This window comes from Crocodylus siamensis, chromosome 4, assembly GCF_052110815.1.
Source record: "Crocodylus siamensis isolate JL-2025a chromosome 4, ASM5211081v1, whole genome shotgun sequence".
Classification (NCBI taxonomy): domain Eukaryota; kingdom Metazoa; phylum Chordata; order Crocodylia; family Crocodylidae; genus Crocodylus; species Crocodylus siamensis.
Window position 1 is genome coordinate 227,840,927 of NC_143398.1, and position 548,873 is coordinate 228,389,799.

The window sequence follows — 548,873 nt, forward strand, 5'->3', positions numbered from 1 at the left end:
ACATTCTTAGTATAAATCTCAGTGGGCAGCACTTATTAATCATGTTCTCCTTTGGGATAGTGAAGAGTAGTAATAATTTGTCTCTCTTCAGAATACCCATTATGTCTCTAATCATCTGCATTCTTTATTCAAGTATAGGTTGGCAATCAAGTATCCTCTACCTTGGCAAGCTATTGTGTACATATTTTCTTACTTTATTTTTATTCTTTTAGAAAGTGTTTGGAATTCCTGATTATACCCAGTGGCACGTTGTTTAGAAAAAAATGCTGACTCCAGTGCAGAATGAAGCATTTAGAGACTGTCAACTTAGATAGTCCTCAGAATGATAGGCAAAACAAAGGAGGAATCAAATATCTGTCAGCAAAGAGAAAACGCTCAAAGTGGTCAGGTTGGTTTGAGTTATGTGACTCTGAGGATTTATTATGGGATTCTTGTGCCTAAAAACCTTTATGCCTGGAAAACGGAGCCTTTTATAAATAGAACTTGTCTATTTTTGCTCAATCTCTCTCTTTTACCAGGAGGTGAATAACTCTTGTTTCAGACCCTAATCCTGCAAAGGGACGGACTCTCCTGTATTCCCACTGACTGCCCTGGAACCAGTCACAGAAGGTGCTCAGAAGCCCATGAGATGGGGCCTCCAGCTGTAAAATTGAAAAAATGAACACAATTATTTTGATGCAGTGAAAGCCCATGTAACCCAACACGATTCTCACCTGACATTTACAGACTGCTTTACATTTAGGAAGATACCAAAGCACTTAACAAATGTATATTAACTAAATATACAGCAATCTCTTTGCTTGCCTCTGGGGAAAAGCAGAAGTGCTTTTCAGTGCACAGCACTGAAGTAGTAAAGCACATATTGCCAAGCAATATGAAATAGAATTTCGCCATGACACACATATGTTTTGGCTTATATTATTTTGTCTTTTGGAACCCTTCCATTTTTCCTTCATCCTTTTCTGCTAGAATTCAGGTGACATTTTTGCATCAGCATAACTTAAATAGCTTTGCCAATAGTTTGTGAAGACTGATTTTAATTTTGGAATTGGCCAGCAGTTAACAAAGAACCTTATCCTGAAGAAGACTTAAGTATATACTTCAATTTAGGGACATGAATACTCTATTGCAGCATGTAAAAACCAGGTGAGGTTAAGCACATGCATAAGTATTTATGAGATTACAGGACAAGTTTGCCCAAATTGTCAGGGTTAGAACAACGCTGCTTTATAGAGACCCTTCATTTAATATCTATTAGACTATAGAAGGAACAACTGATTTCTCCTGTGCCTGTACAACTGGAATATGTCTTAAATCTTTTTTTTTTTTAATTCTAATGATAATTAACAAGTATTTATACTTTCATGTTAGATTTTGTTCAATGGCAAGGTTGACTTACAGACTTCAATTTACATAGTGCATGTGCAAATGTTACACTTAGATCAACCTAACTAAAGTTAGGGGAGGTTATTGTTGGAGGTTAGACTGGGCAAGAAAATGGCTGAGGGGTGCACTAAGTTAGATCAAGCTTGGTTATCCCAATGTACCGAATGTGTGTACACATTTGGCCACAACCCCAGGACTGAGCTTTTCCTTCTTCCCACGCCATATGGGCAAAACCCCTCCCCACAAACCCAAAATACCCCTATATCCCAACCATTTTTACTACTCCCACCTTGACTTAGATCATGAGGACTGAGGTCAGATGACCCAAGCCAGGTGACTGTCAAGCCTCCTCTTGACAACCTCCAAGTTAGGTAATAGCACCACCTTTCTTGGAAGCCCATTCCAGATTCTGGCCACCTTACCGTAAAAAAATTTCTTCCTAATGTCTAACTTGAATCTACTCTGCACCAGTTTGCAGCCATTATTCCTAGTTACTCCTAGGGGAGCTCTGATAAATAGCGCATCTCCAATTCCCTGTTGTCCTCTCTTGATAAACTTATAGGTAGCTACAAGGTCTCCCCTCAGCTGTCTCTTGTGAAGGCTGAAGAGATCCAGATCCCTCAACCTCCCCTCCTAGGGTCTTTCTAATAATGCGAGTGGCCCTCCTCTGTACCCTCTGCAGATTCTCCGCGTCCATCTTGAGGTGTGGCGCCCAAAACTGGACACAATACTCCAACTGTGGCCTGACCAATGCCATATATAGAGGGGGAGCATCGCCTCCCTTGATCTGTTGGTCATGCATCTGCTAATGCACGACAAGGTGCTATTAGCCTTGTCAATGGCATCGTTACACTGCCAGCTCATGTTCGTCTTGGAGTCAACTATGACTCCAAGATCCCTCTCAGCCACTGAGCAGCTAAGGAGGTCATCCCCCAGCCTATAGGTATGCTGGGGATTCCTCCTCCCTAGGTGGAGTACCTTGCATTTATCTGTGTTGAACTGCATCCTATTTCATTCTGCCCATTGATGCAGCTGTCCAGATCAGCCGGTATCTGCTCCCTACTCTCTGGTGTTTTAACTTTGCCCCATTACTTGGTATCATCTGTGAACTTGGAGAAGGTGCTCTCCATACCCTCATCCAAATCGCTGATGAAGATATTAAATAACACTGCTCCAAGGACTGAAACCTGTGGGACCTCACTGACCACCTCCTTCCCTGCCAAGAATGACCCATCTACCACCACTCTCTGGGTGTGGTCCCTAAACCAGTTTGCCACCCACCTGACTGTGTAAGCATCCACCCCACACCCTGCTAGCTCCCCTATGAGAATAGGCTGTGAAACTGTGTCAAGGGCCTTCTTAAAGTCCAGGTAGATGATATCAGCCTCAGTTCCTGTGTCAAGGCAGTATGTGACCTGGTTGTAAAAGGCTATAAGTTTTGTCAGGCAGGATCTACCTGTGACAAACCCATGCTGGTTTCCTTTCAGCATTGTTTCCCCTGCTGGGCCTTCACAAACACACTTCTGAATGATTTTTTCCAGTAGTTTCCCAAGGAAAGAGGTAAGACTGACTGGCCTAAAGTTATCCAGCTCATCCCTTCTCCCCTTCTTAAAAGTGGGCACCACATTGGCCCTTTTCCAATCCTCAGGGACCTGGCCGGAGCACCATGAGTGCTCAAACAGCCATGCCAGTGGCTCAGCTATGACAGTGGCCAATTGCTCCAGCACCCATGGATGGAGGTCATATGGGCCAGCTGATATGTACCCTTCCAACCCCTCCAAGTGCTCCTTAACTAAATCAGCACTAACCTTTGGCAGTCTGGTGCCTTTTGGACATCTGTCTATGTTCAAGGTAGGGGAAGTGTCTTGGTCAGTACTTAGGAATACTGAAGCAAAGAACTCATTGAAGAGCTCTGCCTTTTTCCTTGCATCAACTGTCCTGATTGGTCCTGCAAGGGCCTATGTTTCCTACCATTCTGAGGTACCATTTATAGAAGCAGTATCTTGGTTGTCTGCCCCCCACGTCTCTCAAAGTTGCAGTGAAGGAGTAGATATTTCGACTGTATTTAGGGAAAGAAATATTTTACAATTATTTAAGTATATACTTTATAATTGATGTTTTAACATTAATTTTATGAATATGTTCCCTAACCTTTGCCACTTAAATCAGATAATGACTCTTGAGTGAACTAACACTTGGGAAGGAAAAGGAACCAATATGTAGAGCAGGGCCTATATCAGCAAAGCACCTGTGCAGCTAAAATAGAACTTAGGTGAAATTTAGGTATTTAAGGTGAAGTGGGCATTTGAGAAGAAACCCATTTAGCTTCTTTAGCACCTAAGAATTTATGAGCATCCAAGTTTTGCCACTAAATTTACTTAAGTATCTGTATTTCTGTTATTGAACACATCCAGGATGGACTCCATTTTGGCTGGGCTGAGCATCTCTGCACCTATTTCATGCATAAGTTTGAGTCTGTCCTGAACATAAGTTCCCTGATGCACCCTGATCCAGTAGGTGTGCTCAGATGTGGTGTGAGGTGCAAACAGTCCTTACCCACATGCACTAAGTTCAGCACAAAGCAGCGCAGTAACCTTCTTTTAAAAACACAGTACTGACACTGGGGATTTCATGAGTGTTTTTCATGAAAGAGTCATTGGACAAACAACATGTCTGGAACAAGGATCAGACACCAGGACTCCCCCAAGTGTCCTCATTGCACAGGCATGCCCTTTCTTGTATAACACACACACACACATACTGGGTATATACTGTGAGGGTTTTTTTTGTGTATGATCTTTTTTTTCCTATGTAGGCAAGATGGCCCCTGTGTTTTGGTCATGTGCTCAGCACATGGCCAGTGGGCCCTGTATCTGCGGTAAATATGTAAAACCCTATAGCTTCATTGGCCAGGCAAAGAGGGGATTCTTCAGGCTGATTGAGTGGGAGAGAGACGGCAGTGTAGCACTCCCTGACTGGACAAGGCCAGAGTCATGTCATGCAAAGGGATATAAGGGAAGCTAGTCTCGTTTGAGTGGAGAGAAGCTGCTAGGGGCTGCTGAAGAGTGACATCTCCTCCAAAGCAGCAGTTGCAGATAGCAAAAAGGAAAGATTAAGTGTCAGGGGGGAGGGAGGAGGATTGTCACAGAGTCTGGGAGCTCTTCTGTCTTTCTTTTCTTCCCCTTTTCTTGTTTGAAGTTTTAAGGGATTAATACTGGGGGAAGGAGTATTGGTACCTTGGGTTTGTTGGTCAGGATTGAGGCCTAGCAGCTTAAACAGGGTTGGAACCTGGGTGTTTCTAATCCTGCCAGTTTGGGGCTGGCTGCAATTATGAATTAACCTATTTCCTTTGGAGTTTTCCTGCAGTTTCAGTTCAACAGGCCATACAATCCAGCCTGCAAGTGTGGGGTGCATGCACGCTGTTTGGAGTTGCAGTCACTCGCTACACACGCATACAGCCTCTCTGTGGAAGCAAAGATTGCCACACCACTATCCCTCTGAGAGCACCAAGAGGTTCCTTGCACTGCCAAAAGACCCGCACTCTCAAGCAGCTTCCCCTGGCCCAGTGCAGCCTATAGACTATGTTGTGTAGTTAGTAGTATTTCACATTGCATTTGGTGTTTTCCCTATTTTCTCTATTAATTTTTTTTTTTTGGTTACACTACTTGCAAGGAGGTGGGGGGAGGGGGGCACGGGCAGGTTATTTATGCAAGACACTGTAATAATTGAGTTAGGGTTTCCAGATTTCTGGGTTGGGGCTCAAGCCATGGGTTTAATTTATGAGATACGCCAAAATGTGAACCCGGTCCTCGTGCTGCCAACCAATGCTTGGCAGAAGGGCTAATTTCCTTGATTTCTTTCTCTGGCCCCATAAATCTTACATTCTTGTTTGCGCAGTGGTACCCGTTCAGCAGAAGGTAGGCACGTAGGGGTGGAGACCCGATTCCGTGGGAGATGAAGGCATGAATCCCCTCAAACTGAACATGACATCAAATGAAGGGCTTCCACGACCTGGGTAAATAATCTGTATTCTATAAAAGGTGGGTGGCAGTGAAGACCATTCCATTGCCCTCAAAGGGAAGATTTTAGGCTTCAGGTGGGCATTTCAGGATGTGAATCCCACATCTCACAAAGCCATTTAACTTAGGATGGTAGATGAGTGTCCAGCTACAAAAGGGAAGCAGGATTTTATTTAATGCTGTGTACTGCAGATGCCTTTCTGAGACATCTTGCTCTCCCTATGCTCCGTTTATGGAATCTAGTTGACTCATTTGCATTTGCAAATTTCTCCATAATTCTGTTTTAAATTTCAAAAAAATGGGGGACTTTTATTTTTTGGAATAAAACTTGTTGGGTTTTTTTTTTCCTTTTTGACCATTTATGATTTTGCTCAATTCAGAACAACAACAAAACATGGCATCTTAAAGGCCTTCCTGAAATGAAATTTCCACCCCCTGGGTAAGTCAAGTCATAGATACTTTTTTAGCAGAGGGCTTAATTGACTTACAACATTTCCTAGATTGAGGCCTTGGTTTTGCTCATGCAGTAACCTGATGAATATGCATAAGACCATGATGCTATTTATGGCAGAGTGCTTAAGTGTCCCACCGTGATATTACGGCAGCCTTTATATTGATCTTTTCTACTTGTCTTCCAAATAGCAATTTTAGGATGAATAAAAATGTAAAGAGGATATGTTAGACTTTTTTTAATAATTCTCTGCTTCTTGAATTTTATTAACTGTACAGTTTAGGTTTGTAATACAAAATGCAGAGCCAAAAACTTAAAAGGATATTCTGTTTAACCTTTAGCATTTAGGGACAATATAGAGTTTTCCACATATAATTCACAATTATGTTAGAAAGCTGAACAAAATTGTTATTGTTCTTTTTACAACCTTTCTTTTTATACCTGTCCAGGAAATATAACTGGGTCCTGTGTCCAGTTTTTACTAAGGTCTTAAAATTCATCCCCTTTTTCAGCTGAATTAAGTGAATGAAAGGAGGTCAAGCGACTTGACCAAAATTGCATAGCTACTCAGTGGCTCAGCTGGCTACCAAAATCAGCTTTATCCACTAAACCACACAATCTTATTAAACTCTATAGTCGCCTACAGAAAGGTGATAGAAAATGACAATATGATTGGTGGCTATTTTTCCCCATTAAGGCCTTATCAATTGTACACCATTTGTTATATTCCTAAATAGTTGTTTTCTTGTGGTTTTTTAAAATTTCATCTAAACTCACAAGATTGCGTTTTTAAACTGGACACAGTGTTGGTGCTATACTGAATAATATCACACAGACAAAAGAGTGGACTAAGGGCACTTTTTTGTTTCTATTTAAATCAATAGTAAAACTCCCATTGACTTCAGTAGGTGTGTAGGATTAGGCATCAAATAACCCACTACAATGGACTGCCTTCAATTTCAGCAAACTTTTCTTCGTTGCAATCAAATGCTATTTCACTTCTGATGCGGAACATAAGCAACACATGGCTGTATCCTGCATGAGCCATCGGCTGAAGTGTGTTCATAGTTGATGGAGGTTAGGAGGTCCATGCATTGGGATTTTAAGTTTTTGGAGGTTGGCCTCACTTGGCAAATGCAAATATCAGGACACTTTGCAACACTAATAATACATGCACACACACGTAAAGTAAATTAGCATTTGCAGCAGGCAGGAATTACAACTTGTATCCTTGGATGTAATCAATATGGATACCAAATAGATTGATTTTTCTAATGCAAACAAACTCTATGACAGATTTATACTATCTGCTAAATAAGTATCAATGCCTCTTGCTGTTCCTGAAGATCTTCATTCAAGTAATAACCCTAAATTCTTTCAGAAAATTGCAGGTCAAGGTAATATGGCTGTTTCAGTTGATTCTATTATTTATTTATTTATTATTTTTTATAATTATATTTTACCTTATTTTTATTTTATTTTATGTTTAGGATTAATAAAACCTTTACAGATATTAACCCATGGCCCTCCATAGCTGTCCCTCTGGCTCTGTTCTCAGTCTTAAATAAAGTGTTATATGACATCCTGATGCCGATGTGGCTTCTGACATGTGGAGCAGAAGAAAAGAAATGGTAATTTAAATATGAAACCGGGGAGACAGAAGAAACAGTACTTAATTCAGAAAGGTTAAACTTCAATTTGTGCTGAAAGTCAAGTGAAGTAAGTTAAAAGTTTGGTTTGATGCATAGCTCTGTGAATGCTGATGTTTTGGAAAAGTTATAACTGAAATTAGGGACAGAATTATGGTAATTAAAAACTCTGTTGTGACAAGTATTGTAAAGACCCTGGAGCTCTGGAGCTGCTACATGGTACTGTTAAACTCATGTTAATTAGAAATGCTTGACAGAAAATGGCTGAATAGTTTAAAACAAAATCTGAACTATTAGTTTCAGCTAGTCCTGATAAATTTAATAGATTCCATAGATTTCATAGACATTTGGGCTGGAAGGGACCCCAAAGGATCATCAAGTCCAGCCCCCTGCCCCAGGGATAGGAAGTCAACAGGGGTCATAGGATCCCAGCAAGATAAACATCCAAATGTGTCGTGAGGGTGTTCAAAGTGGGTGCTTGAACCACCTCTGGCAGCAGTCTATTCCAAACCTTGGGGGCTTAGATAGTAAGGAAGTTCTTCCTTATGTCTAGCCTGAAACAGCTGCAGCGAAGCTTGTGACCATTTGATCTTGTCATCCCTTGAGGCGCTCTGGTGAACAGATGTTCCCCCAGATCCTGGTGAACACCCCTGATAAACTTATAGGTGGCCACCAGATTGCTCCTGAGCCTGCAGTTTTCTAGGCTGAAGAGTCCCATGACTCTCAACCTCTCATAATAAAGTCTATTTTCCTGACCTCTGATCATGCACGTGGGCTCTTCTCTGGACTCTCTCAAGCTTCTCCACATCCTTTCTGAATTGTGGAGCCCAAAACTGGACGCAGTACTCCAGCTATGGCCTCACCAAGGCCAAGTACAACAAGAGAATGACATCCTGGGATTTGCTTGAGAAGTATCTATGGATGCAAGCCAGCATTTTGCTTGCTTTACTAGCTGCAGCATCACATTGCAGGCTCGTGTTCATCTTGTGGTTAATCATGACCCCCAAGTCTCTTTCTTCTGTAGTGCTAACCAGTGTAGCATTGTCGAGCCTATAAGCATGCTAGAGGTTTTTCCTCCCAAGGTGGAGAACCTTGCATTTTTTGGTGTTAAACACCATCAGGTTCTCATCTGCCCATTTCACAAGCCTGTCAAGATCTGCCTGGATCACCTGCCTGTCCTCAGGTGTGGAAGCTTTACCCCAGAGTTTGGTGTTGTCAGCGAACTTAGCCAGCCCACTTCTGCATCATTGATGAAGATGTTAAAAAGTATAGGCCCTAGGACAGAGCCTTAAGGGACCCCACTGGTCACAGCACACCATGACGATTGACTTCCATCAACCACCACCCTCTTGGTCCTGCCACAGAGCCAATTCCCCAGCCAGCCGATCATGGTGTGGTCGGGGCTGCACTTAGCCAGTTTTGCCAAGAGGTGATCATGGGATACCAGATCGAAGGCTTTTTTAAAGTCAAGATATATGACATCAATCTCTTCCCCCTTGTCCAGGTAGTAGGTCACCTGGTCATAAAAGGAAATAATATTGGTCAAGCAAGACCTACCCGCAACAAACACATGCCAGGTATTCCTCAGGATATTGCCATCAGCTAATCTGTTAAGGATGGCCTCTTTGATAATCTTTTCCAAGACCTTCCCCAGGATAGAGGTCAGGCTGATGGACCTATAGTTTGATGGATCCACTTTCCTCCCTTTCTTGAAGATAGGCACCATATTAGTCTTCTTCCAATCTTCAGGCACTACACCAGAGCGCCAGGAGTTCTCGCAGATCTGTGGCAGGGGCTGAGCTATAATGCTTGTCAGCTCCTTGAGTATCCTTGGGTGTAAACTGTCAGGGCTGGCTGTCTTGAAGGTATCCAGCCTGTCAAGGTGTTCCTTCACAAAGTCAGCTTCGATGGAGGGTAAGGAATCTCCCTCAAGCAGGCCTCCCTGACCCACAGTGGGCAGGGGCATTCCATGGGACTGGTGAAAAACTGAAGCAAAGAACCCATTAAGCAAGTTTGCTTTTTCATGGGCATCGTTGTCAGTTGTCCCATCTGGTTTAGCAGGGGTCCAGTGTTGCCCTTGCTTTTCCTCTGGCTCCCCACATATTTAAGAAAGGATTTTTTATTGTCCTTGATATTGTAGCTAGCTGGAGTTCCATTGTTCCAAATTGTTTAGTGCAGTCCCTGTTTATTTCTTTAGTGATTTTATTATTTGTTTGAAGACATGGCCATTCTTCAGCACTGAAAACTTAAAAGCCTCCAAATATTTTAAACATTTTAAAAAAGCTACCTTGGACCTTGGACCACAGATTGGTTTGGGGGTGTACTATTGGGTTGCCTAGATTCCAGACAGTCAAAGATATTATTGTATCTAAGGCCCAAGGGAGCTAGGCACCACTAAGAATCTAAACCTATATTTCTGGATTTGTATAACTGTCTGTGAAGCCTCCACCAAGCCTACTGAGAGTCCATCTCAGGGACATGGAGAGTTGGTATATGTACCAACTGAGAAGTTTATTTGCAAACTTTCTCTAAAGATGTTCTCCCACTAAGCGAAAAGAACATTTTTGCACTTTGTTTCTGCTTCTCTGAGAAATTCAGCTGTCCCTTTAATCTTCAGATTCTATGCAAGCCATGGTTGGGCCAGTAGCAATTATTAGGAGGAGAAAAGCCACCTACAAGACTACAGACAGGTTTGATTCATTAGGTATTCTCACGTAAAAAGCTACTTCCTCAGGATGCTGAAGAGGAGGGTTACATTTGTTAGATTTTTTTTCATTTCTATATCTGGTGAATTTTAGGGTAATGATATGTAATCTTGGTCTTGACAGAATAAAAAGAGGAAAACATGGATACAGTACTCAGCTTTGAAAGGATTTAAATATAACTAGTAATTAGATTATTTGTTTCAACATATTTGGAACCATTCAGGGAACATACTACTAGGTACTTGCATTGTATTAATAGGGTTGTTCAACATAATTTTGATTGCAACATACTGCATAGCTTGCTACTACTGTACCTTCTCAGCTCCCATACTGTAGTGGGTGGTAACATGTGCCTTGACTTTTTTTGATTATGGAACCACTGTTCTAACTCTACTTTGCAGACCAGTTTCCCTTGCAAAGAACATCTGCTGCTCTAAAATGTTTTTAATATGTTGCTTTATCATTGTCACACGGGGCTTTTGTTGCTGGAATTTGCATAGTGTATTTAAGGAACTTTTGTGGTTATAGATGTTTTACATATAAATTGCTTTATATTACAACAAAAATCTCTTCCCTATTTTTAAGGCAGTCTCATATTTATGTGATTTACATTTTAATACCTTACTCTGTATTGCTAAGTGGATATGAATTGCTGTAGCTGCCTGAGTGAAACTGAAGATCTGCAACTGTTGCAAGATTTCTAGTGACAGTAGTAGGCCCTAACTCCCCCTAAGCTACTCATTGGCAATATGGTATAGCAGTTGCTTGCATTTGCTTGACCAAAGTTTTGAAGGGCAGAAGAGGCGAAAGAGATGAGCTCGCAAGAGTATAACATAGATGAGAATAATTTTAGAAAGTTTGAGAAAGACAGATCAAAAGAAGTCATCCAAAGATCGCTTAGAGTGCTTTTTGTGGTTCTATGCTAGTTAGATCCAGTTTAGGACAAGTGTGGCTGCTTGCAGACATGGAAAAAACCAAAAATAATGGCACTTCAAACTCTGCGTTTTCCTGCGCCAAGCTCAGGGCATGGCCAGAAGAGGCAGCACCTTAGTTGCACTCAACTTTCCCAATGTCTAGAGAGATCAGATGCTTTGTTGGGGCTTTTTGGTGCTTTTTATCTAATAACTGATTCAATCAGCTATTAGATAAAAGTGCCCAATCTATACAGACACTGCAGAGCCAGGTTGAACTAACGTGCTGCTGCTTCTGGTAAAGCACTTTGTCTTTCCCTATGTCTGTCAGCACCTGCAGTAGCTTAAACAGGGGATTAAAATTAGGCATATGAATATTACTTAGAGTAGAACATATTAGAAGCCTTGTTTTTTTAAAGATTGGCCTTATTTAGTAAGCTTTTTGATATTGAGACAGGCATTAGAATATAAAAATCCAGGTTCACCTTGGAATCTTAGCTCTTCAGCTTTGAATTATAGTTCTTGCTGAACAGCTCATCTGTGGATGAACCAAAATAAGTGCTCTTAAAATGTACTTCTTTCCTAGATTTAAAATTACTGTCCCCTAACAGCCTGGCCACCTGCTAGAGAATTTAAGACTAATGTTAATAAGACCAATTTCTTTGGATAAAAGTGCATTTTATAAATTCTAATCATTTGCCTGATATGCCTTACCTGTATTGTTTGGTCATAGATATCTCATCTGGATGTCATTATTAAAATGCATCTATACTTGTGTTTGAGAGTAATTAATTCTAGTCACTAGCTCTTCAATTTTTAGTTTCCAGAATACTAGTAGGAGTCAACTCTTATGGGACTAATATGCTGCACTCCACAACAACAGCTAAGGAGTTAAGGGACAGAGCAGCTGCTTCCCCGGCTGCAGCTAACATAAAGGAGCGACAATGGGGAATAAAAGCTCGTGTAGAAGAGGGTTATTTGTAGGGGTGTGCGAAACAGCACCATTTCATTTCAGCTTCCATTTTGCTGTTTACACAGGACAGTGTTTCATTTCAAATTTCATTTCATTTTGAAAGCACTGTTCTGTTTTGTTTCGTCAAAACTGTTTTGCTGTTTCAATGCTGTTTCACTGTTTCTGTCATAAACTATAATGGGGAAGCATGAAACTACCTATAACTTTGTCATTTTTTGGCAGATTTGGATTAAAACAGCAGAGTTGGTAGCCACTTCTGAAGGCATGAAATCTGCCAAGTTTCAAGGAGATAGGTACAGGGGCTTCTGGGAAACTGCACCTCAAGCTGCTGACAAGCAAAACTCATGACATGTGACTTTGTATATGTGTGTTAAGGCATGTCCCCACTGGTGCTGGGGCCTCTACATGACATGGTAGTGTGCCCCAACGAGGTCTCCTCTTCCCCTACAGCCTCAGCCTGGTCCACCACTTTAAACGACAGCAAGTAAGCAGCACAGTAGCATCAGCGCCATCTCAGGCAGCCAAACTGTAACAGAGCCTTTCTTTCCTCTCCTGCAGAAGCTTCTCCAGCATATGTGTTAAGGTGCACCCTCACTGTGTCCTTCCCCACTATCTCTCCTTACTTTCTGTAAGGTAAGCCCAGCTTCAGTTTTGAAACTTGAAACATTTCAAAACTTCCAAAATGTTTCGAGTGCCCTCATTTCATTTCAAAGCTGTTTTGAAGCCCTTTGTTTCATTTTGACTTTGCTGTTTGAAGCTCAAAATGAGTCAAAACAGTGTCAAAACAAAAAAGCCGGTGAAATTTCACACAGCTTTAGTGATTTGCTATAGAGGCTGCAGATTATCGTGAGGGAGCTCATCAACAAGAGACTGCCAGAGATCTTCCTACGGACCAAGATCAGGCTTCTCATGGATTGAAGATATTGGGAGTGGGGAAAACAGCCAGATGGATATTTTTCTTCCCCATTGTTTTCCCCAGGAATTGTGATGAGATTGGCTTTTAAGTGAGGAGGGAATTTTATCCTCAAACTTGGGGAATGTGTAGAACAGGGATTAGAGAATAGCTGCCTGGAAAACCAAGAGAACAGTCTTATTAAGAAGCTAGGATGCATCCTGGTGGTCTGTGGAGGAGAAATGGCACCTTCCCCTGTATAATTTCTGCCAGAGTAGGATCTCACCTTAGCTTTGACATAAAAACAGCACCCTGATAGTAGAACTAGTGAAGTCCTAGTGAAGTACAGAAGAGATTCTCCATTTACTAGCCCAACAACCAGTTACAAACTTAGAATAACAAGTGCTGCTTAGGGAGCAATAGCAAACTTTAATGCTTCAAATTAGGCCCAGAAGTAGCAGATGCAAGCTGCAGTACACCTCCAACTCCTGCAAACAATAACACACCGATGGTACTTAATTAATAGAGGTGTAGCAATGGTAGGGTATAGGAATGGCAGGGTGAGACTTGTGCCTAGAGGCCAAATCTGACAATGAGATATAGTTTTAAGGAGCATTTTTCATCACAATGGGTGCATCTGCACAAGATTCCAACTGTGCAGTAGCCTAATAATACTTATTGTATGTCACACCACAAACAATGCTAATATGCTACTGTGCAGTATTATTAGGCTACTGGCATCACTGCACAACACCAGTTGTGGCTCATTGTCACATGGCACTAGGGTGCCCTACGTCTTTAAAGAACTGAAACCGTCAGGGGAAGAGCCCTAGTGGTGAGTGAGGCCCCAGCTGTGGGTTACCAGGGCAGCCAGAACAGGCTAGCAGCCCACACCTACCAGTGGACAGCTGACCAGAAGGGGCAGGGCCTGGCTCATATATAAAGCCCAGGGCTGAGGCCAGGAGGGCAGATCCCTGCTGGCAGCCAAGGGGGAAGGAGCTCTCCCAGAGCAACCAAAGGGGAGAGGGCTGACTGCACGAGCAGCTCCTGATACTGTTGTGGGATGGAGCATTCCCCATTAGGGTTTGAATGATGTTATAGCCAGGCGGCTTGAGTTTGTTACGGCCTAGGGGCTTGTGTTTTGTTTATTGTTGTATGACTCCAGTGGTTTGAGTTAGGCTATTAGGGGAAGAAGGTGGCCTCATGGGGGGGGCCCAGTGCCAGAGAGTGCACAGCACTCTGCAGGGCTGCGGAGAACCTGAGCACCAGTGTGGTGCAGAGTGAGATAGGGCTGTGGGGAGCCCAGGAAGGACAAGGGGCCAGATTACAACAAGGCCCAGACCAAAACAATGTCGGTACCATCTGCAAGGCTTGGCGGATGGTAAAGGGGTGGCTGGAGCCATGCATAGCCCATAAGGGTAGGATGCCCCGAAACACCTGTTGTGACATCCATCTTGGAGCAGGAACCGCCAGAGGTCCAGGGACCCACAGGGTCCTGAGAATCAATCTTCACTGTGTTGAAGAGGACTTAGAGGCAGCCTCCCTATCATACATACCATCAAAGATGTGGCAGGCAAGAATCAAGGGTGCCCATTAGGCCAACTTGGCACGGTAAGGGGCCTTGGGAGATCACGGCTTTCCTTAAGGACCCCATGACACTCATTCATTTAGTACTTGTATAACCAAGTACTATGTCATATTAACGAATGTGTAGAAGTACCCAATGAGTCTGTTTGATTACCAAAAGACTTTTGAGGAGACGTTTTAATGCCTTGCACATCCTATTCGAATTGCTGACTCATGGCCCATAAACTAGCATTGCTAGCCCTACTGTTCTTCCCATCCAGAAAATTATTATTTAAACAAACTGGGCTATACCTATCAGAGTCAAGTGAGTATATCAGATCATGTTATTTGAATCCTGAAGCCCAACCACAGCCCAAACCATAGCAACTGAACTGGTAAAGCTCTTTGTAAGACAGTATGCCTACCTTGAAAGATTTTGACAATAAAGGGAAAAAAATTGCACCTCGGAGCTGATGGAAGAAGTATGTTTTTTAACATACTAAGAATCTGTATCAATTTACCAAATCAATGAATTGCTGGATGTTTGTATCATAACCCATAAGGATTTAAACATTTCAGATGAGCAAACCCTTCTATTGAGTATTGGGAGATGCTCTTTCTCCTGTAAATGAAGGCACCCAAGTTTCAGCCATTTTCTTTCCAGACCCTTTCTTACAGCTGTCTGCTTAATGAAATCCTTATCCTGTGAAAGGAAAGAAGAAGAAACAAGGGAACATGATATTCTATGTCATACATGACTTTCTCAAATTGAAAGATAAGCCAAACAAGAAGCTAATAAACGCTGTGCAACAGAATACAAGAAGGGGTTTAAATATGGGGTAAACAAAAGGGAGTTTAAACACAGAAGTTGGATCAAGACCAAGTTTTCAGGTAAAACAATAAAATGTCAGGTTACCTCCAAAGTAAGAGGTCCTGGAAACTGGGGCTTAGAAATTATGAGGCTTACCACTTAGGCAGTGAGAAGAAACAAACAGAACATCTCAGTCTGTTGAAACTCTGGAAGGCCCAGCAGGATTTCCTTATGGTCCCTATAGGTGCATCCCCAGGAGCAGGAATGTGCATTTCCTCAGGGACAAACAGCAATGGGCACATATTTGTGCCACTGGTGGTTGTCCCTGGGCATGCCTCTGTATGCATGCTCTACCACATGGCAGATTGCTTAGGGTAGGAGGCTGGGGCCAGTACCTGGGATGGCCCCAGCAGCCTTACCCGAGGTCCTGGGGGGCCTGCTGGGGCTGCAGTGGCAGTGATCCAAGTGTGTGGACCCTGGCCAGCAGCCAGAGCATGGCTCTGGCCAGCCAGGCTCTAGTTTTGCAGCTACGTGTTCCATGCTGCTTTTTTTTTTTTTTGATGTGGTTTATTGGTTTTTTTCCACACTGGGATCTCCCAGTGTCAAAAAACCTGCTGCGCTGCAAATTAGCAGCACAGCGAACACATGCACATGCATTGCATGTGGTTTGTGGCACTGAAGGCAGGTTTGCAGCACTGCAAACCACCCCTTTATGCTCCTGAAGACATGCCCTATGAGTCAGAACAAAGACCTAAATCCTAGCCCTCTGTGCAGATAGGTGCTAATGCATTATTGCTTCTTTTTACAACTGTGTCAGTTATTTATGGAGCCTTTGGTTGGGTGGCATCATGAGAAAACTGACTTCTACTTCCAGGGAGTTTTCATAATTTCCACATACAATGTTCCTGGTATATTTTGAAGGAAAGAGGTCTAAGAAGGGATTTTATACACCTTACTCTGGAACAGGCAGTCAGGGGTTTAAGAGACAGAGCAACAACCTTTTATGATTGACTAGAAACAATGGGGATTAAGAGGCTTCAGAACAGCTGGAAAAGAATATCCGCCTAAGAGATCATGTAAAGGACAAAGCCACAAGCAAGAACTAGAGTGTTTTTTATGCAAGCAAGAAATTCTATCCAAAGTCCTGGGAAGAAATGCATAGTAACTGGCAGAAAGGAAAAGTTTCTTCAAGGAGCTAGACTACTTTTTGTAGGTGCATGAGAGAAGAGAAGGGTTGTACCACGCTCTCCCCCAGAATATCTGGTTACTTTCTAGTTAGTTAAAATATAGTAATGTTTGTATTTATGCATATGTATTACTTTTACAACAAGAAGCAATATCAGGAAATGTAGGCCATGGTCTGCAATTGCCATATAAGAGTCTACAGTAACTTATGTGTTTAATGAGAGTTATATAAGTAACATAGTTCTAAAGTAACTTTTTACACTTCTCTTCTATCTGCAGATGATTTGTTTCAGAATAAAAGAATAAAAGAACACGCAGTTGAAATAACACTACCATCTACTGGACAGTTTGTCAATACATCAGATGTAGTAGATTATGAAAAAGAAAGCATATGGAACATCCAAGATGCCTACATCAGGAATATATAGATGCACTCCTGTTAACAAATCTTCACTGCACAATTCTTCAGTCTCTATCAATCTATTCTAGTACGGTTATAGGTTACTTTCTATGTCTTTATGTAAGATGCAAGCAAATAGACACAAAACTGATAAAATTATTTGTTTCAACGACCCAGAATAAGAGAGGAAAAAAGATACTCATGTGAGAAACTTAGACTGCTGTGAGAGTTTTTGCTATTTGTGTGTGTGTGCATGTCTGTGTGCGTCTGTGTATGCGTCTCCACATGCATGTAAATAACAAAAGTAAAGCAGACCATATGTGTATGGTATCTTTGCAACTATACTGAGTGATGTAGCCTCAAATTAGGGACAATGGAGAGCTGGAGCTATTGGAGCAGAGCAAAGGCCCCTAGATAGCACCAGTGGTCTCCGCAGGTTTCAAGAATTGACAAAACAAATGATAAGTGTGAAAGAAGGAGGGGTAGTGAAGCTATGCAGACGCAAAATGTTCTTTACATTTTTAATAAGCACTTTTCTCACCTGTATCCTGTGGTCCCTAAGCAGAGACCACAGAACATTTATTCTAGATGAGTTTATAGCATGATGCTCTTTTCAATAAAATAGGACTCATCTACAAGTTGCCCTGCTGCAACATTTGTTACTGAACTGTGTTTTAGTATTTTCCTTTTGGAAGTACTAAAGCACAGCACAGTAACTGCCCGTACATGAAGTACACAGTTATTTTTACCAGCTACTTTGCTGTAGCAGCACACTACAACAAGGGAGCAAGCCACTGTGCAAAGTAGCTGCTGGTCACATGTAGCCATAGCTATAGTGTGTCACTACAGCAATGTAGCATCATGTGTAGATGCGTGCACAGTGTTCTATAAAAGCACAGATGCCAGGCAGCGAATGACAAATTGGTAAATGGCAACCATGGAGACATGTACAGACATTTGCTTTCCCAGGAGAAACTCTGGAGTGATTTAATCCTGGTGTTCTCCGGTTATTTTTCTCCTGGAGTAGCCATTTTTACCCTGGGAGAAAAACTAAACATCTATACATTTGTGGTTTCTTCTGGGAGAGGAGCAACTAGGAGAAATTAAGTGTATGAGGCCTTTGACTCAAATTCCCTGCTCTTTACAGTTTCTTCTGGATGTAATTGTGAGGAGAAAGTAGCCATCAGAAAAACTGACAGTGCCAATTCTAAAAGATTATTTCAGCCAAAAGTTTAGGGCAAGGGTGTAAAACTAAAACTTTTCCTTATGGGATACTGGAAAACAAGGATCAAGTCATTAAATCTCAGCCTCCTAGCTGACACTTCTGGAATTTGAAGAACTGTCTATTTCAGGAAGAAATGCCCACAAGGAAAAGAATCTATTATCTGTGCTTTATGCAGAGAATCATTATCCTCTAGGAATAAAACTTCCTCGGGGATGTCCACCAAATCTATGCAACTGTGCGACATACTTCCTACTCCCAATCCCCAGCACTGCTGGAGCAGAAAACTGCAAGAGAACTCAAAGAAGGGGAGATAGGCCTATTTTCACCCAGGCCTGAACTTACGCTGGGTCTCAGCAATAGAAGAACAATAGAAGGAGGGCCCAGACCTACTTGCACTGGGCCTGGACTAAAGAAAAAAAAAGAGAGCCAAGCATCTCACCCTAGCCCAAAACTGCCAGTAAAACTGCCAGGCTCCAACCCGGGTCAGCATGCTCCAGGGATTAATGTCCCCATGGTATTAGCCCACTCCAAAACTCAGAAAAAAATAAAAGGGGGAAAGGAGGGAAAGGAGAAGAGTCTCAAACTTTGAGACAGATTCTCTTTCTCTTTACCTTGGATTTTCCCTTCACATCGCTCCAGCTCCCTACTCTAGTGCAGGACATTACCCAAGTATTTCCAATCAGGGCTTTCCAGACCTTAGTTTTTTTCTATAAACCAATTAATTTAAAAAAAGATCACTCCCCAGTTAGCCAATCAGGCTAGGGGTCTAATCCCCACCTGTTTATGTGACAAGAAGCCAGGTGTCTTATTTACAGTAAACGCAGGGGGGTTCCCTAGACAACAGGCCTAACAAAAGCCACAGGTATCTGCCTAGGCGCAGTATCTCCTGTCTCTTCTTTCCAGCTTACTCAAACAGGGGAGAGAAAACAAGACACTTAAATATGGAAAACATGGGTACATACAGCACAGCAGAGAAAAAAAAATATAATCATATTTAACTAAAACCATATACAACAACTATACAAAATGGCTTTTACATTCTGTGTGTGTTACACAAACATATCTTGGTATGCCTCATTATCTCTGTTGTACCTAATAGTCTATCTCTATTGGTACAACTATTGTTATAGTGCAGACAATATATTCATAACAACTGTGATGCCCCTGTAAATACGTAGAGACAGAACTAGGCTGGAAACATATTTAAATAGGTCTCTTTAAAAAACTGCATTATTTCATATCATGATGTCAAACACTATTGCCAAGGTATTTAACAATGGCATGAAGAAGAGAGAATACTGTTAAAATGTGAAATGATATACTGGTAGATATTTAATATTTTTGCAGATAAATCACTTACCTGATATTTCTGAACACCAAGGATCCTAAGTATTTTTACCATAAGTACTTTCAAGCTGTGATAACTCTGCACATTCCATACCTGTAAATAAAGGAAAATGATTATGTCTTTCAATGATCCTGACATGAAGCAAAATCACGCCGTGGCATAAGATACGGATCTTAATGCATCGACTCATGTTAGACTCCCTGGAACAACTAACTTGTCTTTGAACATTCATTGGTGCTATTACGTAGGTTTGGTGCCATTTTATTGAATATTTTTAACAGATTTTTGAGAAAATATTCAACCTATACTTTGTTTTGAAGTTTCAATTTGCATATCCCTTCCCAAGTATATCAACAACAGAAGTTCCTTAAGCTCACCAATGGCAATATTCCTTTTTGGGAACAGTAGCACTAATAAATTTATGGGTACAATCATTTATTTCCAAGCTATTCAATGCCTACTTTAGAAAAAAATATGGCCCTGTATTTTGGAACTATAAGGAGGAACAACAAATCTTTTGTGACTCAGGAGGAAGAATTAATTATTTACATGTTTCTCATTTACATGTTTCTCATTAACTTTTTACCTACTGTTAGCAGTAGGTTTTTAAAAGAATTCTTTTCTATCTGTGATCAAAGTTTACAGCATTTCCATTTCCAAGCAGTACATTTAGGTAGTCCTTAATTATTTGCAGTCTATCACAAAATGACAGTTGCACATTGTAAGCATAGTTGAAACACTGCAGGTACTCAAAAAATCCCTGACAAGTCTTTTTATTAGGCTAGTCTTGGGTTTTACTAACTGATGTGTTTTACGACCATGGGCAAATACACTATGGGTGTTATAGCCATAGAATACATGCATTAATGTTTGTTTGTTTAATTATATGAAAGTAATGAAGGCTTTAAGGTTTGCATGTTTATCCACCTCCCATGTTCCCGCTTACAAGTAGAGTCTATTACCCTTGTTTATCTTACTTGATGAGCAGTCCCAGTGCAACTATCAGTGGGTCAGAAAACTGGCTTCATATCAACATACTGATATGTACCTATGCACCATGTTTTCAGGAAATCTTCAGAGATTTGCAGGACTTAGTTTGTATCTCATCATTTCAGATTATTCCTCCTCATCATAGAACAGTATATGAGACCCCCACATCAAGGTATTTTGCTATGACTTGTCACTCAGTGTCTCAGCTAACATTTCTGGCAAGTCACTTCGGGAGAGATTTATCATTTATACTTGAAACTGTGAGGGACATGGGAAGGTCACATGATAGCAACACAAAACTACAAGTAGTCAAGCTGTTACCACTCTCTTCTGAGTTCTGAGATATTTGGGTTTCTTAAAAATCTAAAATTTCCAGTGAACAATAAGATCTTAATGTAGCCCAGGTACACCCAAGGGTGTGCCCCATCCGCAAATGGAAAGAATAAGTGGTCGGGTGGTAGTACCGTGACCGGGATCTGGTCATCTCTGTACCAGCTCCTCTATTCTCTAGGCCAGGAAAAGATGGCTTAACTATTTATAAATTTATTAACATATATATTATATATACATAAAATTATATACATAGGTACAGGTGAAACCTTCAACTGAGAATAAATATTTATAATTCAACTTGACATACAATGCTATCTTCAATAATCAACAACCTGGGAACAGTACCACCACCAGTGGCCTCAAACCCCATGCAGGTCAATAGTGAGCCCTAAAACAATAAGTGAAAGCAAATGCCAACAGTCCACACCTGCCACAGGTGAGCAGGTGGATCCTGCAACAGGAAAGTATGGCAATATCACAGAATAAACAACAGGTTTATTCTATTTACAACTGGTGACAAACCATTAACCAAGAAACATTAGAGAAGAGGTATCTACATATACTTGTGCTTATAAAATAGTAAGCTCAAAACAACCCAAATAAAACAAAACATAAGGTGCAGTCTGACAAAATGTTAGGCACTCTTACACCCTTCAAGGTCCAATGAGAGTAGGTATACCTGCACTTCCCTCCCTCAGTTCTGCAGCGGGAGCCCTTGGTGCTACTCATCAGAAACAGTCATAAGATCCCAGGTCCTCCTGCCTCTCTTGGGTAGGGTCAGGACCCTTAATGCATAGGGCCCCTGTTGTCTCCCCTCCTGAGGTTTCCTTCCCATGTGGGAGACCCCTCTCCCCTGCAACTCATGATTCCTGTCATCGCAGGGCTCTCCCTGCCTCCCACCGTGGTGGCCTTCCACTGCCTGGGCTCTCTCTTTCCCTGCGCAGTGTGGCCCACTGTGGCCTCATGCACCAACCCGTGCACCGTAGGGCTGATCCTTCTGCCCAGGTAGGTTGGAGGCCCAGGCCACCATATGCCATTCTGGGGCTCAATCAGGTCTTAGACCCTCCGGCTCAATGCTGCCTATGTCAGCTACTTGGCTGAATGCCAGGGAATGGGGCTCTAGCCACCCAAAGCAGCTCCCTGATCCACTCCTGGATCCTCCGTGCAGTGATCTCTGCACCATGCCCTTTGGCCACTTGCCAAGAGTTACAGACCCAAGCTGCCTTGAGCAGCTCCCATGGTCTGAGCTCTATGCAGCAATCTCTGAACTGCACCTTGACTGCCTGCCAGGGAATGCAGACCCAGACTGCCTCAAGCAGCCTCTAGGTCTGTGCCTTGTGCACTGCTCCATGCACTGATGAGGCTGTGATATCAATCCCAGTGAAGGGAGTCTTCAGGGCTCTTCTGGGCACTGTTTCACCTACTGGGCAGCTCTTCCCCAGCTCTTCTAAGCCCCTTCTTCCTTCTTCTCTGTTCCTCCGGTGTGTCTGTCGCACACTGGGCATGCAGCTCCTTTTATTCACTTTGGAGGCTCTGCCCTCAAAGCCTTGCCAGACCTGCAGAATGCAGGCTTCAAATCAGGTCTGGGGGGCTCTTTGCTCTCCACCTCCATGTAGAGGGTGGGGCTGGCCCCACCCAGCCTTTACCTGATTTGTGGATGGGCTCCACCAATCAAAACTAAGATTCCCTGAGCAGCATTCGAGCCAGGTTGAATTGGTAAGTCTGCCACATTAACTTTATCTAATAAGCAAGAAATCCATTCCAGTGTTTTAGGCGAGGGACAGACAATATACATAAATCAGTTCAAGTGATCAGATCCATTTTGCTTCCTTAGATCTTTAAGGATGCCACCACAGCCTGTCTTACTGCAAATATAACCTGTTTGGAGCACTTTATTTCCAGGTGGTGTGCAACTAGTGCTTAAAAATCCCAACCCAGTCTGATTACTCCCCACAGTTCACAGATTTCAAATTCACGAAAGAAAAAAAAAAAAAGCAACCTAAGAGCCCAGTTCCAATGTCTTATACCATCCCCAAAGTCCTTCTTCAGTTCCTTTCCTTAAACAGACACCAAAACATTACCCACTGAAGTCCTTCACAGCTCTTCTTTAGAAGAAAATCCTGGTTTCTTTGACCAGAAGTTGTTTCCTTGCCAGGGGAGCATCCACCATTTTCCCTATGCTGTTAAATCTCTTCCTTGGATACCTCTCTAGGTCCACATTTCCACTGTACGCCTCTAGCTGTTAGGAATTTCCAGCTCCCCAGCATGGAAAAGATCAATAGGCAAGCCCTGCTGACATTAAGAATGACTTCAAAGATGACCTTTAATAAGCATACTCTATGGCTGGGGACAAAAGTTACCCATCAACTTTTTAAAGTGATCAGAAACTGGTTTAAACCTGAAACAGAACGGAAGTTCAGTGCACATAAACAGCAATAAAAATAGCTGAAACCAGTTTAAGATAAACCTGCTTGAATGTAGTATCAGGCTTAACTGATTTAGCTGAAACTGGTTTATGAAACTTCTGTCCCAAACCCATTTCCTGGTTTAAGTTAACTTACAGTCCCCCAGCATCCCAGGAAGCTTGGCTGGGCTGGGCTGGGCTGGGCTGGGCTGTCTGCTCTAGCGGAGCAGGGTTGGCCCCACCCCTCTCCTCCCTAGCTGGAGCACTATCACTGCTCTGGTTGGCTGAGAAGAGGGTAGAGGTAGGAAATCATGCCCCAGAGCACCAGTAGCCTGAGGGGGAAGGGGGGAAGGTTAATCCCCCCTCAGTGCCCTCTCCCACCAGCATGGGGACCCCTGTGCTCCCACCCTTGCAAAACCAGTTTGGCAAGTTTAAGGGCTGAGTTTCCAAACCTCTGGAACAGATTTCACAATCCTCAGCAGCCTCCAATTTCTAAGTCCAGTGTTCAGTGACATTTCCAAGTACGGTGCATAATAAAGTCTCTCAGTCCAAGCAAATTCAGTTGTGCCCACCCAGGGAAGGAGAAAGCTCGAGCACTCCTGCAGTGAGCAGGAGTTGGGGGGACTGGGGACACCTGACAAGGGCTGCTGCCCCCTTCGCCCTCCAGGCACAATCTGACTGGGCACGGTGCAGACCAGGGTAGGGGTTTATACCGCTCCCCAATCATACTCAGCATTCAGAAGCCTGGCCACACCCCCCTCAGCTCAGCTTCCCTCCAGCCATCCAGCCACTGCAGAAGGAAGGGAAGGTGTGTTTTAGCACCCTCTGGTTTCTAGCCTGAGCCACTGCAGGCATATGGCTGCCTTTCAAGAATCAAAAATGAATGTCTATTCACTTGCTTTCCAGTTCAAGCTATACAGGTTAGACTAACCTACAAAGATTGAATTGATTAGGCTCAGGCTTTTTGAAGGTCTGTACTTAGCCTATGGGACCTGTGAATCCTAAGTCATATAGGCAGTTCTGACATTTAAAAAAATTTTACGCCAAGTCTTTAAATTTTGTACTACTGTTTCTCATGCATTTGTATAGGAATAGCCAGAATGAAACTCACTGTTGGTTTACTTAGTTCAGCTTTGGCAAGTAGCAGATGCATTCAAGCACAATTCAGAACATCCATAATGAACAGGCATGAAATAACCTGTTCACAGAAGGTCTTTCTAACCTCAGGCAATCAGTGGGTTGGCTTAAGCTTTGAATAATTTATATGCATTGTAAATTGTAAAACTGTTTAAAATAATTGTATGTGTCTGCTATTCATTGAGGTTTCTCATCGCCTTCCTAAACATTTACATAGAGTAAATCCATTGCTATGAGATGCTGTGAAATATCATAGATATAAGATAAATTACAAAAGGAAATTGCACTGAAACAATTTACTGGAAACAGTCTAAAAATGACGACCTGCTAATGAATGACTTCATTCTATAGCCTTAGCCCAATTATTTAACAAAGCGTTTGTTATGTTTGACTTTAGGCCAAGTAACAATGTAATCTGACATATAACAGCCTGAAAAAAATGCACAGTTTGTAATACATCAGATAGCATACAACAAGAGCAAAGCACATTTTAAATAGGGTGATGTTAATAATTTAACCTTTGTTATTTGGTGGATACCATCAGATACATAACAAAATCCTATAATGCAGTGAATCCCAAGCATAATGCACCTTATTCCAGCTACCAGAATTAACTCTTTTGTGAGATGCTGCTAGTTGTAGTGGTTGTGGGCTCATAACTTAGAAGTTGTAAACAAGCTAAAGGATAACAAATTAGAACTAGAGAAAGTAGACAGAGGTATAGATAGAGGAGAAGGACATCCTGAAAGCAATTCTGTTGTAACATGAAATTACAGTATGGAAAGCTTTGAGAAATACTGGTCAAGAGCCTGGGCTGGAAATGGATATTGCCTTTATGCCACCATAACATTTTTTTATGGTGGCACAAAGGCCAAAATAAAAGACATCTATGCCTCTTGTTGCACCACAAGAGCCCAAAAACTGTGGCTGCAACATAGGCGGTATAAATTTGTGCTCCTATTTTTCAGCAGACATCTATTTACTTTATGGTGGGAGCAAACAGGCAGCCTGGAGCTGCCCAGTCTCCCCAACTACCTTGAACAGGTGCTCCTGGCGCTTCACGGGCCCAATCCTTCACGCCAGGAATTCCCAGTCTGCCTCCTTGGGTTTGCAGAAGTGTGCCTCAGATATCTGTCCACAGGGCATTCTTCAGGCACATATTCCCTGAGTCAGGGCATGCCTCTGTAAACCTTGGGATTCCTCCATTTTCAGAAATATGCCCCAATTGTTGTCCCATAGGCTTGGGTCCTGACTGCTCCTGGAGGTGGCCGGGGCCCAAGCCTGCAGAACAATGGGCCACATCTGTTTAATCCAAGTAAGTCAATCAGCTGTCATGGGTATACAGATACTATACATCCCAATCTAGCTTATCGGCTTCATTTAGCAACATCTCTTTACAGCCTTAGAGCAGCACTTTACCAGTTAGGATGCCTGAGGTCTATGTTTGGGTCTCACTCAGTGTCACACAGTCACTACTTCCTTATGTGCATCTGTCGGATGGGTCTACAATACCTATCTCTGGAGCTCTGGAGTTTTAATTTCTGTAAAGCATTTTGAAAACTGAAAAGAGAGCAGGAAAATTATATTGAGGTAGAAGGCATTGGTTTTGGAGCTAACGAATATTGCAATAGTATGTCATATTAGGAAATTAATTCAGCATTAAGTGGCTTATTGTGGATAATTTATACAGTGCACGTTTATCTTATTTTCATAATGGAAAAAAGGTACTTCTCATTCCAAGCGTGTGCATTGCTACTGCTCTGACAGGAAACTCTTCCCATAAAGGTCTGGTCTGCTGTATACTTAATTATGCTGGAGCAGATAATCAGTCATAGGAACATGAATGAGAATTGTTTGCAATGAAACAATGATAAAAGTAGCAAGAAAAAAAGATTAACATAAACATTATTAGAAATGAAACTACATAGGTTCCTTTTTGAAAAGTTTCATAAAGAAAACGTCTGCCTGAATGAGAGACCTTTCTAGTTCTATATAAAAACTGTTAAAGTTAGACATGGGAAGGCAATTATGAAAGGACTCAGACTGGCTCTTTGGTGCAATATAATTGTGATACTTCAGAAATTAAAATATGCCAGTGTTTTATTGGCCACTTTTTTCCTGTGTGTAATTAAAGAGATGGCTATTTTGAAGAACCGGCTGGTGAGATTGAATTAGTGATTCTACTATGTTATTCATTTAATAGCTAATAGTATACAAGGCCTAAAGTTTGAGACTGGTGCTATGAAATCTAAATATACAAATGTGATTAAAGCCACATGAAGAAAAAAAAGTCATTGTGATGGTATTTATAAAAAATAAAACCAATTATGAATGCTTATGAGAGATGCAGCTGCATACAGCTCTATGCCATATTTTGTTAGTTTAATAACAACATTAAAATTGTTAAGATTAACAAAATTCTCCTCTGTTGCAGTTGTTTGGATTGTTGTGATTCAGCATTCCAATGGCGTCACTATTTTTGAGTGACAAATACCAACTCTTATTTCTGAATGTAATTATGTCAGTAAATTTGAAAGGATGAAGAAAACGTTATTGCAAAGCAGTGAATAAGGCTGAATATAGCCAAGATTTAGATTTGTTAAATATTAGAAATAAAGGACCGATACCCTCAAGAAAAGATTTCCAGGAAAAAAGACGATACAGGTAAGAGCACAGAAAGAGAGAGAGAGACATTTATTACAAGCAAAAAAAATGGATATGACAAATCAAACCAGAGGAGGAGACAGAATAAAACATCTAAAAAATAACTTGCCCTCAAAAATGCCCCTATGAAAACATGGACAGAAGTACTAACTGTTATTTAAGATAAGTCCATAGTCTGTTGCTCTTAAAAGCCAAATTGGTTTATAAAATAAAGTTATAATTCCTTTTTATTTGCTATTCTGAATGGATGCTTACTTTAGTAAAAAAATCATATCACATAGCTCATTCCCTTTAAAATGTTTTAGAACTCTAATAATAGTTATTAACCTAATAATTTTGTTTCACTGGGTTTTCATAAAGAGGGACAGAAAATAAATTCTAGAGATCTCTCTGATTTAAAACAGCCATGAGATTATGTTTAAAGTGCTTCCCCTTTTCTTTAGCCCCCAATATTCCACCTGCTTCCAAAAATATTCTGTAATGAATTTAGCCTACTTTATTTGAAATATGAAAAACATGAACTTATATGGTGTATTTCTTGAATCTCCTACTGAAACAAATTGGGAGCTTTGTTCGAACAAGAACATCAGGATCAGAATTTAAGCATATCTCTGTCCTTTAAAGATCTTTCAGACTTCTTTTTTGGTTAGTTCTCTGTGAGCTGGAGTCTCAGTAGGTATAAATCAATGTAACTCCACTGAAATCACTACACTGATCAGTTCCAGCTAAGAATCCAGCCCAGTATCTACATGACTTGTTTCATTTATGTCATTCTTGAGGAAGAACTAAGCATGAAGTGTAGCTGATACTTAGTTTCATATTTCTCAGTCTATCAACGAAGATCCAATTTTGGTAAAGTGAGTCAGTGAACCACAAGTTGAGGGGTAGGAATTTCAGAAGTGTCGTTGTGTTATAGGAGCATAAATCCCAATGAAAGCTTCATGCTCCTAAATCACTTTTGATAATTCCACCCCAGAGCTCAATATTAGATAGCTTTTAGAGCCTGACCAAAAGGAAAACTGATTTTAGGGTTATGATGGATGGTTTAATATACTCTAAGAACACATTCCTGGGTTCTTATCAGGAATGTGAAGACTATTTTCAGTTGGCTTTAAAGTATAGAGATATTTGTAAACCTTCTGTCAGACATTGGATGGCAGTAACAAGGGCCGAGTTCAACTTTAGGGGTTTTACAGCACTTTTAAATTTAGCTCAAGCCGCTACCCAGAAATCTGGTAAAATAAAATCTGGGTGTTCTACCATGAAAAACTTCCCCACTTGCAAGCGAATCTTAAACTACAATGGGATTTATTACAAGGAAAAAGGGGAGTAGGTATACGCCTTAAGGAAAATGTAACTATTAACCCTTCACTGTATCTCAAACAAATCACAGTCATAGTCATAGACAAATGACAAACCAACTTGGGGAGTTAACATGTAGCTCAGTCAGCTGGGAAGGGAGTCTCATCCAGGGCTGCTATCGGCAGGCTCCACCAGCTATGCCAGCCAAATGCCAAGTGCTGAGTAGCAAGGTCCTACACCAAATGTCATGTTGCTCTTTGCTGCCAAGGGCTGCTTTTCTGCTCTGGGGAACCTACCACCTACACCAGCCAAAGTAACAAGCAGAGCTGTCCCTAGGGGGTCCGAATCAGGGTGACTGCCCTGGGCCCTGTGCTTTGGGGGGGGCCCGCAAAGCCCGGCTGACTCTGCATCCAGCTCTCCTTCCCCCAACCCCCGCCCCACCTGCCACCACATCTGGGCCCCACACAGGCTGATTTGCCCCAGGCCCCACACCCTGCTACAGTCATCTCTGGTAACAAGTGCTAGATGGGGAGACCCACACCACAGTTGCTGCTACTCTGATGCTAGGGAGTGGCAGCTAAGGTGTAATGCTAGGGAGCACTGATCTGGCCATTGCCTGCAGATGTTTCCACTGCTCTGCTGTGCCACAACACGTCTCCACCAGTCCCCCGTGTCACCATCCCTGGGATCTTCACTATTCATTTTCAAGATGCTGTGCAACTTCAGCTCTTTTAGGCAGACACTGTCCTATGTCAGTGGTAGGTTCAGGGATTTTTTTTCAGGTCTTTAAAAATGGTGAGTCTCAGGCTTCCCTCTGAACCTACCATAAGTACTTGTATTCACAAGGGTTTTTTTCCTTGAAGAGTTAATCAACCAAAAAGCCACCCATCAAGCCACCCATAGAGAAATTCCTGTCTGGATTCTCTCCTATTCCTCACATCTACCTCTTTACACTAAAACTCTGGGCCACCCCACTGCATACGTCATCAGAGCTTGCAGTGAGGGCTCATCTTTCAGTGATTTTTGTATAACTTGAGATCAACAACATTTATGCACCTGCAAACTTTACACTTTGGAAGAGATGGACAATGGACACAAAATCTGATCCACTTTTCCTTTACAAATGCACACTTAAACCTTAAACAGAATAAGCCCTAACCCCAAAAGTGAAAACAGACATAAGTAGCCCCTCAAACCTACATGCATACTAATAAGGGTATGCAGATGAGAAGTACCATTATTTTTAAAAAATGCACAATATATGCAGGATTACTGTCAAGACATGAGGTCCCCAGAGATGGCCGTGATACCCCTAGGGCTCCTTGATCATGCCAATCCTGCCCAACAGGCAACCTCTTTCTCATCTGCCACTTCTTGTTGTAACTATAATAAATAGGGAGGCTGCCCTCGAGTTTGTTTGGACATGGTCCTGATGGACCCCACTGAACCCTGTGGATTCTCAGATCCCTTTTGGGTCCTGCTCCAAAATGAAAGTCTCCTGGGACACCCTCAGCCTTATGGGCTAGATGCGTGGCTCCAAACCACCCCTTTACTATGCCCCAAGTCTCACAGATGGCATTCACCTGTTGTTCCTCCAAGGCCTTGGTTTAGCTTGGCCTCCAGTCATCACTGGGCTCTCTACAACCATCTCTCTCCTGGCGCCCCTTAGCACTGGGCTCTCCGCAGCACTGTTTCTCTCTCAGTGCCCCTTGGCTCTGGGCTGTCCACAGCTCTGTCTCTCTTTTAGCACCCCCTGCCACTGGGGATCCACTTACCCCTGAATACTGTGCCCACACTGGTGCTGGGGTCTGTTCACCCCCAAATACTGTACCCATACTGGTGCTGGGGTCCCCACACTGTAGTGGGTCCCCAATGAGGTCTCCTCCTTCCCCATTAGCCTCAGCCCAATCCTCCAGTCTACAAACAGAAATCAAAATATGAGCCCCTGGGCTATAACATAATGCAAGCAGCTCTCCCTTTAAAAGAATCACCCTTCCCTCCAGCACTACATGCCTTGTAAGCCAGGGTATCTTTTGAGCTCCTGAAGTCCCTTAATCTTACAAGAAGCTGAATGGGCAGTCAAATCTCTTCACTTAGCTTCCTCCAGGAGAGCTCCTTCCTGCTTGGCTGCTGGCAGAGAACTGACTCCCTGGTCCTAGCCCTGAGGTTTATATATGCCCCTGGTCCTGCCTCTTCCAATCAGCTGACCACCTGCAGATGCGGGATAATTCCCTCATCCCTGCTGCCATGGTAACTTGCAACTGAGGGGTTCCTGACTGACTGCTAGGGCTCTCTCCCTAGGCCGTTTCTGCCTTTAAAGGAGCAGGCACCGTAGTGCCCTGCGACAGTTACACATGTAATAATATAGTTGACAAATTCTAGAGCTGTGTTTGGAGACTCCTAAATCAATGTATTTGTTGACCAAGATCTGTGGATGGAAATTAAGATGCTGGTCTACAATGCAATGATTATCCCCATGCATATCTATGGGTGTGAGATATGGGTGACATATTTAAGCTATTTTAAGTGCCAGGAATGGTTCCATCAGTGTTACCTCAAAAAGGTCCTTCCCTTAGATGGGAAGACCACTGCACCAATGTCAGCATCCTCTCTGCAACTAACATAACCAGCATTGAGGCAAAGATCATGAAACACCAACTCTGTTGGGCTGGCCACTGTGTGTGGATGGTTGACCCTTGTCTCCCAAAGCACATCCTTTTGTTTCAACTCAGTCGTGGTAAGAGGACCCACAAAGGACAGAGGAAGTGCTACAAGGACACTCTGGAAGCATACCTTAAAAAGGGTGGCATCAATCTTTCATACTGGGAAGTGCTGTCTGGTAAGAGATCTCAGTGGCGCTGCACCATACATCGAGCTACAGTTCACTTCAAAGAGAAAAGTCTTGTTCAGGAAACCGAGAAATGGCAGAGGAGGAAGGAACATCCTGGCCAACACCTGTGCTCCGCCAAGGCAACACTTGCGATGTCTGTGGAAAAACTTGCGAAGCACAGATTGGACTCTTCAGCCATCTTAAAACTCAGCAATAATCCCCACTCTCCCCCACCAGAAGACATCATCCTCATATCAAGGGATAGCTGAAGAGATGCATGTAATAATGGATTATAGAGCTATGTTTGGAGACTCCTAAATCAAGACAGTTCCCCTTCCCTACTAAATGGTCTCTACTTCTGACATCAGACACATCACAGCATATTTTCAGCATTGCCAATAAGTGTTATTTTTGTCATTGTCCTGTCTCATGACTACTTAGAATTTCCTGGCAACAGCACGCTAAGTACTCAGATCACCCTTCTCCAGCAGTATAGCCTCCTACTATTTAAAGCAAGGAAAAACTCCTATCTATATATGTGTCCTGCAATCTACATTTGAACAGTCCTATCCACTAGCAGGAAAGGTATACTGACACAAACATTTAGTTATATAACTTTGATTAAAAAAAATGCTAAGAGCCTTATTAAAATGGTTCACTACAAAGAAAAATGCACCCTGCTCAGATCCTGAGCTTCAGTGTAGCTCTTTTGCTGTCCTCAGCCTAGAAGCCCCCATAGTTGGATTCACCAACTATGGAAAGAGGTTAAAAAAAGGAACCGAAAACATGAAAACTTCACTCCTAGAGCAAATCCCTTTGATTGATGATTGAGGTACAATGACTGATTTATGGATGTTGAAAAATTTGCATTGAAGTCACCCGTATTATACTTGTTCTGGGGATAAACACAGACTTTAATTCACTAGCACTGTCAATCTGTTACTTTTCACGGGCACTAAATTCACTAAAAAAGCAATTCAATTTCATAGAGTTGTAGCAATATACCATTTATCATTTACTGAATGTAAGTATCAATAGCATAAACATTTAAAATCATCAGTAGAACTATAAAGAGATGAAAGAAAAATGCTTTAAGATAAATCTCTGTCTTTTACAAAGCCAGCTACACCATGTGGTAAGGTTACTGAGCAGAGCATACGCTACAATGAGTTTTCATAAAAGGCTTGAAAACACCCACTTACTTGTTCCATAAACTTGTTGCAACTCATTTTCTATTTGGATATGTGATTTAATCCCTAGATAAACATCTATCATCTCTGAAAAGAATAACATCTGTAATATTGTCCATTTTTGAATGAACATAAAGAAGCCAAATAATCTAGTGAGGGAAATGACCTGTACTGTAATATGTGCATTTTCTGAGTTATTGCCACTTGTGATTCTCCCACTAATACTATTCAAATTAGAATTTTTAATAAGAGTTATATCATGCTTTATTATATCATGCTTTATTATATGTACTGTATGCATTATTTATACTCTGAGCCCACAGTGTGTTAAACAATGCTCAGGAACGCAGGAGGAGACATGCCAAATAATGTAAAGCCCTAGGCTATGATCCATCCTGAAATCAGGTGTTTATGGAGTTTCACTAAGATCACTAAGCTTTCCTTGGGCACAAGGGATTACCTAACATGGATCTGACTACAAAATTGGAACTTAAAATGGTTAAAAAACAGGTAGAAGGATGAAAGAACTTGATATGACTTATCCAGGAATGATCAGGGGTTTTTATACCATATTAATGGCATTTTGCCATGCTATTTTTAATATTTAAATATTTGGCACAAGACAAACCCTCTGGTTTTGTTTTTAAACTTGCCATTATTGCCTTAATTTCCATTATTACTTCTAACCTCACAGTCTTTCTTTAGTATTCAAATTTTGCTTTATTTGGGAGGATTAGGTTGGTATTACAGTTTCAGAATTAATTCAGTGGTTGTTGTGATATATTTATAGCCTAAGGACCACATCAACTGCTTCTGTATTCTCTTTGGTGGAATAAAATCATTTCCCGGTTGGAAGGTTGTCAGTGAGGTACTTGAGCCTATAATCTTTTGCACAAGCAAAGAATTTCCGTATTTGTGGGACCATTCTTTATACTATATGGACATTCAAAGTAGGCATTTTTTTGCCTTTTGGTGATAATGGCCAACTGAAAAAAGTAATATTATTCAAACCAACTTATGAGAGAAGACAGTTATGTAAGTAGATGTCCAAATGGCTTTTTTCAAGAACATCCTGTGTTTTTGGACCGGTGGACATACCGTAGAGTCAGAATTTCTACCCTGTGAGAAACTCCAATACTTGTATATTCATTTTCATCACAAATAAAATAAAATCATAATATTTTTTAAAGTAGAAGTTTTCATTTCAGATTAACTCAGCATTTTAGTGCGTCTTCTTCATCTGCTGTAGTGCACCATAGAAGTCAGTGCTACAAAGATGTCCAAACTACAGATCCCATGTGACAATACAGCAGCTCAGACAAAAATAATTTAAAGGCAGAATGAGCTGTAAATTTTTAAAATATTGTCATCTGTAAAAAAAATGATACTGTAAATATATTTTCTGTTGATAAAACATTCTTACAACAAATTCCCAACCAGCTCCAGTTAGAATATTATGGAAATGGTACTTTCTTAATTACCAAGATTTATAAATTGCTTAAATGATCAGTTCCCATATTCCATGGGAAAGTAGCTTCCTGAATGTGGTGCACTATAAAATACAGATGTGCTATATGTTAGTTTGTTGTTCACAGTTCCATACATAAGCACATTGGTAAAGACATGTATCTGGTAAGATTAAATTAGTTCTAACTGGGTGCATCTACATGTCCACATAATGCAAAGCAATAAACTCCAGAGCAGTTTGAGTCACAGTAAACTAGTCCTGGGCAATATGACCCAGGGCAGAGGAGGCCTAGGCTGGCAAGGACTATGGGGGATCAGCCCCAGGCTCTGTGTGGTGGTGGAGGGTGGCAGAGGGCTGGCTGGGCCAAAGGGTGCTGAAAATGCAGAGCTGTGTGGCTAGGTAGCAGGCAGGAGTAAGGCCCCCAACTGGTTGGGCTGACCGAGTACAACTTGCACTTGCAGTCAGTGTTTACAGGTGCATTTAAATCACAGTAAATTACACCAGCATAAGGTAGTACTGTCCTCAACAGCACTGTCAGATACCAGCATAAATTAATTTACTGCGGCCTAATAGAATGATGTTTGTAGATGGTAATGCTTTACTCAGCAGCTAATTACTATTCTGTAGTAAAGTGCATGTGTAGACATGGCCTCTGAGGACCTGATTCTACCATCTATACTCAGTAGCAAAGCTGGGGGGAAGGAATGGTGACAGGACATTGTCAGGAGTCCAAAAATAGCCATTGCAGCAGCTGGTGCCCAAGGCAAGGAGCTGCTCTGGCAATACATAAATCAGCAATGTATTCTGCTTCACTAGGACTAGTGATTAAGGTGTGCTTACCTGCAATTTCAAGCCCCAAGCTCCCATTTTTACATACCTGTGACCAAAAGTAAAGATTATGGACAGTTTGGGCATATCCCTACAAGTGGGAACATGCATTTCCTCAAGGACAACTAGCAGTGGCATGTATTTGATAGGTGCCACCGCTAGCTGTTCCCAGGCATGCCCCTGCACGCATGTTCTGGTGCATTACTAATTGCCCCAGGTGGGTTAATGGAGGCTGGGACCAGCACCTGAGCTGGCCCCAGCAGCCTTATCTGGAGTTCCAGGGACCTCCGGGGGCTGCAGTGGCAGCGATCCAGGTGCACCGAGCCTGGCCAGCAGCCAGAGTATGGTTCTGGTTGGACAGGCTCTGGTTTCACACTGCAGTCACATGCACCACCTTGCATTTGGTTTTTTTTTTTGGCGCAGGGTTTTTGACACTGGGATATCCTGATGCTAAAAAAAAAAATCTGCTGTACTGCTCATTAGCAGCCTGGCAAATGTGTGCACGTCTCATATGTGGTTTGCGGTGCTACAAACCACATGTGCACACTCACGGGGATACACCACTTGGATTCTTTAACCCAGCTATTCTTCAGAATCTGAATATGCACAACTACATCAAAGTCAGCAACGCTTTGGCCCACCAGCTAATGAGGACCAGTGGACTGTAAAATGTCAGTATTCTGCTGTACAGAAAATCAAAAGCTGAAGGACAAATGTATTAAAGGATTTAATATAGAAATCACTCTTTATCCTCCTTGAAGCTTTGAAAAGGGGTGGCAGGGAATCTTCCTCTTACATTATGAACTGTTGGTTTTAAAAGGGCAACCTGCCCTCACTTTATTAAGAGGTGTATCATGCAAGTTTCATTTTCTGCTGCTTTAATCATTTTGGGGGAAAATGGATTCATGAAACTTGATGAACTTGTTTAACTCAAAAGCCTGAAATGCACTAGAGTAAAAAAAAGGAAAGAAGCATGCATCTTTGTACTTTTTTTTCTGGTTGTTTCTTGCAGACATAAAGTTATTTATAAAATGTAGATGCAGTGGCACAGATGCTGAATGGTATGTTATGTTAGCAAGAGTTCTTGTGTCATGCAAAGCAACTGAAAATCAATATTACTGATCTAAACATGAAAATACTGCATTTTGTTATAACAGCCCTATTCCAGATGCAGAAAGTATGTTTTTGTGGTTTAAAGTATTTATGTTAAAATAACTAGAGTTTTGAAATTACCATAATTAATCTTGCTTATGTGGAAATCTCCAAAAGCCAAAATACAAGTCCAAGGTCCATTTCATGACTAGTGTCTTGCTGAGCTAATGACTTGGGTAGCACCAGTGTCCATCCTAAACCTTGGTTGTGCATTGGGCTGGCAAGGATAAAATGCATTTGCATCTTTAGCCAATGGTACAAGAGTGAGTGATATGACCATTATGACATCAAGCCAACTCTGTCCCCAGCCTGAATAACCAGGAGGTAAGTTAAATCAGCCTTCAGGATAAGTGTGGAGGAGGGCTCAGACACATGTCACTGGATCAAAATACATTAACTGCTTGGTTGCTGCACCCCTTAGAAGCCATGATGCTTTTCCTAATTCCTTTCCCAGCTTGTTTGAGAAGCAGACTTCACCAAATACGTGGTGCTAGATCTAATAAAGGCCGTGGGTAGAATTTAGGTGGAACTGAAGAAATAAAGTCCAAAATGCTGTCTTAAAACTTCCCATTTTAGTTACTACCTTAACTGAAGGGGGCACCTTAATTCCATAGATTTTCACTTTAAATTTCCCTTTTGGCTCTAGAATTGGGCCCCTACACCTGCTCAAAAGTATCAGATTGTGTCACTGAGCCACTCAATGCTTAGCTCACAGCTCAGCCTGATCAGATTGAGAAACCCAGGCTCCTTGAAAAAGGTATTAGGAAAAAAATACACTTGGCTTTGTTTATCCCTTATAAATAAAATAGCCTCTCTTGTTTTTACGCTAATTAGCCTAATATGAATTGAATGTTTACAGAAATGCATGCCACTATATAGGTAGATGATGTACATTTATTTAAATGAACAGAGACAAAATAAATAATCTTGACAGGAACAGACAAGAAAAGAGAGACGACAGGTATAAAAAACACTGAACAGTGGGAAGGAATATACTGTCTTCTACACAACAACTTATCAGTACCAGAGTACAGCACAAGACTTAGCAGCAAATTCCTCATGTTACAGATTAAACTGACAGTACATGTTACTGTACACTGAACAGATTGTTCAGTGTGAGTGTACATGCCACAATGCAACCATGCTGTAGCAACAGGGAAATTTAAAATGAGATAGTGCTTTTAGAAAACAGTACTTAAGAAAGATAACCCTTGCATCTACTTTGCATTTGTATTACACCTCTGCTGATGGGTTAACCTAAGTGAGATACACATCTTATTTTCATAATGGGATGTGAGTCTTAATGCTACAGAACTATACCTCAGTACTATAGGAACAATAGTGTGTTTAAGATGGTAGGCAACATTGAATGGTCACAATTTCAAGTCCTTTGTTACCCCTGAAAAGATGACTTTTGTTCTGCACAAGGTAACTTCCGTGGGAAATGAGTTTGGGATAAACCAAACCTCAAAGTTAAAATAAAATAGTGACACTCTCAGAGTGCAACAGTTTGGGATTATTCTCCTGGAAATAACTTTGCATTGCGGATGTCAGTTGTAGCTGCAGTGAACTCCAGCTCTTGTTTTCTCTTTTGTATCTTGCATAAGTAAGTGTGTTTGGTTTACAACCCTAATTTGCCCAGAACCGCCTCCTTCTGTTGAAAGTTAAAAGTCACAGAACCTGACAATGACTGTACATGCAGCTCCCACCCTGTGTGTGTACAGGGTGTGTAAATCAGAGCAGCTGGAGTCAGGGTTACAATCTGCTGATCAGTGACTATATATTGTGTATATGTTTATGTAGGTAGTTTGTGTACAGCTGGAGAGGTTCCCTCTTGCCAATGTTAGGATTAAAAATATATTAAGGCAACCTCAGGAGCTTGGACTTAAAAACAAACAAAAAAAAGGTAACGGGGAAAAAGAATACTTCACCACACAGGGAAGCTGATGTCTTTTCTTGAAAAGTTTACCACTTCTAAAGTTAACTTCTAAGAAACTGCAGATGCCTGGATAAAACGTGTCTTGGACAACATGCATCAGCCCATATTTTTCTATCAGCATCTCCTACTTGTTGCTTACCTCTCTTGGATTTCCTTGTTGAATCTTTACATTGAGTCAGCTCCATTAGGTAAGGATTTTGTACTTTTTAATCATTTGACAGTGATTTCATGGGTGTATGTTGTGAAGTAAGAGGAACAGCTTGTTTACACGTTCTCTTGAACAATAGCTACAGGGATAGAGTATTTTTTTATACAGTGTATTGAAAATCAGGATGGAAATGAGATCAGAATGTACAATTAACAAATAAAATTGGTTACACAGCAGTAAGTTATGCTGTGGTCTCTGAAGCCTGCTTAGAAGGCACAGTATTTTCTGTTTTTGAGAGTTTGTTCTTTTCTTTTTTGCTTCTTTTTCTTTTTTAAGATTTTTGAGAAAATAGAGGCGTTCTGGAAATGTTTCTCTCTCTCAGCAAGTTTCAGCTGATTTAAACAGTATCAGTTATAGCAAAATACTTAAACAAACCATAAAACAAAAATGTCTCAAGTCAGAATTTGCTTCTCCAAGAGGAGTATATGTTCTATATATTAAAAGCAGAGACATGTTATAGTTCAGTTAATTACACATATAATAATATATGGATATATTGTTTCTGGCAATTAAATGTCACAAGTCATTTTCGGTACTGTACATATTAAATGTGAGCTTTGTTTAACTTACAGTATTCCCAAATAATAGGAAACAGGCTTTGCTAGTTTACTTGTGCAGTTTTATTAATTTACTCAAGTGATATATCAGAGTGACACAGTAATTATACAACAGTAAAATCATGTCAGCCATTACTGAACTATTAGTGTCTGTCAAAATGAGAAAGAAACGTTGGGAAAAGTTAGAAGATAAAAACCTTACAGTGTTATTAGTTGTAGGCAACGCCCAAGTACAGTATGGGACAGCAGTTATCCCTTGCTGAATATATGCTGGGATATTTTATAAAATTTAATTCAGAAAGGGTTTCTGGTGGTTTTAAAAGTGATTATCAGCCAGTACTCATTAGCTTTATAAAGATAAAACAATTTAGAGCATTCTTCATTTGAATATCAAAGGGTCACCTAGTAAGGTTTGCAGGACTAAACACAAGGCAAATGACCTTATCTTCTTTATCTTCAAACAATGCCTTTAATTTCTAAAACCTTTTGAAGGGTTGCCAGTTTTATGGAGTGTAGCAGCTACTTATCTGATAGAAAAAGCTTTTTCATCATGGGGAAATGACCTTTTAACTCCTGGTAACAAAGCAACTGCTTTTCCACTTTGGTTTTGTTATTGAAGGTAATATGCATAGACATACTTATTAAAGTGGGAATACAAAACAAGAATTAGGAAATAGCTTTTTGTCTTTTAGATGATTCAGAGTTTTGTATGTTTTGTTTTTTTCTTCTGAAATTGCTCAAAACAGTTTACATTCTGACAGATTGTGCTGTGACATTATAATGATATTAACAAAGCCAGATGCTGTTTACTTTTATGCTCTGAAAATAACAAATGTACTAATCCCATAAGGATTTCAGTGTGAATAAGGAAAGTCTGACCACACAGTTCTCTGCAGCTGCCTCATTAAGAAGCACAAGAAAAATCTTTTAAAGAGCAAAGAAGAACTCTCTTTATCATCTTCAGGCATATTTGCAGGAACGGTGAAGCCTATAGTCATTAAGGGTAAATTCATTATTTTGGGGTTTCACACCATCCTGTATGTTTGAGGAACATAAAAGGGACACCCATGTGTGTAGCTCCTCTGCTGGAGTATTTTAAGTAAAGCTACCACCACAATAATAAAAGCAACTTAGAGATTCATAGATGTGGGCTTCACAAACTACGTAGAGCTTCATAAACTTTTCTCAGACAACTCTGTAAGACTGTCAAAAGACAGACAGTGACTTAAAGAAGTCTTTTTATGAACATACTGAATGTTGAAATAGGTAGTTATTTATACATTGGCATCAACATGATTTCTTTCCCTTTACAAGCCTTTCATGTAATAGGAGGGCTGTGAAAATTTGGAATTCTTACATGGCCTATATGCAGAGTCAAAAACTAGTACTCAAGATCATGAAATTCATACAAATTAAATTAAAACATTATATATGAATGAGAATCTTAGTGTATTTGAGGCTGAAGGGAGTGAAGAAGAAAGATGCAGTGCAAATTGGACCGGTAACTAGAGAGTATGAAGTGCAACCAAGACAAGCAATTAACTTTGCAAGACAAAAAAGCAATGGCACCATGACTTAAAGAAACAGTTGCTAAGGCAGAAAATAACCTGGCATGTTAAACTACTTGATCTCTCTTTTAATCCTACGAGCTTTAATCTTCCTCTCTCTGAAAAAGTGAAAACCAAAATAAACCAATGCAATTTGCTTTATGCACAGTCACAACAAAAGTAACCCTACGAGTCTGGTCCTGTGACTGCTCCACTATTAGATTAGATCAGATGAAAATGCACAAGGACTATAAACCTTAATACTTCTGGGCAAAACCCAACTACTAACTGCCTAGAGTTAGGAGGAGAGTTTCCTATGGACATATCAGTACGTAACTGTCCACTATTGGAGCATCTACACATACATTTAAGTGCAACTAAATTTAATGCACATTAAGATAATGCACATTAAATGATTATTTTTTTTGCCAGTTGTCTACGCATGCAGATACTTAACACTAAAGTTAGTGCCAAGTCCGTGCAGCCTTGGTATGTGCACCTAGTGGCTGGGCAGACACAGAATGAAAGCTAGTGCTAGGTTGCATCTACACATGCATTAATGCATTTCAACTAATTGCACCTAAATTTGATACCTGCATTTCCACACACATGTAGACGTGCACCCATAATGCATATTAAATTGGGCTAATATGCAGTAATGCATCTCATGTAGATGCATCTTATCGAACTTTTGTATCTTCCTCTTAGGCATCTGGCATTGGCTTCTACCTGATGCAGGACATTAAATGAAGTACATCAAGACTAAAGACATAAACTGATATAAGTGATTGGAAACTGTTTCAAATCTGTAACACAACAGAAGTTCAGCACACATAAATCTCTTTCAAAATGGTCAAAACTGGGTTAAGACAAACCTGGATGGAGAAGTATCAGACTTAACTGACACAGGTTAAATTGGTTTATTGAACTTCTGTCCCAGATCCCCTCCAGATTCAAGTTAATTCACAGTTCCCCAGCAGACCAGGATGCTTTGCATCTCCCCTCCAAGTCCCCACCTCTCAGGGTGGGTAGGCTACCCTTGGCCCAAGCTGTCTGCTCCAACTGAGCAGAGAGGCATGCTCTAGCATCTTGCCACCCCCACCACCTGGGGCTTCTGGCCTGGACCACTGCAGGCATTTGGTTGCATTTCCAGAATTAAAAGTTAATATCTGTTCACTTGCTTATCAGTTTAATCTACACAGCTTGGACTAACCTGTAAAGACTGCATCAATTCAGCCTCGGGCTTTTTGATCATCTGTAGTACTTAGCCCCGTTGTCTATGAGTAAAGCAGTTCTCAGCTCCCTATGTTTTAGTTTCTACCCTCCTTCCTAGCTCTCCTGTTGACATTTGTTATTTCCCTTCTTTGTGCCTTAATTTAAGGTCCAAGCCTCATTTTATGGTCCAAGCCTTAAACTAAATATTCCATACTTATCTGGCAGATATGTGCATCGAGACTATGTGAAAATACAACAGTGTTTAGGAATAGTGGGATAAATGAGCAGTGACAGTTCACAAGGAAAATGGAGCAAAATGTTTTTTGTAACTTATCCAACATTTGTTTGTTCATTTTACAATGTAATAATATTTATATATCTAGTTGGGTTTCCTTTTAAGCAGCATATATGGAAAGTAACTGCCCTGACCTCAGTGGAATTAATTCAATGTACACTTACAGGAAGTAAGGTTGGAATCTGACCTTACATGATTATTATAGGCAGAGCACATAATGAGCCTATAGTAAAGGTGGCATGTTGACTTCTCTTTGCTCATAACCTTTTCGGTCTTCTCTCTGCCTAAAATATGGAACAGTTACTCTCAGTACAGACTAATTGTTTCATAAGAAAGCCAACATGGTGCAGCTGTTTGGAGTAATGAAGAGAGTGGGAAAAATACTCTTTTACATTAAAAAATATTGAGTGACATGTTTGAACAGCTTTAGTATGTCAGTGGTGGATGTTAGAAACTTGAAATTTGGCAGGCAGACAATCCCTAACTCACAGATGTGCCTTTTGATGGCCTGATGAAAATTGATTATGATTTGTTAAAGTTATAGAGATTTACAAAATGCATTTAGTGCAAGAACACTGGACTCTGTGGGCACCTATACATGTACCCGACACCTGCTCTGATGCATGCTAATTAGCACATGTTGGAGCAGACGCAATTAATTGAGTCTGCTGAAGGGTGCTAATTAGCACGCTCCAGCAGCCTTGGGATCACATGTATGCAGCATCCCTGCACTCAAAATGGCAGCAAGGGCTCTTTAACTAAAGCTTACTGAACGAGCTTTAATTAAAGTGTTCTCACCACCATTTTAAAGTGTGGGACACTGAATACACAAGATGCTGTGGGTGCTTTAATTACAGCAGTTTAATTAGAGAGGAAATGGACTAAAACTGGAAATCCAGTTAAGCCTTATGGCTCAGGAAGGCCTTGCAGAATCCAAAAGCACAGCCAACATGAAATATAAATATTGACTTAAGGAAACTTTTCTTTAGATTCTTGCAAAAAGCAAACTTATTTTGATTGTTTAATAAGATTTAATAGGGCATGTGTAAATGAAATGAGGGGTGTGTGTGCACAACATTTTAAAGTGGATTAAATGCTTTTGCACCACTTTAATGATGTTGTTGTTCACATGCATCAGAGGCATATTCCGCATTAATTCCAGCCATTGTAGCACATTCAGCAGCATAATGCACCTTAAATGACTTTGGGGCACAGCAAACTAAAACACCTCTGAGGACTTTTAGTTTGCTGCCTTACAGCTGTGGAAAGAAGCACCAGGCTCTGTGGGGCTCAGGTGCTCTGAAGGCATCCCATGCAGTCAGCCTGGACGAAGCCTGGGAAGGCAGGCTCCACCGAGGTGGGGGAAAAAGTGGCAAGCCTGATCTTTTTTTTTTTTTTTTTTTTTTTTATAACCTTGGAGCCTGCTTTCCTGCATAAGCTGCATGGGGAACCAGTCCTTCCCTTTGTGGCTGCTGTGCCGTCTGGGACCACCCAAACTGGGTCCCCCTGCACCATAGCTCAGCACCACCCACCCCTTGCAGCCCAGGGACCACTCCACCCACTGGCAGCTCACCCTCCACTTCCTGCCACTGGAGAGGCAGCTAAGACATGGGTGTACATGACCCGGGGGGGGGGGTGCTAAAAACCACCACTTCAATTTAGGGTCCCCATGCCGTCTACATATGCCCATAAAGAATCCTTCCTTAGTGCCTCACGAAGACCCTTGAGAAAAATCTCTTCTTAAATAATCTCTGTCCTACAGAAGTTTGAATGACATCCCTGTAGCATTATATTGATCCAGCAAAAAGTTATGCATGTACTTTATTTATACATATAGGGTGTGTGTAGACAAAACAGGGGCCCTAAATTGAAGTGATGGGTTTTAAAAAACACCACTTCAATTTAGGGCTGATTAAACCCCTGTGTCAAGCACACACACCGCTGACTTACCTGCCTCTCTGGCAATGAGGGGAAGGTGAGCTGCCGGCAGGTGAAGTAGTCCCTGGGCTGCAGGGGCGGGGGGGTTGGTGCTTCCCTCTGTGGCAGCAGCACGCCCCCCCAGGCAGCACCTAGCTGCAGGCGGCTGGTTTGGGTGGTTCCAGGGGGCACCGCAGCCACAGAGGGAAGTACTAAATCCCCATGCAGCTCAGGCAGACAGGCAGGCTCCAGGGAGGCAGGGGCGGGGGAGATCAATCAGGCTTACCACTTTTCTTGACCGGAGCCTGCTTTCCTGGGCTGCTTGCCTGGCTGTCTGCAGGGCTTCCTACAGAGCCATGGAGCTGCACAGAGCCTGGTACTTTACTCCGCGGTTTTAGTTTGCTGCACGCCAAGTCATTATGCCACCGAATTTCCTACAGAGGCTAGAATTAATGTGCAATATGCTGCTGATGTGTTCAAACACCAACACCATTAAAGTGGTGCAAAAGCATTTAGCCCGCTTTAAAGTGTCGTGTATACATGCCTCTTGTTTTATCTACACACAGCCATAATTACTTCTAATTAAAGCACCCTAATTTAAACCACTCTAATTAAAGCAGTCTAATTAAAGTGCTCTTTGGAGCTACTCTAATTAAAGCACCCTCCCACCTGCCCCAGAGCACATGGAAAGACACCCTGTAATAGCCTCTATTACCGAGTTTCCAATGTTGTTCTGATCCTACACATAGCTACATAATTAAATTGCTTAGCTGTTTAATACTATATTACAGTAGTAATAGGAATCTCAACCAAAATTAGGAGTGCCCATTTTGTTAGCCATTGTTTATATTGCTCAAAAGAGATAATCCATTCCAAAAACTGCTTTTAGCTTATGTCCACATCCACAATGATAATGCTTAGAACTGAACATATCTAAGTTCCTGTAAATAATTAAGAGTTGCAAGTTCATAGGAGAAATTAGGATCTGACCCTAAATAGACAAGATAAATGACTATAGAAAGGAAATTACTATTACAAATTGGTAACAGGAGTATAGAAGAATTAGACACACAAATAAAGGAAGGCTGCACCAACACCATAAATCCAGTACATGATAGCAGACTTGATTAATCAGTTCTGCCACAGACTTAATGGGCATTTAGAGATGTGTTTCAGGATGTGGTGGGGCGCTTTAATTAGCAAACAGTGCTAATTAAAAGTGCCTGTGTGTCACATGTATCAGCCTCCCAGTGCTGAAAAAATATCAGTGCGGCACTTTGAGCTACAGTTTGTTCAAGCTTGATTAATCAAGTCTGCTGGAGCATGGAAATTAATGTGCTGCAGCAGCCTCCAGCCTCACATGTATCAACATCCTTGCACTGAAAAATGTTGGTGGGGCGCTTTGAACTAAAGCTTGAACAAACTGTAGCTCAAAGTGCGCCACTGCTATTTTTTCAGCACCAGGAGGCTGATACATGTGACACACAGGCACTTTTAATTAGCACGGTTTGCTAATTAAAGTGCCCTACCATGTCCTGAAACACGTCTCTAAATGCCCATTAAGTCTGTGGCAGAACTGAATACTGAAACAAGTACTTTGGAGTTCTAATCTAGTGCCTTAACTACAGGTCCATTCATAACTTAAAATTCTGGAAAACTGTCAAATAAAACAGTTTCACATTCAAGCTTATGTGAACACTGGCATTCTCAACAAGATTTTATAATGAGCAATTATCATTAACTAATATTAATTAATAATGATCATCACTACTTATTAATACTAATCATTAATAAGTATTGCATACTTTGCAAATCGGGCAAATCTTGAAGTCCTTATTCAGTTTTAATTCCCTCTTTTCTAAAATAAAACTTATATTGACTTCAGTAACAAAGAGGATTTAACCATTTTCAAAACAACTACAACAGGATTTTGCACATGACAAATTTTAAAAGAGGATGAGAAGCAAGCTCTTAAAGCTATTCATTTAGGTTTGCATACTTTTCTGTAGAGGTCTGGATTGGTCTAATATCTTCTAGGAATATGTTCCACTGGGACTGTCCTGTTTTATATGATTCATTCTAACTGACTTGTTCCAGAATTATGCCTCTGTCTTGGCAGTTCCTACATGGAGACACAATTGTGAATATAGCTAAGACTTGCCCTGCTGTATAAATGAAAGTTGTTATCATTAACTCTTTGTTGGGAATGGGCTCTATTAGTTAAGTGAGTTCAAGCCAAGGTAAGGCAGCTAATTTATAATGTGAATACTCCTCATCAAATTGTGCATGCTGCAATGCCTAAACATGATGCTATTTTTATTTACAGTGAAATATGAGGAACTGAATTAAATGGAGAAATATTTTTCATATGGACTTGAAATTGCTGTAAAACCATGTTACCACATGAAATGGTTTGTACAGCTTTTTTTGGAGAGAGCTCTGTATGTTAAGCTCTTGGGATATTTATTTAATGAATGTATATACTCATTTGCTTCTTTTTGACACATATTGCTTTGATTATTTTGACACCTATTACTTTGATTGCTGTATTTGGAGTGCATAGAATCCATTGGGAACCACAAGGGAATATTCTACACATTGCAGGAAAAAATTGATTGCCTAATACATTCTAGGAATTGTAGTAGTGTACTCTGTTTCTTCTGTTGTTTTCATTTTAATTCATCGACTGAAAGGCAAGTTTATCTTACTCCTCTATTTTGTTCATATAGCAGCTTCCTTGAGTAGCAATTTATCTGCATACTTCAATGGTATGATGCATCTCCCATGGTAGCTGGAGCATTTTACAACTCAACTGTCTCTTGACAGCTTAGCATGATGACAGTTTCAGTAAATGGCCTCTCATGTAGTATCTTGTTAATGTCTCATCGACTCAGAGATTCTTATTGTACTTTTCAGAAACTGGTGGATACTATAACTTACCCTCTTTATGTTTATAAAGATGACTTAAATATTTTGCCTTTCCTAGATCATAGTATGATTTCCTCTTCATTTTTAAGTGGTTCAAAATGTTAAGCTTTGTCTAGTGTATACAGTGTTCTCAGCAATCAAATATCTACAGAAAATATGCAGGGAACCATATGAATGTTAGTGGAGGGGACATGCAACACTCTAAAATTAGAGCCACTTTAATTGTCCTTGTGAACTGGGAGAGAAAAGTGGGAACTAAAATAGACCATTGCATTCCAGGGATATCTCGCTGTATGCTAACTCCTGTTTGCATTTCATTTCAATTTAAGATCATGATTCAAGAGATGACTCCTGTCCAGAACATCCACAATATTCACATGTAATGTTGGGGAACATGTTCTGTACATGACCCACTAATATATAAAGCATGCGTACCCACTTTAGGCTTCTAATCACCTTCCATAGGAGTTTGGATCCTTCAGCTTCTAGAGGCCTGTTGGAATGACAAAGGATAAAAACATAGCCACCCTCTTACTTAATGACCTAATTAATGTATTGCTATTCAGAATTCAAAATATATATTTTAAATGACAATTTTAAATACTTCAGAAGTACTAGACGGTATTAAGGCAGTCTTGAGATAGACAAATCTGCTATTCATTGACTTGGTCAAGTAACTAAATAAACTCATTTTCACTGACCTGGCAGAAATTATATCAAGAACAACCTCATATTCATGGTGTGTTTAACTACTCCTTCCCTCTTTTCTGTAAATATTTGTTTTACAATCAGCTATGGCTACTTTTTAAAATTATTCGACTGTGGCCACATATAGACATTACATTTTTACCAGTCTAACTGATGGGAAACCAATCTAAACTCATAACACAAGTTCAGCCCACATAGACTGGTCCAAAATGGCAGAACCCAATATAAGATAGACTTGGATCTATGTCCACTCAAACTTAATTATGTTAGAGTGGTGCATCAAAACTTCAGTACCAGTTCCCCTATTGATTCAAGTTAGGTTGCCATCTGCTGGCATCTCACACTTCTTTGTGTCCCCTTGCTAGTTCCCTGTGCCTGGCAACCCAACTGGACTCCATGGGGCTGCGCCCAAGCATATGGGTTCTCCTGGGCTCCATGTCAGTCTGTGTACATCATGAGGTGCTTCATGATACGATGTGGGGGGACAGCCCAGGGACAGGGGTGCCCAGGTGCCAGGACTTATGCACAAGAAAGCAGATGCCTCCTTTCCTCACTTGTGCTGCCTACCTGTAGCCAAACAGACGATGCAGCAGTGAGTTGAGGGCATGATCACCTGTGCCTGGCAGTTAATCACAGGTGGCCTAGGGTTGTGGCTGTACTTGGTTGTCTTCAGCAGCCTGGGGAGCCCATGGGACATGTTGGGAAGCATGCAGGACCACTCCCAACCTGTCTACCTGCTGGCCTTGGCCAATGCAGGCAGCCTGCATGCTGCACCTCCCCCCAAAAGAGCAAATGTTCCTTCTTTTTGCTACTGATCTAACCTATGCTGCTTACAGAAAACCACGCAACTGAGATTGATTTTGCCTTGGGTTTTTTTAATGTCTTTACCTAGCCTGTGACTCAACCTTCCTGCAATAGCATAACACAGGTAATTTGATTCATCAGAGCTACTTTATCATTAGTTCTATTCTCTTCTTAATGGAATAGAGAAAGAATGCGTAAAGATTTATGGTGCCATTTGCACTGCTTCTCCATTAGTTTTAAGATTAGAGTTGACAACAAGGACTCAGATAGTAAGAAATCTAATTAATAGTTTGCTTCCCTTTTTGTAATAAGAAAAAAAAGTGTGAAAGAGACTGTTTATTGAGTTACCTTACATTTACAACTTATCTTCACTATTTGTAGTGTTGATATATGTGGATATTTCATTTTATGAATGCTTATTAAGCAGCAATAAAAAAAAGGTAAAAGAGCTGGCAGACTGTGCCATTCTTGTTCCTTAAGTAGACTGTTTATACATTTATGATTCTCTTGGCACATCCCAATAAGGTTTTATTTGTTTTAGATGGAATTAACAAAACAGCCTCTGGCAATTAGGCATCCAAGTTCCATTGGATTTCAACCAGATTTCGGCTCCTAAGCTCCCTTGATATTCTCAGCATTTATGTCTAAAATAGGAGGCCTCTTTATTTCAAATAATTTTCCAGTTCATGACCTAGTGAGCCTCTGAGGACCTTCTTCTATAACTATCCAGCCATACATTCTATTTTCCTGGGCTAGTCATTTTAACTGAGCCTCTAGTTCAGATCTCTGGTGAGCAACACCAAATAATTGTCATTATAAAAGCTGTAGTGGTTTATGTTATTCCAAGACTGGAATAAAGGATTAAGACATAGGAGGCTGCATTTCACTGACCCACTAATATGCACCTTAGTTACATTACAAAAGGCCAAAGAGTTTAGGCATCTGAAAGCACTTGCTTGGTGGCCTCTTGCATAAGCTATATCTCACTCAAGATTTTCATTAATGCATTTGACTTTGTCATTGTATTTCCCTTGCAATGCAGGTAGTTTTGACATAAATCACCCTCACCTCTACCCTCCACCTCTTCTTTCTTTTCCATCTCTTCTCATTATGATGATAATAATTGCTATTTTAGTTATGAAAATCGTCCACAGGCTTCACTAGTTCCTGCTACATCCCATTTCCTCAATTAATTAACATTTCTTGTTCTGTTTGCTTATTACCTATACTCCTTCCATGGGTGCATAGACACTTTAGGTCATTAATACATTTCTGAGAATATGATACATCTGCTGATTCAAAACAACTCCATCTTATGTTTTAGGGCTGAGCTTGCAGAGTACTCTTGGAGAATATCAAGTACCCTTGTCAGTAGGTGACAAAAATTTGATGGAAATGGACTGAAACTGGAAAACCAGTTAAATCTTACAGCTCAGGAAGGCCTTGTAGAATCCAAAAGCACAGGCAACATGATATATATGTATTAACTGAAGGAAACTTTTCTTTGGATGCATGCAAAAAGCAAACTTATTTTGATTGTTTTAATAAGGTTTAATAAAGAATCCTTCCTTGGTGTCTCACCAGGACCCTTGTGAAGAATCTCTTCATAAATAATCTCTGCCCAAAGAAGTCTGAGTGACATCCCTGCAGCATTATCCTGATCCAGCAAAAAGTTGTGCGTGTGCTTTATTTATACTTATAATTACTTCCATTGCCTTCCATGAAACTAGTCACAAACAAAAAAATTAGGAACTTGCAGACGGATTTTTACGATTGCTGCCTGGTAGTACCATAACTGAACATACACAACAGCACAGAATGCATCACCTTGTGGCACTGATGACACCATTAGGCTCTCAATTTTTTATACCAGAAATCTTCTAGAATGGAAATTTCATAGGAAAGTCTTTTAAAAGTTATGAATACAAACAATCCATTACACTAAATGTAAAACATTAATAGATTTTAAGAATTTTAAGGCTATAGTGATTACCAGGGATTCTAGTTTACCATGCAAAAACAAAAAAATCCCCATTTAAAAACCACAAAAATCCACGTTTCCTCAACCTACTGAAACTATGGCAGTGGTGGCACCCCACAATGAGTGGTGCCCTTTCAACTTTCTCTTATTTTCACTGTGGTTTTTGCCTCTTGGCCAACCAGCAGCGGAGGGAGGAAGACATAAAAAATTGAGGCAAAAATAAAAGAGAGTTGAAATGGCACCGCTCACTGAAGGACGCCTCCATGCTTTCAGTAGGCCACAGAAAAACATGGATTTTTCTGCACTTTTCTATGGCAAACAGAAAACTAGGATCCCTGGTGATCATTTTCACAATACAAGACATTGAGCTTCTCTGGGATTGAGCTAGAAGACCTACCTTCCCACCTCATTATAATTTTCAAGATTTCAAATTTTTTTTTTTCTATGTCAGGTCAAAACTGAGAGTTTTTTTATGTTTTTATGAAAAACCAAAAAGAGTATAACTCTGTGGTAGCCCAGGGGCCAATGGTTTGGTCATTCACTTGAGACATAGAATACAGAGGCATTTGTATCCCAAATGACTGCCCTATTGACCACTCTAAACTGAAGCTCTCAAAATCTTCTGTCAGGGATGCTAAATTGATAATCAAACACTTATTAAATAACTTGAACCTTTTATTCCATGTGCTAGGTAAGTACTCTAACTAGTGAGCTGTTGTGGGATTACTAATATCCAAACTGGGCTATAAATTCAGTCATTCTCTTGCCCAATTAAGATTTTTTAATACAAAATAGCTCCATCAAGAGAATGGAGTGTGTGTGTACGTGTGCACATGTAGGTGTGTGTGTGCGCGCGCGTGCGTGCGTTTGTCTGTAATAGAGGAGGAATGTTTGACTAGGTAATTCCATCTGGGAGGTTCAAAACTTTCCCAAAAATGTTTTATAAAAATTAGCACGTTCCATGTTCCCAAAAAAACTTCAGGTTCAACAAATCAGCATTTAAAATTTCTAATCAGCTGTAAGCTGGACTATTTTTAGAAGGAATAAGTAGACTGTCCCAGTGGAATGGAAACAAGAGGACAGAAGACTGCTCCCACAGCAGGCCCTGAAAACAGGGCAATCTTACCTTTTTCAGGGAGAGAAGGGACAGATGAGCTATGCTGGGATGGAGCACCCACATGGTTCATCAGCTGCTTTTATCTCCAACTGAAAGCAGTGCAGGTGGGTGATGTCACTGGGGAATGCCACCTGGCAAAAATAAAAGCCAGCAGCAAAGAAACAGCTCAGGAGGAGGCACTGCGGGAGCAGACAGTGAGAGTGTCTCCCACACCAGGCAAGAATGCCACTGGTAGCCACTGAGAGACCCCAGGGCAGACCCATTGGAAGGGTCCACGAACAGTTAGAGATGAGGATGTCATGGAGGGACTATGGAGCTGCAGACACTGAAACTGTGAGTGGGGAAGAGCTAAGACTCCACTTCCCTTCTTTTTTTTCTGTTTAAGTTGTTCTTTTATGGATCTCCCTAAAGAGCCCTAAGAAAGTGATTAGGGTCAAGGGTGATGCTCAGAGGATAGAAGCAGCTGAGACAGCACTGCATGTGGCAGTGCAGCCAGGGAGATCCGGCATAGCTACAGGGACAGTCGGACATCCCAAAGAAACCAAGGACAGAACAAGATCACTAGGAACCCTGTGGAAAGTGGGGGCCCAGGAGGCAACCTCGGACGGTGAGCCAACTGACCATCAAGTGACTGTCTTAAGGGCTGGCTCATGGCTGGGGTGTAGGGGAAGTGGATCCCCACCACTTAAGGGAAAACCAAAGTCATGGCAGGAGAGTTTCAGGGGTTTCCTCAGGGGGAACATGAGCCGTCACCAAGATCACAGGAACCAACGCTGCAGCCAACCTTGGGCACGTGCTCCAAGGTGGCAAGGGAACACCTATATGAGTTCAGGTGGGCACACAGACAATGGTAGGGACAATGGCACTCTATATGTGATGCTACGTCATCATAGCAACACACTACAGTAATGTAGCATCCATGGGTGTCTACACATAACCAGCAGCTACTTTGCCATAGCAGTGCACTCCCCTCTTATAGTGGTGAAGTAGCTGCTAAAAATAACCATGCACCATGCTTATGAGCAGTTCCTGCATCATGCTTTAGTACTTCCAGAAGGGAGTACTAAATCACAGTGCAGTAACAATGTTGTTGTATTGCAACATGTAGATGCACCCATCAATAATAGCATTATCTGTTTCCAGGTCACTACCAACTCAAAATCATGTTATTCTGAATGCTAATGGACTAATGTTTGACAAGATTAGCGCAAGACAGTATAGTGCTTAGTGCCTGCTAGAGATCATTGAATCACACTAGGGAACCGGATGCCTATTAAGCTATTATCTAAAGCATGTAGGGAGAGGAAACTGATATCATGACTGACTCTGGAAGAAGTGCTGTTTTTGCCATGGTATTATTCTGTGCACTTTGAATTCATTTCTTGCCAAGATAGGTGAAATTTTGACTCCTATGGGTGTTGGTTAGGATTTGATTGAGGTAGGAGCCCTCTCTCTTGGTCAGGGCTCAAGCAATGGTGACTAGTGTTGCAATTTTTTGACAAGCTGGAACACAAAATTTCTAGTGGAACATGGTTTGGGTCAAGAATGCAGGGTTATTACTTCCTCTCAATAGCAACTTCACTTTCTGTCCTAAAGTGTTTTCTACTGTCAAAATGCACTTGGCAGTATTAAACATATTACATTTTTATTTTTAAATTTCAGTAGAAATTATTTATCTATATAGGGTTTGTTGGTATGGGTTTTTTTTTTTTGGCTGTATAGCTTATTTTCTGGAGCATTGTTTTTTGTGGGGAAGGAGGTTTGTAATTGCATTCTGGGTTTCATTTGAACAAAAGGCAAGATCAGTATTATATCCTAAAGTCCTTCATTAACTATAACTAATCAGATTACATAGTAGGGGAAAAAGCATACATAACAAGACACTGAAGAATATGGTTTTACCTGCCTGGGTAGGAGGATGACCTAACAGAAAGCATGCAGGTCTTTCCAAGCCTATTTCAATATAAGCATAATATAAGCATCCCTGCAAGCAGTAGCCGTGGCTATGATAAGCATAAAACAAAACTTAGAATATATATTTCTTATTTTTTACTTTTCATTCTTGCTGGATGACTTATTCTTAGCCTTCATTTAAAGTCAGACTGATCAAGCACTGTTCAGGCAAAAGGAAATTTTGCCTTTGTTCACTTCTGAACATGAATAAAGAAATTGCTCTGTACATGTAGCATAAAAAGGTGGTGTCCAGGGCAGGAGCTTTGGCTACTGCATTTGGGAACAGGACACAAAAATAGCCACTGCCACAACTGGCAGCTGAACACAGCACTGCTGCCAGGAGAATGGCAGGTAACGCTGCCTCGTGCCACCTCTTCAGAGCAGAAATTCTGCTCTGTCTTGACCTAACAGAACTGGGCCAGATTCATTCTCAGATTGTCTATGGATAATCCACATCCATTAAATTACGTTGGGTGCATCCATGCTAGTTTACTATGAAGTAGATTAATTAGCTCCACAGTAAATGTTGTACCTCTACACATGTGCCTCTATTAGGCTGGCGTAAACTAATTAACTGCAGCAGAGTAGTACTTGTAAATACATGCTGCTGACCTCTAATACTTTGTCACTCTGAGACTGGGAGGAAAAGTAAAACCAACAAGTATTTGCTTTCTGAATTTTGAATAATACTTTAAGAAAATTTAATCAGTTTTACTTTGCTGCTAGCACAAGTGAAAAGGGGAGGGGAGGGGACAAGAATAAGCACTGAAATTCTGGAGAGGATTAAACGGATTTTGCAAGCTAACACCACTTGAAATCAGAAAACTAGTAGCATAGCATTGTATATGGACCTTTCACAGGATGATGGACCAACCATTGTTTCATGCGTTGGACCACAACAGTTAGATCTTTATGTGATGCTCAGTGCTGCTGCTGTTGCAAAATTCTCCAAACACATTGAGCTTCCTGGGTAAACCCTTCAAAACATCCCTGCTACAACTTGAGTTCCAACCTACCAAAACCTGTAGGTTGCTATGTCTTTCCTTGTAACAAACAACCCCCGCCCCCCCACTACCCAAAAAACCTAAAAACTAAACAAAATAGAGAAGAGGAAAAACATTTGTATGGATGTACATGAGAGTCTGGTTGTTTGGGGCTGGAGGTTGCCAGCACATGGCCCGCTGTTAGGACATGGCTTTCACTTCCAGTCTAACATGTAGCCTCCCATGTGTTGTAATCATTCAGATGTCATGCTTGTTAAACTAGTCTCCTACTATTTGTCTGGCAAACTGCTTCAGGAGCAGGATTTGCCTCTCCTGTTGTGGTCTTCCTGGTGGTGATTGCCTTCCTGATGGCCACCCATATTCCTTGCTGCATCTAACTGACCTCTGGTTAACTGATGGTTGAGACCTAATCCTAGGCATCTGGGTGCTACTCTCTTCTGTCCCTGAATACTGGTTCCATGATATTGCTGTTCCACAACTGTCTATGATTTTTCTCAGCTTCTTCATAGGATTTGGCCCAACAACAGGTTGGACAGTGGCCTTTTGCCAGTTGTATGTGGTTGCTGGATGGTTGAACCAAGATTGTTTCCCCTATGTGGAGAAGCCCCGGGTTTCTAGCTCCTCTACAGTAATATGCTGATTGTTTTTATGTTCTCTTTGAAGCCTCTGTTCCTTGTCTGCTTTCCCTCCATCCAGTTGCAGCAGGCTGCCCCTCATGGGAAATAATATCCTGGCTCTTCTCCTCATCAGTGTCTGGACTGGGCTGTGGTATTCTGGGGAAAGGGGTATTGTGCTCATCCAACAAAGCCAGATAAGGATCATAACCAGTCCCTTTTGCCCTTTCCATGAGTCTTTTGACTATCTTGACAGATGAGTCTGCCTTCTTATTGCTCCTGTGGAAGCCATCTTGTGCTCAAATTCCTATTTTGTACTAAATCTTTTGAAATTCTCTTCTGTATATTATGATCCATTATCTGAAAACAAGGTATTGGGATTGCCATACCTGGCAAAGTGTGCCTTCAACTTCCTGATTACTTTTCTTGAGTGTCCTCTAGATAGTCCACCTCCCAAAAAATTGGACTAATAATCTACTGTTTCTATCATTGAACACAAACAGGTACAAACCTCTTCCCAAGGTTGTGTTGGGATCTCATGAGGTCACAGGATCTCCTTCTGTTGTCTTCTATCCATGCTCTTTGCATAACTCACAGTGCTCCACATATGTCCTCATCTGGGAATTCATCCCTGGCTAGTAGACATGCTGTTGAGCTCAACACAGGGATGCCCCTATTCCCAGGTGCAAAGTATGTATTCTTTTCATAATATCACATCATAAATTGGTTATTGGTAACCCCTTGATTTGGGGATGATCTCTGCCATGGTTCACTGATGGGTCTTGAGGTGACTTTGATGGGTCCTTGAGCCACAGACCTGTACACAGAAGTTGCATATCTTTTCACAGGAGAGTATGCCATAGGCTAGGATTTCTCTCCTTTTCCTTTCTCTGTTATATCTTCTCTGCTTCAAGGGCAAGATACTTTACCTTGAAATGGGCTGCCCCTTGGTTGAAGTTGCAGCACCATTGGAGTTGGTTGGCAGCCAGGTCTTCCCACCTGTTGATGTTGGAATCCATTTTACTGAGGTATGGCTTCAATATGTCCTTATAGAATTTTCTTCTGGTCACCACAAGATTTCAGGCCATTACTAAACAGGGAATAGAACACTTGTTTGGGGAGTTGAGAGTAGAGGATTCATACACAATGTCTCGTCCAATTAACTTGGTATTTGAAGATCACCAGCTTAATGTTGGTAATGCTGGATTCAGCAAGGATGCTCAATTTTGTGTGGTAATCTTCCCATTTGATGTGGAGGGTTTTCCTAGGTCATCGCTGGTGATATCTATACAGGCTGTAGAGATGCCAACAGTAGTTCACCCATGTTTCACATCTGTAGAGGACAGTAGGGATGATGACTTCATTGTAGACCTGGATCTTGATGTTTTTTCTACAGATCACAGAAAATAAAAATGCTGAAGTAATTTCCCAAAGGAGGCACTAAATCCTGTACTGGATCTCCTCCATGTTCACTCTGTAAGAGAGGTGGCTACAGAGGTAAGGGAAGTGCTGAACTACCTCCAGGGTCTTTCCCTCAATGATAATTTGGGGAATGTGACTCCCCCCATAGCGGGGGAGTCACATTCATGGCCTGAGGCAGGCTTATAGAGCACTTTAGTCATCTCAATGTTGAGAGAGAGAGACCCAAAGTTTGGATCTCTGAAAAGATCCAGCCTCCAGTTTTGGAAGTTCTCCTCAGCATGCACAAAGGCGGTACAGTCATTGGCACACTGAAGGTCAAGGACGATTATTTTGAGTATTTTGACCTATGAATGAAAACATCCTAGACAGAATACTGAAGAGATGCAGTGCTCTCCAATGTTAATTCCAGAAAGAAGGTGGTCCTTAATGAGAATCAAGATGACTGTCAAAAACATGGACAGCAGACTAGGGGCAATGACACATCCTTGCTTGTTCCCAGTTTGGATGACAAATGGATCTGTCTCTGATCCACTGCATAAGATGATCACAGTCGTCTGGTCATGAAAAAGCCTCAGGACCTTGATGTACTTTTCAGGATATCTAAATCTGGCCACTACTTTCCATGAGGCTTTGCAGCTGGTGGAATCAAAGGCCTTAGTAAGGTCAATGAAAGCCATATATAGGTTCTGATGTTGTTCCCAGCACTTTTCTTGGTTCTGGAAGGCAAGAAAGATATCAGCTGCCCCACAGGATGTTGTAAAAGCACACTGAGATTCCAGCAGGACTTCCTCAGCAATACGTAGAAGATGGTTCAAGAGGATGCAGGCAAAGGCGTTCCCTGCTGTGGAAAAGAAGACAATATCTCTATAGTTCCTACATGCAGACTTAGCTCCTTTCTTGGAGATAGTCAAGTGGTTGGCATTCCTTAGGTCGCCAAAGATCTCTTCATTGTTCCTAATTTGTAGACTAAATTTACAGTCTCAGTACAAGTTCCTTACTGCCAGCCTTGTAGATTCCAGTAGTTATGCTATCTACTCCAGTATGCTTATTGTTCTTGGTTTCCTTAATGGTAACTAGACTTCTTTTAGGATAGGAGGGTTGGCAAGGGGTCCCCTTTCAGGGTGCTGGGGGATGGACTCAGTGAGTATATCTGGCAGTTAACTCCGGGTTCAGGAATTCTTGAAGGTGTTCTTTCCATTTAGCTTGACTAGATTCATTGTCTTTGAGGAGCACTGAGCCATCCTTTCTATCTCAGGGAAGTAGGACTGTGTGAAGCTGATCCATAGATGGCTTTCATTGCCTGGGAAAAGCTATACATGTCATATTAATCAGCATAAAGCTGGATCTATCTTGCCACCACTGATTTTTGATTTCCAAGATAATAATAAAAGGACTATATTTGTATTGTACCAGGTTAGATCCTTCTTCAAAATGCTCAGTGCCACTGTTTGCAACTATGAAGTACATTGTGCACTTGGAGCTATTGAAAACATGCACGCAGTTTAAAAAGGCCCACCAAACAGGGGGAAAAAAAAAGCTCAGTTAGTCTCCGGAGCGGTGAGAGACTCGCGGGTGAAGCTGGCTGCGCCCCCGCTCCCCCGAAGCCCCCCAGACACCCCCTCAGCAGCCGCAGAGCCCCCTGCTGACCCCCAGCACAGCCGGAGGTAAGTGGGCTCATGGTGGGAAGGGGTTAACTCCTCGCTTGCTGGGAGGAGGCCGCTGCCTGGTGCCGGGCCGGGTCAAGCCCCCGCCCAGGCCCCTACTTGGCCCAGCCCCCCAGGGAGCCCCGCGACTGGAGCCGCGTGAACAGGCTGCGTAAACAGGCACTCGAGTTAGCGTGGAGTTCGCACAGGGGAGGGCGCAGGAGGACACGAGAACCTGCCTGCGACCCCCCCCGGAGTAGTCAGCCCCAGCCGTAGCCAGCCTACCAGAGGCATGACACAGATGGGCATGTGCCGCACCCCAAGGGTCCCCTCGGGCTCTGCGGCCACCCCATCGGGCACCTCAGAGACGGCCACCCACATGGAGCCCATGGTCCCGGGCTCCAAGCAGACGGAGCCCCTGGCTCTTCGCTGCGGGGGCTGCTGTCCCTTTTTCAGGCTCTGGGGCCCGGGAGCATGGCCACCTCCCCTTGTGGGGTCTGCTCCCTACTGGGGTCTCTGGTGCGCCAGCTGGAGGAGCTCCAGGCCACAGTCCAGAGACTGCGTGCCATCAGGGACTGCGAGCAGGAGATAGACTCCTACTGCCAGGCCCTTCTCCCCCGGGAGCCACAGGGCAGAGCACCAGCTCCCTCCGGGACTAAGGAGGACTCTGGGACCTCCCGCTCTGCCCAGTCAGGGGCACAGACCAAGGTGGTCAAGGGCCCAAAGGCCCCCTGCACCAAGGCCCCTCCCTCGCCGAAGCTTAGCAACAGGTTCGCACCTCTTGCAGCCCCAGCAGAGACTGCTCAGTTGCCAGCTCCTGCAGGCAACCCAGGCTCAACCACAGCTACTGCCCCCGCTCTCCCCAAGTCAAAGCGAAAGGTGTTTGTTGTCGGAGACCCCATCCTGCGGGGCACTGAGGGGGGCAATCTGCCACCCCAACACCTTAGACCGGGAAGTCTGCTGCTTCCCGGGGGCCCACATCCGAGACATTGCGGAGAGGATCCCGCAGCTCCTCTGGCCCACAGACCACTATCCCATGCTCCTTATTCACGTGGGCACCAATGACATGGCTCGGAGCACCCCCAGCCAGGTCATGAGGTGCTACAGGGAGTTGGAAGCGGGGCTTAGGGGTCTGGGAGCTCAGGTGGTGTTTTCATCAACCCTCCCAGTCTCAGGCTATGGGCTGAGGAGGGAGAGGAGGATCCACGCAGTGAACCAAAGACTGCGGAGCTGGTGTCATCGGGTAGGCTTTGGCTTCCATGACCACAGCCCGCTCTTTGGTGAGAGAGGCAGCGAGCTGTTTGGAAGAGATGGCCTCCACCTCTATCCCCTGGGGAGGAGGCTCTTCTCAGCCCGGCTGGCTGACCTGCTCCACCGGGCTTTAAACTAAGCCTGCTGAGGGATGGCTGGACTACTGCCACTGCTGGCCCGCTGAGTGACCCTTGCAAAGCCAGCAGACCAAGGCACTTAAGGGAGCCCACCCCTACCCCAGCCCTGGCACAATCTGTGGGCAGGGCAAGAGCCCCTAAGGGCACACTTGCCTGCCTGTACACTAATGCCAGGAGCCTGGGTAACAAGCAGGAGGAGCTTGTCCTCCTGCTCAGTGCAAAGAATTATGGCATTATTGGGATAACGGAGACCTGGTGGGACTCCACCCGTGACTGGACCACGGGTATAGAGGGCTATACCCTATACAGGAGGGATCGTGTTGACAAAAGGTGCAGGGGTGTAGCTCTCTATGTGAAGGAAAGCTACATGTCCCTGCAAGCTTATGTTGGCGACCGGCATGGACAGCTAGAGACCCTCTGGGTAAAAATTCGTGGGAAAAATGGCACAGGGGTCACAACGGTGGGAGTCTACTAGAGACCTCCCACTCAAAGTCCTGAGCTTGACCAGGAGTTCGCCCAGGAACTGACTGAGGCCGCTTGCTCCAGGACCTTGGTTGTCATGGGTGACTTCAATTACCCGGACATAGATTCATAGATTCATAGATTCATAGATGCTAGGGTCGGAAGGGACCTCAATAGATCATCGAGTCCGACCCCCTGCATAAGCAGGAAAGAGTGCTGGGCCTACATTACCCCAGCTAGATACACATCCAACCTTCTCTTGAATACCCCCAGGGTAGGGGAGAGCACCACCTCCCTTGGGAGCCCGTTCCAGACCTTGGCCACTCGAACTGTGAAGAAGTTCCTCCTAATATCTAATCTAAATCTGCTCTCCTCCAGCTTGTGGCCATTATTTCTTGTAACCCCCGGGGGCGCCTTGGTGAATAAATACTCACCAATTCCCTTCTGTGCCCCCCTGACGAACTTATAGGCAGCCACCAGGTCGCCTCTCAACCTTCTCTTGCGGAGGCTGAAAAGGTCCAGTTTCTCTAATCTCTCCTCGTAGGGCTTGGCCTGCAGGCCCTTAACCATACGAGTGGCCCTTCTCTGGACCCTCTCCAGGTTATCCGCATCTTTCTTGAAGTGCGGCGCCCAGAATTGCACGCAGTACTCCAGCTGCGGTCTGACCAGCGCCCGATAGAGGGGAAGTATCACCTCCTTGGACATATTTGTCATGCATCTGCTGATGCACGATAAAGTGCCATTGGCTTTTCTGATGGTTTCGTCACACTGCCGACTCATGTTCATCTTGGAGTCTACTAGGACTCCAAGATCCCTTTCCACTTCCGTGCCACCCAGCAGGTCATTTCCTAGGCTGTAGGTGTGCTGGACATTTTTCCTCCCTAGATGCAGCACTTTGCATTTCTCCTTGTTGAACTGCATTCTGTTGTTTTCTGCCCACTTGTCTAACCTGTCCAGGTCTGCTTGCAGCTGCTCCCTGCCCTCCGGCATGTCCACTTCGCCCCATAGCTTAGTGTCATCTGCAAACTTGGACAGAGTACATTTCACCCCCTCGTCCATGTCGCTGATGAAGACATTAAAGAGTATCGGTCCAAGCACCGAGCCCTGCGGGACCCCACTGCCCACACTCTTCCAGGTCGAAACCGACCCATCCACCACAACTCTCTGGGTGCGACCCTCCAGCCAATTCTCCACCCACCGGACTGTGCAGTCATCCAAGTCACAGCCCCTTAACTTGTTCACCAGTATGGGGTGGGATACCGTGTCAAAGGCCTTCCTGAAGTCCAAGTATACGACATCCACCCCTCCTCCTGCGTCGAGGCGTTTTGTGACCTGGTCATAAAAAGAGACTAGATTGGTCAGGCACGATCTACCTGCCACGAACCCGTGCTGGTTTCCCCTCAGCATAATTTGTCCTGCCGGGCTCTCCCAAATGTGAGCCTTGATAATTTTCTCAAAGATTTTGCCAAGGATGGAGGTGAGACTGACTGGCCTATAGTTACCCGGGTCCTCCTTCCTCCCCTTCTTGAAAATGGGAACCACATTGGCCCTTTTCCAGTCCTCCGGGACTTGACCCGTGCGCCACGAGCGTTCAAATATTCCCGCCAGTGGCTCTGCAATGATGTCGGCCAGTGCCTTCAGTACCCTCGGATGGAGCTCATCCGGGCCTGCCGACTTAAAGGCATCCAGTTCCTGCAAGTGACCCTGCACCACCTCAGGGTCCACGCATGGAAGTCTGGTGCCTTGCTGCTGCCTCCCTACACTCCCAGTGAGAGACTTGTCATGCCTCTCACTTAGGAACACTGAGGTGAAGAACTCGTTGAGGAGTTCAGCCTTGTCCCCTCTGTCTGTCACCAATTGTTTCTGCCCATTTAGCTCCTGGGAAGATCACTCAGCAAAATCCGAGCAGTAGCAAAGCTTTCTCTCGTGCGTGGATGACCTCTACCTGACTCAAGAAGTCTATGGGCCAACGAGAGGCAAAGCGCTGCTCAACCTGGTACTGGCTACGGGGGATGACCTAATCAGCGACCTAGTCATCGATGGGAAGCTTGGTGACAGCGACCACGAGCTGATCACCTTCACCATCCGTCGTAAAGCTGGCAAGTCAGTCAGCAACACAGAAGTCCTTGACTTCAGAAAAGCTGACTTTGACAAGCTTAAGAGGCTTGTCGGTCAGGCCCTCAGGGACCGTGACCCCAGGGAGATGGGAGTTCAAGAAGAGTGGTTGCTTCTCAACGAAGCGATCCTCAGTGCACAAGCTAAATCTATTCCAACACGGAAGAAAGGCAGCAAGAAGGCATAGCAGCCCTCTTAGTTCTCTAGGGACGTAGCAGACCGCCTGTGGCTAAAAAGGAAAGCCTACAAAGGTTGGAGGACGGGATTCACCTCCAAGGAGGATTATTCTGCGCTGGTCCGGTCCTGCAGGGAGCAAACCAGGAAAGCCAAGGCTGCAACTGAACTCCAACTAGCTTCAAGCATCAAGGACAACAAAAAGTCCTTTTTCAGATATGTGGGGAGCCGGAGGATAAGCAAGGGCAATGTTGGACCCCTGCTAAACCAGATGGGGCAACTGACAGCTGACGCCCAGGAAAAAGCCAACCTATTAAATAGGTACTTTGTGTCAGTCTTTCATCAGTCCCATGGGGCGCCCATGCCTGCTGTGGGACAGGGAGATCTGGGTGATAGGGATCCCCTACCCTCCATAAATGCTGACCTCGTGAAGGAACATCTTGAAAAGCTGGATACCTTCAAGTCAGCCAGCCCTGACAATCTGCACCCCAGGGTACTCAAGGAGCTGGCGAGCGTCATAGCCCAGCCCCTGGCACGGATCTTTGAAAATTCCTGGAGCTCTGGTGTAGCGCCCAAAGACTGGAAGAAGGCCAATGTGGTGCCGATCTTCAAGAAAGGGAGGAGAGTGGATCCGGCTAACTACAGGCCCATTAGCCTGACTTCTATCCTGGCGAAGATCTTAGAAAAGTTTATTAAGGAGGCCATCCTTGATGGACTGGCCCAGGCTAACATCCTAAGGGACAGCCAGCATGGGTTTGTTGCGCTTAGGTCTTGTTTGACCAATCTCATTTCCTTCTATGACCAGGTGACCTATCACCTGGACAAGGGAGAAGAGATTGATGTCATATATCTTGACTTCAAAAAAGCCTTTGATCCGGTATCCCACGATAACCTCTTGGCCAAACTGGCCAGTTGTGGCCTTGGCTCCACCACGATCCGCTGGCTGGGAAACTGGCTCCGTGGTCGGACCCAGAGGGTTGTAATCGATGGCAGTCACTCATCATGGTGCCCTGTGACCAGTGGGGTCCCTCAAGGCTCTGTCCTGGGACCCATCCTCTTCAATATCTTCATTAATGATGTGGACATTGGAGTCAGGAGTGGACTGGCCAAGTTCGCCGATGACACCAAACTTTGGGGCAAAGCATCCACACCAGAAGATAGGCGGGTGATCCAGGCTGACCTGGACAAGCTCAGCAAATGGGCGGATGAGAACCTGATGGTGTTTAACACCAAAAAATGCAAGGTTCTCCACCTTGGGAGGAAAAACCTGCAGCATCCTTATAGGCTCGACAGTGCTACGTTGCATAGCACTACAGAAGAAAGAGACTTGGGGGTCATCATTGACCACAAGATGAACATGAGCCTGCAATGCGATGCTGCAGCTAGTAAAGCAACCAAAATGCTGGCTTGCATCCATAGATGCTTCTCGAGCAAATCCTGGGACGTCATTCTCCCCTTGTACTCGGCCTTGGTGAGGCTGCAGCTGGAGTACTGCGTCCAGTTTTGGGCTCCACAATTCAAAAAGGATGTGGAGAAGCTTGAGAGAGTCCAGAGGAGAGCCACGCTCATGATCAGAGGTCAGGAAAACAGATCTTACGATGACAGGCTGAGAGACATGGGACTCTTTAGCCTGGAAAGGCGCAGGCTCGGGTGATCTGATGATGACCAGGTCAAGGGTGACCACCAGGATCTGGGGGAACGTTTGTTCACCAGAGCGCCCCAAGGGATGACGAGGTTGAACGGTCACAAACTCCTGCAAGACCATTTCAGGCTGGACATAAGGAAGAATTTCTTTACTGTCCGAGCCCCCAAGATCTGGAACAGTCTGCCAGCGGAGGTGGTTCAAGTACCTACATTAGACACCTTCAAGAGTAAATTGGATGCTTATCTTGCTGGGATCCTATGACCCCAGCTGACTTCCTGCCCTTTGGGCAGGGGGCTGGACTCGATGATCTCCCGAGGTCCCTTCCAGCCCTGATGTCTATGAAATCTATGAAAGCGTATTGAGCTTTGTGTTGTCACTCTCCAAATCATTCCTATTACAACCATCAGCAATCTTTCCTAGAGAATGTAAACCCATCCAAGCTTTTATTATCTAACTATTTTTTTCTCTTTTCCATATTACACTTGTTGTTATAGAGCAGTTTGTGAATTCCCAGATACTCCCATTGAATTTTTTTTTCCTAAGGAAAAATAGCATAAATGCCTCTATAATTCACAGGTTTGCCAAAGGATAAGGAGTTTTAAAAAATGAAATCCTGGCCATAGAGTGATGGGGTCACTATAAAACAGAGATTTGTAGAACTCAGTTTTTGAGATTACTTTAAATAGTAATCTGGAAGGTAGATCAAATATTGATTTCAATATCCGTACAAGTATATAAATATAGGTACAGCTGCGTTCATTTCTTGCGTCCATTGTTGTGGTACCTGATTGTAAAGATTTGCCTATAGAACATTATGTAATTTCAAGAAGAATGAATTTGTTTTTGTACCTTGGTTCACTTCTTATTGTGTATATTTATAAGTAAAGTTTGGAATAAAAAGTCAATAGAAAACCTTCAGCTTGCATTGCTCTATCCCTCAGATTGTACGCTAATTATGACCTGGGTGACATGAGCCCAGTTTAATTCCACAGTGTATTAATTCTATTAACTGTAGCAACAAGGAAGAATGATAACATTTCATTTTGCTGCTTTCAATATCTTATTGAAACATCAGGCTTTTATACTAGTACCAAAATAGAATGGCAAATGCTCTGTACTTTGCTACACAAGGCTCCCATGCTGCGAGTGTTACAGATACGAAGTCAAATACTGTTCCATTAGTCAGTAACTCCATTGATTTCTACTGAAGTTGAAACACAGAATGAAGAGTAGAATTTGGCTTGTTTTTTACTGTCCTTCAATAATTTCAGCTCCCAAGGGGCTATTTGATGCCAACATAACAGACATAACGAATTCTTGCTATATACTTCTTCTGCTCCCCCTACATCAAACTATTGAAAAATATTTTTCACCATTTATAAAATAGAAAATAGAATAGAAAAATAGAATTCTAATAGAATGGAATAGAATATGTCTATCAGAGTTTTAAATGTTTTTTAATATCTTGATGTGAACAAAGGGAAGATAGGATTTCTTTTAACCTCTAAGAGGATTTATCCCAGTTTAATAGATTTTGCAGTGATTATAAATCACAGTGGAGAACCATGAAGGTGGTTTCTGTTGTTCTGTGTTTGACTCAAGAACACATTTTTTGCTTTGAGTCTACCCTGTTTTTCCCCATGTGGTACAAATGCTGCTCACCTTCCTGTCACCACTGGCCACAATGAAATCAATAAGAATCTTCAATGAAATACAAGCTAAATTGGCTGCATAGGATGATTAAAAAAAACAACAAAAAGATGTTCTTTATCAACATAAACCTCTACTGCTTCAGTGCTTTATAGTTTTCTTCATTGAGCAAAACAATCCATCATACTTGAACTTCATGTACATTCCTGAAGCTAACAGTTAGCACAAGTCAATTTTTAATTATGATATTTTTATAAAACCTACAATTTATTTCCTGATTTGGTGAAACACTTTGCACAGCCAGCCATCTATATAATTTATGTAAATCTCAAGTGACCCTTAAGTCATTAATCTGACTGAATTTCATAGTGAAACATAATATAAAAATAACCCTCTAGCTTTCTTCCTGACATCATCAAGCAGCTAGAGTGGCCTGAACTGTGACAAACAATGGAAAATTACAATATTGCTACAGGCCTATGTGATTTTAACCTTTTAAATAAATTGCCTGTCGTGTTTAGAATGCTTGTGCAAGGTCATGGACTTAGGGCACAGAGAAAACAGATTTGGCATATTCAATTAATTATAAGAGAAACTAAAATATTTAAATCTAAAATACCCTGTAAAGAGCAAAGAACCTGCTACAGAGTAATGGAATTTAATGTGGCCAGAGTCTTTACTTTTTCTCAAATAGTTACCTATCCTATTCCCATTCAGGCCAATAACAAGCTTCCTATTTCTATTAATTAAGACTGCTGAGATGGTTGAAAATAGGCATATATTGTGCAGTGGAGTTTTATCTTTCTTAGCAGCATTAGCTTCTAGTGTCACTTTCCAAGGGCAGTTCTGAATGTTTTGGAGGAAAGCAAGGGAGAAGAGATTGATGTCATATATCTTGACTTCAAAAAAGCTTTTGATCTGGTATCCCATGATCACTTCTTGGCCAAACTGGCCGGTTGTGGCCTTGGCTCCACCACGATCCGCTGGCTGGGAAACTGGCTCCGTGGTCAGACCCAGAGGGTTGTAATTGATGGCGGTCACTCATCGTGGTGCCCTGTGACCAGTGGGGTCCCTCAAGGCTCTGTCCTGGGACCCATCCTCTTCAACATCTTCATTAATGATGTGGACATTGGAGTCAGGAGTGGACTGGCCAAGTTCGCCAATGACACCAAACTCTGGGACAAAGCATCCACACCAGAAGATAGGCGGGTGATCCAGGCTGACCTGGACAAGCTCAGCAAATGGGCAGACGAGAACCTGATGGTGTTTAACACCAAAAAATGCAAGGTTCTCCACCTTGGGAGGAAAAACCTGCAGCACCCTTATAGGCTTGGCAGTGCTACGTTGGATATCACTACAGAAGAAAGAGACTTGGGGGTCATCATTGACCACAAGATGAACATGAGCCTGCAATGCGATGCTGCGTCTAGTAAAGCGACTAAAACGCTGGCTTGCATCCATAGATGCTTCTCGAGCAAATCCTGGGACGTCATTCTCCCCTTGTACTCGGCCTTGGTGAGGCTGCAGCTGGAGTACTGCGTCCAGTTTTGGGCTCCACAATTCGAAAAGGATGTGGAGAAGCTTGAGGGAGTCCAGAGGAGAGCCACGCGCATAATCAGAGGTCAGGAAAACAGATCTTACGATGACAGGCTGAGAGACATGGGACTCTTTAGCCTGGAAAAGCGCAGGCTCAGGGGTGATCTGATGGCCACCTATAAGTTTATCAAGGGTGACCACCAGGATCTGGGGGAACGTCTGTTCACCAGAGCGCCCCAAGGGATGACGAGGTCGAACGGTCACAAACTCCTGCAAGACCGTTTCAGGTTGGACGTAAGGAAGAATGTCTTTACTGTCCGAGCCCCCAAGGTCTGGAACAGTCTGCCAGTGGAGGTGGTTCAAGCACCTACATTGAACACCTTCAAGAGTAAATTGGATGCTTATCTTGCTGGGATCCTATGACCCCAGCTGACTTCCTGCCCTTTGGGCAGGGGGCTGGACTCGATGATCTCCCGAGGTCCCTTCCAGCCCTAATGTCTGTGAAATCTATGAAATCTATGAAATACTGCAAGGTGCCTTCTCCTTGGTATTTCCTTGTTACAACTTCTAGCATTCAGAGTTATTGTGGAGGTTCTCATCAAGAGATGCAGGAAATGGAAAAAAACAGGTTGCCAAGCCACTGAATTCTCTCTTTACACTCCTTTTTGGACTGCTCGCTACAGTATTATTTGCTCTCCTGTATGCCTCAAGACTGAGTCTCTCCCCAAACTCTACACCTGTTGACCTGCATTAGCCAGCTTTTATATCTTTTCTTTAGTGATCTGAAGTTGCTCTGCTTGAAAACCTCCCACTTCTTCCCAGCTGTTCTTGTTCATGGTGGGTACTTTAGTCCTTCCCAACTGTTATCTATCCATGCACAGCAATGCTGGGTCTTTCCTCATCTGCTGTCAGCACTTCTTGTTTCTTCTTCAGCTGTTTGCATGAACATCATGTAGATGTTTAAGGATATCACGTTACCCAAAATGCTGTTTCAAAATGTGAAAGGAAAGAGGATAGAATATGAAAACAGTATGTTTGTTTCCTTTTTCCCCCTAAAGCACAGGACTGGGAGTTAGAAGATTTGGATTATATAGTTGACTCAAAAATTGGATTGTCTTTGTGAATTCAGACAAGCCACTTAACCAATATGCATGTACAGACTGTACTTTAATGCGTATTTTTTTTATATTTCAGATGTTCTTTCTTTGTTAAAATAACTCATTAGCAAATATTTATGCCTATTCATACACCTTGTATTAGTGTGGCTTGTAAAATCCCATGTAAAGAAATAACAGCTTTCATTGCTCATTCACAAAGTCTTCCAAAGAACAGGAAAAAGAACAGACCATAAGCCTCATAAATCCATTTAATTTATTCATAGTAGGAGTCCACAAATCAGATATTTTTACACTCCAGGATATTTATATAAGATGGTGAATGTATAAAAAAGTTCCAACAATAATTCAGTGATTGATGTTAAAATAACAAAACAGACAATAACTGTTAAGAATATTTCAAATTTTGAAATATGACAAATGTATAAGTTAGTCTCAAGTGACTAAATCAAACTTGCAAAAAGTAACAAGTAATAGCTCAGCTGAAAGGTAAAATATTTAAAAACTTTTAAAACTTCCCAACCTCTGAAGCCAGAACCTTCTACCTCAAAATGGCAAGACGACAATTGAATCTTCCTCCCTGCATACATATACATACTTTGTGTGAGTGTAATTCTTATTAGCTCAAGAATATAATCCAAATCTTCCAATTGCACATTTGATATCTGTAACATTTCTAGGTGTAACAGAGAGCCAGGGGCTGCTGCTACTTGCAAAGAGAAGCCACAGCAGAGATGTCCTCAAGCAGGGTAAGACTGGGGCTTCCTGCAAGGGAATAGGTAGCTAGGGCCCATAGGTTACAAGTGCTTATTGCTGCCTATCAATAGAACAATAGAGCAGTGTCCTGGTTAGGAAGCAAGGACATTGCTACAGTAGCTAAAGGAATAGCAATAAGCTGCCCTGGAGACCTGAAGAGTGGCACCTGTAGCCTGTCAAGGGCGCACCTGCCCAGAGGGGGAGGAACCAGGGGATATAAGTCTGGACCCCTAAGGCAGACAGGCAATGAAGCCTTCAACTTTGAAGGGACAGGAGCTCCTGCCAGTTCAGGCTGGTGACAAGTGTGACCTGTAGGGCTAGGGACAAACATGGTTTAAGTGATCAGAAACTGGTTTAAACCTGTAACAGAACAAACATTCAGTACACGTAAACCAGTTTGAAAATGGCTGAAACTGGTTTGAGATAAACCTGGTTGAATGTAGTATCAGACTTAACTGATGTGGCTCAAACCAGTTTATGCAGTGTCTATCCCAGACCTCTTGCTGGTTTAAGATAAACCAGACACCCCCAGCATCCTGGCATGCTTTCTGGGCTGGGCAGGGCTTCCTGGGAAGAGCTTCTCCAGCACAGACTTGCAGACAAAGCACAATTTGCTGGCTTCCCCGTGCCTCCCTTCACTTCCCTGCTCACCACTTGCTGCTTAAGTAGGGATCCCTTCCTCCCCTCTCCCACAGCATGGACCATAGCCAGCATGTGTTATGCTAGCTAGTGCTGTATAAGGCTCCGGCAGAGACTGCATACACAGCAGTGTCTGCCTGGCTTCCCCCTACCCTACCCTCCGCCGCTGCTCAAGCAAGAAATCCCCCCCTCCCTCCCATCTCCCACAGCATGGACCCTAGGCATGTAGTGTGCTACCTTATGCTGAGAGGTGTCTGTGTTTGTATCTCTCTAATTTAATTGGGACAGGCTGGCAGACAGATCAGGACTTTTGGAGCTAATCAACAGGTAAGCCCTGGTAAGCTGTTTAAAAAGAGTTTGTAGTAATGAGATAGAAGCTATCATTTTTCTAATCAGGTGATAAAGACTTTTATCAGCTGTGAGCTACCCTGCTCATCTGTCAGTTGGCTGCAGACAGTGTGACAAGCAGGGAGGGAGATTGAAAAGCTCTGTATTATCAACAGATGCATTCACTGCACACACCCCCTTACCTTCAGAGTGCTAGCAAGGGTCTGGGGGCTGACAACTCTCCCACCCCCTAAGCAGCCAGTGTAGAAAAACCTAGGATGATGTGGGCTGACCTCCCTAATGAGAAAGTCCTGCCAGGGGCTGGCCAAGCCTCCTTCAAGTCAACTCTGTGCAAGGGAAGGGACAGCTGCTTTAGCTCCCCCTGGCTTCTAGCCTGAGCCACTGCCGGCATGTGCCTCAATTTCCTCAGTCCAGAGACAATGTCTGTCCAGTTTTCAATCAGTTCAGCCTAATCAAGTTAGACTAACCTGCAAAGGTTGAATCAATTGAGGCTCAGGCTTTTTTAATGTCTGTCCCCTAGCCTAGGCATCGTAGCACTGAGAGTGGGGAGGCAGCTGAGCAATAATATGATGACCTGAAGGGGGAAATTTAGAGTTTGAAATGGCTGTTTGTGTGTTTTGTTCTACTTTATACTGAAGGACTGGTAATGGGTGGATTGGTACCTGGTAGGGAGTGGATTGGAGGTCACAGGGATGCAGCAGGGGCACCCAACATAGAGTCCTTCTAGGGTCAGGGACCTGGTGGGCTGCATGGGGCAGAAGCCCAAACACTTTAGAAAGAAGTAGAACTGAGGGCAGCCTTGTTCTGGGTCAGAAACACTGGGGTGGGAGGCTGAGCTGAACCGAGATCAGCCTCATCTTTGGTCTGGTACACCAAACAGGATGAGGTGAACTGAGAGGGGCCTTACCATGGGTCACACATGCCAAAGGGGCTGAGTCAAAATGAGACCAGCCTTGCCCTGGGTCAGGGACATAAGATGCAAGACATGGATATAGGGCCCAGAGACACAGAGGGATGAGGCTGAGTGCTGGGTCTAAATCAGTAGACCAAGGTTGGAAGCCAGAGACAAGGGAGGCGAAATCCAAAAGGACCGAGTCTTGTAAAAAAGGATCAAACTATGGACAGAGTAACATCTGCCAGATCGGGACATGACTGTAGGGGAAGAAGGTCATGAATTCAGCCCTTAGGGCAGGTAGGACCCAAGGATCCCTAGGTCAGGAGAAAAAGACAGAGAAAGAGACTCTATGTGCCAGGGTCTGAGCAACAATTCACGTGGGCCAAATTGGGGCCCAGAGAAGAACCAAGTGGAGAAAGAGACAGCACCCTGGGTTCACCAGCCTCTGAGGGCAGCCTACCCTCATTACCTTTAACACCAAGGAATGGCAGGAAAGGAAGAAAGGTGAGACCCTAAGAGACTGGAGCAAAAGAAAGACAAAATCAAGGCAGCACTTCATGGTTGCCCTCAGATGCCATCCTGTTACAACAGATCATAAATCCCTAGAGAAAGGATGGTCTAGTGGAACTCCAATAGCCAAGTAAAAGATGCTGGAGGCATGTCTATAAAGAACATATCTGACAGAATGCTTCAGCCAAGCCAAGGTTATGCTGAGAAAGATACAGAGGAAATTACTTGTGCACTCTTGGCTCTTCTTCCCAAGTCAGTCTTGCAGGTCAAGCTACAATTTAGTTATCTGAGTATATATTAAAAACTCCATGCATTATGGAATGGGGGAGAGGAGGGAGGCAGGAACATAAGACTAGAAAGAACCTCCTGAGCCACTGAATTCAGCTTCCTAGTCTCTTTCCTAATCTCTTAAACAATCACTCCATATAATCCAACTCAGATATGTATTGATTTCTATTTTAAAACTAATTAGTGGGTTTTTTGCTCCTACCTAAGACACTCCTAGAACCTCACCCCTCTGATAGCTAAAAAACCTCTTCCTATATCCAGACTAAGTTTAGATGTAGTTGGCTTGTTCCCAATTTATTAGCTGTAACATTTTCATTTATCTTAAAAAAATCCTCTCTTTCCATTATATTTACTCTCAACACCTAATGTATTTAGTGAGAGCAAGCATATCCCCTACTAGCCTTCATTTGACTAGGATAAACAAGCCAAGCTTTTTCTAACTCTTCTTTTTTTAGGATTATCAAATAATTCTCATAAATCTTCTTTGCCCCTATTCCAGTTTCAATTATTTTTTCCTGAATAAGGTGACAAGATTGTACATGGTATTCCAGATGAGGGTTCACTTGGACCTTTTACTATAAGATTAATATTTTCCAGGCTCTTCTGGAAATACTCTTCCAGACACCTCCTAGGAAAGTATCTGTCTTTTGGAAGCCCACATGGCATTGTTTGTTCATAAGTACCACTACATGTTATATTTATTCTGTCATTGACATATTAATTGCAGCATAAATGTCAAAGATACTACATTTGCACTTTGCTCAAGGAGCCATAAAATGTCAAACCAGCCATAAATATAGTATAGGGCAATCTAGCATGGAGGGTGGAGAACTAGCCCAGATGGGCTGCCTCCTGCCCTGGTAAGATCTAGCACGGAGGATGGGAAAGTAGCCCAGCCGAGCTGCCTCCCACCCCCCGCGCAATCAAGTGCCAAGGATGAGAAAGCAGGCCAGCTGGGCTACCTCCTTCCCCCTATGCAATCTAGCGCAGGGGATGGAGAGTCAACCCAGCTGGGCTGACTTCCCGTCCCCTGCCAGACCTTGTGCTGAGGATGGGAAGTCAGTCCAGCTTCCCTTCCCCAGCCTATGGTCGAAAAATTTTGTCTTTCGAAATGTTTCGACTAGCCTTGTTTTGTTTGGAGACTATGTCAACAACCTTTGTTTCATTCTGATTTTGCTGTTTCAACCTCAAAATTGGTCAAAACCATATCAAAATGAAACAGCCAAAAAATTTTTGCACAGCCTTAGCACCCAGAATTGCAGCAGAGTAACTCTATGTCTTATTCCTCCACTAGAAACCCGGTGATTGAATACATATGGTTTAAAGTACATCAGGCTCATTCCCTTTTTCACTCCTTTTTATAAACTTTTCTGCACAGTGGAGAATGGAGAGACCTCAATGAACAGAACCCTGGTATGTGAGAGTTTTCTGTTCCGTCTCCATTCCTGTAGCTCTGTTGCCCAGGATCAAGGCCCTATGCAAAGTTTGAGATATGATTGGGTCCCATATATATAAATGCCACATTCTTTTAATGGGCAGAGGCAAGAGAGGAATGGGTCAATACAAATGGAACTTAGTGGCATTGTGTGTGTTACTTCTTGGGTTGGTTATTCACCATATAGTTCTAATAGGTTCAGCCACTTATCTCTGTCAAGGAAAGAAAAAAATCTCTGGAATACCTAGAAAAAAAACAGGACTGTAAAAAGATTCAGAATCAATACTGGATGCTTCTCTCAGCAGAAGCCAGCCTTGCCTACATCTGGGCTCAAGTCTGGAATATTTCACAAAGAATCAAATGGGCAACCAGAAAGACAGAAAATATCAGTTGTTTAGAAATTCTTAAAAGTGTTAAGAAATTTTTTGCAATCACACAGCACTGATGCTAAGAAAAGTTTCCTTTCCCACTGTGTTGTGGGCCATCATATCCCTAAAGGAAAATCTGACTCTGCACTGAGTAATCTTCAGCAGGAGGAATAAATTCCACAATCAGCAAAATTACTGTAAATCAGAACATTTGCCTCAGGTTTGAAAGTACTGTTTTGCCTGATTACCACTGTAAGATACTCAGGCAGCACAATGTGTTCAGAATTGTTAAAGAAAAGATGACAAGCAGGCCTGGAGATTACATTGCAAGCCTCTGCAGGTCAAATTCTCTTTCATCAATGTGTGCCACCAAGGTTTTAGATAAGGAGGTGGTGAAGAGTAGTTGAGCAGGAAAAATAATGACCTCAAAGGACTGATATTTACTTAGTTTCCTGATTTTTTTAAAACATTTCTAGCTGGGAAGTAGAACCTCTTTAATGGCTATGCACTCATTGGCTTTGTATCTCTAGTAGCTACCCCTGATTGTGCTATTGCTGCTGTGTCTCTACAAGGTCTTATATCACATATTCTCGTGTAGGATTATTATGTAATTATTTATTTAATCCTACTTATATACAAATTATACTTAGATCATTCTAGCAAATAATCTATTAAAGATCATACAGAGAGGTTGGTTAGCCATGTAAGAATAACATTGAACATTGAAGATAGGGCAAGGTGGCACCTTAGGGCACCTATACATATGCCTGACACCTGCTCTGATGCGTTCTAATTAGAATATATTGGAGCACAGTTGATCAATCAAGTCTGCTGGAGCATTTAATTAGACTTAGTGTCATGTGTATTCAGTGCTCCTGTGTTTCAAAATGGTGGTGGGGCACTTTAATTAAAGCTTGCTCAATGAACTTTACTTAAAGTACTCCCACCGCCATTCTGAAGTGCAGGATGCTGAATATATAAGGCACTGCAAGAGTTCGAAATAAAGCAGCTCCCAAGAGCCACTCTAATTAAAATGATTCCTCCACCCAACCCCCCCCACCCCTCTAAAGACACTCTTAGAAACTAATTTGTTCATAAAGGCATGAGTGTTCATTGGCTACATACTTCATCAGATACTATGAATGGATTTGCAGAGAGCAGGGGTACTAAATTTGGATGCAGGGTTTAAATCCCTTTGTAGAGGGAAGGCCCTCAGTTCCCACCAGCTGGGAGCCCATAGGGCAGCCCTGAGTCTAGTTAGAGAACTGAGGCTGGCCTGGAACCCAATGCTGACAATCAGCTGATTGTCAGCACCAGTTCTGGGGCATCCCCAAACATGCCACATGTTCAATTTCAGGCTTCTTACAAACCAGCCATAAAAATGTTCCTTATTATATTTATGGCTGGTTGACATTTTATGGCTTCTTGAGCAAAGTGCAATTGTAGTACCTTTGTCATTTATACTGCAATTAACATGTTAAAGACAAAATAAATGTAACATGTAGAGGTGCTTGTGAACAAACAATGCCATGTAGGCTTCCAAAAGACAGATACTTTCCTAGGAGGTGTCTGGAAGAGCCTGGGAAATATTAATCTTCTAGTAAAAGGTCCAAGTGAAGCCTCATCTGGAATACCATGTACAATCTTGTCACCTTATTCAGGAAAAAATAATTGAAACTGGAATTATTTGATAATCCTAAAAAAAGAAGAGTTAGAAAAAGCTTGGCTCATTTATCCTAGCTAAATGAAGGCTAGTAGGGGATATGGTTGCTCTCACTAAATACATTAGGTGTTGAGAGTAAATATAATGGAAAGAGAGGATTTTTTTAAGATAAATGAAAATGTTACAACTAATAAATAGGGAACAAGCCAACTACATCTAAACTTAGTCTGGATACAGGAAGAAGGTTTTTTAGCTATCAGAGGGGTGAGGTTCTAGGAGTCTCTTAGGTAGGAGCAAAAAACCCACTAATTAGTTTTAAAATAGAAATCAAGTACATATCTGAGTTGGATTATATGGAAGTGATTGTTGAGAGACTAGGAAGCTGAATTCAGTGACTCAGGAGGTTCTTTCTAGTCTTATGTTTCTGCCTCCCTCCCCCCACCTCGCATTCCATAATGCCCTGGTGCAATCTAGAACTGGAGCTGGAGTACTGTGTCCAGTTCTGTGTGCCCCATTTCAGGAGGGATGTGGACAACACTGAAAGGGTCCAGAGGAGGACATGATCTGGGGACTACAGGACAGACCCTACATTGAAAGACTGCGGGACCTAAACCTGTTCAGCCTTCACAACAGAAGGCTGAGTGGGGACCTGGTGACTGTCTATAAACTCACTGGGGGGGACCAGAATGGTTTGGGGTAGACACTGTTTTCCCTAGTGCCCCCTGGCATGACAAGGAACAATGGACACAAGTTATTAGAGAGTAGGTTTAGATTAGACATCTGCAAGAACCAGCTTCCTAGGGAAGTGGTGCTGGCTCCTACCCTGGGGATCTTTAAGAAGAGACTTGATGACTACCTGGCTGGACTCATCTGAGTCCAGTCTTTTTCTCCCGCCCCGGCGGGGGGTCGGGCTTGAAGATCTACAAGGTCCCTTCCAACCCTACTCCTATGATTCTATGAAGTCAGCCTAGCTGGGCTGACTTCCTATCCCCAGTGAAACGTTGAAACAGCCTTTCTGTTTCAATGGAATGAAATGGAATAGCTGTTTTGGCTTGAAATAAAATTCGAAATAGAACGCTGTTCCATCATACCATGGAAACTTAAGGCTAAATGGAGTGGTGCTGTTTTGCACAGCCCTTCTGGGTACCTATACACAAGCAGCAAGGCTGCTCCAACACACTGTAGCTACAGTGCATCAGAGCACACTCAATTAATCGAGTCTGCTGAAATGTGGTAATTACCATGCTCCAGCAGACTCCAGCATCTCATTTATCAGCATCCCAGTGCTTAAAAATGGTGGCAGGGCACTTTTTCTAAAGCTCATCTGAGGTTAGATAAATGAGCTTTAGTTAAAGGACCCCTGCCACCATTTTTAAGTGTGGGGATACTAATACATGACGCACCCTGGGTGTTTTAATTAGAACAACTCTCAAAGCCACTGTAATTAAAGTGTCCTCCCCCACAACTCCCAGAGCATGTGTATAAATGCCCTCTGAGACCATGGAGGAGAAACTGCTTACTCCTAATCTCTTCAGAAATCCACAAAATGCAGCCTTGCTTTTCATACTGCATACTGATACCATATAAGTTGTTATTAACAGAATCTGTGTTTTATTTCAGCCCATTGCAAGTCAATGCAGTTAACAGAGAAAATATGTTAATATATTGTTTTGTTTATATCTTTGAGAGTAGGAAAGATATGTAAAAATAAATGACCAGAAAAAGGTTGAATCTTAGGACTTAATTCACTTCTGGGAAGAGATTATGGAGGTTTCAATCGTATAAAGGAAGATTATGAATATCTTTCAAATCTTTTAGAATAAATGTTAATGATGCTGCTTACCTAAATCACAAATGAACAGTAACACAGTACCAATTTATATCTAAAAGGTAATGACAAATAATAGAACAGCCAAAAGCCCAGGTGCCGCTCCTGCAAACATACATGTTAGAGCCTTGAGACTTGGTCTTGCAGCTGCCAGCTTCACCCTGTGAAAATCATCAAGTAGCTGGCTTCATGTCAAGAAAAAGGAAATGAAATATGCTGTATTTTTATGGCCATCAATCAGCAGATACAGCGCCAGGGAAGTTTTCTCATGATGCAGAGTCTGCCAATTGACTTTTCAAAACAATTTTTGTTGCAAGACAAATATCTAGGAAAAGGCTAATTACGGTGTTCTGTTTTTGCCATACATATTTAATGGAATGTGCTGTGGTTATTCTGTAAGATGTTGCCTGATTTGAGAGATTATGGACCCAAGTCATGGACCAGAAGCCAAAAAACACCCACAAGGACATACATGCAGGAAGGATTTCTGGGTAGGTTTACCCTAGCCCCTTTATGTGACCTCACTGATGTCTTTTCAGTGAGGAACACTGGGGGAAGGGGTAAACATCATTGTGATCCCTGGCACTGTGTCCCAGGGGACATCCTAACAGAAGTTAATGAAGCTTGCTCAGTTGTAAACTCACTGGCTGCTTAAACATTGGCACTGTTGGGTTCTTACAGTCCTTCTCAACTGGAAGAAAGTCGTGAGGGCAACAGATTTCAAAAGGAAAAATGTAGGTGGATATCCTTAGGGTTATATAGCGGATGCAACAAACCACTATGAGAGAGAATAAAATACCCTGTTAATGAAGCAAATGTTTCATGTTCCATGGAAACAGTGAAATCTATCAGTTGTATCGTAGCTTCTAGATATTATGCTCATTGCAATGATTTGTCTTAGATTTCATAGACATAGACATTAGGGCTGGAAGAGACCTCAGAAGATCATCGAGTCCAGCCCGCTGCCCAAGGGGCAGGAAGTCAGTTGGGGTCATAGGATCCCAGCAAGATAAACATCCAAATTTCTCTTGAAGGCATTCAGTGTAGGTGCATGAACCATCTCTGGTGGCAGGCTAGTCCAGACCTTGGGGGCTTGAACAGTGAAGAAATTCTTCCTCATGTCCAGCCTGAAATGGTCGTGCAGGAGTTAACAACTGTTTGACCTTGTCATCCCTTGGGGCGCTCTGGTGAACAATCATTCCCACAGATCCTGGTGAACACTGCTTATAAACTTATAGGTGGCCACCAGATTTCCCCTGAGCCTGCACTTTTCCAGGCTAAAGAGTCCCATGGCTCTCAGCCTATCATCGTAAGATCTGTTTTCCTGATCTCTGATCATGCGCATGGCTCTTCTCTGGACTCTCTCAAGCTTCTCCACATCCTTTTTGAATTGAGGAGCCCAAAACTGGATGCAGTACTCCAGCTGCGGCCTCACCAAGGCCAAGTGCAATGGGAGAATGACATCCTGGGATTTGCTTGAGAAGCATCTATGGATATAGGCCAGCGCTTTTCTTGCTTTACTGGCTGCAGCATCACATTGAAGGCTCATATTCATCTTGTGGTCAATCAGAACCCCCAAGTCCCTTTCATCCATAGTGCTAACCAGCATAGCACTGCCAAGCCTATAAGGTTTTTCCTCCTAAGATTGAGAACCTTACATTTTTTGGTGTTAAACACCATCAGGTTCTTGTCCGCCCATTTGCTGAGCTTGTCCAGGTCAGCCTGGATCACCCGCCTATCTTCTGGTGTGGATACTTTGCCCCAAAGTTTGGTGTCATCGGCAAACTTGGCCAGTCCACTCCTGACTCCAATGTCCACATCATTAATGAAGACCTTGAACAGTATAGGTCCAAGGACAGAGTCTTGGGGCACCCCAATGGTCACAAGGCACCATGGCAATTGACTTCCATCAACTACCACCCTCTGGGTCCTACCACGGAGCCAATTTCCCAGCCAGCGGATTGTGGTGGACCCAAGGCTGCAGTTGGCCAGTTTTGCCAAGAGGTGATCATAGGATACCAGATCAAAGGCTTTTCTGAAGTCAAGATATATGACATCAATCTCCTCTCCCTTGTCCAGGTGATAGGTCACCTCATTGTAAAAGGAAATAAGATTGGTGAAGCAAGACCCACCTGCAGAAAACCCATGCTTGCTATCCCCCCGCATGTTGCTGTAGGCCATTCTGTTGAGAATGGCCCCTTTAATAATCTTTTCTATGATCTTCCCTAGGATAGAGGTCAGGCTGATGGGCCTGTAGTTTGCTGGATTTACTTTCCTCTCTTTCTTGAAGATAGGCACCACATTGTCCTTCTTCCAATCTTTAGGCACTTCACCAGAGCATCAGGAGTTCTCAAAGATCCATGCCAGGATCTGAGCTATGATAATTGCCAACTCCTTGAGTACTCTGGGGTGTAGATTGTCAGGGCCAGCTGACTTGAAGGTCTTGATGTTTTGTATTGGGTTATACTTCCAGATATATTATGTTCACTGACCTTCTACACAGAAATGACAAAATGACCAGAGCATGACTCATGCTATGGGCTATTTTTTGTAAGAGGTGAAGGAAAAAAGGAGAGAGAATGAGGGTGATTTCATAAAGAATGGCAGATGACTGGTTACACCAGATATTATTAATATTGTACATGCAGAATTCCATCTCTATCATATTGTTTTAGATCCTGCTTTCCGTGTGGAGGAGAAAGCATCTTTGTCAGCTCAGTGGAGAAAGGTTGGAGATGATTAAAGTAAAACAGCAGGATGAGGCTGATATTATTAAGTCACATAGTCAACTGCCCATGTATAACAGAGTAATGGAGGTGAAAGTAGGGGCAAGCTAAAATTAAGTTAGAAGGACAATAGAGAAAAAGGAACACAGACAAAGGACATGAGAGAATGTACACTGAGCTGGTTTGCACAGCTTTATTTAGACCCTTTATTTAGATGTCTTCTGTTAATATTAATGCAGCTGATGACTGTACTAAATAGTGATAGAAAAGACATTCTATTAAGTAAACACACATAAAGAGAAGCATATTTAATTACTTATATTAAAGAAGCAACAAGAAGAGAACAAATACATTTGTATAAGGCTAGATTCTTGCCTACCCTAACACCGTTGTATTTCTCCAGCAAGATACAGGACCTTAAACCTACGTTAAGTGACCAGCTAGGAGGTCCTGTCGTGTAGGTGAAATTTTGGTTGGTGCAGAGTCAGGATGACCAATGTTATATTATTTTCTCCTCTACTGAGTCTCCCAGAAAAAGGGTATATGTAGGGCCCAAGAGGGAACAATCAGAACCTACTATATATATTCCAATATTTAATAAGAATGCAATGGTCTCTTAAAAGTCCTAGAAATGTCTGCAGTATGAAGCAGACATGAAGCTGCTCTAAGACAGGGCAGGCCAAAATGGTCTTTATTTCTGATAACCTTCACGGATTAGTTTGACAGAGAGAAAGTTTGGAGAAAGCCATCTTCAAGAGATTGTTCTAGCACTTTACCATATGTATTAGTAGTATTACTAGTATAAACAACAACTACCACTACCCATAACTCAATGCAGAATTGCATATGGTACAATTTCTGCCTGACAGTGTTTATGGGACACAATTTAAAAAACCTTTTACACTCTTAACTATGCTCAGTACTATACTGTTGAGTGCTTGAAGTTCTCACAGATACATATCACCAACAAGCAGCCTCAATGTTCATTCTGTCCTGGGGCCCCCCCCTTGCCCCCTCCTGTTCAACTCCCCTCCACTGCTGGCCAGGATCATGCCTGTTACCCACTGCCAGCTGACATTATTCCTGCTGTGCACTCCCCACCCCTCCACCTGCCTGGATCCTGCCAGCAATCTACTGGCCCAGATCGCAACCCTCCACCAAAAAACCCTGCCAGCCTGGATGAGGTCTGCTGTTCCCCTTCCTGATGGCCCAGATAATGCCTTTCACTCCTGACACCAGCCTGGTTCATGCCTGCTGCCCCCCTATCAGCCCAAATCACACCCATCACCCCCCTGCCATCTTGGATGGACCCCCTACTCACTCTAGATCTGGCACAGTGAACCTCAGGCTAAGGGGCCCACCCAGAGTAAAGTTGGACAGGGCCAAGGGGGGCCCCAACCCAGACAAAGGCACACCATCCAAAACCCTCTTGGTTCTCTAGGGGAAGCCTCCCTGCTACATTATAACATCAAGGTGTGCCAAGTGATATAACAGGGTAGGACCCTGAGGTGCCAAAGGGGGCAACACCATGGGGCCTGAGCGGTGGCCAGAAGAGGTTTTTTTGCCACATCAGCACCCTTTTCATTACATTATATCTATATCTGGGTGTTTTACAGACGTTCAGTACTTTATCGTCATAACATGCCTATGAGAGAGGACATAGCATTACTACAATTATCCAGGGAAGAGGAAATATAGCTCCATTAATTAATGGGGGAGGGAAAATACATAAGAGATGATGTAAAGAAGGCTAAAGCACTTAATGCATTTGGCTTCCATCTTCACAGAAAAGGATAATTGTAACCAGATATTTAACATAATCAATTACGGGCATAAGGCTATGAAAAGAATAGGCATGGGTAAGTTAAAGAATAGTAAAATAAATTAGGTGTGCTCAGGTTGGTAATAGTCTGCCCATGCTGAAGTTGTCACATTTACCAGCTGGGATGCCCCTGAGAACATGGCACGCACCAGCTTCCTCTGCTATGCACCCAAATCCAGAAATATATAGGCAACACCACTCCAGGTTTGTGGCTGCTCTCAGTGTGATGGTGGCTGGCCAAAGAGAGATGCCCTAAGTAGCTTCACCTGCATATTTCCAGGTTTTAAGTGGGCAATCAGGAAAAGTAGGCAAGGTGTATCCTAGACAGGACACACTGCCGATGTAGTATAAATGTATCCCTAGAAATCTTAAAGATGTAGCCAAAGCAGTCCCTGAACCATGAGAGACTTTGGGTACATGCAGGCATTACATTTAAATTGACCTAAATAGGGTTAGATTGATCTAAGAGTTGATCTGTATACACATACAGGGAGGTTAGATTAGGCTAAAAAATGTCCAGCCTTATCTAAATTAGTTCACCTGAGGAAGTGAACTAAGTTAGATCAGAAATGGGTTAGCCTGATTTATCAAATATCTGGTCACATTAAGAGTACAGCCCTAGGGCTGGAAAAGCCCAGCTGCTTGTCCCAACTGCAGGGCTACACTCTTCTTATGCTACCAACCCTGACGGGCCAATGTTCCTGCAGGGCATGGAACTTGATCCTCCAGTGCCCTTCCAGCTCAAAGTTTCTATCTTAGAGCAACTTAAACTTTTTCTTTGACAAATTAACTGGTCTAGTGGATAAGGGGGACTAGTTAATGTGACCTATTTTGTCCTCAGTAAAGCTTGTGATACTATTCCACGTGGCATTCTCCTAAGCGATATTAGGGAAATATGGTTTACATTAAATCACCTTAAAAGATGGGTGCATACCTAGTTTTAAAAACATCCTCATACAGGCATGATCAGTAGATTGCTGTCAAATCAGGGGACCCAAAGCAATGTATTCTAGATTCAGGTTTTTAAAAAAATATTTTTATTAACAACTTGGATGATGGGCTAGAGTATACATATAACATTTCCACATGAGACTTAGCTGGAAGAGTTGCAAGCACTTTGCAGAAAAAGAATTAGAATTTAAAATTATCTTTATAAATTGGAGAAAATGGTCCACAATTAATAAAAATAAATTCCATAAACTATTATACTGAGGAAGGAAAAAATCAAATGCACAAATTCCAAAATAGAGAATAGCTAGATAGGCAACAGTACTGCAAGCTAGAAAAGCAACAGTACTGCAAGATCATGGATGTACAGTGGACCACAAAACAGAACTTGTCAACATCCTAATGCCTTGGCAAAGCAGCGAAATCTAATTCTGGGATATATTAAAAGCAGTATTGTACATAAGACAGGGTATAATTATTCGACTCTATTTATCACTAGCAAAGATTCCCCTGGAATACTGTGAGCAGTTTGAGGCATCACACTTTAAGAAAGAGAGAGTTCAGAGGAGAACAAGAAGAATGGTAATAAAATTTGAAAATACAACCTGTGACAGGAGGGTGATGAAACTTGACTTGCTTAGTCTAAAAAGGAAAAAAAAATCCCTAATGGACTCATGATAACTGTTTTCTAATGTGTTAAGATTTTTGTGGAGAGAGAGAGGTGATATGGACCAAGAGCAGAAAAAAAATAGTTGGCTTAATTTGCAGCAAAGGAGATTTGGGTTAGATATCAAGAAGATCTAATGAAAAGGATAGTGAATACACTGAAACAGGCTACTTAGGAAGGCTGTAAAATGGCTACCTATGTTTCTGTCTAGAATGCCTGTCACTGGAGGTTATAAAGCACAGATTAAATAAGCATCTGTTAAGGATGGTCTAGTTCTACTTGTCCTGCCTTGGAGCAGAAGGATAATAAGGCAATAGGAAAGATACAGCATGGATTTATCAAGAATAAATTGGGTCACATCAATCTAATTCCCTTTTGATAGGATAACTTGCCTGGTAGATGCACAGGAAGCAGTAGCTGTGATATATCTTGATTTTAGTAAGGCTTTTGATATTGACACATATTTTTCATCTGTAAATTTCTGTGACCTAAAAGATATAGAACTCAGGACATTGCCAAACCCCATGGCTCCTAGTACAGTCTCCCCAGCAGTCCTTCACAACTTGCTAGGCAAGGACATTGGGGCTAGGATAGGAATCTTATTTTCACCCCTCTGGATTTGACTCCTCAATTTCCCCACATAGACACTTACACTCCTTGGCTAAGTATAGACATTCAAAAAGTCTGAGCCTTAATCAATTCAGTCTGTGCAGGCTAGAATAACCTACATAGATTGAACCAATGTGAAAGTGAACAGACATTCACTTTTGATTCCAAAAATGCAGACACATGCCATAGTACACTTACACCATAAATGAATGTCATGGCACACCGGATGCGGGAGGAGGGGTGGCGGCAGGATTTCCAGCTGGAACAGTTAAACATCCAACCCACCAGGTGGATGGGCTGGCTACACCACAAATGTGACAACCACCGCCAAACGCCCAGCTGTGCGGCCCCTTGTTTGTGGGGCTCCCTGAAGCTGCAGGTTCAGCGGGATAGGATGGGCCAGCCCACCCTCCCTCCCCCCTTGCTCCTCGAGCAGCAGAGGGGCATGGCCAGCCCTGCCACCAGTCTCAAACAATGGGGGACAGAGGGAGTTTTAATTGTCCCCTCCTTCCCCTGTCCCACTGACATGCCAGGGTCTGCCTGGCTGGGGCAGAGTAGCCTGGGTCAGGGTCACAGTCACCCCACCTCACTGCTGCAGCAGTGGGGCAGAGGCATGACCAGATGACAGCCTGCATGGCCTCCTGAGGCAAAGGGTGAAGGGAGGGGGTTTATTGCCCCCTTCCATTCCCTCTCCCACCAGGGGACTGCAGCTGGGGTCTGCCAATCCCGGCTGCCACCTCTGCCACTCACACTCAGCCAGGCAGACCCCAAGACCAGTGGGACAGGGGAGGGAGCGGGGGAATCAAGGCCCTCATTCTTTGAGGCTGGTCTTGGAGCTGGCCACACCTCTGCCACTCAAGTGATGAGTGGGGCAAAATGCCTGATGGGGATTCTGTGCCCCTGCCTGGCAGACCCCCACTGGTGTCCATACTGGTGGGACAGGGGAGAGAGGGCGAAATAAACTTGTTCCCTTCCCCCTTTGCCTTAGGGGGCCATGCCTACTGGCATCTGACCATGCCCCCACCCCTGCTCTGGCTAGGAAGCAGAGGGGCAGGGCTATCCTTGCTCCTGGAGCAGACAGCACAGCCCAGTCCAGCCCAGGGCTGCAGAGCATGCTGGGATGCTGGGGGACTCTGATTTAACTTAAACCAGGAAGGGGACTGGGACAGAAGTTCCATAAACTGGGTTGACCTCAGTCAGTTAAGTCTGATACTACCTTCAACCAAGTTCATCTCAAACTATCTCCAGCCATTTTGCAACTGCTTTAAGTACACTGTACTTCTGTTCTGTTACAGGTTTAAACCAGTTTCTTATCAGTTAAACTGCTTTATGTGGAACTTCTGTCCCTAGCTCTTGTCAAGACAATCCCAGCTCCAATGGAAATTTGTCAGACCCTTTATAATTAAGTACAACACGGTATTTTTCTAACTTATTCCTCAGAAATTACTGAACATTTTTTCCTGAAATCTAGTCCCATCCCCCTCCTGTCCCCCCACTTCACCCCCTAATCCCTACACCCTACACCAACCTTATTGCAGCACATCAAGCATGGAGCATTTCAACCCAAATAGTTACCTTTTGACAAAATTATAAATAACTAAAATAAGAGCTTACTAATAGGAAGTGCTGGGTAACTTTACTAATAGGTGGCATTACCAGTTTTCATGTTTATATTAAAGCACTTAGAATCTCTTATGCAATAATAGTTGGCAGAATATGTTTTAACATATTTAAAGGGCAATATCTAGAGTTTTATTACCTGTATTTTTCACAAACATAAGGCTTTTTATTTTTAAATGTTAGCTAATGTTCTAAGCAACTGTTATTTATTTCAAGAAAATCTTATTCTTCAAAACTCCTATCTGTTCGTCGCAATGCCTATCAGCAAAATTTCTGAGGAGGCTGTTTGACAATAACTGAGTCAACCATCAGGAAAGCAACTGTTTCAAGAAATGCTATTACTTCTTTTTACTACATACATTTTCCTGTCTAAGAAAACATGTACAATGAAAAATTATATGCATCTTCCTAAGAAAGAAAATATGTAACTTACTATTAAAATAAAGCAAAGGCAGTGAACAATAACAGTCAGACTATTACATATTCCTTTGTTCTGCTAGAGAATTTTGCCTTGAAAATCTGTGTAAGGTTGCAGATGTGTTTTTTGGATAGTCTGAATTTTGCTGCCAACCCTTTTTCTTTTCTCCTTCAAAATATTAGCATTATTTAAATAAAATCTTAATGGGAAAAGCTACATCTCTTCATGAAATTGCCTGAATGCTTTTATGTTGAATAATTTTGCACAGCACTTTAAACTTTTCATTTTTATCAGCCAAAACACATATTGGGAATTGACAGAAAGTATCTCACTTTATTCCCTTTACACTTTTCCCAGCTACTTACAGGCAAGTATTCTAACAAGAACCCAAATCATGTAATGGACACACCAGACCCAAACAGATAATGACATGAACAAACCAACATTTGTAGCTGCACAATGCATAACTGTGTGGAGCACTTTCCTTATGGGATTCTTTGTGTTTCCTTCCAGCCAGCACTCAAAAATTTGAGCAAGAGAGCTGTTCAGGATGATAAATTCACTATCAACCTAATACACATTAATAGTTAAGAATGGTGAGTAATGATGAGTAAAAAAACCTCACTTTTTAGTAAACAAATATCTATTTTGCAAATAAAGGCTCTCCCACAGGTTGTAATAACTATACTAACTATATTGTTATTGGAGATTGCCCAAACCTCTCCCAAAGTTTCCTTACTGAGGACCCATGTTTTTGAGAGAAGCAAGGACAGGCAGCCTCATTCTCCCAAATATCTTTATCTTCTCTTGCTTAAGGATCTTGGTTTAAAATCTTCTTCAAGGTTGTCACTGAAAGTAGAAAATGGCTCTAGATTCTTGAACCTAATTTGTCTGAGGCTTGTAGATGATTTAGGAGCTCTAGATGAAATCTCATGGTTCTCTTGCTGTTCTGGCCCCCTCCCAACTCTTACACCTGCCTCTCTTCTCACTAGAGCTGGTTAAAACATGCAGAAAATGATAATCACTGTGAGCTAGTCTGTAAACTGGTAGTAAAAACAGAAAAAACAATACGTAAAAAATGTCAACATTTTAAAAATTCTTGACTTGTTCTAAGCCCAGTTTCTGTGAATAATGGGTTTTGTTTCTTGGTTGAAAAGATTTCTTGTGACAAAAGACTGCAGGAAAGGCCTAGCATGATAAATATAGAAGATGCCTGTGTTTTCTTTGCTGCAAAAAAGATATGTAAAAAAGTTTTCAGGTCATACATATACCCACTGTCTTTGGTTTCACGACTAGAGGACTCACTCTTTCATTTGGTTGATCACTGCATTCTGGGAGATAAATCAGAGTCTGACATGCTTGCCTGAGGTAGAGGGCAGGAATCTGACGAACCCATCTATCTATTATAGAAGGGCAGTCAAGGGACTGAAATCGGCTCACTGCCTCATGTTCTTGTGCAGACCCTGTGGCAATAATTTAGTGATAAGAAAGATTAGCATGACAGGCAGCAGGCCCTCTCAGCACTGCTGATGCCAAAAATATCTCCATTTCCTTTGTGCTGGGTGATCATCCTGGGGTAAGTGCCATAGCAGAACGCACATGCATACGCTTATGGAACTGCTACTACTGCTGCCTCCGAAGAGAAGCAGAAAGCATTCACCACATCATGCAATGAAGGAATTGAACCACAGTTGAGTTATATGCAGGCACTCACAACCTGAAGAACAATGTGAACAAAAGAAAATGATAGGAAGTTATACATTTAATAACAGAGATTTAATTAGACTGTACAAACAGGACATCTGGGTGACTTAGAGAGTCTCAAGTTGCATGAGAACTCCTGCTAAACTCGTTTCTTGTGATTGTAATATAGGAAAAATATTGGGGCAAATCTTTCTTTTTTTCAGGAAAAAGAAACAGGTTAATTCCAAATAATTGTGGGGTTGCACAGAATTTATAAAAACAGTTTCACTCAAAAAGAGAAGGAAGGCAGGCGTTTTTGAAAAGTTGAAATATTTCATTTCAGTATCTTTCCCCTCCAAATCCCCTTTTTTGTTTCAAAATTGTTTCATTTATGATTTTACCTACATATATTTTTCAGGATACAAAAGTGAATGAAACATTTAGTCTCAGGTTGAACAAAATATTTAGTGTGACCTGAAATGATACTCATATCATGTTTCATTTCCCTGGGGGGAAAAAATTATTTTCATTTCAAATCAATCCCAAACAACATTTTAGGAGTGAAAAATAAGTGAAGCATCAATTATTCACATGGCTCTGCTTTTGACTCTGTGACTGTAACATCTGTCTAAGAGTTAACTTTTGGTAAAGAATTTGCCACATCAGAATATCTGATATCTCTCTTTTTATGTGTGAATCTATGCAGAAGAGTCTAGACATAATTCTTTTTCACTTTGCATTGCTTTGTTCTGATGCAAGGGCAATGTCTGAATTCAAATCACTGTGGCAGAAATAATTTAGAAAACCAGTAGCTGAAATAGTTTAGAAAGCCACTAAGTGATCCATTTATAGCACAAGGCTAAGCAGGTTGGACCGAATCCTATTCTGTGTGGCATCATAATCTATCTGGAATAACCCCACTATTCCAGATTTACACTGTAGTGACCCAAAACAGAATGTGACCCACTGTTGCTGCTAAAAGCTCATTTACAAAAATTAGATATTTCAGCACTGGGCGTGCATTTGCTAGGATTCCTAGGAGTAAACTTTTAGACCAGTGTGCTGGGTTTTAACTATTCAACTGTCATTAACTCCTAGTCATGCTGTTACGGCATAATGAAATTATCTTGAACCTTTGAGCTTTTTGCAAAACCAGACTGTTATGCCTGGGCAAAATACCAAGGACAAAATCCTCCACTATGTGGATAATTTTACATTGATATAACTAGGAGCAGTTTGGCTCAAAACCTATAGGCTAAAAAAGGAAAAAAAAGAATTTAGCAGTTCTTTTTAGAATTAATCCAAAAATAATCTGGAAAACAACCTATATGAAATACAATGAACAGCTCTTGACACAAAGCTTTAGCTTTTCTTTCATCCTGATCTTGACAACAACACAGAAGGTGAGAAAGATAGTAGCAGTTACTGCCAAAGGTTCAAGTAGCAGAGGTGGGTGGTAGGGGTTGAATGATAAAGCTGGGGGAAAAAACCTTATGCCTCTGTTCTGAGTTACTATCATGATTCATAACCTGGCAGACTTGAATGTTCGGTATTCTGGTGTTTGTCAGAAAGAAAGAGGAATATCTGTGATGTGTATTTGATTCAAAGCCAGTAAGCACCGTGCTGCATATTTCTATAGATAAAAGCTGATTTTTAGAATTGCTGAGACCAAAACATGCCAAACACAATCAGGTGCAGAATCAGTCTAGCCAATGCAAAAGAAGCCAAGGAATCAATGTTTTCAAAGATATAGAAATGTTCAAAACAGGAGACGATCAAGAACAGTCCTCAGTAGACACTATATAATATTATACTGACTAACCTTTGTCTCTGCTGTCAGACACTTCAACCCATTGTAAAGATTGTCATATTATTAAGAAGAAATGAACAGCATGCCTTTCTAAATAGAGAATCATGGGTAAAAGTCATGATAAGCCAAACTGTGCTCAGAATTATGTCAGAGCAACTGTACTGACCAGTTGATATTATTAAATAAACAAAGTTTAATGGAAAGCAAAATCTAGACTTTTGCTAGCATAAGAGGTCTCATGGATTTGCACATCTGGGCACCTGGTGCCCCATGCTCCAGCCCACTTGCCAGCTCTCTCCCAGTTCTACCTCACCTCCAGTCTCTCTCCTGCCATGCCTTTATTATCCTTTGGTTTACTAAGAAGGAAGTCCCTAGGGTCAGGGCTGGGTCCTTCGATAGCCAGTTCTGTCTTTGTGGCTAGGTCCAACCCACACCTGGGATGTCTGCTTCCTTGGGGCACTTCCCCTTAATAGGAGTACCCTCCAGGCTCCAAGCACCTCTCGGGGCTTCTGTCTTCCAGGCCTTGGCTCCCTTTTCCCTCTGGCTAAACCCTCAGCCTTAGTCCACTCTCTGGGATCTCAGCTCCCAGGCATTGACCCTGGTTTCACTCCACCAGTCTCAGTCTCTTTAGCTTGAATCTAGCACCTGATACTGATAGTGGGGAGTGCCTCCCAGGCACCCCACCTGTAGTTTCTACCTCCACTGTACCCATAATCCAGTCCTCTTGTCCATGGCTTTACAAGCACTCGTGGTGCTCGGCCAATGTGCTAGATGACTGGAAAAGGACCAATGTGGTCCCCATCTTCAAAAAAGAGAGGAAAGAGGACCCAGGTAACTATAGGCCCGTGAGTTTTACCTCAGTCCTGGGGAAGCTTTTTGAGACAATTAGGGCCAGCAAGGGAGACTATGTTCAGGGGCAACCAACATTGGTTTATTAGGAGCAGGTCTTGTCAGACCAGCCTGGTGACCTTTTATGACCAGGTCACCAAATCCTTGATGCAGGTGTCAGAGTGGATATAGTCTTTCTGGACTTTAGGAAGGCCTTTGACACTGTCTGTCACTCCATTCTCATTAAAAAACTAGGAGATTGTGGTGTTGATGCCTACACAGTCAGATGGGCCACACCCAGAGAGTGGTGGTAGATGGGTCTTATTCGACCTGGAAGGACGTGGGCAGTGGGGTTCTGTGCGGCTCAGTCCTCGGGCCTGTACTGTTCAACATCTTCATCAGCGACTTGGATGAGGGGGTAAAAAGCACCTTGTTCAAATTTGTAGATGACACCAAGATATGGGGAGAAGTTGGCATGCTAAAAGGAAGGCGTAGGCTGCAATTGGATCTAGACAGGTTACAGGCGTGGGCCAATGGGAACAGGATGGGGCTTAACTCTGACAAGTGCAGTGTACTGCACCGGGGGAGGAAGAACCAGCAGCATACCTACAGGTTGGGGAACTCCCTTCTCATCAGTGCCAAGGCAGAAAAGGATCTTGGAGTCATCACTAATGCCACAATGAACATGGGCCAACAATATGGAGATGCAGTCAGGAAGGCCAACCATACCTTGTCATACATCCACAGATGCATCTCAAGCAGGTCCAAGGAGGTGATCCTCTCCCTCTATGTGACACCGATCAGGCCAAAGTTGAAGTACTGCATCCAGTTCTGGGCGCCACACTTCAAGAGGGATGTGGACAGCATGGAGAGGGTACAGAGGAGGGCCACCCGCATGATCAGGGGTCAGCAGGGCAGGCCCTATGAGGAGAGGCTACGGGACCTGAACCTATTCAGCCTCCACAAGAGAAAGCTGAGGGGGGATCTAGTGGCAGTTTACAAACTAGTCAGGGAGGAACAGTAGGCAATGGGAGAGTCCATGTTCCCCCGAGCACTCCCAGGAGTGACTAGAAACAACAGGCACAAGCTAGCAGAGGGTAGATTCAACCTAGGCATTAGGAGGCGCTACTTCATGGTCAGGGTGGCTAGGATCTGGAACCAACTTCCAAGAGAAATGGTGCTGCCTCTTACCCTGGGAGTCTTTAACAGAAAACTAGATGAACACCTGGCCAGGGTCATTTGACCCAGTACCCTTTCCTGCCGCGGCAGGGGGTCGGACTTGATAATCTGCTCAGGTCCCTTCCGACTCTACCAACTATGTCAAGCTCAAACACAAAGCCACAACCAAACTGGTCCTAACACAGATACAAACCCCTCTGAGTCTCTACTTACTTCTTCTGGGCTCCTTTGACTTCAATCTCTGGCTACCTTTTCTGTCATGTCCTTTAGCAACCAAGGCCAGACTGCCTCCTCCCTGTCCAGAGGCCAGACTGCCCCATCCAGTCATGTGACCCTGTCTCCTGCACTCAGGGATCAAGTTCCTGCCCTTTGCTAGCCCCTGGCACAGTTCACTTGGGCAACATGATGTCACTTTGCCCTCAGTCCCTCCCCCGCACCCAAACTTCCTATTAACAGGGGCAGGGGTTCCCTGTTACAGGTAGGGAGCTTGGATTATACATGCACCAATGCACTTAGATGTCACACCTAACTTGTAGTAACACTGATACCCAGTGGCATCCTCAACTCTGACTGTACAGTGGATGGGATGAGTTAGGTGCTAATGAGCATGCCTACACTACACATTACAGGGCAGTGTAGAGATGCCCAAGCCAGTCATAAATGAGATAGCTCAGCTCCCAAAGCAGTCTAGCCATGATAGCACAGAGCTCCATGAAGGCTAATTTATCTTGATTCTCACTATGTAGTGGAACTCCAAGAAGCAAGAGAGCTGAGCAGAGAACTACCTAGCTGCTAGACAGAGTAAAGGAGAGGGGCAGCAGCAGCTGAACAACTCTGTATCCAGAAAGATGCCTATCTCTTCTCAGTATTCTTATCCATGAATCATCTTCCTGGACTGAGATGCCTAAAGTCCTCCATTTCTCATGAAAAATTGCCCAATGCTTGGGCAACTTAGTTGAAAGGTGGGACAACTGCTTCAATTTCTATTGCTACTGGAAAACAGACATGAGTTCACCTCCTCTGCTGCTCAGGAGAGTGCCCTAGCTATAAGGATATAAACAATATTTGGGGGGAAAGGCTCTGTTAGCACCTGTTGATTAAACTGTTACATTTTATATTCATATTCAGAAATAAATATTAATTTGTCTGGAGACCACGTAGAGAAAAGAAAATGATAGAAAGCCTGGTAGTGCGCTGAGCTAAGAAGTTGGAAATAGACAAGTTGCAAGCAACTACAATGAATAGCTGCTTAATTGTACAAAGTAGACCAGCTTCAGTGGCAGACAGATGCTTTCCTGGAAGATCCAATATGCAGAAGCAAAAGGCATGGCCATAGGCCTTAAGAAACCTGGATATCTTGGGATTCAATATCCTATCACACACAGCCTCCCTTCCTCAAACCTCACTGTCATTTTGTGCAAGGACTATTCCAGCAAGTGTGCACTGAGGACCCCTATTGAACCAGCTGGGGAAGTAGGCAGGGAAATACTTAGTTTGAAAATCCCACTGATTGTAGGTATAAGCTAGGGCCTCAAATGGTTTGGTGGTGTCAGGATTTAGATATCTGTACACCGACTGTAGGTAAGGCTTCAGTTGTTTACAGAATGAGGTGGCAGCTGAGCAAAGCTTTTAGGATCCCAATAGCTCTTCAGTGTTGGACTTGGGCATCAAACTCCATTTGTGGTTCAGTCCCCTTGTTCCTTTATGTCACTGTTTCCATTGAATTTCAAATAATCTCAGGAAATTGCGTGAGAAACTGAGGTAAGTTGTTTTAACTACTGCAATCATTTCACTGCAATAAATCAATCATAGGGTCCCAACAATATTTAGATAACTCAGTTTGACATTTAGGTTACAAAGGTTAATGGAATTCTCATTTCTACATGTAGAAAGACTATCTCTGTTGTGAATTAAAAATAGAAAGCCCTTAGCTGAATCTTGAGGTCACCTATGAATAAATGTGAACAGGTGTAAGGTTTGTACAGCAGCATGTGGCAGTAACACTTAGCATATTCTATCACAGAGAAGAACCTTTTTTGTTAATGAGATGGCAGGTGTGTTTATCAAGCCATGTGGCTAAGAAATATCCTTATTTGTCTGCCAAAGAATACATGTCCAACCTATGTAATAGGTACTAGAAAAGTTAAAGCAGGCAACAGTGGATGTGAAAATAGGGAGTTTACACAAAAGGAGTTGTCACAAAAAATATTTCCAGTATAGGAACACTTGTTTAAGTGGGAAATGGACTTTCTCTGTACTAGATTAATACTGGAAACCACACAGAGGCTTCTGAGGCCACTGGAAGTTAAGTTTATATACCTAGGTAGGAACTAGAAAGACTCATCTAGCTACATTCTTTTAAGCAATAAGTAAAGCTCCATGCTACAGAAATGTCCAAAAACAACAACCAATCACAGCTTTCAAATAATCAAATTCTATGCGTTTAAAAATCCAGCTCTGCATGGACTACGATTTACTAATGAATAAAACACCAAATGATAAATTGATTGCCTGTTTCTTTGTGTACTAATTTGTGTTATGGCTTTGCAGTCTTAAATTGCCCGAGTAGATTTTGTTTCTTAAACACAAATTACCAGTGAACTGTCTATGGTAAACTCTGTGCATCAAAGGTAATGAAGAATTGATCAATGAGTTGTTTTTTTTTTCAACAGTGTAAAGTTGCATTCACAAAGATGAAAATTACATTTATTAGGCTGTGCGTAGATCAAATGAGAGGCATGTGTGCACAACACTTTAAAGTGGGTTAAATGCTTTGGCACCGCTTTAATGGTGTTGGTGTTGGTGATTGCAAACGTTGGTGGCATATGCGCAGTAATTCCAGCCACTGTAACAAGTTTGGTGGCATAATGCTCTTTAAATTACTTGTGGTGCAGCAAACTAAAACTCCTCTAAGGAGTTTTAGTTTGCTGCCCTACAGCTGCAGAGTGAAGCACTGGGCTCCATGCAGCTCAGGGGCTCTGCAGGAAGCCTGTGCATGCAGCCTGGCAGCAGCCTGGGAAGGCAGGCGCCACTTTTTTTCTCTGGAGCCTGCCTGAGCTGTGTGGGGGCCTGGTGCTTCCCTCTGAGACTGTGGTGCCCCCTGGGACCACCCAAGCCAGATGCCTGTGGGTAGGTGCCACCTGCGGGGGGCCTGCTACTGCTGTAGAGGGAAGCACCAGTCCCTCTCCACCCCCCCACAGCCCAGGGTCCACTCTGCCCACTGGTACCTTGCCCTCCCCTCCCCACTGCCAGAGAGGCAGGTAAGTTTGGATGTGTGCATGACATGGGGGTTTAAAGGGCCCTAAATTGAAGTGGTGTTTTAAAACACAGGCTGCTTCAATTTAGGGCCCCCCATTTCATAGACACAACCTTAGCCAATTTGCACAATTACCAAATGAGAATGCAAAACCAGCGTTATTTTTTGATGGTATGAAAGATGAAAGAATATGCTTGGGGAGTCAACTGCCATTCTACATAGTAACAGTGTGTACAACACTGTGACAGAACAGTACTGTTTATAAATTTGCATTATAGTGTGCCAGTATATTTTTATTACGTTATCTCTTGCCTACTGTACTAGCAGCAGTTGGTCTGTGTGAAGTGCATTTGCAATGCAAAGTATGACACTGTTTTAGGCAGTTTTGCAAATAGGACAAATATTTCTAAATATATTGTCATTATGAGATCATGTCGGTGGTGGGAGTATAGGAACAGAAGCTAGATGTACATCTCTGTTGGAATTTAGAATTCATTATTGTTCACAGTATTCAGCGGTGACAAAGGAAGCTATGGGAAGGTATCAGTGTCTCCTGAGAGAAACAGCAATATTTCTAAGCATGGGCATTTCACTCTGGCAATGTAACTGTCATTAATTTGCCTTGTAAAGAACAAGAAAGTGTTCCTATTTCTTCTCCTTAGAATGTGCTAGATGCACTGCCAGCAGGGAAGCTGCAGGCCCCAACTGTCAAGAGTTCATCAAATTGAGGAAATGCTCTCACACAGTGCTTTGAACCTGCTTCATCCCTAATTATTATATACTGTAAGAAGATAATTTGATGGCTGATAAGTGTGTTAACTCTTCAGTTTGCAAAAAGGTGTATAGGATTTAAGCTGAACTTATTAAGAGAAATTTTCTCTCCAGTCTTAGATGACAGTACATATGAAGATTTGCTAGTGCTTTATTCATAGAGTATAAAAAGAGAAGTCACTCTGGTAATACCAGTTAACCAAGTTGGGAATTCTGCTTACATGAGTTTCTTTCCTGTAGTAGTTGCAGCACAGAGATCTCTACTGCAATGCATTGGTCCTGCCATTGATATCATAGCAAGGCACAGTCATTGAAAACTTCTTAAAGGTACAAACTCAGATAATGATGCTGTTATCTATAGCTAAGGTTGGAAGCAACATCTTTTTATGCTCTCAACCCAGCTCTGCAACTATCTTGTTCAGTTAGTTGCACGTTTCCAGAAGCAATTAGTATTTCCAGCACAAATTACTAAATTATTTTTGTTTTACAGGAAAAGAACTGCCAGGCTAGATTTTTAAAGGGGCTCAGATCAGCCTCCAATTGTCTTGGTAATGTTTTACAGCCAGTGTAAACTGTCGGCACACATTAGATAGCTCGGTACTATCAATTATCTCAGGTGTCCATGAACAATTTTAGGTTGGAAATTAGATTTTTGTTGCAGCCACCAGAGAAATGAGTAGGAGTAGGATTGTGTGTGCAGGGAGATCTTAACTAATTTTAAGATGTGCTTATGGGCAGAATTATGGATCATTGTTGCCTGAGACACCAGGTCCTGGACTGGATGTCCCAGGAAGACACTTTCCTCCTATGCTCCCAATATTAACATGTGTGTTCATATTTCATTATGCTTGCAAAGTTGAAGGTTAATTTTAAAATAAATCTTCATTAGGGTCACTACTCCCTGTTGTCTTTATGCATTTTTCAGTACACAGTCAGTCAATGCTTAAAAATAGAAAAACCCTGGCAGCAGGAAGTAGAACCCATGTCTGCTGTCTCCATGGGGAATGACCTAGCTACAAGGATAAAGAAATAGGCTCCTTCTGATCCCAGGGCTCTTGCACCATCCAGCCAATTCCATAGCCATGTAATTAGTATAGTGATAGAAGTTATAATTTAGGGATGCTACCTAGCAGAAGAAAGTTGGGAATAAAAAAAAATGGTCCCTCAGGCAGCTACTAGCTAGTAGGCCTATCTGAAAAGGGATGTATTTGATTTGGATTTGGCTGATTCAGAGGACAGTAATTCAATTCAGAGATTTGGATTACTGTCCTGAATCAATTCGGCCAAAATCGGCTTCAGAAGATTCAGCACTGATTTGTAAAGATGTGGTGCTTTGGCCATAGACTATAATGGGGAATAACTGAAATACCTATAACGTTGTCATTTTTTGGCAAATTTGGATGAAAAGAACAGAGATGATAGCCCCTTCTGAGGGCACAAAGCCTACCAAGCTTCAAGGAGATAGGTCTAGAAGTTTCTGGGGAATGGCACCTCAAATTGCTTAAAGCAAAACTTGTGTCACTTTTGTGTGTTAAGACAGATTTAGATGAAAACAGCAGGGATGGTGGCCTGTAACAGGAGGTCTTCCTGGTGCTGGTTAGATCTCCACCCGCCCACCTGTTTCTGGGCCAGCTGCCTGCCCTCTTTTGCTCAGGCAGAAACATCTCACAAAAGGGACAGAAAGCCTGCAGACAGAAACATATAAGCTGTTTCTACGTCCCTCCCCCAGAGCACTGTGATTGGAAGGGGACTCAGGCAAAGATCACAGTCACTGGCCAGCTAAAGATGTCAGTCTTTCCCTGCCCCACCCCACCCCCTGCGCTACTCCCCTTCCCTTTTTTCAGTTTATGTTCACCTGAAAGACTGCATTCTGAATCTCTGTATATTTTCTGAATCTATTCAAACGCTCCGAATTAATTTGGAGGGGTTTTTTGGTCTCTGGATTCAATTTGGATTCGATGATTTGGCCTTTGCTTCGAGCCGAATCTTATCCAAATCAAATCAGTAACTAAAGCTTCTCACACCCCTACTAGCTAGCTAGCTAGCTAGCTAGCTAGTAAAAGAGAAACCAGGACCTGCCAAGTTTGCCTACTGCTCTACAATAAAGTTCTATTTAGTTCTTTTAATTCATGTATGCTGTGTTTATTAAACTTGGCGATTGCTACAGTTAGGGTTTTCTCCTAAGAAGACAGATGTAAGGTCAAATTCTTTCAAAGTATGGAGGGTCTAGAACCTGGGTATTCCACTTCCAGAAGCTATTATGCAAAAAGTGAACACTTGCACCAGTTTTTATTTCAAGCTGATTTTAATACTAGTCACAAGAGTTATGCATATTCTGAGCATGGTTCATAGTTTGGGTCCTTTCAGGGATTTAATCACCTCCCTAGAACCAATCTGACTTTCACCAGAGCTTAGGTAGGACTTAAGTGCTTAGGTAATCAAACAAGATAATTTTTTACCATACCTAGTCTCTTCTGGGCATGTGCAGAAGCATGATGAAGTGCCTAAGGTAACTTTGTATCCAAAATGGTGGCTCTTCAGGACTTAGACACCTAACTTCTGTGTAAGTCCATTTAGGTGTCTCCACAACCAAACTACATCATACCTGACCAGAATAGTTTATGAGTAAGCCAGATGCTGAAATTTGTTTTGCATTTATTGTTTGACAAACAGTTAAAATAATGCAACAATCGAAGAAAAAATATCTGTCATCTGATGGTGAATTGTGATTGGTGAAAAGGTCTACCTGATCAAATAAATGTGTTACAAATTGGTTATCCAGCTCAATGGAGAATAAAATTCAGACCATGGCATTTTGAAGTCATTTGTAATAGGACACGCATCATAAAATGCATGAATCTAAAATCTGATCTCAGCTATGTCCATGTAGATGAAAAAAATGTGTCCTATGTCTACATTCTGAACAATTGGTGCTGATCAACATGCATCTGCCTTTAATGTAGACCAGATGTGGCAAAATTCATCTTTCATTTACCCCTGTGCCACTCTATTCCTTTGTGTATTGTATATATATTTATATAATACCATCCTACTGGATAATGCAATTATGAACGTGTTTTTTCTTATTATGGCGATTACAGCCTAAGAATCACTACAGGTTAGCAGCTGTAAATCTAATGAGAACTTTAACTGAAACCAGATGAACTAGAATGAATATAAAAAACAGGCTTATTGTTAAAGTTGTCATGCTGCTTAGAAGTCCCTGATTCTTCTAAATGTTACCAAAGGCCTACAGAGTTAACCAAAACATAGATTACTACATCGGGGGAAGGGGGGAGGGGAGAAAGAAGCAAGAAGCTACTTTCAGACAATGAATCAGGATAAAACTCCACTAAATAAAATAAGTTAATATACTTATCCAGCAACCAAAGGTTTTCGTATATGGATGCTGAATTTCTGTCATTTCATAGTATGCATATCTGGTAAGACTCACCAGACCTCATTCAAGTACTAGAGAGTATATAAGCTAGTTTTTTGTAACCAGATCTGCAGAACTATTATCCAGGCTCATTGTACTATTAGCTAAAATTGTGATCATATAGTTCCTATATAATTATACATAGTGTAATAAAGACTCTTGTGTATTTGAATATTTAAAGTAAATTATGTACAGTAAATGCATCTTACAAAGGTTGAGGATTGGTGATAAACAGGACTTCAACAAAGTCATTAGAATTAAAGTTTTATTTCCTTACTTGTGAGTATACAACTTTATTTTATGCTTGTCAAGCAAGCCTCAGAGTATTTCACGTCCATGACCCTTTATTTTAATAATTTTAAAAACATTCCAGAATGATGTAACTCAGGCAGATTTTCTGAATATGTAAAATTGGCTGCATTCAAACATTCATATAACCTGGAAAAAATTCTCCCAGGTCAGTTCTTCTGGGCTATGGACAGAAGTTACACATAAACCAGTTTAGCTGATAAAAAACTGGTTTAAATCTGTAACAGAACACAAGTTCAATGCACACAAACCAGTTTCAAAATCCTTGAAACTGGTTTAAGATAAACCTAGCTGAATGTAGTATCAGACTTGACTGATTTGGGTCAAACCAATTCATGGAACTTCTGTCCCAGATTTAAGTTAAATCAGAGTCCCCCAGCATCCTGGCATGCTTTTCAACAATGAGCTGACCTGTCTACTCCAGTGGAGCAGGGTTGGCCCCACCCCTCTCCTCCCTAGCTAAAGCACTATCACTGATCCTGCTGGCTGAGATGGGGTTAGGATTGGAGGGCAGCAACGTATCGTACTGACTCTGACAGGCTGGGAGCTGCATCCTTGCAGGGCTCCAGGGCCCAGCCACACAAAGCTGCACCTGGGGGTGACCCTGCTTGGCATCAGGGCTACACTAGTCATCCCTGACATTTCTTCCAACCACCATCTCCTATGAGACTCAGGCTGGCTCTGGGCCAAGTCTGGGAGAAGACAGTGGGTGGAAACTGGGTCTGTGCAAAGGACTGGGCCTGGGGAAGAGTGGTGCCAGGCCAGTGAATGTCTGCCCACCATGCCTCACCTGAGCTGGGAGGCAAAGATGAGTGTATCCCCTGGCCCCTGCAGCTGTGCCCAGATCTGCCTCCAACCTCCTTCCCCTGGAGCTGCCCCTGGTGCCACTGCAAGCTGTGGTGAGAGCCAGATGGCCCACTTCCCTGCTGCTGGCAGTGCTGGGCCAGGCTGGGCTGGCTATGGGGGGCCCTGGCAGGGTGGCATTGGAAATAAGTGGGGAAAAGCACTACCAGGACACTTCCCCATGGGCAGCAGCAGTTCTGTGCGAGGAGGCAGGGACAGGAGTTGTGTGGGACCAAGCCAGGCCAGGCTACAAAAGGAAGTGTAGCTGGCCAGAGACTGGGCTGTAGGGGCCACTGGGAGGAAGCTGAGGGCTAGCTTCTGCATGGCCAGCATGTGTCCAGGTGCTGGGCAGCAGCTCTGGTCCCAGCAGACAGGGAGCGCTGCCCAAAGGCAGACATGTCTGTCTAGGGAAGAACCTGGACACGCCCCTCCCCCCTTCAGCTCAGCTTACCTCGGCCACTGCAGAAGGGAAGGGAGGGATGCTCTAGTGCCGCCCCCCCACCCCCGATTCTAGCCTGTATCACTGCAGGCATATGGCTGCATTTCCAGAATCAACAGTGAGTGTCTATTCACTTGCAAATTGGTTCAATCTAGACAGGTTAGACTAACCTGCAAAAATTGAATCAGTTCAGAGTTGGACTTTTGAATGTCTGTTCTTAGTTCTAGTGAAGAAAATTATCCAGAGCCATGAGTACACATATTTGTATGCAGAGGGACTGAAGACTGGAAAGCTTGCAATGGTAATACTGTGAAGCCAGGGTGGACCCTGCACACACATCTCAGTGTGCTCTTCATGCTTTCTTAGTCTACCTGGGGGCAGATGCAGCAATGCATAGGACAGGCCTGATTGGCTGACCTATACTGTCCATGGTCATCCTGTATTTGAGGATTGTGAATGTGGCCTCTGCTGGAACAGACTGTGTCCCTGGGAGCAGGGTGCTGGAAGACAATGTCCTTTTCTGAAAGAAGCCATAGAATATACATACATTTGCTCTCCCAAGAGAAACTCTCTCAGAAGTCACATAACTCTGGTTGCCCTCAGATTATTTTTCTCCTGGAGTGGCCATTTTTATTCTGTGGGGGGGAAAAGCCTGAACATCTATACACTTGTGGTTTCCCCTGGAAGAATAGCAATTATCCCAGGAGAAACTGAATGCCCATGCAAGGCCTCTGTAATATGTTTAAGCAAGAAGCAGCACACAGCATAGAATCTATACAAGTTTTCAGACAGGTGGATTACTTTAGTTATACTAAATGGACCTCAGTTCAAATGTGAAAAATAAGAAGGTGTTCTTCAGAAGCACAAAGGCATTCCCAAGTTGTTGGGGTCAGAGGGATGGGTAACCACAGGACCCATAATCATGGGTCAAGAATTAAGTAGAATTATTACTAATAGAATCAGTCACCAAACATTGGGAACTTTATAAGTTCTAAACAAGAGATTTTATAATAGGATGTAAAAACCGAAAGTAAGTTACTAGATTATGAGATCTTTACTAATTTGCAAATTAGTTGGAGAATGGACCATGTCTTTATACAACACATAACTCACTACTGCATCTCATGATATAATAGCCTTCTATCTAAAGGAATTATTTGTAGTATAAACTAGTAACAGAAAAATATTCCGTGCACTTAAAAAGAACTTGTGACTTCCCAAATTTAAAATATTTATATTTAGGTATTATTTGCAAAGGGATCTTGATCTCTATTCATGTGTGATCAAACACTGATGTTTAATGTGCTTTTTCTTGAGTATTAACTCAGTAGAGAGAGTGCATAGATATCAAAACATTCAGGTATGTGAGGATTCCTATATTCCAAACCCCCTATCTGTACATGTAAAATATCTGGTGTGTACTGTACTGATATTAAAACTTGGCAAATCTGTGTTTGTAGAGGTTTATACGTGCAAAGCAGTAATGTAATTAAGGGTAGGAAAATGGCACAATTTAGAGGGGGGGTCAAAATAAGTTCCCCCCCCTTTTTCTGCTCTCTGGTGCTTGGCTTCTCTTGCTCCCCACTTCTTCCCCCCCATGTAATACACCAAAGTTCTATTTCTATTTTCATCTCTGATATAAAGTTCCAGAAATATTGGCCATGTTTAAAAAAGCATGGTCCATAAAATGATGGCAATGGCAGTGTTAGTCAGACTTCAGTAGAAATCCCTATATCTTGATGCCAGTCTTTTTGTAAACATGTCCAGGTAGCAATAGGTGTAGACAATTCTCAATATTATATTGTAGGTACAGGGAAGTATGTATAAATTAGTCTGAATAACTGGAGGAATGTTGCCAAAGTTCAGAGTCTACCATGGGAGCAGCCTGGATAAAATGTGTGATTCTTGAATCATAATTAGCCTGCATCACAGCTTAGGCATGGAAACAACTCAGGTTCTCAAAGGGACAAACCATGGAAATCAAATTTCCATCTGAATAGAGCCCAATGGGTTCTAAAATCAAAGCCTGAGAGTTCATTTTTTGTTACTGCTATTTAGAAAAGCAACATTTGCAAGTGTATGTTTGACTGAGATTAGGAGGCAAGAAAGAACCTTTTTACTTTATTCCACTTCTTCATTCTGAAGAGATGAGAACAAAATAGACCAATCAATAACAATAATTATAATTTTCTTTTTATTGATTGCTCAGAAATCTTTTAAGACATCATCATTAACTTAAGGATAACTTGAGAAAATTTATGAGGTTTTTAATTTTCTCCTGACAAAGCAAAGTAAGTGATTTCTATATTCAAATGCTTAAATTTCTGGCTCCATAAGCCAGACCAGAATTAGTGAAGATGAGACTTAGTAAAATTTAATGCAGTAATTGACACAATTTGGCATTGTTGCTAGTTCTAATTGGCACACAAGATACATGAGCCTATATTTTATAAAATAGCAAAATTATAAGGTTCACCTGTTTCATTAAACTGCACATCACTTTTTATTTGTCTCATACATTTGGCTGTATTTCTGCTCATTGCATTATTTGTGCATAAATTTATTTTTATGTGAATTGCCAGCCATAGAGACTGTAATATTTCATTCACTCCCAGAATGAATACAGCACAAGTGGCCATACTGCAAGCTTTCCCTAATTCAACTCCCACTAAAGTCTACTGACTTTAACAGAAGTGGTATCAAGTTTACTGTCACTCTAATATGATTAAACCCTAAGCTGCAAGAGCAGGGTGCAAGGGACTGTCACCAAGGGTACTAATTAGTGCCAATTGTGAAGGTTGAATTTTCCAATGTAGAAACTGGGATGAGATGATAAGCAATTTTGTATAGGTCAACAGAAACCCAGATGGTAGTGGCTAACATGAGATGGATTTTTAAAGTGGCAAATGAGTAATACAATACAGGGTGCATTTATACAAGACAAACTTACTGTGCATTAAACTAATGTTCAGTAGAGTGTCAGCCTCTACAAATGCACAGAAATTATTGCACTATAGATTAGTCTAATGTACCATTTTCTAGTACCTGTAGATACAGGTACTAAAAATTACACATTAAACTAATGCATCGAAGTGCATGTGTAGATGCTGATGGGGAGCAAATTGTTCCCAGTCAGCCTAGGCAGCAGATTACAGAGGGTGGGGAAAGCTGTCCTAGCTCAGTGTGATTATGCTTCCCAGCCATGTAGTGATCAGGACCCCTCCCAATCTCCACATGACTGGGAGAGCATGAGGGAGTGAGAAGCCCCATCCATCAGGGAACCCAGGACAAGGGGAACACAACACATAAAGAAGAACAAACCAGTCAAACCAACCTGATTGCCTTTTATGATCAGGTCACAAAGGCAATGGATGCAGGTGTCGCCGTGGACATAGTCTTTCTAGACTTCAGCAAGGCCTTTGACACCGTCTCCCACCCCATCCTCACTAAAAGACTAGGCAACTGTGGCATTGATGCCTACACAGTCAGATGGATTGCAGACTGGCTGAAGGGTTGTACTCAGTGGGCAGCAGAGTCCCCCAGGGCTCGGTCCTTGGGCCTGTGCTGTTCAATTTCTTCATCAGCAATTTGGACGACGGGGTGAAAAGCAACCCATTTAAATTCGCTGATGATACCAAAATTTGGGGTGAGGTGAGCACGCTAGTAGGGAGGGAAAGATTGCAGCAAGATCTGGATAGGTCGCAGGGGTGAGCTAACACAAACAGGATGCATTTCAATACTGACAAGTGCAGGGTGCTGCACTTAGGCTGTAGAAACCAGCAGCACACTTATAGAATGGGAAACTCCCTTCTTGAGAGCACGGAGGCAGAAAGGGTAGGTTAATCATTCTTGATTCCAAGATGAACATGGGCCGACAATGCGAGGTCACGGTTGGTAGGGCTAACCACACCTTGTCGTGCATCCACAGGTGCATCTCAAGTAGAGCCAGGGAGGTGATCCTCCCCCTCTATGCAACACTGGTCAGGCCACAGCTGGAGTACTACGCCCAGTTCTGTGTGCCCCATTTCAGGAGGGATGTGGACAACATTGAGAGGGTCCAGAGGAGGGCCACCCGCATGATCCGGGGACACCAGGGCAGACCCTACAATGAAAGACTGTGGGACCTAAACCTGTTCATCCTTCACAAGAGAAGGCTGAGGGGGAACCTGGTGACTGTCTATAAACTCACTAGGGGGGACCAGAAGGGTTTGGGGGAGACACTGTTTCCCCTAGCACCCCCTGGCATAACAAGGAATAATGGACACAAATTATTGGAGAGTAGGTTTAGATTAGACATCCGCAAGACCTACTTTACAGTTAGGGTGGCTAGGAGCTGGAACCAACTTCCAAGGGAAATGGTGCTGGCTCCTACCCTGAGGATCTTTAAGAAGAGGCTTGATGCCTACCTGGCTGGACTCACTTGAGTCCAGTTTTTCTCCTGCCCAGGTGCAGGGTTGGACTTGAAGATCTACAAGGTCCCTTCCAACCCTACTTCTATGATTCTGTGAACCCTGAAAAGGAAGAAAACTTACCCCTTGTAGGACACCAACAATCTGGGGAGATAGGAGAAAGACCTGCATGGTTTATCAGCCACGCTTATCTGCAGCTGGAGCCAGGTGACATCAGTGGGAGATGCCACCCAGAGGATTCAAAAGCTGGCTCCAAGAGGGAGTGAAATGGAACACTGGGAGTGAGAGAAGCAGCAAGGATCCCCCATGCCAAGTGCATCCAGCACCAGCAAGAGCGGGAAGACCAAATGCAGAGGCTGATGTCAGCACTGATGGGATCAGGGAAAGTGTCCTGTACCAGCAGTGAGCAGCACGAGAACATGGGACCTGAGGTGGCTCAGTGGGGAGCCGCAGAAGAACCCAGCTGGGGCAAGGCAGGACAGCCAGAATTCCTGGCTTAAAAAAAAAAAAGAAAAGAAAAGAAAGAAAAGAAAAGAAATGGGAAAATCCAGGACTGACACCACCAGAGGGTAAGCCACATAAAGATCTTGGGCTCATCTCAAGGGCTGGCATATGGATGGGGTGTATGGGAGGTGGAGCCCCGCACATATCCCCTGGGAAATGCAACAGTCCCAAAGGTCCCCTCAGCGGAATCCCCACCACTGACGAGCCATCAAAAGTCATGGAAGGTGAGTTTTGGGGTTTCCCTGGGAGTGACTGAGGGGCTTCTCCAGGATTGTATGGGATCTCATCATGCCCGAAACCAGGTGCACATGGTAGAGTGGCACGGAAGTGGATAATCGAACAGAGGTGAGCACAGTCTTATTTAGGTGGAAGGTTGCCCTTGGAATGCCCTGGGCCTAAGTATGCAGCTCCAACCACCACTGTACTGCATCCCAAGCCTTGTAGATGACATGCTAGTCAATCGCTGGCTCAAGGCTGGACCCAACTAGACACACAGTTGTGCCTCTTTCATACTGCCTTGTTACAGACCACACTCATACCACCCCTCTCTCACCGGGGACTCTTACACTCCAGCAGCTCTCACCCATTCTCTTGCATACTGCCCGCTTGAGCCACACACCATCCCGTCCAGTCCATGAGATCCTCAGGCTTAGCTCTCCCGTCTTTGGTCAGTGTCACAGGAGTACTTGGGTGCCTGGTTCCTATGAAGGAATAAGGGCTGCTGAAGCTCCCTGAGACAGCACAGGTGTTGGTTGCTGGAGCAGCCAGGCTGGTCACATGACCAGAATGGGGCAGAGCTGGGCCTTTATAAACAGCCCAGGTCGAAGCCTACCAGCAGTTCCCTTCTGGCAGCTTGAGGCGCAGGAGCTCTGCAGGAGAGCCAAGCAGAGCAGAGATGAGTGGTGCAACCTAAGCACCCAAGGGGTTGCACCATGGTAAGGGTGGAGAGAACCCTGACCGGGAGGCCTCTGCAAGACAGCCAGGTGGGCCTAGATCCTATGTTATAGCCAGGAGGCTTATTGTTGTGTTACAGCCGATTGGCTTACGGTTCTGTTTAGTTATTATTATACCGGAGGACCGAGCGAGGCTGTAGGGGTGGAGAAGGCCTCATCAGGAGCTCCCCAGTGAGGTGGGGTGCTCCCAGCACCCGAGAGGGATGCTTTATTGTGGGGCATCTAGACCCCGGCCCTAGAAGGGGCGAACAGATTGAGGAGCCTGGGGAGGGCACGTTTAGTGAGAGGAAGCCCAGCGTGGGCGTAGGTAGAAGCCCCAGGCGGGCAGGACCCAGAGAAAGGGGTCAAGGGGGCTAGGTAAGGTGGGGGCTGCCTGAGTCTCAATTGGGAAGAGCCCCAGAGGGGCTCCACAGTGGTGGGGACCACGGTGCCCACTAGGGCACTGTAGTAGGGGTGTACTATCCCAGCCGTGACAAGGTACACAGTGCCGGCAAGGGTACTGTAGTTTGGGGTGTAATACCCCAGCCCTGAGAAGAGGCACAGAGGATTTTGGGGGGCCAGGCACAGCTAAGGCCACCTGAGCCCCACTTGCAAGGAGCACCCGTGAGCAGATAGAGGGGCGCCAGTTGCGTGACAAGCCCAGGGGCGCCAGTTGCGTGACAAGCCCAGGGGCACTGGTGAAGGGGTGCCGGTGAAGGGCGCATACAGGAAACTGACCAGATAATATCCGGTACATCTGAGAGGCTTGGGGCATGCTAAAGGAGAGGTTGGAGGCACGCATAGCCCATAAGGCTGGGGTGCACCAGGTCACTCCATACGGAACGGGGGACAGTGTAAGCATAGCACGGTGTCCAGGGCAACAAGAGGCAGCCTCCCTTTCTAGACCCATATACCAACAAGACGTGGCAGGAGAGTAAGAGGGTGCTGGACTGCCTACTTGGCACAGTGAAGGGGCACTAGAGAGATCACAGCCGCTCCTAGGCCCCACTCTGTGACAGTCAGCCCCAGCGCAGTCTCTCAGGCATCTCCTGCTACCAAACTGCGTTGACTGAGCAGTTGCTCAACTGTGAGACTACTTTAGCCCTGACCCCACACCAAAACATAATGCCCCTTCCTTAGTCCCCTACTCATGCCCCCATCTCATGGGCCTCTCCTCAGCATCCAGCCTACCTTTGGCCTCAGGTGCCCAGAGGCTTACCTGAACCTTGCAAACCCTGCTCTTAGAGCTTCACCTCACTCGCCTCCTTGCTCCTAGGTCTTCACCTCACTCACCGAGGTCTTACACCACACTGGGGCTCAGATGTTTCTCTGGGAATGCCTGGCCCCTCCACACCCCCCACCAGACCTTACACCCAGTTTGCTCAGGTGCCACCTTGGGCTTGACTGGCCTATAACTCTCAGTCTCCAGGGTCTTGCACCTCACATAGGCTCAAGTGGCTGCAGCTGTGCCTGGCTCCACTACACCCTCCCTGGGGTCTTGCTCACACCAGGCTCTGGCCCACCACTCTCACTCTCTGGGGTCTTCTACCCCACACAGAATCAGGTTGCCATAACTATGCCTGGCCCCACTATCCACTCTCCGGGGTTCTGCACCCCACACAGGCTCAGATGGTTGCAGCTGTGCCTGGCTCCCAGCTGCCTCCAATGATAAATAACCCACCTGAAGATGGGGTTAAGGTGCCCCTCCTCACCTTTCACTGTGGTAGCAACTGACCTTAGATTTCTGGGGGACTGTTCTGCCATGAACAGCCCCACCAGGCCACCCATCCCTGGCAAGGTATAGTTTTAGGTCATGCCCAGGGCCAAGAGCCTTCTAACCATCCCCTTAAGCTCCTGCCCTTACTTCCTAGTGTTACGAGAACAGCAGCTCCACTAGGAGATGTTGTTTCCCTGGTGCCAGGCAGCAGACTGCTGCATCCAGCTCTGCTGGCCTGAATCTTAAAATGGCCACTTATCAGAGCTAGGGCCTCACCTGCCAGTTGCCTCTTCTTGCTCTTAAAATGGCAGACTCCAAAGGTCCTCTGCCACAATGTAGAGATCAGAATTGCCCTGATCTCTATGTGGCTGGGAGGCATCTGCCTAGTAGCCCAGACATCTCTGCCAGCCATGTGGAAATCAGGATGGTCCCAAATTCCACATGGCTGAAAGGCAGCTGCCCCACATCTGGGACAGCTATCCCAGCCACATGGAGATCAGGACGAGCCCCTGTGCCTGTAGCTCCCCCTGGCTGCTGCAGGGGGGGCAGAGCAGAGCAGGAGCAGGAGCAGCTCCAAACTGAACTACTAGACACACATTCAGATTCAGGGGCGGGGGACATTTTAATACACCTGATTTTTCTGTGCTTTAATTTCTCTTCTAGATGTGCCCATAGTGTGTGCCATTAACAAATTCTAAATTATCCTATCCAAGTTAATGTTGTTTGGACATTAAGAGAATTGTTCTTGACAATACTAACTTAGATGTTTAGTCTAGTTAAGTCTTATAGATTCCTAGATTGTGAGGCTGAAAGGGACCTCGGAAAATCATTGGGTCCAGCCCCCTGCACCAAGCAGGAAAGACAACTGGGGTCAGATGACCCCAGCAAGGTGACGGTCCAGTCTTCTCTTCAACATTTCCAGGGCAGGCAACTGAAATGGTCTTCCAGGTGTTTGTGACCATTACTCTTGGTTTTCCTCAGGGCGCCCAGTGAACAGTTGTTCCCCGAGCCCTTGATGTATGCCCCAATGTAGTGATAAGCTGCTATGAAGTCCCCCCTCAGCCTTCTCTTTTTCAAGCTGAAGAGTCCCAGGTCCCTCAGCCTTTCTTCCTCATCTGGCTTGTCGTGCAAGTCTCTGATCATACGGGTGGCCCTTCTCTGAACCCACCACTCTGAACTCAAGCTTTTTCGTGTCCTTGCTGAAGTGCGGTACCCAGAACTGGATGCAGTACTATAGCTGTGGTCTCACCAATGCTGAGTAGGGTAAAAGAATAATTTCCTTGGTTTTGCTGGAGATGCATCGATTGATGTATGCCAGAGTATTATTTGCCTTGCTGGCTACAGTGTTGCACTGCTTACTCATGTTCATACTGTGGTCTATTATTACCCCCAGGTCTCTCATTCATAGTGCTAGTCAGATCAGCATTTCCAGACTTGTAGATGTATAGGGGATTGTTCATCCCCAGGTGGAGACCTTTACATGTTAAACTTCATCTGGTTCCAATCCACCCAACTTGCCAGCCTGTCTAAGTGCACCTTTATCTGCAGCCCATCTTCAAGCATGACCACTCTTCCCCATAACTTGGTGCCATCCACGAACTTCGCCAGTGAGCTCTTCACCCCCACATCTAAATCATAGATAAAGATGTTAAAAAGTACTGAACCAAACACCAACCCCTGAGGGACACCACTGACCACTTCTTGCCAAGACAACACAGATCCATTCAACAGGACTCTGGGTCCTAAACTGCAGCCAGCTTCCTACCCACCTAACTGTCTTGCAGGTAAATCCACACTCTTCCAAATTTCTCATGAGAACATTGTGGAATACTAGATCAAAAGCTTTTTTGGAAGTCGAGTTATACATGGTCTACCTCCTCTCTCTTATCCAGGTGGTGAGTTACCTGATCATAAAAAGGAGATGAGGTTGTGAAGATAAGACCTGCTCAAGACAAAGCCACACCTGTTGTTCAGAATCCTACATTCAGCAAACCTATCGCATATAGACTCCTTGCTGAATTTTTCCAGGATGTCAGCCTCCAAGGAACTGTACTGATGCTTCACATAGAGAGCTACACCTCTACCTTTCTTCCCTACTTTGTCCTTTCTATGCAGGGTGTAGCCCTCTATGGCTATGGTCCAATCATATAAGGAGTCCCACAAGGTCTTCACAATCCCTACTAGATCATACTTCCCACTAGAGAGTCGGAGGGCTAGCTCCTCCTGGTTGTTCCCTAAGTTCCTGGCATTAGTGTACAGGCACTTGAGTCCTCCTACTGAGACTCTCTGTTTCCTGTCACACTGAAGGAAAACTATTCCCCTCAGCTTCTGCAAGAGTGGCTCTCCTACTGTCCCTATCTGTGGAGCTTTCTTGTATGTCAGTCCCTGGGCATGCTCCAGTTAGTGTTTCCCTGTACCCCAGAAATCTTAGTTTAAAGCCCTATATGCCAAGGAAAAAGGATTTCATTTCTTGTCTGGGGACACACTTTCACAACAAAATAATCTATATCCCATTATCCAAACATGTTTAAGGTATAAATTTACATTTTTTTTTCCTTTCTTGATATTACCCTAAAGCACTCTTCAGATGCAGGTATCCTCTCCTGTGGTATCTCTGCTTGATATTCCTCACTTCTCTCAATAAGACTCAGGCTGTAGCTAAGAAATAGACATACAGTATTCCTGTATGATTAAAGTTAGCTTATTACTTTGGAAAGCACTTCTGGGAAACTATAAAAAAAATTCCATACAATCAATTCAATGTTTTTTTAATCCACAAGTTAAAAATGGAAATCAAACCTTAGATTACAAACCAAAGCATGTCTAAGTAATTTCTTTCTCTGGAACTAAAAAAGGAACACCGCTGACCTGTGGTTTAGAAGCAGAATGCTGCTTACTTATCCTGGGTCTCCTATGAAGAAGTGACCTTGAGTTGAGGCAAATAGAATTTTGATAGATCATACAAGCAATGCATTTCAGTTGTATTTCATGAGTGTTATAATCACCAACTTTTTTCATCTTCCCATCCTAACTCATTTATGAAGAACTGATGGTACTGGAATAGGAATACCGGTACATATTCTCCCTTTTTACCTATTGGCAGAAATCTGTCACAATGGCTTTATTACACTGTAGAGTGGAAAAAATATCAAGGATTTTGCATAACACATCTTTGGAACTAGAGGTCCTTATTCAGTGAGGAAAAAGCTACGCATGGATGCCCTAAGAGGAAGTTTCATGCACTGTCCTGTATCTCAGTACACGACATGCCAATAGAATTGGACACCCTAAAATCTACATTCTTTATGAATGGGAGATAAAACTTTCATTTGTAATAGTTGCTAAAGCAGATTATGAAAGCTGTCTGGAAGAAAATATAGATTGAAGGCTGTGAACATGTTGGATGATTTATTGGTTCTTCCTCCACTCTCCTGCCACAACTTGGATTTAATAAGAAAAGCAAGGATATTGGTAAGTTGTTAAAGCCTGTGATCAATGAATATCACCCAGGTGTTACACACTCAAATTAAAGATTTACTTTATTTAAAGTAAAAGGTCTGGTAACAGTAACCTTGCCAAATACTCTACCGGTGAAGGAAGTTGATTTGCAATAGAAAGAAAAACCTTAAGCTGAAACTTTTAATAAAACTTTGTTTAAACTAATCAAAACTGCTAATTGCCTTGTTAGCATTATGTGTTCCCTGTGTCTTTCAGTTTCCACCCACAGTTTGTGTCGAGAGCAGCTCCCACCCAATTCTTATGATTATTTTCTAAGCAGCCATTGTCCCTGTGGGGTCAGGGCTTATCTGGGCACTATTTCCCCATGCATTGTCCCAAAACTCACCTTCTTCTTCTGGCTCTTCTGCCAAGCCTGTTCCCACTGCCTCAGTATCCCTCCAGACTCACCAAGGCAGTGCTCATTGTCTTCTCACTGTTCACTGGGGAAACTGACCTGTTGAATCTTCAGGTAGTCCAGTGTTCCTGGTCTTTTCCAGCCAAAGGCAAGACTTTTCTCCTTTCTCTCTCTCTCTCTCTCTCTCTCTCTCTAGGATCTTGGTTAGCCCCTGATTTCTCCTCTGGTGCCCATAGGTGCCTTGTAAATGTCCCACTGCTGGTTTTATCCCCAGTTTCCGCAAGCTAATCCCCCAACCACTCTTCAGGTGTGTAATTGTCTCCACCTGAGCGGGTGCAATCAGAGGTCACTCCTCCCAATATTAGCCCAAGTACCAAGGCTCCTGCTAGAGTCCCTGTTACACAGGCATTCAAAATATATTTTTAGCATTATGTTTATAGAAAATCATGTTCAGTGATTTCTTAGTTTTATTTATTATTAATTACAAAGTAGCTTGTGCAACATATTTCTTTAAGTTTTGCTTGTTATCACTTCACAGGCCACCATAGCCACAAATTTGTTCATTTCATAAATATATATACACACACAATAGTTTAGTTACCATTTTGTGGCTAAATGCAGATATTCAAACAGCCTAAGGTGGATTCAATCCAACCTACATTGGTTTCTCTAAGCTGCATAGATTGGTTCAGGAGCAAATGGAACTTATGTTTGCCCTTCATTAGCGGGAGGCAGGCAGATGCCTGCATTGGCCAAGGCCAGAAGGTTGGGGGTGATCTCACATGTCTTTCAGTGTGCTGGACATTGCTGAGGGCAGCTGAGAAAATCTGAGTGGGAGCCATCCCTCATTTCCTGTCAGGTACACACCTCTCCTTCACTGCCCTGTCATTTGTCATGCAGCTCTCAGCAGCAGGCAGCCAGGAAAGGTAGTTGTGCTCATCCCTGCTTGGTGTCATGGGGGTGCCTAGGCCTTGTCTGGGGTGGGGGATGCAGCAGTCCACCACAGGGAGGGCAGAGGTGGGGAGAAGTGGGGCTTTTGAGCTGCTGAAAGAAGCACCAGTGGTTGGTGGATCACAGAGTATCTTTCCCCTGTCCCTAGCCCCAGAAACATGCACTAGAGTGACTCCAGGAAGAACTTGGAGGATTTCCTCCCCTCCTCCACAATCCATCATGATGTTCCTGGCTGAAGTTGCCTCCACCTGTGCAACTGCAGGACTCTGGTCCTGGGATGGGGAGCTACACCCTTCCAGCTGCAGTGAAGGGAGTGATTGCAGTAAAGGGAGTGATTTCAGTGAAGGAACAATGGCCATAGCCCAGAGATCTGGGTGAGCCCCAACCTGGCCTCACCTGCTGCTAGCACTGACTGCTACTGCCTGAGATGACTTGGCTCAGGTTGGTCTTTTTTTCCAGGGATGGGAGAGGGGTTGCTGTGAGCTCAGCCCAATGCAGGGACTCACTGCCTCCCACAATCTTGGTTCTAGAATCACTGCCCCCACCCCCGGGTGCAGCAGCCACAAGGGCATGGCTGGTCCCCTCCTCAAGGACTGGAACCCTACAAATACATAGGAGGAAGTGGCTTCAGCTAGGAAATAGGCACTGGCTCAGGGCAGGGCAGGAGAAATCCTCTGAGTCCTTCCCAGAGCTGTTTCAGTGCATGGTCCAGGGCCTCAGGACAGAGCAAGGACACTGTGCCATGATGACCCAGCCAGGAATGCACGGTATACCACTGGCACTGCCTCCCTCCAACAGCTCATGATCCTTGATCTCCTGCCCCCTGTCCTGCCTGTGGCTGACAGATACAGAGCTGGGGGTGGGACTGGCTAGGTGCTTGGCTTGGAAAGTCCTTGGGATACTGCTGGACACCAACCTACCTCAATTCCTGAGCACACCTGGCACTGAAATTTGATAGACTGATGTAATCTAGATCAAGTAAGTCTGACTCTACATTGATCCAGGGGGGCACATCCACATGAATACATATGTGCATCTTGCAGCATCTCAAAGCCCTCCCCACAGCATACACGCTGTGTGCCCAGTTGCCAGACAGGATGATACCTGTTGGCAGGATCTGTGGCTGCAGGTGCAGCTATCCCCACATCCTGGTTAGTGAAGGGGTCACAGGGAGCTCTAACTGCTCTTTGGTGAGAAAACCAAAGAGAAACAACAAAACATATAGGTATTTAGAATTCATTTTATTATGAGGATAGAAACTGGTAGGTTTCCAAATTGTTTTAACACTGTAGATATATCAATAAAACATTGTCCAACTGATCTCTCTCTCTCTCTCTCGATCTCTCTCTCTCTCTCTCTCTCTCTCTCTGTATATAGTGGTCTTTTGTTTTAATTGTGGAGGAACATGGATTTTACAAAGTGATTGGGATTTTTTTATCAGGAATTTTTCACTTCTCAAATAAGGAACACCAGAATTCCTGCTAGGGAGGCAAGTGGCAGGACCAGGCAGAGAAGCCTGATCAGAGCTATCACCGTGGATCCATCTGGAGGTGGCTGGGGCCAGGAGACCATGATTTGAGAGTTCAAAGCAGGCCACCACACCCAGAACATATTCCAGGGCATAGCTGCCCAGATGGCCGGGAAGGGGGCACACAGGACACTAGTGCCACACAAAGGCCAACTCTGCAGCCACAGCCCACTAGCAGCTGGCCATGCAGGTCTGACAGGTGTGCAGCAGATCAAACCCAGGCAGCAATCCCCATTGCCAGACTGCTGCAGAGGGTAGAGGGTGCGAGGAACTCTCAGGGCTGCTTCACCAGTCCAGTGGACACAAAGGTTAGTGTCATCAGGTATCAATTGGATGGGACCCAGAAGCTCCTGAGAGCGAGTAGCCCTGACCTGCTTGACAGGGCAGCTTTTTGTACTGATGGGGCCAGGACAGGGCAGCTTTTTATACTACTGGGGACAGCACAGGTGCTGGCCTTGGGCTATAGCTCCCCCTGGCTGCAGATCCAAAAGGAGCCCAGGAGGGTTATTTTATCCCAAGTGGCACAATTTGCCCCACACCTAAGTGAATGTCCAGGCAAGTGCACTGAGGCAAAAAGCCCTGGTTCAAATTTGTATCACTTGTATTTGAGCTGCTGCAAGCACATGTGCTTCCATGTGTGGACATGCCCTGTGTGTCCCAAACTTCTGTTGTGACCAGCTAATATAGATCAGTTTCCAACCACTGAAACTAGAAAAAGTGCAATGTCTGTATCTAGCCTGTATGAATAAATTGTGACTTATTCAGGACCTGATCACTAGGGCTAGGTACAGACATTCAAAAAGCTAGAGGTGGAATCAATCTAAGTTACATGTTTTTCTGTAAGCAACATAGTTTAAATTGCTAGTGAACAGAACATACATTCACCCTTTGGTGGGGTATACAAATCTTAGACTGGGTTCCACCATTTTTGAACTAGCCCATGTGCACCAGTGTTCTGTTGTGTTATAGGTATAGACCATTTTATGGTCATTTATACTGGTAAAAGTGTAATGTCTGTACTTGGTCTAGGAGTATCTGCTTGACCTGGTACTGGCTATGGGGGATGACCTAATCGGCGACCTAGTGATTGATGGGAAGTTGGGTGACAGCGACCACGAGCTGATCACCTTCACCATCCGCCGTAAAGCTGGCAAGTCAGTCAGCAACACAGAAGTCCTTGACTTCAGAAAAGCTGACTTTGACAAGCTCAAGAGGCTTCTCGGTCAGGCCCTCAGGGACCATGACCCCAGGGAGATGGGAGTTCAAGAAGAGTGGTTGCTTCTCAAGGAAGCAATCCTCAGTGCACAAGCTAAATCTATTCCAACACGGAGGAAAGGCAACAAGAAGGCACAGCAGCCCCCCTGGCTCTCCAGAGATCTAGCGGACCTCCTGCAGCTAAAAAGGAAAGCCTACAAAGGATGGAGGACGGGATTCACCTCCAAGGAGGATTACTCTGCACTGGTCCGGTCCTGCAGGGACCAAGCCAGGAAAGCAAGGCTGCAACTGAACTCCAACTAGCTTCAGGCATCAAGGACAACAAAATGTCCTTTTTCAGATATGTGGGGAGCCGGAGGAAAAGCAAGGGCAATGTTGGACCCCTGCTAAACCAGATGGGGCAACTGACGCCCAGGAAAAAGCCAACCTATTAAATAGGTACTTTGCGTCAGTCTTTCATCAGTCACACGGGATGCCCATGCCTGCTATGGGACAGGGAAATCTGGGTGAGGGGAATCCCCTACCCTCCATCAATGCTGACCTCGTGAAGGAACATCTTGAGAAGCTGGATACCTTCAAGTCAGCTGGCCCTGACAACCTGCACCCCAGGATACTCAAGGAGCTGGCGAGCGTCATAGCCCAGCCCCTGGCACGGATCTTTGAAAACTCCTGGCGCTCTGGTGTAGTGCCCGAAGACTGGAAGAAGGCCAATGTGGTGCCGATCTTCAAGAAAGGGAGGAGAGTGGATCCGGCTAACTACAGGCCCATTAGCCTGACTTCTATCCTGGGGAAGATCTTAGAAAACTTTATTAAGGAGGCCATCCTTGAGGGACTGGCCCAGGCTAACATTCTAAGGGACAGCCAGCACGGGTTTGTTGTGGATAGGTCTTGTTTGACCAATCTCATTTCCTTCTATGACCAGGTGACCTATCACCTGGACAAGGGAGAAGAGGTTGATGTCATATATCTTGACTTCAAAAAAGCTTTTGATCTGGTATCCCATGATCACCTCTTGGCCAAACTGCCCAGTTGTGGCCTTGGCTCCACCACGATCTGCTGGCTGGGAAATTGGCTTCGTGGTAGGACCCAGAGGGTTGTGATTGATGGCAGTCACTCATCGTGGTGCCCTGTGACCAGTGGGGTCCCTCAAGGCTCTGTCCTGGGACCCATCCTCTTCAACATCTTCATTAATGATGTGGACATTGGAGTCAGGAGTGGACTGGCCAAGTTCGCCGATGACACCAAACTTTGGGGCAAAGCATCCACGCCAGAAGATAGGCGGGTGATCCAGGCTGACCTGGACAAGCTCAGCAAATGGGCAGACGAGAACCTCATGGTGTTTAACACCGAAAAATGCAAGGTTCTCCACCTTGGGAGGAAAAACCTGCAGCACCCGTATAGGCTCGGCAGTGCTACGTTGGTTAGCACTACAGAAGAAAAAGACTTGGGGGTCATCATTGACCACAAGATGAACATGAGCCTGCAATGCGATGCTGCGGCTAGTAAAGCGACCAAAATGCTGGCTTGCATCCATAGATGCTTCTCGAGCCAAACCCGGGACGTCATTCTCCCCTTGTACTCGGCCTTGGTGAGGCCGCAGCTGGAGTACTCCATCCAGTTTTGGGCTCCACAATTCAAAAAGGATGTGGAGAAGCTTGAGAGAGTCCAGAGCACATGATCAGAGGTCAGGAAAACAGATCTTACGATGACAGGCTGAGAGCCATGGGACTCTTTAGCCTGGAAAAGCGCAGGCTCAGGGGTGATCTGATGGCCACCTATAAGTTTATCAGGGGTGACCACCAGGATCTGGGGGAACGTTTGTTCACCAGAGCGCCCCAAGGGATGACGAGGTCGAACGGTCACAAACTCCTGCAAGACCGTTTCAGGCTGGACATAAGGAAGAATTTCTTTACTGTCCGAGCCCCCAAGGTCAGGAACAGTCTGCCAGCGGAGGTGATTGAAGCACCTACATTGAACACCTTCAGAGTAAATTGGATACTTATCTTGCTGGGATCCTATGACCCCAGCTGACTTCCTGCCCTTTGGGCAGGGGGCTGGACTCGATGATCTCCCGAGGTCCCTTCCAGCCCTAATGTCTATGAAATCTATGAAATCTATGCTATTTATGAAAAATGCTTGGTCACTTGATGAACAGGTGATTACTTTTGTTTTAATACCAGAAGACATGAGCGTTATCAATTATAGGACTTTTTTTCATGTTTTTATTTTCATTTACCTGAAAATAGGCTGTAACATTTAACCAGTTGTTTGTTGTAGAGTTCTGGATTTTTTTAACTGCCACTTATGGTAAAAATATTCTCAAAATCATTTTTCACAACCACACTTGAACATTTTCCTTCTTGTGAACAATTTTGGGAATAATAATTCTCTTAGCAGCATGCTCATAGTAATTAAAGACAGTGGAAAATAATAGTAAAAAAAGTTTCATAGATTTCATATACATTAGGGCTGGAAGGGACCTTGGAAGATCATCGAGTCCAGCCCCCTGCCCCAAGGGCAGGAAGTCAGCTGGGGTCATAGGATCCCAGCAAGATAAGCTCCCAATTTGCTCTTGAAGGTGTTCAATGTAGGTGCTTGAACCACCTCCGCTGGCAGACTGTTCCACACCTTGGGGGCTCGGACAGTAAAGAAATTCTTCCTTATGTCCAGCCTGAAACAGTCTTGCAGGAGTTTGTGACTGTTCGACCTCGTCATCCCTTGGGGCGCTCTGGTAAACAAACGTTCCCCCAGATCCTGCTGGTCACCCCTGATAAACTTATAGGTGGCCATCAGATCACGCCTGAGCCTGCGCTTTTCCAGGCTAAAGAGTCCCATGGCTCTCAGCCTGTCATTGTAAGGTCTGTTTTCCTGACCTCTGATCATGCGTGTGGCTCTTCTCTGGACTCTCTCATGCTTCTCCACATCCTCTTTGAATTGTGGAGCCCAAAATTGGATGGAGTACTCCAGCTGCGGCCTCACCAAGGCCGAGTACAAGGGGAGAATGACGTCCCGGGGTTTGCTCAAGAAGCGTCTATGGATGCAAGCCAATGTTTTGGTCACTTTACTAGCTGCAGCATTGCATTGTAAGCTCAAGTTAATGAGGGTTGTTTAGAATCAAATGACTATTGTGCCTTGGGGCTATACATTCATTCAGTTTTGCTGAATTATCTAGCAATAGATCACCAGTCATCATAGTATCTTCTGCACCAAATATAGTCTTAACTTTAGTGTATGATTTAATTGAAGCAGGCTCTTCTCTTACCAGTGTGAATGTGGAGAATAATAGTTTGGAAAGAATTCTTCCTTGCAACCTTCCTTTTTCCTTCTTTGCAACTATTTTTCTGTGTAAGGTAGGTCAAATGAATGAGAAATTCATGACACTTGAGACCCTGAAATCTTTACTCCTATACTTTGTGTCATCAGGGAAATATGACATCGCTCTCCTGTAGTATTTATCTCCCTATAAAATAGAAACACAGGAAAGCTAACACATCATTTACAATCATAGCCTATATATTTAGGACTGATTATTTCAAAATGCTTTCTTTTCTAGAATTGCCAAGTTGCAAGAAATTATGGACATTTTAATATTTTGTTCTCATATGTGGGGGAAGTGAAATTCTGAACAGAAGAAGAAAGATTTTGTTTTTAAAAATTCCCCTGGCCTTTTTAGGTTCCCTGGCACTGAAGCCGCCTCTGCTGGGGAGCCAGAGCTTCCAGGATCCCAGTCCTTGGCAGTCTGCCTTGTGAGCAGCTGCAGAGCCAGGCCTTCCAGGTGCAGCTGGTTCCCTGGGATGCCTCAGCAGCCAGCTCCTTGACTCTTCAACTCACAGGGCCCCTGGCTTCTTATGCTGCCCAAAACCTCCAAAAATGAATTGCTATGGGAGTCAGAGAGCCAGATGCCCAGCTCTAAGGAGGCCTGGCTGGTAGGTGGGCTGAAACTCCCCTGCTGTCCTTGGCTGTTTCTTATGATTTTATCATTTAATGGGATTATTTAAATTTTATTTTTAAAATGGTTTGAATGAGCTGCTATTGCAGTTATCACTGATTCTAATGAGAACCAAATGAAATGCCAAGCATGTCATTTTCTTGTTGAAAGTGTCAAATTGTACGATGACATCAGAAACACTTTCAACACAAAAAAGGATAACATGCTTCATGAAGTACTAATTAGAATAGCAACTCTTTTTTATTTTCTTAAAATAATATAAAAATTAAATTAAAAAACAAGCCCAAAATCCTAGGGAGCTAATGTGCCCATTAGACCAGTAGGGAAATGGGGCAGGTTGCTCTTCAATTCCATGTGCAGCTGCTTCTCTGCATTGCCTGACTTACAAGACAGCTGGTTTCCTGGGGATTTAGCCAGTTGAATAAAGACCTGGGAAGCCAGGGAGTCTCGTAATCCTGGTTCCATGATGACACACCACCAGACTGCTGAGGAATCAAAGAGCTGGAATATTCCATTTGGGAAAAAAAACACATTTCAGCACAATTGTAATATCTATATGCACACTTTTGGTCTTGAAGGAAGTGCACATTTGGATGGCAAATCATTCTGACAAAAAATTATAGCCTAGCTCTAGTGCTAAAACCCCCCAAATGGTTGTAGCGCTGAGTGCTAGGAAGACTCCTTCTCTAAGCCTTCAGACATTGTCTCTGTCCTAATCTCTGGCCCTGGCATACCTCTGTACTGGGGAACAGAACTGAGAGAGCATAGGGAAAATGTATGTGGCTATTCACAAATGCTGCAGAGAAGGAATTCTGCAGGCCATCGCAGTACTCTTATCATCTCTTTATACTTATGAAGCAGTATTTAAATGGTGAGGCAAAGATGAGAATCTTAATTTTTTTTACAAAAAACTTCACATCTTAGCCTATGTACCAGGAGAATTGGTAGGTTTTATCCAAACAACAGAATCTCAGATTTTCTTTTAATCTTCTCCAACAGACACCAAAATATCCCAGGAGCAAACACTACCTTCTAGCTGTGGCTATTAATGGCCAGGGCAATGGCAATATCAATATGGAGAAGGCCAGTGGCGTACCATGGGTCTCCAGTGCCTGAGGGCTAATGCCTACATTTGTGCGCCCCTCCTGGGGACAATCCAAGTAGGGTGCAGAGCCCTCTCTCCCATCCAATGGCACTTTCACGGGGAAATTAACATCATAGCATGCTGGACACAGGGGGAAGGGCAGTGGCCAGAATTTCTGGCTGAAACAAGTAAAGGAACCTACAACCCACCGGGTTGGTGGGTGGCCCACACACCAACTGTGGAAGGCACAATGGCCACTGTGCCCAGCTGGCACCCCCAGGCCCTGGTCCTCCCCCTCCCCCTCTCCCTCCCGCTCCTTTCCCCCTGGAGAAGGCTGAATCCCTGAAGTTAGGCAACTCAGTGTCTTAGGCTGCTTCTAGACCTGCTAGTTCATATCCTGATTAGAACATGTTGGAGCAGAGTCGATTAATTGAGTCTGCTCTGGGTTCTAATTAAACTGCTCCAGCACTACCTCACCATCACATGTATTAAGTACCCCCCCATTTCAAAATGGCCATGGGGGCACTTTAACTAAACCCTCACAAATAAGCTTTAGTTAAAGTGCCCCCATGGCCATTTTGAAATGTGGGGTGGGGTGGTTAAGACACGTGATAGTGATTAATTTGCATTAGAGTGGCTGACCAGGAACTGCTCTAATTAAAATGCCCCCCACCTCCAAACATGTGGATAGGCAATCTTAGTGGGCTTTTAACATGCTGCAGTAAAGAGAGATTGAACCAAGGGAGGATAGGGAATGTAGATACTGAATGGGTAACTACCTGGATCATTAGTGTGTGACCTTTGCTGCAGCTGAGGAAAGGGCAAGAGAGTGGTGGAGTGATGGAGAAGGAGCCCAGGGGAAATGCAGCCTACCTTCAGGTTGCTCAAGCTATGTACAAAACTTTTCGGTCCAAAAAGTGATTTAGCATATAGGATTGTTTCTTTAAAAAAAAAAAAAAAACAAACCCCCCAAATCACAGAGCATCACAGCACATTACCAAATGGGCACTACTATTATTTAATGATGTTTATAATAACTGCTTGGCTTTGGTTCATTCTCTCTTAAAAATCCAAAACAAAAGAAAAGTTCAGCAACAACAAACTAATCAGCCAATTATTTCTCAGAGGTTGCAAATGCCCTTTAAAAATTATTGTATGGTTAACACAGTTCTTCTCAAAATAAATACAAACCTCAGACTTGCAGACCATTTTTCTTTTAGCATTTTGTACCTGCCACTACCTATTGATATTATTTGATTTGCTGCTATTCAAAGTAAACAAACAAAATCTCTGAACCTCCTAAGCCTTTGTCTGAGTAATCCATTGATATTTAGTAGGAAGGAGAATGGCAGAGAAAGCTTTATCACACCAGCACTAACCTGCCTTTAGAAATAAAAACAAAGGCCTGTAAAATCATTGCTTTTTAAGTTTTCACTGTCCTGTTCCAATCCGTTCTGAAACACACCATTTTCCCCATCTTCTCCCTAGCAGTGTTACAATGCCTTGCTCTTTTTCAAACTGAATCAGAACATCAATCAGAAAGCAATGGGCCCCTTTGTGGCTGCACACATATGTTCGATAACAGCAGCCTTTTCACTAGAGTTGTGGAAAGAGAAATGAATGACTACATTCAGCTCATTGAAGCACTGCTGGCTTTCAGATGTTCAGTTTCATGAAACTATCTCAAATCTGTGTGATGTTTGAAATTTGGAACCAGAACTCAATCGGTACTGTAATGCAATACACCTCAGGAAAGGGAGACACAACCATGATCTTCAGCAATCTTTACCAGCCTCCCATGAGCTAGTACTGAAAATAGGCTCATTCCTGTCATACCTTAAACAAGCTTCCTGGCTTCTGTAGGTAACACTGGACTCTCTACACTCAGAGGAGCTCTTCTGTTTACAGAGAGCTGCTAAAGAACAAGGGGTAGTTAATGTGGCTGTTTTCCCCTGCCATGGCCCTAGGGGATGGACTAAATACGCTCATTTTTCTACTATCTCAGATATCCCCAAGGTGTCCAAGTTTATAGTTTTGGTATCAGTACAGCATACTTAAATCTGGTAAAAAGATAGTCATAAAGACGAACCAGTTCCACACCCCAGTATCTCTTACTGGATATCCAGCTCTCTCTTCATACATAATGATCACTCACCTTTGTTGCACATTGTCTTCTTCCCCATGACCTCCCAAAGGACTCTCTCAAGATCTGTTGGTGAAGTGAGGTGAAAATACCCAGCAGAAAAGTCAGAGTGCCCCAGCTAACAGTAGGGCCTTTATGAGCGAACCACTACAAAAGATCAGTCTCTCACAATACCTGTTAACTACATTGTTCTCACTGTTTGATCCTTGTACATTTGCCTCACTTGGATAGAGGCAACGTGAATTTAGATAATCAATAAAGGAGATAATACTTTACATTCATAAACCCATAAACTGTAATCTTCTGAAAACTGGGGTGGTTCGACAACATTCAGTCCCATTGTACAGATGTACACCTGCTGAGGATTTGGCTGAAGAGAGGTGTAAAGAAACTGATGTCTGTCAAATGAAAGTAAATATAATAGAAATTTGAAATTTAAAAAAAAGGTAGCTGGAATGCTTGGCTGGGTCCTTGACCTCTCCTAGACTGTGCTCCTTACTCTGGCTCACACAAAGACCAAAAGGTGCAACAGCCATGCCATCATTCCCTGTGGCCATTATATGTCTCTAAATGTAGGCGACTTGCACAGAGAAGGCATGGGGGGGATATGTGCCCCACCCCTGAGATTGGCCCTTGCTGGCCAGGGAGTAGAGAAGCCGAGAGAAGTGCCAGCTGGTGCCCTGCCTGAGACTGGCACTGCCTATGGAGTGGGGATGCCAAGAGAAACGCCAGCGGCACTTCTAGTTTTGCTGCTGGCACATCTTGTTTTGCCAGCGGTGCTTCTGGGCTCGGCAATCAGCCTCTAGGGACCCTCACCTCCAGTCGGTGATCAGTTGGTGATCGGCTGCTGGTTCCCCCCTCCTCCCCCCAACTCAGGAGGCACGAGTCACTCATGTCTCTAAATATTTCTATTAAAATAGAGTTTCACATATTCACAGAAGTTCAGGGTTGGAAGAGACCTCATGAGATCATTAGGTCCATCCCCCCTGTTCTGGGCAGGAAAAACTGCTGGAGTCAAATAACCCCAGCAAGGTATCCATCCCATCTCCTTGGAAGATCTCCAGGGTAGGTGCCTGCGCCACCCCTGTGTTTCAGCTGAGTACAACTAATGAACTGTACTTGCATTTAGCAACAAGGGTGAAGTCCTGGCTCTATGAAAGTAATAGAAAAACTCCCTTTCACCTCAACAGAGCCAGGATTTCACCCTAAGACAATTTATATAATGCTGACAGAGCAACTCAAATATTCTTTTTACTTAGCAGCCACAACAGGTATTGTTTTTTGTTTGCTTTGAATGTGTCAGAAAGAACATTTTCACTGTCTTTTTCTCAGTAAGCTGCTGCTACAAAATTGTTGGTTTTCCAAAAAAAAAGCTTTATATGTAGTCAAGCGAAAAAATCATTACGTCTTCTTGGCAACACTTCTTTCTCTATATGATGGTAATAATGATTCAAGAAGAATTTTTCTATGCAGAGCTAACAGACTAGCTATTGGTACTAGCTATTGTACAACAGTTAATTCTTAAGGCACACTGGAAGTGGAGAGAAACAGTAGTTATGGGTATGTTTTAAATTCCTACTGAAGGAAATCTTTATGGTCATAATGACAATGAGCACTCAGCTCCCTTTCTTCCTCCTCCCAGCATCTTTTCATAAACCTCTTGAATGCAATTATATGAATTGAACTGAGGGATTAAATAAAATTTACGGGTTTTTTTAATCTAAAATAAATAAATATTTCCTTTTAAAAGCAATCCAACCTGCCCACAAGAGAACAACAACAATTTAGTACACGACATGGACATTGACTTTTATTGTTCCCCACAGCAGGGGGGACAATTGTTATTTTGAACAGTTCATCACAGTACACAAACCTAACATCTGCATCTGACTTTGTCATGCATTAAAAATTAACAGAAAGGCTCCATTTGATTAGTCAAGTTATAGCTGCAGCCACCTTAGTGCACAGGCAGCCAGTTTCCAGGTGAACCACTACAGCAAGTAGTATTTTTTTCTAACCCCCCCCCCAAAACAACACTTCCATAATATAGCCTAATTATGAGGATTTATTCCTTTTCCAATAGACAGTAGTAATTAGCCTATATCATGACCTGCAATTTACATAGGAAGATTTACAGTGATTCTGTCATAGTCTTCTAAAATGTACCTTTTTTCCCCTGAGAAGCTCAGTAACTCAGTAACGATACAGCAAATGGCTTGCTGCAAACTGTGAAGCAGTTTCTGCCGTAGCTGGTACAATTCCATTGACTTCAACAGAGTTACTCCTGATTTACACAAGTGTAAGTTAGAACAGAAATGATTGCTCTACCTGTGATGGAGCTGACAGCTGATCAGTTTGGCTTAACACCTCTCCAGTGACACTCTGCAAGAGCTAAACCCCAGTAACAAGGATGTAAAATACATTCTGACACTTAGCAAAAAATAACACACCAAGTAACAGATTGTGCTTGTTTGAACCGTGTCATCAAAGATTTTGTGGAAGATGATTTTGATCTTTGTCCAAATGTACTCTCTTGGATTTTGTTTGCTTTTTTTTCTCCCATACCTCACCTGCCTTTTCCATTTGCTCAATGGATTCCCTGCCTGCCCTCTCACAACAATGGCAGTTCTGAATATGTTAACATGCAAAACAGGATTTTCTAGCCTACTGCAAACATAAAGAACTAAAAGATGAAAAATAATTAGCCATGTCCCAGTGCCTAATATATTTGCTTTGTTTAGAGAGAGTAATTAATCACCAATAAGACCACAACATGTTGTGTGGATATGGATTATTACTAATGTATATTGAGCCTGGTGTTATTAATTTCATTTAAATGGAGTATTTGTATTATTATTAGTGAGAAACTTGAGTATTATTAATTGCATTTAAATAACATCACAGGTTTTCTGTGTCATACTGTGTAGAGAGTAAATGGTAGGTCTAAACATGCATTTAAGTTGAAGCAATAAACTCCAGCACTAATTGCTTCCCGTGCACTGCATTTACAGGTGCACCTGGGACCACAGCAAAATGTTAAAGCAGCCTGGCTGGCAAGGAGCCTGGCGGGGTCTGGGGCTACTCCAGCCCAGCTCAATGTGCTGTAGAGGGCCTGGTTGGGGCATAAGGGTACTCCAGTGTGGGGCTATCCAGCAAGGAGCCCCCACACTGAAGCAACTCATGCCCCAGCCAGCCACATCAGGATCTACACATGCAGTGCTGTGATGTAAAAAAACTCCACAATGGGATAGTAGTTGTATTTACAGTACTATCCTACTGCAGAGTTAATTGGTTTACTCCTGCCTATTAGCCCTGCATGTGTAGACATTTACTGTGGGGCTAATGAGTCAACTCTGCAGTAAATGTCTCCTGTAGATGAGCCTACTGTGTAGAAACTCTCTGTGTGTATGAAGTTAAACTCCACCTCCTTTTACAATCTTTTCGTTTTCATTCAAAGGGGAATCTTTAGAATAGATAACTGAGAGTCAAGAATCTAAAGTTCTTTCCCAAGAACTGTTTCTGACCTCAATGTGTGATGTTGGGGCATGCCACTAATGGCCAGATTTTTCAAAGCATTTAGGCACCTAACTGATTTACCACTAGAATTAATGGAAGTTGAGGGTACTTTTACATGTGCTCTGGGTGGGGGGAGGGCACTTTAATTAGAGTGGCTCTGAGAGCTGCTCTAATTAAAGTGGTACCATGTCTCCATGTATCAGTGCCCTAATGTTGAAAAATGACACCAGGGTGGTTGAACTACAGCTCATATCATTCAAGCACCTCCAGCAATATATTTAAATGCAGGGATGATAACTGGTGGAGTGCTATAATTGCCATGCTCCAGCCGACTGGAGTCTGCTCCAACACACTGGAATTCCAGTGCATCGGAGCAGCTTCCCTGCTTGTGTATAGGCACCCTAACTATGTAAGTACCCAACTAGTTTTGGCTATCGAACTGTCTTTGCCTGTCTTTGTCTTTGCCTGTACCCAAAGGCAAGCATATATATAGTGGGTGTTTCTGCAAACAGCCAGGGTATTTACTCAACTAATCACAAGCTTTGCATTTGTCTTGAGCCATTGGCCATCCTTTTTGAAAACTCATGGCAATCAGGAGAGGTTCTACATGATTGGAAATGGGCAAACAATAGTGCCCATATTTAAGAAAGGGAAGAAGGAGGATCTAGGGAACCAGAGACCAATCAGCCTTACCTCAGTCCCCAGAAGAATTATGGAACAGATCCTCAAGTAATCCATTTCTAAACACATGGAGGAGAAAAAGGTGATTAGCCACAGTCAGCATGAGTTCACCAGAGGCAAATCATGCCTGAACAACCTGATTGCCTTCTATGATGAGGTGACTGTGGATGTGGCATACATAGATTTTAGCAAGGCTTTGATACAGTCACCCACAACATTCTCGCAGGCAAGCTAAGGAAGTATGTGGTGGATGAATTGACTGTAAGGTAGACAGAAAACTGCCTGAAGCATCAAGCTCAGAAAGTAGTTATCAATGGCTAGATACCTAGTTGGCAGCCAGTATCAAGTGCAGTGTCCCAGGGTTCGGTCCTGGGCCCTGTTTTGTTCACTATTTTCATCAGTGACTTGGAAGATGACATAGAGTGCACCCTCAGCAAGTTTGCAGATGACACCAAGCTGGGGGGAAGTTGTAGAGGGTAGGGCTAGGATTCAGAGTGACCTAGATGAATTGGAGGATTGGGCCAAAAGGAATCTCATGAGGTTCAACAAGGACAAGTGCAAAGTCCTGCATTTAGGATGGAACAATCCCATGCACTGGTACAGGTCTGGGGCTGACTGCCTGGGCAGCACCTCTGCAGAAAAGGACCTGGGGGTGACAATGGACAATAAGCTGAATATGAACCAACAGGGTGCCTTTGTTGCAAAGAAGTCTAACACCATACTGGGCTACTTGTGGGTGTGTTGCCAGTAGGTCAAGGGAAGTGATTATTTTCCTCTGTTCAGCACTGGGGAGGCCACATCTGGAGTATTGTGCTCTGTTCCCCCCCCCCCCCCCCCCCACACACGCTACAGAAAGGATGTGGACAAATTGGAGAGCAGAGGGCAACAAAAACGATGAGGGGACTGGGGCACATGAGGAGAGGCTGCAACAACTGGGCTTATTTAGTCTAGAGGAGACTGAGGGGGGACTTTATAACAGCCTTCAACTACCTGAAGCGGGGCTCAAAAGAAGATGAAGCTGAACTGTTCTCAGTGGTTGCAGATGACAGAACAAGGAGCAACAGTCTTAAATTGCAGCAAGGGAAGTTTAGGTTAGATATTAGGAAGAATTTTCTCACTAAGAGATAGTAAAACATTGGAACAGGTTATTCAGAGAGGTGGTGGAAGCTCTATCCTTGGTGGTTTTCAAAACCCGGCTAGACAAAGCTTTGACTGCAATGTTAATGTTAATACGTGGGTTAGGGCTTCCTAACATGATCCATCTTGTTAAAGGTGCAATAGACTGAGTGACATAGTTGCAAAAAAGGAATTTTAACAGATACTGTTAACCTTTTCTTCAACAGACAAACATGGGTAAACAATCCAGAAAAATGTCTGTTAGGAACACAAGCCATTCTCTGACATCCTAACATGTCACTAGCACATAGTGATATTCATCTATGTGCAGAATATATACAGCACTTACGTCCCATATACGTTCTTCTAAAAAGGACAATTTTGGCATATCCCACATTGACAGAAAAGAATTCTGAAATAATACAAGACGTAGCTGGGTGTATGTTTTCTATACGTCTTTGTGAAATGGTTCTTTCCTTTTATAAAAGTGTCAACGCTTTTGTCTTCAAACATTAAAAAAGACAATAATTTTAATCTAACTGAAATATTACATTGATATTACTCTCCCCTTTGATAGGTTAGTTCTCTGAAAACTGTGATAATAGTAGTGTTATGCTACATTCTGCCTACATTTGTCTTGTATACCACTGTCTTGCCATTGGCACAATAAAACTAATCTCTAAAAAATGTTAGTGTGAATAGATTGACTTTGACCTTCTGACTATCTTGTCAACAAAATAAAAATGATAAATCTACTTCATAGTGTCATTTTTGAAATATTAAAGCCAGGTTATAATCTGAAAAGTGACATTTGAGAAATGACATTGTGGGGTTGAATCCTTAGTTTCTCAGTGACTCCATATACAGTATTTTCAGTTTACAAAGCAAAAGATGATTTTGCCAATAGTCAGACCTGCATGTAAAAGATCTGGAATAAAATTCCTGCTATGTTCTGTCTGCCTCTAACATCAGCATGGATAATTAAAGATTACTCCAGCGGAAAAAAATGATAGTTCTGATGATGATGCAAGAAGCAGAATATCCATAGCTATGCTGTTTCTAGCATGATAATATAGTAAAATTGGACCTTTTTCGATATATCCAAGGGTGTCAACTCATCTGACCTTAATGAGTGTTTCTGTGCCAGTCTGCAGGCCAGACCAAATGACCCCCCACTCCCATACAGCATCCCCACATACACAATAATTTCATTTCACTTCTGCCTGTCCCAACCCCACTGTCCCTGCAGGTCATTCCCTGGTTACTTCTTACCCAGTTTCTAAGGCACAGGCTGGTATCCCCAGGCAGGGCACTGGAGAAGCTGAGGAGCAAAAAAAAAAGCAGGGTGCTGCATTGCTCCCAAAATACTTGTACCCCAGGATACTCCAGAGCCAGAGCCCAGCACAGTGAATACAGAGCTTGGGAGGTGCCACTGCAACTTGGCTGGGAGCATGGATGTGCAACAAACATCCAAGTGAGCCCCCACCTCATTTCCCCCTTCACACACACACGTGCACTGCTGCCACCACACATGCTGAGGCCACAAAGCCATGCACAGGGTCTCAGCTGCAGATGCCTGCCCTAAAGCGCAGTCCTAGTCCACACACCTTCCCTGGCTTTGTGAATCACAGGGTCTTACTCTCTCAGTCACCCAGCCTGCAGCAGTGCCCACCCTAGTCTCCAGGCCCCAGCCAGTGCCTGACCAGCCCCATGACCCAGGGAAGCCCTGGGAGGATCTGGGCAAGTACCAGGGAGGGGGTGGATGCAGCTGGGCTCTCCACCGATCTGCTCCCCGCTCTCTCCAGGTAGTGCTGGAAAAATCCACCTCAAGGTGGGTTGCAGGGTTGACATGTGCTTCAGGCGGCATGTGGGGTTGGTCCCAGGGTCTTCATGCAGCCTCTGCTCCAGACTCCCTGTGCTGCATGCAGCACATGCCACGTGCTAGCCCTGGGACCACCTCTTCAATAAGCCCTGGGGCCAGCACAGGGGGTGCCCTGCCCACAGTGCATGGGCTGGATGCAGTGCTCCACGTAGCACAAGGGGTCTGGGCCACGGGCTTTATGTGCCACCCTATGCTGGCTCCCTGTGCTGTGTGCAGCATACATGGTACTGGATCCAGTCCATGTGCTGGGTGGGGTCTGATGCAAGAGGTTGGTCCAGTGACCAGCTGCCTGGATCATACAGCTCCATGGGCCACATCTGGCCCATGGGCGGTGTAGTTGACACCACTGGTATACTCTGTAACTAAAACAGAACATGAGCTGAGTAAGGAGATGCCATCTACATGATCAGTTTCTTATTACATGCACATTTTAATATCACTGTTAGAAGACTTCATTCTTAGTGATAAAGTTCAGGATACTCTAATGAATCTGGAGAACTATTCAATAACGAAGGGTTAGTCAAATTAACTTTCCATGTTGACAACGCCAGAGTTTCCAAACAGCAATATCTGTACATTAAGAATCTCCAAGGGTAGGAGGGTTAGGCAAGAATTGTGTCTGGAATGCTTCAACAGTGCTAGTAAATCACTTTCAGTTGTTTACAATGAAATAGAACCGGGCAAAGTTTTTCATCAAAACCTTTCTTTTTGGGAAAAAAGGCAGATCTGTTGACATCAAAATCAATGTACGTTTTGTCGGATAGTTCTTGCTGGAAAAAGAAACAGCAAAACAGTTCTGAAGAGGGTTTAGTAGTTATATCCTAAGTGAAGCATTTTGATTATTTTATGAGTATTGGTTGTAGCTACGTTGGTCTAAGGACATAGGCAGGCAAGGTTCTTTGAGTAAATCTACTATCTTTTACTAGACCAACTAAAATAGTTGGAAAAATTCTTCATTGCAAGCTTTTGGGTACAAACATCCTTCTTCAGGTTGAGGAAGCATCTGCAATTGTTCTGTGCTCTTTCTGGATGGGATAATAGAATAGAAGCCAGAGGCCAGTATGCAAGAATGTCAGTTAGTGATTATTTTATCAAACTCAGTGGAGATTGCCCAGGTTTGAGTCAGGAGAAGGACATAAACCTGAAGTTAAGTCAACCAATTACAAGCACCTGTTAGAAACATCTATACTTTGACCAAAGAAGTGAGAAGTTATGACAGCATGACTTCTAGCATTTTTCATATAGAAAAAAATGTTACCTTAGTTTTCATCCTAAATATAACTAGGTTTTTTGATGGGAAGGGAGTGTGCTGCTTTTAATTGTTTACATTTTTTCATATGTTATTTTTCCTTACTTTAAACAAATTATTTATAGCTTAGAATGAAAACTCTTGAAAACTTCAGAAACAGTTTTCTGTATTGTAAAGATAGGGGGCATCCAAATATGTGATTAAAATACAGAGAAGGACCTAAATGGAAAGTTGTGTTATAAAAAATCTCCCCACTTGAAAGTTTCTTTCAAAACAATCTCTTCCATTTTGAAGTTTGGGGAGGGAAGATTCTTCATTAGTTTTCAGTATTGACACAACGCATGGATGTTTTGTAATCTGTCTTATTTACTTATTTTAGCTCCTGAATGCTCTCCAGATGGACACCAGATCCTCCACAATCCCTATCGAAGCACTGATTTTGATTCACTGGAATTACAGCAAACAGCAATCCAAGATCTGGTTTGTGACCACTCATTGCCCCAAGGATGGTATCGTTTTATGATCAACAACAGACCTGCAGAAATGCCAACAAAATGTATAGAAGTTAGTAAAGATTAAGAACTAAAACTTATATACTGTAATAAACCCAAAATATGAATTATCCTTTCACTTACTCCCATTCACCCACAGAAACTTCAATGGCAGATAACAAATTAAGTGGTCAGATGCAACTCTGAGGAGGATATTGCTCACGTGTTCTTTATTATTTGCATCATTTGTAATATACATGTAGAAACACAAGGCAAGATATTTTTGTAATGAGAGGAAAGCATTAGTAGCACTGTACAAAGCACTGGTAAGAACACATTTAGAATATTTTGTACAGTTCTGGTCACATATGTTAAAATAACATTAAGTTAAACTGGAACAGGTTTACTCCAGGTTTACCAGGATGGTTTAACAGGATGATCACTGGAACTGAGAACTATAAGGAGCTTTGTGGCTGTGGTAAGACAGAGGGGTTATTGACTGTTATGATCTTTTCAGCAAATTGCTGGTTGCAGACACAGGAGAAAAAAGAACCCAGAAAGCCCCTTCCAGTTTGTGTAAAACCAGTGCAAGGGACAGCAATTAAACCAAATGACAGAGATAAAAAAGCAAATGCCTGTAGTAGGAAGAAGTGGAGTAGAAGAAGAAGTAGTAGTAATAGTAGTAGTTGCAATAATAAAAATGATGATGATGATAATAATATGGATTACTGTACATGCAGATGCATAAGTGTCCTAGTTGCCTCATAGCCAAACAAAGTAAATTTGTGTCCCAGAATGTTATTCTGTAGTAAAGAAGAAGGAAATGGTTACCTATTTTCTGTGTGATCTATATGTACAACAACACTGGTAAAACTGGTAATGTTGTTTATAGCCAAATTCATCCCACAGATAAATAGGTGCTGTATCATACTAAGTCTATGGCATGAAGTTAGATTACTTTCAGAAATGTTATCACACAAAATGGTTTATTTGGTAAATAGATGAATAATTTTTAAACATTTTAAAGATGTCAAATTCAATATAAAATACCACCTATTTTAATATTTTTATTATATGCCAACCTAGCTACAGAACATATATGCAATTAACAAACAGTGTTATATAAAAGAAAATTTGTGAACTGTGGTTAAACAGAATGAATAAAACTTATTTCCTAACCTAACTTACAAAAGGTATGATATTTCCTCAAGTTATACGTACTGTATGACTCTACTTAGCACTAATGCCACTCATTATTATTAATTTTCATTCATTTGCTGTCAGTCTAGCACAGAGGAAATGGTTCAAAAGTCTTATAAATCTATTTATTCAGCTTGCTCTGTACATGTGCATACCTTCTATAGCATAAATTATTCTGTCATTACTCTTCAGCAATTTCCACTATTCAATAGTACTCATCTGTGTGATACATCTTTCTGACATTACATTCTTTGTTTCTTTAAATCTCCTCTATGGAGCCCTTTATTTAAGTTTGCAGGCTTGTATTCATTAGTTTAGTTTCTTATCTTGTAACATAATTCTTACCATTGGTTCCTTCATTCTTCTCTGAATGGCAGCAAATCTCTGCTTCACTGCGCTGATGAAGGATTACACCTGTTATATGTCACCAGTGGAAGAATGTGCTACTTTTACATCTTCACCTTTTAAATCCTCCTTTTCATTCTCTTTGCCACTTAATTAAATCACTGTTTAATTTAGTTTTCCATTTAATTTGAGCAAAACCTCTGGAACAAAATAATTTGAATTAATAACAGCACAGTTTCCACTCTTTAATAAGCAGATATTATTGGATATTTCAATCATTGGCTAGAGTGAGATGATTTTAATTAAAGAAGGCAAGGACAAATTCTGATAGAAAGGAAAGGAGTCCAAATAAAACCCATGTTATAGCAAAAGATTGCTAAAGAGAACTGAAAAATGCTTTATTCTGCCATTATGAGCACAACCATGTACTTTGTAAGCTATGAGATGCACCATGGTGATATCAGATGGATACAATAAACTGCTTATCGATGGATTAGATTAACTTAATTCAAAGCAACTGTAGGCATGAATTTAGGGTTTACCTCATGCAGTTCAATTGAGATCAAATGGGATTTAAACTGCAACAAAAGGAAACAGATCCTTACTCAACCAAGCACTTAGGCATGTGGGATAATGGTATACCCTAGGAAATCTGGCCACCTCATTTAAGTGTGTAATCAGAGGCTGAATTCTTGAAAAAGCAGCCACTTATTTCAGAGCTGTTGATTGTAAAGCTATTTTAAAAAATCTTACTCTGAATTCTTTTATAGGCAGCTCTGTAAAGTAATATAGGTGTAGTCACCTCTGGATATGGTTCTATACTACGTAGAACATCTTAGGTGACGACAGAAACAGATGACTTGGGCATCTTTAGGGGGAAGAGAAGCTGTCCAAGAGCAGAGGAGAAAGCTGCAGATTTCAACCCGTACACCAACTACTGCCATGTTTCACTGCCGTCCTGAAACTCTAAAAAATAACAGAACATCTTCAAAGACTGTCCCTCGCTCATGAATGAGACCAAGAAACACAGAAAAATTGAAAAAGCAGAAAATGAAAATGAGAATTCCATCTTGCAGAGGGCTTAAAATGTGGAATATATCTCTAGGTTCAGCAGCCCTTAAATCCAGATGCTTCCCACAAACTTATTCCTCCAGCAGCAAAATATTTTTTGAATGAAACAGCCTTCGAGTTTAGGTATTGCTACTTGAATTTCTCCAGGAAATTAAGTGTGACACTGACCTTCTTCCTTCTGTGTTTCCCTTTCCCTTCCCTCTGTGTTTTCACAGAAGGCATACCAATTACAGACTCCCTTGTGTGTACTCTAGGCATTAACCTGGGCACAATGCTGAGTTGCTTCCCAATAGCAAACTAAAGCAAGAAGACAACAGAAATGTGCAAACATCTGTGTCCCACAGTGTCAAGTCTGCAGCAAATAGCTCAAAAGCTACAGTTAGTTCAAGAACTGCCTAATTGACTTCCAAAGGAAAAACAGCAGAGGAAGAGAGTGCAAAGAGATATGCTACACCCCAAAAATAATTCAGCAGTCTTACTAGAAAAAATTTAAAAAATTCATGAGCCCTTGTCACAGCTAATAATGACAAAAGGGTCCTCAGAGAAAAATTAAAGTGCCATCATCACTAAACCAACAGGGGGAAAAAAGGCTAGATCTAATACTGATTGACAAAGATGGAAAAACAAAAATAAAGAAACAGGCATCTTAATTAAATGACTAATATAAGCAGGCCACAAGAAAGGAAGAAATACAAAATCAAAGAGCACTGCCTGCTAACACTGTGGAAGGACATAAGTTATGGACAGTGTGAAAAACAACCTGTGAATTGTAGAACATTTGGAGAATAATGTGTGATGAAAACCTGAGGAAAACAATATGAGATGAGAATCTTCTAGCAAAGGCTGCAATATAAACACAATGGACACTGCAGCATATCATACGTAGAGCCAGAGCTTGCTAATGTTATAGCTCCTGCTCTACCTCTCCTTGGCTAGGGACAGACATTCAAAAAGTCTGAGCCTGAATTGATTCAATCTTTACAAGTTAGTCTAACATGGAAGGCTTGAACTGATTTGTAGGTGGATAGACAGTTTGTTTCATTCCAGAAATCCAGACACATGCCTGCAGTGGCTCAGATTAGAAGCCAGAGGGCACTACAGCAGCCCTCCCTTCCCTTCCTCAGTACTGAGCTGGGGGGGGCATAACCAGGCCCCAGTAGAAGGCTCTGAAGACCCAGCAGGGGATTGATACTGGTGTTTATCACCCATAACTCAGTGTTTATCACCCCACCCAGCCCAGAGAGCATGCCAGGATGCTGGGGGTGTCTGGCTTAACTTAAACTAGCAAGGGGTCTGGGATAGACATTGCATAAACCAGTTTGACCCAAATCATTTAAGTCTGATACCACATTCAACTAGGTTCATCTCATACCAATTTCAGCCATTTTCAAACTGGTTTATGTGCACTGAACATCTGTTCTGTTACAGATTTTAACCAGTTTCTGATCACTTAAACTGGTTTATGCGTAATGTCTGTCCCCAGCCCTCATGTACATATGGAACCTTACAAAAAATCTGAATTAAAAACTTTAACAATGACTCATTCCTGAGTAAAGTCTCACAATAGTTGTTTCCTGCTTCACAAAATACTTCCTAAATGTTATACTCAGGCACTAGTCACTGGTGAATCAAATAATACTAAATTGGGGTTGAGGAGTGTCAAACCAGGAAAGCTTTGAACTCATATATGAAACCTTACCTCTCTAATACATATGTGAAATACATACTATATTTTTTAGGATTCATTTTAAGTCTCATGCTCTACTGATTAACCTCATAAAACAGAGTTTCGGCAAAACCAAAACAGACTAGCTGAGTTGCAGTTTTAACATTTATTTTTGTTTTGTCTTGTTAATCTAAATCCTCCTTGAATTACAATTTTTATATAAACTTTAAAAATAAGAACTTCTTTGGAAGTATATCTAATTAATCTATTATTTCCTTTCTCTCTTTCTTAAACATATGAACACAGCATCATCATAATGGCAAGTGTGAAGCAGTGGTTCCCAGGTATATACACAAATCAGATTTTTAGCCTGTATGTATAAAGGAAACACTTAAAAGAAACTTGACAGCCATAGGTTTAACTGCTAATACTGGTATCCTTTTGCATTAAACTAATTTCTGTAAAATTTATACTGCAGACTGAAAAAGAAAATTGTATTCACTTTAAATTATTTAGGTGGGAACCAACTGAAAAAAAAATGGGGGGGTGGTTTGTGCATAACAGAATGGTGGTTCCAAAGAGGATGGAGCTAGACTGTTTTCAGTGGTGGCAGGTGACAGAACAAGGAGCAACAGTCTCAAATTGCACCAGGGAAGTTTAGGTTAGATATTAGAAAAAATGTTTTCACTAGATGGGTAGTAAAGCATTGGAACTGGTTATCCAGAGAGGTTGTGGAGTCTCTATCCTTGGAGGTTTTTAAGACCTGGCTAGACAAAGTATTGCCTGAAATGATATAGTCAGGGATAGTCCTGCTTTGTGCAGGGGGCTGGACCTCCTGAAGTTCCTTCCGACTGTAATTTTCTATGATTCTAAGATTCAAAAATTTTAGGATGATATCTTAAGTGTGATGTTAGTGTTCATTTATTCTATGTCCTCCATTGACCAGGAGCTGGACTACATGACTTCCTGAGCTGCCTTCCAACTCTAAGATTCTATGGCTGCCTATACATGTGCGTGGGGGTGGGGATGCAGGGACATTTTAATTACAGTGGTTCACAAAGAGCTGCTCTAATTAAAATGCCTCATCATCATGTCTATTAAACCCCTGTACATTTAAAAATGGCTGCGGGATGCATTAGCTAAACATCATTCAATGGCTTCTGTGGCCATTTTAAAAGGCATGGCTTTTAAAAGGTTTAAAAGACATGATGATGAGGTAACACTAGAGCATTTTAATTAGAATGCTGAACAGACTTGATTAATCAAGCCTGCTCCAATGGGTTCTAATTACAGTGTGAATAAGCACATGTATAGGCAGCCTAAGAAGCTAAGAGTCTAAGATGCCTAATCATCAGGGATCCTGGTTTTCTCTGATAAAAAAATCCCCAATTTTGGGATGAAAAAAAGTAACCCAAATTCCACATTTTGCCAAAATTAAAAGGAAACACCACCACACACATATCTATATATTAGTAGTGTTTCATTTTAATCACCAAAAAATGTGGATTTGGGGGTTACTTTTTCCCTGCCAAAACTGGGGATTTATTTTTAAACCACAGAGTACCATGATCCTTGCTAATCATATAGTGTTAACCACCAACTAAAAATGTACCAAAAAGCATCCTTTTTTCATCTAGATAAAACAATGTTTTTCTTGCATATGGTGCGATTTATTTTTTACAGCAGAATTTTAATGCAATCTCCTAATGAAAGAAGCAGCCAAACTTGAATTTTTTGGCCAGTTATATAGAGTTGAAAAACATTCAATCAGTCAGGTCAGCTGGTTGTCAAAAGCACTGTGACAAAACCCTGGGGTGTTGTGCTGCTCCCACAGATGTAGCCTGGGCTTGTATCAGATTATTGTTCCCACATTCCACTGAATGGGCATGCCCATTGTGAAAGAGTAAATTGCGGTGCCGCAAAAAGAGCCAGAAAACGCCGCTTCTGGAGCTATTACCATATTAGGATAGAAGCTCCGGGAAAAGAAACGAAAGAGGAGAAGGGGGTCTCAGAAAGGGAGAAGAAAGAAAGAGTGTCTGAAGGAGAAAGTGAGGGAAAAGAAGATCTCCAGGAGATAAGACACTTACCTCAGGATTTTTCTTGCCGCTGGAGAGAGCGGAGCTCTGAGAAAGAGGGGCAGATCCCCGAGAGGCACCGGAGACGCGGCTGGCAGCCACGCTGAAAAGTAAACAAACAAAAAAAGAGAGAAGAGTGAATTGACTCACTCCCACAAACTGAGTGAAAACAACTGAGTGCTGACCACAAGGATTCAAGGCTTCAGGCACGCACCACATGAAAGGTACCCACTCAGGATAGCAAAAGGATAGACAGAGAAATAACAAGGCTTGAAGAGAAAAGCCTGCTCTAAAAAATAAAAAAAGGAAATAAATGCACAAAGCAGAGTTAAAGGGACTTTGTTTATTAACACCAAGTTCAGTCCAACCAAACAGAGAAAGGTTAAATAAAAACAGTATGTAGATAGAATTACAAAGTTGATATAATTGTTAAAAAAAAGGACCACTTCTGTTTAAAGATAACAAAAGTTTGTATAGTGTTATAAAGAATAAAGATAAAGACAAGTGTTAATCTGCATTTGATTGTGAATATATGTATCGGCGAATGTGTGGGAATACTGGTATTCCTAATAGAGACACCCAAAGAGCAAAATAAAACAACAAATATATATATAACAACCCTCCTGACAAGTGACATCATAAAACAGAACATATTATAATAACATCCAAGACGTGGCAGGCGGGAAAGTCAGGGTACTTACAGCTCTTTGGGAGATTATAAAAGGATACAGAATCAGAAATTATAATTTACTACAGACACTTCAGTCAAACAACAGAAAAAACCCCCCAAAATATTTTATAACATAGAAAAGAAAAGTGATCAAATGTTTTGACAACAGAATACAGTAAGACTAAACTGGCAAAAGCTTATAAAAGCCTTCCCTTGCTTTCTGACTACCACCTAGCCTTTGTAACATTTCTATGAAAATCCTCTGGGGTCAAACTTCTCTCAGTCAGTTAGCTTCCTCCACCAGAGACTTCCAGTCCACTTCTCCTAACAGGAAACCCTTCCCTTACTGTCTATCCCTCCGGAACAGTTCACACGCCCTCTTGGCATAGGCGATGTATAGAGCAGGCAGGAGAGCATGTGCCCTCCCTGGAACACTGCTGCCCCCACCCTGACAGCGAGTGCTCTGGCTGGGAAGGGGGCACAGAGAGTGCTGGTGTCCCCTGCTAAAATTGGCTCTGCCACCAGAGCCTCTCCACCCCACCACCCAGACGTGGGAGGCACCAGTCACCCATGCCCCTCACTCACCCACCCACCTCATTTCCAGGGAACAAGAGAATCGTCTTCAGTGTCTCTGCCTGTGGCTCTGTGACAACCACTAGTATATAGAAGGAGATATCACTGGAAAAAACAATAATGGCTGCTTGCAGATGTTAAATTAAAAAAAAAATGTGTTTTACCAAGAAAGCAGCACATTACTTCGACCCAATTCTGTAGTGTCGGTATAGATTGGGAACTTCAGTGGGGTTTTTTGGTGCTTTTCACTAAAGCTGAGTCAATCAGCTGTTACATAAAAGCACCAAAAAAGCTCCACTAGAGTGCCTGATCTATACAGATGTCAAGGAAATCAGGTCCAACTAACACACTTCCTCGTCTGGGCATCTACTGGACTTGGTGCAAGAGCATACCTTGTTTAAAATAAAGCACCATTTTTCTGGTTTATTTAACATTTGCAAGTGTTAAATTATTATTGGCAATTGAGGAACAAATTTAATTTCTTCGTTTTACATTTTTAAACTGAATTAAGTAAAAAGCTAGGGGTGCCTAATCTTAATTGTAGATCCTTAAAAATATCCATTTGTTTTACAAAGATGCCATAAAGATTAATTAAATATTTTTATAAAATACTTTGAAGAGGAAAAGTGCCAAATTTGTTATGGGGCAAAACCTTCAGAAGTTTTGAACTCCTGTTGAATTCAGTGATTTTCAAGATTTTTTGTGAATTTGGCCCACTGGAGTATCTGTTTTTTAAAGTATCTCTTTTGGGGTTATTGTTGACAACCTGAAGTGATCCTTCTGCACTAGAGAAGTTTTATTTGGGGTAAGTTACAAAATAGTAATGCACCTAAGGTGATGTATTACATCAATGGTACTTGAACTAGATGGTGTCTTGAGGTCCCTTCCAGCTCTATTTTTCCCTGACCTGAAGTGCTGTGATGCTGAATAGCACTGAAACTGCTAGTTTGGAAATCATTAGTACATTACTGAAAACTACATAGATTACAAACTGAATTCAAGTAAAGTCATAGGGACTGACTCCAAACTGAGCAGTTAGGAATTACTTCCCTTTTGTGGCAGCAATACATCTGTATTGCAATACCAGGCCACACAGTTTTGAATTTAGCCTTGTTACTATATTCTGGTATGATAGTATCAGTTTCCTCTTATATTTAGAAAGAGCCTTAACTGTAGTAACTGATGAACAATGTTAAATATTTTCAATTATTTAGATTTTTGGAATTTCCTCCCAATAAATTATGTGAAAAATGTTTCTTCTTCACAGCTAGAATTTGCTTAGAATTCTTTGTTTTTCCTCATTATTTCTCTTTGCATTTTGCTGTTGTTTGAATTTAGAATTATAATTTCCCCATTCTTTTTATTGTTGGGTGTTAATATCACAGAGTTCATATAGCCAGTCCAACAGACTACTGTGGACTAATCTGCATGACTAACATGGGCAAAATTTGGTTCAGAGTAGAAAACACATATGTGATATGACTGCCATCAGAACTACTCATCTTTATTCAAAATTTGTTGCTCTATCAATGCATATAATTTACCATAGTATGTTAAAATAAATTACTTCATAGAATCATGGAAAATGAGGGTTGAAAGGGACCACAGGAGGGTCATCTAGTCCAGCCCCCTGCTCAAAGCAGGGCCATCCCTGCCAAAGCTTTGTCTATCCAGCTCTTAAAAACCACCAAGGACACAGATTCCACCACCTCTCTGGGTAAACTGTTCCAGTGTTTTATTACTCTCACAGTTAGAAAATTCTTCCTAATAACTAACATAAACATCCCTTCCTGCAACTTGAGACCATTGCTCTTTGTTCCATCATCTGCCACCACTGAGAACAGTCTAGCACCATCCTCTTTCAAACCCCATTTTGGGTAGTTGAAGGCTGTTATTAAATCCCCCCTCAGTCTCCTCTTCTCTAGACTAAATAAGCCCAGTTCCCTCAGCCTCTCCTCATAAATCATGTGCCCTAACCCCCTCACCATTTTTATTGCCCTGCACTGGACTGTCTCCAATTTGTCTGCATCCTTTCTGTAGTGGGAGGCCCAAAACTGAACACAATAATCCAGATGTGGCCTCACCAGGGCTGAATAGATGGGAAGAGTCACTTCCCTTGACCTACTGGCAGCACACCTACAAGTACAGCCCAGTATGTTGTTAGCCTTCTGGCAACAAGGGCTCACCGTTGGCTCATATTCAGCTTATTGTCCACTTTAACCCCCAGGTCCTTTTCTGTAGCCTTCCTGCCCAGGCAGTCAGCCCCCAGCCTGTATAAGTGCCTGGGATTATTCCATCCTCTAAGTGCAGGACTTATCCTTGTTGAACCTTATGGGATTCCTTTTGGCCTAATCCTCCAATTTTTCTAAGTCACTCTGAATCCTATCCTTACCCTCCAGCATATCTACTACTCCCCCAGGTTGGTGTCATCTGTAAACTTGCTGAGGGTGTACTCTATGCCATCTTCCAGGTTGTTTGTTAAGGCATTGAACAAAACCTGCATTGAACTGACCCTTGGGGCACTCTACTTGATACCGGCTGCCAACTAGACATTGAGCCACTAATTAGGACTCTATGAGCCAGATGATCCAGCCAGGTTTCTATCCACATTACAGTCCTTTCATCCAGCCTGTACTTCCTTAGCTTGCCTGTGAGAATGTTGTTGGAGACCATATCAAAGCCTTGCTAAAATCAAGGTACATGGCATCCACCAGTTTCCCTACATCCACAAAGCCAGTCACCTCATCACAGAAAGCAATCAGATTGGTGACGCATAATTTGTCCCTGGTGAATCCATGCTGATTGTTCCTAATCACCTCTTTCTCCTTTGAGTGTTTAGAAATCAATTCCCTGAGGATCTGTTCCATGATTTTTCTGGGGACTGAGATGAGGCTGCCTGGTCTGTAGTTCCCTGGATCCTCTTTTTTCCTTTCTTAAATATGAGCACTACGTTTGCCCTTTTCCAATCATCCAGGACCTCTCCTGACCACCATGAGTTTTCAAAGATGATGGCCAATGGCTCTGCAATTGCATCAGCAAACTTCCTCAGCACCCTCATATTTCATAGTTTCATAGTTGGGAGGGTTGGAAGGAACCTAAGCAGGTCATCAAGTCCAACCCCCTGCCATGGGCAGGAAAGAGTACTGGGGTCAAATGACCCCAGCTAAGTGATTGTCTAGCCTCAAGGTGTATCCCATTCAGCACCATGGACCTATATACATCCATGTATATACAGTCCCTAACCTGTTCTTTTGCCACTATTGGCTGCTTACCTCCTCCCCAAACTGTGCTGTCTGGTGCTGTAGTCCGGTGCAGTAGTCTGGGAGCTGACCTTGCCTCTGAATATTGAGCCAAAATAGGCACTGAGTACTTCAGCCTTTTCTGCATCCTCTGTCACAAGGTTGCCTCCCCTTCAGTAATGGACCCACATTTTCCCTGATCCTCCTCTTGCTACCAACATACTTGTAGAAACCCTTCTTGTTACCCTTCACATCCCTTGCTAGTTGCACCTCCAATTGTGCTTTGGCCTTCCTGACTTCATCCCTGCATACCCAATCAATGCTCTTATATTCATCCCTAGTTATTTGTCCAAGTTTCCTCTTCTTATAAACATCCTTTTTGTGACTTAATTTATTGAAGAGTTCCCTGGTAAGCCAAGCAAGTCTTCTGCTATATTTGCTAGTCTTCCTGCACTTCAGGATGGTTTGTTTCTGCACTCTCAGTAAGACTTCTTTAAAGTACACCCAGAGCTCCTGAACTCCTCTTCCCTCTGACTGGCTTCCCAGGGGATCCTACCCATTCAGTTCCCTTAGCGAGTTGAAGTCTGTTTTTCTGAAGTCCAGGGTCCTTACTCTGCTGCTCTCCATCCGTCTTTCCCTCAGGATTCTAAACTCTTACCATTTTTTGTTCACTGCTGCCCAAGTTGCCATCTACTATTACACGCCCCACCAATTCTTCCCTGTTTGTGAGCAGCAGGTTTGGAAGAGCATGACCCCTAGCTGGCTGCTCCAGCACATGCTGTCCCCAACACTCTCCAAAAACTTTCTGGATTCCCTGTGCACTATTGTATTGACCAAACCAGAAGAAGTCAGGGTGATTGAAGTCCCCTGTGAGAACCAGGTCCTGTGACTGCTAGCTGTTGAAAGAAAGCCTCATGTAGAACTTCATCCTGCTCTATAGCAAATGCACATCATGACATCACCCTTGTTGCTTTTCCCTCTAACCTTAACACAGAGACTTTCAACAGGCCTGTCTCCAGTTTCATACTGGAGCTCTGAGCAATAATATGGTTCTTTTACATAAAGTGCAACTCCTCCTCCTCTTCTCCTCTGCCCATCCTTTCTGAACAGTTTTTACCCATCCATGGCAGTGCTCCAGTCATGCGAGCTCCCACCAAGGCTTTGCTTTTAGAAGTACATCATTGTTCCATGACTGTGTGAGGACCTCCGATTCTTCCAGCTTGTTTCTGAGGCTCTGTGCATTTGTGCACAGGCACTGGAGGTAACTAGTCAATTGCCCTGATTTCTCAGGAAGTATGAGAGCACCTTACCTGTTGCCCACTCCTGCTTGCTCTTCTTCCAGGTCTCCTGCTTGCCCACTTACCTCAGGGCTTTGCTCTCCATCCATCGGTGAACCTAGTTTAAAGCCCTCCTCACTAGGTTCATGAGCCTGTTTGTGAAGATGCTCTTCTCTCTCCATCAAGTGGATACCATCTCTTTCTGGCAATCATTCTTCTTAGAAAAACATTCATGGTCAAAGAAGCCAAAGCCCTTCTGGCAACACCACCTGCACAGCCAAGTGTTGAACTGCAGGATGCACCTGCTCCTGCCCAGGTCCCTTCCCTTGTCCGGAAAGATCAACAAGAAGACAACCTAAGTCCCAGGCCTCCTCACCCTTGCACCCAGAGCTCTGTAGTCACTTTTGATATGCTCAGGGTCTTTCCTGGCAGTATCATTGGTGCCCGCATAGATAAGCAGCATGGGGTTGTAGTCAGAGGGCCAAATGAGCCTTGGTAGTCTCTCCATGACATCTCGGAACTGGGCTCCAGGCAAGCAACAGATTTCTTACATTTTAGCTTTGATCAGAAGTCAAGGTAGATGTAATTTACTTGGATTTTTAGAAGGCCTTTGATATGGTGTCTCATCCTATTCTCATGAATAAACTGAGCAGCTGTGACATAGATGATTACATGGTGAAGTGGATGGCAAATTGGCTTAGGGATCACACTCAGAGAGTGGTGGTGGATGGCTTGGTACCAACCTGAAAAGATATGGGCAGCGGAGTCCCACAAGGCTCAGTCCGGGACAATGTCTTCATCAGTGTCTTGGATGAGGACGTGGAGAGCACTCTGCCCAAATTCACAGATAACACCAAATTATGGGGTAAAGTTAACACACGAGAAGGTAGGGAATGAATCCAAGTGGATCTGAACAGGTTGGAAATGTGGGCAGAACAGAATAGGATGCTGTTCAACAAAGACAAATGCAAAGTGGTTTACCTAGGGAGAAAGAATCATCAGCACACTTACAGGTGTAAAATTTGTCTAGGAGTTTTCTTTTGGGGGTCAACCATATTGGTCTAGGGCTATATGACAGACCGAGTCATTTGATTTGAGTTGATATCTTTTATTAGACCAACTTGGAGGTGGGGTGGTGTTTCTAGCAAGCTTTTTGGATAACACAGTATCCTTTCTCAAGCTAAGTGGAGTGCAGAAGGGGGTAATTCCCCTGTGTATACTAGGAACTTCTTCTTAACTTAGGTCATTATTATAGATCTTGTACTTTTCTGAGCATCACATTCACTCACAGCAATTTATTAAAGAGAAAGAAGGAGAAAAGAAGACAGGTGTTTTCTAATGTTGGTATTTGTTTTTCCTGCAAGTGAAGGGTGGAGACAGACTTATTTATATATATGAATCACATTTCATGTTTATTTAAGGCCAGAATGCACTTGCATCTGTCTATTTATCTCAATATTGCAATATGTGCCACCTTGATATTTATCTTTTCAATACCATTGTAAGGCTGGAAAACACTATTAATCTGATTTTACAAATAAAGATCCAAGGCAAAGGAAGTTTAAGCAATTTAACCCAGATCAGACAACTGGGAAACTGAGGCAGAGATCTTTAGAAACTGAACCAAAGGGCCGTCTTTCCACAGTGGAGCAACAGTGACATGTTGTGGCCAATTATACTAGTAAATAAAGACATTAATGAATAAGGCAGATCTTTCAGTAATTCGCTCTAAGGCATTTAAACAGCAGGAGAAAGACCATGGGAAATCATTAGTGTAACCTAAGCTAACTTTACCATAAATATCAAAACTGTTTAAGATGCTGGCATTTATGCCTGTTAAATTATCTAGTTATCATAAAACTATTCATATTATTTTTCAGCAACAACACAGTGACTAGGTGATGGCAGCACTGTAGCTTGCAATAACTGTAAGCAGGCACTTGTTAGCAGTGCTGAAAACACTCTCCATAACAGCAGCCACATCCTTCCTAGTCTCCAAATGGCCTTCATTATTTGACAAGTTAGAGTAAGTGCAAACTGGACAGGTTAGCTGGATCATGAGTCAATCCCAGGGGATGACTGAAGATTTTAGATCTGGGTTCCTAATAGGTAGCATGGCTGCTCCTGGGGCAAAGCAAGATACAAATAGAAAGAGGAAGTGGCGCTGTGTCTGCTACTCCCATTTTTCATTCCGTGAGCTGCAAGTTTATCGGTCTGTGCTTGTTCTTCTTGCTTGTGTTTTGAACAGTGGGACACAGTTTGCTGTCCCTGCTCTGGTGCTGTTGCTAAAAACATTTTAATATACATCCCTTAGAGCTTGACAGAGATAATACCTTTCCTGAAACACAAGTGTTCGGTTAGTATTACTACTCTGTGCACCTTTCCTAGCATTCAAGGACTTCAAAGAGCTTTACAAGTATTCTTTAGACTTCTAAACACTTTAATTCTATTCCATTCTATTCTGTTCCTTTTTTGCTATCCAGGACTGTGGTTTCTCAGCCCTTCCAAGTAGGTAAGTAAATGTTATTATACCCATTTTAAACTTAGAGAGGTAGTTAGCTGTGTTAATATGATGTCAGGCAGAAGGCACGGTAGACTTGCACCTTATAGACTAGCTAAGTCAGAGTTGCATACCATAAACTTTCATAAACCTAAGTTCATTTAATCGAATCTCACAGGATCTGATAAAATGAGCTTGGACTCACAAAAGTTTATGCTATATGTCTCTGATTTAGTTCGTCTATTAGGTGAAATCTGCCCTGGCTTCTTTTTAAACTTACTCACATTAGCAACAGATTTAAAGTCAATTGCCAGTATGCATAAGGGAAGGAGTTTGAGACCCATCAGTCTCAAACAGGTCAATAAACCTGTATGTAGATGAGTGTGTTCAAGTCCAATTATTTGCTTTTTTGTCCTAATTTTTTTCTTGCTTTTTTGTTGTGGAGATCTTCTTTCTTTACTGATTTTTTTTTCAAGATGATCATCCCAGTCCTTTTGGCCTTTACCTGTAGCTGCTCATAAATATACTATGAGGCAACTTTACAATCAAAAGATATAGGTCATAAGTTCTCTGGAGCAGGGATGGTTTTGATGTCAGGTTTTTTTGCATTACAGAGACCGCTGGTGGCACTTAATAAGGAAATAAGTAAATAATACATAAAAAGGGTGACTGTAAGTAAGAAACATACATCTCCTTAAAAAAAAATACTAGCCTAAGAAACCTAGTGAGAAAATTTGAGTGCACATCCTTTGTCCCCTTTCCTTTGTTTACCTTTATCCTGCAAACTGCTACATACTGATAACTTCCTGCACCTGTGTGCCTCAGGGTGCATGCAGACATTCAGGGGGTTAGATAGGGGAAGAAATGGCAGCCCAATCTTAGTTCACCCACATGCAGACCTTAAATGCTTAGATCCCTAGTTAAGTCAATCTAAGTGCTGAATTGTATAGATGTTCCCTGTAGGTTAGATTCAGCAAAAAATGGCCAGCTTGATCTAATTTTAGTTCATATGAGAGGTGCACTAAGTTAGATCAAGCATGGTTAGACTGATCTAACTGAATGCCTGTACGTGTTTGGAGTACAGCCCCAGGGCTGGAAAAGCCCAGGTGCTTGCCCCAGCCCTAAGACTGTATTTTCCCTACATCTCCCTATCAGGCTATTTTAGTCTCAACTGACCCTACTCCCAGATGGACAACTCCCCCACCCCCTTTGGACCAGCTAGTACCTCCACATCCACCAAACCTACACCAATCCTACAAACTACCCCCATTGCCAGTTTTACCAGCATTTTCTGGTGCTAGGAGCCTGACTGAAATAAGCTGGGGTGGGGTGAGGGGTGGACAGGATCAGAGGGGCAAGGATTGTTTGTTCATCTGGGTGTAGGAAGGGTCAGGGGACTAAAAATAGTCCCTGGTTTAGGTGAGGGGGGAAGCATGGAGGGAAAGACAGATCCCTGATCCTGCCAAACCTCCCCCAAGACCCAACCAACTTCTCCCCCACCACAGAGCCATGAGCCCCCTGATCCCATTAACTCTCCCCCACATGGAGCTGCTAGCGCCCCACAATTTGCCTGCCCCTCTCCTAGCCCCAACTTACTTCAATCAGGCTCCCAGCACTTGCAAACATCTGTGAAACTGGCAGCAGGAGCAGTGTGAGATCTGGGGAAGTTTGGCAGGACTTGGGGGGAGGGGGAGGGAGAATCTGCAGGGAATAGGGGTTGGTAGGATTGGAGAGGCTCTTCGATCCCACCAGCCACCCACCTTGATTCCTCCAAGCCCCATCACAGACCTTGCTAGCCCTCCCCAGTCCCATCAAACCCTCCTGGAACCTACCAATTCCGCCACAGGCAACGTTTTACATAATCTGACCTCCTGAACTTCTAAGTTTATAGTCTGTATGCATCTTTAGTAACTTCAGCGAAAATCAGCATGGCCATAGAGGGTCTACCCAGATGCAGAGTTGAGACCATGGATTGATTTGCCCCTTGGAAAGGTTTGGCACTCTAGAACACCATTGTTTTGCACAAGGCATAAACTACCTTTTTCAGAAACCTTGTTTTTCAGAGCATAACAATTACAGGATCAAATGAAAAGTTACTCCCATCCATAGTTTCATAGTGCTTAGGGTTGGAAGGGAACTAAACAGATCATCAGGTCCAACCCCCTGCCACAGGCAGGACCGAGTGCCTGGGTCATAACACCCCAGTCAAATATCTGTCCAGCCTCCTCTTGAAGGCCCCCAAGGTAGAAGGGAGCACCACCTCCCTTGGGAGTCATTCCAGAGCCTGGCAGCCCTAACTGTAAAGTAATGTCTCCTGTTGTTCAGCCTCAACCTTCTCTAACAATTTCTGTCTGTTATTCCTAGTAACCCCAGGTGGTGCCCAGGGGAACAGAGCCTCCCCCAATTCCTGCTGGTCCCCCCTGGTGAGTTTGTAAATGGCCACCAGATCCCCTCTCAGCCTTCTCTTGTGGAGGCTGAATAGGTTCAGGCCCTTTAACCTCTCTTCATAGGGCCTGACCCGCTGCCCCCTGACCATGCGAGTGGCTGTTCTCTGGACCCTCTCAATGCTAGCCACATCCCTCTTGAAAAGCGGCACCCAGAACTGGATGCAGCACTCCAACTGTGGCCTGACCAACACCACATAGAAGGGGAGGATCACCTCCCTGGACCTGCTTGTGATGCATCTGTAGATGCACAATAAGGTGCAGTTAGCCTTACTGACCACTTCCTTGCATTAGTGGCTTATGTTCATCTGGGAGTCAACAATTACTCCAAGATCCCTTTCTGCCACTGCTTTGACAAGAAGGGTGTCCCCCAGTTTATAGGTGTGTTGCAGGTTCCTTCACCCTAGATGCAGCACCTTGCACTTGTCTGCATTGAATTCCATCCTATTCTCACCCGCCCACCTCTGTAACCTATCCAGGTCTAGCTGGATTCTGTGCCCCCATCCAGCATGCTCACCTTGCCCCACATCTTGGTGTCATCAGTGAATTTGGACAGTGTACTTTCGACGTCCAGATTGCTGATAAAGATGTTGCACAGTACAGTCTCCAGGACTGAGCCCTGGGGGGCTCCACTGCCTACATCCCTCCAGGTCAAAAATGACCAGTCCACCACCACTCTTTGGGTGTGACCATCTAGTCAATTTGCCACCCATTTGGCTGTGTAAGCATCAATGCCACAGTCGCCTAGTTTTTTTAGGAGAATGTGGTGGGAAACAGCATCAAAGGCCTTCTTAAAATCCAGGAAGATGACATCCACCTCAATGCCCTCGTAAACAGCGTCAAAGTCCTTCTTAAAGTCCAGGAAGATGACATCCACCTCGACGCATTCGTCCAGGGACTTTGTGACCTAATCATAAAAGGAAACCAAGTTAGGTAGGATCTGCCCTCAATGAACCCATGTTGGTTGCCCCTGAGCATTACCTCCCCTGCCATATATTAGTACTTTTAATTCTTCTTCAACTATCTTACTCCCAGCACTTATGCAACCTCCCTTTCCATATCTTTGAATTCTTGGCAGTATGACTAACACTGAAATTCAATTGCCAGAACTCTGGTGAAATAAGCACAATTTATCCTTTGACCTCAAAGCTCACCCTGCTGTCATGCACTTTTCCTACAAAAGAGCTGGTTTTACTTGAGGAAGAAACTAGGAAACCTATGCCAGTGTAAAATGTTGGGAGAGGGGGGAGTGTTTGATTGTTGGTTTTTTTTTATTATTTATATGTTTTTTTGGTTTTTAAATAAGCCCTTTTCAATTCTCATATAAAGCTCAAAATCACCAGTTTCACCTTACACCAAAAGCATTTTCCATAGCTCTAATATTAAAGGTAGCACTGTTTGCCTTGGAAAATGCAAAGCAAAGAGAATCATTCATTTCCACGTAACTGATATAGTATTAAAAACAGAATTTGGAAATAGCTTTACAATCTGAAATACACAAATCTTTACACTACTGTTTTCATTCTCTTTCTGCTGAAGGCCTGTGAACATGCCATTTTTGGTGGTAAATTTATTAGAGCCTATGGGATTAGATGGAAGTTAGTATTAGATAAAGGGCCTCCAAGGATAATTCAAGGTCTTGCTGGATGTGGCACAGCGTTGTCTAAGAGTCCGTTTTCACTTTTAGTCAATACCAAGACAATGTCCTTCACTGTGTCCTTCTGATGGGATACAAAGCTGAGTCCTGGACTTCTTGTTATTAGAAATCTCTCAGCATTTTTTTATTTGCAAGTATATCAGTATTTTACCTACTGTCCCAGGTAATGTAAATATGTCATTATATTCTGCCTAGTTGAATTCCAAGTCCTGCTTCAATGTGAGAGAGAGATTTTTTTCCCCCTATCCAGGACTAAATTGTTTTGCAATACCACTCTGCTCTGCTCAGAGAATTGCTGTGTCCTCCAAAATGACAAAGTGGTTCTTGTCTGTTCACAACTGTACAACTAGTAGAAAAAGGTGAACAAAGGACAATTTCCTTCAATTCCAACTAAAGTTAAAAATAAGCCCTCCACTTGGAAAGCAATGATATATTTACAAGACCATGACTGTATTATTTGTAAAGTGTGTGTGGAACTTTTGTGATCAAAACAGCATAAAACTGCAAGTTCTTAATAAAAGGAGTGATAAAAGTGCCCCTTACAGTTTTATGATCACCACTATGACACAACTGGCACTTAGATTTTATCATTATAGGGACGTTAAAAATGGATCACTTGGGTAGATGGTCCATCAACTTCCCTTAGAATAACTAGACTTTTGTGATATTTCAGAGCTTAACACTCACTTTTGTGTTTGTTTTCATAATGCCAGTGAGCAAATTATATTTTGCCACCTGGGGATGGAAAAGTAGACTCAAAATTACCAGTTTTTTAATAGTATCATTTTGGGGGGAGGGGAGGGGAAGAGGGGGAGGAGAAAGAAGGGGGGAGGTGACCATGAAAGCCAGAACAAATAAATTCAAAGTATTGAATATTATCCAGCCACAAGACCTTCTTATCAACTAGGTGTACAGAGGAAACACTTTACCTTTCAAAATCCCTCCCTGGCTCCCATGATAGCATTCCCTCTGTGACTTGCCCCGCCTTGAGTCTTTCTTCTCTTAAGTTTCCTTAAGTGATATTTTTGCTCCTAGTCATCTCTCCATGTCTACGGCTTTCAATTCTAAAAGGGCCCCAAGAAATGTACCATGTTACATGCATATATGACAGGGCCTGCCACCCTGTTTCAACATATACTTTCTAGTTTCCTTGTTCAATATTTCCCATACCCGATGCATTTAATTTATTCATAAACCCGCAGAATACTCAAAGTAAAAAAGAAAAAAAGGCACCCTGCTGTATCTATCCCTGCTCCAGTTCTCTGGCATTGTACACAGTGAAGACTGCAGGGATTCAACGGCAGTCGGAACAGAAGCAACATATTCAAACCCTGCTGCTGGTGTAAGATCCAAAGCAGCAAGGGACCAGGTATGGTAGAACTGTGTCCTGTCATGGTCTCTCTACACCCCCGTCCCTGCCCTCAGGCCTTCCCTAAAAGGCATTCCATTATGTTGGGGAAAAGATTTTGTCTCACAGTTTACTTGGCATGAAATGAACTCAGACAGGAGAGCAAATCCAGCACTTTGGCTCCATTTAAAGCCCCGTCAACTCTTTTGTAGACACATAAATAGAAGTACAAGATGTTTCTGAGCTTACAGGTAGCAATGGGATATAGAAATGATACATGGCTAAACTGACCTTCCCTTTTCAATGAAATGTACTTCCCCCCCCCCCCGCCCTGAACTTCTATTTCTAATAAACAAACATGTCTGTTTTAAGTGATTATATCCAGAGTGCTGGAAATGACTCCTTTTATGCTCATCCTCAGATGAATAAATGTGGAACACAAGCTCCAGTGTGGCTTTCCCTGAAATCAGATACCCTCCCTCTTCGTGGTGAGAGAAAGCAGCTCATGGCCTGCGCTACGTGGCAATTCTTCTTTGGGAGCACCAAAGACTGCTGCTTGTTCCAAATACCTATTTCAGTTAGAAACTGCGGTGGATTCTTTGTTTATCTTTTGCAGCCCACTCAGGGATGCATGGGTTATTGTGCAGAAGGTAGGTTTAGTAAAGAATGAATTTATCAGTAAGACTGTATATGCCTCTTCTGCTCTGTGTTCAAAGGTCTTGGTATTGAAATACACATCTTACTGACCTCGCAAGTCAAGTATTACTTCAAGTAAGGTGCAGTCTATGTAGCAAATAAATCAGCCTTAGTCCAAGCTGTTTCTGAGGCACAGCTATTATTGCCAGTGCAAAATGTAATCTGGTATGTATGAACTGAAGTGTTCTTAGCTTGGCTGCAGTTCACATGTAACCTTTACTATCGTCTTTGTCATTGCTGTGTCTTGAAGATGTAAAACTAGCTAGTTTGTTTTTGAGGTACCATGTCTAAGGTTTGCTCTTATCTTAAATATCCCCCCACAAAAGGATAATTTTGAAGCCTTGGAAGGGAAAACAAATCTGATTACAGATTGTCATAGCATTTATAAAATTACTCGAGTCAGAAATAATTGCTAGCCTACTACAAAAGATCCAGCCTCTGTTCTGTAACTAGGAAACAAAGAAATAGCAGAAAGAAATGATTCACTCAGTTAAACCTTCTGAACTCTGACTGTTCAGGTGTGTATAGATTCAGTTAAAAGGAAGAGCTCTTTCTTAAAGAAAAAACATATCTTTATATTCTCCTTTCAGCATTTTCAGACGTGGACATGGACATGAGACACTAAGAAACTCGTTACCCCCATTTCCCTTAGGAAAAATGTTTTGAAAGAGCAATTAATGTTGTTAGAGAGCTATTTTGGAATAAATATACAGATTTTGCCTTTCTTAAATAGTTCCTTTTTTTCTGTTTTAAAATTAATAAATCAAAACTAAATTCTATAAATGAAGTGATTTCTAAGTTGTATTTGGAAATTTGTTTCACTCCATTGAAATGTTGCTTTTTCATCTTTTTCCTGCCTCTCACTTTTTAAGTTTTCCAAACAAAAGTTGAGGAAAAATGGGGAAAGAAACCCTTGGGATTTTTTTACCTCCCAAGAAAAAAAAAAGGATTTTTTTCTCCATTTCTTGAATATTGTAAACTTTCCATTCAAAAAATGAAAAAAAGGAGGAATAAAAAAACTAAAGGAAAATAGGAATTTCCCTATGAGCATGACATGAAAATTTTAGATTAAAATATGCTTAAATCATCTGGATTATTTCTAACAAGTGAGAATTCTATCACATTTTTTCTGAAATGATATTTTGCTGAAAATATCAATAATCTTTATAAACTTTCCCAGCCTTTCTGTCAAGCATGGTCCAACATAAACTCTGGCTCTTCAGAGTGAGCATCCCACTTTTTAGTTGGGAGAAAAACTCTATATTCTACTTTTCCTCTAGGCTAATATTTTTAATAGGTTTAATATTTTATCCCTACATACACTACTGAGGTTTGGCATGTCAGCAAACCTCTCACATCTGGGTCAAGTGTGCAACCACAGCAAGTACTGGCACCTGCATTTCACTCTCTGTTGAATGTAAAAGGGAGTGCTTTCAGCATTGGGGCAGTCTTCTCCAACAAAGAGAATTTAAAACCCACCAATCAAAGTTCCTGAGTGAAAAACTGGACCATGCAGGAACTGTATGAGTAATACCCCCATTCTGCTCCCTGATATCATAGATGAAGTTTCAAGAAGTTGAATAACAGCTTACAAAGCTGCCCAGGGGCTTACCTTCAGAGTTTTGGTGCCACTTGGTATGTCACGTATCCTCTTCATGAACAGACTAGACCTGATGCAGAGTAACTTATGCTGCTCAGCAATGACTCAGAGCGAAGGACTCTTAGAGAGGTCCACTGCAGTAAGTGGGTGAATTCTAGCTCATCAGCAATGAGAACTGGAGCCTGTGCAGAGAAGAACCACCACTTCCAACTAGTTCATACAAGAGCATATACTCTTGTACATTTCTCCATACTTTCATGACCAAACATATAGACCATTAACTATCAACATTAGCCTAATACAGAATTGGCAATACTTACTTTGAATCCATCTCTTAAATAACATATCTACACCACTTTGGCAGCATGTCTAGCCCTTCTGTCCTTGCTCCTCATGTACTAAACCCTGAAATGAGGCAGTGTAGCCCCATGGGTGCAAACAAACATTTGAATCACCCAACTCAGGTTACGCATCCAGGCATTTACCCATGCAGTCAGACATAAATTGGGAGGCGAAGCTTGGCAGGATCGAGGGGGGGGAGCAGGTCTAGCAGGGCTGGTGGGTCAATGGGAAGGTGTGGGGTGGGGGTTAAAACAGCATAGAATGGGGGCTGAGGTGAGTGGTTGGACTTCATCCTGGGGGATAGGCTGTGATGCATGCAGGCATTTGTTTAGCTATGTTAACCCATTTATATCATGTTAACCCAGGCCGGTCTAATGCTAATTCACCTTCTGAGGTGAACTAACTTAAATCAGGTGCATCATTTTCAAGATGATTTAAGCTCTGTGAATGCCTGCATGGCCAGGTATTTAGACTGATCTAACCTCGGTTAGATCGATCTAAATGTAACGCTTGTACATACCCCATAAGGAAGCATCTACCTTGACTCTCAGCCATGTCAGTATGGGTCTTCCAAGTAGAGCAGGAGATACCCTCAGGGAAGCTTCATCAAATTTTGTGCCCATGTTAACTGAACATTATTCAATTTTCAAGTTCTTCAAAACCAGCTATTGTCAGAAACAAAAGAACTTTCCTTTTTGCTGGTACTGTCAACTGTGTCATTCTTTTATTTAGGATATTTTCTTGGTTTCTTTGACTCCTGGTACCATGTGCTGTTCAGAAACCACTCACAGCCAAGGGGTCTCACAGAGTTAATCTTTCTTCAATATATAAATTGTAAAGTGATTACCACATGAGCCCCCCAATAACATAGCCTCTGGCTCCAAAAGTCTCATGCCTAACTGCCTTAGAGGCAAAATTCTCCCATATTCAATATGAGAAACTCCAAAACCTTCATGCATTTGGAGTTTGAGCATCAGAAAGAGATCAAATCTGGGGAAGTGATATGAGTGACTACATGTATGTGTGCATAACAAATCTTGCTCAGATGCTTCTGTGAGTTGATTACCTAATTTTGCCCTTCTTGTGTGATTTTCTGGAGGAAGTCATGATCTGAGCCATAGTTTGAAGCAATTTTCCTTAGCATATAACAAATACAAACAATATCCATGTATTCCCTATTTTAAACAACTATTTTTTCATCTTCCTACCCTATTGCTATTTGTCCTAAATAGACATTAACATGTATATTCTTCATTCTGATAAAACTGCCTTATGGTTTATTCTTTTGGGCATTAATAACATTTGCTGTATTCTTCCAGAAAGCTCATTAATTTATTCCTTCAAAGAACCTGAATCAGTTCTGTGTTCCATTTGAACTTAGACCTCTAGGCTGCATCTACATAAGTGCGGACATCTGTTTCCCTAGGGACAAAAAGTGGCAACACACCTTGTGGCGCATGACAGGTTACCCCAGGTGGGGTAGGGGAGGCTGGCCCCAGTAGCCTTACCTAGGGTCCTGGGGGTCTCAGGGAGCTTCAGCCATAGCGCTCCAGCAGCCGGGAGCCTAGCCAGCAGCCGGAGCACAGCTTCAACCAGCTAGGCTCCAATTTTGGACAGTGAGCAGTGCCACCGTGTGAACCACCCTGGTCTTTTTCTGTATGGGTTTTTTTTAAGGACAGTGAAATACAGTGCAATATTATTATTATATCTCTTAAATTTTAGGGAGAAAATTGAAATCAAATTATTTGTTGAAGCATAGAGGAAGCAAGACATATTTTTAGAGTACTAGTAGCTACTCAGAGCTTGGAGAAAAGAAGCTATCTGGGAATCTAACCTGTTCCTTGCCAGTCAGTCTACCACAACACCTGCCACATACAGCCTCAAAGAACGTGGAAATGCTGTTCATTCCATGAGCAATGACTTAGAGATTATTTATGAGTCAACAGGGTACCACTTTGTCATCACTGCAGCATGCTGACTTCTTGTATCTCTTCTATTTTTGTTGCAGAGTTAAAACCAAAGGTCTGTGCTCCTGGGGAATCTGAAGGTGAAGGAATTTGCCAGGGTAATAATATTGACATTATCTAGCACCAAATGTGTTGCATACTTGGTTTCAAAAACATGTTCTTCTATGTATACAGTCCTGGATAATCGGGGTTAATATTTTTTAACAGATTACCTACATTCTTTCTTTTTATTCTATTTTTTTTTTTCGCTTCTCATCTACTAAAAGAATTGAATTAGGGTCTTGTTACACTTCATGCTGAAACCCGTGCAAATGTTAATCAGCTAAGTGTTGATTGACTGAGTGGCGACAATCAACTTAAGGTGGAAAAACTTTTCCTTAAGGTGAAAAACTGTCTCTGGCTGTCCATCACCTGCACAGCTCTGACTTGCCACTAGAGGCCTGGTGAGCAGGGGCAGGACCGGTTTGCTGCTCCTGCCAGGCAAAACAAAGGCCACTGCCCTGGGGTGCGCAGTGGCTGCGGTGCGGTGCCTCCTGCCACTACCCAGACTGGCTTGCTGCTAGAGCTCCAAACTTTTTTTTTTCTGGAGCTCACCCCCACAGTGCTGCTACCACCTTGGCTGCAAGTCAGTCAGGCACTGCCTGAACTCCGAGGGGCCTGATCCTTTTTGAAACTCAAGGAGCACTCAGCCAGCCAGGATCTTGGGTGGAGGCGGTACAGAGAGGTGAGATCCAGAGGAAAAAAAAAGGATTGGACCTCTCAAATCTCAAGCAGGGAGCCAGTCCAGGCAACAGCAGGAAGCACCACAGCTGCCAGGTGCTCAAGAGCTGCGGCGTTCATTCTGCCTGATGTCCCCAGCGGCGAGGCACCATGCCTGGCCTGTTGTGCCCCAGCATCCCCATTCAGAAAGGGCCATTGCATCCTGGGATGCTGAAGAACTTCATCTTGGATGAAACTGCTGTAGGGAGTGGCCACACCATAATAGAACAGCAGCAAAATTAGGTGGATTAGAGATAATTCTGCCCTGGAGTGGTGTAGCTTTAAGCCAAACCATGAGTTCTTTAAACCACCCAAAGGTGTTAATGTGCAGCAAATCCAGGGGTTAAGAGCTCCAGAAGCTGCTTAAACTTACCATGTCGCAAGGCCCTTACAGATATATGCGATGCAATGTTTCTTTAACATTTCACAATGTTCATATTTGTGTGATTAAGGAGGAAATAGGCTACTATCAATGTCTGCAGCATATCACTTCTTTTTCCAGAAAAATTCCCAGCCCTGATTTTGCAACCAGTGATTACTGCTGAGCTTGTGAGAGGCAGTGTCCATCTCAAATGTGCTTACAGCCATCCTTCCTCAACTCAGCCTTTGCACTACATGGTGGTCTGGTCACGCCATTCTGCATCCAGCATGAAAGAACAGATTCATCGTGACACAACTCTGCAGACATTCTCCTATGTAAAGATGGATGGAGTTAATTTCAGATTGGGAGTAACGGTAATGCTGTCCTGAACTCAGCAAACAAGGTCAAACACTCAAGAGGAACCAAATCCCTGTTTAGAATTTTCCTTTCACTTTTATTATTTTTATTTTCCACTAGCTATATTTACATCTTTTGTAAAAGAAATTGTCCAGATAGAGGTATATTTCAAACCAGGATTATTAAATACCATTTGTCAAGGCAGAACCCATAACCTTTATGTAAAGTAAGCCCTTCATTTTACAAGTTTTCTTAATATTTTCATTAATGATATAATGTACCTCACATTCTCGGGCTCTAGAACAAAAACACTTAACTGTTTATGTACTAAGCAAATACACCTTGAATATTTGATTGATGTGCTTCAGTTTGAATGCCATTTAATTGGCATAAGTAAGATATATATGCAGTGCATCTGTGTACGTGTGCATGCACGTGTACATGCACCTGTGAGTTAGGAAAAATACAGAGAGCATTTCTCCAATCTCTCGTCAGTGTAACTACATAGACTGAATAGGTAGTATACAGGGTAATTTCAATTTCATACTCACAGACCAAATACAAAAAAAAAATCTTCCAGATAAAAGAAAGATGGTACATTTTAAAATGGAGGAAGATTTACTTTATAGGTTTTTTTAAGATAGCTGTCTGCCACTCTGATTGTGAGTCTTCAGTTCTATTGTATGCTGACAGGTAGCATTCCCTACAAAACCATCTTTAAGCACTGCATCTGTTGGGTTATACAGGAATACAGGTCTAGTTTTAACAGTAGCAGCAAAAATACAGAAGACAATCCAAAGTGTGAAAAGTTTGAGTCATATATGAATTGATGGATTTCCACAGTCCAGAAACCTGACTTTTAAATTTAAATTATAAAAACAAAACCATTAGTCGTACTGGAGATACTGGAAGAATAAACAGATTTAACAGTCCTACATTAAGGCATGCTGGAAATAGCCTAGGTGTTTTGAATTTTTTTTTCATCTGAGACGTTTAAAAATGTGAAGCTTATACCAGTTCTTACAAAGGTTAGCCATTTATAGCACAGCCAAATCTGGACAGTTTTGCTAGGTTCTTCTCATAATTATGCCACCTGCATTTGTAATCTGACTGATTCTTTTGAGCTGATACGAGGCAGACAAATTAATTCTGCCAGTTTTTGTGGTGAGTTTTGTTACATTGAGCTATCTATTGTCATCAACATCATTTCACTTCCAATCAGTGCAAATCTAGATGTAAGCAATCCTGGAGGGATTCAGAAACAGGTAGTTTTCTTAACTAGTAACATCCCCAAGTCTTTATAGACTTCCATTTTTATGATATGGAAATTAGCCCTTCATTGTCCTCTTCTAAAATCCACGTGTTTAATTTAGCAATCTTAATGAGAATGAAATGTTCAGTTCACTGCTAGAATTTTTTTAGAAGCTCTTCATGGTCTATTTGAATAATTATAATTATCCCCAAATTGTCAGTGGTGAGAGCCATGCAAGAAAGCGTCAGCTATAACATCGAGTTTAGTCTAAAATGTTTTACACAAATAAAGATTTGAAAAAGTGTTTTATGCTGTTCCACCTTGGGTTCCTAATAAAAATTGTGAGAAAACAGATTTTCCTTTAACTAAGAATGCTATCAATTAGGAGAAATGTTATGCACGTCATTAGTTATGCCAATGTAAACTGGTGTAAATGAGAAGAGAATCAAATCCAAAGGACCAGATTCAACCCTGACTGAGTACAGATGTTTTTCCATTAGGGAAAATTTCTCAGAAATTTCCCCCAATAGAAATCTTTGTAGGAGAGGGAGCTGTAGAGATATTCACTTTGTAGCTGCTCCCTCTCCCCTTCTCTCCGTGCCTTCCAAAACCAGGCTGGTTCCAGTGTGGGCAAGGTGAGCAGGGCAATGCCTACTCCACTACTTCCACTCCGGAGGGGGCTGTGGAGCAAGGGGGAAAGAGTCTCTACACCGGTCCCAACTGGGCTCTGAGGAACAGCATGGAGGATTTGCCTCCTTCACTCTGCTCCCTGTCTCTTCTGGAGCAGAGAGAGCATGGGGCAAAGCCCCCAGCCCCTACCTGAAGCAGGGCAGTGTCCCACCATGGGAAGAAGCAGGGGTCAGTAGCAGGTACTCCTCTCCTCTCCCCTCCCTGACTGGTGTGAGAGGGATAGGGAGCCTTGAGGCATGCCTTCAGCCCCTTCCTCAAGCCAGGAACTTCCCTGGCTTAGGGAAGGGGCTGTAGACTGTGGGCTGTACCTTGCTACTCCGTCTCACAGATTGGAAAAGGAGTGGCGGGGCAAAGCTCCCTAGTCTGGAAGAGCTGCTCTTCCACTCTGCTCCCCATCTTTTGGAGCAAAGTGGAGGAAGCAGCAGGGCAACCCCCCGCCTGCTTCTTATTCCTGGGACTCAGGTGTGACAAGCAGCTGAGGGCTCACAGACTTGCTCCCTTTGCTCTGTTCCTGGTGCAGGGAGCCAAGGGGATAAAGCAAGGCTTGGGGAGACTTTCCTCAGCCTGGTTGCCCCTGACTGGCTTCCTGTCCCTCCCAACTCAGCTGGGGGGCAAATGAAAGCTGGCAGGGGACACTGCCACCCCTGTGGTCAGCTCCTGGTGCCCCTGCTTGCTTCTCATGCTGAGAACTCTAGTGTGAGAAGCAGGCAGGGGAATGAGCTGCTCCCTGCTGCTTACCCTCTAGTGCCTGGCAGCCAAGTAGAGGAAGCACTTCAGCAAAGCTGCTCATAATAAGAACTGTGGTGCAAGAAGCAGGGAAGAGAAGCTTCCCTCCCCAGTCTACAGGAGGGGTGGGAGATGCTCCCTCCCTCCCATTCCTTCTCAAGGGTAGGGGACAGGACTATGGTGATCCTAGTCTTCCTACAAAAACTCTGCCAGAAGTGACTTAATCCTGGTTGCTCCTGGGATATTTCTCTCCTGGAGCAGCCATTTTTTCCCTGGGAGAAAAAGCCTGAGTGTCTGTACACTTTTGGTTTCTACCAAAAGAACAGCGATTCTCCCAGTAGAAAGTGAATTTCTGTACCTAGCCTCTGTAGGTACAGGGAGCTGAAGCATGGGTGATTGGTGTTGCCTTACACAGGAAGGGCACATACCACCCCAGTGACCAGTCAGTGACCGGGGGGGGGGTCCACCCGCAGCCAATCTCACCAACTGGGCAGGGTGGGGGTCACCCCATAGCCAATCTCACTCACCAGCTTCCAGAAGTGGCTGCGGTGCTTCCAGAAGTGGCCACTGGCACTCCCACCAGCCCCCCCCGCTCATCGCCTAAGTGGAGAGCATGGCCTGGCAGGGGGTGCACCAGTGCTCTCAGAGGGTGCACATGCACCCCCATGCACCCTCTACATGTTGTCATTGGGCTGAAGGAGCAATGACTGGAGGGATTTCAGTTGGCCAGCTTAGCTTTAAACCAAGCTCAGAACACAAATGACAGGGGCTCAAGACAAAAGCTAATAGATGAAGTGCCTCTGCTGACTGTTTTTGCCAAATCCTTTTGTTATCAGAGAGAGGGAAACCTAAAAACTTAGTTTTTCTCTCAAAAATAAGTGCATAGGAACAAAACAGAACAGAATGTACCACTAATGGGAGAAATTTAGTCCTAGAATAGCAGCAACAATGCTACAATCACCCATGCTCACTCTACATTTTATCTACTAGTACATGGTCTAAATTTGGCCTTAATGCTTCTGCTGAGGAATTTGGAATTATATTATTTATAATATTAGTCTGAAATGAGCGTCTTCTCCTTTCACTCTTTTATATAACGTAGCCAAGAGGAAAAGAAATTAAATCGCCTTTCAGGTGATTGATATCTACACTATTTTTCATTCATCACAAAGTCTCCAGGTAATAAGATAAGGCACATAATAGAATTTCCATCAATAAGTTTTAATATATATTGGAACTATATAATAGCTTTAATAGGACCTTATGGAGTAATTGAGATTTAGTGAGCCAATGTTGTTGAACTTCTATCGACTTCTCTTTTGTCTAAACAGCCAAAGATATTTCTTCATAGTACTCATGTGCATTCCTCCAACTTTAGGCTCTTATTTCCTTGTTTCAGAAAATGTTTTTGGAAGCATAGTGTAATAAAACTATTGCAAACTTAAATACATCCACAATATGCTTCTATTTCTACATAAACACTGAGAGAAGCCCATTCCATCTGATTCAAAATCGTAGCATTCCTAACCCGTATTTATGTGATATCGACAGAGGTCATTCCATTCCTACAGGCATAGCCATCTACACATTACAGTAAGCACAGTGTGAGCAATGAGTTATGTTAAGAAAAAAGGGTATTTAGAAGAAAACTGAGCAGATTTTGCTCAGCACAGCAGTCTGAAAGTTCACATGGTGAGAAGCAATTGTCACCATACATAAACTATGATACACACTGTAAAATAAAATGTTTAAGAAGAACTGGCCTCTCTGAGGTCGGTGCTAGATGCGTCCTTCTTGCTGATGCATTACACCACAAAAAGAGAACCTAGTGAAAAGCAAGTAAACTCATTTCTATTCTGCTTTAACAGTCAAAAGAGAACTGTTTAATTTCCACTCAAAATAGATGAGGAAAGAAGGTTTCCCATGTTTAACTCTTTCCTTATCTAGAGTACAGAGGTGTTTAGCATGTTAGTACGAAATCAGGCAGAACCTAGGGCAGAGACTAACAAGTTCAGAGAGGCATGAGCTTTTGTGGGCAACAATCTACTTCATCAGATATATCTGGCCATAGGCTCACGTTTCTACTTGTACATTCTCTCTGTCCCCATAAATATTGCATTCCCGTCTACACAATGGCACCAGTTCAACGGTCTGATAGTCCTGATGAGGGTTTGGACCCCATGTAAACTGAGGAGCAAACAGAACCTAGTTCTCTCCTTTCATTGGCAAATGCCCCAGCAGTGAGGCTAATGCTATTATGTAAAAGTGCCCCGTTTTAAGAAGAAATTGGGTAAGACCGTATTCTATGAGCAGCCACAATCCTGTCAACTGGGCTTCTATGAAAAACACACAAATGCCAAAGATGTTACTTTCAATAGTAATGATGAGTGAAAAAAATTAACAGAGCATAACTGTTCCAGTTCAAAATGAATTATGTAACCTGAAGTCAAAATTCACTTGCGACACTTTGGAATTCTCAGATTTTACAGAAATAGAGTTTAAAAAAAGCAGTTCCTCCCCCTCCAGCCCTAACAATAAAGCAAGGCATTATGGAGATGCTGATGAAAGATGCTGAGGGAAAGCTGTCAATGTGCATGACAAATCCTGCTTAGAAATTAATAATCCCTCAACCAATTCCCAGATCCAATCATTCAGGCCAGATACAGACATTACTTTTTACCAGTACAAAAGAGATCAGAAATTGGTCTATACCTGTAACAGAACATAACTTCAACACACAAAACTCACCTATACCCATAACAGAAGTACAGCACACAAGACTGGGTTAAAAATGGTGGGACCTGGTAGAAGCTTTACAAATGTGGGGCAAATGTGTGTGTTCTGCATCTAAACCATGCTGCTTACAGAAAACCACATAATTTAGATTGTGGCTAGGTACAGACATTCAAAAAGCCTAAGATGGAATCAGTGTTCCCTACTGTTATTGGGTCAATATTGGTTTTTCGTAAACATACTGTTCACACTGACTTCAAAGTGAAATGGGAGCGACTCTGAAGAAATCAGTGGGAATCTGAAGAAATGAGATAAGTCAGCATTAAAGTTTCAAAAAATAAGACATTTTTTGTTTTAGCCCTTTTTATTTTGTAGGTATTTTTACCTTTTTTTGCCCTCCAGAAATCATTCCAGGCACATAAAAGAGCGGAAGCAAATCACAACCAGAAACAATTGAATTACTGTGTCTGAAATTTCCTTAACAGATTGCTGCTTCTTTAAAATAGAGGATAATATATAATTGCATTTTAAAATGATTTGAAGAGTTTGTGAATAATACCGCCCAACCTGTCAATGCTGTCAGCAGAGTGCCGTCAGTGTTGTTATCTTTTTGCTTTAAATGATACATGGATATGGAAAAAAAAAAAAAAAGAAAGAAAGTTGATTGCAGAACTGGAGAAGAGCTAGTATTTAGCTGAAGGCAAAAAACTCCTGAGAGGTACTATCATAATAATTATCTGACAAACTGTCAGCCTGTAGCTCAGTGGCCAATAAACATATCTGATGATTGTGAAATGAATGTACACCTAACAAGGTAAAGTAGAAACTAAAAGGAAAGATGAACTATAAAAAAGATAGGGATAAAATGTAAGGGTATAACACAAGACATGTTCATATATTTCCAATTTACAAATACACTGCTCTTCACATGACCTACAGATCTTATTCAACCCACCCAAGATGCTTACTCTACTCGGTTGATTATTCTTGATTTGCCAAAAAAATACATTAGAATGATGAGATGATATTTTAGAAGTATTTCAACTATAGTTACAGATGAACATAAAACTTCTTTGTGTTTTGTTCCACCTACAGAATATAAACTACATACCATCCTCTTCTCAAATACACTGGTATTTTCAGATGAAAGCCACCATTTTAATATTCTTGACTAAAGCTGTTGAACCAAGAAGTACAAACCCCCCAGCAAGCGTTACCAGGGTCAGTGTAAATACAGCATCTGCAATGCAGATGTATTAGATTCATTCACTGACATTGGTAGTTGAGTAATGTTTCTCACTAAGGGAAATGACATTTTCTCTTTTTCTGCTGCCAACAATTGGTCAAATCTTGATTCTGTGAAGACTTTTCCCACTGTAGCAGCTGTGACAAAAAGTAAAACATTAGCAGTCACTGTCTACCATCCCACAAAATCGTTTTTAACTTTGCATGGACTGAGTGTGAGCGTTTAAAGAACAATGCCATCCTGATAAATAATAAATACTTAACACTAACAAGAATTAAATAGGGATGAATACCTTTAGAGGAAAATTATTGAAATACACAAGAGTTGAAAACCTATGATTCAATGGCACCAAAGGAATGCTTATTCCTGTTACGAAAAGCCAAACTCAGAAGAGATTGATGTCATATAGCTTGACTTCAAAAAAGCCTTCGATCTGGTATCCCATGATCACCTCTTGGCAAAACTGGCCAATTGTGGCCTTGGGTCCACCATGATCCGCTGGCTGGGAAATTGGCTCCGTGGTCAGACGCAGAGGGTAGTACTTGATGGAAGTCAATCCTCATGATGTCCTGCGACCAGTGGGGTCCCCCAAGGCTCTGTCCTTGGACCCATATTACTCAACATCTTCATTAATGATGTGGACATTGGAGTCAGAAGCAGACTGGTCAAGTTCACCGATGACACCAAACTTTGGGGCAAAGCATCCATGCCAGAAGACAGGTGGGTGATCCAGGCTGACCTGGACAGGCTCAGCAAATGGGCGGACAAGAACCTGATGGTGTTTAACACCGAAAAATGCAAGGTTCTCCACCTTGGGGAAAAAAAAAACCTGCATCCTTATAGGCTTGGCAGTGCTTCGCTGACTAGCACTATGGAAGAAACAGATTTGGGGGTCATCATTGACCACAAGATGAACATGAGCCTGCAATGTGATGCTGCAGCTAGTAAAGCAAGCAAAATGCTGGCTTGCATCCATAGATGCTTCTCAAGCAAATCCCGGGATGTCCTTCTCTCCCTTGGTGAGGCCGCAGCTGGAGTATTGCATCCAATTTTGAGCTCCACAATTCAAAAAGGATGTGGAGAAGCTTGAGAGAGTGCAGAGAAGAGCCACGCACATGATCAGAGGTCAGGAAAACAGACTTTATGATAAAAGGCTGAGAGCCATGGGGCTCTTTAGCCTGGAAAAGCACAGGCTCAAGGGTGATCTGATGGCCACCTATAAGTTTATCAGGGGTGACCACCAGGATCTGGGGGAACGTTTGTTCACCAGAGCGCCCCAAGGGATGATGAGGTCGAACAGTCACAAACTCCTGCAAGACCGTTTCAGGCTGGACATAAGGAAGAATTTCTTTACTGTCCGAGCCCCCAAGGTCTGGAACAGTCTGCCAGCAGAGGTGGTTCAAGCACCTACATTGAACACCTTCAAGAGTAAATTGGATGCTTATCTTGCTGGGATCCTATGACCCCAGCTGACTTCCTGCCCTTTGGGCGGGGGGCTGGACTCAATGATCTTCTGAGGTCCCTTCCAGCCCTAATGTCTAAGAAATCTATGAAATCAAGGTAATTTCAAAAGGATTCCATCTCCTCAAAATAAGGTATTATACAGGTTCTCCTTAGCAGCCTGATAGCAGATATTATAGCTGGCCTGACACCAAGAATATATAAAATAAAGACAACACATTGGAGAGCACAAAGGAACAGTTCAAAGAAGAGTGTTTCTGAGAAACTTGCACTTACAGGAAAAAAAAGAGGCAAAACACTGCTTCAACTTCTATGATCTAGGGGTGGTACATACCCCACCCAATGCATTTCTTACTTTCTGAGTGGGCAGAAAGAACTTCAGAAGCAGACATTACAGGATAGCTACAAAGTTTAAAGGAAAATTGCAGTATATGTGTAAAAGAGGAGATGTTTACAGAGTTAGGGAGAGGAGGAGGTCTTATACAAACCAAAAAATGGTTGGAGTCACAAGGCTATGAGGCTTTGAAGGTATTGTTATTTGTTTTGAAAAAGTTTCTTAACCAGGAACTGGATTTTCAAATGTTACGAGACATTGGTGGCTGCCATCATGCCATATAGAAGTAGAGCAGGATAGCCAATATACCAAGTTCTGGAACGCTACCCCAAGATGTTTTCTCCCTGTATAAAATAAAGTAGTTCCCCTTCACAGGTTATTTTAGCCTTCAGATACCAGCCACCATAAATGTGACTTCTGGCTATCTGAAACTGATTCAGTAAGTCACTATCAGTTATTCTAATTATGAGCAGGAGAGAAATTAATAGGTACAGTCTGGCAATCTGTAATAGTTTGCTCTAAGGAGCGCTTGTGTAGCATAATCTTATGTTTCAAGAAATGGTGTTCTCAGCTTCAATATTCTGAAACAAGAAAGTTTATTTTCAAGGAAATATGAACATAGCAGATAGAGTGTGGCTTCCATGAGATAAAAGCTGCACGGCTGTTTTAGGAATAAAACATAATTGGCTTGGCATTTTATATGTTTTCCCCCAAACACCACCACATAGACACATCTAATATTATTTAGACAGCACTTTTATTATATGTCAAGAAAAATAGTGCAGACAGTTTCTATTATCACAATGAGTCTGACACTATTTCTGTGGGAGGACAATTGTCCTAATAAAAGAAAGTCTGAAAAATAAGGACTAAAAAGAAGTTATATGGCCCAGTGGGTAGGACACTAACCTGGGAATCTACAGACTTTGAACCTATATAACCTACTGTGCGACCTTGTACATGTTTCTTTACCAGTACTTCTTTATTTGGTCTTCCCCTCAACAAAGTTGCAAGAATAGTTGCTACAGTATCTACTAAAGGAAGTGCCATATAAGTGTTAAGAATTATTAAGAGCTAATACCAGTGTCTCCTTCCTTTTCAAATAAATGCACAAAAGATTCTTTAAATCCTCAAGATTTATAAACAAACTTGCAAACAACAGACCCTAAAAATCTATTACTTTTCTAAAGGCAAAGACACAATAACCTGGATGGCTAGAAAAGATGATGTGATTATATAATCTTCCTCATGCTTTACTTCAAGAAAAACTGTGAGATACAATATTTATTTATTTATTACAGGTCTTTTGCACTGTTACTGCTTTTATGAAGGACTCACCTGATCAGCAGTCATTGTCTGAAGAGAGCACTGGATTTTATATTGGGATTAAGGTATTAGTGATGTGCCCTGATTTACTGATTTTCTCTATACTGAAGAATATGTATTTATTAACCAACATGCTTTGAAAGATAATGCACACTAAAATAAGCCTTGATAGTCATAAACAATACTGCTACTATGTCTCCAGTAAGACAATGTCTTAGTAAATGATATATCATTTTATTTGTTTGGAAACCTTTCTAATGCACCCATGAGTGTAGCGTATAGGTGCTAACACTGTTAAAACACATAGTATGAAAAAGTGCTTCATGTATTCTGTAATGTTTCCTCAAAGCTATGTATAATGCTAGGAGTGCCTCATTTCCATGGAGTCAGTATGCCTTTGCATTCAGACTATAAGGATAAGGAAAGAGAAAATCATGTCCAGAAAATATCTGCCTAGGGCCATGTGTAGATGAAATGAGGCGCATATGTGCACAACACTTTAAAGCGGGCTAAATGCTTTTGCTCTGCTTTAATGATATCAGTGTTTGCATACCTCAGTGGCGTATTGCGCATTAATTCCAGCCACCGTAGGAAATTTGATGGTGTAATGTGCCTTAAATGACTTGGGGCGCAGCAAACTAGAACTCCTTCAAGGAGTTTTAGTTTGCTGCCCCTACAGCCATGGAGTGAAGTACTGGGCACCGTGCAGCTCCACAGCTTTGCAGAAAGCCCTGCAGGCAGCCTGGCAGGAGCCTGAGGAAGCAGGCTCTGCCCAAGAAAAGCAGCAAGCCTGATCTGCCCCCACCCACACCTCCCTGGATCCTTCCTGCCTGCCTGAGCTGTGTGGGAACCTGATGCTTCCCTCCACAGCTGCGGTGCCCTCTGGGACTACCCGAACTGGGTGCCACCGGGGGGGGCTGCCACTGCTATGGAGGTAAGCACCATCCCCCCCACCCCCCTGCTGCTCAGGGACCGCTCCACCTGCCGGCAGCTCACTCTCCCCTCCCCGCCAGAGAGGCAGGTAAGTCAGTGGGGTGTGTGCATGACAGGGGGTTTTATTAGTTCTAAATTGAAGCTGTGTTTTTTAAAACCCACCGCTTCAATGTAGGGCCCCCGTTTCATCTACACACACCCTATGGTCACAGGAAGAGACTGAAAAATCTGGTCTTTTAAGTATAACCCACAGAGATAATGTTTTTGTAAGGTAGATGCCATTGATATATCAATGCATTTGGATGCTGTTTTCAATATTAAGAAACAAATTCTATTGGTCTTCTTGAGCAACAATTGTGTCTCGATGTGTATTGTTAGGTTTAGACCAGAGTCTTGTGTAGACCAGTCAGCAATGTGTGAGATGTTGTGGTCTCCACTTACTTTATGACAGTTGGAGAGAGCATGTCTCCTGCTTCCAATTATCTGGTGGCTTCATAATTTATTGCATAGTAGACAGCATTTGCCTTAGCAGCAGGGTAGATCTGTATTCTGTGCATGAAGGCCAGATGGAAATGGTAGTGTGGCAGGCACGGAACCTCAAAGAAAGACTTACCCTGACCGGGCAAGGAGCAGAGCTGGCAGGATGCTGCGCTAGAACAGAAGTGCAGTGAAAGTGAAACCACAGGAGGACAATATGCTGCGCTAAAAGAAAAAAAGGAAAAGGAAAAGCAGAGTCAGGAGGAGCTGGGGCCGGCTCCCACGTTGGCGTGGGCATGCTTTATGGCAGCATGCCGGGGCCAAATTCACAGCCAGCCCCCTGAGACCGGGATACAAGGCCCAGCAGAAGAGCAGCTTATGGGACCGGGAGTGAGTTCCCAGATGGGCCCAGAGTGACCTAGAACAGAACAAAGTCCCACTGAACGGACATAGTGGCTGCCCCAGGAAGGGGCTTTCCAAGATAAGCAGAGCCATACAAGTCTCAGTGACTTATCTGAAGCAGCACCGTGGACTCCAAACATCTCCAGCCCAGATTGGATCCAGGTAGGACCTGAAGAGACAAGAAGAGATGGACGTCTGAGCCACAGCAAGTATAGAGCCAAGAGAAAAACAGAGATGCTGGGAAGCAAGATAACCCAGGGTTGGGAAGATGCTTAGGTAGGACCAAGTACGGTTGGGGAAAACTTGGGCGTGATGACATCCCAATCCAACCATCAAAAATTCAGAAGACCAGAACACCAGCGTCTATACTGTACCAGAACTAGCAATCTGGAAACAACATCTTTGGTTGGTGTTAGGTGGGGTGTAGGGGAGGCAGAGGCCCAAGTAGGAAGAACAGTCAGGAAGACTGAAGGAAAGTACCAGGAAATGTGGGACAAACTATCTTCCTCCCAATTAAAATGATTTCTTCCAACAAGATGTGGCAGGAAAGACCCCCTGGGGAACCTTCCAAGATCTAACCCAGTAACAAGCTTGTCTCTTCCTTAAGCAATGGCCAAACCAGAAAAGCCCCTACAGACATCTGCTAGCTGGGAAATTGGCTCCGTGGTCGGACCCAGAGGGTTGTAATCGATGGCAGTCACTCATCGTGGTGCCCTGTGACCAGTGGGGTCCCTCAAGGCTCTGTCCTGGGACCCATACTGTTCAACATCTTCATTAATGATGTGGACATTGGAGTCAGGAGTGGACTGGCCAAGTTCGCCGATGACACCAAACTTTGGGGCAAAGCAACCACGCCAGAAGATAGGCGGGTGATCCAGGCTGACCTGGACAAGCTCAGCAAATGGGCAGATGAGAACCTCATGGTGTTTAACACCAAAAAATGGAAGGTTCTCCACCTTGGGAGGAAAAACCTGCAGCACCCTTATAGGCTCGGCAGTGCTACGTTGGTTAGCATTACAGAAGAAAGAGACTTGGGGGTCATCATTGACCACAAGATGAACATGAGCCTGCAATGCGATGCTGCGGCTAATAAAGCGACCAAAACGCTGGCTTGCATCCATAGATGCTTCTCGAGCAAATCCCAGGACGTCATTCTCCCCTTGTACTCGGCCTTGGTGAGGCCGCAGCTGGAGTACTCCATCCAGTTTTGGGCTCCACAATTCAAAAAGGATGTGGAGAAGCTTGAGAGAGTGCAGAGAAGAACCACGCACATGATCAGAGGTCAGGAAAACAGACTTTACGATAAAAGGCTGAGAGCCATGGGGCTCTTTAGCCTGGAAAATCGTAGGCTCAGGGGTGATCTGATGGCCACCTATAAGTTTATCAGGGGTGACCACCAGGATCTGGGGGAACGTTTGTTCACCAGAGCACCCCAAGGGATGATGAGGTTGAACAGTCACAAACTCCTGCAAGACCGTTTCAGGCTGGACATAAGGAAGAATTTCTTTACCCCAAGGTCTGGAACAGTCTGCCAGCGGAGGTGGTTCAAGCACCTACATTGAATACCTTCAAGAGTAAATTGGATACTTCTCTTGCTGGGATCCTATGACCCCAGCTGACTTCCTGCCCTTTGGGCAGGGGGCTGGACTCGATGATCTCCCGAGGTCCCTTCCAGCCCTAATGTCTATGAAATCTATGAAATCTATGACATGACGCATGGGTAAATGGTATGGAAGATTATAGGCAGCTACAATGAGAATCACATTGCAAGAGGTGATATGTTTGGATGAACCACAAACTCAAGATTATCCTGAATGTTGACTGGAATTACTAGCCCTGGTTGCCTATTCAAATTGCAGTTTGGGATGTTATGCCTTCTCTGCCTGGTTTAGTAGCACTTTAGAATAAATGGGAATCCTCTGCCTTGCTTTCATTTGTGGCCCTTATAAATTCCTGGTTGCTTTGGTTAAGTGAATAACGTCGCTGTCATTTTAAAAATATTTTCTACGATTTCTCTGTATTAATCTCGAAGAACGGTCTTTGTACCAAGACAGTGCTATGACATTATCAAGTGCAAAATAAGACCCTTTTAAAGAGAGACTGCCATTATGCTCCAAGATCTAAGCCTTGGTATATATGACAGTCTCTACTGAACCTAGCAGGTGTTGATCTAACAGAACAAAAAAACAGAATTTGACCCAAAGTTTATTATAAAGCACATCAAAATTCTCTATCTGTGCCTCCATAGTAAATGTCCTATCGTAGACAGTGATACCCTTATGCATTACGCACTGCTCCACGTAGAATACCTCCTAAATGAAAAGCAATGTGCACATGCAAGCGAAGTAGCCTGGGGGCAGGCTAACTTGCACTGGCATTCAGTTGGATTGATAAGAAACCTAGAGACACTGCAACTTCTGATTTTGGAGGCAGCACATGTGCAGCAGTGCAGAGAACCTGGGGCACTCATGCCTGGCACTATCAGTTGACCATGTAGACGTGCCCCTAATAATAATGAAAAATATTATCCTGTATAAATTGAATATACAATATGGAAAGCTTTTTTGCTTTTTAGTTTTATATATACATGCATGGTATAAAAGGAAGTGACCCTACCCATTTGTGTGAGCTACCCAGAGTTTAGGTTTGAATGAGCCAAACTAAGAGTGCTGGTCAGTAAAATATGTTTCTATTGGAAAAGGCAAACTTGGTTAAATTACAATGTTCTGTCTGGTTTCCTGACAGCCTGCCTGATGGACTGCTGTAAACTGGGAACCTTGCAGCCTTGGAAACCTTGGATGGAACCAAAGTCTCTCAAGGCATATAGACTCCTCCAACCACAACTGAGTGTCTGGAAGACCTGGGAGCCCCAGGTCAAGCCTAAACTTACAGAGCAACACAGGCTGCCCCTTTCAAGAATTGAGAAATAGGGAATCTAGAAGATCTGGAGATCCATTTCTTAAGAAAACACAAAGTTTCAAAATGTATTTTTCTTATGCACAGGAGATTTTTTTTTTGAACTTTCAGAGTTTCTCAGGGGTCCAGGCTCTGATCAGACCTAACACCATGTTCTTTCTACTACACTTGTTCTTCCTCATAAGCTCAAATGGACAGGGAGGGAATGGAAAAAGCCCAGACCTTTCACTTTGCTTTCCAATGCATAAGCTCATGGAGCTATGCTACTTCACATATGAATCACCAGCAAATTATTGCTCCCTGCTGCAAGGAGAAAGGACAAGAAGAAAACAGTTCAGTAATCTTACCTCGATCCTGGGCAAGCTTTTTGAGAAAATTATTCTGGCACATATCCACGAGGGGCCAACAGAGGAGATTATGCTTAGGGGTAACCAACTCGGGTTCATTAGTGGCAGGTGCTGTCAGACCAACCTGGTGGCCTTCTATGATCAGATCACCAAATCATTAGATGCAGGGTAGCAGTGGACATAGTGGCCTTCCTGGACTTTCGGAAGGCCTTCGACGCTGTCTCTCACCCTGTTCTCATTAAGAAACTGGGGGACTGTGGTGTCGACATCCACACAGTCAATTGAGTCACCAAGTGGCTGGAGGGCCGCACCCAGAGAGTGGTGCTGGATGGGTCATTTTTGACCTGGAGTGATGTGGGCAGTGGGGTCCCCCAGGGCTTGGTCCTCAGGCCCGCACTGTTCAACATCTTCATCAGTGACTTGGATGAGGGGGTTAAAAGCACCCTGTTCAAATTTGATGATGACACTAAGATGTGGGGGGATGTGGGCAAGCCAGAAGGGAAGAATAGGCTGCAATAGGACCTAGACAGGTTACAAGGGTGGGCGGATAAAAATAGGATGGGATTCAACACTGACAAGTGCAAAGTGATGCACCTGGGGAAGAACAACCAGCACCATACCTACAGGTTGGGGAACTCCATTCTTGTCAGTACAGAGGCGGAAAAGGATCTTGGAGTCATCATTGACTCCAAGATGAACATGGGCCGGCAGTGTGGGGATGCAGTCAGGAAGGCCAACCGCACCTTGTCATGCATCCACAGATGCATCTCAAGCAGATCCAAGGAGGTGATCCTCCCCCTCTATGCGGCACTGGTCAGGCTGCAGCTAGAGTACTGCATCCAGTTCTGGGCGCTGCACTTCAACAGGGATGTGGACAACATGGAGAGGGTCCAGAGGAGGCCACTGGCATGATCAGAGGGGGAGCAGGGCAGGCCCTATGAGGAGAGGCTACGGGACCTGAACCTGTTCAGCCTCCACAAGAGAAGGCTGAGGGGGGATCTAGTGGCCTGTTACAAACTAGTCAGGGGGGATCAGCAGGCACTGAGGAAGTCCCTGTTCCCCTGAGCACAGCCAGGAGTGACCAGGAATAATGGTTACAAGCTGGCCGAGGGTAGATTTAAGCTAGATATCAGGAGGCGCTACTTCACGGTCATGTCGGCTAGGATCTGGAACCAACTTCCAAGAGAAGTGGTGCTGGCTTCTACCCTGGGGCTCTTTAAGAGGAGGCTAGATGTACACCTTGCTGGGGTCATTTGACCCCAGTACTCTTTCCTGCCATGGCAGGGGGTCGGACTTGATGATCTACTCAGGTCCCTTCCGACCCTAGAAATTATGAAACTATGAATCTAAGCTGCTCCTGGCTATAGCATACTACTAATACACTTAGGCCATGATAACTGACAATACTTCTCTTAGTACACTGTAATTAGAGCTCTTTTTAAAGAGCGATACTTAAAAAAAACAGATATGCTATCATATCATTTTCAGGATTTGTGAAAGACACTTTTCAGAGTGGAAAATAAGAAACAATTACAGGCTATTGATGACAACTACAAATATACTCTTAATTACTGAACATGTTTGAAAAAGATTTTTAAGAAATTACCTTTGGACTTTTAGGATGATGGTTATCTTATAAGCAATTATAATAATTTATAAGTGTTTGAAAAGAAACCTCACTTTTTAAATATTAAAAATATAAATTTTCCCTTAATTTATGGCATAATTATCTAAGATTGATAATCTATTTTTTTTCCAGTTTGTACCACAATCATTACAAATTGCAGAGGATGGCAAAGAACATGTTTTGACCATCCTAAGCACCATACCCATCACTTGCCAAGATCAAGGTGGCATCTGTAAAATTACTTTACAACTGAGTACTGAAGATTCTGGTAAGTGTTTTACCTATTACAGTGCGATTATTTTTTGCAACTTAAATCCTAAAATTAATTTAAAGGAAAAATAATACATTTAAATGCTTCTAAGAAGGTGAAAACTAAAAAGCATGTTTTGTGTAAAAGAGAGTAGATGAAAGCACTCAATTTGTCAGTGCATTAAATAATTTTAATAACAAACCTAAACAGTAATTTACTGCGATTCATTAGAAAAATAAATATAAAGAAAAACATTTATTTTAAATTCTGGGAGAATAAAATAGTACTACAAGCTCCTGCATCACGGATAGTTCTTAGCCAAAAGGCATTCATAACAATTTCATCAATCCTATTAATTGTCAATAAGAACCACATCATTAGATTTAGGAATGTATTCTCAGGATGAGTCTATGACAAAAAAGAATAACCCGCTAAATTTATATTGCTTGTTTTTCTGTAATGTACTGCCACAGCCCCAAGAAGCCCATAGTCTAAAACCTAATTTTTTGAAAGATATAAGCAGGTGAGTAATTTACACACAAGTTGTCCTAAGTAACTTAGCCCTGCTAGTCTGAAGAGTTAGTTAGGTCTGTTAGGGCCTTGTTATGCTCTATACTGTGAACTGCACAAAGACTGATCATCGTTAGTGCTAGCTTGGAGTTTGGAGTAGTCACAGTCTTAGTCTAGAAACCTTGTCTGACTGTACCCCTGTGACTTGAGGCTAAACTGTGAATTCCCAGTAGAGGGCTGTTGAGTCAGGCAGAGGTGTGAGAGATCCTGGGATACTGGAGGACTTCAACTTGGGTGGCACATCTGTGAGGAGTGATCACCCTTAATGGAAAAGAAGCAAAATAAGACATAATCCTGCCTTGAAGTGGTATAACATTGAGACGCATAATGAGTGCGTAAAACCACTTTAAGGTGCTCATGTGTGGACAATCCAGGGGTTAAGAGCTCCAGGAGCTCCCCAAGATTACTGTGTAATACGGCCCTTGGTTTGATATCAGGCAGAAGGCAAGGGAAAGATGTACCTTATAGACTAAAGCTAGAAATAGATGTCACTCAATAATGTCTCTCAATGTGTCCTGGCACAGTCGATCAGCTTCACTGGGCAAAACAGACATCATCCAAGGTCTCACCTGTTAATCTTGTGGGACAATGGGTAATATGTTTCCTGTTTCCAGAGATGTGTCCCGAGATTGCCAGAAGCACATCTCTGAAAGTGAGGAAAGCTGAGCAGGTGCTTCCAAGGCTTGACCCTACAGCGGAGTTCCCAAGGCACATAGGGCCAGGCCCCTCAAGCCCCAAGAGTGTCTATCAGGAGCAAATGAAGAGTGCTGGTGTCTCTGGACTGCCCACTGTCTCCTGCTATAAAGCAAATTGGCTTCCATCGTTTAGGCCACATTTAACACAGTCCAGCTGGTGAAGGTTTGTTCTGCAATTTCATGTTCAAGTCAGCTTTTAAGGTTCCCCTGTTTGAAGAAGAGCTACTCTGAGGTCAACATTACCACTGGAGAAAGAACACAGATTATAACACCCAAAGTTCAGTCTACCAGTATCACATATGCTATCACCTGCTTACAGTGCCCCTCTTCTGTTTGCATTGGACAGACAGGAAAATCTCTACATGAAAGAACGAGGGGACACCAAACTGACAGCAAGTCCAAAAATACAGAAAAGCCTGTGGCAGTGAACACTTTAACCCTCTTGGGCATCTCATTGCTGACCTCAGAGTAGCTGTTCTTAAACCGCAGAACTTTGAAAGCTGACTTGAACACTTTTAGTCACCTTGCCTTTAAGTGTATAAAGTTGCATAACTTGGTACAGGATTAGGGCCCAAGACATATGACACTTGGGCTGAGAATAGGTGTCACGTTTATTCCAGGATACCATCTTTCCTGGGACAAAGTGCAGGCTTACAGACAACCATGGCATAGAAATCAGAGAAAATTAGGGTTGAAAGGGACCCCAGGAGGATATCTAATCTAACCCCCTGCTCAAAGTAGTACCATCCCCAACTACAGCATCCCGGCCAAGGCTTTGTCTATGCAGGTGTTAAAAACCTCCAAGGATGGAGATTTCACAACCTGTTTGGATAATCTGTTCCAGAGCTTTACTATCTTCCTCATGAGCAAGTGTTTCCTAATAGCTAACCTAAACTTCTCTTGCTGCAACTTGAGACTGTTGCTCCTTATTCTGTTATCCATACCACTGAGAAAAGTCTGGCTCCAGTCTCTTTGTAAAATCACCCTTCAGTTTGCTGAAGGCTGTTATTAAATCCTCCCTTAGTCTTTTCTCCTCCAGACTAAATAAGCCCAGTTCCCTCAGCCTCTCCTCACAACTCATATGCCCCAGCTTCCCAACCATTTTCATTGCTCTCCACTGGACTCCCTCCAATTTGTCCACATACCTTCCATAGCTGGGGGGCCCAACTGGACACAATACTCCAGATGTAGCCTCACCAGTGCTGAATAGAGAGGAATAATCATTTCTCTCAATTTGCTGGCAACATCCCTACTAATGCAGCCCAGTATATTATTAGCCTTCTTTGCTACAAGGGCAAACTGTTGGCTCATATTCAGCTTATTGTCCACTTTGACTCCCAGGTCCTTTTCTGCAGACCTGTTGCTTAGCCAGTTGGTCCCCTGACTGTACCAGTGCATGGGGTTGTTTCATCCTAAATGCAGGACTTTGCACTTGTCCTTATTGGACTTCATGAGATTTATTTTGGTCCAATCCTCCAATTTGTCTAGGTTTCTCTGAATCCTAGCCCTACCCTCCAGCATATCTACTACTCCCCCAGCTTGGTGTCATCTGAAAACTTGCTGAGGGTGCACTCTGTCCCATCTTCCAGGTCACTGATGAATAGTTTAGGCAAAACTGACTCCAGACCAGATGCCTGGGGCACTCTACTTGACACCGGCTGTCAACTAGACAAAACCCTTGATTAGTACCTTTTGAGCCCAACAATTCAGCCAGTTTTCTATCCACCTTACAGTCCATTCATCCAACCCACACTTCCTTAGCTGGTTTGTGAGGATGCTGTGGGAGACTATATCAAAAGCCTTTCTAAAATCAAAGTATACCACATCCACTCCTCTTCCTGCATCCACAAAGCCAGTCATCTCATCATAGAAGGCAATTAGGTTGATCAGGCATGACTTGCCTTTGATGAATCCATGCTGACTGTTTCCAATCACCTTTCTGTACAGTAATCCTAGGACTGCATCACTGAATCAATGGCAGAAACATGGCACTGCAGTCAGCCACTCACTAAACCCTGATTGGGAAGGCACTGTACATACACGCCAATTCCAGGATATTATTGTTTAGGGATAAACACAGACACTACTTACCCAGGGACAAATGCAACATCTGTTCCTAGCCTTAGATGTGAAAGGAAGTCATAAAATATTGCAGGGATTGGTTTGTATTCCAAATAATCTGACTTTTGCAGTTCTGGAGTATAAAATAAGGACACTGTATTGTCTGACAACAGTTTCAGAAGTTTTCCCCTATTACAAATATTAAGGACAATAACCTAGTTCTATATTACACTCTATTTCCACAAATGAAAATTGGCACTTTTTTTGTTTAGGGGGAGTTGTTTGCTTTGGTTTTTTTGTTTGTTTGTTTGTTTTTTAAATAAACAGTCCCTTTTTACTGGCATTTTCTCTTGATTTGTTTCTAAATGAATCTTTCCTTTGGAACGCTGGTGAATTTTCCTAGAAACCATTTTGCAATTTTAAGCTGCAGTTATCTGAAGTGGAAGTGGGGGGCTTCCAGTTCTATCCAAAACTACAGGCTTTTGTTTGTCATTTCTTCACCTAAAAAGCCAAAGCTTTGTCAAAGGATCTGTTGCCCCTAAGGTGCACAGAATCGATGAGGGTTCCCAGCATAATCAAAGAGGGTTGTGTCTGAGGACAGAATCACAGGCTAAGTACAGATAGTCAAAAAGCCTGAGGCAGAATCAATCCAATCTTTGCAGGTTTCTCTCAGCTGTGTAGACTGGACCAATAACAAATGGAAAGCATATTCACTCTTCAGTGAAAGGCAGGCACATGTCTGTACTGGCCCAGGCCAGAAGGTGAGGGGTGCTCGAGCACATCTACCAGCCTGCTGGCCATTGCCCAGCCCAGACAAGGGGACAGAGGGGGGTCATCCTGATTGCCTGCCCAGCACCCCCCCGCCAAAAACCTCCTGCTTTCCTTCCACAGAGCGGAAGGAGTCCCCCATCCCAGTGCTGGCCCTCCTGAGACATGTGTCTGCCATTTGGAGGAGTCCCATATCTCCAGGGGTCTGCTCCCATGCCACCCCAGGCGGGGGTCTGCCCAGCTGTGGGGAGCCTGGGATGGAATGGGGGAAACCTCCTGAGCCACGGGGCTCTCCCCACATGGTCAAATGAACAGTCCAGGGGGGACCCTTCCCCTCACCGGCCTGCAAGTCAGACTCATGTGTTAGGGACAGAAGTTACACGTGAACCAGGTTAAGTGAGCAGACCGGGTTTAAACCTGTGACAGAAAATGCTCTGCTACCTTGGGCTAGGCTGTGCTATCTGCTCCAGCAGAGCACGGCTGGCCCTGGCCCTGCCCCTCCGCTCTCTAGCTGGAGCAGGGGTGGGGGCATGGCCAGACACTGACCACCTAAGGTGAAGGGGTAGGGAAGAAGTATATCCCCCACCCCAGCCATTTCTCATTTCTCCACTTGCTGCTCCAGTGGCCGGGCGTGTGGCAGCAGCATAAAGCAAACAGAGAGAGGGGTTTAATTCCCTGCTCCATCCCTGTCCCAGTAGCATTGACCCCAGCCGGGGTAAGCTGGGGTCTGCCTGGCACTCCCTCCTCACTGCTGCAGCAGTAGGGATGGGAGTGTTGGCAAACGCTGGCTGCCATGGCCCCCTGAGGCAAAGCGGGCAGGGACGGGGTTTATTCCCTCCCTCCATCCCCAGTGGAGAGTAGCCAGTGTCTGCTAGCCCTGACTGCCACCTCCACCAACTGCTCCCAGTGCAAGACACGCAGTGGAATAAGCTCCCTCCCTTCCCCCTTTGCCAGACTCTGAAGGGAGGGGGAAATAGGGAGAGCTTGGGGGGCTATGGCCATCCATCTGAGCCCTTATGCCGCAACTTGCCCTGTGCAATCTGTGGCAGCTCTGCCTGCCCTGATCCCACCCACATTGCAGCCCCCACACTGGAAAGAGGCTTGCACACGCAGGACACCATCACAGGGGCTGCTGCCCCATCAGGATCCCTCCCCCTCACCGCTCCAGCGGCAGGGGTGGGGGCATGACCAGAGGCTGGCTGGCATGGCTTCCTTAGGTGAAGGGGCACAGACGGGGTCAATTTCTTCCTTCCCTCCACTGAGACAGGGGGTGGAAGGGGGAATTAAACCCCTATCTCCATTCACTTTATCCTGCCGTGGGGACTGGCCACACCCCTGTCACTGGAGCTATGAGGGCAGGGGTGTAAAATGCCCAGCAGGGGCTGCTCCCCTCCCTGCCCTTCCAGACAACCCACCTGGGACCTCTGCAGACCAAGGTGGGTGTTTAAACGCCTCCACCATCATACGCAGGATTGCCTTGGCCTGGCCCCATCCCCCCAGCTCTATAGTTTCATAGTTTCTAGGGTCGGAAGGGACCTGAGCAGATCATCTAGTCCGACCCCCTGCCATGGCAGGAAAGAGTACTGGGTTCATCCAACCTCCTCTTAAACACCCCCAGGGTAGGAGCCTGCACCACTTTTCTTGGAAGTTGGTTCCAGACCCTAGCCACCCCGACTGTGAAGTAGCGCCTCCTGATAGCTAGCCTAAACCTACCCTCTGCCAGCTTGTGACCATTATTCCTGGTTACTCCTGGCGGTGCTCGGGGGAACAGGGACTTCCGCAATGCCTGCTGATCCCCCCTGACTAGTTTATAACAGGCCACAAGATCCCCCCTCAGCCTTCTCTTTTGGAGGCTGAACAGGTTCAGGTCCCGTAGCCTCTCCTCATAGGGCCTGCCCTGTTGTCCCCTGATCATACGAGTGGCCCTCCTCTGGACCCTCTCCATGCTGTCCACATCCCTGTTGAAGTGCGGCGCCCAGAACTGGACGCAGTACTCCAGTTGCAGCCTGACCAGTGCCGCATAGAGGGGGAGGATGATCTGTTTGGACCTGCTCAAGATGCATCTGTGGATGTAGGCCAAGGTGCGATTGGCCTTCCCAACTGCCTCCCCACACTGCCGGCCCATGTTCATCTTGGAGTCAATGATGACCCCAAGATCCTTTTCCGCCTCCGTGCTGACAAGAGGGGAGTTCCCTAACCTGTAGGTATGGTGCCGGTTGTTCCTCCTGAGGTGCATCACCTTGCACTTGTCTGTGTTGAAACCCATCCTATTCTTGTCCTCCCACCCTTGTAACCTGTCTAGGTCTGATAGTAGCCTGTTGCATCCTTCCAGTGTGCCCACGTCCCCCCACATCTTAGTGTCATCAGCAAATTTGAACAGGGTGCTTTTTACCCCCTCGTCCAAGTCACTGATGAAGATGTTGAACAGCGCGGGCCCGAGGACCGAGCCCTGCAGAACCCCACTGCCCACGTCCTTCCAGGCTGAGAAGGACCCATCCACTACCACTCTCTGGGTGTGGCCCTCCAGCCAGTTGGCGACCCATTTGACTGTGAGGGTGTCTACACCACAGCCCCCGAGTTTCTTAATGAGAACAGGGTGAGACAGTGTCAAAAGCCTTCCGGATGTCCAGGAAGACTATATCCACTGCTACCCCTGCTTCTAATGATCTGGTGATCTGATCGTAAAAGGCCACCAGGTTGGTCTGACAGGACCTGCCACTGATGAACCCATGTTGGTTGCCCCTAAGCATGCAGTCCCCTGCTGGCCCCTCCTGGATGTGTGCCAGCATAACTTTCTTGAACAGCTTGCCTAGGATCGAGGTAAGTCTAACTGGCCTATAGTTTCCCGGGTCCTCCTTCCTGCCTTTTTTGAAGATGGGGACCACATTGGCCCTCTTCCAGTCCTCCGGTACCTCACCAGGGCACCACGAGTGCTCATAAAGTTGTGCCAGGGGACTTGCAATGACCTCGGCCAGTTCCTTTAGAACTCTGTGGTGGAGATCATCCGGACCAGCTGACTTGAATACGTCCAACCCCTCCAGAAGCTCCCTAACTAAATCCTCGCTAACCCATGGCCCAGGTGTGCCTCCCCTAGGTCCCGAGGGAGGCCCAGCAGGGAGGTGGCTGTTCTGGTCCCTACTTAGGAAGACGGAGGCAAAGAAATCGTTAAACATGTTAGCTTTGCCGTCTGGCGTAACGACCAAGTTTCCCATTGCGTCCTGCAAGGGCCCCACATTACCCGGGACCTTCTTTTTACCCCCTATGTATTTAAAAAAGGACTTCTTATTGTCCTTAATCTGGGAAGCTAGTCCCAGTTCCACCTCTGCCTTGGCCTTCCTAACTACCCCCCTACATCCCTGAGCAACTACAGAATAGTCCTCCCTGGTGATGACCCCTTCTTTCCATTGGTTGTAAGCCTCCTTTTTAGCAAGGAGACATTCCTGGATGCCTTTGGTGAGCCACGGAGGCTTGTGTGCTCTCCTGCTCCCTTTCATCCTCATTGGGATTACCTTCCTTTGGGCTTGGAGGATCATCAAAGAGCTCAAGGAGTGACCACTCTCTAGTGCCCGCCATCTTTGGGCCTGAGGCACTGCCGGCATGTGCCTGCATTTCCTGAGTCAAAAGTGAATGTCTATTCATTTGCAAATTGGTTCAATCTACACAGGTTAAACTAACCTGAAAAGATTAAATCAATTCAGGCTCCAGGTTTTTGAATGTCTGTTCTTAGCCATAGGGACTGGGGCTGAGCAGCCAGCCTGGCTAGGGTGGGGGAAATCATTCTTAGTGCAGGGCTCCCTGCACCTGGGCAGACTTGGACTCAGAGGGAGCCTGGAGCAGGGTGAGGAATCCCTTCCTGCTTCCCCCTGCCTCTAACTTCCCTTTAGGGCTGACAGGTGCAGGCATGATGCAGGTTGGGGACAGAGGTTTTGCTGCTTGAGCTCTGTGACTGCCCAGAGGCAAAGGTGGCCCAGCTCACCAGGAGCAGAGGAGCATTGACAGAGCATCAACCCAGCCACCTGGTGAGGAAGAGTTAGGGGGAAGGACTACATAGTATCCTGGGATGCAAAGTAACTTGAGTCAAGAGGACAGCGTCAGGCCTACTGTTCTCCACCTTTGAGAAATTACTTCTCATCTTAAAAACTCATGGCTAAACCAGAGCTAAATTCTGAGATTTTTTTTGCATATGTGATTATTGTTTTGTGGTTGATCCAACAGTGGTTAAAATGTTTTTTTAAAAAAAACCAAACCCTTACCTGTGGATATATATTCCATGCACTGTTGAAATAAGTGACAACAGGCAACATTGACTTTAATGAGGTAAGAATTTCCCCACAGGTCTTGGTCTTCTCTCCTCTAATGTTCCATTGACGTACACATTAAATAGAACTTCTAAAACAAAAAAAAAAAGAATCGATAATTCTCTGTTGTACCCCAGTCTATCACTTTACCCTTTCTTCTCATCTCCTTTTAATCTCTCTGATTTTCAGAAACAAGCTGTTATATAAGTTCAAATCCATCTTCCTTTTCTCCCAAAGGGCGGGGGGGAGCAAACTACATTCCAAATGAGATTGTAACACAGTGATCTTAAGCTGAACTGTACCTTATGGTTTCAGCATCTGTGTTGACTCCCAGACATGGACTGGTTTGAATTTCCTCACAACTTAGTTATACATTGTTCTACATATTCCTCCTGGCTTGCTGTCTGCATCAGTCTAACAAGTGAACTTATTTAGGCTCATGAGGAAAGATTTCTGCATGGAATAAGTGCCTAAAGAGGCAGATTGGTACCTGCTGGAATTTTTCAAAGTATCTAAAGCAACTTAGATACCGAAGTCATATTGAAATCACTTGGGAACTAAGTGTCCATATTCTAAGGCACCTAAATACCATTGAAAACCTGCCCAATTAATATATGGGCAGTGAAGTAACAAAACTGCAGGGTGAGTTAGCTAGAGGTTGAATGTAAAGCAGAAGGTTAGCCACAGGTCTATTCTATACTCACTGCATGTTTTAACTTTCCCTAATATACTAAAGGAGGTGGTGGGGTTCAGTGTCCAGAAGGGGAATTATTTTCAAGGTGTTAATGGACTTGACACATGGTGCTGAGATGCAGATAAAGCGCTACCAATTAACTAGCCTTTGCAGGAAGTTGTCACAGAAGTGGCAACTTTCTGTCACTTTTAATCAACTCATTTATGCAGCTTGAACTAATAAACAACTCTCACCCTTGATTGTTCCACCCTAAATGTTTGCCTAAGTGACACTGGCCTGAATCAATTCAACTGAGATATTTTTATACATTTAAGATTTAACACCTCCTGCTTTATATATATGCATATGCTTATTCAGTGCCATATTTCCCTTTGTATTTTTGCTTCAAAGAAAGAAGTGGCCTTCCACAGATTTAAATTGGCTACAATGCTACACATTGAAAGTAAAGACTCTTTTAATTTTGGTTAAATTTATACTCAAAGAACTTAACTGACAAACTCCTTGTCTAGCTCAGTTCATGTACCACAACTGTTGAGTTAATTATGTAGGGAATAAGTGATAAGAAAGCCAATTGCAAGCATAGAAATCTCTCTCTAGGTTAGATAATATCATAATGAGTGCTAGACACAACAGAATGCATGGTGTACTGCTTCTGCTAAGTCTACCATTCTTAGTTAGATCAGATGATTTTGTTTGATTTTAAACTTTTGTACTGGGCAGTAAGCTCAGCTCACAGGGTCATAATGGTAATAGCTATCCCTTATGAAAAGCATCTGTTTAATTGAATAAAAAACCTTGAAAATGAGCCAATACCTTTTCATAGAACTGTAAACCAGACTTCAGGATTTGATACTAAAAAGTATTTTCTATTAAATTATATGGGTTTTTAGTTCAAATTCTATAGAACTCCATCAATTTAATCTCAATTAAATAGCATATTTTTTCCATAAGGGATCAAATACTGATTACTAGCTAATATTGAACACATTATTTGAATATATTTATACCAGCTCTCTACCATAAATTTTTAAAGAACTCCATAAATTATGAATCATCACTCCATATTTTGCCAAATCCCATTTCCAATATTTTTAGGCCCCTGTACTTGTTATACTCTAAGTGTTGACTCAGGATGTGAAAACTAAATATTCTGCATTAATTTTTGCCCCCATGAAGTCAGAAGCAAAAGTCTCATTGACTTCAATACGACTAGAGAGCTGGACTAGGTGACCTCATGAGGTGTCATACTTTTCTATGATTCTAGAGTTTCACCACATGTCTTTAAAGGATCCACTGAAATCAGGTGTAATGCTTTGAACTATGTAGCTATAATTCAAATCCTCTTTAAGTTGCTCAAGTACAAACATTATTGAAATCCAATTGTTTTTTGGCACCCTATGTTGAAAAATGGTGGTGTCTATCCAGTTCCTACAGAACATGTCCACCTGATAAAACTTACACTATTAAATATTTGGACACTTTGTTCATGAGGGAAGCATCAATACAGAGGCACAAGACTAAGAAAGTATAGAGACAGCCAATTCACCACCTCTAGAAGTAAAATCCCTCTAGGTAAAATCTGGAATACATTAGCAGAACTGCACGAGTAACCCTTTAGTGCCCTTGCTCTATTTTATGGACAGCAATGACCATTCAAACCATCTCTGAAGCTTATATAACTTCCATTACCGCTCACATACATTAATGTATTCATCCTGACAACACCTCTGCAAGACAGAAAAGTGCTATAACACTCATTTTATACACAGGTAACTGAAGTACAAAAAGACCAAATCCACAAAAGGATTTAAGCATCTAGCTGTACCTATGGGCACTAAAGTCCTCCCCTAAACCTTTGCTTCTGAATGTAATCAGAACCATCTAAGTGTTGTCAGCACTGAGGCACCCAACACATGGCTTAGTTTGTTTGGAACTTATGCATCTCTGATTTGGTTAGTCTATAACAGGGGTGAGCAAAATATGGCCCACGGGCCAGATCTGGCCCACCAAGCACTTTTATCCAGCCTGTGGAACCGCACAGTGAATTGCACCCTGCCCAATGCTTCCACCCACAAGGGCGGAAGCAAGTCACCCATGTGGACACATAGTCCCAAACATACCCTATTACACCTCAATCCCACCCTTGTGGGAAGAAGGGTGCAGCCCAGCCAGCACACAGCTTTGGGGCAGGGCTGCTGCTGCTGCAGCCCCCAGGGACCTGCTCTACTTCCCAGGTTTCCTGCTGGCTCCACACAGCAGGTAGAGAAGAGACGGGGGGGGGGGGGGGGGGCGCTGGCAGCAGCACACAGCCCATGCCAAGAAGGGCAGCAGCAGTGCAGAGTGCAGCTGGGAAGTGTGTGGGTATGAGGGAACGTGGGGGCTGAGGGTACCCCCCCACACACACACTCTCCCCACACTCCCTCCATGGCATGAAGCCCCAGCAGGTGATGGAAGCAGCAGCAGGTGGGGTGCTCAGGGTGCAGGTGCCTGGCAGGGCAAGGCTCCAGCCAGCTCTGCACATCGCAGCAAGTGGTGTAGCTTCACTTGGGCTGTCTGCATCACCGGCACTCCCTGCACTCATGCACAGCCCCTGCACTCACCAGCCATAGAGGGAAGCCCTGTGCACTGGAGCCAGCTGCCTTCCTTGCCTGGGCTGCATGGCAGGGGAGGGAAGCCCCAGGTTTGTTCCCCTGGGGGGCAGGGAAGGCACCCAGCTCCAGTGCTTGGGGCTTCTCTCCTGGCCCAGAGAGTGCAAGGGATGCATGTGTGTGGCAGGAAGTACCAGTGATACAGATGGCCCAGTGGATGCTACACCCCTTGCTATGATGTGCAGTGCTGGCCAGACCCATACTCTGCCAGGCACCTGTGCCCTGAGTGCCCCACCTACTACTGCTGTGCCATGGGGGAGTGTTGGAGTCTCCACACCCCCCACCCTCCTTCACACCCCACAAACCCCACACCCTTCCCCCACAACTCCAAGAGGTACCCCCTCTCCAACTGAAAGGATCAAAGCAGGTGCACAAGCACTGTGGGAGGTGTAGGGACTCTCCTCCCCCTATAGAGCAGAGCCAGACCACCTTTTAATGAGAGAACAATACTGGGAACATAACCAGTATAAACCAGGGAGTTTAGGGGAAACTACAATGCCCCGATGGGGCAGATTTCAAGAAAGGTCAGACAATCATAGATAATCATAGATATATTCATCCAATGGACAAAAGACAGGGTTAACCAAAATGTAAAACACAAACAGCAGAACAAACAATACGGGTTGGTGAAATATAAAAAGCCACAAAATACAAAATGTCAAATGACAAGGAATATAGGGCCTAGGTACCTGGAGGGGGAGAAGGGGGGAAAACACAATGGCCCCTTTCCACTGCAAGAAGAATTTCTCCCTATTACCTCACTCACCCCAGCTGGGACTTGAACATGAATAGCCCACAGGGGGACAGAAGCTCTACCACACAACCACCAGTGCTAGTGCTGTGCCAAGCTTCTAGGGGTCTTGACCTTCCTGGAGCCCCGGCCTCACATTGAGCTGCCTGGCCTCTGATTGGAGGAGCTGCAAGCAGAGCTGGGAACCTCTCAGGTCAACCTGCTCAGATCCTTGCTAGAGCTGGGAAGCCTCTCCTGCCAGCTACAACCTCTCATAGGGGATCCTGGAGCCCAGTGGGGAGCCTCTCCTGCCGGCCGCACGCCGCGCTGCTGAGGGTCCCACTGCTGCCTGCGGGTCCTGCTCCTTCAGGGTCTTCTGGGGCAATGCTCCTGCCCCACTGGCTCAGTTCTTTGCCAGATCTTTGAATCTCCTTCCTTGTGATCCCTTGCTGGTCTTCTCTGAGTCAGCTGCGCTGCCGCTTTTATCCCCCTCCAAGTGACCTAAGGGGCCAATCAGGGGACATGAAGGGTGAGTCTCTGGGGCCTGATTGGTAAGGAAAGGGAATCCCAAGTCCTCCAATCATCTTTTGTCCTTTCAAAACCCCTGGGCTAGGTCACTGCCAGCCAGCCCATCACATACATGACCCCCTAACATACCCTATGTCCCCCACACACACCACCAGACCCCCTCACAAGGCCCCCCTCCACAAACCCACACCTTACCACATACACACATCCCATTCACACTCCACCGTATACACCCCCACACTCCATACATCCCCACACACCACCACATGCACACACCCCCTGCCCACACCCCCGTATATACAAGACTAAGAATTTATTTCTGAGTTATTAGGCAATCACCTCTATATACAGTATGCAAATACAAATCATGACAAAAATATTTTTGTAATAAAATTAAAATATGTTACAGTAGGTGTTTGACTTTTAGCGTATGATTTGATTTTTTTCTGGTTTTAAGATGGCAACCCCTCCCCCCCCCCCACACACATACACACAAGGATCATTTCTGGGGGGCAAGGGGAGGGAATTCCAGTGGCAAAGATTAAGGGTCTAGGGGTGGGACTTCCAGTCCCAAGATGGTGACAAGGGTGCGGGGCAACCATCAAGGGTCAGAGCTATATACACAGCCCTCGATAGCTTACCAAAACTTGTTAAGTGGTCCTCTACCCAAAATAATTGCCTGCCCCAGTCTATAAGGTGCATATCTACCTTGCCTTCCACCTGATTTGATTCTAACATGGCTAACTACTTCTTTCTGCTCATAAACTTTAAACTTTCAAGCTGGATCCATATACACACAACACACACAAAATGAAGTTAGTGGGGTGTGGAGGGCAATCTATTAGCCAGTAGCCCAGTGGGTAGAGACTTCACTTATCAAGAAGGGCAGAGACATAGGTCAAGATTCTCTCCTCTGCCTGAGAGAATTTAAACCTGCATCTACCTCCGAAATTAATGCTCTAAACACCATGTTCTGAAATGCTTTATGGTCCCGCAGAAAGTGTGGTAGAGCGGGGAAACATAGGGCTCCCAACACACACTTAACTTTTTTCTTCCAAAAACCTGAAATTCATCTGATAGTGATTTAAGCACCCTTCTTCCCTCCTACAACTTGACTCCCTCTTTAATTTCTAATTAAACAAACTTCCACTAACTCTATTTTGTGATGCTGGTAACACGCAGGCAAATTGACAATAGATTTAAAAGTACCTTGGCCTGTGATTCTTCTTCCAGCATAGTCTTATTGTTTGTCATGTGGATGACCCATCTTTATTCTGTGAGCTTGGGATAGGAGTGTCACTCAGGAAGATAGTAGAACCTGTAGCTAGGAAGACATAGTGGGAACACAGGAAAATATGTATTGCAGGAAGAAATATAACCAATATTTGCAAAGTGATGCCAGATTAGGTTAGTCACAACCACAGTTTGCACACAGAAACCCATCTGGTTTCAGTGTACTTGTGTATCTGAAGAAGGAATATGTCTGTTTGAAAGTAAACAGGGTGGGGACAACTGTTTAATATCTTTTATCAAGCTCAGTGCTCATGTACATTTTAGACAGTCTCGCCCAGGGGCCCCCAGACATAGCCCTTTCAACATGCCATGTGGATCTGCAGCAGATGCCCTGTACAGAAGGCAGCTGTGCAAGAGCCTCACTCACAGTGACAGCGGTGACAGACTTTGCCCAGGATGGAAACCGCATCAGTTATATCAGAGCCGAGCCAGTCGAAAGCAGTGATCTCTTCTGGAGGGCTTACATACCAAAGGATGCAAAGGTTGGTTATTAAATTAACTTGGGGAAAAATGGCAAACTTAAGCAGAAGTTTTGCTGAGAGGAGATGGAAAAGTACAACAAAAAATCTTTCACGTTTGGGGATAATTGTTAGCACAGTAAGTCAGCACAGTGACCTAATGTGCCAAAAAAAATAACATGCAGAGCATTTTGTTTTAGGAGACTTGTGTTTGGTTACTAGTCAGCAAATCAGCAGGACCAACAGCTGGATAATACTTGTAATCACACTTGAATGTACGTGCTTTAAGAGCAGGGGAAGCCTGTTTGGGGACTGAATGTTCCTTTACAAAGAGGCGAGGAAAACAACATAGAGGAGAAGGAGATACGCTGGGAACGGAGAACAGGAAAGAAAAGGCGCCACAAGGAAACTTACTTTCACTGGTTAAGCTTTCCCAGCTATGCTTCACAACAGAGCTAATTCAGGTGATGGAGAGTCACTTAGTAATTAGAGAAGGACACAGACAGTCAGGTCTCCTGTGTTCAATTTTCAACTCTGCCAATAACTCATTGCAAGACCTCTGATGATACACTTAACCTCTCTGTGTCTCTGTTTATCCATGTATAAAATGGGCATAATAAAAATAATTAGAATTTATGAGCCAACTCTGCTTGTTTTATTTGCATTTACTTCAAAAGCCCTTTTCAAGTGACTGAGGCACAGAGGACTTAGCCTAATGTTCGTGCAGTTCCTTGAGATTTGTAGAAGAGAGCTGTGATAGAAGTGTACAGTAATGTTTCTATGTGACAGAAGGAAGGGACCACTGTGCCAGAATGTGCATTTCAGTTGGCTAAAAAGTACAAAAACTGCAAACAGCTACAAAGCCCAAATAAAAAGATGCAATGCCTCTCGTGCCACAAAAGCCCAAAATTGTGGCCATGACTAAAGGTGGTAAAAATTGTGCTTCTTTTTTGTAGATCATGTCTGTTTGCTTTATGGGGGGAAAGTGCGGGCAGTCTAGACCAGCCTGAACTCCAGCTGTCCCAAGCCAATTTTCCAAGGACTGCAGGGGCCCAATGCTGCAGGGCCAAAGAATTCCCGTGCAGGAACCCCAGGGTTTTCCCATTTGCAGAGGCATGCCCCGAGTTGACAACCCAGGTTGTCTCATAGGATTGATCCCCAGAAGCCCTAGGATTGGCAGAGGCCTGAACCAGAAAGACCAGTGAAGTGGATCAGTTGTGCTGGGACACATCCCTGCACAGCTGATCCCAATCCAAGGAGCTGCCAAATCCAATATGATGTATTTTCAGTACTAGCAAAGACACCTCTAATTAAATATCTTGTTCTCATTTTTGATCAAAACTTATCTCCAGACTTTGAGAACATGTATTCTTCTTTCAGTTACACAGGCTTTAAATAGTGTCACATCAGTGATCTTGGGGGAATTACACTGAAATAAATTAGATCAAAATTAGGTCCAAAGAAACGGTACCTAAAAAGTACAACACACACGCATCTATTTGCTTGCCTCCCATATGTAACTTACCTTAAATATTTTAAGTATTTTTCTTACGTTAGTAATTGCAGCTAGTTCAATGCAAGGCAATCAAGCCTCTATTAATTTTTGATGGTATTAATACTTTTATTAAAACATGATAATTGAAAAAATGTAAAGTCCAATTCCCTATTTTAATAATAAATTGCAGTTGATCCCAGTTAAGCAAGGTTGATCCTTGAGAAGAATAAGGAAACCACCTTACTTGTAATGTAATGTACAATAACCCCTCAAAGCACAGCTGAGAAAAAAAATCAGTGCAATGTATTAATATCAAAATAGTCTTCGGTACTGCAGTAATCCTTCTATATTGTACTGAAGAATTTGATAAAATCAACGTGCTTGAAAAGATGGATGCATTCACTAACTTGCAGCAGCAGGCTCACTGCATTCTCCATACTGATGAAGTAATTATGAAAAAAAAAGAAAAAAAAAGGGGAAAAGTTGGGGTGCATGGGGGGGGCGTTAGTTGGGATGTGGTGGTGGCACCTTTCAGTCTCAGATGCAGTGAGGATGGTTCTAGCAACCCTGGAGACAAGGGATACTGAGCTGATAGCTTGGAATCAGTGGGAAGTTACTCTGTCATTTCAGAGTAACTGATCTCAGAATTTGGTCTATAATCTGCCTGGGAAATAAATTAATCACTGAAACTACATACCATAAAATTTAAGGTCACACCTGCGGACAGTTAGTGGCTCCTAAAATATGCTAATGATCCTTAATTATAGCATACCTTATGCCACACTTCCGACTTTGAAATTAGTGCAATTTAATGAGTGTTCTAAACTTTTTCTAATTTCAGAGAAGGCTCTGCTTCTCCATGGGCAAATTTAACAGGAAAATTTTCTCTTTTTACCAAACAGAAAAGAGAATGGCAGTCCATTAACTTAGGTGAAATGATAGTACCTTCAACTCCCAGATAGTTAAACTCAGTTGTTTGGAAAGCAATCCTATTCTGTACCAATTCTGCATCATGTTTTATAAGTTAGGCTTCAGTTTATACTTGACACTTGAATGCTGCCCCTAATGTTTTGTGAAGGAAAATAATGAAGAAAAACTGCTGCATAGATTGCATTTATTACCTATTTCATTTTAACCAGGTCACAGTTCAAGACCTCCCAACAGGGAACTGCTACTCTTTCACTGATCCACATGTTACCACATTTGATGGACGGTGAGTATTCTGACTTGAAATCATTTGGCTCAATTACGGCAGTTTTCACTTCCTGAACGCAGTATTTATTTGATTTTATATTAGAATGCCAAAGGATTGTTACAGTAGTTTGCTTGTAGTGATAAATGCAGTGAATCTATAAAAGTCACGTCTCTTTTCTAAATGTCTACATACCTGTTAATGAAAGGATGCAACGCTATGTATTTTGTAGCTACAGAGCTTCAAAAACTGAGTAATTTTAAGAAAACATAGGGTCAAATTTTACAACCCTCAGTTAGGCCCAGCATACCTACTCACCTGCCAGATGCACAGTTTCTTTTGCAAATCCTATAGGAGTGGGGATTCTCTGATGACTACATCAGATGTCACTCCAGAGGTCTAGTATCCTGTCTGCCGGTCCCAGCTACAAGTACTACAAGCTGTGTAGGTTTGAATGCACTCCAGTCAGAGCACAAACTTTCAAAATGCAAGCCATGCAGCATCAAAGGTAGAAGGCTTTTTCATCTGGATTCATGAGAAAAAAATAGAAGCATTCTTAAGGATCCTCCATACACACATGCTCATGGATAACTAGAATTATTTAAACCCTACATTCTTATATTAGTTCAGAAAATGATGTGCACAGTGTATTTTTCTAATACTTCTCATCCCTACCTTTTAAGCACTTAAGCCCAGAAACTGTTATTTTCCATGTGAAGATGAGTAAAAAATGGCCATGCAACTTTTCTTTAAATCTCAAAATCAACTTCATTTTTGAGCTTACAATGAGAATGAGAAATATATTCTCAAAAGACAATTTTTGGAAACTCATAAACCACAGGGAATTAGAACTCAAGTACTTCTCAACAATATAGTACAATATTATAATGCAAGCTCAGTGGATCCTAGAGTGTGAGGGTGTGATAGGGGGCTGTCACAAGGCCGGTCCAATCATTGGCCCACCCACCTGTCTAGGAAAGTCTGCCCACATGCTTCACCTGCCATGCCTTTGATGTAACTTTGGAAGTAGTTGTTTACAAGGTGATCATTTACTGCCCAGTGCCAATGGCATAATACACGGCTTCATCCCATCCCTACACTGTGTCCCATGCCTCACAGAAGGCATCAGTAAATGGCTCTGGCCTCGCATGGGCCCTCAGTGTATGCTTGCCTGACATTCAGACCCTACCTGGATCCCTCCTCCTCAGGCGGTCTAATCTCCTCCCTCATTCTGGGCTGAAAAACTCCCTAAGCCCTTTTCTTTCTCAGCAGTGGTCCCCTCCAGGACCTTTGGCCACATGGGCCCTGGCCTCTCCTTTAGGCCAGTCGGAACTCCAGGCCTCTGGCTCTGGCCACCCCTCATGGTCCTTCACCTGGTCTGGTCCTGGCCCCAGCATGGGCCAGTCAGGGTTACTCTGGGTGTTATTGAGCCTCTCACTCTCACTCTCCCATATGGTCCACATTCTTGGGCTCCTCCAAGCACAGCCCACTTGATCACTAAGACCAGTCTATGCACAGTCCTTCAGGCCCACCCATATGAACCCAACTGTACACAGCCTACTGCATTCTCACCCACGCCCTCACTAGGGCTACCAGGCCTTACGTCCATTGGGCCTCAGGTGTCTGATGACATGCCTGGACCCCTTACTTGTCTCGTTTATGGGGTAACCCACCAGGCCACGGGGGCTGAGACTGTCCAGCACCCCATACTTGCCGTTCACTAAGAAGGCACTGGTGTGGCATTTCCTGGGCACCACCCCAACCCAGGCAGCCCCACCACACCATCCAACCCTAACAGGGTGTAGTTTTAGGTCATTCCCCAAAACCAGGAACCTCCTCCATCCTCATGGTTTCTGTCCTTAAACTCCAGGTGTTCTGGGACCAGCAGTACTCTGGCCAGAAACGTTCATCCTTTGGCTCCCCAGTTGCAACTGCTAGCTAAGCTCTGAGGACCTGGGTTTATACTGATGCTGCCCAGCTCCATCCTCCAATCCAGGAGCCCTCTTGTGGTCATGTGACTGCCTCATTAAGCCTACTCACATCTGTTTGCTGCTCCACAGCCTGCTCAAACCTCTTAAAGTGGCAGGCACCAAAGGAGCCTGGCCACTGAGGGGCAATAATAAATTACTGTTATGCTATTCAATAATCCATGAATTAAATTAATGTTATTAAGCCAGCTTTTACTCCAAATTACACTTATGCAACTCCATTATTGATTGCAAGGAGGGATATTTCAGAGAATGTTTACAAATAATTGATTTTATGTTACCATCTTTGAGTTCATGGCAACTAAAGAGGAATATCCATATGTAGTTTTACCTCAGAAGCACAGACTTTTGAAATGAAAAAGGCCCTATCCCTCCCAGCTACCAAAAATTGTCCAGTCTATCTTTAAATTGTCTTTCCAATAATCAAGTTATTTCACTAATATATATTGCTCTCAGGAAATTCTTCTTAATATTAAGCCAAGTGTCCCACCCTTAATTTCATGATCCTGTCACTCCTAGTTTTATTCCCCTTTATTATTGCAAATAATTTCTGTCTTTTGAATGCACCTGCTTCTCTATTAGCCATCAATGATACAAGCTTTCTATTTACATATTCAGCAGTGTTAATATTTAAAATGATAATACATGTGATGAACAATGTCTAATGTGATGCAGTATTTAAAGAAGAATAGAGCAATCCTTGTTTGTGGCTTGATAGATAATGGCCTACACTTGACAGGTACATGGTAAGGCTAAGTTAAGACCCTCTTGCTCATAAAAAGAACACGTGAGACTGAAGATGTGCAGCAAGGAAAGCACTATGCTCTAAAGAGTGAGTGGGCAGTCAGCTCAGGGCAAGAAAAGAACACAAAAGTGCATTACAAAAATAATGTGACATCAGAAGGAGAGTCAAGGGCTGTGTCAGAAGGGATTACACACCATTGGCAGTGAAAACAGGGAGGGAGGATAACTTAATATAGGCAAATTGTTAGGTAACAGAAAACAGCAGGCTGACAGGATGAATGAAGCAGCAGGAGACCACAAGAGCTGTGGCTATTTGAAGTGGCCACTAAACATAAGCAGCTAGGCCAAGAAGATTTCACAGAAGGAACAGTAAGGATGAAAACTACGGAAAACTACTGTGCCCACCCCACACGGAAAAACACTGGCATACATAATGAATGTATATAGCACACGCAAATAAGTTCTAGAAGAGGGGCAGGCAAAGTGTGACCTACAGGCCAGATTGGGCCTATGGTGGACTCCATTTCCCAGCAGCCCCTGCTTGTGTTGCTGCAGCCAGTTTCTAGGCAGATCCCAGGAGTGGCAGAGCTGTGACAGCATGGCGCCAGGGTTTCCATGGAGACTGGCCCCAGCAGTGCTGGCAAGGTGCATGGCTGGGTGGGGAGCAGCTCCAGGGCTGGGATCTTGTGGCGGTGACAGCATGGTCCAGAGCTGCAGCAGAGCTGCAATCTCCAAATTGCAACTCTGCCCTGGCTCTGAACCACATTGTCAATGCTGCAAGATCCCAGCCCTAGCCCCAAAGCATCTCCCTACCCTGCCATGCACCCTGCCAGTGCTGCTGGGGCTGGTCTCTGTAGAAACCCTGGCCCCATGCTGTTAGGGCTCTGTTCCTTGGGTGGTCTTCGTGAAAACCGACTGCAGCAACGCAGGCGATGCTGGGAAATGGAGTTCGGCCACCAACTGGCTCCATTGTATAGCTCACCCCATCCTAGAGGACCAAAGAGAATGTCAGCAAAGGCTCAGACCAGAAATCATTACTACAGCAGTTGTAACCTCAATTAATTCTGACAAAATGATTTTTCTGGTTGAAAAGCTCTTCTGTTTTCAGCTCTGGTGAATAGGTTTTTTTTTTAAATGGTTTTATTATTGTTTACTTCTTTTTGTAATAAACTTCTACAAGTGAGTAATAGCCACTCAGTAACTTGTAATCTGATGAATTTACCATATTTCATCTCATATAATGTGCTGTGACACTATTAATTATCTACTTTATTCCTTGCATGATAGTTTGTTCTCTCTGTACACCTTTTCTCAAATATATTTGTACAGAACCATTTACTTTAAAATTCTTGTATTCCTTTGACAAAGAAAGTGACTAATAAGCAGAAAAAGGAACGTATTTTAAAGTACAAGATCTACTTTATTGGTGTATGTTGATGCATAGAATTGCAATAGCAGTAATTATACTGGCCAGTGCTTTTAGTAAAAAAATACTCTGAAAGAACTATTCCTTTTATAGCAAAATGTCTTTTAAGTGAGACAAATAGGAAAGCCTGGCAAAGAGAAAGTATAGGCTTCATTATTACTTATGATGCATTATAAATACAAAAGCCTTTCTCATCCTAAATCGTAGATTCCCAAAAATGAATGATTGGTTTCTGCTAAACAGCTAATCTTTTATGGTAATACCTAAAAAAGTATACAACTGTTTGGGATAATTTCTGTATAATTAATCTCATTTTGCATTTTACCTTGAAAAGAAGATTTTGGACCTCTTATATTAAAAGTATGGGGATGCACTGGGTAGCAGTACAGCTCTGCTCCAGTGGCTATAATAGGATAATCCCAAGTGGTGGATAGTGGAATGACCTTCAGGGAAGGTTAGCTGTAAAATACGCTGGGGAAACCCTGATGAATAAGCAGTGGCAGACCAAGCAGTGTCAACACCAGTAGGATGTGGTGAGGACAGCAGATTTCAATGCTTTGCCTCCTGAAAAGCCACATATATCCTTTGACAGTGCTGTGGCAGGCTGAGTACAGATCAACACTATAATAAGCCTGCCCAGCCCCCAGCCATGGATCTACAAGTCCTCAATGGTGGAGAAGGCAAAAGATGTTAGACTCTCAACAGCTGCAAAGGTGGATGAAAGCTGCAGCAGAATGATATTCCCAATTGTCTTGGTCTCCTTGCCATTGGATCAAGGTCTTAGTCTGCCAAGAGCCATATGGAAGCTTTTCCATAATAAAAAACTTCCACACACAGGTGTCTTCCATGAAAACAGCTATTCCAGCACATTCTTCAAATGCTTTGGTGTCCAGATAATGGCGACAAGCACCCGTGTGCTGGGAACAACACCAGTGGTGAGAGGCACCCAATGCTGGGAACAACATCTTTACATGGCCTTCTTTGACCTCATGAAAGCTTTTGACTGTCAGCCAAAAAGTATTGTGGAGGATCATTCTGAAATATGGATGCCTACCAAAATTTGTCACTATCCTCTGCCTACTCTGTGATGGTATGCAAGTGGTGGTTTTCAGTAATGAATCTATCACAGATTCCTTTGAGATTAAAATGGGAGTCAAGCAAGGCTGTGTCATTCCTCCAACATTCTTCTCAATATTCCTTGCTGCAATGCTACATCTCACCACCAACAAGCCAGAATGGAGCTAAACTACCAAATGAATAGTAAGCTGTTTAACCTCAGCCAAGTCCAAGCCAAAACCAAGACCACCCAGACCTCAATCACTGAGCTCCAGTACACTGATGATACTCTAGCACAAGCTTACTTGGAAGCAGACCTTCAGGCAATTGTTGACATCTTTAGTGAGGCATACAAGAAAATGGGACTGACATTTAACATTCAGAAGACTAATGTTCTCCACCTACAAGCTCCTAATGAACAGTTCCCAGCTCAGGCAATCCAGATCCACAGTGAGAGTCTGGAGAACATTGAGTATTTCCCATACCTTGGAAGCCATCTCTTGCAGAAGGCTGACATTGACAAAGAAATTCAACATCTCCACAAATGTGCAAGTACAGCCTTTGGATGCCTAAAGAAATAGGTATATGAAGATCACAACATCAGATCCAAAACCAAGCTCATGGTTTTTCAAGCAGTCATGATCCCCACCTTGCTGTACAGACCTGAGACATGGACAATGTATAGGAGACATCTAAAGCTGTTGGAGAAGTACCATCAGCACTGCTTGCAAATGATCCTCTGAATCCAGTGGGAAAACAGGCATTAACATTAACATCCGCATGCAAGCAAACACCATCAGTATTAAGGTGATGATCATCCAACATCAACTTTATTGGGCCTGCCATGTCATCTGGATGTCCAACTCCAGACTCTCAAAGCAAGTTTTATTCTCCTAGCTCAGTCAAGGTGTATGCTTAGGAAGAGAGCAGATAAAATACGCTGGGGAAATTTGGGAGGTCCTCAAGGCCAAGTTAAGAAAAAAATACAACATCAATGTCAACTCATGGGAGACTATCGCCTGACCACCCCAAATGGAGGAAGAGTCTGTTGCAGGGAACTTTTCAACCAGAAAAATCATTTTGTCAGAATTATCTCAGGTGACAACTGTTATAGTCATGATCCAAAGCAGTAAGGATTCCTGGTCTGACCCTTTGATGTCATTCTTTTTGGCCTTCAGCTGCTCTAAGGCTGGGCCTGGGATGTTGCAGCATTGACAGCATGAAACCTCACGCCAACAACAGGAGATGGAAAAGCAGGAGCAGCAGAAACAGCATGTTTCTGACCGCCCACCCCACATGGAAATACATGTCTGATCTGCAGTAGAGTTTGCCGATCACAGATAGGCCTCATTAGCCAGATAAAGCAATCACTGAAGAAAATCATCCTCGGCTGTGAGGGACCGCCGAAGAAGAAGCAGCATAAGAACTGACAAGGAGAGAATGTCATCACTTTGTACAAGGATAAAGGGACTGGACCTATGTAGGAAAGTAAGCTAAATGCCTTTGCTAGGGGATAAAGAGAACAGAACCTCTAGATTAGTCAGAGGAATATCTGGCTATTGTTCCAGACAATCAGCTCCATGGTCCGCCTGCAAGACATAGCTCCCCCTTAAATATAGCTCCAGTGGCTGCTGTGTCTACGCATATGCACATATAGCTCTGGATGAATTTCATCCTGAATCACCTAGGATCCAGCAAGCCAGATGGATCCTTTACCTGTACAAGGAGAGCTGTGGACCCTGGCTGTGTGAGAAGCCATCCTGTTGCAAGACCCTATTTAAAAACAAGAAGCCTCTTTCATGACCAGAGCCTTCCTAACTCACAAATGAATTATTTTCCATCCAGGTTCTAAACCTTTCTGTTTTCATAGACTCTAATCCTCTGATAACACTGCACAGTCACTAGCTCAAATAATCCTAGGGTGATGTGCCTATTTGACAAGATCTTGGGTGAGGTGACAGTTAAGTTTGTTTTTTTCTCAATTAAACACAGCAATAAATGGGATTTTATTCACAACCCAAATTTTTGGAGTTGTCATTGATGACACCCAAATAATCTAATTGGTACTGCAGTGATTATCTTAGAAATGTGTATCCTGCATACAATGTGCTCAGAGCTGGGGCATGGAAGTACATGTCACCCAGGAATTAGAATTTTTTTTTTTGAGACATTCTATTCTACCCAATTAATACTGACATTCACATGCCTGGTAACTGGTAATAATTCTAGGGTGTTCACTGGAATTTGGCCTGATATGAATTTGACCCTAAAGCATCAATTCATAGTTTCATAATTTGTAGGGTCAGAAGGGACCTGAGCAGATCATCAAGTCTGACCCCCTGCCATGGCAGGAAAGAGTACTAGGGTCAAACGACCCCAGCAAGGTGTTCATCCACCCTCCTCTTAGAGAACCCCAGGGTAGGAGCCAGCACCACTTCTCTTGGAAGTTGGTTCCACATCCTAGCTGCCCTGACAGTGAAGTAGCACCTCCTGATGTCTAGCCAGCTTGTGACCGTTATTTATTGTCACTCCTGGTGGTGCTCAGGGAAACAGGGACTCTCCCAATGCCTGCTGGTCCCCTCTGACAAGTTTGTAAACAGCCATTAGATCTCCCCTCAGCCTTCTCTTGTGGAGGCTGAACAGGTTCAGGTCCCTTAGTCTCTCCTCATAGGGCCTGCCCTGCTGCCCCCGATCATGTGAGTGGCCTCCTCTGGACCCTCTCCATGCTGTCCACATCCCTGTTGAAGTGCGGTGCCCAGAACTGGATGCAGTACTCCAGCTGCGGCCTGACCAGTGCTGCATAGAGGGGGAGGATCACCTCCTTGGACCTGCACGTGATGCATCTGTGGATATGTGACAAGGTGTGGGTGGCCTTCCTGACCATGTCCCCACACTGTCATCCCATGTTCATTTTGTCATCAATGACTCCAAGATCCTTTTCTGTCTCTGCACTGGCAAGAAGGGAGTTCCCCAACCTGTAGGTATGCTGCTGTTTCTTCCTCCCCAGCTGCAGTACCTTGTACTTGTCAGTGTTGAAACCCATCCTGTTTTCATCTGCCCACCCCTGTAACCTGTCTAGGTCCAATTGCAGCCTATTTCTCCCTTGTAGTGTGCCCACATCCCCCCACATCTTACTGTTATCAGCAAATTTGAACAGGGTGCTATTTACTCCCTTGTTCAAGTCACTGATGAAGATGTTGAACAGCGCGGGCCCGAGGACCGAGCCCTGGGGGACCCCACTGCCCACATGCCTCCAGATCGAAAATGACCCATCCAGCACCACTCTCTGGGTGCGGCCCTCCAGCCAGTTAGCAACCCATCTGACTGTGTGGGTGTCAACACCACAGTCCCTTAGTTTTTTAAATGAGAACAGGGTGAGAGACAGTGTCAAAAGCCTTCCTAAAGTTCAGAAAGACTATATCCACTGCTATCCCTGCATCTAAGGATTTAGTGACCTGGTCATAGAAGGCCACCAGGTTGGTCTGACAGGACCTGCCTCGAATGAACCTGTGCTGGTTGCCCCTAAGCTTAATCTCCCCTGATGGCTCTTCATGGACATGCACTATGATAATTCTCTCAAAAAGCTTTCTGGGATTGAGGTAAGACTAATTGGCCTATAGTTCCCTGGGTCCTCCTTCCCCCCTTTTTCGAAAATGGGAACCACATTGGCCCTTTTCCAGTCCTCTGGCACCACACCAGAGCACCACGAGTGCTCATAAAGCCGTGCCAAGGGGTCCCACAATGACCTCTGCTAATTCCCTCAGCATTCTGGGGTGGTGATCGTCAGGACCAGGCAGATGAAGGTAGGGTTTTACAGGCAAGTGGCCTTTGTTTTATTTTGAACCTACAGGGGGTGCATGTGCCTAGGGAAAAGCAGAGCCAGGCCAGAAAGCCCACAAGCCCTCTGTCACAGTCTTGCACCCTCAGGCTAATAGGCCCTCTTAGCCTGTCTATACCTCTGCTGGGCACCTGTCACTTTAAGGACTGCTTGCATAGCTCCATACCTTCCTTACACCACTCCCCAAGCCTCACAGGTGTTCTTTCTTTGGGATGCTATTTATTTATGTACTCACCCCCCTTGGGTCTTTGGATTTGAGTCTCCTAACAGCCATGTGATGCAGATAAATGATACCTTCAGTTTGAAAACTCATACAGAGAGCTGATTCTAAGTTATGCACCAAATCAGGATTAGAGTGATTATGAGAAATCCTGAATTCTTAGTCCGCAGTTCTGTGCTTTGCCCTCTACTCCATCGTCCCTCAGATTCTATAAGTTGTTTTAGTAAGTTGCTCTAAAAGTTGATGTTCAAAATTGGTGTCGAGAAGGAAAAAATTACAAAACCTCTTTTCCACAAGAAAAAGGTCCTCTTGTTTAAACAATCTGACCATTTTTCCTTAGCAAAATCCCTAATATTGAAAATGAAATGTGTATATTCTCTCTTTGGGATATACCCTTTGCTAAACGCTGTCTAGGGCACAGAAGTAGTATAAAACACCTCTCACTGGCAAGGAAAGAGGGAATCCTAGGTATATGTGAGCAGCTTAATCATAAGCAATGCTCTCCCTGGCTGAACTTTTGGAAGCAGAAACAGCAGCAATAAAATAAATTTAATAGTAAGATGGAGAAGGTGAGAATGGCAAAAGAAGAGAAAATGTGTGCAGCAATATCCTTAGAAACATATAACCAGGGGTGTAACAGAAGAGGGGTGGCCAGTGCACCAGCCCTGGGTGCCAATCCTAGGAGGGGGTCCAACAAGACTTACAGCTGTGCTGCCAGTATTGCTGATCTCGTGCTGGAGCAGCCACTGCTGCTGCCTTGTGTACAGCCACCACCTAGGGCACTCACTATAGCAATAGTAAAGTACAGTAGCCTACTGTGTCAAGGTCAGGTTAACAGATAAAAATGCATGCAGGGGAATTACCTTATCCTTTTGGATGAGCAAAAACCCCCATCTTTTCCTATGCCCCTCATTCTGTTTAACTCCACAGAGGTTATGAACTGTTACAGCCCTAAACTACCAACCCTTGCTCTTTAGCTCTGGAGGTTTCTTGTTCAATTTCCCTTGTGCTGGCCCAGAGGTGATCACCACAATTAAAATTTTATGAGTTATCTGATTAAATTCAATACTTCATTCAAGCAATTCAAATTCAGATAACATTTCCATTTTAAAATGAAGACATTTTGCAAACCTGACATATTACATGATCCGTGGGCATGACTTAAGGACTTTCAGTGACTTTACCAAGAGTCTGAATGGGCCCATAGCCTATGCTCATTATTACATTAAATGTTATCTTTAGCATTAATTACAGTCGCATGTATGTGGTAACACAGTCCTATAGTTTACAAGAGAGACCAGAAGATGCTGTAACCCTACCTTTTCCATGACTCCTTCTTCCAAAATGCCTCCAGATGAACAGGACTGTTTGAAGAAAACTAGAGATGATTCTGACTGTATTTTATGGCACCTCCTTTTCTCACCTGTGGGTAGCTCCCAAAGGGGTTAGCACTTGACATTGATTGAGGTTTTGTTTCTTTATGCTCTCTTTGTTTCTAATAGGATGTTTGCAACATTTTGAACAGTATGTTTTAGTTTTTTATTGAGGTGATTAGAAAAGAGAAGAAGACATCCACTGATAGTGTTTGCTCATGATAGCCAACATTTTTTTACTTTTTCAAGAGGAAGTAAAAAGACAATGCACTTTTTTATAGAAATAAACAGGTGAACTCCATATTTCTGTGGTATTTAATTGTGAAAAGAAAAAACCTCCTGGTATATATATATTAAAAAGAAAAAACCTTATTCTGATTTCAGCATGTATGCAGAAAAGCCTATTTGCTTCTCTGGAATAGCAGAAAAATAAAAAATGAATTAAGAAAGAAAACAGTAAACAGAATGCTTTTCTTAAAACTTCCTGGTTTTTGTTTTCATTGTTTGAAATTATTCTCACATTTTCCTTACATTATAGTAAATATTCAGAGAAAAAGAAAAAGAAATGTATTTTCTATTGAATGAAATTTCCTAAAAAACCCCCTGTATTTTAAAAATAAATGTAGCTGCTTAAAAGGAAGCTGTTTCTAAGGATACCAGGCAACTGGCCCACAGAAGGAAATCCCTCAATAACTCCATAAATCATGCAACTTCTCTTTCTTCTAGTTATACCCCTAAAGTTTTTGGAGTAAAATGCAGACTAACAGTAATAAGTGGTTAACATGTTAGAAAAAGCAGGTATTTTGAAAGTAAAAAAGGATCCTTTGTAAGCCCTGCAGTCATTACTCAAGCAAAAGTCAGTGTTCAGTCTACAGGAATTTTGCCTGAACAACACAAATTGGGTATCAAGTACAGAATTAATCCCACAGTGAATTCACATGGAATGAAACTCTATTTGTAACAGACTAGAATGAAAGTTCCAAATTGTTTGATGCTGCAATGTACCGATTGCAAATCCAGTTATACTGAAACTTATGTTATAGTGAAGTTGTTCCGAAAGGGGGGAAATGATTTCACTTTAAAAGGCTTCCAATTGAATCTTAATTTTTCATATGAAATATTCACCTAGCCACAGTCAGCCTTGTAAAAATGTAGTGATTAGTCACAGAAGGTGTTATTTGAGCACTGATTTTGCTTTGAAGACTATCATGCGGTAAAGCATCCAGTTAGAACCAAAACATATTTATTAAGGCCTGGAGGCAGAGATTTTTTCCCCATTTGCTTTTATCAAATGTTTATCCTTTTTATCCATGCCCGTTGCCATAGCAGCCACTCTTAGTTACCAGCTTCTCACATGAATTCTTGTACACTTCCAGCTAATAACTCTAGTGGTGTTAGCTTGCTTCTGGTGCTGAATAAATACTTCCCCATGCGTTGATTTTCTCTCTCTTCCAAGGCCAGCACCATGCTGTCCTAATTAAGGAGTGTTGTTATTAGAGTACAAACAAACAGCCATCATAGGTGTATACCCTGGGTCTCAAAATCCTATTTCTGTTTATTGTTGTTTAGGCGTTATGATAATTATAAAATTGGAACCTTCATTTTGTCCAAGAGCCTGGCCCGCGTGTTCGAGGTGCATGTCCGTCAGTGGGACTGCGGAAGTCACCATCATGCTGTTGCCTGCAACTGCGGCGTAGCTGTGCGGGAAGCTAATGACATCGTTGTCCTGGATATGTGCAATGGTCAGTTTCACGAAACCAGACCTCAGCTATCCATTAAAAGCACGGAAGCATCGCCACGCGTCAAAATCATGAAGTCGTATGGAGAGAGAAAAATTACTGTAGGTGGATCTTCACATTTCCGTTCTTTTCTTTTGAAAATGTTGATTTCCCTTTCGTGTTAAAGAGTTACATTAACCATATGTACAACAAAACAAAACGATACTGCTCAGACACATACTTAAGGCATAAAACTAATATATATTACTTGTATCACAGCGATACAAAAGACAACTGACTTCCCCTTTTCCCATCTTTTCTGCTGAATGCTTTTCACACGTATAACAAAGATTCTGAAGAACCTGAAGTCAAAGTTGAAAAGCTCATAATCAAAGAGCAAGTTGAGTAACTTTGATGGGACTGCATTGTGTTGGGTAGATCTTTGCGTGTAGATAGGTGTAGCAGAGACTAACAAGTAGGTAACAGTGGTGATCATATCATACTAAGCAGTGATCATAGATTATTTCCATATATTCTTTAAACGCATTCAATATGGTCCTGCAATGAATTTCCCTTAGCAAGAATACTTGCTGGAAAAGGGGATAGGCATAAATATACTCTCCAGTCTGCACTGAGTAGCTTTTATCCATGTTACAAATCTGTAATCCTGAGTGTTTTCCTTATAGCCGCTAGAAGAGCAAGTTCAGGCAGTATTAGATTGCTGCCTGGAGGATAAGTGCCATAGTAAGGATCTAGGAAAATAATTCAGTATTAAGGCTGCATTATCAATATTTCTTGCCAGAAAATATTTTGGGTGAGAAGACGGCCATAAGGAGCCAAAATTATATCAGAGAATTTTTTTTGTTTGGCTCTCATTTGGAGCAGTTCTTGATAGCATAACAATTAGAAGCTTTTTAATTACACAAATGGAAGCAAAAGCAGGAAAACAGATTTTATTTCATTTTACAACTGAGTACCGTATCCCTGATTTTAGCTGGAATAATCTTTATTAAAAATATCAAAAGATATTTTGATATCTGTGCAAGTCACTTCCTTTGACTTCTGGAATAAAGCCACATCAGTGGGGTATCCCACTGATTCCACTGGAGTTTAAAATCCAGTGGAGTTTGGACCTGTGGGACACAAGTTAGGGTACAGTTTAGTTCAAATATTGCAGAACTCTGCATGCATGTACACTTATGATACCCTCGAGAGGGATTTAAACAAAAGTTGGATACAAACTGCCTCAATATAGCACTAGGAGAGAATGTTAGCACCCAGATGCCTGAAAGTGCACTAAGGTGACTACACTATTTCCAGTTTGAGATATATTGCACATGGATGACATGTTCATTATGGCAATTCCTAATAGTCTGGAGGAGTACAGACATGCCCAAGAAAGCTGTTAACAGCTTCACGGAGGTTCAAGGAGGTAACTAGCACAGAAGCTTTGATTAGCAGCTGCCCTGGACACAATTAAATTCAAAATTAAGGAAATATTAATTGACAAGCAAGATTCTAGTATAGCAAGTCATTCTATCATTTAATTGTGTAACACTAGGAAAATAAACTTCTTAAATGTGTCTTTTCTTTTTAATTACTTTTCTATGGATGCAAGGGATTAACTAGGGATGGTTTAACCAAAGTAGGCATGGATTAACTAAATCCTGTCCATTTTACTCAACAGAATGAATTATTTGAGTTACTCGAACAGGTTTTGGCTTGCTATCTGGACACTGTGCAAACACTCTCCTGCCATTCCATTAGTTTGTCTTAACCTTAATCCGCTGCATCCTATTATAATGTAGGCCAGGCCTCTCTTGTGCCCTACTCCTCAATGAGTTCTATTGTTGACTTCAAGGGGGGAAAAACAGCACCTTAAGCAGAAAAGAAATCATGAGCCAAACTATGAGCTGATAATGTGATGTCGATAATTTCCACTATTGGCTAAGGCCACAATTTGCAAAAGTGGGTACTGATTTTATGTACTGAGCTTGAAATGCATTGGACCCGAGACTCAGAAATACTGAGCATCCACAATACCATTGGAAACTAGGAGGGGCTGCAAGTGCTCAGTATGTCTGAAAAACCAAACCCAAAGTCTCTCTACTTGAGTATCGCAGGACACAGTCACTCAAAGATTACTCTTGTAACTTCTGAAACTATAACTATAAGGCTATAAACAAATGTCTCCAAATGAAGCGGATGAGCTGTGCCACTTCATTGAGTAGGCCAGACATTGCCTGTTATCCCACAGGGTTTGGCCCCCGTTGCTGCCAGGGCTTCAGAGGCCTAATTCGGTAAGGCAACAGTCAGGGCATGTCTCTGTAAAAGGGTAAACCCAGTGTTCCCCACTTGAAAAGGTGTCCCCACGGATTCTGATTCAGGTCATACCTCTGCAAATGAAGAAATCTAGGCAGGCGCTCCTGCAGGGAAATTCCCGAAGGCCACCAGATCAGGTTTCTGAAACTCTGGAAGCACCTGCCCAGGGTTGCTGGAGAGCAGTCAGCTCCAGGTTGCCTATGCTCTCCTGCTTTGAAACAAAGAGATGTCCACAACCTCTATGTGAAATGAAAGCCTTTGCCTTTGGTCACAGCCAGAAATTGGGGCATTTGTGACATGACAAGAACATGGATGCCTGTTTATTTTCACTGGGTGCTGCCATAAAAAAGAAAAATAATAATTATGGTAGCACAAAGGTGACATCTATTTGCAGCTTAAGTCAAATCTCTGATGGCCAAGTCAGAATTTAGACCCAGATTTCTGACACTGAAAAGTTTAATAGCTATTTTTTTCACAGCCCTAGAAGTTTTGCATGAATAATAAATGTACCAATAAATACAATATTTGGAGTGGGTATAGGAGGGTGAGAATGATAATTTGTCATAGTTTTGATTGAAAAAGAGATAAAAATCAGAAAAGTCAAAAGATTTGACTTAATCTCAACATCTTTGTTTCCAAAATGTGTTTGGATTGAAATGGACCTATGCTTAACCAAGGGAGGGTGGGAAGCATTCAGTAATGGACAAAAGAGCATGTTTATCTTACCTCAAATGAAGCATTTGGTTTGGTGTAAAGCAACAGTTTTCATTTTCTTCCTTTAACTGAGTGAAAAGAAAAAAACAAAACAAAACAAAACAAAAAACTTGTTTTGGGTCACCTCAAGCCAATTTTATATTTTTTTTAATTTTCAGTTCAGCCACCAACCTGAAAAGCCCCTTCTTTGCACAGCTTTCTTTTGTTCCTTTGAAGCCTCAAGATTTTTTTTTTTTTTTTAAAGGTCAACATAAGCCTGCCACCAGTTCTTTAATGAGAAAATTGCTTTATCCACTTTAAAACACCACATTTTCTGTGTAATCTAGCCTTGGAAAATGAAACGATTTTTCAGAGAGAAGGAAGCTGTTTTTCAGACCTGGCAATTTATCTAAAAGAAACAATTTCTGCAGCAAAGATACAAGGGTGGTCTTATTGTCATGGTGGCTGCTTGAAAAATTAGATGGTAACTTATTGGTGGGGAAACTTCAGTGAATGTATAATTATTCATTTTAAAAAGAAAGAACTTGTGTGAATGTACATGATGCCATCAGATATTAGTACCAAAAAAAAAGACAGCATCTAAATAATCCTGTGAATAAACATTGACAGTGTGTCTGCAGGACATATAATTACCATTAGAGTAGCCAACTTCCTTTGTTTATCAGAGGGAATGCTATTTTATTACAAAAGAAACTTGCTAATAGATTCATTTCACTGGGTTTTTCTGCTTCTTCAGATCATGTTCCCCTCAGGAGCATTTGTTCGAGCTGATGTAAGCGAGTGGGGAATGAGTTTGACAGTGAGGGCACCAAGCATCGATTTCAACAGCACCAGAGGTTTGTGTGGCATCTTTGACAGGAACCGTCATAATGACTTCCATAATGCCAGCGGGAGTCCTTTACTATCACAACAGAGAAACACGCCTGAGGAAGACTTCATAGAAGAGTGGAGGTACAAAGCTGGAGGATCCCAAACCTGAGCGATGTACTGTAATATCATTTTAAGAGGTGTTGAAACATTTACTTCATTACATAGCCTTTTAATGACCTGAGAAAGAGCTCTGCCTAATTTATCAAGGGAGACCCAGAGGCCCATGATCACTCCTAAACAGCAAGATAGCATATTATTCAGCCTGTATAATACACATAAGCAGCAATGTTACCGAGAGAATTTTTTTCCATCTGCAAGTGATGTCAGGTTAACAGCTGCTTTAAGATCCCACTCAGCTGTTAAGAATATGCCGTTCACACCCATGGTGGAAAATGACAATGGGGATTAATTAGGGGCATTTCTCTTTGTCTTTTATTCTTGAACACTAATTAAAATATGTGACTATAGATTAAATGTTACATTTTGACAATGTGTGGCACTGCAAGACGCTTGCTAAAAGTTTTGTATCTAAGACAACTGGGCCTCTGAAACACTTGCTTCCTAATGCAGAACCAGACCCTGGAATCAGACCCCTTTACATATTAGGGAGACCCCATTTTCCTATGTTTGAATTTCTGGGTCCAAGTTCCCAAATACAGATATGGCGTAATGGATCTGGTCCCAAGTTATCCCAGGATGGGATTATTTTGCAGTGTTAGTCTGACTGCAGTTAGATTGTCTCACGGATAGCAGCATCTGTGACAGATGTGACAGCTGCTCTCACGAGATGCCTGCCAGCAGCAATATTGCAAGGTCAGTTAACATCATGCAATTCCAGCACTCGGGTAAGAATTTGTGAGATTTGGCACAGCTGAATCTGAACCCCGAACCTGGTTCTACCTCAACTCTGTCCCCGGCTCTAATTGTGAGTCTGAATCTAGCCACTACATATCTGGCTCACCTCTCCTGTAAATAAAACATCCTTTAGAAGTATTGAATTTTAGAAAATGAACACATATAATTTAAGTCTATTCAAGTTATGTAAAATAGGCTGAAGCTATTATTCATTTTAATTAACTGATGAGTTTATTGAGCTATAATTGCACAGCACAATTCCAGACTCAACCTAAAGAGACACAACTGCTTCCTTTATATTACCAAAGAAAATCGTGGGTAAACTGTCTCTGGATTTTCTTTGTTTCTCACAACTCAGAGGTGCCTCCTAGACCATGGGTGTTAATCAGATGTGAATAGGGAAGATTTCAAGAGAGGGCATGTTGAAAGTGTTGAGAAGAGTCATTCCTAGGCTGTTTCTATTTTGGTTGTGGCTCAAATGTGAACATCCTGTCCCACCTTTTAGCCAAGATACTCAAAAAAGTTTGGGGAGTTCCCTTGCAGCTGATAAAAATACGTGGAGAATTTGAAATTAAAACAATTACTCAAAGAGATATACAAGAGACACAAGGAAACTCCTTGTCCATTTGTCATGGGGAAAAAAAGTTTTCAGCACTGGAGAGAGGTCTCATGCTGAGGAGAGGAAAATAAGAGTTTCTGTTGCCTGAGAAAATGAAGACAGGGCTACACATGCAATTTTGCTGCAGCCCTTAAGTAAGTAGAAATAAGGACTGAGAATCAAAGAACCGATCCAAAACCAGTGGAAATCAAGTAAAAAGCTCACTATATTTCCTAAGGTACTGAAACATGTCCATGAAAAAAATGGAAAAGTAGAGGGTGGTATCCCGCAGGGTGATTTCCATGCTACTGTTTTTATTTCCATTTTAAATGACATCTAAAGCACACTGAACTTGAGGACTCACCAGCACCTGAAGGTAGTGAGAATGCACCATCTGGCAGTTGAGTACTTTCCCTGGGTGCCACTTCTTTCAAACAGCTGTATGGCCCAAAGTAGCATGGAGATGTTTTAAACAGCCACTTTCCAAGTAGTAACTTTAAGCAATAAAATGGTATCTAGCTAGGATCTAGATTAGTATTCCAAGTCTTGAAGTACTTACGTCCTTTTTTTGGAGTTGGTCTAAAGTGAAATATATTATTTAATTCAGGATCACCATTATTTAATTTAGGATCTACCTGAGCTGCTGTTACGTATCCCAAGGGTGTCATGGTTCAGATGCTTCATGCCACTATTTCTCTCTTATGGGTCGCTCTCCCCAGTCAGACATCTCCTGTAACGTATCATGGCCTGGAACGCCCATGGACACCAGAAGTGGCTCAGCCATTAGGAGAGATTATGGCTCAAGATGAGATGCGCAGCTGTACCTGTGCTGAAGAATGGGGCATTAGTCAAGGCACCAAAACTCCCACCTACTGCCAGGTGGATGCAGAGATGAATGTGGCTTCAAACCAAAGCAAGACACAATGTTCTGATTTGAAAATGTCAAAAACCTTTGTTTTGTGTTTTTACCAAAAAATTGTCAACACACACTTTTTTACATTTCTGAATCACCATGTTTTTCAACTTCTAATCTGTAAGAAAAGTTCTGATAGTTCAACTTTTCGTCCTGATCTGGGATGAAAACAAATATTGAACTACAAGAACTTCCTGATGGATGGTAATTACATTTTTCAGCTGACTCTAAAAATAATTGCCCTGGAATCCATGGTTTTTGTGAGGATTTCTAAAAAAGCAGACCTAATTCTACTGCATTAGTTAGTTGAGATGTCCTTACAATTTAGCTCATAATGGGACTCTTTCCTCTGAGGCAGCTTCACTCCCTGGCGACACTACCATTCAGCAACAGGGCAAGTGTCTGGTGTACCTCTATTGGAAGTTAAAGTTTCCATTGCACTTTTCAGAAAGGGCAAGAGGTCATTTCATTAGTCCCTCACTCAAGAAAACACCTTCATTTGTCCTAAACAGACTGAAAGCAAGTGTGGGCTGCATACTGCCTGCATTTGCCTGTTGTCATTCCAATATCCTGCTCGGTAGCTTTAATTTGTACAATTGAATGAGTATGAAAGCCTCTTTGTGAAATAAAATTTTATTCTGTTGTTCCTGCTCATTGTGAAAAAAGTTCCAGAGAAGTACTTGTATTTCTTACACTGAAGAGACATTCTTGAATAGGCTGAGACTGGTTCCCTCTGTCTCTACCACTTTATTAAAACGTTTAATAAAGTTTTACTATGGTATTAGTAGCCACAGTCATATGCACCACTTTTGCTGAACTGGATAAGCCAACCAGCCCCTCACACACTGTCATTTTCCTGAATTTCTATATTTTTATTTGGGAAACAAAAGCACAAACAAACAAAAAACCTGCAAGAAAATTTGGTTTCTGTCGAATTTTCAAGCCTGGCTGCCCACAAAGCACCCGGAAGGTCTGGGCCTGAAGTGCATTGCATATAACTGTAAAGGTCCACGTACTCGTATCGTATAACCAACAAACCATTAAAAATCCCTCTCTCATGAGACCTGGAGGCAAACTTTAATCATGGTTGCTTATTCAATAGTTGCTTATTCAAACTGAAATACTTTCACTACTGCTGGACTAAATTAAAAAAGGAAATAGTCTTAGCCTATGTGACACCTTATATCATATCTATTACGATGCCACACATTTATGATCAAGTTGTGATCATGCTGTTGTGAGTGTCAGCAGAAAAGCTAAAATAAAAGCTCCTTCAGATTTTATTAAATCTAAAGTAAGCACATACACAAATGCTTTTGAAAGCAATAACATTTTTAAGGCAAAAATCATGCTCTGAATGAGGAGATAGGATGTAATAGTATGGTGTGCAAGGACTGTTAAATGAATGCAAGTGTTTAAAATGAACTTTTTGAGCCAAAAATATTACAGGTGTAACCTGCCAGGCCCCAGCTATGTTACATCAGGGATGAATCCAACACCTTATTTAAATGTACTTATGTAGAAAGATAACCTTTTGCAGAAAAAAAATGTGCACCTTAAAAACATTCAAGCTGATTTAATGAATTTAGGCACTGATCCAGCAAAGCACTTCAGCATGTGCTAGTCCCAGCACTTAAGAATTGCAGTTCAGGGAGGGGTGTGAAATAGTGACTGGAGACCACCGAGATGATCCCTGCACCAGCTAAAGCTTATTCCTCACTATTTTGCTCAATGAGGAACTTATATACTCCCTAGTTTAGACAAGAAAGCTGACTTAATATTATATATCAGTTTGTTGAAAGTTTCACCTCCCCTTCACCGACTTCTCTTCTTTTTTTAAAACAGAATGCCTCCAGGGAAGAGTTTATTTGACAGGACTCCAGCACCTTCTGAAGTAGAGAAAAGGAAAAATTACTGCAGATGTCAGAAGGCATCCACCGCACCCCTGTACTTGATAAACACGCCGAATACCTCCCAGGACTCTTTCCCTCAATCTCTGCGCTGCCATTACGACAACGTGGATTATACTTCTGCAATCCCATATCTAGATGTTACATCTGAATTTGTCACTCACCCAGAAATAGAATCTACTTTCAGAAGTGATGGGAAAGTGTTGGCCAAGTTTTTTGATCCAAGGTCTCTGCCTACATCAGTCAAAAAGCGAGATAGCCCTGAGGGCAGATTAAAACAATATGCACAAAAAGTTTCCTTCAAAGCCCCCCAAATCAATAGCTGTGTTAACTCCACTAAGCCAAAGGAAATGCTACAGAGAGCAAAAAGGGAAGAAGACTATTCTGAACACTCACCTTTTTATCCATTTCAAAGCCCAAGTCAAACAGACTCAGAAAGCTTTGCATATTTTTTTCCGGAGGATTACTTTGAAGGGATTCAGCCAAAAATCCTGGCAATGTGGCCTACTCCCAGTGGCCTAACCTCAACTAAAGCCTTGGAGATTTGTCAGCAGGTTCTTGCTAATTCTACTATTGGTTTGGTGTGTAATGACTTACTTGGAACACAGCTGGATGAGGCAATTGATATGTGCCTTTTAGATTTACAACTCAAGGATGACCTGGCATGGGAAGGTGCAATGATAGCATTTTTGGAAAACGAGTGCGAAAGAAAAGTGCTAGAAAACAGAAGCAAGCTGCTGCATGCAGAAAATGGGATGCCTGCTGTCCAGGAAGAGATCCTCAGAGCTCTGAGGTGCCCTAGTTTCTGCAATGGGAATGGACAGTGCACTGAATGGGGATGCCAGTGCTTTGAAGACCACATTTCCTATGACTGTAGCATTGCCAAAAGTAAGTAAAAAATTCTGTTTGTTCCGACCCTGCCCATCTTCCTGTGGTATTAAAGTTATTAGGTGGAACATCTGCACAGAGTTGTTTGCTCTTCAAACAGCTTTCTCAGTAAGATATTTGATGAATTAGTAATCAGTTTTTGACCTTGAAGAGCTGATCAAAATATCTGGTTGGCTGGTCCTTCACTTTTTCGCCTCAGTAACTTTTTAAAAATGGATTTTACAAGCCCCTTAGCAAATTGGTTTTACAGAAGTGATTTTCTTTACATCTGATCTATCACCTGCATGCTGACAAACATACTGCTGACAAAAATGAGGGTCCTGCTAACCTTGCGGTCGATATACATGCTAGCACTGTATAGAAGGTCTTCCTTATAACTGGAGAGTAAAATTTGTAAATGAGTTTTCAACATTACAAAAGTTGAAACAAGTCATAGGAATAGGTAATATTTTTAAAGTCAGAGGACAGCATAACCAGGCAAGGGACATCATCTAACCTTAGATACATTTAAAAGGCTTGTACTGATGTGGCTAAACATTAACATACGTCTTTGGAATAATTTAGTCCTGAAGCCCAGTCCCAAAAGGACTTATGAACATACTTAGGCTTATGGAAGAGTCTCTGATGGGCTTGCTTCTTACTTATGCCAACACTACTCAGGATAAATGAGAAAAACTAGTGGCTAAAGTCAAGCACAAACATAAATGTTTATGTTCACTTTGCAATGGAAATGTAAATCCTGGTTCAAATGAGAGCTTAAGTTAAATCTTACATTTTTAATTTTAAGTATTAAGTGCTTCCATTAGTAGGAATGGGATTATTCATGTTTTTCACAACAAGCTGGTGCAAACATACCTGTCACTGCCTTAGTTTCCCCTTCCCAAGTTAATCAACCATCTATGATAGATTCTCTCTCACTTTGCTAGAAATCTGGTTTATTACTGTAGAGGCAAACACCACAGATTTAATTCCCAGGCTTCCTACATAGTGCAACCCCTTCATGCAGAGCTCTTAGTTGAAATAAGAGTTGAAATAGCTCTTAACGTACTCCTGCCCCTTGCAGGTCTCTCTCCCTATGAGCTCTGTCTAAGTCTGCTTCCTCAAATAACCACAGGCAGAAGGCTGGTTTCTAATAACATGCGCTCTGTCACACAACCCTTGTATACTGTCCCCACCTTACTGTGGGCCAGCTCGCTTGTGACAACTTGGAGACAATTTCATAAATGGTTTGAATGACCTAGTTTTAGGTCTCACATGGATTCATTATATTAGGTACAAAATTAACATTCACACTTTTAACAGTGTTTCTAACAAAACATAAAAATATCCTTTTCTGGGACCACTTTTCCCGCTCACACTTTTCTCAGATTTGCAAGGTGACATTTCGTTTAGAAAGCAACACATGGCAGTTCTCTTCATTATAGTGTGCATATATTATTTTCTGTTCACTGAAATATCAAGTGCATTACAACTAGATATGGGAATCTTGTGCACCTTCTCCATTTAACAGCTGTATCTGAATGCAGTTGCTGCTTTCTATTCTACATGTGGATGGGGGGGGGGGGGGGGGGCGGGGGGAAATGATCCATGCATAGTATCATGAATTAAAGCCATTTTTGCAAGACTTCTCTGGAATTGCACCATGCATTTCTCAGCTGAAACTAAGAACCTGGACAACTTTCTCTCATTAATATTTGCAAGGTGTTTTTGGGGTTGTGGGCAAAAATAGCTTTAGAAGTGGAAAGAACATCTACATTTTTATACAAGGACTTGTCTAGAACATATTAATGTGGACATCAGATGTACTAGGGTGTTTTCAGGTTACATATAGAGAAGCTAGAGGCCAGTCACAAATATGAAGAAGGATCAAACTATAAGGAGGAGAAATTGCCAGGGTGAGCCACCAGCACATATTTTTCTCTTGAAGGAAAGAAAAAATCCCTAAAACAAGCAGATGCACAAACATCCCTTCCAAAAGGTGCAGCTGACCTGAGGAACCTTTAACATTTGTTTTTCCAGTTTCTACAATCCTAGAGAGATTACATGCTGCCTTCTCATAAACAGCAAGTCATCACCTTAGACTCAAAACAAGTCATCCACAATATACCCCAACACACATACTTGCAAAAGCTGCTCACACACTTCAACAGACAAAAATAAGAATGAATAAACCCACAGTCTTACTAGTTTTGGTCCAAACAGTAACTACTAATAACTTGTTTCAGAAGTTGGATTTTTTCTAGTTGCAAATTCTTTAACAGCAGACTGATGTTTTACCTATTGCAACCCTGATCCTCCAAGTAGGATCTCCAGAATTAGCACCAGAAGTGTGTGGCATGGCGGCTTCTTTAATCTTGGTGTTTCCCTGAGTGCCTGTGGCAGGACAACCTAGGGGCGCTGTGACCTCCCCTAGCGCCCCCTGGCTACCATGCCAAATTGGGTCTTGAATGCACCCTCTATCTTATATTATCAATGGGAGGCTGCCTTCTTGCCCACTGTGGCACGGTGCCGGGACTCTACTTGACACCCTATACTCCCCCTCTCCCGCAGCTACTCTATATGCACACCCCCTCCCGGGGCCTCCTTCCTATGCTCACCCTCTCCCGGAGCCTTGCTCACTACCCGCGCCCTCTCCCAGGGCCTGCTCCAATATCTGCACCCTCTCCCAGGGCCTGCGCTCTCTCCCCAACCGGGCTTCTCACTAGGCTCGCCCCCTCCCAGGGCCCTGCCCGCACCTCTCACGCTCCCCGCCCACACCGGGGCCCTGCCAGGAACACCCCACTTTACTGGGGAGCTCCTAATGAGGCCTCCTCCACCCCTACAGCCTCACCCGGTCCTCCGGTTGTAACAATAACACAAATCCAAAATCTCCCCTTCCTGGGTTACAACATAACTCCCAAGCACAACAGAAATCTCCCCCTCTGGGATTCCAGCATAAACTCTGAGCAAACCTGGATCCCTCTCACATCTCCTCATCAGGGTTTCTTCCACACAGTACTGTCAAGCCAGCACTCTCCAGCCATCAGGCTTCTATATTCTGCTCTGCTCTGCTCTGCTCTGCTCTGCTCTGCTCTGCTCTGCTCTGCTCTAACAGAGCTCCCTCTTCCTCTTAAGCTGCCAGCAGGGGAACTGACTCTGGCCTTAGCCTTCTCTGTTTATAAAGGCCAGGCCCTGCCCCCTGGTGGTCAGCTGACCCACTCTGTTGCCATAGCAACTCCCACCTGCTGCCCTGGTGAGTGGCAGCTGAGCTCATTTACTACTATTCAGTAGCAGGCACCCTAGTGCCCTGCTACAGTGCCCCACAATCGCTGATTGGCAGAGGGGCCCTGTTGCTTGCCTCTTGCCACCTATGCCTGATGGCGAGGAGGCAAAGATTGCAGTTTTAAATATGCTGCCGTTTTTGCCTCCCCATCATCAGGCACAGGCGGTGCCACCAATCAGTGCAGAGGGGCCTAAGGGAGAAACTGCAAAATTAAAGAAGCAGCCATGCCGCACACTTCCACGCAAATTCCAGACATCCCTACCTACAACGTGATTCAAATCTCTGTGCCCCTATGGTAGTCTGCCAAACAGTGCCAGATGTCAGTACAAGGATTCCTATGAAAGACTGCTATTTCTGAAACAACTATTTTTCAAGATTTTTTTTTCCACACATGTTTACAAATACTCAAATAAACAGGAATGCAGACATGGTTGAACCAGCCTATGTTGGTATTTAAAAAATAACTGTTCACATACAGCTTGCTCTAAAGCTGAAATATTTCTGAAATCTGCAACTAAAGCAGCTTGAAAAATGTCATTCAAAACATCCCTTTTTGTTGCCATGTAAAAGGAAATGTCTATGGTGGTTAACTGTTGTCAGGTAACTTAACTTTCATTAAAAATTGAAAACCATCAATCACTCAGTTAACAGTTTCTGAAAAACAAAATCAAGAGAAAACATAGAATCATAGGGCTGAAAGAGACCTCAAAAGCCTTCTCATCCATCCCTCTGTATGAATGTAGGGCTGCTACTGCTGAATCATCTGTTATTAATGCTTTTCCAGCTTCCTCTTGAAAACCCCCAGTGAAGGAGATTTCACCACTTCCCTGGGCAGTCTAGTCCACTGCCTCACTGCTTCAACAGTAAGCAAGTTTTTCCTGGTAGATGGCCACAAAAAATAATGAAGCATTAAGATATTGAGTTTTTTGCCAAAGGTAAGTAGGGATGTGGAGGTGGGGGGGGCTATAGATGTGTGTGGGGGGGGACTGTGTTAGTGTAGGTCCCCTGACTGCACCCCCCACATGGCCACAGTCCCCCTACCCCCCTGCCCACAACAGCAGCAGCCATCAGGGTTCTCAAGGTCCACTACTGGCAGAGCACCCCCATAGCACAGCATGGCCTTAGCCACCTGAGACCCAGTGCCACCTGTGGCACATGGCATGGACCCAACCCAGCCTGGGGGTATGTGCCTTCAGGAAGGACCTGGCCTCTCTTGCTGTCATCCAGGGTTTGGGCACCGCACACAGGGGCCATGTGCCCTCTGACTGGGTCAGATCCTGCCTCCGAGCACCCTGTGCATAGTCAGGCTGGGCCCACTCCATGGACACAAGACCTAGCCCAGGACAACAGCAAACGACCCCTACATGCAGTGCCAGGACCCCGGGTGACAGCTCTTGGGCCTGTCCCGACTATGCTCCAAGCAATGTGATTTGATGCAAATGGTGGGCAGGTCAGCAGACACACAGACAGAGCTGCACTTTGGAGCCCAACTCATCACCTCTGCTCCTCCCATGCTCCTGGGCCTAGCTGGAGGGGCCACAAGGGTGGTCACTGAGGTCTGAGACCCTGCAGGAGCAGCCTCAGCAACAGGGGTTGAGGCCAGGGTTCCAGAGGGGCCATACAATGGAAGAAGCAGAACACAGGATGGGGTTCTGCCCCTACCACCCTTAAGTGCACCAGCTAGATCATTTCATGTTGCTGGGTTTTTGGTCATAGTTGTGTTAGTCTAAAGACATAGGCAGGCAAGGTTCTTTGAGTAGATGTGATATCTTTTATTAGACCAACTGAATAGTTGGAAAAAGATTATTTGCAAGCTTTTGGATGCAGTCACCCTTCTTCAGGCAGGCCTGGTGAATCAGATGTCAGGCAGGATATAATATGTCATAAAACCAATGTCTATATTGAGTCCATGATTTTTTGTATCCAGTAGAGTTACAAAGTGAAGTTCATAGGTTCGTCTATGAAAGGTGTTTTGTAAGTTTCCTTTGAGGATTAGGACTGAGAGATCAGAGAAGGAATGATTGTCCTGTGAGAAATGTGTCCCCACAGGTAATTGGGTAGATTTTTGGTGTGCATTCATTCTGGTGTGAAATTGTTGTTTGGTTTCTCCAACTTATTTTCCATCAGGGCATGGATGAGATATACAACATTTTTGGAGGTTCAGGTGTAAGATTCAGGAATGATAATGGATCTGTTGTGGGGTGTAGTTATAGTGGAGCTGGTGGAGATGTGTTGGTAGGTTTTGCATTTCTTGTCCTGTAATGGTCTGGCTTGGCATGGTTAGGGTCATAGGGAGTTTGCTTCTGGTGATAAGGTTAGTGAGGTTCAGTGCTCATTTGAAGGCTGGGATGGGTGGTTCTGGAAATAGCTCTTTAAGATTTGGTCTTCTTCTAGTATGGGTTGCAATTGCTTGAAGATTTTCTGCGTAGGTTCCAGGGAAGGGTGATATATGTCATAACTAATGGTGTACGATTTGCTTTACCTTTTATCTTTCTAATTTCTACTTATTTACATTTTCACTAATATCTTGCCACACTTTAACTTCTCCCATTTCTTCGAGTCTCAGAACACTAGAGACTAATAAAAGATATCACATCTACTCAAAGAACCCTGCCAGCTAGATTTCTGATTCTCAACACAAGGCCTCCCTCCATATCTTTTCTGAATGTAGATTTATCTCAGTGATTTTCAACTGAGGTTCCACAACTTCATAAAGTAGAATTTTCTATTGGCAAGAAGCATGAGAAGGAGAGCAAAAGGGCTGATGTGCACAAAGTGCAGAAAGCAACATTGACCTAAACATTTTGCTGCATTTGGAAAGCTTTGTTTTAACTCTTACAAGAGGAATAATTTTGCCATACGGCAGATCCCAAACACAAAACCTCAGGTCCATGTATTTAAGAGCAAACTATAGGCATGTTTTATAGATATGGTAAAAATCAGGCAAATTCAATGAGAGGAACTAGATTTTGCTAGTGCAAGTGTAAAGAATGATTCATTTAAATGGGACACTAGAGCTCAGGTTAATATTTTACTAGTGTGTGCATACAGAAAATAAAAATTGAGACCAAAAGTGAGTACTACAGATTTCAAAATAAGTGGCTCTTTAGGAACAAATATATTCCATACATTCTGAAAATAAAATATATATAAAAATAAAGTATACAAAATATTCATTATGGTACCTAGAGAAATAATATGAATTTTGGGTCTGGGAGCTTTTGAGAAATGGAATCTAGTTCAGCATGGGCTTGCAATACAAGAAGACACAGCCCCCAAATATGAGGCACTTATGTCAAAGTAGAAGAATTTGAGGGACTTGACATGTAAACATAAATTCAGATAAATAAGCAAGTGCCTCCCATTATTTATCCATGCAGACATGTTTTTTTCTTTCCATGATAGACTCAAGCCAGAGTTAACAAAAATGAAAAATTACAAGTGATACAGAAAATCCAGGAACCTACAGAATAGTTATTCTCCTTAGTTACTGTGGAAAAAAATGATGGCCAGTTATATATCTACATGGATCCAAGGCTCCTCAACAAAGCTATCAAATGAAAACATTTTAAATTGCCAACTAGAGAAGAAATTATGGCCTGACTTGTGAATGCATGATTTTTCAGTAAACTGGATGCTTCTTCAGGATTTTGGCAGCTGAAGCATACTGAGGAAAGCTCTAAATTATGTATTTTTAATATGCCCTTTGGAAGGTATAGATTTCTGCATCTACCTTGTGGTATCACCTCTGTTCCTGAAGTGTATTATAAAACCATACACATGATTTATGAGCATATTCCTGATGTGGACTACTTTATGGATATTATCATCTGGGATTCCACCACAGAACAACATGATTACAAGCTTCAGGAAGTGCTGGACGAAACTAAAGCTGTAAATTTGAAATCATGTAATCATAGAATCATAGAAAAATGGGGTTGAAAGGGACCTCAGGGCTAAGTACAAATAGTCAAAAAGCCCAAGGCTGAATCCATTCAGTCTTTGGAGGTTAGTCTAAGATCCAGAGATTAAACTGAGAAACAAGTGAACAGACATTCACTTTTGATGCGGGAAATGCAGCCATATGCCTGCAGTGGCTCAGGCCAGAAGCTGGGGGGCTCTAAAGCATGCCTGCCGGCCAAAGGGAAGGGACTGAAGCTCCAAGGCTTTTTTGCTCGATCAGAGGAGGTGTGGCCAGGCCCCAGCCCAGGGCTAGTATGCTGGAAGGTGGGGTTTTAAATCCCACCTTCCTTTTAATCCTCCCTGGCCCACAGTGGACCCCAAGCTAGATCTGCCTGAGTGGGGCGCAGTGCCTGCCAGACTCCTGCCTCCCGTCCCCCCCCAGGCTCCCCGCCCAAGGGGACAGTAGCTCTTGCCAGGCTGAGGAGGAGGGGTGGGGGGAAAGGTAGTGGCACTGAATTCATAAAAGCTTGAACAAGAATAGTCCTTTTTCAGAAGTGAGCAAGTATTGCACAGCAATTTGCAACCTCAAGCACATATCAAAGAACAACCAAAAATTTTCACTTAAGCTAAGACACAGCCCAGTAAAACACAGTGAAAGCACACACAATGTAGTTTAACTTAAAATGAAATGTAATAAACAAAAAAGACAAGAGAAAGCCTTGCATTGATCTTATGTAATTGTCAGGGCAAAGTGTCTCCTTACAGGTAGGTATTCAGAAAGTCCTTCTTGGGGAATCAGCAGGTGGTCTTAGGTGTTGGAGAGGAGATCCCACAGGCCTCATCTCCACTTCGGTTTTTACAGGCATTCTTGCACCCCCTTCTCCCCCTTGGGTGCCTTCACATTAATAGACACGGTTCTCCTGTCAGCCCCCTGCTAAGCAGACTCCAGGCAAAGCTTTGTCTAGCTGGTCTTAAAAATCTCCAAGGATAGAGAGTCCACAACCTGTCTGGGTAGCCAGCAAGTTTGCAGATAACACTAATCTGGAGATAGTAGATATGCTGGAGGATAGAACTAGGATTCAGAGGGACCTCGACAAATTGCAGGATTGGACCAAAAGAAATCTCATGAAGTTCAGTAAGGACAAGTGCAAAGTCCTGCACTTAGGAATGGAACAAGCCCATGCACTGGTACAGGTTGGGAACAGACTGGCTAAGCAGCAGCTCTGCAGAAAAAGACTCGGAAGTTACAGTGGAAAATAACCTGAATATGAGCCAACGGTGTGCTCTTGTTGCCAAAAAGGCTAACATCATACTGGGCTGCATTAGCAGGAATGTTGCCAGCAAATTGAGGGAAGTGATTCTTCCCCTCTATTCAGCACTGGTGATGCCACACCTGGAGTACCCAGGTGCCCAGTTTTCAGCCTCCCATTATAGAAAAGATGGGGACAAATTGGAGAGAGTCCAATGGAAGGCAACAAAAATGGTTAGGGGGCTGGGGTACATGACTTGAGAGAAGCGGCTGAGAGAGCAGGTCTTATTTAGTCTGGAGAAGAGAAGACTGAGGAAGAATTTAAAAGCAGCTTTCAACTGCTTCAAGGGTGGTTACAAAGAGGATGGAACTAGACTGTTTTCAGTGGCTGTGTCCAGATAAGCAATGCAAAACCCCGGGTAAGGCTGCTGGAGCTAGACCAAGTCCTGGCCCAGCCTCCCTTACCCTACCCGGGGTAACTTGCCACGTGCCAAAGCGTGTAGGGCATGGGTGTTCCCCAGGGAAAAGTAGCAAAAATAATGATGATTAAGTTGCAAAAGTATGATTGAATTGTGACTTAAAAGCCAGGTAAATCTATATTTCCTGTGAATGAACTATACATAGAGCTATACATCTGGTTCTGAATCCTTTGGAGACCTTTGAGACAGAAGGGCAAGCTTATGTAGACTTAATAGTCAAGTCATTCCCTATAACAGATAGGAAACTGTAGTAAAAAAAAACAGAAACAGAGAAGGACAATTCACTGGGACTCTTGAAAAAAAAAACATTGTTAAAGGCTAGAGTGTAAAAGTGACTGCAACATAGATGTAATACATTACTAGAACTACAGTCAAGAACTTGATGGTAAAGGGGTAGTTTTTAAAGCAATAAAGGGTGCAGACAGAAGTGTCAATTTCCACCCAATCTGGTCACAGAAAGCAGTATATAATCATGACCAAACACAAGTGCATGACTGCAAATAGCTTCAAAATAGCCAACTGGGTGAAAATCTGACCCCCACATTGCATGAGGGGTCAGATGAAAACATTTCAAAACAGAGTGTCTTTTGTAACTTGTATCTGCCTGCTTGCCAACCTTGAGCTGTTTTCAGAATTGGAGGAGGGAAAGGGAACAGAGGGGGTTTAGTCTGTGTTTTTTCAGCCCAGGTTCAGGAGGGCTCCAGGTTGGGAAAGAGGAGGGGCCATTGCTAAGGGAAACTGTCTGCAGGCTCCAGTCAGCAACTAGATTTCCCTCTCCCCCTGGAACCAGAAGTGAACTTCTGTTTGTTCCAGGAGAACGTTTTAACTCAGAATGCTTCCTACAAAGCATTCTCAGTTAAAATGGAGAACTGCACTTCTGTCTGTGCCTAAGATGATGATACTGAAGAGCCTCTGAAAGGAAATGCTGAAGAAGATCCATGAAGGCCATTTATGAATAGAGAAATGGAAAAAGCAAGCATTTAAAGTGATGTACTGGCCCAGGATCAATAAGGGCATTGCAAACATAGTACAAAACTGTTACACCTGTTTAAAGTTTCAGCCACATTAGTAGGCCAAGCTACTAATACCTCATCCAGTTACATCCAGGGAATATGAAAAGGTTACACTGATTTATTTATGTGGAATGGAAAGACTTCTTTAATAGTAATATTCTACTATTCCCTGTATCCAGAAGTATGCACTTCACCAAGTACTACTGGGAAGGCAGTGATACCCAGCCTCAAGGCCATATTTGCAATGCATGGGGTTCCTGAGGAAGTTTTGGTGACAATGGGCCTTAGTTGCCTGGTTCTAAGTTTAAGCACATTGATGAGGAACAGGACTTTTGTCATGGTAAATCAAGCCCTAATAATTCTCAGTCAAAGGGTTTTGTAAGACAGTCTATTCAGACTTATAAAAAACTTACTGAAGAAATCATTTGACAATGGGGGTGATTTTCTGAAAGCATATCAGCCACAAAACTTGCTGTATCAAAGTACACTTTTAGCAAATGGCTCATCATCAGCACACTATTAACAGCTCAACAGAAGTGTTCTAACTTGCCGATCTGTGACAGCTTACTAAAAGATCAGGACGTTGATGCTGCCAGGGAGACAAAAGAAACTCAGAAGCAGAAACAAAAATGATACTTTGACAAAGGAAACTAGAAGCATCTAGTAATGTCCGTTAGCATCTAGTGCTAATGGACATTACCAGTATAAGTAATTCAAAATCAGTCTATACCCATAACAGAACAGAAGTTCAGCATACAAACCTGATATATACCCATAATAGATGAGAAGTTTGGTGCACACAGACTAGTTTAAAAATGGTGGAACCTGACCTAAGATTCCCTCCACTCCCACCAAAGTGCAAATGTGTGTTCTGTTTGCTACCGATTTAAACAACATCACTTATAGAAAACCATGTAGCCAAAATCGATTCCACCTTGGTTTTTTTAATGTCTGTACCTAGCCAAAATTTGGGGACAAAGTGAATCTGAGGAATTATGCCTCACTTACATAGGATCAGTGCTGTACTATTAATTGCCTAGTGACTCCACAGTTGTACCTAGTCTGAACAGACCAGAGGGACATGTTCAGGTGCAACAATCAAGATTTATGAGAACTCTCAGGACCTAAAAGAAGAGGTAGAAATGGGCTGTTCTCAATCAACAGTTCCTACCTTAGGATCAGAAATAGAAAAAGAAGAAGATCATCAGCAACAAAGTCCCCCAAGTTCTGTAAAGGGTCAGCTTCTTTTTTGCTTGGAGATGAAAGTGAAACCTCCTGAAGACTTGCTAAAGTAGCTTCAGAAAAGGGAGAATAGGAAACTGAATGGTAAAGACTCATTCCAGAGAGTTGTGCTAGTAACCCCTCTCCATAGATTGTGTTAACTGATTTTTGCACTTATTGGTAAGAGGGAAGATGTGGTTTGTAGTAGAAATCTTGTAGTTTGGAGATGTGCCCTTACTTAGCCTACCAAGGGTTGAAATTGGAAGATGGTGCCTCAGTTAACTTGGCTATTCAGGGACAGCTATAGTCAGGGAAAGACACAGGGTCTGCAGAGGTTGCTTACTGCTCTAGAATAAAACCTATCACGTAGTTCTTCTCATTCACTGTGTTTACTGAACCATGCGGTGCTCTCCCCAATCCTGGGGGTCTTCAAGAGGAGACTGGACAAGCATCTAGCTGGGGTCATCTGACTGCAGCTCTCTTTCCTGCCCAGACTCAATAACCTACTGAGGTCCCTTCCGATCCTAACAACTATGAATCTAGGTGATCGCTACAGTGGCTACTCTGCCTTTCATGCCCATGGCATGCAGCAGGAGTATACACAGGGTACAGGCACAATCCAGTAAACTCAGAAAGTTTCCTATCTCAAATGCATGGAAACTATGTGCACCCAGAATGGAATTGTGTGTACACACGTATGATGTGTACACACACTACCAGTAAAAGAATGAGCTGATTTTTTCAAAGGAATGGAAAACTGCAATATTAGACAAAATATTCAAAACAAAGTAATCTTTAAAATAATTCAGGTCATAGGCTTCACATTTTGCATAAACTTTTTCCTTTGGAGTAAACCCAGTAATTTGCATGCTAAATTAATTTTCCAAGCTAACATTCTAGTAGAATTAATATAGGGCTTTGCAGCAGAAATTAAGCAAGCCCTAACTAGGAAAATACTACTCCATTTCCATAATACTTCTAGATTATATAGCCAGACTTGACCAATGTCATTATTGGCTTTGATTACCTGCATACTACAGGTCATAGAATTTTGTTGAATTAATTCCTGTTTGTTCTATAAAATTGTTCCATTTCTGAAAATTAAATGTAATGTTGAAATCATGACTCCCTGTGGAGATCAGAACACCCAAGAGACAGTCTTGACTCTGGTGCTTTAAACCATGCTGTTGGCTGGAACGCAACAGGTAATTAAGGTGAAGCCCACTGCACCCCCACTCCCCCAAAGCCCCCCAGACACCCACTCAGCAGCTGCGAAGCTCCCTGCCGACCCCCAGCACAGCCGCAGGTAAGCGGGCTTGTGGTGGAATGGGGTTAACTCCTCGCTCCCTGGGAGGAGGCCGCTGCCTGGTGCCGGGCCAGGTCAAGCCCCTGCCCAGGCCCCTACTTGGCCCAACCCCCCAGGGAGCCCCGCGACCGGAGCCGGGCGAACAGGCTGCGTAAACAGGCACCCGAGTTAGCGCGGAGTTCACGCAGGGGAGGGCGCGGGACGGCACGAGACCCTGCCTGCGACCCCCCCAGAGTAGTCAGCCCCAGCCGTAGCCAGCCTACCAGAGGCATGCCACGGATGGGCACGCGCCGCACCCCGAGGGTCCCCTCGGGCTCTGCGGCCCCCGCATTGGGCACATCAGGGATGGCCACCCAGATGGAGCCCATGGTTCCGGGCTCCACGCAGACAGAGCCCCTGGCTCTTGGCTGCAGGGGCTGCCTGTCTCTTTTTCAGGCTCTGGGGCCCGGGAGCATGGCCACCTCCCCTTGCAGGGTCTGCTCCCTACTGGGGTCTCTGGCACACCAGCTGGAGGAGCTCCAGGCCACAGTCCAGAGACTGCGTGCCATCAGGGACTGCGAGCAGGAGATAGACTCCTACTGCCAGGCCCTTCTCCCCCGGGAGCCGCAGGGGAGAGCACCGTCTCCCTCCACGACTAAGGAGGACTCTGGGACCTCCCACTCTGCCCAGTCAGGGGCATGAACCAAGGTGGTCAAGGGCCCGAAGGCCTGCCGCACCAAGGCCCCTCCCTCGCCGGAGCTTACCAACAGGTTCGCACCTCTTGCAGCCCCAGCAGAGCATGCTCAGTTGCCAGCTCCCGCAGGCAACCCAGGCTCAACCACAGCTACTGGCCTCGCTCTCCCCAAGTCAAAGAGAAAGGTGTTTGTTGTGGGAGACTCCATCCTGTGGGGCACTGAGGGGGCAATCTGCCGCCCCGACCCCTTATAGTTTCATAGTTTCATAGTAGCTAGAGTCGGAAGGGACCTAGGTAGATCATCTAGTCCGACCCCCTGCCTTAGCAGGAAAGAGCACCGGGGTCAGATGACCCCGGCAAGGTGCTCATCTAACTTCCTTTTAAAAATCCCCAGGCTAGGAGCCTGCACCACTTCCCCTGGAAGCTGGTTCCAGGCCCTAGCCACCCTGACTGTGAAGTAGCGCCTCCTAATATCTAATCTAAACTTACCCTCCGCCAGTTTGTGACCGTTATTCCTGGTCACTCCTGGCAGCGCACGGGGGAACAGGGACTCCCCCAATACCTGCTGATCCCCCCTGACCAGTTTGTAGCAGGCCACAAGGTCCCCCCTTAGCCTTCTCTTGTGGAGGCTAAACAGGTTCAGGTCCCGTAGCCTATCCTCATAAGGCCTGCCCTGCTGACCCCTGATCATACGAGTGGCCCTCCTCTGAACTCTTTCCATATTGTCCACGTCCCTCTTGAAGTGTGGCGCCCAGAACTGGACGCAGTACTCCAGCTGCGGCCTGACCAGTGCCGCATAGAGGGGGAGGATCACCTCCCTGGACCTGCTCGAGATGCATCTGTGGATGCATGATAGGGTACGATTGGCCTTCTTGACTGCCTCCCCACACTGCCGGCCCATGTTCATCGTGGAGTCAATGACGACTCCAAGATCCTTTTCCGTCTCCGTGCTGGCAAGAGGAGAGTTCCCCAACCTGTAAGTGTGGTGCCGGTTCTTCCTCCCCATGTGCAACACCTTGCACTTGTCAGTGTTAAACCCCATCCTATTCTCATCCGCCCACCGTTGCAACCTGTCAAGGTCAGCTTGTAGCCTATTGCACCCTTCTAGTGCACCCACATCCCCCCACATCTTAGTGTCATCAGCAAACTTGAACAGGGTGCTTTCTACCCCCTCATCCAAGTCACTGATGAAGATGTTGAACAGTGCAGGCCCGAGGACCGAGCCCTGCGGAACCCCACTGCCCACATCCTTCCAGGTCGAGAAGAACCCATCCACTACCACCCTCTGGGTGCGGCCCTCCAACCAGCTGGCGACCCATTTGACCGTGTGGGCATCGACACCACAGTCTCTCAGCTTTTTGATGAGGACAGGGTGAGAGACAGTGTCGAAAGCCTTCCGGAAGTCCAAAAAGACTACATCCACAGCAACCCCTGCGTCTAATGATTTGGTGACCTGATCGTAAAAGGCCACCAGGTTGGTCTGACAAGACCTGCCACTGATAAACCCATGTTGGTTGCCCCTGAGCATGCATTCCCCCGCAAGGCCCTCCTGGACGTGTGCCAGGATAATTTTTTCAAAGAGCTTCCCCGGGATTGAGGTCAGACTAACTGGCCTGTAATTTCCCGGGTCCTCTTTTTTTCCCTTTTTGAAGATAGGGACCACATTGGCCCTCTTCCAGTCCTCCGGCACCTCGCCAGAGCACCACGAGTGCTCATAGAGCCGTGCCAGGGGTCCCGCAATGACCTCAGCCAGTTCCTGTAGAACCCTAGGGTGAAGATCGTCCGGACCAGCGGACTTGAACACGTCCAGCTTCTCCAGAAGTACCCTAACTAACTCCTCGCTAACCCTTGGCCCAGGCGTGTCTCTCTCGGGGCCCGAGGGGGGCCCAGCAGGGAGGTGGCTGAACTGGTCCCTACTTAGGAAGACAGAGGCAAAGAAATCGTTCAATATGTTAGCTTTGTCATCTGGCGTGATGACTAAGTTGCCCATCGTGTCCTGCAGGGGCCCCACATTACCCGGGACCCTCTTTTTACCCCCTATGTATTTGAAGAAGGACTTCTTATTGTCCTTAATCCGGGAAGCTAGTCCTATCTCCAACTCTGCCTTGGCCCTCCTGACTGCCCCCCTACATCCTCGGGCGACTATAACATAGTCCTTCTTGGCGATGACCCCATCTCTCCATTGGGTATATGCCTCCCTTTTAGCAAGGAGACATTCCCGGATGCTCTTAGTGAGCCATGGGGGTTTATGTGCCCTCCTGCTCCCTTTGACCCTTGTTGGGATTACCTCCCTTTGGGCATGGAGGATCGTCTCCTTAAGGAGCAACCACTCACCTTCGACATCTGATTCCCTTCCCCTCTGGGTCCTCAGCGCTTCCCGGGGGCCTGCATCCGAGACATTGCGGAGAGGATCCCGCAGCTCCTTCGGCCCACAGACCACTACCCCATGCTCCTTATTCACGTGGGCACCAATGACATGGCTCGGAGCACCCCCAGCCAGTTCATGAGGCGCTACAGGGAGTTGGGAGTGGGGCTTAGGAGTCTGGGAGCTCAGGTGGTGTTTTCGTCAATCCTCCCAATCTCGGGCTATGGGCTGAGGAGGGAGAGGAGAATCCACACAGTGAAACAAAGACTGTGGAGCTGGTGTCATCGGGAAGGCTTTGGCTTCCATGACCACAGCCTGCTCTTTGGCGAGAGAGGCAGCGAGCTGCTGGGAAGAGATGGCCTCCACCTCTCTCCCCTGGGGAGGAGGCTCTTCTCAGCCAGGCTGGCTGACCTACTCCACCGGGCATTAAACTAAGCCCGCTGGAGGATGGGAGGAATACTGCCACTGCTGGCCCGCTGAGCGACCCTTCCAAAGCCAGCAGACCAAGTCACTTAAGGGAGCCCACCCCTGCTCCAGCCCTGGCACAATCTGTGGGCAAGCCAAGAGTCCCTAAGGGCACACTTGCCTGCCTGTACACTAATGCCAGGAGCCTGGGTAACAAGCAGGAGGAGCTTCTCCTCCTGCTCAGTGCAAAGAATTATGATGTCATTGGGATAACAGAGACCTGTTGGGACTCCACCCGTGACTGGACCACGGGTATAGAGGGCTATACCCTGTAAAGGAGGGATCGTGTTGACAAAAAGGGCAGGGGTGTAGCTCTCTATGTGAAGGAAAGCTACATGTCCCTGCAAGCTGATGTTGGCGACCAGCATGGACAGCTAGAGACCCTCTGGGTAAAAATTTGTGGGAACAATGGTACAGGGAACACAATGGTGGGAGTCTACTACAGACCTCCCACTCAAAGTCCTGAGCTTGACCAGGAGTTCGCCCGGGAACTGACTGAGGCCGCTTGCTCCAGGCCTTTGGTTGTCATGGGTGACTTCAATTACCTGGACATCTCCTGGGAAGATCACTCAGCAAAATTCGAGCGGTCGCAAAGCTTTCTCTCGTGTGTGGATGACCTCTACCTGACTCAAGAAGTCTATGGGCCAACGAGAGGCAAAGCACTGCTCAACCTGGTACTGGCTACGGGGGACAACCTAATCGGCGACCTAGTGATCGATGGAAAGCTGGGTGACAGTGACCAGGAGCTGATCACCTTCACCATCCGCTGTAAAGCTGGCAAGTCAGTCAGCAACACAGAAATCCTTGACTTCAGAAAAGCTGACTTTGACAAGCTCAAGAGGCTTGTCAGTCAGGCCCTCAGGGACCATGACCCCAGGGAGATGGGAGTTCAAGAAGAGTGGTTGCTTCTCAAGGAAGCGATCCTCAATGCACAAGCTAAATCTATTCCAACACGGAGGAAAGGCAGCAAGAAGGCACAGCAGCCCCCCTGGCTCTCTAGGGACCTAGCGGACCTCCTGCAGCTAAAAAGGAAAGCCTAGAAAGGATGGAGGATGGGATTCACCTCCAAGGAGGATTATTCTGCGCTGGTCCGGTCCTGCAGGGAGCAAACCAAGAAAGCCAAGGCTGCAACTGAACTCCAACTAGCTTCAAGCATCAAGGACAACAAATAGTCCTTTTTCAGATATGTGGGGAGCCGGAGGAAAAGCAAGGGCAATGTTGGACCCCTGCTGAACCAGATGGGGCAACTGACAACTGACGCCCAGGAAAAAGCCAACCTATTAAATAGGTACATTGCGTCAGTCTTTCTTCAGTCCCATGGGACACCCATGCCTGCTATGGGACAGGGAGATCCGGGTGATGGGGATCCCCTACCCTCCATAAATGCTGACCTCGTGAAGGAACACCTTGAGAAGCTGAATACCTTCAAGTCAGCCAGCCCTGACAATCTGCACCCCAGGGTACTCAAGGAGCTGGCGAGCGTCATAGCCCAGCCTCTGGCATGGATCTTTGAAAACTCCTGGCGCTCTGGTGTAGTGCCTGAAGACTGGAAGAAGGCCAATGTGGTGCCGATCTTCAAGAAAGGGAGGAGAGTGGATCTGGCTAACTACAGGCCCATTAGCCTGACTTCTATCCTGGGGAAGATCTTAGAAAAGTTTATTAAGGAGGCCATCCTTGATGGACTGGCCCAGGCTAACATCCTAAGGGATAGCCAGCACGGGTTTGTTGTGGGTAGGTCTTGTTTGACCAATCTCATTTCCTTCTACAACCAGATGACCTATCACCTGGACAAGGGAGAAGAGATTGATGTGATATATCTTGACTTCAAAAAAGCCTTTGATCTGGTATCCCACGATCACCTCTTGGCCAAACTGGCCAGTTGTGGCCTTGGCTCCACCACGATCCGCTGGCTGGGAAACTGGCTCCATGGTCGGACCCAGAGGGTTGTAATCGATGGCAGTCACTGATCGTGGTGCCCTGTGACCAGTGGGGTCCCTCAAGGCTCTGTCCTTGGACCCATACTGTTCAACATCTTCATTAATGATGTGGACATTGGAGTCAGGAGTGGACTGGCCAAGTTCGCTGATGACACCAAACTTTGGGGCAAAGCATCCACGCCAGAAGATAGGCGGGTGATCCAGGCTGACCTGGACAAGCTCAGCAAATGGGCAGACGAGAACCTCATGGTGTTTAACACCGAAAAATGCAAGGTTCTCCACTTTGGGAGGAAAAACCTGCAGCACCCGTATAGGCTCGGCAGTGCTACGTTGGATAACACTACAGAAGAAAGAGACTTGGGGGTCATCATTGACCACAAGATGAACATGAGCCTCCAATGCGATGCTGGGTCTAGTAAAGTGACCAAAACGCTGGCTTGCATCCATAGATGCTTCTCGAGCAAATCCCAGGACGTCATTCTCCCCTTGTACTCGGCCTTGGTGAGGCCGCAGCTGGAGTACTGCGTCCAGTTTTGGGCTCCACAATTCAAAAAGGATGTGGAGAAGCTTGAGAGAGTCCAGAGGAGAGCCACGCTCATGATCAGAGGTCAGGAAAACAGATCTTACGATGACAGGCTGAGAGCCATGGGACTCTTTAGCCTGGAAAAGCATAGACTCAGGGGTGATCTGATGGCCACCTATAAGTTTATCAGGGGTGACCACCAGGATCTGGGGGAACGTCTGTTCACCAGAGCGCCCCAAGGGATGACGAGGTTGAACGGTCACAAACTCCTGCAAGACCGTTTCAGGCTGGACATAAGGAAGAATTTCTTTACTCTCCGAGCCCCCAAGGTCTGGAACAGTCTGCCATTGGAGGTGGTTCAAGCACCTACATTGAACACCTTCAAGAGTAAATTGGATGCTTATCTTGCTGGGATCCTATGACCCCAGCTGACTTCCTGCCCTGTGGGCAGGGGGCTGGACTCGGTGATCTCCCGAGGTCCCTTCCAGCCCTAATGTCTATGAAATCTATGAAATCTATGAAATTTATACTAATGTGTCCCACCAGCCAATTAAAGAATTTGGTGAGCAAGGGCTAATGAGCGTAATCCGAGCTTCCAGTGTCTATCATCTAGATGCCTGGATTACTCTGTGAGGAAACCAGATCTAAACTAGTCAATAAACTCCTCAAACACAATTCTAACCTAAACAAACAATGACAGTTTATTTAAATATAAGAACAACAACTGGCTCAGTGTAAAATCTGATAAACTATGGAACGACTTACTGTACTATAAACTGTACTCTAATTTGTACTATTTGCACTATTATTTGCCAAAGGTACATATAGAACACACACACAAACATGTAACAATAGAGGGGAGCAGGGGTGATAGTTACTTTGGCACAATGAGCCAATGCTACTCGGAGAAAACAGGTAAGTTCTAGGGTCAGCTCAGCAGCATCCGAATGGAGGAATTGGTACTCTGTTGGTGACTCTATCGGTACTCTATTGTTGATCAAGCACAGGAAAGTGGAATACGCAGGGCTCTTCCTCTGTGACTTTGAACTCTCTCTCTCACTTGCACTCACCCATCTCCACTCTCTCACACAGCACCTCACATGCACACCGGCACACTTTCAGACCCCTGCTCTTTGAGACAGCCAGTCAACCAGTCAGTCATTCGCACACCTTCCCTGAGGTGAAACATCCTGTATATATCTTGTCTGCACATGGCACTAAGGTTATTTTGTGCATGACACTCTGGGTTTCACACAACCCTCTATTACAACAGCAGCTGCTGCACACAGCTTCCTATTTTGCACATGGCACAGTAGATTTCTCTGCACAGCACTTCAGTAAAGGCCGTAGGGTCACAGTAGGGTCACCCTGAGTCGTGCCTTATTACAAGGCCACAGGGTCACAGTAGCATCATCCTGAGTAGTGCCTTATTAAGCATCCATCCTGATATTTAGAAAAAAGTCAACTAATGAATTCTGTTTACTCATGCCAGAGTTAACACAGCTATTTAAACCTCAACCTTTACAGTTCTTGTCTTTATGACTTGATCTGTACATCCTTAACTTTTCACTAACATTGAAAATGGATCCCAGATGACCTAAAACCATTTTACAGAGAAGACTACAAGCATATTAGAAAACAGAGGTGGGAGGATTATATATATATATATATATATATATATGGCTTAGTCCATCTGTCTGTCTGTCTATAACGCTCTTGGAGCACTCTGATTGGTTGTTTCTGCAGCCAATCACAGTGCTTACTGAAACAACCACTCAAAAGTGGCAATGGCAGTGGTGGGGAGTGGTGGGTGGTGGGTGGTGATGCTGTGTCCCCCTCTCCCCCCGCTCCCATCATTCTTGATGGGCAATTAGCTAGTTAAACCATAACACCGTCCCTGCTAAAAAACAGTTAATTTTTTTTTTAATTTAGGTCTCAGAATTGAAGTTGACACTCTCTCCTTCTCAGTCTTTCTGCTAAAACACTGGGGTGAACTCCTGATGCTAATGAATTTATTGGGATCTCTGCAGGGGCAAAAATACTATTGACTTCAGCAGAGTCAGATTTCAAACAGAAAGGTTTCAAATTTGGAAGCAAATAAATTAAGAGTAACAATCATATAAATAAAGATGTATTTAATAATGGAAAAATAAGAGCTTCATTGCTTACAGGTCAGGCATGACTAATACTAGCCTGTAGAGGGGTGCTTATGCAATCACCAATGAACAAGGACAAACAGCTTAAGCCTACCGGTTTCTATGTAGTCATTAAAAGAAGAAAAGGTGCCAGAGTTAAGGATGAGGAAAGAATAGAATGGGGCTTCTATAGAAGTACTAAATTGCTTCTTGCTTGCTTTCCAAGGGGTCAAAAAAACCTACAGAGGAAAAAAGCAGGACAGGGCACGGTCCTAGACTATGTCCTTAGGCAACTAGAGGCTGCGTTCTCCACAGAGAAACCAGCTTTGTGGGGCAGGCAGCATGCCAGCTGCAGGGAGCTGGACCCAGGCTCATGCCAGTAAGTAGGGATTGGGAGAGGGGAAGGGACCATGGGGGGACCACCGCCAGCTCTGCCCTCACTCCCCTGATGGCTACCCTGCCTGGACCCATCCCCCACCTGCCCCCCAAGCTCCCCTGATCCCTGTCCTGCCCATCCCCATCCCCACCTGGCCCCATCCCTGGCATACCCCCCAAACCCCCCAATCCTGCCCTGCCTGGCCCCAGCATCTCCACAACTGAAAAAAAAAAAGCCTGCACACACCAAACAAGCACTAGCCACAGTAGCAGCTGCTGTCACCCCTCCACACCCAGCAGCACAGGGTGGGATGACAGCCAGAGCTGCATGATGCCCTGCCGACCAGAGTCCCCACAGCCCCGGTACTGCCAGTGAGTACAAGGGTGTTTTTTTTTCCTTTCTTGCTTTTTTTTGTAAGTGTTGAGAGACTGGGGCTGGGTGGGGCAGCCATTGGGGGGCTGCAGGAGCTGGGGGGGTTGGGGACAGGCGGGGCAGGAATCCAGACGGCTGGGGGAGCAAGTGGGAGTGGGGCATGTGGGTCATGCAGGAGGCATGGTAGCCCCTGCATGGGGCCATGTGGCCCTGTTGGGAGGATGTAGCCCCTGTTGGGGGGCTATAGCCCCTGTGAGGGGCTGTAACCCCTGTTGGGGGGACTGTCGGCTTCCCAATTGCTTTAACACTGTAGATATATCAATAAACCATTGTCCAACTGATCACTCTCTCCCTCTCTCTCTCTCTCTCTCTGTATATAGTGGTCTTTTGCTTTAATTGTGGAGTACCATGGATTCTCGGGTATTTTACAAAGTGACTTTGGGATTTTTTTATCGGGATTTTTCAAATAGGGAACACCAGAATTCCTGCTAGGGAGGCAAGTGGCAGGACCAGGCAGAGGAGCCTACTCAGAGCTAGCACCTTGAGCCCAGCTGGAGGTGGCTTACCTTCTGGCCAGTTGGGGCCAGGAGGACATGCTTTGACAGCTAAACGCAGCCCACCACACCTGGAACATCTTCTGGGGGATAGCTGCCCAGATGGCCGGACAGGAGGCACACAGGACAGTAGTGCCACACAAAGGCCAACTCTGCAGCCACAGCCCACTGGCAGCTGGCCAGAGAGGCAGATGCCTCTACCGGCTGTGCAGTCCCCATCCAGGTCTGGCAGGTGTGCAGCAGATCAAACCCAGGCAGCAGCCCCATTGCCAGACTACTGCAGTGGGTAGAGGGTGCAGGGAACTCTCAGGGCTGCTTCAGCTGTCCAGCTACCACAAAGGCTAGTGTCCCCAGGTATCAATTGGCTGGGCCCCAGAAGCTCCTGAGAACAAGTAGCCCTGAGCTACTTGCCAGGGCAGCTTTTTGTAGTGCTGGGGCTAGGACAGGGCAGATTTTTATACTGTTAGGGACAGCACAGGTGCTGGCCCCAGGGTTTAGCTCCCCCTGGCTGCAGATCCAGGAGGAGCCAGGCAGGGTTATTTTACCCCAAATGGCACAATTTACCCCACAGCAAAGTGCATGTCCAGGCACGTGCACTGAGGCAAAAGGCCCCAGCTCAAATTTGCACTGCTTCTATTTGAGCTGCTGCAAGTGCACATGCTTGCATGTGTGGATGCATCCATGAAGTCCTGTTTAGATCATTTTTAAATTCCATCTATAAGAAAACATTACCAAAGGAGAAGATTGTGTGAGTAACCGGACAGGGGATACTCCTTGTTCTGGATGTTTCTTTCTACATAAACAAAGCACAGTATAATCTTCTCAAACCAGAATTAACATGCATGCCTTAAAATTCCCACAAGTAGGAAAGAAAGGCCATCAGCACATTGAAATGTCTCTTCTCTTCTGTGTTCACCCAAACCACATCTGGCATGCCAATACCTGACAATGTATTTCTGACACTAGGAATAAATAGCCCCAAAAGGTACAGGAAAGTAAGGTCTGCATGTAATGTATTTTAGGAATCAGAATATAACACATTTCAAATAATTTAGAATGAAATCATAATTAAATACACAAGAGCTAAAGTGCTGCTTGCAGATAGGCTTCTTCTTTGTGCACTGTTTGATTTCAACAAGAAGCTGTCCAGGTGGCCAGAGGTATAATTATCCTCAAATGAAAACTGCAATTTGGAGTTGAAAGGCACCTCTGAAATTTGGCAATGTTCCAGGAGCTTAGACTTTCTTAATGTTGCTTCACATTTCATAAAAACTCCCAACACCTGTATAAGGTGCTTAAAATGTCATTACCACCTGTAATTAAATGGAGAATCCAATTACCATGGTTAACAAATCAGGTTGGTGCCTACAATTTGTATACATTGACCATGTTGGCTATAAAAAAAAATCATAACCAGTAAAGCACACATAGTGGGATATTATATGCAGCTTGTTTAAAACTCTGATATGCAATTACAAAATAAAAGATAATGAGGAATAATAAGGACAAATTAGTTTCACTGAGGTAATGACACTTTAAGAGTTCTGAACGTTAATTTCAATTCATATGTAGAATGTTCTAGAAAAAAATTCCAGCCACCAAAGTAAAAGAAAACAAAGTTAATAAAACACATTACAGGAAGACAAGACACTAATGTTATCCTACCATACTTAGGGATATATCATTTTCATATTAATGAATATGTCTCTTGATTTCAGAATTCCTATTAAGAGGCTATTTGGATTCAGTTAAATTTGTAGAGCTATGAACTGAAGCCAAGTAAGTCCCTTGTAGCCATTTGTAATAGAAGTTACATGATTTACACTCTGTTATTTTAAAATGATTATAGTGACCATTTTGAATTTTATCATACTGGTTTGGACTGAATCCTGTTCTCTTCCTGCAGCAGTAATTAGAGAATATTAATTAAAAACAAAAACTATATTAAATAACACCATAGGGCTGAGTTATTAAAGCTGCAAAACTGGAGAACCTTGAAGTGAATGTTTCTCATATTCCTGTAGAACAGACAGCATATGAGAGATTTCCTTAAGCCTTTCTGACACCTAAGGCCTATCATATGTGTAAAAGATGTAAAACTCTGAATTGTGTGGGCAATCAAGGTTAAATCTGTCATGTTTATGCTACACTTCCATTTTTAGAAAAAAAAACAGGAGGGGAATATTAAAAGGTAAAATATAGATGTTCTGAGGTTCTCAGTGTTCTTTTTGTTAAAACAGATATCCACACTTGAAATGTTCTTTATAAGAGCTTAAAATGTGACTTTGAAATATATATGGTTCTTTCACTCCTATCATCTCAATGGTCTCAACTAATTTCCAGTTTGTGGTGGGCTGTAATGATTATCTAAGGGATATTAGTCTGTCAAGTAAATACATACTTTTTGGCACCTGTAATATGTGTTCTGTAAGCATGATGGATCATTCAGCATGGGCGATTATGGTGCGCTGGGACAATGGACGTTTGCCATGCATAAATTAGACTATGTCCAGTTAGAACATGCACCAAACCCGTCCATGGAAAAGTAGTTCATCGTTTAAACTCAGTTTTTATTTACTATACGAAGATAGTAGCCATGGATGAAGCTTAATCTGTCTCTGAACCCAATAGTGGGACCATCTTCATGTTGAGTAGCACTTTATTCTACACTGAGCACATCTACACAAGATGCTGACTGCGCAGTAGCTAAATAATACTGTGCGGTAGCGCATTACATCATGGACAGTGCTAATATGCTGCTGTGCAGTATTAGGCTACTGAACAGTAGCGTCACTTAAAAGATGTTTGCAGGTACAGCTGCAAAGTAACTCCAGTTACTGTACATTTATTTAGTGCTTGCTAATACAAGTACTAAATAAATGTGCTGCACAGTAGCGTCTCGTGTAGACGCGTCCACTGCCACTGATATCAATGGAGAGCCTGAGGAATAAATTAGCACCCCATACAAGGAAACATGGTGGATTTTAGGTCTCCCATAACAAGATCCATTTTATCATTGATTTAATGGCCATGTGAGTAGTGGTAAACAAAATATAATACTTTATAAGACAGGGCTGGCTTTAATTATGTTTACTTCTCTGGTATTACAAAGCATCTGTTTAATTTGCCTCACATACATTAAGTGAGTATTCTTAAAGCAGACTTTAAATTCTTCTTCTTGGGGCTATTTTGGATATTGCTTTATATTCCAATGCATGGATTGCAACATATTTTTAACTGGAAAAATTATACCAATCTCAGCAAAAGTTTTTAAAGAAATGCTGACATGCTAAAGTGGACATTACAGTAACTACTACTTTAACTGGGTTTGGCAAAACAAAGTTATTTCGATAAACCAGGGGTGTAAAACCCATCCGCAGGGCAGACGATTGACAAAGGGACCAGCCTCATATGCTGGACTCAGCAGGTATCCTGGAGCAGCTGGAGTAGATGCCATGTGCTCCAGCTGCTCTAAAGCTGTGTTGCATGTGGAGGCTGCTTAGGGACTGCAGGGCTGTGCGACATACAGCAGCTGCTCAGCCACTTGGAAGTCATGCTACACATAGTGGCTGCCAGTCTGGGACACACCATGGAGCTGATGCACATTGGAGCAGGCTTTGTGTGGGACGCAGACCCAGAGGGGCTGGAGCAGGCACCGCATGGGGCCATCTGGCATGCTCTGCATGCTGCTTGATGATAGGGCTTCATAAGCCGGATCTGGCCTGCGAACTGTGTCTTTGGCACTGCTGCGATAAGCAACTGTAAAATTTAAATAGACATTATTCGTTCTTTTCAAACCTTTCGATTTTTAATGCTGGAGCCAGTGGAATAAGCTGTCTCTGATGGAATTACTCCCAATCCACACAAGCATATACAAGGGAAACTCAGACCTTGTTTCTCAAAAATATCCCCTTTTTTTCTTGTTACTGTTTCTCAATGTCAATTCTATTTTTCTATTCAAACATTCTGATTTTGTTCTTGTTTAGCTGATTAGGGCTTTTTTGAAAAATTCCTATGAGTGGACTGGATCCCAGATCCTTCCATAATCAGTGGGACAAAGCGAAACAAAGATGTTTATGTACTAGGAGTGTACTTCTTCTTATTCCATCGCATTCACTTGCTTTCACGGGTGATTCCTGCAATCCCAGGAGCACCATATGCAGATTTAACATATAGTATAGCACTGTTTAATATGCCCCTGCTATTCCAGTGGGACCAGAGCTTTTTTGGTAGAGCTTAAGTGTACTATAAATACATTCTTACTTAATAATTTCCTTCAAAATGTTACTAGTACCTTCAAAAAGGAATGAGAGAAGGTGCATTTAGGTAACCATATTTTGCAGATGAGGCTGTCTAAAGCCTGTAAATAGAAACCTTTATTTGGAGATTAATAATATCTATTTTTTCCTACTTTACATGAGTATGTTGGAAAACATAGGTGGGATGAATATGAGAATGCATATCAAATGCTGGAGAAAATCCTGAAAGTTGGGTGATTGTTCAGTTATTCAGCATTTTTCAATTATATTATAAAATGTTGGTGTATGAATATTAATTGCAAACTGAATTCTGTTTTTTCACACTAATCTATAAAATGCACTATATGCCCAACTCCCACAAACATAACTAAAAAGGAATATTCCTGTGAACTCTTATTCATAGAACTTGATTCATTTGAAGGGATTCGATACCATCAGTAGGATCTCTTACCCAAATAAAATTGGACATTATGCATCATCAGTAGTGGTCCTAAACACTTATACAAAGATAGTCTTCTAGTCTTGAAAACAAAGGGAATAACAGCATTCATAATTAACATAATCAAATAAGGCTTAGCATGTATAAACCCAGGCTTGGGAGTTATAAGGGTAATATTTTCATATCATATTTGAAAATAATGCTTAGTTGCTTTAGAAACTTTTGCTCTAGCTGTTTTAGTAATGAACAAATTCTGGGCAAATAAAGGCCACAAATGAATAACTAGGAAAACCACTGCATGATGTACATAATCCCCAATGCACAAACATGAAAAACTAAACCAAAACACTTCTGAACCCAACTAAACCTGCTATTATTATATTTTGATGGCCTCTGATAGCTCCTAGTTCAAGGGGAGACATGCATTTCTTTGAAAAAGCATTGGAAGTGAATCTAAAGGGTTAACAAGCCTGCTTTTGTTTTGGAGTCGCTTTTCGTTCCATAGCAATTTTTAGTTTACTTTTTTATAGCCCAGATGTAACACACACATCTGAAAAGATAAACCTCAATACCACCCTAAATCTATTGTTTTAACTCCCAATTCTTTTCCATCCAAAGCACAAACCGGGCTGGCTTAGAGTGGGGCTATTAGCTTGATAGTTACAAAGTCAATAGAAACCGAATTTTAAAAGGATATCAAATCCTGATGATAAGGGACATGGAAGGTTGCATGCTCAGTGATCCATACTGTTCCCTGCAAATCAGATCAGGGAGATTAATCTTTTCTGCTGATTAGTTTATTTGCTTTAATGCAAAGCGGTGAAAACAGTTCAGTGAAACATGCAGCTAACACCATTTTTCTGAAATATATAGAAACAACAGCTACAAAACTTTAAGGGATGAGAGATATGGTTTAAACTGACTGCAGTTACACATTCAGATGCAAGCCTACAACTTCGTACCCTGCTGTGTGCAGGCTCTGCAGGAAGTTGCAAGCTTAAACCTTGTAAAACTAAAAGCAAAATAAGAAAACAAACAAAAAATTAGCAATAGAAGTCTCCTACTATTAGTTCATGAACTGAAAGCACCAAATTCCTGTTCAAACGATTTTGAATAACTAGCACATTCATAATAACGAAAGCTTGTTTTATAGATAATTAGCAAACAAAAAACCCAGAAACATTCACCTACTAAATTGCAGAAGACAATTCATCCTGCTATAGCATGGACATGTAGGCACTGATCTAGCAAACATGCATGCGTGTTAATAATTTTATGTATTTTATGGGCACTTTGCCCTATGGCAACATTGTTACTGCGCTGTGCTTTAGTACTTTCTTTTAGAAATACTAAAGCACGGTGTAGTAATTGCCCCTACTGCTCTGTATGCATGGCGCATGGTTATTTTTAGCTGCTATTTCACTGCAGCAGCGCACTAAAACAGGGGAGCACGCCACTACAGCGAAATAGCTGCTGGTGATGTGAAGATGCATGTGATCACTGTCAGCATAGTGCATCTGTAGGGTGACATGTAGATGCATCCTATGAGTACATTTTATTAACTCTTTGTGTTCAGTAAAACTAGTACATGCCTGAAGTAAGTTACCATCTTTATAAGTGCTCCAGTGGGGTGGGGTGGGGGAGGGGGGGGCAGGGGCAGGGGCATGCACTTTAATTAGAGTGGCTCTTGGGACCTGCTAATTAAAGCACCCACAATGTCTTGTGCATTCAGTGTCCCATGCTTCAAAATGGCAGTGGGGGTGCTTTAAGCCCATTTGATAAGCTTTAGTTAGAGCACCCCCACCGCTATTTTGAAGTGCAGGGACATTGAATACACATGACATCTGCTGGGACGACATCTGCTGGGAGGAGCAGTCAGCCAGGTCAGACCATTCATGAAAGTTCCTTGCTGAGATACAGGACCTCCACTTAACCCAAGAGGTGCACAGTCCCACAGGGGGGAATGCCATCCTGGACCTGGTTCTGGCCACAGGTGAGGAAACTCCAGGTTCTTGACCACCCGGGTTACAGTGATCATTGCCTCCTGGAAATCACCATACAATGCAGGGTGTCAAGGGCCTGCGGTAAGGCAGTAGCCCTTGACTTCAAGAGGGTCAATTTCAATGAGTTGAGAAGATTGGTAGGAGAGGCACTGGGGTCCTGGAGAGTTGTGGAACTGGGAGTCCAAGATGAGTGATCATTCCTTAAGGAAACGATCCTCCAAGCACAAGGGGTGACAGTTCCAATGAGAATCAAAGGGGGCAAGAGTGCTCAAAAGCCCCCCTGGCTCACCAGAGGCATTCAGGAATGCCTGAAAGCCAAAAAAAGAGGCATATACCCAGTGGAAGGGAGGGGCTATCATCAAAGAGGAGTATACCTCCATCGCTTAGGCTTGTTGCAGGGCTGTTAGGAAAGCTAAGGCAGATACGGAACTAGGGCTAGCACCAAGGATCAAGGACAACAAAAAGTTCCTTTTTAAATACATAGGGAGTATGAAGAAAGCACTGGGTAATGCGAGGCCCCTGCGGGATATGTTTGGCAATCTGGTCGTTGCACCAGAGGAAAAGGCAGACCTTTTTAACAATTTCTTTGCCTCCATTTTTTGTGCAGGGACCAGGACTCCCCTACTGAGATTCAGGATGGACTCAGGAGAGACTCTGACAGGCTTAGGGTCAGGAAGTACTAAGTTAGGGAACTTCTGGAGGGGCTGGACATGTTCAAATCAGCAGGTCCATATGCTCTCCACCCCAGGTGCTGAGGAAATTGGCAAGGGGTATCAAGGGGCCACTGGCATGGCTTCATGAGCACTCATGGTGCTCTGGCCAGGTCCAAGATGACTGGAAGAGGGCCAATGTTGTCCCCATTTTCAAAAAATGGAGGAGGAAGGACCTGGGCAACTATAGGCCTGTTAGTCTTACTTCAATCCTGGGGAAGCTGTTTGAGAAGATTATCTAGGAGTACATCTGGGAAGGACCAGCAGGGAGGAAAATGCTCAGGGGCAACCAACATCGGTTCATTAGGGGCAGGTCCTGTCAGACCAACCTGATTGCCTTCTATGATCAGGTCACAAAATCATTGTCGTGGTGGATGTAGTCTTTCTGGGCTTCTGGAAGGCCTTTGACACCGTCTCCCACCCCGTTCTCATTAAAAAGCTAGGCGACTGTGGCATTGATGCCTACAGTCAGATGGGTCACAAATTGGCTGATAGGCCACACCCAGAGAGTGGTGATGGATGGGTCATATTCGACCTGTAGGGATGTGGGCAGTGGGGTCCCCCAGTGTTCGGTCCTTGGGCCTGCACTGTTTAATCTCTTTATTAGTGACTTGGATGAGGGGGTGAAAAGCACCCTGTTTAAATTCACTGACGACACCAAGATCTGGGGTGAGGTGGGCATGGTAGAAGGGAGGGACAGCATACATCTGGACCTGGACAGGTTACAGGGGTGGGTGAATGAGAATAGGATGGGATTCAGTACTGACGAGTGCAGGATACTGGACTTGGGCAGTAAGAACCAGAAGCATGCCTATAGGCTGGGGAACTCCCTTCTGAAAAGCACAGTGGCACAAAGAGATCTTGGAGTCATTATTGATTCCAAAATGAACATGAGCTGCCAATGTGAGGACATGATCAATAAGGGCAACCGCACCTTGTCATGTATCCACAGATGCATCAAAAGTAGGGGCAAGGAGGCGATCCTCTTCCTCTATGCAATACTGGTCAGGCCACAATTGGAGTACTGTGTCCAGTTCTGGGCGCCACACTTTAGGAGAGATGTGGTCAGCATGGAGAGGGTCCAGAGGAGGGCCACTCGCATGATCCAGGGACAGCAGGGCAGACCCTATAAGGAGAGGCTATGGGACCTGAACCTATTTAGCCTTCATAAGAGAAGGCTGAGAGGGGACCTGGTGGCCATCTACAAACTTACCGGGGGGACTGGCAGGGAATGGGAGAGACCCTGTTCACCCATGCATCTCCCAAAGTAACAAGGAATAAGTTGTCTGAGAGTAGGTTCAAACTGGGCATTAGAAGGCACTACTTCACAGTCAGAGCAGCTAGGATCTGGAACTAACTTCCAGGTGAAGTGGTGCTGGCTCCTACCTTGGGAGTCTTTAAGAGGAGGCTTGACAGTTACCTAGCTAGGGTCATATGAGTCTAATACGCTCTCCTGCCCAGGGCAGGGGGTCAGACTTGATGATCTACTTAGGTCCCTTCCAACCCTACATCTATGAAACTATGAATCTATGACACCGAGGCTGCTGAAGCATGCTAATTAGCATACTCCAGCAGACTTAGTTAATCGAGTGTTCTCCAATGCATTCTAACTAAAATGCATCAGAGCAGGTTTAAGCATGTGTATAGGTGTCCCATGAGCCTAATCCCAGGAACTACTGACTTTGTAGGCTTAACTATATGGTGTCAGTGGCAGGTCCCACTGAGTGATAAGATAAGCACGCCCCACCCACCTGGGTTCACTGATGTACTCTGGAACTAGAAGTTAACCCATGAGCCACCTCTCAGTTCAACCCCACGCGCTGCTCTCAAACTCTCAGGTCTCCAGCAGCTCTGATTCAAGCTCTGAGGATGAGCACAGATCAGCTTCACTGGTGACCATCCAGCTCTGGGGTGCTTCAGAAGATTTAATGTGCATGCAATATTCAGCCCTATTGGTCTACCACTGATGCAATACATAAAAGCCATACCAAGCTTTTATTCAGGCCTCGTAAAGAGGGCCCAACATACAGGAATGGAGTAATACCAATGGCTGTTTATACACACATACGTAAGTACTTACAGAATTAAGATATTAATATGTTTCCTTTCATTATTGCTTCCAAGAATGATATAGGACAGTACTGTTTAGATACACACTTGAACCAATACTCAGGCACCAGTGTTAGGAAAGTTGCACCAGTCATTGTCAAAACTCGGTCCACAGATCACAAATGTGTGTTTATATGACAACCACTATCTTGGAGGATGCCAAAGACAAAAAGCAGCTTGAACTAAACAGCCAGGGACTGCAGTCTGGGGACTCACAGACACATATTATTTAAGATCAAACAATTAAGGCAGAGGGTAGGGGGATGGATGACACAAAGCAGACTGACTAGTTTGTTATACTTACCATTTAGAAGATTGTACTCTGTGAAACAGCGGTCATCTAGTAGGGCATTCTGGACCCTGATATTCAAGAAATACCAGCAGTCCTAAGAACCTAAAATTGGCATACACTTGCCAATACTTTTTTTCCTAGAAATGCAATTCAAAATAGGTCCAAGCTTAAGTCCTCAGTAGCCAGAATAACACTTTCTATAATTGGGTAATAATACACTATTATCTTAAGCGCTATGCATGAAAGAGACAAGTACACTGATACATTTTAAACTACTAAATGCCATGTTTTATAAATAATACATCATATTATTAATGTGGATTTTTCACCTCAGCTGAGATGCACCCATTTTCAGCTGTAGGATCAGCCTCCTAAATTGTTTTTCATTACTTATGCTGCTTATTTATCTTTCTCCCACTTTTTACAAAGAAAAATAGGGTAGTCTTTTTCCTTTTGTTTACTTGAATCAGCTTTCAGTCAATTTCAATTTTAGGTTCTGAGGCACTAGCCCAAAGCTGTATTGTGTAGGGTGCAAATACTACAAAGGAATGTTGATTTGCATTATGAAATATTTTAGTCAAATGTACAGGCCAAATGTAGATCCATGCCTATTCTTCCTCAAGACTGGAACAGGCTTACCTTTACAAAATCCTTGATTTTGATTCAACTATAACCAGTATATTTTTAAGCCAGATTTATTCATATTATTTACATAATGGACCATAACAACTATCTCTAAAATCCTTCAGAAAATATGTCTTTAGATAGTTTTCTTTAAAGTCCATTACGTAGCCCATGCACTGAAACAGGTCTGATTCACGTAAATACACACAGAAGAAATTTGCTCTGCTTGAAATGTTAGGAACTATAAATTTAGCATTTTTTTCTGTATAGTCTACTATGGAAGCCTATTCAAGAGGAAAACAGCTGAAGGTGGGAATGCTTGCTGCTTATAAGAGAAGTCTGTTCATGTAGAAAGCAGAGATTCCAAACCAAACATGTTTGCCTTCATACTTCATCCTTTGCAACCTAAAATATGTAAATCTTGCCTATGACATTTTCTAATCCAAATTGCTCTCTCCTGTAAAACCTATGATCCTTTTTTTAAGAATAAGGATTTGCCCCATTTTTCTAAAATTTCCTACATCAACCAATATGCAGCATATGTACATGAACAGATTGGCCTTCTATCCTGCCCTGCAAGTGGCCTTTCAGCAGTATATACATATACACGTTGTTTCTGAAGCAGTTTAGACTTGGGAGAAATGGTGGTGGGAGGGGCAATTCAGTTGTCTTTACCTTGTCTTTATCTTACTAAAACTAATAGCACACTATTAACCAAAATCCTGGGGGGGAGAGTTTGAATTGCATCCAATCTTGTTACATTTTGATTTTGTCACTGTGAAACGTTATCATCCAAACAGATCACTGTTCTGAAAAATGGGTCTGAAATACAGTCATATCTGGATGAATCTGCACCCTGAGCAGCAGCAGCACATGAAGCAGCATCAGTGACTGTGCTGCTGCTGGTGGTGACACCTGCTTTTTTTTTATACCTCCTCACTCCCCAAACTGGGTACCTGGGGCTCATGCCTCAGTCAATGACTTTAGCTACACTGCTGCCCAAATGAGACTCCTAAATTTTCAGGTCTGTAGAGAAGTGGCCTGATTCCAGTTTGTGGTTGTAACTGTGTTGGTCTAAGAACATAGGCAGGCAAGGTTCTTTGGGTAAATGTGATATCTTTTATTAGATCAACTAAGTACTTAGAAAAAAGTTCTTTGCAAGCTTCCAGGTACAATTACCCTTCTTCAGGCATAGGAAGTCTTTGCCGTTTTGAGACTTCAAAGAATGAAAGAAGCAAAAAGTCTGACAGGATGTCAGTAAGAATGTATGTATATAGGTGGAAATTAAGCAAACAAAAGATAGAAAAGGGGTGGAGGGGGGAAACGAGGGGGGGAGCCAAAGGTAAGTAAGGAAGGCTATACTGCAGTACTTTTCCAAGGTAGAAAAGAGGCTGCCTGTGAAAAAGGTAAATAGCTGGAAATTAGGAAGACAAAGGGTAGAAAAGGAGGGGAGGGGCGCAAAGGGCGAGGAGGCAAAGTATAAAAGATCAGGTCTGGCAGGTACCTGGTGAATCACATGTCTGGCAGGTTGTAATGTGTCATAAATCCAATGTCTAAACTGAGTCCATGATTTTTTGTATCCATTAGATTTATGAAGTGAAGTTCATAGGCTCATCTACAGAAGGTGTTTTGTAAGTTCCCTTTGAGGATTAAAACTAAGAGCTTGGCGGGGGAGTGAATGTCTGTGAGAAGTATGCCCCCACAGGTAATTGGATATCCTTGTCTTTGATAGATTTTCAGTGTGTGTTCATTCTGGTGCAGAGTTGTTGTTTGGTTTCTTCTACATATTTTCCATCAGGACATTTGGTGCACTGAATGAGATATACAACATTTCTGGAGGTGCAGGTATAAGATCCAGGAAGGGTGATGATTCAGTTTTGGGGTGTATAGTGGGGGTGATGGAGATGTGTTGGCAGGTTTTGCATTTGTTGTCCTGGCATGGTCTGGATCCATTCGGTGTGGTTTGGATCATAGAGAGTTTGCTTCTGGTTAACGAGGTTTGGTGCTTGTTTAAAGGCTGTGATGGGTGGTTCTGAAAAGATCTCTTTAAGAATTGGATATTCTTCTAGTATGGGTTGCAATTGTTTGAGGATTTTCCGTGTAGGTTGCAAGGATGAGTATGTCAAAACTAATGGTGTGCTATTTGTGGGAATTTTCTTTTTGTCCTGTAGCAAATCTTTGCATGGTATCTGGGTGGCTCTTTCTAAAATATACTCTCTGGAGGAGTGTTAGGTGAAGGCCCTTTTGATATTTGTGAGGTGGTGATTACGGGCATTCTCCTCAGTGAAAATTCGGTGGTATTGGAGAGCTTGGCTATAAATTACAGCTTTCTTGGTGTGTTTAGGGTGATTGCTGGTTCTATGTAGATATGTATGTTGGTCTGTGGGTTTCTTGTATATAGTGGTTTGTATTTTACCATTTTGTATATTGATCATGGTGTCCAAAAAGGAAATGCTGGTGCTAGAGTATTCAAATGATAGTCTGATGGAGGAGTGATGATTACTGAATATTTGGAGGAAATCAATCAGAGACTGGAGGGTTTTGATCCAAATGATGAAGATGTCATCTATGTAGGTCAGGTATAGCATGGGTTTGATGATGCAGTTCTTGAGAAAGTCTTCTTCCAGGTGGGCCATAAAAAGGGTGGCATTTTGTGGGTCCATTTTTGGTACCCATAGCTGTGCCCATTATCTGAAGGAAGTGTTGATTGTTGAAATTGAAGTTGTGTGTCAGGATGAAGTATATGAGTTCAGTGATACCATGAGGTCTGTACTCTGAGGTCTGTACTCTGACTTGTAGTCTTGCTCTTGTAAACATTTAAGGCAGTCTTGGATGCCATCCTGGTGTGGTATGTTGGTGTATAAGCTAGTGACATCCATGGTGGCTAGCAGGGTATTGCTAGGAAGGTGGTCTATGTTTCTGAGTTTTTTCAGGAAGTCTGTTGTATCTTAGATAAAAGTCAGTCTTTGGGTGATGAGCAGTTTTAGGATGGATTCGATGAAACCTGATATTTCTAACACTAGGGTTCCATGGTTACACAGCAAAAATCTATCAAAGACAAGAATACCCAATTACCTGTGGGGTCACACTTCTTACAAAGCAATCACTCTCTCTTCAATCTCTCAGTTCTAATCCTCAAAGGGAACTTACAAAATACCTTTTGTAGATGAGTCTATGAACCTCACTTCATAAATCTACTGGATACAAAAACTCATGGACTCAATATAGATGTTGGATTTATGACACATTACAACCTGCCACACATGTGATTCACCAGGTACCTGCCAGACCTAACCTTTTACACTTCTCTTTTTCCCCCCTTCCTCCCATCATCTCCTTTTCTACCCTTTGTCTTCCTAATTTCCAGCTATTTACTTTTTCACAGGAAGCCTCGTTTCTAACTTGAAAAAAGTACTACAATAGAGTCTCCCTTACTTACCTTTGGCTTTTTTCCCCCTCATTTCCCCCCCTTCCCTTTTCTATCTTACGTTTCCCTGATTCCTCTCTTTTTACATTTTCAGTGACATCCAGTCAGCCTTTAAGCTTCTTTCATTCCTTGGAGTCTCAGAACAGCAAAGACACCCTATGCCTGAAGAAGGGTGACTGCACCCAAAAGCTTGCAAAGAACTTTTTTCAAACTACTCAGTTAGTCAGTGGTGACATGTAGGGGGTGCACAGGGGTGCACATGCACCCCTGAGAGCACTGGTGCACCCCCTGACAGGCAGCAGTCCCCAGTTAGGCAACAGGCAGGGGGGGCAGGTGGAAGTGCTAGTGCCACCCTTGTAAGCACCAGCCAAGGAGTGAGGGCACCAGAAGAAGTGCCACTGGCACTTCAAGGAGTACTGCTCATGCTTCTGGGTCAGCATAGTTGGCCGTGGCGGGATCTCCCCTTCCTGGTCACTGACTGGTAGCTGGGGGGGGGGGCACGTGTCCCCCTGACTCAGGAGGCACCAGTTGCCCATGCAGTTGGTCTAATAAAAGATACCACATCTACCCAAAGAACCTTGCCTGATTTTCCAGAAACATTTGAAAAATGAGTGATTTTGTAAATCAGGCCAATTTGGTTGGATCTCATGTCTAAACTTTAGGCACCCCTTTCTGACAACATCAGCCATAACACATTATTAAAAAGACCATTTGCCCCACGCTCCCTCTTACCTTCCCCTTCTATTTTGGTCCCCAAAAGGCTCCTAGTGAAAAATTCTGCGTGAGGCTTCCACCAGAGATTTTGCTACCCAGCTTTCAGTTGACTGGTATGGACCACTAAAGGAAAAATAAGATCCTTCTGCCCAGCAACTGAACTTGTGCATCTGGAAGTGCTCCCAGAGGGAGCTGATAGAAAAAAAAATCAAATCTGACTTTCTTCCTCAGGTGAGGGATGGCAGGAAAACCACAGGTCAATGTTTTTTCTACAAAATTATCACCCAAACTATCCCATGTTTACCCTGCTCTAACCCATTGCATTACAAGCCTTGGGAGAAGATTTCCTAAAATTTATGATAAATATTTTCCCTGGATTTAAACCAATTTGATGAAATTGTGAAAAGGGTAAAAACATCTAGGCATAGAGCAAATACTATATACTAGACTGATGGTATAAGTCACTCTGGATTCCACTGTAGCTAAATGTCTTTTGCTGTTTTCCAACACACCCAGTGTTGTTTAGATACATAATAGGATGTGATAAAACCCATATAAAAAGGGCACAGATGGCTATACTGCAAACAAGCCTGCTTTTAGGGACACTATGAACATGGTCTCTGTGAAGAAGAAAGCTTTGCACATCCATTCCTGTCTTTGATTTCTTTCCAGGTTATATGATTTTTTTTTTAATTGTAAAGACTTGAAAATCTGAAAAGGTTATAATAAAGCTAATGCAATCTTAGCTACAACAGCACTAGTGGGTGCAACTATTAAAACCTCATGAAAAGCATAATGAAGCATTTTTTACTTTTATGCACTAACTACAAAAGAAATCAATTTATCAAAACTGTTCACTACTTCTGACTAATAGTTTTGTACATTACAGGACTACTCAAATAACCAGTGAATGCTGATAAGCTGTAAACTGTTTGTCTTTTAGTAAATATAGCTTTTGTGCCCAACAGTGCCATTAATACTGCTGCAATAAAATCTTGAACCAGAATGCATAAAAGCATTTCAAAAGCACAGGAGACGCCTTTTACAATTTCCTACATTTGCATTATGTTCTTTTGCCTTCCCCACCTCCCCTCCCCTCCCCTCCACAAAGGAAAGTAAGTGGCATGCAACTATATTGCTTTCGATTGTAACCTTCTGGGATCACAAAATTTAAGCAGCATTAAATGTAGACAGTGCTTAGATGGCAGACCCCTAAAAAAGCCAGATACTGTAGGAGGTTTTATTGCCAATTCAGCTGGTTGCACTTTGCCCTCTAAATCAGAACTGAACTAATGTCCCATTATAGTGTTAGGCAATAAGGTGTTGCTGGCGGTGCTGCAACTAAACCAAAATTATGAATTTGCTGCAACAGTCAGTACAATGAATTCTACAGTCTGTGGTATGCTGCATGTCAGATTAGGTGTATATAATAATGTCTTCTACCCTTAGAATCAGAGACTCATAGAATCAATGAGTGGGAAGGGACCTAGACAGATCATCTAGTCTGACCCCCTGCCACGGGCAGGAAGGAGCACTGGGGGTAGCAGAGATCATAAGACCCCAGCCAGGGGCCTATCAGTCTCCTCTTAAAGATCTCCAGGGAAGGTGAGAGCACCATCTCTCTGGGAAGCCTATTCCAGGCTCTGGCCACCCTTACAGTGAAGTCGTTCTTCCTAATATCTAACCTAAACCTGTCCTCCCTCAGCTTGTGGCCATTGTTCCTGGTGACTCCAAGGGGGGCCCTGGTGAACAGACTTTCCCCGAGCCCTGCTGCTGGCCCCTGATAAGGTTGTAGGCAGCCACAAGATCCCCCCTCAGTCTCTTCTTGCGGAGACTGAAGAGATTCAGGTCCCTCATCCTCTTCTCATAGGGCTGGCCACGGAGGCCCTCAACCATTCGAGTGGCCTCCTCTGGACCCTCTCCATGCTGTCAACATCCCTCTTGAAGTGCGGCGCCCAGAATTGGACACAGTACTTCAGCTGCGGCCTGACCAGCACCGCGTAGAGGGGGAGCAAAATCTGTTAATCTGACTGAAGTAATGAAAAACTATAACTTTTCTTCCAGTCATGATAGAAGTAAGACAACTACTAAAACAGTATGTTGATGGGAGCTATTAGTAAGTAATTTGATACAGAGATCCATTGCACTGTATTTTTGTTTGCAAAGAAAGAGGTGTTAACTTCAGCCTCCTGGATACAATTTAGCATTTGGGACAATTGCATTCTGATCCTCTCAAGGGTGCCCAGATATGACAGCAATAGACACATTACATTATAGATAACTAAAATAGTACACAATAATTTAGTCTCCTTTCCCCTTAAATGAAAGAGGAATAAACTAGTACAGAGAAGCTTTCATGTACCAGGGATTAAAAGCATCCACACTGGTAGAGACACTGCCATACCATAAATCCACACCCTTGTTTACCTCCTAGTAACTTGTTTGCTTGCCCATATCCTTAGTCAGGTGAAAATTTAACTCAGTATGTAAAGATTTAAACATTCCTCTCCTGTGCTTCCTTGGGTGATGATTATATCATAGCATAAGGAAAACATATCAATACCACTTAGTATTTATGTCATGGCACCCGCTTGAGAATCATAAAGCACTTTACAAACATTAATGGCTGAAATTCAACCTTGGGCAGAGGGACAGCAAAGGACTATACATCACTTAAGTCCCATTTAATCCTTCAAAACAGGGTTTAAGTGAAACTTAAATGGTGCATGGCCCTTGTGCTGACTAGCTGCAGAGCTGAGTTCCTCTGATTAATGACTTAACCCTCACAAGCACAACATCCCTGTGAGTTATGTCAGTATTATGGCAGACATAGTTCCTTTGAAAGGAAACATCTCTTCCCATGTTGTACTTTACACTCATTTGGATTATTATCCTGGCAAAGGTTGATCTCCTTCTATGATGATTGTTGATGCTGCTCTATATGACTGCATCCTTTGTAAATGAAGTTTGAAAGGAGACAGACCAGGTATGTAAGCCATAAACACTAGGGAAGTTAGTTAAAAAAAAACTAGGGGAACAGCAAGAACAATCCAGTAAAATTGGCCTAAATACAATATGAAGTTTTGCTCTCTAAAATATTATATTTATCTCACCCTTTCAGATCATGCTTTAGAAATCACAGACTTAGAGAACAGGGGACTCTGCGATATACGAATTTCTGATTGCAGCAGGATCCGGGTGTTTGGCCTTGGCTTCAGAGATTCTCCTCGTCTACACTGTGAGGTCACCAGATTGACTGTAAGCAGTGTGCACCATGGGAACACAAGCAAAGGAAATGGATGCTATAGTAGAACTCCTGAGACGTGCTGGGTATCATTTTGGTGTGCAGAACACCTATTACAAACATTAACCTTGTAAACCAGGGGTTTAACACTTATCTGGTCTCACAGGCTGGATGAGGAACACAGGGCTGGTCTGCTGGCCTGACTGAGCCCATAGACTGGTCTCACATGCCAAATCCAGCTACAGGGATAATCCAGTGTGGGATCTGCATGCAGTGTGCACCCTGGACCAGGTCCAGCACATATGCCAGCTCCAGCCCTGTGCACCACATGCAGCACCCACCAGCTCTGACCCTGACCCCAGCCCTATGTGTGGCACATGGTGTGTGAGGCTGGTCTGAAGCATGAGCTACATGCAGGATCTAGTGGCAGTCTGAGGCACATGGTACCTGTGGCACCTGTGCCAACCCAGGCCTGCATGCTGGATCTGGTATGCAGTGCTGATCTATAGGCCCAATTTAGGCCAGCCCTGAATCCAGCATGCCAGTGTGGCATGGCACCACATACAGCACATGCCCCCAAATCAGTCCCATGCACTGCATGTAGAGCAGTGATCTCCAAAGTTTTTAAATAGGAGATCATCTTTGGCATTTAAAAGCACCCCAAGACCTATCATCGCCACCAACCCACCACCAGCAGGTAAGTCTGTGGGAAGGGAGGGCAGGGCAGATCGAGACAGAGGGAAAAAAATGTATTTGGGGATGTGCCTTCCCAGCAGGTAAGTTCCACTCAGCCAGGTCCCCACTCAACTTACCCCTGCTCCTGCCTCTGCGACACTGTCCCTCACCATGGAGGCCTGATCTAGCCCCCGCCCCTTCCCTCCCCCACAGACTGACCTGCTGGCTTGGGGCATGCACGTGCAGGCATGCAGGCACTCAGCTCCCCAGCCCCCACCTTGGGTCAAGACTCCAAAAGGCTCTGAGATCTACTGCGAGAGGCTCCACGATCTATCGGTGGATTGCGATCTGCTGGTTGGTGACCACTGATGTAGAGCATGCCATCTCCAGCCCCATGGGCCACACAGCATACAGGGCTAGTCCAAGGGCATATGCTAGTTGTGACACCCATACCAAACCAGTTTGGGGTGCTGGATCAGGCAAGTGGGCAGTCTGTGAGCCCAATCTGGACCAGTCTTGTATCCAGAGTACAGGGCCAGTCCAGCACAGGCTGCAAGCAACACAACCTAGACTGGCCCTGCACTGTGTGCAGCCCACACCAGACAAACTTTACCATGCAGTGTGCTGGACCAGGTGGAGACCCACAGGCAGCACTTCAGGTTGTGTGCTAGGGCTCCACAGGCCAGATCCAGTGCATGGGCCATATCTTCAACACCCCTGTTGTAAACAAAGGCTGAAGCTTCTCAGCACCCCACAGGATTGACTCGTAAGGAGGCCAAAACAATGTATTCTTGCCCATTTTCTGTGTAGGCTTTTGTTTAACTGTAGTTTGGTTCAGCTTCACTCCAGTTCCATGAAGCCTGAAATCACAATATTATTTCCCATTTTATGCATCTGGAATCTGTATACTTGGCTGTATTTCTAAATGCTCTTGAATGTTAAGCGTTGCAGCTAAATATAAGGCTTCTTTGACACAGTTACACCAATATTTGAATTTTCTCAGTTACAGCCCACTGTTGAGTGGCACATTTGAAAGATTATGATCATCTATCTTGTTCTGTAATCCTATAGTTTTATTTAGTTAAATCTGTAGAGCTATGAACTGGAGTCAAGTAAGTCCCTTGTAGCCATTTGTAATCGAAATATAAGAATACAAAGTGGCAATATTATGTGTTCTTGAATTATTCGATCTATGTATATATGTATGGGGGAGTGTTTATAAGCTCATATAAACTCAGCATTTATATGCTTCGTGTGTGTGAGTGTGAGTGTGTGTGTGTGTGTATACACCCCCCGCCCCACAAAGCATACAAGTACTGAGTTTATCATCATTCATTTCTTTAGGAAGGAAGTGAATGCTACTAGAGTACTGAGCTGAGCATCTGGGGAAAGCACATTTCTGACCCACTGCAAATACATCAATGAGATAACAAATACTTAGTGTTAGACTTACCCTATTAGACCTAGACAGACCCTGAATACAAAGAAAGGACTGTTGTTCTGCTGTTCCTGGAGCAGCCTGGAAGGTAGATTGCTGCTCAGTCCCCTTCCTCTCCGGGTAGTCATGCTGCCCTAGGGAAGAAGCATATAATGCCAGGTCTGAGCCTGGTGCAGAATACACTGCTGACACCCTGGTATAGCTACCCTGCCCAGGGATGAGGAGACAGGCCATGTCTCTGCCCATTCCTCATCTCATTCTGGGCCTCCTTACTACCCTATGACAAGGTAGAGTAACAGGTCTGCAAAGCCAGTTTCCATACCATGTTACTACTACTAAGTTGAGGGTTAGTGGTTCAGGCTTCAGTGGTTTCTGATCTTTCTTTACCTGGGCCGTATTTAGTCCTTAAAAATAAATTTAATCATATCCCCCCTCCCCACCGCCAAGCTACAGAAAGCACCAGACAAAGCAAAATTAATTTTGTTCTGATTCACCCAAGAAAATAGCACAAGCATGGGCTCACAGTTACCGTCTACCATCCAGCCCTGCTTTACGTGAAGCTCTGAGCAGTGGCATTAACTCAAAGTTAACTCAAAGTTAACTCAAAGGCCTCAAAGTTACAAGACTCGTAGTTGTGCGCTTCAGAGACCCAGCAGCCATTGCCCCCAAGATGATCAGAACGTATGCTGAGTTCACAACTACAGGAGCAACCTCAGAACCATTCCCCTGTATCCCCTTGCCCATCATAGCATGACGCATGGTATATTCCTTTCTGCCCTCCCTTGCGTTACTTATGTACATAAGATGAGCAGAGTTTGCCCCCTACTAAACCTACAGCAACAACTTCTTTTTTAAAAACTGAACTGTACAAAGGGGACTTCTTTATAATATTAATTGGAAATGTAAATATATGCAGACTACTAGAATTCATTTATATCTGGCTTCTGTATTTTTGCTTTGCTGCAGCATCTCAACGGTGAATGGATACCAAGAGAACAAGAAATCACAAGAGCAGATTTTCTCAGCTCTAAAGCCATTGACTGCCAGATTCCTGTACTGAACAGCACAGAAACAGAGAATATGCACTTCATGGCTGATGATGAACCATTTGCAAGATGGCAAGTGAAAGTAGGAATTTTTCGATTACTAAAAATTTTAAAGGAGCAGAACACTTTTTGTGGTCAATTAAAACACAGCACACAGTCTGCTTCCCATCAATCATTTAGAATTGAAGATGTGCACAGAAATAGATATCTTTAATACCATGCAACACACCAAAAAAAAAAGGTCCCTAAACCTAAATAAACATCAAAATGCAATAGACTTCTTTATAAGCAATCTTAAGGTACAAATTACAATCACTGCTCCTGGTAATCATCTAAAGGTGATGCATCAGGCTAATCAATTGTTAATCATTAGCAGTATTCATTTCTGGAGACCCAGGTTCAAAATATTGATTAGGTCACAAATGAAAAGCAATCATGTCTCCTCCTGTTGCACTGTAGATTTTCCTACACTTCACAACAGCACTATGCAAAGTGGTGTAATTAGCAGCCTCTTCTGAGAACAAGACTGGCACTGAACGAGCAAACAACCAGCAGATAAGGGCTAAAGTGCACTGGCAGATGTACAGGAGGAAGTTTGCACAACACCTGTTCACACTGAGCCCTGCTCTGCTGTGATTTCAGCTGCTTATTTTCATAAGTGTTTTCTATTTCTCACCTAGTTACAAAAATCAACCCAGTGATTCTTCTTCTACCTTGGATGATTCTCACCATTCCAAAAGCATACCATATTAATTACCATAATATATGGAAAATACATGTGCATGCATCTCTTATATCTTAGCTATTCATATCTTGTATCTTAGCTTTTGTTCCTCTACAAAATGCAATTTGTTAAGATTGAAAGTCTAAGATCAAGAATAACCTAACAAGACATAGCTGGAAAAAAATCCAGGGCATATAAGAAGGATTGTAGATGTGTTATTGCAATTTTTATTACACCTGGTATGTCAACATTACATTTAACAAACTAACTGTACCCCCTTTATCACTGCTGTCATACTAACCCACTGTTTTTTTAATTGCCTCTAAGGACTATAATGTGCACATAGGAAAATCCAGTTAAGAATCATGTTGCATGTTATGGGTCCCTCATCTATTTTTCTGTAACTTTTTGTTAATATATTAATCTTGCAGAGACCTATGAAGGGGTAAATTATTGTATAGGTTAGGGATAGAAATTACACATAAACCAGAATAAGCGATGATCAGAAACCAGTTCAAATCTGTGAAACAACAAAAGTTCTGTGCACATAAATCACTTTCAAAATGGCCAAAATTGATTTAAGAAAAACCTAGATGGATGTACTATCAAATTGAACTGATTTAGGTTAAATCAGTTTATTGAACTTCTGTCCCAGATCCCCTCCAGGTTCAAGTTAACTCACAGTCCCCCAGCATCCCATGATGCTTTGAACCTCCCCTGCAAACTTCCCCTTCACAGGGTGGGTGGGCTAGCCTGGGCCCAAGCTGTCTGCTCTAGCCAAGCAGGCAGGCATGCAATTGTCCATCCTTCCCCTCCACCCCCATTCCCCAAGCTTCTGGCCTGGGCCACTGCAGGCAGGTGGCTGCATTTCTGGAATCAAAAGTGAATGTCTGTTCACGTGCATATCACTTCAATCTACTCAGTTGAAACTAACCTGTGAGGATTGAATTGATTCAACCTTGGGCTTTTTGATTCTCTGTACTTAGCCATAATGACTGTCTGATGTTGTACCCTACACCTTTCTCTGGAGAATCTGGAACGGTCCACCTGGAGGATGATTTTCAAGAATCACCATGCGTCCTGCTGATTCTAGGATTATTTCTGAGAAACAAGCCCCACTCACACATACCCTGAGACTGACCACCTGATCACACCATCACGCATGCACTTAGGTCCTATCTAATTATCAGGCTTAGGTGTCCACAAAAATGGAAGGAGGGAGTGGGATTTGTTTCTTGGCAGTCAGCCCAGGCTCAGCAGAGAGCTAGCATAGACATGACCATAGCTGCTTGGCTTCAATGTGGTAGGCTTCCTCTATAGAGGGTTTAATGTGTAGCTTTATATCCATCCAATGAGTACTTTCCATATGATAACCAAGCAAATAGATGTATTCATTACACCTACTGTGTTCAGCAGTTCATTTCACTGCCAGGTGTTGGCAGCTACACACTGTGAAGTGGGTTTAGAAGTTGTTTTTCCCCTTCTAGATAGCATAGGAAATTTCTTTCCCTGTACTTTATTCAAAGAAATTAGATGTTTATGGCTCTGAAACCTTTTCACCCTCCCCAGCTTTGGAACCTTTAAAAAAATCTGGGTCACAACTACCTGATGAATACAAAAATGAAACCCTTCTGAGTCACATTTTTAGTAGTATGAATACAACATTGCATAAGTTGTTTATTTTACTAGGTGGATTGTGAGGGAAGCACTAATGGTACAGTATAAAAAGCAATTATCCATCTTAGTAGAAGGGTGCAGAGAATGAAAATTCTGTTTTGGAGATTATTTCAAGATTTCAAAATCTGGTTTTGTTTTAATTTAGAAGGAACACCCACACATTCACCATTCTCCGCAAAACAAAACCATTTAAATTGTCTTAAGTTTGACTATTTTATAGGATATATATGTCATGCAAAATAAATAAGATAAAATAGAAGGTTGTTCCAAAAGAAAAATTTGAAACCATTGCGGTTCTGAAATTGTAACAATCCTTTTTTCTGACCAAAAAATCAGAGGATTTAATGTGATTTCACAAAAGTGTTTCAATTTACAGAAAAAACTTATTTTTTCAGGGTTTCCAACAAGCTCTACTTCTTCATACTCTTGCTTTTTATCTGCTCTGTATTCATGTTCCATCTCTTGTGTATATGTGTTATGACATGCTGCTGAATTGAGATCAGAATATACCTGTGGGGGACTTCACCAGGCCATCATTTTGGAATCATTGGCTCAGGTATCAAAACACAAATTCTTGTTTGGATAGTAGGTGAGTTAGACGAACCATTCACATGTGCGTATAAGGGAAGGTTGGAGGATTTTGGTGGGCACCTGTGAATACTGGAGGCATGTTCCTGCTTATCCTGACTCATTGGTATTGCAAGAAGTATGTGAATAGTAGGGTTGGGGTTGTGAGTGGACAAGCAGGGGGAATTACAAGGAAATAGAAATCAATTTTGGTCCATCACATTCGTACACTTTTCTTTTTCTATTCACAAACTCTCATACAATTCAAGTTTTGTTGCTACTGTGAATAATACAAGTAGAACTATACATTGTTTCACAGTGAAAGAAAATCTAGTAGTAGTAATAGACTTCTTCATTTTCCTAGTAAATTATCCTAAATAGACTGTTCTTTCCTTACATCTGATGCATAAGTTCATATAATCAAGGCCTAGCTTTGAATGAGGCTTAGGCTTCCAAGTCATTTGAAAATGTTACTCCATGTCACTTATGTGACTAAGTACAACATAGCAAAAACAAATAATAAAACAAATTGTTCACAAAATTCACAGGCTGAAATTTCCTAAGATGCCTTGAAGAATCACAAACAATGAACAGATCTGAAAAAGACAGAGTTTGTTCACAACACAATTAACAAACAGAAAAATAGGTTCTATTTGAGGGGGACGGTTACGGAAAGTTTTCAGACCACGCATAATAGTTTGAAAAAACATACACCTTGGCGGGCTCTGGTGAACAAAGGAAATTAAAGTTAAAACTGCATTAGTAATGATCTTTTCTTAATGGAGTTTTTGCCTGAAAACAAGAACAGTCTTAAATTGGAGTGAAGCTTTTTTCACCCTTTAGTTGAAAACCATTCATATTTTCTTCAAGGTCTCTTCCATATAATATATATCACCTCTGTTAAATATGATGCTCTAGATGGTATTGTTTGTGTTAACACTATAACAACACATTTTTTACTTAAATCCCATTTCTTTGGAGTAACTTTCTTCTCTTCCAGGATTTCATATTACCAAAAAATGTGGTTATAATGCCCTTTCCTAGTGACACTGGTTTGTGCAGGATGTGACTGTGTTCACTTAGTAGTGCATTGTCAACTGCAGATAACACACTCAAATTATTACTTGTCATGAGAGTTGATATTATTTCTAGTGAATTGATTATATTTGTAGTTTGCTTTGTTCCAGTCTTTTTTCCAAGCTTTAAATATAATTGCATTCTTCTCTGTTGTGAGCTGAAAAATTTTACCAGTTGATCAAATACTTTTTTATTTTTTGGTGTTGGTCCACAGACATGAGTTACTATTAAGAAACATGAATTCTTATTCTGTTTTTGATCTGCTAATATGCCAAACACTTTGACCTTTTTAAATATTCAGTTTTTAAGTTGACTAAAGGAAGCCTAAAGATATAAAATAATATATTCAAGAAGGGCCTGTGTCATTTGGTCAATTTAAGTTTCCTGTGAGTTCATTCCATGTTTAATAGATACCTTCAAGGACATTTCTGCTTCCCAATATCACAAGTGTCTTATTTTGAGAGAGATTGCCAAATCCAGTCCCAACAATAATGTTATTCCACCTTAAATATTATGTACAATAATCTTATTGTAACAAATTATTTGCATCAAAGTAAAAAATCATGATATCTCACTTACAGAAATAGCCACTCACACCAAAGACAGGAATCACACTGTTTGGAAGTTATTTTCATGAATAATTTTGTGTCTCATAAACTCCAGAGCAGTTTGAGCCAGAGTCAACTGCTCTCGGACACAGCATCTACATGTCCACCCAGGACTGCGGCAATTTGAGCTGGGACAGAGCAGCCCTGGGCTGACAGGGAACATGGGCGGGGGGGTCAGCCCTGGGCTCCAAGTGATGGTGCTGGGTAGCGAATGGGCTGGCAGGAGCCAAGGGGCCAACCTCCAGCTGGTTAGGCTAACTGGGCACAATTTGTGCCTGGCAATCACTGTCTACATGTGTGTTTAATTACACACTGAATGACCCTGCTGTGAGATAGTGGTATCCCTAACGGTATTATCTTACAACGGCGTTAATTCATTTACTGCACCCTAAGACTGGCACACATGTAAACTGTGAGGCTTTACTGGGGAGCTAATTAATCTACTCAGCAGTAAAGCACACAAGTAGATGCACCCACAGTCTCCATATTTGTGTTTTAGAACATTAAGAACTGTGGGCTGCAAAATAAGAGTTAGATGCCTTAAATGGAGCAAACATACGTGAGAAGGAATGTCCGACTCATATGCTCGTAGATGCTGTAGCCAAGTATATAAGCAGTTTAGCACCAGGTGATTACCAAGACAGGGTTAAGTGGGTGGAAAGGTAATTTTATTTGAAATATCTTTGATATAGACAGAGAAACCATAGAAATGAAGGCCTGGATCCCTGTGGACCCAAAGGTCCACTGCAACCATTAAGAACTTTGCATCCACAGAGATTTGTGAATCAGAATAAAGAGTTTTGTGGGAACAGGGCTCTTGCTCTCTAGTATATTAGCCACATTAGTACTTTTTCTACGCCTCTTCTAAATGACTGCAGAGATGTAGCTTCCACCTCTTCCTAGAATAGATTATTTTCCATCTTACAGTGCTTATTGTTAACAAGCTGTTCTTGATATTTGGCCAAAACTATCCTAGTTTAATTTTATTTTACTACTCCCAAAAATAACTTTTGTGATCTTCTAGCACAGACGTAACTTCCATAGGTTTTTAAAACACTCTTTGAGATAGATATTCTTTTGATTATGGAGAATAGGTAGCAAGAGTCCATGGTAGGATGCACCATTAAAAATATACACGTGTTTTCTCTATAGAAAACATAATAAATAATACTTTAAAGCAGGTTTATTTGACAAAGTGAACAGCTATCACAAAACCTGGATGTCAGCTGAGCCAAAAGATCTTTTAGTTATTAATGAATGGTTTCCAGTTTGCAACATCAAGCAATTTGTTAGCTTGCAGGGAAGTAACTCACAAGTGGTTTAATTTATCTTGTTGGCAGGCATCCAGCTGAAGGGTGCAATGGGTTTCTGCTCTGAAATGAGCAGACAGTATCCATATGGAACATTATTACTTAGAATGATGATTTTTGTATCATTTAGATTACTAATGATGGCTTCCAGTACAGTAATTCCAAAGTTCTGACCCTGTACGATGCAGTCTGCCAGGTCTGTGAATTTCATCCAACTGGACTTTGTAAATTAAAGGTAATTTTAAAAAGCTTAAAGGCTTAATACCGATCATCCATCTCCTTCTTAACCCTCTAGTTCCCCTTTGTCTGATGTTTAATTGTCTTAAAAGAGGAAAATCTTTTTTATAGGACAGCTGCATGGCTAAAAATTTTCTCCTCTTTCTTTAATAGTCCCTTCTGTGTGATTTTTACTGGTTCTAGAGGATATAAATAGTTGACAGATTATATACTCCAAGGGAAAATTCTCAATATGACATTTACAAATGAACATGGCTGTTAATATTTGTCAGTTGAAAATATTCAGGAAATCGGAGACAATTGGGAAACTGATGGACAACATTCTCTCAGCCTCAAAAGATTTCTAACTTCCTTCTGAATGTTTAGCTGCTTTGTGAGCAGTAGGTAAACTAAGGTATGTACTAAATACAGTTTGGCCATGCAGAGACACCATTAAGACAACATAGGATATCCTAGCTTACATTAAATCTCTCCAAGAAGAGATATATAGCATCATGACAGATTCAAAACTGTAATCAAAGTCTAATGCTACATTTTAAAGCGCCCACACCGGGGAAGTGCCTAGAGAGCATTCTACCCCTTTGTTTTCTTGAGAACTCTAATGAATTACCTGTTAGTATGACCTCCTTGAAATACCTCTCCTTTAGCAGGGGAGTCTATTGAACAATTTTACTGCCTCTAGTAGGGCTTTAAAACACTCTTCTGGAGGTAAATTGCTGGAAATATTTAAATGTCCTAATGCCGCTTTTCTATTCTGATATAAAAATTAATAAATTATAGGGTGCCTACATTCCCCTTGTATAAAGTAAGGCTCACGCAGGTAAATTCTCTCCTCGCTCCATTTGCCTTGTTCTCATTAACACTAATAGGAAAATATGATCTTCGGAGTAGCACTGAAAATTGCTCTTGTAACACTGCACCTTTTACCATGTTAAAATGAAAATTCACATCTTTCAATTTGAGTCAGTAACTACAGTTATTAACAGGCCCAATTCAACACAAAACACTTAGCTTTCTGATTACCAGAATCAGAGCAGAAACAGTAAAATCAAAGCACATTGTAGGTGATACTATTTCTTAATTTTTTTCCTTCATTCATTCTTTTTTTTTTTGAAACCCTAAAGTACATACATTTTGCAAGAGGCAGGAACTCCCTAGATTATAATAATTCCTGTTCTAAGGCGTGCTAAAAGCTATTTGATCTTGGCTACCAATTGCATCAAACCAGATTCTAATTAGCCCTTTTATAACATTTTTTTTTAGCACCTCAATTGCTTTCAGGAAAGGTGTTTCAATGAGAGGATATTTTATACAAGGCCATTTCACATTTTTTGTGCTCCTCTTTTATGGAACCTATTCCTCACCACATTATCACTTCAGAAAAGTATCTTCTTTTTTTTACCAGAATCAAGTCTAATTGCCTTGAAAACAACAATGGTAAAATTGTATTAATCTCCAAATTATAATGGCTGAGCTCCATGTTGTTCTTTCATTTTAGGCTACTATACAAAAGTACTTTCAGATCCTTTACTTTATATAATACTCCCAAGATATGTAAAATAATATCTGGCATGTATCATGGAAAAACAGGCAAAAAAGGATTGCTTACAAATGACAGAATTCATTATATGAGCCTGTCAGAGAAAAATCCCAGTGGTCAGTAGGACTATTCATCTGTGCTAGGCAAGTGTGATATAGTATTATATCTGGACTAAAAGCTTGTTAGTATGTCTACAGTGAAATCAGTGGTGAATGCAGCACAGAAAGTCATAGCCAAAATACCTTTAATTTAGCTAGCTCTGATACCCTAATAATGAAGCCTCAGTGGAATAAGCTTTGGCCCGAGTTGTACAACTTACTTGTGTGTTTAGCCTGGGCTAAATACATAGGTTTGAACAGCTGACACTGAAGTCTGCACTGCCATGATTTCATTGGTATTGATACCTCAAGCTAAATTAAAGTGAGCTCAGATATGCCTACAAGTGTTATTATCAAGCACTGTGATCTCATAGTAGATGTACTGTTAAATCAGACTGCCTCGGGTCACTGACCATCAGCAAGACTAAGGCTCCTCAGCAGTTTTGAAAATATTGCCTGGTTTTTAAAATGATCCCAGAAAAGCCTAAAGAGAAAATATACTTCTTTATTACTTTTTTTTATTTTGTGACATACTGGTTTGTTATTGCAATTCATTATATTTAAAATAATATTAAAAAGGACAGAAATAGTGAATTATAAGAACAGAAGAGTAGCAGTCCGCAATGCCAAATAGGTTATTTTTTCAGGCAGCCTCCCTTTTTTGTCTTGATGAAGCTTACGTTCGAGAGTTCCCAAGTAATCACCATATTAGCAATCATGGCTGGTAGTAATAATCACATGCAATATGTAAGCAATTTAATGGGGGAAGAAAAGCTGTGTTCTCTCACATTCATCCATGACAAGCAACATTACAAGTTGCCTAAGATAAAACATTCACAGCTACAAGTTGAAACTGGAGAACTCTGATGTTTCAGCATTGTAACGATACACTTGTATTCTCCCTCTGGGGAACAAAGTGCTAGCATTTAAATTGCTGCTATTTCATTATTCTGAAAGAAACAGTAGTTTAGGCTTATCTCAAGTAATTACTAACTGCTAATTTCTGTCATTTTTCTTTTTCTTTTTTTGGCAGGAAGATACTTGTAATATTGATGGACTTTGCTATGGCAAAGGAGATTCGAGCCCCGCAAGCCCATGCCTTCTTTGTGAACCTGACATTTCTAAATTCATCTGGTCTATTAATGAAAGTAAATAGATTTTTTCTAAGATTTACAAGCCAATTGGTGGGCATTCAATACTCTGCATATGACATATTACCTTTGTTGATTTATAACATGGTCCTCTGCTGCAATCTGGGAGCAGTGCCTTGAGCAGGAGTTTTCAGTGCACAAGGAATATAGGATTGTGTTGTTGGTTGTGGGTGCAGTATATAAATTACACCAACAGTCCCCCACTTTGCTGACACACTGTCAACAATATCAAGCAAGTGATGTGTGCTGCTGGCAACATCAGGCTTTGCTCCCTCTTTTAATTTTTGGTAGCCAAGTCAAAGGGTCTCATTGATAAAGTAAGATCTGCAAATGATGGCTTGGGAAACACTGCACTGAATGAAGAGGATCAAGTGTGCTGTGCGCTGTGATCACACAGCTGATCTGCTTTGTGGGGTAAAACACACATTGCCCATTGTCCCACCCTTACTGGTGCAGGACAAGGAACAATGTGATATCCCCACTTTCCCTCAGCTGGACTTTTTACCAGCATTCACTGGAGACAGGTCTGACTGCGAAGGGAAGAGCTTTTCTCAGCCCAGGCAGACCCATGATTGAGTCGGTCTGAATGGGGATGGGTTTTTCCCTGCCCAGCTGGACCCAGAGCACAGGTCTAGGTCAGTGGGGAAAAACCCTACTTTCCCCACCGAGCCAGGCCCATTCTCCAGGGCTGGCTGAGTGGGGACCTCTGATTCCCTGGCTTATGAAGAGGTACCCTGAGATTCCCTGCGGTGCTTCTCTGTAAATGGGGAAAGTAGGCAAGCGTTGTGGAGGCTTGAGGGGTCAAGTCTCCACATCACCTGCCTGGGGTGGTGGGAGAGTACAGGCAGCGCAGGCTGCTTGTACTCTCCCACCACAGAGCTAATAGACATCCACTGCCATAAAGCAGCAGAGTCTATTAACACCTTTTGTTGCACCACTGATTTTCCTTTCATGTAGCACAACAAAGGGTATCCAGGTTTATTTGCTCAACATTTCTGCCACCATAAATTTTTTTATGGAAGCACAAATGAAATGTTAGACCATGTCTGTTTCCACCCTACATGCAGGATTGTGATTCCAGGCTGAAACCTGAAAACACATCAAGAAAAAAAAATCTACCTGGGAATAGCATTTTATGAACAATAACTCCTTGCAAACTTCTAAAATCATTACTGCAATGCTGGACATCGCTAATTAAAGGGTATGATGAATCCCAAGGACCTCCAAGCTCACCTTAAGACTATTGGATTTTAAAGAGGAAAAAGCATAGTAAAACAATACTTTGAAATAACAATCTATATTTTTGGTGTTTTCAGCAAGGGAGTCTTACAGCCAAATACTTGTAGGTGCTACGTATAAACTTACTATACATGCCAGCAGCACCCTCAAGCACACTTGACTGCTCTAGGCAGTCTGCCTCCTAAATTAGAAACAGAGTAGCTTTCCCATGGGCAGATGGGCTTACTGGCACTGTCATTCAGACATGCTAATTAGCACATCTCCAGCGCCCCATGAAAACAGTTACATGTTTCCCAGTTCAGGAGATGGTTCATTGTGAGCAGTGAAGCATACCTAAGGACTCAGTCCATGATAGTGAGCTTACCATGTAGACATTGTCACAGACACCATGAGAAATCCCATGGTGTGTCCCCTCACCAAACAGAAATTTCATTACTCATGGATTACTGAGTTGAGCGGGGGTGGCCAGCTTACAGCACTTATGCCACAAGAGGTACAAGCAGCCTCTGTGCATGTCACTCAGCATATTAGGGAGCAAGCAGGGACCATGGCGGCAGATAGGGCAAGGGGCAGAAAACAGAGCAACAGATTGGGCAGGGAGCACAGGGAATGGAGCAGAAAGCAAAGAAACAGATGGAGGAGAAGGGTATCAGAGCATCATTGAGTTAGGGCATGGAGCTTACCACCAAAAAGGCTGGCCCCCACTGATGCAGATTTGTAGTTCTAGTGGCAATTATCTTCAAAGGATACAAGTGCACACTCACCAGTGTGCACGAACAGATTGTCAATATAAGGATCATAAATGTGTTTTTGCCACATGCGCTGGTTTGGAGGATAATTGTTTATGGACCTTAAATGCATTGGGTGCTTTGTAAACGTGGTGATGTTATAATGCAAAAGGCCTACTGGGATAACTATTAGAATAGCCCTGAACAGGAATAATCAGGAGCTACAGAAACAAATCATACTGTACACAGTCATCATGTGGCAGACATGTAAAGGGCACAGGAGTACTTAAAAATGACTAATGACCATCTAGACAATCAGTGTGTAATCAGAATTATATGATTCATATTAAGAGTCAATTTTAGTTACAGATTAGGGAATTGCTTAACTTACTAATATTAGGGTTGCTTCATGCTTTAGTGAAGATAGGATTTGTGAAATCTGGACTCAGATGCCAGTTCATATTTAAATTGCCCCAAAGATCAATAGTATTGAGATAAAAGGTTCAGTGTCAGGCCGATTTCCAAAAATTGCTGAGACATTGTTAGACAGGAAATGCATTGATACTTTATACTCGCACTTTTTTCATGGCATAGAATGAATTGATCTTCGCAAAATTAAAAACACTCCTAAGCTACAGTGAGTTTTAGGAACATCTCATTTTCTGTTCCATTGTGTTTGTTACCTCCTCTAGTAACTCTCCATCCAATTAACACCTTTTTGTTTATCTGTAACTGCATATCCATTGAGCATTTCATTGATTGCTTTTGGCACAGCCTTTATGGGCCAGGTGGTTTTGGGAGTTTCTGAAGTAAACGATAAATTAATAGATAGCCACTTTCAGCAGTTATGCATTGACAGCCTGCTGGACAAGCAACTTAGAGAGGTTTGATAACACAGCAAAGGCAAGTGGAGAGATGCAGTTAAATAACTGCATAGTCAGGCAAATACTATGGAACGCAACACTTGAAAAATTGATACTCAAAAGAATAAAAAGCTAATGCTGATTTTACTCCGTATATTGTTTACCAGAAGAATATTGCAGAACGCATCCCGTCCTTATGAGAAAAGCCCATGTTATACACCGGGCCAGACACAGGCATGGGCAAAGCAGGTGGAAAGGGGTCCTGAAATGTTATTTTTTTTTAATTATGATTATCATTATCGCTGGTGAAGTGGAGCCCGATACTAAAAGTTTTCCTAGGGCCACCAGGACTCTAGGTACGGCGCTGGTTACACAGATTGTACCTTCAAGTGTGAAATGAAATTAATCTTCCTGATTGTGGGGATTACTCAATGAACATCATAACTATGAATACATTGCATTATGTCATTATGCTTTTAAATGTCAATACATGTCAATTTGTAGGTCACCAGTTAGGCACCAAACCAAGACTCAGGATATTTGGGTTAAATTTCGAGCTCTGGTCATTATTTTATCTATGGCAAAGCCTCCGTTTCCAATTTTAAACGTGGAGATAATACTTTTTTCCCTCTCTACTTTATCTGCCTCATCTGTATAGAAGCTAAGCTCTTTGGGTTAGGTTTCTTCATACTTTCATATAACAACTCAACTTGATTACAGCCTCTAGAAACTCCCCATGTATAAATAGTAAGAACAACAACATGGCATATGACACTAGATTTAGGTACCCCTACTCATGCAAAGAATTCCTTTATTTCTCAAGATGCCAACAAAAATCAATGGACTGTTCAACGAGTCCATTATTATTATGTCATATTAATAGTATCAGAATCTGTCCAATGGGCTGGCTGTATTGTTCTTAGTGGGGGGGAGTTTCCATTTTTTTCAGAGCTTTTTTCCAGAGTTGCTCATCCATTGCTTTGTTAACCAATTTGAAAATTATATTACTTAAGAGTATACATTTCAGATACTGTGAACGTGCTGGTATAACTGAACAGTGCTGAAAGTTTTTATCTTCAGGACATGTAAACATCACAAGAAAGAAAAAAAATCTCAAATTCAAGATACATTAAACAGTATACAAACCAATGCTTATTGGTCACACATAGGGTGTTTGTACATGAGCTGGGAGGCTGCTCTGACGCACTGTAATTACAGCGCGTCAGAGCAGATTCGATTAATCAAGTCTGCTGGAGTGTGGTAATTACTGTGCTCCAGCAAGCCTCTGTGTCTTGTGTATTAGTGTCTCCAAGCTTCAAAATGGTAGCGGGGTGCTTTAACTAAAGTTCATTTGAGGAGCTTTGTATAAAGCACCCCCGCTGCCATGTTAAAATATGGGAACGTTGATACACAGGATGCTCTGGGCACTTTAATTAGAGCACATGTAAAAATGCCCAGACTCATTTGGTTTGGAGATCTTTTGTGTATGTCAATATATATTTTTCTTACATTGAGCATGCACATAAAGAACCCCTTATGATAATTAGATTGCGTAATTCAAGATTATCTTTGATCCAGGAAACAAAGGGACAGTACTAAAGTTCTGAAATATATTTACTAATTTTGTTGCACCTTATCTGTATAGCTGTAACTAAAGAGAATTTGTTTTAATTTGATTCTTTCTAGCTCTTCATAAGGTAGACCCAATTCCACAGATTTTCATAGATTTCATAAACATTAGGGCTAGAAGGGACCTCGAAGATCATCAAGTCCAGCCCTCTGCCCCAGGGGCAGGAAGTCAGCTAGGGTCAAAGGACCCCAGCAAGATAAGCATCCAAGCATTTCTTGAATGAGTCCAGAGTATGTGCCTGCACCACATCTGGAGGGAGTGTATTCCAGGTCCTGGAGGCTTGGACAGTAAAGAAATGCTTTCTTATGTCCAGCCTAAATCGGTCTTGTAGGAGTTTATGAATTCTTTTTCCTTGAGGCGCTCTGGTGAACAGATGTTCTCCCAGATCCTGATGAACACCCCTTGTGCACTTATAGGCAGCCACCAGGTCACCCCTGAGCCTGCGCTTTTTCAGACTGAAGAGTCCCATGGCTCTCAGCCTCTTTTCATAAGACCTGTTCTCTTTCCTCTGACCGTGCGCGTGGCTGTCCTCTGGACTCTCTCAAGCGTCTCTACATCTTTCTTGAATTGCGGAGCCTAGAATTGGATGCTGTCCCTCAGGACGTTGCCCTCAGCCAGCTTATCCAGAAGGGTCTCCTCGATAATTTTTTCGAGAATCTTACCAGCTTGAGGTCAAGCTGATTGGCCTGTAATTCCTGGCATCTACTTTCCGCCCTTTCTTCAAGAAGGGTACCACATTGGCCTTCTTCCAGTCTTCAGGTACTTCACCTGAGCGCCACAAATTTTCGAATATTTTTGCCGATGGTTGGGCTATGACACAGCCAGCTCCTTGAGTACCCTAGGGTGTAATCTGTCAGGATCAGCTGACTTGAAGGTGTCCAGCTTCTCAAGGTGATCCTTTACTAGATCAACACCAATGCTGGGTATAAATACGCCCTCATCCTGTCCATCCTGCATCTTGCTAGGCAGGGTGGTCCCACTGGACAGACGAAAGACCGACGCAAAGTGCCCATTAAGCAGGTTGGCCTTTTTCTGGGCATCAGCCAGATAACATTCACGCTTTCCTCCAAGAGGCTTTGCACTTGCTAACCACAACATGAGGCTTACAAGAATTTTCAGTTTGTTTAAAGAATTTGCATTACTTTAAGTCTCTTGCTGTAAGGGCCTCTCCTGGCCATTTTTTATAAGGAATAAAAAACACGTTTTTTCTGATTTCTGCATTCTGCAGGGCTAAGCTTCACAGGAGCATTCACAGAGCTGAAGACTTTTACCAATCCACATACTGGGCATGTACATGTGCATGTGTTGAGTGCCTTAGTGAGACTTCCTGTTTCCAAGACTTCATATTTCTTTTACCAAATAAGCAACATTGTTAGTATTGCAGCAGGACCTGATTGCTCCAACCAGGACCTGTGTCCCACTGTACTAGACACCATCCAAACAAACAGGAAGGGGCAAAGGGTCACATCAGCACTAGATTTATGTGGGCTAATCTATATAGGCATACACAGCAGCTGACAGTTCTGTTCCCCTATTAGACGTATGTGCCACGATTAGGCGTGTACGGTTAACACTTAAGTAAGAAGGGGGAGACTGTAGTGAGCGGATACCTAGCTGGACTTCCCCCATGTGTCTGATGCATCTCAGAACTGCAAAAGGAAGATAAAAAGCTGTGCTTTGTTATTTAGCTGTTAGTGATTGCTAATATGTATGGTGTAGTGCTGCTGCCATCGGTTTTCGCACACTTTATTCACCTCATTTTTATACAGGAAACACTCCAAACCTCCCCTATTAATGCACTGTAGAGGTCTGCACATATGTGATCACTCCTTTATTTTTGCTTTTTTTTAGACAACCTGCCTCCTGTGTTCCAAGCCCCTTCCAGCCAGCTGCTGACATTTATTGGTGAGAATTTTGTTTACCAGTTAATAGCAGCAGATCCTGAGGGGTCAGCTGTGCTATTCATCTTAGAGGCTGGGCCACAGGATGCCACACTCTCTCCTGCTGGCCTCCTCATCTGGAAAGTCGATTCGGAAGCAAAGCAGACGTTTGTGTTCGCTGTGTCAGATGAATGCAATGCACAGAGCAGATACTCTGTTGAGGTAGGAAGGGAACACTTGAAAAAATTGTTTATCATGCCATCGGTTTAGTGCAGTTTTCATTATGGTTAATAATTTGTTGCTGTCTTAAAAACTAAGACTTCAGCTATTTCCGAGTAAGTGCATATTATCCAGTATGGCAATAATGATCAATTAATCAAATAAATATCTCTGAGAACATAGAAACTATATATACAATGAACAGGAGAGAGTACTATTGATTGCTGTTTGAAAGAACACTCTTGTGGAGCCTGTTAATGGTTCATTAATCTGCTTTAAAATTCACAGTCTACATTTGGATCATTGGGGTGGGGTGGGGGGAAGCACATAACATAAAAGACCAGGTTTCAGCTAAAGAGATTATAACTCATTCTCAATGATATTTTAGAGGGTACCTTGCTTTTATGTCATTACTCCACAGCTTTGGCTTCTTGGCAGAGCCTGTGCATTGCTTTGTCTTTATTGTAAGGCATTACATTAATCCTGTGATAGCATAGCTAATAAGGTGGGATACCCAGTCTTAATACCAGAGCAGTTTTATTACTAATGGATCACTTCTAAAGACTGTAATGTATGACTCATATTCACAACCATTTTCCAAAATATTGGTCTATGGAGTTCACAAAGATACTGGAACATCAGCATCACTGCGGTGGGCGCATTAGAAATGCAGAGTTAGATTGTACAGATACGACGTTCTTTCAAATCTTTTCTTGGCGTGTACACAACATACCTAGCATCTTTAGATTTTCTCCCTGCTTGAGACTAAAGGTATCTACAGAGTGCTATAATCAAGTTATCTGCCTCAGGAGGCGCTTGTAAAGGTATTAGTAACAAACACTGTTGGTAGGTAGTCAGATGGGCAGATAGAAAATGTTTTTATTTTTTATTCTTCTTGCAAAGCTAAGGAACAAGGTTTACCCTCAGATATTCAAAAAACAACTGTTATTGTAGACAACAGGCTTTTTTCCCTTTACTTTTTATAGCTGAAGTTAGGATATGCCCCTAAAAACAAAATCTAGCTTTTAGTAGAGTAAAAATGTAGCCTTCAGCATGACATTTTATATCTAGAAAATTAGAAAGACCTTTTTTTGTAACACTGGAAAGTATATTGTTTGCTTTTCAAGTCCACACTTTCTTAAAAGGAACCTAAACATACCGTTCAGTTGGGAGAATATTCAAGAAAATGTATTTATGGATCCCCTTTTGCTTTATCCAGGTTTTAGTGAGGCCTTGCAGTTGCATGCATGGTGGAACATGCGTTACCAATATTAACTTCCCTCCAGGACTTGGTGAATACCTCTGTGTGTGTCCAAATGGATTTGATGGGGAACTTTGCCAGGAAAATATCAATGACTGCAAATCAAACCCATGTGGAAGTGGCACATGTGTTGACAGTGTGGACAGCTACAGTTGTAAATGCCCAGCTGGTTTGGAAGGTAATACATTGCTACTTCTAATTTCTATAGGTTGAAACAGATGTTGTGCTAAAGGGGTTTAAACAGAGCTCAAAATATCCACAAGCATCTCTCAAGCTGGCTGAAGGTGCTTCCTTCTGTGCTGCCATGACTTAGCTGGGACAGGTGTTATCAATGCTGGGGGAAGGTATATCAACCCAAAAGCTACAGCTCATTAGAATAAATATGGGAGGCATCTGGGGTTAAATTAAAGTAAATCAAGGTGCGCTGCCTCTGCTGCAAAGGAGGAACAGAAAGAGGGTAGACGTGGGAATGAGTAGTAGCCAGGTGACTTGCTGAGAGAGACAGAAAAGTAGTATGCTGTTCTAACGAGGGTTCATTAGCCATCAAGATTATTAAACTACCTCCCCTCCCAGTTCATAAATAGAGCAGGCAAATGCTTCTCCTTCTGCCCTTTTATATCCTTCCAGGACCTCTGTTAGTGACACCTTGATTAGCTTCCTTCATGTGTTCGCAGATCCGTGCCAAAATCCTCTCCTCTACCCAATACTTGGTCTTTTACTATAAGATCTAGCTTATTGTTTAGAATGACCATCTTTCATGGCACTGAAAACAACAACTATGGATGGTTACTCCTGTCCCAGAACCTGCTAATAACTATAGTCCATGATTGAGGCTAAAGGAAAACAAGAAGGTGAAACCAGCTTTGCATGCACTGGGTCTCTCGGCATCCCCACATTGCACTCTGCAGTAAAGTATTAAGGCATCTGAGTTAAGTCTGATGCTAGAAGCAATCTAAATGAGATGACCCAAAGCTCTGTGCAGTCTAATTTACCCTGCTGCTCCCTATTACTGTTCTCAGCAGGGTAAATTAGCTCCATGTGGCTGTGGCTAGAATGCTTCTGGTACCCTAAATGAGTCTGCCTAGAGCTAACGCATGCATCTCTACATTGCATGGCAGTGTGCCATGAAAACCTAAACCTAGGGATCTGACAGTAGTTCAAGTATTCAAGCCCATTCATTCTTTGTCCTCTCTATTCAGGTTGCTACCACGGGGTCCAATTTATAAACTCTGGAGCAATACATTTTAAGGTCTGTCTACATGACAATGCAGTGCTTTGAGGAGATACTAAAACTAAAACCAAATGAACCAGCCTCAGGAAGTGGAAACAGTACAGCCACGGTAATGTAGCACTCTACTCATGCTAACTATCCAGCAGGGAAGCAGGGCACATTAGCTTTAGGTGAGCATTTCACCAACATGGCTAACTGTTTCCAATACTCAAGGTTGCTCATTATTGCTACTAGTTACTCCTGTGTTTCACAAAGGTTACTAAATAATTTTCAGAGAGTAAAAGCTTTCAGTTGCTATTAAACCAGCCAGATCAAAACAGTTGTCTGGAGGTGCAATGTTATTCCAGATCTCTGTGGAAAGTATCTCTTCAAAGAGCCACAAAGATTGTTCACCTATAAAAGACAAGCTCACTCATGAGACAAGCAATATTGGCTGTTGTCCAGTAAAATATCTAATGCTGTACAGTTAGAAATGTAAAAGTGAGGTCAGAAGGCAACATGAGATCATTATGATTCCCTATCAGAGTCCCTCTCCACATGCAGGTAAAGGCACGATGGGATCTAATGCATGATCCACACAATCGCACCTCCTGCCATGCCACACGTGTGGCAGGAGGCATGATTGTGGGATTATGCATCAGAATCCACTGTGCTTATTGCTGGTGCAGGGGGAGCCCATGCAAGAGGAGTAAGTTGTTTTGGCTGGGAACCTGCTCAGCTGAGGGACTCCCAGTCACAGCCCCATGCACCCCAGTGACTGGGCGATGCAGCTGACAGACACAGAGCCCCCCCCATAGCTGAGAGATCACAACAAATGCAGTCTTCTAGCCCTGGGAGTACATGGAGGGCTGCCCTGACTAAGAAATCACAGCTACTGTTGTCTGCTTGTCCCAGGGGTGCATGGTGTGCAGCATGCTCAGGGTGGGACAGCACAGTTGCACCCTATGGATACCAAGATCTAAAGTCCTGCAGCTGTAGATGCAGGTTTCCAGCATCGCCTCACAGTTCCTGGGAGCCAGCATCCCACAGCTATAGATCCTGGGTCCTAGCAGCTGTGGGGGACTGCCAAAACCTCCTGTCCACAGCAACAGGAGGTTGCTCATGATGACATCCATGGGCACTGCTGGGACCCAGAGTTCATAGCTGCCAGGCACTGCTGGGACTCAGGGTCCCCTCAGCTGCTAGATTCCCAGACCTGGATGAGTCTGGTATACCCTGTAGCTGGGAACCTGGTCAGTTGGTGGGACCCCCAGCCACAGAGGAAACCCTGCTATATGTGCAAATTGAAGCTGGATAGCAACAAGCTATGAAGTTGGTACAGTTTCAAGGCCTAACTTCAACCTCATTGGACCTTGTTATGGCATGATAGGTACGTTGCACATATAGCTAGTGTCAAGGTAATTGCACAATTATCCAGTCCATTGCACAATGTGTAGAGGGGGCCCATTAGAAGCCTCACTTGAGTTTAAGAGGCAAGAAGTCTCTACTTTAAAATAAAGCCAATGAATAGATTTGACTAAATCCTTAGGAAGACAGAAATCAACCCGTAACAATTCCTAACAACTCTTCCCCCTCATTCTCTCTTTCAGCAATTTATTCACTCCCCTTTTCTGTTTTCTAACAACTAACCCAAATTTGGACACACTGGGCAAATGATATACTAATCCAAATTTCCCTACTTGCAAAACTGGTACAGGAATAAAGCAAGATGTTTCTTGCTTAGACTGGTTAGCTGATATTTTTGAAACTAAGATGCAGTCTCAGATTTTCTTCCCTGGTATTAAAGATCTGAGTAGGAAAGGATACATATATTGATCCTCTCACATGGAATTAGCTTTGTCACCTACCTTCAAAGTAATACATTCAGTGGGAAAGATGACCATCAGACCTCAGCATGAGGTGCTATTAAATACTAAAGAACCACAGCAGATTATTTGAAAAAAAAAGAAGGGTGGACATAAGTAATATACTAACACCATAAAATTAAATATAGGATTACTAAAGTGCATAAGTGAGAATCCCATAATCCAAAACAAGTAAGTCATCATCATGGGGTACTGGATGAATTCCATTGAGTAATTAACTTAATCAGCATTAAGTTGACTATTATTTTAATATCTTTACTTATCATGAAAAAGATGTACCAAAACAGTTATAAAGCAATTTCCAGGTGATACAAAATGAAGGATTTGTGTAATTCATTGGGGGAGAGAGAACAGTCTTAACCAAATTTATTCATAGGGACACATTCATGCAGCTTCTTTTTCATCGTCTGAGATTTCTGAATTGCCCTTTGGAAGTATCTGACCTTCCCCACTGCCTGCATAGTGAGGCAAGGTACCTAAGTCTCTTTCCTTGAATCATCTGCTGGAGCTGGACAATTTATTATGCCTAAATCGGAGGTGTCTGAAGTGTCTTTCTGGATCTTGTTTTAGATAACTAACAATTCTTGTCCATCTCTTATCTTCTCTGGGCCCACTTCTGATGATATGTGACTGGCATTAATGAGGAGTAATTCTATTTAAGGCAGTGGACCTGATTCCTTACTTAGTTGTACCCATCTTCATATAGAAAATCAGGCCCATCCATGTCAAATAGTAGATCAGAATCAAGGCCTATTATTCCAAGTGGAACAGTGTAGTATCAACATCAGTTTATTGTTCATAAATCCACAAGAAGTATTTTCAATATAATTCAGCATAGCTTTCACTTTTTGTTGTTGTTGCAAAAACAGTAAAGGGAATAATATCTGATGCTTGATAACAACACGGTTGATAGTAACAGGTTGCTATAACATGACTCTGAAGCCGTGAGTATATTATACTAAATGATGAAGGAAACTTTGGGTTTTCTTTAACCATTAATTTCTGGTCTATTTAGATAAAATATGCATTGTTTTTTCTCTGTACTTTCCAGACACAAAGTACTAAATGCAAGAAACAATAACATAAAGAAATGAGTGAGTGAAACAGGAATGCATCTCCATGTTTTAATAGCGGGTGAAAAATTATGAGCAAGTGGAGCTGAAAGCCAGCTGGGAGGTAGATTATTTTACTTCAGGGCAGGTTCTGTGACAACAATAAAAGCTCATCCTTGATGTTGTGTTTATGTCTCAATTCCCCAGAAAGCCATCAATAATCTAATGAGAAGGCAATGCTATGCTGCTCAAGTGACAACACCATTTCAGCATCAAATCTTTACAAATGATAGTGAGCAGGTAGTAGAAACAAAACGTTAACTCTTTTGAGAGTTTCTCAAATGCCATCTCTAGAGAAGAAACTTTCCAAACACGGAATGCATTGCTAAGTAGCAGCAGTCCAGATGAATCATAAGTGTGCATCCCTATGAGCCTGAGTGAAGAAGAGAATAGGGAAGTAAGAGGAAGTAACAATGGGAATAGGAACTGGGCAGAAGCTATTGCAAAGTATGAGGAAAAGGTGCGACGAGCTAGTAATAATTCTTTGAATTTCTATAGTGCCTGCTACTGAGAATCGTAATACCCTTTGCAAACATTAATTCATTTGCCTTCCATACCAATAAGAAAGTACTCTATTATCTTTGCTCTATGGATGGCAAAACTAATATCAATATCAAATAACCAGGTATAAAGCCTAGGTAATCCATCCTTAAGAACAGTATCATAACTGTTCTTAATCATAAAACCATTCTTAACCTTCACTGTGGATTCAATTATAAATGTAAAATTAGAAAAGCAATTTTTAAATTAAGGAGTTATAATTTCATTCTATGGTTCAAGTAATGGAAAAACCTAAGTTGCTCTCATTGTATAAAATATCCCAAGAATCCCTCAATGAGATTACAGTTTATAACTGTATATTATTTATTCCACAGTAGGTTTAAAAGCACAGTTACAAAATCCATTTCTGCTTTCCTAGCTGTGTTACTCTTCTGCAAGTACAAAGAACAGATATTCCCCTCTAAAAGGTCTGTGAAAATGTTTCTGTCCAGAGACGGGGAGCAGAGTTTGCACATCTATAATAGGACTTTCAGTCTCCAGACCTGAAAATCTCAGGAGATCCAGCTAAGACTGGATTAAAGTGTATGAGGGTGTTTCAGAAAGTAGCAGCAATTTTAAAACGAGATCATTTTGTGTGCAATGATCCACATTTGCCAGACCATGTCACTTCTTTACATAGTGCATTTGGCAATGCTGCCGTTAGCATTACTCACTGCTGTGTAGTGTCCCACTCATTGCACATAAAAATGTTTTATTTCAAAAATGCCATTTCTTTATGAAACACCCTTGTGCTATTGTTATTGTTATTTATATCACTGCAATGCCATGAGGCACCAGTCAAGACTGAAGCTGCATTGTGTACCACACCAGCTGAGGGACCAAACAGGACACAGTCAGTCTCACACAGCTCTCAGTCCTACCATTTCGACTACTTTTCCCTTTTCCCTAAGCCCATTTTAATACTATAGGTCTTCAAGATACTCCTTGTAAACGTCATCTACATTATTCATCCTGAGATTTTCAGATACTATTTTTAAATCAAATTATTTTACCAGTGATATTAATCTGTGTGTGTTGATATATATCGACATATGTGTGTTGATTGATATTAATATTTTCATTTCACTTGTTTGTTTGCTTTTTGCAGCTTTCTTGGCATGAATGATGTCCCCAGACTTTTCAGTACTTTGCTTAGACATGGTCAATTTAACCTTACAGCACGCAACTCTGCATTTAGGTTCATGCACTAGCCCAGTGATTTAAATCTGGGGTTGCAAATATTTACAGGAATACTTGAGGTTTTTTAAGTCTTACTATTGGTTATGTAATAAAAGAGGAAAGTCTGCGGGTCTTAGGTACTATTGTAGCTTTCTTAGAGCATCTACACTCTGGCCTAAACTTGCTCTAAGAGTGTTCCCGTAAATCGTACTATAGTAGACAAGGCTGACAAATTCAAAAACCCATTATTTTGTAAGTTTTGCCTCTAACCAAACCCTATCAGGTCGACAAGCAATAAGCTGTTAATAATATATGGCTCAAATAGAAAAGAACAGTGCAATACATCAGTACATGGCTCTCAACCTTCTAAAGCCTAATCGGTGAGACTAGCTTCTTAAAATATATGACAAATATCTCAAACAAACAACACCGAAAAAAGCAGCAGAAGCAAAGACTTGAAACAAAAGGAATTTATTTCTTTAACCTGTCTAAAGATTTTTTTTACAAGAAGCAGGCTCAGATTCAACAGTTCTGGTGCTAATAATAAGCGGTGAGATAACAGCAGGTTTAAATGAGACAGTGGGGAATTTGGCACTAAAATGAGTGACGTACCCTGTAATGAGTTTACAGTTGAGAGGTAAGCCTCAGTCTACTTGAACATTTTAGCTGAGGAATAAACAGGGACTGTTTCCTTCTTATTAACCTGCTCTTTGTTTTTGCCACAGGGCTTACTTGTCAGGAAGACAAGAATGAATGTGAAGAGAACCTTTGTTTTCCTGGAGTGTCTTGCATAAACACTTTTGGGTCTTATATGTGTGGAATTTGCCCCAGTGGGATGGAAGGGGATGGTCGGTCTTGCAGATGTAAGTTTTTCGTTGGTTTTCACAGAGACAGAAACATTAGGGCTCCATTCTACTTCTGTTAAAGTTACTGGAAGTCTTGCCCCTCACTTTAATGGGGGTAAGATTGAGCTCCTGATAACATAATACATTAGCAGGGAGCTATCATATTATATGAGCGTTTATATATTGGTCACTTAACTATATTTTTGTGGTCTTCATTTTACTTACCAGCTGCATAACTCTTTATAGCCTTTTCCCATGCCATTATCATCTACATACCCCACTTCCATGTGGCCTGGTGTCTAGATCCACTATGTCCTTCTCTACCCTCTTCCACAAAAACATCCTCCATTAAAGCCCAGCCTGGATCACTGCAGAAACCCTTTCATAGTGCACATCAGCTGTGAAGGCATCTACATAAGATTGCTTTGCTTCTGCCTCCATGCCATTGGGCAGCATGGTGCCTAGCTAGGGGGAAACACACTGAGGCTAGTTTTTTTAATGCTGATTAGGGAGGGAGCAGAAAGCAGAGAGATCAGAAGGGGGCACTGGGCAGGGAACAGAAAGCAGACCAGCAGATCAGGCAGGGAACGGGGGTCACTGTGACACTCAGGGAGGCTACGGGGCTTACCACGTGGTAAGCGCCGTACCCTCCCTGAGTGCCACAGTGACCCTCACAGTTTTAAGGTCGTTTTGAGCATCTCCAGCAGTACACAGAGAACCGGAGAATCTGGCTTCTTTTCTCTCTGTGCTTGCTGCCTTACTGATGCTATTCATTAAAAAGAATATTTTGAGTAGGGGAAAAAATCATTACCATGTACTTATTAGTGCTACCAAATAAATTCAATCTGTGCAAAATAGGCTTGCAAAAAGTTTACTTTTCCTTACAAAAGAAAGCTTCTGGGTTTTTGTGTGTGTGCATGCATGCACGTATGTGCATGAAAAATTGACTTATAATTGATGAATCTTGGGATCAATACACTCTATATTGTCAAACTTATTGGCTCTCCCTAGATTTGTAACATTCTCAGATACAAATGTTTTCTTTACTATATTACTTGATCAATTCAAGTCATTGCAGAGCTGCCACTATGTCTGCTATCCTTTAGCACATTTCTGGAGCTAATTTGATTAACTGTAGAGGAAGAGATTCAATTAAATAAACAAAATTATCCCCTGGGAGAAGGGGGGTGGGGGCACGTTCATTTGAATTGCCATTCATTTCTTTCTATCATGGGACAATTTTAGAGGAACGTAAGAAGTATCGCTTTCCTCTAATGCTGAAACTAGGCTTATTGGAATAAGAATATTAGTATTCTCTCTGGTCTCCGCTCAGAACTCACTCAATGCTACTCCTTCTTCCTGTCTTCCTTGTACAGGTTTTACATATGCACACATTTACATTTCCTTGATTGAAACTGGACAATAGTTATTTGCTTTGGAACAGATTTTCAAATGGAATTTGTGTTTCCTAACCACTTCAGGGAATTTCCATAACTTAAGCAGAAAATAAGTATTTTTAAAAGTCTCTAATGGTCAGCTTTGCATACAAGCACTGTCATTCCACATTCTCGCGCACCTATGGTAGAAATGTCATTTGGCAACCTACAGGCTCGCTCATTTTCATATAGAGCTTTGAACAAAAGAGCCCCCATCCCAGCCTTCCATGTTTCATGTTAATCTGAATAGCCAAATTCTAATGCACTGAGTCCTGTGAACCCCTTCGCAGCCACATATCCTCACAGAAGACCACCATCCATATTAGTAGGGACCTACCTAAATCACGGAGGAAGTTTGTGGTACAGCAGCACCTTTAACCTTGCTTTTTTCGCTGCACGCTCCCTGTCCCCACCACCACTGAGCAGCCAATGGGCAAAAACCACAGCATCAACTGGCCAATCAGCGGCAGAGGGGGGAGGGGTGACATGACAAAAAGAGAAAGATTAAAGGTGCCTCTCTGCCACAAACTTCTGCTGGAATTTAGGTGAGTCCCTACATATTTAGGTGTGACTCTCTTTTAAGCAGAAAGAGTAGTTAGCTATGTTAGTCTGAAGTCAGTCAGAAGGCAGGGTAGAGATGCACCTTTAGGTTAACTGAAGATAGAGAAAGCACAGGTTTTTGTGAATCCAAGTTCAGTTTAGTTTGGACTTACAACATTGCTTTACCTTTTTTTTGTGGAAGGTTTTAGGAATTTTACTAGCTGGTGCTAGAATTTGTTTCATGGTCAGCTTCCGGGATAAGCTGATGAGGAATTCTTTGATTTGCCTTTACTGTTGTCAGAGCCAACCTGAGCAGGCTGCAGGGCCCAGGGCAAATCAGTTCATGCAGGGACCTGCCCCCACTCTGATCCCACGTGCCCAGGAGCCAGAGAAGCTGCCGCCACCATTGGCAGCAGCAGTGTTGGCGGCAGGGCAGGGCAGGGCAGGGCAGGGCATAGCAAGTGGCTGGATGCAAAGTAAGTGGCGGTGGCACAGAGTCCCCCAAAGCATTGGCCCTGGGGCGGTCACCCCAATTCACTCCCCTCCACCCCCAGGATGGCCCGGACTGTTGTTTACCCTCAATCATACCCGATGACTTCCTGCTTTCCTCTTGCAGCTGAGGCCACTGCTGACATTACAGAAGCTTTCATCACTGAGAATAATAAAGCTTCAGGTGGACTGAACAAGACAGAGGAGGAAAGACCAACACAACCCATAGAGACAAAGAAGATTCCTGCAATTAAGAACATTAAGATTAGCGGCATGCAAGGTAAATATATAATGTTTGTGGTCATGGCATGTTATTCTTTTTCCAATGTTGTAGGTTCTGTTTGAGGACCTTATATATTTTGACAATGTTAATAATAAACATACAAACTGTTTAAATGACATTATAACAGGATGAAGGCAAAAAGAAAACACAGAAAATGAAGAGGTGTCTATTATGACTAGTAAACATGATAATGATAAGGCAACCACTAGTGGAGATAATAAAAATGAATGATGTTCAGCTCTGAGATCTCTTTTTGTGTTTATCTGTGAAGGCATGTTTTGGTTGTTTTACTGACATTAAAGGAAAAGGGAAATGTCTAGTAAGAAGTAACCCTTACGTGTGGGTAGCCAGCAATCTCGTCCTGCATTCCTTGTCCTGTCCAGCTAAAAGAGAATTTTAATGGACTCAAAATTTAAAATATTAAGAATCTAGTGTGAATACCACACCACCGCCTGTACTCAAGGCCTGAATATATATTTCTTCCACAACTTGAGTGTCTACAGCAAGCAAAATAGTACTAGAAGCACCAATGAATGAAATATTCCAGGCTTTTTAAATGCAAAACCCTGCACTCTCTTACTGACACAACAATGCAAACTGGTATGGATCCCACCTTTCTAGAGCTTGTAGTGCATTCAAGAAATATAAGCATAAGGCCTATAATTGGCTACTATACTGCAAATATTTGAGTCAGATCCGTACCACACTGAAGATAATTTTTAAAAGAACCCCAGCCACCACTAAGTTTTACACATCATTTGTTCTCTATCCAGGGGCCATTTGATGCACTTCACATGCAGTAACTGTGTGTGAAAAAATGCTATCTAGTCGCATTGTCCTGTTCGGCAAAATTAAGCTAAAGTAGTTAAAGTAGCCAAGATCAAAAACACTGATATTCCTCAAACTAAGATATGGGTAAGGCAAGGTTTGGTGATATGACTGTAATTATAAAAATAAGGGACATCTGAATAATGCATTTTCTCACTAAGTTAATTCTTTACTTGTGCTGAAAATTGCCATTTCTATCTATCCATAATAAATGCCAAGCAACTTTGAGTAATAAACTTTAAAACACATAATTAGAAGACTAATAAATCTTGCTTTAATGAGAAACAGCTGTTCTGATATACTGTGCCTTCAGGATATTCTTATGTTTGGCATAAGATTTGGGGAACATTCTAGTTAATTATATTTTAAAAGAAGAAATTAATGAAAAGCCTTGGGCTGGGCTTATATAGTCACTGTTTTACTTTAAATATTGATTTGCTTTAAAAAATAATAAGAAAGGTTATTGGGTTTTTTTTAGGTCACACAGCATCTCTGCCACCTATTACTACGTGTACTAATAGGCCATGTTTCCCTGGAGTCATATGTATTGATCGTAAACCTCCTTATATTGGGTATATTTGTGGCCGGTGCCCAACAGGCTTTTTCGGAAATGGCAGAATCTGTACAAAAGCCCAACAACCAGGTACTCGCTCTTTAACCTTCTGAGATTTTAAAATGCTTTTGTAGATAAAGGTTATAAGAAAATGTGAACTGTTTTAGTTAGAAGTGCACCGATACTTCGGTCTGATATCAGATTGGCACTGATATAAAGACAATTGGCTGTATCAGAAATCGGCCTGATGTGGCTGATAAATGGCCTGTGCATGTGTGGAACTGCAGTGCAGCATGTAGGCAGCAAGGAGCACAGCCCAGCAGCTTGGAGAGCTGTGTGCAGCTGGTGAGTCTGTTGTGGTGGATGGGGGAGGGAAGGCGGGGGGGCAGATCAAGGTGCCTGCGGTGAGGGAGGGAGCAGGGCTGGGGCAGGCACTGCCCAGCTCGGGTGGATTAGCGTGCAGGACAGAGCCGCAGCTCATCCGGGGGGTCAGAGGGAGCAGGTCCCACTGCTGCACACACCCTGGGAAGGCATGGCGGGGGCTGTGCCCCTGGATCTGCATAGGGCAGGGCCAGCTGCTGCTACAGGCTGGGGCTGTGCCGAGCTCTTCACAGTGAGCTGATGGGGGCTGGGCCGGGCTGCACTCAGGTTGGGTGGCTACAGTGTTGAGAAGGAGGATTAGGGGAGCTATGGCAAATTTTGGGGTGGCCACAGCCCTCCACCCCCACCCCATAGCCTCCTCCCAGTGCTGCCGCTGCCTGCCCCAAGCACAGCCTGGCCCACGCACCTGCCACAAAGAGCCTGACATAGCCCTGGCTCCAGCCTGCAGCAGCAGCTCCCCTGCCCTGCACAGATCCAGGGACAAGTGCCCCCCCCATGCCCTCCTGGGGTGCGCACAGCAGCACAAACCACCCCTGCCCCCACACTCCCCAGATGAGCTGTGGCTTTGTCCCATGCCCCACCTCAGCCCAGCTGTGTAGTGCCTGCCCCAGCGCCACTCCCTCCCTCACAGTGGGAGCCTTGATCTGCCCTTTCCTCCCCACTCTGCTCCCACCACAACAGACTTACCAGCTGCACACAGCTCTCCATACTGTATTGGAAATCGGATAGGTATCAGCCAATATGCCACTGTAAAAATCAGCTCTTGGTATTGGCCCCAAAAATCTATAGCAGTGCACCTCTAGTTTTAGTATCACACTATGACATACTGTATACTGTTACATATAGTGCTCAATCACAGGTCTGAATATAGATGGAGTCTAAAAAAAGCCCAGATCAGGAATACTCAACTCTCTCCAAGTCATGATCTTGTCTGAGGTAAAATAACCCAGATTCACTAAGCCATCTGACCAAGGAAAAGTTCTATGGACCAGGACTTCATGGATGCCATGAAATCACCCCATCTTCATTTAAATTAAATTGACCCAACTGTGTCTGTATAGTTCTCAAAAGATTAAGGAGTTAAGTTTCTGGAACAATTAAGCTTATTTATTCAGAGAGCAGTGCCCTGCCTACAGGTCTTCTGTTCCCTCCCACAATCCCCAAGACAACGTAATGATTGATATGTAACTTAAAGTATCCACACATCTCCCAGCTTTACACGTAACACATCCCCATATAATACTAACACTGGCAGTTTAGTTCAACCCATAGTTAAAGCATATTTTAACAGGCCTTGATTAGTCTGTGTTGGCTTTTTAACTCTAAGTGATCTTCTCAGTTTCTCTGCATTCTCAGTCCTTATTGGTTCACTTCTTATGGGTTTCCTTGTTCAGATGTCTATTTCTGTGTCATTTCCAATCTTCTCTGTCATTTCTTTTTGCTTTCGTGTTAGCTCCATTTCCTTTGGTGAATCTTGTGATGCTGCTTCTTTTCTCCCCTTCATGAGCTGCAAGTGTTGTCTGTTTCTTCTTAGCACCTGTCCTTCCAGTGTGACTGCTTTATAGGATGTGGGAGATACTTGATGGGAAACTAGTGCTTTTTGTTTCCACATTCATCCATCTGAAATAAGCACCATACCTTTGTTGTGCAGTTGTGGTAACCCCTTGGAACCCTGTCATAGTACCATTTTTTTGAGTTTGTTGAATTCAAATGGTTTCATGCCTTGCTTTTCATTCTGATGAGCCTCATCCACAAGATTTGGCAGCCTGGTTTTGAGTTTAGTATTAAGCAGCATTTCTGCTGGGGATAATCCATGTGTCATGGGTGTTGCTCTGTAATTTAAGAGTGACAGGTAAACATTGGTGTGTGAATCTGTAGCTTTTTTCAACAATTTATTCACTATTAGTACTCCGTTTTCCACCAGACCATGGATTGTATGTATTTAGGACTTGAAGCGTTGTGATGTAATCCATATTTGTTTGCAAACTTTTTAAACTCAGGACAGTTGAATTGAGGTCTGTTGTCTGTTCTCACAATTTGTGGTATCCCATGTCTAGCAAAAATCGATTTGATGTAAGTTATAACCTGGTTTGCTGTTGTGCTTTCAAGCAATGCAATTTCAGGATAGTGAGACTAATAATCCAGCACATACGTATTTTTTCCTTTGTGTATGAATAAGTCAATGCACACTTGATGCCACAGAGTTAGAGGCTCCTCCATGACCATCGGGGGCTCTTTTTTTGCACTGATCTGTACTTTAGGCACATTGTACAAGCCCTTACAGCATCTTCTAATATAGAGCACCCCTTGCTCTCCTTTTTGCATTTTTCAGTGCCTAGATGTCACGTATTCTGTTTAACATGTCTGTCTTTAGCATTATTGGAACAACAAATTGTGAGTCTTTGAACAAAATGCCATTCAATAGTGACAGCTCTTCCTTGAACTGAGAGTAGAGGATAAGTAATGTGTTTTCCAGGCCAACCAACACAAATAGCTGTTATCACTTTTTGCAATGTAGTGGCCTGAGCAGTAGTTTCTACAATTAGTACCCACATTTTATCTGTGACAGGAATCACTCTTTTAATTGGATTAACATGTACTATGTCTGAGTCTGGAATTCTGTCATTTTCCATGGTGTCATATGGTCTAGACAATGTATCTGCAATAAGTAGATGTTTTCCTGGTGTGTACTGTATGTCTAGAACATACATTTGCAGTCAAAGAAAAGTATCTGTAATTTGGGTGGCATATCGGATAATCCTTTCCTTGCTATAGTTACCAAAGGTGTATGATTACTTTCAGCTATTACAGGCTTCCCTTGGATGAATATATGAACTTTCTTACAGCCATATACCAAAGCTAAACTTTCCTTCTCAATTTGTGCATATAGACACTCTGATCTCTAGCTATCCCCATGTTTTTGAAGCAAAGCTGCTCCAATGCTTTCTTTAGAAGCATCTTCTGACAATGTAATGGGTCTTTTAGGGTCACAGTATTTTAGTACCAGAGCTTTCATTATTTTTTCCCACAAGTTTTTGAATTCAGCTTCATCTTCATGTTCCCATATCCACAGCATTCTTTTGTAGGAGTGATCTAAGGTGTTTGGTCTGCTCTGCTAAATTTGGTAGCTATTTCCATACAAAACTGATCATTTCCAGTAATCTTTGCACTCCTCCTTTATCCATAGGGGTGGCATGTTTATAATGGCTTTAATCTTTGCAGGATCAATTTGCAACCCTTTCTCAGAGATCTTTTCTCCCAGATATGTTATTTCTTTGACCCTGAATTTGCATTTTTGTTTGTTCAGTTTCAAACCTACTCTGCAAGCACTTCCTAGTGTTTTTCTTAGCCTCAAGTCATGTTCTTCCACAGTATTTCCCCCAGCTAATAAATTGTCACTATAAACCATAGTTCCATCAAGACCTTCAAAAATTTGTTGCGCCTTTCTGTGAAATACTTCAGATGCAGAACATAGTCCAAAAAGGGAGCCTATAAAAGTAATACCTTCCTAAGGGCATATCGAAGGTAAATAATCTAGTGCTATTATTTTCTAAGGGAACTTGCCAAAACCCAGAAGAGGCATCCAAAGTTGAGATATATTTAGCTTTTGGCATGTTGGCAAAACCCCTTCCCTTGTGCAAATGGGAAAATGTTCCCTTTTGATGTACCTGTTCATTTGCTTAGGATCCAGACACAATCTCAAGAAGCCATCTTTTTTTCTGTTATGATCAGTGAGTGAACCCAAGCAGTTAGGTGCTCTACTGTTTCTATTATATCCATGTTAACTAAACTAGCTAATTCTTTTTTCAGTTTCTCCCTTAGTACAAGGAGAGCATTTCTTGAAGCATGTCTGGTGGCAGTATTTGGTTCTTTTAATTCTATCTTGTACTCAGTTGGCAGTTTCCCTATGCCTTGAAACACATCATAACATTCTCCTTCTATATTCTTGCTTTCTAGTCCCTCAGTGGTATCCATTCTCTTAATTAAACCTAAAGTTTTATACATTTGCAACCCAGTAATTGGCAAGAGCTTTCCTGGGACTGTGACAAACTGAATTTTTAATATATTACCTTTGTGTCTGACATGCAATGCACAAACACTGTTGGTTACAATCATGTTCCCATTATATGCTCTAAGTCTTACTTTCTTATCCTTATAGTACACAGGTTTAGTTCTTATTTTTTTTTAATAATATAATCTGGTATTACATTGCCCTGTGCACATGTGTCTAATTTAAAAGTTACCATTAGTCCATTGGTGTCCAGGGCGATTGTCCAATCCTCAGAAGAATGAACTTCTTGCATTGTGCCAATGAGGAATTCTTCCTTCTCCTCATTGTATAGAGAATGCACCTGGTGTTTCTTGCGTAGTGCATCCTGCTCCTTTCTGCAACCTCTTGCAAAGTGATCGAATCTTTTGCATTTGTTGCAGTGCTTACCAAATGCAGGGCATTGCCTGGGTTTGTGGTAACCCCCACAGCATCTGCAGCTAACCATTGTTTCTTCAAGCAATTCTCTCTGGCCTCTGCTTACCTGCTTCATAGTGATGTCCTCCTTTCTGTATTGTTTGTGTATTGCCTTAGGTTTTTGCAGTCTTGTAATCCTGTCTAGTTCAGCTTGTTCTATTTTTCCCTCCAACTTCTGCAGCCTGGCATTAATTATCTCAGCTGCTTAGCACATTCTAACTGCCTTTTCCAAATTAAGCTCAGGATCCTCTAGCTGTCTTTTTCTGAGGCTTGTATCCCTTACGCCCAATTTGGTATATTATTTGGTCTCTGATCATGGACTCTTTTAGGTCTCCAAATTTGCATGTGTGGCTCAGCAATCTGAGGTCTTTGACAAACTCTATTGTCTGACATTTTGTCTGCTGTTTCATGTGGAAATTATACTGTTCAAAGGTTTAAGTTTGTTTGGTTATACAATATTCCTCAAATGTTTTAATTACTGTGCCACTGCTTTTCTGTTCTGCGTCTGATAGTTGTAGGCCACTATAAAGAGACAGATCTCCTGGACCTGCTGTATTTAAAAAAAAAATGCTATCTAGAGTGAATGTTCCTTCTCTGTAGCTCCACTGGCCATCACATATATAGTGAAGCTCTGCTTAAATTTCTTCCAGTTTTCTGCTGCATTGATGGACAGGTTTAACTCCCCTGGAATTCTGGGATTCTCATTTGTTTTGTCTTTCTTCACAGCCCACTCCTGGTACCATTTGTAGTTGTCAAAATATTACAAAGTTAAGCTTATAAAAAAATAAAGCTTGTTTATTTAGAGAGCAATATCCTGCCTACAGTTCTGCTGTTCCCTCCTGCAATCCCGGGACCAATCTAACAACTTATATCTAAAACTATTACAGGTATCTACACAATGTCCATCATACAGGGGAGCAGAGAGCTTAAATCACCCAAAAACTGATGTGCACTAAGTCAGTTCACCTGCAGAGGTGCGCTGATTTTAACTAAGATCAGGTTAACCGGATATAAGAAATGGTTAGGCCAATCTTGCAAATGCTTGTATGCATTCCTTGCAGCACTGCACCAGGGCAGGGAAAGCCGAATCACTTGCCTCATTCTCAAGGTTGCGCTATTACATGTCTCTGACCCTGACTATTTCTAGCCCCTGAACACTCCTTCCCCAAGTGGACACCCCACTGTAAACCTGCCAGCCCCCTCCAATCCCACCAGCCTCCTTGATTCACTAAACCCCCCTGAAGACCCGCTAGCCCCACCCCTGATCCTGCCTACCCATTTCTTCACTGCAAAGTAGTTGAAGTGGGTTCCCCGAGTGGCTCCCAAGAGCAACCAATTGCTGTACATGCTATGTTCATGAAGCTTAAAATTACATGAATGTAGACTGAGTGCAAGATACAGCTGTATACACCCTTACTGTACTATGTTAATTCACATAATCAAAAAGGAAGCAAATTTTCCAGTTAGTATAGTTGTTACCCGGCCTTTGAACAGCAAATTCATTTTACCCAGGCGCTCTGAATATATGGGTCACAAGAACAAAACCAAATATTTTTTCTCTTCTTTCTAGCAACAAGTATGTAGTCATGACAGTGTTACCTAATTTATCATAATCACAAAGTCAGATATTGATTGTTCTATGACTCGATGAGGCTGTAAAAACATTTGAGCAAAAAAAAAAAAATCATTGTACATTCTGTTATTACCCAGAGCTGCACCTTGCTGCTAATTAAATGTTAGGATATATGGTACGTGCCCTGAAGGTTGTTCACATGTCATGTCATAGGGCAGGTGCTCTACAACCTCAGATACTGGTAGGGTAAATCAGATACACTTACACTGTACTTACAGAACTGTTAATGGAAGAACTTGTATATTTTCTAAAAATATAAACTTATCGAGGAGGTGCAGTTTGTGATGATTCATGCTTGCCATTCATAGCTCCAAGCAAGATTTACCATATTTCCCCAATATCTAGATCTAAAACTAATACATACTTCTTTCAAAAGCAATCTGTATGGCAGAGATTGCACACTCAAGGAGAAAAAAGAAAAACCCAAAGATGAACTTTAGGATTCAGTTGTAAATAGAACAGCTTAAGTATTTTGGAGATCATAGAAGACTGAATTTGTGGATATATCAGAACCTTACACTGACCCATTCTATATATAACATGAGAATTTTTACTGTTATTCTTAGCCTCCTGATATAGAAGCAAAGGCCAGGTCCTCATGCCTTTCAGCTTCACCAACTATAATATCTTTGAAAACACTGACATAAGTATCAGGGCTTTTTTGTTATAAGCATAGATGTTTTAGGCACCTAAATCAAAGTGACCTGCACGTTCTTTGAGCCCATTGACTTTAGTAAGTGCTAAGAGTTGTCAATTTTCTGTTTATAAATTCCAGGTGTTCCACAGAGATATGCATATGTCTTTTATTTCTCCTATGTGTTGGTTAATGGGTAACGGTAGTGATTTCTTCATTGCATACTACATGCACCAACACAGCATTCCTCTGGGTCTTTCTTGTATCATTGATCTAGATTCCATTGTCAACCCAGAACTCTAAAAACGTGCATTTCAAGGTATTAAAGCAGTTTGCTTTAATAATTATAAACAAAGGAAAATGCTGCTGCAGCATTGCATCTTAACATATAGTTAAAATGCTCTATTTAACTTTTTCATAAATTTTCTATTGATTTAAGAGGAAAATTTGTATAAGACTGACAATTAAAATGAGCTTTCAATCACAATCCTGTATATTTATGGATTATGATTATTGTGAAATCCCATTGTTTGAATAACAGCTTCCCTACCTTGCAACTGGTGCTATCATTCATTAAAGACATAAAATCCTCTCTAAGATTTTGCTTGAGAAGGCGCTCAGATTACATCCAGTTGTTTCCAACTCCTGAATTTTTAAACCTAAAGCTATTTTCCTAATTTCCATTTTCTTCTCTTTTTTTTTTTTTTTTGGACAATTTTGACTTGTATCCAGCTGTCATGATTTAAGGGATAAGAATATTTTGATACAGAAATCGCAAAAATGCCCAACTTTACCAAACTGCTTTTGTAGATTATCTGAGGAGAAAATACCAATAGAAACTACCAATAGAAAACTGTTTCCTAAATCAGTTTCTGATGAGAAAACAAACATTCATGTCCTTCTACTGTGATCTAGGAATACCAGAGTGCTATTTACTGAGCACTGATAGGTGATAAGGGAAAATCTATTGATGTGCTTGAGTTACTGTTAACTGGACAATGCCAAAGATTAGTTTCTGAGCTGGGTTTATCTACTCGGTCAAGAAAACAGGGCTTGATTCTGCTCATGCTTGTTTATACATTCGTTCGCATTTCAGTTTACAGGGACTTTACATCTACTACAGTTAGGAGGCCTGTGCAAATAGGGAAGTATTTGATTTGGAGGCTGATTCAGAGGACAGTGAATCAATTCAGGGGTTCAAATCACTGTCCCAAATTGATTCGGCCAAATCAGCTTTGGAAGATTTGCTTCTGATTTGGAGAGATTTGCAGAGCTGGTCATAGACTATAACAAGGAAACAGTGAAATACCTATAATTTTGTCATTCTGTGGCTGATTCAGATAAAAAATACAGGGATGGTATCCCCTTCTGAGGGCATGAAGCCTACCACATTTTAAGGAAACAGGTGCAGGAGTTTCTGGGACACTGTACCTCAGGCTGCTGACAGGCAAAACTCATGACACGGGTGACACTGTGTTTGTGTTAAGGCATGCCCTCACTGGTGCTGGAGCCAGTACATGACATGTTAGCATGCCCCAGTTAGGTATCCTCCTCCTCTACAGCCTCAGTCTGGTCCACCACTTTAAATAACAACAGGTATTAAACTGCACTCCAGCACAGTAGCATTAGCATCTCAGGCAGCCAAACTCTCACAGAGCCTTTCTGTCCTCTCCTGCAGGAGCTTCTTCTCCAGCAGGTACCAGAGAGCTCTCCCTGCCAGCCCCAGTCCTGGGGCTTAGATGTGCCCAGGGCCCTGCGTCTTTCCGGTCAGGTGCTAGGGGTGTTGGTCTAAGGACATGACTGGCAGACAAGGTTATTTGGGTCAAACTGGTATCTTTTAGCAGACCAACTGAATAGTTAGAGGAAAATATATTTTAGCAAGCTTTCAGGTTGAAAAAACCTTTGTCAGGCTAAGGAAGCGTGCTGTTTCTGGATGGAAGGAATAATAAAGAAGCCAGAGGCTGGCATGCAATACAGGCAAGAAAGCCAGTCAGTGAAAGTGAAAATGGAGGCATCGGGGAGGTGACAGACAGACAGGCTGGGTTAGGGGAGAAAGGGGGTATAGCAGGTGAAAGTGGAGAGCTATTTGGGGAGTCAGATGTCCAGCAGGTTGTAGTGTGTCATAAATCCAATGTCTATATTGAGTCCATGGGTTTCTGTACCTAGGAGGTTGATGAAGTGAAGTTCATAAGCCTGGCTGTAAAAAGTGGTAGGTAAATTCAAACAAGCACCGAACCTTGCTAACCTCATCACCAGAAGCCAACTTCCTACAGCTCAAAACAAAACCTGCAAACATATCGCCAGTACCCCCACCAGCTGTGCACCAGAATCTATCAAAGACAAGAATACCTAACTACCTGTTGGGGCACATTTCCGATAAAGTAACCACTCTGTCTCCAGTCTTTCAGGCCTGATCCAGAAAGGAAATTTACAAACCACTTTTCACAGCCAGGCCTATGAACTTCACTTCATCAGCCTCCTAGGTACAGAAACTCATGGACTCTGTATAGGCATTGGATTTATGACACACTACACCCTGCCAGACATCTGACTCCCCAGGCAGCTCTCCACTTTTACCTGCTACATCCCCCTCCCCCCCTACCCCAACCCGTTTTTCACCCCCTGACACCTCCAGTTCCACTTTCACTGACTGGATTTCTTGCCTACATTGCATGCCAGGCTGTGGCTTCTTTACTATTCTTTACTATTCCTTTCATCCAGGAACAGCTTATACCAACTGCAGGTGCTTACTCAGCCTGACAAAGGGTTTTCCAACCCAAAAGATGGCGTCCCAGGCAACTAAGCTAAGCTCACCTGGAGCCTCACACCTCCACTGCAACCAGCAAGCCTCAGGCCTGTCAAAGATGTGATGGGTCTGGGCTTTCCCCAGGCAGGACTGTGTGTGTGTGTGTGTGTGTGTGTGTGTGTGTACATGTGTGTGTGGGTGGTGCTTCCTACCCACCGTTCACCAGAAGGATCTTCAGTCCTGCCATTTCCTGGGACTGCCACACCACCATCAGTCCCACCAGGTCTCCTGACCCTGGCAGGGTGAAATCTTAGTGGTCATGCCCAGGACCTGGGGCCTCCTCCTTCCCCACAGGCCCAGCCCATACCTCCTGGCACAGAAGCTCAGCATGGACATGTTCTTTCCCTGATGATTGGTGATGCAGTGAGTGCTGCCTCCAGCTCAGAGAGCAGGGCACTAACTGGTTTAAAAAAATAAAATGGAAATAGATGCAGATGGAGTAAGGAGGGCACCACTCACTCCACTTGCAGGTGGAGCTTGAGGAACCCCAGCAATGGGAGATTCACCTTCAGGAACACCAGCTGTTCCAGCAAATGAGGATCCAAGGAGGTGCAGTGGGGTGTCACAACATGTCCCATAATGCTGAACACCCTCTTGCTTGGAATACTGGTTGGTGGACAGGACAGGTGTTCCCAGGCAACCATTGCCAGATCCTGCCACATCTGGCTGTGCATTGCCCAATAGGCCAAGAGGTTGCAGTCATGAACAGCACATGACCCTGGTGGCTGGGGGGGCATGGGGCAGGGGCAGAAGCATGGCAGTGGTAAGCAGGGGAGCTCCCACAGACACTGCCGGTGCTGTTGGCAGTGGGGGTTGGGGTGTGGCAAGTGCCAACCAAGGGTTGGCAACCACCCACAGCCACTGCTGGTGCTGGCAGCGGTGGCCAGCAGTGGCAGCCAGCTGTCAGTGGTGGGGTGGCAAGCAGCAATTGTCTGCAGGCACTGCCAATGGTGTTGGTGGCGCCTTTTTGCAAGCGGTGCACTGCCACACTCAGGGGGTGCACGTGGTTGCCGCCCAGCAGCTCCACATGAAGCAGCTCCATGTCCTCAATGAATCCTTGGTGCTACCTGCCCAAGGCCGGAGTCTGGTGTATCTGGACCCCAACATTGAAGCCATGTCCTTCGCCCACATTGGCAGGGGCTGGCATGGAGAAGACTGGCTGGTGCTTGGAGTACTGGCACAGGAACGTGGATTGCCCTCTTCCATGTCCCCTCACCTCTGTCCTTCTGCCTCCCTGACTCTGTTGACCAGCACCTCTGTCCAGTGATCAAGGGTTTTGATGCTGCCAGTGCACATGCTCCCCTTTACCCTTGGGTTGCACATGCCCACCATGTGATCTGTTGTGGACCGCAATGAATTCAGCCACCTTCTGATGCCCTCCTTCAGCCATCTCACCAGTGCCTGCATGTCTGGTGACATCAGCTTGCCCCAGCCAGAAACATTGATCCCCTGGAACTTCTTCATTTCGTTCTCCAGTTCCGTCACTGCAGGGATCATCTGGCTAAGGAGGGCATTGGCAGCACAGAGGGTCTCAGTGGTCTTGAGGAAGGGCTTGAGAACCACAAAGATCTAGGAGATGGTATCCCACTCTGCTTTGTTAAGGGGGTCACTGATTCCAATCTCCCCAACCAAGGCCATCTCATGGATGGCCTTCTGTTGCTCCACCAGCCTTTTGAGCATCAGGTATGTGGAGTTCCACTGAGTTTCCACATCCTGCATGATCTTGTGCTGAGGGATGCTCAGCTCTGCCCATTTCTCCCTCAGCATCTTGCCCCACTTGGTGCTGCAGTGGAAGTAGCCCATCACCTTCCTACATTTTGAAATCAGCTGGGTGGTAGTAATGGCACCATTACCAGTAGCCCTGTCCTCCTCCAATGCATCCCTAACTATGAAGTGCAGCTTGTGTGCCACAAAGTAGATGCCAACAAAATTGGCATTACAGATGGCCTTGACCATACTGGTCCTACTGTTGGTGACCATGAACCCACAGGTGAGCTCACCCTGCCCTATAAGCCACCCCTGCACCATGCAGTTCATGGCCACCAAGATCTCCCTTGCCATGTGGGACTCATCCATCACCTCAGCTTGAAGAAGAGACTACCAGTGGCCTGACTGATCTCACCAGTGCCCTGCGAGGGAGAGGTAGGCATGATCTCCACCCTGGCTGCTCCAGATGTCCGAGGTGAAGTGCAGGGCTACCTGCAGCCCTGGCTCATGTAGCTCCTCCCTCAAGTACTCCCTGCATGCCTCATATAGGGAGGGCACCACCATCCTGCTAAAGCAGGGGTTCTTAGTGTTGGGTCCACGGACCCCCAAGGGGTCTGTGGATAGATTTCAGGGGGTCCATGAAGTTCGATGGGAAAAAAATTACATCTTTATTTTCACTAACCTCTAACTGAAATGTAGCATTTCCTTCAATTATGAATGTAGGCAACAAACCACAGTAGTATTAGCAGTACCTGTGACTTTGTCACCAATAGAAATCACAGATATTTTCATATCACATTACAGTTGTTGCAGATATCTTGAAATATTGTTTACACTCATCACTACTTTGAAATCATGGTAGTTATTAGACCCGCCACAAGATTGCACGTGATCACAGTCTTCCTGTCTACAGATGCTCATTATTCTGAGAAGGGGTCCATAGGCTTCACCAGACTGCCAAAAGGGTCCATGGCACAAAAAAGGTTAAGAACCCCTGTTCTAAAGGCAGTACTGGGTAGTATGGGGCCCCGAGCACCATGAGCCACCTAAACCCTGGCTGCTCAATTAAGGAGAAGGACTGGCCATCCAGAGCAAGCATCTCCCCAAAGCTCTGGGGGACTTTGTTCACCCTTGCAACGGACTCCACTTTGTCTGCAGCTTTTGCCCACTGGTCCAAGGTGGCCTGCCTTTGCTTTGGGGGTACAGGGGCTTTGGAGTGAGAGAGGGGACTTCCTTTTGAGCACACTCCCACCGGTGCCAGGCTGAGGAGGAAGAAGGGCAGGGGCTGCTGCCTCCTGAGATGCAGCAGCATCGCCATGGTGGTGAAGTGTTTCATCTCCTTCCCCGGCTAATCTGCCTGCAGCAGTGCTGGCCATAGCGTACCTGGGATCATATGCTACCTCAAAATGATCCCACACTATGCTACCCCTCCCCCCACTTCTGGCTTGAGGGTTTGGATCCTGCTTTATTCCCCTCCTCAGCAGGCAGAGGCACAACAGGAGGAGGAGCTGACTCAGCTGAGCCACTTGCCTCCACAACCTCAATCTCAACCTCCTCCAAGTTGCTTTCCAGAGAAGGAGAACTGGATCTAAGGAAATTTTGAGGGGTGTGGAGCACAAACTCAGATCCCCCCTCATTCCCCAGAATTTCTTTTTGTGAGGGTGGTCAGGTCCCCTTGTTCCAGATCCAGCTCCCCCTGTAGCAGTGGAAGGCTCATGCTGGGAGATGAAACTGGGGTGGAGGAGACTGTCATTCCGCTGCTGTTGCCTATTTCTGGTGTTAGGAGAGGTGGTGCAGGTGCAGGAACAGGTACTACTCCCATCTCCTTGCTTCCACTGGCAGCAGAAGACTCATTGCTGCCAGGAAAGAGGATGCAGCTCTATTTTGGGGGAAAGGGAGGAACTTGCAGCTCTAGCTCTCCATCTACCTCCTCTCCCTCCCCTGACAGAAGACCTGGTGCCTACCTTTCCAGCACACTTCATATTAATCTTTCTTGTGCTGGAAAATGTGTCTGTGTGTGTAGCTAACTAATAATATCTCTTCTTCTTCTCTGGTATATGACTGTGTCTGAGTTCTTCTTCTGTGTTGTGTTTACAACTATAACTAATAATAATTATATATAATCTCTTCTTCTATGACTGTCTGACTTCTTCTGTGTTGTGTTTAATAATCTCTGACTTCTTCTATGATGCATGTATGTGTGTGTGCATGTGTGTAATGTATGTGCTTTCCTGCACAGTGATGGATCACACTGCCAGGGAAAACGGCTTCCTTTTTAAAACGTGTGGGGGAAGAAAACCCAAGAACAAATATAAATTGAAAGAAATGGATTGGATAGGGATAAGTAGAGGGATTCTAGTTAGTAAGCTATGTCCAATCCTTTCCAAGAACAGAAAGAAGCAAGAGACTGATTAGGGAGGAAGCTAAGCGTCTAGTACCTTTCAGATGCCATTGCTTAGGCAGAAACAGCTCACCAAAAGCACATAAAGGTTGCAGACAGAGTCTTATATGTTGTTTCCAGATCTTTCTGCCAGAGCACTGTGATTGGAAAGGGACTCAGGGAAAGATCACAGTCACTGGCCAGCTAGAGATGTCAGTCTTTCCCCCTCTGCTCTCCCTCATAGTTTCATAGTTTCTAGAGTTGGAAGGGACCTGAGCAGATCATCTAGTCCGACCCCCTGCCATGGCAGGAAAGAGTACTGGGGTCAAATGACCCCAGCAAGGTGTAAATCAAGCCTCCTCTTAAAGACCCCCAGGGTAGGAGCCAGCACCACTTCTCTCCTCCCTCTTCTCTGTTTCTGTTCCCCTGAAAGTCTGCCTTCTGAATCTCCAAATCTTTTCTGAATCAATTCAAAAGTTTTTTTGCTTTTCCCAATTCAAGTTGGATTTGGCGATTTGGCCTCTGAATTGAGCTGAATCTTCTCTGAATCAAATTGCAGACCAAAGTGTCGCACACTCCTATTAGTTCATATATAAGGTGTGAACCTATTCTTCTTTCTACTTTACATCTACTAGCCATCAATACACTTATTTTTCATTTACACCAACATAACTTTCAGGAGAGCCATACCCGGTATCAGAAAACACATGACGTTTCATACAGTTGGGGAAATTATTGTCTGAAAAATATCTCTATTATTATCTACTTTTAGGGTTTTGTGTGTTTTTACATATTTCCCATAAAATAATATGCAGTCTAAGATGTTTCTAAGGTTAGCAGTAGCATCAATAGTCCCTTAGTTTTGCAGGCAGTGTAATGAAAAGGAAGGTCTGAGGCAGTTAAACAGAACCGGATTTCACTAATGCTATTTATTCTGTTGTGCTTTAGATAAAATATCTAATCACTCTCCTTGTTGGGAAGGGAATATATTAAATCAGAACATGCCATATCATAGGACATATTCATAGCAATTTTATTTCATGAAGAAGAAAATTAGTATGTCTTAAGGGGCAATAGTAGTTGAATTGCACGTTATATTAGTGCTAGTGAGGAATTCGTGGGATTTCTCTAGACTGGTTTAATCAGTCAGAGTCACAGCAATATCTGTCTGTTTGCAATTTCCTTACAGGTTAGAGAGGTAGGTGTCAATGGAAAAGATTTATTTTTTTTCCTATTAGTAAATCAGCAATTTTACTGGACAAAGCAGTGCCACATCCATCACTTGTAAAGGCTTGTTTGTTCAAAGCCAGTTCTTTGTGCCTTTTCTGCTTTAAGGAGCTGACATCAAGGGGAAGGATTATTTTATGATCTCTGTAATCGAGTTCTCTTCTCTTGCTTTCCAGTTTCAACACCATTGCTAGCATGCTAGTTATAGTTTGACAGGCACTTGGTATTCTTGTATTTGCCAGTTATTTGTACAGTCTTTTTGTACTTACTATTCTTTATTGTTTCAGGGTAGATTGAGCTTATTTGGGTTTTACATCAGTGTGACCTCAGTGAGCACACTCACAATTTATACCTGTGTCAGAATTAGATCCTTGATTTTTAAAAAATGCTTTAAAATTAAAAGATATATCAGTATTTGTAAACATACTGTTATCAGCCTGAAATTATAGGGTCATGGTATCCATGCTGAGATCATTGTTACTGCTGTTATCATCCACTTTTGGTCACTGTTCAGGAAAAATAAACAGTTCTTGAAAAACAGCATGACATGATCCCTGGTCACCAAACTAAGGCTTCCATTCTGCAATTGACTCTAGGAGGTAGAACTGTTTTCCCCTTGGGTATCCTGCCTTGGGATTTTGGTTTAAGTAAATGTCTGAAGAAACATAAAGGCCCTGTTCTTCCTTCTTGCTTCACTTAATATCAGACAAGTTGATAAATCTGCATTAAAAATGTCAAGGGACTTGATTTTTGATTCTCATTTACACTACTGGGAATCCAAAGTAACATCATTAAGCCAATGGATTTAACACTAGTGTGAGTGGGATTATAATCATTCCCAGAAACTGTTGTACAGATTAAAAGCATGTAAAAATATGCCTGAGGCACAAACAGAAATATTAGGCATAAACTGCATGTATAGCATTTAGATAGTATGCAGTAATTGCTGACTATTATTATTAGCGATTGATAATAATCAGTTAGCAATCACTAAATGATTATCAACTAACTCATCCTGACACCATCCGTGTAAGTTCAGTAAACAAGTTACAGTACTCATCTGAAAGCTAGGAAGAGTTTGAAGCTCTGACACCTTATGAGAAATGTGTCGTAGTAATGCAAAATAAATTATGCTAAATAAACTTAAAATGTTCCTTAAAATGTCAGAGCTGTCAAATAACAGCAACATGAGAAAGCAAGGCCTGGTACTGTGAATGTGTGGCTTCCTGTCCCATGCTCGATCCATCAGACCCTCTGCATATTAGGCACTTTTACACGTGCTCCAGGGGTGGGAGGGCAGCGCTTTAATTAGAGCATCTCCAAGAGCCACTCTAATTAAAGCACCACTGCATCTCATGTATCAGCATCCCCATGCTTAAAAACAGTGGTGGCGGTGCTTGAACTGAAGTTCATTTGACAAGCTTTAGTTCAAGTGCCCATGCCGCCATTTTTAAGCATGGGGATGCTGATACATGAGATGCAGGAGGCTGCTGGCGTAAAGTAATTGCCACGCTCCAGCAAACTTGATTAATCAAGTCCACTCCAATGTGCTGGCACCTCCATCCTCATGTATAGGCACCCATTATGTTTAGGCTTTCCCATTTTTCTGACTTCATTCCAATTGTGTGCAAAAGACTCTTCGGTGTTGAACTGACATGTTTTGAGGACACGTGATGCTGTGGTCACAAAAGCATGCATCAATAAAGGTAACACTTCAGTGGCAGTTATTTTGGAGCCAGGGAAGGAGTGAGTTATAGTTCTGCATAAGGGATGCAAGAAAAACCTACAGATATTATCCCAGAATGATTTTGAGAGAGCTGGGGTAAATCTATGCCACTGTTACATACACATCTGCAAATAAAAGCCATATCCTATTCATTTGTCAAAAAAGTAGGAAAATATGATAGTGTTTCCAACTGTTGCCACCTTTTAATAGTTTCACAGTTTCATAGTTTCTAGGGTCAGAAGGGACCTGAGCACATCATCTAGTCCGACCCCCTGCCATGGCAGGAAAGAATACTGGGGTCCAATGACCCCAGCAAGGTGTTCATCAAACCTCCTCTTAAAGACCCCCAGGGTCTTCCCTTGGAAGCTGGTTCCAGACCCTAGCCGCCCTGACTGTGAAGTAGCGCCTCCTGATAGCTAGCCTAAACCCACCATCTGGCAGCTTCTGACCGTTATTCCTGGTCATTCCTGGAGGTGCTCGGGGGAACAGGGACTCCCCCAATGCCTGCTGATTCCCCCTGACTAGTTTATAACAGTCCACAAGATCCCTCCTCAGCCTTCTCTTTTGGAGGCTGAACAGGTTCAGGTCCCATAGCCTCTCTTCGTAGGGCCTGCCCTGTTGTCCCCTGATCATACGAGTGGCCTCCTCTGGACCCTTTCCATGCTGTCCACATCCCTCTTGAAGTGTGGCACCTAGAACTGGGCGCAATACTCCAGCTGCGGCCTGACCAGTGCCGCATAGAGGGGGAGGATCACCTCTTTGGACCTGCTCGAGATGCATCAGTGGATGCATGCCAAGGTGCAGTTGGCCTTCCTGACCGCGTCCCCACACTGCTGGCCCATGTTCATCTTGGAGTCAATGATGACCCCCAGATCCCTGTAGGTATGGTGCCGGTTGTTCCTCCCGAGGTGCATCACCTTGCACTTGTCTGTGTTGAAACCCATCCTATTCTCGTCCGCCCACCCTTGTAACCTGTCTAGGTCTGATTGTAGCCTGTTGCATCCTTCCAGTGTGCCCACATCCCCCCACATCTTAGTGTCATCAGCAAATTTGAACAGGGTGCTTTTTACCCCCTCATCCAAATCACTGATGAATATGTTGAACAGTGCGGGCTCGAGGACCGAGCCCTGTGGAACCCCACTGCCCACGTCCTTCCAGGCTGAGAAGGACCCATCCACTACCACCCTCTGGGTGCGGCCCTCCAGCCAGTTGGCGACCCATTTGACTGTGTGGGTGTCTACACCACAGCCCCCCAGTTTCTTAATGAGAACAGGGTGAGAGACAGTGTCAAAAGCCTTCAGGAAGTCCAGGAAGACTATATCCACTGCTACCCCTGCATCTAATGATCTGGTGATCTGATTGTAAAAGGCCACCAGGTTGGTCTGACAGGACCTCCCACTGATGAACCCATGTTGGTTGCCCCTAAGCGTGCAGTCCCCTGCTGGCCCCTCCTGGATGTGTGCCAGCATAATTTTCTTGAACAGCTTGCCTAGGATCGAGGTAAGACTGACTGGCCTATAGTTTCCCGGGTCCTCCTTCCTGCCTTTTTTGAAGATGGGGACCACGTTGGCCCTCTTCCAGTCCTCTGGTACCTCACCAGAGCACCACGAGTGCTCGTAAAGTTGTGCTAGGGGACTTGCAATGACCTCGGCCAGTTCCTTTAGAATGCTAAGGGGGAGATCATCCGGGCCGGCTGACTTGAATACGTCCAACCCCTCCAGAAGCTCCCTAACTAAATCCTCGCTAACCCGTGGCCCAGGTGTGCCTCCCCTGGGTCCCGAGGAGGACCAGGAGGGAGGTGGCTGTTCTGGTCCCTACTTAGGAAGACAGAGGCAAAGAAATCATTAAACATGTTAGCTTTGTCATCTGGTGTGACGACCAAGTTTCCCAACGCGTCCTGCAAGGGCCCCACATTACCCAGGACCTTCTTTTTACCCCCATCATATTTAAAAAAGGACTTCTTATTGTCCTTAATCTGGGAAGCTAGTTCCAGTTCCATCTCTGCCTTGGCCTTCCTAACTACCCCCCTACATCCCCGAGCAACTACAGAATAGTCCTCCCTGGTGATGACCCTTTCTTTCCATTGGGTGTGTGCCTCCTTTTTAGCAAGAAGACATTCCCAGATGCTTTTGGTGAGCCATGGAGGCTTGTGTGCTCTCCTGCTCCCTTTGATCTTCATTGGGATTACCTTCCTTTGGGCTTGGAGGATCGTATCCTTAAGGACACCTGGCTCCCCTCCCCTTCGGGACCTCAGCGCTTCTCCAACTATCCTTCTTAGCTTGTTGAAGTCTGCCCTCCTAAAATCTAGGGCCACTGCCTTACTGCATGCCTTTGCCACCTTGCGCTGGATGGTGAATTCCAGCAGGCGATGATCACTCTTGCCCAGGTGGTCTAGCACCCGCAGCCCCTCACCAGGTCATCACCTGTGGCCAGCCCTAGGTCCAACAAGGAGTCTCCCCTGGTGGGGCTGTGCACCTCCTGGGTTAGATGGAGGTCCTGGACTCTGGCCAAGAACCTGTGTGAGCATTCAGACCTGGCTGACTGTTCTTCCAGGCAGATGTCTGGGAAGTTCAGGTCCCCCATGACTACCACATCCTTAGCCTTCACTACCTCTGTGAGCTGACCCAAGAATTCCTGGTCAAGCTCTTCTACCTGGTTGGGAGGTCTGTAGTAGACTCCCACCATTAAGTCCCTTTCCCCTCGACTGCCTTGTACTCTAACCCAAAGCACCTCAGAGTGCCCCTCCCCTGACTCCTTGCTAATTAACGAGGATGTGTATTCCTCCTTAATATAGAGCGCCACGCCCCCACCTCTCTTTCCTATCATGTCCCTCCTGTACAACGTATAGCCCTTGATATTCGCCGCCCAATCATGCGTTGCATCCCACCACGTTTCCGTAATCCCCACTATGTCTGGGCTGGTGTCAGCTAGCAGGAGGGTGAGTTCCTCCTGCTTGTTGCCCATACTACGAGCGTTTGTGTAGAGGCATTTGACGCCTCCTGTGGGTGTGTGTACTGACCCCCTAGTCCCAGTGTTACCCTGGCCCCTATCTCTTACCTGTTTATTCGCTTCGCTCGTTGGTCTGGGCTGGGCTGTAGTTGTGGGTGCTGTTTGGTCTGGCAGTCTGATGTTTCCTCTGCTGTTGTCCACTAAAATATTAGCTGTTTCCAGAAGAATATGAAAAAAACTATTCTACAGTATATTCTATGACCCAAATACAGCACCCTAAAGTAGGACCTGTGAGAAGAACATGTTTAGTTCATTTAAAAGATAAATGGTTTCCAGCTCTGCTGAACCACATACTCTGTCAATCTAGAATTTGTTAAGTGCTTCCAATCGACATGATATATTTAGCAAATGATATACCTTAGCAATAGAAGACCAGTGAAGCCCAAGCCATAAAACCAACCAGGAAGAGGTCTGAGTTATCTGTCATGAATAATATTTACAGTCAATCAGGATATCAAGTATAGATTACATTCCTCTCCTACCAGGTCTGTGCAATTTTTTTGCTTAAGCAATCACTTTGCCATCATGACTTTTAGTAGGTAGTAACAACAACCCACTCTCCAAACAAATAATCTATGGTGGACAGAGGCACTGTAGTTTTTTTAGAGAGACAGAACTGAGAGCCAGATTTTTATTTTGAATTTCCAAGCCCCTTTAATCAAATAGCTACCACACCACTTTTAAAAGGAACAGTCCCTGTTTTCATAAATGTGGCAACATTGCAGTTTTGGTAAGTGCTTATAAGACACTTAAAATTAAAAGCAACTGACATTGGACCAAAATCCTGGCTTCATGAAAGTCAAGCTGGAGTTTTGCCATTATATATTATAAGTAAGGGCAGAGCAAGTCATAGGGAGGAGGAAGGAGTTATAGGTGTTATAAAAAGGGTATAGCTTTGCGGGGGTTCAAGACTTGTATATGAAATACCCAGACTCTCTGTAACCACAGCGTTAAAATTTGGCAGGGTCAAATTAATCCATTGGTTTCCAAGATTTAAATTGGCTCCCAAGGTGGTCACTATGTGAGTTAGAAAGAGACCTTAAAAACTAAGGTCTTGTTGTTTTTGTTCAGACTTTAAAGAGTTCAATGCAATTTTCATTAGGACAATGGTTTAATTAGTTCATTAGGACAATGATTTGCTTACTATACCAAGCTTACAACACACTTTTGTATTTTTTGGATAAGGTAAGTTCCAAAATAAATATGTACCTTTTTAGAGATGTTTTCATTTGTTAGGAGAAATCAGGAGTGGGAAATACCCCTATGAATACTGAGAAATATCTTCCAAAGTCTCTGAACTATAATCAGTGTGATTTATAACAAATCCTTTGAATTATTAAAAAGTAACCATCCCGTTATTTTTTTTACTTGCTGAAAAACTGCACTTATTGCACAAAGTTCCATAAATCTAGAATTTGACATATATTATTAGACTCTTAGTTCATCGAGTTTAATATTCTTTCTCCAGTAATGGCTAGTATTTCCAAAATGTTTAAAAGCACCATAATGCCTCTGAATAACCTGTCTCTGTTTTTGAAGATAGGACCAGAGAGGCTGATTCTCTTGACCTGCAGTTGTTTGATGCCCAAAAATCATATATTTAGGGTGACTATTTGCTTTGGATGGTCCTGGAAAATTCTTGCTCCTCTGAAAATAATAAAGGCCTGGCTATCTAATCTAACATCTATACAAAATTATTACGTATAATAGCATTAATTCCTAGTGTACCTGGAACATGGCCTTACTTGACCATGTAAATGCCCGTTCAAGTAGAAAAATATAAATGTCCTAGTATGACCAGTGAGAATAAAAGCCAAAAAGTTAATACATTGCTGTCCAGACTAAATCACTTGAATGTGATTACGATATTATGCAGAATTATATAAAATTGTTTTTGAGAACTTTTAATGTGCTTCTGTGATATGAAAAGATTCATTAGTAGTCTCCGAAAAAGCACAGTTCATATAATTTTTTGGCTTTCATATGTAAAGTAACTCATTTTATGTGTTTACTGCTGAAAACAATGTAATTGTAATTTTAGACCATTTACTACTTGAATTAAATGAAAGGAGAATGTCTGTAAAATATTCAAATTTAAGCAATTTTTCCTTTGGGGAAAAAAAACCATTATGGATCTTTTTTTGAAGAAATATTATGAATTTTCTCCATACCTAACTATTACAGTTCTGATGGCGCCTGCATCAGTATCTCACAGAACGAGACAGGAACACTGCAGACAGGATCTTGCTTGATCTAACTCAGTATGTATATATCAACCTAAACTGGGAAAGGGCTTGAGGGCCCTTGAGCCATCAGATAAGAATGCTGGTTTTTTATTAATTTTTCAGTCACTCATGGCATCAAGAAAAAGTAGAATATATTGCCAGCTTTTCAATGCAGAATCAAATTTATTTGTATAATACATCTCCTGAAAACGCGATCCCTATGTTCTTTGTGCCGTTGCTGATGTAATATAATTACAAAGTTAAATACAGTGTAATAACAATAGAAATTAGGACATAAGGGAAAAGATAGATGCTTAGATTTGAATTATAGTTAGGAGAAGATGAAACTGTGTAGCAACTAGCTATAATCGGGTTAACTGACTTGCCTAGAGCATTATGTGACAGGGTCATACTTACTGCCCCTTTTGTAAACAGCAATGTCACAGAGAGATGCAGGAAAAGTTCTTCCAGGAATGTGAAAGAGATGACTAACACAGACTGCTGCAAGGGGCATAGAAAGGATGATAACAACACAGAAGGGACAAAGTCTCTGATTGAAGGGGCAGAGCACATAAAGAGAGAGGCTGGAGCCCCGACATGCAATTTTAAACTAAATCTTTAAACCAAAGGTTTAAACTAAAGTAAAGCCAGTAAAACTTGTTGAAGACAGGAACAATAAAGCTGGGAAATCATTCCTTTGTGAAGACCCCTATCCATGCAGACTACAAAAAAGTGGGTAATGAATACCACAAGGAGAGAGGAACTCCATGGCCAACATTGCTTATATTCATTTCCGTTAAACATTTAAAAGTTGATGCCTTGAAAATTCTCATTGAAAATCTGTAGAAAAGTTTTTTTAAAAGATAACAATCTACTTTTCTTTAAAGCCTATTTCTTGTGTGAAGTTCTTTACATTTGTTTCCTCCTTGCTCTGTCTCAATACTTTCATTGCATCTGCTCAGTTGTCCTTCATGGCATACCTGATAAGATAACAGTTAATTCCTCAGAACAAAGACCTTGTCATTCTGCTGACCTCAGTGTAGTTCAGGTCATGAGGGCTGACTTTTCACTCACAGTGGAGTGGCAGGATGGTGGCCAGGGCAGTGGAGAAGGAACACCGGGTGTTGGACACTGTCCTGGCCCTAGTGGTCACCTTCATGCCACCCACTTCCCTTGCCCTGGCCCTAGCTCCAACTGTTCCCTGGCAGCTGCCTACCACCCAGCAGAGGGCTCCCCACCATGGGCCTGGGCTGAGATGCAGCGGTTCCTTCACTGGCCAGGAGCCCCTCCTCTGGTCCTCACCCTGGGGGGCCTGCCACTCACCTCAGCTCCATGTGACCTCAGAGCAGGAGCTGCCAGCAGTGGGGCCAAGACCATGCATGGGCCCTGATGGCTTGGCATGCTGGCTACAGGAGTGGGAGCCACCTGTACTGGCAGAGCACTACCTGCTGTCACCCCCAGGTGAGCCCCCTGCCCACCTGCCTTGCTGCAGTCCGTGAACCTGTGGGGTAATGACTAGAAGCCAGGGTGCTGGGCACCTGTCCCTGGACTCTGCCCAGTAGGTGCCCCTACCCCAGGAGGGCACACACAGCACACACTGTAAACGGTCTACACAGGGAAGAGGGAGCTTTATTGGTAGTGGGAAGGAGAGGAAGGGGGATGGGGTCTGTTGTGGGGAAGGGAGCCAGGAGGGGGGTCTGTGCTTGTGGAGGGGAGAACTGTCTACAGTGAGCATGGTGCTGCTGGTGTGCAGTTGGGCTGGGGTCCATGCATGGATGTCCAGGAGGACTACAGTGGGGAGTATATGAGGTGGTGGTTGGCCAGTGCCTCTCACACCCTGTTCCCTGGCCCCCCACTGGCAGGTGAGCAGCTTGCCCTGGGGAAGAGGGGCCTGCCACAGCAGCTGACACTCCAGGTGCCAGGAGTCCTCCTCCTGCTGCACCTCCTATGCCCAGGCCTCATGAAACAGCTCCTCTTGGGCTTCACAACTGTTATGCAGCATGCAGGCTGATACAATAACCTGGGGGATGTTGGCCTATGAGACCTCGAGGTGGGCAGTGAAGGGGCACCAGTGTCACTTCAGGCACCCAAAGGCACACTCCACCAATGTGCAGGTCCAGTCCAGGCACTGACTGAAGTGTGCCTGGTTCAGTAGGACCACATGAGCCAGGGGAGGAGTGGGTAGGCAAGGTCCCCAGTGAGGAGGAGCAGGACCACCACCATATCCAGCTTGAGGTCCAGCACTCCAATGTGAAGTGCCTACTCTCCACCAGGGCTGGCAGGGCAGAGTTGCAGAAGATGTGGGCATCATGGGCACTGACCACCTAGCTGGTGTTTATGTTCATGAAGACACCTCAGTGATCAACAACAGCCTGAAGCATGACAGAGTAGAAGCCCAGCTGGCTGTAGTAGGGGCAGTCACCATGGGTTGTCAGGTGACGAGGATGTGGGTCCCATCCAGGACTCCAACATACTTGGGGAAGGCCAGGGCATAAAACCCTGCCACCACTATACACATGGAGCATGGTTGGCCCCTGCATGTCATGGAGGACACTGTACAACTCCAAAACAGCCTCCCCAGCAGTCGCCTTGCCCACACTGAAGAGACAGCTGATGTTGTGAAGGCTGGCAGGCATGGCCAGCTTGAGCAGTGCAATGTCCATCCACATATCTGTGGGGAGGGGCTGCTACATACTGGTATCCTGCCATTCCAGGTGTAGGTGGGGCTGGTCAAGGAGTTCCTGGAAGGTGGCCCAGGTCATCTAGAATGCTTGTTATCCCACGTGGTCTGGATAATATGCAACTCCAGGCCTGGCTGTCCAGGAGAGCCCACAAATGGCAGGGTTGGAGACCCAGGATGGCATGGATGAACCCCAGTAGTGGTGTCCAGGAGCACATTGTCAGTATCCCTGCTGGGTTCTGGGTGGCAGCAGCACAGTGGCAGGGGGCCTGGGACATTGTGGTGAGCCAGGTGGGGTGGCCTGATGGGGGGCCATCAGGGCCAAGACTGCCCTGGGCCAGGGGGTTGTCCCTATGGCAAGCCAGCAGGGTGAGCACAGTGGTGAGTAGGAGACCAGGGTGGTGGACATTGCTCCCAGAGCCAGTGGCTGGAGCAGCCATGGCGTGGTGGGGAGAGGATGAGGTGACAGCTGCTGTGTACTGCAACCTCACTCTGCATGCCGCCCTAGGCCAGGAAAGCAGGTGATCCAGGTGCAGCATGTGGGGCTGCCTTTTAAACATGGCCACCAGCTGCAGGCAACTGTGGCTAGAGCTTCCAGCTCCCCGCAGTAGCAGTAGGGAGCCAGTACAGGGCTGGAGGGGATGGGAGCAGACTGGTGCCATGAACAGCAAATCTACTCCTGCTTCCTCACACGTGTAGATGCCTGCCCAGGGTGGCTTTATTCTAAAGTAAATTACTCTAGAGTAAACCCACCCTGTAGCATTTGCACATGTAGACACTCCCCTTGAGTAGTAAAAGTATTATACAGAATTAATTTCTATTTCCTCTCATATTTATGCACTTCAGAAATCTGACTTGGATTCAGCATCATAACTGCTACATCCTAGAACTGTGTTGTTTTAATGATGCTCTCAAAATATTAGATCTCATTGTATTTAAGTGTATAAATAAATGGATTAAAATCTCAATTAGGCTGTTCTGAAAGCTTTCCACTTGAAAACCTAGAAATTTCTTGAACTATATACTGCTGGAAACAAATAATTAGGCCTTTAATGTGATGTGAGTCATCAGATTGTCTTCTCTCATAAAATCATATGCTTCAGAGAAACCAGAAAGAGCCTCCTGGGTCCATGCGTCCAGCCTACTACTGTCACATAGGGAAGCATACCATAAATTTACAAAGCTCCGTCTTAACACCAGTTGCTCTCTTTTTAAGGTTCCTAATGTTGGTGGCTTATAGTTAATCTGTGATCAAGTAATGCATTCAAGCTCTTCTTTTCTTCACTCATTTTCATTTGATGAGCTCCTATGTTATGGAGGAAGTCATTTTTATTAGTTTCTGAATTCCTCAGAATTATTAGTTCCTGAATGTCACTACTTCTGTAGTGCTTAAGTCTCCATCACAATTTCTTCCTGAGAAGATTTCTAAAAATATCAATTTTGGTGAGCAGCCTTTCATACTGTATTTTGCTAATGATCATTTCCTGAGAGAGGAGACAGCACATCGCTTTGCTCTCAAAATACCTCCCTTTGGCAGATGCATTGACTAGTTTCAGCAGCAGGAAGGCTCCCAAACTCCAAATGGCCCCGCACTAAACAGTAGTGAAAGAGTCAGTAGAAAAGGGAGAACAATTATATTATTCTTTCTACATCACTCAGCACCTGATAATATCAAGCCCAACAATAAGTAATAGCAATGCTGATGCAAAATATTGTATTACCAAATTAGTTGAAGTCTAATATAAACAGTTAGAGTAGGTTATCTTTCAGTATCTACAGATCTGTATCTATAGATACAGCTATATATCTATATATAGATACGGTATCTTTCTGTATCTATAGATACAGCTATGCATTGTATCTAACTGCTAGTATCTGAGTCACTATGGATGTCTGTACATAAGCTCAGAGGCTGCTCCAACACATTGCAATAACAGCTCATTGGAGCTGGAGGGTGGTAATTACCACGCTCCAGCCAGCCTGTGCATCCCGTGTATCAATGTCCCCACAGTGCTTCAAAATGGCAGTGGGGGCACTTTAACTAAAGCTCACTCCATGGCCCCATTGCCATTTTGAAGTGTAGGTATGCTCATACACAGAAAGCTGCTTCCACCCCACCCTAGAGCTCGTGTAAAAACAGCCTATGACTCCATTCCTGTGCCTGTTTATGCAGGTGGACTAGAGCCAAAATTAGGGAAGGGGAGCATTTCTGCAAGATAACTGACACAAAAGGCAGAGAACCCAGGCTGTGGTTCTCTATGTAGTCTATATAAAGCAAAACTCTACAGAAAAGCACAGGCTGATTTCTAATTTTCTACCCTCACCAGTCATTGGCTCATACATGTAGTCCATGCTGAGGACCTCACCAGCTTATTGTCTAGCTGTTTTAGTTGCCTCCATGCTAGGTCCATGGGCTGTGTTTTCAGAAAGCCTGGGTCCTGGGTCTGTTGAAGTCTCAGAATAGGAAAACTCTCACTGACATCTCTAAATCATCTCATTCTCATTTCATGCCATGTCTTCTGGAAGGCTTTTAAAAAATTGGTATTGTAGAGTGTATTATATCCAAAAGTTTTTCACTTTATCTGTTACAGCAGAGGTGTTAAACATATGGCCCATGGTCCAAATGGAGCCCAAGGAGCCACTCTATCTAGAAGTTAAGGCATAGCCATCAGAAATCAGGAGGTGTGGCTGAGAGGAATCTGGGGGTCTTGTTCCCCAGTGGACATGGCAGTCAGTAGCAGGAAAGGGCTAACACAGACCCACTTGCCCCCTGGACATGTCACCTATTGCTACTGTTATGGCCCTACCCCCTTGACCCTGGGGCTGGAGCTGGAACTGGAGCTGCCACCACAGCACAAGGCACGCAGTAGTGGGAGCTCCATCTCTTAACACAGGGCATGCAATAAGAGTGGGAGCTGCCTCGTGCTGGAGCTGGTACCTCCATCACCGCCACTTCTGCATGCTCCTGATCAGAGCCACAGCAGCTGCCATTACCACTGCCACCTCTTTGTGCCCCGGGCTGAATCCAGCTTGCAAGGAGCCCCCTAGTCTAAATCCATCCTGGGGCACAAGGAGAACTTGACACGGCTGCATTAAGGATTAGTAATAAAATACTTACCAACAGTGTAACCATAAATGTCTCTGAGTTCTCGGCTCCTGCCTGCAATGCAAGACATAGTCTCCCTATGATGTTAAGCAGAATCCCTGCAAAATGCATAAAATATAGTAATGAAGGTGCCAATTACTTGAACATAAATTTAAAAATATTTTTTCAGGAGTTTTTAAGCATGCAAATATATTTTTTTTTCCTTTGAATGTTGAATCACTTCAATGTTCACAGAAAATGAACATGAGAACATTGACGATGTGTAGGGGTGCACGCGGGTGCATGTGCACCCCCTGAGCATGTGGTGCACCCCCTGAGAGAAGGTGCTACTAACACTGTCAGTAGCACCTGTGGACGGTCGCCCGTTGCCGTCAACACCACTGACACCATCTGCAATTGCCACTGGCTGCCACCAACACTGCCAGTGGTGTCTATAAGTGGTCGCTGACCACTGGTCAGCACTCACCACGCCCCCTCCCCTTCCACTGCTGACACTGCTGTGGCTAACTGCGGCAGCTCCCCACTTGCCTCCACCATGCTCCTGCCACCGCCAGTGCTGCCACCATCTGCAGGAACTTGCCGTGCCCCCCCCACCCCGCCCCAGCCTCCGGAAGCATGCAGCTTTTGCGCACCACTCCCACCTCCCAGCCCACCTCAGGAAGCACAACAAGCACCCCCCGCCCCCCACACACACACACACCAATTCCAATTTATTAAAACAGAAGACCTTCTTTAACTTACTTCCTCTATTTCTTTCTCTCTTTTTTTGTTTGGTACTTCTTTTTATTGTATCCTTTCGTGGCTGACTTCATGTCACCATTCTTCCCCCAACCCCATTTCCCTTCCACCTCCTATTTTATTACCCACCCTATCCCATTAACTGTCTGTCTCCCAGCTTCATGTTCCTCGCCCCCTTCCTCCCACAGCCCATTTCTCACACACTTCCATCTAAAGGAGGGATAGAAGCCCATCCTGGCTCACCATCCCTGCAGTGGCAACTCACAGCTCCTAGTCAGGCCCCTGCTCACCAACCTTCTAGTGTAAAGTCACAGCTGTGCAAGTGGGGGACAGTCAGAGAAGGTTTTTAGCCTTCAGGTGTGACTGCTCCACACTGAAGCTAACACAATCAACATTTAAGCAGCTCAAAATGCAATATGTAACAAGACCCTCCCAGTCTCAGGCTATGGCCTGAGGAGGGAGAGGAGGATCCACGTAGTGAACCAAAGGCTGCGTAGCTGGTGTCATTGGGAAGGCTTTGGCTTCCATGACCACAGCCCGCTGCTTGGTGAGAGAGGTAGCGAGCTGCTGGGAAAAATGGCCTACACCTCTCCCCCCTGGGGAGGACGCTCTTCTCAGCCAGGCTGGCTGACCTGCTCCACCGGGCTTTAAACTAAGCCCGCTGGGGGATGGGGGGACTACTGCCCCTGCTGGCCCGCTGAACAGCCCTTGCAAAGCCAGCAGACCAAGGCACTTAAGGGGGCCCACCCCTGCCCAGCCCTGGCACAATCTGTGGGCAAGGCAAGAGCCCCCAAGGGGACACTTGCCTGCCTATACACTAATGCCAGGAGCCTGGGCAACAAACAGGATGAGCTCATCCTCCTGCTCAGTGCAAAGAATTATGATGTCACTGGGATAATGGAGACCTGATGGGACTCCACCCATGACTGGACCATGGGTATAGAGGGCTATACCCTGTACAGGAGGGATCGTGTTGACAAAAAGGGCGGGGGTGTAGCTCTCTATGTGAAGGAAAGCTGCATTTCCCTGCAAGCTGATGTTGGCGACCAGCATGGACAGCTAGAGACCCTCTGGGTAAAAATTCATCTGCAATACGGCACAGGGGACACAATGGTGGGAGTCTACTACAGACCTCCCACTCAAAGTCCTGAGCTTGACCAGGAGTTCTCCCGGGAACTGACTGAGGCCGCTTGCTGCAGGACCTTGGTTGTCATGGGTGACTTCAATTACCCGGACATCTCGTGGGAAGATCACTCAGCAAAATCCGAGCAGTCGCAAAGCCTTCTCTTGTGTGTGGATGACCTCTACCTGACTCAAGAAGTCTATGGGCCAACGAGAGGCAAAGCACTGCTCAACCTGGTACTGGCTACGAGGGACGACCTAATCGGCGACCTAGTGATCGATGGGAAGCTGGGTGACAGTGACCACGAGCTGATCACCTTCACCATCCGCCGTAAAGCTGGCAAGTCAGTCAGCAACACTGAAGTCCTTGAGTTCAGAAAAGCCAACTTTGACAAGCTCAAGAGGCTAGTCGGTCAGGCCCTCAGGGACCATGACCCCAGGGAGATGGGAGTTCAAGAAGAGTGGTTGCTTCTCAAGGAAGCGATCCTCAATGCACAAGCCAAATCTATTCCAACTCGGAGGAAAGGCAGCAAGAAGGCACAGCAGCCTTCCTGGCTCTCCTGGGACCTAGCGGACCTCCTGCAGCTAAAAAGGAAAGCCTACAAAGGATGGAGGATGGGATTCACCTCCAAGGAGGATTATTCTGCACTGGTCCGGTTCTGCAGGGAGCAAACCAGGAAAGCCAAGGCTGCAACTGAACTCCAACTAGCTCCAAGCATCAAGGACAACAAAAAGTCCTTTTTCAGATATGTGGGGAGCCGGACGAAAAGCATGGGCAATGTTGGACCCCTGCTGAACCAGATGGGGCAACTGACAACTGACGCCCAGGAAAAAGCCAACCTATTAAATAGGTATTTTGCGTCAGTCTTTCATCAGTCCCATGGGACGCCCGTGCTTGCTATGGGACAGGGAGATCCGGGTGATGGGGATCCCCTACCCTCCATAAATGCTGACCTTGTGAAGGAACACCTTGAGAAGCTGAATACCTTCAAGTCAGCCGGCCCTAACAATCTGCACCCCAGGGTACTCAAGGAGCTGCTGAGTGTCATAGCCCAGCCCCTGGCACGGATCTTTGAAAACTCCTGGCGCTCTGGTGTAGTGCCCGAAGACTGGAAGAAGGCCAATGTGGTGCCAATCTTCAAGAAAGGGAGGAGAGTGGATCCGGCTAACTACAGGCCCATTAGCCTGACTTCTATCCTGGGAAAGATCTTAGAAAAGTTTATTAAGGAGGCCATCCTTGAGGGACTGGCCCAGGTTAACATCCTAAGGAATAGCCAGCACGGGTTTGTTGCGGGTAGGTTTTGTTTGACCAATCTCATTTCCTTCTATGACCAGGTGACCTATCACCTGGACAAGGGAGAAGAGATTGATGTCATATATCTTGACTTCAAAAAAGCTTTTGATCTGGTATCCCATGATCACCTCTTGGCCAAACTGGTCAGTTGTGGCCTTGGCTCCACCACGATCTGATGACTGGGAAATTGGCTCTGTGGTCGGACCCAGAGGGTTGTAATTGTTGGCAGTCACTCATCGTGGTGCCCTGTGACCAGTGGGGTCCCTCAAGGCTCTGTCCTGGGACCCATCCTGTTCAACATCTTCATTAAAGATGTGGACATTGGAGTCAGGAGTGGACTGGCCAAGTTCGCCAATGACACCAAACTTTGGGGCAAAGCATCCACGCCAGAAGATAGGTGGGTGATCCAGGCTGACCTGGACAGGCTCAGCAAATGGGCAGACGAGAACCTCATGGTGTTTAACACCGATAAATGCAAGGTTCTCCACCTTGGGAGGAAAAACCTGCAGCACCCTTATAGGCTCGGCAGTGCTACGTTGGTTAGCACTACAGAAGAAAGAGACTTGGGGGTCATCATTGACCACAAGATGAACATGAGCCTGCAATGCGATGCTGCAGCTAGTAAAGCGACCAAAACACTGGCGTGCATCCATAGATGCTTCTCGAGCAAATCCCGGGATGTCATTCTCCCCTTTTACTCGGCCTTGGTGAGGCCGCAGCTGGAGTACTGCGTCCAGTTTTGGGCTCCACAATTCAAAAAGGATGTGGAGAAGCTTGAGAGAGTCCAGAGGAGAGCCACGCGCATGATCAGAGGTCAGGAAAACAGACTTATGATGACAGGCTGAGAGTCATGGGACTCTTTAGCCTGGAAAAGCGTAGGCTCAGGGGTGGTCTGATGGCCACCTATAAGTTTATCAGGGGTGACCACCAGGATCTGGGGGAACGTCTGTTCACCAGAGCGCCCCAAGGGATGACGAGGTTGAACGGTCACAAACTCCTGCAAGACCATTTCAGGCTGGACATAAAGAAGAATTTCTTTACTGTCCGAGCCCTCAAGGTCTGGAACAGTCTGCCAGCGGAGGTGGTTCAAGCACCTACATTGAACACCTTCAAGAGTAAATTGGATGCTTATCTTGCTGGGATCCTATGACCCCAGCTGACTTCCTGCCCTTTGGGCAGGGGGCTGGACTCGATGATCTCCCGAGGTCCCTTCCAGCCCTGATGTCTATGAAATCTATGAAATCTATGAAACCCATAGAAACCTTTTAAGGAGAGATTAACAGATGAGCTGGTTTAAGATAATAATTTTTCCCTTGAGAAAGATCTGCAACAGAGATGGATAATTATTTATTTCATATGCACAAGACTAATTTACATTGTAAATTCCACATTTTTTGCAGAACTGTGTATGTACAGCTGCAAACCTCAAAAGATCTGAAAACATTTAATAAACAAAACACTTAAGCACTAAAACAGAGAAAGGAACTGCTATTATCAGAAAGCAGTTAGCAAATGTACACTCCTTTGAACGTTTGTTAGAGTTTATGATTTCATGTAGGACACCACTGAAGTGAAGAGACACGAGATAGCCTCTTACTAGGAATACCACCCAAATCAACACAGAACTTTCTGTGAAAATCAGCCACAGCTAAAGAGATGGTGAACCACATGCCCACCTGCTTATTTTATGGTTAATAAATTAGTGAAAGAACTTAATGATCACAGAAGTAAGGAGTCAATAGCTCTGCTTTTGGTGCGACAATGTGGGCAGGCTTCCATGCACAGTTTGACTCCGCATTTCATTTATGACTTGAGCATCTCTTAGGCACAGAATGCTACAGATTCCCCAAATTAGGTAGTATTCTCAATATGGGCAAATATTTAGAAGTAAAAGACCAGATTTATATTAAAAGATATTGTAACTGCTTTTTTAAGGCTAATATCAGTTTTCTAAGTTGAAACACATTTAAAAGTCACATTTAGAAACTCATACTAACTGAGCACGTCTACACATGTGCTTTAGTGTACAGTAAATTAATTTACTGTGCAGCAATATGCCATCATTTACACGTGTGCAACAAATAGGCTGGTATAGATTAATTTACTGTGCCCTTGAATAGTCCTGTCAGACATAAGCACTATCTGTCATCACAGTAAATGACTGCACTTAAATGCATGTGTGAAAGGTGATGGGGCAGGCTGGAGCTCAAAGGCGCTCCAGTGCAGAGCTAGCCAGCAGGCAGGCTCCCTATTGAAGCACCCTCATGCCGCAGCCGGCCGCCCCACAGCACGTGGAGCCCTGTCAGAGCATACCACGGCTGGCTGCTCTAATGGGGCTCCATGTGCTGTGGACTGGTTGGCTGAGACATGAGCAGCTCCCATGCTGAAGCACACATGCCTCATCCAGCCCCCTTATAGCACATGGAGCCCCACCCCCCTGGGGCTCCACTTGCTGTGGAGTGGTTAGCTGGAGCATAAGGGTGCTTCAGCGCAGGGCCTGCCTGCTGGCTGAAACACCCTCATGCCCCAGCCAGACCCTCTGCAGCACATGGAGCCTAGTCGGAACAGCCCTGGCTGGTGGGCCTGGGTCCCCTGCCATCCTAAGCTGCTCCCACCAGGCTCCATGTGCTGTGCACAAATAAATTCTGGAGCCAATTGCTCTGGAGTTTTTTGCTCCCAGGCGCACATTCAAACAGCGTGCCCAGGTGCAAAAATTCTAGAGCAATAAGCCCCAGAGTTTATTCATGAGCATTAATTGCACATACACAAGCATCCACTATAATTTAAATTAGTGCAAATAGTCCTTCATTCAATGTTTGACTTTTCACCCTTGACATTAAGAATATGAAAAGGATTTGAACAAACTGAAGTTACTAGCTAAATCTACATTTAAATTTAATTAGCTCCCGAAATGCTTTCACCTTCAGATTATTTCTGAGGCTTTGGAAGTCAAGATAGCATGAGCATTAAAAGGGCTAAGCATTTTATCAGTGAGAGGGACTGGCTAGCAAGAGATAGGAGTGGATCCAGGATTTCCTAATAGCAACCCACACTGCAAGTGTTGTTGCACCCCCTGCTCCTAGCCTCCTCTGCCCCCACCAGTGTGGGCAGACCCAGCTGCAGGAGCCTCTGGGGACTTTTTAAAGTCCTTAAAGCAGATGAAAATCCTTGCTCCCTTCCCCTTCCTGCTCAGAAGCATGCCCCCTCTATCGCCCCCATCCCCTGCATGATTAAGGGGCAGAGAAACTCCAGACCTAGCTGGGCTGAACATGGGGTGGGATCAGCTAGAGAGGGGACAGTGGCAACAGGGTGGCTGGAGAGTTTCTCTCACATTGCCTGCTCTTCACCTCCCCAGCTGAGCACAGCCCCCATGCATGGGACACAAGTGGCTCTAGTGCTGCTCTGCCCCAGGGACAGTGGGGAAAAGCAGGAAGGGTATAGGGGGAAAAAAGTAGGAAGGGGGCATGCCATGGTGCACCCGTGGTGTGCTTGAATCCAAAAGCGGGGTATAGACGCACTACTGCACCTCCTCTGAATCTGCCTTTGGCAAGAGTTCAACAACCGTGAAAGCAAGCTGGACATTTGTATGAAGAGTAAGGCAGTAAGAGGAGGAGGTGTAGAGATGGGGAAGGCACACCCACATGTCTCTGTAGGCTAAGGGAGTCGTTTATGGGCGGGAAGAAGTTTTGATTACATTATTATGGCAGAGGAAGTGGTGACAGACAGCTTCTAAATCCAGGAGCCAGATGGGGAACAAAGAAAATGGAAAGATATCAATACCTTTCTATGTTTTCTATGACACACACTTTCTCTCCTACTTCATGACAATTGGGCAGTTTCCCTCTCTCACTAGATAAAGAGAGAAAAAATACTAATACAGAGAGGAAGGGAGATAAATTAGATGATCCCTAATACTCCGGTAACAAGACTCCTCAAACCAATGTAATTTTTCTGGTCTCTCTTGACATTTTAAATAAGATGTATGGGCTGGTAGATGTTTCAAATGTTAAATGATGACCCCCATAGTGTAATATGCTAGAAGAGCATATCTCTGTAGACATTCTTCTGAATGAGAAATGTCTCACACAGAATGTACTACTAAATGTTAATAGCTCTAAAGCTACACAACTTGTAAATTTATTGAATTGTGTTAACAATGAGGTTAATACTTAAATTATGCCCCAAAACAGTAGTATGCTCATGGGAAACAAAGGTAAAATAATACTTTGCATGGAAGTCTGCATACATATATCATCCTGAGGCTCTTTCTGCAGGGAGGAATCAACCTTGAGCTGGACAGTTGTGCTTATAATTGTGTAGTACGTGGATTAAAGGGCAGAGAAACTCCAGACTTAGCTGGACCCAAGAACACAGTGCAGACCTAGATTATGGTTGAGGACCACATTTAGAGTCTCTTCCAAAGCTATGTGATCACATCAAAATCTAAGCTTATTTATATGTATATATTTTATGAACTAAAGTTTCTTGCTCCCATGGTTTCAAGGAAAAAATAAAACTCCAATATAAAGGAAGTAGCAATAACCTCTGAAATCTGTAGGCAGCAAGGAAGAAAAGTTCTGATGGGTGTGATTCACCAAGATCTGGCCCTTATCTCTGTTGCTCTCATCTTCCCTGGACAGAGAAGTAACAAAAGAGTCTCGGGGTCTGACTCGCCACTCCCATACTCCAGATTTATGCTGATGTAACTCTATTGATATGAATGGAGTGACAGAAGTGTACAGCTAGAACGAAGCATTTGCTGTATCAGGCCCTCATTCTCTTATCTGCTCCTCTAAAAAATAAACTCAGTTGCTCTGCTGCTGCACATCTCCTGGTTAATACAGGCAGAAACAGAGACAGGGAGTGAAAATGTATTTTTGTCCCTTCGCATAACCTTGAGCACTGTGACTTGTCATTTTTTTTTTTGTTTGTTATTTTCATCCAGTCCAATATGTAATCATATAGTGGCATCACAGAGAAAACCAGATTCATCCAATCACACTTCTGCATTGATAATGGGTTATACATTTGAAGATATTGATCGACTGCATGGAAAAATAAATTGAAGTAATACAGGATTTCGAAAAGCTGCTGACAATAGACAACTGAGTTTGCAATCTTTTAGAATAGTCCTTTGTTGCTTATTTAGATATTAGAAAAACTGCAGAATAAAAATAACTGTCTCCTCCAGAAAAGCTCCCTCTGTCACCATCTCATTTTAGCCAGGTTGCACTCTATTACTATTGGTGAAAACCTGGTGCAGTATGGGGGATGGATTACAGGACACTGAACGAATTATACTGAACTGAGCCCACAGTGAAATTCAGAAGCATGTTGTGGTTTTGTGGGTACCTTATGGAAAATGCATAAAGGATTTTAATCCAGTCTCTATCATACTGAACAGAAGCCAACCACAATATTGCTATTAGTTAGTTTAATTGGCTTCTTTATTGTCAGTCATATGAGAAATGTCCAAGACTGAATGGTCATGGAGAACCCCTGATGCCTACAGGTGGTCCCTGCCTCCAGGTAAAGTCTGGGTACCTTGGCAAGACCATGTGAAGAGAATTACACTGTGTACCTGATCAGGAGCTAAGTGGATGTTATGAGCTTCTATTTTGGCAGCCTAATCCCTTCAATAGTCCCTAAAATTCATTTAGGAAAAAAAAATCCTATTTGATTTCACTGTGACTGCTGGAGCTCAGAGCTATTATTAGGGTTCATTTCAGAAATTTGTCAAAGTGGTGACTCAGCCTTCCATTGTCCCTCCTGCCGTTCCTAGTCCCTGAATTGAATTTTCCAGAGGCAATGCTTCTTGCCTATAACTGATCATTTTCTATGGGGTATTTCTTTCATCTTTCTTTCTCTCATTCATTTTTAAAAATCCTTTTACCTCTCCTTTCTTCCATTTTCCTATTTAGTTATCTCTGATTTCTTCTCCTCTCTTTTTTCCCCTCCCATCTGCCCTTTCTTCCATCCTCTCATCATTTGTCAATACTACCTTGTACAGTACAATCAGTTTATTTATATACTGTTTTTGTCCACTGCCTGAATCACTACCACGCACATGGTATTCCAGGAGAATGAAAAGAAGAAAAAAAGGAAAACCACAAGCAGATGAAAGAGAGTGTACAAATGGCTGGATGCCAGGAACTCCTGCCCGCTGTGATGACTTTCCTTTTTGGCCTTTGCCAAGTCATTTGTGGACAGATCCAAATCTAGTTGTCAAGACCTAAATAGGTCTTAGGTGGAACAAAGGCACATAGAGTGATCAAGAGTAATCCAAATTAATCTTAATCCTGTTCAGAGGCTGCAAAACTGCTTAGGCATCCAGATGTCTCTATGTCAGCCTAACTAGACATGCCCAGACTTCAGCTACTGCTCAAGCTCAGAAGAGATCCGGACAAGGCGTTTAACTCCCACATCATTCTGCTGTGATCCAAAGTGATGGGACATGCCTATACTCTACTTATATCTGATTCTTTAGATGCACAGTAACTATGTAAAACAGAGTCACTGGGCAGTCAAGATGACAAGATTAGTGCAAGAAAAACAAGCATGAGTGAGTCTAACTGTACTTGAGTGATCCTGGAAACACAGACACATCCAGGACTCCTCCTTCTACAAGACTGCTCCTCACTAAACTACAGTCACATTCCCTCTTGCTTGTTCTCTATCTGGATCCATGACCATTAGCCTTCTGGCACTGAAGTCACCCAGCTTCAACAGAAGGTATGGATATGTCCTTCTGCCCAGCCTAGCCCATAACCTGAAAGTTAGAGAATTATCCTAGGAAGATGATGTGGGTTTAGATCATTTCAATAGGGGAAGACAAACTGGCTTCTTGGGGCAAACATGCTTTCTATTATACATCTGGGCAAAAAGTATGCAGAACTAACACCAGCAGCATTTTAAGAGCGAATGGGGATACCATGCTTTATGGCAGATTAGGTGCCTCCCTGCTGAGTGATCTGGATTCTGAGATGATAGAAGTACCTTATTTGCAGTCCCGTGTTAAATTATTAAACTGATACCAGAGAATCAGGAGTTCAGTTTCCAGGTAGTTATCTGTAAGTGCGACCTTGCTGAACTACTAGGCAATCTTATCCCCCCTTGGAAACTCCCAAGTCTTTCCATTCACTGTATAAGAAGCCTAGGGCCCCAAACCTGTCAATTTAGAATATGCCCAAGACAAGGGGCCTACACTCTAGGTGTTGCAACACCCAAGTGGAGGCACCTACAAAATCAGTTTGGATTCGACCCTCATCTTTCTGCTTCAGTTTGTTCAGTTATCAATTTTAGTAATGACAGCTACATCAAAAAGAGGGTTACCTGGGTATTTAATAGTTATCTAGTATCCTAAAACGTAAAATCGTTAACCCAATAGGGTTAATTCTAAAACAGATTTAGCATTGGGTGTTTGGGGAACAGTCCCACAGCCCAAAACACTCCCTATGCTATGAAATAAGTATGCCACAACTTGTTAAAAATAGCCTTTTCCATTCATTAGAGACAGCAGATGGCCATTAATCTTGTTGAAACTATTGATTCAAACTACTTGTCTTCACTTTCAAGGCTCTTCACAGCCTGTCCCCTCCCCATATATCATATCTCCTACATTATTGAAAAGGTGGCTTCCACTTCTGCCATGATGTCAGCTTTATTCCATTGATGTCAGCTTTGTCAGCCATTTTTAAACATGCTTTCTCCCACACTCTTCTCATATTTGGCATCTATGCAAACATCCACAAAGCCATATCATTCCTCTCTCTAAACCTCTCTTTTACTGAGATGCTTACAAAAACTTAGCAATAGTTTTGTACGTGTATGCTGAGACTTTGGTCATTACCCAGAATTTTCTTATTATTTTTTTGTTCTCCCTCTGTCGGCTTTGGCACCCACCCACGGTCTCTTGTAAGCACGTCAGGGCAGAGACTCTATTATGTAACCATATGGTGTTGAGCACAAAGCAGCCCAGACATATAACTCTGGCAGGAGAAATCACAAATCAATAAATATTGACTCCGATTAGTCAGGAAATTGTAATCATACGAGTATGGCAGATTGCTTTCTTTCTGTATGTCATTAATATCCTACTGTTGGTTCACAAGTTCATTATTCATTTTCCTCCAGTACTGATTCAGGCCAGCAGATTTACTGACGGGTATCTTTTTCCCTCAGCCCTAGTACAAAGATCTTCTCAAAATCACATGGATACTGCTGAGATAGGTAATGAAGACGCTAAAGACTCCCACCAAGAAAGAGCAGCAATGAAATCATTTTCCCAAGCTCTTCTAGCAAGACACCCTACAGTCTTTGGTATTCAATCCCTTACTATAAAAAAGACAGCTTCCCCGCCTCAGACTTCAGCAGCAACAAAATCTGATCTAGAGTCCACACCATCTGAGAAATCATCATCCTTGGATAAAGGGACAATAGAAATGAATGCGCACAACCTACTTCTGCACCAAGAGCCCAATGACAAAGCAGCAATGGTCAGAATGACAACCCGGATCTCTCCTGACTATAATCTGTACCTTAGATCACACACAGCAGGGAGTGTTTCCCCTCACCATGACATGAGTGCAAGTTCATTAGTTTCAAGCCCGTCTGCTGTTCAGCAGACCCGCACAAAATCTAACTTTTCTTCGAGAAATTGGTCTAGTAGGATTGCAACAACAAAGACCAAGCCACTGCACGATTTTCGAACAGAAAAGCCAAGAGCGTCTGCTTTGACCGCCCTGCTGACTTCTTCATTCCATTTGATAGCTTCTTTTTCTGATACAGCTCCCCGAAGTGCCAGCCTCCCAGTAAGGACTTCTGTTCAAGCAAGAATTCCAGCACAGGCCATTTCAATCAGAAAGCCAGATGCCTTCGCAGCAAACCGTCTGGCACTATCAAAACCCATTACTGGTCTACTGTATCAGGACAAGAAAATCACTTGTGCCAACATGCCGTGCTTTGCAGGAGTGCAGTGTGAGCCTGCTAAAGACGGAGGATTTAAATGTGGGCCTTGTCCATTTGGATACAGTGGGGATGGAATTACATGTCAAAGTAAGTAAAACAAAAAGGAAAACCACTGAAAGTGTTTTAGTATTTTCAAAATTCATCATTATTCACAACACTAATTTATATTTTGTTTAAACCTGTGGGGTTTTCTCAGCTGGGATCGCACCTGCTTTCAACCAAACTAACTTGTTTTATAGTTCAGAACAAACTGCTTTCTGCTGGAATAAATGGCAGTTTTATTTGCCAGCATTCGAGCAATTAAAACAGTGGACCCAATTTTATTCTCACTTCACCTCATTTAAATCTGGAGTCATGCTATTAAAGTCAATGGAATTCCAATTTGGTAAAATTAGTGTAAGCAGGACCAGAATGGGCTCTGTCTGTCTACACAAAGTTTATATACCGTAGACAATTTATATTTTGTGAAGTAATTTTCCACTACCTTGAAAAGTAACTTTAAATTCCTGCACTAATATTCTAGGAAAAAAACCCAGCTTGTCATCTGATATGTCTAGTTCTAGATTATGTTCTTATATGTTATATTGGTTCATTTATTAGCTCAAAAAACCTCAGTGAAAAAAAATACTACTATTATACATCATTTTAAAAGTGTGAATGTGTTTACTTAACTATTATTATATCCTTTTTTCAAATTTCTGATTAAGTGATACATTAATTGGTCTTTCACTGGCAAAAGTGGGTGTATTATCTACTTCATTTTCTTTTCCACACGCACATGCACACATATTTATGCACAAGCAGGGCAGATCATGGTTCTCACTGGGTTGGCTTCTCATGACTCAGAGAGCAAAACTTTAAGTTAGCTTTATCTGCTTCCCAATAGTCCCAAAGGCAGATGAAATCCCCAGCTACCACAGCAGAATACCCAGTTGCTGCCAGTCATATTCTACCTCATCTCAGAGCTCACAGTCGTGGGGGAGATTTACTGAAGAACAACCAGGCTACCATAATCCCAGCTCTCCTGGTTTCTGAAATGGCCTATGATGGGCCCATAGATACCCATGCATCAGATATAGCAGCTCTCAGGCTGACCTACTTGGCATCACAGATTAGAAAAGGTAGCACCCTGGGATATGCAAAATAGCTGGGTCCCAATGTTTGGTCCTTCATGGCTATGCACACACAGTCCTATTTTTGAAACATATTTTTCAAGTACACTGATATGTTCCCTAAATCTTAATTCTAGCTACAACCTTTAGCTGCTCCAAAAGACAAGAGGCTTCTTGCCTTCTGCTCCAACAACTATTCATACTGCAAATCTCCCTGTAGTGTCCTTAAGATGAAATATTTTATTACCAACATCATTCTCTGTCTCAGGGTTTGATAATGTGACACATAAACATCCTTTATTTTTCTCTGATCTCTAACCATGTCAGCCGACTAAAGACAAGCTTGCTGCTTTGAGAACCTGTTCCATCACAAGCTTCTCTGTGTAAGGGCCGATAGCTATCCTGGAACGTGACCAAAAAACGTCCGGGTTGCTGGATCTGTCTGAAGAACATCTATTGTACCTCTAGCTGCTGATGTTCTCTTCCACGTCAAAAGCAGCAGACTTATCTTGAAAGATGATGGTAATTTCTTGCATTTAGGACTGCCATCATCTCTGCTATTAGCACCTGGCAGGCCAGCCAAGTCTCTAATAATTTCCCCTGAAACAATAGTACCCTCTTTGTACAGACAACAGCAAAACCTAGCAGCTGATCAAAGCCATGTCCAGACTTTTTGAAATCTTATGCTTGGATGCAACATCTCTGGTATGTGATCTAACACTGAGTGAAAATATCGGCAGCCTTAGACAGTCTGCTGAGAGTTGCCACCATCTTATTTTATAATGGAATTCAATGAGATAAAGGAAGCAGGCCATCTGTAACAAGGTTTAATACCTGTGATGCTTGATAAAACCTTTGCTTAATAACAGTGACTGAAAATCTTCCAAGATAATCTATACTACACTAACTGATATTTATCCCCTGTGACCGAATTCAGATTTTCTTCTCAAGTATGTTGTTAAAATCAGAGCTAGGAAATTTGATCTGGGACAAAAAAGAACCAGCCTAAAAATTAATTTGCCCCCGAACAAACTCAAAGCAAACTAACTCATACTTTCTTTGTGACGGTTTCATTCAGTTTTGGCAAGGACTCTTCTCCTCTGACTCTGTATATGGCTGTGATTACCTTCTCCTCCTAGAGCTGTCATTGGGAAACTCTTTCCTTTTTACTAGCTTTCTACTGTTCAAAACTACAGGCCAGATATTCCAGTGAACTCAGTTAAGCATCTAACCACCATATCTTCCCAAGTGTGTGGCATTGCGTGCCGCCCACTGCAAACTTTTCCTCAGTTCTCAACGGGAGGGACTAGACGAGCTTCCAGAAATCTGAGACGAGATGGATTCCTGGAGCCTCTCCTTCCTTCTTCATCTCTTAAAATCCCTTGGTATTATAAATTCAGCCTAAGCACTCACCTTGTAAATGCCTTTGTCATTGGGTGGAAGGCACTAATGGTTCAGTGCAAGTTGAGGACAACAAAATGTAGGAGCCTCAACGTGTTTCCCTCCAGAGAAGTCTATTGAAGGGATGCAGGTTCAGAAAGAGAGAGACAGTCACCTGCTAGGGTTGCTCACTCTGACTGAAGCTGTTCTGGGAGATTTCCTCCCCACCCCGTGCGATATGATGTCATTAATCAACCCATTCCCAATATCAATCTCCCAAATTGCATTCAATATTGACCAGGAGATGGATGCTGATTCCGGTAGACTCCCAGCCAATCCAGGACATTTGGCAACCCTATCACCTGCAGACTTCCAGAAAAGGATCAGGAAGACGAAGGGCCTGTTGCAGCCTAATGGGTTGCCATCTTCACACAAGTATGCTTATATGAGCTTATATTTCACAAAGTGAAGGAGGGAATCTGAAATAGATTCAACATCAGCTGGTAGTGTCCTTTAAAGGGCAAGTACTTTATCACCAATAAATAATGATAATGGTACAGACTTAGCAGTTTTACAGGACGGTGCCTTTCACCTGCCAAGTGCATTATAGATATGCCACAATATTTACAGAGCAGTAAATATTTCAGGATCACTCTTTAAACCATGTCCACAGAATCAGGGAAGCTCACTCAACTAATCCATACTTAGTGGGGACCAAAACTATTATTTATAACATATTCAGAGTATGTCTAGTCATGAGCTGTCAGGTGCATTTAAATTTTAATGTGTAATATGCTAAATAACACTAAAGACTATTGCTTGGAAATGCTTATACCAAATGGTTGTTTTCGAAGCATCTTAATATTTTTTATTTATGTTTTTGCTTCTATGTTTCACTCTAGTTAAGTGGATGCATCTTTAAATGCATTTTAAATACTATATTGAAGGAAATGCAGTTGATTTCCCAGGGCTAAGAGGTTGTGGGGCTAGCAGTAAGTGACTGAGAGCAGCCGTTGTGTTGCATAGGACCCTTTCGGACGGGCTGCGGTGGAAGTACCCCATAATGGGGCTGTCGTTAACAGAACGTTCTGTTCTAGGTATTTTTCGTTAAAAATCAGGAATAAGACAGGATTCAAGACAAACTCCTGATCGGCTGCGTTTTAATTTCTCTCTCCCCAAGTATGTTTGACAGGGTAAAGACAAGCAGAGGCTTATCTCTAGGGAGTACAAGCCACATCCTAAAACTACACAGTACTAGGTTTGGTGAAAGGGAATTTTCTTCTTTTAATTCCTTATGAAATTGTCAGAAAAATCTTAGCATTCCTATAGAGAATAAAACCTTAAAGTCTGTTTCCAAAACAGGTAGTATCTTGATAACATGACGTCTCAAGAATTCTGAAGCTCTTTATTGGCTTCCCTGCGAGGGAAAGCTGCAGCCAAGCTGGTGCAGTCACAATTAAGTCACAACTGCGACTGGCTTTCCGTTTACGGAATTCATTACCTTGAATTTTTGTTATTAAAATGTAGTAAAAATAATAATTTTCACAGGAATGGGAAGTCAATGGTAATGGAACTCTAATGGCAAATATTCATAACGGGATAAAACAGGGCAACAATTCATGCAAATATTTCCTTAGCCATTAGTCTGGAATGACATTTTTACAACACAAAATTGAGAAGTGCAGCCTAACTGGAACCATTATTGAAATGCCAACATTTGTATTCGTGATATATTTCAACAAAGTCCTGGCCGAAAAGTAACTCTCATTCATTTCATTACTTTCCTGTTTACTGTGATCTGGCCTGCAATACCATCCAGGTAAAATAGCTTCTTCGGTTGTCCTGAAACATTTATGAAATACAGTCCTGTGTGAAAGGCTGGCATAAGCCCACACACTATACTTTTTGGCAATGTATAGGTTTATTGCTAGCTTTTTGCCCAGGCTTTTACCTTTTAAACTAACCTTTCAAGTTTAACAATGTACACCAGATAGAGTTGAATGGAGAGGTCTTAATTGACTTTTCAGCTGCCTAGAAGGTGAGTACATTTCAGCTAAGTCTTCAGTCACAAAGAGCAATCTGCATTGACCCTGTTGGGTGGCTGCAAAAAAAATGCTCAGGCACTTCCATCTGGGCTCCTCCAATTTGGCCTAAAAAGACCCCTAGACACCTAGAAGTGGGCTACGGCATCTACTCAGAGGTACTTTATATCATCCGCCTAAATACTGCATTCATACATAAGCTCTTGCAATCCAAACTAGTGCTATGAGGCACCTGTATTCCACCTCAGTTCCCAATTCCTTAGGTAAGTTCAGACTATGCCTACTGACTGTTTGATGCTGAGGACATGCATTCTACTCAGTATAAAAAACAGCCAGTGGGTCTGCTCCATACCTTTTCCCCAACAGTCAAGTTCGAAAATCATTTGCCCAAAAAGCGTGGGACCTGGATTCTAGACCCTCCTCATCAGGGGAGGGGATTCAAACCAAACTCCTAAAAAAGTGCCCCAATCACTAGCCTATGAGCTATGCAAGTGGAAGGGAGCCGGTCACCCCACTTTGTAGAGGGTGGCTTATTAGGCAATGAGGACGTAGGCCAGAAGGAGAGCGAACAAGGGAAAGCATAACTATGTAGCACGGTAGTTATGGTATTTGGGAGGAAAGGATGATGGTGGTGGTTCTAGCTTCACTTACAGAGTTATTTCTGTTTTTTTAAGCAATGACTGTCTAATATAAAATTATTAAAGAGCTGTGTCAGCACAGATCAGAACTAAGGGCTTAGGAGTCCTCATTGCTAGGCCACAGTGCCAGGCCTTGCATTGCTTGCTGTGTTTTAGGTCTAAACTTGCATATCATGCATACCTTCACCTTATATCTCACAGCTATGTCACTTAAACTCAAAGGCTTCAGTCCACGTTTGTTCAAATAAAAGATCATAGTGCTGGATGCTGGCCGAAGCCTCAGTGATCTTATTCAATCTCTCCAGTACATTTTTGAACATGCTTTTTACCTAAAGAAAGTTTTCTCTATTCAGCTGTGCCAGAAGAAAAATAATTTATAATAGTAAGAAACACTTTCCAATGAAGTCGCTTCTGATGTGCTTTATTCTCTCCAATGCTAAAGAAGAACTGTAGATAAGTGTTATCAAATATGGAGCCTTAATTTATAGGAAATTATCCACACCTTCAAGTGGTAAAATGCATATGCTGTATCACTTATATTTTAAGTAACAAGTCCAAATCGTTTTAGCAAATTGCAGACTTGAGTGTCCAAATAGAGAAAAGTATGCTGCAACTGGTATTCTCAGTGTCCCCAGGCTATGGAAAGGGGATCTATAAAAATGTCATGAACTCATTTTAAAATAAAAATTAAACACTAGAGAAACACTTTTTTATGGGACAAGGTAGTGCCAAGTGGTTTTAAACAAATAAAACCTAAGTGTTCATAGAAAACAGCGCATACTTCTCAACTTGTCATCTACAGATTTTAAGTGATAAATACATAGATACATTTGACAGCAAGATTGACCATTTGTAACACTAGTTCTCTCCTTATATAATTTTATCCCATGCCTTTTTGTTCTCAAAAACTTTGAGAACAAAAACACTACAATCCTTTTGTGCAATTTATAAAATGTTTTTGGGAAGAAAATGTTCCATAAGATAAAAGAAATAAGTTTGAGGAAAAAAACTGACATACACAGTATATTTTTTCTTACAGCGGGAACAGTTTACTAAGTAAAATGTTATTTTCCACAACAGGTCTTTCCCTCGCTCCTTCTGTTTCTCTCTCTCTCTCTCTAAAGCTACAATGTTCAGTTCTCAACCTCTGCTTTTCACCAGCAACCAAATTGCTTTCACACATTTTAATATTAAAATGTCACAATATGTGTAAAATGTTTTGCCATCAGAAACATGTTATTTTTCTAACAATTCAGATACATCTTAATATGTGGAGAGGACAGGAGAACAGAAACCTGCTGAAGCAGACATGTTTCCTTCGTGTATTGCTGACAAAATACCGAGTGAAAGATGGAAGAATGCGACCAAATGCCACGCAGATGTTACACTTAGATTGACCTAATTAGGGTTAGCTCAATCTAAGTGCTGATCTGAACAGACATTTGGGGAGATTAGATGGGGCAAAAAATGGCTAGCCTAATCTAATTTTGTTCACTAGGAGGTGTACTAATTTTGATTGGGTAAGGCTTAGCCCAAACTCATGAATGTTTGTACCTGTTTGGAGCAAAACCCTGGGGCTGGGAAAGCCCAGCCACTTACCCCAGTTCTGGGACTGTGCTTCTCCTATACCCACCACCCTCATTAGGCTATTTTTGGCTCCCCGACGTCACCAGCTCTGGATGGTCAGTACCCCGGGTCAGCTCCTGCTCAATTCCACCAATCCCCCACCCCAGGACCCACCAACCCCTTTCTCCCACCCCTGCTAACTTAGATTGGGTTCCTGGCGTGGCTCCAGGCACAAGCAGATAACTGCACAAGTGGGGGTCTATCTACAATCATGCAACTTAAAGTAAGATGAGTGATTTTATATCACATCTAGGAATATCTGCACATACTCTTAATTTAAACTGCATGCCACAGCACTTGGTCTCATGAGTTTTATGCAACCATCTTAATTAAGGAAATAAAGCACCTTGGCATATCCTTTAAAAATCATGAGGCATTTCAGCCTCTTTTATAACTGTATACACAGAAAATCTCACTGGTCATTTCTGGTTAATAAGGCCAAACTTGCTTGCAAATATTAGTCCCACATGATAGTCTTTTAAAAGGGTGAAATGGAAAAAACCCTGTCAGTGTACCTATTTCCAAAGTAACAAGACTGCTGTGACTGAGTAACATGCCAGACAATTTATATTAGGTGGGATTTAAACATATAATTTCCTCTTTTGCTTTGCATTTTGTGAGCAAGCATTAAGTAACTGAGTGAGCTTTAGAGAAGGCCCTTGCAAGATATTGGTTGCAATAGTTACTGTATAAATATAAAACATGGAAGCAATATTAAATTTTATTTTCTCTCTTCCACCATTCATTTTCCTGAGTATTCATTATAGCAGGTTTACTATAGCTATAGCATGAAAACCTAAAAGTATTTTGAACCACCTACAGTTTCTCTAATAACTACTCTAGGTAAATAAGAAGATAAAAGTTTGTGAAAGTTTTATGCATCTAAGTTATAGTGAACTTATATAAAATCTCAGCAGCAGTCCAATAACTGTTTTTTGAAGGTTGAATTGTTAGAAGTACTAGATACTGAGAGATGTAAAAATAGAAAGAATTTGTACATAATGTTTGCACCACTGAAAATGGCACCAGTGCGCTTTTGAACTAAAACACATTGAGGGTGTTTTAGTTCAAAAGCGCACCGCTGCCATTTTCTCAGTGCTGACGCACATTTTGCCATTCATACAACTGCATGTGGCGCAGCACCAGGTGCGTCAGTTCGCATGCGGAGCAGACTTGATTAATTGAGTCTGCTCTAACGTATCAGATCTCTGGCACATCAGAGCAGCCAGATGTATGTGTATAATGCCCTTAGGTTGCAAGCTGTGACTGCAATATTGTTTCTTTAACCATCTCTAGCTGTCACAAGAAAACACCACACCAACAAAACAACATACTCCTTAAAAAATAAACTAATTTCCCTCATCCTGTTGGGAACTTTGTTAGAGGTGGGGTTTAAAATGAAGAGATTTTATAGTTTTATAGAATGCACACAAGAATCACAGCTGCCTCCGTTCACAAGTTGAACCTTCAAAGTTTGCCAGATACATGTGCGTCAACTGGCTAGAAAGACCTTACTTTCAAAGAGATACCTGGAGGCTCAAGCAAATGATATATTTCTGAGGTTTCAGTACTTCCCAAGTTTCTCTCTAGGTCTATGCAATACGCTTGCTTGTTTTCTTTCTTCTCTCAAAGACATTAAACTGTACACTGCAACACCTAATTATTTAGGGAAATTGTCACCTATCGCTTTGTTGCTTTCTCTGCAGACCCCCGGCTGCTGAATAAAAATTCTTACCGCGACTTAAAATGATGTCATTTTGCCACAAAATTTCCCTGAAAAGCCACACGAATCAGAGGAAGTAACTGTTCCATCTTTGGTTTAGTATAACTTCTTCTGACACTGCGCAATATATTCTGAGAATTCACCAGGCAAGTTTGCCGAGGGAAAAAAAGGCAAATTATCTTCTCTTATTACTTGCGCAAGCATTCATTTCATTTTGAGTCTGCTCAGGCTACTGAGAAACAGCTACTTCAAAATGTGCACGCTCAGAACCTTAACATGGGCATTAATATGCCACAGTCACTCCCATCCTAATATTTTATCGCTTTTGCTCGGTTATTCCTACATTATTAATGTGTTAGCTATTTTTTTCCATGTAGCATTATTCTTGGCATCTACAACAGGGAGGATTAATTAAAAGTAACAATAAAAGGGATATGAGAAATAGTAGCAAGTTCTGGGCTCATAACTGCATAGAACTGTGTTTAATCAACTATACGATATTGAAGTTGTGTTCCTTTTCTCATGCCTCTGCTTATTTGTGCCTTTGTGTAGTGTTGTGTGATCCACCTTGTGATCATGGAGGAACGTGCGTGGCTAAAAACACCTGTTCTTGTGGTTATGGATTTGTTGGTCCAAGATGTGAAATAAGTAGGTACACATTTATTTAGTGTTTTTGCCCTTTTCATGCCTAAATTTGGAGAAAATGATATGACACAAGAAGTGCTTTTGTTTGTCTGCATTTTGCCGCAAAATTCCAATTGAATACAGTAGGGAAATCAAAGTCTAATATATTTAGAGCATTACAGTGGCTGAAACATCTCTCAGGATATATTTTCCACAAGCACATTTGTATTATGTAAAAATATTCACATCCATATGAACATTTGCTACATAAAAGCACCTCTGGTAAAGAAAAAATATTTACGATAATGTTTGTGAAATTCAAGGTTGTGCAAGTGAATGCCGTAATACTAATTCTGAAAATACAAAAAGGCAACCATAGCTATTAAGATTCATGTTACTGTGCACTACAAGCTACAAAACTGGTTCAGTAAATAGAACATCTGAAAAAAAATCAGCCTTCAAACCCCTCCATATTAGTTGAATGGCAAAACATATATTATAGTTTCATTACTGCAGTCCTTCTGATTTAAATATCAGGTTGTCCTTGACAGGAAAATAATTTTAGTTCTGCACAGAAGTAGCTTGAATACTTAAGCTAAGAATTTTAGATGCAAGGCTTTGTCAAAAATGTGAATGGTGAACTTAAACAAAAAAGACACAACCCCCACCTGCCCCACCACCCTCAGGGAATAGACATTCAGTTCTCTGTTTTACCTATTAAAATCCAGAGTAATGCTGTTATTTTACTAGTTGCTACAGGTTATGTCATGATATTGATAGGAGAATCTGGCCCAAACCTTTTGCAGATTAAGGTTTTATTTATTTTTTAATTGCAATGTATTGTTTATTTTGTAGTGGTATGTAACAGGCACTGTCACAATGGTGGAAAGTGTGTGTCACCAGATGAGTGCAAGTGCAAAAATGGATGGAGCAGCCCCTCTTGTGAAACAGGTAAACATTTGGAAAGCATCCATCTTTCCTACATTAATTTCCCTGTCTGAAATCCACAAGATTTATACATCCTGATGTTTGTCCTGGAATTGCTCAAAAAACTTAAAATGGAAAAAAGAACTGGGAACTAATAATGGATGACTCTCAAAAGGTTCAAAATTTGGGTTTAGAGGACAACAGATCCAATCCTCAGGTTCATATAACAGACCTGGAAATCTCAGAAACAGACAATTCCTACTGGGTTTTAAGCATTTCTGAGTCTAGTATTTATCCTGCAGCTGCACAAAATGAAAAGAAAAAGAAGCTCTGAGAATTTTCTAAACCCCAGGGAAAGAAAATAGTTCAATTGTGTGCCTTAAAAAAGGAAAATTGAATTTTACCATTATTTCAATTTAATATGTTCATATTAGGCAAAATCAATTATACAGTACAGTTAAAACTAGACAAAATTATGTATTCTCTACATAAAACTGCTATTTTCTTCTAGGAAATAAGAAAGGGGTTTTTTGTTGTTGTTTCTTTTAATGAGAACAATTTTGTATGTATAGAATCTGGTTTTAGTTTGATTTGTTGTTTGCTTTCAATTTTTTTAAAATATGTCAGTGCAAAAACAATGTTGCTCTTTTTCAGTGCTCTTCCCCCAGGTTCATGAAATAGTGATCAGCAACACTTTCTACATAGCAAAACCACCACTGTCACAGATTGGCACTCTTGTTGCATTCGTTGTCAGCTGAGGATGCAGACAGAAGGGTAGCTTCCCAGCTGTAACTGAGAATGACCAAACAGAAGTTCACTATTGGTTCCAGGGGGGAGAGAATCTAGCTGCTGGCTGGGAGCTTGCAGCTGGTTTCCCCTAGCAATGGCCCCGCCTCTCTCCCAACCTGTCACTGTTTCTAAATGGAGTGGTCTGCAGCTGTGCACTTGTGTTTGGTCACAGCGATAGACTCCCTTTTTTGGCCAGATTGGGCAGATATTGTCACTTCTCTCTGTGTCCTAAGAAGCAGAACATCAATGAATTCTCCTTCAGCTGTAGATGTACTGCTGCTATTCCTGTATCTTCCCACCAGAAGAAGTGGCTTCTAAGTGTAAAAGAGGGTATCCAAGTGAGCCAGGTGGAAGGATATCTACTTTGTGAATCCCATCAGAGTTAGACAAATACCAAACATGTCAGCATTGTCAGGAGTTTGCTGGTTGTAATCTTGTGCAGTAGCAGAGACTTGGCTACCTAGAGATATTACCAGCAGAAGAGTAGGGTAGGTACATTTGGAAGTTTAGGCCTTCTGGTATTAGCTTTCCCATGAATTGAATGAGGGCTTTAATAATGTACAAAATACAATTCAATTTTACAGGTGATTATTACATCATCTGTAAAATCATCATTTGGATGAAAGGATTAATCAAGTCTGCTGGAGTGTGGTAATTACTGCACTCCAGCAGACTCCAGTGTCATGCGCACCAGCATCCCTGAACTGAAAAACAGTGGTGGGGGTGCTTTAAATAAAGCTTGTTCAATGAGCTTTAATTAAAGTGCCCCCACTGCCATTTTTCAGCACAGGGACGCTGATGCATGTGAGGCTCCGAGCGCTTTAATAAGAACGGCTCTCAGAGCCACTGTAATTAAAGCACACCTTGCCCCCCACCTCCCACCACTTCCTCAGCAGATCTATAAATGCCCATAGTATCAAAAACATTCTGCCTTATTGTAGTCTTTCTAAATTCTTTGCAACAATTGCAGAATTGCTCTATAATTTTTCTGTAGTCAAAAAACAAATGAAAACTAAGAGCTGGCATTTTTCAAGGGGTGCCTTGAATCTAAAAAGGTTGAAAAACACTGCTCTAATTCAGTAAAATGGATCACTCTTCTATATATGAAGATATGAAGAAAGAACCATCATCTAATTGATTTAATTAATTTATTTTTCTCTGCTTGTTTACAGCAGTGTGTATTCCTGTTTGTCTAAATGGAGGCAGCTGTGTACGTCCAAATTTGTGTGTTTGTCCTTCTGGTTTCTATGGTCCCCAGTGCCAAACGGGTAAGCAAGTTCTATACATTCTCTATGTACTGCTAAGGAATCCAGACTTTAACGTGTAGGGTAAAGGATTAAGCCTGAAATTGTAAAATATCTCTACTCTTTGGTGGCTTGTATTTCCATGCTTAGCAAGTTTATGGATGACACCAAGCTAGGTAGAGTAGCAGATACACAAAAGAGTAGAGGAAGAATCCTGAACGACCTGGATAGGCTGGAGAAACTGTCCCTAATCCATCAGATGAAATTTAAGAAGGACAAGTGCAAGGTCCTGCAGTTGAGACAGAATAATTGCATGCACAAATTCAGACTGCGGAATAATTAGCTAGACTGCAATAACTGACTGCAGTACTGACAGAGTTGATTCAGGCTAGATATCAGGAGACACTACTTCACTGTCAGGGCGGCTAGGATCTGGAACCAACTTCCAAGGGAAGCGGTGCTCGCTCCTACCCTGGGGGTCTTCAAAAGGAGGCTAGATAATCACCTAGCCGGGGTCATTTGACCCCAGCATTCTTTCCTGCCCATGGTAGGGGGACGGACTCGATGATCTGCTCAGGTCCCTTTTGACCCTACCAATTATGAAACTGCAGAAAAGGACCTGAGGTTTAAAATGGACCATAGGATGCATGGGTGACTGGTGCTATCTTAGGAGGGAGCACGTGTCCCCTCAGTGACCAGTCAGTGACCAGGGAGGAGCAGGTGCCCCCATAGCCAACTGCACAGGAAATGGCTGCAGTGCTCCCGAAGTGGCCGTGGTGCTTCATCCGGCTCTCCCACTCCCCAGATGGTGCTCACAGGGGGGGCACCAGTGGTCCTGCCTGCCCCCCTGCCCATCACCTAAGCAGGAAGTATTGCCTGTCAGGGGTGCACCAGCACTCTCAGGGGGTGCAAGTGCACCCTGTGCATCCCCTACACATCGCCACTGATGAGATGAATAATTGTCAACAATGCCCTTGTTGCAAAAAGAGCCAACGGGTTTGGAAAATTAAGGGAAGGTGATTCTTCTTCTACTCTATTTAGCACTGGTGAAGCCTCAACTGAATTACTGTTTCTAGTTTGGGGTCTCACACTTCAAGAAAGATGTGGAAAGATTGGAAGGAGTCTAGCAGAGAGTGACAAAAACAATGAGACCTGAAAAAAATGGTTTATGAGGAAAGACTAAAAGAGCTAGGATTATTTAGCTTGGAGAAGAAAACATTGATAACAGTCTTTGAATACAGGAAGAGCAGTTACAGAAAAGATAAAAATGAAGTTATAAATAATTTCCTACTGATAAATTTAAATGTAAAATATAGCTCTTCTCTGAAAACCATGTTCAAGTTCTGATCTTACTCTCGGGTATGTACTACTTATATTACAGATGGTCAAAATGCATCATCAAAATGATGATATCAACAGGGATCCGGGTTTCCATTTCCCATGGAAAAATGGAGGAAACCACATATTTCCCCCTTTACCAGAAAAAAACATGGATTTCTCATTTTCCTGGAGAAACCCACTGATTTTCTACTTTTGCAAGGAGCTCTCTGCAGGCTGGCAGAGTTCCAGCCTGCAAGGGATTGGGAGGGTGCAGGAAGAGGGTGGTATATGCACACAGCTGCCAGGCAGCCTGGAGAGCAACTCCTGCAGGTAAGTGGGGTGGGGGGAGATTGAGGCCCCCCAGTGGGGGAGGGAGGGAGTGGGGCAGGGCTGGGGCTGCTGTCCAGCCAGGCACTGCCTGGGCATGGGTCCTGGGACCTGGGGCCACAATGCGTGGCTGCAGGGCCTGTGGGGAGCAGGACAGGGCTGCAGGCAGCTTGTCTAAGGGGTGGGGGGGGGCTGATTCTCCACCACTGCACACTCTCCCAAAGGGGCCTGTGTGTGGGGTGGGGGGTGCACTGCCTGCTGCAGGCTCGGCCTCCTGCTCTGCTGACCTTTCCCAGGGCCTCCACAACCTGGTGCACCCTGGTGCTGCAGGGGACAGCAGGGCCATGCAGGGATCTCATTGCCACTGCAAGTTTCATACTGCCTTGGCAACATGTCCCCTGCCTGCGCAGTATCAGTGAGGAGCAAAATGCCATGCTGCCACCCCCACTGCTGCTGCATGCACAGGGGACACATCACCAGGACAGCATGGAGCTCACAGTCCATGTGGCCCTGCTGTTCCCTGCACCACCAGGTCACACCTGCTGGGCCTTGGGGGTTTGGGGGAAGGGCAGCAAGGAGGGAGCCTGAGCCCACAATTGGCAGGCACGGAGGGGGGGGGGAGCTGGACTCCATGCTCTGCTTGGCTGCAGCAGCCATTAGGGTGGCAAGGGGTCCCTGTGGCCCTGGGTCCCTGGCCCCATAGTGCTGGCAGCTGGGAGCCCCCTCTGGCAGGGCTGGGGGGTGGGCAGAGGGCTGGGGGGGGGTAGCAAGAGGCACCAGCAGGGCTGGGGAGGCTGTGGGGGGGGAGTGGGAAGCATAAGCAAGTCCAGGGGGCTGTAGGGCAGGGGGGGTGAGGGGCATTTCATTTTAATTGCGGCTTTTGGGGCTTGGGGGTTTTTATCAGCCAATTTTCAATTTTTTACGAGAGAATTTGTGGATTTTTATCACAGAAAACCAGGATCTCTGTTTATCAACAAAAAATATAGTGACACATCACATATTTGTTGGGGCAACATGTGCCAGTTAGAATGAGTTGGAGCAGACTCATTAATAGAGTTCTATCAATTAGAGTGCTCCAGCAACCTCAGTGTCACATGTATTCAGCATCCTCACATTTGAAAATGGCAGTGGGGGGTACTTTGAATAAAGATTGTTGAAGTAGCTTTAGTTAAAGCATCCCCACTGCCGTTTTGAAGTACAGGATACTGAATCCATGAGACACTGTGGGTGTTTTAATTAGAGCAGCTCCTGATCTATTTAAAATGCCCCTTCTAATGCCCACTGCAGAGCATGTGTAAAGACATCCAAAGGTATTCTGATGGTAGCTTTCATTCAGTATATCCTGTTGAAGCTATTCCACTGTGAATAACTAATTAAATACTAAATGACAGAGAGAGAGTATGCACAGCAAGATAATGGCCTAAAAGTTGGGATATTAGCCCATTTACATTGGCAACAAAATTTACAGGTTTCGAACCAGGCTCCAGTGAATTTGTTATCTCCTCCATGATTTTGTGAAAGGCACCTATGTCCCCTTTGAATCTATCTCAAAAAGTCAAAATTTTATGCTAATACAGAAATGAATCACTTCAATGCTACAAACTTTCAGCTGCCAAAAAATTGCCCATTATAGCAAAAATATGACCAGTTCTAGTCATAAACTAAAACCAGAAATTTTTTTAAGTTGTGGAATTTCAAGAAACAGACCCTTTTTTTACACATGAAAAGCACCTGTTTGCATTTCATTAACTTACTAAAGAGTCTGCCATTTTCCACCGACAGCAGAGAAGCTCAACATCTGCAAACTGTGGAGACTGCCAGCTCCACAATTAGCAGATTAATATTTAAAATGTCTCTTTTACCACTCTGCTTTGACAAACACCTGTAAGCATCGAAGATCTATGCCCCAATAGTGTGCTTCCATTAATTTTGCAAAGCTACACAAAATGCACATTTCCATATCCAGCTTATTTCAAACTTCTCAAAGTACTTTGAAGAGTAAAAAAAAAATCATCTCTTTAAGAATGTCCTCCTGCCAAAGGGAATAAAACAAGATGTATGCTGTAAAATAGAGCTGTAGCTAGAGCTAGTCAGGAGGATTATGTTTTTTGGGAGGAGAGAAGGAGAAGAGGGAAACAGAGGAACATAAGACTGACAGGTTACATGGTGAGCAGTGTATTGGTATCCAGCAAGGGTGATTCAGGTTCAGGCCTGATTTGGAACAATCAGGAATGAGAAACTGCTCTGGTCCAGGCAGAACAGATGATTGAAACTTGCTCTCAAACCCTCATGCTATTGTTCTAGGGCACCTATACACAGGACGAACATCTGCTCGGATGTGTGCTAATTAATATGCATCAAAGCAAACTTGATTTATCAAGTCTGCTGTCAGCCTGCTGGAATATGCTAATTAGCACACCCCAGCAGCCTCTGTGTTACATGTATTCAGCATCCCCACTTTTCAAAATGGCAGTGGGGGTGCTTTAACTAAATTCATTGAATGAATTCATTTTGAAGTATGAGACACTGAATACACATGAGGCTCTGAGAGCCACTCTAATTAAAGCGCCCCACCCCTCTACCCCAGAGGATGTGTAACACCAGGGTGCTTAGTAAGAGTGTAAGAGGTATGCTCTCACTTGTAAGTATTTTAATTTGTAGAAAAAAATCTATGCCATGTATTAGACATTTAGTTTCTCCTGAGAGAATTGCTGCTCTCTCAATAGAAACCAGGAGTGTATTAGTGTTCAGCATTTTTCTCTCACAAAAAAAATGCCCGTTCTGGGAGAAAAAGAATCAAAAGACAACTAGATTTAAATTACTCCTGGGAGAGTTTCTCTTTGAAAAGCAAATGTCTGTACATGCTTCCTTCTGAAAGAACCCACAGCACACTACTCCAGTATCTCAAGGTGCTTTCTTCCCCACCAGTTCCCTGGGACTGTGTGTCTGCTCCGTCAAGCAAGGAGCAGAACATACCCCCTTTACAGTCCCCACACTATGCTACAAGGAGACACCAGCTGACCCTGAATAGCATGGGTCAGCCAGTTAGGGCTGCCCTGTGCACTGATGCCATCTGTCTCCAGGCAGACTGAGAGAGCCTTCAGAGCATGCTGAGATGTGTGTATAGGGTCCCCCTACACCCTTTCCCTTGCATAGATTAGCACTGCAAACTCTCTGCTCTTCAGAGGATCAGCATTCGAATGCCTATTCAAGATTATCTGGGTCAGTTTTTCTACAAGGAAAACAAATCCAGGAGAATTTCTCCAAGCCATTTGAATGGGTGTACACAGCCTATGGTTCAGCTTCTGAAATCTCAGTTAGCCCCTGAATTATTCCAATGAATTCAGTCTGGACTGTATTGGAATTGCTCTTGGTTCTACTGTAGTCCAGTGTGGAATGAGAGGTATGTAGCATCATGTTACAGGAAGGGTCTTCACCTCATTCCTTCTTATTAACAAATAAATACCTCCCTTTCATCAGGGTGCCAAAACAAAGGATGCTAGTCTCAGTGAATTACCCTACATTTTAAAGGACACTGTCAGATTTACAATACTAGATTTCAATCCACTTTTTTAAAGAAGAGAGAGATTGTAATTCTAAACTGACCCATTGTATTTTTCTTCCGCTCCGTTAGCTCTTTGCAACCCTCCGTGTAAGAACGGTGGACACTGTATACGAAACAATGTGTGTTCCTGTGCTAAAGGTTATATGGGAAGAAGATGTCAAAAAAGTAAGTTATAGTATTTCCATTCACTTTCTAAATACTCTGCTTCAGAGATGTGGCTTTGCCTAAAAATCTCTTCCCCCATGCATGTTAAATAAAACATTTATCTTGGATTAATGATTTAATCTTCAATTTTTATACCACAGCACGTATATCAGTCATCTAGGTGCAAAAGACAGAGCATCGCCATGTATCAATACATTAATGAAAATACCACTATGTCAAGCCAGTATTATGGGCAAAAATGTTTTTCTAGAATCCTTTCTCTGTCTATTGTTATATATAGATATAAGTGCATTTAGATTGAGTTACACAGTCTATGTTTTGAAAGGACTTAATTATTGTGGATTAAAACTGTTGGAAGAAAAAATTAAAGCTAAATCCAAAGCAGCTGATAGAGATTCTTAAAATGTCAGATCATCCTTCTAGCACAATTAATACAGTTGGTTAATAATGGTTTTTGCATTGCCTTTGTTCCTATCATTGACAACTCCCTCTTCACCTCAGCACAGCTTTTCATATTTGATTCTTCTGTTCTAAAGGGAAATGTGTTATTTTGGCATTTTTACTGATTCAGCTGTACTTTCCAGGGGCTGTCATGAAAGCAAGTTTAACAAGGGTAGGTGAAAACTTATTTTTTCCCTTAACCAGCTTGAAATTGGCAAAAGAGGAGCTGTGAAAACAACCTCTTTTGGCAGCAAGGAATCTGTACATTTCCAGAGCACTTTATTTTTCACACACAGAGTAAAAAGCCAGTGAAAAATTCCTTCCAGCAACAAAAGCTCTCGCAGTCCCCATACCACAGTATTCCTTTCCTTCAGCTGAGAGAATTGTGATGCACCGTTCCTGCCTGGCTGCAAAGTACAAAATTGAATAGTTTGCTCTGGCAGGAACAAGCTGGAGGGAAAACAAACAAACAAACAAAAAAAAACCCTTCTGTGTGCCATCTTGTTTTGAGGTCAGGGTACATTAGAAAAATGCTGTTCCCAGCTTAAAATATACCACCATTTCTCAAAACAGATCAGCAGAAAAACGGTTGATAATAACTGCAGCTTTAGGGAAGTCTCTCCCTGAGTTGTCCCAACTGCTACCAACTCATACAATATTGTTTCCTTCCACTTTCAAGAAGTTTACAGGGTTTTGCTGCCTGCCTGGGTGTGCAAGAATATAACCTAATTTTTTGTGACTATCAAAAAAATGTTGTCCTATCTTATCCAAATAAAATCCCGATTCCATTCAAAACCCATAACTAGCACTTAACAGTCTGTTTTACACCACTGAATATTACACGAAGGATATTCGTTGTCTGTCACAAGGACAAAGATACACACTAAAGAACAGACAACAATCCCACTACCTTCTGGCAGCTTACCAATCACTGACTACCAGTGGATAGGGGCTGACTAAAGGATTTGTTCCTTCTTTCCTGTTTGCAAATGCTGTGGAGAGTTTTAGCAAATGTATCATTCATAATTGCTCAGGAAAGTGACGTTAATATGGACCCAAGGGTTGTTCATAAACTGTTTGTAACAAGTATCGGTTATTTTAGCTATATAATTAATAACTTTCATCCCATGATATGTTTTGTTCCCTGACTGTTCCCTCATTATCTCTGCAACACCTTCTATTGGCCTACTGGACAAGAAAGGTTTAAAAATCACTGGGATAAAAGATTTGTCATGGTCTCCAGGTGGAAGCATAATTGCATTTGGGGTGCCTGAAGACAAGGACATCCCAACAAGAGTGACAGTGATGCAGCTCCCCTCCAGGGGTGAAAATTGTGCAGGGAGCCTGTTCAGTGTGGTAGACAATTGGCACTGGCAGAAGAATGGAAGTTACCTGTGTGTGTAGGTAGACAAGACTCCCAAAGGTACACAGGGTGTAATGACTAATTCTGAGATCTTCCAAATGAGAGAGAAACAGGTCCCAGTGGATGTGACAGAAATGAAAGAACCTATCATAGCCTTTGCCTGGGAACCAAATGGGAGCAAGTTTGCTGCGTTGCATGGAAAGACTCCACAAAATTTTGCCTCCTTTTACAATGTCAAGGTAAATGGGAAGACAGAGCTCATCAAGATGTTTGATATGTAGCAGGCAAAAACGATATTCTGGAATCCCCACAGGCAATTTGTAGTGTTGGCTGACCTCAGAAACATGAATGGTGCCTTTGCATTGTGGTTAATACATATAATTGCACCATGATGAATATAGCTGAACACTAGACAGCCTCAGGTATCTGATGGGATCCGACAGGTCAATACATTGTTACTTCTATGTCTTGGTGGAGTCACCGGGTGGACAATGTGACAATGTCTATGAACCTCCAGAAGAACAATAAAGATCACTTTTGCCAGCTGCTTTGGAGACCCTGACCTCCTATCCTGCTCAGCCAGGATCAGATCAAGCAAGTTAAGAAGGACCTAAAGATATACTCCAAGATCTTTGAGCAAAAGAGCTCTGAGCTAATCTAAAGCATCAGAGGAACTGGTGAAAAAGAGATATACAATGATGGAGAAGTTCAGATGGCATAGGCACTTTACATGCAACAGCAGATCAAATGTTTAGAACTTCAAGAAGGGATGCATACAGATGAGCTGGATAGCCATGCAGATGACTCGGAGGAAGAGACCATTGCATTTTCTATCAATGAAGAAATGATTACCATTATAGAATCGCAGTCTAATAAAACCATGCACCACCATATTTTGTACTGAAAAGAGGTTTGTTCATTTTCAGAAAGTCTTCATCATCTTCAGAATTTTTAGGCCAATTTCTCTCACTCTGGATGGTGAATGTGCCAAGTTCTCTCCATTGTGACACATTGCTGTGCCTTTAAAAACTATTGCTTGCAGCAGCAATATTTGGAAGCCCACATGGTGAGGGGGGGAGGGCTGACGAATCCCCGCTGGCAGGAAAGGCTACAAGAAGTGAAACAAGGAGGATGCTAAGAAGCACATATGACAGCAGTGTGTATAACAGAGGTCAAAGGCCAATGAGAAAAAAAGCACAGGAAAGCACACATGATGAGGAGGCACATGGTGGGGAGTGTGGGGCAGATCACAGAGTGGGAAGCATGGGGAAGAGAGCACAGCAGTACAGACTGTACATGCTATACAGACCAGGGATCTGTGGCCCACACAGATATATCTCCCAGCCACCGACAAGTTGGACAATCCTGGTTTAGATACACATATATAAATCTGGATCCTCTCTTGACTCCAGGAACTGTTCCTTTTTCTATGGTTAGGGTGCCTCTAATTCTAATGCTTTATTCTGGTGCTGATTATCTATACAGGCTGCGTGCTTCAGTGTTCAGAAATCTGTGGTTTGGAGAACTTCTGTCATTCTGGTGACGTTAGGTAGACACCTAATTGAAGATGATAGGACTAAGGCTGTGGAAGAAGAAGAATAGAAAAGAGTAACACATTAAAGTAAAGTAGATTACTTCTTGGTGATGAGGGTTTTTAGAAGCTGTGGGAGGCTTTGCTGTCTGGCTCTGAGATGAGGATATAATCCACCTGTGCCATGGTTGAGGATTTTTAATTTCTTTCAGGATTTATTACTTGCTGTAGTAATTGCACAGAGCTAGTAGATATGCTTATACAAAAAAAAATGAGGAAAGAGAAATAGATAGCAATAATCTGCAGCAATAGGCTGTAATGAGTTACTAGAAGAAAGTTTATTCAGGGTTTAGTAAGACGGGAGCTCCCACTTGCAAACTATTGGGCATTTATACGCATGCTCTGGAAGTGGGAAGGGGACGCTTTAATTACAGCAGCTCCAAGAGGGACTCTGATTAAAACTCCTGGGGTGTCTTATGTATTAGCATCCCTGCGCTGAAAAATGGCATTTTGAAAATGAAAAATTACTACTCGCTGCACGTGCATAGGTACCCACTGGGTCTAAGTACAGGTTACTTCTAGGTGGAGGGTTACCAGGCATACCAGTTGTCTGCTTGCTAGCTCAAATTCTCTCTTTTTTTCTAAGAGAGTTACAACCACAACCAGTTCAGCCAAGATTAGAAATTATATCATCACAGAACTCTCAAAAAAACCCCATTTCCTATCGCATTGTGCCTGTTATTCATTTCTGTAATAAAATAAATTTGAAGATTATCATTGCACTCTTCTAGGCCTCTAGCATGCCCCTCCCCCTCCCCAAAAAAGTTCTCAGCGTGGATTTAGGATCAGACTCTCTCCTCCATGTCGATGTAAATCAGGAATAGTCCCACTAGACTTACACCAACAGCACATCATTGTGCAGGATCTAATCAGTCTCTAGCATAGTGAGTAGCTATCCTGGAGGTTTTAGAAGGGAAATGTGTGTAGATGGAAAATAGGTTGCTTCCACCCATCCCTTTTATAACCATAAGGAAACACCTTCTTGACTTTTTCTGTGCATTCACAAAGACACACATTGCACTTCATAACTGAAATCCAGAGCAGGGAAAGTTAGGACTCTCATGAGGTAAACAAATGACACTTTTTGCTGGGACAAGTCTTTGCCAGTCTGCCAAGAGGGAATTGTGACTGGAGGCAAAACGGAAAATGAATCCAAGAATTAAGAACGCTTTCACTTTGTGCACTTATACACCCTATTTTTGGCATTTTTCCTTTTCTTTCTTGTCAATAGTTCAACCAAAGAGACTAAAAAGCAAAAAAAACCTCATTTGTTGTTTGCAGCTTCCAATTTTCCACTGAAGGGGCAATTAGTGCAGAGGGACCATTGGAGCAGCCAATGGAAGCATCAACGGGAAGTAAAGTTATTCTGATTCTGTAGAGCCACATACCTTGGGATTCCACTTCCTGCGTTTTGCCTGGTGCATTTCTAAAGAAATCGGCCTGGCAGCTGCAATTTTGAGAGACAGGGAAGCTGCTCCATGCCTTTGTCATTCAGATTTATTTGTTCTTGTTTCCTTAATGTAAAAGGAAGGGCATTCAGCTTGAAAGTGTGTGTTCATTCTTTATGTAAACAAACTTAGCATTGAAAACGGTTATGTAAATCACACCGATGTGATTGGCTGACAGCTTGGAATACAGGGATTTCTCAAACTGTGTGTTTACTGACAAATAGCTGCACTGTGATTATGCAAACCAGACACCCACAACCAGAGAGAGAAGAATGGCAGAACTGACAGCAAAATGTACAAGCATGCATCCATAACTGAAAAGCAGTTCTCACTGGCTGAGAAGCCCGTTCCCTCTCATCAGTCTTATTCAGCATAAAGGCAAATGCAGACTGTCCCTTTAAATTAACTCGCTTTCTGGATCAGCATTACATCAAACGCACTTGCACTGCTTAAGGAATAAAGAAAAGGTGCTTGTGTTTCATTCCCTTTAAGGAAAGTCCAGAGGAAAGACAATCTCGGCACTTCACTTCCTTCTCTGGGGCTTTAAACATGCTGCTCACGCTGACACTTAATATAGCCTTACACAAATTAGCAACAACGAAAATGTTGTAGGTGTGCGGATATTTATTACATGCATCTTAGCAGGATCGTTTTTAATATTCCTTAAAATACTAAAGCTAATAAAAGACTTGTTTCATCATTTGTTATTAGAATGGAGGTTTCGTCTACTTATTTACCCATCCCAAGGGGCAGCGCACCATATTGCCGGTGACTTTTCTCTGAGTATAAAGCCTTGACATGGCTCCCTCCGGAGCTCATCAGCAAACAAAGGCCACTTGAGAACAACACAGAACATCCTAGTCTTCCCCTCCCTGGCAACGCCAAGCAAACATGCCAGCTGAACTCTAATCACTTTTATGGCAGCACATCCTGTTGCTTCTTGCCTGACCACCAAGCACTCCAGGTTTGAGAAACTGCTTTCATTTGAGAGACGGACCAAACTTCTGCACAATTCTGTGTTTCTGTGAAGTCAGTAGAAAAACTGGGGCACAATCGCACAAGCCCTGAATCACTTTGAGTCCTGGGTCTTGCAGGATTAGGTTCTAAACTTAGTAGATAACTGTTGCTTCACTCTAATAATTCCTGCAGTCAGGATTTATAGTCAAAACACACCACGCAGTATCACTTCGCTTTATGCGTCCAGTCCTGCTTTTGCTCAGCCACAATTCCATAAGGAAGTTGTTTATCTGAGGGAGAGCTAGAGGCAAACTCATTTGGAAATGTGAACATGTGGTTTTCAAAGGTTGTCTTTTGCCAAGAAGTCACACTGTAAAAGTCACTAATTTACTGTATTCCCATGTGTGCTTTGCACAGCTAACAGCCCTGTGCATTGCATAAGCAGGATGTTTTAGGGTCTACTGAATTAAACCTGCAGCAAGTTATCTTTTTGAGAGCTGGAAATATACCCTCAAAAACATCTCTATTCAGCAGGACACTGCTGTAGTTCAGGGACAGTGGGAAGGCAATGCAGGGCTCAGTTGAGACTTGTTCTACCTGCCCAGGCAAAGGAAAAAAACAATACAAGAGCACCTCCTTACTCTCATCATGGACACATCTATTATAAATCACAGGAAAAGACATACAGCAACCTATTGCTACCTTTTCAAACACAGGTAGAAAGGAAATTATCAGTGCAGCCGATCTGGAAGCAATTTGTGATGTGTGTCAGGCACAGGATTCCCTGCAGAAAAAGGGAGAATCATGGACTAAATGTGAGGGAGAGGGAAGGAGGATCCCTTTATAGGAATGTATATCATCAGCTGTTCTGATGTAACTGTGATGTCTGTTCACTCTTATATGGGGACAAGTGAGCTAGGCTGCTGTAATTTTAAAACGGAATGAAATGGCTCATAATTTCACACAACTATAACCGTTATATTGATCCACAAGCTCAGACTCACAATCTAATCTGTCCTCAGCTAATGGGAGGAGAGGGTTGGCAAAACCAATAGCTAGCCTTACATAAAAGCTACATTTTGCACTTGGATTTACAGATACAGCAGCTCCTATTAACTTTATTAGGAGCTGTGAGCATCTGCAGGAATACCCTGCCCCTAAATTTGTTTTATATATAGGAGTACAAGAATCTACCTAGGTAGGAGTTAAAATATGCAGTGAATAATGAGCCAGAAGTTTTTACTCAGTTGACTTATTTCATAAGCGAAATATTCACTGACTATAGAATGAATTTGACTTAAGCAAGGAATGTAGGGTTTGATGCAATATTTATCAGGAAAAGACATTTTTCCAGATATCCTAAAGTCCCCAGTTTCTAACAGCATTGACCTATCTTTAATTCAGACATTTTAGGAAAATATTTTCTCTTTAAAAAAAAAAAAGTTTAGCAAACTGACAGAATAAGTGTATTATATATCAAGGCAAACTGCCAGCCCTGAAGATCTACATATTCTGTTTATCCAAAGAATAGGCAGAGGTAAGACAAATTTCTCCATGTTGATTCCAATATGAGCTTTGCATACTCTCCGAGGCAGATAACAATTCTATAAATGAAAGGTTAGTTCAATGCCCAGTGCAGTCAGTGGTGCTTTTCAGAGATTAAGCTCCCAATTGAGGTAAGTAAATTCTAATGAAGAGGCCATTATTCTCTACCCGGGTTATCCACCACAACCAGAGTATCCTGCTCCTGCTCCTTTTCTTGTCTTGAAATTGTTCCTATTGCTTAGTTCTGGTTCTGTTATATTATCCTGCCTGTATCTCCTTTTTCCTTGAACAGAAGAAGGTAAACCAAATTGTGACAAGCATCAATAAGGACTTAGCCCACTCATGGCAATGAAAACGTGTCTAAATGACAGGTCATAATGTAAACACAGAAGCTGCAAAACCAATCAACAGAGGAAAACAATGTATATGAGAATCTTCTTTCACTTCTTATTCATGCATGACAAGAAAGCTGCTGAACAAAACAATTTATACACAACACCACAATGGTTCACTGACCTAATAAAACACAAAGCAATCTGCAATGAAGAGAAAATGTCACCAAGCCCAAGACTTCTAACAAGATGGGAATAAAAACTGTGTGGGGAATATACCTTGATATTCCCCACACTAATTATACACTAAAGGCTGCAAAGCCTAGAATAAATAAAGTTGTACTCTCCTTAGGATAAAACAGTGCAACAACCTTGAAATAAATTTGATATGCAGAAGTGTTAAATGAAAAGAAAATTCTGCTCTTTGTCTCAAATGTTACACTTGCTAATGGAATAATCTCTAGAAGTATTGTGCACTCATGTACACTTGCATATACATATCATAGGCCAGATCATATTCCACCTATTATGTACCTAAGGAAACTTACACATCTAATGTGAGATCCTATTCTACCCTGCTCAAGACCCTGGAAAACTGATAATGCATCATCTTAACACAATGTCAGGTGGAACAATGAAGGCTAGGGACAGACTCATAACCAGTTTAAGTGATTAGAAACTGGTTTAAACTTGTAACAGAACAGACATTCAGTCCACATAAACCAGTATGAAAATTATTTGAAATAACAGGTTTGAGATAAACCTGGTTGAATATAGTATCAGACTTAACTGATTTGGGTCTACATGTTTATGCAATGTCTGTCCCAGCCCCACTTCCTGGTTTAATTTAAATCAGAGTCCCCCAGCATCCCAGTTCCTTTGCAACTCTGAGTGGGTCTGTTCTCTGCTGCAACCAGTAGGGCTGGCCCCACCCCTCTGCTACCTGGTTGCAGCTCTGGCAGAGACTATAGGCATCTGCCTGGCTTCCCCTTGCTCTTCCTCTTCCCCCACCCCCACTCCCTGCTCAAGCAGGGATTCCCCACTCCCCTCTGCTTTACACAGACACCTCTCAGCATTAGCTAACATACCAGATGCTGGCTACAGTCCGTGCTGTGGAAGATGGGACAAAGGCAGACAGGACAGTGTCGGCTTTGGGCTTTTTGGAGATAATCAACAGGTAGCTGGTAATGTCCCTCCATTCTTTCCTTGGAAAAAGTTGTTTAAGAAGAGCTTGAACTAATGAGAGAAGCTTTTGTTTTGTTGATGGGCTGATAAACACTGTGTAACTGCCTGCTGTGTAACTCCCTGCTGGCTCCACTGGTCAGAGATGCAGAAAGGGGAGGGGGAACCCTCCCTAATCATAGTGTCCTACTGGGGACTGGCCATGCCTCCCCCCCACCCCCAGCTCAGTACTATGGAAGGGAAGGGAGGGCAGCTCTCATGCCCTCTGGCTTCTAGCCTGAACATTTCCTAAGTCCAGAGAGGATGTCTATATGCTTACAAATCAATTTAGCCTAGCCAAGTTAGACTAACCTTAAAGATTGAATTAATTCAGGCTCGGGCTTTTTGAATGTCTGTCCCTAGCCTAAGAGTACAATGGCCATAAACTTTCATCACTAACATTTTTCCAGGAATTCTGGTTGGGTGGGTGGAACTGGATCGCATTTGTATGCATAAGTCCTCAGAAGCACTTATGTGAAACAGGACCTAGGCTTATGTTTTTAGGGCCTTCCATTTTGAAAGATGCCAAAACACTTCACAAAATACATACTTACAGACATTTCCTGAACATAAAAAGAAATTTAACTCTAGGGAGAGGACAGACTGATAACAAAGAGAATAATGAATATGGGGACAAGGAAGGAGACACATTTGAATTAAGGATATTGGCCAGCCTCAACCCAAATCTATGGTCCACATAGAACAGAAAAGAGCTAAAAGTTTACATTTCATTCAAAGACACAATAAACTATCTGGAAATCAGTTTTATACTTTGGAATCAGTAAAAGAGGCACAGCAGTGTTTTCCTTGTGAAGAAAGTAACGGCAGGGGAAAACCTCTAGCTACTTAGAATAATGCCAAAATAATCACTAGTTGAGAATGATGACAAACAGGCAACAGGCTTTTGATACATTTTATACTGACATTTACTCAAATGTCTCTTCCTGATACAGATTTGCATTGCATCACATCACATCATCTTAGTTACCTGGTACCTCATTATCTTTCCCATTTTCATAGCCCAGCACTATAAATAAAGATGGCCTCCTGTTTTAATAACCTAAATAGATGCTTAAATATTGCCAGTGCCTATATGCGGATAGATACCAGAATAAAATCATGTGTCCCAGCAAATTGTCCTGGGTAGGGTTAAGGCAGGCCTGGTGTCCTGGTGCAGCAAGGCTGCAGATGCAGCAGTACAGAGCCTGGCTGGCAGCCAGTATTGCTCTGGACAGCCGGTCCTCCATTTGTTCTGGCATATGCTCTGTGCTGCTTTTTTCCCCGGATTTTTTTTCTTTGCTACCAGGATTTCTTGGTAGAAAATGTTGCCGCCGAGCAGCAAATTTGTAGAACATGTTTTCATGTTCCCTGTGTACACTTGTGGCAGCACAAACTACATGCTCCTGCACATGGGAACCCACCCATTAGAGAGCAGCTGCAAGATAACTCACATCACTACAACTGTGCAGTAAGATTCATAGTTTCATAGATGTTAGAGTTGGAAGGGACCTCAATAGATCATCAAGTCCGACCTCCTGCATAGACAGGAAAGAGTGCTGGGTTCAGATGACCCCAGCCAGATGCCCATCCAACCTCCTCTTGAAGACCCCCAGGGTAGGGGAGAGCACCACCTCCCTTGGGAACCCATTGCATACCTTGGCCACTCTAACTGTGAAGAAGTTCCTCCTAATGTCCAGTCTAAATCTGCTCTCTGCTAGCTTATGGCCATTATTTCTTGTGACCCCCTAGGAGCGCCTTGGTGAGTAAAGCCTCACCAATTCCCTTCTGCACCCCTGTGATGAGTTTATAGGCAGCCACAAGGTCGCCTCTCAAACTTCTCTTGCGGAGGCTGAAGAGGTCCAGGTGCCCTAGTTTCTCCTCGTATGGCTTGGCCTGCAAGCCCTTAACCATACAAGTGGCCCTTCTCTGGATCCTCTCCAGGTTATCCATATCCCTCTTGAAGTGTCACACCCAAAACTGCATGCAGTATTCCAACTGTGGTCTGACCAGTACCTGATAGGGGGGAAGTATCACCTCCTTGGTTCTGTTTGTCATACATCTGCTGATGCATGATAAAGTGCAGTTAACTTTTCTGATGCCTTCCTCACACTGACAACTCACATTCATCTTGGAATCCACTAGGACTCCAAGATCCCTTTCCGCTTCCGTGCTACTGAGCAGGTCATTTCCTAGGCAGTAGGTGTGCTGGACATTTTTCCTCCCCAGGTGCAGCACTTTCTCCTTGTTAAATTGCATTCTATTAAATTGCATTCATGCATAAGATGAATGCATCATGAATGCAAAACTGTAACCACTGTCCTCCATGTTACATTTCCAGCTTCCTCTGTGTCATGTAGTAATTTATTTCTCTGGTGTGCATTTCAGGGTGTTTGTTGTTTTGGTTTGTTTTGGGGAAGGGAGCATGAAAGGATGGAGAAGGGTTAACCATATAGACTCGTAGCTCATTGAGAAAGTGGTGAGAGACATATATGGCAAGAACTAATAACTAAATAAACTCGCAACAGTTGGTGGTTGGACTTGGATAAGCCCCCAGTAGTTTGTAAACTAGTCTGAACTATAAAAGGTCTGTAAACATGGTTGGAAATTCTGTGTGCTGTAAAAAACAATTGTCAAGCATCTGCCAGGACCAGTGTTACTGACATGGAGTGGCCAATCCAGAAATGAATTTGCTGTTGGACATAAAATTAGTTCTCTTGTTTATAAATCCAAATCTGAAGAAACTCAGCAATGCACAAAAGCAAGCACTAGACATTTGGGAACTTTACACATGCAAAAGAAATGCCATAGTACCCTTGGAAAAATAAGGAACAAAAATCCTCAGTGTCCCAAATCTGTAACATGCTTTTGAGTGTTATGTGCATTGGGAGCATCACGGTAGCAGATATATTGGTCCATCCATCTAGCTAATGATCTGTTGAGCCTGAGTCATACACACTAAAGGACAGAATTACATTTTTACCTGAACGGACTTTCTTTGTGTCAGGACAGTCAATTCCAAAATAAAGATTCCCTGAACTAAAGACCCCTCTTTTGGCCAAAATGCACTTTTTTGGAGGTCAGTTTGTTCTAAAGCTGTAATATCCTGGAGCTAGCTCAAATTCTTTTTGAGCATGGAAGCATCCAGCCAATCATTTCCTCTTTGCAAAGAAGGATAATGCTTTGCTTGTGCAGCTAATCTGATGAATACTGCATCTAGAGAGAAGCCAGGATGGATCCTAGTTGGTCAATGAAGCTATACTGCTTGCACCAGGTAGAAATCTGTCCCTTCATTTCATATCAGAGGACAAAGAAGGCAATATTCCTAAGAGCTGCACGGCTCCAGCTCTAAAATATTACTGTTTCCAGCAAACATTCTCTCTAGTTTTCTAGTAATATGTAATGCATATGAGCAACATACCTGAAGGACTCGAATTGCCAGTTTTAAAACCAAGTCCCATGGCATTCAGGTGTATTGCTTTTATTTTTGTTTCCTTTGTAAGTTCTTTACATTTACCTGTATTTTCTTGATGAGACAAGTCAGTGTTATTTTTAAAACTTCCCTATACTATGTATCCTTAAAACATCATGTCTCTCCAGCTATTGCTCCTTGTTTTATGACTGCCGTACCTAATCAAGAAGCTAAGCAAAAAAAAAGGGGCGGGGGGATTAACATTAAAAAATGTATCTGTGCACATAAATAAAAAATGCAACTGGTCAAATTTCCTGTTTTTCAAATTTCCTGCTGCTACCCAGAGAATTGTGACTAGAATTTTTCCAAAAAACCCACTCCAGAGCTCAAATTCCTAATAGCAAACAGCAGCAATGATAGACAGATTTATAAATAATATATAAGCAGAAGCATTATGGTGCTTTTTCAAAGGCTATTTTTAAGTATGTATCCTAAACTAGGCAAGCAAGATATTAATGTGATGTCTTTTATTAGACCAACTGAGTAGTTGGAAAAAAGTTCTTTGCAAGCTTTTGGGTGCAATCACCCTTCCAACCACGCTGCAACCAAAAACCCAGCAACTGGAAGACATCTTAAACTAGGCACTGCTTGGCCTGCCGGCAAAAGACATCACAGCTACTTTCTGTCAAGAAGCAGGACACAATATTCAGGTCAGTTTTATCAGCCTCTACATGGCAAAAAAATCTGAAATTGTCTCAAAACCTGTATAGCTTAAGTAGCATTGAAATGCAGTACTTTGTCTCCTTATCACCAAAATGACTCAGGATATATGATGATGACTGCTAAATTTTGTACCAGTGTTAAATAGGCTATGAATCAGTTGCTGCCTCCTTGCAGCTTCAGGAGAGCACTGGGATCTTCTGGGTTCCTTTGGTTTTGGATTGCAGGAATATCTTGCTTGGTGGTACTTAAAATGTACATTGCTACTAAAAATTAATTGACAGGAAGTAAAAAAGACAAGGGAAGATCCTTGTGTGGCAATGTTCGACTGGGGATATTATCTAAGTAGAAGGAGTCACAAGGCTTTAGATAAGTTTGCTTCCAGAGTCCAGTAGACCAGGCACTGGCTGAAAGTGGGATTCTGACTTCCTTAAAGGCCGTAGAATGAGCAGCCCTGCCCTTCTTTTGGGGCTGATAAAATGAGGTGCAAGAGATCACTCAAATCTGTGTTAGACTCAGCCAATTTTCAAGGCTGAGGATTGAAAATGGCTGTGGCAAATTGTAAGTGTATGGCACGTAAGATCAGCTGGCACAAATGCAGTATGCAAGGAAGAGCTGATTCAGACTTTATGTATCTTAGAGCTGGAGCTTACAGATAAAACCTTTCTAACTCCAGCAACCTAAAGGTGCATACAAGTATTACATTCAGATTGTGCTAAGCAAGGTTAGGGCAATCTAAACCCAGACATGCAAGCATTCACAGGGCTTAGGTCACCCTAAAAGTGGCACACCCAACCTAAAGTTAGTTTTTGTCACATGAGAACTAATTTTAGATTAATATGGGATTCCTACCTAGTAAGGGTTAACCTGACTTAGCAAATGCTTGTATGGATTCACATCACAGCCCTGGGGCTGGAAAAGCCCAGCCACTTTCTACAACCCCAGGCCTATGCTGTTTTTATCCATCCCCCAACCCTAACTGGGCTATTTTTACCCCTGACTGCCTCTCCCTCAAACCAGGCAGCCCGTGTACCTGCCAACTCTTCCTACAAACCTGCCATCCTTCCCACCAACCCACCACCCTTTCCCCTCTGCAGTCTGTCCCTTGTCTTAGTAGACAAGGGAAGTGCTTGCTCATGGTGGTCCTGACTCAGGTTTAGGTGACTTAAATTAAGCCACCTAAACCTGGGCCAGGTCTCATGAACACTTGCTCATGCCTTATGACTATATGGGTAAAATAATTGCATATATTGTGTGAGGTGCTCTGAGTATTATTTATGTCTTTATTATTTAAACTTATTTGTTCATAGCCTTATTAAAATCACTCATCACCTAGGGATGTGATTATCATTTTCTCTAGGATTATCAGCTTCAGCCTGGACTTTATCATCACTTTAGTAATCAGAACTTTCAACAAAGTAAGGATTAGGAAAGTGAGTTTCTAACTTTGGTAACTTCAACCCATGTTTCATGGGAGCCCGTTGTCTCATATGTTCCCTTATAGCAGTGGTTCTCAACCTTTTTCACACTGGGACCCATTAGCATAATTATCAGCTTGCCGCAACCCGTGACCCACAACCCCCTGGCTCCAACCCACATAGTCTCTCTCTCTCTCCCTCTACCCCCTCCCCTGACTGCATCGGGTCCCTTCCCGCCCTCTCTGGCTCCTGGGGCTGCTCTCACAATGCTGCATGCTCACCATGCCCCAGGTTGCGTGCTGGCTCCATGCAAGCTGCCAGCATTGCAGCCTGCTTGGGGAAATGACAATTCCGAGACCTCCCTGGGACCCTTTACAATGTTCTTGCAACCCACTTTTGGGTTGTGACCCATGGGTTGAGAAATGTTGCCTGTCACAGAGCACTCAGGTGCCCTGCACCTGAGAGCAGAAAACAGCTTGGGAGAGACCCCTAGTGGCAAGAAGGGGGAGGCTCAGCTGCCAGTCACCAGGGCAGCCAGAGTCGCAGGTTCTGGTTGCTAGGGCAACTGGTGGAGCCAGCTGATAGGAAGGGGCAGAGCTTGGGCCTTCTTAAGCCCCAGGCGTGAGGCCAGGAGGGCAGTTCCCCTCTGGTGGCCAAGGGAGGGGGAGCTCGGTCAGTGCAGACAGAGGGGAGAAGCCCAACTGCATGAGCATCCCCTGATTGCTGCTATGGGTTGGAGTATTTCTCGGTAGGGATTGAATGTTGTTCGGCCAGACGGTTTAGCTTGTTATAGCCCGGGGGCTTTGTGTTTTTGTGTTCGCTGTTTTGACCAGAGGACCGGGTGAGGCTATTAGGGGTTGGAGGAGGTCTCATAGAGACTCCACAGTAGTGTGGGGACCCTGGAGCCAGAGAGGGTGCAGCATTTGGGGTGCATTGACCCCGGCCCCAGAGAAAGGGGGCAGCAAGAGGCCCCAAGGAGGTAAAGGAGAGGGCCAAGTCACAACAGGGCCCAGGTCAAAAACTACATCAGTACCATCTGCGAAGCTTGGGCTGCAGTGTAGGGGTAGAAAAAGGAGCCACAGATAGCGCCCCAGGGTGCATAAAGTGGGCAGCCTCCCGCTAATTATATCAGTCAATTAATCAATTAAGATCAAGGCATGGCAGGCAAGTAAGCAGGTGGTTGGCCCATAACAGGAGGGAGGAATCACCAATAGAAAGGCTCCAGTAGCGATACCCCTGTCACACTGCCTTATAGGATTCCATTGCCTTACCATACATAAGATTTTGTGCTCATGAAAAAGCATGAGAGTTTTGCTATGACTTAAGTGGAAAAAAGATGAGGCCCTTTTTCTTACTTATTGATGGCCAATTATTCTGTACCCAGGGGCATTTATACACATAACTCCTTGTCCCTCAACGTCCCGGAGATCCACAACTTCGGAGCAGACTCAATTAATCGAACCTGGTTCGCATGCGACCTGATGCAAACTGTGCTGCACTGCGTGCAGTTGTATAAGTAGTGAAATGCACATCAGCACTGAGAAAATGGCAGTGGTGCACTTTTGAACTAAAGCACTTCCAATGCGTTTTAGTTCAAAAGCGCACTGCTGACATTTTCTCAGTGTTGATGCATATTTTGCCACTTATACAACTGTATGTGCCACAGCGCCAGGAGTTTTTCAAAGCACCCACTGCTGTGGCATGTGCATGTGTACAAATGCCCCTGGTTATTGTGATAATGCAGGATTCTGCTCCCCAACCTACATGCAAAATTTTGTTTTAATTCAAATGAATAACAAACTAGAACATACAGTTTCTTATAGAAATTACATTTAGAGTGACCCCTGAGGCAGGTGGAAAACCTTTAGACTCCGCTGTCTGTGGGTCAGCTCATTAGGCATTCTGCAAAACAAAGAGGGGGGAAGAATCTTTTCAAAGTCATGTTAGTGCCTGGGAGGATTAGGATAATTCGGTTTGCTCTCCTAGTGTCTGATAATTTATTTAGTTTCCCTGGGAGAGGCTGTAACATTTTTGTTTGCTATTTTGAAATTGGAGCTCCTCCACAGAGGCTTACGAGTGGGACTAGGAAGGATCGGAACTAGTTATAATCAACAAATGCTGAAGTGCCTTGTGGGTATTGAAAATGGAATTGTATTTAGGAAAGGTAAGGGAAGGGAGAGCTAGGAAGAGATGTCAGTAAGCAAAAAAAAAGGGTAGAGATAATACTTCATTTATTTGCATACAGGTGCCTTGTGGATTTCCTATCAAGCAAAGAGAAAAAGAAAGACGGTGAAAAAGGGCAGGCATGTATAAAGTTAGAAGAGCTCTTACCTTCAGATTGTATTTGGCCCTAAACTAATAGTCCTTATTCATCTCCTACAGTGCTCACTTTTAGCTGAACCCCATTCAATTTCTATTGTTGCGTAAGGAAGGCTGTCACAAGTAACAAAATTAATTTAAGAAAAGTCAGTACTATATTTTCATTACTAAGTTAACTAATTGGTTTTAAGGTGATCAAAGGAATTGGCTGTTGGAAGGAAACATACAGGAAGGCTGGTATCACCACAACATATCTAGAAGTAAGCAAGCAATGTGACAAATACATTATGTTTAGCATATGATGAGAAGAAAAACAAAATTTGGTTAAATGAATCATAACCACTAGTTAAGAATGCTGGTTTGAACATATACTGTAATGCTTTTAGTTACCATCCTTTTTCAGGGCTTTTTAAGGGGATCTTTTCAGTATGCTTGTTGTTTAAAAATTGCACATGTATGGCGATCCAACTTTTACAGATGGCCTGCAAGCCATATTCCTAGATCTCAAGAGCATTAGCTTTGGAGAAACAGATTAGTGTTTCAGAATCAGAAGGCAATATGGGTTTTGTTGTACAGCCCTTTAGACTGAGTTGAGTGAGCACAATAAAACCTAGGTAGTAATTTCATGATCCAGATTTTGTACTTTGTCATTATTAGGCCAAATTATAAGCCTTTAAATGATAATTAAAGCAATAAGTGACTCAAATTAAATACAGTGCAAAAACCTAGGTTAAATGCTGGCTACAGAAAAGACAGTACACAAAAGAGAACATCAACTCTGAATTCCTTTGAGTTTGTCATTGTTGTCAGAGCAAAATTTTTGATTAAATGCTGCCAACACAGAAGAGCTGAAACTGACATGCGTGGCTTGACTCTGTGAGTGGGAAGTCCCAGGGCTCACCCAGCCCGTGCCCCCTGGGTGACCTGCGGGCCTGTCAGTCATTGCTGACCTACTTTCCCCACAGACGCATGCTCAGACTGTGTCAGCACCTGACATGAGGTAATCTGACTAGAAATTTCTCTGCGGAGAGCACTCTGATTGGCTACTAAATTCAGATAAAAGTTCAGTGGGCCCCTCCCTGACTGTCTCACAACTGGGGGAGATCGCGCTAGCTGGAGACAGAGGCTGGTATTCCAGGGACTGTCTCTCAGTCAGGCTTTGGGGCCTATTGATCTCCTCCCTTGCTCGGCGTTTCGTGTTGCTTGTTGTTGTTGTATTGCGGTTTTGATTTCCTGGCTTCTGACCTATCTTGGCATTGACCATTGACCATGACCCGGATCATCCCTGCTGGCTTTGCTTTTGACCTCGGCTTCGGATACCACCACTTCTCTTCGTTGTCCTTACTGGACTGGCGTCACGACCCCGTTCTACCCGACGTGTTACAGTTTTGTTTGTTCGTTTACTCCAGTTAATGAGCTGTTGACCAGCCCTGGGACTAGCAGTGAGCAGCCGCACCTATCCCTCAGGGGTAAAAAGCAAGGGCTCACTGTGAACCTCGTGGGCCAACAGACCCCTCTGTTGTTGATTGTTTGCTGGTTCTGTAACTGTAACTGAAGAAAGAACTGTGCCTCCACTTCAAAGTGTGAGTAAATAAACCTATCTAATTTCGAAACCAATACGCTTCCCGTGCCGCTCAGACTCCGTCGCCGCTAATCCCACCTGTTCCGTGATCCAATTGCCACCCCGGCCCACCGTGACCTTGGGGCCCAATTCATTCGGTTTTTGTGTCCCCGACAATTGTATCCTGAATTTGCTTTTGTTGCTGCTAGAGGTTGCGGCATTTTTTGGTATTCTACCAGTAACTGCTAACACTACTCTTTCTTCCCCTACCCCTTCAAATGACCATGCACCATGGTTGTAGCAAAGGAGAGGGAAAGCATGTGACAAGATGGGATGGGATGGGGGTAGAGAAAGGGAGGAAATAAGAGATGCATATTAAGGGCTTAGTCCCAGATGATTGCTACAACCTTGGATTTTACCCAGCCTCAAATCATCCAAGGGCAGATATCTGTGCTAAAAAAGCTGTGGGTTTTGGCATAGATTCTAAATCTAGAAGCCAAGTGAGATCAATGCTGTAGCAATAAGATACACTCATAAAGTTACTGTATCTTAAAAAAAATAGGCCAAGTAACCATTCAGGAAGAGCCACTGAAGCAATTGAAGGGTTCTAGATATATAGGGCACATCTACATGAGATACCTAACTATTCATTAGAATTTTTACTGCAAAGTAAGCATGTTTGTCTACATGTGCATATGTTTACTACATAGTAAACCTCCCTAATCCTGAGTAAATTTACCACCTGCAAATGCAAGTAGCAAATTTACTCCAGCACAGTAGTACTTGTATAGAGACCCGAATGGGAGCAAAATCTGCTCCTGGTCAGCCATCCACCTGATATCTCCCTGACCCCAGAGACACCTGCTGCCAGGGAGGGCTCTGCCACAGAAGCCTAGGCGGGGACTATGTCCCTCTACCCCAGCAGCAGGGACCTCCAAGCCCCCTGAACCAAGATCACAACTGGGGAGCTAGGGCTGGGAGATACTTAAATCCCAGCCCCCACTCCACCATCACGGTTGGTGAGCAGGGTACTGGGAAACTCTTATCTCCCAGCATCAGCTGCATGATGGTGGGGCCAGTGCTGGGAGGCCCTTATCTCCTAACACCAGCTCCATGACCACGGGGCTGTTGTTGGGAGATAAGGGTCTCCCAGTGCCAGTCCCACCATCACAGACCTGGCACTGGGAGATAAGGGTCTCCCAGCACCAACCCCGCCATCGCAGAGCTGCTGCTGAAAGCTCCCTCCTGGCAGAGGCAGGGAAGGGAGGAACAGACTGGGAAACTTGTTCATCTCTCAGCTCTGCACTCCAAAAGCTGGGCAGGGAACAAGCTTGCCATCCTGTTGCCCCCCAGGTCAGTGGTCATGGAGATGAGTGGGGAACAAGCAGCTCAGCCTCTGCCTAGCATGCAGGGCAAGGACTGGGAACTGTTCTGGTCAAGGACAGTCACAGCCCCGTGCCCCAATAGAGTGTTTGAGGCATAGGGCTTGGAAAGAACTGCAGGAGTAGGGTAGGTCCCAGACCCCTGCCCCAATTCACTTGTGGGGCAGCTGCAGCTCTTTCCAAGTCTCCTGCCCCAGATTGGGGAGCCAGGGCCAGGAGCTCCATGCTGCTGCAGTAGGGGCCCATTGCAGAGCTGCAAGAAGTTTGGTGCTAAGAGCAGCAAATCTGCTGCCTAGCCCCTATATGTGTAGACACCTACCTGGAAGCACTTAATCTGAAGAAGTTTACTCCTGAGTAAACTGAGGCCAGACCAAATGCATGTGTAGGTGCACCCATAAGGCAGTTAATTACCCCATTCAATGATGTCTGAGCAAATCTTGGAGGAGTCAGTGGAGTGCATCTATCCACTGCCACTGATTTTGAGAATCAATATAAAAAAGTCCCAATTTAAGAAAGCATAGAGAGTTTTGCCTTAGGGCAAAGCATTAATAAAAGAGTTAAGCACTTGCAGTGACTAATTCTAGGAGTCTAGCTTGAGAGCATTATCCAGAACCTCATGTTAGATGCTTAGGCCCTCTATACAATGCACAGGGAATTAACATCCAGCGATGATATATGAAACATGCAGCTCACTGGGTGCATCTACATGTGAAATCAAAATGAATGAATAAACTCCCATTACATCACACCAGAGTTTATTGCTCCTGGGTGCTGTATTTGAATGTGTGCCAAAGACCAGCACACTGAGCCAGGTCAAAGAAGTCTTTGCCGGGAGGGGGCAGGCGGAGGGTGGGGGGAGAGGGTCAGCCTGCCAGCTGAGGGCTGCTCTGACCCAGCTAAATGTGCTGCAGAGGGGCTGTCTGGGGCTGGAGCATCCTCATACCCCATCCAGCCCCATCAGCATGTACACATGTGTTCTAAGAACTAAAGAATGCTGCCACTAGATGCAGCTACCTAAAGCTAGTCAATAAGGAAATGGTGAGGATAAAGGTATGTTTGAAATACACCCCCCTCCTTTGGACTTAGATCCCTTACTCAGAACTGCAGGGAGACACACGTGCCAAATCTTCCAAAGAACTGAGCAGGCCCACTTTTCTTTTAAAACATGGCTGTGGGAAGAAGGAAAGTTCCCCCTAATACTCTTCTGATTGGAGCACTTGGTGAACAACATTTAATTATCTAGTCTATCAGAGAGGGTCCAAGCCCACATCTCCTAGAAGCAGTGGTATAACTAGGTCAGGGCAAATGGGGCAACCATCCCAGGTGCCAACTTGGGGGGGCGGGGAGGGAGCTGCTCGATCATGACAGCAACCAGAAATCACCACTGTGCCCTGGGCTCCCAGCTGCATCCATATGCTGCTGCCGAAGAGACTACTTGGTTTCAGTCCATACTCTTAGAAACATTTAAGCATTTAGGATTAAACAGTCATTGAATACAGTACAGAAACAGTCATGGCATCAGGGTCTGGAATCCTGGGTCTCTGCCTCACAGTCCTTATCACTGGACTAGACAGTCAGGCTCCTTCTTGTGCTCTCGTTTTGACTGAGGTCTCCCTAAGACCTAATGAATCTTATATTCCTTTATGCACAGGGGCAAGTGGGGCTGCAGACTGACCCCATTCACAACAACCTATAATGTGATGGTTAGGGCACACCTATGGGCTAGGGACAGAAGTCGCGCATAAACTGGTTTAAGTGATCAGAAACTTGTTTAAACCTGTAACACAACATAAATTCAGTGCATATAAACCAGTTTGAAAATGGCTGAAACCAGTTTGAGATAAACCTGGTTGAATGCAGTATCAGACTTAATTGATTTGAGTCAAACCAGTTTATGCAATGTCTGCCCGAGACTCTTTCCTGGTTTAAGTTAAAGCAGAATCCCCCAGCATCCCATACATTTCACAGCCCTGGGCTGGACTGGGCTGTCTTCTGGAATAGAGCAGGATTGGCCCCGCTCCTCTTCTTCCTAGCCAGAGCACTATCACTGCTCTGGCCGGTTGAGGGACTGCAGCAGCTGCCAGGCTTTCCCCCTCCCCCCCGCCCCCAATGGCTGCACAAGCAGGGATTCCCCCCTCCTGCTGCTCTTCCATGGCAGGGACCCCAGAACAGGGACCCAGCATCTGGCTATGCCCCCACCCCCATACTAGCTAATTCTGAGAAGTGCCTGTGTGGGTCTCCAATTTCACTAGAATAAAGGCAGACAGCTAGTGGCTTGCAAATGCAAATGCATCCTGCAGATAAAAAGAGCTTGAAAATAATGTGAGAGATGTTTTCTTTTGTAGGGCTTGATGGGCTGATAAACTTTGTTCTGACAAGCAACCTGCTGGTTGTAATTTGTCAGTCTTCAAAAGGGGACAGAGAAAGATGTTAGAAATGACCTGATTTGCAGACAGTATAAAGAAGCAGGGAGAGGGAGATTGAAAAGCTTGGTATCATCAATAGATGCAGGATCTGGCAACACTCCTGCACCTTGAGCAGCAAGTAGGGAAAAGCCTGGAATAGTGCAGGGAGGGTGGGGGTTTATACCCCTCCCTAACAAGAGCATCATGCCAGGGCCTGGCTACACCCCCAGCTCAGCACTATGAAAGGGAAGGGAGGGCTGCTCTAGCACCTCCTGCCTTCTAATTGAAGCCACAGCAGGTATGTGTATGCATTTCCTGATTCAAAAGTGAATGTCTATCCACTTGCAAATTGGTTTAATGTCTGCAGGTTAGACTAACCTGCAAAGATTGAAACAATTCAGGCTGAGGCATTTTGAATGTCTGTCCCTAACCCTGGGGTATACGTCCTCCTAGGAAAAGTGGTTTTGAAACCCTTAGGCTGTGGAGGAAACTGAACCTGAGTCTTCTACCTCCTGGATAAATGCTTTAAATATTAAGCTATTACGTAACAAGAATGACCTGCCAACCATCTTTTAACTAAAAGAAAATGTGCATTTGGACATGCATTTTGTGGGGACACCATTCACAACATGCATCCCCTCAGAGTGTGGTTGGCGCACTCTGAGAATGCCTCTCAGGTTTGGGGGCCATCAGACATTTAGGAAAAGGAACACCTATTTTCTGGAACCCAGCTCAGCTTAGGCATGAGCTGAGGGTTGAGATGCTCAGCCCTGCCAAGACTGGGGCAGTTCAAGGTATCCAGGTGCCCAAGATCTTTTTGGAATCCTGCCTTTAGGACTTAAGTTCAATAGTATTCATATACCTCGGTGCCGTCCAAGCTTGAACAGGCAAGGTGTTTGTATGTGGTTCCTGGAAGTTCCAGAACAAAGGCAGTAAGTGCAGGGCATAGGAGGAACTGAAAAATCTCCTAATTAAAAAGAGTGACAAAGTTATCCAGTTTATGCTGACTGCAGCCCAGATAAAGATGCATCTCATGTCTTTATCGCATGAATAAATCTAGTGAAAAACTAAATATTTTAACACTGTTGTACAGCACTACCATATATCAAAACAAATGGGACTATAGACTTATCTTGTCTTTAGCCTTGATTGATAAAATGCAAAAATTTGCCTGAAATTGTGAGAAGCTAATCTGTTCTGTGCAAGTCCTCTCTGATCCAGATATATGTCTGAGAACATGTTTTCCAATCAGGAGGTGAAAGCTTAAACAAGAATTTGGCAGCCAACAGGAATAAGTAGTATTGGTCTGTCTACAGCTGCCACAGAAGATTTCTTGTTTGCTTTTTCGAGAATCACTGTAATTAATGCCTCTCTCATTTCTCTGGTGAGGCTACTCTTATTGAAGGCTCCTTGAAAGGTTTTCTACATAACAGAGCTCAGCAGATTCTACAAGGGTTTACAGGAGCTATCAAGCCCCTGAGTTTCACACTTTTACATCCAAATTACTTTTTGTTTTTAATTACAACCAACTTAACCTTATGAAATGATGTAAATAAGTCCTGAAGTCAAGTCTGTCTGCACATTATTTCCTCATACCCAGTTCTTCATTTGAAACGTAACTGCAGGTGTCTGCGATCCCATGTGCATGAATGGAGGGAAATGTATAAGTCCAGATGTCTGTGACTGTCCATCTGGTTGGAGAGGCAAGAGATGTCATAAACGTAAGTATCTCTGCCTCCCATCAAACACAATATTGTTTGCTAGTTAGGGTAGTCAGCATAATTTGCAATCCTTTTTTAACATTAGAAAACTATATAGTGGCTAGACTTTATTTTGCTGCTTCAGCAGTGTGAGGAGAAAACAGTTTTATGTACAGGTAATGCAAAATGCTATAAACATTCAATGCTTGCAAGAAAAGGTGTGGGGGTGGAAATTCAAGCCCTATCCCATGCAGCTGTTTGTTATGCATATTTTTATGGAAATTCTTTTTATGGTATTAAACCTGAAGCAAACTTTATGTTTTAACAGCTATACATATTCTGTTATAGTTTACTGAGAAATGCCATATATTTCAAAATACTTTACTATTTAAAGCCTGTAGTAAAGCTTTATACGCTCAAGGTCATCAGATACATTTCAGTGAATAATTCTGGTTACTGATGTGTTCTTACACTCTGTTGTATTACATGTAACTGCAGTTTACATGGGGAAAAATACTTTAAAAATATATTCTGATTTTAAAATGTTTCAGAGAATATATTTCATTACATGGTTATTCATTATGATGATGTTGGCAGATAAGGCGAATAAATTTCCTATCAAGATGACACTCTGCATGCAAAACATTACTATACTGGCTTTTCACCCCTTGAGTCCTGATGGTGAGGGTGGCCTGAGAATCAGCATGATGTAAACTTCACCACTGGTCTTAAAGTACAGAACTGATCATTCCTTCTGAGAGTCTGCATGAAGTTTCAGACAGACCCCCCTACACTTTTCATGCCAACTCTTAGAAGTCTTTCTATATATAAATTAAAATGTCAGTGGCAAACTTTAAACAGTGATACAGCTGAACTCCATATCCTATTCATTTGTAGGCAAACATGAGTATGCAATTGATTTAATAGAAAATAATTTATGAGTGAGTGGGACACAAGGGCTAATGGTGCCTCCAGCAGACAGCCAGGCAGACTGAGAGAGCCAGTCTGACTTGGAAAGAATTTAATATCACCAAAATCCACAATGCTAATTACCTTGTGAAGAACGCACATTAGCTTCTTTTGAGTCCTGAAAATGAACAGAGGAAACAAATTCCAGCAAGTCATACTCCAGGCTTGGAATAAGGGTTCAGGTAGGCCTTCTCATTTGTCTGCTTTTTGGTTGTTCTGTTTAGCTGCATGTCTGGAGAAGTGTCTGCATGGTGGAGAATGTATAGGTCCAAACATCTGTGAGTGCACTGAAGGCTGGGCAGGACTGCTATGCCAGACTCGTAAGTACTTCTTTAATTATAGCAGTGTTATAGCCAACCATGCTGGGATACAGATACAGGCAATAAATGTACTGCAGGTATTTTCTATTGTCCATGAACAAGGTAATTATTAAATACTTAGCACCGGGTTTTTGCCTCCCTTATTTGTGCAGTTCAGTACCTTATTGATTTCAAGTAGAAGAGGCGAAGGAGGGCCCTCAATTACTTAAAAGGATGACATCACTGTGTTTGGCTTGTTTGTTTAAAAAGAAGAGAACTGACCATATAGCCACAAATACATATAAAAAAAGACAGTGTACATGCCTCTTTGGCCCTTTACTGTGCCACCAAAATAAAGTGAAAAAAGAAGGAGCTAGACACAAGAAAAAACCAATCATTCTGTTCTCCCTCTCCATGTGGAATGATGTGAAAACAGAACATGCATTTTAAAACTAGATTTTAAAAGTTCTGTTTTAATAACCTCGTGGCTCCAAGCATCGCACATTCAGAGTGCTCGTGAGATGGGGAAATTTCCAGATGTGATGGGATTGCAGCACTTGGAAGAGAAGAACACTTATTGTAGCTAGTGTTTCTTTCTAATTCATGCATGTTGCTAACACTGAAGTAGAAGGACAGTATAAATTTGAGGGTCTAAGTAAAATATCAGCACATCGCCCCCTTTAAAGGTCACTCCTTTTCTTGCACTGCTTAATTAAGTATTCTTTCTGTTCCAGTCAAGTCCCAGCAGTTTTATAACTATTGCTTTGTTCCAAATGTATATTGGTTCTTTTTTTTTTTTTTTCTGAATTTTTTTTCAAAATTGTTATTATTTGATGACACATTTCTGGTTTAGCTCATTAGGTGTATAAATAAAGCCAGCTCCTCACTGTGAGAGACTAACAAGACTCAATATTTTTTTAGCAGTTTCTGCTGTTTTACAACAGACATACAAGTTGAACAGCCGAGGCAATTTCTTTCCCTTTATTTAATCAGGCCCTTTGAAAACAGTTCCAAATCAGTATACTTGACATTCACTCTGCTTTTACTATTTTATCCCAGTGTTTTTCAATGAGATGGACAATTTAATCAGCTTTTTGTCCAAAAATTGCTGGCGCTTTGCTTCCAGGTCTCAGAGCAAATCTAAATGATGACCATTAAGAATATGGAATTTTGCTATTCAAAAAAAAAAGCAGACTATTGTGGGAGAGTAGATGGTTGGGTCTTAGAGGCTAGGTACAGACATTCAAAAAAAGAGGGCAAAATCAATCTAAATTATGCAGTTTTCTGTATGTGACGTAGTTTAGATCGGTAGTAAACAGAACACGCATTCACCCTTTGGTGGGTGCAGGGCTGGGGTGTTGGTGGGGGAAATCTTAAACCCGGTTCTGCCATTTTTAAACCAATCTATGTGCGCCAAACTTCTGTTCTGTTATGGGTATAACTTACCCATACAAGTGATACCCTGATCACTTATACCGATAAAACTGTAATGTCTGTACCTGATTATACCGTTGCTCTACGGTGTTCAGTAGTGCATCAGGGATAAGGCAGTGGAACCAGAAAATCATCTCTCTCTCTCTTTCTGTCTCAGATGTTAGGTATAAAAAGCTTTTTTCCCACAGAAGTGAAACCCAGAAAAAGCAGACTGGATTTCAGTATTGTGAATACAGGAATACATTCACGAATATCCAGGATTCTATACAAAAAAAAATGCACACATGAACATGACAAGCTTGCCCAAGTGCCCACAGAAATGTCCACCTCTGTAGCTGCTGGCACTGCCAAGTTGCTAATGGTAAGGTCAAGAACTGGAACTAAACACTGGTTACCACTCTACCCTATGTTATTACACTGGTATTACTCTGGCCCTTTTCCTAGCACCAGGCAGCCATGCATACTATGGGCCAAATTGAGGCACTGCACAACTATTGAAACCACTGGAATCATATCAAGGATGCATTTGGCTCCTCTGTTCAAAGCTGCTTTGTTCAAGCCTTTCAGAATTTAAACCTACAAGCTTTCTAGATATTTTGCTTAGCACTTGGACTGCCTGCCCTTTTTCTGCTCATACAAGCACAGCCATCTTCTCAGTATTTTCTCTATTCTCAATTAGAGGAAAAAGAGAAAGCAGAGCACTCTCCATAAAAATCCCACCCCAGGTTCCTGAGCAGATGGAGGGGGAAGGCCAACAACACGTCATGGTCAAAGGCATAAAAGTCAGCTACCAGACCTAAAATGTTACCTGATTCTGGTTTCCTGATTGAACTCCCCCTGCAGAGAGAGATTAACATGAGCAGTGCAGTCTCACCCAAGGCTAAAGCCAAACTGAATCTTCAGAAAGACCTTTTGAAATATCAGTGTAGTTAGAGATGCCATGTCATGGGCTTCTCAGTCTTCCCTAAAACTCAAAAATATAAAGTGTGGCATATACCAGCTTTAGAGACCTGGCAATTAATTTCAATAATTAAAAACACTAATAATGGCTCCAAACCCGCTTTGCTGGGTTTCACCTGAGAAGAGGAACATTAATATAGATCATAGCATTTCATCAAGCAATGCCAGCTGAAACACAACCAAAGAACAACCTCAGTGCTGCTGCAATGACAATTAGCTCAGTCTAAATCTGAGTGATTTTATCTGCTTCATGTATTGAAAATACTTCAACAGAGAGGAATACCTCATGCTGTAACCAGCTGTAAATGTAACAGATTAATTGGTTTATACATCATGAAACAGTTCTGCTGATTAGTACTGTAAGAATGTTATGATACAAGCAAAAAAGAAGTATTTCACTTCTCGTGCAACCATGGCACTGAATTTAGCAATGTTTTATGGTATAATCAGACCACTGCACCCACCATCTTCTCTTCAGTTTTACCAGTTAGTGAGTACCAGTATATCACAGAATTTATCAAGGATAAAGCTTGGAAAGAGAATCCTGTGTTTCAATAGCAATGAATGAAATACAGTGATACAGCGCTCCTGTTCTATTAGGCTTTAAATAAAAAGGTCAGTCAACAAAGTAGTGTTCTTCCCCAGTCATCTGTAGCTGAATAGAATAGCTGCTGAGAGAAGATCGATAAAAGAAGTCATTTACAACAAATAAGGTGCATAGATATCTATAATCTTGACGGTATTAAGGATTAATGGTTGCATTTCAAACCTTATTGCAGGCCTAGGGAAATTACCTTTCAGAAAGTCAAGTTGAAAGATAAGTTGTTTCAAGTGTTCAGAATGACCTAACCACAGAAATATTAGTAGCAGCTTCATCGTCAAGGCTAAAAATGCATTTCCATGCTAAATCCATAAGCATTTTCTACCTGGCACTCTTATTTAATAACCAAAAGTGTTCTAAAAGTTCTATAAGCTAAATTATTTGACCACCACATCTGGCCATTTTAGCTTTCTTCCAATTATTTAGATTTGAGACCCCTTCTAAGCACTTTCTGGCTGCCTCTAGCCTCCTCTTTTGTGTGCTCACACAGACACCTCTCTCCCTCTTTTTAGGTACTGGGAAGGATCACTAAATCAAAACAATGAAGGTCCAGTCCTACAATCTGATTCACGCTGGCAAATTCATGCCAAATCAGAATGCCAGTGAAGTCAAAGGGTTTTTCTATAGGCACAGGAGCCTGTGTTCATAGATCAGAAAGTAGAATTATAACCCGAGCCTAAAAATTAATTATAAAATATAAAAAAGTTATAGTCATGAGAGATCCTCAGCATTAAAATTCAGGCTGTTATCTGCTGTTCTAATATTATTGAACACATACTGGATTCTCATTTGCCCTTCAGAATATCTTCTCTTTATTTGCATGTTATAAGTGTCAAGCTTATAGCCTTATAATTTCCTGAGCATTCTTGTTCACTCCCTCGCTCTGAATGGTGTCTTAGACATGCTTGCTTCTACATTTTCTGTGTAACCCTTTCAATCTTTAAAAAGACCCCTCAAAGATTGTCATTTGCATGCAAATTACAGTTCTGTTCTTTTAACACGTGGGGATAAATCCCTTTTTGTACTGCGCATTTATTGATTATAATTTTAACATAAGCTTGGCTTATTAAATGATTTTCCTCACTGAGTGTACAGGATAACACATACACGGTCTGTGTCATTTTTAGTGTTTAGTGGCTTAGCATCCCTTGTAAATACATTTATGAAATATTCATTTGGTCTTTGGTTCTGTTATTATCCTCTGTGATTTCAATTCCAATTTTCTTTTGAAATATTTTAACTTTTTCCCTAACCACGTGCTTGTCTTTTTGCAGTACCATGGGGAGCGAAGGGACATAGTTTGCCCATTTCAATATTACTTTTTACTTTTTTTTTCTCTTTCTGGAATCGTCTGAGAATCAAAGAAATTAGAGATAGAGGAAGGTCTGCTAGGCTCTCTGATCTCTCTGTAGAGAACAGCTCCTTGTTTGGTTTGATTTTACACCTCCCAAGACATATGGGTGTCCTTCAGGGGTCTGTGCTTGGACTGGTGCTTTTCAACATCTTTATCAATTATTTGGATGGGAGAGTGAAAAGCTCACTACCAAGTTTGCAGATGACACCAAGTTATGGGGCAGTGTGGTCACGTCAGAACATAGGTAGCAGATACAGGTGGGCCTGGACAGGCTCAAGAGTTAGGCAGACTGGAACCAGATGAAGTTGAACACTTCCAAGTATAAAGTGGTCGATCTGGGGGCAAACACCATCAACATATATACAGGCTCACCAGTGACAGCTTGGCTTGCACCACAGCCAAAAGGGGCCTACAGGTAATGATTGACCATTGTATGAATCATGGGAGACTGGTGCCCTCGAGTCGGGGGGGGAGGCATGTGCCCCCCCTGCAGTGACCAGTCAGCTGGGGGGGGTCCCCTCAGGGCCATCTCACTGATTGGGAGGGGGAGGGGTCCCCCACGGCCAATCACACTCACTGAAAGGGGCCGTGGAGCTCCCAGAACTGGTCATGGCCATTTCTGGGAGTGCCACAGCCACTTCATCCACCGTTTCATTCCGGCCAATGCTCACGGGGGGGGCACTGGTGCTCCCACCTGCCCCCCTGCCCATCACCCAAGCGGGGAGCATGGCCTGACAGAGGGTGCACCAGTGCTCTCAGGGGTGCACGAGCACTCCCCTGAACCCACTACATATATCCACTGGTATGAATATGAGCCATCAGTGTGAGGCAGTGCTCAGCAGGGCAAACAACATGCATCAACCAATGCATCTCATGTAAAGCTAAGGAAGTGATACTCCCGCTGTACTCAGCACTCGTGAGACCACAATTGGAGTACTGTGTCCAGTTCTGGGTGACGCACTTCAATAAGGACATAGAAAAACTTGAGAGAATCCAGAAAAGAGACACCCATATGATTAGGGACTTGTAAGGCTAGCCATACAAAGAAAGGCTGAAGGACCAGGGCCTCTTTAGCCTAAAGAAGAGAAGGTTGAGAGTGGACTTGATAGCGGCTTACCACTATATCAGAGGAGTGCATCAGGAGCTCAGTGAACAACTGTTCACTAGGAGAAGACCAGGACCAAAGGGTACACACTCCTGAAAAGCCACTTCAGGCTTAATACCAGGAAAAACTCCTTCGCGGTCAGGGTGTCCAGACTGTGGAATAAACTCCCTCCAGAGGTGGTGCATTCATCTACCCTGGAAGTTTTCAAGATGAGACTAGATAGTCACCTCGCTGGGGTCACCTAAGCCCCAGCTGTCTTCCTGCATTGGGGAGGGGGCTAGACCTAATGATCTGCAAGGTCCCTTCCAGCCCCTAACAATCTATGAATCCATGAAATGAGTTTTCTGTTGCTTCTCACCATTCCACTGCCTTAGTATCACTCACATCACATGCAGTTACCCCATTCATAGTTTTCCTTCCTGATAATGGGTAGGCATTGCATAGGGTTGGTGTAGGATCTCAGAATAGCCAGAGGCTGTTGATTGCAGCAGTCACTTCTGATATTTGTAAACTAGACCAGGGTTGTCTAACTGGCAACCTACAGGGGGTTAGTTTATAGCCTCAGAGGTCCCACCTGGCCACCACTCCCCCCATCACTTTGGTTGCAACACTTTAGCTTCAACCTCTCTCTCCCTCCTTTGGATTCCACTTTCTTCCCCAGGTTTAGGGGGCTGGGGTGGCACTGTGTAGCCTGCCACAGAAGTCTGTGGCCCTAGGTTACCCATGCAACGTGGTGCAGTGGGAGGTCACACTACACCAGGGAGCTAAGGGTGAGGCCAGGGAACCTGCACAGTGTGTGCCCCTGGGGGACTGTAGCTTAAGCTAGTGCAGCCCACATGGCATGCAACCCCCACGGGAGCAGCTGTCTGAAGGTGCACAATCCTGAACTAGATTTTTCATTCTTTTTCTACCCAGTTCAGACCCAGGCCCAGAAGCTAGATGGCATTTTCTGACAAAAGATGTATCATCAACAATTTCCTGACCAACTCTTGTAATAACATGTCAACTTATGATAGAATTATAGATAAATATGAAAATAGGACTGGAATGGACTTTACTAGGTCATCTAGTTCAGCTCCCTGCTTAAGGCAGGATCACCCATGACTAAACCATCTATGCAAGTGGCTGTTCAACCTACTCCTGAAAACTTCCAAGGATAGAGATTCCACAATTTCTCTAGGTATCTAACTCCAATGCTTAACCATCCTCATAGTCAGAAAGTTCCTCCTAAGTTTTAACCCATCTTGAGGCAATTGTTCTTAATCCTGCCTCCTGAGGCCACAAAGAAAATCCTATTGCCATTTTCTCTATAATCACTTTTAAGGTATTTGAAGACCATTATCAAATCCCACCCTTAATCTTCTCTTATCCAAACTAAAATAACCCTAGTTCTGCAAGTCATCCTTCATAAATCTTTTTTCCCAGGCAAGTGTGGGGCAAGTGTTCCAGGTGAGGCCTCACCACTTCTGAAAACAGCAGAAGAATCACATCCATTGATTTGCAAGTGAAATTCCTGTTAAAACTATCCAGAATGCTGTTGACCTTTTTGCAGTAAGAGTACAATGTTGGTTCATATTCAACTTAAGCACCAGGTCTTTCTTTACAGTACTGAAGCCTGACTAGTCATCCTCCCGTTTGTATTTATGCATCCAATTATCTCATTTGAAGAGCAAGACCTTGCACTCGACCTTGCTAAATCATTTGATTGATTGTGGACCATTTATCCAGTTTGTTCAGGTCATTCTGGATCCTAGTCCTACCCTCCAGAGTATCTGCAATTCCACCTAACTTGGTATCATCCTTAAATTTGCCAAGTGTGCACTCAATCCCATCATCAAAATCATTCATGAAGCTGTTGAACAATCCTGGACCTGGGACAGACACCTGGGGAACCCCACCTGATACCTCTTCCCGACTAGACACAGTACCATTGCTGATGACTATTCATTGAGCATGATGATACATGTTAGAGTTCTTTAATCTAGTCTGTATTGCCTTAACTTGTTAATGAAGATGTTGTGGGAAATAATGCCAAAAGCCTTGCTAAAGTCAAATTATATCACATCCACTACTGGCTGTTGATGAATATATGTTGGCTGTTCCTGATCACCTTGTTCCTTTCTGTTCACAGTAGCATTTTATAGTCATTGTCACCCAAGTTATCTTCCACCTTCACATTCTCAACCAATTCCTCCCTGTTTGTGAGCAGTAAGTCAAGAACGGCTTCCTCCCTAGTTGGTCTGTCTACCATCTGTATCTAAAAGTTATCCCCAACACACTTCAAGAATGTTCTGGCTTCCTGGGACTGCTGTGTTACTCTCTTAGCAGATGCTCTGATAGTTAAAGTCACCCTTGAGAACCAAGTCCTGAAATTTGGAAATGTCTTTCAGTTGTTTAAAGAAGGCATTGTCCACCTTCTTTTTCTGTTTTGGTGACAGGTAACAGATGCCCACCATGACATCCCCATTGCTGCTCTCCCCTCTGACCTTTTACCCAGAGGCTTTCAATAGGCATACCTTCCACTTCGTACTGTGGCTCAGAACATATGAACATCCTGTATATATACAGGGCAGCACCTCCTCCCCTCCCCACTTTTTCCTTTGCCTATCTTTCCTGAACATGATCCATGATCTTGCTCCAGTCATGTGAACTGTCCCACTGGGATTCCAATTGGATCATAATTCTGTGATTTTACTAGGACCTCCAATTCTTCCTGTTTGTTTGCCAGGCTTCTTGCTTTAACAAATACTTCAGGTATCTAATTGATTGTTCTGTCTTCTCCCTGAGAAAATTGCTTAGGCTTCTGATTCCCCTTATTACATTTTAACCAGACCCCTTGACTGTTTACTTACCTCTGGACTTTTGTCTCTATCCCCTGGTGAACCTAGTTTAATGCTCCCCTTACCAGGTTAGCAAGCCAGTATGCGAAGGCACTCTTCCTTCTCGTCATCAGGTGGACCCCAGCCCTTCCTAGAAGTCCATCCTCTTGGAGCACTACGCATGGTCAAAGAAGCCAAAGCTCTGCTGGTGACACCATCTGCACAACGATGTGTTGATTTCCCAGATGTGTCTGTTTCTAGCTCGAGCTTTATCCTTGACTGACAGGATTGATGAGAAAACCGCCAGGGCCCCTGGCACCTTCACCATTTTGACCACAGCCATGTAGTCATTTTAGATCTGCTCTAGGACACCCCTGGCAGTATCATTAGTGCCCACATGGAAACATAATATAGGATGTGCTGGATGTATCTTGGCAACTTTTCTGTGATATCTCAGAAACAGGTTCCTGGCAGGCAGCACAACTTCCAAGCCAAGAGGTTAGGCAGGCAGGTAGATCCCTCTGCACCCTGCAGGAGGGAGTCACCAACCACCACCACACATTGCCTCTCCTAGGAAGCAGTAGGCTCAGTTCTCCCCTTTCCCACCCCACCATTACAGGAGCATGGCTTGCACTTTTCCTGCCACTAGAGTGGGCTCCTTCTCACTTAATGCCAGAGCTTTGTACTTGTTCACTAGCTAAACAGCTGCAAGTTCAGAAGAGGAGTGCTGTCTGTTGCCAGAGGTGACAAGCTGGCAGCTTCTGATTTCCACACTATCTGTGTCTTTTGGGGCTTCCAGTGCTTTGTCTGGCTGGTACTCTTCCATGATGCTGGAGGTCTCTTTGGGCATTTTTACACAGGCTCCAGGGGAAGGGAGGCACTTTAAATTAAACTGCCTCCATGAGCCTCTCTAATTAAAGCACCTGCAGCAGCTCTATATCAGCAACCCTGCACTTCAAAAAGGCAGCCGGGGCACTTTAACTAAAGCTCATTCAATGCCATTTTGAAGTGTGGGAACACTGATACATGAGACACGGAAGCTGCTGGAGCAGGCTAATTAGCATGCTGTAACCAGATGCACTGTAATTACAGCACATTGGAGCAGCCCTTCCACACACATGCAGGCACCCTTTTGTGCCTTGGATCTGCGAAGGTCTCTTGCTCAAATATGCTGCTGAGCTTATCTACCTCCTCCTGAAGCTCCCTTCCCTGATTCATGAGAGGATCTACCAGGAGGCACCTCTCACACCACAAGCCCTCCCACATCTGGCTGTCCCTGGCAGGGACATGCGGACTGCGGTGCCTGAAGAGCCGGACCACAACCTGGGTGGAAGTCTCAGTAGTCAGGGGCTGTGTCTGCAGAAAACAACTGCGAGGCTTCCTCTTCCTGAAGAAGGGTGTTTGTATGTGAAAGCTTGCAAAGAAGAATTTTTCCAACTATTTTAGTTGGTCTAATAAAAGATATCGGGTTTACCGAAAGAACCATGTCTGCCTGTGCTCTTAGGCCAACACAGCTACAACTGGTAACCTTAACCAATATACTTTGAAAGTCTTGGCCTGACTCTCCAGAAGAGTGGGTTAAAATTCTTGGAGTGCTGATTTACTTGAACTTTCTTAAGTAGATATATTGAGTTTTATACGGCAGTCTATCTGGCAGTTATAAATATATTAACTGCAAAATGGAGTATTTTGCTTGGATAAAATGGTAATGAAGATGGTATGAGAATCTAGATAGATTGGTGTGTCCTTAATTTTCACTTCCCTTTTCACGGTGTGTGCAGAGTGACTTTCTATAGGCCTCCGCCAGAAGGAAACATGAAACTGTGTGTATATGCATTCACCTGTAGAATTATGTCTAACTGGTTTCCAAAACATTCAGTTCCACTCCTAGCAACTAGAACAGAGTATTTTGGAATATCTTTTAGAAAGTTTAACTCAGGAAGTTTAATTAAAATAATACGACGTGTGTTCTTCTTGGATTAGTGCCTTATAAATTGGCTGTTCTCTTTTTTCCATGCCAAAACAATGTCATAAGAGCATACACTGCTAATTAGAATGAAAAACTGGCTAGAAGTTGGTAATTCACTTTTACTTTAAGAAAACATTGATTGATTGTTTTATTAGGTGAATATATTTAAGCAGGTGCTGCTATGATTAAAATAGATCATAAAAGTGAAGAACACCTATATTGTAACCCATCAAATTGGAAAACTACTGTTATGTTTTAACTTGGAATAGATTGCCAGTCACTGATTCTTTAAAAGCTGGAAATTATATGTCCTTATATCCAGGTTTACAGAGTTCACAATATGCAATTCATGAAACTGCATAGCCCTGTTTCCTCCTCCCCTTTTAAAATATTGCAGTAACATAGCCTTTGGGAGTAAATACTTAACACATCTTTTCATCTCAACTCAAGAAAAGATATTTTTTATTTATTTATTTTTTTAGCAACTGCCATTTTATTTCTATTGGAACAAGAAAAAAAAGCAATTTTGGCACAAATCTGACCCCAACCATTACAGCCTACAATTCATCCTGGCTTTGAAAAATAGGCCTTATGCTGATCCGTTTCCCACTGTGATTAACTGACTGTTTTGGCACCATCTTCTCTAGCCTCATCATTACTGAGATTAGGACAAAGAGAGACGAGTAAAATGATAAACACAAATGGAAATAAGAATGGAAAAATCCTATGATAAATAATTCTTAATGCCAGAATACATTCATAGCCCCTTCCCCCGTGCATATGAAAATACAGAGCTTGAATCATAATTCGCTTTGTCATATTATTTGAAAAATCAACCAAGTATTCCCAACCTAATTATGTTTCTTACAACAAGTGTATTTTTAAATAATGTGATCTTTTCTTTGCAGCGCTTTGTGAGCAGAAGTGCCTGTTTGGAAGCAGATGCATAAGACCAAATGTTTGTGCCTGTAGAAGTGGCTATACTGGGGTAACATGTGGAAAGAAGGTAAGATGTACGTTCAAAATACTGAATTCAACTAGTAAAATGGTAGAAGTCAACATTGTTTTATGGGACAATGCATTAACCAGATCTTGTAATATTCAAGGAAGAGGTCTATAGTTATGAAAATATTATAAAGAAAGTTAAATGTCTGGTAGATTTCTGGCCTGCCCTCACCCCTCATGTCCCAGAAATACTAACCCTACGAGGACTAAGGATGTCTGCTCAGGCATGGTTCCTTTAGGGCACAATTTTTATTTTTCAGATACACAGCTCAGAGTAACACCAAACTAAAGCAGAGTCCAGAGGCTTTTTTCTACGCGTGTCACCCTCCTACTCCAAGATCAGCTATATTCCTTCCCTCAGCTCCCTTCCACCTGAGCACTCATGAGCTTTTATAGGAGCCATGCCATTCCCTCCCAAATTATGTAAACCAGGCCTATCCCCACACTCATTAAAGGGGCAGACAATTTGTTACATACCTTCCCCTTCCCCGAACTTTGCTCAAACCCAAGGCATGTTATATGGTCCAGAGTCCCTATTTTGTCATGTTGATATACTCTTGCCTTTTCCTCAAATCAGCAGGGTCTGTGCACAAAGATGCAGCGTTCCCTTCCCAGTCTACTGACCACCAAGGGTAGGACGCTCCTCTCCTTCCAGATGTATTGATGTTTAGTTGCTGTAGATTCAGAAAGGCATCCCTGTTTCACCAAAAGGCCAAGGTGCCCTTGAGCCACCCCACTCCTTAAACACTTTTGGTCTAATTGTTTCATGAATCTTTCATGTTGGGGTGCCCACTACCCTTTTGGAGTGGCAAACTATGCCTGCTCCCACTTTTGTTGGCTCTCCAGGATTTGCAGGAGGTTGGTTGGATATGATAATGCTGTTCCTATTATTTCTGCTATGTTGACACTGCAAGGCATAGAGTGGAGTCTATCCTATCTCTTCATAACAGCTATCCCTTCTGCCTCTCTTTTTCTGTAGCTGGCTTAATTTCCCCTTAGTTCTAGGGGCCAAATGCCTATCTGCATCTCTTATTTCCTGCAGGCTGCTGGCCTGTCTCCCTCAGCTCAGGAAAAACAAACACCACACCCACAATCCATGCAAGCCCTACTTTTAATTTTACTCTTCAGACATATGACTTACAAAACAACCCCAAAACATGGCCTCTCACCAATGCAGTCTGCAGGGCTCCAGAACCTTTCTTCTTGAATTTCTTCTTCCTTTTTCAGAGGCAACCATGCTATAAGTCCTTTGCAACTGACCTCTTTAAAGGAACCACTGACTCTTTACCAGATATGCCTAAAAATTGAACTTAGGTGCTAGGTCAGGGTCTCTAGACTTTAAAAAGAGGAAAGTATTTTGTTACATCTCTATACTTAGAATTCAGTTTAACTGTACATTTTGTTGACAGCTACATTTTCATATAAAAGTACAATTTCTACAGTGGCACTGAAATGCAGTAGGTCTAGATCACAGGAGTCAGGCTCGTTGAAATTTTCTGGACACCTTAGATCTATTAAACAAGTCAACTGCAGCCTGGGAAAATATGGTTTGTGTTTTCTCAAATGCTTTGTTTAATATAAAAAGTTAGACTTTAACATTATATGAAAGTCAAGCTAGACATAAAATGATTGAATGCAAACACCTGCAGACAAAGTGAATTATCTTAGCAGAGCCAGAGTTAACTTTCTGAAGATATCAAACCAAGTTTATCAGCTTGTCTTCAGGATGTTGTTGTACTTGTGAGTGTGCAGTGTGATACATGTCAGTTCACAAATGAAATGTACCTTTGCTGCATTTCATGACACATCAAATCAAATACTGAGCTCCCAGTTTTCCCCCAAATGAATTATACACAGCAGATAAACATTGGGTAAAACAGAAGTTACAATAAACATTTCCAAAAAAATCTGTAAATATTATTTTATATCCACAAGCACAAAACCATGAGCAGTGCCTGTAGTCACATGGGATTCCCCAGTAATTCTATAATTTGCAGTCTTCCTCCTCGCCATTCCTTTTCAAGTTTCTGAGACAGCCTTCTAATCTATACTGCAATAATATTAACTTGTTGCTCATGAATTCGGTGCTTATAAAAGGTCAGGTCAGGTTCCCCTGTTACAGAAATTTACAGTACACAGTACTACCTGGCCAAGTGCTGGCCAGCAGTTAAATAACATGGCAACCTTCAGGGTGTCAATGGCTTCAGACAGAGAGGGTACTAGTCTCACCCCTGACAGAGGAAATGCTGCTAAAAGGATGTGGAACTGACATCTGCTCCATGATAGGATAGACTGGGATTTTTAACCCTATTCAGCAATCAGTCTAGGAGTGAAGCCCAGAAGACAGACAAATGAATAATCTCCTTTGTCCTGGCCTCTGCCGATTATCAGAAAGATTGGCTGCCTACTAAAACTCCTCAGCATAATCCACTCCTACAGAGAGTGTCCTTCAAAGCTTCATCAGTCACTCATGCCTGTCAAGAGTTTGGTCTTACAATCAGCATCAAGTAGACATTATGGGTCATAACAGTGATTTACCTCCAGTGATCACAATAGTTGAAAACAAACTGGATATTGTATGTAAAGTTGCATACATTACCTCCATTGTTACCAACAACCTCTCTATCACTTGTGGCTGAACTGAATGACCATATTAGCAAAGCATCAGGTATCATAAGTGTGCTGAGCAAATGAGCATGAAACAACAACAAACTTACTGTTAAGATGAAGGTCAAAGTATGTCATGCTTGTATCATCAGCATCCTTTTGGAATACTGGACCATATACTCTGCTCACAGAAAACATCTCAACAACTTCCACTTGCCTTTGCCGCAGCCTAGGAATTTCCTGGAAGGACAAAGCTGTCCACATTGTCCTGGAATGTGCCAACAAGCCGAACATCCATTCTCTTCTCAGCTGGCATTGACTTTGATGTCTTGATCATATGTGGACAATGGATGATAGCTATTTACCTAAGGATCTTTTGTATGGAAAACTCTTTACAGGAACAAGACCATGTGGCCATCCTTATCTCCAGTTCAAAGATGCTTGCAAGAGGGAAATGAAGGCAATGGACATCAAGCCAAATGACTGGAAGAAGACTGCTGAAGATCAAAGTGCTTGGAAACGTTCTATCAAGCATGGAATGGAGGCTTTTGAAGAAGCCTTCACTCCACAGCGCCCAACAGGTAGAGGAAAGAAGAAACCTCAGGAAGAACCCTGCACCACATTCAGGGTTGTTTGATAAGAACTTCAAATGTGGAAGAGACTGTCACTCAAGAATCAGGTTTTCCAACCGCACTTTCCGATGCCTCGTTCGGCACAATTCTAGTGTTTTGCAAGACGGACTGATTCCCACTACTACTGTAACAGTCCTGATACAAAAGTTGATGAGTTAGAGCTGTTCATGGATGATTCGTTGGAGTCTATTGTAAACTGCCCAGATCATACTGAGTTCTCAAGAAACCAAAGGAGTAAAGAAAGCCTTCTTTTTTGAAACCCAGCTTTATACAAATAGTCAGTAAATATAAGCTGACTTATTAGCTTTAGGCTTATATAAATAGTGCACATAAGAATATGTGTTCTTAGAGAACATATACATGTAGAAGGGTCTTCAAGAGGTTGCCTAGTTCATCCCCGGCTCTGCAGCAGAATCAGTTATAACTAAATAATCCTAAGAGATGTCACTTTAACCTATTCCTAAAGGCCTCCAAAGATGGGGTTTCCAAAGCTTCACTAGACAAGTTATTCCACTCGTTAACTACACTTTTATTCTGAATACTTAACCTAAATGTCCTTTGCTGTAAACTTCTTATTTCTTCTCCTACCCTCAGTGGAAATAGAAAACAACCTTTTACATATTGAAAGGACACTATGATATTCTATCCAGAGAGCATTTTTTTCCATTTTGCTTATAAGAATCTCACATTGAATAATGCCGTGTTAAAGTCAAGATATATGAAATTATCTGTTTATAAAAATAATTCTATGTTGGATGTTTCCTATCAGCTTATTATCCTCCAAGGATTTATAAATAGATTATTTAATCATTTATTTTAGCCTGACTGGATTTTAAGTCAACTAGTCAGGGACTATTCTGCCTTAAGCAGAGGCTGGACTAGATGCCCTAGTAAGGTCCTTTCTAGCCCTACTTTCCTATAGTTCTCTGGTCTTATTATTTTCTGACCCTTATTTTTCCTATCTTTAAAGAAAGTTACTATGTTGGTCTGAATGGTCCTTCACATACTTCTCAAGTTCTTTAAGATAATCACTGATGTTTCAGAAACTGCTTCAGTTTGGTTTTTTTTAAGTATTTTAGGGTTAATTTAATCAGATCCTGATGACTTAAATAAGCTACTTCACATAAAGAGAGCCTTAATATACACTAAGACTATCCATAGGGAGAGTTAGTGTGGAGTAGCTAGTGGACTGTAAATTCATCCTATAGCTTATTGCTCACAAACTCCCCCTGTAGACAAGCCCTGCATCTAACATATCTAAATATTGCCTTCTTTCCCTGCTCTAGTCGGTGTGACTATCCCCTTGTTGTTAATTTTTACCATGTTAAACATCTGGTCATAATTAACCTTTTCTGTAAAGACTGAAGCAGAAACAGCATTAAACATTTCAGCCTTACTATGTCATCTGTTATTTGCTCTCCTCTGTTAGGTAATGATGCTATGCTTTTTTTTTCTTCCATAGCTTCTAATATATTCATAGATCCTTTCCTTCCTGGGTTTTGTGCCCCTTCCTAGTTGTAACTCCTATGCTTTGCTTTGTAAATTGTAATCCAAGCTTTGCTATGTTTCTGGTATGCAGTTTCAAATACTGTAAATGATAGAATAATATTGGCATATAAAGTCTGTCACATCTTGATTATGTTGCAGCTAGACAGCCTCTTTAAACAGCATCAGCTGCTTGAAGAGGTTCCAGAGACACACCTCTGCATCTAATTCAATCTCCTTTCTTGCCTCCAACAAAAGAAAGCGAAGTAGGAAATATAAAGTTATCACAAGGTATCCTGCTTAGAAAATTGACTTGCCTCACTCAAAACCAGTCACTAGTCTGATTGTTCATTAGAGGTAGTCATACAGAAGGTTAGTAGTATTGAAACATTTCTTTTTGGATATGAAACCATGAAAACAAGGCTGGAGGAGAGATAATTCTGCAAAATCTTTGGTAAAAGAATCTGTTTCCATAAGCAAAAGGTGTATACAAATTTTCTGTAGCCAAGAGATTAGGAAGACCAGGATATTCTTCAAATCAAGGTGCTTCTTTTTCCTGTAGTTCATACCTACAGAAACCTCTTATACTATGAGCAATCCTGGTTGAATCACTTCATGAAATTATCTGACACATTAGTTTCAGTTTTCATGTTTATATTGCCAAGTGATTTGCAATTCATTTTCTGACATTTTTGGTTTACTCTGTGTTGGAGTTCAGCTAAAAGAAGTCTGCCAAAAGCATTCCTCAGAGGGATAATGAACTTGCTAGAACAGTAATCACTCTCTTATAAACCTCTGTATATTTGAATTTGAAATATACTTGAATTTGAATAGTTTAACAGGTTTGGACATGAAGCATGAAAACAAAGCTTCTGCTAGCTTTTAAAACTATGATGCCCAAACAAAATTAGCAATGTATCCTACAATCCTTGCGGATGGCAACAAAGTTAATGAAGACTTGCTAAAACTGAGTAACAGGGACACCAAGATAATCACTAGCCTATTTGTATTTTGTTACAGGGACAGCTTTATGGAAAAATAGAAGTTTACTACTTCCAAACTCTCTAGCTCACATGGGTTTTTACCATGGTCTTTTTTAAGAAGTTACAATAACAGGCTTTGGTAAGACAATTAAAGTTAACCAAACTGTGTTTGGATCAACTGTGTTTAGGTCCACCTTGCAGTTCCCAAGTGCCAGTTTCTATATTAGCATATTGCATTTGTCAGTCTGCTGAAACATTTGAACATTTATTCAAAGGGATTTAGCTGCTAAATAGTCTAACCCACTTCTGAAAATAATAGTAATATAAAAGGCAAGTCTTGAGACAGATACAGCCTGACATTTGAATTCACCTTTTTATATGAATAGCAACAGGCTATTCATTCTCTAAAAATGAATCCAGTGAACAGATTCAAAAGATTAAATACGCTATTGATTTTGGTGATGCCCTGAAAATGCAATAGAACATATTCTGTAAACAATTTCTGGTACTTGTAGAATACTTCATTACAGCCAATGACCTTAATGTCAATAGTACAGTTTAAATGTACAGCCCCCAAACTAAAAAAAGCTTACCTGGAATATGCACATACCAGAATTCAAGGCAAACAGTGCAAAGTGTATAGAATATACAGTGTAACCTGAACATAAGGTGCTCATTAACTACAGGAAGCCACTATGCTATCTATGTGTTTCACACCTCATTAAGGCTTGTTACCTTGCTTCCCTGAGAACCTTACGCTTGTAAGAGCAGCCTTGATACTGACAGGATCTATTCAGATCAGAGCTGCTTCTAGCCAGTTTCACAAATTACGTAGTTCATGAAATACACTTTTAGTTCAAGGTAGAAAGTGAAGCCGAGAGTTTATTCATAGCACTTAAACAGTTCATGCATTTAACTGATATGCAGGCAATGTTTGTTACAATGTAAGCAACAGGTAATGCACTGCGATTGGCACTGTATTATACAGGTAAGCAAAGTATGCACTTACCAGATATGACACACGCTATATCTTGCCCTTCATGTACCTGTATATGACTTAATTAAAACCCACTTTCAATAAGTCACCATTGTTGAGCATACAAGCCAGAAAAAGTGTGGGGTTAAACATTAAAATATTCATCAAAATCACTTGATAAATAAAATGGGGACAATCTGTAAAAGAGTGGATATGCTTGAACACTCTTTCTAAATCTCCTCCAGCTATACTAAGAAAGGAAACTTGCAAAGGGTTAATTCTGGTCTTTCTTTGGAGCATCGACAAGCTTCTTCTACGAAGACGGAAACAATTTCTCTCTTATACATTCTGCCTAAGGCCTACAAGGGACTGTAGAACATTAATGATATACAAACTATAATACATCTGTTTGTCACCTATCGATGATCATATCAGCCTGGCAAAAGGAAACACATTTCCCTGATGGTAGAATTGTTTTGACATTAGCTGCCAAGTTCTTCCAGAACACACTTGGTGTGACTGCAAACAAGACTGTAATAATAATACTTAGTATTTCCCTCCCTATTCAGTATTACTAAATTAATATTCCAACTGCCTTCAGGGACATTTTTGCCTAAGGATTGTAGAAAGGGCCCTTGTAGCATTTTACACTTAAATATCTCTTTATTTTTTTTAATATCTGACCTCGAGTAGTAATTCTGTAAGATCATTTCAAGTAGCATTGCTATATGCTTACATTATTTTTTCATGTAAAGTCACAGTCCCACTCCAACTAAGCCAGCAGACATTTTGTAAGTCCTTTAAAAATAAACATAGCACAAACTCTCTCTTAAATAAACCCAAGCAAACATATGCATCGCCATCAGAACCTAAGTTACAGTATTTTAAAGTCAAACATAGAGGTCACATTTGGATAAATGATGCTAATATCAAGGTTAATATGTCATATCAAATACCGATACAGCAAAATTAAGGAGCACCTTCCCTAGTACTAAATAATAAATTTATGGCAAAATCTTTACATGCTGCGTAATGTGGATTTCTATAAAACTGTCCTTCAAAAGGGGTTCGTGAATGTATGTTTTAGCATAAAATAAAGCTTTCCACATTATCCGTTACCTATTATCTTATTCTGAGGTCAGGAAGATTCACTCATGTACTTAAACTGAGATGATATTCACGGACAAACTCAGCAGTATGAAAATGGGATAAGTGCACTGAAAAGCTTATAGGCAGGGAGCCAACAATCTTCATGCGTTATATAGAAATGGCAGAGTGGTTTTTAGACACACCTGCTTTAGATGAAAGAAATTGAATTCCAACTCCATAACTGTCAAGCGCCACTGCAAATAATAGAGGCTAAGCTGAAAGACTTCAGCAACATAGCTATTTTCCTGTTGGAGTGATGAAGCAGAAATTGGCCTTAGCTAGATTATATCTCTTTATGTTCATGCTGTGGAAACAATTCCATTCATCATTTCATTGCTTAATTCAAGACCCTGTTCTTCATTATGTGTGTATGACTAAGTATAATAAACACTTTTGTTGCTTGGGTCAAAATTGTGACAAATGTGGATAGTGGTTTTACCATAATTACATAAAAAATTCTGAAGGAAATAAGGTAACTACAACAAATCATTTGGACATCTTCTCATTAAACCTGTTTCGTGACCCTACATGCACAAGGCTGTTTCTTACATGGTCCCTTAAACAGAAGACTACTCATTTCTGTTTTGCAGCTTCCAATAAGATGAAGATAACATAACAGGAGGACAATGAAGACAATCATTTGGATGCTGGTAATCTGGCAGTGTGCACGTTATTCTTTTGGGGCTGTCTGAAGATGCAGCATGAAGAAAATGCTAATGCTCTTCCTCCAACCTCAAATGCTCATGTTGAGAAATAATTGATTCCAGGGCACACACCAAGAGATTTAACTACTTTTTCAAAGTCATGGGGTGCAGCAATGCTCAGATACCTATTTTGCAGCTGTCATGTCACTTCCTGAAGTACTTGCTTTCTAGAAGAGCTAGATTTCACAATGACTTAGATTATTATAGAAAGACTCTTTAGTTTTGTGCAATTTGTTATTGAAGTTTGAAAGGCATAAATTAGTTGCCTGATTTCTTTTTTTTATTCGATTTCTTTGTCCACTTTTCTGAGAAGATAATTGACAGGCTACTTTTACTGAGAAAATGCTATAAATGTGAGAACAGGAGGGAAGGTCCCAGTACTGTTTAACTGGTTTCTTGAAACAGCTCCAGATTGTGGTATCACCTAGTTAAACATGGGTGACTGGAGATCTCCTAAGTAAAACAGTGGGTAAATACAATAGCCTGGTCATAGTCATGAAAAAGTATCACAATTTTGTTTCAAATCTTGGATTTTTTCCTTCGATTCAAAATGAAAGGTGCCTCCAACTGCCCCCTCAGAAATAGGGCAGGACTTGCCACCTATGAGTACATGTCTGCTGATCCATTGTAATTACTTTGTCCGTCTGCTCCCACACTGCAATAAGTGAAACTACATCTCAATGAATTATCCTTGAATGAAACACATAATCAAGTATTGTGGTTTCAGTTCGACTTACTACATGACAGAGCAGACAAACAAAACAGCTGAACCATGGTAAATTCTCTCCCTTCCTTTTAAAGCAGTATAATTGGTTTGTCTTTCTATACCAGTAATGATATCTGTTGCAATGTTGACATTTAGCTACACCAGTTTTCACTCTGAGCCCCTAAATTTTGCTAATGCCATAGGAGAAACTTTCACTACAGAGCACGTAAAAATAAAAAAGGCCTCAAGAGCTACTGCTATTTTAACCATTCATGACAAATGTTTAATGGGAATCAGATGAAAGATGAAGGTGCCTAGTAAAGCTATCAAAAGCCTACGAAGTTTTGAAAATCCCACTGGGTGCATCCAGATGAGCGTGTACGTGCATTTTCAGGGACAAATAGCAGAGGCACATTGTTACACAGCTGCTACTTGTCCCTGGGGAACGCCCATGCGTGCGTGGTCTGCCGTGTAGCAGGGTGCCCGAGGTGGGATAGGGGAGGCTGGGGCCAGTACTGGAGCAGGCCCCAGAAGCCTTAGCTGAGGTCCTGGGGGCCTCCCAGGGCTCCTGCAGCAGTGATCTGGCACGTGGAGCCTGTCTAGCAACTGGAGCATAGCTCTGGTTTCAGGTGCCTCATTGCCCTGCTTTTTTCAGGCATGGGTTTTTTTGACACCAGAATCTCCTGGTGTCAAAAAACCCTGCCACACTGCAAATCATCAGTGTGGCAAACCTTGCATGTGTGGTGCCTGCAGTTTGCAGTGCTGCAAACTACACATGCGTGCTCATCTGGACATGCCCATCAATTGCTCAAAATCATCTTTAGGGAGCAAAACCACCTCATGATGCATCCTTTGCTACTAACTCATTAAATGGCTACCTTAGCACTGCTAGTGTTGCTCATACTAATGGGAACAAAGAAAGAAACTTTTAGGAGGAAAAAAGAATGGACCAGAGCATAGTGGGTTCATACATTCATTTGGGAAGAATGCTTTAATATGGTCAATTAGGCTCCGGTACCGGCTATGTCACAAGTGGCATTGTGAATACCCTATGTTCACTCTTCATCCTAGATCAGGACATAGATGCCTTGGCAGAAGTGTGCAGAAGTGGTATGACTGTGCTCCCCCCAAAAAGTAACTTCAGTAGAATTAATTATGTGTTCACAGATTGCTCCCTTTATTTTTCCTGAAACAGCAAATGGAAGCAATTTCATCCATCTTTGACCTATGCATACTGGAGGATTAAATAAGGAATTTGACTATAAATCTTCAAAAATATGACTTGTGTGTTTTTCAGCATTACAAAGTAGGGATTTCCTGCTTGAATATGCTACTTGTATTGTAATCTATAAAAGGCCTCCCCCTTCCCCCAGCCTAATTTCTAGTAAGTAAGAGATATAAGTTTCTTTCCAAACTTATCTGTATATATAACAAAAGCTTTGAAATATATTCATACTCTGTGTTTCAAATAAATAATCTTTTATTCATTATTGCTCTACATTTTTTTTTATCGTTCTCCGTTTTTTTATTCAACCATACTTTGACATAAACAGTTTTCTACAGCACATTCAAAAGAAGACTCTGTAGATTCATCACAAATTTCCAATCGGTTATATACAGATAAATGACCATCCAAAGAGGAAAAAAGTTTTAATTTTTTTAAAACTGACACCTGTAAGTGTGTGGTCTAATCTCAAGTTAAACTTTTTGAGTTCACTTCAACAGTTCCAGGAAGACGTTAGTACTTAAGGCAGAACTTTGGCATCCAACAAGTATCTATAAGATTAAATTTAGGGTGGCAATTATGCCTTTCTTCAACTACAGCCCCAATCAATAAAAAGATTTCTATTACTTTGCCTCCATAATGTTCACAGTAGACAGTGCTAATGGACAGAAAGACTCTGCCAAGATTGGATTTTAGGGTCTAAACCAGATTTTAATACCTTATTGCACCCATCTGCATTTCTAGAATAAACTGTTTAAGACAATGCACATCTTCATTTATCTTAAGAACAGTAATAATTGAGTATTTATCAGAGAAGAGAACATGCTGAGCATCTCCTATACCTGCTCCATGATTCTGCTGGAACTCAGACAATTGTTGGTTGGCAGCACAACTCAGCTATTACATTATAGTTTCATAGTTTCTAGGGTCGGAAGAGACCTGAGCAGATCATCTAGTCCGACCCCCTGCCATGGCAGGAAAGAGTACTGGGGTCAAATGACCCCAGCAAGATGTTCATCTAACCTCCTCTTGAACACCCCCAGGGTAGGAGCCTGCACCACTTCTCTTGGAAGCTGGTTCCAGATCCTAGCTGCCCTGACTGTGAAGTAGCGCCTCTTGATAGCTGGCCTAAACCTACCCTCTGCCAGCTTGTGACCGTTATTCCTGGTCACTCCTGGCGGTGCTTGGGGGAACAGTGACTCCCCCAATGCCTGCTGATCCCCCTGACTAGTTTATAACAGGCCACAAGATCCCCCCTCAGCCTTCTCTTGTGGAGGCTGAACAGGTTCAGGTCCCGTAGCCTCTCCTCATAGGGCCTGTCCTGCTGTCCCCTGATCATGCGAGTGGCCCTCCTCTGGACCCTCTCCATGCTGTCGACATCCCTCTTGAAGTGTGGCGCCCAGAACTGGATGCAGTACTCCAACTGCGGCCTGACCAGTGCCGCATAGGGGGGGAGGATCGCCTCTTTGGACCTGCTCGAGATGCATCCGTGGATGCATGCCAAGGTGCGGTTGGCCTTCCTAACTGCCTCTCCACACTGCCAACCCATGTTCATCTTGGAGTCAGTGATGACCCCCAGATCCCTTTCTACCTCCGTGCTGACAAGAGGGGAGTTCCCTAACCTGTAGGTATGGTGCCAGTTGTTCCTCCCCAGGTGCATCACCTTGCACTTGTCTGTGTTGAAACTCATCCTCTTCTCGTCCGCCCACCCTTGTAACCTGTCTAGGTCTGATTGTAGCCTCTTGCATCCTTCCAGCGTGCCCACGTCCCCCCACATCTTAGTGTCATCAGCAAATTTGAACAGGGTGCTTTTTACCCCCTCGTCCAAGTCACTGATGAAGATGTTGAACAGCGCGGGCCCGAGGACCGAGCCCTGCAGAACCCCACTGCCCACGTCCTTCCAGGCTGAGAAGGACCCATCCACTACCACCCTCTGGGTGCGGCCCTCCAGCCAGTCGGCGACCCATTTGACTGTGTGGGTGTCTACACCACAGCCCCCCAGTTTCTTAATGAGAACGGGGTGAGAGACAGTGTCAAAAGCCTTCCGGAAGTCCAGGAAGACTATGTCCACTGCTACCCCTGCATCTAATGATCTGGTGATCTGATCGTAAAAGGCCACCAGGTTGGTCTGACAGGACCTCCCACTGATGAACCCATGTTGGTTGCCCCTAAGCATGCAGTCCCCTGCTGGCCCCTCCTGGATGTGTGCCAGCATAATTTTCTCGAACAGCTTGCCTAGGATCGAGGTAAGACCAACCAGCCTATAGTTTCCCGGGTCCTCCTTCCTCCCTTTTTTGAAGATGGGGACTAGACTGTCTGACATGAAAGTATTGATACCCTTTTTATCAGCTCAGCATAACAATCCTTGTCTTTGAGGGTGAACTTTTCAGCTCTCCTTTTGACTTTTCACTGGTAGCATGAGTCACTATGGCCAGAATTGGGTGTTGTATTTGTCCCTGGATCAGCTGTGCCTGTGCTTATCCCAGAATTAAAATATCCCAGGACTGACATGTACACATCATCTTTTTGATCAGAGTTTAGTGAGTGTCTGAATGCAGTGCTGCTTTTTTGCCAGGGATTTAGTGATGCCATTGATTCAGAGGATAACTGTATAGATGTACTTTGCAGTATCCCAGTATAATTTATTACTACCCAGTATTTCTTTTTTGGATTGATCTCAGAACAATTGACATGGATATGTGTACAACTGCACTTTGTCCTGATATAAAATGGTTATCCCAGGATAAATGTGATGTCTTGCAATGAACTCTCTGTCCACATAAATTTTAATTACTTTTTCCTGAGCACTTGGTTTTCTGCATAAAGCACTAACTTTCCTATAAACTTTTGAATAAAGTCCTTCCATCTAATATTCACAAGCTTCCCATCATCAAAGTCCTTTTCAAGATTCAACTTTACTCTCCAGGCCTCAAAAGCTCTTAATGGGCATGTACAGATGTTACACTTAGATGAGTCTAAATGAACAAAGATCAATCTAAGCCCATAACTGTACATAACTATGCTCAGCGCACATAGACCAGTCTAAAAGTGGTGCAAGCAGCCTAAGATAGACCTTGTTCAAGGTACATTCAATTGCAATCAGTTATGGTCAGATCAAATTTATGTACCGTTCCCCAATGATTTAAGTTAGATCCCTGTCCTCTGGCATCCTAGCCTGCTTTGCAGCCTTCCACTACCCCTTCCTCACAGGGCAGCCTGCTGACATTCAGTCTGTACTTGGCTGCTCTGGGCAAATGCCCAGCAGCACCCACCCCACCACAGTCTTAGCACTGAGAATGAACAGCCACTGTCCTCAGCCCAGCCTCCAGTCACCTGTCAGCCCCAGGCAGGGGGTGGGAATTGAGGCATCTGTGTCTGCCACATTAGTCCCTGGGCCATTCCCCTATACCCTCATCACCCCATCACAAAGCACCCCACAACATACACACAGAACCCAACACTGAGCCAAGAAAAACCCCAGTACTTGGGCACAGTCCCCCAGACCCTTACCCTAGCACCCACACACCCAGCCATGGATTCCTATGACCCCACACTTGGGCACTGACCCATGGACCCCAACCCCGGCACCCACATATTACAGCTCAGAAGCCACAGTGAGGCACCCTGCAACCTGCACACTAGCATAGACATGCTCCCACTACCAAGCAGGGGCTGGTGCAGACAGCTTGCCTCTGCAGAGTCATCGGGGTAGGTGTAAGAGCATTGGAATTGGGCCTGCACAGAAACAACCTTGTGACCTCTGAGGCTTGGCCACTGCCAGCAAGTATCTAGGCCATGTGCACTAGGGGTGCTGCAAGGGTTTTCTGGCCCACAAATCCAGGGACCTGGATTACTAGGGCTGTAGTAGGGTGGAGGGCACTGGGTATCTGAGCAAGCAGGCAGACACCCCTGGAAACTTCAGGAGTAGCTTCCTCAGTGTTGAAAGTAGAGGGCACTAGAACTTTCCAGGGTGGGGTGTGGGGCAGTGCTAGCATCATAGAGGCATCTGCTGGAAGCCCCTGCAAAATTCCAGGTCATGGTGGTAGCCTGGCCAGTGGTCACTCTAGAGCATGGGCTGGGCCCAGCTGCAGTGAAAGGGAAAAGCCACACACTGGGACCAACACTTCCACACAACCACCTTTCCACCCATCCATCCCCTTGCTGCCAGCCCCTCATCCACCCATGGATGCTAAGATCCCATGGTTGTCATGAACCATCGAAGAACCTGTCACATCCTCCTCCAGTACCAAACCCTGGCCTCACAACTGGGGCTACAGGGAAATAAGGGTTCTCATTGCCATCTGGGGTGAGCAGGAGACTCAGGACCAGCTCCGCAAAGGCTACTACAACAGGGATGTGTTCAAGCACATTGCCCAACAGATGAAATGGATTAACATCCATTAAGTGGGGCCACTACAGGGCTGAGGTGCAGATGAAATGGATTAACATCCAATACAAGCTTATGCATGACATCAATAAAAAGTCCAGGAGCAGGAAGCATAGCTTTCCCTTCTACAAGAAGCTGTCCCACTTCCTCACCATGGACAGGCCATTGCCATCCCATTCACATGTACACTGGGGGTGGGCAGGAGGAGTTGTCAGGAAGGAACCCACCACAGGAGGAGGTGCAGGAAGGCCCTAGGACAACAAGAGAAGCAGATGCCCAGAAACTAGGTCTGCTGCTGGCAGCAGTCCCCAAGGAATCCAGCCCATTGATGTTAGTTTCCCTATCACGGTATGATCTAGCAGTGGAGATACATCTGCACCTGGACCTGAATTTCCTTGATATCTTTTCTGGCATGGTCAAGAACATGGACCCTTGCACACAAAACCAGCGAAAAAGCTCCAGTGCTATGGTCATTGCAATCCAGGACGTGGACCTTGACACCATACCTTCCACCTCCTAAGAACATCTCCCCCTCCCAACCCTGATCTATGGCCAGTCCAATTTTGTGGACTGTGGCCAAACGTGTAGACCTCAGGACACCATTTCCAATACTGTCATAGGTATGATGTATGGCATGTCATAGGTAGGCACTCCTACTCCTCTGACACCTCCTCACAGCCCCCTTACAGACGTACAGCATGCCCTCCCAAACCCAACTACCAATGCAGTGGCTGCTGCCACAGCACCACCCAAAGCACCCACAGCACGACCTCCCCCCAGTTCTGGTGAAGGTTCAAGCAAGGACACCCTGCTGCCTGGGGAAGGTATAGCTCTACTCCTCTCCATGCAGCCATGCTGGGGAACCAGGCACTGGGGAAAATATGGACCCTGGGGTGAACCATGCCAACAGCCAGTGGGGCAGGGAGGGAGCAGTGTGAAGAATCTATGCCAGCCCAAAGCTGGTGTGCAAGCCTGTCTCCAGAAGGTGGTCACTGGACCAACCTGATCACCTTTCTCCCCACCTGCCTCTGGCCCCTTGGGGACCAGTGGCTGCTGCAGGCCATACCTACAGTCACAGCCCTGTCCCAGGATGTGGCTGAGAACCTGGCCAAGAACCTGAGAAGGGGCAATGCATCGATGAAGGGTGAATCATCCCCACCTTGACTATTCAAAGCATGGGGTACCAGGCTGCTAACTGCTCAAGAGGTTTCTGTCTTTCAGCACTGGGCAGACCAGTCACCCCCTCCCCTCCCTATCTTCCTGGAGTGTAGCTGAGGCACCAAGCCCCCCCCCCCCACCTTACTTTAGGTAATTAACAGCCCATATTCCATTCTGTGGCAACATAAATCTGCCTCATTCACACTTCCCTGCTGTATGTCTTTGGGCCATACTCAGCAACTGGGAGAAGCTGAGCATCCTTCCAGGTGCCCAGCCCACTGGCGCTGAAACAGCCCCTCATTCCACCTTGCATTCATACAAAGGCACTGAAAGAGTTTATTGAAATCTGAAGGCAAAGTGTAAGAAACAGGTACAAGTGCCAGCACTCTGTGCCCTGACCCAGTTAGCAGTGCCATGGTGGTGTGTGGCAGAGAGGACACTGAGGTCAAGAACAGGAGATAACCTACAGTCATCTATGAGAACCACTAGTGTTGCAGTACAACAGGAAAGAGAAAAATTCCCCCTTGCTGCTGCCAGGTGGGGGGGCAATCCTCACTGCCCTCCAACAGTCCCATGCTGTGTGGGGGGGAGGTTTCCATGAGCCCCCAGAAGACCTGACAGCTGCTGCAGCACCCCTTGAGTGCAGAGGTTTTTTTTGTGTTTTTTTAAAGAGCTGGGATGCTGGGGCCAGCCAGAGCAGCCATTGATGGGTCTGGAAGAGCAGGTGGAGGATGAGGGCTCATGGCAGAGCCCCCCCCCACACACACAGCACAGAGCAGTGGGGTACATCAGGAATCTCCCACAACCTGGCAGGAGTTGTAAGTGCAGGGCTTTTTTTTTTTGAAAGAGCTGGGACACTGGGGCCAAGTGGGGAAGCCATTGACAGGGCTGGGAGAGCGGACAGGGGTCGGGAGGTCCTCAGGGGAGTTGGGGGAGCGGGCAGGGGATGGGGCCTGGTGGGGATCCTCCATGGTGTCTCCCCCTTCTCCAGCCCCTCCCTCCCACCCCCTACTTACCGGCACGGAGTCTGGGTCCAGCTCCCTGTGGTGGCAAGTGGGGAGTGCCTGAATCTCTGAAGCTCTCTGAATCTTTTCCAAATCAATTCAGGGAGCTTCAGATCAATTTGAACCTTTTTATTGGTCTCCTGATTTGATTTGGATTCAGAGATTCAGTCACCAATCTCCTCCAAATCTAATCAGCACCTGAAGCTTCACACAGCCCTATCAATCACCTCCCATGGGACCATGATCTGCAGCAGGAACAGGGCATACTGGCTGGCATTCCCTAGGAATAGTGGTATAGCCTCAGCTGACTTTCATCAGAGAAAGGTCAGGAGCAAAGCAGCTCTCCTGCATGGACACAGTGCTGAAATGTTTCTCCAGAAAGGAAGAACAGGGGAGGAGGGGGTAGTTTAAGAGCTCCATCAGAATTCCCTAGAGTGGTTAGTTTCTGCATGCTCCAGAGATGGTCCAAGTCCTAGGGGGACCCTTTGAAGGAACAGAGCAAGTGCCCACTGCATTTTCTGTAAAGGGGAACAGCCCTTCCCTAGCGAGCAACTTGTCCCAGCACCTGCTGCCTACTCACAGCACAACTGAGATCCCAGTCTCTGTTGTGCTGGATGGAGAGCAGCAGGGCAGCTCCCAGCCTTGGGAGGGGAAAAAGGGCCAAGATGGAGGACTGGCCCTAGCTACCTTGCCATATCCACGAGTGCCTAGGTGAGTGCTGGGAGGGTTCAAACTGCCTGCCCTTCTACTTATTTTTTTCAGCTAAAGTTGCAACTTCACTCTAAGGTTCTGTATCTCCCCTGTCAAACTGCAGAAACACAATGTATGTGAGGGAGGACAGTGAGCAGAGGACCCAATGCCAGCTGAAGGACAGAGAGCCACACAGTTGCAGAGTGCATGAGGGATATCCACTGGAAGTATCAAAGAACCAAGGAGGAGATGCTGCAGGCCTTGGTTGTTCCCTCTAAGGGCCAGGCATGTACAGCTGATTCCTGGTACCAGGAGCTATGGGAGCAGCATGAGAAGAGACTGCACATGGGAAGGGTTGATATCTTCAGGATGGGGGATGCCTACCCCTAGGCTTCCAAGGTGCAGGAATGGGAGCTCAACTCACCATTTTTGGAGGCAACCCATGCCTTGATGGAGCTGAAGAGTCCCAGCACCAGGAGAAAAAGTTGATGGACGGGGTGCTGGACCACTTTGCAGCCACCTATGACACCTCTGACTCACACCAGTGCTGCCTCCCACAGAAAGCCCATAGGCCCTTTTACCTTTCTGCTGAAGATTGGACCCTTCTCTTGACTGATCCCCCCAAGAGAGTTTTGTTGCCACAGGATCCCCAAGGCTCCCATTAACTCTTTACCTTCCGTGACAGAAATATGTAAGGTAAAATGGACTAATCAAATAAGTAAGATTACAGAATTATTACAACTACCTACAAGAGACATATAACACTGAAAGAGACATAGATAAGCTTGAGACTTAATAATTTCCAGAAACAGGCTGCACACACTATAGTACAAATTGGCTGATGTTAGACAACTATACTTATAAATATATATAATTTGACATACACATCTGAAAGTGCAAGAAGCATGATGGTGATAAGGATAAGATGTTAGGCAGGCTTCAGTTTTTAGACAGTGTTGGGGACAATTTCCTGGTGCAAGTGTTGGAGAGGCCAACTAGGGGTTGTGCTCTTCTTGACTTGCTGTTCACAAACAGGGAAGAATTGATGTGGAATGCAGCAGTGGATGGCAAGTCGAGCAGCAGTGACCATGAGATGACTGAGTTCAGGATCCTGACAAAAGAAAGAAAAGAGATCAGCAGAATAAGGAGCCTGCATTTCAGAAAATCAGACTTCATCTCACTTGGGAAACCCATGGGCAGGATTCCCTGGGAAGCTAGACTGATGGGAAAGGAGTCCAGGAGAGCTGATTGTATTTTAAAGAAACCTTACTGATGGTGCAGGAATGACCCATCCCAATACACAGGAAGATTAGCAAGTATAACAGAAAGACCAACCTGATTTAGGACCACTTCAGTGAGCAAAAACACAAAAAGGAAGCTTACAAGGCATGGAAAGTTGGACAAACAACAAGGGAGGAGTATAAGAGTATCGCTCAGGCATGTAGGGATGAGGCCAACATGCAACTGGAGTTGCAGCTAGCAAAGGATGTGAAGGGTAACAAGAAGGGCTTCTACAAGCATGTCAGCAATAAGAGGAAGTTAGGGGAAAGTGTAGGTTCCTTACTGAATGAGGGAAGGAACCTAGTGACAGATGATATGAAAAAGGGTGAAGTGCTCAATGCCTTTTTTACCTTGGTCTTCACAGGCAAGGTCAGCCCCCAGACTACTGCACTGGCCATCAGTTTGGGGAGGAGGTGATCGGCGAACAGTAATAAAAAAATGGATTAGGGACTTTTAGAAAGGCTGGGTATGTAAAAGTCCATGGGATGCAATGCACCTGTAGGTGCTGAGATACTTGGTCAATATAATTGCAGAGCTGCCGGCCTTTATCTTTGAAAACTCCTGGTGATTGGGAGAGGTCTCAGATGATTGGAAAAGAGCAAATATAGTGCCCATCTTTAAGAATGGGAAGAAAGAGGACCCAGGGAACTAGAAACTGGCCACCCACACCTCAGTCCGTGGAAAAATCCTGGAGCACGTCCTCAAGGAATCCATTTCTAAGAACTTGGAGGTAGAGTCAGCATGAATTCATCAACGTCAAGTCATGCCTGACTCACCTGATTGCCTCCTATGATGAAATGGCTGGTTCTGTAGAGTCAGGGAGAGTGGTGGATGTGATATACCTTGACTTTAGCAAAGCCTTCGATACAGTCTCCCACAACATCCTCACAAGCAAGATAAGGAAGTATAGGTTGGATGAACAGACCGTAAGGTGGACAGAAAACTGGCTGGATTGTCAGGCTCAGAAGGTAATAATCTATGGCTCAAAGTCTAGCTGGCAGCCAATACCAAGTGGAGTGGCTCAGGGGTTGGTCTTGAGGCTGGTTTTGTTCAATATCATCATCAAGAACTTTGTAAGATGTGACGGAGTACACCATCAGCCAATCTTCAAACGAGGCCAAGCTGGAGGGAGTAGTAGATACAGTGGAGGTTAGGGCTAGGATTCAGAGAGACCACAACAAATTGGAGGACTGGACCAAAAGAAATCTCATGAGGTTCAATAAGTGCACGTCCTGCACTTAGGACAGAAAAATCCCATGCACCAGTACAGGCTGGGGACTGACTGACTAAGCAGCAGCTCTGCAGAAAACAACCTGAGGGTTACAGTGGATAATAAGCTGAATATGAACAAGGAATGTACCCTGGTTGTGAAGAAAGCTAATGGCAAACTAGGCTCCGTTAGTTTCCAGCAGATTGAGGGAAGTGATTATTCCCCTTTAACTGACACTGGTGAGGCCACACCTGGAGTACTGTGTCCAGTTTTAGCCCCTCCTCCCCCCTACAGAAAGGATGCGGACAAATTTGAGAAAGTCCACTAGAGAGCAGCAAAAACCATTGGGGGCTGGGTCACATGATTTATGAGAACAGGCTGAGGGAACTGGGCTTATTTAGTCTGGAGAAGAGGAGACTGGGAGGGGATTTAATAGCAGCCTTCAACTACCTGATGGGTGCTTACCAAGAGAATGGAGTGAAACTGTTCTTAGTGATGGCAGATGACAGAATGAAAAGCAATGGCCTCAAGTTGTTACCAGGGAAGTTTAGATTAGATACTAGGAAAAACTCTCGTGAGGAGGGTAGTAAAGCACTGGCACAGGTTACCCAGAGAGGTTGTGGAATTTCCATCCTTGGAGGTTTTTAAGACAAAACCTTGGTTAGGATGCATATAGTTAGGGATAGTCTGCTTTGCATAGGGGGTTGGACCCTCTGAAGTTCCTTCCAACCCTAATTTTCTATGATTCAACAATTTTAAGATGATATCTTAAGTGTGACATTAGTGTTCATTTGATCTGTGTTGGAACTTATTTTCAATACTCTCTTCTTTCATGAGTTTCCAAAATGACCTGAATAGCTTAGCTGATTTGATTTTATTTTCCTTCAGGTGTTTAATACATTTTATAAAGCATCCATGGTGTTAGCTATCTATACTAGGTGCATTCAGTCTGGTATGGCTGTAGGCAAAGACTATATCCATTCTGTATGCCTTTAACTATCATAAGATCAAACCATCACTTTGGCAAATATAGTGTCCATCTACAAGAAATGGAAGAAAAAGGACCAGTCAGCATACTGCCAGAGTAAACTTGATACCTGGAAAGATCATGAAGTGAGGTTTCCCAAGGGTCTGTCCTGGGCACAGAATTGTTTAACAGCTTCATTAATGATTTGGATGATGGGATTAAGTGAATGCTTAACAAATTGGCAGATGTCACCAAATTGGATGAAGATGCAGATCCTCCAGAGGGTAGGGCTAGGATCCAGAATGACCTGGAGAAACTGGAGAAATGGTCTTTAATCAATAAGATGAGATTCAACAAATACAAGTGTAAAGTTCTGCCCTTGCAATAGAATAATTGCGTGCACATATACAGTCTGGGAAAGGCTAGGCTACAAGTCTCTGATTCTCCTGGCTTCTGATCTCATCTTGCACCCTGGACTATGTCCATTGGATCTCCCGCTCAGCTCTCATGGGATCTGGATCCATGTTCATTGCTCCACTGATCCAGACCCTGACCTGATGCCCCAGTAACCTATACCCCCACCACCTGATCTCCTGGCTGCCCTTCAGGGCCTACCTGCAGGCCCAACTGCCTACATTCCAGCCAAACCTTCACATTTTGTGAGGTCCCTTGTGGCACTACTTTCCTATGATCATGTATCAGGAGTACAATTTTCTACTGAATTCAATGGGCGTTTTATACCTCTACTCATATGTAAAATACCTAACCACATTGTCCAGTCCAACTTCCTAAGGTTTCTCTGTTCTAAACCTTTTTCTCTATGTATAAAAGCTACCTGCTCCCTATTGTCGTCCCTGTTGCCCTATGTCCAAAATAAACAGGGACCTTCTTTTTGTTTGCCATGTATCAAGAAAACATACTGCTCTATATACATAAGTTAATTATTTTTAACCTTTCAGCATTTTAATATAGTCCATCTTTGGTGGAAACTTATTTCAAAATCATCTAAATCCACAGCATAAAACTACTTAGTATAAAATACATCATTCATAAAATATCTTGTCTGAGAATAATAAACAAACAATAGAACCACTAGGTAGTTAATTTTTGCTCATCATTAACCTTCCTTGCCTGTGCATCATTAGCAGCTCTAATTCACTCAAAGCCTCTAAATTCACGTATGAGGAATATTCAGATCCTGGCTAGCTTCTCTGTAATTTCTTTAATTGTTTAGTCTAGTCTTCAAATATAAATTCCAATTATTTGGGGGAGGAGAGAAGAAGAGCACAGTTTTGCACCATGCCTCTACCATATTCCCTTTTAGTTCTTCAAACTATCTTAGGAAGAATCTCTGAGAAAAGAAATATTCAGAGCCAAAATCTGAATGAAGAAACATAATAATACTAACAGGCAGTTCAGCAGGGAAAACAAATCCTTATTTACCATTTAAATTAGGCTTTCTTTATCAAATTAAGAGATCCAGCAAGTACCAAAATATGGCCACCCCTATTGTGACAGGAGCCCCAAGTTGGCCAAGGCTGTGAAGGTGCACACTCCCCTGGCGATGAGATACCTAATTAAAGGGACAGCCAAGGTTAGGAATTTAAACAAAGACCAATGGCAATAATTTGGGGGTGGGGGGACAATGCTACATATCTGGAGAAGACAGAACATAAAATAAAGGTGTAACACACACTAACTCTTAACACTTTACTCTGGTGCCTGGCCAGTGCATTCTTCGCAGTCCCAGCTGGTTCCAGTGGCAGGCAGGAAGTCAGCAAAACTACCTCTCATCCCCTGAAGTCTTGATTTCTCTGCTGGCCCTCAGCAAGTTGACTCTTCCCCACCACTCCAGCCTTTTCAGATGCAGCCCCCAAGTGGTAGAGTCCCTTTATCTTCCCTCTCTGGGGCTTCCCACCATCAAGCGCCTGTAACTCCAGCAGGCGGCAGTCTGGCCGGCACTCATGCACGCACGTGCACTTTCTGACATCCTTTGTTATACCTATTCCCCACCACCCCAGCTTCAGGAAAGCGGTCTCAGAAAGGAGCCCTTCCAGCACCATCCAGTGGAGGGAGCCAGGCCACCCCCAACCCTTCTACAAACTAGCCATGAACCCTTTCCCCACCAAAACAAAAAGCCCTCCAAAAACCCACTTTAAATAGGGAACATCAAAAGCAACAACACAACTACATAATCATCACAATTACATAGCCAGAAACTGTATCAAAATCCCTTTTAGAATAAACTGATTTATGTCCCCAGAAAAAGCTGCACTGAATAAGCAGACTGTTGACAACAGCCAAATGCATCCCTTCTGCTTTTGTCTCTTTTAAAGTTGATTAAAAATAGAAAACTAATTTTGCAAAGAAAAAAATTCTAAGGAAATTACAAATAAGTGTGTTTGGGTTAAAACGAAACTAACTAGACTTCTTAAAAATAAATATTTAAAAATATATTTTATTTTAAAGACCAGTTTTGTTAAACAATTTCAAATGCAAGATGTCATCCAGTTTTATTTTTAATGTTTAACCGTTATGTCTTGATCCTGCTCCCACTGAACTTAATGGGAGTTTTACAATGGATTTCAAAGCACTGGAGGACAAAAGCATTAGTTTGGTTTTTTCACTGATGGTTTATATCAGTAATTCAAACTACTCGTTTCATTAGTACATTTGCCAAAACAATAATACCCCCTCACAGCAGTTACTCTTTTGTTATTCTGGACTGTTTTGCTCAATTTGCTTTCAGTGACAGAGGAGGGAAGACAAAATTTCTGAAACTGTAACTTAGTCTCTGCTCTTTTATTTTTTTCCTTTCAGAATGCATTACATATGAACAATTTATGATTTAAACTGGTGTGACCTAGGAGTTTATGTCAAGTCTGAGACACATTTGTCATAACAGTGAAGTGGAACTTGACTATTCAATACGAAAACTATATATGCACATGTATTCTCTAATTAACTTCTATTGTTCAAAGAAGCAGTGTTTCAAGGTAAGAACATCCATGGATTGATGAACACCCACTTGATTATTGTAATTCTTATCTGTGAGTTAAGCCAGGAGCTCGATAAGTTCATGAAAAGGATAATATGGTGCAATACCTATGACAGTAGGGACCTAGACTTGATAACCCAGGAAGCCCCTTTCAGTCCCAGGTTTCTATGGCCTTAAAAATATTTTCCTAGTACAAAAATACAGAATCCTGTCTGCTTAACAACAGTGGTCATTTTAACACATCACCAGAGACTTTACCTTCCCCTTATCAAAATCTGTCCTGGTGCTGAAAACCCTATAGAGGATATTCCTGGTGCCCAAAGGATTCTCTCTCCTTCCACTACCGTGACCTCAATCACAGCTACATTACAAACATGAGGCAAATTATTTACTAAGGAAGTTACACATTACACTTTGGCCCTACTAACGGCACTTAAAACATGAGCATTGGCACATGAAAGCTCTTTAACAAAGTGGCCTCCGAGCCTCTCAAGGTTATGCCCCTTCAGGCAAGGGTTAACTGTAGGCCATGCTATCTAGTATGTGTTAGAGTAAGTCCAGTCTGCTCAACAGAGCTAAAATCAGCAATTTACTGACCTCCAGCACCACTCACAGCCCCGACATGTTACCCAGAGCAGGTATATAGCCCAGGTGCCTTGGCTTCTAGCCATGCACCTGCTTGCCAGTCCTGATGTCAGACTTGTGCAAGCAAGAAACAGTATTAACCTTTAATGTGTGGCTGCTCACACCATGTTCTAACTTTAACAGTCCACAGATTTGGAATGGTGTGAGTGTAACATGAAACTTCACCATAATTGTAGAAGCCTTTTGAATGGAGGAAGTCAAACCTTTACAGAAGTGGAAAGACAGGAGCAGGACCCAGGTTTTGGAATTCCCTTCTGTAAGACATAGCAATGATCACAGTGCTACCTACTTGTCAAACTAAATGCAAAACTCACTTTTAGACTTGGCTGTCTCAAGTTACCTCTTACAGCCTGAGAAGTAAAAAGGAGAAACTGTTACTGCTACTTCTGCTTTTAAATACTTGAGAACACAGATTCAGCAGCAATAGGACATAAGTAGTTAGATACATGGATGTGTTTTTGATGACAGTATACCTTTTGATTGTGATAGAAAACAATTAGTTATCAAAGTGATGCAGTATTTAAGGTAAAAAATTTGTCTCGGATGTGGTAACAGAAAACAGGATGATATGAATGATCTGGGTGGTATCTACAGGAGGCTGGAAAAGAAAAAGGGCCAAATACTGAATGTTTAATACATAGCAAGCAGAAAGCAGAAGCATAATGATAATGGGTGCAGAGGTAAATAACAACCCCCCCTCCCCCCGCCCCCAAAAGCAGGAAAGTCAGTCTCAGAGATAACAGAAGCCAGGACAGAGATTTGCATTCAAACAAAAAAGTCAGGAAGTCTAAAATTAGCAAATGGAATCTAGTAGCTATGTGGGTGAGCAAGGATATTGTCATGGAAGAAAGGGCAGACAAGGCGGAGGGGAAGACAGAAAGAGGATCAAAATTATTAGCTATTATGCTAGAGACAGCTCGGATTAAAAAGAAATATAAAAATGGTTTACATAAGATAATTGAAATGATTATAGATCTCTAAAGTGTGATTATAGGGCTAATCAGGAAATTTTCTCTCATGAATGGAACGTCTCTTTAAAAGATTAGAAATGGATCTTGAAAGAATTTCATATAGTCGGATATTAATTCAACAGAACGTATGAGTGGGGGGGTGCTTGTAAAATCAGTACATGTAAGTTATTTTATGCATTTTTAAGCAACCAAAAGAATCAGGCATTTTGAATGTGATCCCAGTAAGTTAATTTGGCATAATAAACAGAATCATAGATGTTAAATATATCATATAACTTGATGAACATCGGGTCTACTGTTGAGAAATTTGGTTTGAAGACATTGTAGTTGTTAAACTCAGGGGAAAAAGCAATTTAGTACACAGTGGGTTTGTCTACCTGAAACGTTTACTGTGCAGTTGACTAATTAACTGTGCAGTAAACATTTCAGCATCTACATGTGCGCCCCTATTAGGACACACAAAACTAATAAACTCTGCAGCAAGGTAAGACTTGTAACTACAAGCCCTACCCTGCTGTGGAGTTCTTTTGTGCACAGCACTGCACATGTAGATGCTGAGCCAGCTGGCTGAGGCATGAGGGTGCTTCAGTGTAGTGGCTGCCTGCCAGCTAGCCCTGCACTGAAGCACCCTTGTGCCCCAGCCAACCCCTCCATAGCACATTGAGCCTGGTCAAAGCAGTCCCAGGCTGGTAGGCTGACCCCTCTGGTCACCATCAGCCAGGGCTGCTTCAATTTGGCTCAGTGTGCTGTGCTCTGGGTGCAGGTGTAAGCCACAAGGCCAGATACTTCCCAGGAGCAACAAACTGTGGAGCAATAAGCTCTGCAGTATACTGCTGCCTGTTAATGGCACACACATAGACATGCCCTGTATGTGCAGCAGAGTAGTCAGTTTAGAAAAAAACAAACAATGCCATTAATAATGACTAGGAAGATCATCATAATTTGATAACATTCTCATTATTTTCCTGTGGTAGGACTCAGTTGAGGATCTCTAAAATTAGGCCCATATTCTATGTATTTAACATAGACCATACCACCATGGTACCCAAGTGCTTCATAGTCATTAATAGAGTTTCGCCTCATAATGACTGCTTGATGGAGAGATACCTTCCAATTAAGGGATACTCAAGCAACAGAGACATTAAGGCCCAGATCTAGAGAAACCTTAGACCACAGAAGTATTTAGGTGCCTAACTCTTAATGGGACCTTCTGTTGATTGGGTCCTTCAGCACTTAAAATAGATTTCTAATTTACATGACTAAATTCAAGATTATGAGTTTCAAAGTCCCTACCTCTCCCTGTAGGCTCCTAGATTTTTGTTGCCTAAGATGTTAATTCTCTGCTACTAGGCATGCCCACCCAGAATAGCCACTGTCTTGATAGGGTGGGCAGCTCAGTACTTGCATCAACCTGATCAGAATCTTCCAACTAAGCATTTCTTTGCCTAACCCCTTTTCAGGACACAATCCAGTCATTTTGAATGCTCCTAACAAACAATGATAGCACGGAGTTCCCATGAAATGCTTCAAACACTTTCCTTCAAAACACAGCTGGTGGTACTGTTGCCCATATTTTAGTTTAAGGGTTACGCCCAAGATATGGGATACTGAGAGGAGCAGCATCACTATCTCTTTCACCTCTGGTGGCTTTATTTTAAAAAGTAAGAGTAAGCTCTGTGTCTATTTTGAAAGGACCAACTTAAGTACCTACTTCCCAGGGAGGGTCTAGGGCTGTGACTGCCTGGCATGGCACAGGGTAGGGACACATGAACAATAAGTTGTGTAGTAAAAAGAGAGGGAAGGCTTTTCTGCTCTCAGCAGCTCTGCAGTAACTTGCCCCTTTCTACCATAACCTGCCCCAGTAAGTTACCTATACATAGCCAAAGGCACGTCACTGAATTACAAGAAAATGATGGCTGGAAAGGATCTCAGGAGGTCATCTAGTCTGAAAGGATCATCACTGTATCTACCATGCTGGAGTTTGACAGAGGTTCCATACTCATTAGGGCATCTGTTGCAGTGCAGAAGCACCCTCATACTTAGTTCTTCCCTGGGTGCATCTACATGTGCACTTTAATGTGTAGTATCGTATTTTACTGTGCATCGAAGTGTCACATAAAAAAAAACTTGCAAATACGCTAATGTGCAGTAAAATAGGCTACTGTATATTAAGTGTCACTAAAAAAGCGTGCACTTTTGCTACCGTTCATTAGGGCAGCCTAATGTGCATGCATTTAATACCTCACACTGGAGATACTAAATGTAATATGCATTAGGAAAAATGCACATGTAGATGCATCCTCTAATACTTAACCTAAATCTCTCTTGTTGTAATTCCTTTCCTACCTGAGCAGAGAAAGAGAACAGTGGATAGCCATCCATCCCCTTTATAAAAATTTTTTAGTATTTGCAGCCTGTTATTCCCCCACCCTCACAGTCTTCTCTAAATTAAAGAAATCCAGTCTTTCCAACCTTTCCTATGTCATGTTCCTGAACCAAATATCATTCACGTTTTTCTCCTGTGGACTATCCCTAGTTTTTCCACCTCTTTGTATGGTGCACAGAGCTGGACACACTACTCCCACTACTCAATTTAAAAGCCAAATCCTGCCCCTCTCAGGGGCTTAACCTACACACCTCTTCAGCATTTCCTATTGGCCATTTTAGGCCACTCCCTTCTTGTACATGATACTGGCTCTTTCAAATCCTGTTCTGAGGAACCTGTAAGCATCTATTTTATGTGGAACTTAGGAACCCAATTCAGCACTATTTATTTCATAGGTGTCACATGGCCTTCAAATTTACATTGGTCAAGTCCCATTGGGGATTTAGCCCTACATAACTTGCTGATGCACACAAGAACTTGCAGCTGAGCAAAGACTTGAACTCAGGTTACCCAAGTTACCCAAGTTTCAGTTCTACCTTTCCCACAAGCCATTCTTCAGATTGCAGCTCCTGTCCTTACAATCTATATGAACATGAAATATGTCTGTCTCCATTTGTAAAATGAGGAATTGAGAGACAGCAGGAATAACTAACTTGTTCAAAGTCATACAGGAAATCAGTGACAAAAGTCTGGGATGAAACCTTCATCCCTTAGGCAGCTTTAAACACAGTGTCCCTTCATAGCATCTAATGAAGTAAGCCACTGTTTGCAAAACCTTATGCACCTAAGATTTAGTTAGTCTATATAAGTCAAATCTACCACAAATCCAGCCTTCTTCTTCAAAAATTATTTAGGTTTTGTTTAATTAGAAAGACCCATTACCCTGAATACAATTTGAGAAGCATTCAGATATTTCAAAGACAAACTGCATGATGATGGTAAGGAGACAGGACACAGCGAAGGCAAGCTAAAATTGAAATGGATGAGCTCTGCTAAGTCTAGGCTGGCATTGTTCAGTAGCACAACACAGGTAGGACATGAACCTCCAAAAACAAGCTGCCACTTAATTTCAAGCCTATCTTGAGTACCTTAGTTCCATTCCAGACCAATGTATTTGTCCATCTATTCCCGGTAAGTACAAACTGAAATCTAATAAATATCCTCACAGACCTGAAGGCATGTGTATGTAAAGGGGCAGAAATCATGCCCTGGCCTCTGTACTACTTCCACATCACAAATTTTGTGCATTTTGTGTCCATAAAGGGAATCGTAATCTATACTTGACAGCAGAATTTAGCTGCAAGAGAAATGGCCAAATGTGAGCCTACAGCATTTTACCATGAGCCACAAAGACTCGGATCATTTCATGCATGGATTTGTAGCATCAGTAAGTCCACATTTCCCTACCTAGGCAGAGGGCACTTCTAATAAAGTCAATTTTATGCAAGTTAGGTGTGCTCACAAGTTTCTAGCAGATTGCCAAAGTAACTTTACTTTGAGCAATGTTTGGATACAACTTCTTTAGAAAGTAAAAAAGAAAAACCCAAATCAAAATTTCAGAATATTTTACAGTTGTTATTGAACTCAAGATTTATCAGGGTCAAACAACCACCTCTAAGCCTCCATCCATACAACTACCAATAACACAAAGACACACAGCTGATTTTAAAGGATCCCTTTGCGCCTAAGTTTTGGCCTGAGAAGTAAAAATTTTACAAGTTTCATTGAGGCTAGGCCAGAGGTAGCTTTCCTATATTTCTCCAAAGATCATTGGCATTCTCTATGACTGTACCTTATCTTTACCTTTGTTTCATTTCCTGTTGTTTTTGCATTACTGTCTCCTTTGATTTAACACTCAAGTAAGATTATATCAGACAGGTAAACTGACATGCATGCTTTATTAAAAAATCTTAAACATAATTTCCTCATTCTCTATAAAAAGCAAGTATGAGAGGGACATGAAGCATGTTAGAAACAGAATCAAGAATTTAAGCCCAGGAACAAATATGAACTCTCATGGAGAATGAATTTATAGATATTCAGTAAGGATACGTTCTATTTCATGTAAACTGCAGAATTATAATAAAAGTAATGTATAACTAGTACTATTTAACCAGGCATCAAGTCTGTAACATAAATTCAGCAAACATTTAAAATATTTTTGAAGTTTTCAAACCTCTTCTTACTGGGATTTTGAGTTTTTCTGAGACAACTAAGGATAGATTTTGTTTCACTTTGCAAAGTAAAAGTTTTGGGTCAAATGATGCTTGTAGTTACTCCTATGTAAACCAAGAATAACTCGTACAACATCAAGTATACAGTTAATGGTCTACACCAGACTGAAGGCACAATTTGCTCCTTCCTTGAGTTGTATTTACATTCAGGGTTCTGTACATTTTGCCTAAACACTACTGTGTTGTATTTAACTTCTTGTTAGATTATAGGGCCCAAATGTTTTGTTTTAGATCAATTTTAGCATAATTTTGTAAAGCTAAAAATGATTTAGTTACTTTCCATTAAAGAATAAGCTAATTGACTATGTGTTTCCCTTCTGATATAAGCAAACTGTTTGGAAAGTGTGATGTGATCATAAAGCCCTGGTCCTCTGGACCTCCTAGATAGGACTAAAGGGCTATATGAGGGGAACAAAATAAAGATCAGACAGCCCTGGAGGAGGGGCAAACTACAACATATACAAGATGGCTAAGCATGCCTCTGTTTCACTTGTACCACGAGTATACAAATCTGAATCAACAAATCTGAATGGACACTAATTTGGTCCAACACCAGGGGCATCAAACATATGATCTGTAGATGTGGGTCATACAGCCCTTGAGGCTTATCATGGACTGGACCATCCAAATTCATCAGCAGGATTATGCCTACTGGGCTTGTCACCATGCCTGCAGCAGTAGCACTGATCCCTGTTTTGGCCTGGTTCCAAAACCAAGGGAGTTGATAACACTTACCTCCCCCCGGTTACACCCCACTGACATCAAGGTTTTTAGCTGCTCCTAGTGATTAAAATTTGAAGCAGGGAAATGCTGTGTGGGTAGGGTAGACAAGAGAAAGCAGTCAAATTGCAGAGCCACACCAAAACAGCAAGTCCAGCAGCTGCAGTGATTAAAGCCACCACTACTGCTTGTGGGTCATCCAACCTGGGGGAAGCCACATGGTCCAGACCTAGCCCATGGGGCCCAATGAGTTTGACACCCCAAGCTACAATGAAGGTTACCTATGAAGGGCATGATGAGGTCAAATTCAGCTCATTACTTTGGCATTGTTAAAATTAAGCTTTACAAATATATGGCTCTGAATACTGAAGTATTTATATGATTTTTTTAAATCCAAGGCCACATTTAAATCAAATATGTATATGTTAATTCTAGTGCAAACACTGCATGTGCATGAAAACTTGAAAAGGTCTGAAAGCTAACATAACCAATAATTTTACAAAATGAGAGAAAATAAATAAATGGTATAGGGCGGGGAAGGGGCATTAGAAGAATAAAGAATTACCTGCAAAACAGGTAAGCAAATATTTGCTTTAAAATTAATAATTGTTTTAAGCAATGTTCTTTTAAGTCCTCCAAAATTTTATATTTTAAATATTGTCCAACATGCATTTGCCTTTTTATCAGACTATTTGAGATGAGTTAGATGCAGCATCATTAGGAAGATATATTTTCTGTGTGAACTATCATATGCATCTCTGAAAAGCTTGGAAGACTGTTCTTTATATCACATCTCTTTTATCCCATGAATTTCATTAGTTTGCATTTTTAAACAAGAAAGATGCTGTAGTGATATGTAGCCTTTCACCTTTTATATTGATTTGAATTGTCCAAGTTGGGAATAATCAAATGTTGTCAGCATCTGATAGCTATCCGGGGTAACTAGTCTGGTCTTAGTCCAGGGCCTAGTGCACAGATATCTTCCTTACAAAACTCTAATCAGTGCTGGCAGGGGAAAAAGAGATGCCAGCGAATGAATGGTCAGAGTGAATACAGTACCCCTTCCTCAGCCATCAGATGTGGTCTCTCTAGGGACAAGTACAGACCATTAAAATGTCTGATTCAATTGATTCAATCTTTGCAGGTTAGTTTAAGCTGCGTAGATTGAACCAACAAGCAAGTGAACAGACATTCACTTCTGATTCCAGAAATGCAGCCAGAGGCCTACAGTGGCCCAGGTCAAAAACCAGAGTGCACTAGAACACATCTCCCTGCTCAGCTAGAGCAGACAATTTAAGCCAAGACTAGCCCACCCTCCCTAGGAGGGGTGTTTGCAAGGGAGGTACAAAGTATCCTGGGATGCTGGGGGACTGTGAGTTAACTTAAATCTGTAGGGGATCTGGGACAGAAGTTCAATAAACCTATTTAATCTAAATGAGGTAAGTATGATACAACATCCATCCAGGTTTATCTTAAACTGGTTTTTGGCCATTTTGAAAGCAGTTTATTTGCACTAAACTTTTGTTGTTACAGGTTTGAACCAGTTTCCAATCACTTATACCAGTTTATGTGTAATTTCTGTCTCTAGCATAGGTAGGTTGAAACCATCTGCTAGGCACTGAGAGGCAGCTTTTGTGGCTGATTCCCAGTCTATTCCTCTTACATAGTTTAATATAAATTTTAATTTCCAGAGCTGTCAAATTAACAACTATGATGAGCACTAAATCTACATGAAGAGACAGAGGAGGGAGGAGAAAGTACTTTGATTGATTACTCATTTAAGTAAGTAGGTATAACAGTTCAATGTAATACAAATAAAACCCACTGATTAATGCATTTATTTGAATGAATAATCACTAGAATAAACATAGCATTTATATTGTATCTAGTTAGCCAATATTTGTGCTTAAAATCTGTTGTTATCATTTTCAGTGGTGTATTTCCCCTCTATGCAGCATTGGTCAGGCCACAGCTGGAGTACTGCATCAAGTTCTGGATGCCGCACTTCAGGAGGGATGTGGCTAGTGCTGAGAGGGTCCAGAGGAGCTCTGCTTGAATGGTCAGGGGGCAGGCCTTCAGAGGACAGGCTAAAGGGCCTCACCAGGGGGGACCAGTGGGAATTGGGGAGGCTCAGTTCCCCCAGGCATCACCCGGGGTTACTAGGAATAATGGACACAAATTGTTAGAGAAGTTCAAGCTGGACAGCAGGATACATTACTTTACAGTTAGGGCTGCCAGGCTCTGGAATGGGGTCCCAAGGGAGGTGGTGCTTTCTCCTACCTTGGGGGTCTTCAAGAGGAGGCTGGACAGATATTTGGCTGGGGTGATATGACACTTGCACCCGTTCCTGCCCGGGGTAGGGGGTCAGACCTGATGATCTATTTAGTCCCTTCTGACCCTAAGCACTATGAATCTATGATTTCCAAACTAGTTTCACTGAAATCAATGAAGCTATTCTAGGTTTATATTGGTAAACAAGAAAAGACCCCAACCCTTTTTGTGATAAGAAGAAAAACTAAATAATTAAATAAAATGCACTGAACACATTTCACATTCTTTTTACCTGCTTTTAGCTCCTCAATTTTGCCACCATGCCTGCTCATTGAAAAAAGCCAAAGGTAACGGGATTTCTCCAATCTTCAGTAAAATCCACGGAGAGCTCAAGAATAGAAAATGCATGGGAAATAGCATTTCTTAGTGTTAGTTTAACAGGTAGCACAGAACCAACCTCTGACCACTCTTCTGTCCAAAGCCAATGGGCATGTCTACACTGTGGTGCCCAGCATCAGGTTGCCACACCGTGAAAACATGGACATCACATGCCAAAAATAGGTCATATTGTTACCAGCAAAGTAGTGAAAGGTGCATCCAGCACCATCCTCATGAGCATCCCTAAAACTGAATATGACACTGGACACAGGTCAAAAACCAAGTATGTGACCTTCTTTTTGGCATGAGGAGCAGAAGTGTGTGGTCAAGGTATGCTTTCATAAGGGTACTCCTTAGCATGCTCTGAAATAGTGTACATCTGCCCAATGTGTCTATCTGGGAGCAGTTCTCCATGGTATCAGATCCAACTGCAATCTCTAAAGCAAGATACAGCTCTTTGTCTTTGACTTCAAATGAAAGCTGAGTGGATACCCAAGAGATAGACTAATGGGTCTTTTTTATTTCTATAATAATCCTGCGTTCCTGAATAATTTAAGGCAATAGTTCAGCTTCAATCGTCAACAATACAAAATATTATTTATTGGCTTTTAAAGGAAAATATGGCAGTTCTCTACAAGGAATTCATCCTCTTTTCAAAGGTATATTATTTGTGTTCAGCTGGGAACTGTAAGAATGCATTTTACAAATACCATTGCAAAAATATTATCTATGAAAACCTGTAAGTGATGCTGTTAGAATAGAGTTTGATACCAATGTGTAGATAGCGTCTGTAGATGTCACAGCAATGCATTTTCTGTATTTCCAACATAATTTCTAATACATAACTGAAAGCATGAAAGCATACCTGACACCATGCTCACAGTGTTCAGCATAGGTAGACAAAAAGAGTCTGTACTAATTCTGAACTGTGCTTTATTATCAAATCCTATTTCAAACTGAAACATTAAACAAATGCCACACTTTACCTCTGACAAGATACTACTTCAATCTAAGCATTTTAATTCTGTAAAAATAACATTCAATTAGAGGTCAAAAATCCTTTATAGCATTTAATATTTTATTATTTAGGGAAAGTGATATAACACAGCTTATAAGATATTCAAGGATAAATGGAAAATTTTCATTTTCTAACTACCCGGATAGAAATGTTCGGATAAAAATATAGTAGGAGAAATTATTCCAAAATGGTTTTTTTGGGGGGAGGGGGGTCAAAATCTTGATGTGCACCTCCAAATTGTCCAGCCTTATTTCGCTAAAAGCCATAGGTTTTTATTTATCTGTTTATCAATAGTACAGTGAATTCAAAAATCAGAGCTGTAAAAATGAATGGAGAGTGCTTAATAACGCAGCTTCATTACGTCTTTTCAAAGCAAGTTAATTTGTCTGCAGGACGTTATTTTCCATGGAAACTATGGTTTGTGCTAGCACAACTCTATAGGAGATGTAATACAGATTTTTGCAAAATCTTACAAGGAACATTAAGGAGCAGATGCAAAAGGGTCTACTTACCTGCTGTTTCTAGCTCAATCGATGACCGTTGGGAGAATAATGAACCATATTTAAAACTAAAATGTACAACTTTGCCTGGTATAAATCAAGCAACTTCATCATAGTCAGTTTACATCAGCCCCCTTCTATTAATATTTAAGTCCCATTAATGAACTGCGTCCTTTATATTTCACTGAGCTTCTGATACCTTATTCTTAATTGCCTTTCTTTAAATTGAGCCTGCTCAGCATGTGGCTAGCCAGGGTCCACACCTCATAGGCCACAGTCCCAGGGGCTTCAGGCCACAGACAGAGGGCCATTTACCATGTTGAAGCCACCCCCTGCCTCACTTCAGTCTCTACCTGCTATGCAGGCAGCCAAGCACACCCCCTACCCTGCTGCATGCACAGATCAACCCCGCTCCCAGCTGTGCATGTCACGCAGCCAGCTTGACTGCATACACAACATGGATACCTTGGCCTCCTGCAACATGTGCAGCTTGGAAACCCCAGCCCCCTTCCACTGTACTGCAATGTCCCCAGGGGCGGGGCAGGCAGTCGAAGCTGAAGGAGGGTGAAGAGCCCAAAGAACCCAGCTGCCAGGGCAGGAGCAACAGTAGGAAGAAAGCAGTGGCAGCTCGGTGGGAGCCATGCCCCTAATGCTAACCCTTTGGGGGCTGCTTGTGGCCTGCAGGCCACCAGTGGAACGGTACTGCCTTAAATCAAAGGGAGCAGAACGTTGCAGTAAATAAGTTTATTTCAACCAATCCATTTTTTTTTTCATAATACCTCACCTAAAGCTTAGAAGATCCATTATATAGGGATATACATAGGTTAATTCAAATTTTCAAGCAAGGCCTAATCAAAGAAAAGGGATAGAATCTAGAAGGAGAAAAATGCTTTTAAAGAAGAGTATCCAACTTCTTTATGTGCATAGGACTAACCTGCAGCCCGAGTAACTGGCTGCATAGAGGCGTGCTGCCACGGAGCAAGTCACCCTACTTCCCCACGTGCTCTGCACTGTTTCCCAGGGAGCCGCTTCTCATCTGTGAGTGGCCAGGCTACCAGTGCTGGCTGGGGAACATGGAGGATGGGGGCTCAAGGTGATGATCAGTAGTAGAGGCAAAGCTTCCCCTAAGTATCAATCAAGCAATGTTTGAAAGCCTGCCGACCCTCCCACCAGGGCTACAGTCACAGTGCGAGCAGTCGTGCCTTGGCTGAACAATTCAGAGCTAATCCCTAGTTTAGTCTGCAGTCCAGGAGCAAAATAGTAAACTAACAGCCAAAATCACATATTAGGAGGGAAGTCTAGAGCGATCCATGTATCTTGGCTGCCCAGCACTTTCCATTTAAAGGATTCTTCTGTCTTTCTCCCACTCCCCACCCATAAAGAAATGTCTCAGGTTAGATAAGTGTCTTCCTGATCTTTAAGGAAGTCTGAAATATGAAATGCTGGCTAGTCTCTAAGGTGCCACCCTGCCCTGCCTTCTGCCTGATGTCAAACTAGCATGGCTTACCACCACTCTCCCTTGTTTAATGAAGTCTAGGTATAGTTAAATTGTGCAGGGTTAAGCGCTCTCACTTCGACTCCTCAGAAACAAGCCAGCAGTCTGCTAAATGACTGAATCTTCTGAATGAGCTGCCACACAACCAAGAGTAGCAAATCATCTAAGGTCACATAGAACGGTGGGTCTCAATATTTTTGTTGAATCAAAGCACCCCTCGTTAGACTCAAGGCACCCTTTGGGAAATGCCAGGTCTTACTTCTCGCTTGTTTTTGGATCCCAGAAAAGTAATAGAGCAATTCTTCTCTTGCAAAGAACTCAGAAAGACCAAACAAGTTAGAATATGTTTTACACTGTGGATTCCTAATAGGTTTATCTCATGAATACTATTTGTACATGTAACAGCAGCACTGTAGAACCGCAGCTGAGAACCACTGATCTAGAAGGTGCCACCGCAGCTACAGCATGGGAAAGCCAGATCAAACTTCTTCCGTGTTCCCTTCCTTCCCCCTCGGTGCCTGGGGCATCATTCCTCCCCCAGGGGCATCGAGAGAAATCTCCAGAAACTTCAGAGTGCTGAAAATTCAGGCTTCAAACCCTACATCGATGATTAATAAGGAGGTCGTTGCCATCATATGCAAATCAAGTTTGTTTTCACCTTTGTCCCTTCAAAAGCCTTAAAATTATGTTCAAGAACAATGTAAAAAGTATTATTCACGTGGCAGTGTCAAGCACATAAAAGTTAGGAAATGTCAAACTTACAGTTTATCCATGCAATTTTAATCTGGTCCTCTTTGTACACAAGCAGTACTTAATGAATGAATTAAAAAATCAATTTATTTCCAATTGGACATCTGTCTCATTCACTGCATGTGAAGGCCCCCCCAGTGAGCTAAATGACAGTTGCACAGGCAAACATTCATCTGGCTCATTTTGACTGCTGACATGTTGCGGTAGGGTCACTGTGCTTTTACCAAACAAGCCTCGCTTCTCTAACTTCTGAAGATGGAGCAAATCATGTTGTCTCTAGCCAAACTCTTTCTATGACCAGTTTCTGATAAAGAAGCATGCAACTTACCGTTGCTGTTACATGAAAAAAGACTGAAAATATCTGCTTCTGGCAAATATAAAGGGGATAAGAGGAAGGGAAAGTAAGTTGTAGATGAAGGCTGGCATGGACTTCAGCGCCTGCAGGTTTCATTTAAAAATAAAAATGCAGAATGTGATATCTGGAAAGCATCAGAGGAGAAGAATGATACCCATTTATCTTTTGCATTTTAAGTGCTGCTGTCAGCCCCACACAAACTGGGCTTGTTAGCTTTTAATTTGCTTTAGAGGCCATCTGCTGTCTTGACCACTTTAAAGGCACATTATATCAAAAGCATGGTTTTCCAATTAGCTAGTATACTTGACAGATTTTTTTCTTTAAAAAAATCAATTTTACAACTGCCACAGCCAATTGCTGGGGCACAGAAAATCCTTATTAGTGGGGAATTTTATGAGGTTTGTAAACCATGCAACTTTTACAGTTTTCTTTAATTGAACTTCACATACTAGATGTTACATTAAAAAATCCTTAAAGAGGTAATATTACTATATATACATAAAATTTATCGTATTAAAATTTGTAAAAGCTATGTTAATGAAAACTTTTTAATATTAGCAATATTATAAACTATGTTAGGAGCAAAAGGTAGAACCGATGGTCTGTGTTGCTATCGTAAGTACCCAGCAGTGAACGGCCAATTGTCATACTAAGATAAAATTCAACGTTGCTTTTATATGGTGACTCAATTAACAAGAATTATTGAATTTAATACAGGTTTCATATCATACAGTATATTTATCTTACTTTATGATTCTCAGAATAAAATCTGAACACATTTTACTCCTTTGCAAACACCACCTGTGCCAACTATATCGTCTTCACTTGAGGAAGCAAACTGGCTGTCTCATTGGATGAGAGTTGTGCAAATAATTGACATTATGGTTATATGGCAATTTAAAACATTTTAAAAATTGTTTTGGGCTTACCTAAAACCATTTTTTTTCCCATAATTTTTAATGAATCAAAAAAAAATTCAGATCAAATGTTTCAGGGCATTTTTAACCCTGTGAACTGGGTAGCATGCACAAAACACACACGGAACTGTCACCATTAGACCTGAAATGCAGTACTAAGAGCCCTCGCTCACTGCTATAATTGTGTAAAACGTTCAGGTTGAACCTTTTTTACCCAAGCATGTATTTTAGATGCAATACAATCCATTAGCACAAATACAAGGCCTCCTCTGAACTATAGTATTCATAAACCCTTCCCAGCTTTTTCACCTACTTGAAGTACCCTGGGAATTGGAAACCTATCCTTAACCCTACAGAAGAAAACGATAATTTTCTTTAAAATATACAGTAATAACCCCAAAAGGTTGCAAGTCAGCAGACTATAGTTTGCTGTTATCATAGTATATTGTGTTTTTTAAAATAAGAGGAGGCAAGAGCAGGAAAAGGATCGGTTTACTTTGTCTCTTTGTTGCTGTGAACAGTGGTTCAACTCCATCCACACTAGCAATTTGAGGACTCCTGCTTCACAAGATTCTAGTTAAGTGTATGTACAGTGTTCAATCCTTTTAAATATGCCACTAGATCATCAGCTAGGACTCAAATTTAAGAAGGCCATTTATGAAGCAGTGAATGCACCATACCTAACTGAGAAGTTCTGTATACTGGTACATGGACACCTGGGAGTACAGAGCAGAGTAGGTAAGATGTATTAAAGATGCCATGGTACCCAGCAATAACGCCACTGTTACTATTCACTATAAGTAGTAAGCGTAGAAAATCCAGTCTTTTTGGTTTTGATAAACAGGTTTTCTGAGCATAAACAAATAAATAAGAAAATGCAAATAAATTTAATTTTTACCAAGGTTATTTTATTTTATTATGGAATGTAAGGTTTTTGAAGATAAAGCAACTATGAAAATGTATTACAGCTACTGCTGCTTAAGGAAAATACAGGCTATGACACGTTCTTCCACCACTCTAGGGAAAGCAGTTACAATTATGAACAAGCCCTTTAAGGTAATAAATGGATTTTCCATAAGCTGTCATATCTTTCTGGCTGTTATATTAATTTTGTCTTTACTGCACTTACTAACTTTACCAATAACATCATTTCAGCATTCTTATGCAAGAAGCTAAGTAATATTACATGTAACCTAATATTTCACTTTAATAACCATTTATTTTTGAGAGATCAGCCTCTCAAAACTCCGCTGAAGTAAGCTGTCTTTTGTGAAATACTCTTTTAAGTGTGATACATTATTGTGTTTGGCCTTCTGTAGGCAGAGGTTTTCCCACATAATAGTAATCTTCTAACAATAAAAATTGCAGTTGCACCAACACATTACATCTAAAAGTCATTGACTCTGCTAATATGTGCTGCTCTACAATTAGAACTCACTCCAGTCTGTTTTCTCAGTGGTCATGTAATATGGATAAAACTCATTCATTTTAGAGGAGGATAATAGGGCATGTTGTACGAAATAGGAAAATGCCATCGTGGGTGACTTCATATGGTTCCAAGACCATGGATGTCCCCATCAAAAAGCCAGAATTTAGTGTTTAGGCATGGAAGACAGGAAACAAGGCGTTCTCATCCCAAGTCAGCTATTAGCTTGGTTCATGGCCTAAACCTCAGGCAAAGCACTGAATTGCTCAGTCGTTCAAGGTGGGGATTTTTTTTAACATTTTCAGGTGAAACGGCTTTGCAAATATTTCAGCGAGGAATTGTTTCAATTGGACAATTAATGTACAGTCACTATGGCATCACTATGCTGGTTGCCACATAGGTTGGGAGGGATTTCCATCCCATGCCCCCCCTTCCTCAGAGGCATTGGCTATTGGCTGCAGCCAAGGATGGGGATTTTGACGGCGTGGTGCCAGTGCTCCTGCTGGGACTTTAAGCCCAGAGGTTCCTGGCTGGTGGATCTTCCCCTCTGCTCAGGCTCAAAGCAACTGCCATATTTGGGGTCTACAAGACATTTCATGTCATGTTCAGATTCATAAGGACTGGAGGGCTGGGGTTGCTTTCCTTTGTCATGGGCTCGTGCCCCTCTTTCTGAGGTTTTGTAAGTATATATTAACAACCTTTACAGCTACAGGATAAAGCAGATGCCCCTGCTTTACCCCTAGCAGATTAGGTTTTTATGTCTCGTGTTTTGTCAGAGTTGACTGTGTAGGTTTGCAAAGAGATTTTGACAATGGATTAGTATAGCGTGGTTTGAATCAGGGTGATCCTGTCTCAGGCAGGGGCCTAGGTTAGGTGACTCTGGAGGTCCCTTCCAGCCCTACTTCTCTATGATCCCCTAGCTAGAGCACTTCAAAACTGCTGCAGCTACATGCAGCCACAGCTCTCCAGCCAAGGGATGCTACCGGGGGCAAAGGATTTCTCTTGGAGGGCAGCAGTGGGGGCTCTCCAACTTACCACAGCTGGGATTCAAAGGCTCCAGTCCCAGTCATCTCTACCTCTTTGCTACCCTACCTGCCTAAAGCAGAGGTAGAGGATATTGGGGTTGGAGACCCCAACACAAGCAACAACAGCAGTTCCCCAGGAGTGGCTGAAACTAGGGAAAGGGTCCCAGCAACTGCACAGTCAGCCTCCCAGACTGCCCACTCTGCTCTCCCTCCCTCCCCACTGGGTGTTGTTTGGGGGGGAGGGGACACTGGGGTTCTGGAGGACCTACCAGTCCCCTGTCACTGTGCACAAGTAACAAGAACTGAAACTTTTCAAAAAAGTGTAACCCGGGTACACCCAAGGGTGTGCCCTATTCTCAACCAGATGGGATGGGTAGGTAGGAGGGGGATGCCAGAATTTTGAGCAGATCCCTCTTTCCTTTATAGAGTTAGCCCAAGCCCAATGTTCTTAACTATATACAATTTATTGAGTTACCAACATATATATATATATATATATATATATATATATATATATATATATATATATATATATGTACACACACATACACATACACACACACAAAACTCTTTAAGATAGATATTATTATAGATATAAATACAAATATACAAATAAAGCTCTGTTAGCTGGAGGAAGTCGGTGCTAGGGAGGGCATTCGGGTAAGTACCTGTGCCTCAGGCCTGGAAGAGAGGCAAATTTTAGGACAGTCAACCCAGCAAGTTTATACCACAAGTGGATCAGCTAATAAAGACATCCTTACAGAACCCATTATAAAGAATTAATACACCCAATTATTTATAACAGCAACAGTAACAATAGATACTGAATAGGAAACATAACTATACCAGATATTAGATGCCCCTCCCCCCAGGCAGCACCTGCCTGCAGGCACCCGGCTCAGGTGGTCCTGGGCGGCACTGTAGCCATGGAGGGAAGCACTGGGCCCCCACACAACTCATGCAGGCAGGCTCCAGTGGAAAAAAAAAAAACCCATCAGGCTCACCGCTTTTTTCCTTGGGCAGATCCTGCCTTCCCAGGATGCTGCAGGGCTTCCTGCAGAGCCCCTGAGTTGCACAGAGCCCAGTGCTTTACTCCATGGCTGTAGAGCAGCAAGCTAAAACTCCTCAATGGAGTTTTAGTTTGCTGGCCCCCACGTCATTTAAGGCACATTACACCACCGAATTTGCTACAGTGGCTGGAATTACTGCGCAATATACCACCAACACATGCAAACAGCAACACCATTAAAGCGGTGAAGAACCATTTAACCCACCTTACAGTGTCATGCCCCTCGTTTAGTCTACACATGGCCTTTAGTGCCCTAATATTTAATTGCTTCATAAACAGTAAAAGACAACAATCAATTGAGCCACCTTTGGCAGCTCCTGGGACCTCTTAAAGAAAAATCCATGCCCTTTTCTCAGATGATCATCATGGGGTTTTTAGCCTATTAAGGAGCTATTTAGTGTCTTAATTCAGTGACTATGGATTGACTTTGCCTGCAGGTAACACATGGAGCAGAAACTTCTTATAGTGAAATAGGCTTTATTTTTTGTTTCTTGACTTGAGAGCTGCAATACAGCAGCAGATAGTCCTGTCTGGCACATAATCATACTTATCTAGCAAGAATTCCCTTCAATCATTGCAACTGCAAAACTACAAACCTCTGCTCTGGAGCAAACATTTAGATAGATTTCATAGACATCAGGGCTGGAAGCGACCTTGAGAGATTATCGAGTCCAGCCCCCTGCCCAAAGGATCCCAGCAAGATAAGCATCCAATTTGCTCTTGAAGGTGTTCAATGTAGGTGCTTGAACCACCTCCGCTGGCAGACTGTTCCAGACCTTGGGGGCTCGGACAGTAAAGAAATTCTTCCTTATGTCCAGCCTGAAGCGGTCTTGCAGGAGTTTGTGACCATTCGACCTAATCATCACTTGGGGCTCTCTGGTGAACAAACGATCCCCCAGATCCTGGTGGTCACCCCTGATAAACTTATAGGTGGCCATCAGACCACCCCAAGCCTGCGTTTTTCCAGGCTAACGAGTCCCATGGCTCTCAGCCTATCATCGTAAGATCTGTTTTCCTGACCTCTGATCATGCACGTGGCTCTCCTCTGGACTCTCTCAAGCTTCTCCACATCCTTTTTGAATTGTGGAGCCCAAAACTGGACGCAGTACTCCAGCTGCGGCCTCACCAAGGCCGAGTACAAGGGGAGAATGACGTCCTGGGATTTGCTCGAGAAGCATCTATGGATGCAAGCCAGCGTTTTGGTCGCTTTACTAGCCTCAGCATCGCATTGCAGGCTCATGTTCATCTTGTGGTCAATGATGACCCCCAAGTCTCTTTCTTCTGTAGTGCTATCCAACGTAGCACTGCCGAGCCTATAAGGAAGCTGCAGGTTTTCCCTCCCAAGGTGGAGAACCTTGCATTTTTCGGTGTTAAACACCATCAGGTTCTCATCTACCCATTTGCTGAGCTTGTCCAGGTCAGCCTGGATCACCCGCCTATCTTCTGGCATGGATGCTTTGCCCCAAAGTTTGGTGTCATCAGCGAACTTGGCCAGTCCACTCCTGACTCCAATGTCCACATTTTTAATGAAGATGTTGAACAGGATGGGTCCCAGGACAGAGCCTTGAGGGACCCCACCGGTCACAGGGCACCACGATGAGTGACTGCCATCGATTACAACCCTCTGGGTCCGACCACGGAGCCAGTTTCCCAGCCAGCGGATCGTGGTGGAGCCAAGCCCACAACTGGGCAGTTTGGCCAAGAGGTGATCATGGGATACCAGATCAAAAGCTTTTTTGAAGTCAAGATATATGACATCAATCTCTTCTCCCTCATCCAGGTGATAGGTCACCTGGTCATAGAAGGAAATGAGATTGGTCAAACAAGACCTACCCGCAACAAACCCATGCTGGCTATCCCTTAGGATGTTAGCCTGGGCCAGTCCCTCAAGGATGGCCTCCTTAATAAACTTTTCTAAGATCTTCCCCAGGATACAAGTCAGGCTAATGGGCCTGTAGTTAGCCAGATCCACTCTCCTCCCTTTCTTGAAGATCGGCACCACATTGGCCTTCTTCCAGTCTTCGGGCACTACACCATAGCGCCAGAAGTTTTCAAAGATCCGTGCCAGGGGTTGGGCTATGACGCTCGCCAGCTCCTTGAGTACCCTGGGGTGCAGATTGTCAGGGCCGGCTGACTTGAAGGTATCCAGCTTCTCAAGGTGTTCCTTCATGAGGTCAGCATTTATGGAGGTTAGGGGATCCCCAACACCCGGATCCCCTGTCCCATAGCAGGCATGGGCGTCCCAGGGGACTGATGAAAGACTGACGCAAAGTACCTATTTAATAGGTTGGCTTTTTCCTGGGCGTCAGTTGTCAGTTGTCCCATCTGGTTTAGCAGGGGTCCAACATTGCCCTTGCTTTTCCTCTGGCTCCCCACGTATCTGAAAAAGGACTTTTTGTTGTCCTTGATGCTTGAAGCTAGTTGGAGTTCAGTTGCAGCCTTGGCTTTCCTGGTTTGCTCCCTGCAGGACCGGACAAGCGCAGAATAATCCTTCTTGGAGGTGAATCCCGTCCTCCATCCTTTGTAGGCTTTCCTTTTTAGCCGCAGGAGGTCCGCTAGGTCCCTGGAGAGCCAGGAGGGCTGCTGTGCCTTCTTGCTGCCTTTCTTCCGTGTTGGAATAGATTTGGCTTGTGCATTGAGGATCGCTTCCTTGAGAAACAACCACTCTTCCTGAACTCCCATCTCCCTTGGGTCATGGTCCCTGAGGGCCTGACTGACAAGCCTCTTGAGCTTTTTCCTGACTTTTCAAAGTCGGCTTTTCTGAAGTCAAAGACTTATGTGTTGCTGACTGACTTTCCAGCTTTACGGTGGATGGTGAAGGTGATGAGCTCGTGGTTGCTGTCACCCAGCTTCCCATCGATGACTAGGTCGCCGATTAGGTCGTCCCCCATAGCCAGTACCAGGTCGAGCAGCACTTTGCCCCTCGTTGGCCCATAGACTTCTTGAGTCAGGTAGAGGTCATCCACGCACAAGAGAAGGCTTTGCGACTGATCGGATTTTGCTGAGTGATCTTCCCACGAGATGTCCGGGTAATTGAAGTCACCCATGACAACCAAGGTCCTGGAGCAAGCGGTCTCAGTCAGTTCCCGGGCGAACTCCTGGTCAAGCTCAGGACTTTGAGTGGGAGGTCTGTAGTAGACTCCCACCGTTTTGTCCCCAGTGCCGTATTCCCCATGAATTTTTACCCAGAGGGTCTCTAGCTGTCCATGCCAGTCGCCAACATCAGCTTGCAGGGACATGTAGCTTTCCTTCACATAAAGAGCTACACCCCCGCCCCTTTTGTCAACACGATCCCGTCTGTACAGGGTATAGCCCTCTATACCCGTGGTCCAGTCATGGGTGGAGTCCCACGAGGTCTCCATTATCCCAATGACCTCATAATTCTTTGCACTGAGCAGGAGGATGAGCTCGCCCTGCTTGTTGGCCAGGCTCCTGGCATTAGTGTACAGGCAGGCAAGTGTGGCCTTGGGGGCTCTTGCCTTGCCCACAGATTGTGCCAGGGCTGGGGCAGGGGTGGGCTCCCTTAAGTGCCTTGGTCTGCTGGCTTTGCAAGGGTTGCTCAGCGGGCCAGCAGTGGCAGTAGTCCCCCCATCCCCCAGTGGGCTTAGTTTAAAGCCCAGTGGAGCAGGTCAGCCAGCCTAGCTGAGAAGAGCCTCCTCCCCGGGGGAGAGAGGTGGAGGCCATCTCTTCCCAGCAGCTCGCTGCCTCTCTCTCCAAAGAGCGGGCTGTGGTCATGGAAGCCAAAGCCTTCCTGATGACACCAGCTCCGCAGTCTTTGGTTCACTGTGTGGATCCTCCTCTCCCTCCTCCCCCCATAGCCCGAGACTGAGAGGATCGACCACCTGAGCTCCCAGACCCCTAAGCCCCACTCCCAACTCCCTATAGCACCTCATGACCTGGCTGGGGGTGCTCCGAGCCATGTCATTCGTGAGCACATGAATAAGGAGCATGGGGTAGTGGTCTGTGGGCCGGAGGAGCTGTGGGATCCTCTCCGCAATGTCTCGGATGCGGGCCCCCGGGAAGCAGCAGACTTCCTGGGCTAAGGGGTCGGGGTGGCAGATTGCCCCCTCAGTGCCCTGCAGGATGGAGTCTCCTACAACAAACACCTTTCGTTTTGTCTTGGGGAGAGCGGGGGCAGTAGCTGTGGTTGAGCCTGGGTTGCCTGCGGGAGCTGGCAACTGAGCAGGCTCTGCTGGGGCTGCAAGAGGTGCGAACCTGTTGCTAAGCTCTGGCGAGGGAGGGGCCTTGGTGCAACGGGCCTTCGGGCCCTTGACCACCTTGGTCCATGCCCCTGACTGGGCAGAGCAGGAGGTCCCAGAGTCCTCCTTAGTCCTGGAGGGAGACGGTGCTCTACCCTGCGGCTCCCGGGGGAGAAGGGCCTGGCAGTAGGAGTCTATCTCCTGCTCGCAGTCCCTGATGGCACGCAGTCTCTGGACTGTGGCCTGGAGCTCCTCCAGCTGGCGCGCCAGAGACCCCAGTAGGGAGCAGACCCTGCAAGGGGAGGTGGCCATGCTCCCCGGCCCCAGAGCCTGAAAAAGGGACAGGCAGCCCCCACAGCCAAGAGCCAGGGTCTCCGTCTGCGTGGAGCCTGGAACCATGGGCTCCGTCTGGGTGGCCGTCTCTGACGTGCGTGATGGGGCGGCCGCAGAGCCTGAGGGGACCCTCAGGGTGCAGCACGTGCCCATCCGTGTCATGCCTCTGGTAGGCTGGCTACGACTGGGGCTGACTACTCTGGGGGGGTCGCGGGCAGGGTCTCGTGCCCTCCCACGCCCTCTCCTGCGCGAACTCTGCGCCAATTCAAGCGCTTGTTTACGCAGCCTGGTCGCGTGGCTCCCTGGGGGGCTGGGCCAAGTAGCGTCCTGGGCGGGGGCTTGACCCGGCCCAGCTCCACACAGCCGGCCTCCTCCCAGGGAACGAGGAGTTAACCCCTTCCCACCACGAGCCCACTTACCTCCGGCTGTGCTGGGGGTTGGCAGGGGGCTCTGCGGCTGCTGAGGGGGTGTCTGAGGGGGCTTCGGGGGAGCGGGAGCACAGTGGGCTTCACCCACATGTCTCTCACCACTCCGGAGCCTAACTAAGCTTTTTTCCCCTGTTTGGTGGGCCCTTTTAAACTGCGCGCATGCGCAGTGGGCCTGCCATCGGGGAAAGCTGGTTTCACAGGTTTGGGGGGGCCTGCTCCGGATTTGGGGGCCCTGCCCTACAGGAGGGGGACTGGTGAGTACCCCACTCCTTCTCTTCTCTCTCCCTGGGGGGCTGGGCCAAGTAGGGGCCTGGGCGGGGGCTTGACCCGACCCGGCTCCACGCAGTCGGCCTCCTCCCAGGGAGCGAGGAGTTAACCCCTTCCCACCATGAGCATGCTTACCTCCAGCTGTACTGGGGGTCGGCAGGGGGCTCTGCGGCTGCTGAGGGGGTGTCTGGGGGGCTTCGGGGGAGCGGCGGTGCAGCAGGCTTCACCCGCGCGTCTCTCACTGCTCCGGAGCCTAACTGAGCTCAGCCTAGTTTCCTGCACAGCCTCATGGTAACTACTGCAAGTTAGCTGGCAATCCAGTAACATAAATCCCTGGGCAGACATGCCATTTGTCAGGAGCAGTTACAAGACAGTGAGCCAGAGATCTACCTGCAAGACTTCAACCAAGTCTCTCCTGCTCTGATGGTCCAGAAGAGATGCAACATTTAATATCTGGTTTCTGTCTGACAACTGGTAGTTCTAAGGTACTATTTGGCAACCAATGGCCTATGGACTGGATATGGCCCACCAGACTTGATTTCAGCCAGCCTGAGAAGCCCAGATATCAGCAGTATTTCAGCAGCAGTGGGGATTCTGTGGCTCTCAGTGGTGTCAGGGTCACATACACATTTGCATCTGTAGCACTGTGGTAGCATGGCCCCACCTTGGAGTTACATTATTTCAGGCTACAGCTCCTAAAAGGTTGATGACCTCCATTCTAGGGGAATTCACCCTGGGGAATCAATTCAAACTCAGGAAAATTCACCCTAAATTCTAATTGGTTTTAAAGCACGTGGAAAACCACCACAGAAAAATAGATTCAATGTGGCGCAAATATCCAATGCCCAATCTATGATTTGACTCTGATTGGCTTCTAAACTAATTTATTTGAACAAGCTTTGTGGAAATTTTTCCCCATGTATGTTAGACCTAAGAAAAAACTAAAAATTCACCAGAGGCAGAGAAAAAAGTTTTAAGGCAAAGTACAAAAAACTTTGGCAGAGGGGAGCTACTCACATCCCTGCATTCAGCCCCTCTGTATCAACAGAAAGGTAACCAAAAATTACTGTAAAACATCTTCCATATGAAAGTATCATAGAATGGTTCCCCATCAGTTACAGAACAAGTAAATCACACAGGATACACTGTCAGAGAGGTAGCATGCTAGACTATGAAAGCCAAGTTTTAAAAAATAATCTAACGTGGCTAAATAAACAGGCAGGATCCTGAGAGAGTGGAATTTAATTTGGACTCCACATAAGCCAGGAATAATATTATCTTTGTTTTCTTTCCTTCCCATTTCATTGCAGCTTTCCTGCAGATACCTTATAAATACTGCAAAACCCAAGCTGCCATCTTCCACCCCCAAAAAATAAATAAATGGGGGCCTGAGCTCTATTTTGCAAGTATTCACAAATGGTACTTCTGCAAATTTGTTTATGACTATATAGAAAATCCCAGCAGAAGTCATCTGCCTCAAGGCTGGAACTAATAACCAAGAAGTTTGTTAAAAGGTTTTTTCCTTCTACCTAGAAAATGAAGGAGATGCCATTTTAGGGCATATGTTTTACATTTCAGTGTAGAGTCTTATAAATTCAAACTTCTGGGAAGTAGAATGGAGTGGTTTTGTAGGGAGACGTAATTGTCGATTGCCTAGCCTCAAGGAACCACACATTCCATATTGTGTGCTCCTGTCTGAATTTTGTATTGATTTCCTCTGACTATTGATCATCCAAAGAGCCAGTTAACTCATTATAAACATATTTTTCATACCGTCAGGACAAATACTGCTGCGCTACCATACACAGCTGTAAACTGTGTTTTATATATTAAATTTCCAAGCCAAATTGCATTGACAATTTTATTTCCTTACTTCCCTGACCTTGATAGGTTTAAAAATCTGATACTTAACCTTGCATTAATGGTGGGGGTTTTATTGCATGAGATTACACATTTAGAGGCATAATAATAGCCTCTTCTCCTAGGTGCAGAAGGACTGGAAGGCATACAAATACCAGCCAGGGAAATCGCTGGTAAGGGAGAAAGGGAAGCTTTAGAGGCATCATGCTTTTCCCAAGTCATTGAAATAGCAGCTTTGCATAGAGTCGATTTGATCTGGATTCCACGGGGTAAACTTCGGGGGGGGAAACAGCTCCGCACACACTGTCCCCAGCTCAATCACAAGACTTTTCCTTTCAGAGTTAAGACTGCCCCTTTCGATAATAAATCCCCTGGGATCCTAATTCAAGAAGCCAAACTCCCTTACTTTCATAAGGAGAAAAGTTGTGTTTTTATCTCTGAGTTAGCTGACTGTAAAAATCAACATGCAGCTTTCATACGAGTTTCCAGATTGAGTTAGAGGCCTGCAATACAGAGATTTGTTTTTGAAGAAGCATATAGTTGTTCACCCCACCTGGTCTATGCTCACCCGGCTTATTTTAAGCTGCATGAACAAAGACTGGGCACAGCATGTATAAATGCTCCCCACTCCTGGGAGCTGTGTGGGGACACCAGCATAAGTAATTTGAGGTGGGGGGAAGGGCAGGCAGGATCAGGGGGATAAAAATAGCCCAGTCAGGGTCACGGCAGGGGTGGGAATAGCACAACTCCAAGGCTGGGCCAAGCTGCTGCGTTTTCCCAGCCCTGAGGCTCCACTGCGAATGTGTGTGTAGTATCACAGAGAAAGAAGGCTGGAAGAGACCTCCAGAGATCATCCAGCCCCCTGCCCAAAGCATGATCATCCCTACAGCCCTTTGGGAAATCAGGTTACCTTTCTTAGATGAGGTTAGCTGGATCTCAGGTTAAGTTAGTGCAACTACTCAGGTGAACTAACGTAGGTCAAGCACATCATTTTGGGGGTGATTTAAGCCCTTGGTACATCTGTACAACTGCTCATCCACATCCCCCTAACCCTGGTTAAAAGTCAATCTAAATGTATCATCTGTATATACCCTAAGACTATAACTTCTCTGCAGTCATAAACCGTGTTGAATGTGCTGAAACCAAGGATTTCTTCATGCTTGCTGTGCTTTGGAGCATTTTTACATAGAAAAGTTTCCATACTTTGGCTTTGCTTCATTTAGCTGTAAGTTTGGTACTGGGTTATTGAAATCTTTGTACCCTTTGGCCACATCCAGATGAGTGTGGCCCTGCAGTATGCGGCACTCCATCTGCGGTGCTGCACACTGCACATTCAAGCACTTCCCATGCTGCTAACCTGCAGCATAGGGAGGAGGGTTGACCCCTGGAAATCCAGGGATCAAAATAAAACATGCAGAAAAAAAGCATTGTGGCACATATGGAGGCAGCACACATCATCCAAAACCAGCACCAGACCAGCCAGAGCCACACGCCAGCTGCCAGCCAAGCTCCAAGCCGCAGGAGCAATGTGGCTACAGCTTCTCCAGCCCCCAGGACCCAGTAAACCTGCAGCCATGTCTCTCCAGTTGCTGGCCCCAACCCCCACCCATCCCACCCAAGGTAGCCTGCTGTGCGCCAGAGGGCACGTGGCACACGCATTCCCTAGGGATAACTAGCAGTGGCACAAGGTGTCCTGCTGCTAGTTGTCCCTGCGGAACCAAACATCTGTGCTCATCTGGATGCGGCTTTAGAGGGAAACATATATGCCTCCTGGAAATGTTATCTGCCTTAGCATATACGTTGTATTGTATTTATTAGCATCTTACATTCGGCTTTCCTATTTTACTGTGATTCTCTTTTTGGTAGAGTGATTCAATAGCCACCAGACCTTATCAATATATAATAAAGGTAGTGGCAGCTGTTCACATTAGCAATGGGAATGCCAGATGGCCTTTCTGGCACGTGACCCAAACTGACTTGTTAGATATGCTGTAAGTTTACTTCAATTTTCCAACTATTTGAACAGTCCTAGTGTTATATTTTCAATCACTTTTCTTAGATAAGCTCGCACTTATTATCTTTACTGGGTATTTTTCTCTTCACAATTTTTGCACACTATGTACCAATGTTAAACTGGCAAAATGGAAATTGCATTCTAATGCTGAAGAGAAAAGCCTACCAAAAACTTGGAAAAACAAAAACTTTAGATTTCATTATATCCATCGGGCTTTACAGTTCACCGTAGATTTACTCGTATTCTGTGGAGACCTTTTAAATGCAGTAAAATGTCTGCCCCAGGTAAAATTGCCAGCACTTTAGAACAAAGGTTTTGTAAGTGGTGGTTTATAATGCATATGGGATTTGAAAAGTACATTTTTTCTTGTCTTGAAGATAAGTCTTATTAAGATGGCATACCACCTTGGAGGCAATAACATTTTTTCTTACTTCAAACTTGCAATAATACTATTTCTTGTAAGGCCAAAGTATTTTTTAGCTTAGATGAAGCTGACACTATCTGACTAAATATTGTTCTAGCAGGATATGGATTTTAAGTAACTGTTGTTCCTGTACACTCAGAAATCTCCACTTCCAATATAAATTGGCAATTTTTAGTCTATAATTAGATTTGAAATATGAATGGTTTTTCAAACAATATTGTATTTATCTAAGTTAGCTATTGAATCCTTTGTTGAAAATGAATGAATCAGAAAATAAAATAAGTTACAGAGATAGAAAAGATCAATTAAGACATCTACTTCCCCTCCATCCCAATGCAGGATTGCTACCCAAAGTACATTTCCTTTAATGCTTTGTGAGATAAGGGTTTCAGCCATTGTCATAGATTTCATAGACATCAGGGCTGGAAGGGACCTCAGAAGATCATTGAGTCCAGCCCCCCACCCAAAGGGCAGGAAGTCAGCTGGGGTCATAGGATCCCAGCAAGATAAACATCCAATTTGCTCTTGAAGGTGTTCAATGTAGGTGCTTGAACCACCTCCGATGGCAGGCTGTTCCAGAACTTGGGGGCTGGGACAGTAAAGAAATTCTTCCTTATGTCCAGCCTGAAATTGTCTTGCAGGAGTTTATAACCGTTCAACCTCGTCATCCCTTTGGGTGCTCTGGTGAACAAATGTTCCCCCAGATCCTGGTGGTCACCCCTGATAAACTTATAGGTGGCCATCAGATCACCCCTGAGCCTACGCTTTTCCAGGCTAAAGAGTCCCATGGCTCTCAGCCTGTCATTGTAAGATCTGTTTTCCTGACCTCTGATCATGCGCATGGCTCTCCTCTGGACTCTCTCAAGCTTCTCCACATTCTTTCTGAACTGTGGAGCCCAAAACTGGATGCAGTACTCCAGCTGCGGCCTCACCAAGGCTGAGTACAAAGGGAAAATGACGTCCCGGGATTTGCTTGAGAAGCATCTATGGATGCAAGCCAGCATTTTGGTCACTTTACTAGCCTCAGCATCGCATTGCAGGCTCATGTTCATCTTGTGGTCAATGATGACCCCCAAGTCTCTTTCTTCCGTAGTGCTAGCCAGCGTAGCACTGCCAAGCCTATAAGGGTGCTGCAGGTTTTTCCTCCAAAGGTGGAGAAGTTTGCATTTTTCAGTGTTTTCAGTGTTTTCAGTGGTTTCAAAAACCATCAGGTTTTTGTCCACCCTTTTGCTGAGCCTGTCCAGGTCAGCCTGGATCACCCTCCTGTCTTCAGGTGTGGATGCTTTGCCCCAAAGTTTGATGTCACTGGCAAACTTAGCCAGTCCACTCCAATGTCCTGATCATTAATGAAGATGTTGAACAATATGGGTCCAAGGACAGAGCCTTGGGGGACCCCACTGGTCACAGGGCACCATGACGATTGACTTCTGTCAATTACCACGGACCTAATTTCCCAGCCAACATATCGTGGTGGACCCAAGGCCACAATTGACTAGTTTCACCAACAGGTGATCATGGGATACCAGATCAAAGGCTTTTTTGAAGTGAAGATATATGGCATCAATCTCTTCTCCCTTGCCCAGGTGATAGGTCACCTGGTTCTAAACAGAAATGAGATTGGTCAAGTAAGACCTACCCACAACAAACTTGTGCTGGCTATCCCTTAGGATGTTGCTGTCGGCCAGTCCATTAAGGATGGCCTCTTTAATAAACTTTTCTAACACCTTCCCCGGGATAGAGGTCAGGCTGATGAACCTATAGTTTGCTGGATCCACTTTCCTCCCTTTCTTGAAGATAGGCACCACATTGGCCTTCTTCCAGTCTTCAGGCACTACACCAGAGCACTATAATTGTGACAGTCCAAGAGACTGTCACAATTACAGAACCTACCACAACCCTGACTTCTATCCTGTCTCTTCTGGTTCATCCCCATTTAGGTTTCAGATCTTGAGCCATCATCTGTCTTTGAACAGAATCATGTTGTTCTTCTACCCTCAGACTAAGCCTCAAATTTTTCCTTAAAAATGCTATACTTACAAACCATATGTATTGTAATTACATTAGCAGAACAGGCATTTCATTTAGTTAGCTAGTCTAACAGGATTAGAACATTTTAAATATGTGGATTGTTTTGAAATGTTCAATTGGTATTAAAACAAATGTTGGTAAATGGATTAAAAGGCAGGTGAAAAATGGAACAAGCCACGGGCAATTCAATTATTTGAAATTTCACCTATAAGGTATTGTTTCAAGAACAGAAGTTTAACGGAACATTTTGCTTCATAGTAACATCTATTTGTTAACTAAATTGCAGCAATAAATACTTAAAAACTCTTGCACTAGACTTAAACACTGCATCTGGTTTAAGCAATACATTAAACAATTGCAATTAATGACCAGTTGTAAAATTTCTTCAGGTCTCCTGCACAGGGCTATCACCTTTTCTGGGATGGATTCATTCTTCCACTCTCAAAATCACCTTTGGACTGCAATCTCTTGCTTATCAACTGTAGTTACCTAAGTAGGTCTTATTACTAGAGCCTGAATGTCTGTTCTATTCGGAGCAATGACAGTGAAGCCACACTTGGCCTGCGCACACTATCCTTCCCTTAATGGTGGCACTGGACACCAATAAACATGCTGTTTTGAACAGGCACACTAATGTACCTACATTATGTTTGTTACACATTACTTGTGTGCAAAGTGGGTGGTGTATGGTTCTGTGCTGCTCTTTATTGTAGTCCTTTGACAGTGTAGACATGTCACATCCACAGATAACTATTCTACTTCCTCCACCTTGGCTATTGTAAACTACTGTAAGCATATTTGGTTTTTAATAATTCCTCAGATAATAAACTCTTCATTCTTTGCTTACTTCCATTTCCGTTGGGAAGCTAATTAACACCATCATGGAAGCTAGCCACAGTCCTGCTCTTACTGAAGACATTAAATGTTCATCAACATTTAAAGAACTAGATAGCTCCCAAGGATAGTGAAGAGAAGACAACCTATTCTCCTCTTTCCTGTTTCAGACTGTCTGGATCCCAATTCTGGACTGCGCCTTGCATTCTCAGAGCTATGGACCACGAAAGTACAGAAATAACCTACACGCCCAAAGTGGTGAAATAACTTACATTCAAGTAAAGGTGCAAGGGACAGAGAAGCATCTTTGTTCATTTCAAAGGGATACTCATGACCCAAGACTTTTCACTTTTTTTCATTTAAAATAAAAACACTGCATTTGGAAAATAAATGAAATGATGAAAAATTTACAAAGCAAGTAAAAAATATCTGAAGCAAATCAATAACATACTTTCCTTGAAGAAACCACATAACAAGTTCATTGCATGCACTGAAGTTAGAAACCTTATTTATAATGACAATCACTTTACAACACAAGGAATCCTGGAGCAAAATGTTTTGATCTGTCTAAAATATTTGATTTCCAATCCTGGATTTTCATTCTGAACCAGAATGGAATTGGTCAAATATTGAAATTGTCAGCAAACAAAAATCCATTTCCCCCACAGCTATAGATGCTGCTTAACACAAGGAGAAAAATGTCAAAAAAGGACTTTATACATACAAAGCCAGTTTATTATGAGGCTAAAAGATCTACTCCCATTCGAGCATTTCATCATGGAAATTCTGTGTAATATCTATGTCTTGACGGGGAAATGTAAAATAGAAATAAAAATAAATATCCAGGAAGAAATGTTTTTGGCTTTAAAGAAAATGTTTGTATCAATTAAAATCACAGGTCACCTTCAACATTTGTTTTCCAAAACACGCTTATTTTTATGTATAGTCCTATGTGACAAAAGGGTCTGTATTTTCCTTTAGGATAAAACACAAATGGTATTGAAACTCCTGCAAGTCCCTTAGCTCATTCATTATGTCATGAGAACCACAGTATTAGTGCAGGAAACAAAGCATTCACGGAAGAAACTGAAGGCTGTTAAAGCTGAAAAATATTATTAGCATCTTACTCAACTCCCAGCCTCACAGTCAGCAGGGTGATGGATCTTTGAACAGAACTCTAAGTTCGCTGGCCTCTGATTGATTAAATCTTTTTTTTGGGGGGGGGTGGGAAGGAGAGAAATACCAATCTACTGTTGCAAATAGATTAAACAGTGTGCTCACATTTTTCACACTGTAGTTATGTGTTCAAAATAGCTCTGAGGTCCTTAGGTCTACTTAAAATAATTGCATATTTCTGTATAAATGGCTTTAAAGACAGAGGGAGAGAAGGTTGCAGAAATTACTTTTTAAACAAAGGAGTAAGGGTAAAAGTTCCTGTTGCTGTGTCCTTGCAACATTTTGTGCCTTCTGACGAAAAGAGATCCAGGGTCATAGTGCCAGACCTTTAAGGTAATGTGGTTTAAAGTGTACTGCTATCTTTTCAGGGAAGATTTACACATGACTGACTTTTCTTTGGAAAAACCATATTTATGCCCCTCTGACTTTTCTTCTTAAGAGAAATTGCTGTACAGGCAGTCCTCAACTTACAATGTTTCAAGTTACATTTTGCACTTACAATGTTTATAAATTGACACCTTGTTTCAACTTTCTGACATCAGTTTCAACCTTACAACACTTGATCTGACGCCAAGCCACGGCAGTGAATGAGTTTGCTGTGTCACCCATCTCCCTGGAGAACATCTGTCTAAACTTCCTTGGACACTTTCTTTGAGAAAGCAGACAAGACTCCAGAAAACCCTGCAGCCAAGACTCCTGAGAAGACTCCAGCCGAGAGCCCTTCAACAAGTCTAGCAAAGTCTCCTCAAAGAAGACCTTCCAAATCAATATGATTGCTATTTACAACATAAATACTTTAATGTAGCTATGTTACTCATCTGTAATTGATTGAGTACAAGATTCTGGGTTATTTTTGGTGAAAATAGGGTATTGGGCCTTGGTTCAGGAAACCATCCCCCATTTATAACATTGTTTCCTACGGGAAAATCGGTTCTGAGTTACAACGTGTCGACTTAAGACATGGTTTTCAAAAACCAATTGTGTCATAAGCCTCAGGACTGCCTGTATTTCCCACACAAACAACTTTGAATACACTTTTTGTGAGGCTCAAAAGTAACATTTACTTTAGTTCTCTTTTGACATGTACTACTGTAACAGCAGATTCTTCTCTCAGTGGTATACTGTATATTAATCCCTCAATTTGTTTTTAGCTTTCTCTCTGTCATAGAAATAAGGCAAGAAAACATTGATGTGGCCTTGAAGAAACTCCACTGAAATCAATGGAGTTTCTCCAGATTACCTGTTCAGATCATATGGTAAGGCAGAAGCTGGCCTACCATGTTTAACTGTTAAGACTAATGTAGCGAATTGGTAACACACAGGACCACAGTGCTCCATGACAGTTCATGCACACTCTTCAGAGGAAGAGGAAGAGTCAGATGAGAAGGCTGCTTTAGGTGAACAGAAAAGCTCTGTGCTCTGTTCAACGTGGGGCAATGGTCAGTCTAATTAAATTAATTGGCTCTGTAAAATTGTCACTAGGGTCGCTACTAGTGATAGGCAAAATGGTTCAGACAAAATAAGCAGCAACTCAAATCTATGCTCAAAGTCCACAGCAGAGAATTCTTAACCTTTCTTTGAATGTCAGCCTTGTGTATCTTTGCATTTCCTGCTTCTCTCCAGGAGCAGAAAAAGAAAACAATAAACAGAAAAACACTTCCATCAAAGCATTTCAAGGAGGTTTTTCAAACATCAAATTGGCGGTCTCATAAGATTCATGCAATGTAGGTAACTTCTTATCCCTATTTGACAGATGGCTGAACTGATGCAGAGAAGATAAGGGTGGAATCCCAACCCCAAAGTAATCACTGGTGTTCCACCACCAACACTGTGTAATCAGAAATCCATTGAAGTGACTGTATAATGCCACATAACAAGTGTAATGCTTGACCCCCTGCGAGGCCACAGCCAGAGTCTAGACTGAAATAACACAAATCCTAGTTCTCCCCAAAGTTGTTTTTTCAGCCTTTGTGAAATAAGAAAGCATGAGAAATTCTGATTTTCTGCATGTTCCAGACCAGTTATGAAGCTCAAAGAAAGTTCAGATAATAAAGTGTCTTACCAGAAGTTAATCTGTGATAATTAATGTCAAAAACCTAAATATTAATTTTTTTATATTAGATTAATATTCTAAAACAATACACTGTTGCACGAGACAGAGTGGAAATCTTCTAGGGTTTGGTCTTCTGCTTATTCGACAGCATGGTCCAAACTGTCTCACTAATGAAGCTATATTTCTATACTTCTGAAAATAACCTCTCATAGATGAGAATAAAGAGGGCACTGACAATTAATCAGCAACAATTCCCAGTACATTGTATATGTTGATGGCAGAGTAACTATTAGCTGTAATGGATACCAAGGCATTACACAGGATTGACAGACTCACCAAGACAAGTACCAAGATGTAATATGCATTCACTTCTCATGCCAAAACCCATACTGATTACTTCTTGAAGCTACATTTTTCGAAAGTAATCTGTTAATATGATCGGTTACTTTAACAGCCTTGCTTTCTAGACAGGAAGGTAGCATACAGGTAATAAAATACTTGTCCTACTGAACAGCAGGCCCTAAGTTCAGCGATGAATGAAGTTTTCATACCAGATTTAATTATTCCTACTTTAAAATATTATCTCCCCTAGAAGAAAAAAAAACATCTAATGTTCTATTTGTGCAAATCATTGTGCCAAGGAACATGTATCATAATCATTCAACTTTCACTAGAGTAATTGATTGTGGGGGTTTTCATCATGGCCATGCAAGAGATCCAGAAGATATTTCTTAACAGCAGTAAAGTAACTCCAGGGAGTGCAGTTATCATGATTAGCATCAGACAATTACTGTCTAGCTACTGAAGGATAAGAGACCTTGAGTTGCATCACTTGCATCGTAACACCAACAATAAGAGGGTTGATTATCACATTATACCTGCTTGCTCATCCTATTTTAGTGCTCTACTGTTTCAAATACAATGTGATAAAGAAAAGCAACAATAAGTACATAAAGGAAAAGAATGTAAAATCATTTAAATGTGTTTTGATTCAATTTAAAAATAAATCTTTGAGGAAAAGCATGCAGAGTCTATTTTTATAAAGCTTCCACTGCTCCTTCCTCACTCTTCAGATTGGCAAAACACTTACATATGTGCTTCACTTTAATCACTTGAATAATCTCATCCTTCTTCAGTAAGTGCTGAATCCTGCAAGGAGCTGATCATTTTAACCCTATTACAGTGAAGAACAAGTTTATCACAAATTAACTTCCTCCTTTTGTCAAAGAGAAACCTCCTCTTTGACTTTAGTAGGAATTAAGCACATGCTTAAAGTCCAGCCTGTCTTTAAACACTTTCCTGAATCAGAGTCCTACACCTGAAACATAGAATTATAAATTTAGAGAAAATATAGAATACAAAGAAGTACATATAGTATACTGAGGGGGAAAAAACAAAAAACAAAAAATCAGGAATATAGAGCAAGGGCAAGAAAGGCATTACTAAAAAAACTATTCCTAAAAAAGTAATTAGTGTGTTACATGAAGGTATATTATTATTTACTGTCAACTAAAATTACAAGAGGGCCCTGGCAGTGTATTCTAAACTACACAAAACATATTACCACTGTGCGATACAGCATATGCCCCAAAAGTTTTGCAGTCTTTCAAAACCTTCACCTATGACTATTCTTCACTGATGGGAACAATCACCGAGCTTAATATTTACATGATTAAACACAACTGTACTTCCCTGAATGAGTTGAATGGATATTTTTTTGAAGGCCACTCTTGAGGTCTTTACTCAGGCAAGACTCACTTCAATGTTATGGCATCCCATTTAATTTCAGTGGGAATTTTTTTTTCACATTAGGATTTTGTGATTGGCCCTTAACTAGTGGCAAGCTGTCCAGGTGAAACACAATCTAATATAAACATGAGAATGAAAACATATGGTTTCATTCATTATATTGACTGAAGATCCAACCTTAACAAATTTGGTATATATTGCTATTTTGTTTGTGTGGAGGGTTTTTGCGTGGGGTTCTGGGGTTTTTTTTGGTTGGTTGGTTTTTTTCTCAGAATTATTCAAGGCCAAGCAGGAGCAAAGTAAAAGAATCAAGGAAGAGGAATGAGTTTGGTGTAAATGAATGGGAAATATGTAGCTTTGGAAATAGAAGCTTAACATTTTTGTTTGCACTGAAATGTGTCATTGTTTTATGTATTGCAGGCCTTGAGACCACCAAAATGCTTGCTTTATACATTTATTAAATAATTACATTAACAAAAAAACTAGGATTGTCAAATGGTTAAAAAAATTGATCACAATTAGTTGTGCGATTAAACAAATTAGTCACAATTAATCACAATTTTAATCACACAGATAACTCAAAATTATGCATAGAAAAACTCAAAATTATGCAGGTACTTTGTATGGCTGAGGGTGGGGGGTGGGGTGTGTGTGGGGGGGAGAAATTTGTGAAGGGTAGGAGGCGTTGGGTGTGGGGGGGGTTTGGAGCCTGGGGAGGGGGTCCCTGCACACCCTGGCAAAATGCAGGGTACAGGGGGTTAGGAGTCAAAAACAGCAGCAGAGCTGGAGGGGCTGTGCCTTGAGAGTGAGGGGCAGGGGCAGGGCAGACATACCACTGCCCCCCCCCCAACAGGTGTCCTGTTTTTAAACAAAATATGGTAACCCTACAGGAATGCAGTCCAGCAGCATGTAGAGCAGTGTCCAACAAGTAAGTTTATGGAGGGGAAGGGGTAGGGGTGCAGGGAAGGGGTTGGGGGGCAGATCCAGGCCCCCACAGTAAAGGAGGGAGCAGGGCAGGAGCAGGGGTGAATGGGGCCCCAGAGCCAGGGTGGGTCATGCAACAGAGCCAGGGTGGCTCATCCAGGGGCATGGTTCCCCACTGCTGCACACACCCCCAGGAGAGGCATGGGGGAGCTTGTGCCCCCAGATTCGTGTGCAGGGAGGAGGTGGGCTGCTCACTGCAGGCTGGGGCTCGACACCCTGCTGCCATTGCCCTGAGAGCTGCTCACTGGCCAAATGTCCCCTGCCCACCTGATGGCAGGAGACACAAAATGGCATTGCACAGCTCCCAGGGCATAAAGCGCAGAGCCCCATCCCATAGTGGGCAGCCTGCCTCTGCCCCACACACAAATTTGAGGGGGGGTACATGCCCCCCATGCCTTCCCTGGGCATGTGCACAGCAGTGGGGAGCCATGCCACCCCCATACCCTTCAACCCCAGGGTCCCACCCATGGCTCCATCCCATGACCCGCCTCAACCCCAGGGCCCCATTTACCCCAGCTCCCACCCCTACCCCACTCCCTCTCTCACTGTGGGGGCCTGGATCTGCTCCTCCACCCCTTCCCCTCTACAGACTTGCTGGACACTGCTCTAGAACCTGCTGGGCTGTGTTCCTGGCTGCAAGCATGCTGCGGCTGTTTTTCTGTGTGTGTGCATGCATCCTCTGCTGCCTTCCTGCTGCAGCAGCCCAGAGCCCACACCCAAGCTGCCCTGCAGTTCTCTGCATTACCACCACTGCCCTGGAGATGGCAGTGATGGCAGCGCAGCCTGAGCATGGGCTCTAAATCCACATGCATGATAAACACATTTAAAAAAAATAAAACAAGAACCAATTAACATGTTAATCATGCACATTAACAGTGATTGACGGCTCTACAAATAACATTCAGTTTAAAATCCAATATCTAGGTGTAAACAGCCCCATCCCTTGGAAATTCTGGAACTGAATTTTGCATCCTGGACTCTGCTCTACTTAAAAGTTAGCAAATGCCTGGATAAAGTGTTCTGGTGGTACAAAATAATGCTAAGGCTTTCTTGGATGGCCATCTGAGGAATGCTGAAGTGCAAAGATTTCCCTCCCATGCAGCTTCTACCGTAGTGCCTCCAACAGTCCTGTGTAACCAATAATACATTGTTATCCATTACAAATAATAGGTATTCTGCCAATAAAATACACAAGGTACAAGGAATTGTTGTTGAATTAATTGTGGGTGGCCTCTTTATTCTCATCTATAAGAGGTTATTTTCAGAAGTATAGATGAGGGTAAGGGCAATTATGATAAGGGTGGGCAATTATTTTGACTGGAGGGCCATTTAATGAGTTTTGATGAGCTGTTGAGGGCCCCACACATAAAATGAATGGTGAAGATGTCAACAAATTTTAACAGATTATAGATTTAAAAAATCATACATCTACTATAAAATATTTTAATTGTATTTCAAAGTTATTTTTGTCTTGATTTATGTTTTCTTGATTAGTGTATATAGAGGCAATTGCATAATTGCTCAAAATAGTCTCTCTCCTAAGGGAACCAAAATCAGCCAGCCCTACCTCCTACAGAGCCCACTGAGCCCTACTGAGCCCTACCTCCCAGACAGCCCTGTCACCACCCAGCCACTTCCCAAATCACAAGGGAGCTTATGCCTCAGAGCACCCGCTGCATGGTCCCAGGGCAGCTCCCACCCCTTCTGAGCCACAGTTAGGTGGGGCACTGCTGGCCCAGCCCAAGTGGGGCTGCTAGGGCTCAAGTATGGCTTACCCAGTATAGCTTGCCTTGCAGTGCTCGACAGGTGGGTGGGCAGACAGGGCTGCTTACATCCAGCATCCCCTGTGGCACCAGCAGAAGATAGAGCTGGACCCACAAGCCAGACAGAATGTCCCGTGGACCATATTTTGCCCATCCCTGCCTTGGGGGAAAAGAGAGCAGCAATTCCTTATTCCCAGAATAGCCTCTTGGTTGCCATAGGCTGCTTTCTGTTGCCAAAGATTAGTCTAGGAGCCATCTGGAGTTAGGACTGGGATGAAATGACAGTTTAGAGGTATGAATAAAGCTAGGTAGTAAAGCAGGATCTGGACGAAGTAAAAAAAAAAGCTTGTGTTCTGCCTTTGCTGATTCATATTTCATCACATTTATTGATGCAGTACCAATGCAGATAACTCAATCTTGTGCTGCTCAACCTGGTACTGGCAAAGGAGGATGATCAAGTCAGCAACCCAAGAATCAAAGGGAAGCTAGGAGATGATGATCACAAGCTGATCACTTTCACTATCCAGTGCAAAGCTGGCAAGTCAGTCAGCAATGCAGAAGTCCCTGACTTTAGGAAAGCTGGTTTTGATAAACTCAGGAGGCTTGTTGTCAAGGCCCTAAGGGACCACAATTTGACAGGGAAAGGAGTTCAAGGAGTTCCTCAAGGGAGTGATCCTGAAAGCGTAAGTGATGTCCATCCCACCTCGGAGGAAAGGTAGCAAAAGGGCACAACCCCTTGGATCTGCAGGGAACTTATGAACCTCCTACATCTAAAAAAAGAGACCTATAAAGGATGGAAAACAGGAATCACCACAAACGAGGAGTATTCTGCACTCATCCAGACCTGTAGGGAGCAAACCAGGAAAGCCAAGGCTGCAACCAAACTCCAACTGGCTACACATATCAAGGACAATAAAAATGTCCTTTTTTAGATATGTGGGGAGTCAGAAGAAAAGCAAGGGTAACATTGGACCCCTGCTAAACCAAATACGACAACTGACAGCTGACCCCCAGGAAAAAGCCAACCTGCTTAATGGGTATTTTGCGTTGTTTTTTCACCAGCTCAAAGGGACTGCCCTGCTTAACATGATGCGGGACAGCCAGGGTGAGGCCCTACATCGCTGTAGACCATGTAAAGGAACACCTTGAGTGGCTGAAGACCTTCAAGTCAGCTGGTCCAAACAGTTTGCACCCCAGGGTACTTAAGGAGCTGCCAGGCATCATCGCTCAGCCACTGGCAAGGATATTTGAAAACTTGTGGCACTCAGGTGAAGTGCCCGAAGGTTGGAAGAAGGCCACTGTGGTGCCTGTCTTCAAGAGAGGGAGGAAAGTAGATCTGGGGAACTACAGGCCTATCAGCCTGACCTCTATCCCATGGAAGATCTTGGAAAAAATTATCGAAGAGACCATTCTCGATAAACAGACTGATGGAAGAGCCAGCATGGGTTTGTTGTGGGTAGGTCTTGCCTGACCAATCTCATCTCCTTCTATGACCAGGTGACATAGCACCTGGACAAGGGAGAAGAGATTGACATCATATATCTGGACTTTAAAAAAAGCCTTTGATCTGGTGTCTCATGATCCCCTCATGGAAAAATTGGCCAACTGCAGCCTTGGCTACAGCATAGTCTGATGGACTACAGGGCAGACCCTACATTGAAAGACCGTGGGACCTAAACCTGTTCAGCCTTCACAAGAGAAGGCTGAGGGGGGACCTGGTGACTGTCTATAAACTCACTAGGGGGGACCAGAAGGGTTTAGGGGAGACACTGTTTCCCCTAGCGCCCCCTGGCATGACAAGGAACAAGAGTAGATTTAGATTAGACATCCGCAAGAACTACTTCACAGTTAGGGTAGCTAGGGGCTGGAACCAACTTCCTAGGGGAGTGGTGCTGGCTCCTACCCTGGGGATCTTTAAGAAGCAGCTTGATGACTACCTGGCTGGACTCTTTTGAGTCCAGTCTTTTCTCCCGCCCAGGCGGGGGGTCGGACTTGAAGATCCCCAAGGTCTCTTCCAACCTGACTTCTATGATTCTATGGCTGAGGAACTGACTCCAAGGCCGGACCCAGAGTGTAGCAGTCAATGGAAGCAAATCATTATGGTGCTCTGTGACCAGTGGTGCCCCCCAAGGCTCCATCCTTGGACCTGTACTCTTTAACATCTTTATTAACAATGTGGACATTGGTGTCAGAAGTGGACTGGCCAAGTTTGCTGATGACACCAAACTTTGGGATAAAGCATCCACACCTGAGGATAGGCTGGTGATCCAGGCCAACCTTGACAGGCTCAAAAAATGGGCAGATAAAAACCTGATGATATTAAATACGGAAAAATGCAAGGTACTCCACCCTGGGAGGAACAACCCGCATCATGCTTATAGGCTCAGCAGTGCTACCTATGCTTGCTAGCACCATGGCCGAAAGGGATTTGGGGGTCATGATTGACCACAAGATGAACATGAGCCACCAATGTGATGTCACAGCTGGTAAAGTGAGCAAAATTCTGGCTTGCATCCATAGATGCTTCACAAGCAACTCTCAGGATGTTATCCTCCCACTGTACTCAGCTTTGACGAGGCCGCAGCTGGAATACTGCATCCAATTCTGGGCTCCACAATTTAAAAAGGATGTAGAAAAGCTTGAGAGAGTCCAGACGAGAGCCATGCACATGCTGAGAGGGCAAGAGAACAGGCTTTATGATGAGAGGCTGAGAGGCACAGGACTCTTCATCCTGGAAAAGCGCAGGCTCGGGGGTGACTTAGTAACTGCCTATAAGTATATAAGGGGTGTACATCAGGATCTGGGGGAACCCCTGTTCACCAGAGCACCCCAAGGGATGACAAGGTCAAACAGTCACAAACTCCTCCAAGACCGTTTTAGGCTGGACATAAGGAAAAATTTCTTTACTGTCCGAATCCCCAAGGCCTGGAATAGACTCCCTCCAGAGGTGGTGCAGACACCTACTCTGGACTCTTTCAAGAAACATTTGGTTGCCTATTTTGCTGGGATCCTTTGGCCCTAGCTGGCTTCCTGCCCCTGGGGCAGGGGGCTGGACTCGATGATCTTCTGAGGTCCTTTCCAGCCCTAATGTCTATGAAATTTATGAAACAAAATCATGCCAGGTGTGCTTTAGCTAAAGTTTGTCAAATGAGCTGTAGTTCAAGCACCCCCACTGCCATTTTGAAGCATAGGGACACTGATACATGAGATCCTGCTGTGCTTTAATTAGCTTGCCTCTCAGAGCCACTGTAATGAAAGTATCCCCCCCAACGCCCAGAACACATGTAAAAGTGCCCTAAATTGCCATAACTTTAGTTCTAAATGTAACACTTTTACATACCTCCCAACTCCAACATAATTTCAACCAGCAGTTGTTGCCACACCAATTTATCATCAGTGTAGGTGACTTAATGTCCTCCATTAAATTGTGACTGTTTTAAAATATTTTAATAAGTTACTTCTCTTGGCCAGATCTTGTGGCAATGAGTCCCACAAGTTAAACAAAGCTAAAAGAAATCAGAATAATAGAATCATAGATTAGAAGGACTGGTAGGGACCTGTAAGATTTCGTAGATATCATAGATTTCATAGACATTAGGGCTGGAAGGGACCTCAGAAGATCATCGAGTCCAGCCCCCCGCCCAAAGGGCAGGAAGACAGCTGGGGTCATAGGATCCCAGCAAGATAAGCATCGAATTTGCTCTTGAAGGTGTTCAATGCAAGTGCTTGAACCACCTCCGATGGCAGACTATTCCAGACCTTGGGGGCTCGGACAGTAAAGAAATTCTTCCTTATGTCGAGCCTGAAACGGTCTTGCAGGAGTTTGTGACCATTCGACCTCGTCATCCCTTGGGGCACTCTGGTGAACAAACATTCCCCCAGATACTGGTGGTCACCCTGGATAAACTTATAGGTGGCCATTACATCACTCCTGAGCCTGCACTTTTCCAGGCTAAAGAGTCCCATGGCTCTCAGCCTGTCATCATAAGGTCTGTTTTCCTGACCTCTGATCATGCGCGTGGCTCTCCTCTGGACTCTCTCAAGCTTATCCACATCCTTTTTGAATTGTGGAGCCCAAAACTGGACACAGTACTCCAGCTGCGGCCTCACGAAGGCCGAGTACAAAGGGAGAATGATGTTCCAGGATTTGCTCAAGAAGCATCTATGGATGCAAGCCAGCATTTTGGTCACTTTACTAGCCACAGCATCGCATTGTAGGCTCATGTTTATCTTGTGGTCAACGATGACCCCCAAGTCTCTTCTTCCATAGTGCTAGCCAGTGTAGCACTGCCAAGCCTATAAGGATGCTGCAGGTTTTTCTTCCCAAGGTGGAGAACCTTGTATTTTTTGGTGTTAAACACTGTCAGGTTCTCTTCCGCCCATTTGCTGAGCCTGTCCAGGTCAGCCTGGATCACCCGTCTGTCTTCAGGTGTGGATGCTTTGCCCCAAAGTTTGGTGTCATCGGCGAACTTGCCCAGTCCGCTTCTGACTCCAATGTCCGCATCATTAATGAAGATGTTGAACAATATGGGTCTAAGAACAGAGCCTTGGGGGACCCCACTGGTCACAGGACACCATGATGAGTGACTGCCATCAATTACTACCCTCTGGGTCCAACCATGGAGCCAATTTCCCAGCCAGTGGATTGTGGTGGACCGAAGGCCACAATTGGGCAATTTCGCCAAGAGGTGATCATGAGATACCAGATCAAAGGCTTTTTTGAAGTCAAGATTTGACATCAATCTCTTCTCCCTTGTCCAGGTGATAGGTCACCTGGTCTTAGAAGGAAATGAGATTGGTCAAGCAAGACCTACCTGCAACAAACCTGTGCTGGCTATCTCTTAGGATGTTGATATTGGCCAGTCCAATAAGGATGGCCTCTTTAATAAACTTTTCTAAGATCTTCCCCTGGATAGAGGTCAGGCTAATGGGCCTGTAGTTTGCCAGATCCATTTTCCTCCCTTTCCTGAAGATAGGCACCACATTGGCCTTCTTCGAGTCCAGTCCCCTCCCATAAGCAGGAGGTAATCAGTTTCAAACAAACTCCACGACGTACTTGTCCAGCCTCCTCTTGAACATCTCCAGGGATGACAACTGCACTACCACTGCTGGAAGTGTGTTCCAGATTCTAGTTACCCTTACAGAAAAGAAGTTTTTCCCTATGTCTTGCCTAAATTTTTCCTCAACTAGCTTGTGCCCATTGGACCTCATTCTCCTGAGGGGTGCTTTTCAGAAGAGCTGTTCCCCTAGATCTTGGTGTTTGCCCCTGACATACTTGTAAGTGGCTACCAAGTCACCTCTCAGTCTTCTCTTACTCAGACAGAACAGGCCTGGTTCCGAGAGTATCTCGTCATAGGGCCTATCCCCTAGACCCCTGATCATGTGGGTGGCTCTTCTCTGTACTCTTTTGAGCTTATCCACATCCTTCTTGAAGTGTGGTGCCCAGACCTGGACACAGTACGCCAGCTGTAGCCTCAGCACTGCTGAATATACAGGGAGGAGCACCTCTCTGGATCTATTGGCAACACTTCAGCTAATGCACACCAGAGCTCTATTTGCCCTGTTGGTGACTTCATCACACTGACAACTCATATTCATCCTTTGATTGACTGTCACCCCTAGGTCCCTTTCACATGCCATGCCAGCCAGTGGGCCACGCCCCATCATATAGTTATGGTGAAGGTTGTTCTTATCCAGGTGAAGGACCCAGCACTTCTTCCTGTTGAACCTCATCTGATTGGACTCTGCCCATAAGACCAGCCTGTCAAGGTCATCCTGGATATTTGTCCTGCCCTCAGACATGCCCACATTTTCCCACAGCTTGGTGTCATCTGCAGACTTAATCATTGTGCTTCCCACTCCCTCATCTAGGTCCTTAATAAGGATGCTAAAGAGTACAGGCCCAAGCACTGATCCCTGGGGGACACCACTTGAGATGGCCCTCCAGGATGAGGCCACTCCATCAATTAAAACTCACTGAGATTGGCCACTGAGCCAGCTGCCAACCCATCTCGCCATAGCCTGGTCTAGGCCAGTACCTTCCAACTTAAGTGAGAGAATCTCATGGGAAACAATATCAAAGACCTTGCTGAAATCTAGGTAGATGATGTCCACCTGGTTAGTTACTTGGTCATAAAAGGACACCAGGTTTGTTAGGCATGACCTCCCCTCAACAAAGCAATGCTGGTAGTTTCTCAGTACCCCACCAGTTACAAGCTTGTGGTTCATGATCCTTGACAATTTTTTCAAAGATTTTTCCCAGGATCAAAGTCAGACTAACTGGCCTATAGTTTGTAAGGTCATCCCTCTTCCCTTTCTTAAAGATTGGCACCATGTTAACCTTTTTCTAGCCATTCAGGACCTCTCCTGATTTCCGTGATTCTTTGAACAGCCTCTCCAGAGGCACTGCTATGGGTTTGGCCAGTTTTTTTAGGACTCTCGGATGCAAGTCATCTGGCCCAGCCAACTTGAAAACATCCAAATGCTCCCTCACTTTCATCCCTTTACCTTAACCTGTTCAGGGCTGATTTTATGTGGATAACTGTCATCGCTATATTCTGTGGGTCTCTGGTCAGGTGATGAGTTCATGCCTGGTTTCAAGAATACTGTTGTGAAGTAAGAATTAAGGAGCTCAGCCTTTTCCAGGTGATCAGCTGTGGACTCCCCCTCCATGTTCAGTAAGGGCCTCAGAATGGAGCTTGATTACTTCTTGCTCCCTATGTACCTATAGAAGGACTTTTTGTCATCTTTGATTTCAGTTGCCAGCTTTATCTCCACGCAGGCCTTGGCCTTCCTTGTCTCATACCTGCAGGCCCAGGTCATATAAATGTATTCTTCTCTGGATGCTGAACCATTTTTCCATTGACTCTACGCTTCTTTTTTTCTTTTTGAGAAGTTCCCTGATGTCCCTGTTGAGCCAGGTTGGTCTATTGGCTCCTTTCCCTCCTTTCAGTTGCTGTGGGGAATGGCCTCTTTTTGAGCAGTAAGAATTGCCTCCTTAAGGAAGTGCCACAGTTCTTGAACTCCCAAGTCATCCAGTAACTGGTCGTGAAGGGCCTTTCCAACTAGACTCCTGAGTTTACCAAAGTTTGCCTTTCTGAAGTCAAGGACTTCTGTTCTGTTGGTAGAATTCCCAGCCTTATGGTGGGTGGTGAATCTGATCAACTCATGATCACTGTTGCCCAGAGTACCTCTAATCTTCAGGTTACCTACCACATCTTCCCTTTTGGTCATCACCAAGTCCAGAGTGGCTTTACCCCTAGTTGGCCCCTCCACAGCCTATGACAAGAACAGGTCATCTGAAGTCACCAAGAAGTTGGTTGACCTTCTGGAGCTGGCTGAATGGTCTTCCCAACAGATGTCAGGGTAGTTGAAGTCACCCATGACAATCAAGTCCCTGCATCAGTCAGTTCCCTGTAGAATGCCTGGTAACTCTCCTCTTCTTGGTAGGGAGGCCTATAGTAGTCTCCCACCATCAGGTCCCATTCTCCCAAGCCCCCTTGTAACTTGACCCAGAAGGTCTCAAGGGACTTCCCTGTGCAATCAAACATGACCTGCAGAGAGTGGTACCACTCTTTCACATAGAAGGCCACCCCTCCACCCTTCTCCAAGGTCAAATTATATCCCAAGGTCTGTATAGAGGTGATAGCAAATTTGGAGGAAACAGCAGGACAGATGCATCAGGAAATGAAAAAACATAGCAGGAAAAAGAGTGGAAAATTAGGAAGGAGGATTTTAGACAATAGGAATCAAACAAGAAAGGCAAGAGAGCAGCCAAAGAGACAGGTGACTAATCCCTTTACTATTATTCTTCTCCCTTTGTTGATCAAAGCCTTATAGCAATGTGGAAGTTTATGCTGCAGTTTCCTATTAATCATTAAACTGGCACATCAGGTTCAAAGGATTCATGGAGGTTTTCACAGCAAGTTAATTTGCTGTATATTGTGCTTTGTGCCTTGCAAGAGTTTAACACCCTTTCCAGTGCTGGCTAGAAGCAGTGGCTGGGGACGTGTTTACAGTGCTTTTAAAAATAAAAGGCAGCCTTGCCACTCTCAGTGACCTTCAAACTGAGTAGAATTGCAAACTATAAAGACTGAATTTAATTCAGTACCCAGTATGCCATTAATGTTCCACATGCATGATCAATGAGCAGAACTGTGATTTGAAAAGAATTGAATATTCATGAGAGTAGAGGCCTAACCCTAATTTAAAGGTAAAAAATGCCATTTTCACTTTGACAAGAATATTTTGGGTTTTTTCCAAATGGTGGCTGAATAGCAATATACAAAAAACTCATTAGAAATTGTAAACCAAATGAAGAAACAATATTCTTTGTGAGCTTCTTGAAGGCTTGGGATATAATTGGTGAAACTCATGGGACTCTTGCCATGATGACAAAATGAGATATCTGCAAAACCACAGGCCACCTCGGGCACAAGCAAATTATATTTGTCACGCAATCAGCCCCCTGAAAGAAAGCACTCTACATCTATGCTGTGACACACGCATTACTGCAGATCACCTTAAAAGTGGCTGATCGCACAACAGATTAACCCTCCTCTAAGTGGAACTTGTGTTTCCTAGGGTCAATCTGTCAGAGCAACCTGGTGCTGTCTGCAGGAAGGGAGGGGGAGGGGAGCTGTAGATTGGTTGTTTACCTGTCCTGAGCTGGTGGATTGGGGCCCCCTGCCTTGTGCCCCGTCCCCAATTCCTTCAGTTCAGGCCAGGCAAACCCCAACCCACTGCTCCCCTTCCCCCCCTCCCTTCTTGCAGATAGCACCTAAGCTGGGGGGGAGGGCAGGACAGCATCAACCCAGCCCCAATTATGGGACAGATAGACAGACTCAATCCCCTCCTCCCAACCCAACAGTGGTTGGGTTGGGACAGGGTGTTGCTCTAACTCATGACACTTTATGGAAAGCACCATGAGTTAAGAGTGGAGACCTGCATGTCTGTCAGTGCCTGTTGTTATTGTAACCTTCGCCCTTCTTTACTCACATTTTTGTGATCTTCCCACTTCTGTCTTGTCCTGTAGCTAAATTGTACAAGGTGCTGCTAGCAATCAATCTTGTGGACAGACTAGCTTGACTGATATGTAGGGAGCAGGCTGAAGACAAAGAAAAATGTTTACTAGATTTGGGAACATACCCAAGTTCTCTATGTTTATGTATAGGTTACAAATGGTACTAGAATATGTGGGATTCAAGGGTTGATTTGGGTCCCATGTGAGAAAGATTTCTTCCATTATGAGGAAACAAGAGAACCACAGCCTAATCACAACTTGTTTTCAAGCAGCAGTTCATCCTACATGGTTTTCACACACTGCTCTGTTACACTTAGGTCATTTTCTGTCCCAACCCAAAGAAAACAAGTCACGCAGGCCTACAACATACTGGAGTCGGGGAAAACTGAAGGATCGGGCCCCAAGGTCACGGTGGGCCGGGGTGGCAATTAGATACGGACAGGTGGGATTAGCGGCGTAGAGTCTGGAGTTAGGGACTCGGAGCGGGTTGAGAAAAGAACAGGTGAATTTATTTGACTTACGCTTCAGGCATAGGCAGAAAGGTCTTCAGTTACAGTTTTGAAACACAAACAAACAATTAACAACAAAGGGGTCTGTTGGCCCACGAGGTTCAGTCCGAAGACCTAGTCCCAGGGCTGGTCAACAGCTCATAAATGGGGATCACAAACAACAAAAACGAACTGTAACACGGTGATGATGAACCGCGTGACACCAGTCCACAGCAATGGACAAATCAGGTGGTCGTATGAGAAAGCCGAGGTCAGTAGCCAGAAGGTGATGCAGCGGAGACGTCAGTTGGAGGGATGAGCAGAGTCGTAGGTGGTGAAGAAAGCCGAGGTCGATGGTCCGGAACCGGGTTAAACAAAGTCCAGAGGGTGATCCGAAATCGTAAGCCGTTAATCAGTTCAAAAGGTAAGTCAGGAGCCAGATGATCGTAGTCAAAACCGCAATACAACGAGTAATACGAAGGACTAAGCCACGGAGCCAAAGGAGGAGATCAATAGGCCTTGAAGCCTGACTCAGAGAACAGTCCCTGCAGCAGCAGCCTCTGTCTCTGGTCCACGCGATCTCCCCCCGAGGGAGGGGCTCACAGAACTTTTATATCAATTTGGTAGCCAATCAACGTGCTCTCCGCAGAGAAATTTCTAGTCCAATTACCTCATGTCAGGTTCTGACTGAGCATGCTCTCAGTCAGAAGCTGACACAGTCTGAGCATGCGTCTGTGGGGAAAGTAGGTCAGCAATGATTGACAGCTCTGCAGGTCACCCAGGGGGCAAGGACTGGGTGAGCCTTGGAAATTTCCACTCACAGCTTCAAACTGCGCATGTCAGTTTAACCTCTTCTGTACTGGCAGCACATACTCAAAAAATTTCCATGACAGAGACAACAAGACAAAACTGTTGCAGTGAGACAACTACAGTTAACTCATTTGGTTAACTCCTCTAGTTGATGCCAAACTCCTTAGGGACCTGTCTCCCTGAAGGGGCAGGAGAGAAAAATCACATGGCTTCATCCAAACTGGCTGATCACCAGGGAGCCTGGTTTTCTCTGATAAAGAAAAAATCCTCAATTTTTGGGTTAAAAAAAGTAATCCAAAATCCACATGTTTACATGATTAGAATGAAACACCACTAAAATATCACTTATATTACATATATATATATATCAGTGGTGTTTCACTTTAATTATGGAAAAATGAGGATTTGGGTTACTTTTTTAATCCAAAAATTGAGGGTTTTTTTATTTATCAGAGAAAAGTAGAATCATAGCTGGCCACAGTCAATTTTCAGCATTTTATGTCAAGCTTGACACTGCTAAAAGCACTAGAGTAATATAAATAATAATATCAACTTTTTCTTTCTAATAATGGAAGCTCTCAAGTGGGATCCTCACTCAGATGCCATGTACACTGATGCTTTATTCCAATTCACCAAGATAGGCTCATCTAATGTGAAGGAAAAGATATTCCCTGCTGACTTCCTGCCCCTGGGGCATGGGGCTGGACTCAATGATCCTCCAGGGTCCCTTCCAGCCCAAATGTCTATGAAATCTATGAAATGTGAACTTCTCCTCCCCATTTCTGCCAGACCTATGGAAAGAAGAAGGGGAAAGTGGGCAAGGGAGACACTCCTGGCATATCAAGGACTTCAAGCTGGCTGTTCTCTAACACACTGGTCGAGCTTCCAATCCCACCACTGAGATGGAGAAGGTGCATCAGTAATCTCCGCTTATTCCCTAGAGATCATTTAGTACACTATAGAATCAAAGGACTGGCACAATCTAATCAATATTCCATGCACAGAAACAGGATTCCCTATTCTTAAATTATCCCAAACAACTGTCTATTCAGCTTCTTGAAAATCTTCAGTGAAAGAGATTCTACAGCATGCCTAGGCAACTTGTGAGAATAGCAATCTGTTCTTACAGTTAGGGAGTTTTCCCTGAGGTTTTACCTAAATCTGCTTTGCTGAAGTTAAAATTCATTGCTTTGTGTTCCGTGCTTTGTGGCAATGGAGAACAGACTTTTCTGTTTTCTTTAGTTCAGACTTTCAGATATTTAAAAACTGCTATCACATCCCCTTCCTTTCCTCCATACTAAACATACTTTCAACCTTTCCCAAGATGACTTTCATTCCAGTTGCTTTATCGTATTGTAGACCTGTGGGTTCAGGCCAACTCTCATGATCTCAATATTGCACTGTTAGATAGGAGGGTGTCACATGATTGCACATAAAAAAACACACAAATCAATTAGGTGCATGCACACACTACCAGCTCAGGCACATACACATCCAAACCAGCCTAGGAACATACATACCTATCACCAATTCAAGCACATACACTATACACCCCAAAAGTTAGACCCACATCACTAATTCATATATCATGCACACAATGGCATATATATATATATATATATATATATATATATATATACACACACACACACACACAGCCTACCTACACATACACATGGGTAAGTTCCTAACTTGGATGTTACAGTGTGCATGTGTGTGCTTGAGGTACCTGGGGGAAGGTTAAGGTGAGAGAGACACAGTTAAAGTGTAGGGAGTAAAAGTTGACAGAACCAGGATTAGAACCGGTGGACTACAGAGAAGCTGGCTGAGGAAATGAGGCTTGGGTTTACTTAAGGTAGACTGGGGCTGGAAACTGAGGCAGAGAGCTGAGATACTGGGGGGGGGGCGCAGCTAAGTGGTGGCAAGGAGGAGACAGCCAGGAAAGAAACTGAGGCAGAAACCTGGTTGCTCAGGGGAAAAGGAAAAGACAGTGGTGATGTAGAAATTCAGACAGGATCACTGTTTGGCTAACAGAAGCACTTTATTTTGCATGGCCATGGGAGAACAGCAAGAGGTGGCTGATGCTCAACAACAGTAAAAAACAGGCTGCTTTATATACTGATATATCACATACAGGTCAACTCTCCTCGCAACAGGCTCTTGGCAGTCTGACACCAACTCATCTTGGTGTCTGGCTTAGCTGAGCAAGTTTTCTCAAGCTGCTTTTTCATAGATTTCATAGATTTCATAGACATCAGGGCTGGAAGGGACCTCGGGAGATCATCGAGTCCAGCCCCCTGCCCAAAGGGCAGGAAGTCAGCTGGCGTCATAGGATCCCAGCAAGATAAGCATCCAATTTACTCTTGAAGGTGTTCAATGTAGGTGCTTGAACCACCTCTGCTGGCAGACTGTTCCAGACCTTGGGGGCTTGAACAGTAAAGAAATTCTTCCTTATGTCCAGCCTGAAATGGTCTTGCAGGAGTTTGTGACCGTTCGACCTAGTCATCCCTTGGGGTGCTCTGGTGAACAAGCTTATAAGCTTTTTGATAAGCTTATCCTGAAGGCCGCTGTGTTATTCCCGCTCGGCCTTCACATCTTCCCCCTCCATCCTGACCCAACACGTATACACTTCTTTAAGTACTTTTCCATTCCTCATCAGTGGGGATAAGACAGTGGCAAAGAAACAGGGGGTTTGAAGGCAGAGAGGAGCTCAGGACAGGTGTTGGAGGTAGCAGTGAGCCAGAAGCAGGAGAGGGAGAAATGAGACAGAAGTTAGAGGGGCAAGGAGCAGAGATTAGAGCAGGGCCAAACCGTAGTAAAGCCAAACCCAACTTAGGGGTCTAAATAACAGTTTTATTAAACAGACAACACACTACACAGCCCCATGAAGTTATTTGTTCACCCACACACACACATATACACACATACACATGCAAGCACTCACAATGGCAGCAAAAGAAAGAGACTCAGTGGAAGGGTTGGAGTCCAGGTAAGAAATAGAAGCAGAGTCCAAGTCCTTGGTTGAAGAGGAGGTAGCAGTGATAGCTATCTATCCAAGCTGGAAAGGGGTCCTTGTCCAGTAGGTGTTGTCCAGAGTGGGGTCACCGGCGGGGCCTCTGGGTGGATACATGGTGTGGCATGGTGCTGCACCAGGTGGAGAGGGCGTCCCACTGGGTCTGTCTTCGTTGCCCCTTTTTATAGGGGCAGACCCTATGTGACCCTAGTGACAGGAGCAATGCCCAGGCAAGGGTCAGCCCCTGGTATACTAAGCATGTGTGCTTCATGCAGGGATGTGCAGTTTTGGGCGTCTGTAATGGTGGGGTACAATGGTACAGTTGCTAGTTCTGCAGGGTCTTTTGTCTTTCAAATGCTGGGTCCATGTCTCTGTTCCTGGGTGAGGTCCATGGTTCCTGGATGAATCAATGTGAGGTGATGGCCCACTTGTTACAGGACATTCAGTAGAGGCCTGCTACCACTGTATTTCAATCATTCCCAATCACTCCTATTAATCTGGGAATCAATTTTACATGGGAGGGGTATGTGACTTTTACAGTTGCGACACAGGGGATGCCCGGGCAGAGGACACAAGATGGAGACTTGACATACAAAATAGAAACTTGACATTACTTTGGTTTACTTCCAGACACAGTCCTAAACCATACAAGATCCATATGAAACAATAAAAATCAATACAAAAGTGATAATAATACAATATACAACAGTAAGAATCAATACAAACCTAATAATAATACAATATAAAACAGTGGTTATCCAAAACCAAAAACTTGCTGTCAAAATAAAAATGTTAAAGCTTATCCTAAGTCTGAGCTCGCTTATGCTTGTCTATAGGAAATAGAGGGAAAGAAATAATAATTGGGGAAGGGAATGCCTATCTATCATATATATATATGCATGAAAAAAGAAAACCTGGGGGTTTTGCTACAATATTTGTCACTTATTTCTGAGGCCAGTCTAATTCCTTTAGAGTCTTTTTACAAATCAATGCCCAATTCTGCACATAATATTCAAACTGAACCAGTGCAAAGGAGAATCACTTCCTGTGTCTTGCATACAGTTCTGTTACCAAAACTTAACCTGGAATTTGTTTGTGTGTATAATATGTTTATTGCAGCAGCACCAAACACTGTGTTCTGGGGAGCAATCAAGGGGAAAACCCCGGGGAGCCCAGGGAGCAGGTACGGGATGGAGAAAGAGAAGAAAGAAAAGAGAAGCAAACAGAAAGATTCTTACCTTTAGCCAGAACTGCGATGAAGCTGGAAGTGGAGATGGGCCCCAAGCGGCTCTTTAGCCACATTTTTATAAAGTTGCGGCAAGCTGATGGCAGCAGCTGCAGGAGCTGGTCAGGGGAGTTAAAAGGAGCTGCATGTGAGGAGACAGGAAGGAGACCAGCAGGAGTGCCAGAGGGGGAAGCTGTCTTGGAGTCCCCTCAGAGTGGAGAAGCATGGGGGTTTGCAGCCTGCAACCCCAGAGGAGAGAGCAAGACCTTGCAGGAGGAGGTTGCCGTGGCAATGAGGCAGGAGGTGTGAAGGCAGAGCTGAGATGCAGAGGCAGAAGAGAGCTGGAGAGCATTGAGACCTGGAGGTGCCCACAAAGGGACAGGAGAAGTGGCAGAAGCCAGATTGCTGGATCAGGTGGGATTGTAGCAGGCTCGGACAGCCCCAAGGAGGTATCCCTAGCAGAGGCTGAAGGGCACCGGATGTGGGAAGGGCGACGGAAGATGGGCAATGACCATATAGAGTTGCCACTCCTGAAGCCATGGGTGAGAAAAAGGGGATCCACGGAGAATACAGCAAACCCACAGGCTCAGTAGAGAACAAAGGTGAGGAGGAGGGGGACAGCAGGCTGACCCAGACTGAGTCTAGGTTTGTCAAGGGCCTTAGAGGCTGCAGCCAGTGGCAATAGGGCTTTTTGTTACCCGTTTTGGAGGGGTTGTGAGGTATAGAGCCCAGACAGGGTTCAACCATGGGCAAGGGCAGTCAGCTGTTAGGAGGAAGGGGGAGAAGGGGGGAGCCTGTAGCCAGACTCCTATAGCCTACTAAGAAAAGGGCACCAAGCCCTATCAGAGGGACATGGCCAAAGACCATCAACATTCATCAAGGTGAGGTGTAAGGGTGAGGTAGAGGGGAGGTGGAGCCTTGCAGAAGATTGTCACCCCACGGTCCCATACACGAGAAACGCTAATAGTCAAACCCCACCACTGGGATAAGATCGAAGTCATGGCAGGCAAGATTAGGGAGAGACGATTCGGGTCAATGACACCAACTTGTCGGGATCACAGCGACAGATGGGCAGACAACCCCGAACATCCAGGGACGCATAGCGCGTGACCGGATGTTCAAAACCAGGCAGGTACACACTGAGTTTGTAATTCACCATAACACACAGATCTTTTCCAGGGGCACTGCTCCCAAACTAGTTACTAGCGCTGTGCAAAGCTTTGGTCCCTGATCCAATTCAATGGAGATTTGTCCTGATTCAGTGGCTGAATCTCTGAATCTGAATCAAATCAGAGGACCCTTTAATCTCTCCAAATCGAATTGGAACCCTCTGAATCCCCCTACATCCTTCTGGCTCAGTGACTGGTGCCTCCTGGGTCTGGGCGGGGGCACCTGGGGTCCCCCTGCAGCCAATTGCCAAGCCATGGGGGAATGGGGGGGGCCCAGTGTGCTCGCTGAGGGACCCAGAAGTGGACTGTAAGTACTTCCGGTCCACTTCTGGATTCTCCACCGAGTATGCACAAGGCCCCCCATGCTCCTGTGGGACACTCCATGTGCCCCAGCATCACAGTCATCATGAGCCACGCCTGCTACCTCAAGGTATGTAGATGTAAAACACTTTTAAAGCTGTGTCTACATCTGAATCACTGATTCTCTGAATCAGCATCGAATCTTCAAATTTGGATTTGGCTGAATTGAATCAGGGACAGTGATCCAAATCAACGACTCGAATCACTGTCCCCAATTTGGGCTGAATCCAAATTGAATAGGGCCCATTTCTCACACCCCTACCAGTTATCTCATTCCATATTTGTGCATTGATTTCTAATCCCTACATGTAGCACCTCTCATTTGTCTTTGCTGAAGTTTACTTTCTTGCATATCACCCATACAATATCTGACTTACAGTCTTAGCTATAATTTCTAAATTTGCAAAACTATATTCAAAGTTCACACTCATGTATTACTAGATTATAAATCTTCATTTCCTGTCAGGGAATTGATTTCCAAAATTATATATTCTTATACTATCATGGCTTTGTAAAAGAAAATATGTGCTTTAACTGCTTCCCAGTAATGTTAATATCACTGGAAATTACAAATTTGTAAACTGCACACATATTTATACCAAATTTTTAAGCTACAGACATATTTATAACTTTTCCTCATGCCATAATCAACACATAACATGAAATAAATTTATCATTCCCTATGTTAAAATTATGTATAAAACACTTTAATGACAACTATTCTATACTTTGTGCCTTAAATTACTATGTAATGTTGCTGTGTATTGAAGAGTTGGCACAGTTCAGACCAGAGTTGCTGCATTTCAGCATTTCAGTGTTGAATGGAATTGAATAGTTCTTGGTGGATCTGTGCCCATATATAGATACATAGGCCTGTTTCTTCAGTAAAAATTGGAACTAGTTCCATTAAAATAAATGGCATGCATAAAAGGAGAAGTAGGGACCTGGTTTGTAAAACACTTCAGAAGCCTTGGGGTTTCAATATGGTATATTTATGAAATTAAAAATAATTACCATGTGGTTAATAATTCCAGTGGTTACTACAAAGATCTTGCTTGCTACCTGAACTCCCCCTCCCTCAGTCATGAGATGGGCAGTCTAAAAAGAATGTTTTACAGAATACTGAAAATATATCTTTAAATTATTAGCTTTAACCTAAGATACATTTTTAACATCATCTAACATAGACCTGGCATGGGCTCCTGAGTCCCTGAGTTCAAAGGCAACCCAAGGATTCTCCCAAACGATCACTTCCAACCTTAATCTTACACTGAGGCCAGGTACAGACATTACACGTTTAGCAGTCTTAGTGACTGAAAACTGGTCTAAACCTATAATAGAACAGAAGTTCATCACACACAGACTAGTCTAAAAATGGTGGAACCTAGTCTAAGATAGACCCGGATCACCGTGCACTCATTCTTAATTGATTTAGGTTAGACTGGTGTGTCAAACTTCAGTACCAGTTCCCTTTTCAATTGAAGTTAGGCTGCTGTCTGTCAGCTTCCCCCTCCCCGCCTCCCCGCTAGCCCCCCATTTGCAGGGAAGTGAGTTAACATTTGCCCCACGCTTGCTGCCATGGCCAAGCATCCAGCAGGCCCCACCCCCAGCTCTCCCAGACTCAAGCCAGCACAGCCCCTCTCCCCAGTCCTGCTTCCAGCCAGCTGCCAGCTGCAGCCAGGCAACAGGGAGGGGTGGGGAAGCGGGAGTGGAGACGTCTGCCACATGGATCTGGCAGCCAATCAGGTGTGGCCTGACTGAGCTCAGCATTCTTCAGCATCCTGGGGAGCCCATGGGGCCTCCTGGGAGGAGCGCAAGAGTGACCCAACCCCCAGTGTGCTGGCCTTAGCCAGTGCAACTAGCCTGCCCCCTACCCCCCACCCCATCCCCCATCAAATGGCAAACGTTCTGTTCACTCCCAAACTAACCTACACTGCTTACAGAAACCCATGTAGGTTTGATTGATTCTGCCTCAGGCTTTTTGAATGTCCGTACCTAGCCTGAATTTCATTTTCAGTCTATCTGTATTAGGTATTCTTGTTGTTCCGCCTTTTCAATACAAACTTTTTTCTGGTTTTTCTGGTTTTTTTCCCTTCAAATGCATCCAATCTCCCCTAACGAACATCCTTTTAAAGAATAATTGTATTATCATTCAGCAAATGTCAACAAGGTTTCCACTGCTGTAGGTAGTCCACATATGGTTTATAATATTGCCTTTTAGATAAAGTGTCCCCCCCCTTTCTATACCAAACCCCCCTTCTCTTTCCTCTCAGTTTATCCTTTTTATGTAGATATCATGTTTCATTAGAGAAGATGCCAAGCATCCAGTTTCCTCAACGGTTTACTACTACAAGTGCATATTAATAAAAATCTTTCACAATTTTATTCTTTTGAAATCTCTTATGCTGTAAATGCAAAGCAGAGGGTTAAGTTCTCTGATGTAGTGGTCTACGGTTAAAGCCAGTATAGGAACGTAGCTCAAAGTGGTACAAGGCAAACATAACAGAGAGCACTGAATGTTTAGGTGGGATTTGTGGTGTAAGGAACGGCATGAATGCAGCTTCCCATTTCTCAAAATTGGGGCAAGTGTACTCTATTGATATGCCTTTGTTATATAAGCTGCTTAAGGGGAGCTCTAATTTATTTTTATTTTCTTTATGCATTTTCTATCAGTAAGTTTGCACATTTTCATTTAGCCTCAAATGAATAAGTTTAAAATATTTGAACTGCAGTTAAAAAAAAATGAGTCGACATTCACCGTACGCTTATTAGAATTCATTTTATTTTCTCATACGATGGATGTAACATGATAAAATAATGACCTCCTAGCTTCAGTATATTGAGGTAGTCATCCGACCAAAACTGTACAGGAATCCATTTTTGGTCACAACAAAAACATCTGCCTTTGACTGACAAAGGGAAAAAGCTAGAAACAAAAGTTATTTTTTGGGGAACTAGAGCCTGAAAAAAGCATTTGTGAAGAATTAAACAAGGTCCCTTCGGGCAACAGGTGAGAGGAGAAAACCTAGCCTTACAACACAGGAGCAAATGCCGTTCAGATGTTTAAATATTCTTGAGTTCTAAAAAAGTTCTAGTCATGAGGGGCGATGCTGTACCAGTAATGGTGATCTGCATTTTTTTTATTCTAATATATAGAAATTTAAGAGCTTTTATCCATTAACTGAAATAATTCAAAGGGCAGCATTTGTGAATCAGGCAATGATACACTGCAAAATGCTAGAAACTGGAAGCAAGTTATAGTTCTGTGTTTTCAATATGTTTGCAAGCACTACAGTATTACTTGTACTAAGATAAACCTACAAGTACTTGTGTGCTACAGTACTTAAGCTGTGAAGTACCACTGGGAGACCAATCAGTTAAGGGCACTCACACTAGGTGTTCAACAGTCGAGTTACAATCTGGGAGACAAGTAGCATCAGATGAATGGCACAAAACAGAGCATCATGGTGAGGGGTAGGAAGGGAAAGTAAATAAAACCAATATAAAAACACTAGGGAGAGACATTCAAAGAGCCTGAGCCTAAATTAATTCAATCTTTGCAGGTTAGTCTAACCTGGCTAGGCTGAACCAGTTTGTAACCGCACAGATATCCCCTCAGCCATTTTCAAACTGGTTTGTGTGCACTGAACATCTGTTCTGTTACAGGTTTAAACCAGCTTCTGATCACTTAAACCAATTTGTATGTAATGTCTGTCCCTAGCTAAAAAGTATAATTAAGGAAAGCAACAAATCATGCAGGGGGAAAATGAGCATTCAAGTGCGTAATGAAAGACATTGTCACAGTATATGTATGTGAAGCAAAAATAGAATATTGTAAAAGTTTTAGTTAAAATTGCTATTTAAAAGAAATCCAAAATTCCTAACACACTAGACCTATTTAAAAAAAAGTCGTATCTAAGTTTTAATGATGTGAAACATCCCCTCCGGAATGAAAATATTAAGGTAACCTTAACTAAAGTTGTCACTACGATCTTTACTTTTAACATTGCTGTTTATATTTAACGTATCCAACAATTCTGGAATATGAGCTGAAAGCAAACCTGATATTGATAGATTCATAGATGTTTGGGTCAGAAGGGACCTCAGTAGATTATCGAGTCCAACCCCCTCCCATGGGCAGGAAAGAGTGCTGGGGTTACATGACTCCAGCCTGATGCATGTCTAGCCTCTTCTTAAAGACCCCCAAGGTAGGGGAGAGCACCTCCTTCTTTGGAAGTGCAGTCCAGATTCTGGCAACCCTTACCATAAACAAGTTCTTCCTGATGTCCAACCTAAATCTGCTGTCTGTCAGTTTGTGGCCATTGTTTCTAGTTACTCCAACGGGTACCCTGGTAAACAGAGCATCTCTTTTTCCTTGCTACCCACCCAACGATAAATTTGTAGGTGGCCACAAGATCACCTCTCAGCCTTCTCTTGCAGAGGCTGAAGAGATCCAGGTCCCTCAATTTCTTCTCGTAGGGCTTTGCCTGCAGGCCCCTAACCATAAGAGTGGCCCCTCTCTGGACCCTCTCAAAGTTGTCCACAACCCCCTTGAAGTACAGCATCCAAAACTGGACACGGTACTCCAACTGCGGCATAGAGGGGAAGTATCAACTCCCTGGACCACTTTGTGATGTAGCTACTAAGGCATGATAAAGTGTGGCTAGCTTAGTGATCATGTCATCACATTGACAACTTATGTTTATCTTGGTGTCAAAAATGACTTCAAGATCCCTTTCCACTGCTGTGCTGCTGAGAAGGTCCTCCTCCAGCCTGTAAGTATGTTGGTGATTCCTTCTCTCTAGGTGCAGCACTTTGCAGATCTTTGGTTGAACTACATCCTATTCTGCTCTGCCCACTTTTCCAACCAGTTCAGACCCACCTGGATTCATTCCCTACCTTCTAGTGTGTTAACTTTACCCCATAATTTGGTATCATCTGTGAATTTGGACAGAGTGCTCACCACGCCCTCATCCAAGTCACTCGTGAAGACATTGAACAGCACAGGTCCAAGGACCAAGCCTTGAGGGACTCCACTGCCCATATCTTCCTAGGTTGATACCAACCCTTTCTGGGTGCATCCCCTAAGCCAATTCATCACCCACCTGACCATGTAATCATCTACATCAGGGCCGCTCAGTTTATTTATGAGACTAGGATGAGATACCATATCAAAAGCCTTCTGAAAATCCAAGTAAATGACATCTACCTTGACTCCCATGTCTGAGCATTTTGTGACCTGGTCATAAAAAGAAAAAAGATTAGTCAGGCAAGATCTACCTGCCACGAATACGTGATGGTTGCCCTTCGGCACCATTTTTCCTGCTGGAGTCCCACAAATGTGATCCTTAATTTTTTCAAAGATTTCCCCAAGGATACAGGTGAAACTAACTGGTCTAAAGTTACCCGGATCCTCCTTCTTCCCCTTTTTGAAAATATGGACCACATTCGCCCTTCTCCAGATCTCTGGGACCTGACCTGATACCATGAGTGCTCAAACAGCTGTGCCAGTGGCTTTGCTATGACAGTGGCCAATTCTTTCAGCACCTTTGGATGAAGATCATCCAGGCCTGCTGACTTAAACACATTCAGCTCTTCCACGTGCCTCTTCACTGAGTCAACACTAACAGTGGTGGGCTGGTGTTCCTTTTGTGCTTGTCTATGAGCCAATATATCTTATACCTGCAGAGCTCAAAAGGATCAATAACATAAAAAGAAGGAAAACTAGTGAAACTTTATTTTACCATGCGCATGGTTATAAAATACACACATGAAAAGATCCTCTGAATAAAAGCAGTGCCATTTTTACCTTATCCTCTCATCCAACAGTTACTACATTTTAGTAATATAACAGTTGAATATTGGCTGTATTCTTCAGTAACCTTTTGTCCAAAGACAACAATAGAGTTGCAATATGCAAAAACTGCATCTATGTCAGATAAGTGGTTTTGTGCTAGAACTCTGGCAATGGGGTTTGTCAGTGTTGTCCCCCATGGTGACAAGCCACAGGCCATCCTGTGTAAAATGTATCAAAGCTGTTTAAAACACTGAGGCATGTTTTCCATCAGCTCAATTTCTTGAATGTTTGCAAAACACAAACCCAAAGGAGATGTGAGCGCAGCCAAAGTAAATTCAAACTGATGCACATGAGAAAAGAGCAGGAATATTCACCCAACTACTGAAGTCTCTTATGACTTTAATTCATTCTATATTCCTAATTTTGAAGACATGTCTGATCATTAAAAATAGCTGAATGTTATCTATGGGTTACTGTCTTCTAGTATTTTAGCAAAAAGTATAATTGGAAGGAGACTTTGCAGAGAAAATCTGGTTTCACAGCTGCTTATGCTTATGGATATATTTACCTTATGTCTCTGATGAAATCTGTAAATGCAGGTGTTGTTTGATTATCCCACACATTTAACATAATTCATATTGACTTGCAAATTTATAGATGTAATCAACACACAAGATATTCCATTTAGTTCTTGTTCTGTTTGTATATGAAAAGTATTTTGTTCAGTTTGCATTTTATTTCCTTAGCATAGAAGGAGGATGAGAGAGACATGCACACAGTGACTGCAGTTTTCCTCTCTAGTATTCTGTGAACATTTAAAGTAATGAGTGGAAAAATAGGGTGCATGCCAGCTTGCTTTAATGGCAGTTATTTAGGATCTAGGTAACCCAGTAAAGATAACTTTTTTGTGTGTAAATTGCCATGTGTATACCTAAGCTTAGAGGGGTAGATCTGGGGTGGGGGGTGCACAACTGAACTCTCCCCCCCACCCCTTTGATTTCTGGTCCACCCAAAGTTTAAAACCAACTGTCTGGCACTGGCAGCAGCATTTCTATTTAGGCAGCAGTGAGGGAGTCATGTGACTGCATGGCTCATTATAATCTATGTGATTCCTTCTAAAGTCCTCATGCTATATAGGCTTTGACAACACTTCTTTCCTTTTTATGGTCTTTAACGGTCCCACTTCTGAAGCTATCTTTACTTCTGTTATCTGTTAACTACTCCTAGTAATCTAGATCCCATTTCACAGTCCTGTAGACTGTTCTTTAACTCTAGCTAGAAACAATAACTCAAGTGTGGAAATGTTAACTCAGGTGAACATTAGCTCAGGGGTAGAAATAACTTTCAGTGAAGCACCGGATGCACTGCCAAGATGCACAAGAAGACATTTGTTTTATGAATCTGAAAAAGACATACATTTAACTAAAATTACTACAGGAATAATGAAACAATGTCTTTTAATTAATTTTGCCTAATTTGCTGTGTTTCTATACATAGTATACAATATAGAAAATTAATGCACATTCCACTTGTTTTCTTTTCCTTTTTTTTCTTCAACCTTAAATTGAATATTTTAGCTCTAGGCCCCAGCTCATTAGTGAAGCTTCTAGTTTCTTTTTGGCTGGAAAAAAATGTGTGTTGTGTTATGTGTGATGACGCACCACACCATCTGCATCCCCTTTTCAAAATCCTAGGTCTGTTCATGCTTTGTTGTCTGAGGGCTTTGTTACACTGCAAGCCACACAGACGTTGATAGGCTTAGTGCTAGCTTGCAGTCACACCTTCAATTTGAGGAGGTGTGGCCACACCAGTAGCTGGGTTATGTGGATTAAAGGATAATCCTGCCCTGGAGTGGTGCATCTTTGAGCCACATAAACAGTGCTTTAAGTCACTTAAAGATGCAGCCAATCCAGGGATTAAGAACTCCAGGAGCAATCCAAAATGAACATGAAAAAATTGCCTGGTGAGTGTTGGGGGAAGTAAAAACAGCATAGCTGTGGGGCTGTGGTGACTGGTTGGGCTTCTCCAGTCCAGGGGCTGTGCTATGAATGTGTGCAAGCATTTGCTAGTCCACGTTAAACCTCTCTAGGTTGAGTTAACCCTTTGCTGAGCTAAAGTTACTTTACTTCAGATGCCATTTTTAGGGTGACCTAACCTCTGTGAACACTTGCATACCAGGGTATTTAGATGGCCCTAGACTTGGCTAGGGCAATCTAAATCTAATGCTTGTGTGATCCCTCATTGCCCATGACTCTACCACTTCCTTAGCTTCTCCTATTCCCCATAATGTTGGTTTACACGGAAGTGGCAAAGGGCCCAAATTTACCCTGTGTAGAAAGTACTCAGCGTTCCCCTGCAGGCCTGTATGTGATCACCTCCATCTGTGCTGCAGGACCACTGCAGTTCTGCAGCACTGGGTGGCTTAACATGAATTTCACGTGCACTGTTGCTCGCTCCAGGGAGTCACCATGGAAATGAGAACGGAAGGAACTTAAAAGGGACTTGTACTTGTTTTTACAGATTGTTATGTGTGTGCTCACTAAATATATCTACTTAAAATATAAAACTCATTAATCAACTCTGGAGAATGATAACTTCATTTCTGATCTTATGCTTTCTAGCTTTTTGCATTATGGGTGACATGGGAACTACGAAAGCTCATATTTTTGTTTATGTGCTTCTTAACATTTTAGAAGTAGAAAAGGAAAGCACAGGTTTTAATAGGATTTAAACCTTGCTACTTTAATGTGTGTAAAGCTGTGAGCACAAGGCAATGCCAGATGATAGCTTTATCTGAGGAATAGGAAAATAATATAAGAGAACTTTTCTGTGACAATTACACAAGCAGTTGCATAAATTTAATATTCATGATGCAGCCTAATAGGAATTGAGAAGGGTCATGAAGATAATACTTTTATAAACATTTGTATCCTCAGGAGTCTGTTAGTGTATCAAAGGGCTAAATGCTCTCGGTTTTTCAAGGTAGAGACTGCCTCTTCACTACCTGCTTGAGCAGCAGCCAATGAGGCCCAGATGCTCAATATAGGGTCTATAGGCATTATAGCAACAATAAATAAACCAGTTTGCAAATAAACACTATTTAATAAGACTATATAATGCCACAGGAACAAATTCTTTTCATTTGATAGTTAAATACTCAATATGTAAAACCAGCTTCAATATGGCAGGAAATTTGACCAAGACAGTCCATGCAAGTAAAAAAGTAGAGAAACAGAACAAAATATGGAAGCGGCTATCTCCTTAGACCACATAACAGAAAAAATGGCACAGCTAGAGAGGTTGATGGGGAGGGAGAGAATACCTAAAACCCTGAGAGGAAATGCTGAAACAAAAAAAAATGGAAATCTGAAAATAAAATGTAAGAATAAATGTATCATTGGGGAAAATATTTGAGTCTTTGAGGGACTTGAAATCTGTGGTCATTGTTTTCTTAGGGAAAAATCCTGTCCCATCACACTGATGCACAAATCCTAGAAAATCTGGACAAGTTAATAAAAGAGTAGAATTTGGTGCATTTGGAGCAACTTAATTCAAGCATTTATCTCCATGGGAAATTTGCTTAAAAGGGAAGCTTTACTAGCAATCTATATTTAAATAAATTATTATGCTCTGATGTGATGGGGATAATGAGCCAATATTTCTTGTTTTACAACAAAAAGCAAAACACATTACTTACACACATTATTTAAATTCAGATTATAGGAGAAAAGACTATTGCTGGGTGAAGCCTCCCTATCCTTTTAGCATCAAGGTTTGTTCCCCAAACTGTTGATTAAATATTAGCATTCAAATTTCTGGTATCAGTAGCATTATAGGTGAGAGCCCAATTCAGCACAGCATGTGGTGGGATAACAAACAGAATGAAGCAAAGCAGCCTCACAGAAAGGAAACTGTATAAAAGCTTAGCTTAGGTTACATATATGCTCAAGTACTGTCCTAACTGGAACCAAAGTTAGCAGGGGTTGGGACAGGAAAAAAAATATCATTCATGCTACCAGTGCCCCATGCCGTTTGTTTCATTTCTGCATTTCATGTCAGTATATCAAGCACCTTCCACCAGGAGAAAAGTATAATCAAAGGTCTTTCCAAGTGTTCAAAGACCAGGAATTCTACTCAAAAGTCCCAAGTGAGAAATGGAAGATCGGGCTTTATGTTACTTTTGCCAAATGGTACTTCCGACTGGAAAACTAACAGCCACCACCAAGCACTGATACCACAGAATTAGGGACTGTGGTGACATCTTTTATGTTAAAGACATTTAAGATTTAGAATATGTCTTTTGACACCCTGGGCCACTTCACTCCCACTATAACTCTGAAGCTACTGGGATGAATTCAGACAATCATCTTTTTTTTTTTTTTTTTTTTTTTTTTTTTTTTACAGACAAGCTAGAGAGATGGAAGTTTGGAGAGGAAAAAGAATCTATTTGTTGCCTGAGGCATGTTGAAGTTTGTTGTTCAGCTCAGTTAATTTAAACACTTAACTTTAAATGGTTCAGTTACTAGAACATGTTATTAAAAACATTTTGCTGCAGTTTTATTATATAGCTGTCAACGCTTAAAATATGTCATAGGGACAATGTCTGAAATGGGTACAAGCATGGAAGCATTCTAGTGAATGTCTGTTACTCAAGTGCTGGCAACATTTCTATAGAAATATTGCTTGGGTCCTGGTGAATTCTTATACAAATACTTTTAATGGTAAGGGACTTGAAACTGTGATGCAGTTTTCAGGCATCTCCTTAAACATCCTCGGAGACTAAAAATCTACTTAATTCCATATTCCCCATCTACATTGTATCATTATCTAATTATATCCCACTGCAAAAGCGTACAGCATATCAAACCCTATCATTAACGCTGATAACGGGAGACCCTGTAATGGTTCAGCATTCACAATCAGGTAGGCTAAGTGCACTGCAGATCTGAAGCTTATCCCTACCTACATAAGTTATTCTCCCACCTAGTAGACCTTTTCTCTTGGTTTACTTCCAGAACCGTCCTTCTGTCAGCTACAACGTTTCCTTTTTTCTCATGTCTCCTTATCTTTTTCATTTGTCACTCCAGTGACTATAGAGGAACCTGACAACAGAGGCCAAAATCCGAGCCCTTCAGCCAAACCAGTGTATTATTATGAACAGAGTTAACTAAAAATGCAAATTTCCAGCAAATGTGAAATTTCGATATTTCTACATTTGTTTTTGCCACAAAAAAGCCCCAAAATTTGAAATATCAAAACAGTTTCTGCATCAACTCATCCCACACACCTTTGATGCAGTAAAAGAGGAGGCTTTGGATCATCACAGGATACACAGTACAGCCAGGTAACCTGACCCATAGGACAGTATGGCAAGAGCAGGCACTGCAGGCTAATGTTCAGTTAATTCACAATGTAATGTTTTTATTTGGGCTGGGTGCCCCAAAACAAACCATCTTCAGAAGCCTACAGCAAAATAGTCATTTTTCGTAGGAAAAAAATGTCAATATTGTAGAAAATTCACATTTTATCAAGGGTGGAAAAATAAAGCTGGACACTAGAGTGAAAGTACTGTGCAGTGTGAAAGTAGTATATGAAAAGTAATCCACCCATTGTGAGAGATAGTTATAACATAAGAAACATTCTCTATTACAATAAATTTAATCTTCCATTTAGGGTTTGTTGCTTCACATTCTCTGGAAGGCCACATTTCCTTTACCACTGTATTTGCAGAGTGATTTTATTAAGATAGTCATTGTTTTGTCAATCATGCCTAAGCAACCTAATTACTTTCTCTGGTCCGGGAGAGTTATGAAAGCGTTATACCTTGACTTTATTTGGAAAAAGGAATATTTAGGTTGGAAGAACTTTCTATCTAAGAAAATAGTTAAGCACTGGACCACATTACCTGGACCAGACTGTGCAATCTTGTTGTGACTATAATTTTTTCACAGCAGGTTAGACAAGCTTTTGTCTGAGCTGGGTTAGAGCACTGAGCAGGGATGGTAGGACTAATAACCTCCTGAGATTCCTGCTAGCCCTATTTTTCTATGATTGTTTTAACTATTGAACTATTTCTATGATTTGTGCTAACTATTGAGTCCACAGTGTTCTTGATTTTATGTAGAGTATCAATGCAAATCTTCTCTTCCTTATTTTCACTTTTCCTACAGTTTGATTGGTTAGTCATAGAGTGGTAACACTGGGACCCAGAAGATGGCTAATGACAGTACAGTCTCTCATGATGTTTGAGTCTTTATAATTTACAGATCTTTGGGCAAAAGAAACTGAGGTTCCGTTATGCAATTTCCTTTTGATAATGACATGAACAGGGTCTCCTACAGGAATGACTTGATGGACAATATTAAATTACTAAAATGCCTAAAATTAATGATGCTGTTGCCTCTATTTGCATAATCCAGCCTGCAGGCTCCTCGGGTGATGGAAAGTCATTGCAGAAGGTAGGTTATCAACAATACAAAGTACCAACAATCCCTGCTCCATCAGATGAGGGCCTGTAGATGCCCACAATAGCCCTCAAAGCAGCTGCACAGATAAGCAAGTAAATAATAACCAGGGAACCCTTTGGCTCTGACTAGTTCAGCCCAAATTATTTCAGCTGAAAAATACCTCACAAAGGAAAATTAAAAAAACCCAAGAGAGATATTCATCTAAGTGCTACAGAAATTTCAGCAAAATCTCATTGCTGCTCACTTTGCAAATTAGTGACAATTTAATACTACAAAAATCATTGCTAGTTACCTGATCTTCCTTGACTGCAATGCATCTCTAGTGTAAGCAGTCGCATAACCAAGGGTGCATAAGCAGGGCATTAGCACCAGGTGCCAGTTTAGGAGGGGTGACAGAATTGCTGTCCACCCCCACAGCATCTGTGTCCTGGCAGCGAAAGCAGCCCTAGTGCTGTTGTCCTCGCAGCATCAGCCAGGTGCAGACACACTATGTAAGAGCAATTCCTGGGGCAGGCAAACAATGCAATGGCTGCTCCAGCAAAGCCAGGGACTGTTTTTTGAGTCCCCAAAATAAGTAAGATGCTCTCCCCACCTATGCACCCCTACCCCCTGCTCTCCCACATGCTTTGCCTAGGACACCTTTGGTTGTTAGCTATGAAGCAGCCATCAATTCCTATGGGAAATTATTGCACAGTTTAGCAATCACCCCATCAAGGATTTTTTCCTGATATTCAGGTGAAAATTGCTATGCCATTGTCTCATTCTGTCATTTTGATGCAGCATTTTAGTTCTTTGGGGGAGGGCTGGGGAACCCCTTCCACTTTGGGATTGGAGTTTAGTATGCGCTTACCCTGGAGTGTCATTTTGGAGACCTTCTTTTGGGAGGGAGATAAATGTGGTTCGGAGGGGAGGGGAGATTACAGCCTAAAAGCTATTTAGCTAATGTATCTGAAATGCAACACAAAATCAGTTTTTAGATTGTTGAATCTTGAGTTTGTTAATGAGGAAAGATTATACCTGCATAATCTAATTCCTGTTAAAAGGTTTACTGCCAGAAAAAAGGGGCTAATTTCACAAAAGAAGATAAAGTAAGCCATTGAAGCCCTTAAGTGTGCTCCAGGATTCAATACAATTCCTCTAACACTGCAAAGTTTAACTGAAAAAATGAAAAAATGTTAGAGAAAAAATGTTTTGAATGGATTTTCTATTTAACATGCAAGGCATGAATGTCAAAAGTGATGCCTGGTTCTCACTTTCTGTATCCCTTCTTCAAACATCAGCATCTCATTTCTAATAAAAATATCTTCTTCAGCTCAGTGGTTGCAAAATTTTAAGGCTTTGCCAGATCTGCTTCCCAGTGGAAAAGAAACAAAAATCAGTCATGCAAAACCTAAAAATAGACTAATCGTATTGTTCTTTATTTACACATGCGCTGGATATTCAGGGGTCAAAAAGAGGTCCACTAGGGGGGATCAGCAGGAATTGGGGGAGGCTCTGTTCCCCCTGGCACCACCCATGGTTACTAGGAATAACGGCCACAAATTGTTAGAGAGAGGGTTCAGGCTGGACATCAGGAGACATTACTTTATAGTTAGGGCTGCCAGGCTCTGGAATGGGCTCTCGAGTGAGGTGGCGCTCTCTCCCCTACCTTGGGGGTCTTCAGGAGGAGGCCGGACAGATATTTGGCTGGGGTGATATAACCCTGGCACCCATTCCTGCCCGGGGCAGGGGGTTGGACCTGTTTAGGTCCCTTCCGACCCTAAGAACTATGATACTATGAAAAAAACCTGCAGGGAAAAAAACATGGAGCAGAAAACACAAAGGCAGCACATCCTTGCAGCACAGAGAACACCAGACTGTGCAGTATACGGCGCTGTAGACGTGTTTGCGGCTCCACATACTGCACGGCCGGGCTCATCTGGACATGCCCATTGGGGTTAAAGGCTCCACGATACAACGATCAACTTGGTAAATGCCATTTAGCTTTTGCTGCTCAGAAAAGAAAACAAGCAGCTTTAACCATTGTATGTTGAAAATTCTCTAAGTAGAGACTAATAAAATTGGTGGCCCAGCCCCTCTCTTAGGAACTGGAATTTTATGGCCAAGTTTTGCTTCCTGGCTGCACTTTGTTTCTCCTATTTCACATCCAAGATGTTCCTCCACATTAATTTTCCCTACAGTTGGGCAGTCCTGTAACAATTATAGCTACTATGCAGTTGTCATGTGACTGCCCTTCGCCAGAAGTATGGTGATGAGCTAGTCTCAGATGGGCCACCTGAGACTTCAGGCCAAATAATCCAAAACAGGTCCCTTCCAAGGAGTCATCCTAAATAACCCACTTTTCAATCGTCATATCATCTAATCATAATACATGGCATTTTTTTTCAGTAAAAGTTATTTTTTAGAATAGAACAGAATAACTACACACATATATTCTGGGTACTTAAATGCGGTGGCTCAGAACATAGAAAAAGCCACAAAAAGATACAGCACAGGGTGGGAAAGGAGTTAGAAGGACCAAACACAAAGGAGACAAATACAGAAGTGCAGCTACCATGAGTGAGCCTACACTGCAGTTCTGATAGCAAGCACCATGCCCGGTAGCATTTGTAGGATTGGACTCCAAACTCATGAGAATCATTTTATTTCAAGTTGTGGTATTTCTAAGTCATACAAGGGGAGCGGGAGAGGAAGTCCTAATCCTCCTTTTCATATTTTCCTAACACCAACAAAATTCTCTCTTTCAGTCCAACCTATCTGCTGTCACTTATGCTGTAGCAGTGTTGTGAAACGGCATCTACAGTTCTGATGGTTTGCACACACTGACTGACTGGTGAAGCCTTCAGCAGATCAATCCACAGAGGATTTAAAACAGACCCATTACTTTCCCTCCTGTGTATACTGCACATCCTGAGGAAAGCTATAGGCAGAGAAAATATTAGCTTTTTTTTCTGTTCTCTCTGCACAGATTAACAGAGAAATAGTACATTCAGATATAGAAAAAGAAGGTTTTCATGAAGCTCAGTAAGAATTAGAAGATCAGGTTTCTGGCCCTTGAACTCATTAAAATCTCACGCTTGATTAAAATGGGGCTTAGACTTATAATGACTGGCTTGCACTCTGTAATGCACTGCTTTACCAATACAATCTTTCTTGATGTTTGGAGAGGTTAGACTTGAGGGCTAAGCTGCCGCTCTCTCTATCAGCATAAATTCTCACGCATTTACTGTGACTTTGCAGACTTTAAAACAGTCCCTGGCCTTGAGAAGGAGAGTTTTAAGAGTGAAAAAAAGTGCTCTAACAGACTTCATACCCTAGTACAAAAGAGATCACATTGACACATACATAAACCTGTATTGACCCTGTTTATAAGAACTCAGTGAAATGATTTGCAGTCCAAGCTGATTAATTTACCAGAGCTTTTACAGTTCCATCACAACACTCCACAATCAGTTTAAAATCCCTGAACTACCTGGGATGTCGGTAAATTAAGAGCAAACATTTCACAATAATGTTAATGCTCTTCCTCAATCAGCAGAAAGCACATACTAATTTCTGAATGACTGATAAGCATATTTTAATGGTTTGGGCTGTAACACAGAGTCAAGGGCTCCCGTTACTTTAAGTGGGGGGGAGCCGCAGCAAGAATGTCCCCAGATGGGGAAACAACACACTATAGGCCAGCCATCAGGCCAAAATGGAAATCCCTGTGGATGGTTGGAGAGCCACCTGACAGGAAGGGGTGGGGCTTTAGAGGCATATGAGGTCAATGCCAGGGGACAATCAAGCAGTCTGGCTCCTGCACAGGATGGCTGCAGAGAGGGACTGACTAGCACCCAGGCTTTCCGAGACTTGTTGTCTGCGACGGACCCAGCATGGGGATAAATTTAGTTATGCAGCCAGTGGGCCTGCATTTTTGTTTTGGTTCAGTACTAGAGGACTGGATGTGGCTGGGAGGGATGGAAAGGAAGCCACAGAGGTGTCTGAGGGGCATGTTAGGTTTTGAGCCCTGCCAGAGGCAGGGGAGCAAGGTAGAGGTAGACTACAGCCAAAGGGAGTGATGCAGGTGGCCTGAGGCCAAGAGGGCCAAAGTCTGAGCCTAGAAATGGCAGTACAGGCAGCCAGGGACCATCAGGAAGCTGAGACTGAAAGGCCAGGCCAAAGCCAGATGGCCTAGGCTACCAGTCTACAGCTAGAGTAATCTGAAGGCTAAGGCTAAGAAGGCTGAAGCCTAAACAATGGAGTAACTGGTGAGAGAGACATCTGCAAGGCACAAGTGTAGCTGTAGGGAAGGAGGACACAAATAGCTCTTAAGGCAAGGAGGGCCCGAGAGAATGAGTACCAAGAGAGGCAGAGGGAATGAGCACACTAGATTCACCAGCCTCCAAGGGAAATCTCCCCTCAGTTCTTTTTAACCTCAAGGCATGGCAAGCAAGGAAGCAAAGTGAGACCCTGGGAGGCAGGAGTCAGGGCAAGGCAGAATAGAGGCAGCCACTAAGGGCATTATGGCAGCCCTTGGGTGCCATCCTGTCACATGAGCCCTAAACTTTTAAAAATATATTCCTAAATTTACTTCAAAATATTACTTCCTAGAATATTTTTAACATTTTTTCCCTCAGTGTCCACAGAGGAATATTAGCAGCTCTAGCAGAAGGTTCCAGTAATTGGCTTGACAATTAAAAACACAAATATCAAGCTGCTGAGAGAAGATTATCCAGGTCTGGTAATTTGCAGTTCTATTTAGCAAGACAGGATGCTTAAGGGCATTACACAAATAGCATAAAATGTGCTGTATAATGGCAGTGACATTTTCAGTCATCATTATTGTAAAAGGCAACCAAATACATATTGTCAACTAGCATACCAGATACTGCCTACATTTTAAAAGCATATAGTCAAAGAAACCATTTCAGAATTGTTCCAAAAAATCTGGTATATTCCACACCTCTCTCCACCGCAGCCAATTTAGAACAGTGAGCAAACCCTGCTTCTCTTAGTTCTTTATACTCAGCTGATATAGATGGTTCCGAATCACTTAGATCACAATGATACTACTGGAAACAGTTAGAAAAATATATGGAAACTCTATGGGCAGTCCTCCTTAGTTCTACCCTTGCATATTTCCACCTGGAGAGCAAGTTAGCATCTTCTAGGGTAATCCATATAATATTTAAGTGGGTGACAAAGCTAAAGAATACCTGTTGCTCTGTCAACGCATACAAAGTTAAATCAAAACAGAAATTTCAAAAAGCATTGAACAGTTTTCCTCTGCTCATAAAATGTGTGGGCTCCTAATTATTTATTGATTGGCTCAAGAGCTAAATAGAGACTCTAATATGTTCTCCATTCATACAAATATTCTTTTGGGTTTCCTGGGCTTCATTCAAATTAATAGAGCCTCTGGAAAAGGGGAAAGGCATTTGCTCAAAGCTAATGCAGAATTAACAATTCCATGAGGATTTGCAGGTCCCATATACACATGTACAATTGCTAATAGATCTTGTCCTCACAAGCAAATGACTTATAAAAAGAGAAATTGGCAAGAACTGAAAAAGAAGTGATTACAATCCCTCTGTGACAGCAATGATTTCTGGTTAAAATATATATATGCATTTGTACATTCATAGATTATAAGGGCTGGAAGGGACCTTGCAAAATCATCGGGTCCTGCACCAGACAGGAAAGACAACTGGGGTCAGGTGACCCCAGCAAGGTCACCATCCCATCTCCTCTTGAAAATTTGCAGGGTAGGTGATTGACCCATCTCTAGAGGGAGCCCGTTCCACATTGTGGACACCCTAACTGTGAAGAAGTTTCTCCTAGTGTTAAGACTGAAACAGCCTTCCAGGAGTTTGTGGTCATTACTCCTGGTTTTCCCCAAGGATGCCCTGGTGAACAGTTGTTCACTGAGCCCCCTATGTACCCCTGATATAGCGGTAAGCTGCTACCAAGTCCCCTTTCAGCCTTCTCTTTTTTAGACTGAAGTGTCCCAGGTCCCTCAGCCTTTCCTGGTATGGCTTGCCATGCAAGTCTCTGATCATATGGGTGGCTCTTCTCTAGACTCTCTCAAGCTTTTCCACATCCTTGTCGAAGTGTGGTGCCCAGAACTGGATGCAGGATTCCAGCTGCAGTCTCACCAATGCTTAGTAAAGCAAAATAACTTCCTTGGTTAGTCTGGTGCCACCAAACCTGTAGGTATGTTGGGAACTGTTCATCTCCAGGTGGAGCACTTTACATTTCTCGATGCTCAATTTCATCAGGTTCTAATCCACCCAACTTGCTAGCCTGTCTAGGTCCACCTGTATCTGCAGCCTATCTTCAAGCGTGACCACACTTCCCCATCAGTTGGAGTCATCTGTGAACTTGGCCAGTGAGCTCTTCACCCCTACATCCAAATCATTGATAAAGATGTTGAAAAGCACTGGACCAATCACCAAACTCTGAGGGACACCATTGGACACTTTGCCAGGATGACACAGATCCATTTATTAGAATTCTCTGAGTCCTACCCTGCAGCCAGCTTCATACCCACCTGTCACACAGTTAAGCCCACAATCCTCCATTTTTCTGATGAAAACATCATGGGACACCAGCTCAAAGGCTTTTTGGAAGTCAAGGTATACAATGCTGACCTCTTCTCTTATCCAGGTGGCGAATTACCGGGTCATAGAAGGAGATGAGATTGGTAAGAGAAGACCTGCCCATGATGAAGCCATGCTGGCTGTCATTCAGAATCCTACCTTTTGCAAGCCTATTGCATATAGACTCCTTAATGAATTTTTCCAGGATTTTCCCTGAGATAGAAGTTAAGCTAATTGGCCTATAGTTACCTGGGTCCTCTGTCCTCCTCTTCTTGATGACGGGTACAACATTGGCCCTCTTCCAGTCCTCAGGGGCCTCTCCAGAACACCACAATTTTTGGAAAAATTTCGTCAGTGGAACCATGATAACTTTGACCAGCTATTTCAGCACTCTTGGATGAAGTTCATATGGTCCTGCTGACTTATATATGTCTAATTTTTTTAATTGATCATGCATGAGTTCAACATCAATAGTAAGAAGGCGGTCATTCCCACCATGGCCATTCTGTGCCCTGTCATGATTTTCCCCTTGGCCCAATGAAATACCAAAGAAAAGTAGTCATCTGGGAGTTCAGTTTTCTCCTGAGTGAAGTCCAAAACTTCAATCCTGCTATCTAATTTGCCTTCCTTGTGACGGACAGTGAACGTGATGGTTCTGTGGTTGCTGTCAGCCAGGTTATCATCTATGTTCAAGTCAGTCACCAGACGATCTCCTTTGGCCAAGACTAAGTCTAGGAGAGCATTACCTCTGGTTGGCCCATGCACCACCTGAGTCAGGAAGAGCTCTTGGATGCAGGTCAGGAAGGAACACAACTGATCTGACTTGGGCAAGTGTTCCTCCCAAGAGATACCTGGATAATTCAAGCCGCACGTGGCAATTATGTCCCATGCACTCATGGCCTCTATCAGTTCTTGAGAGAACTCCAGATCGAGCTCCTCCCCCTGGTCTGGTGGTCTGAAGTATACACCTACAGTTAGGTCTCTCTCGCCAGGTCCCCTCCCCCGCAGTTTGATGCAGAGGGTTTCAAGCCCTTCTTCTTTGGAGCTGATGTTAGCCTCCAAGAAGGTGTACTGCTCCCTCACATAAAGAGCTACACCTCCACCTTTCTTCCCTACTTGGTCCCTTCTGTGCTGGGTGTAACCCTTTATGGCTACATTTCAGTCATGTGAGGAGTCCCACCAGGTCTCCGTAATCCCTACTAGATCGTAATGCCCACTGAAGAATAGGAGGCCTTCCTGCTTGTTCCCCATGCTCCTGGCATTAGTGTACAGGCACCTGAGTCCTCCAGTTGAGACCCTCAGCTTCCTGTCACACTGAAGAACAACTATTCCCTCAGCTACTGCAAAAGTGGCTCTCCTGGTGTCCCCATCTACGGAGCTTTCTTGTATGTTAGTCCCTGGGCATGCTCCAGTCAGTGTTTCTCCATCCCCCAGCATTCTTAGTTTAAAGCCTTATCTAGAAGATCAGCCATTCTGGCTGAGAATAGGGACATACCTCTCCATGCGAGGTGGATGCCGTCCCTTCCCAGGAGTCCTCTCTCCCTGAAGTGTGTGCTGTGGTCGAGGCCTTCTGAAAGCACCATCAGTTTGCACCTCTACATAAACAGAACGATATTCATTTAGGTTGACTAGATAATTTAGATGGAGCTGGATAATGCTTCATTGGAAAAAGGATTTGGTGAAAAATAATCTGTTTTGTTTTCATGCATTTTTGCTCTTCTAATTTTCTTTGTTTTTTCTTTATATCTCTTTAGAAAGAAACTGCAAACCGAGGGCCACATTCTACTATCACCATTTTATATGTGGGCGATCAATGAGAATTTTATGCAAAAAAAATTATTCAGGTCATTATAGAGTTGGGCTAGGATTTAAAAAACTGCTGACTGATTGACTGGAATGCAAACCTCATCCTTGACTCTGATTTTACATTCACTGGTAGGCAGGGTAGCACAAAGGAGATAAACAAAGAGTAATTCCACTGAAGGCAATTTGGAATGATATGAAATATATCCTCAAGTAAATAATGTCAATAAAGAAAACAAATATTCATTTTTTTCAGTCCTCTAAAAAGAAATTTAAATACTAACTGGGCACATCTACACATGCAGTTAATGTGACTGAATAAACTCTGGTGAAATCTGAACCAAAGTACACTACACCTGATGTCACTGGCTAAACACGCGCTTAAGTGCAGTAATTTACTCCACCATTGGATAGTACCTGTGTTTGATAGGACTATCTGACAGTACTGTAAATTAGTCTGCACTGGCTTAATTGCTGTGCATGTGTGGATGGTGATGCTTTACTGTGCAGTAAAGTTAAGCTGCTGTGTACTAAAGCACATAGTAGACATGCCCACTGAGTAGTGAATCCTGTCAGAGGAGCCCTACTGACATACCTCAACGATTAATGCAAAAGGCCAAGAACAAACAAAATGAAGAACAAAACAGAAGGGAAAAAATCCCTTTGATCCCTGCCTCTGTGTCCAAACCAGATATCAACTTCCCTAAAGTTCAGAAGTATAAAAAAAAGGTGGTTTGGATCCAAGGTTATGGTTTTGGTCTCTGTCTTAGGCCACTGCATGAATGCAACGCATATACATCTTGTAGAATCATCAGCAAAGATTTACGTCAGGGGAGAGGAGGGACCAGAAAAGCTCCTGTAATAACTGCTATGTGCACAGACATTCATGCTCAACTCTGTATTGCCAGATCACTGCTGATGTTTTAATAATACTTCTTGTGTGCTGGTGTTCATTTCATTGCTTTGCCTCTATTTGCTACACTGTAAAAGTGTTACATAGAAAGACATTTTCGTTTTTCTAAATCATCCTGTGTTCTCTTTTCCTCTTAAGTAATAAAATGTTCTCCTGATGGGTTGACTGGAGACAGAACTCACAAGACTGAGAATGCAGAGCCAGGTCTTTAGCTGGAGTAAATCAATGTAACTCCTTTCAAGTCAATAGAGCTACACTAATTTACTCCATGTGAGGATCTAGACCTTAGTTCACATTTAATTTAAAGTAAGTTTTACTGCCAGGGTCTCCTTGGATTAAAGAAAATTTCATTTCCTTTTCACTCTGCAACCTCATGCTTTTAAAGCTTCACTGCAATCTGAGGACAGGCATGCAGCACAGCTGCCCTATAGTCCATTGACCAGTGGTATGGATCTTTCTGCCTCCTCGGTCCAGGGCAAACGCAGACAACGGTCAATCACTAACATAGGAACCAGTCCATTGGGCCACTGCTGATTAAAGATTGTAGCTGCCTGTCTTACAAGTAGCAGTTAAGGAAGGAGTTGGGGAAACGGTGTCAGAAAATTAAAAAAAGGAAAAAGTGAAGGAACAACACAAATTAAGTGTGAGAATAGCATAGACTAGTGAAGGGACAGAGACAGTGGTGAGGGAGAAGAGTTAAAAGACTAAAAATTAAGCTGGAAAGACTTGGACTTTGAAGAGAGCATTAGAGACCAGGAAAAGCAAATGAAAAAAAGGATTTTTCCCATACTCTGATGGGGGCGGGGGGTGATAATAAAGGGGAAGATGGTAGAGAAACTCTGGCTACTTCAATCAAACTGGGAGTCTAAGGTTTTTTGTTTGTTTATTAAACAATCAAAAGGAAATGAATTGAGGCCCGTGTAAAGTTTCCACGAATAAAGGAATGGAAATGATTTTTTGAAAGAAAAAGTGCTCAAGAGTATACAATAAGCTTGCTTCACTCCTACTATGATTCCTGCCTTGACCCTCCACTTCTCAGCTTTCCATGGGGAGCGATTTCTACGTGTAATAATGAAAAATCATGAATAATGTACAATACAAATAATGCTGAAACTACATATGGTTAGCATTATCATTACAAATTGATATCAGACACCCATAAGTCACCATAAGAAATGGTGTCTCTACTGTGCTTTGTTATTAGCTGAAAAGGACATCAGTGAGTTCTTCAGCACAGCCCTCAGGTGCTCTTAAACTAGGGAAAGGGTTTCAAATACTGTGCTTTAAAAATCACTCATGTTCGTAATTTTATCAGATAAATATTGTCATAAATCAGCTCCTTTCAGGGGTAGCTCCCTGAACAGTGTTATCCAGTCTCCTTTCTGAAAGAGCCCCTGAAGCCAGCCCTGGCATGGCTTCTAGAGGTCAAGCCTCTAAGATTTGAGACTCTAGCTCTTCTTTGGCCCTGGTTTCCTCAGCTATCCACTGAACCCCCGTCTCAGAGAGCTCCTTTTTTCACTCTGTTCCTGGGAAGAGAATTCACCTTTTCAAAGGGATGGGGAGGCAGAGTTCCAGTGTCCCAAACCACACAGCTGACAGCCATGTTTCAAACAAATAATCTTTATTAAGCCGCTGAAGTCACAGCACACAGAGTACAAAACAGCCTCTGAGCACCCTAACATCAGCTCAGCTGTTCCCTTCTTTTCTCCCTGTCCCCCTTGGGACTCCTTTCTCCCTTCCAGCTTCCTCAGTCTTTTTCTTCTCCCTAGGCACAGTATGCCATGTGAGCAACAAAACTATAATAGTTAACTTGGGGACTAACACTGATTCGATAAAATGAAACATAATGTCATTGGGAACCTATCATCCAAAGTCTGCTGTTGGACCCACACTGCTTTCTTCTCCTGGAGTGAAAGGAGCATCTAGATACCTTACTATGAAACTATCTAGAGCAAAATGTGCTCATGCTGAGCCTTCCCAAGTGTTCCCCAAAAGACCTCAGCTTACATAGCCTCTTGGGTCATAGGTCTATAGCGACCATTGATTTAAGAGAATGAAGAAAAGAGAACAACCACACAAAACACAAACACAAATAGACATGTCTCATAATCACTCTTCAAGCTTTGTGGTGTGCAAAGGAGTCACAAATATTCCACTAAACTTTTCAATGGTCCATGTTGTTCCCAATCACTCACCAACTCTACAAGCCTTGCTTCCCCGCTTTTCTCTTAAGGGTAATATATACCTCAAAGCGGAGACACTATCAGTCCTTGAACTCTATTAAAAGCAGAGACTGAAATGGTCCCATCCAGAGTTTAAGGCCAGAAGGATCATCTAGCCTGACTTTCAATATATTATTACACATTAATTTTCACCTTGCTATACTTACAATAAACTCAAAAACTTTAGTTAAATTGAAATCATATTGTGCTACAGGCAGAAACTAAAAGGCTAGGGACAGACATTCAAAAAGCCAGAGCCTGAACTGATTCAATCTTTGCAGGTTAGTCTAACCTGCCTAGGTGGAACCAATATACAAGTGAATACACATTCATTTTAACTCAGAAAATGCAGGCACATGCCTGCAGTGGCTCAAGCCAGAAGCCGGGGGGCGCTAGAGCATGCCCTTGGCTACAGGAAAGCTATGTGGGGGCATGGCCAGCCCCTGCAGTAGCCTCAGGTAAACAGGTCAGGGAGGGGAGGGTTTAATTACCCCCTCTCTGTCCCACCAGCATGGACCCAAGCCAGGGTCTGCCGGGTGCTCCCCTCCCACTGCTACAGCAGCAAGGGTGGGGGTGCATCCAGAGACCCCCTGAGGTGCAAGAGGAGGTGGGTTATTTCCTCCACTCCCTCCAGCATCTAGCAGAGGGGGCAGGGAAGGGGCTTAATCCACCACTCATCCCTCACAGGGAGCAATCGACAGAGGCTGCAGTCAGGGCTGGCAGATCCCAGCTGTGGTCCCCCAGGAGCAGAAGGGTGCACAGGGGAATAAACCCCCTCCCTGCCCGCTTTGCCTCAGGGGGACGCTGGCCACACCTGCCACTACAGCAATGAGTGGGGAGAGCCAGGCAGACCCTAGCTCAGGTCTGTGCCAGTGGGACAGGGAGGGGGGAATTAAATCCCCTCCCTGCCCAGTTCACTTGAGGCTACTGCCAGGGCTGGCCATGCCCCCACCACTGGAGCAGCAAGTGGAGAAATGCCTGGCGGGGGCTGCCGCACCCCGGCCTGTCAGACCCCAGCTGGGGTCGATTTTGGGAGAGGGGAGGGAAGGGGAATAAACCTCTTCCCTGTCTCCTTTGCCTTAGTGGGGCTGGCATCTGGCCATGCCCCTGCCCCTGCTCTGGCTAGGAAGCAGAGGGGCAGGGCCAGCCCAGGGCTGCAGAGTATGCCGGGATGCTGGGGAACTCTGGTTTAACTTAAACCAGGAAGAGGTCTGGGACAGAATTTCCATAAACTGGTTTAAGTTCAATCAGTTAAGTCTGATTGACCTTTATTAGTAAATGCTTAGGATTGGGAATTCAAAAAAGACAACAAAGCCGGTAGGGAAATACAGATCACCCAAGCAAGGGACTACCAATAGAGGGATGGGGATGAGGAGGGGAACGCAACTAGGTTACAGGATATACAGTGTTAGCCAACTAAGCCCAGGGGTGGGGGATGGGAGGAAGGGGGGAGAGGAGGGAGGGGATTTGCGACACTGAGAGAGAAAGGAGATAGATACACACAAACCCATTACAATGGTCCACAGTGGTGGAGAAAGTGTTTCGAAGGAAGTGTCTCAGTCCATATAGAGTCTTATCGTGGGGGTCCTCTTCAGGTGGAGCGGGGTCATCCATTGTTGAAGAATCCTCTCAAAAGTGACGGTTCATGTGGTGCAGAGGAGGGGTGGTTCAGGCGGTCCCCTCTGGGTCCAGTCCAGCAGCGATTCATCTGGTGGGATCGGAGTACTGGTGATGGCCTATGATGTGTTCCATGTAGATGTTGCGGGACCAATGGATAGTGTTGGACATCATGAGGCAGCGCATCAGCTTGGTGTAGCAGAGGGAGACGCGGCAGGTACGCAGGACACTCTCATTGCTGGGGTCCCTGGCTCCGAGCATTCCCATGATAAGTGCGTTGACCATCACGTCATAGCTGCGGCCCCTCAGGGTGTCGGCCAGTGGGGAGTACTTCTCCCACTTGTGAGCCTGGGTGTTGGTGAAGGCTTGGCGCTGAGTCTCAAAGGGAATGGTGACGTCCATGATCATGACCTTCTTGGCCTCTTCATTGGTGATGACTATGTCGGGTCACATCTGGCTTTCGCAGCCTGGGACAGTGCAGTTCATGGAGATCTCCCCCGCCACGGCCGGGATGGCCCTCACCAGGTGGTCCTGGACAGCGTTGTGGCAGAGCTGCCAGGTTCTGGTGTGCAGCTTGCAGCTGCACAGCATGTGGGGGAGGGTCTCTGCCACGTAGTCGCACTGTCAGTCCCTCTTGTCCTGGTGGCCCAAGCAGATGGCCCGGTTCAGAGGCAGGCAGTTGAGGTGGGCACGATGGAGGAAGTGCCAGTCCACAAAGCACATGAAGCTGCCACTGGGCATGAAATGGTTACTGGAGTCCCACTTTGAGGTGATGTCAAAGACCTTGCCCTGGTCAAGTTTGGCCCTCAGGTCGGCAGTGTACTTGTTTCGGATGGCATCCTTCAGGAACCTCTCCAGGAAGGTCCTCATGCAGGGCATCACAGTGACACGCTCAGCATGCGGTGCTGGTTGCAGGGAGACTCCCAGCTCCCAGAGCTCCTCGGTCCAGGTCCAGGAGCAGCCAATGCATTTCCCGAAGCAGCATGTTGCCGGCTCAACTCCACAGAGAGGAAAAGTCCCCGCCGTCTCGGCTGAACTCGCCCTCCAGTGAGCTGCTGAGGAAGGTGGCCAAGTCATGTCCTGTCAGCTGCCTCAAGATCCTCTTGCAGGCGGTCTCCTCGAGGGTGCTGGCGGCGATGATACTTACCATTGCGTCCGGGCAGGTTAGAAGGCAGAAGGCACGGGTGACCACCGCGATATCGCAGAGGTCTCCCATGTGGGGGATGTTGGCACCTCCCTGCCAGTAGGGGATGTGCAGGACCTCATTACTGGACCTTAGTGGCAGGTGCAGCCACTTCTTGAGCAGCCAGTGGATCTTGACGTCTGCCTTCTTGAGGGGTGTCTTGGGTACCACCAAGCCTCTCAGGATGAACACAATGCAGGGGATAAGGAGGGTGTTTACCGCGTCTATCTTCTGCCAGGGGGCCAGCAGGGATGAGTCCAGCTTGTGGGTATCCTGCACAATCCCGTTGATGGTCTCCTCTGGTGTCTACTTGGCCCGGTGGCCAGTGGGCGTCCCCAGGTGGCAGTAGGCCTCACTATCACGCAGATGCCTCATCGCCTGGCCCTGGATTGTGAGGATGGAGTCCAGGACACGGCTCTTCTGCCTGCCATCGATGTGCAGGGAGGCACACTTTGCAATACTGAAGCGCAGGCCCATCCACCTGGCCACCTTGGACATTATGTCCAGAATCTGCTGCAGCTGGGTTGCATCGGGGGCGAGGATGCTCAATTTCTGGCCGTACAGGTCGAACCAACCCGGGCCGCCTGCCATGGCTTGAAAGAGCAGTTCCACAGCCAGGTTGAAGATGATGGGGCTGAAGGGGCAGCCCTGCCTCACCCCCGACTGCATGGGGATCTCTGCGGTCTCTCCATTGGTGGCACAGATGGCCATGGTGCATCCATGGTAGAGCTCTCGCACCAGGTCGATGATGACATCTGGTAGTCCCAGCTCGCAGAGGGTGCTGAAGATGTGGTGGTGGGGCACGGAGCCAAAGGCATTGGAGATGTCCAGCCACGCCACCGCACACGGCTTCCTGGTCCTCCAGGCATTGTCCTGGACCATCTGGAGGGTGAAGTTGTCCTCATAGCAGCTCTCCGTTAACATGAAGCCCTTCTGGATCCAGTTGATGGCCCCACTGGTCACCGCCCAGTAGGTGATGCGGGCCACCAGGCAGCTAGCATACAGCTTGGCGACAGTGGAGCACAGGGCGATGGGTCTCCAGTGGCCCAGGTTGGTCGGGTCTCCCTTCTTGTGGATAAGGACTGTCATGTCCCTCTTCCAGTTGGCAGGTGTGCGTTGGAACTCTCTGCACCTGTTGAAGAGAACAGAAAGAACAAGGCAGCCCGGGTCACATTTTTTAAGGAGACTGTACCTGTTACTTTCACATCCTGGGGCAGTGTCCCTGGTCCTCTTCAGGTGGGCTTCCACTTCCTGCGGCGTGAAGGCCTCCTCGAACCCCTCTGCCGGGGGGATGGGGATCAGCACTTCAATGGTCACAGGGTGTGGGGTGGCGGCTTCTGCTGGGGGTTGAAGACCCTGCTGATATAATTAAACAGTCTCCCGGGGGGACCTGGCAGAAAGCCGAGGGTCCCTTCAGGATCTCTCTCACCGCCTTGGGATGGTTGGCCCGATACAGCTTCTGGATCTGGGAGGCTGCCGCCTGGTCATAGCACTGGCACCTGGGTCACCTCTGTGGCTGCGGTCTGTGGTCTCACCTTGTCGTCAGTCCACTGTTGTTGCTCCTCCATGTTTGGCGGAGCTGGGCGGCCACCGAGAGCTTCTCTGTGAGCCAGGCAACAAAGGCCTCGAAGGCCTCGAAGGTGGTGGTCTGGGAGACTTCCTCCAGCCAGAGGGTTTGCCATGGGGTGGACATCCTCTGCTGTGCAGAGGTCTCTGCACCCAGAGAACCCAGTGTGCTCAGGAGCTGGAGGGCTCTCGGTGGCTCGGCTCCTCCAGGTGGTTCTGGGATCCTCGGCGGGTTGGAGGCATCGGGGCCGGGGGTCTGGGAGGAGGGCTATCCAGTCAGTGCGTCAAGTCCAGTCGGGGATCCCTGGGTGTACACCTGTGTGGTGGCATCACTAGGGCAGGCCTTTCTGTCAGGTGGTCCCTGGAGATCTGGTCCGGTGGGGTTGTCGACAGGGTGGCCGGTCTGGTGGGTCTTCACACTGCATCCCAGGCCGGGGTGGTGGACCTCACCAGTGTGCCGGGTCTCCTCTCGGCTCTGGGGCCGCTGCATACCTTGTGGTGTTTGTTTAGGAGCTTCAGGGCCTCGTACTCAGTACTGCAGCGGGAGCAGTAGAATGCTAACTCAATCAGTTAAGTCTGATACTACATTCAACCAGGTTCACCTCAAACCAGTTTTGGCCATTTTGAAACTGGTTTATTTTCATTGAACTTACATTCTATTACAGGTTTAAAACAGTTTCTGATCACTTAAACCAGTTTATGTGTAATATCTGCCCCTAACCACAAAGACCAAGATGCCACCAATGTCCATGGCAAAAATTAATGTGGTAAAACATGCCCAGATTAATCCAGCAAACAAACTGTGTCTTATGATGCAAAAGGAAGGGAAAAAACATTATGGTCCTGTAGCAGGGCACTAAGGTACCTGCTACTGAAAAACAGTAGTATGGGCTCAGCTGCTGGTTGCTAGGGGCAACCAGGAGGAGCTAAGGGCCGACACCTGGTGGGTCAGCTGACCGGAAGGGGCAGGGCTGACCGCCATAAAACAGAGACAGGATGCTGTGGGTGCGATCTCTCTCTCCCCCTCCCCCTCCCCCTCCCTCTCCTGACTGGCAGCTGGGTCAAAGGGGCATGGTTAGGCTGAGGAAAAGAGCTTGACCCTGAAAGGAAAGAAAGGAGAAAGGCCTGGAGGTATAAGTCATTAGTTACAGGTGCGATATGGTGTGGGTTCAACAACATTTGTTTAGAGTTAGGATTTAGCCAGGAGGCTTATGTTTGAGTTACAGCCGATTGGCTTGGGTTATGTTGGTTGTTTGTGTTTACCGTTGACTGGAGAACTGGGTGAGGCTGTAGGAGTTGGAGGAGGCCTCATAGGAGCTCCCCAGTAGTGTGGGGGTTCCTGGCACCGGAGAGGGCGCTGTGTTTTTGGGGTGTATCAACCCCAGCCCCAGTGTGGGCAGTATCGGGAGGGTAAAGCCCCAGTGTGGGCACAGGCGAGAAGCCCCAGTGGGGCACAAGGCCCGAGAAGAGGGTCTGGGGGCCAGGCACGTCTACAGCCACCTGAGCCTCAGTGGGAAGCCCAGTGGGGTGCAAGACCCGAGAAGGGGGTCTCGAGGCCCGGCACGGCTACTGCCACCTGAGCCTTGATTGCGGGAATCGCGAGGCAAGGCCCAGTGCGGACAGGAATCGCGGAGACCAGCCCCAGTGCGGGCGGGGAGAAGGGAATTAATTAAACAATATCCGATACATCTGCAAGGCTTGGGGCGTGGTATCAGAGGTGGTAGGAGCTATGCGTAGCCCTAAGGCTGGAGTGCGCCAGGCAACTAGACAGAGCATTGGCCAAGATACATCAGGGCACTGTGTCAAAGTAGATAGAAAAAGCAGCCTCCCCTAAACACTTAAGACATCAAAGAAGTGGCAGGCGAGATTGGTGAGGGTGTGTGGTGACACCGATTTTGGCACGGTAGGGGGTGCTAGGGGAGTTCACGGCACCCCTAGGTCCCGTCCTGTCACAGGTCCATATTGGCCTAGCTTGGTCATCAGTCCGACCCTGAATATGTGAGGAAGACATACACTCTCAGATCAATGTCTACCCTGCCCCAAACTACATCCCACTGTGACTGTGAAAGCAAGACAAAAAATAAAATTCATCTAGTCAACTGCGATCTAGTGCAGGATTGTAAAATTCCCTCTTTACCCCAGCAGGTGAAGAGCAGAAGTCCCGAAACATTTTGTTATTGTCTGACTGCAAAGTGGAAAGTGTTGCATACTGAGGACACTGCAAGTAACCTGTTTTTCCTAAAACCTATAAAAAATATCATAAATGAACAGGTTCCAAAATAAACAGGGATCATCTACTATTAACCCAAGGCCATAGACTTTTTCTCCCTAGTCCATCATTTTCTCTAGTAAATTATTCTATCATTTTACTTCCCCACTGCTAGGAAGTTGCTGCTTATTTCATTATTGAATTATTCTAACTTTACCATCCAGTCACTGGATCTTACTGTGTCTTTATCAGTGAGCTCCAAAGCATCAGCACATATACCCAGTAATCAGGTCATTTTTCAACCTTCTTACTAGGATGATTCTGTTGATCTCCTTAAGCCTTGTATTCTGAATCTTGTTTTCCAGCTTCTGGATCATTTTTTGCAGATCTCCTTCAAGCTTTCTTACATCCTCCTTGACATGCAGGCACCAAAACTGGACGTGTATTAGTTTATAATTTTTAAATCACAAGGTATACTTTGGTAATGATGTGCACTTGGAACAATTCCTCTGAATCTTCTGGCTTGAAGGAGAACAAGTATTCCACTAAACTATTGGAGGAAACAGTGCATTTGCCCCAGGGGGTGCTGAGGGAAGCCCCAACACTCCCTTTAAGGGCAATTAATGATCCAGAGAATAAGGAACAGTAACACTCTTTACCAGCTTCATAAAAGGCACGGATTAATACAAAGCTATCCCTTCTTCTCTTTGATCCCCAACTTAGTCACCTTACCCTTTAGTTTATCCAGAAAGATAATCAGTTGCTTTTCCTGTCCCATGTTAATATTATGATGCATATTCCATCTGAAATACACAGAAGGTAGTAATGGGTCTTATAAACATCCAGGGTACAGCGGCAAGAACACTTTCCCTGCTCAAATGCAAGTCTGAGAGAGGCTCTGAGGTGTGCTTGGGGTCCCTTAGGCCTGTCTCCAACTTTGGTTCAGGCCAACACTCCAATTTTTTTTTGCTGACAATCTGCAGACTTTTCACTGGCAACCAAACTTGCTTTGAGATGTATATTTTCCCTCATGTAAATGTAACTCTCCTGCCATGCCCTAGACATGGGTTGAGATGGCATTGAATTTAGGGGTTTAATGCCAACTATGTTAAAAAAGTTTGGTTGTCAGTAAAAAGTTTGCAGATTGCCCCTGTACTCTGACACCCCCAAGTGCACCCACACCATGCTGTCCACCCCACCTCAGCCTTATCCTTGGCACAGACCTTCACCCATTACCCTGCAGCTCAGTCCCAGCCACATGACCCTCTCCCCAGGTCTGTGCACCACTTTCTACCTGCAACCCTGCAGTGCTACAGGCTGGCAACTGGACACAACAACCATGCATGGTTGGGAGGCAGAGCTGTCTACAGACACTCACATGGGCAAAAAAGCCCTGGAGGAACTCTGTGAAGAATGCTCTATTCCCACTCAGATACTAGGTGGCACTGCTTCAACATCCAGCCTTGTTCATGGAAGGGAGCATGACAGAGCTTCAATCAAGGTGCTAGTGTTTTTATGGATGGATAATTTTGTTTTGTTTTGGTTTTTGGGGTTTTTTTTACAGATTTTATGGATAGTCATTTTTAGGATTTTTATTTATGGAACATCAGTAAATGGACAGACTGTTGGCAACCCCAGTTCATCAACAGTAGGAACACGTTTGAAAGCAGGGCTTGTTTCTCCACAGCTGTCTTGGGATCAGTTTGGAGGTGCGATTGGCTCAATTACCTCAGAAGCACAAGGTCAGCAATCAACTCTCACATGACCGTTTTGCAGGAGCCTTGTTGGTACCCACTACCTACCTACCATAAGATTTGGCATTTTAGGATGCATTGTGTTTATCATTCAATCTAACCTGCTTTTATTATGGATATTGCATTGCTCTGAAAGGGCCAAGGCAAAGCTTAAACTAACATCTGTGACCACCAGAACTTCAGCATCTGTACACAGCAGTTGTGCATAGGAAGGAAAGGACATGCTATCTAATTCAAATGGCAGAAGGAATTCATGTACGCAGAATATAATTTTCCACAATGGACTATAACTAGAATTCACTGGTGCTTATACCTCCATCTCTTGGAAAACCTGCCATGGGTCTAAGCTACCTTATCTTCCTACATTCAACATTGTTAAACTGCACAGTTTCATGTGCCTTAAAAATCACTCTCAATTAAAATCTAATTTAAACGGTAGCAGTTTTGAGCCACTCAATTACCATTGTACTGCTTGTTACTGAAAATGTGGTATTCATATCTTCATTTACTATTCAGAGACATACGCTGAGTTCTTGCTCAATCCCTTTGGAAATGTTAGCCTACAGTGTGATAAACTTATTCATAATAGATAATGGTTCTATTACCACCTAGTAATCCAGATCAGATTATTAGATTATGACTGAACGTGTGTTAGCATAATTAGGCATAACTGTATTCTGAACACAGCACAAACAAGCCCTACTTCAAGAACAAATCGAATGCGATTCAGCTTTGAGTGTATCACTTGCTAGAGAACAAATTTACTCTTGAGAGTGACCCTGGAAGAAAACAGGCAGTAAGAAACCAATCTGTGCAATGGGTGCTCAGTAATGGCAGCATTAATTTACTCTGATGCCTTGGGCCAAAGTGAAAACTTCCCCTCCTCCCCATTTTTCCCATATTCTATCATCAGCAGTGCCCTAAAAGCTAGCATACATACCCACCAGTAAGTTACAATAAAAATAAAGCATTAAGAATTGATTTCTATCTCATTGTAAGCAAGTGGAGTTCCCATCCGACCCAAACTGAACATGATCCTGGAGTCTTTTATTATGTACAAAAAAAGGCATACACTGCCATTTTAGCCATTACTGTTTCTATGTTTTTCTTTTTTCTAAGAGCTCTCTGCCTCAGCCCTTAACTCTTCTCCCCCACAGACACTTCCACCACCCTTGAACCTAAGATTTTGCATCTTCCAATAGGGCTCAACAGCTTGCAAATCTTATAACCTAGCAGCAGAACCTTGCACAAAGAGACAAGGCCATAGGCCCTGCCCTGCCAAGACAGTGGCTCTCAATGATTTTAGACTCAACACACGCCTCCTTAACTTTTTGAAATGTAGTTCCCTCCCATTTAAACACTAATACAGATCTTATCTCTTTGCACCCTGCAACACCCTTAAAATTTCATGGGGTACAGGGTAGGCAGGATGCCTTTGAGACTGGGCATGGTACACAATGCTTAGAGTTGGGTGGGACTGCTAGACAGGGTAGACTAGGTAGTTTGGGAATGGGTCATACCCCTGGAGGCAACTGTCCCTTCAGGAGTATGAAGGGAGAGACAGTGGCTATTGGTGCAGAGACTGCTGCTAGGTGATGGCACTGATGGCAGAGCCCTGCTATGCCAAACCAGGATGCTAGGACAGGCTCAGGGTGCACGGCAGGCAGAGAGGCCAGTGTGCACATCTTCTCACTGGGGCCAAGTGCTGTGGCACCCTTGTAAGGAGTTTGTAGCCCCTCCCCCCCCAGGGTGCCACAGAACCATGGTTGATAATTCATCAAGCTTTGTGCTTCATTGTTCAGGAATTGTAACTTGTCAAGGTGGCCTCAGAACTACTGCAAGCAACTACTAAATACATTATCAAACATCCTTGGGTAGTATTTTTTTGGTGATGGATTCAGACTCCAAGTTTATCAACAGAAATTGACTTTTATTATGCATTTCAATTACATGGAGTTCCTCTTTTTACGCAAAAGATGCGTGATGTGATCTTAACCCCACTTAAAACTGAAACTAGACTACAGGCTGACTTACTAGCAAATACCCACTCAAATATCTAAATGCCAGATGACTGCACAGTATGTTACTCTGCCGTCGATCTCATCACAAAGCAGCTATATGACAAGTGCTGGATGCTGCAATGGTTGAACACAGAGTAGGCATTACAGTCAAGTAATTGGCCTGATCCTGTGAGCACTGATACGAACACTTGCTCTTGTGAGCAGTTTTACTCATGTCATTATAATTGCTTTTGAGAGTTGAGATCATATTATGTATTATGGCTGTGAGAAATTTCACCCGGTGTTTCATTTTGAAGCTGTTTCAATGCCTTTCAAGCTCAAGAGAGTGAAATCGAAATTCAACAAAAGCCTTCAAAACAGCTTCAAAACAAAACAAGGACACTTGAAACATTTTGGAAGTTTCAAAATGTTTTGAGTTTCGAAGCCAGGCTTACTTGGCTTCAGCGCTGGTTCCAGCCTCCTGTCATCCAGCAGGCAGATCGGGGGCTTGTCCACACCCCGGAGGGCTGCAGGAGCTGTGCCAGACTGCTCCCGAGGTGTGGGCCCCCGATCTGCCTCCTAGATCACAGGAGGCTGCTACTGCTGCCTGGGACTGGCGGCAGCCAGGGCTGTCCCTGTGGGGGGTGAATCGGGGTGAAGCTGGGCAGAGTGGCCATGGTGACTCTGCACCATCACCGCCAGCTTCGTGTCCAGCTGCTCACTAACCTCCCTGCCCCCCCGCCACTGCCGGTGGCTTCTTTGCATCCAAGGCATGTGGGGTTGGGGCAGAGATGAGTCCCCTTATGAGTCGCCCCAGGCCCCACACCCTCCTCGGGCTGGCTCTGGTGCGGGACCCAGGGCAAATCAGCTCATGCAGGGACCCACCCCCACCCCAACCCCATGCACCCTGGATGCAAATATGGGTATCTTTATGGGTCTCAATCAAACAAACACTCTTGTTTAACTAAGCAAGTATGCTCATTGCTTGCAAGAGCAGGGAATGCTGATACAGCTGCACTACAGCGTATCTGAACTAGCCTTAAACCACCTAAGTACCTGTAGTATGACATCATAGCTATACACACGCCTATACATATGCTCCAACATGTTCTAATTAGAACAAATCAGAATGATTAATTAAACAATTGAGTCTACTCCATGTTTTAATTTGCCACAGCATCAGGTGTATAAGCCCCTGCAGCATTAAAAATGGCTGCTGGGACAATTTAACTAAAACTTGTTGAACAAGTTTTAGTTAAAGCATCCCACAGTCATTTTTAAATGTGCAGGGACTTAATACATGTGTGACTGTGGTGTTTTAAATAGAGGAGCTCTCCAGGAACTGCTCTAATTAACCCCCACTTCCTTCCGCCGCAATCCCTGAGCACATGTATAAGCTCCCATAGGCTTATCACAGCCTGGAAAACCTGCTCAAGAAGGAGTGTAAATTGGCTTGCACTAAGTTCTGTGCTTTTGTGGTTAGACTACTACTAGCAGCTGCCCAGCTAGCTTGTTTAAAGCTAGCTTGGTTGTGGAAATTATGCTACAGTGTTGGGTAGATCTATATTCCAGTGTACTGCACTGGTTAGACTGCAGTGTAGACCCTCCCTTAGTTTAGAATCCTTGCCAGCCAGCCAGATTCCTTTTCCAATTCAGACTATATTATAAATATTTTTTGAAATATCTTTGTGTTTCAGCTTACTTTGACTGCCATCAGAATTTTCCGGTGTCTCTTGCTCCGGCTGCAAATTCCTGTAGGAATCTTAGGAAAAACATTAAAACTGGAGTTGAAGAAACATTCCAACTGCCAATTAAACACTGTGAAAAAGTAGATTAATCTCTAAGGACCTCAAAGTTGACAAAGTCATTGTTTAATGCGTTTAGATATAAAGCTAAAAGAAATTTGATAACAGCAATAAGGCAGCTCCAAAAGTGCAGTTATCATGAAATAATTACATCCCTAGGGGATTAGAGGTAATCAGCTATATTGTGTCTCAGTACACCTCGGGGGTGTGATTATCTTACCATAACAACACCACCCATTGTGTTTCATTGCTTAAACGTGTTCTGATGAAATAAAAGAGTTTTAAAGTTAGCATTGCTCTTTGTGTTTGGGAAAGGGGCAAACAAAATAATAAAGTCACATTATATTTGTCATTTCTCCCCCTAACTTTGTATTTAAAAATAAAACCCTGCTGGAAATTTAGAAATATATTCAATATAAAAATAAGCTTAGTTTTCAGATTTTGACAAGACATTCAAATTTATCTTGGCAGGCTGTCCCGATTTCATGCTGCTGTGCCTTCAATTTGTGTCACCATTTTAGTGTTATTTAAATATATATGTCTAGTTAATATATTTATGAATTGCTGAAATGAAAGGAAATAATGAAGAGGTACTTTATAGAAGATTATAAAGCACATAGAAAATTATTTATTTACCTAAATGACCAAAAAGTAAACTAATAAATTCCAATCTCTATAGTAAATAAACCCATTATGCCTGATTGAATTTATATATTTATAGTAATAAATAATAATATCTCTGCCTGTACTATTTCTGATATTATTTGTTCAGTGCTGACAATATGTTAGGTAAATATGGATGTAATAAAATGTACATAATAAACAAGGAACTCTACTCCAATATCTCATATGGTATAACAAAACAATTACAATATTGCTTCTATTATCTTTTTTCTTAAATCTGCGTGTTGAGCTTCCCAGCAATCATCAGTTTTAGTGGTGGAACATAGCATTTATCACACAGGTCCTCAAAGCTATCTAGCCAGCCCAATAGTCTGCTTTCATAAGTAGTAAATACTTGATGTTCAAGATGAAAACCTACTTGCTCTACAGGTAAATGAGTAATTAAAAAAGGGGGGGGGTAGTCCAATTCCTCTATTACTTACACTAATTTTACACTATTAATATTAGAGATGGTGTCTTAAATGTGTAAAGGAGTTTATTTCTATTTATACTGAGAAAAGTATCAGGAGAATACGTCCTATGTATTTAATAGCAGAAGGGTTAAGTAGTTAGTGTCCTGGAAAAGCTGAAGAGGCCAAGGCTTCTGTGTATGTGGCACTGTCTCTAATAGCTATTCTGAAATGGATATGGATATAAAGAGATTGGTAGGTTTGGGCCCCTTTGAGAGCAAGCTCCACTGAAAACATAATTTGGAGAATTCAGTTTTCAGCCCTTTGGACAGGGATGAACTGGCCCCAAGATGCAGCTTTGGTACCTGATAAATACTAGTTCTATACTTTTTACTCTTAAGGAACTCCAGAGGAGTATCCTCCTCACAGAAAGCACCATGACAAGCAGCATACCAGTTGGCAGTTCAAGTGCACAACTCTGAATAACAAATAAACTTAGTTTGGGCACCCTAGAGGTATAAAGAGTGCAAACACTAAAGTACCAATAGCAAGAAACTTGTTGAGAGTAGCTGGCATGCAGAGAAACTCTGGGTTTGGGCCCTTTTGACCTTTATTAAGGCTGGATTTCTGCCTTATTATCAAGAATTCCAGAAGGCAATTATAAATACTCAATTTAGCTACTCTAGAAATGAATTATGTGGACTACAAAAGGTCCTTAACTAACCCCATGTTTAAAATGACCATTTTGTTTTGAATTAAAAACAAAAGAAAATATAAAATGGCAATATTTCAAAATCCATTCAAGGATGTTATACCTGTAACTGGACAATGTAATATTATGAATGTTCATAAAACACTTCATTCAAGTGTCTCAGTGCTATTTTCTAACTCATTAACTGCTATAACACTCCCATGAGATTAATGTATAATCCCCATTTTACAAATAAAGGAACTAAGACATGGTCTGGGCACATCTACCTGCCTAATTTGCTGCACAGTAAAGAATCATCGTCTACATGTATGTGGCACTTAGGGTGCAGTAGATTAATTTACTGCATTACCAGATAGTCCCATCAGATACAAGTGGTATCCAACAGTGCAGTAAATTACTGTACTTAAATGCACATGTAGACAGTGAAGTCAGGATTGGTTTATTCCAGTTCAATTTGAGTTGGAGCAATTAGTCACATTAATTGCATGTGTAAGCACACCCAGACAGAATATGATGCTGGTCCCAGTCCAGTATTCTCACTGCTAATACAAAAAGAAAGTCCTTTCCTAACTCCTAGTCCATAGTCCAAGCACAAGGCTATCTTTAATCAATAGTCACTGATGTAAACCGGTCATTTTGCCAGTTATTTCCACAAGGAGAATTTCTAAAGGCAGGGTATGAGCATTTTACTGTTCAAAATGACAAAGTAGTGTTGAAGCAAACCCCATTTATTCCTAATCAGACAGCTTTCTTTCATGGGATTTCATCTTCATAGCTTTCCATTTGCAGCCTAAACATCTAAAGGAAGATACTGAAGCTTCATGTTTGAAGAGCAATCAAAACTGAATCAAAAGAAGAAAATGTCCTCCTGAAAAAAGTACCTCTTGTTCTCTCCACCTAGTAGTCAAAAGAGTAAAAGCCTGTAAAATGTCAGTAGCTAGTTTGTTTAAAGCATGCATCACAGAGGCTCATGAAGCTTAAAGTATAACTACTCCTCAATCCTTTACAGCACATTCTACCAAATCAATAACTATATTATGAGCTTCAAAGAAGGATTCTTTTTTATTCTGAAAGTTATTTCTTTTGGGGAAAATCACTGATTTTCAACTCCTACAGTGGAGCTGGTATGCATGAATAGGACAGAGGAGTACATTTTCCTAGCCAAATTGCAGAAATCTTCAAATGTTCTGATACTTGTGTTCATAAACTTATATTTGGAATTAAAGATATTTACTGATGTTAAGATCATAGAAAAGTAGGCCTGGAAGGGATCTCAGAAGGTCATCTACTCCAACTCCAAGCACTGCCCTGACTAAACCATCCCCATCTAGTGTCTAGCTAACCTAATCTTAAAAACGTCTAAGGATGGAGAGTTCACAACTTCCGTAGGTAATCTGTTCAATGTTTAACCTCCCTCAAAGTAAGAAACTTCTTCCTAATGTCCAATCTAAATTGCCCTTGGTGCAATTTCAGACCATTACTCCTTGCATTATCCCCTATGGTACAGAAAATAGTTCATCACCATCCTCTTTATAATCACTTTGAAGATATCTGAAAACTGTTATTAAATTCCTCCTTGGTCTTCTCTTCTGCAGATTATAATCCGGGTTCTTTCAGACTTCATAAATCACATTTTCCAGGCTTCTAATAAATTTCGTTGCTCTGTGCTGGACTTTTTCTTATTTATCCATGTCTTTCTTGAAGTGCAATGTTCAAAACTAGATATCGTGCTCCCAAGCAAGACCTGATGACTAGAGAATAAACTGAAAAAAGACAGAATAATCATTTCCCTTGACTAACAGACAATACTCCTATTAATATAATCCAGTATGCAACTAGTTTTTTTGCAACAAGATACACTGTCGGCTCATACTCAGCTTGTGGACCATGGTAACCCCCATATTCTTTTACATAATACTATAATTTAGCCAGCAACAGCTGCGTGGTAAGTGCAGGATACTGCACTTCTTTTTTAATTTAATATGATTAATTTCAAACTAATCACTCCAGTTGATCAAGGTCATTCTGAATCCCAATCCCACTCTCCTGTCCACAACTCTACCCTGTCTACTGTATTCTGCATACCTGCAAACTGCACTCAAACACATTCTTCAAGCAGGATGAACCCCTGGGAAACCTCCTCTTAATAAGATATTGAGCCATTGATGACTACTGATTATATATGAGCCAACCCATTATGAATCCACTTTACCAGTACTTTGATCTAGATTGCATTTCCTTAGTGTACTCTTGACACTATCCCTCATCATATTCTAATCAGCCATGATAAAGAAAGCCAGCTGTCTTCAATACCTTTTCCCCTCAGATTTGCCTCCTATGGGTACCAGCCCATCAGTATCCTGAATTTTCTAAAGTCTGCTTTTCTTAAGTCCAGTGTCTTCATTCTGGTGCTCTTCTTCCTCCCCCACCCTTCCTCCCTTCAAGAACTTGAATGCTATCACTTCATGATCATTATCACCCATACCGATGTACTTTCCCACCACATTCCCAATCAATTCCTCCCTGTAAGAGAGCAGTAAATCTAAAAGAGCTTCCTCCTTGTTGGCTTCTGTATAAAAACACCCCAAGAACTTTCCAGGCTTTGTGTTCTTAAAGTCTGGGTTATAGTCTATTCCATCAATTACTCCAGGTGGCAAAATGAAGGCCACTTAGCCCGATTCAGATGGCGACAACAACTAGATCTCAGTTGGTTTCATACCACATGAGAAGCACATGGCAGACAGGGTGATGGCATAATCACCAGTCTGAAAATTCCCTATGTGAGGTCCCAGTTAGCATAGAAGCACTGGTAGGAAGACAGTGTGAAGGCAGAGAGGTCAGGGAAGAAAATGGTATGTGAGGAATACTCATTCCGGTGTGCCATACCAGCTGGCACAGCTAGACAGAACAGTCTAAAGGATATCATGATGTAAACACTTTCATTAACTGAGCAAGCCTTCTTGATCTTAAAACAAGATACATTTCTTGTCCCTGCTGGAAAGCTGTTCTAGACCTCACGCCTCCAATAATTAGAAACCTCTCATTTCCATCATACTTTTTTTGGCCAATTTATCGCCAAATCCTTTAGTTTAAATAATTCACATTCCTCTCTGCTGTTTACCCTCTTATTGTAGTTATGGACAGTAATCACCTGCCTCTTACTCATTGTTTTGGTAGAGTAAATGACCCAAGCTTTTTTATTCATCTCTTATAAAATAGGCTCTTTACACTCCTGGTCAGTCTAGTAGCCCATCTCTGAATCTGTTCCAGGTTGTAGCCAGTTCTGCATAAATCACCATAGTTACTGTGCAGTATGGGCATACACATGTAGAAATGCACCCATACTGCACAATAACCTAAATTACTGCACAGTAACCATGCATGTGTAGACACACCAAGTAAAAAGTATGCAGATTGGCAGTAAAAAATAGTTTCTTAAATTAGCAACCTTTTTGGCAAAACATAATTATCCACTTGATTGATCAATACACTCTGTGTTCCCCCCGTGCCTCATTGTTGCCAACTGATATGCTTCCAGCTTTTAGCAAAAATTCTTGTTAGAAATCCCAAAGGATATTTTGTGTACTTTGTAGAATTAAATTTTTATCCTATTATTCCAAACCTTAAGAATAGATCATTGATATTAGGCTCTAAACTTCGTGGCTCCCTGAAGAGATAAACATCCTTAACAAACACTGAGACCAGTCAACATTAAGGTTACTTACAGCCAATAGGGCTGTGTGAAGCTTCGGTCCCTGATTCAGTTTGGCAGAGATTCAGTCCAATTCGGTGGCCGAATCTCCGAATCAAATCAGGAGATCCTTTAAGCTCTCTGAATCGAACCAGAACCCTCCAAAATCAATTCGGAGACATTCGGAAAGATTTGGCAATTCGGACATAGACACAGCTTTAAATGTTTTTTCTACATACCTCAAGGTAGCAGGCGGCTCGTGAATGCTGAGATGCTGGGGTGGATGGACCACCCCACAGGAGCATAGGGGGATCCCCAGTTCACTCAGTGGTGGACCTGAAAGTGGACCAGAAGCACTTGCAGTCCACTTCTGGGTCTGCTGCGGGGTGCATGAGGGACTCCCAACCTGGCTTAGCAACTGGTGCCTCCTGGGTCTGAGCGACACCAAGGGTTCCAGCTGCAGATGATCTGAAAGTACTTCTAGTCCACTTCTGGGTCTGCTGCTGTGCACACAGGGCCTTCCCCCCACCTACCCGCACGCCTGTGGGATGCTCCATCTGCCCCACCATCGCAGCATTCACCAGCCATGCCTGCTACCTCAAGGTATGTAGAAAAAAAGATTTAAAACTGTGTCCACGGCTGAATCACTGATTCTTCAAATCAGCATCGAATCATCGGATTCAGATTCAGCCAAATCAAACTGGGGACAGTGATCCAAATCAACAAATCGAATGGCTGTCCCCAGTTGACGCCAAATTTGAATTGAATACAGCTCATTTCACTCACCCATAACAGCCAACACCACATTTCTTTTTGTTGTGCTGGGCACAACTCTTCTTCCTCTTCTGTGTCACAGCTACAAAAGGTTCATAACTGCTTCCTTCATCTAGCCACTTCACCTACTGAGTGGTCCTATCCTAGCCACCCCCAAAATCTTCTCTATAACCACATTTCTTAGGACCAAGTCACAAAGAAGCCATGAAGGGGCAGAGGATCCATCCACCTTTGGTATTAACAGTATTTAGGGACTCACACAGTAGGATCATACTTAGATACCTAAGTCAACTTATGTGCCTAACAACTGAAATAAAATCTGCCCTTTGCCTCCAATTTCAGGGCACCCTACTGCATGTCCCCACAGCATGCTTCATGAAGTATCAGTTCTTGTCTCTAGTTAATCGATGATATCAGTCTCCATCACCCACTTTGTAAGTTTTCAAAGAAGTATGCTTTGTCCCAGGATGCCCCTCATACTTGAAGGAAACTTCTTCTAAACACATTATCTTCCTTCAAAATTGTCCTTTTCTTCAAAAATATCAACAATGGTAAGATTGTTGGTGTACTAACACCACAGTGTATCACACTGAATAATACGGTCTTGTTGTTTCCTTGTATTCCTCCATCTTTTGTCCCTTGCTGTACATATCAGTTTTAAGCTTTTAGGGAGAAGGACAGCATTTTGTTTTCTGTGCAGTGTCTAGTACAACTAGGTACTACAAATAACAACACCTGAAGAGGTGGACCAGCAGGTCAAGTTCTCTTCAAAATAACACTGATGCCAGAAAGAGAAGAATCAAGCTCAGGGAGTACCCTGAGCAGATGGCAGACATGGCTATTGGAAGAGAAAACATCACATAAGAGAACTTGTCAGATACTGAGATATTCCACACGTCTTCATATTTTACCTACTGTTTCTGCATCATTGGGTGCATCTATACGTGATGCTACGTTGCCGTAGCAATGAGCTATGGCGATGTAGCATCCTCAGGCAAAACCCATGACACTGCATTTAGGTTGCCATAGCGATGTGCTCCCCATTACAGTGTATCACTATGGTGATGCCATGCCTAAAAATAACGTGCACTGCGCAGTACAAATTGTTATGGCACATGTAGACGTGTCCAGTGTGGATGTTTGTTTTATGTTCTAATTGCAGTGAAATATTTCAGTTCTTTTTGTTGGCAGAACCTTACCCAACCATGTTATCATCACATTTACAGTTAGGGAAACACTGAGAGCAAAAATCAGTCGTAAAACTCAAAATGGCTCTACACTACAATTCAAGACATTGTAAACAACAATAACAGTCTCTTCCCATCTCCTTCCTTTCCAAATGAACCAAAAAGGCACTTAAAGTGCTGTTAAATTTCTTCAGGTTTTTAATGAACTTAATAAATTCCCATGGTGCTTCTTACAAAGCACTGAAACTTTCAAAAATATTAAAGCAATTTTTTTTTCCAGTGGTAAAGAGCATTCCAGGTGACTTATAAAATATATCAATATTACAAGTGTTCTGGTAATACTGAAAAGGAATTCACAAGAGGAAAAATTATTCACTTTGATGCTTCTTAATATTTTGTATGCAACTCAACTGCAAGATTTTGCCTGTATGGTTTTGTTTTTGTTTTTTGTTTTGGTTTTTTCTGGTGTAACCTCAAGTATCGTTTGATTTATGATAAATCCGTATTTCATCACCAAGTTCTAATTTCATTTCTAGTGCATCATCCAGTTTCCTATAACTTAGTACAAACAGTAGTTTGATATTGTTAACTTGACATCTAAACTGATTTCACTATTTCAGTGAGTCCCCAGTTAAGTTTGGATCTGTGTGTGTATATGCACATTTGATAAATAACAAGCACAGCTTCCAGTACATAGTACATAAGAAACATTTAAAACGCTAATTATTAAGTGAATTGGAAACAACTTGTTTAGTTAATTATATATGCTGACATACCCTTGTAGTACAGATATTTTTTATGTATTGAAAAAACATATTGAAAAAAAATCTTTGATTCGCATGTATATTTCTTTAAGAGTTAGCAATATTAATAAGTCATGGAAGTTATTAATTCAGTATCTTGGAGTCAGGGTTGGAGGTATTTGTTCTACAGCAGTGTTTTTCAACCCAATGGCTGTGAGCCAAAAGTGGGTCACAAGAATATATGTAAGGGTCACAAACAAACTTTAAAAATGGATTCTCCTTTAAAGGAGAAAATGTGGAAAACCATGGGTTTTCCCTTGCAAGCTAGGAGAGCCAGCCCTGCAAGGGGCTGCCTTCGGCTCCCTATGCCACACAATGGGGGCTGGGGGTGGGGGGCACTGCCAGGACCAAGCGGCTGTTTTCTACTTAAATTATTTACTGGGTCAGAACTGGCCATCAATGTTTACAAATGGGTCCTGGGGAAAAAAGGTTGAAAACAGCTGGTCTAGAGAACAGGACATAGGATCTAGATTCAGGAGCTCTGCCATTAGCTTGCTGGTTGATATATAACTTCGGCTGGGCATATAACTTCAGTTCTGTGCTTCACTTTCCCATCTGTAAAATGGGCGTGATGATACTCGCCTACCTGGTAAAGCATTTGCGATCTACTGTTGTAAAGCACTCTGAAAGAGTTGTGTGAAAATTCTGTTTAATAGAAAACATGAATCCACTTTGTCTTTAACTGTCTGAGCTCTGAGGCTAACTGAATTTGCCTAAATATTTCACCTATTGATGCAGAATTAACCTGTTACCTCAGTTACTTTTAAAGAATTTTTAAGGGGTAATTCATTAATGACTGAATTTTTAAGAGAACAAATAGGTCGTTTTCCTAATATGTACTGCTATAGACAGCATGATCTGAAGAACCATGCAAAAATGATAACAGAAATTAAAATGATTAAAAGAACATATTAGTGGTAACAAGAGATTTCAATTTTCAGACTAATTGGGACTTATGAAGACAAAGACTAAAACGAGCAATTAGTCTGTGTACTGATTTATTACTAACAGAGAATTTAAAACTGATGATGCACTGCAGAATGCTGATCTCCATTTAGATCCAAACCACAAGCCACTTCCCAGACCTTGCAAAAGTAACAGAGCTGCACAAGGCTGCAGAGGTCTGGCCCCATGGAGTTATCCATGGGATCAGTATCCTTGGCTTTGTTGGTAAAGAGGTTTTCAATAAGACCCCCAAATCCAAAGGCAAGTCTAGTGAAGCACTCCTGAGCCCTATGTTCCTCTCAAATATCAACGAATGCAGTTAGATCAGTGAGACTTCATTAACAACTGACATGGACAAGAGAACATCCCTTGTGATTACTGCTATTCTGAGGCTCCCATGAACTTGGGAATACCACCAGCATTTCACAGTGGATCACTGTAAATAACGTACAGCCTATCTAGCACATTTTTGCAACAGAAATACCCACATGGCCTTTGCCTTTCAGACATCCCTTCCCTTTAAAACTGACATATTTAATGTGTCTTCAGGACCCAAACAGAAAGTGTGGTTAAGGAAGGATCCTGCTCCTCATATACTAGTATCTACAGTGTGATTTCATTCTGCTGCAATTACGCAACAATAACTTTCTTCCAGCAGCTGACCTATTAATGTTTCTCACTGATATATTCCTGCAAGAAGTTAATCAGCCTTCAGATTCTTGCTAAATAAATATTATTAACTGGATGCTACCCTTCCTAAGTTGGTGGCTAATTTACCACCCAAACCTACAGTGAAAAGGCAGAATCAATCCGTCTTTTACATCATAGATTTAAAAACATCCATGAACCATTCATGGTCATAGCTCACCTGTCTGCATCACAGGGCTCAGCCAAACCACCATAGCCTGGCCAGCCTTAACACCATCTTTCTAACTTTAGAAGCCATTGTCTGAAATGTCTAGGGCAGGGGCCACACATATAGCCAACAGAGCCCTGCCCGACCTCCAGTGCTGCCTCTTAGGTCTGATCAGCCCATACAAGGCACGGTGCGTGCCTGCTGTTCAAGGCTGGTCCACAGGCCAGACTGAGCTCACAGACCCTCTCCCTTTCCCTTTGCCCCTCTCTTTTCCCTTCCTCCTCCCCCAGGATACCTGACCCAATGGCCATTGCAGCCAGCCTGGCGCACATGCTGCATGCAGCGCAGATCACAGAGTACCACGTGTGAACTGGTGCCACGTGTGGCAGAGTCTGGCCAGAGCGGCAGCCACACTGCACAAGGTGACTACACAAGGTGTTTTGCTTCCGCCAGTCCAGGACCATGCAGTGTGGATCCCAAACTGGCCGGAATTGGCATTGCATGCAACATAGTCCTGGAGCTGCTGGGACAGCCACCGTGTGCTGCGCAGCTGCTGCTCCGGGTGGACTATGCCACAGGCAGTGCCCGTTCCAGCTGCTCACCCACAAGAATCATGTACAGTTTAGATCCTGGATTAGCTGGAGCAGGACAGTGTATTAGATACAGTCCCAGAGCTGCTACATGTAGCACCAGTTACAGGTACTCCAGGATCTGTGCTGGGTACAGAGTGGGTTGCAGATCAGCTGCAGCAGCTGCCAGATGAGGTATGCTTGTTGGGGGAGGGGGAAGCAATCTGGCCCTTGGACTGGCTTCATGCTCCTCATCTGGCCCACCAGGCTGGATGAGTTTGACACCCTGGTCTAGGAGAAGGCAGGATACATTTGCACCTTATAGACTACCCAAAGTAGATACATATGTATTAACACAAGCTTTCATGGGCTGAAGCTCACTTCCTCAGATGCCATGAAAGGATATGCACAAAGAAGCATATAAAAATGAGAGAGAAATCTGAGTGCAAAAGGCAGAAGGGAGGCAGAAAGGAGAGGAAAAGGGGGGCAGTGCTACGAGAGGCAAACAAGCAAGCGTTAAACACATTGGAAAAAGGGATTCACAAAGGCTTATCCAGATCCGCAATGCATATATATATATAAGTTCATGCTGCATACATCTTATATTTATAAATAGATGAAAGATGAATACAGATGTAAGTGCATGGACAGAAAACTAAGGGCCTTGAACAAGCCGAATATGAACTCACAGCTTCCAGTCACTTGTGCGTTAGACCGCACAAAGATCCGCTTGTCATGTATCTAGCTGCCCCTAGAGTAATACAATGATCATGAAAGAAAAAATCCCATGGAGGTGAAGTCCTTGCTGGTGTAACTTGGAGTACATATTCAGATGCCTCCAGCTGCCTCTGAAACAGGAACATCTGTATCTAGCACCTGCTGTGTACTTGAAGACTCTTCTTTTATATTTCCCAACTACAGAATGCTCTAACAGCCTATATCAAAAGCACAGGATTGTAGACCATTGTTAAAGCTGACCTAGTAAATCTAACCCATTATTAAAGACAGTCTATTTTCTTTTATTGTTGGAGTTTCTGTTGTTGTTTGCAAGCCCTGAAGAGAGCACCAAACTGTGTGTATTTATGTGAAACCAACTTACTGGGGGGAAAAAAGAAATATTGCACAAAATATTGAGTCAGGAACATAATTCCAAGTGTCTAAGACATAAGGGCAAAATGACAGTGAGCTTGAAAAAAAAAAAAAGATGAGGGACCATGTAAAAAAAAAAAATCACTAAAATTAGAAGTTAGGAGGCACAAGCCTAATTCCTGGCTTTGCCACTGGTTTTCACTCTGACCTTGGTTATGTTGTTAAATTTCCGGTAGGACTGTGTGAAACAGCACCGTTCCATTTCGACTACCATTTTGATATTTTGATGGGACAGTGTTTAGTTCAGAGTTTCATTTAATTTTAAAACCGCTGTTCTGTTTTGTTTCGTCAAAATTGTTTTGACATTTCGCCCATCGTTTATAGTGGGGAAACACGAAACTGCCTATAACTTTGTCACTTCCTGCCGAATTCAAATTAAACTTGCAGGGATGGTAGATACTTCTGAGGCCATGAAGCTTGCCAAGTTTCAAGGAAATAGGTGCAGGGGTTTCTGGGAAACTTCAGGCTGCTGACAAGCGAAACTCATGACATGGGTAACACTGTGTGTGAGTGTTAAGGCACCTTCACTAGCGCTGAAACCTCTACATGACATGGTAGTGTGCCCCAGGGTGGTCTCCTCCTCCCCTACAGCCTCAGCCTGGTCCATCACTTTAAATGATAACAGGTAATAATTTAGTAAGCAGCACAGTAGCACCAGCAGCATCTCAGGCAGCGAAACTGTCACACAGCCTTTCTTTCCTCTCTGCAGGAGCTTCTTCTCCAGCAGGTCCCAGGGAAGTCTCCTTGCCAGCCCCAGCCCTGGGACTGAGATGTGCCCAGGGCCCTGCCTCCTTCCAGTCAGGTGCTAGTGGTGCTGGTCTAAGGACATGACACTGGCAAATGAGGTCCTCTTCTTTGGGTCAGTCTAATCTGGTATGTTTTAACAAACCAACTGAGTAGTTACAGAAATATATCTTAGCAAGCTTTTGGGTTGAAAAATCCTTCGTCAGGCTAAGGAAGCATCCGCAGTTGGTGTGTGTGCGCTGTTCCTGGATGCAAGGAATAGTAAAAAAGCCAGAGGTTGGCATGCAATGCCGGCAAGAAAACCAGTCAGTGAAAACGGACATGGAGGCGTCAGGGCTTGAGGGACAGGCTGGGGTGGGGGCGGGAAGGGGATGTAGCGGTGCAGGTAAAAGTGCAGAGGTACCTGGGGAGTCAGATGTCCAGCAGGTTGTAGTGTGTCATAAATCCATTGTCTATATTGAGTCCATGAGTTTCTGTACCTAGGAGGCTGATGAAGTGAAGTTCATAGGCCCAGCTGTGAAAAATGGTATGTAAATTCAAACAAGCACCGAATCTTGCTAACCTCATCACCAGAAGCCAACTTCCTACAGCTCAAGACATAAAACCTGACAAGAATCTCCAGTACCCCCCCAAACTGCACACCACAATCTATCAAAGACAAGAATACCCAACTATCGGGGGGGGGGGGGCATATTTCTCACAAAAAAACACTTTGTCTCCAGTCATAGTTGGGAGGGTTGGAAGGGACCTAAGCAGATCATCTAGTCCAACCCCCTGCCATGGGCAGGAAAGGATGCTGAGGTCAAATGACCCCAGGTAGGTGGCTGTCTAGCCTCCTATTGAAGACCCCAGGGTAGGGGCGAGCACCACTTCCCTTGGAAGTTGGTTCCAGATCCTAGCCGCCCTGACTGTGAAGTAGTGCCTCCTGATATCTAGCCTGAATCTACTCTCAGTCAACTTATGGCCAATGTTCCTTGTTACCCACAGTAGTGCCCGGGGGGAACAGGGACTCTTCCATTGCCTGCTGGTCCCCCTTGGCAAGTTTATAGGCAGCCACCAGATCCCCTCTCAGCCTTCTCTTGTGGAGGCTGAACAGGTTCAGGTCCTACAGCCTCTCCGCGTAGGGCCTGCCCTCCTGCCCCCGATCATGCGGGTGGCCCTCCTCTGGACCCTCTCAATGCTGTCCACATCCCTCCTGAAGTGCGGCACCCAGAACTGGATGCAGTACTCCAACTGTGGCCTGACCAGTGTTGCATAGAGGGGGAGGATCACCTCCTTGGACCTGCTCATGATGCATCTATGGATGCATGGCAAGGTGCAGTTAGCCTTCCGGACTGTGTCCCCACATCGGTGGCCCACGTTCATCTTGGAATCAATAGCGACTCCAAGATCCTTTTCTGCCTGTGTGCTGACAAGAAGGGAGTTCCCCAGCCTGTAGGTATGCTGCTCGTTTTTTCTCCCCAGGTACAATACCTTGCACGTGTCCATATTGAAACCCATCCTATTCTCATCCACCCACCTCTGTAACCTGTCCAGACCTACTTGTAGCCTGTCCCTCTCTTCTGGTGTGCTCACTTCTCCCCACATCTTCATGTCATCTGCGAACTTAAACAAGGTGTTTTTCACCCCCTCGTCCAAATTGCTGATGAAGATCTTGAACAGTGCAGGCCGGAGGACCGAGCCCTGGGGAACCCCACTGCCCACAGCTCTCCAGGCTGAAAATGACCCATCCACCACCACTCTGTGGGTGCGGCCCTCCAGCCAATTTGCAACCCATCTGACTGTGTAGGCACTGACACCACAGATGTCTAATTTTTTAATGAGAATGGGGTGAGAGACAGTGTTGAAGGCCTTCCTGAAGTCCAGGAAGACTACGTCCACCGCGACACCTGCGTCCAAGGCTTTTGTGACCTGGTCATAAAAGGCCACCAGGTTGGTCTGACAGGACCTGCCTCTAATGAACCCATATTGATTGCTCCTAAGCACAAACTCCCCTGATGACCCCTTGCAGATGTGCTCCTGGATAATTTTCTCAAACAACTTCCCCAGGACTGACGTAAGACTATGGGCCTATAGTTTCCTGGGTCCTCTTTCCTCCCTTTTTTGAAAATGGGGACAACATTGGCCCTCTTCTAGTCATCAGACACCTCACCAGAGCACTATGAGTGCTCAAAAAGCTGTGCCAGGGGTCGTGCAATGACCTCTGCCAATTCCCTAAGCACTCTGTGGTGGAGATCATCAGGAGCTGCTGATTTGAACAAGTCCAGTCCCTCCAGAAGTTCCCTGACTAGGTCCTCACTGACCCTGGGCCTGGCTGCGCCTCCCCTAGGTCCATCCAGAATCCCAGTGGCGGGGGGGGGAGGGGATGTCCCTGTCCCTGATCAGAAAAATGGAAGCAAAGAATCTGTTAAACAGATTAGCTTTGTCATCTTGTGCTACTACCAGATTACCAAGCACATCCTGCAGAGGCCCCACATTACTTGGTACCTTCTTTTTACCCCCTATGTATTTAAAAAAGGACTTCTTGTTACCTCTCAGGCTTGATCCTGAAAGGGAATTTACAAACCTCTTTTCACAGCCGGGCCTATGAACTTCACTTCATAAGCCTCATACGTATTGAAATGGGGGCAACTGTGGCCAGATCCAGCCACACCTGGCTGCAGCTTACCCAGTAGGCCAAGGGGTTGCCCAACAGCGCCTCCACATCCTTGGCAAGATAGACAACCAATGTTTCCTCTAAGGAGTAGTGGTCCGTGAGCACGCCGCCTTGGTCCAGCGTGGGATACATACCAAAGGGGGCTGAAGGCTGGGGGTCAGAGGCCGGCGGCTGAGGCCTGGAGGCCAGGGGCTGGAGCCAAGAGGCTGGGGCCAGGGGCTGGAGGGTGGAGCTGGGTGCTGGAGGCTGGGGCTGGAGGCTGGAGCCAAGAGACTGGGGGCTGGAGGCTGGGACTGGGAGCCAAAGGCTGGAGCTGGGGGCTGGGGCCGGAGGCTGGAGCCAGGGGATGGTGCGGGCTCTGCCAGCTCTGGGGAAGTGCTTCACTCCCCCACATCAGAACTGGGGAGTGAAGCATTTCCCCAGAGCCGGCAGAGCCCCGCTTCAGCCTCCATCCCTGACTTCCCTCACCTTGGGGAGGAGCCACTGCCTGCCCCAGTGAGGCTCTGCCAGCTCTGAAACACTGCTCTACTCCCCGGCCTTGATGCCACATGCCTCCTCACTCCCCAAGACCATGCGGGGGAGCAGAGCACCGTCCTGGAGCTGGCAGAGCCTCACTCAGGGCACGCAGTGGCTCCCCCCTAAGGTGCGGCAAGGCAGGGATGGAGGGTGGGACAGGGGGCTGGTGTGGGCTCTCCAGCTTAAGGGAAGTGCTCCACTCCCTAGCCCTGATGCGGGGGAACAGAGCACTTCCCTGGAGCCAGTGGAGCCCACACCAGGCTCCTGCCCCTACCTCGCCTAGGAGCTGACCTTCAGCTCCTTTCCTGGTGTGCAGACTTGAAAAGGCTGTGCAAGGCCACACTTTTAGTTGTGCGCAGCCATGCACATGCACACCTTAGAGAGAACCCTGGTAGCCACCAAGGCCTGAGTGCTACCTGTCTGATGGTGGGGTCTGATGACTCTGGACCCCACCATGGAAGCCATACCCTCAGCCCACATTGGCAGTACCTATAGTGGAGGAGGAGACTAGCTGGTGGATGACATGCTAGCATGGGACAATGGATCCCCCTCTTCCACATCCCACTGCCTCCACCATTCTGCCTCTGAATCTCTTCATCAGCACCTCTATCCACTGACCCAAGGCTTGGCTGCTGCATACGTTGCCGTTCACCCTCATATCACACATAGTGGCCAGCACATGAACCGCACCGGACCGCAAGAGATCAAGCCATTTCCTGATGCCCTCCTTCAGCCACCTCACCAGTGCTTGGACATCTGGTGACAACAGCTTGCCCTGGCTAGGAGCACTGATCCCCTGGAAGCTCTCTATTTGGCTCTGAAGTTCCCTCACTACAGGGATCACCTGGATAAGGACAGCATCACTGGTGCTGAGGGTCTTGGTGGCCTCAAGGAAAGGCATAAGGACCACCAAGATCTCAGAGATGGTATCCCACTCAACTTGGTTAAGTGGGCCACTGATCCCAATCTTCCCAAGCAAGGCCATTTCATGGATGGCCTTCCATTGCTCCACCAGCCTCTCGAGCATCATGTAGGTGGAGTTCCACCAAAAATCCACATCCTGTATGGTTTTGTGCTGCAGGATGTTCAGCTCTGCCTGTTTGTCCCGCAGCATCTTGTCCCCCTTGATGCTCCGGTGGAAGCGCCTGCCACCTTCCTGCATTTGGAAATGAGCTTGCTGGCAGTGCTGGCACCATCACTGGCACCTGCCCAATGAGCCACCCCTGCATCAAGCAGCTCATGCCCCCCATGATCTCTGTTACCATATGGGACTCATCCATCACCTCGGCTTGAAGGAGAGCCCACCAACGGCCTGGCTAGTCACACCAGTGCCCTGTAAGGGAGGGGTAAGCGTGATCTCCACTCCAGCTGCTCCAGATGTCTGAAGTGAAGTATAAGGCCACCTGTGGACCTGCCTTGCACAGCTGCTTCTTCAAGTACTCCCTGCATGCCTCATACAGGGAGGGCACCACCGTCCTGCTGAAGGCAGTGTATGTGGACACTTGGTAGGATGGGGCTCTGGTTTTGGTTTGGCAGTGCAGACAGATAGCATATGTGGGATCATCTGCCAGCTCAGAATGATCCCAGACCACACTAACCACTCGCTTCTGGGGTGCGGGTGCATGTGTTGATGCTGCAATTTCCCCCTCCTCATCAGGAAGAGGCACAGTAACAGGAGGAAGGGGCTCAGTTGAGCCACTTGCCTCCACAACCTCTACCTCAGCCTCCTCTGAAGTGCTTTCTAGGGAAGGAGACCTGCCTCTAAGGAAAACTTGAGGAGTGTGAAGCACAAACTCAAATGATTCCCCCTCTTTCTCCAGAATTTCCCTTGTTAGGGCACTCAGATCCAACTCTTCCTCTGGCACTGGAAGGCTCAGGATGGGAAGTGAAATGGGGTGGAGAAAACTGTCATGCTGGTGCTGCTTGCTGTCATGGTAGTGGTGAGGGGGAATTATGGCTCGTGCTCTTGGAGGGGATGCAGTCTCAGGCACAGGCAGTAGCATTGGCACTGCCCCCTTCTCCTTACTGCTGCTGGAAGCCTCATCCCTGCTAGTTGTAGGAAAGAGGCTGCATCTTATTTTGCAGGGGGGATGGGGACTTACACCTCTCCATCTACCCCCTCTTCCGCCCTCCCGTGAAGGCTTGCCAGCTACCTTTCCACCATGCTTCATGATGTGTTTCATAGTGTCTTGTTTTTATACAAATATATAAATGTATCTGTGCTTCTATATAAATTCTGTAAGGCGTGTAGTATATGCCTCAAGGTATAAATGTATCTCCCTTCCTCTATAAATTCTATAAGGTATGTAGTATATGCCACAAAGTATAAATGTATAGAAATAAAATATAAATGTATCACCCTTCCTATAGAAATTCCATAGTGTAATATCCAATATAATTATAAAATTGAAAAGAACAAATCAATAAATATAGTAATACAATAGAAGGGTTTAGAAGAAAGCAAAATGTATTGTGGAATCCCACTTACTAGGCTAGCAAGAAGGAAATCATTAAGATCAATGCTAGTAGTAGCCTTCATTGTCTAACGCTCCTGAGCTGCTGGAAAATAGCGCAGTAACTGTGAGACACCAAGGCAGCAAGCAGGCCATTTCAAACAATACTGCCTTCTATGCTGTTTTTCCATCCTCCCCCAGAGCACTGGGATTGGAAGGGACCTCAGGGAAGGATCACAGTCACTGGCCAGCTACACAGTCAATATGAAAGCAGTCCTTCCTTCCTCTTCCCCCTCCTCCTCCTTACTTTCTGTTTCCCTGCAAGCAAGCCCAGCTTGAGCAGTAGCAAGGCATAGGGGGTGCATGGGGGAGCACATGCACCCCGAGAGTGCTGGGGCACCTTCTGAGAAGCAGCACTGTCCACTTAGGAGACAGGCAGAGGGGCCTGGCAGAAGCACCTGGTGAGCGCTGGCTTTTCCTGGTTGGTGTGATTGGCCACAAGGGCACCAGCCCCCCCCGCCAGTCACTGACTGACCGCTGTGGGGCACATGGCCCCCCTGACTCAGCTGGCACCAGTCACCCATGAGCTTGAGCTTCAAAATGCAAAATGTTTCAACTGCCCCCATTTCATTTTGAAGCTGTTCTGAAGCCCTTTGTTTCATTTCAATTTTGCTGTTTCAAGCTTGAAACAAGTCAAAACAGCATTGAAACGAAACGGCTGGCAAAATTTCACACAGCCTTAGTTTCCAGGCACTTCAGTTCCCAGCTGTAAAACAGAGGTAATAATGTGCCCATCCAACTCTCCATCATCCTTTTTCTGTCATTCCTATTTAGATTGCAAACTCTTTGGGACAAAGACTCTCTCTTACTACATGTACATACAGAAACCAGCACAATGAGGACGCTCTCCCAGTTGGGGATTTTAGACACTACTGTACTACAATAATAAGAATAGAACTAAATGGAATAGCAGCTTAATTGATTAATCTCACTCTTATTTTTGTTATCCTTTAGAGAAACACACAGAATTCACCAAAACAAAACCTACATTTCTTTTCAGATAATAGAAAGAAGTATTTGATGAAACAATGATCACATTGGAAAGTGATAAAAAAAGTAAGTGTGAAGCCTGACAAAAAAAGGTTAACAAGAGCTGCCCAGAACTCTACACACAGTGACAGAAGACAGAAGGAGTTCTAACTGTCATTATACAGCTGTCACTATATCTTTGGGGACATAATTCAAGTATGAGTTGATGAACAAGAGAACAGCTAATGTGGATCTGAGAAATACAGAAATGAAAATTCTCAGTCTACACTAAAAGCTTCACTTCAGCACAAGGCAACATGATCTCAAAGCACAAAGCCTAGGAGAACCATTTCATTAACAGATCTGCAAGAGTGCCATAACTGCCAAGAAATTTACCAAAATTTCCTCTTTTTTGTGGGAAATTTTAGCAAAAGAAAAATCCTTATTTTTGTTTTCTGAGGGCTTGCATTTGTAATACTGTCCAATCTGAACAGCCAACTTATTATACAAAAGGATTTATAGAAATGGACAAAGTACAGCAGAGGGAAAACAAAGTTATTCACTGAACTGGGCAGCCTAGTGATTTAGTAGAGAAATAAGCCTGATATTCTTTAAGAAGAAACCAAGAAGCAACCACTATGAGGTATAACAAAAAATTCTGAAGGGAATAGAGAAGAAAAATGCAACAAAAGGTTCAGGAGCCACTCTGACATTCAGTAACAAATGGCCAGAGAACTTGGGCTAAAAAAGACCAAAGTAATAATGGATTTTAGACAGAATATTTTTTCACCAAGAATGTAAAAAAGTATACAGGATAAAATCACAAAGGCTGCAAAATGAACAAGAAGTGTATAAATCTTTAAAAGGATCTAGATAATTTGTTGTAGGATAAAAATAATAGAGGAAAAAAGAGGAGGAATAATGGCTAATTAAAAAGTGAGGGCCAATAAACCCACTGCTGCCTAGTTCCTTGATTTGCACACATCTTACACCCTAAGTCTAACACAGTAGTGAGTTTAGGTGGCATTTGGTGCATCTACATGAGATGCTGACTTCGCAGTAGCCAAATAATACTGCTCAGTAGCACATCTCAGTGCTAATATGGACAGTGCTGATATGCTACTATGCAGGATTATTACACTACTGTGCAGACAGTGCAGTAGAATCACTTAAAGGACATTCATCAGTGCTACTGTGCAGTAACTCCAGTTACTGCACATTTATTATTTGCTTATACAAGTACTAAATAAATGTGCAGTAACCACTACACAGTAGCATCTCGTGTAGACATGTCTATTGACAAGGAGAAGGTTCCTTTCACTGGCAAAACAGAAGGCACCGATATCAGACTTTAGCAGGTATTTATCAGGAGGTCTGGATGCTCTTCATCTGAGGGTACTGAGGGAATTGGCAGAGGTCATAGCAGGGCCCCTGGCACAACTGCATGAGTGCTCATGATGCTCTGGCCAGGTCCCAGAGGATTGGAAAGCCGCCAATGTGGTCCCCATTTACAAGAAAGGGAGAAAGGAGGACCTGGGTAACTATAGGCCAGTTAATCTCACCTCGGTCCTTGGGAAGACCTTTGAGAAAATTATCAAGGAACACATCTGCGGGGGTCCAGCATGGGGTAACGCCCAGGGCCAACCAACTCGGGTTCATTGTGGGCAGATCCTGCCTGACTAACCTTGTTTCCTTTTACAACCAGGTCACAAAGTTCTTGGATGCGGGCATTGAGGTGGATGTTGTCTACCTGGACTTCAAGAAGGCCTTTGACAGTTTCTCACCCTGGTCTCATAAAAAGGCTAAGTGGACTGCGGCACTGATGCCTGCACAGTCAAATGGGTGGCAAATTGGCTCGATGGTCACGCCCAGAGAGTGGTGGTGGACAGGTCATTTTTGACCTGGAGGGATGTGGACACTGGAGTTCCCCAGGGCTCTGTCCTCAGGCCTGTGCTATTCAACATCTTTATCAGTGACTTGGAGGTGGGTATGGAAAGCACACAGTCCAAATTCACTGATGACAAAGATGTGGGGAGAAGTGGGCACGCTGGAGGGGAGGGACAGAATCCAACTAGATCTAGACAGGTTACAGAGGTGGGCAGATGAGAATAGAAAGAATTCAACACAGACCAGTGCAAGGTGCTGCATCTAGGGAGAAGGAACCTGCAACACACCTATAAGCTGGGGAACACCCTTCTCAACAACGCAGTGGCTGGAAGGGATCTTGGAGTCACTGTTGACTCCAGGCTGGACATGAGCCGCCAATGCGAGGAAGTGGTCAGTAAGGCTAACTGCACCTTGTTGTGCATCTACAAATGCATCACAAGCAGGTCCAGGGAGGTGATCCTTCCCCTCTATGTGGCACTGGTCAGGCCACGGTTGGAGTACTGTGTCCAGTTCTGGGTGCCGCACTTCAAGAGGGATGTGGCTAACCCTGAGAGGGTCCACTCACATGGTCAGGGGGCAGCAGGCCAGGCCCTACGAAGTTAGACTAAAGGGCCTGAATCTATTCAGCCTCCACAAGAGAAGACTGAGAGATGATCTGGTGGCCATCTATAAACTCACCGGGGGGACCAGTGGAAAATAGGTGAGGCTGTTCCCCCAGGCACAGCTCGGATAACAAGGAATAATGGCCACAGATTCATTGAGAGTAGGTTCAGGCTTGATATCAGGAGGCATTACTTTATGGTTAGGGCTGCCAGGCTCTGGAATGGGCTCCCACGGGAGGTAGTGCTCTCCCCTACCTTGTGAGTCTTCAAGAGAAGGTTGGAGAGATATCTGGCTGGGGTATTATCATCCCAGCACTTGTTCCTGTCCAGGCCAGGGGGTCAGACTTGATGATTTGTTCAGGTCCCTTCCAACCCTAGAAAATATTAAACTATTTATAAATAGGCATGCCATCTCCCATTACAAATCAGCAGAAATCCACCACTCAGTTGCATTATAGGCATCACAGTTTTTCCTCTAATCCCTGCAGTGCAAACAGTACCTTTCCATGAATTATAGTACAGATTTATTAAGTTCATTGAGAGAGTACTATTCATTTCTTTTCAAATATTTTTACTGCATTTTCATATAAACCAATGCATAAAACAGCTTTTCTATACATAATAAGAGTATCTGGAAATAACCACTATAGTTAAGGTTGCAAAATTGTTTCCATTATAAAAATGCAGTATTTCATTCACTCTAAACTTTTTCAAAATTCACTCTTGTGTAGGAAACACACTGACCTTAGAATCTACCCACCTGTATTCCTAGGGAAAACATGCCTAGTTTTAGAGAAATAAAAGTTACTATTGTTACTATTGTGGTTTTAAGAATTAGCATGACCATTTTTGTTTTATTTCGCCAAAGGAAAGAATTTTGACTGTACAATGTTCAGTTGATGTACTATTGTTTAAATATCCAGATTCTATTTAATTTCTATAAGTTGACTGTTCAAAGTCTCAGATTTCAACATTTCAAAGCAAAAGTCCTAAGTATTTTTTAAATTTTATAAAGATCTATCATCAATGGATTCAGAAAAAAAATTACGTATAATTGGTGCTTCTAGCAGCCACTATGGATTGCATTCCTTCGGTTCTTGAGACCCAAAGTGAGGGCCTAAAATTGCTTTAATTTGATCATAGTCAAAAGTACATCTTTCTCTTGCAGTTCCATTAAGCATCTTCAATTTTGTAGGATGCAAAAGTGAAGTTTGCACATCAAGTTCTTGGAAGCTCAATTTTCTTCCAGATGGAAAAAAGAAGAAAGTGCTTTTCAGTTGAAAAATAGAACCAAATGACAGCATCATATAAAAAATTATGTCTTACTTTCAAATTTTAGTTTCATATGGTTTGATGGAAAAGAAAAGGAGGGGAGGAAGATCACTGATCAAGGACAAAGAGGATCCATCTCAGTCTATTTCCATAACCATGTGTGATTGATTCCTGGGATGTATTTTCTACTGCTTGGTCCAGAATAGTTTTAAATGCCTTAAGTGATGGAACTTCCAGTTCTGTCCTTCGAAAGGTATTCTGTAATCTATATGGCCTGCAAAATACTGGTCATCTTCTGATATAAATAGGAGTTGAGGGACTTTGGCTCTAAATACTTCACTGCTAGGGAAGGGACAACAAAATACAGTGATAGCAAGAAGAGTTACAAAGGAAGAAAAACTAAAGACTAATATAAATTACTGCAGGAAATCTCAGTGCTTGCACACAACCCACATTACCTCCAGTACTAATAGTATATGCTGAGGAAACAGAGCTATTGCATGGCTTGGGGAGTGAGGCTCTGACCTTGCTCACTGACAGGGTATAAACCCCCATCCTTACTAAATTACTTTGGAAACCTCAGGGCAAACACAGCAGTGTATGTGACTTGCCTGAGGTTGAGAAAAGCCTGTGGCAGAACACGAATACAACACAAGAGGCTTAATCCCAAGAGGAGAGTTCAATGCAGAAATGCCTCCATAAACTTGACCATATGGTAACAAAAGTAAAGACATTAAGAGACAGTTATGCTGACCCTGAAGAAGCAGATGGTACAATCAAACAAAAAACCAGAAAAACACAATAAATAAGTCACAACAAGAACCAAAAGAAATAGGAAATGAATAAAGTACCTAGGCTACATTGTAGAGTAGTTATAGCCTGATCCATGGCAGCTCCAAGGGCTTTTAACTGACATTGATTTAAAGGAAATATAGGGGTCTTCCAGCCCCTTGCAAAGTCAATCCCTAGCAGTTTTTGATATAGAGGAGAAATCAGAAGAGTATCTGGCATATTTTCTGGGGATTTCTTTTTTTTTTTTTTAATCCCTGAAACCTTAATATTGCATCTCACCCCAGGAAGCAAAAATCTTTATTACAGGTGTCACAGGGAGTGATGCCTACAGTTAATATTTCTTAACACTGTCTTATAACACCCAGCTTTCCACTTGCTTGTAACATTGCCTAGTACCCTTTGGGATGAAATGTCCTGTGCTGGGTGCCTGCCTTGGGATAGTTCGGGTTTGTTTGTTTGCTGGGTTTTTTTGTTTTGCTTTATTTTGGAAAATCTTTGTAACAATTCAGTTGCGTCAGAACAAGTTTAGGGAAAATACATTTGGCCTAGGTTAAAGTATCTCAGTGGAAAAAAAAATCTAGTGCCTTCATGCTTTGGGGAAGGGATCCTGAAATTTGGCAGAGGAGGATGTTCCAGTGTCAGGGATATATCTTTTCCTCTTATGAAATGCTGCCTAAATTTGGCCCAGGTTTTACCTCTGGAGGTGTATGTTCAGCAGAGACTTGTCACAGCTTCACAGCTAAATTCTTTTTAGAAGACCCCACCTGCCCTGAACCCCCTGCATCCCCAGCATGCCGCCGGGAATGTGCACGCACCGTCCATGCCAATCCCAGCACTGCAGGGGCCGAGCAGGACATCTCCTGAAATGATTCCTTCTGGTAGCTAGACCATGCAATGGAGAGGTGGAAAACTGCCTATGCTGTTCTCTCAGGGCTACCTCTTTTAATGTCCAGGTAAAATGGAGAAGTAGAAACCACCTGAAAAGAATGCAGAGGAGTGAAGTTAGGACAAGATACAAGGTTCAGAATAGAGGGAGGAATTTAGCACAGAAGACGAGTGGGCAAGAATCTACTCCAAGTGTAGAAAGAGAGAGAAAAAAAAAAAGAAGTTGAGACCAATGAGAGGGGAAAGAAGACAAAGAGGGAGTAGAAGAAATAGAAGTGCTGTCCCAGAAGGCAGAGCAGAGGAAAGGGAAGCAGCTGTGGGAGGAGAAAAGGAAAAACGGAGAATAACAGCACCAGAAGGGGAAGAAAGGGCAAAAGTATGGAATTGGGGGAAGTAGGGCAGAACAAGAGTAAGAGAGAGAGCACAAACCTGCAAGAAAAGGGCACACAAGGGAACAGAACACAGAAACAGAAGGGGATGGGACAAGCTGAAGGAACAGGATAAAGAAGATTTATAAGCCTGTTGAACCTGGAGTTAGAGTCTGCACTCCTTTGCTGTCTAGCAAAAGATATGAAATGACAGAGGGGAACGAGACACAATTTGCCAGTCACCTGTTGCAGTTGTTTCATTATCTGAAGTAATAAAAGAGTGTTCTGAGGAACTTAAGGTCCCAACCCCACTGATGACCAGTGTGGGAGGTCTAGATGATGACACAAGATCAAATCTTAGCAGGTCATTTTATAAAGAAATCACTAGATTTCTAAGTTATATTCAACGTAGAAATATTGAAAGACAATTTTAGAAGTTGGGAAGTCAAGTACTCAGCAGTTAGGAACTATCAGCATTAAGATTGCTCATGCATGCTTAATTCAGCCCCCTTAGGCTCATGCATCACCATACAGACTTTAACTACATGATCATAAACACAGGACCCCCCACTTTGTTCAGCAAACAGTACGGATCGTGCTCAGGGAATAAATCAGAGTTGTGTATTCAATGTGAAACACTTGGGGTTTGATTTGCAGAAATGCTGAGTACTCACGGCTGCAATTGAGGTCAATAGGAGCTGTGCTTTGAACATATAAAATCCCATATCCTAAACACTCTGAAAATTAGACCCTAATCATCTTAAATTGGCCACCCAAAATTAGTTGGCTCTTCTGATCATTTTGATCTTAATCTCTGTGCCTCAGTTCTCCAGGGACAACAGTAGGGATGACAATACTTGCCCTCATTCAGGTTTGCAATGATTAATATAGTAACATTCACTAAGACGCTATGCTGGGAGCACTGTAGGAAAGCACAGAAGGAAATTAATAATTTTGTATTCAGTCCAGGATTTCGATGGTATGAAGTAAATAATGCACAAGGCCACACACTGAATGACGATAAAAAGAAATATTGACAAGTTAGCTGTTTAGTAAGCACCACCCATCCTTTACACTGAATAAAGCTGAGATCACATGGGAAAAAAGGTAGGTAGTCATGTAAAGGCTTTATCAGGATTCAGACACACAAAGGGTTTGAAATTAGGTTTGTACAGGCAACTTGAATACTGTTTTTTCCTAACTTCTGAGAAATTGACTTTTCAACCTCAACATTGTTTTTAATTTAGGGTTTGTTTTGGTGTTTTTCTATGTAATTATAGAACTTTATGCCACTCCATGGAATACAAACTGTGAGGCTGGTGGAGTTTCAAAGCTCCTCGGGCTGCAATTAAAGGTACTCCAAACTGACACCAAAGCATCTCTCTCTCGAGATATTAAATTGAGTGAACTGAGTGCCCTTGAAATGAACCAATCCAGATATAAAAATGTTCAGACCCATAATGTTAACAATCACCAGTTTAAAGGTGATATTCTTTCACTTCCTACTCCACACAAAGATGTTACTAGAGGTAAGAAATGACTTATTAAAAAGGTAAGCAAATCTGTTATCCATAACCAAAAAAAGAAAAATGAAGCTATTGCTCTCTCTCTCTCTGGTCTCACAGGCCTCGGGGGGGGGGCCTTTAATCCTTTAACTACAGCCTTCTGTCTCCTCCTACCTTGTGCAATCTCTTTCCACCTTGACAAATCTTTGCCAATCCCTTCCAGATCAGTTTTTGTGTTGCCCTGGTCTACCACAAGGTCTGATACCCTCCCCAGTCATCTCAGATCCAGTAAATACAGTAATTATGCAAAATTATATTCATGCATATGATCTGTGCCCCATCCTGCAGAAGGTGTTAACTTCCCTGGATCCCTGACTATCTTGACTTGACAGGAAAGTTTCCTCCTGTTCCCAAGATCCAGCAAACAGCCAGACCCTATATATGTGAGCTAGATTTACTAACCTGGTGTCTGTGAAAAAGGGGGTTTTGTACCATTCTAGAGCTCTGCTCCATGCTGATGCCCCATGCCATCTCTAACTTTGATCCATGCCTAATGACTCCAAGGAGGGCATGCCAAAAACAAAGAACATTTTGCCAATTGTACTTTGTGGGGGAAAAATATCCTTCCTGACCTCTGAAGCCATGAAGCATGAGATTTGATTATAGTCATTGTCTTGGTACAGTGATATCAGCAAACTGAGAGCAATAAGGAGTTGTCTATCCTCTCCTACCCCATGGAGGGAGTGGAATGAACTACATATTTGCAATGTCACAGTCCCTGGTTAAGCTGCCCCTTCTGAGACTTTGCAATACCTTGAGTACACACACCTCTTTCAAGAGGCTTCCCTATGCCTGCAAGTCCCTTTGGGGAAGCATCTTATGATACTATCACTCTCTGACTGGGACTCTCGGATACGCCCCCCTGTTGCTGACGGCGTTACCTCACTCGCCTAAGGGACTTGACACCTTTGCGTGTTTTCCTTCAGGAAGCTACAGACAATAATAATATGCCATGACAGCTTCTACAGAATGAAGTCTGATTTATTTTGCCCAAAGATATGCAGCATTCATGGTAATGGATTCAAAATAGCAAATATGTATGCACACACTGCTTTGCCCCCAACTTAGGTAAATGGATTCAAAATAATGGATTCAAAATAACATACATATATGCACAAATTCTTGGCTTTTCTCTCAAGTCCCTACAGAGATGTGATTTGACCTTGGCACCACCTTCACTCGCCGGGGCCAAATTACAGCTCTTAATTCTCAGTCAATCTGTGTCAGCCTGCAACAGCTGACCACTGCCCCCTCCCTCTGTGAAGGGCTGATCTTTAAACAGATTGATGCCCTTTGATCTCCCTGTTCTCGGCTTTGGTAAAAACATCCCTGCCTGTCATCAGATTTGGAATGAGGGAGACTTTCTGCACAGTTATAATCCCTGACTATTGTGTAGAAGTATTTCCAGGGGATGCGCCCTAATCTACCTTTGTTTTTGTTCTACCTTTCCTGCCTGGTTTCTTTAACAACCTCTTTTGATTTTACTTTGTGGCAAATAATCTATTATAAGCAAGCACATAGAGACATGCAGAGTGTCCATACAGAATGATGTAGCTATTTCCATATTCTTCACAAACAAAGTCAGAAACTCCAAGGCAGAATTTCTCCTGGAAGTTCAATCAAATCACATATTTAAAAAATATATTCAATCTCATGTTTGGCCATATGGTGTTTACATAGGTATTGCTTTCAGACCCACAGAGATAGTAAACTTTGACCACAGACATATTTCATTGGGAAACAAAGGCATTATCTCTGTATTTTATTATTCAAACAAAGTGAAATCAGAAAAGGAAAGAGATAAATTAAGGCATGATCCAAAGCATATTGAAGTTAAGAAAACAGCCTGGTCTGAAACTCATTGAAGTCGTAGTCCAAAAACAATTAACTATAGAAGGTTTTGCCAGCTGAGCCCCCTCATCAGCACAGAACACATTGTCACTGGACCAAACACCACAAATTATAACGTCAGGGGTGCATCCCCATGAGCATGAATCTGTGTTTCCCTGGGGACAACTAGCAATGGCACACCTTTTACTGCTGCTACTTGTCCCCAAGGAACGCCTGTGCCACATGTGCTCTGGCGCCTGGCAGGTTACCGCGGGTGGGGTAGGAGAGGCTGGGGCCAGCAACTGTGCTGGCCCTGGCAGCCTTCCCTGCAGTCCTGGGGACCTCCAGAAGCCGCAGCCATGGCACCCCTGCAGCAGGGGGCCTGGCTGGCAGCCGAATGCAGCTCTGGCTGGCCAGCCTCCTGTTTTGGGTGGAGTGCACTGCCATCACATACACCACCCTGCTTTTTTTTTTTGGCATGGTTTTTTTTTTTAACCCCAAGAGTAGCAGTGCAGAAAATGCCTGCTTGAGGTGTGTGTGGCACCGCAGACAGATCTGCAGCACCACGTACCGCATGTCTGCGCTCATCTGGACATGCCGCAGGAGTTCATTCACCTGCTCACATAGTCCCTCTGCACTCTCCATTAGATATATGGGTCGATCCCTAGATAAAAGAATGAATAGACACTGATTCAACATCAGTTCCAGAAGCACAAAAGCTGATGGCAGAACACTTAAACTTCTATGGACATTTCATCACTGACCTCGGATTAACCGTATTGAAACAAAAGAACTTGAAAAGCCACTTTGAATATAGAAGTGTGGAATAAGAACATAATCAAGTCTGGGGATGACTTAACAATAATCTAACAGGGACTATGGATTCATAGCCCATTACCTGGACAAGCTTTTAACTCCAGTGTCACTCAAGTGCTTTGTTCATCTCAGCTGGCCCTATCAACCCACTCTTCATCCCTCTTAACCATGTGCCTCCCTCTGTCCCTTTTCCTTGTTTATAAAACCCTCTCTTTCCCATGTTCATTTCACAGCATCTGGCAAAGTCGACTGCTGCCTATAAAAGTTCATGCCTCTCTGAACTAGTTAGTCTCCAAGCCGGGGCGGGCAATTATTTCGGATGGAGGGCCACTTACTGAGTTTAGGCAAGCCATCGAGGGCCGTATGACAGGCAGCCAGGGTAGCCAAATGTTAATTTTCTAAATTTTTACGGGCCCTGCAGGCCAGATAGAATGGCCTGGCAGGCCGCATCCAGCCCACGGGCCACATTTTGCCCACCCCTGCTCTAAGGGCATGTCCCCTCGTACATGCATGTATGGTCTGTGACACTGCAAACCACGTGTGCTGCACATGCATCCATTCACCATGCTGTTAATTTGCAGCACAAGTTTTTTTTTTGACCCCAGGAGATCCCAGTGTCAACAAAAATAAATAAATAAATGTGCCAAAAAAACCAAACAAAAAAAAGCAGCATGGAACACATGGCAGCAGCATGCACTGCCCAGTACCAAAGCCTGGCTGGCCAGAGCCACGCTCCAGCTGTCAGCCAAGCTCCAAGAGACAGGATCACAACCACCGCAGTCCCAGGACCCTAGGTAAGGCTGCTGGTAAGCCCAGGTGCTGGTTCCAGTCTCCGCTAAATATGTGCCACTGCTAGTTGTCCCTGTCTAAGGGCATGTCCCACTCATGGGAACATGCCCTAAGGTGCCACAGTGCCTTGCCTTTAGCTAAACAAGTCCTAGTATACTTTGTGTACCCTGAAGTTCAACATTTAGTGACAGTTTTCTAAATCGGATAAGTCTTTTCTTCTTTTAGTAATTTTCACTGTCTCACAACCCAAGGGAGTGGAGTTATCAAAGGCTAAATGAAATACCATAGTATTATTCCATCTCTTACAAATGTTGTGGGTGTGAAAGTCCAGAAAATGAGCTGTAAAGATAACATTCACCATGGGAAGGGGGGGGGAGTGACTGAATGAACCCTTCATCACTGATGGAACAGAACAATACATTTACATGAAATTAATTTTCAGTGTTGAAATTATGTTTCAGTAGTGATGATCAGAGGGAAATATTGATAGTAATAAAATGAAATTCAAAAGAAACTGGCATTAAATCACAAGACAGCATGTTGACACTATTTATGTTAATTTCTTCAAATTTCATTCCTGTCTGCATTATTGTTGACATCTCCTGTAACCAAGCAAATAACTCTAAAAGAGTCAGGGAGTGAAAGTAAATGATTGCAGCAGCCTTTAGGGTCCTATATATCGTAGTATGGGAATGTACCAGTTCATTATGACCTTGATCCAACAAATACTGAAGTCAGTTGAAGGACTCCTCAGATATTACATTTTTTAAACTCTATTTTCATTGAGAGCATTTATAGAAAGCTATATTTCTCTTGTTCATTTTTAATTATAAATAAAAATACTATAACGGCAGAAAAGAATATAAACTGAAAAAAAGCAAAAGGAAAAACTTGCAAATGAAAGAAAAATATCACTGAATTCTCAATAAATACATTACATTGGGTGTATGAGTATATCAAAATTATTTAATGCGCCTCCTGTAGTAACTGTCAGATTTATTTTAGGAACTTGACATTATTTAAATAGCATTCTTATGTCTTATCAGTCCAAGGCCCGATTCTACAAATTCCCAACCATATGAGCAACTTCAACCAATGAACTGTTATTATGCATAAAGTGGCACTACTTGAACAGGGAAGCATATACATAGGGAGCTACCGAATTCACGGTGAAAGCAGGCTGTGCAGCAGCTCCTTTAATTTTGCAGGTTCCCTTGCTCCCCCCTTCCCCATTGCTAATTGACTGAGGGGCCCCGGTGGCCCTGCTGCTTGGTGCGGATCAGCTAGGAGGCAAAAATGATGCCATATTTAAAACTGTGGTTTTTGCCGCCCCGCTGATCAGAAGCAAGTGGCAAGGCCTCTTCGCCAGTCAGCAGGGAGGGGGATGCAGGGGAACCTGCAAGATTAAAGGAGGTGCCGCACAGTCTGCTTCTGCCACGAATTCGATAGATCCCTGTATATACAGGATTACAGCCATAATCCTTAACCCATTACCACTGGAAGATGCTCCAGAGATTTTGGACCATCAACGAGAGCGAAATCCAGATCCTATTCAAGTCATAGATTTCATAGTTCAATGGAAAGACTCATTGACTGTAATGGGCTTTAACAAAGCTCCTATGTCCTAAGCCACTGGTGCTCAAACCTTCTGGCCCTGCCAACCTGGCTCCAGCCCGGCACCGTCTCTGCCCAGCTACACACACCTAGATTGGACATCCCATTGCCACAGCCCAATACATCTGGTCTAGTGCACATGGCCACACTATCTGATCTATGGGGTTAACCATGAGCCTGGAAATTTGGCAGCAGGGAAGTGGAAATTAAGGCTGCCCTGCTTTTCTAACACCAAAGTTTTAGACTTGCGAGGAACCCTTCAAGCTGGATGACGTGGCTCCAAAGCTGTATCTGGCCTATGGGCTGGAAGTTGAACATGTCTGTTCTGGGCAATCATTTGCCTTGATTTTAATCATTGTTCTCAGATTCAGCTTGTATTTTGTCTAATTTCTTCTACTCAAATTCATATGATTTGGTTTTGACTTAACTTTATCTGCCTCTGCTGTATTGTCATCTTATGAAGCATTTCATTTATTTTGGTCAGTTTGTCAAATGTTTTATTACATTTAATTTTCTTCCAAACAGAATTGGTCTACACTGGCAGATACACCAAGGATGATTATTTTCAATGTATCTTAAAAAATATTAAGGGATACTTTTCTTGTCCTAAGAGTTTTCTTTCATTTTATTTTTGGAAGAGATGATTCTTTTCTATTTCAGTTCACACTTAATGCCAGAAAGAAGGGGCAGAAACACAAGGTTCCTTGTTGTAATCTTTGATGGATTAGTGGTATTGATTAGAGAGCTTTGGGTGCTGATGTGAATTTGTCACTTAATCTTATAGGCATGTTTATCTATTTACCAAGAAATCAGAGTGGCAAGCTAAGGCCAAAGGCTAGGCACTTCTGCTTCAGTAGCTGGCTACACTTATGAAGGAAAGGAAATATATGGATGAATTATAAATCATGACTTATTTGGGAAGGAAAATGCCGTTTCCCTTCCTTTCCTAAATTTTCTTTCAACTTCATCTAAGCAAAGCAGTTTTATGAGGGAGAAGATAATACAAGGCAACATTCTTTGCTAGATTAGGCAGTATTTTGTGCAGTGCATGTTAATGGGAAGAAAAGACTGCACCAGTGTGATTTCTATTTTTTTTTCAATTAGATGTAATCAGTTTCACAAAAAAGACATTGAGTGGTTTTGATTTCCATTTCAGAGAGATGTGATCACACTGGCAATATCTTTGTGGGGTTATTTAAAAAAAATACTATATCAGGTTATTAAATTAACTTCTAGCATATGTCATATTGGTAAACTAAACCTAAAGTGACCTTGGAAAGAATCACACTTGCAGCTTAAAAAAGAAGACTTGAAGTTTGAAGAAGGGGCAAGATATTAGTGAAAACTGATAATAAGTTCTCCATTCTCTCTGACTTTAAGAAAGAAAAAAAAACTCCGTCTTCTCATGCGTTGCCTCTCTCCCATACCCCCCATAATTTTTCAAATGTAATTTAGGATTATAAGCAAATCTTTTCATAACATCTCCTCCCTCCCAAATTACTAGCAACATTTACAGCACAGAGTTACTGACACCAAAGCAATGCCACACATTTCTGAAATGTCTGCAAAGTTCAAATCCAGCCATTGTATTATCATCATGTCTGCAATAGGGCAGAAGTTCAAAGAACTAAATAAAGGAACACTTTGGCAGTAAGAGAAGACTGTTGCATCAGTACCGTATAGCAGTGTCTACAGAGTATAGCTGTCCTTTTAAACTGGAGGATACAGTTAGTTATATTTACTTTAAAATACGTGAAAGCAGAAGTCAGATGTGATGTTCACATTCCATTAGTAAGATTTTAAAATAATATTTGCCCTGGGAAATTATCAGTGTTATACAGCACTGCCAATAAGTGACTGGCATATAGCAATTCTCCCTCTCCTTGGTCTTTTCTGCTATCAGATGCTCAGTTCTTACTACCAAATTTCAATCTCACATCTATTCTTTCTGGCCCCGCCCTTCATCTCCATGATGCCACTACTTACTCACATTGCATTTCTTTTAAAGTGTTATTCCCTTAGGAAAACGCACTTCATTTGGGGTATAACAAGCTATTGAACTTTTTGGCGCTAACCGGATTTAAATGCATCGCCTGAGTCTGATTCCCATTCCATAAACTGGAAACTTTCTTGAATTTCTGGGCTGTGATGTTTACTCAGACACATTCTACCTTTACTACATAGCAAGGACTACCTAGATTTTAGTGGCTATAGGAGGGAACTGAAAAGGCCTGGTAAGATTGACTGAACTCAATTATACTGTACACAGCAGTAGATTAAGTACAATAAACAGCTCTGCAAAAGCCCTTTAGATCTGACCTTTAGAAATCAGACTCGGAATCAAGAAAATTTTCCCTTTAGCACAGACTTCCCATCCTTTTGGGGTATTTCTAGCCAGATAGGCACTTCCTCTTCCATGCACATAATTACACTATTCTTTCTAGGGCTGGGCAATATCCACCAAGAGGCCTACAAAAATCTTTCCACACCTCCCCTTTGTGCTGCAGCTGATATTTCTGACAATTGGCCGAGCTCTCTGCGTGCCCACACATTTACTTTCTTTATTTTAAAATAATAAATTTACAGAGAAGACTATATCTCCTGTTTCTAGTACTGCAACATTTTGCCACGGTTTATTAACAGCAGTTGATTCACCACCTCACTCCTCCAACTACCACAGGCCAGACAATGTCTCAAGAGCAGAAGGAACTTGAACAGAAAGCAATAAAGTCTACAAGCAACTTTCCCACTTGATTCAGCCACTGGGACGTAAAATCCATTCTGCCTAAGACACTACTTCAATGCTGGTTAAGGTCTAAATCTCCTAGCATTGTATCAGTATGGCTGAGTTAGAGCTATATTTGCTAATATATACACCCATGCTCACTAAACCTGCAGCCATTCTTTGTCAACCTAATTGACAAAGTAGTAAAAGAAAAGAAACCTGCATCTATTTCCTCTTCTTCCTCCTCCCTCTCCCCTCCCCACCATACATACACTCTGAATCATAGGCACTGGTGGGATGATGAGAAAAAAGTATCCCACCACCTGGAACAAAGCAATGACTTGCAATATCTTCATTAACAGTAATGATACGGGTTCTCTCTCTCAAAGCCCTCCCTGCTGTGCTACAATTTCTGCCATAATGGTAATGGAGAAAGTGGGTGGTATGCATGAGACCAAATACCTCCCTCTCCAGGTAGTCCCCAGCCCTATTCCCAGATTGGTCCTCCAAAAATTCATCCAGGAGCTACATTATGACAGTCAGGCCTGAAAGCTGTTCTATGGACTCTACCCTTAGGTCCATCATGATCTCCTCCAGCATCACTCCTGGAACAGTTTCTTCACTTTCTTGCAGATCTAAACATCCGACATTTTGTGTTCAAAATGATGTCACAGAGAACAACATGAGTCTGTGGGAGCTACATTTTCAGGGGCTTTTCCAATTTCATAGTTTCATAGTTTCTAGGGTCGGAAGGGACCTGAGCAGATCATCTAGTCCGACCCCCTGCCATGGCAGGAAACAATACTGGGGTCAAACGACCCCAGCAAGATGTGCATCTAACCTCCTCTTAAACACCCCCAGGGTAGAAGCCTGACCGTTGCCAAATTCCTATCAAAAAGGTACCAGATCTTGTCTGTTCCTCTGATTAGCTAGCAGCACGCCAGTTGATGGGCCTTTCACCACTTGGTACAGATGAGCACAAACTGGAACAGGCCATGTGGAAATGAAGGGTTAAATGCTAAGCAAGTGTATATAGATTGGGAGACTGCTTCCAGTCTATAGGGACCATGAAAGCAGTGAGCAGGTAAAAGGAAAAATATGCGCAGGAAAATTTAGGAGGGGCATTGGAAAATTATATAAGCACTTTTGCTATCTGCATCCTGCAAAATGGGCACATGAGGAGGCAACTCACAGCTGAACACAGACTTTATCCCATGATCTCAAACCAACATGGGTTCAACTCACTCCTAATTATGCATTTAAGGATCTGGGGGGCGCTAATCAAACCCCTGCAAAAATGCAGGATTCACGACAAACAGAATACATCTTAATCTTGTAAAGATAAGAAGGTTTAATACAGCCTAAGTTGCAGCTGCCCTTAATGGATTAACAAAGAGTATTTCAACTGTCATGTTATAAGTCAATAGTAGCAATATGTACAAAATGCACAGTATTACTCGTATGCCATGAAATTATGTTAAAAAAAATTGAAATGGAACCCCCCCAAAAAATAACAGTCAAAAAGAAATTTTCAAGTGAAAATGTTCTGACATCAATATTTTAGAATTTCTGATTCATAGAAAATTTGGAAAATAGTTTCATTTCAAATTGGGGGGGGAAAAACCCACAAACATCTTAAAATGTTTATAAAACAGCTATTCCACATTTCACGTAGCTCTAACTGCAAATACCAAATGTTCAGGAACAAAAGTAATCCCTTGGGATATCTCAAAGTCCTCTGAAGACCTATTTAGTGTTCCTTTGGATGTAAACTCTTCTTTATATCATCCCCCACGACTGACTACTTTTCTACATTTTGAAGGTGCCACAACCTCGGCTGATGAACAGCAGAGTTACCCCGTTTCTCCAGCAGCGTGTTTACAAGAAATGTAAACAGTAAGCATGACAGGGAGGAAACTAGGAATGGAGCTGTTGTCAGCAGGAATTAAATTGTATACGAACTGCAAGACATTTATGCACTGCTACTTAAATTGTGACAAATGGTTGCAAACATGATAGTTTCAGGATCTTTCATCTAAATGAATGGTGCTTTTAGCCTACCTCTGACTGGAATTAATTTTAGAAATAAAAAGAAGACTTTCTTTCCCACTTGTGTACAAAACTGAAACAAACAACAAATAAGGGGGCAGGAGTCAAAGCTTTCATAGATATCTACAGAATCACACCTTCGTTTTAAAACTCCCAGAGCAGCCTTCGTGCATTCATTCCCTTCTGAAACCCAAGTAATGTCTGCACTGTAAATTAATAAAATTTTACCTAGCTGTCAACCTTCTGGAAACTGTTTTTGAAAAAAGATTCCCCCCTCCCTTATTTTTTCTTTCACAGTAACATGCATAATGCAAACTCATACAAGGTGACAGAGAGGACGTTAAAATGCATTTTTTTAAATCACAAAACAGTTTGGGTGTTGAGTTATTATAAAACCTTTTCAATCACTATCAGTTTAAACATAACAGCAACTACTGGAAAAATCTGACTGCAGAGAGGCAGTCTTTTACTATCCTACTTCCTCTACATTTATTCCTGCATTATCCTCAAAGATTCCCATAGAGGGAATTAAACACACACTTCTTACAAAGCAGTCTAACTGATTTTTGTAATATTCATAATTTTGTAATGTAATATTTATAAAACAATCTAATTACCAACATTCCAAGGTGTTCTGGAGCTGATAAGACAAAAGAAAAAAAAAAATCACTCTTTTATATCGTTCTCTTGGTCTCAATCAGTAGTAGACTAGACCCCTTAGAGATTTCTGGATTGGAAAAAAATAAAGCCATAATAGAGACAGGAAAAAATGTTAGTTTAAAAACCTTCATACTGACTTCTAAAAAGAAACCCGATGACAGTTGTGAAAATCTGAATCTCTGAATATAATCAGGCAGCTAGTTTTTGATGATTGCATGAAATTTCAGTAATACTCTCTGTATAGCACCTGAACACTTGCAGTATAAAAAGAATGAGCTGAGAAAATATCAGTTAGTTGCCACTAGAAAAACTAAATTTTACACCACTGTTTTGGGGTTTGTTTGTTTTTAGTGGGGTTTTGGGGGTTTGTTTCTTTATTTAAAAAAAAGAAAATAGCAAAAACGCTCTCTCCGGTTTAGCTGTTGAGGGAAAATGTAATCTTTGCTCAAAAGAAATTCTACTGATGAACTATTTTACTTAGAACAAGGTTAAAATAAAGTTAAACTTATTTTTAAGAGCAGGAACTTACTGCCATCTTGTGGAGCATACATTTTTATTCCTTTATCAAACACAGTGTTCTAACGTAATTGGTAAAAAAGAATATTCCAGCCTTTCCCATCTTGACTCCCAAAAGATATAATCCGTACCTAACAGTTTTCAAAACTTGTGCCTATATTTTAGAAGTAAAATAAATCCTAATCCTTCTGGAAGTGAAAATGATTCTCCTAAGGAAATACATTGAGGCAAGTAGCATGACTGACAATTTTTAATATTTATGCTGCAGAGTTCAGATTGAAATTCTCAGTCAAATTTCCCTCTGAGGCTATGCCCATGCTAGGAAAGCATTATCTGCACACTAGACTGAAACAGTGGGGATGAGCCTATACTGACAAAGCTGGGGGTCATGGAATAAAATCACCCCAAAGTAAAATGAACCATGCATGTAAACGAGAGGCTTTTGCTGGCATGACCGCATCTGCACGGGGGCTCTCACAGACGCACCTTTGTCCAGTTGGGATCACACTTGTCCATCCCTCACCTAACAGCCATATTATAGTACTGGTTCCCCTGGATTTATGCAGTAGATGCATTCCCAGGGAACGGTGCATGAACTGAATTTGCATAAAGTGAACCCAGTTTACAATTAAACAGATAGGGATGCATTCCTCCCTCCCTCACCACCATGGGAGGAGGGAGTGAGGCTGGGGCTAGGGAAGGGGCTGGGAGAGGGGCACAGGGAGAGAGGCTTGCAGCATAGTGGCTGCAAGCAGGCGGCATCAGCCGCTCCCAGGGCTGCAGCCGGGGTGGTGCTTGGAGTGGGCAGCAGCCCCACTCACCCTACAGCTCCACTTCTGCCCACTCACCGCAGCCCCTGCTGCAGCAGCCCTGTGAGCGGCCAACACCAGCTGCCTGCAGCCACTGGGCTGCACTGTGCTCCCAACCCCTCAGCACGGTGCAGCCCAGTGGCTGCAACCAGGCAGCATCCACCGCCTCCCACGGCTGCAGCAGGGACAAGCAGCAGTCTGCAGCGGGACAACAGCAGGCTGGGGCCAGCAGCGACACCAGGCTCTTCCTAGTGCTCGGTAGCGGTGCTGGGAGGGCAGGTTGTGGGGGGCTATGGAGAATTTTGGGGTGGCAGCAGCCTCCCTTCCATCGCCACAGCCCACCCCGAGCACCAGGAAGAGCCTGGTGCTGCTGATGGCCTCAGCCTGCAGGGGCCGCCAGCCCCAGCCTGCTCTTGTCCCACTGCAGGCTGCTGCCCGCTCCTGCTGCAGCCCTGGGAGCAGTGGATGCTGCCTGCTTGCAGCTGCTGGGCTATGCTGAGCTGGGAGGTTCAGGGTACAGTGCCCCAAGGGAAGTGGAGCCCTGGGGGGTTTGGGGCACAGCGGGGCACAGCGGCTGCAAGCCACTGGCATCAGCTACTCCCAGAGCAGCTGCAGCAAGGGCTGTAGTGAGTGAGGCCCCAGCCCTTTCCCCTCCCCTTACCTCTCCTCTCCGCTCACTGTCCTTTCCCCTCACCTCACAAACTCAGATTTACCTGTTTGGGGGAAGGGGCAGCACACGTATGCTGATCACATAACCGTGAATTTACCTTACATATAAGGAATTTCTTTTATAAAAAGGATCATTGCGTAAGAGCAAATTTGCATAAATTGAACCTGCATAAAATTGAGGGAAACCTGTATTGACATAAGCCTGTAGTGTAGACATGAGTTACACTGGGCATCCCTACCTCATTGCCCAGGTATACCCCAAATTTAGCTCCCTGCTTTTAATTATTGTTGTTATTTCTGCTTAAGGTTTTGGGAATTAGGCATCCAAATATCCTAAGCAACTCTAAAAATCTCTAAAACAGTAATTTTACAATCTCATGGGTTTGATCCATACTCCTGTATGCAGACCTTATTTAAAAATCAGTAGTGTGCTTGAAGTCACTTAAAGCAATGAACTTAGGACGTTTTGCAGTATTGACATTTAGACATTGCCCATGCTGAGAGGACATCTTCCTGGAGATTGCCGGTCTGCTGCTACCTTCAAAGAGAACAAGGGCTACATCTTACCTCTTTAAGGAGGTGTGTAGTTCTGGACATGCACTGAGGGAGCCCAGGCTGCAGTTCAAAGACTCTGGGGACTGCAACTGTGAAAATACTTGCTCAGGGCATGCAAGAGGAAGGGGATGCTCCTTGCAGTCTATGGTAAATCAGGGGAAAAAAAACAGGATTATTTTGCTGAAAATTACATGTCCACATTTGTTTGCTATTGTGCTGTGGATTTTGTAATCACCAGGGATAATTTCCAGCAGATGCTAACAAGTGCACAGACCAGAAGAGCAGACTAACTTCTAATTACCATCCATCTACTGGTAATGAAAGAACAAAGCAGGCAGCCTGCTGCTTTCAAGCCCAAAGCAAATCTTACCTGCTTTTAAGCTCAAAACCTGGCAAACATACATAAAGCAATTTGGATCAAGTTCAGGACCCCCTGTAGACAACACATTTTGAGATGGAAAGAAAGATGGTCAGAGGTCTAGGAAACAGGTTGAATTGAGAGAGGAGGTGTCAGAGATGCAGGCTGAAGAGGTTATTGGAATGAGTAGAACCTGCTAAATAGGTAAGGCTGAGGTGAGGTAAAAGGCACATATTTTTAATACAATTTTTAATCCATTTACCTCTGCTTGTAAAGTTCCTCTGGATAAAGAAATGATACCGCTTTGACTTAGTTCTTCTGCATCACTGTGTGTTATCAGCAGGTTATGCCACCTGGAAAGAATTACATAGCCAGACCCAACCTAGTTGGACATCATGGAATTATATATGGTTGCTAAACAGGGGGTTATCTTGCCCAGTGATCCAGGTGGGGGGAATTACTGGCTTTCATTCTGGGGAAAGGATAGATCCAGGCAGACCTGTCTTCTAAAAGAAGTGCCCACAAAAAGACCAAAAGATTGTACATGCAATTCACACCTAAACTGAAATGCAGAATTTATTCCCTCTAACCTACTGGCCCTGAGTCAACATAGAGAATAAAACTAAATAAGCCTTTTTTGCTCCATACAACCTAATACAGAACCATCATGTAAAACAATTTGAGATATATCTAGGATGCAAATTGAACCAGAGGTTCAGTTCTTGCAAAGGCAACAAACTAGCTCTACAGGGGCAGAAGAGGGTTGCCCAAACTTAGGGGAATTATAAGGTGGCATAAAGTTGATATCCCAGGGCTGTTCAACTTCAGAGCAGCCAGGGTCCCCCACAACACTGTTGGCACCCCATTTCCTACTGCAGGCCCCCTTGCTGCATGAAGGCTTCAGGTTCCCCAAGACATGGGCGGCCTGGGCCCTGCAGCCATACTGCGCTGCCCACCCCTACAGGCAGAAGCAGGAAGCAGAACTTGAAGGAGGAAGGGGGAGCACAGGGACCCCAGCGGTAGCAGTAGCAGTAGCTGTAGCATGGGGAGCAGCACCCAAGCAGAAGCCCTGAGATCACAAATTACACCATTTCAGGACACCAGTTGAACAGTCCTGCCCCAGCCTATCTACCCATTCTGGTTTTTCGCCAATACAGAGTAATTTTTAAAGTACACCTACTGTTTTTCTGATACATATTAAAGGGGCAAATTCTAACCTTTAGTATGTTTTCAGAAAATAGCCTCCCCTGAACATGTTCAGGACCACAGGAAGACATTCTCTAAGATGTGAGCAGTTAGTTACACTTTTGACATTAGAATGAGATGCTAAGTCAATAAACACCGATCACCAAAAACTATTCTGTAATCACGTAGTTAGCAGTTTCCTAAGCAACTTGGATTTTTTTTCTTAACTTACTCTCCTGTTCCTTCAACAAGTGATCGGAAATGATTAAACAGTATGTGGGCTCATTACTTCTGAAGTTTAATTTTTTGAACTGATACACGGTGACCGCATCTACACATGCACTTAACTGCAGAGTAGATTAATTACCTGCAGAGTAAAGCATCACAGTCTACTCGTGCGACCCTAATAGGTCACAGTAAACTAAATAACCCCACCGTAAGATAGTACTATTGAGATAATTAACTGCAATTAAACACACGTGTACACGCTGGCTGTGGATGTAAATTGCACCTGGTCAGCCCAGCCAACATGGGATCAGACTCCTGCCTGCTGTCTAGCCACATAGCTCTGCACTTTCAATACCCTTGTGCCCCAGCCAGCCCCTCCACCACCTGACACTGCTACCCAGGGCTGATCCCCCTGCCCCCCGCATCCCCTCAGCTGTGATGTAAACTGCTCCACCTTGGTTCAAATTGCTGTCCCAGGAACATGTGTAGAAGCTGTGCCAGGTAGTCGTTTACTCCAGCTCAAACTGCTCCAGAGTTTGTTGCTTTGAATTAATTGCATGTGTAGATGCACCCTGTGTATAATAGAGAGAGGCAAAAGAAAGACATTTTATTAGGAGCATTTCTATAGTTTAGAGAGAGCAGGAGTGGGATTCAAATAATTTCCAGGTTTTAATTTTGCAAATCAAAAGCTACCCTAATTTGTTAGTCTTTTGTAGTATCAAGAACCTCTGCTGAGATCCACTTGCCTGTGAAATGGGTACATGCAATTATTTCCCATGATTGAACTTGGAGTCCAGCAAACATGCTGTTGTATTTGCTCTTTGCCGGGACAAAGCCATAGTGAAGACAGATAGAATGCTGCTGCCTCTGGAGCATGCCATGCCAGTTAGCTCCGCAAATTATACTAGCAAATTTATACAGAAGAAACTGACTTTGTCATTTGTGGCAATTTAACACTGCATTTTGTCAACTCCAGAATGGAATGAATCAGTATTGCTGTAGCAGTACCTGCCCTCACCTCCACTAAGCCTGGTCCCTGCTTCACTCAGCTAATACACAAAGAATAACTTGTCTGACAAATATGGCTTCTTTTTTTCGGTTCATAAAATAGCCACTACTAAACTCAAATGTCCTCATTTTTAATTATATGCTAGAATAAAAGATAGGGTGAAAAAAGTTCAAAACAAGCAAGCCGAGGAGGAAAAATATAGCGTATCTCCAATTCTGGGTGGCAAACCAGCATTTCATTTTCCTAATTCCCACTCCTCAGACAATGGAAATTTCTACAATAAGGCTAAAAACCATATGTGCAAGAGAGAATTTTCCTAGGCATTGATACTAGATTGTGGAATTACTCTTGCCTGAGAACTAAGACTCAAACATGGATATGACAACCTTCCACTCCAGACAGACAATACATTACTCTGATATTGATTTCTCCAACTGAAGGAGGAAGCAGCATGCACATTTAAAAAAATGCACAGTAGCAGTTAGCACTGGGTGCATCTACATAAGACACTAACTGCACAGTAGCCAAAACGGTGCCAAGACACTACTGAGCAGTAGTATTAGGTTACTGCACAGTAGTGTCATTTAAAAAGCATTCACCAGAACTACTGTGCAGTAACGCTGATTGCTGTGCATTTATTTAGTACTTGCTTATACAAGTACTAAATAAATGTTACTGATATAGAAATATATTCACATGCATTTATTATTATGTTTATTAATATGAACTAAAAAGACAAGCATTTATAACTAACTGAAAATCAGATATAGTAAACTAGCCCTAACACTAAAAAAATATAGTCTACAATTCAAACTGTAGATGCTGCCTTTTCAGAAAAAAATGGTATATTTTAGGTAAATGATTGTTCAGGATTGTCTAGTAGGTAGCTTATCAACCCAAGTACCTCCCAGGCAGGTAACAGTTCAGTCTGCCAGGATTGCAACTCTGTGAGGAGCTATTTCAAAGACAGAAAGATAACTAGATAGATCTGCCTTGGAGGCAGGTCATCAACAAGGGGATGTCTCCTAGACAAGTACCTGTTCATGTCTGCCTGGAAAGTAAGTTATAAGCCTTTGTATGGCGCCTTTCAGTCAGGCACTTATTCTGGTCTGCCTGGAAGGCAGGTCAGCATGCAGATATACCTAACAGGCAAAGAACTATGCAAGTCTGCCTTTCCATAGCTTCAAAGATCCCAAGACAAGTCAAAAATTTCATTTTAATGATTTCTGGAGAAAGACATTATTTCCTGTAAGAAACCATTTTCAATACAGTTGCTGAATGTGTCAAACTGCCATCTCTTTAGCTTTACATTTCTAATGCCAAATACAAGAACAAAATTCTATTTTACAAGGTTCTGATGGGGGGTAACTTTTTGAAAAGGTTAGGTTGTTTTATATGATTTTTGAGTGCATTTGAGCAAAGCATCCAAATGCATAGTTTGGTACACGTGTAAAAAGCAAAACTGATGACAGACATGGATTGAGTACATATTGTGTCTGTATTTATATATAAATATGGAAAAGGGGCTATAACTTTGTCTCATTCACTCACAGCACTGTAAGTTGTGAATTTTTCAGTGGAAGAACTAATGGAAGTTCTAAACTGCAATTTATATATTACTTATTTTAATATCATTTAAGTGTCCAAGAGCCTAATCCAAAGCACTTAGCATATCCATAATTTTAATCACTTGAGTAGTGAAGTAGCCAATGAAGGGCACACTTCATATTTGGCAGAACTATTGTTTCAGTTACACTCAATTCAAATTTTCAAAGTTTCCTTCACAATCATATTGGATAGTCTTCCCTTTTCTAAATGAAAAAGTTATAGGGAATTTGAAAGTAGCTTTGAAGGCATGTTGATCAACTGTGGCCCTGTGTCAGCTAAGAATTTTGGACATAAATCAACTGATAACAGCCTCAAGTGAGAAAGAAACATAACATTTTATTCTGTAATAGTATGGTACAGGAGTAAGAGGTATACAGAAATAACTATTGTTAGAGATAGGATATTGGATTATATATCTAATCCAACTCTATAGTTTCCAATTTAGCTTGAACTCTATAGTTCATTCTAGCAACACCATTTATTCTGTAGAAAAAATGGAACTGAGTGAGACTAGAGTGGGAGAGGCAAAGGGAAACAAGGCCATTTCGGTCCAATGGTTTTAATACCCAGCTATAGTCATTTTTGTGCATATATCAGAAAGAGGCCACCAGGGCTTAGAGAAGTGAAAGCTCAAAAAGTATATTCAGCTAGCAAATCAAATACAATCTGATGGTTCAGCCCCTGTTGCACAGTACTCCTTTTGCAGACTTATGCACCATCTAGTAGTGTATGAGATGATGCAGCTATATCCTTTTAAGTTCCTAAAATACGCTTTCCCAAAACATTTATAATATTAATGCAGATACACTATTTCAGGGTAAAGTTGATGTCGAATGTGGCTGTGACATCTCCCCTATAGAAGTGTACTCAGGAAACATTCCAACAGTTAAGAAACATTACAATCAAAACCATACAGTACAATATTTTGTTATACCAAAATGTGCCAATCATTATTTCTACCTACAATATCTTCTAAAACTCAGAATATAAGACCCTTCATTCATGTTAAACTAGACCACCTGGCACACCAACTGTCAGAGGGAATCTTAATGAGTGACTTATCCTTTCACAGCAATATTCCCACAGGCATCCAAAGAAAGGTCAGATAATCTTTGCAGAGTGTTTTCTATGTCTGAAAGCTTGATCTTTGGTGTGCCATCTGCAATGTATATAGAAAACTTACTATGAAAGAGATTCAAGGCAAAATCCCTGGGTCTGAAACCCACAATTCAATTCTATTAGAAAAAATCTATTCAATGAACTCACTTCTGTACCTGAAACAAGCTCCTTACATGCGACTATTATATTTTCTCCACAGTCCCTCAATCTAAAGCAGCTTACTCAATAAGATAGTCCTTTTACATTTTTATATGATCCTGTCTATACTGATACAACTAAAAGGAATGCCAAAAAGTGGATTATTGTCATCATTCCAAGTTAGCTCTACATTGTACTCTATCCTTTTACACTTTCAGTCTGAAAACTCTATGCTTGGCACAATTTACCTGTTATTCAAGACTAGGTACAATTCCAATTAGAAAGAAGCACTGAATGGACATATTCATTACCACATGCTGATTTAATACCCAAAAGATGCTGTTTGCAATGAAATACTGTGTTTTCCGAGAAGATCCTATTTTAAATTGCACTTCATTCAGTTTGAAGGTATTTCTTGTTTTGGTTTATCTTTTGCTGGTGGAATCTTCAGCTTTCTCTTTCTAATTAATAATTAAGTCTCAGGATCCTGATTTGTGAAAAATTTCTGGCTTTACAATAGGGATGTGACAGGTTAAGTGATTAATCGTTTAACAGGTGCAAGTGCAGTGATAATCGGTTAGCTTGCCGGTTATCCTTTAGCTCCGGGCGGGTGCTATCTGGCAGGAAAGTGGGGAAGGGAAGCTGTGTGGTGTCCCAACAGGAATCAAAAGGCAGAGGGCAGCTAGAAGGGAGGGAGGGAAGAGCGAAGAGGAGGGGAGTAGGGCCTAGTACCCATAGGCCAGGGGCAGGCAATTATTTTGAGCAGAGGTCCGCTTATTGAGTTTTGGCAAGCCATCTTGGGCCACATGACAGGCAGTGCAGGGCAGATAAATATTAATTTTCTCAATTTTTTAAGGGCCCCGCAGGCCAGGTAGAATGGCCTGGCAGGCCACATCTGGCCCCCGAGCCTCAATTTGCCCACCCCTGACATAGCCTAAGAGGAATACTGCCAGCGGCCTAATGACTCCTCAAGTAAGCAATTAGCTGCTCATTCATGGGTGCTCCCTTCCTTCCTAGTGCATGGCTTCACCTGGAACCTGTTGTCTGGCTGGGTTTCCCTCCTTCGCCTCTCCCTCCAGTCAAAGGGCTCTGGGAGCCCAAGCAACTCCCAGCAAACGCTGTCTGGGCTGCTGTGTTATTGGTTAATCATTTAACCAATATCATTAGAGGAGATTAAATGAATATTTTTTTAAACAATATGTAAATCCCTACTTTACATACAAAATCCAACATATGCCTAGATCAGTTGTTCTCAACCTTTTTTGGACTTGAAGGACCCCTCACTAGACCCAAGGCACCCCTCCACAAGTTATGCGAGTTAAGCGGTATCCAGTTTCGAAAGCTAATTTACATATTACAATGCTTACTTCCTTGCAGAGGGCCAGAGTAGTGGAGATGAGGAAAATCAGCCAGACAAGGACTAGCTTTATATGCTTATTGCTTCATACCACTCTTCTGCAAAGGTGCTCACAGTACCCAGGTTGACAATCACTGGATTGGATCCTCAGCTTTGCCAAATGCCTGTGGGAAGGTGGGCAGGTGATAAGGTGAGTCTATTCTAATAAATCTTTCCATACCCTTGATCCTGGAAGCACCAGGGTCCAAGACAGCCCCCAACATAGCTTAGAAATATCTGAAGGCTGCTTTAATTTATAGGCAAACAAGGTTCTTTGGGTAAATATGATATCTTTTATTAGACCAAGTTTTTTTTTTTCTTTTTAATTCATACTACTCGAGATGGGACAAGCTACTAGTTGAGGATGAGATACCCAACTTGTCCCATAGTACATGTGGCAAACCATATTCTCACCCTGTTCACTAGGGTAATCATCAGATACCTACATTAGGCATTTTAAAGTCCATTTTCCATAACTAAAATAAAGCAAAGAGGATTTAGCGATGGTCTAGAAAGGTATGACACTACAAAGACACATGAATTATCATTGGCGACATGTAGGAGGTGCATGTGCACACCCCAAGTGTGGCGGTGCACCCCCTGTGAAAAGGTGTCTGCAGGTGGTCCGTGATCACTCCTGGCCACTGCTGCCAACAGCATCTGTGGGTGGTAGCTGACCACTGGTTGGCACTCTTCACTCAACTCCCCCGCTCCCTTCCCTGCTGACAGCACCGCAGCTGCCTGCGGGAGCTCCCCGCTTGTTGGTGCCACACTCCCACCACCAACAGAGCCGCTGCCCGCTGTGGGAGCTCGCCGTACCTCCCCAGTCTCCGGGGGCGCCCACCGTTCATGTGATTTCTTATGGCAAAGTGTACATCAGGGAAGAAAAGATGGCACTACCTATCTAAAGAGAGGTAATATGATACTAAGCAGGGCATTTCCTCATGAAAGTCTAGATTTAAAATAAACCTGGCTTATCTTTTAGTTTACAGATTTTAAAAGTTAAATTTAAATAGTTAATGCAAAGCAAGATCCAATTTCTAGTGATTGATACTATTTAAAAGATACTGCGCAATTTTATACTATTAATTTTTAGTATACTTTTAGCTTTTATTTTAATTAACTCTTTTTTTTCACTGAATAAAGGTCACCTTTATGTCCTTTTTAATAATATTGGAGTGATTAGTTACTTGGAAAACTGATTTCAAAGTCACATCCATTTGAAGTCAACACTAGCACTGTGCTTGGTAGTGGTCGCAGCACTGGGTCCAATACTGGTATTCAGTTAAAGTGATATCAAACTTAATTAAGAAATTGGCTAGTACTATGGGCCAAATTATGCCATCAGTTACATTGGAATAGACACAGATTTATATGAAGGATTTTAGTTAAGTTAGTTCTCATTTCTAACCAGTGTAACTAAGGGGAAAATCTGTCTTCTAATCTACAATTGTGATCATGAGCCTATTGCATTAAATAGGTCATAAGCATTTTTCAGTTCAAGTCTTAAGGACAAACACTGAAGTATCTAAAGATGTCAGACTTCTGAGCATCTTTGAGAAGGACACTCAAAAAGCCAAGAGAAAGAGGGAGAACTATATAAACAACTAGTTAAGTTTGTACTAAAAAGCAAACCAGGAACTGTATATAGGACATTTTTATAGAAAGTTTATTGGATTTTTTTGTATTCATTGTCACATACAAACACTTGAAAGGTACTGCTGAAAAAGTATACCTTAAAGGTAGGCACAAAACTCTTGTACTATGTCATTCATTCTATTAGAAGCAAACCATAAAACAAACACAAGGAAGGCTTTCTTCAGAGGATCTGAGAACCAAGGGCAAAATGAATAACAAAGTTGATAATACCTTTAAAAGCATTTATGATGATTGTTTGACACATATGGACTATTCTGCCCATTGCTTCAGTTCATAGATTTCTGGACAGTAAAAGGATGAAGCTTGAACTGCCAAAATGTGTTATTCATTCTTCCAGGGCTTTGAACGTCTTATTTAAATGGTAAGAAAATCCTGCACAAAAGAAATTGATTTGGGATGCAGCAGTCTACTTTTTGTATGCATTTATTTTAAAACCCAATGTTAGTGCCCATTGCTGAATCACCTGAGCATTTTACATCAATAAAAGTCAATAAAATATACATGGCATAATTCCCAACTTACCAAGAAAATTAATCCACTCTATTACAGCAATCAAACCCTACTCATCTTATGCCTTCCACCTTCAACTTTGGCGTAGCAGGTCTGCTAAGTAAGCTGGTTCCAGAGAACAAGATACTCCAGGGAGAAAACCATGCTGCCAGCTGTCGCCAATGAAATGACAAGAAAAAAAAACAGATTGTCAAGTCCATGACAAGCCAGACTGAATGGCAATCCTTAACATAATGGGACCCTGGATTGCAAAGATGACCAAAACCTTGAGTGGTATCTTTATGGGAATATGCACCCACTGCAGAGCACGAAGTACTGATGTTCTGTCCTCATAACAACTGGCCCCTATGTTCTGCAGTAGCAAATGCTGTACCTTTTCACCATAACCTCAGATAAAGTATATTGTAATACTCCATTTGAGAAGTTACAAAGACATAAAGTATTATGGCAAAGTTCACATCAGAGAATAAAACACCCTGTCACCGAGGTAAACACAGATGTAAAATGATACTAAGGGATGCATTTTCAAATAAATGTCTAGATTTAAAATAACCCTGACCTCTGTACTACCTGAACAAAAGAAGCATGCCTACAAATCATTTCCAGTACAAAATCATCACAGGAAATAACAACTCTCTACTAAACACATAACTCAAATTAGGTGACTATGAATGAAGAAAGGTTATGAAATAAAGATGCCATTAAATGCATGTGGTATTAATTAATAGGGGGAAAAAGAGATCCCTGGGTCCAAACACTCCTTGCAAAACAGTTTCTGAGAGAGGAAAACTATCCACATGTCATTTGAACTTGAGGGCAAACAGTATGCCTAATCTGCATTCTACTTGAGACTACTGCCATCAGAAATTGTTGTTAAGATGGATAATAACAACATTGTGGGGGCAACTACACATGCATTAATGTGCTTTTACTAATGAACATTACATTTAGTACCTCCAATATGGGGTACTACATAAATGCACATTAGGCTGTGCTAAAGTGCAGTAGTGCAAGTGCATGCTTTTTAGGTGACAATGCACAGTAGCCTATTCTACCGCACATTAGCATATTAGCAGTTTTTCACGTGCTGCTTTAATGCTCAGTCAAATAGGCTACTGTGCATTAAAGCACAAGTTAGACAAGCCCTGAGAATATCACCAGTTATATAAAATAATACATTGATTTGATAAATTTAAACCAATGGGAAATAATGGGTGAATAAAGCATCCGGTTGTGTCAGAATACAGCTGTATTGAAGAACGATTCCAAATGCCATCCAGATGAGCAGTGAAAACTTTATATTCTTATAATACCAAGGCCTTTGTGGGAAACCAGCACATGTCTGGGGATAAAAATCAAGACAAACAGCTCAACTCAACTCCCCTTCCCAAGCATTACAAACTGTGTATAATAAAAATTAAGGTAGGCAGAATTTTCTCTAAAGTTTAGCTGCACTGCTACACACCAGCTCTAGCACATCTCCACACAAGAAACTCAATAAGAGATTGGAGAATCATTGTACGGATCAGTTCATAGGAAGACCAGAGGTAACAAATGAAGGAATACCTGTTATGTTACCTCTAACTGGATGATGTATCAAAAAGGCAATCAGCATCCTAGAATACAATTGTAACTGCTCCTCTGTCTGTTCATCATACCGTTTAGCTTAGAGATTATATTGTTTTAGAACACATGGTAACAACTACTATAGTGTAAAGCACTCTCAGAGTAGATATGCACATCTGTTTAATGTCAAGCCTCCCAGGGTTTACCAAAACGATACAACATTATGTTAAAACACAAGACTCACTAACACCTTGTATATAACCTTGTGCTAGTTAACATGCAAAGCTATTGCCTCTGTCTGCAAAATTCATTTTTCTCCTTGCTGCCTTTCCCTGCTTCCCCTCCTCTTCACTGTAAGATTTTTTTTATGCACAGCTGCACTACAAGTTAAACTATTTAAAAGATTTCCTGTACTAAAAAACACTCTTTCATCCAAATTTACTTGGTGGCAGCTACATGTATATAAACAATTCAATGGTAACTCAGCCAAATTGGTTCAAAAGTACAGAAACAGTTACTGAACCCATCTAAGTACATATAGGGAGAAAGATAACTGAACAATATTATGTAGCACGTAATTGTGGCCTGTCTGGGAACTAAAGTTAATGTTCCTTATTTGTTGCTTTTTAGCATATTCCTTTGAACAGTCCGCAAGATTGTCAGATGTGACAAAAATATCTCTAGTACCTGCTTTGTCACATAAGCACTGAATAAAAAGCACCCTGGCTATTAACATGCAAACAAGAATGTCACACATTTCACTGTGTCTCCAGAATGTGCTTGTCTAATGCTGTCATAACAAGCAACATTCCTTATACAGGAGAACTGTTCTGTTTAATGCAGTTAGATATTTCATTCTTTTTTTATGCCACTCCTAAAAGTTTCCTTCTTTACTTGGTTATATTGTCCAATGATGGGAAACAAACCATTAGACATAAATGGGCTGTTTGTAGGCTGTGCATGCTTTACTGTAGGGTACTGCCTATAACATGTACATTCTCTCTCTTTTACAATTGCATAAAATAAATAACATGTATTATTATTATTTTATTTTTTTAGGTATACTTCTGACTTTGATGATGCTGAATAAGGATATAAAACAATAGAGCTAGAGCCATTATAGAGACTACTGTATATTAATACAAGTGCAGGAGATCAATATTTGCTAAACAGGAAAACACAAAACAATTGGGCGAAGAAGTTGTATTTTCCAACATTTTAAGGGCTACAAAACAATTCTACCCCTGAACCCAAGATGGTCTCACCGAGTTCATGGAGGAGACAGGCAATTAGCCATTTTAGCCTGAAGTCAGGTGGAAGGCAGGGCAAGCAAGCACCTTAGGACTGTCTTAAGATGCTACTCTGAGCTGCCTTCTTCTGTCTGACTCCAGAGAAATTTGGCCTCAGTCTCTAACACCCTGCTCTGCCTTCTAACCAAATTCATGGGGAACCCTATTTACATAAGCAATTGCCAATAGTAGAATTTTACCACACACATATTTCACGCACATTTTAAAGGAGTTAAATTTGTCTGTTCAGAAAACTTTAACATGTCCGTTTTTACAACCGGAACAATTTTCTGCTATACTTTCTATTTAATGTACCGTAAATACATTTGGAAGGCTTCTCCACTGAGACTACAAATGTTCACAGCCATTAATTTATGTTTGCTTCTCTAATTATCCTTTAACTAACTTGTTCTCTCTATATTTATGGGTTTCCCAATGCTCCTTTTAAAATGGTCTCTTTCCTTTGAATACTTTACATTATTTTAATATTGTTCGCTCACAGTATTAATATAAACTAACCACTAACTACTACAGAGTAAACTACTACATGAATCAGTATTGCATTTATCCATCTTCTGGGTGTTGCTACAAAATTGTTTACAATGACCTTCAATATCCCTTTACCTGTATATGTGAACAAAGGTAAATTTCTGTCAGAGACTTGTCAGCTATATGTAAAATATTTCCTAACATTCCACATTAAATTCAAATAGCCCTTTTCCACCATATATTACCAATTCAGCAAATTGTTAAACAGTGCAAAAAAAAAAGAATCCCGCAGTGCAGCATCTTCCTGGAGGATAGAGTCCCCTTAGCACTTGCATAAATGTTATCCCAATCAATAACCAAGTAATTAAAGTCACTGATATTTTGCCCCTTTCACAAACCTCCCTTATCTGTAAAACTATTTCTTGCTCTACTTTCTCAAACTGTCTTGGAAGTAGAAGCAGGAATCGTTAGACCACCTCTTTGTCCTTAACCTCTGTATTAGACAGCTCAGTCTCGTCAGTGAAAATCACTGTACTGCTTTCTGCAGACACAGCCTCATTCTTTCCAAGTACTGCCTTTTCCATCTTATTTTGCTAGTATATTAATAAACCATGCATTCTGATTTTGGTAATATCCCAATAGTACAAGATTTTTTGGCTCTGGTTTGTCTTTTAGGTTTCAAAATTATATAAAGGATTCCGAAATTAAATACCAAAGAAATTAAAGCCCTACTAAAAAAAAAAAATGATTTAATCTGACAAAATCTATTACCTATGCTGCTCAGCCATCAGAGGTATATCAAGAGTATAATCCTGACTGCATTAAAGTCAATGGGAGTTTTACCACTGCCTTCAATGGAGTCAGAATTTCACCCTCAAAATAGTCTCTTGGATTGAAACTGAAGAAGATTATATAAACGTTTCTTTTCTGACCAAATCAAAAGCAGCGCTTTACCTACATAATACAATTCAATTTGAGAAGACTCTATATGATCTGTGTCTTTAAAAATTTCTAATGTACAAAAGAAACTATGAATATGTACTCTAAAGAAAAACACAACACTTATGTTTCTTATATCCATGTACTCCATGTTAAACTATCATTCACATGATTTCTGCAGTCCTACGCCCAACATAACAACAAAGGGTCATATATTGATCTGAATTCCAGGAGAATTTCCTATCAGTGTCAATGGCAGCTGTATGCAGTTTATATTCCTAGCATAGTGCATCTCAAACTAGGGCTGTATACACCTGGCAGTATGTGGCAAACTTCTAAAGACCAGAAAAGCAAAAGAGAAAATCAAATGAAGGGGAAAAAAATAAAGAACATCCCCACACTCTCTCTCAGACTGTTGAAGAGGGAAAGGTGCGGTTGTATTGACATAAAATGCTACTCACTTATTATCCGTACCATGGGAATTATATGGGTACACAACAGGATAAACATGTAGCAGACTTACCTTTCAGAGCTTGGGTTGAGTCCCAGGCTCGAGATCCTGCTGTTTTGCAGGTGGAGCCCATCCATCAATTAGGAGGCAGAAAGGGAAATAAAGTCATGCCCCATTCATGAGGGCAGGGGGAGAGGAGTTTACCTGGATCTAGTTGAAGACTGCAAACCGTCAGGTCCAGAAGACTTCAGGGGTGGAGCCCTGGAGCGTATAAAAGGAGCTGCACGCCCAGCACAAGGGAAATGCGTTGGGGACAGAGAATAGAGAAGAGCGGGGCTTAGAAGAGCTGAGAAGAGCTGCTCAGCAGGGTGAAGCAGTAGCCCTGAAGCACCCCTGAAGACTTCTATCAGCGGGAAGTAGCGGACAGGTCCAGCGGTTAAGCTCTCAGTGCGCAGCACGGCACACAGAGTCCAGACCCTGGGAGCTGCGTGAGGCAGCTCGTGTCTGCAACCTCTGGAGTGCAGCCAGAGACATGGTGCACGGAGCAGGATCTTTGGAGCCCCTTGGGCAGGTCAGGTCCTCAACCCCCAGCACAGAGGGTGAGACACTGTGGGAGCCACTCAAGGTGACTTGGGACAGCAGCTCAGTGCAGATGATGCTGCACAGAGGACCTGGGAGCAGACCAAGCCCCGGTGCTGCACAAGGCTGTCCAGGCCTCCAACCCCTAGCATAAGGCAAAGCACCCACTACATGCAGAGGTGCATGTGGCCCTAAGCCAGAGCAGCGGCAGCAGAGTCGGGCGGCAGGAAAGCCCAGCAGGAAACAAGAGCTCAACCTGGAGAATGGGAGGCAACGCTTTGGGACTGTGAAGTAGTAAGTTACCCTGGAGCAAGGGTCCCAACAGGGGAGGGACCGCCCATGGTTGCAAAGGGGCACCACATGGGTTGCTCCTGGGTGATAGTGGGAAAGTTTAGGAGTCTTTGGGGCCTCCCTCTCCTTTTCTTTTCTTTCCCTCCGCTCCTTTCCTGTAGTGGGGCACCTGCCCTGGAGGGCACCCAGGTAGTCTAAGGATTGCTGGTTATACTTGTAGACTGTGCCTTATAGTTTATATGAATAAGCTGAAGTAACAGTTTGTATATTAACAGAGTTATAAGGTTGCCAAATCAATATCCTTTGTTCTGGGTTGTTCTATGGTTCATCTGTATTTTTAAATAATAATTGTGGGGGGGAGGGGGGGTATAGGGTTTGTTTTGTAAATTTGTACATATATATAAAATTTATGTCCTTACCCTTTAACAGTTTTGTTGTAATAATACATTTGTATATACAGTAAAAGCTCTGTGATCCAGTATCCCCTGGGAATGGGGATACAAAATACATCGGTTAATTGAGCAGCCTGGGCCACTGCTTCTCTCACCATGGCTGAGGCGTCCTGCCGCCCCTCCTGCGGGCTTTGCGAGCCCTGTGGGACAGGGAGGTGGGCCCAACACAGCCTGTTATGCCCCTGGGCCATGGGGGCTCAGTAGCACAGGCTGCTTTGCCTGGGCCATGGGGACTCGGAGAAACCAGACGTGCCATGGTGGCCACTTCCGGTTTCACTTTGTCTTACAAGCCAGCATACTCAATCAACTGGGACGCCGGCTTGTAAGATGCCGGTTAACAGAACTTTTACTGTAGTTAAGTAATTGATTGACTGGGCCTGACTCTACAGGGGATGGAGGTGGCTGCTGGGCTGCTGTGTCCCTCCACAGCACACCCCCCTGTCAATAATTCCCTCCATTGGAGAGACCCGTGTACAAACCCACGTACACCCAGGCTACAAACATATTTTAAAAAGGGAGTATACAACCCAAGAAAGTTTGAGTACTACCACCTAGAAGTTCAGTACTTATATAGGTACTTACATAGTTCCCTGAATCAAAAGGTTAAGAGCAAGTGATTAAAGGAATATAGGGTCCCAAAAATTTTAAATTTTGAAACTCAAGGAGATGAAAAATTTATCCAAAGAGAATACAAATACATGACCCTTCCCTACTATTAAACATCTTCTGTTTGCAGACTGAGGACCTAAGACTTAAGGTCTGTTTCCTTAGACCTGTACAGTACATAATGGAAATTCTAAAATAGACCCATAGTCACAACTGCATTTAAAATACATAAATACATATATTTCCTATTATTTGAGCTCATGAATATCATCTTATCTCATATTACAATGCTGCATACTACCTATCATGCAAAAATTAATGTAATTTCTTCCAGGAAAAAAGTAACACATTAATTATGAGACAAGCATGTCAGAATGCTGGCTCAATCAAACTAGTGGCTCGTACTGCAGATCAGTGGTGGGGCACTGAGCTTTAAAAAGAAAATCACAGAATGTTATCTTTAAGTGCTGATGTAGGACTTTTAATGATAAAAAGACATATGTTGGTGTCTTAGTATTTGTTTGGGCAAACGACACTAAATGTGGTTTCCAGAGAGGACCAAGAAGAATCCCCAGATGGCCCCCAAGTTGTTCTAAAAACTACACTGCAAGCCCATTTAGCCCTCACCAGCTTCAGGGATTGAGTGAGTGCAATTGTAGGCCAAACCCTGAAGTCCCTGTGCCAAACAGAGCTGTGGCACAGCTGAGAATCTAGGATATGGCATTTCAAAAGCATTTCTGTCAGTCATTTTATGAATATTTTGCTTGATTCAACATACCTCCAAAACGACCTGGCCTACAGATATGAATTTGCATAATTTTCCTAGCTTTATTAGTTTTGTGTAAAGGACTTAGTTCAGTAATTACCAATAAAGATGTTTTCACACGTTTGAAAAGAAAATTCACAATATAGTATAACCTGGGCGGTACTGCAAGAGGTACCCCCTCTCCAACTGAAGAGATCAAAGCAGGCGCACAAGTGCTGTGGGAGGTGTAGGGACTCTCCTCCTCCTATAGAGCTGAGCCAGACCACCAATGGGGACTTAACCATATACCTGTTAATACTGGGAACATAACAGGCATAAATCAGAGGGTATAGTGGACTCTACAGTGCCCCAAGGGGGCAGGATTCAACAAAGGTTAGACACTTATAATCATTGACAAAAGACAGGGTTAACAAAATATAAAACACGAACAGCAGAACAAACAATATGAGTTGGTGAAATATAAAAAGTCACAACATACAAAATGTCAAATGACAAGGAAATATAGGGCCTCAGTACCTGGAGCAGGAGAAAGGAAAGAAAACACAGCGGCTCCTTTCCACTGCAGGAACATTTGCTTCTTGGTAGCTCACTCACCCCAAGTCACCCCAGCTGAGACATGAACTCAGATCTCCCACATAGTAGGCAAAAATGTGCCACCAGTGGTGGTTGTGTGGTGATTACTCCAGCCTGCTAGGGGTCTTGACCTTCCTGGAGCCCCGGCTGCATGTCAAGCTGCCTGGCCTCTGAATGGAGGAGCTGAAAGCAGAGCTGGGAACCTCTCTGGTCACTGCTCAGATCTTTGCTGGAGCTGGGGAGCCTCTCCCGCTGGCTGCAGCCTCTTGTAGGGGATCCCGGAGCGCAGCAGGGAACCTCTCCTGCCGGCCGCACACCGCGCTGCTAAGGGTCCCACTGCTGCCTGCAGGTCCTGCTCTTTCAGCTCTTCTGGGGCAATGCTCCTGCCCCACTGGCTCAGCTCTTACCAGCTCTGTGAAGCTCCTTCCT

The 548,873-nt window shown here is 43.2% G+C and overlaps 1 protein-coding gene, 1 long non-coding RNA gene and 1 pseudogene across 5 annotated transcripts; 2 read left to right on the top strand and 1 right to left on the bottom strand.

Annotated features, from left to right (window-relative positions):
- Positions 1 to 37,525: 37,525 nt before the first annotated feature.
- Positions 37,526 to 387,959, top strand: LOC149867628 (von Willebrand factor D and EGF domain-containing protein-like). 4 transcript variants are annotated; one of them, XM_090045830.1, is made up of 30 exons: positions 37,526 to 37,946; positions 130,962 to 131,146; positions 151,560 to 151,788; positions 155,785 to 155,841; positions 157,005 to 157,237; positions 166,964 to 167,053; positions 173,823 to 173,958; positions 188,490 to 188,707; positions 191,318 to 191,391; positions 203,585 to 203,855; positions 207,506 to 207,720; positions 211,851 to 212,803; positions 252,335 to 252,471; positions 255,537 to 255,698; positions 261,710 to 261,814; positions 264,488 to 264,602; positions 270,917 to 271,167; positions 272,384 to 272,603; positions 279,078 to 279,215; positions 281,790 to 281,942; positions 283,252 to 283,416; positions 322,641 to 323,513; positions 332,500 to 332,595; positions 333,427 to 333,522; positions 335,460 to 335,555; positions 340,813 to 340,908; positions 364,646 to 364,741; positions 365,914 to 366,009; positions 377,139 to 377,236; positions 385,658 to 387,959. In XM_090045830.1, the coding sequence occupies exons 1-30, from the start codon at positions 37,850 to 37,852 to the stop codon at positions 385,670 to 385,672; spliced, it is 5,766 nt and encodes a 1,921-aa protein (XP_089901956.1). In that variant the 5' UTR covers positions 37,526 to 37,849; the 3' UTR covers positions 385,673 to 387,959. The 4 variants fall into 4 exon arrangements, with proteins under 4 accessions (XP_089901956.1, XP_089901954.1, XP_089901955.1 ...); XM_090045828.1 differs by lacking the exon at positions 385,658 to 387,959 and adding an exon at positions 380,241 to 385,586; XM_090045829.1 differs by lacking the exon at positions 385,658 to 387,959 and adding an exon at positions 380,241 to 385,586 and having other exon boundaries at positions 335,463 to 335,555.
- Positions 206,055 to 209,881, bottom strand: LOC149867629 (uncharacterized). Its single transcript, XR_016442099.1, has 3 exons — positions 209,728 to 209,881; positions 206,782 to 206,837; positions 206,055 to 206,263 (listed from the first exon to the last, which is right to left on the bottom strand). It is a non-coding gene; the product is annotated as an uncharacterized LOC149867629 (long non-coding RNA).
- LOC149867630 (eukaryotic translation initiation factor 3 subunit B pseudogene) lies at positions 342,502 to 343,737 on the top strand (annotated as a pseudogene).
- Positions 387,960 to 548,873: the final 160,914 nt, after the last annotated feature.

What these genes read in the sequence shown, in the direction of transcription:
- LOC149867628 (XM_090045828.1), top strand. Translation starts at nt 37,850, where the DNA reads ATGCATCAGCCCATATTTTTCTATCAGCATCTCCTACTTGTTGCTTAC. An exon ending in GATTTTATATTGGGATTAAG is followed by an intron (nt 167,054 to 173,822) that starts GTATTAGTGATG and finishes TTTTTTTTCCAG; the next exon opens with TTTGTACCACAATCATTACA. An exon ending in CAGCCCCTCTTGTGAAACAG is followed by an intron (nt 333,523 to 335,459) that starts GTAAACATTTGG and finishes GCTTGTTTACAG; the next exon opens with CAGTGTGTATTCCTGTTTGT.